The sequence below is a fragment of the Apteryx mantelli genome, chromosome 23 (assembly GCF_036417845.1).
Source record: "Apteryx mantelli isolate bAptMan1 chromosome 23, bAptMan1.hap1, whole genome shotgun sequence".
Lineage (NCBI taxonomy): Eukaryota > Metazoa > Chordata > Aves > Apterygiformes > Apterygidae > Apteryx > Apteryx mantelli.
In genome coordinates, this window is record NC_090000.1 from 9373395 (window position 1) to 9906346 (window position 532952).

Genomic DNA, 532952 nt, shown 5'->3' on the forward strand with positions numbered 1-532952 from the left:
CCGCCTCTCCAGCCTGTCCAGGTCCCTCTGAATGGCAGCACAGCTCTCTGGTGTATCAGGCGCTCCTCCCAGTTTTGTATCATCAGCAAACTTGCTGAGGGTGCGCTCTGTGCCTTCATCTAGGTCATTGATGAAGAAACTGAACAAGGTTGGACCCAGTACTGACCCCTGGGGGACACTGCTAGCTACAGGCCTCCAACTAGACTGCGCCGCTGATCACAACCCTCTGAGCTCTGCCATTCAGCCAGTTCTCAATCCACCTCACTGTCCACTCATCTAACCCATACTTCCTGAGATTGCCTATGAGGATGTTATGGGAGACAGTGTCAAAAGCCTTGCTGAAGTCAAGGCAGACAACACCCACTGCTCTCCCTTCCTCTACCCAGCCAGTCATTTCATCATAGAAGGCTATCAGATTGGTTCAGCATGATTTCCCCTTGGTGAAGCCATGCTGACTACTCCTGATCACCTTCTTTTCCTCCACATGCTTAGAGATGTCATCCAGGATGAGCTGCATCAGCTTTCCAGGGATGGAGATGAGGCTGCCTGGCCTGTAGTTCCCTGGGTCCTCCTTCTTGCCCTTTTTGAAGACTGCAGTGACATTGGCTTTCTTCCAGTCCTCAGGCACCTCTCCTGATTGCCGTGACCTTTCAAAGAGGATGGAGAGTGGCCTAGCAATGACATGCACCAGCTCCCTCAGCACTCGTGGGTGCATCCCATCAGGGCCCATGGACTTGTGGATGTAAAGTTTTGTTAAGGAGATTTCCACTCTACTCTAGTTTGCAGAGAAAGAACATGCAAGGTCCTGCGCCCTGCAAGCAGAACATCTTCTCTGACCTTGCCTTAGCCCTGTTTTTCATACAAAGTTGAAGAACTGCAAAGAAGCCAGTTCAGTCCAGCCAGCAGCACAAGAAGTTGTTCAGAGGCAACACCAGAAGAGGTGCAAAATCAGCTGATGACTACTTTTAAGATGGACCATTTAAGGCTGGCACGAAACTATCTCCTACTGTAACACAGCAAGGGGATTGGTAGAACTAAGAATCGTGGGTAGATCTGGTCGATGATGTAGACTAAAGTATTGAATATGTAAGAACTTGCTATCGCTTAAAAGTTGTAACAAAAAGCTTCTTGGGGTCCCTTCCTGTGCTCCCAGCCAAGAGGCACTTTACTGCTAGCAATAAAACTTTAAAAGCTTAGAAATGTGATTCCTGCTGCTCATTACTGGTGCCCGCGAATGAACAAAAGAGAACAGCTAATTTTAACAGGGGAAGGGACCCCAAACACCCCTAGTGCCCCCAGTGTCTCCTTCCCTGTCCCAAGTGTCCCCCTGTGTCCCCACATATCCCCATGTCCTCACCCTGGTCCTAATGTGTCTCCCATGTCTCCCCTGTGTTCCCCTGTCCTCCCCCCGGTCCCCACATGGACACAATGTGTCCTCCGTGTCCTGACCCAATCCCCATGTGACCACTATGTGTCCTCCACGTTCCCAAACTGGTCCCCATGTGTCTCCTATGTGTCCCCACATCTCGCCCTGGTCTCCAGTGTCCCCACGTGACCCCCAAGTCCTCACATCCTCACCCCAGTCCCCAGAATCCTAGGATGGCTGTGGTGGGATGGGACCTCTGGAGATCACCTCGTCCAACCTCCTGCTCCAGCAGGGTCACCCAGAGCGGGTGGCCCAGGACTGTGTTTCCCAGGCGGCTTTTGAACATCTGCAAGGATGGAGCTGCCACCAGCTCTCTGGGCAACCTGCTCCAGTGCTCGGTCAGCAGCTTGGTGTCCACCAGGACCCCCAGGTCCTTCTCTACAGAGCTGCTCTCCAGCACGTCCCTCCCAGCCTGGGCTGCTGCCTCTGGTTATGCCTCCCTGGGGGCAGGACTCAGCTCTTTGCTTGGTTGAACTTCAGGAGCTTCCTCTCTGCCCCTCTCCAGCCCCTCAAGTTCCCTCTGAACAGCAAGAACCACTCAAGCCTGGCAGACTGTTACTGCCTGATTCCTCCCCAGTTTGTACCACGACCCCCATGTCGTGTCTCAGAGGGGTGCTGAGATGAGCTTGTCCTTTCTGAGCTCTTCATTTGGGGGACAAACCCCCTGTTTGTGGGATTTCTTCCCCAGCAAGGCTACAGGAGGAAGCCGCTCTTTGGAGATGCCTCTGTTGGCTATCCTTGGCCATTCCCAATGGCTGGAGGTATTGAAGCCAGTTATGGGGGGACTGATGGATTTTTGATGACAAGGGAGGAGTTGTAGATGTTTTAGTCGTATGCCGGGCAGAAGGGGGACTGGTGGAGGCATCTGTCCCACCAGGAGGTGCCATCGCAGCATGCCTGGAGAAGGAGAGCAGAGCAGGTTTGGGGATGGTCACCAGGGCCAGCCACAGCCCAGCAATGGCCAGGCAAGACACAGCTTGGCCCAGGGGACCTCCTGCTCCTCAGCCTCTGCTCCTGCACGGCTGTGATGGGGACAAGAGGTGCCAGGGCAGGGTGGAAGTAGCTCAGCTGGGAGAGCGTTAGACTGAAGATCTAAATGGTCCCTGGTTCAAGCCCGGGCTTTGGCACTGGGGTGCCCTAGTGGTCTTTTGCAGAGCTGGGCATCCAGGCCATGCAGGAGCTGCAGCTCTTGCCCTTCTCAATACTCCTGGGTATCATCAACACACAGATGACACAAGATGGACTTGGAGTCATTAGAGAGGAGAGCAGGGCAGCTTATTGCTGCTGCTGTTTCAGCTACTGACTTAGCATTGCGTGGAGAAACCACTGCCCCAGGATCCAAGCCCTGGAGCCCAGTGGGGTGCCATACTGCAGGGGTCTGCAGGTGGCCATGTGGTGGCTGTAGGCCATGACAGTGAGAAGACAAAACTCTGCTGCCATCAAGAAGAGAACCAGGCAGCCCTGGGCAGCACATCCCAAGTGGAGAACAGCCCTGGTGTCCCTCAGGGAACATGGATTTAGGGAAAGTGGTGGAGATGGAGGCAAGTGTGAGGAGGAAGATGTCCATGGGGGCATGGAGGCAGTGGTCACAGGCTGTGGCTGTAAGGATGAGGCCGTTGCCCTGAAGGGCAGCTAGGGAGATGCCCCAGGGAGATGGGGCTTCCTGAGGTGGACAGTCTCTTTCTAAAGACCCCCCGAGGAATGGGTTGTCCTGGATGTCCAGTTCCCAGCCCATCCCCATATCTTGCCTCATTGACTTTATGACCCATTTCCTGCTCCATGTGCATCCATGTCTCACCCAAAGTATATCCCACCTAATGGAGCCTTGCTCCATGCCCTTCCGTGCACACCTTTCTCATTGAAGCCATGCCACCCTTGTTCTCCATCACCCAAAGATTTCCCTAAACCCATGAACTGCAAAGCCCGAACACCCCACACATGCCTCAAGCCTAAGGCTGAAGCTGCTCCCCTGAAGAGCCTAACTGTCCAACCACCTTGGAAGCCTAGCTCCAAGGCATTTGGGTTCTTTGCCACAGAGGCAGGGCAGGGCCTGTGGGGTTTAGTGTTGCAGTGGAAGTGTATGGAGGTGAGAGTAGAGGGCGGAGGGAGGGGAGGGGGAGGTGCAGGTGGAGGTGTCAGGGCGGGGCTGTAGGTTGTGAGGTCACGTGCTGCAGCAAGCTGATTGGTGAGGAGCAGCAGGCTGGCATTGTGAGGTGCTCAAGGGGAGGGCGGGGTCAGCCCAGGAGGGCAGGGAGGGTGGGGGAGGCCAGAGGCAGAGGCAGGTGTGCGGGACAGCGCTTGGGTGCTGATGAGGAGGTCCTCTGCGTCCCCTCAGCTGACCAGCCAGAAGCTGGAGGCGGGCGTGGGAGCACATGAAGGATAAAGAGCTGTCGGCCAAGAGACAGCACATGTGTTGGGGAGGTCAGGGGTCTTCAGGTAATGGGGGTGCCGCTGGCACAGGGACTGCGAGAGCACCTCTGGCAGGCCCCTACCCTAAGCCTAACCACGTACCTGAAGCCCTACCCTTCGGCCTTCCCTCCTTCCCCTCCTCTAGTCGCTAAGGCCAAACCAAACTGCTGCGCTGCAGCCTCAACCCTTACCCCACTAACAATCACCCTTACCCTGTGTCTGAGGCTAATCCCTAGGCCTCATCGCTTGCCTTCAAGAGCTAGACCTGGCTCTAGGCCTCACCCCCACTCACACCGAAACCCAAGGCCACAAATGGAGCCCATCCCAAAACCCTGAGCAGAAACACAGAATCACAGAATGGTTGAGGTTGGAAGGGACCTCTGGACATCATCTAGTTCAACTCCCCTGCTCAAGAAGCATTGCCTAGAATATGTGGCACAGGACCGCATCCAGGCAGGTTTTGAATATCTCCAGAGAAGGAGACTCCACAACCTCTCTGGGCAACCTGTGCCAGTGCTCTGTCACCCTCACAGTGAAGAAGTTTTACCTCATGTTCAGCTGGAACCGCCTGTGTTTCAGTTTGTGCCCGTTGCCTCGCGTCCTGTCGCTGGGCACCACTGAAAAGAGTCTGGTCCCATCCTCTTGACACCCTCCCTTAAGATTCTTGTACACATTGATAAGATCTCCTCTCAGCCTTCTCTTCTCCAGGCTAAACAGGCCCAGCTCTCTCAGTCTTTCCTCATAAGAGAGATGCTCCAGTCCCCTAATCATCTTTGTAGCCCTTCGCTGGACTTGCTCCAGTAGTGCCACATCCCTCTTGTACTGGGGAGCCCAGCACTGGACACACTACTCCAGATGTGGCCTCACCAGGGCTGAGTAGAGGGGGAGAATCACCTCCCTTGACCTGCTGGCAACACTCTTCCTAATGCACCCCAGGATACCATTGGCCTTCTTGGCCACAAGGGCACATTGCTGCCTCATGCTTAACTTGGTGTCCACCAGCACTCCCAGGTGCTTCTCCGCAGAGCTGCTTTCCAGCAGGTCAGCCGCCAACCTGTACTGGTGCATGGGGTTATTCCTCCCTAGGTGCAGGACTCTGCACTTGCCTTTGTTGAACTTCAGGAGGTTCCCCTCTGCCCATCTCTCCAGCCTGTCCAGGTCCCTCTGAATGGCAGCACAGCCCTCTGGTGTATCGGCCACTCCTCCCAGTTTTGTATCATCAGCAAACTTGCTGAGGGTGCACTCTGTGCCTTCATCCAGGTCATTGATGACTAAATTGAACAAGACTGGACCCAGTACTGACCCCTGGGGGACACTGCTAGCTACTGGCCTCAAACTAGGCTGTGCCGCTGATCACAACCCTCTGAGCTCTGCCATTCAGCCAGTTCTCAATCCACCAATTCACTGTCCACTCATCTAGCCCACACTTCCTGAGCTTGCCTATGAGGATGTTATGGGAGACAGTGTCAAAAGCCTTGCTGAAGTCAAGGGAGACAACATCCACTGCTCTCCCCTCATCTACCCAGCCAGTCATTCCAGCATAGAAGGCTATCAGACTGGTTAAGCATGATTTCCCCTTGGTGAAGCCATGCTGACTACTCCTGATCACCTTCTTTTCCTCCACGTGCTTGGAGATGGCCTCCAGGATGAGCTGCTGCATCAGCTTTCCAGGGATGGAGGTGAGGCTGACTGTCGTGCGGTTTCCTGGGTCCTCCTTCTTGCCCTTTTTGAAGACTGCAGTGACATTGCCTTTCTTCCAGTCCTCAGGCACCTCTCCTCTTCTCCATGACCTTTCAAAGATGATGGAGAGTGGCTTAGCAATAACGTCCGCCAGCTCCCTCAGCACTCGTGGGTGCATCCCATCAGGGCCCATGGATTTGTGGGTGTCAAGTTTGCTTAAATGATCTCTAACCTGATCCTCCTCGACCAAGGGAAAGTCTTCCTTTCTCCAGACTTTCTCTCTTGCCTCCAGGGTCTGGGGTTCCTGAGGGCTGGCCTGAGCAGTAAAGACTGAAGCAAAGAAGGCATTCAGTAACTCTGCCTTCTCTGCATCCTTCGTCACCAGGGCACCCACCCCATTCAGCACTGGGCCCACATTTTCCCTAGTCTTCCTCTTGTGACTGATGTATTTGAAGAAGCCCTTCTTGTTGTCCTTGACATCTCTTGCCAGATTTAATTCCAAACAGGCCTTAGCCTTCCTCGTCACACCCCTGCATACTCTGACAACATTCCTATATTCCTCCCAAGTGGCCTGTCCCCCTTTCCACATTCTGTGCACTTCCTTCTTCTGGTTGAGTTTTGCCAGGAGCTCCTTGCTCATCCATGCATGTCTCCTGCCTCCTTTGCTTGACTTCCTTCTCATAGGGACGCACCGCTCTTGAGCCTGGAGGAAGTGATGTTTGAATATTAACCAGCTCTCTTGAACGCCCCGTCCTTCTAGGGTCCTAACCCACGGGATTCCTCCAAGCAGGTCCCTGAAGAGGCCAAAGTTTGCTCTGCTGAAGTCCAGGGGTGCGATCCTACTCAGTGCCCTGCCTCCTCCTCGCAGGATCCTGAACTCCACCATCTCATGGTCACTGCAGCCAAGGCTGCCCCCGACCTTCACATCTTCCACCAGTCCTTCTTTCTTTGTTAGTACGAGGTCCAGCAGCACACCTCTCCTTGTTGCCTCCTCCACCACCTGTGTTACACAAAGCCCAGCACTCAGCCATCACCCTAAAGAGTTCCCTAAGCCCACAAACTGCAAAGCACAAACCTCCCGCTGATGCCTCAAGCCTAAGGCCAAAGCTGCTCCCATGAAGAGCCTAACTGTCCAACCAGTTGGAAGCCTAGCTCCAAGGCATTTGGGTTCTTCGCCACAGAGGCAGGGCAGGGCCTGTGGGGTTTAATCTTGCAGTGGAAGCGCATGGAGGTGAGAGTAGAGGGCGGAGGGAGGGGAGGGGGAGGTGCAGGTGGAGGTGTCAGGGCGGGGCTGTAGGTTGTGAGGTCACTTGTGCTGCAGCAAGCTGATTGGTGAGGAGCAGCAGGCTGGCATTGTGAGGTGCTCAAGGGGAGGGCGGAGTCAGCCCAGGAGGGCAGGGAGGGTGGGGGAGGCCAGAGGCAGAGGCAGGTGTGTGGGACAGTGCTTGGGTGCTGATGAGGAGGTCCTCTGCATCCCCTCAGCTGACCAGCCAGAAGCTGGAGGCAGGCGTGGGAGCACATGAAAGGCACGGAAGTTGTTTTGGGAACAAACCCAAACTGCTGTGCTGCAGCCTCAATCCCTACCCCCTTACCCTCACTCTTACCCTATGCCTGAAACATAATGAAATGCAGCAATTTCACTCTGAACATGAGGAAATGCTTCTTTACTGTGAGAGTAACAGCACTGGAACAGGTTGCCCAGAGAGGATGTGGTTTCTCCTTCCTTGGAGATATTGTAAAGCCATCTGGACAGGGACCTGGGCAAGCTGCTCTAGGTGGACCTGCTTGAGCTGGGGGGTTGGACTAGATGATCTCCAGAGGTCCCTTCCAACCTCAGCCCTTCTGTGATTCGGTGAAGCAGCATGCTGTGGGGCAGTGAGCCCTGAAGGTTAGGGTAAAACCTGGGGTCAGAAGGGTTCGGATCATTTGGTGTGCCCTGATGAACCCAGGGAAGAGCTCATTGGAAATTCCTGCCTTGAAGATGGCATTTATCTTCTCCCTGTTTAGGATGCTCTCAGGGATGTCAGAAGGAAAGCGGAGGGCCAGCTGGGAACTGTAGTCCTGCTCCCACCCTGACATTCCCCTGCCGCCTCTGCGGGGTGCACGGCCGCACCAGAGCACCAGACCTTGGGGCACACACGGCCCCCGTCCCAGCGGGCTGGGGCAGCGCAGCTGGGGCGCACAGGGCCCAGCCCCCCGGCACTCCCAGCCCTACACGCTGCCCCACCATGGCTGCCCCCACCAGGCTCCAGCCACCTCCAGGGCCTAGGACTCCCTCCTCCAGGGCAGGGCAGGCCGGGCCCCACCTGTGTTGCCTGGCAACGGCAACCACACCCTGCTGGCTGCAGGTCACCTGCCTCCTGCTTCCTGCCCCTGCATCGCCTGGCAACCGCACCCCATTGGCTGCAGGTCACCTCGCCTCCTCCTGCTGCCCTGCCCCCACGTTGCCTGGCAACCGCAGCCCTGCCTCTGCCAAGGGCTGCCCTGGGCTCTGCTGCCCTCCTGATACTGCCATAAAAACCAACAAAGAAACAAAAAAAACCCCTTCTCCCTCCGAGTGATTTTACCCCTCCAGTACTGTCCTCCCCTTCGTGCTGGCACTGGCATTTGATCCACTCTGCAGCAACCTGGACTGGTGGGGAACTGAGCTGGGTTAACAGCGGGTAACTGCAGGTTTTCTGAAAAAGCTAACTGGGCAGAGAAGGAACCATTTGTTTGTGCTTTATGCACCCCCCCTCCGGGCCAGGGTGCCCAGCCCTTGGTGGGGCTGGCCCTGCGCCCGCCCGGGGCAGAGTGGTTCCTCACCCTGCCTGGGCCCGGGGTGCCCAGTGCCAGTCTGGCCCCAGCAGGGACGTGGCACACGGCTGGTCCAGGGTGGGGAGCAGCACACGTTTCCCCTGGAGTGAGCACCTGGCATTTGGCTGGCCCTGGCGATGGGCACAGACCCATTGCAGCCTGGTGACAGTCCTGGGCTCTTGGCAGATGTGGTGGGGCTGTTGGCAGCAGTGGGAGATGCCTGGCCCCACAGGGGAAACCTGGGGGATGCCCTGAGCTCCCGGACTGCCCTGGGCACAGCACCATCCTCTTGCTGAGTGGAAATCCATTGCCAAAATCCGTAGGGCGGGGGTCACCCTGTGACGGCTGCATCTGGCAGGAAAGGAGACTTGTTTGAAGAAGGCTGAGGGGTCCTGCAGCTCCTGCTGGGCTCTGGAGAAGCTGCCGGAAACACATGGGTTAGAAATGAATCCTTGGACTTTTCCTCAGCTCCCAGTGGCTTCCCATCTGGGAAACCGGCCACTTCCTCCTGCTCCTTCCCACTGGATCTCCTTGTACCTCCAGAGTGGCAGAGCAGGCTTTGACCTTGGGAACACACTGTGGATGTCCCATGGAAGGATCTCCATGCCCTAATGCCTCTGTTTGAGATCCACACCCCTCCTGGGTCCACATTAAGGCAGTCCCCCCCTCAGCTCTGCAGCTCCTGTCAGGGATGGGGTATGTTTGGGGAGGGGGATGCTGTTTGAATACGCTTGCACTTGTCATCTCCTGGGTGAGGCATGGGCTGAATGGTTGTGAGTTGGCCCACCCAGAGCATGACGTGTCTTTCACTTATTTTCCAGAGACCCTTGCTACCTGGGGAGGTGTGTCTGACTACACTGTAAGGCAGCTGGTGCTGAGCCAGGTGGGTCTGCCCCCCTTGGCCTGGAAAGTTCTTCCAAAGAGCTTCTCCAAGGCTTCTCCAAAGCTTTGCAGTACAGCAGGAGTGGGCAGGACACAGAGCACCATCACCATGCACTGACAGATCATCAGCCTGTCCACCTAACAGTCTCATAATTCTTCTCTTCCTTCCTGTTTTCAGAAACTCCAAATTATTCAGCTTGGGACCTTCGGTGTTGTAACTGGACAAGTTGTTGGTGGGAAGCGTGGCCTTCTGACTGTTTGCACACCTGTGTTCCACCTTTCAAAGAATATTGCAGAGGTTCACGGCCTCCCCAAAGATAAGGCCTATGTTGCTGGTAAGAAGACAGCCTGGCACTTTTGCTTCCCCTTGGGACATCTTTGGGATGTGCACAAGTGCTGTTCAGATGTGACTGTTAGACATTTAGAATTCCTCCACCAGGTCCTGTGAACAGTTCCATTTCTTTTTATTATTATTATCATGAGATCATAATGCACAATACAATTATACTCCCTCTCTCTCTGACTTGCTGTAACAGCTGGCAACATGCCCAGTGTACTGGGGCTGCCTCTTCTGCTCAGATCTAGTTAAAACCCTTGGTCCATGTTTATTGCCACCCCAGTCCTTGTACAGGCAAACACCAGCATTCATACTGCTCCTTGCATTCTCCTTCTACTTAGAAATGAGCCAGATGTAGAGAGCCTTGAAAGAGAGATGGGGACCATAGTGTGCATGAAAACCCATCAGAGGCCAGCTTTGCTGTGACTGCTGGTCAGCGCTGCCAGCCCTGCAGATGTAGTGGACATCGGTGATGCCTGTGGGGCAGGAGGAGCTCAGAGCTGTGTTTGGAGTGGGTCTTTCCTTTCAAAGGATTCCATCTTCTCTCTTAGGGCAACATGAGTCTGGCTCCTTTCAGGGACAGGCCTCTGGCACCCAAAGCAGGCATGTTTGCTGTGCACGTCTGAGGGCACTGGGGGTGGCCTGAAGGATCTGAAGGGGTGTAGTGCAGTGCTTGTGTAATGCACTGAGTGTGGGCACAAGTACCGTGACCTGGCACCCACTTCCCCATCATGGGAACTCTCTGCCTTTCTCCTCTCCTTGTCCTACCGCTGTGTCTCAGGTTCATACCAGATTGCTAGGACCTTCCCATCTCTGTAGGCAAGAAAACCTTGCTGTACACTCGGCACATCAGTTGCAGAGTGCTTTGAACTTCTCCTAGGGAGGGATGACATCAGCTTCCCGCAGGAGCTTTACCAAATGTTAAAGACGGGCCAGTAGCAGTTTCTTGCTTGAAGACCTCAAAGCTGCTGACATTCTCTTTTAGCCTGCTGAACTGCTCTGTTAGTGACTTCATTCTTCTTGTGTTGCTTCCTAGGTCGTAAGGAAACAGAGCCCCTGAAGTATGCTCGTGTAGCCTCAGACATCTCCGTTCCATGGCAAACAATGGAGGCCTGCACGGAAGAGACCATGCGTCTTTACTCTCACTGCCTCGAGAGTGGCAAGAATGTAGCCCTTGTTCTGAAGGACATTGGCATGCTTGTTATTCAAGGAAAAGACGTGCAAGCGAGATTTTACAGAGACTTTCTGCAGAGGCTAAATGGGACTGAACAGCTGGTAGAAGCTCTTCTTGAGGTAAGATTTCCATTTCTCCAGTTCTGCTTCTCGTGCTTTTGAAATCCTAGCAAAGTGCAGGTGAATGCACTTCTGTTGGCCTGCCATGACCTCTCTGGTCATGGGGATGGTCCTGGCCTAGAGTAATGCCAGCTTCCTGGACTGTTCTTCTCTAGCATTCAGAGGACTTGGTGACATAGAAGACCCTGGGACTTTCTCTACTGGGTCAAACCAAAGTCCCCTCCAGCCCAGGATCCTGTTCCCATGTGCTCATGGAAAAATTCAAAGAAGAGATCACACCTATTGTGTGTTTTGCCATGAGACTTCCCTTCTTCCAGAAAACCAGGCTTTAGTGCCTTTATGTCTTAGGATCACAATGGAGTCCATGACTGGAAGCCGAAGAACAGGCAGACCAAGGCCCAGATGGGAGCAGACCCCTTTTGCTGCTGTCACTGTGTTGGTCTAGTTGTGCTGACCAGCTCTTTGCAGTGCCTCTGGAGCCACAGTGGTACAAAGGGGGGCTTTTCCTGATGTGTGCACCCACATGCTGCTAGTGGTGGCCACACTGTGTCACAGAGAGAATCCTTCCAGCCCAGTGCCCTTCCCCAGATCAGGCAGCTGGAAAGGTGAGATCCAAAAGCAGTCTGAGCTCAGCCCCTTGAGCGCTAAACCAGAGATGCAAGCAGGCTGTAGCTGGTTCCCAGCTCTGTCTCTTCCTTCTGTCTTAGTCTGTGGCATTTTTTCAGGCCATTCTCTGGGCCGGGACCATTTTTCCAGCTTTTGTTCCAGTGGGTCCCAGAGCAGGACCCTCAACTACCCCTTGAACACAGACCATAGGGTTGGACCTCACAGCTGTTAGCTGCTGTGTAAAGGGAAAGGAAGGGCTGTGTCACTCTGTTCCTCCATGCTGCAAAGGCAGCCGTCTGAATGTTAGGAGAGACTGTGGGGTTAACCCCACGTCTGAGCCCTTTTTTCTCAGCTCAGGAGGCATCAACTCAAGGCAGCAGGAAAAATGCAGCAGCCAGGAACCCCAGCCAGTGAAATGCCTTCTCCTGTGCTTACCTCCATCAACTGCTGCATTAGGAAGCACCTGGTCTCTGGGCTGAGTCTCTGGCTTCAGAGCCTTGCAAAAAGCCTGACAGGGTTATTCCCCTTTCTCATGTATTCCCCTCCAGCTGCTAGGCTGTATAACTGAGGGGCTGCTGTGAGGAACAGAGTTCTTTGTTTCAGCATTTTGGAGAGGCAGCTTCTTCTCTGAGCAGTGGAAATGTTTGCTGCTCTTGTGAGCACTGAGATAATTTCCTTGGCATCATCTCACATGTGTCTCTCGCCTTTGCAGGTGCCAGAGATGAGGGATTCAGTCCTGTCAGGCAGCAAAGCTGCTCATTTTCAGACCCATTCTGGTCATGTTATTCTTTCCAGAGTGAATATGTTGGCTTCTTAGCCCTGATTCCCACAGGAGATGGGAGATGGTCTCCAGTGGCAGCACAGAGAAGTTGGGTTAAAATGAGCTTTCTCACAGGAACGATAGGGAAGCCCTGGAACAGTCTGATGAGGAAGCTAATGCCCCTCCGAGCACTGGTGGTCTTCCTTATGTCATTCAGCTGGCTCATACAGCCCTCCAGCATCTGGCATAGTGTGCATATCCAAGTGTGGATTTGGGCATGCTGAGCTTTCTTCTGGGCATGTTGTGCAGCCCAGGGCGTTTCGGCTGGGGGGAATCCCTGTCTCTGTGGATGTAAACAGTTGGTTGAAAGCCCAATTCTCCTGCAGAACTGCCTTCTACTGCAGGAGCAGGTGCCCAGCTTGTGAGCACTGATGGAGGCCCAGCTCCCCCTGTGTGTCCGTTGGCTGTATTTGCTTATGGGAGTTAAGGCTTACTATTGACAATATTAGCTTAAGGGCATAAGAGTGCTGACTGGATGGCTCAAGTCAAGCGGCAGAGGCGGCAGTGAGAGACAGTCAATCGTGCCCTGCAGGAAGAACCAGCCATGCTGAACCCCCATCACCAGTCTTTCCGTGAGATTGAGTGCAGTGCAGGTTTCCTGCTCTGCAAGTGGCAATTCCCTTCCCTCATTTATGATGCCACAAGATATCTCAGACTGAGAGGTAAGTGCCAGTGGGAAACCGTAGTGAATCCTGGTTAGGCTGTGACACAGCCTTGGGGATGCTGCAGTGACTCTCCTGGTTCTCCAGCTATGGTTGCAGTATCCCTGCGTGGGGTGCCTGAGGCCAGGCCAGACCCAGGGGTCTGGTGACAGCACAGGTCCTGCAGGTGCTGGCTGCTCTAGTGGTGCATGTTCAGAGCCTCTGAGTGTGCCTGGAAGTGGGGCTAAAAGCTTCATTGCATTGTCTTGCAGGTTCAGCAGAGAACTGAAACGCAGCCGAGGGTTCAGTCAGGCTCATTGCTTCCAGTTAGGAAGAAGGAGCAGAGTGAGTGGTGAGAAGCTGGCTGAAGAAAAGCCAAGTGTTCAGGAAGTCCTCAAGTACCACCTGGCATCAAATGAGGAGGTGACCATCTATGTTTACTTCTCTGGCATAGACGAGGAGGAGAAAAGAGCAGCTTAGAGGCTGGGGACACAACAGACAGACTAAAGTGTGTGCCAGATCCAGGAAAAGCATGGGAGAGTTGAGGGGCAGTGACCCACCAAGATGTCAGAATCCCAGTCGCAGAGCCACTGGGTTTAATGTGACATCCTGAGACTTTCTGTGTCTTGGGACTGACCTGGGTTAGACCTTGATACCATGCATCTCTCTGCAGCCCCAAGCAAATGCCCAGCACTCCTTTGGAGTTGGATCAGAGAGCCCTTCCATCGGAGGGGCTGCTATTTGGCACTCAGAATAGGATTACAATGAGGGCCATAGAAGTTCTGAGCAGCTACACACGAAGGGATCCCTGCAGTGTTTGTCTGCACCTTTTTGATCCTCTCACTGAATGCTGAAGCCCAGAAGCAGGTTCACCCCCAGTCTTGGCCCCACCGGACTCAGTCCCAGGCTGACCAAATGCACATAGGCCCTTGTTTGGACCCAGGGGCCTGTGTCACACCACAATGAGCATGAAAACACCATCAGAAGCACATCCAAAAATGTATGGTCTGGAATAGCCTGCAGAATTTCTCTGCCCTTCTCTCTGTCAATCCCACTTAGTATCGTTCTTTCCCACTCTTTAACTCCTCTGGGGAGAAGAGCTTCCTCCTGAGCCAGCAGGAGAGGTACCAGTGACTGCCAGCCATGCTGGCACACCCAGAGCTTTGTTCTTGTGAATTAAACCAAATCTCCAAACTGCTGTGGATCTTTCCTTGGTGTGGTGTGAACTCTGCCATTTGCAGCTTGTGAACATTGGAGGGGCCCCCAAATGACCACTGAGGAGTTGGGGGTTGAGGGCAGTGCCTGTTCCCTGGGCAGCTCTCTCGCAAGGTCATGCCATAGCTCTTTGTCTGCAGCTGCGGTCAGGGTGCCTCAGGGACCTCCCGCTCTTTGTAGGTCCCAGTCAGAGCAGTGGAGTCAGGCCTTTCATGGCCAGCACATGCCCTAGTGACAAGGGGACTCTGCAGGGAGGTGGGAAGAGCTGGTTTAGGCCTCCTGAGGCAGAGAAGGGGTTAAGGAAGAGCCTCGCTGTCCTGGTGCCAGTCCTGGCTGCAAGATGGGAGGGGACCCTCAACTCTCGTGTGCATGTTTGCTGCATTGAGGGTTGGGCTTCTGGGGGTTACAGAAATAATGTGGATCCCAAAGACTAGAAATGATATCTGCTGGAAAGACAACACAGCTAGGCACAAACCATCCCAGAGGTTCCTGCAGAGCATTGGTGACAACTTCTTGACACAGGTGGTGGAGGAGGCAACAAGGAGAGGTGTGCTGCTGGACCTCGTACTAACAAACAAAGAAGGACTGGTGGAAGATGTGAAGGTCGGGGGCAGCCTTGGCTGCAGTGACCATGAGATGGTGGAGTTCAGGATCCTGCGAGGAGGAGGCAGGGCACTGAGTAGGATCGCACCCCTGGACTTCAGCAGAGCAAACTTTGGCCTCTTCAGGGACCTACTTGGAGGAATCCCATGGGTTAGGGCCCTAGAAGGAAGGAGTGTTCAAGAGAGCTGGTTAATATTCAAACATCACTTCCTCCAGGCTCAAGAGCGGTGCGTCCCTATGAGAAGGAAGTCAAGCAAAGGAGGCAGGAGACATGCATGGATGAGCAAGGAGCTCCTGGCAAAACTCAACCAGAAGAAGGAAGTGCACAGAATGTGGAAAGGGGGACAGGCCACTTGGGAGGAATATAGGAACATTGTCAGAGTATGCAGGGGTGTGACGAGGAAGGCTAAGGCCTGTTTGGAATTAAATCTGGCAAGAGATGTCAAGGACAACAAGAAGGGCTTCTTCAAATACATCAGTCACAAGAGGAAGACTAGGGAAAATGTGGGCCCAGTGCTGAATGGGGTGGGTGCCCTGGTGACGAAGGATGCAGAGAAGGCAGAGTTACTGAATGCCTTCTTTGCTTCAGTCTTTACTGGTCAGGCCAGCCCTCAGGAACCCCAGACCCTGGAGGCAAGAGAGAAAGTCTGGAGAAAGGAAGACTTTCCCTTGGTCGAGGAGGATCGGGTTAGAGATCATTTAAGCAAACTTGATACCCACAAATCCATGGGCCCTGATGGGATGCACCCACGAGCGCTGAGGGAGCTGGCGGACGTTATTGCTAAGCCACTCTCCATCATCTTTGAAAGGTCATGGAGAACAGGAGAGGTGCCTGAGGACTGGAAGAAAGCCAATGTCACTGCAGTCTTCAAAAAGGGCAAGAAGGAGGACCCAGGAAACCGCACGACAGTCAGCCTCACCTCCATCCCTGGAAAGCTGATGCAGCAGCTCCTCCTGGAGGCCATCTCCAAGCACGTGGAGGAAAAGAAGGTGATCAGGAGTAGTCAGCATGGCTTCACCAAGGGGAAATCATGCTTAACCAGTCTGACAGCCTTCTATGCTGGAATGACTGGCTGGGTAGATGAGGGGAGAGCAGTGGATGTTGTCTACCTGAACTTCAGCAAGGCTTTTGACACTGTCTCCCATAACATCCTCATAGGCAAGCTCAGGAAGTGTGGGCTAGATGAGTGGACAGTGAATTGGTGGATTGAGAACTGGCTGAATGGCAGAGCTCAGAGGGTTGTGATCAGCGGCGCAGTGTCTAGTTGGAGGCCTTTAGCTAGCTGTGTCCCCCAAGGGTCAGTACTGGGTCCAGTCTTGTCCAATTTAGTCATCAATGACCTGGATGAAGGCACAGAGTGCACCCTCAGCAAGTTTGCTGATGATACCAAACTGGGAGGAGTGGCTGATACACCAGAGGGCTGTGCTGCCATTCAGAGGAACCTGGACAGGCTGGAGAGCTGGGCGGAGAGGAACCTCCTGAAGTACAACAAAGGCAAGTGCAGAGTCCTGCACCTAGGGAGGAATAACCCCATGCACCAGGACAGGCTGGGGGCTGACCTGCTGGAAAGCACCTCTGTGGAGAAGCACCTGGGAGTGCTGGTGGACAACAAGTTGACCATGAGGCAGCAATGTGCCCTTGTGGCCAAGAAGGCCAATGGTATCCTGGGGTGCATTAGGAAGAGTGTTGCCAGCAGGTCGAGGGAGGTGATCCTCGCCCTCTACTCAGCCCTGGTGAGGCCACATCTGGAGTAGTGTGTCCAATTCTGGGCTCCCCAGTACAAGAGGGGTGTGGCACTACTGGAGCAAGTCCAGCGAAGGGCTACAAAGATGATTAGGGGACTGGAGCATCTCTCTTATGAGGAAAGACTGAGAGAGCTGGGCCTGTTTAGCCTGGAGAAGAGAAGGCTGAGAGGAGATCTTATCAATGTGTACAAGAATCTTAAGGGAGGGTGTCAAGAGGATGGGACCAGACTCTTTTCAGTGGTGCCCAGCGACAGGACGCGAGGCAACGGGCACAAACTGAAACACAGGCGGTTCCAGCTGAACGTGAGGAAAAACTTCTTCACTGTGAGGGTGACAGAGCACTGGCACAGGTTGCCCAGAGAGGTTGTGGAGTCTCCTTCTCTGGAGATATTCAAAACCCGCCTGGACGCGATCCTGCGCAATGTGCTCTAGGTGATGCTGCTTGAGCATGGGGGTTGGACTAGATGATGTCCAGAGGTCCCTTCCAACCTCAACCATTCTGTGATTCTGTGATTCTGTGAAATATGTATAAATATCTACTGCATTTATTTATATGAAAATACAGCATGATATGTAATGTGTCTATTTATGACACTATATGCATAATATATATTCAGATATTTACTTCTATATTCATGTATTCAAATTTATAAAGGGATAAAGATTAAATATGTATATAAATATTCATAAATGGGAGTTGCTGGTTCCTGGGTTTTCTTGAAGCTTTTTAGAAAAGCAAAGGAGTTCGGGAAAGTTGCTCTTTTGACATTGTTAGATGTATTTTTAGGGGAATAACTGAAAGGGACTGGTCCCATATTGGTCGAAAGCCCAATTTAGGAGTTTCCCTCCAAGGCAGAAAGCGAAAAATTCAAGTGAATTTGGAGATTCTCATTCACTAGGGAGAAAATATTAAAAATTCTTCATTCTTTCTGCCTGCTGCATAATATTGAGGTAGAAGAGAGTTTTTGCAGCCTTTTTTTTACCCAATATGAAGAAAAATATGCATACATCTCCCCACCATGTGGGAGGTTGGGGGCTGGCCCGTTCCAGATTCGAACGTCTCCGAGGATGGAGCCCCCAAGTTGCAGTGTTTGACCCCTTCTTGCTGCAAACACCCATTCTCGGGGTCGAATTTGGATTTCCCATGCTCTGCTGTGCCCCAGAACTGGTGGTTGGGCACCTTCAGGGTGACTGAGGTGAGGTGTCCCACCAGGCATGGGGTCAGGGCGGGTGCCGCAAGGTGTCAGGGAACTGCGGGGTGCCATGAGGAGCTGCCTTTGCCCTTCAAGAAGCAACAAGGGCAACAGGGGAGGCCATCAGCCAGAAATGCTGGGTTTTCCTCCTTACCAGGTGGCTTGAGGTGCAAACTGCAAATCGCAAACACAGCTGGAAATTGCAGAATGCAAACACAGGTGCAAGCTGCAAATTGCAAACACAGCTGGAAATTGTAAAATGCAACACATCTGGAAATTGCAGAATGCAAACACAGGTGCAAGCTGCAAATTGCAAATGCAGGTGCAAACTGCAAATTGCAAATGCAGTGGCAAATTGTAAATTGCAAATGCAGGGGCAAGTTGCAAATTGCAAACTCAGGTGCTGGGGGCAGCGATCCCTGAAGATCAATCCATCCATGAGGGGACTGATGGGGCCCTTCACAGCCCCTTGGACACCAGGTCTTTGCAGCACCTCCACATCCTTGGTGGGATGGCATCTGAGGGGACAACCATTACTGGTTGTCCCAGATGTTCCTGCTGCTCCTAGTGCTCCTGGATACAGGTGCAGCCCCATTGGTTTGGAGAGCTGAGCCTGGACCTAGGGCCCCCCAATTTGGCAGGAAATATTGGTCATTGAGGACAAAATGTGTGTCCGGCTCCCTGGACTCTGCAGAGTGGAAGCGCCTTCTGCTTAAGACACAGCGCCATGGTGGGGTGCATCAGGCAGATGGGGGAAAAAGAGGGAGCAGACAAAGTTGCGGGGGGAAACTTGCGGTTGGGTGGGGACACAGACTGTCGTTAGGGACACTTCTTCCGCAACAGTCTCCTGGGACATTTGAATGAGAAAAAGGCCCTGACAAAGGGCCAGGGAGCGTTTGCTCCATCTCCCATTTCACCCTAGTTCCTGCAAGTGTCGCTGGAGCCCATCAAGAGCCAGGCCCGGACCGTGGGGCTGAGCCGGGAGCTGAGCCAGCAGCGGGGCAGCTCTCCCGGTCTGTCCAGGGAGAAGGTGTGTTCCCATCCCTGTGCTCATGCACCTGGGTGGGTTCCCTTTCCCTTTCCCCATCACTGGCAGCGATCCCAGTGCAGTGGGGTCAATCATGGTCTCCTGACAGGTTGGGCTGTTACCGCAGCTTGTTCTCGGCCTCTTCTCTATCATCATTTCCTCTACAAAGCTTTTGGGGCAGCGCTTGCAGCTCATCAACATCCCACCTATGTCCAAGGACAGATGCTGAAATGTCTCAAGGAGACAAAACTTTTGGAGCTGTCTGAGACACAAGTGAGGTTTCCTCATCTCTCCCCACTTTCCTGAGTAGCCCCTGCATGTTCCTGGGGAAAAGGGGCTCTCCTTGCCCTGCTCCAGACCTTTCTCATTTTCTTTTTGCTGCTGTCTCCCTCAGGCAATGTCTTGCCTGGGTGGTGTAGCTTGCCACGACTAAATGTTTTGGCTAGACCTGACACACCATTTCTTCTACATTGCAGGGAATGATTTCTGTCGTCTCCTGCTCTGCCAAGAGTCACTTCCACCTGGCCTTGGACACGGTCAAAGAGTTTGCTGCTACCTTGAGCAAAGTCCAACAGCCTGCGACTTCCAAACATGGGAAGGTAAATAATCCAGGGATTCGTTGCTGGTTTTTCTTCCGCCTCGCTTTCACTTCTACACCAGTAGATGCCTGATCCCAAACCCCTTAAGTTGGTGGTAAGACCCCCAGTGATGAGCATGATAGAGGCTCTGCCCTTTCCTGTCCAAGAGCCCCGGCCTGGGAGATGGTGACGTGTCCGGGGACATCAGGCTGATGTCTCAGGTCTTCTCCAGTGATGCAGAAAGTCCAGCAGAGGAAACTGGCGAGCACAAGTCACCGCCATTATGTGAATCTCCAGCAGGATCTCCCTGTGTGCCCCCAAGAAGCAGCCGCTGGCCTGCGTGGAGGGACATATCGTGGCAAATGTCCTGCTGCTCTACAGAGGCAGCTGGCAGATGGGAGCTCGGCGCGTGCAGGGGCAGAGAACGGCCAGGTGCCTCCAGCTTCTCTGAGCTGGGGCTTCCCGAGATGGCCAGTCTCTTTCTAAAGACCCCCCGAGGAATGGGTTGTCCTGGATGTCCAGTTCCCAGCCCTTCCCCATATCCCGGCTCATTGACTCTATTTCTGTTTCCATGTGCATCGATGTATCAGCCAAGGTAAATCCCACCTAATTGCACCTTGCTCCATGCCCTTCCCATGCACACCTTTCCCATTGCAGCTGTGCCAGACTTGCTCTCTGGCCAGGGCCTGTGGGGTGTCTTTCCGGTCAGCACCTGGGGAAGTTGCTTGCTTCCAAGTGGGAAGCTTCTTCCCCAGAGGGAAGAGGAAGTTTCCTTCGTCTAAAGCAGGTGCTGAGGTCATGTCCATTGGGCTCCTGGAGGGTCTGCTCTCTGCAATGTGCTCTGAGGCTTGATTCCCCCCGACCCATGCTCATCTTTCAGCCCTCAGCCCTTCAAAAGGTTCACACAGTGGCTGCTCTGCACTTACAGGTCCCCACTGGCCCTTCTCAGCCCACCTCTCAGGTGGGATCACACCACAGCATTCTGTGCACTCTGGTACATCTCCGTGTGATGCCCAGCCTCAGTCATCCTTTCTGGTTTTGGTCTCTGCACACATCTTTCCTGGATGCCCTGGGCTGGCTCATGGCAGCCTTTCTCAAGGCAGAGCTGATGGCTGCCTGCTTCGAGGAGATGGTCCTGGTCTTGGGCTTCACCGTGGCCTTCACTGCCCTCACTTGGGTCCTCCTTTAGCAATATCTGGGGCCAGAGGTTCAGTTACCATAAATGTGCCTCCCCTTTTCTCCTGGTTCCAGCCAAGACCATGAACGTGGAGTCCAAGATGGATGAGATCAGGTGCCTGTGTGGGAGGCCGAATCCCCCAGATGCAAAGTTCAGTGAAGGTAGCCGGACCCTAAAAAGCAGGCTGGGAGCAGAAGGCACTGTGAAAGGAGAAGATACCATGATATGAGTCTGCGTGTGCGTGTGTGCGTGTGTGTGTGCATGTGAATGCCAAGAACAAACTCACCACCAGACATGAGCCAGGGCTCAGACAGGGTGGAAGGGGTGAAGATTAGAACTTGGCGACATGTCAAGGGAGCAGGCCTTGCCCAGTGCTGAACGATCTTGTTTAGGCCCTGTGGAAGGTTGGGGAAAGGATGCGCCAAGCCATTCTTTCTCATCTTCTTCCTTTCAGATGCCAAAAATCCTGAATATCCTTCACATCCGCATGCATCTGACATGTGTCACGTGGCAGAACATTCTCAGGCTCTTCCCGTTTCATGTGGTGTTTCTCCTAGCCCACTTTCACCAACAGCCTCTTATTGACAGTCTTCTCCAGAAACATCTGCCCATGAGCAGGTATGTACAGGTCATTTTTTCCCCTGGAAAGCATGAGTGTTCCCAGATTGTGTGCTTGTGCATCTGCCGCAAACCAGGCATCATAAGCCCCGTTGCAGACAAGGAGAATGCTTGGCCTCTAGTGAGGGCATCAGAGGATACGGGCTCACGTCTATTCCCTTGCAGCATCACAGTGGAGCTGTGGAGGAGACCAGGGAGAAGAATCCATGGGTTTCAGGTCCTGAAGCACTTAGCAGAGAAATTAAGGGCAGCAGGAAACAACAGCCACAGGACTGACTCCTGGGTTTGCTGCTCCTGGCTCTCAAGGCTGTCGCAGAAGTGAGAACTGCAGACAGTAAAAGCCGCCCGGGCAGATGGGGGGACCAGGCTAGTGGGAAAAGCTCATGTTTTAACAGGTAGTTCTTGGTCAAATTTCTCTGTAGATCACCCATGATGTCTTTGAGGTGGTGCAGGTTCCTTGCCTGCTGAGTGTCCTTCCTTTCCCTCAACTAACCCCACTGAGAAAAGTGGCCGGGAGAGACAGTGCACTGGCCAGGTCCCTCGAGATAGGGAAGGCCGTGGCCTGGCTCTGTGGCTGGGGTAACTGGTGCAGCCCAGGGCACGGGGACCTGGGGACCTGGTTGTTTCAGCAAGGCCAAAAATGACACGTTTGGTCACACATGAGAAAGTAGGAGTGGTTGGTTCAAGGCGCTCACAACTGGAGACTTGGCTGCAGCATGGTCATTCCTGCCCTTAAAATCTGTTCCAGCAGCTGGGGAGCCCCATCGGGTGGCTTCCTCATAGTGTTGTGCTCTGCCCCCATCCCTGCTCCTCAGGGATAGGAGAAAAATCAGTGCTGGCTGTTGCCTGCAAGTCGTTCTTCACAAAATGCTGGTTAGAAGAGCTACTAGGGACTGTCTTGGGCATCTAGCATCAAGGAAGTCTAGGGACCCTGAGTTTTCTCCTGCTGTCAGTGAGCTTGGGGCATGACAAAGGATGAAAACACCAGTCTTCTGTTAGCTTTACAGACTTGAAGGCTATGAAGCATCATTTCAGGGGTAGTTTGTCTCTCCCTTGGTGGAGTTTAGGATGAGCGAACAAACACCTCCCAAGGTAGCTGAGCTTTTTTAGCTCTGCAAAAGACATTTTCCCCAAACTTCTGTGACTGGAGATTTTTTTTTTTTTTTTTTTTTTTTGGCCAGGCTTTCCATTGAGGGGAAGAAAGAGTTCAGAGGGGGTTTACTAAGAACCTGCTTCTTGGGATGTCTCCTCCTGTGGGAAGATCCCAGAAGAAAGCGTTGCTGTAGAGACTCGAATGGATCCTCCTTTGTACGGAGCTTCTCGGGAGCTGCGCCTCCCCTGCCTGCTGAGTCCTTCCCTGAGCTGCTGCCAGGGATGTTATTGCCCCTCTGAACTAGTCTGTCCTGATCCTCCTCAGTGGTCAAATCTAGCCTGTCGTGGTCCTTGTCACTGGTCCTGCTGGGGGAGGAACCCCAGATGGGTGTTTGGTCAGTGTCCCCTTTCCAAGGCTACCCCCTGACCCCAGCTAGGACGTGCTTCTGAGCTAAATCGACCTTGGCAGATCTCCTGAACTGCATCTTGATGCTAGTGGATGTGTTGCTTTATTGTAGCTGATGAAGGACCCACTGATGAAAGGAGAGGAAGCTCCTTAAGTCACTCTTAACGTGCCTTAGTGGAGAAATCACACGACCGAATCATCACCGTGGGGCAGATGGCAGTGAAGGCCTGGGCAACATGGTCAAGGGAGCGCCCAAGAAGGTGAGATGAACTTTTCTGCCCTCTAACCATGGCCCCTTACTAGAAAGATCCTGGTGGAGAGCTGCACAGGGCTTAAAGAGCCTGGATAGACTAGCAAAGGCAAAGGTGGGTGTTTCCTAAAGCCATACCCCTTTCTCTGACATCAGGAGGGTTGGAAAGGGGAAATTTGGTGCAAAATGTGGATCTCTGGACTGAGATATTCTCTGGACATGTTTCTAGCAACTTTAACACTTGGCAGCAATGTAAAGAGCAGACATTAGAGGCATGAATAGGGAGAAGCTCGTGCACGTCTTTTGCTTTGCAGCTGCGAAAGCACAGGGAGGCTGTTCTGGAGCTGCTGCTGAGGGGCCAGGAGGACATTAGCAGTTTGGAGATGGTTACTGAGAGCGTGCTGGTGCTGGCTAAGGTAGTGAGGAAGCTGAAGGCAAAGCACTTGGGATCTGCCTTTGAAGACATCGCCAGGTCCACCGAGAAGTGGCTGTGAGGGAACCCACTCTTTCTCTCACTTCCATGAGAGGTGTGGGGTGGGCAGGGCCAAGTAGGTCACTTGGGGGTTCGTGGAAGACATGGAGACATGTTTTGGAGAAGACTGAGGAGAAAGGGATGAGATGTGGCGTGATCTCTCCTGGATCATGGTCTCATGCAGGTGTTTGGGGTCACCTTGGAGCGAGGTGATGGAGGTCTGGGCATGACGGGAAGGAGTCATCTCACTGCACTGCAGGTCTCTGCAGCTGGGCTTGTCTCTTCAGGTTTCTGTCATAGGCAGTGGAGAGAATTGCTGCTCGGAGTGTCTCTGCTGGAGACTCTGCAGGGAAGGAACGTGGACGAGGCGATCTTGTTTCTGAATCTTTCTCCAGAACGTTATTTCCAGAAGAACTGCATTCAAACACACTGATTTATTGGTCACTGGGATTTGGATGGGTAGCTGAGAGCTGCTTCTTGGGATGCTGTCCTCCATGGGCAGCGCTCCATTGTTGAAGAGAGGTTTGTACGAGGCACCCTGGTTACCAACCAGGGTTGCTCAGTTTCAGGAGAAAGAGGTCCTTCGCTCCTTGGCCTTCACCCTCTATGGAGTCCTGGCCTCCTCTGCCTCAGGGCAGAGATTGTTCTTCACCAGGGAAGTGGAGGAAGCATTGGCCAGCGTTCTCCTGCACCTTTGGGACCCCAAAATCTCTGGTGTAAGAGTCCCTGGAGCTTCTTTGCAAAGCTGCAGAAAGCCACACAGCAATAGCAGAGACGTTCTGCTGCTCCCGCCTGCTTGGCAGCTGCCGGGTGTTTCTGCACTTGATTGCTAAAACTATTCCAACAAGGTTTCTCCTTCAAGTACTTGTGCTGAGCATTCTCCCATGATTTGGAGCCAAAAGCAATAGGGTGAGAGCAACATGGATGACACATAATCCAGGACAGAAAGAATAAGGTCTGCTATCCTTGCAGTTTTAGCAGCAACTGCTCACCAACACCTGATAAGACCGAACTCTTCAGAATGATCAAGTTCTTGCCCAGTAACTGAAGCGACCCATAAGGTTGGTACAGACCAAACTTCCCAGCCGGAAGGTAGAAATACGTCAGCTCACCCAAACAGCCTTTGAAGCTGGTCACCAGCTGCAACTCGTGGGGAAAATGGGAAAAATAACAGCCCTTTTGCCCACAGTTTTACCCCACATTGATGCACTCCTAACTGTGAGCTTGTTTCAGATGGCTGCTCCCCTATGCAGCAAGCTGGTTAATATTCCACAGTATCAGTGACCTGATGCCATCCGTCCTGTTAAATGAATTGATAAAGCAGCTGGAGGAACTGGGAATCATGATCAGATCTCTTTCCCCTTATAATTCTCCTGGATGGCCTGTAAAGAAACCTCATGGCAAGTGGCAGCTAATGATAGATTATAGAGTCCTGACTGCTGCCAGTGAACCGTTTACTGCAGCTGTTCCCAGTATAACAGATAAAGGCAGTTGTCTTAATGAATGCCACTTTCCATCGATGGCAACTATAGACGTGAAGGATATATTTTTTTATCCACCTAATACCTGAGGCAGATAGGAAGAGATTTGCTTTCACCTGGCAGGGACTCCAAAATACATTTACTCATTTGCCACAAATTTAAATAAATAATTGCTCTTGCGCTATTGGCTAAGGAGCTGCAACCACTAAAATTACCACAAGAAGTCAATGATGTACGGTACATAGATGATGTCCTAATAGGCGGCCACTCTGCTGAATCTGTAAAATGGGCCACGGACACTATTATCACAGGTTCACAGAATAGCCAAGGTTGGAAGGGACCGCTGGAGATCATCTAATCCAACCCCCCCTGCTCAAGCAGGGTCACTTAGAGCACGTTACACAGGACCCTGTCTGGACGGCTTTTGAATATCTCCAAGGATGGAGACTCCACAGCCTCTCTGGGCAACCTCTTCCAGTTCTCAGTCACCCTCACAGTGAAGAAGATTTTCCTCATGTTCAGCTGGAACCGCCTGTGTTTCAGTTTGTGCCCGTTACCTCTCGTCCTATTGCTGGGCATCACTGAAAAGAGTCTGTCTCCATCCTCTTGACACCCTCCCTTAAGATTCTTGTACACATTGATAAGATCTCCTCTCAGCCTTCTCTTCTCTAGGCTAAACAGGCCCAGCTCTCTCAGTCTTTCCTCATAAGAGAGGTGCTCCAGTCCCCTAATCATCTTTGTAGCCCTTCGCTGGACTTGCTCCAGTAGTGCCACACCCCTCTTGTACTGGGGAGCCCAGAACTGGACGCAGTACTCCAGATGTGGCCTCACCAGGGCTGAGTAGAGGGCGAGGATCACCTCCCTCGACCTGCTGGCAACACTCTTCCTTAATGCACCCCAGGATACCATTGGCCTTCTTGGCCACAAGGGCACATTGCTGCCTCATGGTCAACTTGTTGTCCACCAGCACTCCCAGGTGCTTCTCCGCAGAGCTGCTTTCCAGCAAGTCAACCCCCAACCTGTCCTGGTGCATGAGGTTATTCCTCCCTAGGTGCAGGACTCTGCACTTGCCTTTGTTGAACTTCAGGAGGTTCCTCTCCGCCCGTCTCTCCAGCCTGTCCAGGACCCTCTGAATGGCAGCACAGCTCTCTGGGGTATCAGCCACTCCTCCCAGTTTTGTATCATCAGCAAACTTGCTGAGGGTGCACTCTGTGCCTTCATCCAGGTCATTGATGAATAAACTGAACAAGGTTGGACCCAGTACTGACCCCTGGGGTACACCGGTAGCTACAGGCCTCCAAATAGGCTTTGCACCACTGATCACAAAAAGAGTATCTCCAAAAATTAAAAAAATGGGACTCCAAAAAGGGATGGTGCTTCCCCCAATGCAATGCCTATCCCACTGACAGCAGAACCAGGAGAAAGAGGCTCTGTCCCTGAGACCTCCCAAGAGATAGAAGCAGGTTTCTGACTCTGGCCTTGAATTGGATCTCCCTGACATCCCAGGGGGAGTTCTTGGGCACCCAGAACAGGCTTTCAAAATGGGACATAAAAGTCCTGGCTGAAGACAAGCGAAACACTCTGATGTTTGGCTCTCCCTTTCCCAAAGCAGGTAGTCTATCCTTCCTTCGTGGAGTACTGACACCAAGATGATTTGCCTTGAGGGTCGAACCCTGTTCTGTGCAAACTCTCAGCCCACCTGACTCAGTCCCCAGCTCATTAGATGCACATGGGACAATGTCATGGGCTTAGGTACAAGGGGCTTAGGCTTCAGGCATCAGTGGAGGGTTTGGGCTTTGCAGTTTGTGGTCTTAGGGAAATCTTTTGGGTGATGGCTGAGTGCTGGGCTTTGTGTTTCTGCTGAGGGTTTTGGGAATGGGCTTGATTTGTGGCCTTGGGGTTTTGGTGTGGGTGGGGGTGAGGGCTAGAGCCAGGTCTGGCTTTGAAGGCAAGCCATGAGGGGTAGGCATTAGCTTCAGGCACAGGGTAAGAGTGAAAGAAAGAAATTAAAAAGAAACTAAATCAAAGAAACAGTTTTTTACAGTTTTCAGCTTTTAACACTCTTTGTATTCCTAGCATCCTGCTTGTTCTTTTTTTTGTTTTTATATGCTGGTCTTATTTTGCTGGGGATGTTTTGTGTGTGTGGTCTTTTTAAGGACAATTATTTTCAGAACTGGGGTGGGATGCAGTCACAACATCACAGAGGTCTGGTGCCAGTGTAGTTGCCTTGGTGCCTTCTGCCTAGCCCCCATCTGTAGCTCCGAGGGGCTCCAGTCTCCCGCAGGTCCTGTGTGAGAGCTGCCAGGCCCAGGCAGGGACCTCAGATACACCAGGACCTCTCAAAGTGCCGCTGGATGCTTGTGGTTAGATAGCTGAGCTCTGCCTGAAAAGGTGAGGAACTTAAAAAAAAATTAAAAAAATATTTTAACATGTTTTTATCAGCTGAAATGATTGACTAATTTTAATGAACTGTCAGTGTTTTCCTTTGATGAAATAATGGAAATTTTGAGGAAGGGAATGAATCTCAGGAGAAGAACTATTGATCTGCTGCTGAACTTGCATTACTACTGCTCTGTCTTATGCTGTGGTTTTAATCTCGCTAATCTTTCACATATTTCCCCATACCCTGACTACATTGATCATTTCTAAAGTCATCTTTGCATCAGACTTTTTGGACATATGAACTTTCTCTCGTGTCCCACTTTTCTTCCTCCCCTTACTTTTAATTCACTCAGAAACCTCTCATCTCTCTAGTTGCTGCTTTGAGCTTTGGGGAGTTGAAACTTGCCTCGTTTTTCAGGAGTCTAATTGTCTCATTAGTGAACTCCTTAGCTACGTTTTTCTCTATCCTCTTCTATCTCTCTGTCAAAAACATTTCAACATTCCTTGTGGCAAGTTCCTTGGCGTGTTGATGGGTCCCACTGCGGGCCATTACCAACAAAGACTCCCCAGGGGCTAATTAGAGCAGGAAGCTGAAGGCACTGATTACAGGTAGGCAAAGGAAATGTGCAGGTGGCTCTGATGCCAAGGAAACCTTAATGTGTTTTATCAGGTAGATCTGCCAAGCACTGATACCCAGCCCCTGGCTATGGTGATCCTTTCCCTCTCGCTTAGCTCAGGGCTCTTTCTGGGGGCAGTGTGAGGGTGGGGGTGTGCAATCCCGAGTGCAGGACAACGATACGGCACCTCCTGGGCTCTCTGGGGACAAGGAGGCAACAAGGCCCCAGTGCTGTAAGGATATGGCATCTTCTGGTAGGCCTCAGTGGCAGAGACAGCAGCCATAGCCAAGAGGACAAAGACGTCAGTTCTGTTGTAGTCTTTCAGCCTTCGCAGTGCTCTCAGCCATCTCAACCACAAATGGTCCTACACTGTCCCAAACCTGGGCCTTTTTCCCTGTAGCCTGTAGACACCCAATCTGCTTCCCCACCTTGCTCTCACCCCTGGATCTCCCCACCTTTACTGATGTCTCTCCATTCTTGCAGGTCCTTTACACACAAAGCCATGGGCTCACCACAGACTTCCTTTGGGTCACCTGTCACCACAACACAACCCTTCAAGTGACATGTTTTTTTCCTAACATCCTGTCTGAACCTCTCAAGCTACAGACTGTGACTCTTTCCCCTTCTCGTGCTGCTTCCCACTACCAAGAAACCCTCCATCATCTCGGAAACCACCCTTCAAGCAGTCATAGGCTACTACTATACTGCCCATAGCCTCCCTTTCTGCAGGCTAAAGAGGCCCAGGTCCTTTAGCCTCCCCTGTGGGTGTGGTTATTCCTCCCAAGGCACAGGACTTGCCACTTCTCTTTGGAAATCTTCATGAGGTGCCTGTTGTCCAAATCCCCTAAGTTTCTCAAGGGCCCTCTGGACTGAAGCTCCTTTGTGTCAAAAGAACCTCAAAGCAGTGCCAGTGGGGAAAGGGTAGAGAGGGGTGGGCTGACTGTGTGGCAGGATGGTAAAAGAGATATACTTAGTAAAGGGGAAAAGGAGAAAAAAATGAAACAAAATGTGAGGAATAGAATTTATCGGGGCTGTTTGTAGATACATACCTGAAACCCTACATCTGGACAATGTATACGTGGTCTAATGAATACCAAGAAGAGGGGGATAATCACTTCCCTTGATCTCCTGGCTGGTTGGGTGAGGGGACACCCACCCAAAGCCCAAACAGGCACTAACCAAACTAACCCCAGCTTCCCTGAGGTAGGAGTTCGAGCAGGAAAGCTTGAGGATCTGGGGGATTTCACAGAAGAACTGCCCAATGGCATTGCCTTGGCAGAGTGGTACTGAAAGGTGTTACTAGCGTGCAGCACAGCACTGAGAAAACCACTGCCCCAGGCAGCTGCTGCCATTTTGACACAAGCTCTGCTGCCCGGGAGGGTTCCATAGTGCAGGGGTTTGCAGATGGCAATACAGCAGTCATAAGCCACGACAGCGAGAAGAGAACCCTCTGCTATTATCAGAAAGACAAACAGAAAGACCTGGGCAGCACATCCTGAGTAGGAAATGGCCCTGGTGTTCCACAGGGAATTGGCCATAGATTTGGGGACAGTGGTGGAGATGGAGCCAAGGTCAGCAAGGGAGAGGTTGAGGAGGAGGAGGAAGTACATGGAGGTGTGGAGGTGGTGGTCAAAGGCTATGGCTGTGATGATGAGGCCATTGCCCATGAGTGCAGCCAGGTAGATGCCCAGGAAGAGCAAGAAGTGCAAGAGCTGCAGCTCCCATGCGTCTGCAAACATCAGGAGGAGGAACTCGTTGAGGGAGCTGCTATTGGACATTTGCTTCCTCTGGACTTTGAGGACTGTCCAAGGAGGAAAAGACATTGACAAGTTAGGAGAGACCTCTCAAGGGGGGAAAAAAGTTCCATTTCTCATTAAAAGCACCACATTGCCTCTCTTTATTGAGAGGATCACTGGGCAGGTACCTTGCTTGAGCTCTTGTTTGTGCTGGCAGAGGGTGTTGTGAGGAGCAGGGACCTCTGCCCCTGGGCTCTGGAGGAGTCCGTCCTGCTGTACAGCAGGAGGAACTTGGGAATGGGGGTGAATAGCTCTGACACTCGCTATTTCTGTCAGAAGGATTCACTGTCACTTGGTGCAGAGTGAGGAAAGCTAGTCTGCTGATTAGCCTTGGTACCAGCTGTCCCATGCTCGCACCTCTCTGAGCTGGAGGATGATGTCACCCTAAAAAGAAACCAGCCACTGCTGAGAGCAGAGGAGTCCAGTTATGAAGTGCAGATCTCCAAACTTCTCTCCCTTTCTCAGAGCACCTGAGGGAGGTCTCCACACTCCCCTTCTAGCCAAGGACACACAGGGCTCTTTTCAGCTGCCCCTGTACAGCCTCCCACCACCATCTCTGTACTCTTAACATCTCTGCAGCTTCTTCATGCTTCTCTCGGATATCAGAGAGATGCTATGAGACAGATGTGCCTTTCTGGAGGGCAGCTCAAAGTCTGGCAGGACACCACAGGGAAACAGTCAAATGTCCTACAGAGGGTCTCTCCTTCAGGGAGGGTCAGTTCATTTCCCGACACCATGGACTGGATTTCCTGGAGCCATGCAGGTTTGAAGGGGGCTGGGGCAATCTCACTCCCATGCAGGCTTTCTGTTGCACAACTTGCAGCATTGGTGTCTGAACTGCACCTGAAACCTCCCAACCCTTGAAAGCCCGAGAGAAGAACAGGAGCAGCATGGGCAGGAGGGCAAACAAGGAGCAATATCATGATCCTGCTGCCAAAAGAGGCAAGGAGAGAGAAACGGACAGGCACTCAGGAAAGTCTTCACCTTTACCCAGTTGGGCAGGCCACCTTGCAGACAGCGATATTGCAGGGCAGTCACTCTCAGCCCCTTTGTTGGGCAGCATGAAACGGGCCTGTGGAAAGAGAGATGTCCCTCTCCTCAGCCAGATGTCTGGCTGCAGAGGAGGCAGCTCGTGCCCTGGACTCCATGGCTGTCAGGGCAGAGGCTCTGTTGAGTAGGAGAGGGGACATGGGGGCTTTCTCAGAGGAAGGTGTCTGCATCAGAGGGACTGACCATGACTTGCCCAAATCCATCTGCCCATGACAATTCTTTTAGCAGTTCCATCAGCCCCAGAGCTGGCTGAACAGGTGCTTGTCCCACAGCAGATGGGCTGTGGGGCTGAGCAGAGCTGGCAGCCCTAGTCCTTGGGAAGGCAGTTTTGTGCTCGCCCCAGCATGGCCGTGAACAGCAGGTGAGCTCACCACAGAAGCTCCTGCTTGGTGCCATAGGGACGAGCAAACCAGGATCCAGTGCCCAGGTCCTGGGGAGGTTTGTGCTCCCATCCCCTGGTTTACAGAGGCGGTGCTCGAATCCCTGAGCTACAGGGCCACCCTGCAGCCCGGCAACAGCTCTATGGATGCACTGCCAGCTTGGAGTGCTCCAAAGCTGTCATCTTCCTCCTGAGCTTCCCCCAAGCCCAAGGAGAAAGCCCCTGTCCTTCTCCACTCCAAATGTGGAAAGCCCACAGGAGAAGAGCATTCCCAGAGTGAGACCTCGTGGAGATGGGTGATGAACACGGCTGCTGGAAACACAACCCCCATCCCCACGGGAAACCCCTGCTCCTACTGGGTTCAGGCTCCAGCCATGCATTTCCCACAGAGAAAAACGGGCCGGGGGCTGTTGACGGAGGGGGCTGTCTCAGGGCAGGGGCTGCCAGCAGGGAGGCTCCAGGTCGCGGGGCTGGAGGTGGAGTCTGAGCCCCAGCACCCCGAGGGCCCCCAGGGACACCCCAGCCCTGCCCCATCACCCAGGGGACATTCTGCTGACACCATCTGTATCCCCCAGCAGAGAGCAGTGCATGTAGGGCAAGATCCGAGCAGGAGGACAGGGCAGACCATAAGTGGGGCAGGCGCAGCCCAGCTCTCCTGCAGTGTAGCTGAGGGCTGGACATGGTGACTGAGTGCCAACCAAGCCCCTGTGCAGCTCCCATTGGGACAGCAGCTGATCTGGGACGACCGAGGGGAAGGAGCAGGGTCCAGCCCTTGCTTACTCTGCACTTTGGCGCTGAGGTCTAAATCTCCAGGGCAGAAGAGGCTGGTGAGAGGCACCTGGCACACAACCAGGTCCCTGCAGAGCAGGTGCTCCAGCACAGAAGTGTCTGCCCCAGAGCAAGAGCCCCTCTGCACCCTGGGGTCCCCCTGCCCTGCCACACGCAGCCTGGGACAGAGATGCCTGAGACCCCTCGCAGAGCAGCACTGGGACTTTTCCCTCACGCCTACACTGCCTACATCCAGTCCCCTCCTGCGATCCCTTCCCAGCTCTGCACACATGGTCCAGCCCTCCTGCAAGGTCCCCAGCACCAGTGCTCCAGCCTGGAGAGGAGCTGGGACATCCCCAGCCCCGGGATGTGCTGCTGCCCATGGAGGGTCAGCGCAGGGCCCAGGGTTGGAGGAACTCCTAGTGATGCCTGGGGAAGCGCTATCATGGGAGAGGGTGCTGGTGACAGCTGCCGGCTGCCTCCTCTCCTCGAGGGCAGGATCCTGCTTTTTGCAGGCTGCCAAGCTGTGGCTGTTCCCAGTGGGGAGCCCAGCCACTGGGACCGGGACACACACAACCCCCACTGCTGGGTGGTGGCTTGGCTGCTGGGGGAGAGGAGACATGTCCCTCCAGGGACCCAGAGCTGAAACCCTCTTACGAAGCAGAGGCAGCGCTGGGCAGCACTGGGACTGGGGGAGTTATCCTCTGCCTCCCCAAGACAGGCACCAGACCTGGGCAGATGCATTTGATTTTGTCTCCCAGCCTGACGGTGCAGGCTGTGGGGAAGAGGTGAGCTGTGCTCTGGCTGCTGGGCAGGGAGAGCTGAGGGCAGTCGCATGGCCCCATGCACTGCAAAAGGAAGCATCTCCTCCCATCACTGCCTGCTCCCGTCCCCCTGCACCCTACACACAGATATTCCCCTCCACAAACCCAAACTGGCGCCCCAGGCGAGGCAGCTCCTTCTTCTGCCCTTGCAGCCCAGCAGCGGGAGGGCAGAGGGGTGGGGGTGGATGGGAGCAGGAGGACGGGGGTCCCAGGGCTGCCCAGGACCCTGGTGCCTCACAGCCCCTGCCAGGAAGGAGCCAGCTCAGGCTGGGCCGGGTGTGCTTGAGGGTCCACGAGGGCTGTGGGAGTGAGGAGCAGCCCCTGGAAATGGGAGTCCCTGTGGAGCCAGAGGAGGGGAAATCCCAGTTCTGGGTGCCCAAACAAGCTGCTCTGTACCATGTGCCAGGGCAGCGGGAAGCAGAGCTGCCTCCCAGCTGCTATGGGGAGGTGATCCCTGGGTGATGAACCCCTCTGGGTCTGGCTGGGGTGTTCAGGGCCCTGCTGTCACCTCCAGACTCACGTCTGTGGGGCCACAGCCCAGAGATAACCCTGTCACTGCAGCTCTGTAGTGGCCTCCATGCCTTGGGACCAGGGTGACCCTGGTAGAGCCCCAGGGAAAAGAACTAGCAGGTGTACTCTGGTGGGGGAGGAGACTGGCCCTCCCCACCCAGAGGGGCATTACGGGACCCATTTTGGGTGGAAACTGTGTGTGTGGGTTGCAGGATGGAAATGTCTCTGCCAGCAGGAATATCCTCCAGCTGGCCTATTCACTGTTATCGCACTCCAGGGACCATGGGCACTTGCAGGTGCACAGCCTGTCTCAGAGCCCGTTGTTCCCAAGACGTGCCCCTTCCCCACTGCTGGTTCTTGGTGCTTTGCTCTCCCTGATCAGCCTTGGGGACACTCCCGCCACCTGGGGAGGGAGGCACCAGCTCTGGATCAAACCTCCAAAGGGTTTAGTAAGAACAAATACCAATGCACGCTGTAAAAGTATGGGAACAGAAATAGAGGAAAGGCCCAGCTGTTTCTACTGCCAGTGGGAGAAGGGAGAGTGCTCTCTGGCACTCACGGCTCTCCCAGCTGCACAGGCCTCTCTTCTGTCCCCGGTGCACCCAACTGCACGGCAGTGGTGGGCTCCCCTGGCCCTGGGCTCAAGGACCGTTTGGCACCAGGGCCCTGTCTCTCAGCCTTGGTGTCCTCATGGGGATGTGCCAGAGCTGCCTCTTCAGCATCATCATACCCCGTGTCCATGGGGGGCAGGGATGGGGTGGCTCTCTTGGCTCCGGGGGCCCTGTCACTTCCTCGGGAGTACAGGCTCCACCTTGGAAGCAGCAAGGACACTGCATTGCAGTTTTCGCGATGCGGGTGCCCCTCCTGGGCTGTATATCCCCTTCCAACCCCTCCCCTCACTGCCCCTGAGACATCCAGCCCGTTATCCCACCCCACTTTCCCCACCAGGAAAACACCTTGGACAAGATCCCTCCCCGTCCCGAGAGGTCGGGATCTCAGTACGCAGTGACACTCTGGGCACTGGGGACGGCAGCCCAGGAGCCGGCAGCACTGCATTCCCCCTCACCTCTCTGTGCCTCCCCAGGCCCGTCTCCCTCCTCTGCTTCCCTGGGTGTTTCCCAGTCTTGCTGCCCAGGAAGAAAATCCTCCCTGGGCTCAGAGACTTCCTTGGCATCATCATAGTCATCTGCTGGGTCAACTCTGGGCAGGATGGGGACATCTGAAAGGAGAGGGGAGCTGTTGGCAATGGGAAGAGCCCTCCCGCAGAGTGGAGGAAGGAAGGAGGTGCCCGACCAAGGGGCTGAGATGCTGGTGCTGGCAGGGCTACAGGAGACCCTGCGTTCTGCCCACCTCCCCTTGGGTACAGGAGTGTGCGTGCGGCAGTGGGGATCCCTCTTGCCCAGCCACAAGGCTGGCAGTGTTGGGCTCTGCCCTGGAGCTGGCTGTGAAGGCTCCCCGTGTGCCTGAGGAGATGTCGGGGCTTGGAGGCACGGCTCCTCGGGTCGAATTCAGGACCTGCTGGAGGCAGGGATGGGTCAAGCATGGGAAGTCCCCATGCAGCCCCTCAGGGCACAGGGCTGCAGGTACCCAGATCCAGTGGGCACATCCGACCCTCGCCCGCTCAGTACAGCTCTGGAGTCACACACGAGGGTGATTCCTCCCCACCACGACAGTGATACTCAGTGACACCGCTGTCCATTACACAGCTATGGGGAGGAGAGATCGACCCTTCCTCTGCCTCCCCCTCCATTACCTGGGGCTGACCCAGCACCGTCCTCCTCCTCACTGTCCCCAGGATCGGGCTGCAGCTTGGTCAGGGATCCCTCTGAAGAAGAGCCTGCGGAGAGGAGCAGCGGGTGTTATCGGGGTGAGCTCTGCTGACCCTGCTCATGGCCAGGGCTGCTGGGAAGGGGGACCTACACAGCAGGGACTGCACGGGGAGGAGGGCTTGGGGCTTGCCCTGCTGCCATGGGACAAACCCCATCTCAAAGGGCCTTTCAGAGCTGCCCTAGGACGGCCCCTTCCCTCACCCACCAGGTACAACCCCGGGGGTGCAGCAGGAGAGGCAGGGAGGAGCTGTGCCCCTGGCTGCGATGGGCAGAGCTGGTGGGCAGGAAGCTCCTCTCCTGAGCCCAGCACTGGGCTGCTCTCCCTGCAGACCCTGTGGCTCCAGCGCTGTGGGAACCACTGGCCAGGGGGCTGCCAAGGTGCTGTCCTGGGTCAGGGCTGAGGGAAAGGGCCCTGCAGATGTGCCCCCTCCCAGCAGCGACCCACACTGACCTGAGCGACCAAACTTTGCCTGTTTCTCCCACATCAGGCTGTAGTCAATCTCCTGGTACACGGCCTCAGAGAAGGACTCCAGAGACCTCCTGGAGCCTGGGGACAGAGGCAAGGTCAGCACAGGGACATGGAGACAGGAGACTGGACCCCAATGTGCTCACCCATCCCTTCTGCCTGGGCCAGCCCAGGACACACCCCACGGCCTGGCCCCACTGCTCTGTCCACTCATCTTGGCCACATCCCTGCTGACAACAGCATCCCTGTGCATATGCTCTGGGGCAATGGCATCCTCACGCTCTCCCTTCAGAGACAGCCCCATGCCCCTTTTCACCCTGAGTCACTCCCTCCTCGGATCCTGGAGCAGCTCCCACAGCTCCTCTCCCTGGTGAACTTCCCGCTCTGACAGACGGGTCCTGGCACGGGTGGGAAGGGATGGACGCAGGGAGAAGCCCAGGGACCAGACACCCCCACACAGAGAACCCCTGCCCTGCGTGCCTCCCAGCACTGCTCTTGCTCCACGGCCTCCCCTCCAGCTCTGACCAGAGTGGGGCCAGCAGCATCCCCAAAGGTCTCCCGCTGCTCCCGTCTCCCCCAGCTCCTCACTGCCATTTCTATCCTCCCCCGTCACCATCTCCTCCTGCGTTTGGACTCTCTCCACCCTGCTTGCTGCTGTCCCCAGCCAGACAGTGAAGGGGCAGGGATAGGGCAGGAGGCAGCACCCCCATCGCACCTCTGTCTCTGCCCCTCACGGACACCCCACAGCACCCGCAGGGCTGCCAAGAGGTGTCGCCCACCTGGGACCGATGGGGAAGGACCCACCTCTGCGCTGAGCTCTGGCGCTTCTCACTTGCCCCACCAGCAGGGCCAGGATCAGGCACAGCAGGGCCCCCAGGATGATGCAGATGATGACAGGCACTGAGATTCTCCTGCTGTCCTTCTCATGGCCCCGGGGCAGATCTGCACAGGCAGGGACATGAAGGAGGCAGCTCCTGGCCTGGGGGAGGTGGGGACCCAGGGACACCCCAGTCCTTACCCCCCACACATGGCAGCAGTGGGTGGAGACACAGAGATGGGTCACGGGGCAGCTCCCACACTGCTGGGGAAAATCACAGCCCTCCCCAAAGCTACCTGTTCCCACCCCAGGGCCTCCTCTCCAGGGCTTTGCACCCCAGCACAGAGCCCCTTCCCTCAGGCTGCAGCTCACAGCCTGGCCCGGGGAGATCATCCTCCAGGGAGGAGGAGAGGTTACCTGCTCGGGGAGGTGACATTATCGTCCTGGTTGGAGCTGCAGAGCAGAGAGAAACAGAGATGTCTGTGTGTGTGTGTGTCAGCGGATGTACCCTATAAGTCCCCTCTGAACTGCCCTTCTCTGCGTCCCTGTGACAGCACCCAGGGCCTCTGCTCTGGGCCACAGGGAGGACAGCACCAGCAGCCCAGGGGATGCACCCAGGGAGCTGCAGGAGTCCCACGGGCAGAGGCCTGAGGACACCCTGCCCCACAAACTGCTTCAAACTCCCAGTGCCTCCTTGATCATGCACAGCAGCTGAAACCCCCAGTAATTCAGTGTATACTAGGACGGCACTCAAGGCTCAGCCCCAAAGGGTCCATGGTTAGCAGAGGAGCAGAAGGATGCTCCCAGAGGGGAGGCTTTCCTGAGCCAGAGTGCTGGCAGTGCCCGGGGCAGTGCCTGTTTTCCAAACAACCCACAGCCAGCAGGACCGGTGTCACTCTTCCCATTCCCTCAGCAAACCACAGCCATGAGCAGGATGCTCTGCCCAGACTTTCCAAGCTAAAAGCTGGTGGTCCTGGTGCTCTCTGTTGAAAATAAAGAGCAACAGGCGCCTCTGAGAGGTGTCCAAGATGAGGTGGAGGAGACCCTGCCTGCAGGTGCCTCTGCCCCTCCTTGGGCTATGCGGGGAGCTCAGGACAGCTATTGCTGATGAACGTGGGTCACCCCGAGAGCTGAAATCTTGCTCGTGTCACTACCAAGCTCTTTCTCGGCATTGCACCTTGCTGAACAGGGAGCAAGACTTGGTGTGAGCTTTGTGCCCAGGTGGCTCCAGCATTACCATTGCAGGTGATGTGGGTCTCTTCTTGTTGGTCATCACATGACTGCGGGTTCCAGGGAGAAGAGGGGCACTGCCAAAAGGAACTGTTCCTCTTCCCACATTCAACACGATCCAGCCACGTGGGGCCAGACACGTTGCCGTACTGCTGGACTCTTTCAATGGAGCCTTCATCTCCACAGCCCAGCTCTTTGCACACCAGGGACACGGTGGCGAGTTGGAGCAAACACTTCCCCACGTCCCGTTGTAGAAAACCTACAGGCGCCCAGAGCAGCCATTGCTGTTCTCCAGCCTCAGGGCCACAAACTCTGGAAGGAAAGGCACAAAGTGGGGAAACAAGCTGGTTCTGGGGTGCAGAGAGAGAAACCGCAGGCATCCCTGACAATCCCCCGGGCTGCTCTTTGGCAGCCGAGGGCAGGAGAGTTACTCCAGGAAGCAGGGACCCTTCTGGGCACTCCAGGGCTCAGACAGGCAGAGGGCACTGCCAGCAAGTCACCATTTCAGCAAGGGAGCAGAGAGCAGTCCCTGAGGTGCAGCAGTGCCCTCCCCTCTAGCCCCTGCGCATGGCTGTTCTCTCTCTGTAACCCTGAGTAAAGGCCGGTGGGGACGGTGCACGGGTGTCCCTAGGACGGGGGCAGGAAGGGGGCTTGGGGCAGCCAGGGACAGTCCCGGCCATGCCCTGCTCTCCCCTCATCCCTACCTCCACACGCACCAGGCTCCCACCACCGCTCCCAGCACACACCTGAGCAGACAACTCCTGCGTCCTTTTTGTGGGGGCAGTTGTGCTGTCCCCAGGTCGCGGCAGGGCAGTCCCAGAGAGCAGCTTCATCCCCAGAGCAGTTCACATCGTCCAGCCAGATCTGCCCGGAGCCTTCCCCGTAACGAGCAGAGCCGACCACCTCCACAGCCACCCCGCAGTCCAGCTGGTGGCAAACAACGGTGGCGTCGGACAGGTCCCAGGAGTCGTTGCAGATGGTCCCCCAGGTGCCCTGGTAGTAGATCTCCACTCTCCCGGCACAGCGCCCTGTCCCGTTCACCAGCCGGACCCGCCGGCTCCCTGCAGCCCGGAGAAACCCCCGCTGTCAGGGTCTCGCGGCCCTGGGGAGCACAGCGCAGCAGGGACTGTCAGAGTGACTCACCTGAGCAAACCACCCCCACGTCCTCAGCAGTTCCTGCTGGCGCTGCCTCAGGCAGGGAGATGTTGCAGAGGGTCAGGCGAGCCTCCTTCCCTCCACACTGGACCCTTCTCAGCTCCACGGGGCCCGTCCCTCCCTCAGGCTTTGGCGGGTTGTAGGCTCGCTCTGCCTCTCCGCACTGGAGCTGCCGGCACACCACGCTGGCATCGTTCACGTCCCACTCATCATCCAGGACTCTGCCCCACGCCCCGTGCAGGGCCATCTCCACTCGCCCGTCACACCGGCTCCCTCCGTCCACCAGCCGCAGGGATCCCAAGGGCCCTGCCCAGAGACAGGGGAAATGCCCTGCACCCTCTGTGAAACCAGGCAGCCCTGCACCCTGCCATGTGTCTCCCATTTCTGATGTCCTTGGACACCCTGGAGCTCACCCATCTGTAGCCAGCTCACAGTGAGGAGCTCAGGGATGGGAGTTTTCCAAGGCATTTTTTATTTTCTCCAGCCACTAAACCTTGCTCAGCCATACGCTGTCATTGCTCAGGAAGGTGCAGAGATGGGAAAGCATGGGAGGTCCGGGCAAATCCCAGAGCCACCACATATGTCCTAAATGGCGCGTATGGAGCAGCTCCAGCAGGAGGAAGCAGTGGCCTAGCCAATGGCCTGGGCGATGGACAGGACGAGCACAAGCCTTGCTCCCGTCTCCACCCTGCGGCTGGCACCTGCTGAGATAGCCGGGGAAGAGCCCACATGTCTCTGCCCTTCTGCATCCCTACGGATCGGGGGGACTGGGAGCTTGTGCCTTTGGCAGAAAGCAGAGGGAGGGGGGCCTTTCTGAAAAGACACATTGAGTTTGGGGCAGGAGTTTGAGTTTGCTCCTGGAAGAAATACACGTTCTTGTTGCCTTGGGCTTCCCTGCTTTGTTGGCTTGCTGTGTCACACACAAGGGGCAAGTCTGGCTAATCCTGCGTTTTCCCTGCACTCACCTGAGCAGAAAACACCAGCATCATTGTCCTGTGAGCACTGGGAGGCCCCCAGGACAGTCACAGGGCACTGTCCCAAATGGGATTCGGTGCCCTCGCAGTGGAAGCTCTCTCTCCAGACAGGGCCCGTTCCTCTCCCAAAATGCCCTCCTCCAGGAACAGACTCAGCAAATCCACAGTTGAGCTGATGACAGAGAACGTGGGCGTTGGAGACGTCCCAGCGAGAGTCACAGAGGGTCCCCCAGGTCCCCTGCACCTGCATCTCCACTCGCCCCGAGCACGCCGTGCTGCCATTCACCAGCATGAAGCCTGGAAATATTGCAAAGCAGAGAGAGGGCAATTAGAGAGGATGGCTTTGTGCTTTTGCGCCTCCAGTAGCAAAGAGGGAAATGTCACAGAGGCGCAATCCCCTCTCCTTTGCCTGCATCACTGGAGGATTACAGACAACTCCACGCCTCCTGTACTCACACCATGCTCAGCACGGTCACTTCCCCCCTCCCCTACCCCACAGCGCACAGCTCACAGCAGGCATTTCACACCTCCTCCCTGAATGCTCACGTGTGCAGGTGACACCAGCGTCGTTCGCATGGGTGCAGGTCTGGTTGCTGAGGGACCTCCAGGGGCAGGAGGAGAGGAGCGATTCATTCCCCACACACTGCAGCTCTCTGTCCCAGATGGGACCGACCCCCTCTCCAAAGTGAGCTGCCCCAGGCACGGACAGGGCTCTGCCGCACTGCAGCTCCCTGCAGATAACGTCGGCAGCTTTGAGATCAAAGTGTGAGTCACAGACTGTTCTCCACTGGCCTCCATCTCTGATCTCCACACGTCCTGAGCAGGGGCTGTCCCCTCCAGCCAGCTGCACAAATCCTGGAAAAAACACCAATGGCAGGCAGTTCCCAGAGGCTTCTGGCAGTTACATATCCACATCCCACATCGTTTCCAAGGCAGCCACATCCAAAATGCCCTGTGAACATCCCGGCAGCAGCTGTCAGTGGGTGCTGATGACACAAACCCTTCAGGGCCTCCCTCACCTCCTCTCACACCTGCACAGTGCTCCAGGGCTTGTGTCTATCCTGGAACCACAGCCACAGGCACTGCTCAGAGAAATGATGCTGCCACAGAGGCCCGGCACTGCCTGCCACAGGGTCCCCTGGCACAGCAGCACCTGGTCCGGGAAAATGGGCCCAGGTGCTCACGGCTCCTGCAGCCTGCTCAGCCCCTGCGGAGCTCAGGGCCAGGCTGGGGAAGCACCTCGGAGCAGCCCAAAGTGCGCCCTGTTCCCAGGGCTGTCCTGGGGTGTTGAGGTGTCTGGGAGGGGAGACACGTGCCAGGCACAGAAATGGTGCAGCTGTAACTGGGTCGGTGTCTGGGCCAGCTGCCCCCTCTGACATGTCCCCGGGGAGGGGTGTCCCCAGGCAGGGCCACAGCTTGCTGCCGGGGGTGCACACGGAGCAGGCCAGAGACCGGCCAGAGGAGCAGGAGACCCACGGTAAGCCCTGGGCCAACACCAGCTCTCACTGCAAAAGCAGGTGCAGATGAGGGTCAGTAAGCGCTGGCAAAGCCCTGTGGCACAGGGCAGCGTGGGGAGCCAGGAGTCATCCCTGGTGTCTAGGGCATGGGGACCCTCAGCACTGCCCGATGGGTCCTGGCAGAACAAGAGGAGATTGATGGAGACCAAAAGACCCTGTGGGGCCGGGTAAGGGATTCATCTTCCAGCCCGAGGCACCGCCTGAGGGTGGCTGAGCCCCTTGTCCCCTGCAGGGACATCAGCAGCAACAGTCCCAGCTTGGCAGCAAGAGGAGCCACGTCAGGGCCTGCACTGGTACCCACACATTTCTCCTTCAGGGCACAGCCCAGTTAACGCCCTGATCCCAGCCCTGACCACCAAAGGGGAGGGATTGACTGACTCCTTACCTGAACAAATCACTCCAATGTCCATAACATGATTGCAGAAATGTTTTCCCCAGCCAGTATGACCGCACTCAGACAGGGTAGTCTTGGTGCCTTGACACTCAAGAGCACTCAGCCAAATTGGGCCAGATCCTTGCCCAAAATGTGTGCTCCAAAGAACTTGGACAGCAGATCCACAGCCTAACTGCTTACAAACCACAGCAGCATCTTCCTCGGTAAAGCCATAATCACAGACCGTCCCCCATTGGCCCTGGTGTTTCACCTCCACTCTCCCAGCACAGCGACTGCCTCCAGCCTCCAGCCTCAGCTCCGCAGCACCTTCAAACAGACACAGGACCGGTTAGGAGAGCACAGAGCCCCATTGCTACCACCGTGTGGGATCCCCTGCCTGGGGCCAAGTTCCAGACACTGGGGTGGGAGCCCTCTCCCCTCCACGTTGTCCTGGGACAGTGCTTGGGTCCCTCCTCTCCCCGCAGGCTGCGCTGGGCTTGGCTGGGGGATGCCCAGCTCTGATCCTGCTGGGACATTCACACCCCACAGCCCTCGGCACCTCCTCACACCCCAGCAGCCCACCACATCCTGCCCATGTCCATGCCCACGCGGACACCGTGTCTGGCCCTGCACAGGGCACCCACTCCTCCCCAGAAAAGTGTCCCATGAACAGCCCTGAACCCCCAGACCTCCCCACACACTGCTGCTCCTCCCAGGGCCCCAGGGCCCTGACCACTGCCTGCTCTGGGAACCACCCAAACCCACCCACCTCCTGCAGGGTTTTCCACATCCCCAGGCAGCATTGAGATGATCCCCATGATCCCTCCCAACCCACGTCCCCTCCTCGCACATGGGCATGAGCCCAGCCCCTGCTCTTGGCCAGGACTCCTGGGAAGGACACCTCTCTGCTGGGCTGTGGGTGCAGGTGTCCTGCTCCCCTCCACTCTGCAAAGCACAAAATGCCTTTCCTTGGGCCAGGCACACCCTGAACCCAGGGCAGCGAACACCACAGAAACCCTCCTGGGCACCCCGGGGGTTGGCTGTGCCCTGGGGATCAATGAGCGCTGCAGTCATCAGCTGACTCACTGCCAGCTCCAAGGGCACAGTGCTGGGGGAACAGGGGGTCCCCAAAGGATGCCCAAGGATGGGCTGTCTCTAAACACACGCAGGCAATGACTGCCACAGCAGCACAGCAGCCCTGGAAGCACAAAAACCCTTCTCCTACCCAGAGAGGCAAAAGCAAAGGCACAGGCTGCATGGACCTGAGCACCTTCTGCCCCTTGCCTCTTTGGGCTGGGGGAGGAAACCCCATTTGCAGAGGGACCCCAGTGACCTCACTGGTGCCCGTTGGCCCCAGGGCTGTGGGACAAGGAAGCAGGCACTTACCCCTGCAGAGCTGCACCCAGAGGAGCAGCCACAACACCCGAGGGACGAGGAGTCCCTCGGCCTCCATCCGCAGCCTCCTGCCCTGCTGGCACTGCCCTGCTGCAACCCACTCCTTGCCACAGCTCCTGGGGACTCGCAGGGGACAACAAAGACAGGAGGGCAATATATATCTGCAGGTGCTGGCCCAGCTGCAGGAGGAGCCAATCGAAGCAGCAGGCACCTTTTTAGACATTATCAGGAGCCATCTCCCTTCTGACACAGCCCAGCCCTCCAATGAACTTCTCCAGTGCCGTTCATGACCATATATGAGGGACGGCTCCAATGCGGATGTCACATTGCTGCACTGGGGCATCGTCATGGGACCCACCCCTGTGGGACAGGGCAGACCATGGTGGGGAAATGGCTCTGCTGCCCCTTGTACCCCAGTGTGGGGACAGGGAGCTTTGGGCATCTCGTCCGCTGTGTGTACCCAAGTGTCCGAGGTGTGAGTGTCCCGTTGTCCCTGTACCATGGGGACCATGGAGCTGGGACTGCCCCGGGGGTGGGCAGTGTGACGGGCGAGTGAGGACTTAACAGGACTAAAGTCGTCTACCAACCGATATGCACAAGGATTGACATGTGCAAGGCTGCGGAATGGCAGCATTAACAAGACTGAAGAAGTCTGTCACCTGGAATCTGCACGGACCCCCAGGGAGGGAAGAAACAATACGGAGGTATTGTGGTCTTGCCTCGCTAGCAGGGTCCTCCCAAGCAGACAAACAGACAGTCCTGTGATTGCGAAACTTGCTAAAAGTCAGCAAAAGCAGTATTTGCCCAGAGCCCCGGCCGTATAAAAAGAGACTTGGGAGCTAGGAGAGTTTGAGCAGGGACGGGAACATGACGTGACCATCCTCTCCGGCTGGACCGTGAGTATCCCCACCCCCCCCCCTTTTCCTGGGACGCTGGGTTAAGGTAACTCCTCGAGGTTGAGAGCCCTCTCACTAGGAGAGTGAACAAGCTAGCTTTCAAGCAGGGATAAGCAGTCCTTCCAATTAATAGTGCAGTAATGTACGGTTTCAGGTTATCCTTTCTAAATTAGTAACTGATGGTTTTGTGTTATCCTTTCTAAATTAGTAATCGCATTATTTTAATGGATGTTACTAATCCAAGAACTTGTGTGAGGAAATAAACATCTTTTTTATTATTATTATATTACTGTCTCAGTCGTTGCTATCGAACCTTCATAGCATGAGAGCGTGACAGTGTCATGAAGGGAAGGAAACAGCCCCAACCCTGCTACAGCCCCACTGTGCTGGGAGCAGCAGCAGTGGTGAAAGGCCTCGTTACCATGGCCAGAGCCCCTTCCCGTGAGAATGGGCTTGTCGATCCCTTCCCGCACAGCCCCGCAGTGGGTGCCTTGGCTGGGAGCAGGGAGCTGGGGCATTTCACTCCTCTCACAGCAGACAGGGAAGCCCAGGCGTTCAGAGCCCTCCCTACTCTCAGGGTGTTCACCCAAGGGCCCATTATTCCCTCGCTGGGGCTGATCGGGAGATCAAAGCCTTGCCTGCAGGTGCACAAACCACAGCCCACGTGACGTCAGCAGCCCCCGTGCCACACTCTCCCTGCAGCAGTGCCTGAGCCAGGAAGACGGTGGTTTCTCTCTTGGCTCAGTGCCCCAAGCAGTGTCACAGCAGGTCTCCACTGTGCCAGCTCCAGTCCTGAACCTGCTCCCAGGGATGGGGCTGCAGGGGCTGCTGCTGCTGCCTTTGCAGACACAGGTGCTGCACCCAGGTCCTGGAGGGGGATTTTTCTCCTCAGGCGACCAAACTCCTCCTGGGCTTGTGGACTCAGGGCCAGGCAGGGCGATGGGTGTCCCCTGTGCAGCAGGGTCCCAGTGCTCACAGCTCACAGCACCTTCACAGCCCACAGCCACTGGCACTCGGCACCTCTCCATCTCTCTCTAACTGCCCTCTCATTGCACACCACCATTTAAGCAAAACAGCACACACATTTCAATGCAGATTTCTCCTTAGGAATGCTGCATCTCACACTATCACACCATTCTGCTATTGCACACCTTTATACATTTCAATGCCATTACACTTTCACATACAGTTATGTGTTTTCCTTTTCCACTTAATGAGTGGATTCCTGTTGAAGAATTTGGGAGCATTGTATTAGGCTCTTTGAATAGTATTGTGGCTTGCTTTCTTCATGTTACTGTATTATTTTCCCCTTTAATGGGATGCTGGCCTTAGCCTCTCAGGAGCACTTGGCACTTATTTACCTTCCCGTCCCTTCCTTTCCCAACAGGCACGTGGCTTGGATATTGATTGTGAAGTCACTGGTTCCATAGGGCCTGATGGGCCAGCAGCAGGCACATGGCTGCGACACGTGCTTTTGAGAGCATTCCTGCTAGAGTAACTGATAGGCCAGCAGCAGCCACATGGCTTGGACGCTGGTTGTCAGGTCACTACTCCCTGAAGAGCTCACAGGCCAGCAGCAGACACAGGCCTTGGATGTTGATTCTGATATCACTTCTCCCACATCCCTTGATAGGCCAGCAGCAGACACAGGCCTTGGATCTTCAATCTGAGGTCAGTTATGCCTCAGCACCTGATAGGCAAGCAGCAAGCACATGGCTTGGTTGCTGACTGCGAGCTCACTTCTTCCTGAGTACCCGATAGGCCAGGAGCAGCCACAAGGCTTGCATGCAAGCTGACTGCTAGGTACCTGCTCCCGCAGTACCTGAGAGGCCAGTAGAAGGCACATGGCTTGGATCTTCATTCTGAGGCACTGCTGCATTAGCATGGCGCATCAGGGACACAGAGGGGACAGGACTAGATATGGAAGCAGTCAGGGCCCCCCCAAGGCCTGAAAACACAGCAAGGGCCATTCTCCATCCCTTGAAGTTGCTTTTGTTCCCCCAATGGCTTTGAAAATGCACTTGGTCTGAACATCCATTTTCAGCCCTGCTCATGTTCAGTTCCCACCTCAAGGAATCTCAGGAAGTGCTCCCAAGGGGCTTCCCAAGGACGAAGCTCTCCTCTCCCTTGTGCCTAATCTGCTGCCAAAAAGAGGCCTCTGTGCGCATTTTTCCCAGGCCTTTTTTTGGCGCTGACATTACCTCCGTCTCCTCCAAGAGCCTTTGCATCCATTCTCCAAGCAGAACATACTCAGACAGATCATCGGACATGTTACTGTCCCAGAGGTGATATTCAAGCAAGTGTACACATGAAGAACAGAGACCCAGTATAGCCCTGCAGGAAAATCTAACAAGCTCCCTGCTATTGGACAGGGGTAATTTCTACAGCAAACACAGCCTGGAAATCAGAGATTACTAACGCCACTGCTCACACCAGCTCCAGACTCATTTAGTGGCCTATGAAAGTCTTGCTGGCTCCTTGGCAGGCTTCAGCCTTCTAGTCTGAAAGAAGTACAAAATCCCACTCAATGTCCACAATTGCCAGAGGACAACATCCTCATTTTAAAGGTACCAGTACTAAAGAATGATAATGGAATGGAATAAATTCATGTGCATGCTGCTGCCCGATGAGCTTCTCTGACAGAAGTGTCCTTACAGAAGACATCCAAGCCTTTTGTCTTAGACAGAACTGACCCCACCAATGCTTACACCCACCATATGCCTTCTGCTGACCTGTGCACTTCAGAGACAGAAGCTTCCACAAAATATCTTCTCCAGCCATGAACATGCTGCTGGCCTATCCGCTTCTCACACAGAAGGGACTTCACTGTGACGTTTACAGCCATGTGCCTGTTGCAGGCCTAGATGCTGCTAGGACAGGAGTGGCCTCCAAGGCAATTCCCAGCCATGTGCAAGCTGCTGGCCTCTCAGGTACTCAGAAAGAGCTGACCCCACAGTCACCTTCACACCTATGTGCTTCTTCCTGGCCTATAAGAATCTAAGATGGAAATTACCTCACTAACTTCCCCAGCCAGGAGCCAAATCCTGCTTATCAGCTGCTCAGGCAGAAGGAACTGTAGAACAACCTGCAAGTAATGACTGGTGACATTTTCTAACAGGACAATTGCATGGGAGCAGCAATCATGAAGCTGAAGACAGCAGGGCCTCATGTCTGAGTCAGAGCAAGAAGCCGGCCCTCAAAGAACTCACAAGTCTGCTTCCTTCCCAAATGATGAACAAACCCAGCAAATCCTCTACACGTGAAACAGAAAAAACATTGTCCTATTTTATGCTTTGACCTTCCTGGAGGAAAGCAGCTGGCTCCCTGGAGGAAAGCAGCCCTGTTTCCAGCAGCACTGCCCCTGCTCCGCCATGAGGACACCCACCAGGATTTTAATGCACCCACAGCCCCACCAAACCCACTCGCACCCGTTCTCTCTCCCGCTCTCTTCTCTCCTTCCCTCCCTCTCTTCTTCCCCACCAGCCCCCAGGGACCTGCTGCAGTTCAGGGCACGGCCTCCCTCTTCCCGGGGGTCACTGCAGAGCAGTGCAGTGCCCTGCTCCGGGCGCAGGCCTGGCTCCAGAGGAAGCTGCCCTGCCGGCTGCTGGCGTGGGGTGCTGCCTCTGTCCTGACGCCGCTGCCTGAGGGGGCTGTTTGCGCCCTGCCCCGAGCGACCGTCCATGTGGGGCCGCGGGGCGCTGCTGCTGCGCGTCTCTGCCCTTCTCTCCTGCTCCTCTGCTCTCCTCTCCCCTTCTCTCCCTCTCCCCTCTCCCATCTCTCTTTCACGTGGTTTTCTCCCTCTCTTCTCTCCCCCTCACTCCCTCTCCCTCTTCTCTCTCCCCTCTCCCCCACCCAGGCCCCACCGCTTCCTCCCCTCCCTGAGGGCCCCGCATGCTGGACTCTGATTGGCTGACAGTGCTGTCAGTCCAAGGGAGCCCCACCCTACTCCTCTTGCCAGCCAACAGGAGGGCTGCACTGGGGTGGTGCCATGGCAACCTTTCAGCCAGGAGAGGTGGCCATCAGCCCCCCTCCCCCACCCGGCGGGATGACGCCATCTTAGAGGCGGCTGTGCGGGGCGTCGGGCGTCCCGGGGCCTCGGGGCAGCCCGGCGCTGTGGCCAGGCACGGACATGGCTGCGGCTGCACTGGAGACCAGCCCTCCTAGAGCAGAGCTGAGGCAGGGCCTGAAGGCCCAGGGCTGATCTTCAGTGGTGGCCTGGGCCCAGAGCAGGGGGTGTGGGGGGAGGCCCAGGGAGAGGCTGCTCAGGGCCGTTAAGGCCTGTCTGTGCCCTCAGGGCCCTGACTCGCACGCACAGGGACACACCTGGGAAAAGGGTCTCTCCGCTGGCTGCTCCTGGCCAGGGGCCTTTCCAGTAGCTGACCCCAGACCCCACGGTCCCTGAGGTTGCTGGCACCCTCAGCTCACAGGCCCCCATGACCACTGGCCCCTTCTCCAGTGGTGGCACTTTGACCTCCATTCACACACATGCACACAGAGTAGAGAGCCCCTCAGCCCGGAGAACAGCTGAAAAGGGAGTCAAGAGAAGACAGGACGGGCTGCAGTTACCAGGCACAGACATGGCCAGACAAGCTGACTCACCAGGCACCTGTTCACGAGCAACCAGCACCTTTTATCCCCTTTGCCCTCTGTTTCTCCACATTGCTTCTTCCCTAAGCCAGTTTTTTCCCTCCCTTTCACCATCTTTGGCCCTTCCCCAAAACGTCCCATAATAAGTCTCCCTCAACTGCAAAATGTTCTTCCTGGCGTCCCCTATTGAGTCCCACACTCTGCAGGCAGTAACCCCCTGCAAGGGGGTCTGTAAGGTGGTGCAGGGAGACCATTGACTCATGCAGTGGGTGTCACACCAGGACAAGGGGTTGAGGAGCCGGGTTCAGGTGCTCCGTTGGTTCTGATGAGGTTATGGGGGGTTCCTCTGCCTGTCATTGTTCCTCTGCTCCTCTGTGTTTGTGGAGATTAGCCTTTAGTCCCATAACCTATCACAAACCAGGAAGGAGAGGAAGAGCTGCCTGCTTCAGCAAGACATGCTTGGATCAGCTAGTAACTCGGTGCATTGCACTGCAGATTGAAAAGTCCGGTGAGAAACTGAACTGCAGCTAAATACACTTGGAAAAGCAAACAAGGCTGAAGAGGCTTCTGAAGTCTGGCATGCTCTTAATGAAACTTCACTTTGTAAACTGGACAAGCCGCAGTTCTCCAAGTCACCGTGTCTTTCCTCACATTGTACAAGTGATAGCCCTCATCCTTCTTGTGCAAACAGCAGTGTGAACGAGATGAACAGGAACAAACAAAAGTGCTCTAAGCCTTGGATAGAATGAGTTTCCTTACCCATTTCTTTGTAGCTGGTGGGAGCTCATCCTAGGTGTATGAGGTAAGCCTGACTGGCCCTCTGAACCAATTATTTGGAAGGAAAAGGTGACTTTTTTCAGGAACCCCTAAGCTATGTGAAAGACTTTGCTGCAACAACTCTTCCAAAGAACATCATTTGCCTGCAAGAAAAGTGGGGTGGGGGAGGCTCAGCTTTGAAAGACTTTCCTTTGTCAGTTCTTCCTGAAGGCTACCTCTAGGCTCAGAAGTAAATCCAAGTTTTCCTGCTGACAGTTGCCCCACTACGAAGCCAGGAGAGTTCTGCAATCAAAATGCATAGGTAAGGCAGAATTTCCTTCTTAGTGGAACATACATGGTTCAGAGAGTTACCTTCATGTTTGCTTATTTCCTTCAGAATTTTCTCCTGGCAAAATTGAATGTTTCACTAGACATTGTGTAAGATCAATGAGAAAAGCCATCCCACCCTCTTCTGACTCTAGCCTTGACAAAAGCCTGCAAATATGGACACCTTACAAGGGAGTGTATTTCTCTACATCCAATCTCTGCTAAACTTCTAACTGGAAAAGGAAGTGTAACAGCAGCATAATGAGTTATGTCATGCTCGATCTACCTCTGAAAGTCTTCAGGGAATATGAGCATGTCAGTATCTTAGAACGGGCATCAGTCTATTCAGTGCAAGTCTTCAGCTTGTGTGCAAATCCTGCATCTTTTCCCCACTCTTTTCAGATCTCTCTCCCACTTTGGTCTTTGAGATCTTACCGCTGAGTCCTCAAAATGTTACCAAGTTTGGAAAGGCATCTACATGTAGACCTGTGTCTGTAAGGTACCCACCACACCTGAGTCCTGAATCTTTCTTGTAGTTTATAAGACTTTCTCTGCAAAAACTTGCAGAGTGACTAAAAGAATCCTTCTTAGGAAGCCTGTGTACAATGCCGTGAGAGGGACTAGGGCCTTTCTCCTCCTTTTGAAAAGAAAAAGAGGTATTGTGCTTCCTGGCAACAGGAGGGAAAGGTATTCACTAGGAGGGCTGAGAATTCTCTATATCCTCCTCGCTGTGTACTATGTCCTTGTAATAACTGCGGGGATACAGGATCTCTCCATAATACGGTGCTGTTGGGGTTGCGGAACTTGGAATTTTGGAACCTTTGTTCCCCAGCAGCACATTCGTGTCCCTGTTACTATTTCCTTGTTGGTTGCGGTGCTAGAACCTTTGTTCCTTGCTCAGATATCGGTCTGCTCTTCCTCTGCCTACAAAGCTCTCTCCTGTAACTAGTGTTAACATGTCTGTTGATTTCTGTATTGTACTTGTATTCCTTGGGATTGTGCAGCCAAGCTGGTTTGACCAGAGTGCTTTGCAAGTAGATAGCCAGGGCTGTTTAAGTCTTCCCAGACTGAGAGGGCATGTGAGAGGAAGAGTTGTAAAGGCGCTTCCCATCTAAAGACTGTGACACAGCTCATGTTTGACTTGCCATTGCTGTCTTGGATGTTGGATTATCCTTTGATGAAAGACCTTCATACTAGAGCCTCTTGTGTCGATGGCCTCTGTGGTGCTTCCCCTTGTGACTTTCAGTAGATTTGCGCTCCTCAGCAATTGTCTCAGTGTGAGAAACTCCTTCAGTATTAATCAGTTTTTGTTCCATGCTTTCAAAAGTTGAAATGTTGTTTGTACCCTGGTGGAGTTAGGACACTGAAGAAGAATGGACTGCAGACCAGCTGAAGTAGTTGTAACATTTCTGTATTCCTGTCTGGGGCTTAATTCTCAAGGGGCCCTTTGGGCAGCCCAAGCTGGCATTGTTTCCTAGGAGATTTGCAGTGTAACAATAGTGGGGTGGCCTGTCTGACATATGTAGTCATGGAAGAAACACACAAACTTTACACCCCAGTTAAGAGAAGAATAGAGAGTCTTTGTATGTGAGGAAAGCAGTTAGCTGCAAATGACTTATTACTATCATGCAGAGCAGTTCAAGTACTGTTAAAATCTGCCCTATTTTCTTCCTAATATCTTACTATGATCTTCAGAATTTCTCTGTTTCTTCTACAGAAGTGGATTTTTCAGTGCCCTCAGCAGGAGGGAAAATGAACCTAACTAGAGTGTGTGGTTGCAAATTCTCAAACACTTATTCTTCAATCTCTCTATAAAGAGTGAACATTTGAACTAGCATTTCCTTAGTTTTTAAGAACCTGCATAAGTGTGAATGTGACTCTGTCGTTGTGTGCATTCCATATGAAGATGTCCTACTGCTTATATTTATTCTCTCAACCCTTTTTCCACACTTGCTTTTCATTGCTGTGACGTGCAACTTTGCATTAGTTGTGCAGAAGCAGTATTACAAAGCCGTGGATGACATGAAGGTGATGGAAGATCCTGAGTTTTTCAGTGATGCAGAAGAAGTAAGGATTCGTTTAATTTATTCTTTTTGTATAAGTAATGTATTTCTGTCAGCAAAATAATGTAAATGTGCTTCTAATTTAGCTGAAATAACTTCTTCCAAAGAGCAGCACTATCTGAGAGAACCTTTAGTTTTCCTGGCCTATCAGGTACTCGGGCAACAGTGACCCCACAATCAACATCCAAGCCATGTGCCTGCCACAGCCAATCAGTATACATGGAGAAGTGACTTCACAACCAAATACTCCGCATATGTGCCTGCTGCTGGCCTATCAATACTCACATGGAAATGACCTCACAAGAACATACCCCTGTCATGTGGCTGCTTCTGCCCTATCGGGTAGCCAGGTAGCAATGACATCACAAGCAACATCAAAGCCATGTGCCTGCTGCTGGCCTATTAGCATTCCTGCAGTGATAAACACATTCCCATGCCATGTTCCTTGTTCTGATGTATGGCAGTGACCCCACCCAAGCGCCTGCTACTGGCCTATCAGGTACTCATGCAGGAGTGACCTCACAACCATATATCTGACCCAGCTGCCTGCTATTGGCCTAACTGGTGCTGAGACAGAAGTGCCCTCATAAGCACATACCCAGGCCATGTGCCTGCTTGTGGTGTGTCTGATATTCAGAAAGAAGGGACCTCACAATCAACATCAAAGCAATGTGCCTACTGATGGCCTATCAGGTACTCAGGAAGCACTGACCTTACATGCAATATCCAAGCCATATGCCTGCTCCTGGCCTATCAGGTACTCAGGCAGAAGTGACCTCCCATTCAATATCGAACCCCTGTACCTGATACTGGCCTATGAGGTAGTCGGGCAGCAGTGTCCTCGCAAGCAACATCTAAGCCATGTGCCTGCTGCCTGCCTATAACTGATGCAGATAGCAGTGACCTCAGGCAACATCCAAGCCATGTGCATGTTGCTGGCCTATCAGGTAGTGAGGAAGCTGTGACCTCACAATCACTAGCCAAGCCATGTGCCTGCTGCTGGCTTTTCAGTACTCATGCACAAGTGACCAGAAAACCACTTACCTCCGCCATGTTCCTGCTTCTGGCCTATGATGTACTCAAGTAGCAGGGACCTCAGAAGCAATATGCAAGCCAAGTGCCTACAGTTGGCCTATCAGGTACTAAGGTAGCAGTGACCTCACAACCAGCCAAGGCATTTGCCTGTTGCTGGCCTATCAGTACTCATGCAGAAATGACCTTGCAACCACATATCCCAGCCACGTGCCTGTGACTGCCTACCTGCTCCAAGTTTTTTTTTATGTGGCTGGGGCTCTGGGCAAACACTGCTTTTGCTGACCTCTGTGAGTTGCCCGGTCACAGGACTGCTTCTTCCATGCTAGCGCGGGAAGACTGCAGTACCTCTGTATCACTTCCTCCCTCCCTGAAGTCTGTGCAGTGTCTATCCCACGGCCTTGTACATATCAGTTGGCAAACTTCTTCAGTCCTGTTAACTCTTTACTTGCTCGTCACCCAGATTTTACCCTAAGCTCCAGGGCTCACTTTCCTGCTGGCTGCTTCACAGAATCAGAGAATGTCTGCGGTTGAAAGGGACCTCTGGAGATCATCTAGTCCAACCCCCCTGCTCAAGCAGGGTCACCTAGAGCACATAGCCCAGGACCCTGTCCAGACGGCTTTTCAATATTTCTGAGGAAGGAGAGTCCAAAACCTCTCTGGGCAACCTGTACCAGTGCTCTGCTACCCTCACAGTAAGGATATCTTATTTAAAGCACCCTCTTTATACCCTCCCTTCAGATATTTATACACATTGATAAGATCCCCCTTCAGCCTTCTCTTCTCCAGGCTGATCAGGCCCAGCTCTCTCAGCCTTTCCTCACAGGAGAGATGCTTCAGTCCTTTAATCATCTTAATGGCCCTTTGCTGGACTGGCTCCAGTAGCTCCATATCTCTCTTGTACTGAGGAGCCCAGCACTGGACACACTACTTCAGGTGTGGCCTCACCAGGGCTGAGTAGACGAGGAGGATTACCTCACTCGACCGGCTGGCAATGCTCTTCCTAATGCACCCCAGGATACCATTGGCCTTCTTAGCCACAAGGGTACGTTGCTGGCTCATGGTCAACTTGTTGTCCACCAGCACTCCCAGGTGCTTTGCTGCAGAGCTTCTTTCCAGCAGGTCAACCCCCAACCTGTCCTGGTGCAGGGGGTTATTCCTCCCTAGGTGCAGGACTCTGCACTTGCCTTTGTTGAACTTCATGATGTTCCACTCCGCCCACCTCTCCAGCCTGTCCAGGTCCCTCTGAATGGCAGCACAGCCCTCTGGTGTATCAGCCATTCCTCCCAGTTTTGTATCATCAGCAAACTTGCTGAGGATGCACTCTGTCCCTTCATCCAGGTCATTGATGACTAAGTTGAACAAGACTGGGCCCAGTACTGACCCCTGGGGGACACTGCTGGCTACTGGCCTCCAACTGGACTCTGCACCGCTGATCACAACCCTCTGAGCTCTGCCATTCAGCCAGTTCTCAGTCCACCTCACTGACCACTCATCTAGCCCACACTTCCTGAGCTTGCCTATGAGGATGTTATGGGAGACAGTGTCAAAAGCCTTGCTGAAGTCAAAGCAGACAACATCCACTGCTCTCATCTACCCAGCCAGTCATTCCAGCATAGAAGTCTTTCAGATTGGTTCAGCATGATTTCCCCTTGGTGAAGCCATGCTGACTACTCCTGATCACCTTCTTGTCCTCCACATGCTTGGAGATGGCCTCCAGAATGAGCTGCTGCATCAGCTTTCCAGGGATGGAGGTGAGGCTGCCTGGCCTGTAGTTTCCTGGGTCCTCCTTCTTGCCCTTTTTGAAGACTGCGGTGACATTGGCTTTCTTCCAGTCCTCAGGCACCTCTCCTCTTCTCCATGACCTTTCCAAGAGGATGGAGAGTGGCCTAGCAATGACATGCACCAGCTCCCTCAGTACTCATGGGTGCATCCCACTGGGGCCCATGGACTTGTGGATGTAAAGTTTTGTTAAGGAAATTTCCACTATACCCTAGTTTTGCAGAGAAAGAACATGCAAGGTCCTGCAGGTCCTTCAGGATGGAGAGTGGCTTAGCAATGACATGCACCAGCTTCCTCAGTACTCGTGGGTGCATCCCATCAGGGCCCATGGATTTGTGGGTATCAAGTTTGCTTAAATGATCTCTAACCCGATCCTCCTCGACCAAGGGAAAGTCTTGCTTCCTCCAGACTTTCTCTCTTGCCTCCAGGGTCTGGGATTCCTGAGGGCTGGCCTGAGCAGTAAAGACTGAAGCAAAGAAGGCATTCAGTAACTCTGCCTTCTCTGCATCCTTCGTCACCAGGGCACCCGCCCCATTCAGCAGTGGGCCCACGTTTTCCCTAGTCTTCCTTTTGCTACTGACGTATTTGAAGAAGCCCTTCTTGCTGTCCTTGACATCTCTTGCCAGATGTAATTCCAAACAGGCCTTAGCCTTCCTCGTCACATCCCTGCATACTCTGACAATGTTCCTATATTCCTCCCAAGTGGCCTGTCCCCCTTTCCACTTTCTGTATACTTCCTTCTTCTGGTTGAGTTTTGCCAGGAGCTCCTTGCTCATCCATGCAGGTCTCCTGCCTCCTTTGCTTGACTTCCTACTCATAGGGATGCACTGCTCTTGAGCCTGGAGGAAGTGATGTTTGAATATTAACCAGCTCTCTTGAACGCCCCTTCCTTCTAGGGTCCTAACCCACGGGATTCCTCCAAGCAGGTCCCTGAAGAGGCCAAAGTTTGCTCTGCTGAAGTCCAGGGGTGCGATCCTACTCAGTGCCCTGCCTCCTCCTTGCAGGATCCTGAACTCCACCATCTCATGGTCACTGCAGCCAAGGCTGCCCCCGACCTTCACATCTTCCACCAGTCCTTCTTTCTTTGTTAGTACGAGGTCCAGCAGCACACCTCTCCTTGTTGCCTCCTCCACCACCTGTGTTACACAAAGCCCAGCACTCAGCCATCACCCTAAAGAGTTCCCTAAGCCCACAAACTGCAAAGCACAAACCTCCCGCTCATGCCTCAAGCCGAAGGCCGAAGCTGCTCCCGTGAAGAGCCTAACTGTCCAACCATCTTGGAAGCCTAGCTCCAAGGCGTTTGGGGCCTGCGAAGCAGAGGCAGGGCAGGGCCTGTGGGGTCTGGAAGTGCAAACACATGGAGCTGAGAGCAGAGGGCAGAGGCAGGGGAGGGGGAGGGGGAGGTGGAGGTGTCCGGGCGGGGCTGTAGGTTGTGAGGTCACTTGTGCTGCAGCAAGCTGATTGGTGAGGAGGCCAAACCCAAACTGCTGTGCTGCAGCCTCAATCCCTACCCCCTTACCCTCACTCTTACCCTACGCCTGAAACAAAATGAAATGCAGCAATTTCCCTCTGAACATGAGGAAATGCTTCTTTACTGTGAGAGTAACAGCACTGGATCAGGTTGCCCAGAGAGGATGTGGTTTCTCCTTCCTTGGAGATATTGTAAAGCCATCTGGACAGGGACCTGGGCAAGCTTCTCTAGTTGGACCTGCTTGAGCAGGGGGGTTGGACTAGATGATCTCCAGAGGTCCCTTCCAACCTCAGCCATTCTGTGATTCGGTGAAGCGGCATGCTGTGGGGCAGTGAGCCTGAAGGTTAGGGTAAAACCTGGGGTCAGAGGGGTTTGGATCTATTGGTGTGCCCTGATGAACCCAGGGAAGAGCTCACTGGAAATTCCTGCCTTGAAGATGGCAATTGTCTTTTCCCCATTTAGGATGCTCTCAGGGATGTCAGAAGGAAAGCGGAGGGCCAGCAGGGAACTGTGTCCACCCTGACATTCCCCTGCCGCCTCTGTGGGGTGCACGGCTGCACCAGAGCACCAGACCTTGGGGCGCGCATGGCCCCCGTCACAGTGGGCTGGGGCAGCGCAGCCGGGGCGCACAAGGCCTGATGGGTGAGGAGCAGCAGGCTGGCATTGTGAAGTGCTCAAGGGGAGGGCGGGGTCTGCCCAGGAGGGCAGAGAGGGTGGGGGAGGCCAGAGGCAGAGGCAGGTGTGTGGGACAGCGCTTGGGTGCTGATGAGGAGGTCCTCTGCGTCCCCTCAGCTGACCAGCCAGAAGCTGGAGGCAGGCATGGGAGCAGATGAAGGGCGTGGAGCTCTCAGCCAAGACAGCACATGTGTTGGGGAGGTCAGGGGTCTTCAGGTAATGGGGATGCCGCTGGCACAGGGACTGCGAGAGCACCTCTGGCAGGCCCCTACCCTAAGCCTAACCACGTACCTGAAGCCCTACCCTTCCGCCTTCCCTCCTTCCCCTCCTCTAGTCACTAAGGCCAAACCCAAACTGCTGCGCTGCAGCCTCAATCCCTACCCCCTTACCCTCACTCTTACCCTGTTTCTGAGGCTAATCCCTAGCCCTCATCGCTTGCCTTCAAGAGCTAGACCCGGCTCTAGCCCTCACCCCCACCCCCACCCAAACCCCAAGGCCACAAATGGAGCCCGTTCCCAAAACCCTCAGCAGAAACACAAAGCCCAGCATTCAGCCATCACCCAAAAGAGTTCCCTAAGATCCCTAACCGCAAAGTCCCAACCGTGCACTGATGCGTGAAGCCTAAGGCCGAAGCTGCTCCCCTGAAGAGCCTAACTGGCTGCGCTGACGTGACGCAGTATTTATCTCTGCCCCGACCTTTGGTGCTGCCACCACAGCAGTAACGCCCCAGCATGGCCCCGTGCCCTGGCCCGGCCCCGCACCCCAGCCCCACACAGCGCCATGTCACACTACCCCAGCCCGCCCTGAACCGGCCCCAGCCAACTGCTCCCACCGCCCTGGGCAGGGACGGGCCACTGGAGCCAGCGTGTGGCAGCCACAGCAAGTCCCTCCGGCCCAGGGTGCCCAGCCCTTGGCGGGGCTGGCCCGGTGCCCACCCGGGGCAGAGTGGTTCCTCACCCTGCCTGGGCCCAGGGTGCCCAGCGCCTAGTGACAGTCCCGGGCTCTTGGCAGACGTGGTGGGGCTGTTGGCAGCAGTGGGAGATGCTTGGCCCCACAGGAGAAACCCAGGGGATGCCCTGAGCGCCCAGACTGCCCTGGGCATAGCACCGTGCTCTTGCTGAGTGGAAATCCATTTCCAAAATCCCTAGGTCGGGGGTCATCCTGTGACAGCTGCATGTGGCAGGAAAGGAGAGCTGTCTGAAGAAGGCTGAGGGGCCGTGCAGCTCCTGCTGGGCTCTGGAGAAGCTGCCAGAAACACATGGGATAGAAATGAATCCTTGGACTTTTCCTCAGCTCCCAGTGGCTTCTTGTCTGGGAGACTGGCCATTGCCTCCTGCTCCTTCCCCCTGGATCTCCTTGTACCTCCAGAATGGCAGAGCAGGCTTTGACCTTGGGAACACACTGTGGATGTCCCATGGAAGGATCTCCATGCCCTAATGCCTCTGTTTGAGATCCACACCCCTCCTGGGTCCACATTAAGGCAGTCCCCACCTCAGCTCTGCAGCTCCTGTCAGGGATGGGGTATGTTTGGGGAGGGGGATGCTGTTTGAATACGCTTGCACTTGTCATCTCCTGGGTGAGGCATGGGCTGAATGGTTGTGAGTTGGCTCACCCAGAGCATGACATGTCTTTCACTTATTTTCCAGAGACCCTTGTTATCTGGGGAGGTGTGTCTGACTATGCTGTAAGGCAGCTGGTGCTGAGCCAGGTGGGTCTGCCCCGCTGGGCCTGGAAAGTTCTTCCAAAGAGCTTCTCCAAGGCTTCTCCAAAGCTTTGCAGTACAGCAGGAGTGGGCAGGGCACAGAGCACCATCATCATGTGCTGACAGATCATCAGCCAGTCCACCTAACAGTCTCATAATTCTTCTCTTCCTTCCTGTTTTCAGGGAGTCAGAAGTATTCAGCTTTGGACCTTCGGTGTTGTAACAGAACAAGTTGGTGGTGGGAAGCGTGGCCTTCTGATTGTTTGCACACCTGTGTTCCACCTTTCAAAGAATATTGCAGAGGTTCACAGCCTCCCCAACGATAAGGCCTATGCTGCTGGTAAGAAGACAGCCTGGCACTTTTGCTTCCCTTTGGGACATCTTTGGGATGTGCACAAGTGCTGTTCAGATGTGACTGTTAGACATTTAGAATTCCTCCACCAGGTCCTGTGAACAGCTTCATTTTTTTTTTCTGTTATTATTATCATGAGATCATAATGCACAATACAATTATACTCCCTCTCTCTCTGACTTGCTGTAACAGCTGGCAACATGCCCAGTGTACTGGGGCTGCCTCTTCCGCTCAGGTCTAGTTAAAACCCTTGGTCCATGTTTATTGCCACACCAGACCTTGTACAGGCAAACACCAGCATTCATACTGCCTCTTGCATTCTACTTAGAAGTGAGCCAGATGTAGAGAGCCTTGAGAGAGAGATGGAGACCATAGTGAGGATGAAAACCCATCAGAGGCCAGCTTTGCTGTGACTGCTGGTCAGCGCTGCCAGCTCTGCAGATGCAGTGGACATCGGTGATGCCTGTGGGGCAGGAGGAGCTCAGAGCTGTGTTTGGAGTGGGTCTTTCCTTTCAAAGGATTCCATCTTCTCTCTTATGGCAACATGAGTCTGGCTCCTTTCAGGGACAGGCCTCTGGCACCCAAAGCAGGCATGTCTGCTGTGCATGTCTGAGGGCGCTGGGGGTGGCCTGAAGGATCTGAAGGGGTGTAGTGCAGTGCTTGTGTAATGCACTGAGTGTGGGCACAAGTACCATGACCTGGCACCCACTTCCCCATCATGGGAACTCTCTGCCTTTCTCCTCTCCTTGTCCTACCATTGCGTCTCAGGTTCATTCCAGATTGCTAGGACCTTCCCATCTCTGTAGGCAAGAAAACCTTGCTGTGCACTTGGCACATCAGTTGCAGAGTGCTTTGAACTTCTCCTAGGGAGGGATGACATCAGCTTCCCGCAGGAGCTTTACCAAATGTTAAAGAAGACAGGCCAGTAGCAGTTTCTTGCTTGAAGACCTCAAAGCTGCTGACATTCTCTTTTAGCCTGCTGAACCGCTCTGTTAGTGACTTCATTCTTCTTGTGTTGCTTCCTAGGTCGTAAGGAAACAGAGCCCCTGAAGTATGCTCACGTAGCCTCAGACATCTCCGTTCCTTGGCAAACAGTGGAGGCTTGCACGGAAGAGACCATGCGTCTTTACTCTCGCTGCCTCGAGAGTGGCAAGAATGTTGCCCTTGTTCTGAAGGACATTGGCATGCTTGTTATTCAAGGAAAAGACGTGCAAGCGAGATTTTACAGAGACTTTCTGCAGAGGCTAAATGGGACTGAACAGCTGGTAGAAGCTCTTCTTGGGGTAAGATTTCCATTTCTCCAGTTCTGCTTCTCGTGCTTTTGAAATCCTAGCAAAGTGCAGGTGAATGCACTTCTGTTGGCCTGCCATGACCTCTCTGGTCATGGGGATGGTCCTGGCCTAGAGTAATGCCAGCTTCCTGGACTGTTCTTCTCTAGCATTCAGAGGACTTGGTGACATAGAAGACCCTGGGACTTTCTCTACTGGGTCAAACCAAAGTCCCCTCCAGCCCAGGATCCTGTTCCCATGTGCTCATGGAAAAATTCAAAGAAGAGATCCCACCTATTGTGTGTTTTGCAATGAGGTGTGCACCCACATGCTGCTAGTGGTGGCCACACTGTGTCACAGAGAGAATCCTTCCAGCCCAATGCCCTTCCCCTTGTCTCTAGCGCAGGCCTGTCCTTCAGCCTGGGCTTTCAGGGGCAGCTGGAAAGGTGAGATGTGAAAGCAGTCTGAGCTCAGCCCCTCAAGGGCTAAGCCAGAGATGCAAGCAGGCTGTAGCTGGTTCCCAGCTCTGTCTCTTCCTTCTGTCTTAGTCTGTGGCATTTTTTCAGTCCTTTCTCTGGGCCGGGACCATTTTTCCAGCTTTTGTTCCAGTGGGTCCCAGAGCAGGACCCTCAACTACCCCTTGAACACACACCAGAGGGTTGGACCTCACAGTTGTTAGCACTGTGCAAAAGGAAAGGAAGGGCTGTGTCTCTCTTTTCCTCCATGCTGCAGAGGCAGCTGTCTGAATGTTAGGAGAGACTGTGGGGTTAACCCCATGTCTGAGCCCTTTGTTCTCAGCTCAGGAGGCATCAACTCAAGGCAGCAGGAAAAATGCAGCAGCCAGGAACCCCAGCCAGCGAAATGCCTTCTCCTGTGCTTGCCTTCATCAACTGCTGCATTAGGAAGCACCTGGTCTCTGGGCTGAGTCTCTGGCTTCAGAGCCTTGCAAAAAGCCTGACAGGGTTATTCCCCTTTCTCATGTATTCCCCTCCAGCTGCTAGGCTGTATAACTGAGGGGCTGCTGTGAGGAACAGAGTTCTTTGTTTCAGCATTTTGGAGAGGCAGCTTCTTCTCTGAGCAGTGGAAATGTTTGCTGCTCTTGTGAGCACTGAGATAATTTTCTTGGCATCATCTCACATGTGTCTCTCACCTTTGCAGGTGCCAGAGATGAGGGATTCAGTCCTGTCAGGCAGCAAAGCTGCTCATTTTCAGACCCATTCTGGTCATGTCATTCTTTGCAGAGTGAGTATGTTGGCTTCTTAGCCCTGATTCCCACAGGAGATGGGAGATGGTCTCCAGTGGCAGCACAGAGAAGTTGGGTTAAAATGAGCTTTCTCACAGGAACGATAGGGAAGCCCTGGAGCAGTCTGATGAGGAAGCTAATGCCCCTCCGAGCACTGGAGGTCTTCCTTATGTCATTCAGCTGGCTCATACAGCCCTCCAGCATCTGGCCTAGTCTGCATATCCAAGTGTGGATTTGGGCATGCTGAGCTTTCTTCTGGGCATGTTGTGCAGCCCAGGGCGTTTCGGCTGGGGGGAATCCCTGTCTCTGTGGATGTAAACAGTTGGTTGAAAGCCCAATTCTCCTGCAGAACTGCCTTCTACTGCAGGAGCAGGTGCCCAGCTTGTGAGCACTGATGGAGGCCCAGCTCCCCCTGTGTGTCCGTTGGCTGTATTTGCTTATGGGAGTTAAGGCTTACTATTGACAATATTAGCTTAAGGGCATAAGAGTGCTGACTGGATGGCTCAAGTCAAGCGGCAGAGGCGGCAGTGAGAGACAGTCAATCGTGCCCTGCAGGAAGAACCAGCCATGCTGAACCCCCATCACCAGTCTTTCCGTGAGATTGAGTGCAGTGCAGGTTTCCTGCTCTGCAAGTGGCAATTCCCTTCCCTCATTTATGATGCCACAAGATATCTCAGACTGAGAGGTAAGTGCCAGTGGGAAACTGTAGTGAATCCTGGTGAGGCTGTGACACAGCCTTGGGGATGCTGCAGTGACTCTCCTGGTTCTCCAGCTACGGTTGCAGTATCCCTGCGTGGGGTGCCTGAGGCCAGGCCAGACCCAGGGGTCTGGTGACAGCACAGGTCCTGCAGGTGCTGGCTGCTCTAGTGGTGCATGTTCAGAGCCTCTGAGTGTGCCTGGAAGTGGGGCTAAAAGCTTCATTGCATTGTCTTGCAGGTTCAGCAGAGAACTGAAACGCAGCCAAGGGTTCAGTCAGGCTCATCGCTTCCAGTTGGGAAGAAGAAGCAGAGTGAGTGGTGAGAAGCTGGCTGAAGAAAAGCCAAGTGTTCAGGAAGTCCTCAGGTACCACCTGGCATCAGATGAGGAGGTGACCGTCTATGTTTACTTCTCTGGCATAGACGAGGAGGAGAAAAGAGCAGCTTAGAGGCTGGGGACACAGCAGACAGACTAAGTGTGTGCCAGATCCAGGAAAAGCATGGGAGAGTTGAGGGGCAGTGACCCACTGAAATGTCAGAATCCCAGTCGCAGAGCCACTGGGTTTAATGTGACATCCTGAGACTTCTGTGACTTGGGACTGACCTGGGTTAGACCTTGATACCATGCATCTCTCTGCAGCCCCAAGCAAATGGCCAGCACTCCTTTGGAGTTGGACCAGAGAGCCCTTCCATCCGAGCGGCTGCTATTTGGCACTCAGAATAGGATTACAATGTGGGCCATAGAAGTTCTGAGCAGCTACACACGAAGGGATCCCTGAAGTGTTTGTCTGCACCTTTTTGATCCTCTCACTGAATGCTGAAGCCCAGAAGCAGGTTCACCCCCAGTCTTGGCCCCACCGGACTCAGTCCCAGGCTGAACAAATGCACGTAGGACCTTGTTTGGTGGACCCAGGGGCCTGTGTCACACCACAATGAGCGTGAAAACACCATCAGAAGCACATCCAAAAATGTATGGTCTGGAATAGCCTGCAGAATTTCTCTGCCCTTCTCTCTGTCAATCCCACTGTTATAGGCAAACACGACCAATTGGTTTGCATAAAATCTACTTTAATGGAATAATTGAGCAAGTTACAAGTAAGCAAAACAGCGCTGGGCGGCCGGGGGAATCTCCTGCTCCACCAACGGCGCGCGCAATCCCCCCCTCACAGTCTCCTTATATGCAATTCCAGCTCCAGGTATATGTGGCACTTCCTGTAACTTCTGCGGTTGCGCCGGCTGTTGCTAGGGGCTCTTCTTCAGCCCTCTGCATTGTGAGTGGTGACCCTCAGGTCACGCATATATTTTACAACTTTCGAAGTCGTGCTATATTTCACAGTTGTGTGACATCGCCATCACCATATTAGGCTATCTAAACTAACATTGCCGCTTCGCTAGCTCAACTCCCTTATCTCAGGCAGGGTACATGCCCCCACCACAGGATGTAGGATGTTCCCACAGATGTTCCCAAGGCTGTTTCTTACTTTGATGTAACCAATTAGCACACATCACAGTCCAGGATGTTTCAAGGCTGTTTCTCAATTTGATGTAACAAATTAGCACATATCACACCACTTAGTATCGTTCTTTCCCACTCTTTAACTCCTCTGGGGAGAAGAGCTGCCTCCTGAGCCAGCAGGAGAGGTACCAGTGACTGCCAGCCATGCTGGCACACCCAGAGCTTTGTTCTTGTGATTTAAACTAAAACTCCAAACTGCTGTGGATCTTTCCTTGGTGTGGTGTGAACTCTGCCATTTGCAGCTTGTGAACATTGGAGGGGTCCCCAAATGACCACTGAGGAGCTGGGGGTTGAGGGCAGTGCCTGTTCCCAGGGCAGCTCTCTCCCAAGGTCATGCCATAGCTCTTTGTCTGCAGCTGCGGTCAGGGTGCCTCAGGGACCTCCCGCTCTTTGTAGGTCCCAGTCAGAGCAGTGGAGTCAGCCCTTTCATGGCCAGCACATGTCCTAGTGACAAGGGGACTCTGCAGGGAGGTGGGAAGAGCTGGTTTAGGCCTCCTGAGGCAGAGAAGGGGTTAAGGCAGAGCCTCGCTGTCCTGGTACCAGTCCTGGCTGCAAGATGGGAGGGGACCCTCAACTCTCGTGTGCATGTTTGCTGCATTGAGGGTTGGGCTTCTGGGGGTTTGACAGGAATAAGGTGGATCCCAAAGACTAGAAATGATATCTGCTGGAAAGACAACACAGCTAGGCACAAACCATCCCAGAGGTTCCTGCAGAGCATTGGTGACAACTTCTTGACACAGGTGGTGGAGGAGGCAACAAGGAGAGGTGTGCTGCTGGACCTCGTACTAACAAAGAAAGAAGGACTGGTGGAAGATGTGAAGGTCGGGGGCAGCCTTGGCTGCAGTGACCATGAGATGGTGGAGTTCAGGATCCTGCGAGGAGGAGGCCGGACACTAAGTAGGATAACAACCCTGGACTTCAGGAGAGCAAACTTTGGCCTCTTCAGGGACCTGCTTGGAGGAATCCCATGGGTTAGGGCCCTAGAAGGAAGGGGCATTCAAGAGAGCTGGTTAATATTCACGCATCACTTCCTCCAGGCTCAAGAGCGGTGCGTCCCTATGAGAAGGAAGTCAAGCAAAGGAGGCAGGAGACCTGCATGGATGAGCAAGGAGCTCCTGGCAAAACTCAACTAGAAGAAGGAAGTATACAGAAAGTGGAAAGGGGGAGAGGCCACTTGGGAGGTGTAGCGAATGATTGCACGGACTCAAGAGGTGGTGCATCTTGAGACGTTTATTGTTTGCTTCTGAGCATATTTATATTAAGAAGTTTGCTGCTTCAGCGGATTTACAGATATATACTATTCACGTCACAGATACGCTTCGCTAAGCTGATCGTGCTGATCACGCTCCTGTTCATGCACAAGCTAGCCAATCATCACGCTGATCATGCAGTGATCATACCCTGTACCTTGTTACTTTCTTCTCCTTTCGCATACGCTTTGCTGCTTGTAACTTCCCACCAGTTTAACCCTGTCATGACCCTCCACAGGGAGGAATACAGGAACATTGTCAGAGTATGCAGGGATGCAACGAGAATGGCTAAGGCCTGTTTGGAATTAAATCTGGCAAGAGATGTCACGGACAACAAGAACGGCTTCTTCAAATACATCAGTAGCAAAAGGAAGACTATGGGAAAACGTGGGCCCACTGCTGAATGGGGCAGGTGCCCTGGTGACGAAGGATGCAGAGAAGGCAGAGTTACTGAATGCCTTCTTTTACTGCTCAGGCCAGCCCTCAGGAACCCCAGACCCTGGAGGCAAGAGAGAAAGTCTGGAGAAAGGAAGACTTTCCCTTGGTGGAGGAGGATCAGGTTAGAGATCATTTAGGCAAACTTGATACCCACAAATCCATGGGCCCTGATGGGATGCACCCACGAGTGCTGAGGGAGCTGGCAGACGTTATTGCTAAGCCACTCTCCATCATCTTTGAAAGGTCATGGAGAAGAGGAGAGGTGCCTGAGGACTGGAAGAAAGCCAATGTCACCGCAGTCTTCAAAAAGGGCAAGAAGGAGGACCCAGGAAGCTACAGGCCAGTCAGCCTCACCTCCATCCCTGGAAAGCTGATGCAGCAGCTCATCCTGGCTGACATCTCTAAGCATGTGGAGGACAAGAAGGTGATCAGGAGTAGTCAGCATGGCTTCACCAAGGGGAAATAATACTCAACGAGCCTGATAGCCTTCTATGCTGGAATGACTGGCTGGGTAGATGAGGGGAGTGCAGTGGATGTTGTCTCCCTTGACTTCAGCAAGGCTTTTGACACTGTCTCCCATAACATCCTCATAGGCAAGCTCAGGAAGTGTGGGTTAGATGAGTGGCCAGTGAATTGGTGGATTGAGAACTGGCTGAATGGCAGAGCTCAGAGGGTTGTGCTCAGCGGTGCAGTCTAGTTGGAGGCCAGTAGCTAGCAGTGTCCCCCAGGGGTCAGTACTGGGTCCAGTCTTGTTCAGTGTATTCATCAGTGACCTGGATGAAGGCACAGAGTGCACCCTCAGCAAGTTTGCTGATGATACCAAACTGGGAGGAGGGGCTGATACACCAGAGGGCTGTGCTGCCATTCAGAGGGACCTGGACAGGCTGGAGAGCTGGGCGGAGGGGAACCTCCTGAAGTTCAAGAAAGGCAAGTGCAGAGTCCTGCACCTAGGGAAGAATAATCCCATGCAGCAGTACAGGTTTGGGGCTGACCTGCTGGAAAGCAGCTCTGCGGAGAAGCACCTGGGAGTGCTGGTGGACACCAAATTAAGCATGAGGCAGCAATGTGCCCTTGTGGCCAAGAAGGCCAATGGTATCCTGTGGTGCATTAGGAAGAGTGTTGCCAGCAGGTGGACGGAGGTGATCCTCGCCCTCTACTCAGCCCTGGTGAGGCCCCATCTGGAGTACTGTGTCCAGTTCTGGGCTCCCCAGTACAGGAGGGATGTGGCACTACTGGAGCAAGTCCAGCGAAGGGCTACAAAGATGCTTAGGGGACTGGAGCATCTCTCTTATGAGGAAAGACTGAGAGAGCTGGGCCTGTTTAGCCTGGAGAAGAGAAGGCTGAGAGGAGATCTTATCAATGTGTACAAGAATCTTAAGGGAGGGTGTCAAGAGGATGGGACCAGACTCTTTTCAGTGGTGCCCAGCGACAGGACGCAAGGCAACGGGCACAAACTGAAACACAGGCGGTTCCAGCTGAACGTGAGGAAAAACTTCTTCACTGTGAGGGTGACAGAGCACTGGCACAGGTTGCCCAGAGAGGTTGTGGAGTCTCCTTCTCTGGAGATATTCAAAAGCTGCCTGGACGCGATCCTGTGCAATGTGCTCTAGGTGACCCTGCTTGAGCAGGGGGGTTGGACTAGATGATCTCCAGAGGTCCCTTCCAACCTCAACCATTCCGTGATTCTGTGATTCTGTGAAATGGAGGCTCACAACCAGAAGGGATGTGGCCATGATAGTCTTTGGCTACCTTGGCTGTGGAGATCATGAAATAGTGGAGTTCAAGACCCTGAAGGGAGCGAGGAAGGAGAGTAGCAGAGTCCAGGGCCTGGAGTTCAGGCGAGCAGACCTCAGCCTTGTCAGGGAGCTGGTAGTGGGGGATTCCACGGAGGCAGGTCTGAGCGGCAAAGGAGCTTGAGAAAACTGGCAGGTGTGTAAGAATAGCATGCCCCACCCCAGGCACAAGAACGGTCCACCTTGCTAGGCAGGCAAACAAGCAGAAATATCATGAGACTGGCTTGGCTGACCCGAGAACTCATGGTGGAACTCCAGCGCAAAGAAGGGAGTATGCAGGAGGTGGAAGCAGGGACAGAAAGAGATCCTGGGTGTGTGGGGATGGTGTCAGGTATAGAAGAAATTCTTAATACTTTTGGGTTAGGTCAGAACAGGAGCTTTATATCCTATAGCTAGCTATAGGGGAGAGCAGACAGCAACAGTGGTCACAATAAACCTCACCACCATGGTCTCTGCATATCAAACAGGAGCAAGGCTTTTTAAGTTCTTTCTTACTTCTTCAAGAAGTTTCTTAACCAATCAAAGATCACAATCAAAAACCTTTCCCTTTATGGAATGCTATACATCCATTGGGCCTCAAGACCGGCTGGATCCAGTTTTAACTGGTAACTCTGACCCATGAAGGGAAGTGCCAGAACAGTTAAGAAACATCCATCGTAGGTCTCAGTCAAGAGTTCCTTTTAAATCCCTAAGCAGTACAGCAAACCTTGAAACGCATTATGTGGTCTGTATATACACACAAGCAACCCATGGGAAAGCCAAAGCTCAGCTGGAGACTTGCAAGAAGAGCTTCCTCCGCTCAATGAGTACTGGAAAATACGGGTGCCTTGCTGAATGGGGTGGTTGAATTAATGAGAGCAAAGCAGGTCAGGCTGAGCTCCTCTGTGCTTTCTTTGTGTCAGTCTTCACTAAATGGTCTCTGGGCCTCTGTGCTTAGGGAGGGGGTTCAAGGAGGAGAAGAGCGAGCAGGAGTGGATGAGGATGGAGTGAGGGATCTTTGATCTGACTGGGCAGGCTCTCGGCTGCCCTGGCTGACCTCACAACAGCTGCCCTCCTGCCTGCCTGCTGCTGGCTTATCACAGTGCTGAGGCAGGAGTGACCTCACAGTCAAGGTCCCAGCCATGTCCTCGTCTCCTCCTCTCCCTCTTCTCTCCCCCAAATCTGTTGCCTGTGCTGGGGGAATGTTCTGATGCCCTTGCTGAGATCACAATGCCTGCCCACCTGCCTGATTGCTGATGGCCTATGAAGTTGCTGTGATAAAGATGACCTCACAGTTTGTCTGGGCCTGAAAGGCACTAAGAGGTCTTAATGTTCCTGACCAGCCCCACGTGGGACCTCCACTAAACCACTAGCCCTGGGCCCCGGAGCCCCATTTCAGCTCAGCCTGGGGGCTTCAGTCCCTGCCTGAGCTGTGTCATAGAGTGACAATCTCCAGCTCAGCCAGAGCCATGACTGACCCATGCATGACTGGACAGCAGTGATCTCGATCCTGGCCCATGGACTGACTTTCTGGCCTGCCCTTGGTCCTGCCTTGTTACCATGGACCTGCCTGCTGATCACAGGGCTGTGTCTGACCCAGGTTACTCTTACTGGACCTGAACCTGACCTCAAGCCTGATCTTGTGATTGGCTTCCCAGCCTGAACTTGAATCTGTGTTCCTTCTATGCTACAGTACTTCTAATAAAATCCTACAAAAGCTCTGCTGGCCATAATACTGGTGAACCACATCACGGACGGGGTCTGCACAGTGCGCCATGCACTGACTCAAGCTCTGCCCCAGAGTTTATCAGCTTGGGGTTCCCAGCATCAGAAGAGACTTTTTTTTTCTTTTTTTTTAAATAATTTGCTATAACCTTTTTCTGCGATGCTAATAAGATAGTATCTTTCTTAAGAGAGAGAGTTTGTTCCTTTCTTTGGGGACCAAAAAGAACCAGATTCTGTTGGTGCAAAGCAGAAGTGCTGGCTGCAGAGGCACTGGGTAAGAGGGAGGTAGATCCCATGAGGATGAGGTGGATGATTCAAGGCAGTGGCTGGGGGGGGGGGGGTGTCACAAAAGGTCCCCCAAAGGTCAGCACAGTGGTAGTATTCTGACTCAGTGCTAATCTAGACAGTGTCCAACTTTGATGAAATATCAGCGTGTCAGTGTGCTCTTCTCTGGGTATCAGAAGGGAGAGAAACAGCACAGAGGGGCCTTGCTGGAGCCTCTTATGACCATCCCTCTGCATCAGCTCCGTGCTGCTGACAGAGCACAAGACAGGGTAGAAACACAGTGATTCCCTGGGGTCTAGCAGGGGAGTTAAAAACTGACAGTAAAACTGTGAATTCACAACAGCCCCAGATCACCAACTGGCAGTCACTTTTGCTCTCCAAATTTACCTTCCTTTGCATTTCCTGAACATTGCACACAGACTTTGCTTTTGTGTCCTCTATGCTCTCTGTAGCAGCTTGCAGCACAAATATCTCGATCCTCCCCACTTTCCTTACCCAAACCTACTCACCCATCAGGCTGCCCTGTGCAGCGCAGCTGCAGCACCTTGCAGCCCTCTGTCCGTGCACAGAGGGCAAAGCCCTGCTCCTGCCACCCCACAAGCTGCTTTGGTCCTCTTGCCAGCTCTCGCTGCTGCTGAACCCTGCTCTCCCATTGGGATCTCAGCTGCGACTGTGACCAAGGACATCCCGCTCTGTCTCACGTCTCAGCTTCTCCAGTCTCAGCCGCACAGTTGCTGGAGTGGGGACTCATCCAGCCTCTCTCACTGCCCCATGGCACCGCACCCTGCCTTCTCCCCATTCAGTGATGAGATGTGCAGACACAACCACCCAGCACGGACACACACTCTTCCCTCTTCTGTCCTTCCCATCAGGGAAGAGCATGGCACCACCATTTCAGCTCAGGTTCAACAGGACGCTCATGCATCCTCCATGCTGCTCTCCAGCTTCTCTGGCCACCTTGCATGGTCCAGGAAGGACGTCCCAGAGCAACGTGCATGTCCCAGCCAGCAGCAGATCTGCTGTCCTAGAGCCAGCTCCCCAGGGATGTAGCTCCAGAGAAGTTTGGCTTTTGTTGTGACCAAGTACAAGTGAGAGGAGTGGGGAGAAAGGGAGTGTCCATCCAAGCAAGGGGATTGTCTTGCCAGCTTTGAGAATGAGCTTGAAAATGCTTGTCCATAGGGGCAGGGACTGCAGGACTGCCACTGCGCCAAAAGACTCCTTCCAGGCTGGTTTTGAGCCAGGAACAGGATCATCCTTGATGAGGATGAAGTTTGAGGCCATGTGCACAGAGCAGAATAGAGTAGCAATCCCTCTCCTTAACTTCTTGGCCACCTCTTCACCATGCTGTTGTTGTCAGTTTGTATTTTTCAACTCTGGATAAAACAAATCCAGCTACAGTGTGGACTTCTGTTTTTGTTTTTGAACACCAGGGCCAACCAGCAGGGTGAAATCTGAATGATGTGTCCTATGTTGTTGTAGGCAAGAGCTGAATCAAACAGTCCCGCCGACTCCCTTCTGGTGCAGGGAGGGGAATTTTCCTTTTTCCCTCTGGGTTTTCCAGGCCAGTTCCAGGGAGGGGAAAAGAGCATTCCTTCGAGCAGGGGAGGTGCAGGGAGGTTCCCAGCACATCAAGGGGCTGGTGAAGACATGGCCATGAGATGCTTTGGGAAAGTGTTTAGGATTCATTTGTGGCTGTTCATGCTTCCCTTCCTTCTCTTCTCTGGAGGATGACACGGGGCATAATGGACAGCCTTCTCTAAAGCCTGATTTGTTATATTTTGGCAGTAGTAAAGTGTGTGCCTTGTGCTTGGTGCTGATCCTTACCCTGTTGATCCCCCGCCTGTTCCCTCCCAGTGTAAGACCCCTTGGCAAGACCCATCTCTGCGTGTGCGCGCGCACACACACACACACACACACACACACACACACACACAGAGACACAGACACAGACACAGACAGACACACACACACACACACACACAGAGTTCTATGAGCAAAACCCAGGGTTCGAGGCAACATGGTGCCACCAGTCACACTGCTAAGTGGACACCCTCCTTGGGTGGGCTTAAACCATGAACCTTTCAGTTAACAGACAAACGTGCTCCCCCACTGCACCACAGAGACCCCAGCCTAGGGCTGTCCTGGAGCAGCTCTGGCTGGTATCAGGACAGTCCCCAGTGTTGCAGGAATGGGAACGTCCCTGAACCCAGGCACATGCCCAGCACCAGGGAAGGGGACACTGCCATCGCCCACTGCCAGGTTCTGGAGGGCAGAGCGGTGCAGGGGGAGGCACGGTGCCCAGCTGAGGGGCTGTGGGCAGTTCCCTTCCCAGCATCAGCTCTGCCTGCTCCTGTGGCCCCTCCACTGCACACACAAGGGGCAATCGGAGCTGTGGGCACCTCACCCTGGGGAGGGCCTTTCCCTCACCTCGTTTGCTGCTGCTGCTGGTGTCGGGGACAGCTATGATGCACACAGGAGTGCTGCAAGGGGTGGCAGAGGTGACTCAGGGAAGGGGTTTGCTCCTCTCCATCAACCCTCCACTGGGAGGGCCAGAGCATGGGAGCAGCGCCTGCAGCAAGAGTCTCCTCCTGCCCCCATAGACAGCATAGATGTTGAAGGGGCAGTAGTCTGTGGTGCAACCGTGGTCCAGGAGCAGTCCCCAGCTGAGAAGCCATGCCAACTTCCCCCATCCCAGCCTATGGGCCAGCCAGAGGGTTCAAATGCTGTTTTCTGCGGAGGCTCTCAGGGCACCAGGGGTCAGCAGGGCTGTGCTTGGCAAAGGGCACATCATGGGACAACAGTATGTCCCAGCCCTCAGCAGGCTGTAAGGGGATGCAGGTCAGTGGAAGAGCTCCTGCTTTGCATGCAGGAGGTCGTGGGTGCAATTGCCCTCATTTCCAGGGGTGCTTTTGTCCTAAATCTCCATTGTCCCCACAGGGGTGAAGGCCGGGAACTGGATGCATTGCTCCTCTACAGAAATGGTGGACTTGCCCTGTGACGGGATGCCCTGTGGGAAGTGGAGCTCCCCATGTAGGAAGTGACCAACTGGCACACCATCTGAAATGACACACAACCCTGTGAGACAGGAGGACGTGGCATGTATAAAGGCAACAGGACTGGATGCTGGCTGGGAGGCTATTTTAGCTGTAGCAGTAGGATTGCCCTGGGCAGACAGGCAGGTGGTGTGAGGGAATCACAGAATCACAGAATCACGGAATGGTGGAGGTTGGAAGGGACCTCTGGAGATCATCTAGTCCAACCCCCCTGCTCAAGCAGAGTCACCTAGAGCACATTGCACAGAATCGCGTCCAGGCAGCTTTTGAATATCTCCAGAGAAGGAGACTCCACAACCTCTCTGGGCAACCTGTGCCAGTGCTCTGTCACCCTCACAGTGAAAAAGTTTTTCCTCATGTTCAGACGGAACTGTCTGTGTTTCAGTTTGTGCCCTTTGCCTCACGTCCTGTTGCTGGGCACCACTGAAAAGAGTCTGGCTCCATCCTCCTGACACCCTCCCTTCAGATATTTATACACATTGATAAGATCTCCTCTCAGCCTTCTCTTCTCTAGGATAAACAGGCCCAGCTCTCTCAGTCTTTCCTCATAAGAGAGATGCTCCAGTCCCCTAATCATCTTTGTAGCCCTTCGCTGGACTTGCTCCAGTAGTGCCACATCCCTCTTGTACTGGGGAGCCCAGAACTGGACACAGTACGCCAGGTGTGGCCTCACCAGGGCTGAGCAGAGGGGAAGGATCACCTCCCTCGACCGGCTGGCAATGCTCTGCCTTAATGCACCCCAGGATACCATTGGCCTTCTTGGCCACAAGGGCACATTGCTGCCTCATGCTTAACTTGGTGTCCACCAGCACTCCCAGGTGCTTCTCCGCAGAGCTGCTTTCCAGCAGGTCAGCCCCCAGCCTGTGCTGGTGTATGGGGTTATTCTTCCCTAGGTGCAGGACTCTGCACTTGCCTTTCTTGAACTTCAGGAGGTTCCCCTCCGCCCAGCTCTCCAGCCTGTCCAGGTCCCTCTGAATGGCAGCACAGCTCTCTGGTGTATCAGGCGCTCCTCCCAGTTTGGTATCATCAGCAAACTTGCTGAGGGTGCTCTCTGTCCCTTCATCCAGGTCTTTGATGACTAAGTTGAACAAGACTGGGCCCAGTACTGACCCCTGGGGGACACTGCTGGCTACTGGCCTCCAACTGGACTCTGCACCGCTGATCACAACCCTCTGAGCTCTGCCATTCAGCCAGTTCTCAGTCCACCTCACTGGCCACTCATCTAGCCCACACTTCCTGAGCTTGCCTATGAGGATGTTATGGGAGACAGTGTCAAAAGCCTTGCTGAAGTCAAGGGAGACAACATCCACTGCTCTCCCCTCATCTACCCAGCCAGTCATTCCAGCATAGAAGGCTATCAGGCTCGTTGAGTATTATTTCCCCTTGGTGAAGCCATGCTGACTACTCCTGATCACCTTCTTTTCCACATGCTTGGACATGGCCTCCAGGATGAGCTGCTGCATCAGCTTTCCAGGGATGGAGGTGAGGCTGACTGGCCTGTAGTTTCCTGGGTCCTCCTTCTTGCCCTTTTTGAAGGCTGCAGTGACACTGGCTTTCTTCCAGTCCTCAGGAACCTCTCCTCTTCTCCATGACCTTTCAAAGATGATGGAGAGTGGCTTAGCAATAAAGTCCGCCAGCTCCCTCAGCACTCATGGGTGCATCCCATCAGGGCCCATGGATTTGTGGGTATCAAGTTTGCTTAAATGATCTCTAACCCACTCCTCCTCGACCAAGGGAAAGTCTTCCTTTCTCCAGACATTCTCTCTTGCCTCCAGGGTCTGGGGTTCCTGAGGGCTGGCCTGACCAGTAAAGACTGAAGCAAAGAGGGCATTCAGTAACTCTGCCTTCTCTGCATCCGTCATCACCAGGGCACCCATCCCATTCAGCAAAGGGCCCACATTTTCCCTAGTCTTCCTCTTGCTGCTGATGTATTTGAAGAAGCCCTTCTTGTTGTCCTTGACATCTCTTGCCAGATTTAATTCCAAACAGGCCTTAGCCTTCATTGTCACATCCCTGCATACTCTGACAACGTTCCTGTATTCCTCCCAAGTGGCCTGTCCCCCTTTCCACTTTCTGTATACTTCCTTCTTCTGGTTGAGTTTTGCCAGGAGCTCCTTGCTCATCCATGCAGGTCCCCTATCTCCTTTGCTTGACTTCCTACTCATAGGGACGCACCGCTCTTGAGCCTGCAGGAGGTGATGTTTGAATATTAACCAGCTCTCTTGAACACCCCTTCCTTCTAGGGCCCTAACCCATGGGATTCCTCCAAGCAGGTCCCTGAAGAGGCCAAAGTTTACTCTGCTGAAGTCTAGGGTTGCGATCCTACTTGGTGCCCTGCTGCCTCCTCGCAGGATCCTGAACTCCACCATCTCATGGTCACTGCAGCCAAGGCTGCCCCCGACCTTCACATCTTCCACCAGTCCTTCTTTGTTTGTTAGTACGAGGTCCAGCAGCACACCTCTCCTCGTTGCCTCCTCCACCACCTGTGTCAAGAAGTTGTCACCAATGCTCTGCAGGAACCTCTGGGATGGTTTATGCCTAGCTGTGTTGTCTTTCCAGCAGATATCGGGGTGGTTGAAGTCCCCCATGAGAACCAGGGCCTGGGATGGTGAGGCTACTTCCAGCTGTCTGTAGAAGGCCTCATCGACTTCCTCTTCCTGATCAGGTGGCCTGTAGTAAACACCCACAACAGGGTCACCCATGCTAGCCTGCCCTTTAATCCTTACCCATAAGCTCTCGACTCGCTCTTCATCTACCCCTAGGCACAGCTCAATACATTCCAGTTGCTCTCTCACATAAAGAGCAACTCCACCACCTCGCTTTCTTGGCCTGTCTTTCCTAAAAAGCACGTAGCCATCCAGGACAGCACTCCAGTTATGCCAGCTATCCCACCATGTCTCTGTAATGGCAATGAGATCATGGCCCTGCGACCACACACACATCTCTAGTTCTTCCTGTTTGTTCCCCATGCTGCGTGCATTGGTGTACAGGCATTTCAGAGAGGTGATGGAGCATGCAGGTTTCCCAGGAGGGGTAAAAGAGGGTCCTCCATAGCCACATCCCATGCGCATTTCCCTGGCTGCATTCACCTGCTGGAGGCATCCTGACTTGAGCAGTCTTTTGCCAGCTACCCTGGCACTATAACTCTCCCCTTCCCCCGTCCTTCCTAGTTTAAAGCCCTCCTTACCAGGTTGGCCAACCTGTTGGCAAAGACTCGCGTGCCCCGCCTCGTGAGGTGGATCCCATCCCTCACCATCAGTTGTTGATCTTCAAACAGGGTCCCATGGTCGTAGAAACCAAAATCCTGTTGCCAACACCAGCGGCGCAGCCAGTCGTTAACTTGGAGAGTCCGTCTCCTCCTCCTCTCATCCATCCCCCTCACTGGCAGGATTGAGGAGAAGATGACCTGGGCTCCCAGACCCTTGACCACCATCCCCAGAGCTCTGAAGTCCTGCTTGATGGTCTCCAGTTTGCCCTTGGTGTCATTGGCACCCACATGGAAGAGCAGCAGTGGGTAATAGTCTGAAGCATGGACAAGCCTTGGCAGTCTTTCCATGACATCTCTCACACGAGCCCCTGGCAGGCCATAAACCTCTCTAGACATGAGGTCAGGTCGGCAGATAGATGCCTCCATCCCCTGCAGGCTCATCAGGTGCACCTGACCATGGGAGATGAGAGCTCAGCAGGAGGGCAGAGGGGAGGCAGTTGGAGGTGACCACTGGGATGTTGCTGGTGAATCACTCCTGTCCCAGCAGCACCCAACCAGCAGCAGGTGAACAGGCACTGGAGTCACTGCAGGTGGCAGGAGCTGATTCAGCAGCTGGGGAGGTGGGAGTGGGAGTGGGAGAAGGAGAGGCAGGAGAAAGCACAGTGGCTGGTGTGGTGGTTGTGAGGTCACTTCCATTACACTTAGCTGATTGGCCTGCAGTGGGCAGGCAGGCATTATGAGGTCATCAGTGGCATCCCAGAGGCTGTCCATCAGCAAGGAGAGCTTGGGAGGAGGTGAGAGGGAGGGAGAGGTGAAGGTGGCATTGGTGGGTTTGATTATGAGGTGTCTCCTTTCACAGCAGTTTATTGGCCAGCAGCAGGTGGGCAGATATGTGAGGTCATCAAGGGCATGACAAAGCCCATGAGGTAGGTGTGAGAGGCTGGAGGGAGAGGCAGGTGACCATGATAGCTCTGGCATAGTGATTGTGAGATCACTTCTATGCTGTAACCAGATTGACCAGCAGTAGGAAGGCAGGTGGGCACTGTGAGGTCATTGAGGGGAGGAGAAAGCCCCCAGGAGAGAGGTGAGCTCCTGAAGAGGAGAGAGGCAGAGGCAGGTGAATGTGGCATGGCTGGGAGCTTGTTTGTGAGGTCACTTCTACTGCAGCAATCTGACTGGGCAGCAGGCAGGCAGGCAGGCAGTGTGAGGTGAGGAAGCAGATTCAGAAAGCCTTCCCCATGGAGATGAGAGCTCAGGGGGAAGGCAGAGGCAGGTTAGAGGGACATGCCTGGGTTGTTGATTGTGAGGTCAATTCCTTGCACCAGCTGCACTGGCTATTAGCATGTAGGTCATCAGGGAGGTGGTGTGAGGTCATCAAGAGCATCAGAAAACTCCTGCCAGCAGAAAGGAGAGCTCAGGGGTAGGGGAGAGGGGCAGGCAGGTAAAGGGGGACCAGCCTGGGATGGTGATGTCACTTCTTTTGCCCTGTAGGAAGATCTTTGGAATTGGAGTTATGACTGTGATACAAGGATGACGTTTGGATTTGTCCAATATAGTCCTCTATCAGGAGAAATCGACAGATCCTGCATGCTCTGCAGTGGCTGCATAGGACCGTGGCCAGCTGGCTAATAAGGATTCACTGGAACAGCCCCATTCAGGGACTCTCATCCAATCCAGCTGAAGATGCTGTTGCAAGGACACCTGTGGCAGTGAATACCATCAAGAGCTAGACAGCAGCCAACTACCCTGTTCAAGAGGTTTGGATTCCCCACATGAGCATTACCTAAGTAACAGATCTCAAGGAATTCGATTTTTTTAAACAAACTCTGTGTCCAAGAATGTCTGTGAAGCAAATGCATCATTCTGATCCATCACCTTCTGGTAATGGGCTCAGGCACTTGTGCGGTGCCCCTCTGCTCCTGCTGTGGGTGCTGTGTGGAGCTTCAGAGCAGACGCACTGTCTCCTGCATCCAAGGCCAGAGATTTGGCTGCGGGTCTGCCCTTGGGTCTGGCAGATGTCTCCTGGGGATCCCAAAGACATCATTGTGGTGATGGAGCAGGGCCATGTCTTCAGTTTTGTCACTCTTTGCCCATGTCCACGTGCATGAGTGTGGGAGCAGAGCCTGGCAAGGGAACAGTCCCACTGCTCCTAGGGACATGTTTTCCTGCAGGCTCTGGGGATGGTCTGGTGGGCCTGGGCTGGATGGTGCCAGCACAGAGACGCCTGCCTCGAAGCCCTGGCAGCTGCAACCCCGGGTACTGGGTACATCCCACCTCCAACCTGCCTGGGTGGCTATGGTCCTGACCAGCCTGTGATGGTAGTCACGCTGGCCGCAGGACTGCTTCCAGGCCTGGGGGTGGTGGAGAAGAGTAAAGTGCCTGTCCTGTGCCTCTTCCCTGCCAGCTCTGCCCTCCAGCACGTGTTGTGTTTCTTCCTTCCCCTAGCACCAGGTGAGGGCGTGTTTCATCCTCGGGCAGATGTGCCAGGGAGGGACAGGACCTCTGGCTGTCCGGGCATCCTCCCCTCTGCAGGAGCTGTGTGGCAGGGAAGGGGCCTCTCCCCAGCATGCTGAGCACTCAGGGGCCCTTGTGCCAGACCTTGGGGACAGCATGTCCTTTGGTGGGGGCTGAACCCAGCCCCACATGTGTCTGTGGGGCAGGGCAGGGCAGGGGCTGGCACAGCCCCAGGGCTGGCTGAACAGGTGCTTGTCCCACAGCAGATGGGCCGTGGGGCTCTGAGCAGAGCTGGCAGCCCTAGTCCTTGGGAAGGCAGTTTTGTGCTGGCCCCAGCATGGCCATGAGCTGCAGGTGAGCTCACCGCAGAAGCTCCTGCTTGGTGCCATAGGGATGCGGAAACCAGGATCCAGTGCCCAGGTCCTGGGGAGGTTTGTGCTCCCAAACCCTGGTTTACAGAAGAGGTGCTTGAACCCCTGAGCTACAGGGCCACCCTGCAGCCTGGCAAGAGCTCTATGGATGCACTGCCACCTCAGAGTGCTCCAAAGCTGTCATCTTCCTCCTGAGCTTCCCCCAAGCCCAAGGAGAAAGCCCCTGTCCTTCTCCACTCCAAATGTGGAAAGCCCACAGGAGAAGAGCATTCCCAGAGTGAGACCTCGTGGAGATGGGTGATGAACACGGCTGCTGGAAACACAACCCCCATCCCCACGGGAAATCCCTGCTCCTACTGGGCTCAGGCTCCAGCCCTGCATTTCCCACAGAGAGAAATAGGCAGGAGGCTGTTGATGGAGGGGGCTGTCTCAGGGCAGGGGCTGCCAGCAGGGAGGCTCCAGGTCCTGGGGCTGGAGGTGGAGTCTGAGCCCCAGCACCCCGAGGGCCCCCAGGGACACCCCAGCCCTGCCCCACCACCCTGGGGACATTCTGCTGACACCATCCGTGTTCCCCAGCAGAGAGCAGTGCATGTAGGGCCAGAACCGGGCAGGAGGGCAGGGCAGACCATAAGTGGGGCAAGTGCAGTGTAGCTCTCCTGTAGTGTAGCCGAGGGCTGGACATGGTGACTGAGTGCCCACCAAGCCCCTGTCCAGCTCCAATTGGGACAGCAGCTGATCTGGGACCACCAAGAGGAAGGAGCAGGGTCCGGCCCTTGCTTACTCTGCACTTTGGCGCTGAGGTCTAAATCTCCAGGGCAGAAGAGGCTGGTGAGAGGCACCTGACACACAACCAGGTCCCTGCAGAGCAGGTGCTCCAGCACAGAAGTGTCTGCCCCAGAGCAAGAGCCCCTCTGCACCCTGGGGTCCCCCTGCTCTGCCACACGCAGCCTGGGACAGAGATGCCTGAGACCCCTCGCTGAGCAGCACTGGGACTTTTCCCTCACGCCTACACTGGGGATCCAGTCCCCTCCTGCGATCCCTTCCCAGCTCTGCACACATGGTCCAGCCCTCCTGCAAGGTCCCCAGCACCAGTGCTCCAGCCTGGAGAGGAGCTGGGATGTCCCCAGCCCCGGGAGGGTCAGTGCAGGGCCCAGGGCTGGAGGAGCTCCCAGCGATGCCTGGGGAAGCGCTCCCATGGGAGAGGGTGCTGGTGACAGCTGCCGGCTGCCTCCTCTCCTCAAGGGCAGGATCCTGCTTTTTGCAGGCAGCCAAGCTGTGGCTGTTCCCAGCGGGGAGCCCAGCCACTGGGACCGGGACACACACAACCCCCACTGCTGGGTGGTGGCTTGGCTGCTGGGGGAGAGGAGACATGTCCCTCCAGGGACCCAGAGCTGAAACCCTCTTACGAAGCAGAGGCAGCGCTGGGCAGCACCGGGACTGGGGGAGTTATCCTCTGCCTCCCCAAGACAGGCACCGGACCCTGGGCAGACGCATTTGATTTTGTCTCCCAGCCTGACGGTGCAGGCTGCGGGGAAGAGGTGAGCTGTGCTCTGGCTGCTGCGCAGGGAGAGCTGAGGGCAGTCGCATGGCCCCATGCACTGCAAAAGGAAACATCTCCTCCCATCACTGCCTGCTCCCGTCCCCCTTTGCACTACACACAGATATTCCCCTCCACAAACCCAAACTGGCGCCCCAGGCGAGGCAGCTCCTTCTTCTGCCCTTGCAGCCCAGCAGCGGGAGGGCAGAGGGGTCGGGGGTGGATGGGAGCAGGAGGACGGGGGTCCCGGGGCTGCCCAGGGCCCTGGTGCCTCACAGCCCCTGCCAGGAAGGAGCCAGCTCAGGCTGGGCCAGGTGTGCTTGAGGGTCCACGAGGGCTGCGGGAGTGAGGAGCAGCCCCTGGAAACGGGAGTCCCTGCGGAGCCAGAGGAGGAGAAATCCCAGCTCTGGGTGCCCAAGCGAGCTGCTCTGTACCATGTGCGAGGGCAGCGGGAAGCAGAGCTGCCTCCCAGCTGCTATGGGGAGGTGATCCCCGGGTGATGAACCCCTCTGGGTCTGGCTGGGGTGTTCAGGGCCCTGCTGTCACCTCCGGACATACGTCTGTGGGGCCACAGCCCAGAGATAACCCTGTCACTGCAGCTCTGTGGTGGCTTCCATGCCTTGGGACCAGGGTGACCCTGGTAGAGCCCCAGGGAAAAGAGCAAGCGGGGGCACTCTGGTGGGGGAGGAGACTGGCCCTCCCCACCCAGAGGGCCATTACGGGACCCATTTTGGGTGGAAACTGTGTGTGTGGGTTGCAGGATGGAAATGTCTCTGCCAGCAGGAATATCCTCCAGCTGGCCTATTCACTGTTATCGCACTCCAGGGACCATGGGCACTTGCAGGTGCACAGCCTGTCTCAGAGCCCGCTGTTCCCAAGACGTGCCCCTTCCCCACTGCTGGTTCTTGGTGCTTTGCTCTCCCTGATCAGCCTTGGGGACACTCCCGCCACCTGGGGAGGGAGGCACCAGCTCTGGATCAAACCTCCAAAGGGTTTAGTAAGAACAAATACCAATGCACGCTGTAAAAGTATGGGAACAGAAATAGAGGAAAGGCCCAGCTGTTTCTACTGCCAGTGGGAGAAGGGAGAGTGCTCTCTGGCACTCACGGCTCTCCCAGCTGCACAGGCCTCTCTTCTGTCCCCGGTGCACCCAACTGCACGGCAGTGGTGGGCTCCCCTGGCCCTGGGCTCAAGGACCGTTTGGCACCAGGGCCCTGTCTCTCAGCCTTGGTGTCCTCATGGGGATGTGCCAGAGCTGCCTCTTCAGCATCATCATACCCCGTGTCCATGGAGGGCAGGGATGGGGTGGCTCTCTTGTCTCTGGGGGCCCTGTCACTTCCTTGCGAGTGCAGGCTCCACCCTGGAAGCAGCAAGGACACTGCATTGCAGTTTTCCCCATGCGGGTGCCCCTCCTGGGCTGTATATCCCCTTCCTCCCCCTCCCCTCACTGCCCCTGAGACATCCAGCCCGTTATCCCACCCCACTTTTCCCACCAGGAAAACACCTTGGACAGGATCCCTCCCCGTCCCGAGAGGTTGGGATCTCAGTAGGCAGTGACACTCTGGGCACTGGGGACGGCACCCCAGGAGCCGGCAGCACTGCATTCCCCCTCACCTCTCTGTGCCTCCCCGGGCTCGTCTCCCTCCTCTGCTTCCCTGGGTGTTTCCCAGTCTTGCTGCCCAGGAACAAAATCCTCCCTGGGCTCAGAGACTTCCTTGGCATCATCATAGTCATCTGCTGGGTCACCTCTGGGCAGGATGGGGACATCTGAAAGGAGAGGGGAGCTGTTGGAAATGAGAAGAGCCCTCCCACAGAGCGGAGGAAGGAAGGACATGCTTGACCAAGGGGCTGAGATGCTGGTGCTGGCAGGACTACAGGAGACCCTGCGTTCTGCCCACCTCCCCTTGGGAACAGGAGTGTGCGTGTGGTAGTGGGGATCCCTCTCGCCCAGCCACAGGCTGGCAGTGTCGGGCTCTGCCCTGGAGCTGGCTGTGAAGGCTCCCCGTGTGCCTGAGGAGATGTCGGGGCTTGGAGGCACGGCTCCTCGGGGCGAATTCGGGACCTGCTGCAGGCAGGGATGGGTCGAGCATGGGAAGTCCCCATGCGACCCCTCAGGGCACAGGGCTGCAGGTACCCAGATCCAATGGCCACATCCGACCCTCGCCCGCTCAGGACACATCTGGAGTCACACACGAGGGCGATTCCTCCGCACCACGACAGTGATACTCGGTGACACCACTGTCGGTCACACAGCTATGGGGGGGAGAGATCGACCCTTCCTCTGCCTCCCCCTCCATTACCTGGGGCTGACCCAGCACCGTCCTCCTCCTCGCTGTTCCCGGGGTCGGGCTGCAGCTTGGTCAGGGACCCCTCTGAAGAGGAGCCTGCGGAGAGGAGCAGCGGGTGTTATCGGGGTGAGCTCTGCTGACCCTGCTCATGGCCAGGGCTGCTGGGAAGGGGGACCTACACAGCAGGGACTGCACGGGGAGGAGGGCTTGGGGCTTGCCCTGCTGCCATGGGACAAACCCCATCTCAAAGGGCCTTTCAGAGCTGCCCTAGGACGGCCCCTTCCCTCACCCACCAGGTACAACCCCAGGGGTGCAGCAGGACAAGCAGGGAGGAGCTGTGCCCCCGGCTGCGATGGGCAGAGCTGGTGGGGAGGAAACTCCTCTCCTGAGCCCAGCACTGGGCTGCTCTCCCCGCAGACCCCGTGGGCCCAGCGCTGCGGGGACCACTGGCCTGGGAGCTGCCGAGATGCTGTCCTGGGTCAGGGCTGAGGGAAAGGGCCCTGCAGATGTGCTCCCTCCCAGCAGCAACCCACACTGACCTGAGCGACCAAACTTCGCCTGTTTCTCCCACATCAGGCTGTAGTCAATCTCCTGGTACACAGCCTCAGAGAAGGACTCCAGAGCCCTCCTGGAGCCTGGGGACAGAGGCAAGGTCAGCACAGGGACATGGAGACAGGAGACTGGACCCCAATGTGCTCACCCATCCCTTCTGCCTGGGCCAGCCCAGGACACACCCCACGGCCTGGCCCCACTGCTCTGTCCACTCATCTTGGCCACATCCCTGCTGACAACAGCATCCCTGTGCATATGGTCTGGGGCAATGGCATCCTCACGCTCTCCCTTCAGAGACAGCCCCATGCCCCTTTTCACCCTGAGTCACTCCCTCCTCGGACCCTGGAGCAGCTCCCGCAGCTCCTCTCCCTGGTGAACTTCCGTTCTCTGCCAGACGGGTCCTGGCATGGGTGGGAAGGGATGGACGCAGGGAGAAGCCCAGGGACCAGACACCTGCACACAGAGACCCCCTGCCCTGTGTGCCTCTCAGCACCGCTCTTGCCCCACGGCCTCCCCTCCAGCTCTGACCAGAGTGGGGCCAGCAGCATCCTCAAAGGTCTCCCGCTGCTCCCGTCTCCCCCAGCTCCTCGCTGCTGTTTCTATCCTCCCCCGTCACCATCTCCTACTGCGTTTGGACTCTCTCCACCCTGCTTGCTGCTGTCCCCAGCCAGACAGCGAAGGGGCAGGGATAGGGCAGGAGGCAGCACCCCCATCGCACCTCTGTCTCTGCCCCTCACGGACACCCCACAGCACCCGCAGGGCTGCCAAGAGGTGTCGCCCACCTGGGACCGATGGGGAAGGACCCACCTCTGCGCTGAGCTCTGGCACTTCTCACTTGCCCCACCAGCAGGGCCAGGATCAGGCACAGCAGGGCCCCCAGGATGATGCAGATGATGACAGGCACTGAGATTCTCCTGCTGTCCTTCTCATGGCCCCGGGGCAAATCTGCACAGGCAGGGACATGAAGGAGGCAGCTCCTGGCCTGGGGGAGGTAGGGACTCAGGGACACCCCAGTCCTTACCCCCCACACATGGCAGCAGGGGGTGGGGGCACAGAGGTGGGTCACAGGGCAGCTCCCACACTGCTGGCGGAATCACAGCCTTCCCCAAAGCTACCCGTTCCCACCCCAGGGTCTCCTCTCCAGGGCTTCGCACCCCAGCACAGAGCCCCTTCCCTCAGGCTGCAGCTCACAGCCTGGCCTGGGGAGATCAACCCCCAGGGAGGAGGAGAGGTTACCTGCTCGGGGGGGTGACATTGTCATCCTGGGTGGAGCTGCAGAGCAGAGAGAAACAGAGATGTCAGAGCCCCTTCCCTCAGGCTGCAGCTCGCAGCCTGGCCTGGGGAGATCATCCTCCAGGGAGGAGGAGAGGTTACCTGCTCGGGGAGGTGGCGTTGTCCTGGGTGGAGCTGCAGAGCAGAGAGAAACAGAGATGTCTGTGGGTGTGTGTGTGTGTCAGTGGATGTACCTTACAAGTCCCCTCTGAACTGCCCTTCTCTGCGTCCCTGTGACAGCACCCAGGGCCTCTGCTCTGGGCCACAGGGAGGACAGCACCAGCAGCCCAGGGGATGCACCCAGGGAGCTGCAGGAATCCCACGGGCAGAGGCCTGAGGACACCCTGCCCCACAAACTGCTTCAACCTCCCAGTGCCTCCTTGATCATGCACAGCAGCCGAAACCCCCAGTAATTCAGTGTATACCAGCACGGCACTCAAGGCTCAGCCCCAAAGGGTCCATGGTTAGCAGAGGAGCAGAAGGATGCTCCCAGAGGGGAGGCTTTCCTGAGCCAGAGTGCTGGCAGTGCCCGGGGCAGTGCCTGTTTTCCAAACAACCCACAGCCAGCAGGACCGGTGTCACTCTTCCCATTCCCTCAGCAAACCACAGCCATGAGTAGGATGCTCTGCCCAGACTTTCCAAGCTAAAAGCTGGTGGTCCTGGTGCTCTCTATTGAAAATAAAGAGCAACAGGCACCTCCGAGAGGTGTCCAAGATGAGGGGGAGGAGACCCTGCCTGCAGGTGCCTCTGCCCCTCCTTGGGCTATGCGGGGTGCTCAGGACAGCTATTGCTGATGAACGTGGGTCACCCCGAGAGCTGAAATCTTGCTCGTGTCACTACCAAGCTCTTTCTCTGCATTGCACCTTGCTGAACAGGGAGCAAGACTTGATGTGAGCTTTGTGCCCAGGTGGCTCCAGCATTACCATTGCAGGTGATGTGGGTCTCTTCTTGTTGGTCATCACATGACTGTGGGTTCCAGGGAGAAGAGGGGCACTGCCAAAAGGAACTGTTCCTCTTCCCACATTCCACATGATCCAGCCACGTGGGGCCAGACACCTTGCCGTACTGCTGGACTCTTTCAATGGAGCCTTCATCTCCACAGCCCAGCTCTTTGCACACCAGGGACACGGTGGCGAGAGTCATTGAGTTGGAACAAACACTTCCCCACGTCCCGTTGTAGAAAACCTGCAGGCGCCCAGAGCAGCCATTGCTGTTCTCCAGCCTCAGGGCCACAAACTCTGGAAGGAAAGGCACAAAGTGGGGGAACAAGCTGGTTCTGGGGTGCGGAGAGAGAAACCGCAGGCATCCCTGGCAATCCCCCGGGCTGCTCTTTGGCAGCCGAGGGCAGGAGAGTTACTCCAGGAAGCAGGGACCCTTCTGGGCACTCCAGGGCTCAGACAGGCAGAGGGCACTGCCAGCAAGTCACCGTTTCAGCAAGGGAGCAGAGAGCAGTCCCTGAGGTGCAGCAGTGCCCTCCCCTCTAGCCCCTGCGCATGGCTGTTCTCTCTCTGTAACCCTGAGTAAAGGCCGGTGGGGACGGTGCACGGGTGTCCCTAGGACGGGGGCAGGAAGGGGGCTTGGGGCAGCCAGGGACAGTCCCGGCCATGCCCTGCTCTCCCCTCATCCCTACCTCCACACGCACCAGGCTCCCACCACCGCTCCCAGCACACACCTGAGCAGACAACTCCTGCGTCCTTTTTGTGGGGGCAGTTGTGCTGTCCCCAGGTCGCGGCAGGGCAGTCCCAGAGAGCAGCTTCATCCCCAGAGCAGTTCACATCGTCCAGCCAGATCTGCCCGGAGCCTTCCCCGTAACGAGCAGAGCCGACCACCTCCACAGCCACCCCGCAGTCCAGCTGGTGGCAAACAACGGTGGCGTCGGACAGGTCCCAGGAGTCATTGCAGATGGTCCCCCAGGTGCCCTGGTAGTAGATCTCCACTCTCCCGGCACAGCGCCCTGTCCCATTCACCAGCCGGACCTGCCGGCTCCCTGCAGCCCGGAGAAACCCTGACTGTCAGGGTCTCGCGGCCCTGGGGAGCACAGCGCAGCAGGGACTGTCAGAGTGACTCACCTGAGCAAACCACCCCCACGTCCTCAGCAGTTCCTGCTGGCGCTGCCTCAGGCAGGGAGATGTTGCAGAGGGTCAGGCGAGCCTCCTTCCCTCCACACTGGACCCTTCTCAGCTCCACGGGGCCCGTCCCTCCCTCAGGCTTTGGCGGGTTGTAGGCTCGCTCTGCCTCTCCGCACTGGAGCTGCCGGCACACCACGCTGGCATCGTTCACGTCCCACTCGTCATCCAGGACTCTGCCCCACGCCCCGTGCAGGGCCATCTCCACTCGCCCGTCACACCGGCTCCCTCCGTCCACCAGCCGCAGGGATCCCAAGGGCCCTGCCCAGAGACAGGGGAAATGCCCTGCACCCTCTGCGAAACCAGGCAGCCCTGCACCCTGCCATGTGTCTCCCATTTCTGATGTCCTTGGACACCCTGGAGCTCACCCATCTGTAGCCAGCTCACAGTGAGAAGCTCAGGGATGGGAGTTTTCCAAGGCATTTTTTATTTTCTCCAGCCACTAAACCTTGCTCAGCCATACGCTGTCATTGCTCAGGAAGGTGCAGAGATGGGAAAGCATGGGAGGTCCGGGCAAATCCCAGAACCACCACATATGTCCTAAATGGCACATATGGAGCAGCTCCAGCAGGAGGAAGCAGTGGCCTAGCCAATGGCCTGGGCGATGGACAGGACGAGCACAAGCCTTGCTCCCGTCTCCACCCTGCGGTTGGCACCTGCTGAGATAGCCAGGGAAGAGCCCACATGTCTCTGCCCTTCTGCATCCCCATGGATCGGGGGACTGGGAGCTTGTGTCTTTGGCAGGAAGCAGAGGGAGGGGGGCCTTTCTGAAAAGACACATTGAGTTTGGGGTATATGCTGCAAGAAGCCAGGGCAAATCCCAGCCCTGCTCTGCTGCTCAGCCCCAGGCATTGCTCCTGCTGGGTGAACCCAGGGCAGTCCCTGCAGGCGGTGGCATCAGGGTCTCTCTGCAGGGCTCTCTGCGGCTCTGGGATGGGTCTGTGTGCTGCAGGAGGGAGCAGAGGGTCCTTTGCAGCCACAGTGAGTGGAGGTGTGCCCCGCAGCCCCGTCCCGTGCCTGTTCCGCAGGAGGAGCGTGGAGGAGGCCAGGCCTGGCAGTGGCCCTCGGTGCCTGAACTACCTGCCCTGGGGAGGCCAGAGATGCCTCCTCCCTGCTTGGTCCTCACCTCTCACAGCGCAAAGTGGTCTGCCTGAGCAGGCAAAGCCCTTTGAATCCCTCCGTGGAAAGCCAGGGTTCCTCCAGGAAGAAATACAGGTTCTTGTTGCCTTGGGCTTCCCTGCTTTGTTGGCTTGCTGTGTCACACACAAGGGGCAAGTTGGGCTAATCCTGCCTTTTCCCTACACTCACCTGAGCAGAAAACACCAGCATCATTGTCCTGTGAGCATTGGGAGGCCCCCAGGGCAGTCACAGGGCACTGTCCCAAATGGGATTCGGTCCCCTCGCAGTGGAAGCGCTCTCTCCAGACAGGGCCCGTTCCTCTCCCAAAATGCCCTCCTCCAGGAACAGACTCAGCAAATCCACAGTTGAGCTGATGACAGAGAACGTGGGCATTGGAGACGTCCCAGCGAGAGTCACAGAGGGTCCCCCAGGTCCCCTGCACCTGCATCTCCACTCGCCCTGAGCACGCTGTGCTGCCATTCACCAGCCTGAAGTCTGCAAATATTGCAAAGCAGAGAGAGGGCAATTAGAGAGGATGGCTTTGTGCTCTTGCACCTTCAGTAGCCAAAGAGGGAAATGCCACAGAGACGCAATCCCATCTCCTTTGCCTGCATCACTGGAAGATTACAGAAAACTCCACGCCTTCTTGTACTCACACCATGCTCAGCACGGTCACTTCCCCGCTCCCCTACCCCACAGTGCACAGCTCACAGCAGGCATTTCACACCTCCTCCCTGAATGCTCACGTGTGCAGGTGACACCAGCGTCGTTCGCATGGGTGCAGGTCTGGTTGCTGAGGGACCTCCAGGGGCAGGAGGAGAGGAGCGATTCATTCCCCACACACTGCAGCTCTCTGTCCCAGATGGGACCGTCCCCCTCTCCAAAGTGAGCTGCCCCGGGCACGGACAGGGCTCTGCCGCACTGCAGCTCCCTGCAGATAACGTCAGCGGCATTGAGATCAAAGTGTGAGTCACAGACTGTTCTCCACTGGCCTCCATCTCTGATCTCCACACGTCCTGAGCAGGGGCTGTCCCCTCCAGCCAGCTGCACAAATCCTGGAAAAAACACCAATGGCAGGGAGTTCCCAGAGGCTTCTGGCAGTTACATGCCCACATCCCACATCGTTTCCAAGGCAGACACATCCAAAATGCCCCGTGAACATCCCGGCAGCAGCTGTCAGTGGGTGCTGATGACACAAACCCTTCAGGGCCTCCCTCACCTCCTCTCACACCTGCACAGTGCTCCAGGGCTTGTGTCTAACCTGGAACCACAGCCACAGGCACTGCTCAGAGAAATGATGCTGCCCCAGAGACCCAGCACTGCCTGCCACAGGGTCCCCTGGCACAGCAGCACCTGGTCCGGGAAAATGGGCCCAGGTGCTCACGGCTCCTGCAGCCTGCTCAGCCCCTGTGGAGCTCAGGGCCAGGCTGGGGAAGCACCTCGGAGCAGCCCAAAATGCGCCCTGTTCCCAGGGCTGTCCTGGGGTGTTGAGGTGTCTGGGAGGGGAGACACGTGCCAGGCACAGAAATGGTGCAGCTGTAACTGGGTCGGTGTCTGGGCCAGCTGCCCCCTCTGATGTGTGCCCGGGGAGGGGTGTCCCCAGGCAGGGCCACAGCACGCTGCCGGGGGTGCACACAGAGCAGGCCAGTGACCGGGCAGAGGAGCAGGAGACCCACAGGAAGCCCTGGGCCAACACCAGCTCTCACTGCAAAAGCAGGTGCAGATGAGGGTCAGTAAGCGCTGGCAAAGCCCTGTGGCACAGGCCAGCGTGGGGAGCCAGGAGTCGTCCCTGGTGTCTAGGGCATGGGCACCCTCAGCACTGCCTGATGGGTTCTGGCAGAACAGGAGGAGATTGATGGAGACCAAAAGACCCCATAGGGCTGGGTGAGGGATTCATCTTCCAGCCCGAGGCACCGCCTGAGGGTGGCTGAGCCCCCTGTCCCCTGCAGGGACATCAGCAGCAACAGTCCCAGCTTGGCAGCAAGAGGAGCCACGTCAGGGCCTGCACTGGTACCCACACATTTCTCCTTCAGGGCACAGCCCAGTTAACGCCCTGATCCCAGCCCTGACCCCAAACGAGACAGATTGGCTGACTCCTTACCTGAACAAATCACTCCAGCATCCCAACCATGACCGCAGTAATGTTTTCCCCAACCAGCATGACTGCACTCAGACAGGGCAGTCTCGGTGCCTTGACACTCAAGAGAGCTCAGCCAAATTGGGCCAGATCCTCGCCCAAAATCTGCGTTCCAAAACATTTGGAGAGCAGATCCACAGTCCAGCTGCTTACAAACCACAGCAGCATCTTCCACGGTAAAGCCATAACCACACACCGTCCCCCACTGACCCTGGTGTTTCACCTCCACTCTCCCAGCACAGCGCCTGCCTCCAGCCTCCAGCCTCAGCTCCGCAGCACCTTCAAACACAGACATGGAACTGATTAGGAGAGCGCAGAGCCCCATTGCTACCACTGTGTGGGATCCTTTGCCTGGGGCCAAGTCCCAGGCACTGGGGTGTGAGCCCTCTCCCCTGCGGGCCGTCCTGGGGTAGTGTCGGGGTGGGAGCCCTCTCCCCCCCGGGCTGTGCTGGGCTCGGCTGGGGGATGCCCAGCTCTGACCCTGTTGGGACATTAACACTCCACAGCCCTCAGCACCTCCTCCCACCCCAGCAGCCCACTCCACCCTGCCCATGCCCACGTGGACACCGTGCCTAGCTGTGCACAGGGCACCCACTCCTCCCCAGAAAAGTGCCCCAGGAGCAGCCCTGAACCCCCAGACCTCCCCACACACTGCTGCTCCTCCCAGGGCCCCAGCCCCATGCCCACCGCCTGCTCTGGGAACCACCCAAACCCACCCACCTCCTGCAGGGTTTTCCACATCCCCAGGGAGCACTGAGATGATCCCCATGATCCCTCCCAACCCACGTCCCCTCCTCGCACATGGGCATGAGCCCAGCCCCTGCTCTTGGCCAGGACTCCTGGGAAGGACACCTCTCTGCTGGGCTGTGGGTGCAGGTGTCCTGGTCCCCTCCTCTCTGCAAAGGGCAAACTGCCTTTCCTTGGGCCAGGCACACCCCGACCCCAGGGCAGCAAACACCACAGAAACCCTCCTGGGCACCCTGGGGGTTGGCTGTGCCCCGGGGATCGATGAGCGCTGCAGTCACCAGCTGACCCACTGCCAGCTCCAAGGGCACAGCGCTGGGGGAACAGGGGGTCCCCAAAGGATGCCCAAGGATGAGCTGTCTCTAAACACACTCAGGCAATGACTGCCACAGCAGCACAGCAGCCCTGGAAGCACAAAAACCCTTCTCCTACCCAGAGAAGCAAAAGCAAAGGCACAGGCTGGATGGACTTGAGCACCTTCTGCCCCTTGCCTCTTTGGGCTGGGGGAGGGAACCCCATTTGCAGAGGGATCCCAGTGACCTCACTGGTGCCTGTTGGCCCCAGGGCTGTGGGACAAGGAAGCAGGCACTTACCCCTGCAGAGCTGCACCCAGAGGAGCAGCCACAACACCCGAGGGACGAGGAGTCCCTTGGCCTCCATCCGCAGCCTCCTGCCCTGCTGGAACCCACTCCTTGCCACAGCTCCTGGGGACTTGCAGGGGACAACAAAGGCAGGAGGGCAATATATATCTGCAGGTGCTGGCCCAGCTGCAGGAGGAGCCAATCGAAGCAGCAGGCACCTTTTTAGACATTATCAGGAGCCATCTCCCTTCTGACACAGCCCAGCCCTCCAATGAACTTCTCCAGTGCCGTTCATGACCATATATGAGGGACGGCTCCGATGCGGATGTCACACTGCTGCACTGGGGCATCGTCATGGGACCCACCCCTGTGGGACAGGGCAGATAGTGGCAGGGAAATGGCTCTGCCACCCCTTGTACCCCACTGTGGGGACCAGGAGCTTTGAGTATTATTACTGTATTCTTGTCCGCTGTGTGTACCCAAGTGGCCAAGGTGTGAGTGTCCCATTGTCCCTGTACCATGGGGACCATGGAGCTGGGACTGCCCCTGGGGTGGGCAGTGTCATGAAGGGAAGGAAACAGCCCCAACCCTGCTACAGCCCCACTGTGCTGGGAGCAGCAGCAGTGGTGAAAGGCCTTGTTACCATGGCCAGAGCCCCTTTCCATGAGAACGGGCTTGTTGATCCCTTCCCACACAGCCCCGCAGTGGGTGCCTTGGCTGGGAGCAGGGAGCTGGGGCATTTCACTCCTCTCACAGCAGACAGGGAAGCCCAGGCGTTCAGAGCCCTCCCTACTCTCAGGGTGTTCACCCAAGGGCCCGTTATTCCCTCTCTGGGGCTGATCGGGAGATCAAAGCCTTGCCTGCAGGTGCACAAACCACAGCCCACGTGACGTCAGCAGCCCCCGTGCCACACTCTCCCTGCAGCAGTGCCTGAGCCAGGAAGACGGTGGTTTCTCTCTTGGCTCGGTGCCCCAGGCAGTGTCACAGCAGGTCTCCACTGTGCCAGCTCCAGCCCTGAACCTGCTCCCAGGGATGGGGCTGCAGGGGCTGCTCCTGCTGCCTTTGCAGACACAAGTGCTGCACCCAGGTCCTGGAGGGGGATTTTTCTCCTCAGGTGACCAAACTCCTCCTGGGCTTGTGGACTCAGGGCCAGGCAGGGGCATGGCTGTCCCCTGTGTAGCAGGGTCCCAGTGCTCACAGCTCACAGCACCTTCGCAGCCCACGGCCACTGGCACTCGCCACCTCTCCATCTCTCTCTAGCTGCCCTCTCATTGCACACCACCATTTATGCAAAACAGCACACACATTTCAATGCAGATTTCTCCTTAGGAATGCTGCATCTCACACCATCACACCATTCTGCTATTGCACACCTTTATGCATTTCAGTGCCATTACACTTTCACATACAGTTATGTGTTTTCCTTTTCCACTTAATGAGTGGATTTCTGTTGAAGAATTTGGGGACATTGTATTAGGCTCTTTGAATAGTATTGTGGCTTGCTTTCTTCACGTTACTGTATTATTTTCCCCTTTAATGGGATGCTGGCCTTAGCCTCTCAGGAGCACTTGGCACTTAACTTATTTACCTTCCCGTCCCTTCCTTTCCCAACAGGCACGTGGCTTGGATATTGATTGTGAAATCACTGGTTCCATAGGGCCTGATGGGCCAGCAGCAGGCACATGGCTGCGACACGTGCTTTTGAGGGCATTCCTGCTAGAGTAACTGATAGGCCAGCAGCAGGCACATGGCTTGAACGCTGGTTGTCAGGTCATTACTCCCTGAAGAGCTCACAGGCCAGCAGCAGACACAGGCCTTGGATGTTGATTCTGATATCACTTCTCCCACATCCCTTGATAGGCCAGCAGAAGGCACAGGCCTTGGATCTTCAATGTGAGGTCAGTTACGCCTCAGTACCTGATAGGCAAGCAGCAAGCACATGGCTTGGCTGTTGACTGTGAGATCACTTCTTCCTGAGTACCCGATAGGCCAGGAGCAGCCACAAGGCTTGCATGCAAGCTGACTGCTAGGTCCCTGCTCCCGCAGTACCTGAGAGGCCAGTAGAAGGCACATGGCTTGGATCTTCATTCTGAGGGCACTGCTGCATTAGCATGGCGCATCAGGGACACAGAGGGGACAGGACTAGATATGGAAGCAGTCAGGAGCCTCCCCAAGGGCCTGAAAACACAACAAGGGCCATTCTCTATCCCTTGAAGTTGCTTTTGTTCCCCCAACGGCTTTGAAAATGCACTTGCTCAGAACATCCATTTTCAGCCCTGCTCATGTTCAGTTCCCACCTCAAGGAATCTCAGGAAGTGCTCCCAAGGGGCTTCCCAAGGACGAAGCTCTCCTCTCCCTTGTGCCTAATCTGCTGCCAAAAAGAGGCCTCTGTGCGCATTTTTCCCAGGCCTTTTTTTGGCGCTGACATTACCTCCGTCTCCTCCAAGAGCCTTTGCATCCATTCTCCAAGCAGAACATACTCAGACAGATCATCGGACATGTTACTGTCCCAGAGGTGATATTCAAGCAAGTGTACACATGAAGAACAGAGACCCAGTACAGACCCTGCAGGAAAATCTAACAAGCTCCCTGCTATTGGAAAGGCAGAATTTCTACAGCGCACACAGCCTGGAAATCAGAGATTACTAACGCCACTGCTCACACCAGCTCCAGACTCATTTAGTGGCCTATGAAAGTCTTGCTGGCTCCCTGGCAGGCTTCAACCTTCTAGTCTGAAAGAAGGACAGAGTCACACTCAATGTCCACAATTGCCAGAGGACAACATCCACATTTTAAAGGTACCAGTACTAAATGATAACGGAATGGAATAAATTCATGTGCATGCTGCTGCCTGATGAGCTTCTCTGACAGAAGTGTCCTCACAGAAAACATCCAAGCCTTTTGTCTCAGACAGAACTGACCTCACCAATGCTTACACCCACCATATGCCTTCTGCTGACCTGTGCACTTCAGAGACAGAAGCTTCAGCAAAAGAACTTCTCCAGCCATGAACATGCTGCTGGCCTATCCGCTCCTCACACAGAAAGGACTTCACTGTGACGTTTACAGCCATGTGCCTGTTGCAGGCCTAGATGCTGCTAGGACAGGAGTGACCTCCAAGGCAATTCCCAGCCATGTGCAAGCTGGTGGCCTGTCAGGTACTCAGAAAGAGCTGACCCCACAGTCACCTTCACACCTATGTGCTTCTTCCTGGCCTATAAGAATCTGAGATGGAAATTACCTCACTGTAACTTCCCCAGCCAGGAGCCAAATCCTGCTTATCAGCTGCTCAGGCAGAAGGAACTGTAGACCAACCTGCAAGTAATGACTGGCGACATTTTCTAACAGGACAATTGCATGGGAGCAGCAATCATGAAGCTGAAGACAGCAGGGCCTCATGTCTGAGTCAGAGCAAGAAGCCGGTCCTCAAAGAACTCACAAGTCTGGTTCCTTCCCAAATGATGAACAAACCCAGCAAATCCTCTACACACCAAGCAGAAAAAACATTGTCCTATTTTATGCTTTGACCTTCCTGGAGGAAAGGAGCTGGCTCCCTGGAGGAAAGCAGCCCTGTTGCCAGCAGCACTGCCCCCACTCCGGCATGAGGACACCCCCCGGGATTTTAACGCACCCGCAGCCCCACCAAACCCACTCACACCCTTTCTCTCTCCTGCTCTCTTCTCTCCTTCCCTCCCTCTCTTCTTCCCCACCAGCCCCCCAGGGACCTGCCGCGGTTCAGGGCATGGCCTCCCTCTCCCCGGGGGTCGCTGCAAGAGTAGCGCAGTGCCCTGCTCGGGGCGCAGGCCTGGCTGTGGAGGAAGCTGCCCTGCCGGCTGCTGGCGCAGGGAGCTGCCTCTGTCCTGACGCCGCTGCCTGAGGGGGCTGTTTACACCCTGCCCTGAGCGACCGTCCATGTGGGGCCGCGGGGCGCTGCTGCGCGGCTCTGCCCTTCTCTCCCACTCCTCTGCTCTCCTCTCCCCTTCCCTCCCTCTCCCCTCTCCCGTCTCTCTTTCACGTGGTTTTCTGCCTCTCTTCTCTCCCCCTCGCTCCCTCTCCCTCTTCCCTCTCCTCTCTCCCCCACCCAGGCCCCACTGCTTCCTCCCCTCCCTGAGGGCCCTGCATGCTGGACTCTGATTGGCTGACAGTGCTGTCAGTCCAAGGGAGCCCCGCCCTGCTCCTCTTGCTAGCCAACAGGAGGGCTGCACTGGGGTGGTGCCATGGCAACCTTTCAGCCAGGAGAGGTGGCCATCAGCCCCCCTCCCCCGCCCGGCAGGATGGCGCCATCTTAGAGGCGGCTTCGTGGAGCGTCGGGCGTCCCGGGGCCTCGGGGCAGCCCGGCGCTGTGGCCAGGCACGGACATGACTGCGGCTGCGCGGGAGACCAGCCCTCCTAGAGCAGAGCTGAGGCAGGGCCTGAAGGCCCAGGGCTGATCTTCAGTGGTGGCCTGGGCCCGGAGCAGGGGGTGTGGGGGGAGGCCCCAGGAGAGGCTGCTCAGGGCCGTTAAGGCCTGTCTGTGCCCTCAGGGCCCTGACTCGCACGCACAGGGACACACCCGGCAAAAGGGTCTCTCCGCTGGCTGCTCCTGGCCAGGGAGCTACTTTCCAGTAGCTGACCCCAGACCCCACGGTCCCTGAGGTTGCTGGCACCCTCAGCTCACAGGCCCCATGACCGCTGGCCCCTTCTCCAGTGGTGGCACTTTGACCTCCATTCACACACATGCACACAGAGTAGAGAGCCCCTCAGCCTGGAGAACAGCTGGAAAGGTGAGAAACTGGTGAGAAACTGAATTGCAGCTAAATACACTTGGAAAAGCAAACAAGGCTGAAGAGGCTTCTGAAGTCTGGCATGCTCTTAATGAAACTTCACTTTGTAAACCAGACAAGCCGCAGTTCTCCAAGTCACCGTGGCTTTCCTCACATTGTACAAGTGATAGCCCTCATCCTTCTTGTGCAAACAGCGATGTGAACGAGGTGAACAGGAACAAACAAAAGTGCTCTAAGCCCTGGACAGAATGAGTCTCCTCACCCATTTCTTTGTAGCTGGTGAGAGCTCATCCTAGGTGTATGTAGCAAGGTATGTGAGCCTTTGCTACCAGCTTCCTTTAAATGTTATGAGAAGGAAAGTTTGGTGTGGCAAGCTGGGGTCTTATGTTGACTGTTGGTTTCTTCTGGATAAATGCAGTGCTTCTAAAGGGAGTCCTTCTAGATCCTTCCAAATGCAGCCATAAAAGGGGGAGAGAGCAAGGGGAAAAAAAGTCTTCTGTGGAGAATTTAATTCTGGGACATATGAGGTAAGCTTGATGGGCCCTCTGAACCAATTATTTGGAAGGAAAAGGTGACTTTTTTCAGGAACCCCTAAGTTATGTGAAAGACTTTGCTGCAATAACTTTTCCAAAGAACATCATTTGCCTGCAAGAAGAGTGGGGTGGGGGAGGTTCAGCTTTGAAAGACTTTCCTTTGTGAGTTCTTCCTGAAGGCTACCTCTAGGCTCAGAAGTAAATCCAAGTTTTCCTGCTGACAGTTGGCCCACGATGAAGCTAGGAGAGTTCTGCAATCAAAATGCATAGGTAAGGCAGAATTTCCTTCTTAGCAGAACATACGTGGTTCAGAGAGTTACCTTCATGTTTGCTTATTTCCTTCAGAATTTTCTCCTGGCAAAATTGAATGTTTCACTAGACATTGTGTAAGATCAATGAGAAAAGCCATCCCACCCTCTTCTGACTCTAGCCTTGACAAAAGCCTGCAAATATGGACACCTTACAAGGGAGTGTATTTCTCTACATCCAATCTCTGCTAAACTTCTAACTGGAAAAGGAAGTGTAACAGCAGCATAATGAGTTATGTCATGCTCGATCTACCTCTGAAAGTCTTCAGGGAATATGAGCATGTCAGTATCTTAGAACGGGCATCAGTCTATTCAGTGCAAGTCTTCAGCTTGTATGCAAATCTTGCATCTTTTCCCCACTCTTTTCAGATCTCTCTCCCACTTTGGTCTTTGAGATCTTACTGCTGAGTCCTCAAAATGTTACCAAGTTTGGAAAGGCACCTACGCGTAGACCTGTGTCTGTAAGGTACCCACCACACCTGAGTCCTGAATCTTTCTTGTAGTTTACAGGCTTTTCTCTGCAAAAACTTGCAGAGTGACTAAAAGAATCCTTCTTAGCAAGCCTGTGTACAATGCCGTGAGAGGGACTAGGGCCTTTCTCCTCTTTTTGAAAAGAAAAAGAGGTATTGTGCTTCCTGGCAACACGGGGGAAAGGTATTCAGTGGGAGGGCTGAGAATTCTCTATATCCTCCTCACGGTGTGCTATGTCCTTGTAATAACTGCGGGGATACAGGATCCCTCCATAATACGGTGCTGTTGGGGTTGGGGAACTTGGAATTTTGGAACCTTTGTTCCCCAGCAGCACATTCGCGTCTCTGTTACTATTTCCTTGTCGGCTGTGGTGCTAGAACCTTTGTTCCTTGCTCGGATAGCGGCCTGCTCTTCCTCTGCCTACAAAGCTCTCTCCTGTAACTAGTGTTAACAGGTCTGCTGAGTTCTGAATTGTACTTGTATTCTTTGGGATTGTGCAGCCAAGCTGGTTTGACCAGAGTGCTTTGCAAGTAGATAGCCATGGCTGTTTAAGTCTTCCCAGACTGAGAGGGCATGTGAGAGGAAGAGTTGTAAAGGTGCTTCCCATCTAAAGACTGTGACCCAGCTCATGTTTGACTTGCTATTGCTGTCTTGGATGTTGGATTATCCTTTGATGAAAGACCTTCATACTAGAGCCTCTTGTGTCGATGGCCTCTGTGGTGCTTCCCCTTGTGACTTCCAGTAGATTTGCACTCCTCAGGAATTGTCTCAGTGTGAGAAACTCCTTCAGTATTAATCAGTTTTTGTTCCATGCTTTCAAAAGTTGAAATGTTGTTCGTACCCTGGTGGAGTTAGGACACTGAAGAAGAATGGACTGCAGACCAGCTGAAGTAGTTGTAACATTTCTGCATTCCTGTTATAGGTAAACGTGACAAATTGACAACCACTGGGGCCGGGTTGCATAAATTCCAATTTAATAATTGAGCAAGTCACAAGTAAGCAAAACAGCGCTGGGCGGCCGGGGGGGAGTCTCCTGCTCCACCAACGGCGCGCACAACCCCCCCTCACAGTCTCCTTATATGCGATTCCAGTTCCGGGTATACGGGGCACCTCCTGTAAGTTCTGCGGTTGCACCGGCTGTTGCTAGGGGGTCTTCTTCAGCCCTCTGGTGGTCGTGGGGATGAAGGCTGGAGTCTTCCTCTGCATTGTGTGCCATGTTAGGCTATCTAAACTAACATTGCCGCTTCGCTAGCTCAACTCAATTTTCTCAGGCGGAGTACATGCCCCCCACCACAGGCTGTAGGATGTTCCCACAGATGTTCCCAAGGCTGTTTCTCGCTGATGTAACAAATTAGTACATACCACAACACAAGATGTTCCCAAGGCTGTTTCTCACTTTGATGCAACAAATTAGCACATATCACAATCCCCCCTTTTTGTTTTGGTCCCTTCTAATTTGTTCATCAAATCGAGCAACAGCCTCCTGTGCCAGGGAGAGCATAGGGTTATGCTTACTTTCATCTTCATTTAGTTGTTTATATTGACTTTTTATCAACAGTAGGTGGGCAGCTTCGAGTCTGCTTTTTGCTAAGTTAATAATTTTATTTACTATACACGGCCCAAAGGTCAACACAAGTACTAGTAAAGCTAATGGACCCGCTATTGCAGACAATAAGGTTGTTAGCCAGGGAGAACGACTGAACCATGATTCATACCACCCTTGCTGGGCTTCTCTTTCCTTTTTACGTTTTTCAAGGCCTTCTCTCAATTTCACCATAGTATCCCTGACAACTCCTGTATGATCCGCGTAAAAGCAACATTCTTCTCCTAGGGCTGCACACAATCCTCCCTGTTGTAAAAATAAGAGGTCCATCCCTCTTCTGTTCTGTAACACCACTTCTGATAGTGATGTTAACGACTTTTCTAAGGAGGTGATGGATTTTTCTACCATTTAAAGGGTTGGTGTACGTTATGTTCCCCTTTGATTCGTCTTCCTAATAAGCCCAGCACAATCATCTTCCAGAGGAGTAGTGGACCCATGGCTTGGTTAACGGATACTTTACAAACCCTTAATGCCTTGGAGGGGCGATCCATGATGCCAGGTGTCTCTGGGACTTTAAAGAGTCTGGGTCTTATAACTTTAGGTATTCCTGCTTAGGAGGTGGCTTGTCGGCCTCGATCCCCACAGTTTCTATACGTCTCTGTCTCCTCTGCCTACTCTTTTGCTCAGAGCAGCAGGGTGTACCTGTCTTCTCGACAGCAGCCGTATTCTTCAGGGGAACCTCCTTTATGTGCCTTTCTGATTTGAAAGGCTTCCCAGTTTTTCGAGAGAGACACCCAACATACGGCACAGTCCACCTACAATTGGTGTTTTTAATTTTAGCCTTATGTGATCGGGGTGGTTGGCATGGGTACAACCTTTCTCAGGTTGTACTCCTTTAACAAAGGCTTCCCACCATTCTACCGATCTTTTCTTATGATCTTTTAATGTCCAATAAGTCAATTTTGTCGTAACAAAGGCGGTAGATGCCGCTAGGGAGATACCCGTACTAACAATGAGTCCACTACTTCCCTTTACAAACCCTACATGCATAACACACAAAGGGATAACAAACACAATGTGGGGTTATAACAAATACTATGTTAGGTTTTACAAAATGTGGTCTCACTTATCGAGGATTCCAGGTTTCTTCTTAAAGGTTACTTTTAAATTGTCCGGATTTCCAAAGGCTTCCCACGATGATTCTGAAATCGGTCCTTTAATTCTGCTAGCGTGTGTCCATCCTTGCTCTGCGGTACGAATAGCAGTGTCTGTGGTAAGTGAGACAAGAAAAGGTCCCTCCCAGTGGGGAGTCAAGGACGAGTCTTTCCAGGTTTTTAATTAAAACCTTGTCTCCAGGGTTAACTCGGTGAATGGCTACATCTAGTGGAGGTCTCTGTTTGGCAGAGCTGAGGTGGGGCCCCAGCTCCAAGCACCAGACTAAAGCAGAGGAAGACAGCGAGCCGCCTCGGCGCGCAGAGCAGCACAGGCGGTGCTGGGCTGGGGGAGGCACCGTCACCCCACTACCTGCCTGCTGGGGGGGGCCTGGGGCTGCTGCCGCCGCCGGCCAGGGCAGCAGCGTCTCCAGCGGGGAGAAGGGGGAAGCCTGCACCCCACTTCTCGCAGTGCCTGCTGGGACCCCAAGCAGGGTGCTCAGCCCAGGAGCAGCCGGGGTCTCATCCTGCCTTCCCGGGGCAGTGTAGGGGCTGATGCGGGAAGGGGGCTCCTTGCCAGGGCGGGGGCTGTCTCATCGCTCTGTGCCTGGAGCCGCACATGGGGCAGACAGGCTCTTCAGCCAACACACGGAGTATGGGGTGGGGGTATTATGGGGAGACATACAAGGCTCCAGTAACCTTTGATTTATTAGCCTCTGGATTACTGGTCGGAGTCCTTGCCTCCCTTCCTGTGACATTGGATATTGCTTGTCTCTAACAGGGATTTCTGGATTTCGTATACTCACTTCAAAGGGAGCAATATCTAGTCTTCCTACTGATTCTGGGGTATACCAAACTTCAGGGTTGATTTTGGCCTCATCTTCAATAGTAAGGGTGCATAATTTTATAACTAATTCTTGATTCTCTACTTCTAAATTGACTCCTAATTCAACCATCATATCTCGGCCCAGTAAATTATATTCAGCTTCGGGAACTAATAAAAAGGATCCAACACTTAGTTGAGATTCTGATTCTATTTCCACATTTTTAATTACTGGGACCTTAAAGGGTTCTCCCTTAGCTCCTATCACTTGTAATTTCTCTGGGGATGGTTTACACCCCCAGGGTACCGTTTGGACAGTAGATCTTTCTGCCCCAGAATCCACAAGGAATTCTACTTCTTGTCGCTGGGGACCCAATTTCAGTTTTATCAAGGGCTTGGTTCCTTTATGAGTCCCCAGCAGATGGAGCCCCTGGCCCCCCCTACTCTTCTTGGAACATTTGCTCATCCTGCATTCGTTTCCTGCAATTTCTCTTCAGATGCCCTTTCTTCTGGCAATAAAAACACTCAACCTGCCTCAAGTCCCTTGTCGCAACTTCCCTGGGTTGTCCTTCTTGGTGAGGTGGCTTCCTTTTAGGTCTGTTATATGACCTAGAGGGTTGTGCCTGGATTCCTCTCTGTCCTTCTCGGACTGCTGCCACCAGAATCTTTGCCTGCCGCCGATGGGTTTCCTCCTCCCTTCGCACATACACTTTCTGAGCTTCCCTCAGCAATTCGTCCAGTCCTCTATCTTGCCAATCATCTAACTTCTCTAACTTCCTTCTGATATCTGGAAAGGCCTTTGCTACAAACTGTTTTCAATAGAGCCTGTCCCACAGGGGTACTGGGGTCTACCCCGGAATAAAGTTGCAGATTTTTCCTAAGTCTCTCGAGCCATTCTGTTGGTGTTTCTTCCTTCTTCTGTTGTTCCATGAAGGCCTTATTAATATTTTGCCCCCTGGGAACAGATTCCCTGATTCCCTGAACCATTATGGTCCTTAGATCAGACATATGCGTCCGATGCTCGGCATTCTGAGCCGGAGTTGAGGGAATATAGGGGGGGAGGAAAAACGGGAAGTTCCTCCAGCATTTTATTTTTCTTCCTCGGACCTTTCTCTTTCAGGGTAAATATCATGGTCCGAGTATCTGGTCTTATCCATAAACTAGCATACTCACTTTCTTCTAAACTAAAGGGCTCTTTTGATTTCACATGTATATTTAGAGCCTGACATATCCAATTTTCAAAAGGCCCGTATACTGGCCAATAAAGGTGGTCTCTTCTAATCTGCTTCCCACCCCATACTTGCATACAGTAATATACCTTTTTTTTTTTTTTTTTTTGGCTTTTGCCTTTTCTGGAGGGCCAATCGTTCCAATACTTAATCATTAATCCTAAAGGGCTATCGGGCGGTATATCCGGTAACCGTACCGTAAAGCCCTCTATGGGATCAGAAGACTTGCTCTTTTTCTGTCCCATCTTCCGGAGCACCCACCTCAGTCACTCTCTTTCTTTCCGCAGGGGACCACACTCACACCACCCAAGTCTCTACTGCTAGGACAGTTGTCCCTTCGCAGAGGGCGGCCCAGTCGGCTGTCGGGTGCCCCTTTTCGGTCCCCCTCTACACAAGGATCCCCTCTCCTGGAGGATCCGCACCAAGGACCCCCTCTCCTGGAGGGTCCGCACTCACTCCGTCCCCTGTTACACAAGGACCCCCTCTCCTGGAGGGTCCGCGCTAAGGACCCCCTCTCCTGGAGGGTCCGCGCCCTGGGGACGTCTCACGTGCTCCGGGTATCCCACCCCAACCGAACGGAACCGCATACATATACTCACTCAGTCCTGAGTCTTCGTTCGGATCTTCGTGCACAAAGTTTACGGGGTACTGCAGTTCTTTTGCTTACTTGTCCTGATTTAGGGTTCGGAAATACAGGTTCTGGTAGGGGAACTACCCACTCAGGGGCCATCCGAAGATGGGATGGGGCGCCTCCCCTGAGTCAGAGTCCCGAAACCAGGGAAGCCTGTATCCGAGTCACGGCACCAAAATTGTTATAGGTAAACGTGACAAATTGACAACCACTGGGGCCGGGTTGCATAAATTCCAATTTAATAATTGAGCAAGTCACAAGTAAGCAAAACAGCGCTGGGCGGCCGGGGGGGAGTCTCCTGCTCCACCAACGGCGTGCACAACCCCCCCTCACAGTCTCCTTATATGCGATTCCAGTTCCGGGTATACGGGGCACCTCCTGTAACTTCTGCGGTTGCGCCGGCTGTTGCTAGGGGGTCTTCTTCAGCCCTCTGGTGGTCGTGGGGATGAAGGCTGGAGTCTTCCTCTGCATTGTGTGCCATGTTAGGCTATCTAAACTAACATTGCCGCTTCGCTAGCTCAACTCAATTTTCTCAGGCGGAGTACATGCCCCCCACCACAGGCTGTAGGATGTTCCCACAGATGTTCCCAAGGCTGTTTCTCACTGATGTAACAAATTAGTACATACCACAACACAAGATGTTCCCAAGGCTGTTTCTCACTTTGATGCAACAAATTAGCACATATCACAATCCCCCCTTTTTGTTTTGGTCCCTTCTAATTTGTTCATCAAATCGAGCAACAGCCTCCTGTGCCAGGGAGAGCATAGGGTTATGCTTACTTTCATCTTCATTTAGTTGTTTATATTGACTTTTTATCAACAGTAGGTGGGCAGCTTCGAGTCTGCTTTTTGCTAAGTTAATAATTTTATTTACTATACACGGCCCAAAGGTCAACACAAGTACTAGTAAAGCTAATGGACCCGCTATTGCAGACAATAAGGTTGTTAGCCAGGGAGAACGACTGAACCATGATTCATACCACCCTTGCTGGGCTTCTCTTTCCTTTTTACGTTTTTCAAGGCCTTCTCTCAATTTCACCATAGTATCCCTGACAACTCCTGTATGATCCGCGTAAAAGCAACATTCTTCTCCTAGGGCTGCACACAATCCTCCCTGTTGTAAAAATAAGAGGTCCATCCCTCTTCTGTTCTGTAACACCACTTCTGATAGTGATGTTAACGACTTTTCTAAGGAGGTGATGGATTTTTCTACCATTTAAAGGGTTGGTGTACGTTATGTTCCCCTTTGATTCGTCTTCCTAATAAGCCCAGCACAATCATCTTCCAGAGGAGTAGTGGACCCATGGCTTGGTTAACGGATACTTTACAAACCCTTAATGCCTTGGAGGGGCGATCCATGATGCCAGGTGTCTCTGGGACTTTAAAGAGTCTGGGTCTTATAACTTTAGGTATTCCTGCTTAGGAGGTGGCTTGTCGGCCTCGATCCCCACAGTTTCTATACGTCTCTGTCTCCTCTGCCTACTCTTTTGCTCAGAGCAGCAGGGTGTACCTGTCTTCTCGACAGCAGCCGTATTCTTCAGGGGAACCTCCTTTATGTGCCTTTCTGATTTGAAAGGCTTCCCAGTTTTTCGAGAGAGACACCCAACATACGGCACAGTCCACCTACAATTGGTGTTTTTAATTTTAGCCTTATGTGATCGGGGTGGTTGGCATGGGTACAACCTTTCTCAGGTTGTACTCCTTTAACAAAGGCTTCCCACCATTCTACCGATCTTTTCTTATGATCTTTTAATGTCCAATAAGTCAATTTTGTCGTAACAAAGGCGGTAGATGCCGCTAGGGAGATACCCGTACTAACAATGAGTCCACTACTTCCCTTTACAAACCCTACATGCATAACACACAAAGGGATAACAAACACAATGTGGGGTTATAACAAATACTATGTTAGGTTTTACAAAATGTGGTCTCACTTATCGAGGATTCCAGGTTTCTTCTTAAAGGTTACTTTTAAATTGTCCGGATTTCCAAAGGCTTCCCACGATGATTCTGAAATCGGTCCTTTAATTCTGCTAGCGTGTGTCCATCCTTGCTCTGCGGTACGAATAGCAGTGTCTGTGGTAAGTGAGACAAGAAAAGGTCCCTCCCAGTGGGGAGTCAAGGACGAGTCTTTCCAGGTTTTTAATTAAAACCTTGTCTCCAGGGTTAACTCGGTGAATGGCTACATCTAGTGGAGGTCTCTGTTTGGCAGAGCTGAGGTGGGGCCCCAGCTCCAAGCACCAGACTAAAGCAGAGGAAGACAGCGAGCCGCCTCGGCGCGCAGAGCAGCACAGGCGGTGCTGGGCTGGGGGAGGCACCGTCACCCCACTACCTGCCTGCTGGGGGGGGCCTGGGGCTGCTGCCGCCGCCGGCCAGGGCAGCAGCGTCTCCAGCGGGGAGAAGGGGGAAGCCTGCACCCCACTTCTCGCAGTGCCTGCTGGGACCCCAAGCAGGGTGCTCAGCCCAGGAGCAGCCGGGGTCTCATCCTGCCTTCCCGGGGCAGTGTAGGGGCTGATGCGGGAAGGGGGCTCCTTGCCAGGGCGGGGGCTGTCTCATCGCTCTGTGCCTGGAGCCGCACATGGGGCAGACAGGCTCTTCAGCCAACACACGGAGTATGGGGTGGGGGTATTATGGGGAGACATACAAGGCTCCAGTAACCTTTGATTTATTAGCCTCTGGATTACTGGTCGGAGTCCTTGCCTCCCTTCCTGTGACATTGGATATTGCTTGTCTCTAACAGGGATTTCTGGATTTCGTATACTCACTTCAAAGGGAGCAATATCTAGTCTTCCTACTGATTCTGGGGTATACCAAACTTCAGGGTTGATTTTGGCCTCATCTTCAATAGTAAGGGTGCATAATTTTATAACTAATTCTTGATTCTCTACTTCTAAATTGACTCCTAATTCAACCATCATATCTCGGCCCAGTAAATTATATTCAGCTTCGGGAACTAATAAAAAGGATCCAACACTTAGTTGAGATTCTGATTCTATTTCCACATTTTTAATTACTGGGACCTTAAAGGGTTCTCCCTTAGCTCCTATCACTTGTAATTTCTCTGGGGATGGTTTACACCCCCAGGGTACCGTTTGGACAGTAGATCTTTCTGCCCCAGAATCCACAAGGAATTCTACTTCTTGTCGCTGGGGACCCAATTTCAGTTTTATCAAGGGCTTGGTTCCTTTATGAGTCCCCAGCAGATGGAGCCCCTGGCCCCCCCTACTCTTCTTGGAACATTTGCTCATCCTGCATTCGTTTCCTGCAATTTCTCTTCAGATGCCCTTTCTTCTGGCAATAAAAACACTCAACCTGCCTCAAGTCCCTTGTCGCAACTTCCCTGGGTTGTCCTTCTTGGTGAGGTGGCTTCCTTTTAGGTCTGTTATATGACCTAGAGGGTTGTGCCTGGATTCCTCTCTGTCCTTCTCGGACTGCTGCCACCAGAATCTTTGCCTGCCGCCGATGGGTTTCCTCCTCCCTTCGCACATACACTTTCTGAGCTTCCCTCAGCAATTCGTCCAGTCCTCTATCTTGCCAATCATCTAACTTCTCTAACTTCCTTCTGATATCTGGAAAGGCCTTTGCTACAAACTGTTTTCAATAGAGCCTGTCCCACAGGGGTACTGGGGTCTACCCCGGAATAAAGTTGCAGATTTTTCCTAAGTCTCTCGAGCCATTCTGTTGGTGTTTCTTCCTTCTTCTGTTGTTCCATGAAGGCCTTATTAATATTTTGCCCCCTGGGAACAGATTCCCTGATTCCCTGAACCATTATGGTCCTTAGATCAGACATATGCGTCCGATGCTCGGCATTCTGAGCCGGAGTTGAGGGAATATAGGGGGGGAGGAAAAACGGGAAGTTCCTCCAGCATTTTATTTTTCTTCCTCGGACCTTTCTCTTTCAGGGTAAATATCATGGTCCGAGTATCTGGTCTTATCCATAAACTAGCATACTCACTTTCTTCTAAACTAAAGGGCTCTTTTGATTTCACATGTATATTTAGAGCCTGACATATCCAATTTTCAAAAGGCCCGTATACTGGCCAATAAAGGTGGTCTCTTCTAATCTGCTTCCCACCCCATACTTGCATACAGTAATATACCTTTTTTTTTTTTTTTTTTTGGCTTTTGCCTTTTCTGGAGGGCCAATCGTTCCAATACTTAATCATTAATCCTAAAGGGCTATCGGGCGGTATATCCGGTAACCGTACCGTAAAGCCCTCTATGGGATCAGAAGACTTGCTCTTTTTCTGTCCCATCTTCCGGAGCACCCACCTCAGTCACTCTCTTTCTTTCCGCAGGGGACCACACTCACACCACCCAAGTCTCTACTGCTAGGACAGTTGTCCCTTCGCAGAGGGCGGCCCAGTCGGCTGTCGGGTGCCCCTTTTCGGTCCCCCTCTACACAAGGATCCCCTCTCCTGGAGGATCCGCACCAAGGACCCCCTCTCCTGGAGGGTCCGCACTCACTCCGTCCCCTGTTACACAAGGACCCCCTCTCCTGGAGGGTCCGCGCTAAGGACCCCCTCTCCTGGAGGGTCCGCGCCCTGGGGACGTCTCACGTGCTCCGGGTATCCCACCCCAACCGAACGGAACCGCATACATATACTCACTCAGTCCTGAGTCTTCGTTCGGATCTTCGTGCACAAAGTTTACGGGGTACTGCAGTTCTTTTGCTTACTTGTCCTGATTTAGGGTTCGGAATACAGGTTCTGGTAGGGGAACTACCCACTCAGGGGCCATCCGAAGATGGGATGGGGCGCCTCCCCTGAGTCAGAGTCCCGAAACCAGGGAAGCCTGTATCCGAGTCACGGCACCAAAATTGTTATAGGTAAACGTGACAAATTGACAACCACTGGGGCCGGGTTGCATAAATTCCAATTTAATAATTGAGCAAGTCACAAGTAAGCAAAACAGCGCTGGGCGGCCGGGGGGGAGTCTCCTGCTCCACCAATGGCGCGCACAACCCCCCCTCACAGTCTCCTTATATGCGATTCCAGTTCCGGGTATACGGGGCACCTCCTGTAAGTTCTGCGGTTGCACCGGCTGTTGCTAGGGGGTCTTCTTCAGCCCTCTGGTGGTCGTGGGGATGAAGGCTGGAGTCTTCCTCTGCATTGTGTGCCATGTTAGGCTATCTAAACTAACATTGCCGCTTCGCTAGCTCAACTCAATTTTCTCAGGCGGAGTACATGCCCCCCACCACAGGCTGTAGGATGTTCCCACAGATGTTCCCAAGGCTGTTTCTCGCTGATGTAACAAATTAGTACATACCACAACACAAGATGTTCCCAAGGCTGTTTCTCACTTTGATGCAACAAATTAGCACATATCACAAAGGGACCTCACAATCAACATCAAAACAATGTGCCTACTGATGGCCTATCAGGTACTCAGGAAGCAGTGACCTTACATGCAATATCCAAACCATATGCCTGCTCCTGGCCTATCAGGTACTCAGGCAGAAGTGACCTCCCATTCAATATCGAACCCCTGTATCTGATACTGGCCTATGAGGTAGTTGGGCAGCAGTGTCCTCGCAAGCAACATCTAAGCCATGTGCCTGCTGCCTGCCTATAACTGATGCAGATAGCAGTGACCTCAGGCAACATCCAAGCCATGTGCATTTTGCTGGCCTATCAGGTAGTGAGGAAGTTGTGGCCTCACAATCACTAGCCAAGCCATGTGCCTGCTGCTGGCTTTTCAGTACTCATGCACAAGTGACCAGAAAAGCACTTACCTCCGCCCTGTTCCTGCTTCTGGCCTATGATGTACTCAAGTAGCAGGGACCTCAGAATCAATATGCAGGCCAAGTGCCTACAGTTGGCCTATCAGGTACTAAGGTAGCAGTGACCTCACAGCCATCCAAGCCATTTGCCTGTTGCTGGCCTATCAGTACTCATGCAGAAATGACCTCGCAACCACATATCCCAGCCACGTGCCTGTGACTGCCTACCTGCTCCAAGTTTCTTTTTATATGGCTGGGGCTCTGGGCAAACACTGCTTTTGCTGACCCCTGCGAGTTGCACAATTACAGGACTGCTTCTTCTGTGCTAGCGCGGGAAGACTGCAGTACCTCCGTATTACTTCCTCCCTCCCTGAAGTCCGTGCAGTGTCTATCCCATGGCCATGCACATATCAGCTGGCAAACTTCTTCAGTCCTGTTAACGCTTTACTTGCTCGTCACCCAGATTTTACCCTAAGCTCCAGGGCTCTCTTCCTCACTGGCTGCTTCACAGAATAACAGAATGTCTGCGGTTGGAAGGGACCTCTGGAGATCATCTAGTCCACCTCCCCTGCTCAAGCAGGGTCACCTAGAGCACATAGCCCAGGACCCTGTCCAGATGGCTTTTGAATATCTCTGAGGAAGGAGACTCCAAAACCTCTCTGGGCAACCTGTACCAGTGCTCTGCTACCCTCACAGTAAGGATATCTTATTTAAAGCACCCTCTTTATAGCCTCCCTTCAGATACTTATACACATTGATAAGATCCCCCTTCAGCCTTCTCTCCTCCAGGCTGATCAGGCCCAGCTCTCTCAGCCTTTCCTCATAGGAGAGATGCTTCAGTCCTTTAATCATCTTAATGGCCCTTTGCTGGACTGGCTCCAGTAGCTCCATATCTCTCTTGTATTGAGGAGCCCAGCACTGGACACACTACTCCAGGTGTGGCCTCACCAGGCTTGAGGAGAGGAGGAGGATTACCTCCCTTGACCTGCCAGCAATGCTCTTCCTAACGCACCCCAGGATACCATTGGCCTTCTTGGCCACAAGGGCACACTGCTGCCTCATGGTCACCTTGTTGTCCACCAGCCCTCTGGAAGAGGTCCTTCCAGACCTCTGAAAGGTCTTTCTCTGCAGAGCTGCTTTCCAGCAGGTCAACCCCCAGCCTGTCCTGGTGCATGGGGTTATTCCTCCCTAGGTGCAGGACTCTGCACTTGCCTTTGTTGAACTTCAGGAGGTTCCGCTCTGCCCAGCTCTCCAGCCTGTCCAGGTCCCTCTGAATGGCAGCACAACTCTCTGGTATATTGGCCACTCCTCCCAGTTTTGTATCATCAGCAAACTTGCTGAGGGTGCTCTCTGTTCCTTCATCCAGGTCATTGATGACTAAGTTGAACAAGACTGGACCCAGTACTGACCCCTGGGGGACACTGCTAGCTACAGGCCTCCAACTAGACGCTGCGCCGCTGATCACAACCCTCTGAGCTCCGACTTTCAGCCATTTCTCAATCCACCTCACTCTCCACTCATCTAGCTCACACTTCCTGAGCTTCCCTATGAGGATGTTACGGGAGACAGTGTCGAAAGCCTTGCTGAAGTCTAGGTAGACAACATTCACTGCTCTCCCCTCATCTACCCAGCCAGTCATCCCATCAGAGAAGGCTTTCAGATTGGTTAGGCATGATTTCCCCTTGGTGAAGCCATGCTGACTACTCCTGATCACCTTCTTTTCCTCCACATGCTTGGACATGGCCTCCAGGATGAGCTGCTGCATCAGCTTTCCAGGGATGGAGGTGAGGCTGACTGGCCTGTAGCTTCCTGGGTCCTCCTTCTTGCCCTTTTTGAAGACTGCGGTGACATTGGCTTTCTTCCAGTCCTCAGACACCTCTCCTGTTCTCCATGACCTTTCAAAGATGACGGAGAGTGGCTTAGCAATAACGTCCGCCAGCTCCCTCAGCACTCGTGGGTGCATCCCATCAGGGCCCATGGACTTGTGGATGTAAAGTTTTGTTAAGGAGATTTCCACTCTACTCTAGTTTTGCAGAGAAAGAACAGGCAAGGTCACGTGGCTTGCAAGCAGAACATCTTCTCTGACCTTGCCTTAGCCCTGTTTTTCCAACAAAGTTGAAGAACTGCAAAGAAGCCAGTTCAATCCAGCCAGCAGCACAAGAAGTTGTTCAGAGGCAACACCAGAGGAGGTGCAAAATCAGCTGATGACTACTTTTAAGACGGACCATTTAAGGCTGGCACGAAACTATCTCCTACTGTAACACAGCAAGGGGATTGGTAGAACTAAGAATCGTGGGTAGATCTGGTCGATGATGTAGACTAAAGCATTGAATATGTAAGAACTTGCTATCGCTTAAAAGTTGTAACAAAAAGCTTCTTGGGGGTCCCTTCTTGTGCTCCCAGCCAAGAGGCACTTTACTGCTAGCAATAAAACTGTTAAAACTTAGACATGTGTTTCTTGCTGCTCATTACTGGTGCCGGCAAATGAACAAAAGAGAACAGCTAATTTTAACAGGGGAAGGGACCCCAAACACCCCTAGTGCCCCCAGTGTCTCCTTCCCTGTCCCAAGTGTCCCCCTGTGTCCCCACATATCCCCATGTCCTCACCCTGGTCCTAATGTGTCTCCCATGTCTCCCCTGTGTTCCCCTGTCCTCCCCCCAGTCCCCACATGGACACAATGTGTCCTCCATGTCCTGACCCAATCCCCATGTGACCACTATGTGTCCTCCACATTCCCAGCCTGGCCCCCATCTGTCTCCTATGTGTCTCCACATCTCACCCTGGTCCCCAGTGTCCCCACGTGATCCCTGAGTCCCCATGTCCTCACCCCAGTCCCCAGAATCCCAGGATGGTTGAGGTGGGACGGGACCTCTGGAGATCACCTCGTCCAACCTCCTGCTCCAGCAGGGTCACCCAGAGCAAGTGGCCCAGGACTATGTTTCCCAGGTGGCTTTTGAACACGTGCAAGGATGGAGCCACTACCACCTCTCTGGGCAACCTGCTCCAGTGCTTGGCCACCAGTATTACTGGCTGACCTTGTTGCTTCTTGAAGGGGTCTGCAGCTCCTTATGGCACCCTGCAGTTCCCTGACACCTCGCAGCGCCCACCCTGACCCCATGCCTGGTGGGACACCTCACCTCAGTCACCCCGAAGGTGCCCAACCACCAGTTCTGGGGCACAGCAGAGCATGAGAAATCCAAATTCAACCCCGAGAATGGGTGTTTGCACCAAGAAGGGGTCAAACACTGCAACTTGGGGGTTCTGTTCTTGGAGACATTCGAATCTCGAACGGGCCAGCCCCCAACCTCCCACATGGTGGGGAGATGTATGCATATTTTTCTTCATATTGGGTAAAAAAAAGGCTGCAAAAACTCTCTTCTACCTCAATATTATGCAGCAGGCAGGAAGAATGAAGAATTTTTAATGTTTTTCTCCCTAGTGAATGAGAATCTCCAAATTCATTTGAACTTTTTGCTTTCTGCCTTGGAGGGAAACTCCCAAATTGGGCTTTCGACCAATATGGGACCAGCCCCTTTCGGTTATTCCCCTAAAAATACATCTAGCAATGCCAAAAGAGCAACTTTCCCAAATTTCCTTTGCTTATCTAAAGAGCTTCGAGCAAACCCAGGAACCAGCAACTCCCATTTATGAATATTTATATACATATTTAATCTCTATCCCTTTATAAATTTGAATGTATGAATACATAAGTAAATATCTGAATATATATTATGCATATAGTGTCATAAATAGACACATTACATATCATGCTGTATTTTCATTTAAATAAATGCAGTAGATATTTATACCTATTTCTCCATTCCTCTCTCTCTATTTCTATGTGTGCATATACTCTATCTATTGTATATAGATGTATATGTTTTGATGCTTGAGGACTTCCTGAGGCAAAAAAGCAGAGCAGACAAGCAGAGTGTATCTGAGAGCACATGGGAAAAACAGTCCAGGGGAAAAAAAAAAAGTGACCAATCACAGAGCGGTGTGGAAAGACAGGAGTTGTGGTGTTAGACAAGATGGCAGTCCCCGGGAATAAAATGGGGGCAGGAACAAAATAGCGGCACCAATAGGAGGAGGACTTCCTGTCTGGATGTACTTGCGGGGACACTGGAAGGAGGGAGCAGGGGCACCAGCCAGTCACAGAGCAGCTTGTGATCATCTGCGTGTGCGTGTGTGTGTGTGTGGGGATGTTACACAAAATGGCACCACATTAAGTGGGGGGCACCACGTAACCAGAAAAAGGGGTGGGACTTGCTGGGAAGGTGGGACACGTGGCTGCCTGCAGGGGGCGGGGCTTCCAATGGAAGTTGGGGTGGGGCTAATGTCACCTCTTACCCTTGGAGCAGGGAGGGAACGGCCTTTATTCCCCCCCCTCCCTGTGCAAACCCCTCCCCTGTGAACAGGGGACCCAGGTGTCTGGGGGGACCCAGACGTCCCAGTGTCGCTCCCCAGCTGAACCCTCTACCTGTCGGGTATGAGTGACCCAGACATCCGGGCATCCACTCCAGGCCATTCCCTCTCACCGTGGACAGAGGACCCAGGCGTCCAGGGGACTCAGGCATCCTGGTGTTGCTCCACAGCTGAGCCCCCTCCCCCTCGTGTAGGAGGGACCCGAGCGTCCAAGGGTCTTGGGTGTCTGGGGAACCTGATTCTCCAAGGGACCCAGGCATCCGGGTGCAGCCTCAATAGCTGTCCCCCCTCGCCCCATGCACAGGGGACCCGGCTGTCCGGGCACCCACTGCAAGAGCTGATCCACTGCCCTCGTGTATGAGGGACCCAGATGTCCAACTCTCCCCTTGAATCGCAACTCCCCTCCCCCACACACAGAGGGCCCGTGTGTCTGGGCAGGGGAGGGGGCGGCTCTTTATTGCATGCATGTGATGTCACATGTGCTACAAGCATTATACATGTCCGCAGCATCGCAAGCCCATCACACATGTCCTAAGCATGTCCCAAATACCCCCCCTGACCCCAAATCCCCTCCAGTGTCCGCCCATGTCCCAAACTGTTCCCCAGTCTCCCTCCATGTCACCACCACTGGTCCCAAGCTTCCCCTACATCCTCATCCTGGTCCCTGGTGTCCCTACATGTCCCCAGTGTGCCCCCACCCATGCCCAGAGTTCCCATATGTCCCCGGCACCCCCATGCCCCCTGAGCCCCCCTTTGTCCCCCATTGCTCACCAGTGTCCCCCCGTGTCCTCCAGATCCTCACCCTGGTCCTAATGTGTCTCCCATGTCCTCACCCTGGTGGAAGCCGCTCTTTGGAGATGCCTCTGTTGGCTATCCTTGGCCATTCCCAATGGCTGGAGGTATTGAAGCCAGTTATGGGGGGACTGATGGATTTTTGATGACAAGGGAGGAGTTGTAGATGTTTTAGTCGTATGCCGGGCAGAAGGGGGACTGGTGGAGGCATCTGTCCCACCAGGAGGTGCCATCGCAGCATGCCTGGAGAAGGAGAGCAGAGCAGGTTTGGGGATGGTCACCAGGGCCAGCCACAGCCCAGCAATGGCCAGGCAAGACACAGCTTGGCCCAAGGGACCTCCTGCTCCTCAGCCTCTGCTCCTGCACGGCTGTGATGGGGACAAGAGGTGGCAGGGCAGGGCTGAAGTAGCTCAGCTGGGAGAGCGTTAGACTGAAGATCTAAATGGTCCCTGGTTCAAGCCCGGGCTTTGGCACTGGGGTGCCCTGGTGGTCTTTTGCAGAGCTGGGCATCCAGGCCACACGGGAGCTGCAGTTCTTGCCCTTCTCAGTGCTCCTGGGCATTGATGACACAAGATGGACTTTAGAGAGGAGAGGAGGGCAGCTTATTGCTGCTGATGTTTCAGCTACTGACTCAGCATCGCGTGGAGAAACCACTGCCCCAGGATCCAAGCCCTGGAGCCCAGCGGGGTGCCATACTGCAGGTGGCCATGTGGTGGCTGTAGGCCATGACAGTGAGAAGAGAAAACTGTGCTGCCATCAAAAAGAGAACCAGGCAGCCCTGGGCAGCACATCCTGAGTGGGGAACAGCCCTGGTGTCCCTCAGGGAACATGGATTTAGGGACAGTGGTGGAGATGGAGGCAAGGCTGAGGAGGAAGATGCCCATGGGGGCATGGAGGCAGTGGTCACAGGCTGTGGCTGTAAGGATGAGGCTGTTGCCCTGGAGGGCAGCTAGGGAGATGCCCCAGGGAGATGGGCCTTCCCGAGATGGACAGTCTCTTTCTAAAGACCCCCCGAGGAATGGGTTGTCCTGGATGTCCAGTTCCCAGCCCATCGCCATATCCTGCCTCATTGACTTTATGACCCATTTCCTGCTCCATGTGCATCCATGTCTCACCTAATGGAGCCTTGCTCCATGCCCTTCCGTGCACACCTTTCTCATTGAAGCCATGCCACCCTTGCTCTCTCCATCACTCAAAAGATTTCCCTAAGACTACAAACCGCCAAGCGCAAACACCCCACTGATGCGTGAAGCCTAAGGCCGAAGCTGCTCCCCTGAAGACCCTAACTGTCGAACCATCTTGGAAGCCTAGCTCCAAGGCGTTTGGGTCCTTCACTGCAGAGGCAGGGCAGGGCCTGTCGGGTTTAGTCTTGCAGTGGAAGCGCATGGAGGTGAGAGTAGAGGGCGGAGGCAGGGGAGGGGGAGGTGCAGGTGGAGGTGTCAGGGCGGGGCTGTAGGTTGTGAGGTCACTTGTGCTGCAGCAAGCTGATTGGTGAGGAGCAGCAGGCTGGCATTGTGAGGTGCTCAAGGGGAGGGCGGAGTCAGCCCAGGAGGGCAGGGAGGGTGAGGGAGGCCAGAGGCAGAGGCAGGTGTGTGGGACAGTGCTTGGGTGCTGATGAGGAGGTCCTCTGCATCCCCTCAGCTGACCAGCCAGAAGCTGGAGGCAGGCATGGGAGCACATGAAAGGCACGGAAGTTGTTTTGGGAACAAACCCAAACTGCTGTGCTGCAGCCTCAATCCCGACCCCCTTACCCTCACTCTTACCCTATGCCTGAAACATAATGAAATGCAGCAATTTTCCTCTGAACATGAGGAAATACTTCTTGACTGTGAGAGTAACAGCACTGGAACAGGTTGCCCAGAGAGGATGTGGTTTCTCCTTCCTTGGAGATATTGTAAAGCCATCTGGACAGGGACCTGGGCAAGCTGTTCTAGGTGGACCTGCTTGAGCTGGGGGGTTGGACTAGATGATCTCCAGAGGTCCCTTCCAACCTCAGCCATTCTGTGATTCGGTGAAGCAGCATGCTGTGGGGCAGTGAGCCCTGAAGGTTAGGGTAAAACCTGGGGTCAGAGGGGTTTGGATCGATTGGTGTGCCCTGATGAACCCAGGGAAGAGCTCACTGGAAATTCCTGCCTTGAAGATGGCATTTATCTTCTCCCTGTTTAGGATGCTCTCAGGGATGTCAGAAGGAAAGCGGAGGGCCAGCTGGGAACTGTAGTCCTGCTCCCACCCTGACATTCCCCTGCCGCCTCCGCAGGGTGCATGGCCGCACTGCAGCACCAGACCTTGGGGCGCGCATGGCCCCCCTCCCAGCGGGCTGGGGCAGCGCAGCCAGGGTGCACGGGTCCCGGCTCCCTGGCGCTTCCAGCCCCACACGCTGTCCCACCATGGCCACCCCTGCCAGGCTCCAGCCACCTCCAGGGCCTGGGACTCCCTCCCCCAGGGCAGGGCAGGCCGGGCCCCACCCGTGTTGCCTGGCCATGGCAACCACACCCTGCTGGCTGCAGGTCACCTGCCTCCTGCTTCCTGCCCCTGCGTCGCCTGGCAACCGCACCCCATTGGCTGCAGGTCACCTGGCCTCCTCCTGCTGCCCCGCCCCCACGTTGCCTGGCAACCGCAGCCCTGCTGCTGCCAAGGGCTGCCCTGGGCTCTGCTGCCCTCCTGATACTGCCATAAAAACCAACAAAGAAACAAAAAAACCCCTTCTCCCTCTGAGTGATTTTACCCCTCCAGTACTGTCCTCCCCTTCGTGCTGGCACTGGCATTTGATCCACTCTGCAGCAACCTGGACTGGTGGGGAACTGAGCTGGGTTAACAGCGGGTAACTACAGGTTTTGTGAAAAAGCTAACTGGGCAGGGAAGGAACCATTTGTTTGTGCTTTATGCTTTTTCTGATTAGATTTCCTTCTTCAAGATCAAGGCCCATGATCATGCACGTTGATCAAGTTACAGTGCTGCTTGGCTTTTTACAGCAACGCGGTTTGGGGTCCTATTGCAGGAGGACTGTGCGGCAGCGCTGACGTGACGCAGTATTTATCTCCACCCTGACCTTTGGCGCTGCCACCACAGCAGCTACGTCCCGGCCCGGCCCCACACGGCACCATGTCACACTGCCCCAGCACGGCCCAACCTGGCCCCAGCCAACTGCTCCCACTGCCCTGGGCAGGGATGGGCCGCTGGAGCCAGCGTGTGGCAGCCACAGCGAGTCCCTCCGGCCCAGGGTGCCCAGCCCTTGGAGGGGCTGGCCCTGCGCCTGCCCAGGGCAGAGCGGTTCCTCACCCTGCCTGGGCCCGGGGTGCCCAGCGCCGGCCTGGCCCCAGCAGGGACCTGGCACACGGCTGGTCCAGGGTGGGGACCAGCACACGTTTCCCCTGGGGTGAGCACCTGGCACACGGCTGGCCCTGGCGATGGGCACAGACCCATTGCAGCCTAGTGACAGTCCCGGGCTCTTGGCAGACATGTGGTGGGGCTGTTGGCAGCAGTGGGAGATGCCTGGCCCCGCAGGGGAAACCCAGGGGATGCCCTGAGCGCCCAGACTGCCCTGGGCATGGCACCGTCCTCTCGCTGAGTGGAAATCCATTGCCAAAATCCCTAGGGAGGGGGTCACCCTGTGACAGCTGCATGTGGCAGGAAAGGAGAGCTGTCTGAAGAAGGCTGAGGGGTCCTGCAGCTCCTGCTGGGCTCTGGAGAAGCTGCCAAAAACACATGGGTTAGAAATGAATCCTTGGACTTTTCCGCACCTCCCAGTGGCTTCCTGTCTCCTGACTCCTGCTCCTTCCCACTGCATCTCCTTGTACCTCCAGAGTGGCAGAGCAGGCTTTGAGCTCAAGGAACACATTGTGGATGTCCCGTGGCAGGATCTCCTGTCGCCGCGCTCTAGCTCGGTCTCATGGTGCCACCGGGGGGTGCACTGCAGCTTCCCGCTGCAGGGCCACAAAGCACAGACCTCAATGTGAGAGATGCTAAAATGGCATTTATTGTGAGCTGCGCTCAAGCTTATATACAGTTGCATTTCGCCCCCACCCCTAGTCTGCGCGTCACACCGCGTGATCTTCCGCTACACCTACTCTACCGCTTCTCATGCAAATATCTTTGTCTACGCAGTTTCCCAAGATCCCTCACAATCTCCATGCCGTAATGCCTCTGTTTCAGATCCAGACCCTCCTGGGTCCACATTAAGGCAGTCCCCACCTCAGCTCTGCAGCTCCTGTCAGGGATGGGGTATGTTTGGGGAGGGGGATGCTGTTTGAATACGCTTGCACTTGTCATCTCCTGCGTTAGGCATGGGCTGAATGGTTGTGAGTTGGCCCACCCAGAGCATGACATGTCTTTCACTTACTTTCCAGAGACCCTTGTTATCTGGGGAGGTGTGTCTGACTATGCTGTAAGGCAGCTGGTGCTGAGGCCTGAAAAGTTCTTCCAAAGAGCTTCTCCAAGGCTTCTCCAAAGCTTTGCAGTAGAGCAGGAGTGGGCAGGGCACAGAGCACCATCACCATGCACTGACAGATCATCAGCCAGTCCACCTAACAGTCTCATAATTCTTCTCTTCCTTCCTGTTTTCAGGGACTCCGAATTATTCAGCTTGGGACCTTCGGTGTTGTAACTGAACAAGTTGGTGGTGGGAAGCGTGGCCTTCTGACTGTTCACAAACCTGTGTTCCACCTTTCAAAGAATATTGCAGAGGTTCACGGCCTCCCCAATGATAAGGCCTATGTTGCTGGTAAGAAGACAGCCTGGCACTTTTGCTTCCCCTTGGGACATCTTTGGGATGTGCACAAGTGCTGTTCAGGTGTGACTGTTAGACATTTAGAATTCCTCCACCAGGTCCTGAGAACAGCTCCATTTCTTTTTTCTGTTATTATTATCATGAGATCATAATGCACAATACAATTATAATCCCTCTCTCTCTGACCTAACAGCTGGCGACAAGCCCAGTGTACTGGGGCTGCCTCTTCCGCTCAGATCTAGTTAAAACCCTTGGTCCATGTTTATTGCCACACCAGACCTTGTACAGGCAAACACCAGCATTCATACTGCCTCTTGCATTCTCCTTCTACTTAGAAGTGAGCCAGATGTAGAGAGCCTTGAGAGAGAGATGGGGACCACAGCATGCATGAAAACCCATCAGAGGCCAGCTTTGCTGTGACTGCTGGTCAGCACTGCCAGCCCTGCAGATGTAGTGGACATTGGTGATGCCTGTGGAAAAGCAGGAGGAGCTCAGAGCTGTGTTTGGAGTGGGTCTTTCCTTTCAAAGGATTCCATCTTCTCTCTTAGGGCAACATGAATCTGGCTCCTTTCAGGGACAGGCCTCTGGCACCCAAAGCAGGCATGTTTGCTGTGCATGTCTGAAGGCGCTGGGGATGGCCTGAAGGATCTGAAGGGGTGTAGTGCAGTGCTTGTGTAATGCACTGAGTGTGGGCACAAGTACCGTGACCTGGCACCCACTTCCCCATCATGGGAACTCTCTGCCTTCTCCTCTCCTTGTCCTACCACTGTGTCTGAGGTTCATACCAGATTGCTAGGACCTTCCCATCTCTGTAGGCAAGAAAACCTTGCTGTACACTCGGCACATCAGTTGCAGAGTGCTTTGAACTTCTCCTAGGGAGGGATGACATCAGCTTCCCGCAGGAGCTTTACCAAATGTTAAAGAAGACAGGCCAGTAGCAGTTTCTTGCTTGAAGACCTCAAAGCTGCTGACATTCTCTTTTAGCCTGCTGAACCGCTCTGTTAGTGACTTCATTCTTCTTGTGTTGCTTCCTAGGTCGTAAGGAATTGTAAGGAGCCCCTGAAGTATGCTCACGTAGCCTCAGACATCTCCGTTCCTTGGCAAACAGTGGAGGCTTGCACGGAAGAGACCATGCGTCTTTACTCTCGCTGCCTCGAGAGTGGCAAGAATGTAGCCCTTGTTCTGAAGGACATTGGCATGCTTGTTATTCAAGGAAAAGACGTGCAAGCGAGATTTTACAGAGACTTTCTGCAGAGGCTAAATGGGACTGAACAGCTGGTAGAAGCTCTTCTTGGGGTAAGATTTCCATTTCTCCAGTTCTGCTTCTCGTGCTTTTGAAATCCTAGCAAAGTGCAAGTGAATGCACTTCTGTTGGCCTGCCATGACCTCTCTGGTCATGGGGATGGTCCTGGCCTAGAGTAATGCCAGCTTCCTGGACTGTTCTTCTCTAGCGTTCAGAGGACTTGGTGACATAGAAGACCCTGGGACTTTCTCTACTGGGTCCAACCAAAGTCCCCTCCAGCCCAGGATCCTGTTCCCATGTGCTCATGGAAAAATTCAAAGAAGAGATCCCACCTATTGTGTGTTTTGCAATGAGGTGTGCACCCACATGCTGCTAGTGGTGGCCACACTGTGTCACAGAGAGAATCCTTCCAGCCCAGTGCCCTTCCCCAGGTCTCTAGTGCAGCCGCATCCTTCAGCCTGGGCTTTCAGGGGCAGCTGGAAAGGTGAGATATGAAAGCAGTCTGAGCTCAGCCCCTCGAGGGCTAAGCCAGAGATGCACGCAGGCTGTAGCTGGAGGCTACACCCAGAGCTTTGTTCTTGTGAATTAAACTAAACCTCCAAACTGCTGTGGATCTTTCCTTGGTGTGGTGTGAACTCTGCCATTTGCAGCTTGTGAACATTGGAGGGGCCCCCAAATGACCACTGAGGAGTTAGGGGTTGAGAGCATTGCCTGTTCCCAGGGCAGCTCTCTCGCAAGGTCATGCCATAGCTCTTTGTCTGCAGCTGCGGTCAGGGTGCCTCAGGGACCTCCCGCTCTTTGTAGGTCCCAGCCAGAGCAGTGGAGTCAGCCCTTTCATGGCCAGCACATGTCCTAGTGACAAGGGGACTCTGCAGGGAGGTGGGAAGAGCTGGTTTAGGCCTCCTGAGGCCGAGAAGGGGTTAAGGCAGAGCCTCGCTGTCCTGGTGCCAGTCCTGGCTGCAAGATGGGAGGGGACCCTCAACTCTCGTGTGCATGTTTGCTGCATTGAGGATTGGGCTTTTGGGGGTTTGACAGGAATAAGGTGGATCCCAAAGACTAGAAATGGAAGCTCACAACCAGAAGGGATGTGGCCATGATAGTCTGTGGCCACCTTGGCTGTAGAGACCATGAAATAGTGGAGTTCAAGACCCTGAGGGGAGTGAGGAAGGAGAGTAGCAGAGTCCAGGGCCTGGAGTTCAGGCGAGCAGACCTCAGCCTTGTCAGGGAGCTGGTAGTGGGGGATCCCCTGGAGGCAGGTCTGAGGGGCAAAGGAGCTGAGAAAACTGGCAGGTGTGTAAGAATAGCATCCCCTGCCCCAGGTGTTACCAAAAGGCCCAGACAAGAAAGAGTCTCAAATGGGGGGGAAAGGGGGAACTGTTACCAGCTTGGGGAAGGAGTCTCAACAGGAGCCTCAGACAAACATACCCAAGGACACCAGTGCAGCTGGGATTGATACATCCTGAGAAAGTACAGATAAACCAGCAGAAGCCAGTGGGAACCAAGGTTAGGACCAAGACAGCTTTTCTCCAACAAGGAAGCAGGCCAAGTTGGGACCGTGTATGGAAAAGTAGAGCAAAGTTCGTGGCCCGACGCTGAGTGACACCTCTTCTGACGCCACCAGAGACCACCAGAGACCACCAGAGACTCAGACCGCATGCGTAATGATTATGTAAATGTAGTAATTAGTTCTAGGAAATAGAATGAATATGTATAATCATTCCTGGAAATTTAATGCATATGCATAGGATAGAGCAATATAAACTTTAGATGATGCGACACACGGTGTGCACATCGGGTGGAGCTATCCCCCCGTGTTCCCGGCGCCGTAATAAAGAGAATGCCTGCTTCTTAATGCTACATTGGTGTTAAGGATTTTTTCTCCCGATTTCGGTGACAGTTTTGGCGACCCAGGTGGGACTCTGCTTCTGATCCTCAACGGATCCATGAGATCGCAGGACCTCCAGCCGGCACCGAGGGATTCTCGGGGAGAACCTCTGATCCCTGGACCGAAGAGCTCTGAACAAGACCCCTGGGAAAGGTAAAGGCATTCTTTTCTTTAAAAGGTTGGGTTGCCTGCCTGTCAGACGTGGCAAAAGTCCCGCAGGGTTGGGCTGTAGAGGTACCTCAAGGGGAAGGTAAGGTTATAGTTCTGCTAGACGAAAGTCTGTGGAACACCCGGATTGGTATTTGTGCACAATTGTGGGTTAGAGTCCCACCAGGTCAGGTTAGAGTCCTGAATTGCTCGATTTGTGTGGCAATTTGACATTTGGAACGTTATTGGACTTTGTTTTGTGGATTTTGTGATTATGGGTAACCAAACGTCGAAAGAGGGGGGGATTTTGAAGAATTCACCCCTGGGATGTATTTTAAAGCATTGGAAAGAGGCGGCAGGTCCGCTGGGAGGTACACTTACCAAGAGAACAATTAATTGAATACTGTAATCATTGTAATCATGTATACTTTAGAAGATCAGGAAAAATGACCTACAAATGGAACTGTGAACTACAATACCATATTACAATTAATGTTGTTTTGCTGAAGCAAGGGGAATTGGGATGAAATAATGTATGTAGATTTGTTTTTCCCATTAAGAAACCACCCCGAATGGCAGAAAGATTGTGGAATGATTCCAAAGGATCCAATGATACTAGCACTAGAGAAGGAGAGAAAGGGTCAAAAGTTGAAAAGGTGTTGTTCTGCTTGTAGTATCGGAAAGAGGTGTTTAAAGTGTAAACGGGAGGAGGAAGAGAAAGATGTTGTTGGGGAGGCTGAAGAGGCAGAAGGATTTAGCCCGACTGCAGGGAGAACAAGAGGACGACAAGGGGAAGTGGGGGAGGTTTTACAGGCTCCCCTTCGGCAGGCGGTTGGAAGTACCAGACCTGTAACAGTTAAAGTGCCTTTCTCTAGAATGGATTTAAGGTCCTGGAAGGAAATAGCAGGGAACTATAGAGAGGATCCGGAGAAAGTGGCAGAAGTGTTTGAAACTATAATTAGGACTCAGGATCCAGATTGGAATGATTTGCAGGTAATATTAAACACCCTGCTGGACAGTAGTGAAAAGAAGATGGTATTAAATGTTGCTCGGAAACAGGCGGAAGGAGCACATGCTGGTGGGGATTTGCAGGGAACGCTAGATCAGAATTTTCCTGCTACAGACCTGGGGTGGGATCCTAACCTGCCAGGACCCGGGGACTTCTAACAAGATATCGGAAATGGATATTGTATGGTGTAAAACACGGTATGCCAAAAGCAGTTAATTGGTCTAAAATAGATGAGGTCAAACAAGAACCAACTGAATCCCCATCTGCTTTTATGGAACGATTAAAGGCTACTGCCAGAACATATACCAACCTGGATCCTGAAAAAAAAAAACAGAGGAAGCCCAGCAGCTAGCTTCAATTTTTATGGGACAATTGGCCCCAGACATAAAAAGGAAACTTCAAAAATTAGAAGGGGCAGATTCGAGAGATCTGGGAAAAATGTTAGAAGTGGCCTGGATAGCTTTTAATAATAGGGAAAAGGAGAGAGAAACGCGACATTTTTGAAGGGAATACCTAAGAGAAGGGAGAGTGGTTGCTACTTTAACCAGGGCTCCTGAAAGGGCCTCTAAAGAAAGGGATGGCACAAGGTGGGGGGGGTTACCAAGGCATGAGAAGAAGTAGGGGAAGGGGAAAGTTACCTCCTTTTGTGCACCCTCGACTTGCGGAAGATCAGGGTGCAACCTGCAGAGAAAGGGGGAACTGGCAGAGGGAATGTCCTCAGGCTGGGAAGTTAGACCCAGCCCTGCAAGCCATCAAACTCATGACATTAAATGATGAATCCTGAAGGGGACCGGGGCAATCATCCCCAGCCAAACCCCTGGTTACACTGAGGCTGGGAAATGATGAAGTAGAATTTTTAGGTGACACAGGAGCCACTTACTCTGTACTTAATACTTGTAAAGGAAACTTTAGCCATGAAACTGTAAGCGTTGTTGGTGCTACAGGGAAACAAGAAAATTGGCTCTTTTTGCAGCCTTTAAAATTTAAATTGGGGAAAAATGGGTGACTCATCAATTTTTATATATGCCTGAATGTCCGATGCCCTTGACGGGTAGGGATTTATTGGATAAGTTAAACACACAGATAATCTTTAAAAATGGAGAGGTGCAACTACTAATACCTGAAGCAAAAGCTGTGGAAGCGAGAATTTTTATGTTACGGAGCACGCAGAAACTGGAGGAGGAGATTCCTGCGGAAGTAGACGATGCAGTAATACCAGTTGTATGGGCTAGCGGAATTCCAGGTCGGTCTAAATTGGCGAAACCAGTGAAGGTTGTTCTAAAATCTGGAGCTAAACCGGTAAGACAAAAACAGTACCCTGTTAAGTGGGAGGCTAGAAAAGGGTTGGAAGAATTAATAACTAAATTTTTGAGTTATGGCAGAATATAAACCCATAAAAAAACAGAATGGCAAGGAATATAGGTTGGTTCAGGATTTAAGATCTGTGAATCAGATTGTTCAAGATATTCACCCAGTGGTGGCTAGCCCATATACTTTGCTAACATCCCTAAAGGAGAGCCATAAATGGTTTACTGTGCTTGATCTCAAGGATGCCTTTTTCTGCATACCTCTAGACAAAGACAGTCAGGCGATATTCGCCTTTCAGTGGGAAAGCCCCACCACCGGACGTAAAACACAACTTACTTGGATGGTGTTACCTCAGGGGTTCAAAAATAGTCCAACAATATTTGGCAATCAAGTGGCCAAGGAACTGGAATCATGGAAAAAGGAAAATCTGGAAGGAACAATACTGCAGTGTGTGGATGACATTTTGTTGGCTGCGGAGACTAGGGGAGAGTGCCTACAGATGACCATAAGCCTGCTGAATTTCCTAGGACAAAGAGGATATCGTGTGACAAAAAGTAAGGCTCAAGTAGGGAAAGAGACTGTGATTTATCTAGGTCTTGAGATTTCACAGGGACAACGAAGACTGGGAACCGACAGAAAAGAAGCGATCTGCCGAACTCCAGAACCAAGAACTGCACGAGAGCTGAGGGTGTTCTTAGGTATGGCCGGATGGTGCCGACTGTGGATTCCCAACTACGGGCTATTAGCAAAACCCCTTTATGAAATTCTGAAAGGGTCAAACGAGAATTACATACTATGGACCCCCAAATGCCAAGTGGCTTTCAGGGATCTAAAGAAGGCCCTGATGTCAGCACCTGCACTGAGACTGCCTGATTTGTCTAAACCCTTTGTGCTATTTGTACATGAATGACCACATCTCACCTTGGGTGTGCTGACTCAGAAATTGGGAACATGGAGAAGAGCTGTAGGATATTTCTCTAAACAACTGGAGAATGTGAGTAAAGGATGGCTAGGGTGTTTGCGTGCTGTAGCTGCAACTGTTCTTTTAATACAGATGGTAGCAGCTTTGTGCGAGATGGGAAACGGATGGCCGGATATGCAGTGGTCACCACGACACAGGTAATAGAGGCTGGGGCCCTACCCATTAACATGTCAGCCCAGAAGGCGGAATTGATAGCATTGAAGCAAGCCCTGAAAATAGCTGAAGGGAAAAAGGTAAATATATGGACTGACTCAAAATATGCATTTGGGGTAGTCCATGCACATGGGGCCATCTGGAAGGAAAGAGGATTGCTGACGGCTCAAGGATCACCTATTAAATATAAGGAAGAAATTATCCAACTTCTACAGAATATTCAGAAACCTAAGGAAGTGGCAATAATGCATTGCAAGGCACATCAGTTTGGACAAACCACAGTAAATGTGGGTAATCAATTAGCTGATAAAACTGCCAAAGAGGCGGCTGGACAAGGCATCCTTGCATTGGTACCAGTAAAACAGGTGAAGCTCCCAATTCTGAAACCTAATTACAGTGAGGCAGATCAACAATTAGCATCACTGTTAAAAGCAACCCCAGATGGAGAGGGCTGGTTAATAACTCCTACGAAACAAGTCATCGTTCCACAGCAGATAATGACTGAGACTGTAAAAAAAAGACACGAAGAAACACACTGGGGTAGTAAAGCTATGTTTTCTAGTCTTCAAAATTCAATTATATGTGTGGGAATGACTGGAATAGTGAAATCTGTAACGGCAAAGTGCCCTGTTTGTTTAAAAATTAATCCTATGAACAGGAAAAGACCGCCTCCGGGGACCACTAAGCAAGGAAATTCCCTGGGAGATTATTGGCAAATAGATTTCTCTGAATTACCACGACAAGATGGTTATAGATACCTTCTGGTATTAGTTGACACCTTCTCGGGATGGCTGGAAGCTTTTCCCTGTCGCACCAATAAAGCTAGGGAAGTGACTAAAATATTGCTCAAAGAAATAATACCACAATTCAGGGTACTGATAGGAATGTTCTCTGATCGGGCCCCACATTTCGTGGCAGATATAGTCCAACAGCTAAGCAAGATTCTGGGTATCAAGTGGGATTTGCATACCCTGTGGAGACCACAATCGAGTGGGAGGGTAGAAAGAATGAATGAAACTTTAAAGCAGCAAATCAGTAAGATATGTCAGGAAACTTCTTTAAGATGGCCGCAGGCCCTTCCGCTGGCTCTTTTAAGAATTAGAATACAGCCAAGATCAAAAAGTAAGATTAGTCCTTATGAGGTATTATATGGAAAACCATACTAAGTGCTGTTGATTCCAGGAGAGATGCATGTAAAGGCAAAAGCAGATTTAAAGTTATGTCTGATTTCTTTAGGGAAAGTCCTTGTGGCTCTCCTATGGCATATTGTTTTGACAGGACCACTTGCGTTGGACACTCCTGCCCATCAGTATCAACCCGGAGATTTCATATATGTAAAAACATGGAGCTCTGAATCTTTACAAGAGAGGTGGAAAGGACCTTTCCAGGTACTCTTAACTACTTACACTGCACTCAAGATAGAAGGGATCGAACCTTGGGTTCATTACACTCGAGTTAAGCCAGCATCATTGCTGAAAGAACCTCAGTGGAAGGTCATTCCATCAGATAAAAATCCTCTTCAAATAAGAATCCAGAAAATATTTTGAAACCCGAGACTTGAGAGTGTTGCTGAATTATTTGTAGTTTTGGCATGCTTTTAGAATTAGAATGTTAAGAGTTAACTGATTAGTCAAACATGGGAACTAATCAACACATTATTAGTATTTTAATTGGGGTAGCCATGACGTTAACAGACTGTTTAGTCAATCAGCGACAAAATTGTATGGCCCTAGATTATCTGTTAGCCAGCCAGGGAGGAACATGTGCTCTCATAGGACAAGAATGCTGTACATACATAAATGATGGATTTGAGATCCAGCAGAAAGGGATAAACTCAACTGAAAGCGTGATGGAAGAGTGGGAAAAACAAAAGGAGTCCTCCTCCTCATGGTGGAATTGGTTAACTTCATGGCTACCAAACTTAACTTGGTTAAAAGAAGTGTTTGTAATAATCATAGCTGTAGTTGCGATATGCATATTATGCTGTATTATGATCCAATGTTCACCTTTAGTTACATTGTGTTGTACCCAACTATGTATCCCTAAAAATCAAAAGTATTATCAAAATTATAAAAATTTATGTGAGACTCCCAAAGAAATCATACTTTGGAAGTCTCAAAGAGGGGAACTGTTACCAAAAGGTCCAGACAAGAAAGAGTCTCAAAGCGGGGGGGAATGGGGGAACTGTTACCAGCTCGGACAAGGAGGAGTCTCAACAGGAGCCTCAGACAAACATACCCAAGGACACCGGTGCAGCTGGGACTGATACATCCTGAGAAAGTACAGATAAACCAGCAGAAGCCAGTTGGAGCCAAGGTTAAGAACAAGAGAGCTTTTCTCCAACAAGGAAGCAGGCCAAGTTGAGACCATGTATGGAAAAGTAGAGCAAAGTTCATGGCAAGACGCTGAGTGACACCTCTTCTGACACCACCAGAGACCACCAGAGACCACCAGAGACCCCCACAGAAGACCCCCAGAGACTCAGACTGCATGCATAATGATTATGTAAATGTAGTAATTAGTTCTAGGAAATAGAATGAATATGTATAATCATTCCTGGAAATTTAATGCATATGCATAGGATAGAGCAATATAAACTTTAGGTGATGCGACACACGGTGTGCACGTTGGGTGGAGCCATCCCCCGTGTACCCGGTGCTGTAATAAAGAGAATGCCTGCTTCTTAATGCTGCATTGGTGTTAAGGAGTTTTTCTCCCGATTTCGGTGACAGTATCACTTCCTCCCTCCCTGAAGTTTGTGCAGTGTCTATCCCACGGCCCTGCACATATCAGCTGGCAAACTTCTTCAGTCCTGTTAACGCTTTACTCGCTCATCACCCAGATTTTACCCTAAGCTCCAGGGCTCACTACTCCGCCGGCTGCTTCAAAGAATCACAGAATGGTTGAGGTTGGAAGGGACCTCTGGAGATCATCTAGTCCAACCCCCCTGCTCAAGCAGGGTCACCTAGAGCATATAGCCCAGGACCCTGTCCAGACGGCTTTTGAATATCTCTGAGGAAGGAGACTCCAAAACCTCTCTGGGCAACCTGTACCAGTGCTCTGCTACCCTCACAGTAAGGATATCTTATTTAAAGCACCCTCTTTATAGCCTCCCTTCAGATACTTATACACATTGATAAGATCCCCCTTCAGCCTTCTCTCCTCCAGGCTGATCAGGCCCAGCTCTCTCAGCCTTTCCTCATAGGAGAGATGCTTCAGTCCTTTAATCATCTTAATGGCCCTTTGCTGGACTGGCTCCAGTAGCTCCATATCTCTCTTGTATTGAGGAGCCCAGCACTGGACACACTACTCCAGGTGTGGCCTCACCAGGCTTGAGGAGAGGAGGAGGATTACCTCCCTTGACCTGCCAGCAATGCTCTTCCTAACGCACCCCAGGATACCATTGGCCTTCTTGGCCACAAGGGCACACTGCTGCCTCATGGTCACCTTGTTGTCCACCAGCCCTCTGGAAGAGGTCCTTCCAGACCTCTGAAAGGTCTTTCTCTGCAGAGCTGCTTTCCAGCAGGTCAACCCCCAGCCTGTCCTGGTGCATGGGGTTATTCCTCCCTAGGTGCAGGACTCTGCACTTGCCTTTGTTGAACTTCAGGTGGTTCCGCTCTGCCCAGCTCTCCAGCCTGTCCAGGTCCCTCTGAATGGCAGCACAACTCTCTGGTATATTGGCCACTCCTCCCAGTTTTGTATCATCAGCAAACTTGCTGAGGGTGCTCTCTGTTCCTTCATCCAGGTCATTGATGACTAAGTTGAACAAGACTGGACCCAGTACTGACCCCTGGGGGACATTGCTAGCTACAGGCCTCCAACTAGACGCTGCGCCGCTGATCACAACCCTCTGAGCTCCGACTTTCAGCCATTTCTCAATCCACCTCACTCTCCACTCATCTAGCTCACACTTCCTGAGCTTCCCTATGAGGATGTTACGGGAGACAGTGTCGAAAGCCTGGCTGAAGTCTAGGTAGACAACATTCACTGCTCTCCCCTCATCTACCCAGCCAGTCATCCCATCAGAGAAGGCTTTCAGATTGGTTAGGCATGATTTCCCCTTGGTGAAGCCATGCTGACTACTCCTGATCACCTTCTTTTCCTCCACATGCTTGGACATGGCCTCCAGGATGAGCTGCTGCATCAGCTTTCCAGGGATGGAGGTGAGGCTGACTGGCCTGTAGCTTCCTGGGTCCTCCTTCTTGCCCTTTTTGAAGACTGCGGTGACATTGGCTTTCTTCCAGTCCTCAGACACCTCTCCTGTTCTCCATGACCTTTCAAAGATGACGGAGAGTGGCTTAGCAATAACGTCCGCCAGCTCCCTCAGCACTCGTGGGTGCATCCCATCAGGGCCCATGGACTTGTGGATGTAAAGTTTTGTTAAGGAGATTTCCACTCTACTCTAGTTTTGCAGAGAAAGAACAGGCAAGGTCACGTGGCTTGCAAGCAGAACATCTTCTCTGACCTTGCCTTAGCCCTGTTTTTCCAACAAAGTTGAAGAACTGCAAAGAAGCCAGTTCAATCCAGCCAGCAGCACAAGAAGTTGTTCAGAGGCAACACCAGAGGAGGTGCAAAATCAGCTGATGACTACTTTTAAGACGGACCATTTAAGGCTGGCACGAAACTATCTCCTACTGTAACACAGCAAGGGGATTGGTAGAACTAAGAATCGTGGGTAGATCTGGTCGATGATGTAGACTAAAGCATTGAATATGTAAGAACTTGCTATCGCTTAAAAGTTGTAACAAAAAGCTTCTTGGGGGTCCCTTCTTGTGCTCCCAGCCAAGAGGCACTTTACTGCTAGCAATAAAACTGTTAAAACTTAGACATGTGTTTCTTGCTGCTCATTACTGGTGCCGGCAAATGAACAAAAGAGAACAGCTAATTTTAACAGGGGAAGGGACCCCAAACACCCCTAGTGCCCCCAGTGTCTCCTTCCCTGTCCCAAGTGTCCCCCTGTGTCCCCACATATCCCCATGTCCTCACCCTGGTCCTAATGTGTCTCCCATGTCTCCCCTGTGTTCCCCTGTCCTCCCCCCAGTCCCCACATGGACACAATGTGTCCTCCATGTCCTGACCCAATCCCCATGTGACCACTATGTGTCCTCCACATTCCCAGCCTGGCCCCCATCTGTCTCCTATGTGTCTCCACATCTCACCCTGGTCCCCAGTGTCCCCACGTGATCCCTGAGTCCCCATGTCCTCACCCCAGTCCCCAGAATCCCAGGATGGTTGAGGTGGGACGGGACCTCTGGAGATCACCTCGTCCAACCTCCTGCTCCAGCAGGGTCACCCAGAGCAAGTGGCCCAGGACTATGTTTCCCAGGCGGCTTTTGAACACGTGCAAGGATGGAGCCACTACCACCTCTCTGGGCAACCTGCTCCAGTGCTTGGCCACCAGTATTACTGGCTGACCTTGTTGCTTCTTGAAGGGGTCTGCAGCTCCTTATGGCACCCTGCAGTTCCCTGACACCTCGCAGCGCCCACCCTGACCCCATGCCTGGTGGGACACCTCACCTCAGTCACCCCGAAGGTGCCCAACCACCAGTTCTGGGGCACAGCAGAGCATGAGAAATCCAAATTCAACCCCGAGAATGGGTGTTTGCACCAAGAAGGGGTCAAACACTGCAACTTGGGGGGTTCTGTTCTTGGAGACATTCGAATCTCGAACGGGCCAGCCCCCAACCTCCCACATGGTGGGGAGATGTATGCATATTTTTCTTCATATTGGGTAAAAAAAAGGCTGCAAAAACTCTCTTCTACCTCAATATTATGCAGCAGGCAGGAAGAATGAAGAATTTTTAATGTTTTTCTCCCTAGTGAATGAGAATCTCCAAATTCATTTGAACTTTTTGCTTTCTGCCTTGGAGGGAAACTCCCAAATTGGGCTTTCGACCAATATGGGACCAGCCCCTTTCGGTTATTCCCCTAAAAATACATCTAGCAATGCCAAAAGAGCAACTTTCCCAAATTTCCTTTGCTTATCTAAAGAGCTTCGAGCAAACCCAGGAACCAGCAACTCCCATTTATGAATATTTATATACATATTTAATCTCTATCCCTTTATAAATTTGAATGTATGAATACATAAGTAAATATCTGAATATATATTATGCATATAGTGTCATAAATAGACACATTACATATCATGCTGTATTTTCATTTAAATAAATGCAGTAGATATTTATACCTATTTCTCCATTCCTCTCTCTCTATTTCTATGTGTGCATATACTCTATCTATTGTATATAGATGTATATGTTTTGATGCTTGAGGACTTCCTGAGGCAAAAAAGCAGAGCAGACAAGCAGAGTGTATCTGAGAGCACATGGGAAAAACAGTCCAGGGGAAAAAAAAAAAGTGACCAATCACAGAGCGGTGTGGAAAGACAGGAGTTGTGGTGTTAGACAAGATGGCAGTCCCCGGGAATAAAATGGGGGCAGGAACAAAATAGCGGCACCAATAGGAGGAGGACTTCCTGTCTGGATGTACTTGCGGGGACACTGGAAGGAGGGAGCAGGGGCACCAGCCAGTCACAGAGCAGCTTGTGATCATCTGCGTGTGCATGTGTGTGTGTGTGGGGATGTTACACAAAATGGCACCACATTAAGTGGGGGGCACCACGTAACCAGAAAAAGGGGTGGGACTTGCTGGGAAGGTGGGACACGTGGCTGCCTGCAGGGGGCGGGGCTTCCAATGGAAGTTGGGGTGGGGCTAATGTCACCTCTTACCCTTGGAGCAGGGAGGGAACGGCCTTTATTCCCCCCCCTCCCTGTGCAAACCCCTCCCCTGTGAACAGGGGACCCAGGTGTCTGGGGGGACCCAGACGTCCCAGTGTCGCTCCCCAGCTGAACCCTCTACCTGTCGGGTATGAGTGACCCAGACATCCGGGCATCCACTCCAGGCCATTCCCTCTCACCGTGGACAGAGGACCCAGGCGTCCAGGGGACTCAGGCATCCTGGTGTTGCTCCACAGCTGAGCCCCCTCCCCCTCGTGTAGGAGGGACCCGAGCGTCCAAGGGTCTTGGGTGTCTGGGGAACCTGATTCTCCAAGGGACCCAGGCATCCGGGTGCAGCCTCAATAGCTGTCCCCCCTCGCCCCATGCACAGGGGACCCGGCTGTCCGGGCACCCACTGCAAGAGCTGATCCACTGCCCTCGTGTATGAGGGACCCAGATGTCCAACTCTCCCCTTGAATCGCAACTCCCCTCCCCCACACACAGAGGGCCCGTGTGTCTGGGCAGGGGAGGGGGCGGCTCTTTATTGCATGCATGTGATGTCACATGTGCTACAAGCATTATACATGTCCGCAGCATCGCAAGCCCATCACACATGTCCTAAGCATGTCCCAAATACCCCCCCGACCCCAAATCCCCTCCAGTGTCCGCCCATGTCCTAAACTGTTCCCCAGTCTCCCTCCATGTCACCACCACTGGTCCCAAGCTTCCCCTACATCCTCATCCTGGTCCCTGGTGTCCCTACATGTCCCCAGTGTGCCCCCACCCATGCCCAGAGTTCCCATATGTCCCCGGCACCCCCATGCCCCCTGAGCCCCCCTTTGTCCCCCATTGCTCACCAGTGTCCCCCCGTGTCCTCCAGATCCTCACCCTGGTCCTAATGTGTCTCCCATGTCCTCACCCTGGTGGAAGCCGCTCTTTGGAGATGCCTCTGTTGGCTATCCTTGGCCATTCCCAATGGCTGGAGGTATTGAAGCCAGTTATGGGGGGACTGATGGATTTTTGATGACAAGGGAGGAGTTGTAGATGTTTTAGTCGTATGCCGGGCAGAAGGGGGACTGGTGGAGGCATCTGTCCCACCAGGAGGTGCCATCGCAGCATGCCTGGAGAAGGAGAGCAGAGCAGGTTTGGGGATGGTCACCAGGGCCAGCCACAGCCCAGCAATGGCCAGGCAAGACACAGCTTGGCCCAAGGGACCTCCTGCTCCTCAGCCTCTGCTCCTGCACGGCTGTGATGGGGACAAGAGGTGGCAGGGCAGGGCTGAAGTAGCTCAGCTGGGAGAGCGTTAGACTGAAGATCTAAATGGTCCCTGGTTCAAGCCCGGGCTTTGGCACTGGGGTGCCCTGGTGGTCTTTTGCAGAGCTGGGCATCCAGGCCACACGGGAGCTGCAGTTCTTGCCCTTCTCAGTGCTCCTGGGCATTGATGACACAAGATGGACTTTAGAGAGGAGAGGAGGGCAGCTTATTGCTGCTGATGTTTCAGCTACTGACTCAGCATCGCGTGGAGAAACCACTGCCCCAGGATCCAAGCCCTGGAGCCCAGCGGGGTGCCATACTGCAGGTGGCCATGTGGTGGCTGTAGGCCATGACAGTGAGAAGAGAAAACTGTGCTGCCATCAAAAAGAGAACCAGGCAGCCCTGGGCAGCACATCCTGAGTGGGGAACAGCCCTGGTGTCCCTCAGGGAACATGGATTTAGGGACAGTGGTGGAGATGGAGGCAAGGCTGAGGAGGAAGATGCCCATGGGGGCATGGAGGCAGTGGTCACAGGCTGTGGCTGTAAGGATGAGGCTGTTGCCCTGGAGGGCAGCTAGGGAGATGCCCCAGGGAGATGGGCCTTCCCGAGATGGACAGTCTCTTTCTAAAGACCCCCCGAGGAATGGGTTGTCCTGGATGTCCAGTTCCCAGCCCATCGCCATATCCTGCCTCATTGACTTTATGACCCATTTCCTGCTCCATGTGCATCCATGTCTCACCTAATGGAGCCTTGCTCCATGCCCTTCCGTGCACACCTTTCTCATTGAAGCCATGCCACCCTTGCTCTCTCCATCACTCAAAAGATTTCCCTAAGACTACAAACCGCCAAGCGCAAACACCCCACTGATGCGTGAAGCCTAAGGCCGAAGCTGCTCCCCTGAAGACCCTAACTGTCGAACCATCTTGGAAGCCTAGCTCCAAGGCGTTTGGGTCCTTCACTGCAGAGGCAGGGCAGGGCCTGTCGGGTTTAGTCTTGCAGTGGAAGCGCATGGAGGTGAGAGTAGAGGGCGGAGGCAGGGGAGGGGGAGGTGCAGGTGGAGGTGTCAGGGCGGGGCTGTAGGTTGTGAGGTCACTTGTGCTGCAGCAAGCTGATTGGTGAGGAGCAGCAGGCTGGCATTGTGAGGTGCTCAAGGGGAGGGCGGAGTCAGCCCAGGAGGGCAGGGAGGGTGAGGGAGGCCAGAGGCAGAGGCAGGTGTGTGGGACAGTGCTTGGGTGCTGATGAGGAGGTCCTCTGCATCCCCTCAGCTGACCAGCCAGAAGCTGGAGGCAGGCATGGGAGCACATGAAAGGCACGGAAGTTGTTTTGGGAACAAACCCAAACTGCTGTGCTGCAGCCTCAATCCCGACCCCCTTACCCTCACTCTTACCCTATGCCTGAAACATAATGAAATGCAGCAATTTTCCTCTGAACATGAGGAAATACTTCTTGACTGTGAGAGTAACAGCACTGGAACAGGTTGCCCAGAGAGGATGTGGTTTCTCCTTCCTTGGAGATATTGTAAAGCCATCTGGACAGGGACCTGGGCAAGCTGTTCTAGGTGGACCTGCTTGAGCTGGGGGGTTGGACTAGATGATCTCCAGAGGTCCCTTCCAACCTCAGCCATTCTGTGATTCGGTGAAGCAGCATGCTGTGGGGCAGTGAGCCCTGAAGGTTAGGGTAAAACCTGGGGTCAGAGGGGTTTGGATCGATTGGTGTGCCCTGATGAACCCAGGGAAGAGCTCACTGGAAATTCCTGCCTTGAAGATGGCATTTATCTTCTCCCTGTTTAGGATGCTCTCAGGGATGTCAGAAGGAAAGCGGAGGGCCAGCTGGGAACTGTAGTCCTGCTCCCACCCTGACATTCCCCTGCCGCCTCCGCAGGGTGCATGGCCGCACTGCAGCACCAGACCTTGGGGCGCGCATGGCCCCCCTCCCAGCGGGCTGGGGCAGCGCAGCCAGGGTGCACGGGTCCCGGCTCCCTGGCGCTTCCAGCCCCACACGCTGTCCCACCATGGCCACCCCTGCCAGGCTCCAGCCACCTCCAGGGCCTGGGACTCCCTCCCCCAGGGCAGGGCAGGCCGGGCCCCACCCGTGTTGCCTGGCCATGGCAACCACACCCTGCTGGCTGCAGGTCACCTGCCTCCTGCTTCCTGCCCCTGCGTCGCCTGGCAACCGCACCCCATTGGCTGCAGGTCACCTGGCCTCCTCCTGCTGCCCCGCCCCCACGTTGCCTGGCAACCGCAGCCCTGCTGCTGCCAAGGGCTGCCCTGGGCTCTGCTGCCCTCCTGATACTGCCATAAAAACCAACAAAGAAACAAAAAAAACCCTTCTCCCTCTGAGTGATTTTACCCCTCCAGTACTGTCCTCCCCTTCGTGCTGGCACTGGCATTTGATCCACTCTGCAGCAACCTGGACTGGTGGGGAACTGAGCTGGGTTAACAGCGGGTAACTACAGGTTTTGTGAAAAAGCTAACTGGGCAGGGAAGGAACCATTTGTTTGTGCTTTATGCTTTTTCTGATTAGATTTCCTTCTTCAAGATCAAGGCCCATGATCATGCACGTTGATCAAGTTACAGTGCTGCTTGGCTTTTTACAGCAACGCGGTTTGGGGTCCTATTGCAGGAGGACTGTGCGGCAGCGCTGACGTGACGCAGTATTTATCTCCACCCTGACCTTTGGCGCTGCCACCACAGCAGCTACGTCCCGGCCCGGCCCCACACGGCACCATGTCACACTGCCCCAGCACGGCCCAACCTGGCCCCAGCCAACTGCTCCCACTGCCCTGGGCAGGGATGGGCCGCTGGAGCCAGCGTGTGGCAGCCACAGCGAGTCCCTTCGGGCTGGGGTGCCCAGCCCTTGGAGGGGCTGGCCCTGTGCCCACCCGGGGCAGAGCGGTTCCTCACCCTGCCCGGGCCCAGGGTGCCCAGCGCTGGCCTGGCCCCGGCAGGGACGTGGCACATGGCTGGTCCAGGGTGGGTACTGGCACACGGTTCCCCTGGGATGAGCACCTGGCACTTGGCTGGCCCTGGCGATGGGCACAGACCCATTGCAGCCCAGTGACAGTCCCGGGCTCTTGGCAGACATGTGGTGGGGCTGTTGGCAGCAGTGGGAGATGCCTGGCCCCGCAGGGGAAACCCAGGGGATGCCCTGAGCGCCCAGACTGCCCTGGGCATGGCACCGTCCTCTCGCTGAGTGGAAATCCATTGCCAAAATCCCTAGGGAGGGGGTCACCCTGTGACAGCTGCATGTGGCAGGAAAGGAGAGCTGTCTGAAGAAGGCTGAGGGGCCCTGCAGCTCCTGCTGGGCTCTGGAGAGGCTGCCAGAAACACATGGCTTAGAAATGAATCCTTGGACTTTTCCTCAGCTCCCAGTGGCTTCCTGTCTGGGAGACTGGCCACTGCCTCCTGCTCCTTCTCCCTGGATCACCTTGTAGCTCCAGAATGGTGGAGCAGGCTTTGAGCTCACGCACACATTGTGGAAGTTCTGTGGCAGGATCTCCATGCCCTAATGCCTCTGTTTGAGATCCACACCCCTCCTGGGTCCACATTAAGGCAGTCCCCACCTCAGCTCTGCAGCTCCTGTCAGGGATGGGGTATGTTTGGGGAGGGGGATGCTGTTTGAATACGCTTGCACTTGTCATCTCCTGGGTGAGGCATGGGCTGAATGGTTGTGAGTTGGCCCACCCAGAGCATGACATGTCTTTCACTTACTTTCCAGAGACCCTTGCTACCTGGGGAGGTGTGTCTGACTACACTGTAAGGCAGCTGGTGCTGAGCCAGGTGGGTCTGCCCCCCAGGCCTGGAAAGTTCTTCCAAAAAGCTTCTCCAAGGCTTCTCCAAAGCTTTGTGGTACAGCAGGAGTGGGCAGGACACAGAGCACCATCATCATGCACTGACAGATCATCAGCCTGTCCACCTAAGAGTCTCATAATTCTTCTCTTCCTTCCTGTTTTCAGGGAGTCAGAAGTATTCAGCTTGGGACCTTCGGTGTTGTAACAGAACAAGTTGGTGGTGGGAAGCGTGGCCTTCTGACTGTTCACAAACCTGTGTTCCACCTTTCAAAGAATATTGCAGAGGTTCACGGCCTCCCCAATGATAAGGCCTATGTTGCTGGTAAGAAGACAGCCTGGCACTTTTGCTTCCCCTTGGGACATCTTTGGGATGTGCACAAGTGCTGTTCAGATGTGACTGTCAGAAATTTAGAATTCCTCCACCAGGTCCTGAGAACAGCTCCATTTCTTTTTATTATTATTATCATGAGATCATAATGCACAATACAATTATAATCCCTCTCTCTCTGACCTAACAGCTGGCGACAAGCCCAGTGTACTGGGGCTGCCTCTTCCGCTCAGATCTAGTTAAAACCCTTGGTCCATGTTTATTGCCACACCAGACCTTGTACAGGCAAACACCAGCATTCATACTGCCTCTTGCATTCTCCTTCTACTTAGAAGTGAGCCAGATGTAGAGAGCCTTGAGAGAGAGATGGGGACCACAGCATGCATGAAAACCCATCAGAGGCCAGCTTTGCTGTGACTGCTGGTCAGCACTGCCAGCCCTGCAGATGTAGTGGACATTGGTGATGCCTGTGGAAAAGCAGGAGGAGCTCAGAGCTGTGTTTGGAGTGGGTCTTTCCTTTCAAAGGATTCCATCTTCTCTCTTAGGGCAACATGAATCTGGCTCCTTTCAGGGACAGGCCTCTGGCACCCAAAGCAGGCATGTTTGCTGTGCATGTCTGAAGGCGCTGGGGATGGCCTGAAGGATCTGAAGGGGTGTAGTGCAGTGCTTGTGTAATGCACTGAGTGTGGGCACAAGTACCGTGACCTGGCACCCACTTCCCCATCATGGGAACTCTCTGCCTTCTCCTCTCCTTGTCCTACCACTGTGTCTGAGGTTCATACCAGATTGCTAGGACCTTCCCATCTCTGTAGGCAAGAAAACCTTGCTGTACACTCGGCACATCAGTTGCAGAGTGCTTTGAACTTCTCCTAGGGAGGGATGACATCAGCTTCCCGCAGGAGCTTTACCAAATGTTAAAGAAGACAGGCCAGTAGCAGTTTCTTGCTTGAAGACCTCAAAGCTGCTGACATTCTCTTTTAGCCTGCTGAACCGCTCTGTTAGTGACTTCATTCTTCTTGTGTTGCTTCCTAGGTCGTAAGGAATTGTAAGGAGCCCCTGAAGTATGCTCACGTAGCCTCAGACATCTCCGTTCCTTGGCAAACAGTGGAGGCTTGCACGGAAGAGACCATGCGTCTTTACTCTCGCTGCCTCGAGAGTGGCAAGAATGTTGCCCTTGTTCTGAAGGACATTGGCATGCTTGTTATTCAAGGAAAAGACGTGCAAGCGAGATTTTACAGAGACTTTCTGCAGAGGCTAAATGGGACTGAACAGCTGGTAGAAGTTCTTCTTGGGGTAAGTTTCCATTTCTCCAGTTCTGCTTCTTGTGCTTTTGAAATCCTAGCAAAGTACAAGTGAATGCACTTCTGTTGGCCTGCCATGACCTCTCTGGTCATGGGGATGGTCCTGGCCTAGAGTAATGCCAGCTTCCTGGACTGTTCTTCTCTAGCATTCAGAGGACTTGGTGACATAGAAGACCCTGGGACTTTCTCTACTGGGTCCAACCAAAGTCCCCTCCAGCCCAGGATCCTGTTCCCATGTGCTCATGGAAAAATTCAAAGAAGAGATCACACCTATTGTGTGTTTTGCCATGAGGTGTGCACCCACATGCTGCTAGTGGTGGCCACACTGTGTCACAGAGAGAATCTTTCCAGCCCAATGCCCTCCCCAGGTCTCAAGTGCAGGCCTGTCCTTCAGCCTGGGCTTTCAGGGGCAGCTGGAAAGGTGAGATGTGAAAGCAGTCTGAGCTCAGCCCCTCGAGGGCTAAGCCAGAGATGCAAGCAGGCTGTAGCTGGTTCCCAGCTCTGTCTCTTCCTTCTGTCAAAGTCCATGGCATTTTTTCAGTCCTTTCTCTGGGCCGGGACCATTTTTCCAGCTTTTGTTCCAGTGGGTCCCAGAGCAGGACCCTCAGCTACCCCTTGAACACACACCAGAGGATTGGACCTCACAGTTGTTAGCGCTGTGCAAAAGGAAAGGAAGGGTTGTGTCTCTCTGTTCCTCCATGCTGCAGAGGCAGCCATCTGAATGTTAGGAGAGACTGTGGGGTTAACCCCATGTCTGAGCCCTTTGTTCTCAGCTCAGGAGGCATCAACTCAAGGCAGCAGGAAAAATGCAGCAGCCAGGAACCCCAGCCAGTGAAATGCCTTCTCCTGTGCTTGCCTCCATCAACTGCTGCATTAGGAAGCACCTGGTCTCTGGGCTGAGTCTCTGGCTTCAGAGCCTTGCAAAAAGCCTGACAGGGTTATTCCCCTTTCTCATGTATTCCCCTCCAGCTGCTAGGCTGTATAACTGAGGGGCTGCTGTGAGGAACAGAGTTCTTTGTTTCAGCATTTCGGAGAGGCAGCTTCTTCTCTGAGCAGTGGAAATGTTTGCTGCTCTTGTGAGCAGTGAGATAATTTTCTTGGCATCATCTCACATGTGTCTCTTGCCTTTGCAGGTGCCAGAGATGAGGGATTCAGTCCTCTCAGGCAGCAAAGCTGCTCATTTTCAGACCCATTCTGGTCATGTTATTCTTTCCAGAGTGAGTATGTTGGCTTCTTAGCCCTGATTCCCACAGGAGATGGGAGATGGTCTCCAGTGGCAGCACAGAGAAGTTGGGTTAAAATGAGCTTTCTCACAGGAACGATAGGGAAGTCCTGGAACAGTCTGATGAGGAAGCTAATGCCCCTCCGAGCACTGGAGGTCTTCCTTATATCATTCAGCTGGCTCATACAGTCCTCCAGCATCTGGCCTAGTCTGCATATCCAAGTGTGGATTTGGGCATGCTGAGCTTTCTTCTGGGCATGTTGTGCAGCCCAGGGCGTTTCGGCTGGGGGGAATCCCTGTCTCTGTGGATGTAAACAGTTGGTTGAAAGCCCAATTCTCCTGCAGAACTGCCTTCTACTGCAGGAGCAGGTGCCCAGCTTGTGAGCACTGATGGAGACCCAGCTCCCCCTGTGTGTCCGTTGGCTGTATTTGCTTATGGGAGTTAAGGCTTACTATTGACAATATTAGCTTAAGAGCATAAGAGTGCTGACTGGATGGCTCAAGTCAAGCGGCAGAGGCGGCAGTGACAGACAGTCAATCGTGCCCTGCAGGAAGAACCAGCCATGCTGAACCCCCATCACCAGTCTTTCCGTGAGATCGAGTGCAGTGCAGGTTTCCTGCTCTGCAAGTGGCAATTCCCTTCCCTCATTTATGATGCCACAAGATATCTCAGACTGAGAGGTAAGTGCCAGTGGGAAACCGTAGTGAATCCTGGTTAGGCTGTGACACAGCCTTGGGGATGCTGCAGTGACTCTCCTGGTTCTCCAGCTATGGTTGCAGTATCCCTGCGTGGGGTGCCTGAGGCCAGGCCAGACCCAGGGGTCTGGTGACAGCACAGGTCCTGCAGGTGCTGGCTGCTCTAGTGGTGCATGTTCAGAGCCTCTGAGTGTGCCTGGAAGTGGGGCTAAAAGCTTCATTGCATTGTCTTGCAGGTTCAGCAGAGAACGGAAACACAGCCAAGGGTTCAGTCAGGCTCATTGCTTCCAGTTGGGAAGGAGAAGGAGAGTGAGTGGTGAGAAGCTGGCTGAAGAAAAGCCAAGTGTTCAGGAAGTCCTCAGGTACCACCTGGCATCAGATGAGGAGGTGACCGTCTATGTTTACTTCTCTGGCATAGACGAGGAGGAGAAAAGAGCAGCTGAGAGGCTGGGGACACAACAGACAGACTAAAGTGTGTGCCAGATCCAGGAAAAGCATGGGAGAGTTGAGGGGCAGTGACCCACTGAAATGTCAGAATCCCAGTCGCAGAGCCACTGGGTTTAATGTGACATCCTGAGACTTCTGTGACTTGGGACTGACCTGGATTAGGCTTTAATACCATGCATCTCTCTGCAACCCCAAGCAAATGCCCAGCCTTCCATCTGAGGGGCTGCTATTTGGCACTGAGAATAGGATTACAATGTGGGCCATAGAAGTTCTGAGCAGCTACACACGAAGGGATCCCTGCAGTGTTTGTCTGCACCTTTTTGATCCTCTCACTGAATGCTGAAGCCCAGAAGCAGGTTCACCCCCAGTCTCGGCCCCACCGGACTCAGTCCCAGGCTGACCAAATGCACATAGGCCCTTGTTTGGACCCAGGGGCCTGTGTCACACCACAGTGAGCATGAAAACACCATCAGAAGCACATCCAACAATGTATGGTCTGGAATAGCCTGCAGAATTTCTCTGCCCTTCTCTCTGTCAATCCCACTTAGTATCGTTCTTTCCCACTCCTTAACTCCTCTGGGGAGAAGAGTTGCCTCCTGAGCCGGCAGGAGAGGTACCAGTGACTGCCAGCCATGCTGGCACACCCAGAGCTTTGTTCTTGTGAATTAAACCAAATCTCCAAACTGCTGTGGATCTTTCCTTGGTGTGGTGTGAACTCTGCCATTTGCAGCTTGTGAACATTGGAGGGGCCCCCAAATGACCACTGAGGAGTTAGGGGTTGAGGGCAGTGCCTGTTCCCAGGGCAGCTCTCTCCCAAGGTCATGCCATAGCTCTTTGTCTGCAGCTGCGGTCAGGGTGCCTCAGGGACCTCCCGCTCTTTGTAGGTCCCAGTCAGAGCAGTGGAGTAAGCCCTTTCATGGCCAGCACATGTCCTAGTGACAAGGGGACTCTGCAGGGATGTGGGAAGAGCTGGTTTAGGCCTCCTGAGGCCGAGAAGGGGTTAAGGCAGAGCCTCGCTGTCCTGGTGCCAGTCCTGGCTGCAAGATGGGAGGGGACCCTCAACTCTCGTGTGCATGTTTGCTGCATTGAGGATTGGGCTTTTGGGTGTTTAACAGGAATAATGTGACCCAAAGACTAGAAATGATATCTGCTGGAAAGACAACACAGCTAGGCACAAACCATCCCAGAGGTTCCTGCAGAGTATTGGTGACAACTTCTTGACACAGGTGGTGGAGGAGGCAACAAGGAGAGGTGTGCTGCTGGACCTCGTACTAACAAACAAAGAAGGACTGGTTGAAGATGTGAAGGTCGGGGGCAGCCTTGGCTGCAGTGACCATGAGATGGTGGAGTTCAGGATCCTGCGAGGAGGAGGCAGGGCACCGAGTAGGATCGCACCCCTGGAGTTCAGGAGAGCAAACTTTGGCCTCTTCAGGGACCTGCTTGGAGGAATCCCATGGGTTAGGACCCTAGAAGGAAGGGGCGTTCAAGAGAGCTGGTTAATATTCAAGCATCACTTCCTCCAGGCTCAAGAGCAGTGCGTCCCTATGAGAAGGAAGTCAAGCAAAGGAGGCAGGAGACCTGCATGGATGAGCAAGGAGCTCCTGGCAAAAGTCAACCAGAAGAAGGAAGTATACAGAAAGTGGAAAGGGGGACAGGCCACCTGGGAGGAATATAGGAGCATTGTCAGAGTATGCAGGGGTGTGACGAGGAAGGCTAAGGCCCGTTTGGAATTAAATCTGGCGAGAGATGTCAAGGACAACAAGAAGGGCTTCTTCAAATACATCAGTAGCAAAAGGAAGACTAGGGAAAATGTGGGCCCGCTGCTGAATGGGGCGGGTGCCCTGGTGACGAAGGATGCAGAGAAGGCAGAGTTACTGAATGCCTTCTTTTACTGCTCAGGTCAGCCCTCAGGAACCCCAGACCCTGGAGGCAAGAGAGAAAGTCTGGAGAAAGGAGGCCTTCCCTTGGTGGAGGAGGATCAGGTTAGAGATCATGTAAGCAAACCTGATACCCACATATCCATGGACCCTGATGGGATGCACAGGAATTGTGGGCTAGACGAGTGGCCTGTGGGGTGGATTGAGAACTGGCTGAATGGCAGAGCTCAGAGGGTTGTGATCAGCGGTACAGTCTAGTTTGAGGCCAGTAGCTAGCGGTGTCCCCCAGGGGTCAGTACTGGGCCCAGTCTTGTCCAATTTAGTCATCAATGACCTGGATGAAGGCACAGAGTGCACCCTCAGCAAGTTTGCTGATGATACAAACCTGGGAGGAGTGGCTGATACACCAGAGGGCTGTGCTGCCATTCAGAGAGACCTGGACAGGCTGGAGAGGTGGGTGGAGTGGAACATCATGAAGTTCAACAAAGGCAAGTGCAGAGTCCTGCACCTAGGGAGGAATAACCCCATGCACCAGGACAGACTGGGGGCTGACCTGCTGGAAAGCAGCTCTGTGGAGAAGAACCTGGGAGTGCTGGTGGACACCAAATTAAGCATGAGGCAGCAATGTGCCCTTGTGGCCAAGAAGCTCAATGGTGTCCTGGGGTGCATCAGGAAGAGTATTGCCAGCAGGTGGACAGAGGTGATCCTCCCCCTCTACTCAGCCCTGGTGAGGCCACACCTGGAGTACTGTGTCCAGTTCTGGGCTCCCCAGTACAAGAGGGATGTGGCACTACTGGAGCAAGTCCAGTGAAGGGCTACAAAGATGATTAGGGGACTGGAGCATCTCTCTTATGAGGAAAGACTGAGAGAGCTGGGCCTGTTTAGCCTAGAGAAGAGAAGGCTGAGAGGAGATCTTATCAATGTGTACAGAATCTTAAGGGAGGGTGTCAAGAGGATGGAGACAGACTCTTTTCAGTGGTGCCCAGCGACAGGGCGCGAGGCAAAGGGCACAAACTGAAACACAGACAGTTCCATCTGAACATGAGGAAAAACTTCTTCACTGTAAGGGTGACAGAGCACTGGCACAGGTTGCCCAGAGAGGTTGTGGAGTCTCCTTCTCTGGAGATATTCAAAAGCTGCCTGGACGCGATGCTGTGCAATGTGCTCTAGGTGATGCTGCTTGAGCATGAGGGTTGGACCAGATGATGTCCAGAGGTCCCTTCCAACCTCAACCATTCCGTGATTCTGTGATTCTGTGAAATGGAAGCTCACAACCAGAAGGGATGTGGCCGTAATAGTCTGTGGCCGCCTTGGCTGTAGAGATCATGAAATAGTGGAGTTCAAGATCCTGAAGGGAGCGAGGAAGGAGAGTAGCAGAGTCAGGGCCTGGAGTTCAGGCGAGCAGACCTCAGCCTTGTCAGGGAACTGGTAGTGGGGGATTCCATGGAGGCAGGTCTGAGCGGCAAAGGAGCTTGAGAAAACTGGCAGGTGTGTAAGAATAGCACCCCCACCCCAGGCACAAGAACGGTCCACCTTGCTAGGCAGGCAAACAAGCAGAAATATCATGAGACTGGCTTGGCTGACCCGAGAACTCATGGTGGAACTCCAGCACAAAGAAGGGAGTATACAGGAGGTGGAAGCAGGGACAGAAAGAGATCTTGGGTGTGTGGGGATGGTGTCAGGTATAGAAGAAATTCTTAATACTTTCGGTTAGGTCAGAACAGAAGCTTTATTTACTATAGCTAGCTATAGGGGAGAGCAGACAGCAACAGTGGTCACAATAAACCTCACCACCATGGTCTCTGCATATCAAACAGGAACAAGGCTTTTTAAGTTCTTTCTTACTTCTTCAAGAATTTTCTTAACCAATCAAAGATCACAGTCAAAAACCTTTCCTTTTATGGAATACTATACATCCATTGGGCCTCAAGACCGGCTGGATCCAGTTTTAACTGGTGACTCTGACCCATGAAGGGAAGTGCCAGAACAGTTAAGAAACATCCATCGTAGGCCTCAGTCAAGAGTTCCTTTTAAATCCCTAAGCAGTACAGCAAACCTTGAAATGCATTACGTGGTCTGTATATACACACAAGCAACCACACGGGAAAGCCAAAGCTCAGCTGGAGACTTGCAAGAAGAGCTTCCTCTGCTCAATGAGTACTTGAAAATATGGGCACCTTGCTGAATGGGGTGGTTGAATTAATGAGAGCAAAGCAGGTCAGGCTGAGCTCCTCTGTGCTTTCTTTGTGTCAGTCTTCACCAAAAGGCCTCTGGGCCTCTGTGCTTAGGGAGAGGCTTCAAGGAGGAGAAGAGCAAGCAGGAGTGGAGGAGGATGGAGTGAGGGATCTTTGATCTGACTGGGCAAGCTCTCGGCTGCCCCGGCTGACCTCACAACAGCTGCCCTCCTGCCTGCCTGCTGCTGGCTTATCACAGTGCTGAGGCAGGAGTGACCTCACAGTTAAGGTCCCAGCCATGTCCTCGTCTCCTCCTCTCCCTCTTCTCTCCCCCAAATCTGTTGCCTGTGCTGGGGGAATGTTCTGATGCCCTTGCTGAGATCACAATGCCTGCCCACCTGCCTGATTGCTGATGGCCTATGAAGTTGCTGTGATAAAGATGACCTCACAGTTTGTCTGGGCCTGAAAGGCACTAAGAGGCCTTAGTATTCCTGACCAGCCCCACGTGGGGCCTCCACTAAACCACTAGCCCTGGGCCCCGGAGCCCCATTTCAGCTCAGCCTGGGGGCTTCAGTCCCTGCCTGAGCTGTGTCATAGAGTGACAATCTCCAGCTCAGCCAGAGCCATGACTGACCCATGTGTGACTGGACACCAGTGATCTCGATCCTGGCCCATGGACTGACTTTCTGGCCTGCCCTTGGTCCTGCCTTGTTACCATGGTCCTGCCTGCTGATCACAGGGCTGTGTCTGACCCAGGTTACTCTCACCGGACCTGAACCTGACCTCGAGCCTGATCTTGTGATTGGCTTCCCAGCTTGAACTTGAACCTGTGTTCCTTCTATGCTACAGTACTTCTAATAAAATCCTACAGAAGCCCTGCAGGCCATAATACTGGTGAACCACATCACGGACGGGGTCTGCACAGTGCGCCATGCACTGACTCAAGGTCTGCGCCAGAGTTTATCAGCTTGGGGTTCCCAGCATCAGAAGAGACTTCTTTTTTTTAATTCTTTTCTTTTTTTTTAAACAATTTGCTATAACCTCTTTCTGGGATGCTAATAAGATAGTATCTTTCTTAAGAGAGAGAGTTTGTTCCTTCCTTGGAGAATCAAAAAGAACCAGCTTCTGCTGGTGCAAAGCAGAAGTGCTGGCTGCAGAGGCACTGGGTAAGAGGAAGGTCGATCCCATGAGGATGAGGTGGATGATTCAAGGCAGTGGCTGGGGGTGTCACAAAAGGTCCCCCAAAGGTCAGCACAGTGGTAGTATTCTGACTCAGTGCCAATCTAGGCAGTGTCCAACTTTGATGAAATATCAGCGTGTCAGCGTGCTCTTCTCTGGGTATCAGAAGGGAGAGAAACAGCACAGAGGGGCCTTGCTGGAGCCTCTTATGAACATCCCTCTGCATCAGCTCCGTGCTGCTGACAGAGCACAAGACAGGGTAGAAACACAGTGATTCCCTGGGGTCTAGCAGGGGAGTTAAAAACTGACAGTAAAACTGTGAATTCACAACAGCCCCAGATCACCAACTGGCAGTCACTTTTGCTCTCCAAATTCACCTTCCTTGCATTTCCTGAACATTGCACACAGACTTTGCTTTTGTGTCTTCTATGTCCTCTGTAGCAGCTCTCAGCACAAATATCTCGATTCTCCCCACTTTCCTTACCCAAACCTACTCACTCATCGGGCTGCCCTGTGCAGCGCAGCTGCAGCACCTTGCAGCCCTCTGTCCGTGCACAGAGGGCAAAGCCCTGCTCCTGCCACCCCACAAGCTGCTTTGGTCCTCTTGCCAGCTCTCGCTGCTGCTGAACCCTGCTCTCCCATTGGGATCTCAGCTGCAACTGTGACCAAGGACATCCCGCTCTGTCTCACGTCTCAGCTTCTCCAGTCTCAGCCGCACAGTTGCTGGAGTGGGGACTCATCCAGCCTCTCTCACTGCCCCATGGCACCACACCCTGCCTTCTCCCCATTCAGTGATGAGATGTGCAGACACAACCACCCAGCACGGACACACACTCTTCCCTCTTCTGTCCTTCCCATCAGGGAAGAGCATGGCACCACCATTTCAGCTCAGGTTCAACAGGACGCTCATGCATCCTCCATGCTGCTCTCCAGCTTCTCTGGCCACCTTGCATGGTCCAGGAAGGACGTCCCAGAGCAACGTGCATGTCCTAGCCAGCAGCAGATCTGCTGTCCTAGAGCCAGCTCCCCAGGGATGTAGCTCCAGAGAAGTTTGGCTTTTGTTGTGACTGAGCACAAGTGAGAGGAGTGGGGAGAAAGGGAGAAGCCAACCAAGCAAGGGGATTGTCTTGCCAGCTCTGAGAATGAGCTTGAAAATGCTTGTCTGTAGGGGCAGGGACTGCAGGACTGCCACTGCACCAAAAGACTCCTTCCAGGCTGGTTTTGAGCCAGGAACAGGATCATCCTTGATGAGGATGAAGTTTGAAGCCATGTGCACAGAGCAGAATAGAGTAGCAATCCCTCTCCTTAACCTCTTGGCCACCTCTTCACCATGCTGTTGTTGTCAGTGTGTATTTTTCAACCTGGGATAAAACAAATCCAGCTACAGTGCGTTCTTCTGGACTTCTGGTTTTGTTTTTGAACATCAGTGCCAACCAGCAGGGAGAAGTCTGAATGATGTGTCCTGTGTTGTTGTAGGCAAGAGCTGAATCAAACAGTCCCGCCGACTCCCTTCTGGTGCAGGGAGGGGAATTTTCCTTTTCCCCTCTGTGTTTTCCAGGCCAGTTCCAGGGAGGGGAAAAGAGCATTCCTTCGAGCAGGGGAGGTGCAGGGAGGTTCCCAGCACATCAAGGGGCTGGTGAAGGCATGGCCATGAGATGCTTTGGGAAAGTGTTTAGGATTCATTTGTGGCTGTTCATGCTTCCCTTCCTTCTCTTCTCTGGAGGATGACACAGGGCATAATGGACAGCCTTCTCTAAAGCCTGATTTGTTATATTTTGGCAGTAGTAAAGTGTGTGCCTTGTGCTTGGTGCTGATCCTTACCCTGTTGATCACCTTGCCTGTTCCCTCCCAGTGTAAGACCCCTCAGCAAGACCCATCTCTGCACACACACGCACACGCACACATGCACACAGAGAATTTTGTGAGCAAAATCCAGGGTTCCGGGCAACATGGTGCTGCCAGTCATGCTGCTAAAAGGACACTGTCCCTGGGTGGGCTTAAACCAGGAACCTTTGGGTTAACAGAGGAACGTGCTCCCCCACTGCACCACAGAGACCCCAGCCTGGGGCTGTCCTGGAGCAGCTCTGGCCGGTGTCAGGACGGTCTGCAGTGATGCAGGAATGGGAACGTCCCTGAGCCCAGGCACATGCCCAGCACCAGGGAAAGGGACACTGCCCTTCGCCCACTGCCGGGTGCTGGAGGGCAGAGCGGTGCAGGGGGGAGGCCTGGTGCCTGGCTGAGGGGCTGTGGGCAGTTCCCTTCCCAGCATCAGCTCTGCCTGCTCCCGTGGCCCCTCCACTGCACACACAGGGGCCAATCGGAGCTGTGGGCACCTCACCCTGGGGAGGGCCTTTCCCTCACCTCGTTTGCTGCTGCTGCTGGTGTCGGGGACAGATATGATGCACACAGGAGTGCTGCACAGGGTGGCAGAGGTAACTCAGGGAAGGGGTTTGCTCCTCTCCATCCATCCTCCACTGGGAGGGCCAGAGCATGGGAGCAGCGCCTGCAGCAAGAGTCTCCTCCTGCCCCCATAGACAGCAGAGACGTTGAAGGGGCAGTAGTCTGTGGTGCAACCGTGGTCCAGGAGCAGTCCCCAGCTGAGAAGCCATGCCAACTTCCCCCATCCCAGCCTATGGGCCAGCCAGAGGGTTCAAATGCTGTTTTCTGCGGAGGCTCTCAGGGCACCAGGGGTCAGCAGGGCTGTGCTTGGCAAAGGGCACATCATGGGACAACAGTATGTCCCAGCCCTCAGCAGGCTGTAAGGGGATGCAGGTCAGTGGAAGAGCTCCTGCTTTGCATGCAGGAGGTCCTGGGTGCGATTCCCCTCATTTCCAGGGGTGCTTTTGTCCTAAATCTCCATTGTCCCCACAGGGGTGAAGGCCGGGAACTGGATGCATTGCTCCTCTACAGAAATGGTGGACTTGCCCTGTGACGGGATGCCCTGTGGGAAGTGGAGCTCCCCATGTAGGAAGTGACCAACTGGCACACCATCTGAAACGACACACAACCCTGTGGGACAGGAGAGCATGGCATGTATAAAGGCAACAGGACTGGATGCTGGCTGGGAGGCTATTTTAGCTGTAGCAGTAGGATTGCCCTGGGCAGGCAGGCAGGTGGTGTGAGGGCATCAGGCTCATCAGATGCACCTGACCATGGGAGATGAGAGCTCAGCAGGAGGGCAGAGGGGAGGCAGTTGGGGTTGACCACTGGGATGTCTCTGGTGAATCACTCCTGTCCCAGCAGCACCCAACCAGCAGCAGGTGAACAGGCACTGGAGTCACTGCAGGTGGCAGGAGCTGATTCAGCAGCTGAGGAGGTGGGAGTGGGAGTGGGAGCAGGAGAGGCAGGAGAAAGCACAGTGGCTGGTGTGGTGGTTGTGAGGTCACTTCCATTACACTTAGCTGATTGGCCTGCAGTGGGCAGGCAGGCATTATGAGGTCATCAGTGGCCTCCCAGAGGCTGTCCATCAGCAAGGAGAGCTTGGGAGGAGGTGAGAGGGAGGGAGAGGTGAAGGTGACATTGGTGGGTTTGATTATGAGGTGTCTCCTTTCACAGCAGTTTATTGGCCAGCAGCAGGTGGGCAGATATGTGAGGTCATCAAGGGCATGACAAAGCCCATGAGGTAGGTGTGAGAGGCTGGAGGGAGAGGCAGGTGACCATGATAGCTCTGGCATAGTGATTGTGAGATCACTTCTATGCTGCAACCAGATTGACCAGCAGCAGGCAGGCAGGAAGGCAGGTGGGCACTGTGAGGTCATTGAGGGGAGGAGAAAGCCCCCAGGAGAGAGGTGAGCTCCTGAAGAGGAGAGAGGCAGAGGCAGGTGAAGGTGGCATGGCTGGGAGCTTGTTTGTGAGGTCACTTCTACTGCAGCAATCTGACTGGGCAGCAGGCAGGCAGGCAGTGTGAGGTGAGGAAGCAGATCAGAAAGCCTTCCCCATGGAGATGAGAGCTCAGGGGGAAGGCAGAGGCAGGTTGAGGGACATACCTGGGATGTTGATTGTGAGGTCAGTTCCTTCCACCAGCTGCACTGGCTATTAGCATGTAGGTCATCAGGGAGGTGGTGTGAGGTCATCAAGAGCATCAGAAAACTCCTGCCAGCAGAAAGGAGAGCTCAGGGGTAGGGGAGAGGGGCAGGCAGGTAAAGGGGGAGCAGCCTGGGATGGTGGTGTCACTTCCTTTGCCCTGTGGCAAGATCTTTGGAATTGAAGTTATGACTGTGATACAAGGATGATGTTCAGATTTGTCCAATATAGTCCTCTGTCAACAGATTCTGCATGCTCTGCAGTGGTTGCATAGGACCGTGGCCAGCTGGCTAATAAGGATTCACTGGAACAGCCCCATTCAGGGACTCTCATCCAATCCAGCTGAAGATGCTGTTGCAAGGACACCTGTGGCAGTGAATACCATCAAGAGCTAGACAGCAGCCAACTACCCTGTTCAAGAGGTTTGGATTCCCCACATGAGCATTACCTAAGTAACAGATCTCAAGGAATTTGATTTTTTTAAAACAAACTCTGTGTCCAAGAATGTCTGTGAAGCAAATGCATCATTCTGATCCATCACCTTCTGGTAGTGGGCTCGGGCACTTGTGCGGTGCCCCTCTGCTCCTGCTGTGGGCGCTGTGTGGAGCTTCAGAGCAGGTGCACTGTCTCCTACATCCAAGGCCAGAGATTTGGCTGCGGGTCTGCCCTTGGTTCTGGCAGATGTCTCTTGGGGATCCCAAAGACATCATGCTGGTGATGGAACAGGGCCATGTCTTCAGTTTTGTCACTCTTTGCCCATGTCCATGCACATGAGTGTGGGAGCAGAGCCTGGCAAAGGGAACAGTCCCATTGCTCCTAGGGACATGCTTTCCTGCAGGCTCTGGGGATGGTCTGGTGGGCCTGGGCTGGGCTGGATGGTGCCAGCACAAAGACGCTTGCCCTGAAGCCCTTCTGGCTGCAATCCTGGGTACATCCCACCTCCAACCTTCTTGGGCGGCTGTGGTCCTGACCAGCCTGTGATGGGGGTCATGCTGTCGCAGGCCTGCTTCCAGGCTCTGACTCAGCCTGGGGGCGGTGGAGAAGAGTAAAGTGCCTGTCCTGTGCCTCTTCCCTGCCAGCTCTGCCCTCCGGCACGTGTTGTGTTTCTTCCTTCCCCTAGCACCAGGTGAGGGCATGTTTCATCCTTGGGCAGATGTGCCAGGGAGGGACAGGACCCCTGGCTGTTTGGGCATCCTCCCCTCTGCAGGAGCTGTGAGGCAGGGAAGGGGCCTCTCCCCAGCATGCTGAGCACTGAGGGGCCCCTGTGCCAGACCTTGGGGACAGCATGTCCTTTGGTGGGGGCTGAACCCAGCCCCACATGTGTCTGTGGGGCAGGGCAGGGCAGGGGCTGGCACAGCCCCAGGGCTGGCTGAACAGGTGCTTGTCCCACAGCAGATGGGCCGTGGGGCTCTGAGCAGAGCTGGCAGCCCTAGCCCTTGGGAAGGCAGTTTTGTGCTGGCCCCAGCATGGCCATGAGCTGCAGGTGAGTTCACCGCAGAAGCTCCTGCTTGGTGCCATAGGGATGCGGAAACCAAGATCCAGCACCCAGGTCCTGGGGAGGTTTGTGCTCCCAAACCCTGGTTTACAGAAGTGGTGCTCGAACCCCTGAGCTACAGGGCCACCCTGCAGCCTGGCAATAGCTCTATGGATGCACTGCCACCTCGGAGTGCTCCAAAGCTGTTATCTTCCTCCCGAGCTTCCCCCAAGCCCAAGGAGAAAGCCCCTGTCCTTCTCCACTCCAAATGTGGAAAGCCCACAGGAGAAGAGCATTCCCAGAGTGAGACCTCGTGGAGATGGGTAATGAACATGGCTGCTGGAAACACAACCCCCATCCCCATGGGAAACCCCTGCTCCTACTGGGCTCAGGCTCCAGCCCTGCATTTCCCACAGAGAGAAATGGGCAGGGGGCTGGGGATGGAGGGGGCTGTCTCAGGGCAGGGGCTGCCAGCAGGGAGGCTCCAGGTCCCGGGGCTGGAGGTGGAGTCTGAGCCCCAGCACCCCGAGGGCCCCCAGGGTCACCCCAGCCCTGCCCCACCACCCTGGGGACATTCTGGTGACACCATCTGTATCCCCCAGCAGAGAGCAGTGCATGTAGGGCCAGAACTGGGCAGGAGGGCAGGGCAGACCATAAGTGGGGCTGGCGCAGCCCAGCTCTCCTGCAGTGTAGCTGAGGGCTGGACATGGTCACTGAGTGCCAACCAAACCCCTGTCCAACTCCCATTGGGACAGCAGCTGATCTGGGACGACCGAGGGGAAGGAGCAGGGTCCAGCCCTTGCTTACTCTGCACTTTGGCCCTGAGGTCTAAATCTCCAGGGCAGAAGAGGCTGGTGAGAGGCACCTGGCACACAACCAGGTCCCTGCAGAGCAGGTGCTCCAGCACAGAAGTGTCTGCCCCAGAGCAAGAGCCCCTCTGCACCCTGGGGTCCCCCTGCCCTGCCACACGCAGCCTGGGACAGAGATGCCTGAGACCCCTCGCTGAGCAGCACTGGGACTTTTCCCTCACGCCTACACTGCCTACATCCAGTCCCCTCCTGCGATCCCTTCCCAGCTCTGCACACATGGTCCAGCCCTCCTGCAAGGTCCCCAGCACCAGCGCTCCAGCCTGGAGAGGAGCTGGGACATCCCCAGCCCCGGGATGTGCTGCTGCCCATGGAGGGTCAGCGCAGGGCCCAGGGCTGGAGGAGCTCCCAGCGATGCCTGGGGAAGCGCTACCATGGGAGAGGGTGCTGGTGACAGCTGCCGGCTGCCTCCTCTCCTCGAGGGCAGGATCCTGCTTTTTGCAGGCTGCCAAGCTGTGGCTGTTCCCAGTAGGGAGCCCAGCCACTGGGACCAGGACACACACAACCCCCACTGCTGGGTGGTGGCTTGGCTGCTGGGGGAGAGGAGACATGTCCCTCCAGGGACCCAGAGCTGAAACCCTCTTACGAAGCAGAGGCAGCGCTGGGCAGCACCGGGACTGGGGGAGTTATCCTCTGCCTCCCCAAGACAGGCACCAGACCCTGGGCAGACGCATTTGATTTTGTCTCCCAGCCTGATGGTGCAGGCTGCGGGGAAGAGGTGAGCTGTGCTCTGGCTGCTGGGCAGGGAGAGCTGAGGGCAGTCGCATGGCCCCATGCACTGCAAAAGGAAACATCTCCTCCCATCACTGCCTGCTCCCGTCCCCCTGCACCCTACACACAGATATTCCCCTCCACAAACCCAAACTGGCGCCCCAGGCGAGGCAGCTCCTTCTTCTGCCCTTGCAGCCCAGCAGCGGGAGGGCAGAGGGGTGGGGGGTGGATGGGAGCAGGAGGACGGGGGTCCCGGGGCTGCCCAGGGCCCTGGTGCCTCACAGCCCCTGCCAGGAAGGAGCCAGCTCAGGCTGTGCCAGGTGTGCTTGAGGATCCACGAGGGCTGTCGGTGTGAGGAGCAGCCCCTGGAAACAGGAGTCCCTGCGGAGCCAGAGGAGGGGAAATCCCAGCTCTGGGTGCCCAAACAAGCTGCTCTGTACCATGTGCCAGGGCAGCGGGAAGCAGAGCTGCCTCCCAGCTGCTATGGGCAGGTGATCCCTGGGTGATGAACCCCTCTGGGTATGGCTGGGGTGTTCAGGGCCCTGCTGTCACCTCCGGACACACATCTGTGGGGCCACAGCCCAGAGATAACCCTGTCACTGCAGCTCTGTGGTGGCCTCCTTGCCTTGGGACCAGGGTGACCCTGGTAGAGCCCCAGGGAAAAGAGCAAGTGGGGGCACTCTGGTGGGGGAGGAGACTGGCCCTCCCCACCCAGAGGGCCATTACGGGACCCTGTAGAGAGACCCATTTTGTCTGGAAACTCTGTGTGTGGGTTGCAGGATGGAAATGTCTCTGCCAGCAGGAATATCCTCCAGCTGGCCTATTCACTGTTATCGCACTCCAGGGACCATGGGCACTTGCAGGTGCACAGCCTGTCTCAGAGCCCGCTGTTCCCAAGACGTGCCCCTTCCCCACTGCTGGTTCTTGGTGCTTTGCTCTCCCTGATCAGCCTTGGGGACACTCCCGCCACCTGGGGAGGGAGGCACCAGCTCTGGATCAAACCTCCAAAGGGTTTAGTAAGAACAAATACCAATGCACGCTGTAAAAGTATGGGAACAGAAATAGAGGAAAGGCCCAGCTGTTTCTACTGCCAGTGGGAGAAGGGAGAGTGCTCTCTGGCACTCACGGCTCTCCCAGCTGCACAGGCCTCTCTTCTGTCCCCGGTGCACCCAACTGCACGGCAGCGGTGGGCTCCCCTGGCCCTGGGCTCAAGGACCGTTTGGCACCAGGACCCTGTCTCTCAGCCTTGGTGTCCTCATGGGGATGTGCCAGAGCTGCCTCTTCAGCATCATCATACCCCGTGTCCATGGAGGGCGGGGATGGGGTGGCTCTCTTGGCTCCGGGGGCCCTGTCACTTCCTTGCGAGTGCAGGCTCCACCCTGGAAGCAGCAAGGACACTGCATTGCAGTTTTCCCCATGCGGGTGCCCCTCCTGCGCTGTATATCCCCTTCCAACCCCTCCCCTCACTGCCCCTGAGACATCCAGCCCATTATCCCTCCCCACTTTCCCCACCAGGAAAACACCTTGGACAGGATCCCTCCCCGTCCCAAGAGGTCAGGCTCTCAGTACGCAGTGACACTCTGGGCACTGGGGATGGCACCCCAGGAGCCGGCAGCACTGCATTTCCCCCTCACCTCTGTGTGCCTCCCCGGGCCCGTCTCCCTCCTCTGCTTCCCTGGGTGCTTCCCAGTCTTGCTGCCCAGGAACAAAATCCTCCCTGGGCTCAGAGACTTCCTTGGCATCATCATAGTCATCTGCTGGGTCAACTCTGGGCAGGATGGGGACATCTGAAAGGAGAGGAGAGCTGTTGGCAATGAGAAGAGCCCTCCCGCAGAGCGGAGGAAGGAAGGAGGTGCCCGACCAAGGGGCTGAGATGCTGGTGCTGGCAGGACTACAGGAGACCCTGCGTTCTGCCCACCTCCCCTTGGGTACAGGAGTGTGCGTGCGGCAGTGGGGATCCCTCTTGCCCAGCCACAAGGCTGGCAGTGTCGGGCTCTGCCCTGGAGCTGGCTGTGAAGGCTCCCCGTGTGCCTGAGGAGATGTTGGGCCTTGGAGGCACGGCTCCTCGGGGCGAATTCGGGACCTGCTGCAGGCAGGGATGGGTCGAGCATGGGAAGTCCCCATGCAACCCCTCAGGGCACAGGGCTGCAGGTACCCAGATCCAGTGGGCACATCCGACCCTCGCCCGCTCAGGACAGCTCTGGAGTCGCACACGAGGGCGATTCCTCCCCACCGCGACAGTGATACTCAGTGACGCCGCTGTCCATTACACAGCTATGGGGAGGAGAGATCGACCCTTCCTCTGCCTCCCCCTCCATTACCTGGGGCTGACCCAGCACCGTCCTCCTCCTCCCTGTCCCTGGGGTCAGGCTGCAGCTTGGTCAGGGACCCCTCTGAAGAGGAGCCTGCGGAGAGGAGCAGCGGGTGTTATCAGGGCGAGCTCTGCTGGCCCTGCTCATGGCCAGGGCTGCTGGGAAGGGGGACCTACACAGCAGGGACTGCACGGGGAGGAGGGCTTGGGGCTTGCCCTGCTCCCATGGGACAAACCCCATCTCAAAGGGCCTTTCAGAGCTGCCCTAGGACGGCCCCTTCCCTCACCCACCAGGTACAACCCCAGGGGTGCAGCAGGACAAGCAGGGAGGAGCTGTGCCCCCGGCTGCGATGGGCAGAGCTGGTGGGGAGGAAACTCCTCTCCTGAGCCCAGCACTGGGCTGCTCTCCCCGCAGACCCCGTGGGCCCAGCGCTGCGGGGACCACTGGCCCGGGAGCTGCCGAGGTGCTGTCCTGGGTCAGGGCTGAGGGAAAGGACCCTGCAGATGTGCTCCCTCCCAGCAGCAACCCACACTGACCTGAGCGACCAAACTTTGCCTGTTTCTCCCACGTCAGGCTGTAGTCAATCTCCTGGTACACAGCCTCAGAGAAGGACTCCAGAGCCCTCCTGGAGCCTGGGGACAGAGGCAAGGTCAGCACAGGGACATGGAGACAGGAGACTGGACCCCAATGTGCTCACCCATCCCTTCTGCCTGGGCCAGCCCAGGACACACCCCACAGCCTGGCCCCACTGCTCTGTCCACTCATCTTGGCCACATCCCTGCTGACAACAGCATCCCTGTGCATATGCTCTGGGGCAATGGCATCCTCACGCTCTCCCTTCAGAGACAGCCCCATGCCCCTTTTCACCCTGAGTCACTCCCTCCTCGGACCCTGGAGCAGCTCCCGCAGCTCTTCTCCCTGGTGAACTTCTCGCTCTCTGCCAGATGGCTCCTGGCATGGGTGGGAAGGGATGGACGCAGGGAGAAGCCCAGGGACCAGCCAGCCGCACACAGAGACCCCCCCTGCTCTGCGTGCCTCCCAGCACCGCTCTTGCCCCACGACCTCCCTTCCAGCTCTGACCAGAGTGGGGCCAGCAGCATCCCCAAAGGTCTCCTGCTGCTCCCGTCTCCCCCAGCCCCTCACTGCTGTTTCTATCCTCCCCCATCACCATCTCTTCCTGCATTTTGACTCTCTCCACCTTGCTTGCTGCTGTCCCCAGCCAGACAGTGAAGGGGCAAGGATAGGGCAGGAGGCAGCACCCCCATTGCACCTCTGTCTCTGCCCCTCACGGACACCCCACAGCACCCACAGGGCTGCCAAGAGGCGTTGCCCACCTGGGACCGATGGGGAAGGACCCACCTCTGCGCTGAGCTCTGGCGCTTCTCACTTGCCCCACCAGCAGGGCCAGGATCAGGCACAGCAGGGCCCCCAGGATGATGCAGATGATGACAGGCACTGAGATTCTCCTGCTATCCTTCTCATGGCCCCGGGGCAGATCTGCACAGGCAGGGACATGAAGGAGGCAGCTCCTGGCCTGGGGGAGGTGGGGACCCAGGGACACCCCACTCCTTACCCCCCACACATGGCAGCAGGGGGTGGGGACACAGAGGTGGGTCATGGAGCAGCTCCCACACTGCTTGCAGAATCACAGCCCTCCCCAAAGCTACCCGTTCCCACCCCACGCCTCCTCTCCAGGGCTTCGCACCCCAGCACAGAGCCCCTTCCCTCAGGCTGCAGCTCACAGCCTGGCCTGGGGAGATCAACCCCCAGGGAGGAGGGCAGGTTACCTGCTCGGGGAGGTGACATTGTCGTCCTGGGTGGAGCTGCAGAGCAGAGAGAAACAGAGATGTCTGTGGGTGTGTGTGTCAGTGGATGTACCCTACAAGTCCCCTCTGAACTGCCCTTCTCTGCGTCCCTGTGACAGCACCCAGGGCCTCTGCTCTGGGACACAGGGAGGACAGCACCGGCAGCCCAGGGGATGCACCCAGGGAGCTGCAGGAGTCCCACGGGCAGAGGCCTGAGGACACCCTGTCCCACAAACTGCTTCAACCTCCCAGTGCCTCCTTGATCATGCACAGCAGCTGAAACCCCCAGTAATTCAGTGTATACCAGCACAGCACTCAAGGCTCAGCCCCAAAGGGTCCATGGTTAGCAGAGGAGCAGACGGATGCTCCCAGAGGGGAGGCTTTCCTGAGCTCTGGTGCTGGGGGCAGTGCCTGGGGCAGTGCCTGTTTTCCAAATAACCCACAGCCACCAGGACCGGTGTCACTCTTCCCATTCCCTCAGCAAACCACAGCCATGAGCAGGATGCTCTGCCCAGACTTTCCAAGCTAAAAGCTGGTGGTCCTGGTGCTCTCTATTGAAAATAAAGAGCAACAGGTGCCTCTGAGAGGTGTCCAAGATGAGGGGGAGGAGACCCTGCCTGCAGGTGCCTCTGCCCCTCCTTGGGCTATGCGGGGAGCTGAGGACAGCTATTGCTGATGAACGTGGGTCACCCCAAGAGCTGAAATCTTGCTCGTGTCACTACCAAGCTCTTTCTCTGCATTGCACCTTGCTGAACAGGGAGCAAGACTTGGTGTGAGCTTTGTGCCCAGGTGGCTCCAGCATTACCATTGCAGGTGATGTGGGTCTCTTCTTGTTGGTCATTACATGACTGCGGGTTCCAGGGAGAAGAGGGGCACTGCCAAAAGGAACTGTTCCTCTTCCCACATTCAACACGATCCAGCCACGTGGGGCCAGACACGTTGCCGTACTGCTGGACTCTTTCAATGGAGCCTTCATCTCCACAGCCCAGTTCTTTGCACACCAGGGACACGGTGTCGAGAGTCATTGAGTTGGAGCAAACACTTCCCCACGTCCCGTTGTAGAAAACCTGCAGGTGCCCAGAGCAGCCATCGCTGTTCTCCAGCCTCAGGGCCACAAACTCTGGAAGGAAAGGCACAAAGTGGGGGAACAAGATGGTTCTGGGGTGCGGAGGGAGAAACCGCAGGCATCTCTGACAATCTCCCGGGCTGTTCCGCAGCAGCCAAGGGCAGGAGAGTTACTCCAGGAAGCAGGGACCCTTCTGGACACCCCAGAACTCAGACAGCCAGAGGGCACTGCCAGCAAGTCACCGTTTCAGCAAGGGAGCAGAGAGCAGTCCCTGAGGTGCAGCAGTGCCCTCCCCTCTAGCCCCTGCGCATGGCTGTTCTCTCTCTGTAACCCTGAGTAAAGTCCGGTGGGGACTGTGAACGGCTCTCCCTAGGACGGGGGCAGGAAGGGGGCTTGGGACAGCCAGGGACAGTCCCGGCCATGCCCTGCTCTCCCCTCATCCCTACCTCCACACGCACCAGGCTCCCACCACCGCTCCCAGCACACACCTGAGCAGACAACTCCTGCGTCCTTTTTGTGGGGGCAGTTGTGCTGTCCCCAGGTCGCGGCAGGGCAGTCCCAGAGAGCAGCTTCATCCCCAGAGCAGTTCACATCGTCCAGCCAGATCTGCCCGGAGCCTTCCCCGTAACGAGCAGAGCCGACCACCTCCACAGCCACCCCGCAGTCCAGCTGGTGGCAAACAACGGTGGCGTCGGACAGGTCCCAGGAGTCGTTGCAGATGGTCCCCCAGGTGCCCTGGTAGTAGATCTCCACTCTCCCGGCACAGCGCCCTGTCCCGTTCACCAGCCGGACCCGCCGGCTCCCTGGAGCCCGGAGAAACCCCGGCTGTCAGGGTCTCGCGGCCCTGGGGAGCACAGCGCAGCAGGGACTGTCAGAGTGACTCACCTGAGCAAACCACCCCCACGTCCTCAGCAGTTCCTGCTGGCGCTGCCTCAGGCAGGGAGATGTTGCAGAGGGTCAGGTGAGCCTCCTTCCCTCCACACTGGACCCTTCTCAGCTCCACGGGGCCCGTCCCTCCCTCAGGCTTTGGCAGATTGTAGGCTCGCTCTGCCTCTCCGCACTGGAGCTGCCGGCACACCACGCTGGCATCTTTCACGTCTCACTCGTCATCCAGGACTCTGCCCCACGCCCTGTGCAGGGCCATCTCCACTCGCCCGTCACACCGGCTCCCTCCGTCCACCAGCCGCAGGGATCCCAAGGGCCCTGCCCAGAGACAGGGGAAATGCCCTGCACCCTCTGCGAAACCAGGCAGCCCTGCACCCTGCCATGTGTCTCCCATTTCTGATGTCCTTGGACTCCCTGGAGCTCACCCATCTGTAGCCAGCTCACAGTGAGAAGCTCAGGGATGGGAGTTTTCCAAGGCATTTTTTATTTTCTCCAGCCACTAAACCTTGCTCAGCCATACGCTGTCATTGCTCAGGAAGGTGCAGAGATGGGAAAGCATGGGAGGTCCGGGCAAATCCCAGAGCCACCACATATGTCCTAAATGGCACATATGGAGCAGCTCCAGCAGGAGGAAGCAGTGGCCTAGCCAATGGCCTGGGCGATGGACAGGACGAGCACAAGCCTTGCTCCCGTCTCCACCCTGCGGTTGGCACCTGCTGAGATAGCCAGGGAAGAGCCCACATGTCTCTGCCCTTCTGCATCCCTGTGGATCAGGGGACTGGGAGCTTGTGTCTTTGGCAGGAAGCAGAGGGAGGGGGGCCTTTCTGAAAAGACACATTGAGTTTGGGGTATATGCTGCAAGAAGCCAGGGCAAATCCCAGCCCTGCTCTGCTGCTCAGCCCCAGGCATTGCTCCTGCTGGGTGAACCCAGGGCAGTCCCTGCAGGTGGTGGCATCAGGGTCTCTCTGCAGGGCTCTCTGCGGCTCTGGGATGGGTCTGTGTGCTGCAGGAGGGAGCAGAGGGTCCTTTGCAGCCACAGTGAGTGGAGGTGTGCCCCGCAGCCCCGTCCCGTGCCTGTTCCGCAGGAGGAGCGTGGAGGAGGCCAGGCCTGGCAGTGGCCCTCGGTGCCTGAACTACCTGCCCTGGGGAGGCCAGAGATGCCTCCTCCCTGCTTGGTCCTCACCTCTCACAGCGCAAAGTGGTCTGCCTGAGCAGGCAAAGCCCTTTGAATCCCTCCGTGGAAAGCCAGGGTTGCTCCAGGAATAAATACAGGTTCTTTTTGCCTTGGGCTTCCCTGCTTTGTTGGCTTGCTGTGTCACACACAAGGGGCAAGTTTGGCTAATCCTGCCTTTTCCCTACACTCACCTGAGCAGAAAACACCAGCATCATTGTCCTGTGAGCATTGGGAGGCCCCCAGGGCAGTCACAGGGCACTGTCCCAAATGGGATTCGGTCCCCTCGCAGTGGAAGCGCTCTCTCCAGACAGGGCCCGTTCCTCTCCCAAAATGCCCTCCTCCAGGAACAGACTCAGCAAATCCACAGTTGAGCTGATGACAGAGAACGTGGGCATTGGAGACGTCCCAGCGAGAGTCACAGAGGGTCCCCCAGGTCCCCTGCACCTGCATCTCCACTCGCCCTGAGCACGCCGTGCTGCCATTCACCAGCCTGAAGTCTGCAAATATTGCAAAGCAGAGAGAGGGCAATTAGAGAGGATGGCTTTGTGCTCTTGCACCTTCAGTAGCCAAAGAGGGAAATGCCACAGAGACGCAATCCCATCTCCTTTGCCTGCATCACTGGAAGATTACAGAAAACTCCACGCCTTCTTGTACTCACACCAGGCTCAGCACGGTCACTTCCCCGCTCCCCTACCCCACAGTGCACAGCTCACAGCAGGCATTTCACACCTCCTCCCTGAATGCTCACGTGTGCAGGTGACACCAGCGTCATTTGCATGGGTGCAGGTCTGGTTGCTGAGGGACCTCCAGGGGCAGGAGGAGAGGAGCGATTCATTCCCCACACACTGCAGCTCTCTGTCCCAGATGGGACCGTCCCCCTCTCCAAAGTGAGCTGCCCCGGGCACGGACAGGGCTCTGCCACACTGCAGCTCCCTGCAGATAACGTCAGCGGCATTGAGATCAAAGTGTGAGTCACAGACTGTTCTCCACTGGCCTCCATCTCTGATCTCCACACGTCCTGAGCAGGGGCTGTCCCCTCCAGCCAGCTGCACAAATCCTGGAAAAAACACCAATGGCAGGGAGTTCCCAGAGGCTTCTGGCAGTTACATGCCCACATCCCACATTGTTTCCAAGGCAGACACATCCAAAATGCCCCGTGAACATCCCGGCAGCAGCCATCAGTGGGTGCTGATGACACAAACCCTTCAGGGCCTCCCTCACCTCCTCTCACACCTGCACAGTGCTCCAGGGCTTGTGTCTATCCCGGAACCACAGCCACAGGCACTGCTCAGAGAAAGGATGCTTCCCCAGAGGCCCGGCACTGCCTGCCACAGGGTCCCCTGGCACAGCAGCACCTGGTCCAGGAAAATGGGCCCAGGTGCTCACGGCTCCTGCAGCCTGCTCAGCCCCTGTGGAGCTCAGGGCCAGGCTGGGGAAGCACCTCGGAGCAGCCCGAAATGCGCCCTGTTCCCAGGGCTGTCCTGGGGTGTTGAGGTGTCTGGGAGGGGAGACACGTGCCAGGCACAGAAATGGTGCAGCTGTAACTGGGTCGGTGTCTGGGCCAGCTGCCCCCTCTGACGTGTGCCCGGGGAGGGGTGTCCCCAGGCAGGGCCACAGCACGCTGCCGGGGGTGCACACAGAGCAGGCCAGTGACCGGGCAGAGGAGCAGGAGACCCACAGGAAGCCCTGGGCCAACACCAGCTCTCACTGCAAAAGCAGGTGCAGATGAGGGTCAGTAAGCGCTGGCAAAGCCCTGTGGCACAGGCCAGCGTGGGGAGCCAGGAGTCGTCCCTGGTGTCTAGGGCATGGGCACCCTCAGCACTGCCTGATGGGTTCTGGCAGAACAGGAGGAGATTGATGGAGACCAAAAGACCCCATAGGGCTGGGTGAGGGATTCATCTTCCAGCCCGAGGCACCGCCTGAGGGTGGCTGAGCCCCCTGTCCCCTGCAGGGACATCAGCAGCAACAGTCCCAGCTTGGCAGCAAGAGGAGCCACGTCAGGGCCTGCACTGGTACCCACACATTTCTCCTTCAGGGCACAGCCCAGTTAACGCCCTGATCCCAGCCCTGACCCCAAACGAGACAGATTGGCTGACTCCTTACCTGAACAAATCACTCCAGCATCCCAACCATGACCGCAGTAATGTTTTCCCCAACCAGCATGACTGCACTCAGACAGGGCAGTCTCGGTGCCTTGACACTCAAGAGAGCTCAGCCAAATTGGGCCAGATCCTCGCCCAAAATCTGCGTTCCAAAACATTTGGAGAGCAGATCCACAGTCCAGCTGCTTACAAACCACAGCAGCATCTTCCACGGTAAAGCCATAAGCACACACCGTCCCCCACTGACCCTGGTGTTTCACCTCCACTCTCCCAGCACAGCGCCTGCCTCCAGCCTCCAGCCTCAGCACCGCAGTACCTTCAAACACAGACATGGAACTGATTAGGAGAGCGCAGAGCCCCATTGCTACCACTGTGTGGGATCCTTTGCCTGGGGCCAAGTTCCAGACACTGGGGTGGGAGCCCTCTCCCCTGCGGGCCGTCCTGGGGTAGTGTCGGGGTGGGAGCCCTCTCCCCCCCGGGCTGTGCTGGGCTCGGCTGGGGGATGCCCAGCTCTGACCCTGTTGGGACATTAACACTCCACAGCCCTCAGCACCTCCTCCCACCCCAGCAGCCCACTCCACCCTGCCCATGCCCACGTGGACACCGTGCCTAGCTGTGCACAGGGCACCCACTCCTCCCCAGAAAAGTGCCCCAGGAGCAGCCCTGAACCCCCAGGACTCCCCACACACTGCTGCTCCTCCCAGGGCCCCAGCCCCATGCCCACCGCCTGCTCTGGGAACCACCCAAACCCACCCACCTCCTGCAGGGTTTTCCACATCCCCAGGGAGCACTGAGATGATCCCCATGATCCCTCCCAACCCACGTCCCCTCCTCGCACATGGGCATGAGCCCAGCCCCTGCTCTTGGCCAGGACTCCTGGGAAGGACACCTCTCTGCTGGGCTGTGGGTGCAGGTGTCCTGGTCCCCTCCTCTCTGCAAAGGGCAAACTGCCTTTCCTTGGGCCAGGCACACCCCGACCCCAGGGCAGCAAACACCACAGAAACCCTCCTGGGCACCCTGGGGGTTGGCTGTGCCCCGGGGATCGATGAGCGCTGCAGTCACCAGCTGACCCACTGCCAGCTCCAAGGGCACAGCGCTGGGGGAACAGGGGGTCCCCAAAGGATGCCCAAGGATGAGCTGTCTCTAAACACACTCAGGCAATGACTGCCACAGCAGCACAGCAGCCCTGGAAGCACAAAAACCCTTCTCCTACCCAGAGAAGCAAAAGCAAAGGCACAGGCTGGATGGACTTGAGCACCTTCTGCCCCTTGCCTCTTTGGGCTGGGGGAGGGAACCCCATTTGCAGAGGGATCCCAGTGACCTCACTGGTGCCTGTTGGCCCCAGGGCTGTGGGACAAGGAAGCAGGCACTTACCCCTGCAGAGCTGCACCCAGAGGAGCAGCCACAACACCCGAGGGACGAGGAGTCCCTTGGCCTCCATCCGCAGCCTCCTGCCCTGCTGGAACCCACTCCTTGCCACAGCTCCTGGGGACTTGCAGGGGACAACAAAGGCAGGAGGGCAATATATATCTGCAGGTGCTGGCCCAGCTGCAGGAGGAGCCAATCGAAGCAGCAGGCACCTTTTTAGACATTATCAGGAGCCATCTCCCTTCTGACACAGCCCAGCCCTCCAATGAACTTCTCCAGTGCCGTTCATGACCATATATGAGGGACGGCTCCGATGCGGATGTCACATCGCTGCACTGGGGCATCGTCATGGGACCCACCCCTGTGGGACAGGGCAGATAGTGGCAGGGAAATGGCTCTGCCACCCCTTGTACCCCACTGTGGGGACCAGGAGCTTTGAGTATTATTACTGTATTCTTGTCCGCTGTGTGTACCCAAGTGGCCAAGGTGTGAGTGTCCCATTGTCCCTGTACCATGGGGACCATGGAGCTGGGACTGCCCCTGGGGTGGGCAGTGTCATGAAGGGAAGGAAACAGCCCCAACCCTGCTACAGCCCCACTGTGCTGGGAGCAGCAGCAGTGGTGAAAGGCCTTGTTACCATGGCCAGAGCCCCTTTCCATGAGAACGGGCTTGTTGATCCCTTCCCACACAGCCCCGCAGTGGGTGCCTTGGCTGGGAGCAGGGAGCTGGGGCATTTCACTCCTCTCACAGCAGACAGGGAAGCCCAGGCGTTCAGAGCCCTCCCTATTCTCAGGGTGTTCACCCAAGGGCCCGTTATTCCCTCTCTGGGGCTGATCGGGAGATCAAAGCCTTGCCTGCAGGTGCACAAACCACAGCCCACGTGACGTCAGCAGCCCCCGTGCCACACTCTCCCTGCAGCAGTGCCTGAGCCAGGAAGACGGTGGTTTCTCTCTGGGCTCGGTGCCCCAGGCAGTGTCACAGCAGGTCTCCACTGTGCCAGCTCCAGCCCTGAACCTGCTCCCAGGGATGGGGCTGCAGGGGCTGCTCCTGCTGCCTTTGCAGACACAAGTGCTGCACCCAGGTCCTGGAGGGGGATTTTTCTCCTCAGGTGACCAAACTCCTCCTGGGCTTGTGGACTCAGGGCCAGGCAGGGGCATGGCTGTCCCCTGTGTAGCAGGGTCCCAGTGCTCACAGCTCACAGCACCTTCGCAGCCCACGGCCACTGGCACTCGCCACCTCTCCATCTCTCTCTAGCTGCCCTCTCATTGCACACCACCATTTATGCAAAACAGCACACACATTTCAATGCAGATTTCTCCTTAGGAATGCTGCATCTCACACCATCACACCATTCTGCTATTGCACACCTTTATGCATTTCAGTGCCATTACACTTTCACATACAGTTATGTGTTTTCCTTTTCCACTTAATGAGTGGATTTCTGTTGAAGAATTTGGGGACATTGTATTAGGCTCTTTGAATAGTATTGTGGCTTGCTTTCTTCACGTTACTGTATTATTTTCCCCTTTAATGGGATGCTGGCCTTAGCCTCTCAGGAGCACTTGGCACTTAACTTATTTACCTTCCCGTCCCTTCCTTTCCCAACAGGCACGTGGCTTGGATATTGATTGTGAAATCACTGGTTCCATAGGGCCTGATGGGCCAGCAGCAGGCACATGGCTGCGACACGTGCTTTTGAGGGCATTCCTGCTAGAGTAACTGATAGGCCAGCAGCAGGCACATGGCTTGAACGCTGGTTGTCAGGTCATTACTCCCTGAAGAGCTCACAGGCCAGCAGCAGACACAGGCCTTGGATGTTGATTCTGATATCACTTCTCCCACATCCCTTGATAGGCCAGCAGAAGGCACAGGCCTTGGATCTTCAATGTGAGGTCAGTTACGCCTCAGTACCTGATAGGCAAGCAGCAAGCACATGGCTTGGCTGTTGACTGTGAGATCACTTCTTCCTGAGTACCCGATAGGCCAGGAGCAGCCACAAGGCTTGCATGCAAGCTGACTGCTAGGTCCCTGCTCCCGCAGTACCTGAGAGGCCAGTAGAAGGCACATGGCTTGGATCTTCATTCTGAGGGCACTGCTGCATTAGCATGGCGCATCAGGGACACAGAGGGGACAGGACTAGATATGGAAGCAGTCAGGAGCCTCCCCAAGGGCCTGAAAACACAACAAGGGCCATTCTCTATCCCTTGAAGTTGCTTTTGTTCCCCCAACGGCTTTGAAAATGCACTTGCTCAGAACATCCATTTTCAGCCCTGCTCATGTTCAGTTCCCACCTCAAGGAATCTCAGGAAGTGCTCCCAAGGGGCTTCCCAAGGACGAAGCTCTCCTCTCCCTTGTGCCTAATCTGCTGCCAAAAAGAGGCCTCTGTGCGCATTTTTCCCAGGCCTTTTTTTGGCGCTGACATTACCTCCGTCTCCTCCAAGAGCCTTTGCATCCATTCTCCAAGCAGAACATACTCAGACAGATCATCGGACATGTTACTGTCCCAGAGGTGATATTCAAGCAAGTGTACACATGAAGAACAGAGACCCAGTACAGACCCTGCAGGAAAATCTAACAAGCTCCCTGCTATTGGAAAGGCAGAATTTCTACAGCGCACACAGCCTGGAAATCAGAGATTACTAACGCCACTGCTCACACCAGCTCCAGACTCATTTAGTGGCCTATGAAAGTCTTGCTGGCTCCCTGGCAGGCTTCAACCTTCTAGTCTGAAAGAAGGACAGAGTCACACTCAATGTCCACAATTGCCAGAGGACAACATCCACATTTTAAAGGTACCAGTACTAAATGATAACGGAATGGAATAAATTCATGTGCATGCTGCTGCCTGATGAGCTTCTCTGACAGAAGTGTCCTCACAGAAAACATCCAAGCCTTTTGTCTCAGACAGAACTGACCTCACCAATGCTTACACCCACCATATGCCTTCTGCTGACCTGTGCACTTCAGAGACAGAAGCTTCAGCAAAAGAACTTCTCCAGCCATGAACATGCTGCTGGCCTATCCGCTCCTCACACAGAAAGGACTTCACTGTGACGTTTACAGCCATGTGCCTGTTGCAGGCCTAGATGCTGCTAGGACAGGAGTGACCTCCAAGGCAATTCCCAGCCATGTGCAAGCTGGTGGCCTGTCAGGTACTCAGAAAGAGCTGACCCCACAGTCACCTTCACACCTATGTGCTTCTTCCTGGCCTATAAGAATCTGAGATGGAAATTACCTCACTGTAACTTCCCCAGCCAGGAGCCAAATCCTGCTTATCAGCTGCTCAGGCAGAAGGAACTGTAGACCAACCTGCAAGTAATGACTGGCGACATTTTCTAACAGGACAATTGCATGGGAGCAGCAATCATGAAGCTGAAGACAGCAGGGCCTCATGTCTGAGTCAGAGCAAGAAGCCGGTCCTCAAAGAACTCACAAGTCTGGTTCCTTCCCAAATGATGAACAAACCCAGCAAATCCTCTACACACCAAGCAGAAAAAACATTGTCCTATTTTATGCTTTGACCTTCCTGGAGGAAAGGAGCTGGCTCCCTGGAGGAAAGCAGCCCTGTTGCCAGCAGCACTGCCCCCACTCCGGCATGAGGACACCCCCCGGGATTTTAACGCACCCGCAGCCCCACCAAACCCACTCACACCCTTTCTCTCTCCTGCTCTCTTCTCTCCTTCCCTCCCTCTCTTCTTCCCCACCAGCCCCCCAGGGACCTGCCGCGGTTCAGGGCATGGCCTCCCTCTCCCCGGGGGTCGCTGCAAGAGTAGCGCAGTGCCCTGCTCGGGGCGCAGGCCTGGCTGTGGAGGAAGCTGCCCTGCCGGCTGCTGGCGCAGGGAGCTGCCTCTGTCCTGACGCCGCTGCCTGAGGGGGCTGTTTACACCCTGCCCTGAGCGACCGTCCATGTGGGGCCGCGGGGCGCTGCTGCGCGGCTCTGCCCTTCTCTCCCACTCCTCTGCTCTCCTCTCCCCTTCCCTCCCTCTCCCCTCTCCCGTCTCTCTTTCACGTGGTTTTCTGCCTCTCTTCTCTCCCCCTCGCTCCCTCTCCCTCTTCCCTCTCCTCTCTCCCCCACCCAGGCCCCACTGCTTCCTCCCCTCCCTGAGGGCCCTGCATGCTGGACTCTGATTGGCTGACAGTGCTGTCAGTCCAAGGGAGCCCCGCCCTGCTCCTCTTGCTAGCCAACAGGAGGGCTGCACTGGGGTGGTGCCATGGCAACCTTTCAGCCAGGAGAGGTGGCCATCAGCCCCCCTCCCCCGCCCGGCAGGATGGCGCCATCTTAGAGGCGGCTTCGTGGAGCGTCGGGCGTCCCGGGGCCTCGGGGCAGCCCGGCGCTGTGGCCAGGCACGGACATGACTGCGGCTGCGCGGGAGACCAGCCCTCCTAGAGCAGAGCTGAGGCAGGGCCTGAAGGCCCAGGGCTGATCTTCAGTGGTGGCCTGGGCCCGGAGCAGGGGGTGTGGGGGGAGGCCCCAGGAGAGGCTGCTCAGGGCCGTTAAGGCCTGTCTGTGCCCTCAGGGCCCTGACTCGCACGCACAGGGACACACCCGGCAAAAGGGTCTCTCCGCTGGCTGCTCCTGGCCAGGGAGCTACTTTCCAGTAGCTGACCCCAGACCCCACGGTCCCTGAGGTTGCTGGCACCCTCAGCTCACAGGCCCCATGACCGCTGGCCCCTTCTCCAGTGGTGGCACTTTGACCTCCATTCACACACATGCACACAGAGTAGAGAGCCCCTCAGCCTGGAGAACAGCTGGAAAGGTGAGAAACTGGTGAGAAACTGAATTGCAGCTAAATACACTTGGAAAAGCAAACAAGGCTGAAGAGGCTTCTGAAGTCTGGCATGCTCTTAATGAAACTTCACTTTGTAAACCAGACAAGCCGCAGTTCTCCAAGTCACCGTGGCTTTCCTCACATTGTACAAGTGATAGCCCTCATCCTTCTTGTGCAAACAGCGATGTGAACGAGGTGAACAGGAACAAACAAAAGTGCTCTAAGCCCTGGACAGAATGAGTCTCCTCACCCATTTCTTTGTAGCTGGTGAGAGCTCATCCTAGGTGTATGTAGCAAGGTATGTGAGCCTTTGCTACCAGCTTCCTTTAAATGTTATGAGAAGGAAAGTTTGGTGTGGCAAGCTGGGGTCTTATGTTGACTGTTGGTTTCTTCTGGATAAATGCAGTGCTTCTAAAGGGAGTCCTTCTAGATCCTTCCAAATGCAGCCATAAAAGGGGGAGAGAGCAAGGGGAAAAAAAGTCTTCTGTGGAGAATTTAATTCTGGGACATATGAGGTAAGCTTGATGGGCCCTCTGAACCAATTATTTGGAAGGAAAAGGTGACTTTTTTCAGGAACCCCTAAGTTATGTGAAAGACTTTGCTGCAATAACTTTTCCAAAGAACATCATTTGCCTGCAAGAAGAGTGGGGTGGGGGAGGTTCAGCTTTGAAAGACTTTCCTTTGTGAGTTCTTCCTGAAGGCTACCTCTAGGCTCAGAAGTAAATCCAAGTTTTCCTGCTGACAGTTGGCCCACGATGAAGCTAGGAGAGTTCTGCAATCAAAATGCATAGGTAAGGCAGAATTTCCTTCTTAGCAGAACATACGTGGTTCAGAGAGTTACCTTCATGTTTGCTTATTTCCTTCAGAATTTTCTCCTGGCAAAATTGAATGTTTCACTAGACATTGTGTAAGATCAATGAGAAAAGCCATCCCACCCTCTTCTGACTCTAGCCTTGACAAAAGCCTGCAAATATGGACACCTTACAAGGGAGTGTATTTCTCTACATCCAATCTCTGCTAAACTTCTAACTGGAAAAGGAAGTGTAACAGCAGCATAATGAGTTATGTCATGCTCGATCTACCTCTGAAAGTCTTCAGGGAATATGAGCATGTCAGTATCTTAGAACGGGCATCAGTCTATTCAGTGCAAGTCTTCAGCTTGTATGCAAATCTTGCATCTTTTCCCCACTCTTTTCAGATCTCTCTCCCACTTTGGTCTTTGAGATCTTACTGCTGAGTCCTCAAAATGTTACCAAGTTTGGAAAGGCACCTACGCGTAGACCTGTGTCTGTAAGGTACCCACCACACCTGAGTCCTGAATCTTTCTTGTAGTTTACAGGCTTTTCTCTGCAAAAACTTGCAGAGTGACTAAAAGAATCCTTCTTAGCAAGCCTGTGTACAATGCCGTGAGAGGGACTAGGGCCTTTCTCCTCTTTTTGAAAAGAAAAAGAGGTATTGTGCTTCCTGGCAACACGGGGGAAAGGTATTCAGTGGGAGGGCTGAGAATTCTCTATATCCTCCTCACGGTGTGCTATGTCCTTGTAATAACTGCGGGGATACAGGATCCCTCCATAATACGGTGCTGTTGGGGTTGGGGAACTTGGAATTTTGGAACCTTTGTTCCCCAGCAGCACATTCGCGTCTCTGTTACTATTTCCTTGTCGGCTGTGGTGCTAGAACCTTTGTTCCTTGCTCGGATAGCGGCCTGCTCTTCCTCTGCCTACAAAGCTCTCTCCTGTAACTAGTGTTAACAGGTCTGCTGAGTTCTGAATTGTACTTGTATTCTTTGGGATTGTGCAGCCAAGCTGGTTTGACCAGAGTGCTTTGCAAGTAGATAGCCATGGCTGTTTAAGTCTTCCCAGACTGAGAGGGCATGTGAGAGGAAGAGTTGTAAAGGTGCTTCCCATCTAAAGACTGTGACCCAGCTCATGTTTGACTTGCTATTGCTGTCTTGGATGTTGGATTATCCTTTGATGAAAGACCTTCATACTAGAGCCTCTTGTGTCGATGGCCTCTGTGGTGCTTCCCCTTGTGACTTCCAGTAGATTTGCACTCCTCAGGAATTGTCTCAGTGTGAGAAACTCCTTCAGTATTAATCAGTTTTTGTTCCATGCTTTCAAAAGTTGAAATGTTGTTCGTACCCTGGTGGAGTTAGGACACTGAAGAAGAATGGACTGCAGACCAGCTGAAGTAGTTGTAACATTTCTGCATTCCTGTTATAGGTAAACGTGACAAATTGACAACCACTGGGGCCGGGTTGCATAAATTCCAATTTAATAATTGAGCAAGTCACAAGTAAGCAAAACAGCGCTGGGCGGCCGGGGGGGAGTCTCCTGCTCCACCAACGGCGCGCACAACCCCCCCTCACAGTCTCCTTATATGCGATTCCAGTTCCGGGTATACGGGGCACCTCCTGTAAGTTCTGCGGTTGCACCGGCTGTTGCTAGGGGGTCTTCTTCAGCCCTCTGGTGGTCGTGGGGATGAAGGCTGGAGTCTTCCTCTGCATTGTGTGCCATGTTAGGCTATCTAAACTAACATTGCCGCTTCGCTAGCTCAACTCAATTTTCTCAGGCGGAGTACATGCCCCCCACCACAGGCTGTAGGATGTTCCCACAGATGTTCCCAAGGCTGTTTCTCGCTGATGTAACAAATTAGTACATACCACAACACAAGATGTTCCCAAGGCTGTTTCTCACTTTGATGCAACAAATTAGCACATATCACAATCCCCCCTTTTTGTTTTGGTCCCTTCTAATTTGTTCATCAAATCGAGCAACAGCCTCCTGTGCCAGGGAGAGCATAGGGTTATGCTTACTTTCATCTTCATTTAGTTGTTTATATTGACTTTTTATCAACAGTAGGTGGGCAGCTTCGAGTCTGCTTTTTGCTAAGTTAATAATTTTATTTACTATACACGGCCCAAAGGTCAACACAAGTACTAGTAAAGCTAATGGACCCGCTATTGCAGACAATAAGGTTGTTAGCCAGGGAGAACGACTGAACCATGATTCATACCACCCTTGCTGGGCTTCTCTTTCCTTTTTACGTTTTTCAAGGCCTTCTCTCAATTTCACCATAGTATCCCTGACAACTCCTGTATGATCCGCGTAAAAGCAACATTCTTCTCCTAGGGCTGCACACAATCCTCCCTGTTGTAAAAATAAGAGGTCCATCCCTCTTCTGTTCTGTAACACCACTTCTGATAGTGATGTTAACGACTTTTCTAAGGAGGTGATGGATTTTTCTACCATTTAAAGGGTTGGTGTACGTTATGTTCCCCTTTGATTCGTCTTCCTAATAAGCCCAGCACAATCATCTTCCAGAGGAGTAGTGGACCCATGGCTTGGTTAACGGATACTTTACAAACCCTTAATGCCTTGGAGGGGCGATCCATGATGCCAGGTGTCTCTGGGACTTTAAAGAGTCTGGGTCTTATAACTTTAGGTATTCCTGCTTAGGAGGTGGCTTGTCGGCCTCGATCCCCACAGTTTCTATACGTCTCTGTCTCCTCTGCCTACTCTTTTGCTCAGAGCAGCAGGGTGTACCTGTCTTCTCGACAGCAGCCGTATTCTTCAGGGGAACCTCCTTTATGTGCCTTTCTGATTTGAAAGGCTTCCCAGTTTTTCGAGAGAGACACCCAACATACGGCACAGTCCACCTACAATTGGTGTTTTTAATTTTAGCCTTATGTGATCGGGGTGGTTGGCATGGGTACAACCTTTCTCAGGTTGTACTCCTTTAACAAAGGCTTCCCACCATTCTACCGATCTTTTCTTATGATCTTTTAATGTCCAATAAGTCAATTTTGTCGTAACAAAGGCGGTAGATGCCGCTAGGGAGATACCCGTACTAACAATGAGTCCACTACTTCCCTTTACAAACCCTACATGCATAACACACAAAGGGATAACAAACACAATGTGGGGTTATAACAAATACTATGTTAGGTTTTACAAAATGTGGTCTCACTTATCGAGGATTCCAGGTTTCTTCTTAAAGGTTACTTTTAAATTGTCCGGATTTCCAAAGGCTTCCCACGATGATTCTGAAATCGGTCCTTTAATTCTGCTAGCGTGTGTCCATCCTTGCTCTGCGGTACGAATAGCAGTGTCTGTGGTAAGTGAGACAAGAAAAGGTCCCTCCCAGTGGGGAGTCAAGGACGAGTCTTTCCAGGTTTTTAATTAAAACCTTGTCTCCAGGGTTAACTCGGTGAATGGCTACATCTAGTGGAGGTCTCTGTTTGGCAGAGCTGAGGTGGGGCCCCAGCTCCAAGCACCAGACTAAAGCAGAGGAAGACAGCGAGCCGCCTCGGCGCGCAGAGCAGCACAGGCGGTGCTGGGCTGGGGGAGGCACCGTCACCCCACTACCTGCCTGCTGGGGGGGGCCTGGGGCTGCTGCCGCCGCCGGCCAGGGCAGCAGCGTCTCCAGCGGGGAGAAGGGGGAAGCCTGCACCCCACTTCTCGCAGTGCCTGCTGGGACCCCAAGCAGGGTGCTCAGCCCAGGAGCAGCCGGGGTCTCATCCTGCCTTCCCGGGGCAGTGTAGGGGCTGATGCGGGAAGGGGGCTCCTTGCCAGGGCGGGGGCTGTCTCATCGCTCTGTGCCTGGAGCCGCACATGGGGCAGACAGGCTCTTCAGCCAACACACGGAGTATGGGGTGGGGGTATTATGGGGAGACATACAAGGCTCCAGTAACCTTTGATTTATTAGCCTCTGGATTACTGGTCGGAGTCCTTGCCTCCCTTCCTGTGACATTGGATATTGCTTGTCTCTAACAGGGATTTCTGGATTTCGTATACTCACTTCAAAGGGAGCAATATCTAGTCTTCCTACTGATTCTGGGGTATACCAAACTTCAGGGTTGATTTTGGCCTCATCTTCAATAGTAAGGGTGCATAATTTTATAACTAATTCTTGATTCTCTACTTCTAAATTGACTCCTAATTCAACCATCATATCTCGGCCCAGTAAATTATATTCAGCTTCGGGAACTAATAAAAAGGATCCAACACTTAGTTGAGATTCTGATTCTATTTCCACATTTTTAATTACTGGGACCTTAAAGGGTTCTCCCTTAGCTCCTATCACTTGTAATTTCTCTGGGGATGGTTTACACCCCCAGGGTACCGTTTGGACAGTAGATCTTTCTGCCCCAGAATCCACAAGGAATTCTACTTCTTGTCGCTGGGGACCCAATTTCAGTTTTATCAAGGGCTTGGTTCCTTTATGAGTCCCCAGCAGATGGAGCCCCTGGCCCCCCCTACTCTTCTTGGAACATTTGCTCATCCTGCATTCGTTTCCTGCAATTTCTCTTCAGATGCCCTTTCTTCTGGCAATAAAAACACTCAACCTGCCTCAAGTCCCTTGTCGCAACTTCCCTGGGTTGTCCTTCTTGGTGAGGTGGCTTCCTTTTAGGTCTGTTATATGACCTAGAGGGTTGTGCCTGGATTCCTCTCTGTCCTTCTCGGACTGCTGCCACCAGAATCTTTGCCTGCCGCCGATGGGTTTCCTCCTCCCTTCGCACATACACTTTCTGAGCTTCCCTCAGCAATTCGTCCAGTCCTCTATCTTGCCAATCATCTAACTTCTCTAACTTCCTTCTGATATCTGGAAAGGCCTTTGCTACAAACTGTTTTCAATAGAGCCTGTCCCACAGGGGTACTGGGGTCTACCCCGGAATAAAGTTGCAGATTTTTCCTAAGTCTCTCGAGCCATTCTGTTGGTGTTTCTTCCTTCTTCTGTTGTTCCATGAAGGCCTTATTAATATTTTGCCCCCTGGGAACAGATTCCCTGATTCCCTGAACCATTATGGTCCTTAGATCAGACATATGCGTCCGATGCTCGGCATTCTGAGCCGGAGTTGAGGGAATATAGGGGGGGAGGAAAAACGGGAAGTTCCTCCAGCATTTTATTTTTCTTCCTCGGACCTTTCTCTTTCAGGGTAAATATCATGGTCCGAGTATCTGGTCTTATCCATAAACTAGCATACTCACTTTCTTCTAAACTAAAGGGCTCTTTTGATTTCACATGTATATTTAGAGCCTGACATATCCAATTTTCAAAAGGCCCGTATACTGGCCAATAAAGGTGGTCTCTTCTAATCTGCTTCCCACCCCATACTTGCATACAGTAATATACCTTTTTTTTTTTTTTTTTTTGGCTTTTGCCTTTTCTGGAGGGCCAATCGTTCCAATACTTAATCATTAATCCTAAAGGGCTATCGGGCGGTATATCCGGTAACCGTACCGTAAAGCCCTCTATGGGATCAGAAGACTTGCTCTTTTTCTGTCCCATCTTCCGGAGCACCCACCTCAGTCACTCTCTTTCTTTCCGCAGGGGACCACACTCACACCACCCAAGTCTCTACTGCTAGGACAGTTGTCCCTTCGCAGAGGGCGGCCCAGTTGGCTGTCGGGTGCCCCTTTTCGGTCCCCCTCTACACAAGGATCCCCTCTCCTGGAGGATCCGCACCAAGGACCCCCTCTCCTGGAGGGTCCGCACTCACTCCGTCCCCTGTTACACAAGGACCCCCTCTCCTGGAGGGTCCGCGCTAAGGACCCCCTCTCCTGGAGGGTCCGCGCCCTGGGGACGTCTCACGTGCTCCGGGTATCCCACCCCAACCGAACGGAACCGCATACATATACTCACTCAGTCCTGAGTCTTCGTTCGGATCTTCGTGCACAAAGTTTACGGGGTACTGCAGTTCTTTTGCTTACTTGTCCTGATTTAGGGTTCGGAATACAGGTTCTGGTAGGGGAACTACCCACTCAGGGGCCATCCGAAGATGGGATGGGGCGCCTCCCCTGAGTCAGAGTCCCGAAACCAGGGAAGCCTGTATCCGAGTCACGGCACCAAAATTGTTATAGGTAAACGTGACAAATTGACAACCACTGGGGCCGGGTTGCATAAATTCCAATTTAATAATTGAGCAAGTCACAAGTAAGCAAAACAGCGCTGGGCGGCCGGGGGGGAGTCTCCTGCTCCACCAACGGCGCGCACAACCCCCCCTCACAGTCTCCTTATATGCGATTCCAGTTCCGGGTATACGGGGCACCTCCTGTAAGTTCTGCGGTTGCACCGGCTGTTGCTAGGGGGTCTTCTTCAGCCCTCTGGTGGTCGTGGGGATGAAGGCTGGAGTCTTCCTCTGCATTGTGTGCCATGTTAGGCTATCTAAACTAACATTGCCGCTTCGCTAGCTCAACTCAATTTTCTCAGGCGGAGTACATGCCCCCCACCAAAGGCTGTAGGATGTTCCCACAGATGTTCCCAAGGCTGTTTCTCGCTGATGTAACAAATTAGTACATACCACAATACAAGATGTTCCCAAGGCTGTTTCTCACTTTGATGCAACAAATTAGCACATATCACAAAGGGACCTCACAATCAACATCAAAACAATGTGCCTACTGATGGCCTATCAGGTACTCAGGAAGCAGTGACCTTACATGCAATATCCAAACCATATGCCTGCTCCTGGCCTATCAGGTACTCAGGCAGAAGTGACCTCCCATTCAATATCGAACCCCTGTATCTGATACTGGCCTATGAGGTAGTTGGGCAGCAGTGTCCTCGCAAGCAACATCTAAGCCATGTGCCTGCTGCCTGCCTATAACTGATGCAGATAGCAGTGACCTCAGGCAACATCCAAGCCATGTGCATTTTGCTGGCCTATCAGGTAGTGAGGAAGATGTGGCCTCACAATCACTAGCCAAGCCATGTGCCTGCTGCTGGCTTTTCAGTACTCATGCACAAGTGACCAGAAAAGCACTTACCTCCGCCCTGTTCCTGCTTCTGGCCTATGATGTACTCAAGTAGCAGGGACCTCAGAATCAATATGCAGGCCAAGTGCCTACAGTTGGCCTATCAGGTACTAAGGTAGCAGTGACCTCACAGCCATCCAAGCCATTTGCCTGTTGCTGGCCTATCAGTACTCATGCAGAAATGACCTCGCAACCACATATCCCAGCCACGTGCCTGTGACTGCCTACCTGCTCCAAGTTTCTTTTTATATGGCTGGGGCTCTGGGCAAACACTGCTTTTGCTGACCCCTGCGAGTTGCACAATTACAGGACTGCTTCTTCTGTGCTAGCGCGGGAAGACTGCAGTACCTCCGTATTACTTCCTCCCTCCCTGAAGTCCGTGCAGTGTCTATCCCATGGCCATGCACATATCAGCTGGCAAACTTCTTCAGTCCTGTTAACGCTTTACTTGCTCGTCACCCAGATTTTACCCTAAGCTCCAGGGCTCTCTTCCTCACTGGCTGCTTCACAGAATAACAGAATGTCTGCGGTTGGAAGGGACCTCTGGAGATCATCTAGTCCAACCCCCCTGCTCAAGCAGGGTCACCTAGAGCACATAGCCCAGGACCCTGTCCAGATGGCTTTTGAATATCTCTGAGGAAGGAGACTCCAAAACCTCTCTGGGCAACCTGTACCAGTGCTCTGCTACCCTCACAGTAAGGATATCTTATTTAAAGCACCCTCTTTATAGCCTCCCTTCAGATACTTATACACATTGATAAGATCCCCCTTCAGCCTTCTCTCCTCCAGGCTGATCAGGCCCAGCTCTCTCAGCCTTTCCTCATAGGAGAGATGCTTCAGTCCTTTAATCATCTTAATGGCCCTTTGCTGGACTGGCTCCAGTAGCTCCATATCTCTCTTGTATTGAGGAGCCCAGCACTGGACACACTACTCCAGGTGTGGCCTCACCAGGCTTGAGGAGAGGAGGAGGATTACCTCCCTTGACCTGCCAGCAATGCTCTTCCTAACGCACCCCAGGATACCATTGGCCTTCTTGGCCACAAGGGCACACTGCTGCCTCATGGTCACCTTGTTGTCCACCAGCCCTCTGGAAGAGGTCCTTCCAGACCTCTGAAAGGTCTTTCTCTGCAGAGCTGCTTTCCAGCAGGTCAACCCCCAGCCTGTCCTGGTGCATGGGGTTATTCCTCCCTAGGTGCAGGACTCTGCACTTGCCTTTGTTGAACTTCAGGTGGTTCCTCTCCGCCCAGCTCTCCAGCCTGCCCAGGTCCCTCTGAATGGCAGCACAGCTCTCTGGTGTATCAGCCGCTCCTCCCAGTTTTGTATCATCAGCAAACTTGCTGAGGGTGCGCTCTGTGCCTTCATCTAGGTCATTGATGAAGAAGTTGAACAAGACTGAACCCAGTATTGACCCCTGAGGTAGACCGGTAGCTACAGGCCTCCAACTAGACACTGCGCCACTGATCACAACCCTCTGAGCTCTGCTTTCAGCCAGTTCTCAATACACCTCACTGGCCCCTCATCTAACCCACACTTCCTGAGCTTCCCTGTGAGGATGTTTTGGGAGACAGTGTCAAAAGCCTTGCTGAAGTGAAGGCAGACAACACCCACTGCTCTCCCTTCCTCTACCCAGCCAGTCATTTCATCATAGAAGGCTTTCAGATTGGTTCAGCATGATTTCCCCTTGGTGAAGCCATGCTGACTACTCCTGATCACTTTCTTTTCCTCCACATGCTTAGAGATGTCATCCGGGATGAGCTGCATCAGCTTTCCAGGGATGGAGGTGAGGCTAACTGGCCTGTAGTTTCCTGGGTCCTCCTTCTTGCCCTTTTTGAAGACTGCAGTGACACTGGCTTTCTTCCAGTCCTCAGGCACCTCTCCTGATTGCCATGACCTTTCCAAGATGACGGAGAGTGGCTTAGCAATAACGTCCGCCAGCTCCCTCAGCACTCGTGGGTGCATCCCATCAGGGCCCATGGACTTGTGGATGTAAAGTTTTGTTAAGGAGATTTCCACTCTACTCTAGTTTGCAGAGAAAGAACATGCAAGGTCCTGCGCCCTGCAAGCAGAACATCTTCTCTGACCTTGCCTTAGTCCTGTTTTTCATACAAAGTTGAAGAACTGCAAAGAAGGCAGTTCAATCCAGCCAGCAGCACAAGAAGTTGTTCAGAGGCAACACCAGAAGAGGTGCAAAATCAGCTTATGACTACTTTTAAGATGGACCATTTAAGGCTGGCACGAAACTATCTCCTACTGTAACACAGCAAGGGGATTGGTAGAACTAAGAATCGTGGGTAGATCTGGTCGATGATGTAGACTAAAGTATTGAATATGTTAGAACTTGCTATCGCTTAAAAGTTGTAACAAAAAGCTTCTTGGGGTCCCTTCTTGTGCTCCCAGCCAAGAGGCACTTTACTGCTAGCAATAAAACTTTAAAAATTTGACATGTGATTCCTGCTGCTCATTACTGGTGCCCGCGAATGAACAAAAGAGAACAGCGAATTTTAACAGGTGAAGGGACCCCAAACACCCCTAGTGCCCCCAGTGTCTCCTTCCCTGTCCCAAGTGTCCCCCTGTGTCCCCACATATCTCCATGTCATCACCCTGGTCCTAATGTGTCTCCCATGTCTCCCCTGTATTCCCCTGTCCTCCCCCCAGTCCCCACATGGACACAATGTGTCCTCCATGTCCTGACCCAATCCCCATGTGACCACTATGTGTCCTCCATGTTCCCAAACTGGTCCCCATCTGTCTCCTATGTGTCCCCACATCTTGCCCTCATCCCCAGTGTCCACATGTGACCCCCAAGTACCCATGTCCTCACCCCGGCCCCCAGAATTCCAGGATGGCTGAGGTGGGATGGGACCTCTGGAGATCACCTCGTCCAACCTCCTGCTCCAGCAGGGTCACCCAGAGCAGGTGGCCCAGGACTATGTTTCCCAGGCGGCTTTTGAACAGCTGCAAGGATGGAGCCGCCACCACCTCTCTGGGCAACCTGCTCCAGTGCTCGGTCACCAGCTTGGTGTCCACCAGGACCCCCAGGTCCTTCTCTACAGAGCTGCTCTCCAGCACGTCCCTCCCAGCCTGGGCTGCTGCCTGTGGTTATCCCTCCCCGGGGGCAGGACTCGGCCCTTTGCTTGGTTGAACTTCAGGAGCTTCCTCTCTGCCCCTCTCCAGCCCCTCAAGTTCCCTCTGAACAGCAAGAACCACTCAAGCCTGGCAGACTGTTACTGCCTGATTCCTCCCCAGTTTGTACCACGACCCCCATGTCATGTCTCAGCGGGGTGCTGAGATGAGCTTGTCCTTTCCGAGCTCTTCATTTTGGGGGACAAACCCCCTGTTTGTGGGATTTCTTCCCCAGCAAGGCTACAGGAGGAAGCCACTCTCTGGAGATGCCTCTGTTAGCTATCCTTGGCCATTCCCAATGGCTGGAGGTATTGAAGCCAGTTATGGGGGACTGATGGATTTTTGATGACAAGGGAGGAGTTGTAGATGTTTTAGTTGTACGCCGGGCAGAATGGGGACTGGTGGAGGCATCTGGCCCACCAAGAGGTGCCATCTGACCAAGCTTGGAGAAGGAGAGCAGAGCAGGTTTGGGGATGGTCACCAGGGCCAGCCACAGCCCAGCAATGGCCAGGCAAGACACAGCTTGGCCCAAGGGACCTCCTGCTCCTCAGCCTCTGCTCCTGCACGGCTGTGATGGGGACAAGAGGTGGCAGGGCAGGGCTGAAGTAGCTCAGCTGGGAGAGCGTTAGACTGAAGATCTAAATGGTCCCTGGTTCAAGCCCGGGCTTTGGCACTGGGGTGCCCTGGTGGTCTTTTGCAGAGCTGGGCATCCAGGCCACACGGGAGCTGCACTTCTTGCCCTTCTCAGTGCTTCTGGGCATTGATGACACAAGATGGACTTTAGAGAGGAGAGGAGGGCAGCTTATTGCTGCTGATGTTTCAGCTACTGACTCAGCATCACATGGAGAAACCACTGCCCCAGGATCCAAGTCCTGGAGCTCAGGGGGGTGCTGTACTGCAGGGGTCTGCAGGTGGCCATGTGGTGGCTGTAGGCCATGACAGTGAGAAGAGAAAACTGTGCGGCCATCAAGAAGAGAACCAGGCAGCTCTGGGCAGCACATCTGCCCACTTATGCCTGAAAGCCTAAGGCCGAAGCTGCTCCCCTGAAGACCCTAACTGTCCAACCATCTTGGAAGCCTAGCTCCAAGGCATTGGGGGCCTGCGAGGCAGAGGCAGGGCAGGGCCTCTGGGGTCTGGGAGTGCAAGCACATGGAGGTGAGAGCAGAGGGCAGAGGCAGGGGAGGGGGAGGTGCAGGTGGAGGTGTCAGGGCGGGGCTGTCAGTTGTGAGGTCACTTGTGCTGCAGCAAGCTGATTGGTGAGGAGCAGCAGGCTGACATTGTGAGGTGCTCAAGGGGAGGGCGGGGTCTGCCCAGGAGGGCAGAGAAGGTGGGGGAGGCCAGAGGCAGAGGCAGGTGTGCGGGACAGTGCTTGGGTGCTGATGAGGAGGTCCTCTGCGTCCCCTCAGCTGACCAGCCAGAAGCTGGAGGCAGGCATGGGAGCAGATGAAGGGCGTGGAGCTCTCAGCCAAGACAGCACATGTGTTGGGGAGGTCAGGGGTCTTCAGGTAATGGGGATGCCGCTGGCCCAGGGACTGCGAGAGCACCTCTGGCAGGCCCCTACCCTAAGCCTAACCATGTACCTGAAGCCCTACCCTTCCGCCTTCCCTCCTTCCCCTCCTCTAGTCGCTAAGGCCAAAGCCAAACTGCTGTGCTGCAGCCTCAAACCTTACCCCACTAACTCTCATTCTGACCCTGTGTCTGAGGCTAATCTCTAGCCTTCATCGCTTACCTTCAATGCTAGACCTGGCTCTAGGCCTCACCCCCACTCACACCGAAACCCAAGGCCACAAATGGAGCCCATCCCAAAACCCTGAGCAGAAACACAGAATCATAGAAGGGTTGAGGTTGGAAGGGACCTCTGGACATCATCTAGTCCAACCCCCCTGCTCAAGCATAGTCAACGAGAGCATGTTGCACAGGATCGCATCCAGGCGGGTTTTGAATATCTCCAGAGAAGGAGACTCCACAACCTCTCTGGGCAACCTGTGCCAGTGCTCTGTCACCCTCACAGTGAAGAAGTTTTTCCTCACGTTCAGATGGAATTGTCTGTGTTTCAGTTTGTGCCCGTTACCTCGCATCCTGTTGCTAGGCACCACTGAAAAGAGTCTGGTCCCATTCTCTTGACACCCTCCCTTAAGATTCTTGTACACATTGATAAGATCTCCTCTCAGCCTTCTCTTCTCCAGGCTAAACAGGCCCAGCTCTCTCAGTCTTTCCTCATAAGAGAGATGCTCCAGTCCCCTAATCATCTTTGTAGCCCTTCACTGGACTTGCTCCAGTAGTGCCACATCCCTCTTGTACTGGGGAGCCCAGAACTGGACACACTACTCCAGATGGGGCCTCACCAGGGCTGAGTAGAGGGGGAGAATCACCTCCCTCCACCTGCTGGCAACACTCTTCCTGATGCACCCCAGGATATCATTGGCCTTCTTGGCCACGAGGGCACATTGCTGCCTCATGCTTAACTTGGTGTCCACCAGCACTCCCAGGTCCTTCTCCGCAGAGCTGCTTTCCAGCAGGTCAGCCGCCAACCTGTACTGGTGCATGGGGTTATTCCTCCCTAGGTGCAGGACTCTGCACTTGCCTTTCTTGAACTTCAGGAGGTTCCCCTCTGCCCATCTCTCCAGCCTGTCCAGGTCCCTCTGAATGGCAGCACAGCTCTCTGGTGTATCAGGCGCTCCTCCCAGTTTGGTATCATCAGCAAACTTGCTGAGGGTGCACTCTGTGTCTTCATTCAGGTCATAGATGAAGAAGTTGAAGAAGACTTGGCCCAGTACTGACCCCTGGGGGACACTGCTAGCTACAGGCCTCCAACTAGACTGTGCCGCTGATCACAACCCTCTGAGCTCTGCCATTCAGCCAGTTCTCAGTCCACCTCACCGGCCACTCATCTAGCCCACACTTCCTGAGCTTCCCTATGAGGATGTTATGGGAGACAGTGTCGAAAGCCTTGCTGAAGTCAAGGGAGACAACATCCACTGCTCTCCCCTCATCTACCCAGCCAGTCATTCCAGCATAGAAGGCTATCAGGCTCGTTGAGTATTATTTCCCCTTGGTGAAGCCATGCTGACTACTCCTGATCACCTTCTTTTCCTCCACATGCTTGGACATGGCCTCCAGAATGAGCTGCTGCATCAGCTTTCCAGGGATGGAGGTGAGGCTGACTGGCCTGTAGCTTCCTGGGTCCTCCTTCTTGCCCTTTTTGAAGACTGCGGTGACATTGGCTTTCTTCCAGTCCTCAGACACCTCTCCTGTTCGCCATGACCTTTCAAAGACGACGGAGAGTGGCTTAGCAATAACGTCCGCCAGCTCCCTCAGCACTCGTGGGTGCATCCCATCAGGGCCCATGGATTTGTGGGTGTCAAGTTTGCTTAAATGATCTCTAACCCGATCCTCCTCCACCAAGGGAAAGTCTTCCTTTCTCCAGACTTTCTCTCTTGCCTCCAGGGTCTGGGGTTCCTGAGGGCTGACCTGAGCAGTAAAAGAAGGCATTCAGTAACTCTGCCTTCTCTGCATCCTTCATCACCAGGGCTCCCGCCCCATTCAGCAGCGGGCCCACATTTTCCCTAGTCTTCCTTTTGCTACTGACGTATTTGAAGAAGCCCTTCTTGCTGTCCTTGACATCTCTCGCCAGATTTAATTCCAAACAGGCCTTAGCCTTCCTCGTCACATCCCTGCATACTCTGACAATGTTCCTATGTTCCTCCCAAGTGGCCTGTCCCCCTTTCCACTTTCTGTATACTTCCTTCTTCTGGTTGACTTTTGCCAGGAGCTCCTTGCTCATCCATGCAGGTCTCCTGCCTCCTTTGCTTGACTTCCTACTCATAGGGACGCACCGCTCTTGAGCCTGGAGGAAGTGATGTTTGAATATTAACCAGCTCTCTTGAACGCCCCTTCCTTCTAGGGTCCTAACCCATGGGATTCCTCCAAGCAGGTTCCTGAAGAGGCCAAAGTTTGCTCTCCTGAAGTCCAGGGGTGCGATCCTACTCGGCGCCCTGCCTCCTCCTCACAGGATCCTGAACTCCACCATCTCATGGTCACTGCAGCCAAGGCTGCCCCCGACCTTCACATCTTCCACCAGTCCTTCTTTCTTTGTTAGTACGAGGTCCAGCAGCACACCTCTCCTTGTTGCCTCCTCCACCACCTGTGTTACACAAAGCCCAGCACTCAGCCATCACCCTAAAGAGTTCCCTAAGCCCACAAACTGCAAAGCACAAACCTCCCGCTCATGCCTCAAGCCGAAGGCCGAAGCTGCTCCCCTGAAGACTCTAACTGTCCAACCATCTTGGAAGCCTAGCTCCAAGGCGTTTGGGGCCTGCGAAGCAGAGGCAGGGCAGGGCCTGTGGGGTTTAATCTTGGAGTGGAAGCACATGGAGGTGAGAGCAGAGGGTGGAGGGAGGGGAGGGGGAGGTGCAGGTGGAGGTGTCAGGGCGGGGCTGTAGGTTGTGAGGTCACTTGTGCTGCAGCAAGCTGATTGGTGAGGAGCAGCAGGCTGACATTGTGAGGTGCTCAAGGGGAGGGCGGGGTCTGCCCAGGAGGGCAGAGAAGGTGGGGGAGGCCAGAGGCAGAGGCAGGTGTGCGGGACAGCGCTTGGGTGCTGATGAGGAGGTCCTCTGCATCCCCTCAGCTGACCAGCCAGAAGCTGGAGGCAGGCATGGGAGCAGATGAAGGGCGTGGAGCTCTCAGCCAAGACAGCACATGTGTTGGGGAGGTCAGGGGTCTTCAGGTAATGGGGATGCCGCTGGCCCAGGGACTGCGAGAGCACCTCTGGCAGGCCCCTACCCTAAGCCTAACCATGTACCTGAAGCCCTACCCTTCCGCCTTCCCTCCTTCCCCTCCTCTAGTGGCTAAGGCCAAAGCCAAACTGCTGCACTGCAGCCTCAATCCCTACCCCCTTACCCTCACTCTTACCCTGTTTCTGAGGCTAATCCCTAGGCCTCATCGCTTGCCTTCAATGCTAGACCCGGCTCTAACCCTCACCCCCACCCCCACCCAAACCCCAAGGCCACAAATGGAGCCCGTTCCCAAAACCCTCAGCAGAAACACAAAGCCCAGCATTCAGCCATCACCCAAAAGAGTTCCCTAAGATCCCTAACTGCAAAGTCCCAACCGTGCACTGATGCGTGAAGCCTAAGGCCGAAGCTGCTCCCCTGAAGAGCCTAACTGGCTGCGCTGACGTGACGGAGTATTTATCTCTGCCCCGACCTTTGGTGCTGCCACCACAGCAGTAACGCCCCAGCACGGCCCCGTGCCCTGGCCCGGCCCCGCACCCCAGCCCCACACAGCGCCATGTCACATTACCCCAGCCCACCCTGAACCGGCCCCAGCCAACTGCTCCCACCGCCCTGGGCAGGGACGGGCCACTGGAGCCAGCGTGTGGCAGCCACAGCAAGTCCCTCCGGCCCAGGGTGCCCAGCCCTTGTCGGGGCTGGCCCGGTGCCCACCCGGGGCAGAGTGGTTCCTCACCCTGCCTGGGCCCAGGGTGCCCAGCGCCTAGTGACAGTCCCGGGCTCTTGGCAGACGTGGTGGGGCTGTTGGCAGCAGTGGGAGATGCCTGGCCCCACAGGAGAAACCCGGGGGATGCCCTGAGCGCCCAGACTGCCCTGGGCATGGCACCGTGCTCTTGCTGAGTGGAAATCCATTTCCAAAATCCCTAGGTCGGGGGTCATCCTGTGACAGCTGCATGTGGCAGGAAAGGAGAGCTGTCTGAAGAAGGCTGAGGGGTCCTGCAGCTCCTGCTGGGCTCTGGAGAAGCTGCCAGAAACGCATGGGATAGAAATGAATCCTTGGACTTTTCCTCAGCTCCCAGTGGCTTCTTGTCTGGGAGACTGGCCATTGCCTCCTGCTCCTTTCCACTGGATCTCCTTGTACCTCCAGAATGGCAGAGCAGGCTTTGAGCTCAGGCACACATTGTGGAAGTTCCGTAGCAGGATCTCCATGCCCTAATGCCTCTGTTTGAGATCCACACCCCTCCTGGGTCCACATTAAGGCAGTCCCCACCTCAGCTCTGCAGCTCCTGTCAGGGATGGGGTATGTTTGGGGAGGGGGATGCTGTTTGAATACGCTTGCACTTGTCATCTCCTGGGTGAGGCATGGGCTGAATGGTTGTGAGTTGGCCCACCCAGAGCATGACGTGTCTTTCACTTACTTTCTAGAGACCCTTGCTACCTGGGGAGGTGTGTCTGACTACACTGTAAGGCAGCTGGTGCTGAGCCAGGTGGGTCTGCCCCGCTAGGCCTGGAAAGTTCTTCCAAAGAGCTTCTCCAAGTAGTATTTAGTATTTTAGTATTCCTCCACCAGGTCCTGTGAACAGCTTCATTTTTTTTTTTCTGTTATTATTATCATGAGATCATAATGCACAATACAATTATACTCCCTCTCTCTCTGACTTGCTGTAACAGCTGGTGACATGCCCAGTGTACTGGGGCTGCCTCTTTTGCTCAGGTCTAGTTAAAACCCTTGGTCCATGTTTATTGCCACACCAGACCTTGTACAGGCAAACACCAGCGTTCATACTGCCTCTTGCATTCTACTTAGAAGTGAGCCAGATGTAGAGAGCCTTGAGAGAGAGATGGAGACCATAGTGAGGATGAAAACCCATCAGAGGCCAGCTTTGCTGTGACTGCTGGTCAGCGCTGCCAGCCCTGCAGATGTCGTGGACAGCGATAATGCCTGTGGGGCAGGAGGAGCTCAGAGCTGTGTTTGGAGTGGGTCTTTCCTTTCAAAGGATTCCATCTTCTCTCTTATGGCAACATGAGTCTGGCTCCTTTCAGGGACAGGCCTCTGGCACCCAAAGCAGGCATGTTTGCTGTGCACGTCTGAGGGCGCTGGGGATGGCCTGAAGAATCTGAAGGGGTGTAGTGCAGTGCTTGTGTAATGCACTGAGTGTGGGCACAAGTACCATGACCTGGCACCCACTTCCCCATCATGGGAACTCTCTGCCTTCTCCTCTCCTTGTCCTACCATTGCGTCTCAGGTTCATTCCAGATTGCTAGGACCTTCCCATCTCTGTAGGCAAGAAAACCTTGCTGTGCACTTGGCACATCAGTTGCAGAGTGCTTTGAACTTCTCCTAGGGAGGGATGACATCAGCTTCCTGCAGGAGCTTTACCAAATGTTAAAGAAGACAGGCCAGTAGCAGTTTCTTGCTTGAAGACCTCAAAGCTGCTGACATTCTCTTTTAGCCTGCTGAACTGCTCTGTTAGTGACTTCATTCTTCTTGTGTTGCTTCCTAGGTTGTAAGGAAATGTAAGGAGCCCCTGAAGTATGCTCATGTAGCCTCAGACATCTCCGTTCCTTGGCAAACAGTGGAGGCTTGCACAGAAGAGACCATGCGTCTTTACTCTCGCTGCCTCGAGAGTGGCAAGAATGTAGCCCTTGTTCTGAAGGACATTGGCATGCTTGTTATTCAAGGAAAAGACGTGCAAGCGAGATTTTACAGAGACTTTCTGCAGAGGCTAAATGGGACTGAACAGCTGGTAGAAGCTCTTCTTGGGGTAAGATTTCCATTTCTCCAGTTCTGCTTCTCGTGCTTTTGAAATCCTAGCAAAGTGCAAGTGAATGCACTTCTGTTGGCCTGCCATGACCTCTCTGGTCATGGGGATGGTCCTGGCCTAGAGTAATGCCAGCTTCCTGGACTGTTCTTCTCTAGCGTTCAGAGGACTTGGTGACATAGAAGACCCTGGGACCTTCTCTACTGGGTCAAACCAAAGTCCCCTCCAGCCCAGGATCCTGTTCCCATGTGCTCATGGAAAAATTCAAAGAAGAGATCACACCTATTGTGTGTTTTGCCATGAGGTGTGCATCCACATGCTGCTAGTGATGGCCACACTGTGTCACAGAGAGAATCCTTCCAGCCCAATGCCCTTCCCCAGGTCTCAAGTGCAGGCCTGTCCTTCAGCCTGGGCTTTCAGGGGCAGCTGGAAAGGTGAGATGTGAAAGCAGTCTGAGCTCAGCCCCTCGAGGGCTAAGCCAGAGATGCAAGCAGGCTGTAGCTGGTTCCCAGCTCTGTCTCTTCCTTCTGTCTTAGTCTGTGGCATTTTTTCAGGCCATTCTCTGGGCCAGGACCATTTTTCCAGCTTTTGTTCCAGTGGGTCCCAGAGCAGGACCCTCAACTACCCCTTGAACGCACACCAGAGATTTGACCCTCACAGTTGTTAGCTGCTGTGTAAAGGGAAAGGAAGGGCTGTGTCAATCTGTTCCTCCATGCTGCAAAGGCAGCCGTCTGAATGTTAGGAGAGACTGTGGGGTTAACCCCATGTCTGAGCCCTTTGTTCTCAGCTCAGGAGGCATCAACTCAAGGCAGCAGGAAAAATGCAGCAGCCAGGAACCCCAGCCAGTGAAATGCCTTCTCCTGTGCTTGCCTCCATCAACTGCTGCATTAGGAAGCACCTGGTCTCTGGGCTGAGTCTCTGGCTTCAGAGCCTTGCAAAAAGCCTGACAGGGTTATTCCCCTTTCTCATGTATTCCCCTCCAGCTGCTAGGCTGTATAACTGAGGGGCTGCTGTGAGGAACAGAGTTCTTTGTTTCAGCATTTCGGAGAGGCAGCTTCTTCTCTGAGCAGTGGAAATGTTTGCTGCTCTTGTGAGCACTGAGATAATTTTCTTGGCATCATCTCACATGTGTCTCTCACCTTTGCAGGTGCCAGAGATGAGGGATTCAGTCCTCTCAGGCAGCAAAGCTGCTCATTTTCAGACCCATTCTGGTCATGTCATTCTTCCAGAGTGAGTCTGTTGGCTTCTTAGCCCTGATTCCCACAGGAGATGGGAGATGGTCTCCAGTGGCAGCACAGAGGATTTGGGTTAAAATGAGCTTTCTCACAGGAACGATAGGGAAGCCCTGGAGCAGTCTGATGAGGAAGCTAATGCCCCTCCGAGCACTGGAGGTCTTCCTTATGTCATTCAGCTGGCTCATACAGCCCTCCAGCATCTGGTATACTCTGCATATCCAAGTGTGGATTTGGGCATGCTGAGCTTTCTTCTGGGCATGTTGTGCAGCCCAGGGCATTTCAGCTGGGGGGAATCCCTGTCTCTGTGGATGTAAACAGTTGGTTGAAAGCCCAATTCTCCTGCAGAACTGCCTTGTGCTGCAGGAGCAGGTGCCCAGCTTGTGAGCACTGATGGAGACCCAGCTCCCCCTGTGTGTCCGTTGGCTGTATTTGCTTACGGGAGTTAAGGCTTACTATTGACAATATTAGCTTAAGGGCATAAGAGTGCTGACTGGATGGCTCAAGTCAAGCGGCAGAGGTGGCAGTGAGAGACAGTCAATTGTGTCCTGCAGGAAGAACCAGCCATGCTGAACCCCCATCACCAGTCTTTCCGTGAGATTGAGTGCAGTGCAGGTTTCCTGCTCTGCAAGTGGCAATTCCTTTCCCTCATTTATGATGCCACAAGATATCTCAGACTGAGAGGTAAGTGCCAGTGGGAAACAGTAGTGAAACCTGGTGAGGCTGTGACATAGCCTTGGGGATGCTGCAGTGACTCTCCTGGTTCTCCAGCTACGGTTGCAGTATCCCTGCGTGGGGTGCCTGAGGCCAGGCCAGACCCAGGGGTCTGGTGACAGCACAGGTCCTGCAGGTGCTGGCTGCTCTAGTGGTGCATGTTCAGAGCCTCTGAGTGTGCCTGGAAGTGGGGCTAAAAGCTTCATTGCATTGTCTTGCAGGTTCAGCAGAGAACTGAAATGCAGCCAAGGGTTCAGTCAGGCTCATTGCTTCCAGTTAGGAAGAAGGAGCAGAGTGAGTGGTGAGAAGCTGGCTGAAGAAAAGCCAAGTGTTCAGGAAGTCCTCAGGTACCACCTGGCATCAGATGAGGAGGTGACCGTCTATGTTTACTTCTCTGGCATAGACGAGGAGGAGAAAAGAGCAGCTGAGAGGCTGGGGACACAACAGACAGACTAAGTGTGTGCCAGACCCAGGAAAAGCATGGGAGAGTTGAGGGGCAGTGACCCACCGAGATGTCAGAATCCCAGTCGCAGAGCCACTGGGTTTAATGTGACATCCTGAGACTTTCTGTGACTTGGGACTGACCTGGGTTAGACCTTGATACCATGCATCTCTCTGCAGCCCCAAGCAAATGCCCAGCACTCCTCTGGAGTTGGATCAGAGAGCCCTTCCATCGGAGGGGCTGCTATTTGGCACTGAGAATAGGATTACAATGTGGGCCATAGAAGTTCTGAGCAGCTACACACAAAGGGATCCCTGCAGTGTTTGTCTGCACCTTTTTGATCCTCTCACTGAATGCTGAAGCCCAGAAGCAGGTTCACCCCCAGTCTTGGCCCCACCGGACTCAGTCCCAGGCTGACCAAATCCACATAGGCCCTTGTTTGGACCCAGGGACCTGTGTCACACCACAGTGAGCATGAAAACACCATCAGAAGCACATCCAACAATGTATGGTCTGGAATAGCCTGCAGAATTTCTCTGCCCTTCTCTCTGTCAATCCCACTTAGTATCGTTCTTTCCCACTCCTTAACTCCTCTGGGGAGAAGAGCTTCCTCCTGAGTCAGCAGGAGAGGTACCAGTGACTGCCAGCCGTGCTGGCACACCCAGAGCTTTGTTCTTGTGAATTAAACCAAATCTCCAAACTGCTGTGGATCTTTCCTTGGCATGGTGTGAACTCTGCCATTTGCAGCATGTGAACATTGGAGGGGCCCCCAAATGACCACTGAGGAGTTAGGGGTTGAGGGCAGTGCCTGTTCCCAGGGCAGCTCTCTCGCAAGGTCATGCCATAACTCTTTGTCTGCAGCTGCGGTCAGGGTGCCTCAGGGACCTCCCGCTCTTTGTAGGTCCCAGTCAGAGCAGTGGAGTCAGCCCTTTCAAGGCCAGCACATGCCCTGGTGACAAGGGGACTCTGCAGGGAGGTGGGAAGAGCTGGTTTAGGCCTCCTGAGGCAGAGAAGGGGTTAAGGCAGAGCCTCGCTGTCCTGGTGCCAGTCCTGGCTGCAAGATGGGAGGGGACCCTCAACTCTCGTGTGCATATTTGCTGCATTGAGGGTTGGGCTTCTGGGGGTTTGACAGGAATAATGTGACCCAAAGACTAGAAATGATATCTGCTGGAAAGACAACACAGCTAGGCACAAACTGTCCCAGAGGTTCCTGCAGAGCATTGGTGACAACTTCTTGACACAGGTGGTGGAGGAGGCAACAAGGAGAGGTGTGCTGCTGGACCTCGTACTAACAAAGAAAGAAGGACTGGTGGAAGATGTGACGGTCGGGGGCAGCCTTGGCTGCAGTGACCATGAGATGGTGGAGTTGAGGATCCTGCGAGGAGGAGGCAGGGCACCGAGTAGGATCGCAACCCTGGAGTTCAGGAGAGCAAACTTTGGCCTCTTCAGGGACCTGCTTGGAGGAATCCCATGGGTTAGGGCCCTAGAAGGACGGGGCGTTCAAGAGAGCTGGTTAATATTCAAGCATCACTTCCTCCAGGCTCAAGAGTGGTGCATCCCTATGAGTCGGAAACCAAGCAAAGGAGGTAGGAGACCTGCATGGATGAGCAAAGAGCTCCTGGCAAAACTCAACTGGAAGAAGGAAGTGTGGAGGGTCATGACAGGTTTAAACTGTTGGAAAGTTGCAAGTAGCAAGCAACAGGAGCCTCAGACAAATGTACCCAAGGACATTGGTGCAGCTGCGAAGGATACATCCTGAGAAAGTATAGATAAACTAGCAGAAGCCAGTGGGAACCAAGGTTAAGGGCAAGACAGCTTTTCTAAACAAGTAGCAAGGTACAAGGCATGATCGCTGCATGCGTTATCGGTGTAATGATTGGCTACCTGTGACATAATCTGCATGATGATTGGCTTAGCAAAGTGGGTCTGTGAAACCACTGAAGCAGCTAACTTTTTAAATATGCTCAGAAACAAACAATAAAGGTCTCAGGACGCAAAGCCTCCTGAGTCCGTGCATTCAATCCGCCACAAGGAAGTATACAGAAAGTGGAAAGGGGGACAGGCCACTTGGGAGGAATATAGGAACATTGTCAGAGTATGCAGGGATGCGACGAGGAAGGCTAAGGCCCGTTTGGAATTAAATCTGGCAAGAGATGTCAAGGACAACAAGAAGGGCTTCTTCAAATACATCAGTAGCAAGAGGAAGACTAGGGAAAATGTGGGCCCAGTGCTGAATGGGGTGGGTGCCCTGGTGACAAAGGATGCAGAGAAGGCAGAGTTACTGAATGCCTTCTTTTACTGCTCTGGTCAGCCCTCAGGAACCCCAGACCCTGGAGGCAAGAGAGAAAGTCTGGAGAAAGGAAGACTTTCCCTTGATCGAGGAGGATCGGGTTAGAGATCATTTAGGCAAAGTTGATACCCACAAATCCATGGGCCCTGATGGGATGTACCCGTGAGTGCTGAGGGAGCTGGCAGATGTTATTGCTAGGCCACTCTACATCATCTTTAAAAGGTTGCGGAGAACAGGAGAGGTGCCTGAGGATGGGAAGAAAGCCAATGTCACTGCAGTCTTCAAAAAAGGCAACAAGGAGGACCCAGGAAACTACAGGCCAGTCAGCCTCACCTCCATCCCTGGAAAGCTGATGCAGCAGCTCCTCCTGGAGGCCATGTCCAAGCATGTGGAGGAAAAGAAGGTGATCAGGAGTAGTCAGCATGGCTTCACCAAGGGGAAATCATGCTGAACCAATCTGAAAGCCTTCTGTGATGAATTGACTGGCTGGGTAGATGAGGGGAGAGCAGTGGGTGCTGTCTGCTTTGACTTCAGGAAGGCTTTTGACACTGTCTCCCATAACATCCTCATAGGGAAGCTCAGGAAGTGTGGGCTAGATGAGTGGCCGGTGAGGTGGATTGAGAACTGGCTGAATGGCAGAGCTCAGAGGGTTGTGATCAGTGGCGCAGAGTCTAGTTGGAGGCCTGTAGCTAGCAGTGTCCCCCAGGGGTCAGTACTGGGTCCAGTCTTGTTCAACTTCTTCAGCAATGACCTGGATGAAGACACAGAGTGCACCCTCAGCAAGTTTGCTGATGATACAAAACTGGGAGGAATGGCTGATACACCGGAGAGCTGTGCTGCCATTCAGAGAGCTGGACAGGCTGGAGAGGTGGGCGGAGAGGAACCTCCTGAAGTTCAAGAAAGGCAAGTGCAGAGTCCTGCACCTAGGGAGGAATAACCCCATGCAGCAGGACAGGTTGGGGGTTGACCTGCTGGAAAGCACCTCTGTGGAGAAGGACCTGGGAGTGCTGGTGGACACCAAGTTAAGCATGAGGCAGCAATGTGCCCTTGTGGCCAAGAAGGCCAATGGTATCCTGGGGTGCATTAGGAAGAGTGTTGCCAGCAGGTGGACGGAGGTGATCCTTCCCCTCTACTCAGCCCTGGTGAGGCCACACCTGGAGTACTGTGTCCAGTTCTGGGCTCCCCAGTACAAGAGGGATGTGGCACTACTGGAGCAAGTCCAGCGAAGGGCTACAAAGATGCTTAGGGGACTGGAGCATCTCTCTTATGAGGAAAGACTGAGAGAGCTGGGCCTGTTTAGCCTAGAGAAGAGAAGGCTGAGAGGAGATCTTATCAATGTGTATAAATATCTGAAGGGAGGGTATAAAGAGGATGGGGCCAGACTCTTTTCAGTGGTGCCCAGCGACAGGACGCGAGGCAACGGGCACAAACTGAAACACAGGCGGTTCCAGCTGAACATGAGGAAAAACTTCTTCACTGTGAGGGTGACAGAGCACTGGCACAGGTTGCCCAGAGAGATTGTGGAGTCTCCTTCTCTGGAGATATTCAAAAGCTGCCTGGATGTGATCCTGTGCAACATGCTCTAGGTGACGCTGCTTGAGCAGGGGGGTTGGACTAGATGATCTCCAGAGGTCCCTTCCAACCTCAACCATTCTGTGATTCTGTGATTCTGTGAAATATGTATAAATATATACTGCATGTATTTATATGAAAATACAGCATGATATGTAATGTGTCTATTTATGACACTATATGCATAATATATATTCAGATATTTACTTCTATATTCATGTATTCAAATTTATAAAGGGATAAAGATTAAATATGTATATAAATAGCCATAAATGGGAGTTGCTGGTTTCCGGGTTTGCTTGAAGCTTTTTAGAAAAGCAAAGGAATTCAGGAAAGTCACTCTTTTGACATTGTTAGATGTATTTTTAGGGGAATAACCCAAAGGGGCTGGTCCCATATTGGTCAAAAGCCCAATTTGGGAGTTTCCCTCCAAGGCAGAAAGCGAGAAGTTCAAGTGAATTTGGAGATTCTCATTTGCTAGGGAGAAAACATTAAAAATTCTTCATTCTTTCTGCCTGCTGCATAATATTGAGGAAGAAGAGAGTTTTTGCAGCCTTTTTTTTACCCAATATGAAGAAAAATACGTGTACATCTCCCCACCATGTGGGAGGTTGGGGGATGGCCTGCTTAAAATTCGAACGTCTCCAAGGATGGAGCCTCCAAGTTGCAGCGTTTGACCCCTTCTTGGTGCAAACACCCATTCTTGGGGTCGAATTTGGATTTCCCATGCTCTGCTGTGCCCCAGAACTGGTGGTTGGGCACCTTCAGTGTGACTGAGGTGAGGTGTCCCACCAGGCATGGGGTCAGGGCGGGTGCCGCAAGGTGTCAGGGAACTGCGCGGTGCCATGAGGAGCTGCCTTTGCCCTTCAAGAAGCAACAAGGGCAACAGGGGAGGCCATCAGCCAGAAATGCTGGGTTTTCCTCCTTACCAGGTGGCTTGAGGTGCAAACTGCAAATCGCAAACACAGCTGGAAATTGCAGAATGCAAACACAGGTGCAAGCTGCAAATTGCAAATGCAGTGGCAAATTGTAAATTGCAAATGCAGGGGCAAGTTACAAATTGCAAATTGCAAACTTAGGTGCTGGGGGCAGCGATCCCTGAAGATCAATCCATCCATGAGGGGACTGATGGGGCCCTTCACAGCCCCTTGGACACCAGGTCTTTGCAGCACTTCCACATCCTTGCTGGGACGGCATCTGAGCGGACAACCAGGACTGGTTGTCCCGGATGTTCCTGCTGCTCCTAGTGCTCCTGGATACAGGTGCAGCCCCATTGGTTTGGAGAGCTGAGCCTGGACCTAGGGCCCCCCAATTTGGCAGGAAATATTGGTCATTGAGGACAAAATGTGTGTCCGGCTCCCTGGACTCTGCAGAGTGGAAGCGCCTTCTTCTTAAGACACAGTGCCATGGTGGGGTGTATCAGGCAGATGGGGGAAAAAGAGGGAGCAGACAAAGTTGCGGGGGGAAACTTGCGGTTGGGTGGGGACACAGACTGTCGTTAGGGACACTTCTTCCGCAACAGTCTCCTGGGACATTTGAATGAGAAAAAGGCCCTGACAAAGGGCCAGGGAGCGTTTGCTCCATCTCCCATTTCACCCTAGTTCCTGCAAGTGTCGCTGGAGCCCATCAAGAGCCAGGCCCGGACCGTGGGGCTGAGCCGGGAGCTGAGCCAGCAGCGGGGCAGCTCTCCCAGTCTGTCCAGGGAGAAGGTGTGTTCCCATCCCTGTGCTCATGCACCTGGGTGGGTTCCCTTTCCCTTTCCCCATCACCAGCAGCGATCCCAGTGCAGTGGGGTCAATCATGGTCTCCTGACAGGTTGGGCTGTTACCGCAGCTTGTTCTCGGCCTCTTCTCTATCAGTATTTCCTCTACAAAGCTTTTGGGGCAGTGCTTGCAGCTCATCAACATCCCACCTATGTCCAAGGACAGATGCTGAAATATCTCAAGGAGACAAAACTTTCGGAGCTGTCTGAGACACAAGTGAGGTTTCCTCATCTCTCCCCGCTTTCCTGAGTATCCCCTGCATGTTCCTGGGGAAAAGGGGTTCTCCTTGCCCTGCTCCAGACCTTTCTCATTTTCTTTTTGCTGCTGTCTCCCTCAGGCAATGTCTTGCCTGGGTGGTGTGGCTTGCCACGACTAAATGTTTTGGCTAGACCTGACTCACTGTTTCTTCTACATTGCAGGGAATGATTTCTGTCGTCTCCTGCTCTGCCAAGAGTCACTTCCACCTGGCCTTGGACACGGTCAAAGAGTTTGCTGCTACCTTGAGCAAAGTCCAACAGCCTGTGACTTCCAAACAAGGGAAGGTAAATAATCCAGGGATTCGTTGCTGGTTTTTCTTCCGCCTCGCTTTCACTTCTACATCAGTAGATGCCTGATCCCAAACCCCTTAAGTTGGTGGTAAGACCCCCAGTGATGAGCATGATAGAGGCTCTGCCCTTTCCTGTCTGAGAGCCCCGGCCTGGGAGATGGGTGATGTGTCCGGGGACATCAGGCTGATGTCTCAGGTCTTCTCCAGTGATGCAGAAAGTCCAGCAGAGGAAACTGGCGAGCACAAGTCACCGCTGTGATGCGAATCTCCAGCAGGATCTCCCTGTGTGCCCCCAAGAAGCAGCCGCTGGCCTGCATGGAGGGACATATCGTGGCAAATGTCCTGCTGCTCTACAGAGGCAGCTGGCAGACGGGAGCTTGGCGTGTGCAGGGGCAGAGAACGGCCAGGTGCCTCCAGCTTCTCTGAGCTGGGGCTTCCTGAGATGGCCAGTCTCTTTCTAAAGACCCCCCGAGGAATGGGTTGTCCTGGATGTCCAGTTCCCAGCCCTTCCCCATATCCCGGCTCATTGACTCTATTTCTGTTTCCATGTGCATCGATGTGTCAGCCAAGGTAAATCCCACCTAATTGCGCCTTGCTCCATGCCCTTCCCATGCACACCTTTCCCATTGCAGCCGTGCCAGACTTGCTCTCTGGCCAGGGCCTGTGGGGTGTCTTTCCGGTCAGCACCTGGGGAAGTTACTTGCTTCCAAGTGGGAAGCTTCTTCCCCAGAGGGAAGAGGAAGTTTCCTTCGTCTAAAGCAGGTGCTGAGGTCATGTCCATTGGGCTCCTGGAGGGTCTGCTCTCTGCAATGTGCTCTGAGGCTTGATTCCCCCTGACCCAGGCTCATCTTTCAGCCCTCAGCCCTTCAAACGGTTCACACAGTGGCTGCTCTGCACATACAGGTCCCCACTGGCCCTTCTAAGCCCATCTCTCAGGTGGGATCCCACCACAGCATGCCCTGCACTCTGGTACATCTTCATGTGATGCCCAGCCTCAGTCATCCTTTCTGGTTTTGGTCTCTGCACACATCTTTCCTGGATGCCCTGGGCTGGCTCATGGCAGCCTTTCTCAAGGCAGAGCTGATGGCTGCCAGCTTCGAGGAGATGGTCCTGGTCTTGGGCTTCACCGTGGCCTTCACTGCCCTCACTTGGGTCCTCCTTTAGCAATATCTGGGGCCGGAGGTTCGGTTACCATAAATGTGTCTCCCCTTTTCTCCTGGTTCCAGCCAAGACCATGAACGTGGAGTCAAAGATGGATGAGATCAGGTGCCTGTGTGGGAGATTGAACCCCCCAGATGCAAAGTTCAGTGAAGGTAACCGAACCCTAAAAAGCAGGGTGGGAGCAGAAGGCACTGTGAAAGGAGAAGATACCATGATATGAGTCTGCATGTCCGTGTGTGTGTGTGTGTGTGTGTGCGCATGTGAATGCCTAGAACAAACTCACCACCAGACATGAGCCAGGGCTCAGACAGGGTGGAAGGGGTGAAGATTAGAACTTGGTGACATATCAAGGGAGCAGGCCTTGCCCAGTGCTGAACGATCTTGTTTAGGCCCTGTAGAAGGTTGGGGAAAGGATGCGCCAAGCCATTCTTTCTCATCTTCTTCCTTTCAGATGCCAAAAATCCTGAATATCCTTCACATCCGCATGCATCTGACGTGTCACGCAGCAGAACATTCTCAGGCTCTTCCCGTTTCATGTGGTGTTTCTCCTAGCCCACTTTCACCAACAGCCTCTTATCAACAGCCTCCTCCAGAAATGTCTGCCCATGAGCAGGTATGTACAGGTTGTTCTTCCCCTGGAAAGCATGAGTGTTCCCAGATTGTGTGCTTGTGCATCTGCCGCAAACCAGGCATCATAAGCCCCGTTGCAGACAAGGCGAATGTTTGGCCTCTAGTGAGGGCATCAGAGGATACGGGCTCACGTCTATTCCCTTGCAGCATCACGGTGGAGCTGTGGAGGAGACCAGGGAGAAGAATCCATGGGTTTCAGGTCCTGAAGCACTTAGCAGAGAAATTAAGGGCAGCAGAAAACAACAGCCACAGGACTGAATCCTGGGTTTGCTGCTCCTGGCTCTCAAGGCTGTCGCAGAAGTGAGAACTGCAGACAGTAAAAGCCGCCCGGGCAGATGGGGGGACCAGGCTGGTGGGAAAAGCTCGTGTTTTAACAGGTAGTTCTTGGTCAAATTTCTCTATAGATCACCCATGCTGTCTTTGAGGTGGTGCAGGTTCTTTGCCTGCTGAGTGTCCTTCCTTTCCCTCAACTAACCCCACTGAGAAAAGTGGCCGGGAGAGACAGTGCACTGGCCAGGTCCCTCGAGATAGGGAAGGCCGTGGCCTGGCTCTGTGGCTGGGGTAACTGGTGCAGCCCAGGGCACGGGGACCTGGGGACCTGGTTGTTTCAGCAAGGCCAAAACTGACACGTTTGGTCACACATGAGAAAGTAGGAGTGGTTGGTTCAAGGCGCTCGCAACTGGAGACTTGGCTGCAGCATGGTCATTCCTGCCCTTAAAATCTGTTCCAGCAGCTGGGGAGCCCCATTGGGTGGCTTCCTCATAGTGTTGTGCTCTGCCCACATCCCTGCTCCTCAGGGATAGGAGAAAATCAGTGCTGGCTGTTGCCTGCAAGTCATTCTTCACAAAATGCTGGTTAGAAGAGCTACTAGGGACTGTCTTGGGCATCTAGCATCGAGGAAGTCTAGGGACCCTGAGTTTTCTCCTGCTGTCAGTGAGCTTGGGGCATGACAAAGGATGAAAACACCAGTTTTCTGTTAGCTTTACAGGCTTGAAGGCTATGAAGCATCATTTCAGGGGTAGCTTGCCTCTCCCTTGGTGGAATTTAGGATGAGCGAACAAACACCTCCCAAGGTAGCTGAGCTTTTTTAGCTCTGCAAAAGACATTTTCCCCAAACTTCTGTGACTGGAGGGTTTTTTTTTTTTTTTTTTTTTTTTGGCCAGGCTTTCCATTGAGGGGAAGAAAGAGTTCAGAGGGGGTTTACTAAGAACCTGCTTCTTAGGATGTCTCCTCCTGTGGGAAGATCCCAGAAGAAAGCGTTGCTGTAGAGACTTGAATGGATCCTCCTTTGTACGGAGCTTCTCGGGAGCTGCACCTCCCCTGCCTGCTGAGTCCTTCCCTGAGCTGCTGCCAGGGGTGTTATTGCCCCTCTGAACTAGTCTGTCCTGATCTTCCTCAGTGGTCAAATCTAGTCTGTCATGGTCCTTGTCACTGGTCCTGCTGGGGGAGGAACCCCGGATGGGTGTTTGGTCAGTGTCCCCTTTCCAAGGCTACCCCCTGACCCCAGCTAGGACATGCTTCTGAGCTAAATCGACCTTGGCAGATCTCCTGAACTGCATCTTGATGCTAGTGGATGTATTGCTTTATTGTAGCTGATGAAGGACCCACTGATGAAAGGAGAGGAAGCTCCTTAAGTCACTCTTAACGTGCCTTAGTGGAGAAATCACACGACCGAATCATCACTGTGGGGCAGATGGCAGTGAGGGCCTGGGCAACATGGTCAAGGGAGCACCCAAGAAGGTGAGGTGAACTTTTCTCCCCTCTAACCATGGCCCCTTACTAGAAAGATCCTGGTGGAGAGCTGCACAGGGCTTAAAGAGCCTGGATAGACTAGCAAAGGCAAAGGTGGGTGTTTCCTAAAGCCATACCCCTTTCTCTGACATCAGGAGGGTTGGAAAGGGGAAATTTGGTGCAAAATGTGGATCTCTGGACTGAGATATTCTCTGGACATGTTTCTAGCAACTTTAACCCCTGGCAGCAATGTAAAGAGCAGACATTAGAAGCATGAATAGGGAGAAGCTCGTGCACGTCTTTTGCTTTGCAGCTGCGAAAGCACAGGGAGGCTGTTCTGGAGCTGCTGCTGAGGGGCCAGGAGGACATTACCAGTTTGGAGATGGTTACTGAGAGCGTGCTGGTGCTGGCTAAGGTAGTGAGGGAGCTGAAGGCAAAGCACTTGGGATCTGCCTTTGAAGACATCACCAGGTCCACCGAGAAGTGGCTGTGAGGGAACCCACTCTTTCTCTCACTTCCATGAGAGGTGTGGGGTGGGCAGGGCCAAGTAGGTCACTTGGGGGTTCGTGGAAGACATGGAGACATGTTTTGGAGAAGACTGAGGAGAAAGGGATGAGATGTGGCGTGATCTCTCCTGGATCATGGTCTCATGCAGGTGTTTGGGGTCACCTTGGAGCGAGGTGATGGAGGTCTGGGCATGACGGGAAGGAGTCATCTCACTGCACTGCAGCTCTCTGCAGCTGGGCTTGTCTCTTCAGGTTTCTGTCATAGGCAGTGGAGAGAATTGCTGCTCGGAGCGTCTCTGCTGGACACTCTGCAGGGAAGGAACGTGGACGAGGCGATCTTGTTTCTGAATCTTTCTCCAGAACGTTATTTCCAGAAGAACTGCATTCAAACACACTGATTTATTGGTCACTGGGATTTGGATGGGTAGCTGAGAGCTGCTTCTTGGGATGCTGTCCTCCATGGGCAGCGCTCCATTGTTGAAGAGAGGTTTGTATGAGGCGCCCTGGTTACCAATCAGGGTTGCTCAGTTTCAGGAGAAAGAGGTCCTTCGCTCCTTGGCCTTCACCCTCCATGGAGTCCTGGCCTCCTCTGCCTCAGGGCAGAGATTGTTCTTCACCAGGGAAGTGGAGGAAGCATTGGCCAGCATTCTCCTGCACCTTTGGGACCCCAAAATCTCTGGTGTAAGAGTCCCTAGAGCTTCTTTGCAAAGCTGCAGAAAGCCACACAGCGATAGCAGAGACGTTCTGCTGCTCCTGCCTGCTTGGCGGCTGCCGGGTGTTTCTGCACTTGATTGCTAAAACTATTCCAACAAGGTTTCTCCTTCAAGTAATTGTGCTGAGCATTCTCCCATGATTTGGAGCCAAAAGCAATAGGGTGAGAGCAACACGGATGACACATAATCCAGGACAGAAAGAATAAGGTCTGCTATCCTTGCAGTTTTACCAGCAACTGCTCACCAACACCTGATAAGACCGAACTCTTCAGAATGATCAAGTTCTTGCCCAGTAACTGAAGCGACCCATAGGGTTGGTACAGACCAAACTTCCCAGCCGGAAGGTACAAATACATCAGCTCACCCAAACAGCCTTTGAAGCTGCTCACCAGCTGCAACTCGTGGGGAAAATGGGAAAAATAACAGCCCTTTTGCCCACAGTTTACCCCACATTGATGCACTCCTAACTGTGAGCTTGTTTCAGATGGCTGCTCCCCTGTGCAGCAAGCTGGTTAATATTCCACAGTACCAGTGACCTGATGCCATCCATCCTGTTAAATGAATTAATAAAGCAGCTGGAGGAACTGGGAATCATGATCAGATCTCTTTCCCCTTATAATTCTCCTGGATGGCCTGTAAAGAAACCTCATGGCAAGTGGCAGCTAATGATAGATTATAGAGCCCTGACTGCTGCCAGCGAACCCTTTACTGCAGCTGTTCCCAGTATAACAGATATAGGTAGTTGTCTTAATGAATGCCACTTTCCATTGATGGCGACTATAGATCTGAAGGATATATTTTTTTATCCACCTAATACCTGAGGCAGATAGGAAGAGATTTGCTTTCACCTGGCAGGGACTCCAAAGTACGTTTACTCATTTGCCACAAATTTAAACAAAGTCCTACATTGCTCATGCGCTATTGGCTAAGGAGCTGCGACCACTAAAATTACCACAAGAAGTCAATGATGTACAGTACATAGACAATGTCCTAATAGGCGGCCACTCTGCTGAATCTGTAAAATGGGCCACGGACACTATTATCACAGGTTCACAGAATAGCCAAGGTTGGAAGGGGCCTCTGGAGATCATCTAGTCCAACCCCCCCTGCTCAAGCAGGGTCATCTAGAGCATATTGCACAGGACCCTGTCTGGATGGCTTTTGAATATCTCCAAGGATGGAGACTCCACAGCCTCTCTGGGCAACCTCTTCCAGTTCTCAGTCACCCTCACAGGAAAGAAGTTTTTCCTCATGTTCAGATGGAACTTCCTGTGTTTCAGTTTGTGTCCGTTGCCTCTCGTCCTATTGCTGGGCACCACTGAAAAGAGTCTGGCCCCATCCTCTTTATACCCTCCCTTCAGATATTTATACACATTGATAAGATTCCACCCTCAGCCTTCTCTTCTCTAGGCTAAACAGGCCCAGCTCTCTCAGTTTTTCCTCATAGGAGAGATGCTCCAGTCCGCTAATCACCTTTGTAGCCCTACACTGGACTCCCTCCAGTAACTCCATGTCTCTCTTGCACTGGGGAGCCTAGAACTGGACACAGTACTCCAGGTGTGGCCTCACCAGGGCTGAGTAGAGGGGAAGGATCACCTCCCTCCACCTGCTGGCAACACTCTTCCTGATGCACCCAGGATACCATTGGCCTTCTTGGCCACAAGGGCACATTGCTGCCTCATGCTTAACTTGGTGTCCACCAGCACTCCCAGGTCCTTCTCCGCAGAGCTGCTTTCCAGCAGGTCAGCCCCCAGCCTGTCCTGGTGCATGGGGTTCTTCCTGCCTAGGTGCAGGACCCTGCACTTGCCTTTGTTGAACTTCAGGAGGTTCCTCTCCGCCCACCTCTCCAACCTGTCCAGGTCCCTCTGAATGGCAGCACAGCTCTCTGGTGTATCAGCCCCTCCTCCCAGTTTTGTATCATCAGCAAACTTGCTGAGGGTGCACTCTGTTCCTTCATCCAGGTCATTGATGAATAAGCTGAACAAGGTTGGACCCAGTACTGACCCCTGGGGTACACCGGTAGGTACAGGCCTCCAAATAGGCTTTGCACCACTGATCACAAAAAGGGTATCTCCAAAAATAAAAAAAATGGAACTCCAAAAAGGGATGGTGCTTCCCCCAATGCAATGCCTATCCCACTGACAGCAGAACCAGGAGAAAGAGGCTCTGTCCCTGAGACCTCCCAAGAGACAGAAGCAGGTTTCTGACTCTGGCCTTGAATTGGATGTCCCTGACATCCCAGGGGGAGTTCTTGGGCACCCAGAATAGGCTTTCAAAATGGGACATAAAAGTCCTGGCTGAAGACAAGCGAAACACTCTGATGTTTGGCTCTCCCTTTCCCAAAGCAGGTAATGTATCCTCCCTTCGTGGAGTACTGACACCAAGATGACTTGCCTTGAGGGTCAAACCCTGTTCTGTGCAAACTCTCAGCCCTCCTGACTCAGTCCCCAGCTCATTAGATGCACATGGGACAATGTCGTGGGCTTAGGCACAAGGGGCTTAGGCTTCAGGCATCAGTGGAGGGTTTGGGCTTTGCAGTTTGTGGTCTTAGGGAAATCTTTTGGGTGATGGCTGAGTGCTGGGCTTTGTGTTTCTGCTGAGGGTTTTGGGAATGGGCTTGATTTGTGGCCTTGGGGTTTTGGTGTGGGTGGGGGTGAGGGCTAGAGCCAGGTCTGGCTTTGAAGGCAAGCCATGAGGGGTAGGGATTAGCTTCAGGCACAGGGTAAGAGTGAAAGAAAGAAATAAAAAAGAAACTAAATCAAAGAAACAGTTTTTTACAGTTTTCAGCTTTTAACACTCTTTGTATTCCTATCGTCCTGCTTGTTCTTTTTTTTTTTGTTTTTGTTTTTATATGCTGGTCTTATTTTGCTGGGGATGTTTTGTGTGTGTGGTCTTTTTAAGGACAATTATTTTCAGAACTGGGGTGGGATGCAGTCACAAGATCACAGAGGTCTGGTGCCAGTGTAGTTGCCTTGGTGCCTTCTGCCTAGCCCCCATCTGTAGCTCTGAGGGGCTCCAGTCTCCCGCCGGTCCTCTGTGAGAGCTGCCAGGCCCAGGCAGGGACCTCAGATACACCAGGACCTCTCAAAGTGCCGCTGGATGCCTGTGGTTAGATAGCTGAGCTCTGCCTGAAAAGGTGAGGAACTTAAAAAAAAAATTAAAAAATATTTTAACATGTTTTTATCAGCTGAAATGATTGACTAATTTTAATGAACTGTCAGTGTTTTCCTTTGATGAAATAATGGAAATTTTGAGGAAGGGAATGAATCTCAGGAGAAGAACTATTGATCTGCTGCTGAACTTGCATTACTACTGCTCTGTCTTATGCTGTGGTTTTAATCTCGCTAATCTTTCACATATTTCCCCATACTCTGACTACATTGATCGTTTCTGAAGTCATCTTTGCATTAGACTTTTTGGACATATGAACTTTCTCTCGTGTCCCACTTTTCTTCCTCCCCTTACTTTTAATTCACTCAGAAACCTCTCATCTCTCTAGTTGCTGCTTTGAGCTTTGGGGAGTTGAAACTTGCCTCGTTTTTCAGGAGTCTAATTGTCTCATTAGTGAACTCCTTAGCTATGTTTTTCTCTATCCTCTTCTATCTCTCTGTCAAAAACATTTCAACATTCCTTGTGGCAAGTTCCTTGGCATGTTAATGGGTCCCACTGCGGGCCATTACCAACAAAGCCTCCCCAGGGGCTAATTAGAGCAGGAAGCTGAAGGCACTGATTACAGGTGGGCAAAGGAAATGTGCAGGTGGCTCTGATGCCAAGGAAACCTTGATGTGTTTTATCAGGTAGATCTGCCAAGCACTGATACCCAGCCCCTGGCTATGGTGATCCTTTCCCTCTCGCTTAGCTCAGGGCTCTTTCTGGGGGCAGTGTGAGGGTGGGGGTGTGCAATCCCGAGTGCAGGACAACGATACGGCACCTCCTGGGCTCTCTGGGGACGAGAAGGCAACAAGGCCCCAGTGCTGTAAGGATATGGCATCTTCTGGTAGGCCTCAGTGGCAGAGACAGCAGCCATAGCCAAGAGGACAAAGACGTCAGTTCTATCAGAGGCTTTCAGCCTTGGCAGTGCCCTTGGCTGTCTCAACCACAAACTGTCCTACACTGTCCCAAACCTGGGCCTTTTTCCGTGTAGCCTGTAGACACCCAACCTGCTTCCCCACCTTGCTCTCACCCCTGGATCTCCCCACCGTTACTGATGTCTCTCCATTCTTGCAGGTCCTTTACACACAAAGCCATGGGCTCACCCCAGACTTCCTTTGGGTCACCTGTCACCACAGCACAACCCTTCAAGTGACATGTCTTTTATCTAACATCCTGTCTGAACCTCTCAAGCTACAGACTGTGACTCTTTCCCCTTCTCGTGCTGCTTCCCACTACCAAGAAACCCTCCATCATCTCAGAAACCACCCTTCAAGCAGTCATAGGCTACTACTATACTGCCCATAGCCTCCCTTTCTGCAGGCTAAAGAGGCCCAGGTCCTTTAGCCTCCCCTGTGGGTGTGGTTATTCCTCCCAAGGCACAGGACTTGCCACTTCTCTTTGGAAATCTTCATGAGGTGCTTGTTGTCCAAATCCCCTAAGTTTCTCAAGGGCCCTCTGGACTGAAGCTCCTTTGTGTCAAAAGAACCTCAAAGCAGTGCCAGTGCGGAAAGGGTAAAGAGGGGTGGGCTGACTGTGTGGCAGGATGGTAAAAGAGATATACTTAGTAAAGGGGAAAAGGAGAAAAAAATGAAACAAAATGTGAGGAATAGAATTTATCGGGGCTGTTTGTAGATACGTACCTGAAACCCTACATCTGGACAATGTATACGTGGTCTAATGAATACCAAGAAGAGGGGGATAATCACTTCCCTTGATCTCCTGGCTGGTTGGGTGAGGGGACACCCACCCAAAGCCCAAACAGGCACTAACCAAACTAACCCCAGCTTCCCTGAGGTAGGAGTTCGAGCAGGAAAGCTTGAGGATCTGGGGGACTTCACAGAAGAACTGCCCAATGGCATTGCCTTGGCAGAGTGGTACTGAAAGGTGTTACTAGCGTGCAGCACAGCATTGAGAAAACCACTGCCCCAGGCAGGTGCTGCCATTTTGACACAAGCTCTGCTGCCCGGGAGGGTTCCATAGTGCAGGGGTTTGCAGATGGCAATACAGCAGTCATAAGCCACGACAGCGAGAAGAGAACCCTCTGCTATTATCAGAAAGACAAACAGAAAGACTTGGGCAGCACATCTTGAGTAGGAAATGGCCCTGGTGTTCCAGAGGGAATTGGCCATAGATTTGGGGACAGTGGTGGAGATGGAGCCAAGGTCAGCAAGGGAGAGGTTGAGGAGGAAGAGGTACATGGAGGTGTGGAGGTAGTAGTCAAAGGCTATGGCTGTGATGATGAGGCCATTGCCCATGAGTGCAGCCAGGTAGATGCCCAGGAAGAGCAAGAAGTGCAAGAGCTGCAGCTCCCATGCGTCTGCAAACATCAGGAGGAGGAACTCGTTGAGGGAGCTGCTATTGGACATTTGCGTCCTCTGGACTTTGAGGACTGTCCAAGGAGGAAAAGACATTGACAAGTTAGGAGAGACCTCTCAAGGGGGGAAAAAGTTCCATTTCTCATTAAAAGCACCACATTGCCTCTCTTTATTGGGAGGATCACTGGGCAGGCACCTTGCTTGAGCTCTTGTTTGTGCTGGCAGAGGGTGTCGTGAGGAGCAGGGACCTCTGCCCCTGGGCTCTGGAGGAGTCCGTCCTGCTGTACAGCAGGAGGGACTTGGGAATGGGGGTGAATAGCTCTGACACTCGCTATTTCTGTCAAAAGGATTCACTGTCACTTGGTGCAGAGTGAGGAAAGCTAGTCTGCCGATTAGCCTTGGTACCAGCTGTCCCATGCTCGCACCTCTCTGAGCTGGAGGATGATGTCACCCTAAAAAGAAACCAGTCACTGCTGAGAGCAGAGGAGTCCAGTTATGAAGTGCAGATCTCCAAACTTCTCTCCCTTTCTCAGAGCACCTGAGGGAGGTCTCCACACTCCCCTTCTAGCCAAGGACACACAGGGCTCTTTTCAGCTGCCCCTGTACAGCCTCCCACCACCATCTCTGTACTCTTAACATCTCTGCAGCTTCTTCATGCTTCTCTCGGATATCAGAGAGATGCTATGAGACAGATGAGCCTTTCTGGAGGGCAGCTCAAAGTCTGGCAGGACACCACAGGGAAACAGTCAAATGTCCTACAGAGGGTCTCTCCTTCAGGGTGGGTCAGTTCATTTCCCAACACCATGGACTGGATTTCCTGGAGCCACGCAGGTTTGAAGGGGGCTGGGGCAATCTCACTCCCATGCAGGCTCTCTGTTGCACAACTTGCAGCATTGGTGTCTGAACTGCACCTGAAACCTCCCAACCCTTGAAAGCCCAAGAGAAGAACAGGAGCAGCATGGGCAGGAGGGAAAACAAGGAGCAATATCACGATCCTGCTGCCAAAAGAGGCAAGCAGAGAGAGACAGACAGGCACTCAGGAAAGTCTTCACCTTTACCCAGTTGGGCAGGCCACCTTGCAGACAGCGATATTGCAGGGCAGTCACTCTCAGCCCCCCTGTCGGGCAGCATGAAATGGACCCGTGGAAAGAGAGATGTCCCTCTCCTCAGCCAGAGGTCTGGCTGCAGAGGAGGCAGCTTGTGCTCTGGACTCCATGGCTGTCAGGGCAGAGGCTCTGTTGAGTAGGAGAGGGGACATGGGGGGCTTTCTCAGAGGAAGGTGTCTGCATCAGAGGGACTGACCATGACTTGCCCAAATCCATCTGCCCATGACAATTCTTTTAGCAGTTCCATCAGCCCCAGAGCTGGCTGAACAGGTGCTTGTCCCACAGCAGATGGGCCGTGGGGCTGAGCAGAGCTGGCAGCCCTAGCCCTTGGGAAGGCAGTTTTGTGCTCGCCCCAGCATGGCTGTGAACAGCAGGTGAGCTCACCACAGAAGCTCCTGCTTGGTGCCATAGGGACGAGCAAACCAGGATCCAGTGCCCAGGTCCTGGGGAGGTTTGTGCTCCCATCCCCTGGTTTACAGAGGCGGTGCTCGAATCCCTGAGCTACAGGGCCACCCTGCAGCCCGGCAACAGCTCTATGGATGCACTGCCAGCTCGGAGTGCTCCAAAGCTGTCATCTTCCTCCTGAGCTTCCCCTGAGCCCAAGGAGAAAGCCCCTGTCCTTCTCCACTCCAAATGTGGAAAGCCCACAGGAGAAGAGCATTCCCAGAGTGAGACCTCGTGGAGATAGGTAATGAACACGGCTGCTGGAAACACAACCCCCATCCCCATGGGAAACCCCTGCTTCCACTGGGCTCAGGCTCCAGCCCTGCATTTCCCACAGAGAGAAATGGGCAGGGGGCTGGGGATGGAGGGGGCTGTCTCAGGGCAGGGGCTGCCTCAGGGCAGGGGCTGCCAGCAGGGAGGCTCCAGGTCCCGGGGCTGGAGGTGGAGTCTGAGCCCCAGCACCCCGAGGGCCCCCAGGGTTGCCCCAGCCCTGCCCCACCACCCTGGGGACGTTCTGGTGACACCATCTGTGTTCCCCAGCAGAGAGCAGTGCATGTAGGGCCAGATCCGGGCAGGAGGGCAGGGCAGACCATAAGTGGGGCTGGCGCAGCCCAGCTCTCCTGCAGTGTAGCTGAGGGCTGGACATGGTCACTGAGTGCCAACCAAGCCCCTGTGCAGCTCCCATTGGGACAGCAGCTGATCTGGGACGGCCGAGGGGAAGGAGCGGGGTCTGGCTCTTGCTTACTCTGCACTTTGGCCCTGAGGTCTAAGTCTCCAGGGCAGAAGAGGCTGGTGAGAGGCACCTGGCACACAACCAGGTCCCTGCAGAGCAGGTGCTCCAGCCCAGAAGTGTCTGCCCCAGAGCAAGAGCCCCTCTGCACCCTGGGGTCCCCCTGCCCTGCCACACGCAGCCTGGGACAGAGATGCCTGAGACCCCTCGCTGAGCAGCACTGGGACTTTTCCCTCACGCCTACACTGCCTACATCCAGTCCCCTCCTGCGATCCCTTCCCAGCTCTGCACACATGGTCCAGCCCTCCTGCAAGGTCCCCAACACCAGTGCTCCAGCCTGGAGAGGAGCTGGGATGTCCCCAGCCCCGGGATGTGCTGCTGCCCATGGAGGGTCAGTGCAGGGCTCAAGGCTGGAGGAGCTCCCAGCAATGCCTGGGGAAGTGCTACCATGGGAGAGGGTGCTGGTGACAGCTGCCGGCTGCCTCCTCTCCTCCAGGGTAGGATCCTGCTTTTTGCAGGCAGCTAAGCTGTGGCTGTTCCCAGTGGGGAGCCCAGCCACTGGGACCAGGACACACACAACCCCCACTGCTGGGTGGTGGCTTGGCTGCTGGGGGAGAGGAGACATGTCCCTCCAGGGACCCAGAGCTGAAACCCTCTTACGAAGCAGAGGCAGCGCTGGGCAGCACCGGGACTGGGGGAGTTATCCTCTGCCTCCCCAAGACAGGCACCAGACCCTGGCAGACGCATTTGATTTTGTCTCCCAGCCTGATGGTGCAGGCTGCGGGGAAGAGGTGAGCTGTGCTCTGGCTGCTGGGCAGGGAGAGCTGAGGGCAGTCGCATGGCCCCATGCACTGCAAAAGGAAACATCTCTTCCCATCACTGCCTGCTCCTGTCCCCCTGCACCCTACACACAGATCTCCCCCTCCACAAACCCAAACTGGCGCCCCAGGCGAGGCAGCTCCTTCTTCTGCCCTTGCAGCCCAGCAGCGGGAGGGCAGAGGGGTGGGGTGGATGGGAGCAGGAGGACGGGGGTCCCAGGGCTGCCCAGGGCCCTGGTGCCTCACAGCCCCTGCCAGGAAGGAGCCAGCTCAGGCTGTGCCAGGTGTGCTTGAGGATCCACGAGGGCTGTGGGTGTGAGGAGCAGCCCCTGGAAACAGGAGTCCCTGCGGAGCCAGAGGAGGGGAAATCCCAGCTCTGGGTGCCCAAACAAGCTGCTCTGTACCATGTGCCAGGGCAGCGGGAAGCAGAGCTGCCTCCCAGCTGCTATGGGCAGGTGATCCCTGGGTGATGAACCCCTCTGGGTATGGCTGGGGTGTTCAGGGCCCTGCTGTCACCTCCGGACTCACGTCTGTGGGGCCACAGCCCAGAGATAACCCTGTCACTGCAGCTCTGTGGTGGCCTCCATGCCTTGGGACCAGGGTGACCCTGGTAGAGCCCCAGGGAAAAGAGCAAGTGGGGGCACTCTGGTGGGGGAGGAGACTGGCCCTCCCTGCCCAGAGGGGCATTACGGGACCCTGTAGAGAGACCCATTTTGGGTGGAAACTCTGTGTGTGGGTTGCAGGATGGAAATGTCTCTGCCAGCAGGAATATCCTCCAGCTGGCCTATTCACTGTTATCGCACTCCAGGGACCATGTGCACTGGCAGGCACACAGCCTGTCTCAGAGCCCGCTGTTCCCAAGACGTGCCCCTTCCCCACTGCTGGTTCTTGGTGCTTTTCTCTCCCTGATCAGCCTTGGGGACACTCCCGCCACCTGGGGAGGGAGGCACCAGCTCTGGATCAAACCTCCAAAGGGTTTAGTAAGAACAAATACCAATGCACGGTGTAAAAGTATGGGAATAAAAATAGAGGAAAGGCCCAGCTGTTTCTGCTGCCAGTGGGAGAAGGGAGAGCGCTCTCTGGCGCTCACGGCTCTCCCAGCTGCACAGGCCTCTCTTCTGTCCTCGGTGCACCCAACTGCACGGCAGCGGTGGGCTCCCCTGGCCCTGGGCTCAAGGACCGTTTGGCACCAGGACCCTGTCTCTCAGCCTTGGTGTCCTCATGGGGATGTGCCAGAGCTGCCTCTTCAGCATCATCATACCCCGTGTCCATGGAGGGCGGGGATGGGGTGGCTCTCTTGGCTCCGGGGGCCCTGTCACTTCCTTGCGAGTGCAGGCTCCACCCTGGAAGCAGCAAGGACACTGCATTGCAGTTTTCCCCATGTGGGTGCCCCTCCTGCGCTGCATATCCCCTTCCAACCCCTCCCCTCACTGCCCCTGAGACATCCAGCCCGTTATCCCTCCCCACTTTCCCCACCAGGAAAACACCTTGGACAGGATCCCTCCCCGTCCCAAGAGGTCAGGCTCTCAGTACGCAGTGACACTCTGGGCACTGGGGACGGCACCCCAGGAGCCGGCAGCACTGCATTTCCCACTCACCTCTGTGTGCCTCCCCGGGCCCGTCTCCCTCCTCTGCTTCCCTGGGTGCTTCCCAGTCTTGCTGCCCAGGAACAAAATCCTCCCTGGGCTCAGAGACTTCCTTGGCATCATCATAGTCATCTGCTGGGTCACCTCTGGGCAGGATGGGGACATCTGAAAGGAGAGGGGAGCTGTTGGCAATGAGAAGAGCCCTCCCGCAGAGCGGAGGAAGGAAGGAGGTGCCCGACCAAGGGGCTGAGATGCTGGTGCTGGCAGGACTACAGGAGACCCTGTGTTCTGCCCACCTCCCCTTGTGTACAGGAGTGTGCGTGCAGCAGTGGGGATCCCTCTCGCCCAGCCACAAGGCTGGCAGTGTCGGGCTCTGCCCTGGAGCTGGCTGTGAAGGCTCCCCGTGTGCCTGAGGAGATGTTGGGGCTTGGAGGCACGGCTCCTCGGGGCGAATTCGGGACCTGCTGGAGGCAGGGATGGGTCGAGCATGGGAAGTCCCCATGCGACCCCTCAGGGCACAGGGCTGCAGGTACCCAGATCCAAGGGGCATATCCAACCCTCGCCCGCTCAGGACAGCTCTGGAGTCACACACAAGGGCGATTCCTCCCCACCGCGACAGTGATACTCAGTGACACTGCTGTCCATTACACAGCGATGGGGAGGAGAGATCGACCCTTCCTCTGCCTCCCCCTCCATTACCTGGGGCTGACCCAGCACCGTCCTTCTCCTCACTGTCCCCAGGGTCGGGGTGCAGCTTGGTCAGGGACCCCTCTGAAGAGGAGCCTGCGGAGAGGAGCAGCGGGTGTTATCGGGGTGAACTCTGCTGACCCTGCTCATGGCCAGGGCTGTTGGGAAGGGGGACCTACACAGCAGGGACTGCACGGGGAGGAGGGCTTGGGGCTTGCCCTGCTCCCATGGGACAAACCCCATCTCAAAGGGCCTTTCAGAGCTGCCCTAGGACGGCCCCTTCCCTCACCCACCAGGTACAACCCCGGGGGTGCAGCAGGACAAGCAGGGAGGAGCTGTGCCCCTGGCTGCGATGGGCAGAGCTGGTGGGGAGGAAGCTCCTCTCCTGAGCCCAGCACTGGGCTGCTCTCCCCGCAGACCCCATGGCCCCAGCGCTGCGGGGACCACTGGCCTGGGAGCTGCCGAGGTGCTGTCCTGGGTCAGGGCTGAGGGAAAGGGCCCTGCAGATGTGCTCCCTCCCAGCAGCGACCCACACTGAGCTGAGCGACCAAACTTCGCCTGTTTCTCCCACGTCAGGCTGTAGTCAATCTCCTGGTACACGGCCTCAGAGAAGGACTCCAGAGCCCTCCTGGAGCCTGGGGACAGAGGCAAGGTCAGCACAGGGACATGGAGACAGGAGACTGGACCCCAATGTGCTCACCCATCCCTTCTGCCTGGGCCAGCCCAGGACACACCCCACGGCCTGGCCCCACTGCTCTGTCCACTCATCTTGGCCACATCCCTGCTGACAACAGCATCCCTGTGCATATGGTCTGGGGCAATGGCATCCTCACGCTCTCCCTTCAGAGACAGCCCCATGCCCCTTTTCACCCTGAGTCACTCCCTCCTCGGACCCTGGAGCAGCTCCCGCAGCTCCTCTCCCTGGTGAACTTCCCGTTCTCTGCCAGATGGCTCCTGGCATGGGTGGGAAGGGATGGATGCAGGGAGAAGCCCAGGGACCAGACACCATCACACAGAGACCCCCTGCCCTGCGTGCCTCCCGGCACCACTCCTGCCCCACGGCCTCCCCTCCAGCTCTGACCAGAGTGGGGCCAGCAGCATCCTCAAAGGTCTCCCGCTGCTCCCGTCTCCCCCAGCCCCTCACTGCTGTTTCTATCCTCCCCCGTCACCATCTCCTACTGCGTTTGGACTCTCTCCACCCTGCTTGCTGCTGTCCCCAGCCAGACAGTGAAGGGGCAAGAACAGGGCAGGAGGCAGCACCCCCATTGCACCTCTGTCTCTGCCCCTCACGGACACCCCATAGAACCCGCAGGGCTGCCAAGAGGCGTCACCCACCTGGGACCGATGGGGAAGGACCCACCTCTGCGCTGAGCTCTGGCACTTCTCACTTGCCCCACCAGCAGGGCCAGGATCAGGCACAGCAGGGCCCCCAGGATGATGCAGATGATGACAGGCACTGAGATTCTCCTGCTATCCTTCTCATGGCCCCGGGGCAGATCTGCACAGGCAGGGACATGAAGGAGGCAGCTCCTGGCCTGGGGGAGGTGGGGACCCAGGGACACCCCACTCCTTACCCCGACACATGGCAGCAGGGGGGTGGAGACACAGAGGTGGGTCACGGGGCAGCTCCCACACTGCTGGCGGAATCACAGCCCTCCCCAAAGCTACCTGTTCCCACCCCAGGGCCTCCTCTCCAGGGCTTCGCACCCCAGCACAGAGCCCCTTCCCTCAGGCTGCAGCTCACAGCCTGGCCTGGGGAGATCAACCCCCAGGGAGGAGGAGAGGTTACCTGCTCGGGGAGGTGACATTGTCGTCCTGGGTGGAGCTGCAGAGCAGAGAGAAACAGAGATGTCTGTGGGTGTGTGTGTCAGCGGACGTACCCTACAAGTCCCCTCTGAACTGCCCCCGTCTGGGTCCCTGTGACAGCACCCAGGGCCTCTGCTCTGGGACACAGGGAGGACAGCACCGGCAGCCCAGGGGATGCACCCAGGGAGCTGCAGGAGTCCCACGGGCAGAGGCCTGAGGACACCCTGCCCCACAATCTGCTTCAACCTCCCAGTGCCTCCTTGATCATGCACAGCAGCCGAAACCCCCAGTAATTCAGTGTATACCAGCACGGCACTCAAGGCTCACCCCCAAAGGGTCCATGGTTAGCAGAGGAGCAGACGGATGCTCCCAGAGGGGAGGCTTTCCTGAGCCAGAGTGCTGGCAAGTGCCCAGGGCAGTGCCTGTTTTCCAAACAACCCACAGCCAGCAGGACCCGTGTCACTCTTCCCATTCCCTCAGCAAACCACAGCCATGAGCAGGATGCTCTGCCCAGGCTTTCCAAGCTAAAAGCTGGTGGTCCTGGTGCTCTCTATTGAAAATAAAGAGCAACAGGCACCTCCGAGAGGTGTCCAAAATGAGGGGGAGGAGACCCTGCCTGCAGGTGCCTCTGCCCCTCCTTGGGCTATGCAGGGAGCTGAGGACAGCTATTGCTGATGAACATGGGTCACCCTGAGAGCTGAAATCTTGCTCGTGTCACTACCAAGCTCTTTCTCGGCATTGCACCTTGCTGAACAGGGAGCAAGACTTGGTGTGAGCTTTGTGCCCAGGTGGCTCCAGCATTACCATTGCAGGTGATGTGGGTCTCTTCTTGTTGGTCATTACATGACTGCGGGTTCCAGGGAGAAGAGGGGCACTGCCAAAAGGAACTGTTCCTCTTCCCACATTCAACACGATCCAGCCACGTGGGGCCAGACACGTTGCCGTACTGCTGGACTCTTTCAATGGAGCCTTCATCTCCACAGCCCAGCTCTTTGCACACCAGGGACACGGTGGCGAGAGTCATTGAGTTGGAGCAAACACTTCCCCACGTCCCGTTGTAGAAAACCTGCAGGCGCCCAGAGCAGCCATTGCTGTTCTCCAGTCTCAGGGCCACAAACTCTGGAAGGAAAGGCACAAAGTGGGGGAACAAGCTGGTTCTGGGGTGCGGAGAGAGAAACCGCAGGCATCCCTGGCAATCCCTCTGGCTGTTCTTTGGCAGCCGAGGGCAGGAGAGTTACTCCAGGAAGCAGAGACCCTTCTGGACACCCCAGAACTCAGACAGGCAGAGGGCACTGCCAGCAAGTCACCGTTTCAGCAAGGGAGCAGAGAGCAGTCGCTGAGGTGCAGCAGTGCCCTCTCCTCTAGCCCCTGCGCATGGCTGTTCTCTCTCTGTAACCCTGAGTAAAGGCCGGTGGGGACTGTGCATGGGTGTCCCTAGGACGGGGGCAGGAAGGGGGCTTGGGACAGCCAGGGACAGTCCCGGCCATGCCCTGCTCTCCCCTCATCCCTACCTCCACACGCACCAGGCTCCCACCACCGCTCCCAGCACACACCTGAGCAGACAACTCCTGCGTCCTTTTTGTGGGGGCAGTTGTGCTGTCCCCAGGTCGCGGCAGGGCAGTCCCAGAGAGCAGCTTCATCCCCAGAGCAGTTCACGTCGTCCAGCCAGATCTGCCCGGAGCCTTCCCCGTAACGAGCAGAGCCGACCACCTCCACAGCCACCCCGCAGTCCAGCTGGTGGCAAACAACGGTGGCGTCGGACAGGTCCCAGGAGTCGTTGCAGATGGTCCCCCAGGTGCCCTGGTAGTAGATCTCCACTCTCCCGGCACAGCGCCCTGTCCCGTTCACCAGCCGGACCCGCCGGCTCCCTGCAGCCCGGAGAAACCCCGGCTGTCAGGGTCTCGCGGCCCTGGGGAGCACAGCTCAGCAGGGACTGTCAGAGTGACTCACCTGAGCAAACCACCCCCACGTCCTCAGCAGTTCCTGCTGGCGCTGCCTCAGGCAGGGAGATGTTGCAGAGGGTCAGGTGAGTCTCCTTCCCTCCACACTGGACCTTTCTCAGCTCCATGGGGCCCGTCCCTCCCTCAGGCTTTGGCGGGTTGTAGGCTCGCTCTGCCTCTCCGCACTGGAGCTGCCGGCACACCACGCTGGCATCGTTCACGTCCCACTCGTCATCCAGGACTCTGCCCCATGCCCCGTGCAGGACCATCTCCACTCGCCCGTCACACCGGCTCCCTCCGTCCACCAGCCGCAGGGATCCCAAGGGCCCTGCCCAGAGACAGGGGAAATGCCCTGCACCCTCTGCGAAACCAGGCAGCCCTGCACCCTGCCATGTGTCTCCCATTTCTGATGTCCTTGGACTCCCTGGAGCTCACCCATCTGTAGCCAGCTCACAGTGAGGAGCTCAGGGATGGGAGTTTTCCAAGGCATTTTTTATTTTCTCCAGCCACTAAACCTTGCTCAGCCATACGCTGTCATTGCTCAGGAAGGTGCAGAGATGAGAAAGCATGGGAGGTCCAGGCAAATCCCAGAGCTACCACATATGTCCTAAATGGCGCATATGGAGCAGCTCCAGCAGGAGGAAGCAGTGGCCTAGCCAATGGCCTGGGCGATGGACAGGACGAGCACAAGCCTTGCTCCCATCTCCACCCTGCGGCTGGCACGTGCTGAGATAGCTGGGGAAGAGCCCACATGTCTCTGCCCTTCTGCATCCCTATGGATCGGGGGGACTGGGAGCTTGTGTCTTTGGCAGGAAGCAGAGGGAGGGGGGCCTTTCTGAAAAGACACATTGAGTTTGGGGTATATGCTGCAAGAAGCCAGGGCAAATCCCAGCCCTGCTCTGCTGCTCAGCCCTAGGGATTGCTCCTGCTGGGCGAACCCAGGGCACTCCCTGCAGGCGGTGGCATTAGGGTCTCTCTGCAGGGCTCTCTGCAGGTCTGGGATGGGTCTGTGTGCTGCAGGAGGGAGCAGAGGGTCCTCTGCAGCCACAGTGAGTGGAGGTGTGCCCCGCAGCCCCGTCCCGTGCCTGTGCCGCAGGAGGAGCGCAGAGGAGGCCAGGCCTGATGGCGGCCCTTGGCGCCTGAACCACCTGCCCCGGGGGGGCAGAGATACTTCCTCCCTGCTCGGTCCTCCTCTCACAATGCAAAGTGGTCTTCCTGAGCAGGCAAAGCCCTTTGAATCCCTCCGTGGAAAGCCAGGGTTGCTCCAGGAAGAAATACACGTTCTTGTTGCCTTGGGCTTCCCTGCTTTGTTGGCTTGCTGTGTCACGCACAAGGGGCAAGTTTGGCTAATCCTGCGTTTTCCCTGCACTCACCTGAGCAGAAAACACCAGCATCATTGTCCTGTGAGCATTGGGAGGCCCCCAGGACAGTCACAGGGCACTGCCCCAAATGGGATTCGGTCCCCTCGCAGTGGAAGCGCTCTTTCCAGACAGGGCCCATTCCTCTCCCAAAATGCCCTCCTCCAGGAACAGACTCAGCAAATCCACAGTTGAGCTGATGACAGAGAACGTGGGCGTCGGAGACGTCCCAGCGAGAGTCACAGAGGGTCCCCCAGGTCCCCTGCACCTGCATCTCCACTCGCCCTGAGCACGCCGTGCTGCCATTCACCAGCCTGAAGCCTGCAAATATTGCAAAGCAGAGAGAGGGCAATTAGAGAGGATGGCTTTGTGCTCTTGCACCTCCAGTAGCCAAAGAGGGAAATGCCACAGAGACGCAATCCCATCTCCTTTGCCTGCATCACTGGAAGATTACAGACAACTCCACGCCTCCTGTACTCACACCATGCTCAGCACGGTCACTTCCCCACTCCCATACCCCACAGCGCACAGCTCACAGCAGGCATTTCACACCTCCTCCCTGAATGCTCACGTGTGCAGGTGACACCAGCGTCGTTCGCATGGGTGCAGGTCTGGTTGCTGAGGGACCTCCAGGGGCAGGAGGAGAGGAGCGATTCATTCCCCACACACTGCAGCTCTCTGTCCCAGATGGGACCGACCCCCTCTCCAAAGTGAGCTGCCCCGGACACGGACAGGGCTCTGCCGCACTGCAGCTCCCTGCAGATAACGTTGGCAGCTTTGAGATCAAAGTGTGAGTCACAGACTGTTCTCCACTGGCCTCCATCTCTGATCTCCACACGTCCTGAGCAGGGGCTGTCCCCTCCAGCCAGCTGCACAAATCCTGGAAAAAAACACCAATGGCAGGCAGTTCCCAGAGGCTTCTGGCAGTTACATACCCACATCCCACATCGTGTCCAAGGCAGCCACATCCAAAATGCCCCGTGAACATCCCGGCAGCAGCTGTCAGTGGGTGCTGATGACACAAACCCTTCAGGGCCTCCCTCACCTCCTCTCACACCTGCACAGTGCTCCAGGGCTTGTGTCTATCCCGGAACCACAGCCACAGGCACTGCTCAGAGAAAGGATGCTTCCCCAGAGGCCCGGCACTGCCTGCCACAGGGTCCCCTGGCACAGCAGCACCTGGTCCAGGAAAATGGGCCCAGGTGCTCACGGCTCCTGCAGCCTGCTCAGCCCCTGTGGAGCTCAGGGCCAGGCTGGGGAAGCACCTCGGAGCAGCCCGAAATGCGCCCTGTTCCCAGGGCTGTCCTGGGGTGTTGAGGTGTCTGGGAGGGGAGACACGTCCCAGGCACAGAAATGGTGCAGCTGTAACTGGGTCGGTGTCTGGGCCAGCTGCCCCCTCTGACGTATGCCCGGGGAGGGGTGTCCCCAGGCAGGGCCACAGCATGCTGCTGGGGGTGCACACGGAGCAGGTCAGGGACCGGGCAGAGGAGCAGGAGACCCACGGGAAGCCCTGGGCCAACACCAGCTCTCACTGCAAAAGCAGGTGCAGAGGAGGGTCAGTAAGCGCTGGCAAAGCCCTGTGGCACAGGGCAGCGTGGGGAGCCAGGGGCAGGCAGGAGTGGCTGGAAAGCAGCCAGCAGGGGGCCCTGGGCACAGGGTGCAAGGTCCTACCCGCTGCCCTGCTCCTCTGCTCCAGGCCCTGCTCTTCTCCCCTCTGAAAAGCCCCTTTGGTTCAGCCGAGGCACTCCTGTCTGTGAGGGGAATGACCCGAGGGGAATGACCCTGGCCATCTCGTGCCATTGCCCAGCTGTGGGGTGCCGAGCAAGTCATCCCTGGTGTCTAGGGCATGGGGACCCTCAGCACTGCCCGATGGGTCCTGGCAGAACAGGCGGAGATTGATGGAGACCAAAAGACCCTGTGGGGCCGGGTGAGGGATTCATCTTCCAGTCCGAGGCACCGCCTGAGGGTGGCTGAGCCCCTTGTCCCCTGCAGGGACATCAGCAGCAACAGTCCCAGCTTGGCAGCAAGAGGAGCCACGTCAGGGCCTGCACTGGTACCCACACATTTCTCCTTCAGGGCACATCCCAGTTAACGCCCTGATCCCAGCCCCGACCCCAAACGGGAGGGATTGACTGAATCCTTACCTGAACAATTCACTCCAGCGTCCTGACCATGACTGCAGAGATTTTTTCCCCAGCCAGCATGACTGCACTCAGACAGGGCAGGCTCGGTGCCTTGACACTCAAGAGCGCTCAGCCAAATCGGGCCAGATCCTCGCCCAAAATGTGCGTACCAAAAAAACTGGAGAGCAGATCCACAGTCCAGCTGCTTACAAACCACAGCAGCATTTTCCAAGGCAAAGCCATAACCACACACCGTCCCCCACTGACCCTGGTGTTTCACCTCCACTCTCCCAGCACAGCGACTGCCTCCAGCCTTCAGCCTCAGCTCGGCAGCACCTTCAAACAGACACAGGACTGGTTAGGAGAGCACAGAGCCCCATTGCTACCACTGTGTGGGGTCCGCTGCCTGGGGCCAAGTCCCAGGCACTGGGGTGTGAGCCCTCTCCCCTCTCCGGGCTGTCCTGGGACAGTGCTTGGGTCCCTCCTCTCCCCGTGGGCTGCGCTGGGCTCGGCTGGGGGATGCCCAGCTCTGATCCTGCTGGGACAGTCACACCCCACAGCCCTTGGCACCTCCTCCCACCCCAGCAGCCCACTTGCCCATGCCCACACAGACACTGTGCCTGGCCCTGCACAGGGGACCCACTCCTCCCCAGAAAAGTGCCCCAGGAGCAGCCCTGAATCCCCAGGCCTCCCCACACACTGCTGCTCCTCCCAGGGCCCCAGGGCCCTGACCACCGCCTGCTCTGGGAACCACCCAAACCCACCCACCTCCTGCAGGGTTTTCCACATCCCCAGGGAGCACTGAGATGATCCCCATGATCCCTCCCAACCCACGTCCCCTCCTCGCACATGGGCATGAGCCCAGCCCCTGCTCTTGGCCAGGACTCCTGGGAAGGACACCTCTCTGCTGGGCTGTGGGTGCAGGTGTCCTGGTCCCCTCCACTCTGCAAAGGACAAACTGCCTTTCCTTGGGCCAGGCACACCCCGACCCCAGGGCAGCGAACACCACAGAAACCCTCCTGGGCACCCTGGGGGTTGGCTGTGCCCCGGGGATCGATGAGCGCTGCAGTCACCAGCTGACCCACTGCCAGCTCCAAGGGCACAGCGCTGGGGGAACAGGGGGTCCCCAAAGGATGCCCAAGGATGGGCTGTCTCTAAACACACTCAGGCAATGACTGCCACAGCAGCACAGCAGCCCTGGAAGCACAAAAACCCTTCTCCTACCCAGAGAAGCAAAAGCAAAGGCACAGGCTGGATGGACTTGAGCACCTTCTGCCCCTTGCCTCTTTGGGCTGGGGGAGGGAACCCCATTTGCAGAGGGACCCCAGTGACCTCACTGGTGCCCGTTGGCCCCAGGGCTGTGGGACAAGGAAGCAGGCACTTACCCCTGCAGAGCTGCACCCAGAGGAGCAGCCACAGCACCCAAGGGACAAGGACTCCCTCGGCCTCCATCCGCAGCCTCCTGCCCTGCTGGCACTGCCCTGCTGCAACCCACTCCTTGCCACAGCTCCTGGGGACTCACAGGGGACAACAAAGGCAGGAGGGCAATATATATCTACAGGTGCTGGCCCAGCTGCACGAGGAGCCAATCGAAGCAGCAGGCACCTTTTTAGACATTATCAGGAGCCATCTCCCTTCTGACACAGCCCAGCCCTCCAATGAACTTCTCCAGTGCCGTTCATGACCATATATGAGGGACGGCTCCGATGCGGATGTCACATCGCTGCACTGGCGCATCGTCATGGGACCCACCCCTGTGGGACAGGGCAGATCGTGGTGGGGAAATGGCTCTGCCGCCCCTTGTACCCCAGTGTGGGGACTGGGAGCTTTGGGCATCTCGTCCGCTGTGTGTACCCAAGTGTCCGAGGTGTGAGTGTCCCGTTGTCCCTGTACCATGGGGACCATGGAGCTGGGACTGCCCCTGGGGTGGGCAGTGTCATGAAGGGAAGGAAACAGCCCCAACCCTGCTACAGCCCCACTGTGCTGGGAGCAGCAGCAGTGGTGAAAGGCCTCGTTATCATGGCCAGAGCCCCTTCCCGTGAGAATGGGCTTGTCGATCCCTTCCCGCACAGCCCCGCAGTGGGTGCCTTGGCTGGGAGCAGGGAGCTGGGGCATTTCACTCCTCTCACAGCAGACAGGGAAGCCCAGGCATTCAGACCCCTCCCTACTCTCAGGGTGTTCACCCAAGGGCCCGTTATTCCCTCGCTGGGGCTGATTGGGAGATCAAAGCGTTGCCTGCAGGTGCAGAAACCACAGTCCACGTGACGTCAGCAGCCCCTGTCCCACACTCTCCCTGCAGCAGTGCCTGAGCCAGGAAGACGGTGGTTTCTCTCTGGGCTCAATGCCCCAGGCAGTGTCACAGCAGGTCTCCACTGTGCCAGCTCCAGCCCTGAACCTGCTCCCAGGGATGGGGCTGCAGGGGCTGCTCCTGCTGCCTTTGCAGACACAAGTGCTGCACCCAGGTCCTGGAGGGGGATTTTTCTCCTCAGGCGACCAAACTCCTCCCGGGCTTGTGGATTCAGGCCCAGGCAGGGGCATGGGTGTCCCCTGTGCAGCAGGGTCCCAGTGCTCACAGCTCACAGCACCTTCGCAGCCCACGGCCACTGGCACTCGCCACCTCTCCATCTCTCTCTAACTGCCCTTTCATTGCACACCACCATTTATGCAAAACAGCACACACATTTCAATGCAGATTTCTCCTTAGGAATGCTGCATCTCACACTATCACACCATTCTGCTATTGCACACCTTTATACATTTCAATGCCATTACACTTTCTCATACAGTTATGTGTTTTCCTTTTCCACTTAATGAGTGGATTTCTGCTGAAGAATTTGGGGACATTGTATTAGGCTCTTTGAATAGTATTGTGGCTTGCTTTCTTCACATTACCGTATTATTTTCCCCTTTAATGGGATGCTGGCCTTAGCCTCTCAGGAGCACTTGGCATTTAACTTATTTACCTTCCCGTCCCTTCCTTTCCCAACAGGCACGTGGCTTGGATATTGATTGTGAAGTCACTGGTTCCATAGGGCCTGATGGGCCAGCAGCAGGCACATGGCTGCGACACGTGCTTTTGAGGGCATTCCTGCTAGAGTAACTGACAGGCCAGCAGCAGGCACATGGCTTGAACGCTGGTTGTCAGGTCACTACTCCCTGAAGAGCTCACAGGCCAGCAGCAGACACAGGCCTTGGATGTTGATTCTGATATCACTTCTCCCACATCCCTTGATAGGCCAGCAGCAGACACAGGCCTTGGATCTTCAATGTGAGGTCAGTTATGCCTCAGCACCTGATAGGCAAGCAGCAAGCACATGGCTTGGTTGTTGACTGTGAGATCACTTCTTCCTGAGTGCCTGATAGGCCAGGAGCAGCCACAAGGCTTGCATGCAAGCTGACTGCTAGGTCCCTGCTCCCGCAGTACCTGAGAGGCCAGTAGAAGGCACATGGCTTGGATCTTCATTCTGAGGGCACTGCTGCATTAGCATGGCGCACTGGGGACACAGAGGGGACAGGACTAGACATGGAAGCAGTCAGGCCCCCCCCAAGGGCCTGAAAACACAACAAGGGCCATTCTCTATCCCTTGAAGTTGCTTTTGTTCCCCCAACGGCTTTGAAAATGCACTTGCTCAGAACATCCATTTTCAGCCCTGCTCATGTTCAGTTCCCACCTCAAGGAATCTCAGGAAGTGCTCCCAAGGGGCTTCCCAAGGACGAAGCTCTCCTCTCCCTTGTGCCTAATCTGCTGCCAAAAAGAGGCCTCTGTGCGCATTTTTCCCAGGCCTTTTTTTGGCGCTGACATTACCTCCGTCTCCTCCAAGAGCCTTTGCACCCATTCTCCAGGCAGAACATACTCAGACAGAGCATTGGACATGTTACTGTCCCAAAGGTGATATTCAAGCAAGTGTACACATGAAGAACAGAGACCCAGTACAGACCCTGCAGGAAAATCTAACAAGCTCCCTGCCATTGGACAGGTGGAATTTCTACAGCACATGCAGCCTGGAAATCAGAGATTACTAACGCCACTGCTCACACCAGCTCCGGACTCATTTAGTGGCCTATGAAAGTCTTGCTGGCTCCCTGGCAGGCTTCAGCCTTCTAGTCTGAAAGAAGTACAAAGTCACACTCAATGTCCACAATTGCCAGAGGACAACATCCACATTTTAAAGGTACCAGTACTAAATGATAACGGAATGGAATAAATTCATGTGCATGCTGCTGCCCGATGAGCTTCTCTGACAGAAGTGTCCTCACAGAAGACATCCAAGCCTTTTGTCTCCGACAGAACTGACCCCACAAATGCTTACATCCACCATATGCCTTCTGTTGACCTGTGCACTTCAGAGACAGAAGTTTCTGCAAAAGAACTTTTCCAGCCATGAACATGCTGCTGGCCTATCCGCTCCTCACACAGAAGGGACCTCACTGTGACGTTTACAGCCATGTGCCTGTTGCAGGCCTAGATGCTGCTAGGACAGGAGTGACCTCCAAGGCAATTCCCAGCCATGTGCAAGCTGCTGGCCTGTCAGGTACTCAGAAAGAGCTGGCCCCACAGTCACCTTCACACCTATGTGCTTCTTCCTGGCCTGTAAGAATCTGAGATGGAAGTTACCTCACTGCAACTTCCCCAGCCAGGAGCCAAATCCTGCTTATCAGCTGCTCAGGCAGAAGTGATCTCAAAAGCATATATCCCAGCCATGTACCCGCTGCTGCCCTACCAAGAGCTAAGGGTAGAAGTGACCTCACATTCACCTTTCCAGCCACAGCTCTGCTGCTATCCAATCAGTTCATCCATCAGAAGTGACCTCACCATCAATATCCAAGCCTTGTTCCTCCTGCTGACCTATCAGGTTCTCAGGCAGAAGTGACCTCAGAATCAGTAGTGGAGTCGTGAGCCTCCTGCTGGCTTATCAGCTACTGACAAAGAGTTGACTTGACATTGGTGATTTTCTGGCATAGCTCTCATACAATAGTCATGACCTCACTGCCCGCACCCCGGCCACACGGCTATTGCCACCTGCAGCTCCCCCTGCCCTCCCCCAAGGCTGAGTCAGCTCCTGAACGGCCTCCCTGATTCACCTCGTGGCCTCATAATGTTCATAGTGCAGCAAAACACCCAGTAGGTACCAGTTACTGCCCCAACAGAAGATTAGCTTCAGCCTATGTAGTACCCGCACCTCCTCTGTGATACCTCGGAATTGGATATCAACCTGCAAGTAATGACTGGCGACATTTTTCTAACCGGACAACTGCATGGGAGCAGCGATCATGAAGCTGAAGACAGCAGGGCCTCATGTCTGAGTCAGAGCAAGAAGCCAGCCCTCAGCTCAGAAGTCTGGTTCCTTCCCAAATGATGAACAAACCCAGCAAATCCTCTACACATCAAGCAGAAAAGGCATTGTCCTATTTTATGCTTTGACCTTCCTGGAGGAAAGCAGGTGGCTCCCTGGAGGAAAGCAGCCCTGTTGCCAGCAGCACTGCCCTTACCCTGGCGTGAGGGCACCCACTGGCATTTGAACGCACCCGCAGCCCCACCAAACCCACTCACACCCTCTCTCTCTCCCCTCCTTTCCTCCCTCTCTTCTTCCCCACCGGCCCCCCAGGGACCTGCCGCGGTTCAGGGCACGGCCTCCCTCTCCCCGGGGGTCACTGCAGAGCAGCGCAGAGCTCTGCTCCGGGCACAGGCCTGGCTGCAGAGGAAGCTGCCCTGCCGGCTGCTGGCGCGGGGAGCTGCCTCTGTCCTGACGCCGCTGCCTGAGGGGGCTGTTTGCGCCCTGCCCCGAGCGACCGTCCTCGTGGGGCCACGGGGCGCTGCTGCTGCGCAGCTCTGCCCTTCTCTCCCACTCCTCTGCTCTCCTCTCCCCTTCTCTCCCTCTCCTCTCTCCTGTCTCTCTTTCACGCGTTTTTCTCCCTCTCTTCTCTCCCCCTCACTCTCTCTACCTCTTCTCTCTCCTCTCTCCCCCACCCAGGCCCCCCTGCTTCCTCCCCTCCCTGCTGGACTCTGATTGGCTGACAGTGCCATCAGTCCAAGGGAGCCCCACCCTGTTCCTCTTGCCAGCCAACAGGAGGGCTGCACTGGGGCGGTGCCATGGCAACCTTTCAGCCAGGAGAGGTGGCCATCAGCCCCCTCCCCCGCCCGGCAGGATGGCGCCATCTTAGAGGCGGCTGCGCAGGGCGTCGGGCGTCCCAGGGCCTCGGGGAGAGGGTGTGGGGGGAGGCCCTGGGAGAGGCTGCTCAGGGTCGTTAAGGCCTGTCTGTGCCCTCAGGGCCCTGACTCGCACGCACAGGGACACACCTGGGAAAAGGGTCTCTCTGCTGGCTGCTCCCAGCCAGGGGCCTTTCCAGTAGCTGACCCCAGACCCCACGGTCCCTGAGGTTGCTGGCACCCTCAGCTCACAGGCCCCATGACCGCTGGACCCTTCTCCAGTGGTGGCACTGTAACCTCCATTCACACACATGCACACAGAGTAGAGAGCCCCTCAGCCCGGGGAAGAGCTGAAAAGGGAGTCAAGAGAAGACAGGACGGGCTGCAGTTACCAGGCACAGACATGGCCAGACAAGCTGACTCACCAGGCACCTGTTCACAAGCAACTGGCACCTTTTATCCCCTTTGCCCTCTGTTTCTCCACATTGCTTCTTCCCTAAGCCAGTTTTTTCCCTCCCGTTCACCATCTTTGGTCCTTCCCCAAAACATCCCGTAATAAGTCTCCCTCAACTGCAAAATGTTCTTCCTGGCGTCCCCTATTGAGTCCCACACTCTGCAGGCAGTAATCCCCTGCAAGAGGGTCTGCAAGGTGGTGCAGGGAGACCATTGACTCATGCAGTGGGTGTCACACCAGGACAAGGGGTTGAGGAGCCGGGTTCAGGTGCTCCGTTGGTTCTGATGAGGTTATGGGGGGGTTCTTCTGCCTGTCATTGTTCCTCTGCTCCTCTGTGTTTGTGGAGATTAGCCTGTAGTCCCATAACCTATCACAAACCAGGAAGGAGAGGAAGAGCTGCCTGCTTCAGCAAGACATGCTTGGACCAGCTAGTAACTCGGTGCATTGCACTGCAGATTGAAAAGTCCGGTCAGAAACTGAACTGCAGCTAAATACACTTCGAAAAGCAAACAAGGCTGAAGAGGCTTCTGAAGTCTGGCATGCTCTTAATGAAACTTCACTTTGTAAACTGGACAAGCTGCAGTTCTCCAAGTCACCGTGTCTTTCCTCACATTGTACAAGTGATAGCCCTCATCCTTCTTGTGCAAACAGCAGTGTGAATGAGATGAACAGGAACAAACAAAAGTGCTCTAAGCCTTGGAGAGAATGAGTCTCCCTACCCATTTCTTTGTAGCTGGTGAGAGCTCATCCTAGGTATATGTAGCAAGGTATGTGAGACTTTGCTACCAGCTTCCTTTAAATGTTATGAGAAGGAAAGTTTGGTGTGGCAAGTTGGAGTCTTATGTTGACTGTTGGTTTCTTTTGGATAAATGCAGTGCTTCTAAAGGGAGTCCGTCTAGATCCTTCCAAACGCAGCCATAAAAGGGGGAGAGAGCAAGGGGAAAAAAGTCTTCTATGGAGAATTTAATTCTGGGACACATGAGGTAAGCTTTTTTTTGTGAACCAATTATTTGGAAGGAAAAGGTCACTTTTTTCAGGAACCCCTAAGCTATGTGAAAGACTTTGCTGCAATAACTTTTCCAAAGACTATAATTTGCCTGCAAGAAGACTGGGGTGGGGGAGGTTCAGCTTTGAAAGATTTTCCTTTGTGAGTTCTTCCTGAAGGCTACCTCTAGGCTCAGAAGTAAATCCAAGTTTTCCTGCTGACAGTTGCCCCACTAAGAAGCCAGGAGAGTTCTGCAATCAAAATGCATAGGTAAGGCAGAATTTCCTTCTAAGCAGAACATACATGGTTCAGAGAGTTACCTTCATGTTTGCTTATTTCCTTCAGAATTTTCTCCTGGCAAAACTGAATGTTTCACTAGACATTGTGTAAGATCAATGAGAAAAACCATCCCACCCTCTTCTGACTCTAGCCCTGACAAAAGCCTGGAAGTATGGACACCTTACAAGGGAGTGTATTTCTCTACATCCAATCTCTGCTAAACTTCTAACTGGAAAAGGAAGTGTAACAGCAGCATAATGAGCTATGTCATGCTCGATCTACCTCTAAAAGTCTTCAGGGAATATGAGCATGTCAGTATCTTAGAACTGGCATCAGTCTATTCAGTGCAAGTCTTCAGCTTGTGTGCAAATCCTGCATCTTTTCCCCACTCTTTTCAGATCTCTCTCCCACTTTGGTCTTTGAGATCTTACTGCTGAGTCCTCAAAATGTTACCAAGTTTGGAAAGGCACCTACACGTAGACCTGTGTCTATAAGGTACCCACCACACCTGAGTCCTGAATCTTTCTTGTAGTTTACAGGCTTTTCTCTGCAAAAACTTGCAGAGTGACTAAAAGAATCCTTCTTAGCAAGCCTGTGTACAATGCCGTGAGAGGGACTAGGGCCTTTCTCCTCCTTTTGAAAAGAAAAAGAGGTATTGTGCTTCCTGGCAACACGAGGGAAAGGTATTCAGTGGGAGGGCTGAGAATTCTCTATATCCTCCTCACTGTGTACTATGTCCTTGTAATAACTGTGGGGATACAGGATCTCTCCATAATACGGTGCTGTTGGGGTTGCGAAACTTGGAATTTTGGAACCTTTGTTCCCCAGCAGCACATTTGCGTCCCTGTTACTATTTCCTTGTCGGCTGTGGTGCTAGAACCTTTGTTCCTTGCTCAGATAGCAATCTACTCTTCCTCTGCCTACAAAGCTCTCTCCTGTAACTAGTGTCACCGAAATCGGGAGAAAAACCTCCTTAACACCAATGTAGCATTAAGAAGCAGGCGTTCTCTTTATTACAGCACCGGGTACACGGGGGATAGCTTCACCCAATGTGCACACCGTGTGTCGCATCATCTAAAGTTTATATTGCTCTATCCTATGCATATGCATTAAATTTCCAGGAATGATTATACATATTCATTCTATTTCCTAGAACTAATTACTACATTTACATAATCATTACGCATGCGGTCTGAGTCTCTGGGGGTCTCTGGTGGTGTCAGAAAAGGTGTCACTCAGAGTCTTGCCATGAACTTTGCTCTACTTTTCCATACATGGTCTCAACTTGGCCTGCTTCCTTGTTGGAGAAAAGCTCTCTTGTTCTTAACCTTGGTTCCCACTGGCTTCTGCTGGTTTATCTGTAGTTTCTCGGGATGTATCAGTCCCAGCTGCACCGATGTCCTTGGGTATGTTTGTCTGAGGCTCCTGTTGAGACTCCTTCTTGTTCAAGCTGGTAACAGTTCCTCCTTTCCCCCCCGCTTTGAGACTCCTTCTTGTCTGGGCCTTTTGGTAACACTAGTGTTAACATGTCTGTTGATTTCTGAATTGTACTTGTATTCCTTGGGATTGTGCAGCCAAGCTGGTTTGACTGGTTTGGTAGATAGCCAGGGCTGTTTAAGTCTTCCCAGACTGAGAGTGCATGTGAGAGGAAGAGTTGTAAAGGCGCTTCCCATCGAAAGACTGTGACACAGCTCATGTTTGACTTGCTATTGCTGTCTTGGATGTTGGATTATCCTTTGATGAAAGACCTTCATACTAGAGCCTCTTGTGTCGATGGCCTCTGTGGTGCTTCCCCTTGTGACTTTCAGCAGATTTGTGCTCCTCAGGAATTGTCTCAGTACGAGAAACTCCTTCAGTATTAATCAGTTTTTGTTCCGTGCTTTCAAAAGTTGAAATGTTCTTCGTACCCTGGTGGAGTTAGGACACTGAAGAAGAAGGGACTGGACTGCAGACCAGCTGAAGTAGTTGTAACATTTCTGCATTCCTGTCTGGGGCTTAATTCTCAAGGGGCCCTTTGGGCAGCCCAAGCTGGCATTGTTTCCTAGGAGATTTGCAGTGTAACAATAGTGGGGTGGCCTGTCTAACGTAGGTAGTCATGGAAGAAACTTTACACCCCAGTTAAGAGAAGAATAGAGAGTCTTTGTATGTGAGGAAAGCAGTTAGCTGCAAATGACATTACTATCATGCAGAGCAGTCCAAGTACTGTTAAAATCTGCCATATTTTCTTCCTAATATCTTACTATGATCTTCAGAATTTCTCTGTTTCTTCTACAGAAGTGGATTTTTCAGTGCCCTCAGCAGGAGGGAAAATGAACCTAACTAGAGTGTGCGGTTGCAAATTCTCAAACACTTATTCTTCAATCTCTCTATAAAGAGTGAACATTTGAACTAGTATTTCCTTAGTTTTTAAGAACCTGCATAAGTGAGAATGCGACTCTGTTGTTGTGTGCATTCCATATGAAGATGTCCTATTGCTTCTATTTATTCTTTCAACCCTTTTTCCACACTTGCTTTTCATTGCTGTGACATGTGCAACTTTGCATTAGTTGTGCAGAAGCAGTATTACAAAGCTGTGGATGACATGAAGGTGATGGAAGATCTTGAGGTTTTCAGTGATGCAGAAGAAGTAAGAATTCGTTTAATTTATTCTTTTTGTAAAAATAATGTATTTCTGTCAGCAAAATAATGTAAATGTGCTTCTAATTTAGCTGAAATAACTTCTTCCAAAGAGCAGCACTATCTGAGAGAACCTTTAGTTTTCCTGGCCTATCAGGTACTCAGGCAGCAGTGACCCCACAATCAACGTCCAAGCCATGTGCCTTGCACAGCCAGGCCAATCACAGGACTGTTTCTTCTTTTTCTGCTTGAAAAGTCTGTGCTAGTGAGGGAAGACCGCAGTACCTCCGTATCACTTCCTCCCTCCCTGAAGTTTGTGCTGTGTCTATCCCACGGCCTTGCACTTATCAGCTGGCGAACTTCTTCAGTCCTGTTAACGCTTTACTTGCTCGTCACCCAGATTTTACCCTAGGGCTCACTTCCTCACTTCCTCCAGGGCTCACTTCCCCAGTGGCCGCTTTACAGAATCACAGAATGTCTGAGGTTGGAAGGGACCTCTGGAGATCATCCAGTCCAACCCCCCTGCTCAAGCAGGGTCACCTAGAGTACATAGCTCAGGACCTTGTCCAGACGGCTTTTGAATATGTCTGAGGAAGGAGACTCCAAAACCTCTCTGGGCAGCCTGTACCAGTGCTCTGCTACCCTCACAGTAAGGATATCTTATTTAAAGCACCCTCTTTATACCCTCCCTTCGGATACTTATACACATTGATAAGATCCCCCCTCAGCCTTCTCTTCTCCAGGCTGATCAGGCCCAGCTCTCTCAGCCTTTCCTCATAGGAGAGATGCTTCAGTCCTTTAATCATCTTAATGGCCCTTTGCTGGACTGGCTCCAGTAGCTCCACATCTCTCTTGTATTGAGGAGCCCAGCACTGGACACACTACTCCAGGTGTGGCCTCACCAGGGCTGAGTAGAGGGGAAGGATCACCTCCCTCGACCGGCTGGCAACACTCTTCCTAATGCACCCCAGGATATCATTGGCCTTCTTGGCCACAAGGGCACATTGCTGCCTCATGCTTAACTTGGTGTCCACCAGCACTCCCAGGTGCTTCTGTGCAGAGGTGCTTTCCAGCAGGTCAGCCCCCAACCTGTCCTGGTGCGTGGGGTTATTCCTCCCTAGGTGCAGGACTCTGCACTTGCCTTTGTTTAACATCTTGAGGTTCCTCTCTGCCCACCTCTCCAGCCTGTCCAGGTCCCTCTGAATGGCAGCACAGCTCTCTGGTGTATCAGGCGCTCCTCCCAGTTTGGTATCATCAGCAAACTTGCTGAGGGTGCACTTTGTTCCTTCATTCAGGTCATTGATGAAGAAGTTGAACAAGGTTGGACCCAGTACAGACCCCTGAGGTAGACCAGTAGCTACAGACCTCCAACTGGACTCTGCGCCACTGATCACAACCCTCTGAGCTCTGCCATTCAGCCAGTTCACAATCCACCTCACTGGCCACTCATCTAACCCATACTTCCTGAGCTTCCCTATGAGGATGTTATGGGAGACAGTGTCAAAAGCCTTGCTGAAGTCAAGGGAGACAACATCCACTGCTCTCCCCTCATCTACCCAGCCAGTCATCCCATCAGAGAAGGCTATCAGATTGGTTCAGCATGATTTCCCCTTGGTGAAGCCATGCTGACTACTCCTGATCACCTTCTTTTCCTCCACATGCTTGGACGTGGCCTCCAGAATGAGCTGCTGCATCAGCTTTCCAGGGATGGAGGTGAGGCTGACTGGCCTGTAGCTTCCTGGGTCCTCCTTCTTGCCCTTTTTGAAGACTGCGGTGACATTGGCTTTCTTCCAGTCCTCAGACACCTCTCCTGTTCGCCATGACCTTTCAAAGACGACGGAGAGTGGCTTAGCAATAACGTCCGCCAGCTCCCTCAGCACTCGTGGGTGCATCCCATCAGGGCCCATGGATTTGTGGGTGTCAAGTTTGCTTAAATGATCTCTAACCCGATCCTCCTCCACCAAGGGAAAGTCTTCCTTTCTCCAGACTTTCTCTCTTGCCTCCAGGGTCTGGGGTTCCTGAGGGCTGACCTGAGCAGTAAAAGAAGGCATTCAGTAACTCTGCCTTCTCTGCATCCTTCATCACCAGGGCTCCCGCCCCATTCAGCAGCGGGCCCACATTTTCCCTAGTCTTCCTTTTGCTACTGACGTATTTGAAGAAGCCCTTCTTGCTGTCCTTGACATCTCTCGCCAGATTTAATTCCAAACAGGCCTTAGCCTTCCTCGTCACATCCCTGCATACTCTGACAATGTTCCTATATTCCTCCCAAGTGGCCTGTCCCCCTTTCCACTTTCTGTATACTTCCTTCTTCTGGTTGACTTTTGCCAGGAGCTCCTTGCTCATCCATGCAGGTCTCCTGCCTCCTTTGCTTGACTTCCTACTCATAGGGACGCACCGCTCTTGAGCCTGGAGGAAGTGATGTTTGAATATTAACCAGCTCTCTTGAACGCCCCGTCCTTCTAGGGTCCTAACCCATGGGATTCCTCCAAGCAGGTCCCTGAAGAGGCCAAAGTTTGCTCTCCTGAAGTCCAGGGGTGCGATCCTACTCGGCGCCCTGCCTCCTCCTCACAGGATCCTGAACTCCACCATCTCATGGTCACTGCAGCCAAGGCTGCCCCCGACCTTCACATCTTCCACCAGTCCTTCTTTCTTTGTTAGTACGAGGTCCAGCAGCACACCTCTCCTTGTTGCCTCCTCCACCACCTGTGTTACACAAAGCCCAGCACTCAGCCATCACCCTAAAGAGTTCCCTAAGCCCACAAACTGCAAAGCACAAACCTCCCGCTCATGCCTCAAGCCGAAGGCCGAAGCTGCTCCCCTGAAGACTCTAACTGTCCAACCATCTTGGAAGCCTAGCTCCAAGGCGTTTGGGGCTTGTGAAGCAGAGGCAGGGCAAAGCCTTTGGGGTTTAATCTTGCAGTGGAAGCGCATGGAGCTGAGAGCAGAGGGCGGAGGCAGGGCAGGGGGAGCTGCAGGTGGAGGTGTCAGGGCGGGGCTGTAGGTTGTGAGGTCACTTGTGCTGCAGCAAGCTGATTGGTGAGGAGCAGCAGGCTGGCATTGTGAGGTGCTCAAGGGGAGGGCGGGGTCAGCCCAGGAGGGCAGGGAGGGTGGGGGAGGCCAGAGGCAGAGGCAGGTGTGCTGGACAGCGCTTGGGTGCTGATGAGGAGGTCTTCTGCATCCCCTCAGCTGACCAGCCAGAAGCTGGAGGCGGGCGTGGGAGCACATGAAGGATAAAGAGCTGTCGGCCAAGAGACAGCACATGTGTTGGGGAGGTCAGGGGTCTTCAGGTAATGGGGATGCCGCTGGTACAGGGGCTGCGAGAGCACCTCTGGCAGGCCCCTACCCTAAGCCTAACCACGTACCAGAAGCCCTACCCTTTGGCCTTCCCTCCTTCCCCTCCTCTAGTCGCTAAGGCCAAACCAAACTGCTTCTCTGCAGCCTCAATCCTTACCCCTCTAACACTCATTCTGACCCTGTGTCTGAGGCTAATCCCTAGCCCTCATCGCTTGCCTTCAATGCTAGACCTGGCTCTAGGCCTCACCCCCCACCCCCACCAAACCCCAAGGCCACAAATGGAGCCCATCCCAAAATCCTCAGCAGAAACACAAAGCCCAGCATTCAGCCATCACCCAAAAGAGTTCCCTAAGATCCCTAACCGCAAAGTCCCAACCGTGCACTGATGTGTGAAGCCTAAGGCCGAAGCTGCTCCCCTGAAGAGCCTAACTGGCTGCACTGACGTGACGCAGTATTTATCTCTGCCCCGACCTTTGGTGCTGCCACCACAGCAGCAACGCCCCGGCCCAGCCCCGTCCCGCACCCCAGCCCCACACAGCGCCATGTCACACTGACCCAGCCCGGCCTGAACCGGCCCCAGCCAACTGCTACCACCGCCCTGGGCAGGGACGGGCCACTGGAGCCAGCGTGTGGCAGCCACAGCAAGTCCCTCCGGCCCAGGGTGCCCAGCCCTTGGCGGGGCTGGCCCTGTGCCCACCCGGGGCAGAGCGGTTCCTCACCCTGCCTGGGCCCAGGGTGCCCAGCGCCTAGTGACAGTCCCGGGCTCTTGGCAGACATGTGGTGGGGCTGTTGGCAGCAGTGGGAGATGCCTGGCCCCGCAGGGGAAACCCGGGGGATGCCCCGAGTGCCCAGACTGCCCTGGGCATGGCACCGTGCTCTTGCTGAGTGGAAATCCATTGCCAAAATCCCTAGGGAGGGGGTCACCCTGTGACAGCTGCATGTGGCAGGAAAGGAGAGCTGTCTGAAGAAGGCTGAGGGGCCGTGCAGCTCCTGCTGGGCTCTGGAGAAGCTGCCAGAAACACATGGCTTAGAAATGAATCCTTGGACTTTTCCTCAGCTCCCAGTGGCTTCCTGTCTGGGAGTCTGGCCACTGCCTCCTGCTCCTTCCCACTGGATCTCCTTGTACCTCCAGAGTGGCAGAGCAGGCTTTGAGCTCAGGCACACATTGTGGATGTCCCGTGGCAGGATCTCCATGCCCTAATGCCTCTGTTTGAGATCCACACCCCTCCTGGGTCCACATCAAGGCAGGCCCCACCTCAGCTCTGCAGCTCCTGTCAGGGATGGGGTATGTTTGGGGAGGGGGATGCTGTTTGAATACGCTTGCACTTGTCATCTCCTGCATTAGGCATGGGCTGAATGGTTGTGAGCTGGCCCACTCAGAGCATGACGTGTCTTTCACTTACTTTCCAGAGACCCTTGCTACCTGGAGAGGTGTGTCTGACTATGCTGTAAGGCAGCTGATGCTGAACCAGGTGGGTCTGCCCCCCAGGCCTGGAAAGTTCTTCCAAAGAGCTTCTCCAAGGCTTCTCCAAAGCTTTGCAGTACAGCAGGAGTGGGCAGGGCACAGAGCACCATCATCATGTGCTGACAGATCATCAGCCTGTCCACCTAACAGTCTCATAATTCTTCTCTTCCTTCCTGTTTTCAGGGACTCCGAATTATTCAGCTTGGGACCTTCGGTGTTGTAACTGGACAAGTTGTTGGTGGGAAGCGTGGCCTTCTGATTGTTCGCAGACCTGTTTTCCACCTTTCAAAGAATATTGCAGAGGTTCACGGCCTCCCCAATGATAAGGCCTATGTTGCTGGTAAGAAGACAGCCTGGCACTTTTGCTTCCCCTTGGGACATCTTTGGGATGTGCACAAGTGCTGTTCAGATGTGACTGTTAGACATTTAGAATTCCTCCACCAGGTCCTGTGAACAGTTCCATTTCTCTTTATTATTATTACCATGAGATCATAATGCACAACACAATTATACTCCCTCTCTCTCTGACTTGCTGTAACAGCTGGCAACATGCCCAGTGTACTGGGGCTGCCTCTTCCACTCAGATCTAGTTAAAATCCTTGGTCCATGTTTATTGCCACACCAGACCTTGTACAGGAAAACACCAGCATTCATACTGCTCCTTGCATTCTCCTTCTACTTAGAAGTGAGCCAGATGTAGAGAGCCTTGAAAGAGAGATGGGGACCATAGTGAGGATGAAAACCCATCAGAGGCCAGCTTTGCTGTGACTGCTGGTAAGCGCTGCCAGCCCTGCAGATGTAGTGGACATCGGTGATGCCTGTGGGGCAGAGGAGCTCAGAGCTGCGTTTGGAGTGGGTCTTTCCTTTCAAAGGATTCCATCTTCTCTCTTAGGGCAACATGAGTCTGGCCCCTTTCAGGGACAGGCCTCTGGCACCCAAAGCAGGCATGTTTGCTGTGCATGTCTGAGGGTGCTGGGGATGGCCTGAAGGATCTGAAGGGGTGTAGTGCAGTGCTTGTGTAATGCACTGAGTGTGGGCACAAGTACCGTGACCTGGTACCCACTTCCCCATCATGGGAACTCTCTGCCTTTCTCCTCTCCTTGTCCTACCGCTGTGTCTCAGGTTCATTCCAGATTGCTAGGACCTTCCCATCTCTGTACGCAAGAAAACCTTGCTGTGCACTCGGCACATCAGTTGCAGAGTGCTTTGAACTTCTCATAGGGAGGGATGATATCAGCTTCCCACAGGAGCTTTACCAAATGTTAAAGAAGACAGGCCAGTAGCAGTTTCTTGCTTGAAGACCTCAAAGCTGCTGACATTCTCTTTTAGCCTGCTGAACTGCTCTGTTAGTGACTTCATTCTTCTTGTGTTGCTTCCTAGGTCGTAAGGAAAAAGAGCCCCTGAAGTATGCTCACGTAGCCTCTGATATCTCCGTTCCTTGGCAAACAGTGGAGGCCTGCACAGAAGAGACCATGCGTCTTAACTCTCGCTGCCTCGAGAGTGGCAAGAATGTTGCCCTTGTTCTGAAGGACATTGGCATGCTTGTTATTAAAGGAAAAGACGTGCAAGCGAGATTTTACAGAGACTTTCTGCAGAGGCTAAATGGGACTGAACAGCTGGTAGAAGCTCTTCTTGAGGTAAGTTTCCATTTCTCCAGTTCTGCTTCTCGTGCTTTTGAAATCCTAGCAAAGTACAAGTGAATGCACTTCTGTTGGCCTGCCATGACCTCTCTGGTCATGGGGATGGTCCTGGCCTAGAGTAATGCCAGCTTCCTGGACTGTTCTTCTCTAGCGTTCAGAGGACTTGGTGACATAGAAGACCCCGGGACTTTCTCTACTGGGTCAAACCAAGGTCCCCTCCAACCCAGGATCCTGTTCCCACGTGCTCATGGAAAAATTCAAAGAAGAGATCACACCTATTGTGTGTTTTGCCATGAGGTGTGCACCCACGTGCTGCTAGTGGTGGCCACACTGAGTCACAGAGAGAATCCTTCCAGCCCAATGCCCTCCCCAGGTCTCAAGTGCAGGCCTGTCCTTCAGCCTGGGCTTTCAGGGGCAGCTGGAAAGGTGAGATGTGAAAGCAGTCTGAGCTCAGCCCCTCAAGGGCTAAGCCAGAGATGCAAGCAGGCTGTAGCTGGTTCCCAGCTCTGTCTCTTCCTTCTGTCTTAGTCTGTGGCATTTTTTCAGGCCATTCTCTGGGCCAGGACCATTTTTCCAGCTTTTGTTCCAGTGGGTCCCAGAGCAGGACCCTCAGCTACCCCTTGAACACACACCAGAGATTTGGCCCTCACAGTTGTTAGCTGCTGTGTAAAGGGAAAGGAAGGGCTGTGTCACTCTGTTCCTCCATGCTGCAAAGGCAGCTGTCTGAATGTTAGGAGAGACTGTGGGGTTAACCCCATGTCTGAGCCCTTTGTTCTCAGCTCAGGAGGCATCAACTCAAGGCAGCAGGAAAAATGCAGCAGCCAGGAACCCCAGCCAGTGAAATGCCTTCTCCTGTGCTTGCCTCCATCAACTGCTGCATTAGGAAGCACCTGGTCTCCGGGCTGAGTCTCTGGATTCTGAGCCTTGCAAAAAGCCTGACAGGGTTATTCCCCTTTCTCATGTATTCCCCTCCAGCTGCTAGGCTGTATAACTGAGGGGCTGCTGTGAGGAACAGAGTTCTTTGTTTCAGCATTTCGGAGAGGCAGCTTCTTCTCTGAGCAGTGGAAATGTTTGCTGCTCTTGTGAGCACTGAGATAATTTTCTTGGCATCATCTCACATGTGTCTCTCGCCTTTGCAGGTTCCAGAGATGAGGGATTCAGTCCTCTCAGGCAGCAAAGCTGCTCATTTTCAGACCCATTCTGGTCATGTCATTCTTCCAGAGTGAGTATGTTGGCTTCTTAGCCCTGATTCCCACAGGAGATGGGAGACGGTCTCCAGTGGCAGCACAGAGGATTTGGGTTAAAATGAACTTTCTCAAAGGAACGATAGGGAAGTCCTGGAACAGTCTGATGAGAAAGCTAATGCCCCTCCGAGCACTGGAGGTCTTCCTTATGTCATTCAGCTGGCTCATACAGTCCTCCAGCATCTGGCCTAGTCTGCATATCCAAGTGTGGATTTGGGCATGCTGAGCTTTCTTCTGGGCATGTTGTGCAGCCCAGGGCATTTCAGCTGGGGGGAATCCCTGTCTCTGTGGATGTAAACAGTTGGTTGAAAGCCCAATTCTCCTGCAGAACTGCCTTGTGCTGCAGGAGCAGGTGCCCAGCTTGTGAGCACTGATGGAGGCCCAGCTCCCCCTGTGTGTCCGTTGGCTGTATTTGCTTATGGGAGTTAAGGCTTACTATTGACGATATTAGCTTAAGGGCATAAGAGTGCTGACTGGATGGCTCAAGTCAAGCGGCAGAGGCGGCAGTGAGAGACAGTCAATTGTGCCCTGCAGGAAGAACCAACCAGCCATGCTGAACCCCCATCACCAGTCTTTCCGTGAGATTGAGTGCAGTGCAGGTTTCCTGCTCTGCAAGTGGCAATTCCTTTCCCTCATTTATGATGCCACAAGATATCTCAGACTGAGAGGTAAGTGCCAGTGGGAAACAGTAGTGAATCCTGGTGAGGCTGTGACATAGCCTTGGGGATGCTGCAGTGACTCTCCTGGTTCTCCAGCTACAGTTGCAGTATCCCTGCGTGGGGTGCCTGAGGCCAGGCCAGACCCAGGGGTCTGGTGACAGCACAGGTCCTGCAGGTGCTGGCTGCTCTAGTGGTGCATGTTCAGAGCCTCTGAGTGTGCCTGGAAGTGGGGCTAAAAACTTCATTGCATTGTCTTGCAGGTTCAGCAGAGAACTGAAATGCAGCCAAGGGTTCAGTCAGGCTCATTGCTTCCAGTTAGGAAGAAGGAGCAGAGTGAGTGGTGAGAAACTGGCTGAAGAAAAGCCAAGTGTTCAGGAAGTCCTCAAGTACCACCTGGCATCAGATGAGGAGGTGACCGTCTATGTTTACTTCTCTGGCATAGACGAGGAGGAGAAAAGAGCAGCTGAGAGGCTGGGGACACAACAGACAGACTAAGTGTGTGCCAGATCCAGGAAAAGCATGGGAGAGTTGAGGGGCAGTGACCCACTGAGATGTCAGAATCCCAGTCGCAGAGCCACTGGGTTTAATGTGACATCCTGAGACTTCTGTGACTTGGGACTGACCTGGGTTAGACCTTGATACCATGCATCTCTCTGCAGCCCCAAGCAAATGCCCAGCACTCCTTTGGAGTTGGACCAGAGAGCCCTTCCATCGGAGGGGCTGCTATTTGGCACTGAGAATAGGATTACAATGTGGGCCATAGAAGTTCTGAGCAGCTACACACGAAGGGATCCCTGCAGTGTTTGTCTGCACCTTTTTGATCCTCTCACTGAATGCTGAAGCCCAGAAGCAGGTTCACCCCCAGTCTCGGCCCCACCGGACTCAGTCCCAGGCTGACCAAATGCACATAGGCCCTTGTTTGGACCCAGGGGCCTGTGTCACACCACAGTGAGCATGAAAACACCATCAGAAGCACATCCAAAAATGTATGGTCTGGAATAGCCCACAGAATTTCTCTGCCCTTCTCTCTGTCAATCCCACTTAGTATTGTTCTTTCCCACTCCTTAACTCCTCTGGGGAGAAGAGCTGCCTCCTGAGCCAGCAGGAGAGGTACCAGTGACTGCCAGCCATGCTGGCACACCCAGAGCTTTGTTCTTGTGATTTAAACTAAAACTCCAAACTGCTGTGGATCTTTCCTTGGTGTGGTGTGAACTCTGCCATTTGCAGCTTGTGAACATTGGAGGGGCCCCCAAATGACCACTGAGGAGTTGGGGGTTGAGGGCAGTGCCTGTTCCCAGGGCAGCTCTCTCCCAAGGTCATGCCATAGCTCTTTGTCTGCAGCTGCGGTCAGGGTGCCTCAGGGACCTCCCGCTCTTTGTAGGTCCCAGTCAGAGCAGTGGAGTCAGCCCTTTCAAGGCCAGCACATGCCCTGGTAACAAGGGGACTCTGCAGGGAGGTGGGAAGAGCTGGTTTAGGCCTCCTGAGGCAAAGAAGGGGTTAAGGCAGAGCCTCGCTGTCCTGGTGCCAGTCCTGGCTGCAAGATGGGAGGGGACCCTCAACTCTCGTGTGCATGTTTGCTGCATTGAGGGTTGGGCTTCTGGGGGTTTGACAGGAATAAGGTGGATCCCAAATACTAGAAATGATATCTGCTGGAAAGACAACACAGCTAGGCACAAACCATCCCAGAGGTTCCTGCAGAGCATTGGTGACAACTTCTTGACACAGGTGGTGGAGGAGGCAACAAGAAGAGGTGTGCTGCTGGACCTCGTACTATCAAACAAAGAAGGACTGGTGGAAGATGTGAAGGTCGGGGGCAGCCTTGGCTGCAGCGACCATGAGATGGTGGAGTTCAGGATCCTGTGAGGAGGAGGCAGGGCGCCGAGTAGGATCGCACCCCTGGACTTCAGGAGAGCAAACTTTGGCCTCTTCAGGGACCTGCTTGGAGGAATCCCATGGGTTAGGACCCTAGAAGGACGGGGCGTTCGAGAGAGCTGGTTAATATTCAAACATCACTTCCTCCAGGCTCAAGAGCGGTGCGTCCCTATGAGTAGGAAGTCAAGCAAAGGAGGCAGGAGACCTGCATGGATGAGCAAGGAGCTCCTGGCAAAAGTCAACCAGAAGAAGGAAGTATACAGAAAGTGGAAAGGGGGACAGGCCACTTGGGAGGAATATAGGAACATTGTCAGAGTATGCAGGGATGTGACGAGGAAGGCTAAGGCCCGTTTGGAATTAAATCTGGCGAGAGATGTCAAGGACAGCAAGAAGGGCTTCTTCAAATACGTCAGTAGCAAAAGGAAGACTAGGGAAAATGTGGGCCCGCTGCTGAATGGGGCGGGAGCCCTGGTGACGAAGGATGCAGAGAAGGCAGAGTTACTGAATGCCTTCTTTTACTGCTCAGGTCAGCCCTCAGGAACCCCAGACCCTGGAGGCAAGAGAGAAAGTCTGGAGAAAGGAAGACTTTCCCTTGGTGGAGGAGGATCGGGTTAGAGATCATTTAAGCAAACTTGACACCCACAAATCCATGGGCCCTGATGGGATGCACCCACGAGTGCTGAGGGAGCTGGCGGACGTTATTGCTAAGCCACTCTCCGTCGTCTTTGAAAGGTCATGGCGAACAGGAGAGGTGTCTGAGGACTGGAAGAAAGCCAATGTCACCGCAGTCTTCAAAAAGGGCAAGAAGGAGGACCCAGGAAGCTACAGGCCAGTCAGCCTCACCTCCATCCCTGGAAAGCTGATGCAGCAGCTCATTCTGGAGGCCATGTCCAAGCATGTGGAGGAAAAGAAGGTGATCAGGAGTAGTCAGCATGGCTTCACCAAGGGGAAATAATACTCAACGAGCCTGATAGCCTTCTATGCTGGAATGACTGGCTGGGTAGATGAGGGGAGAGCAGTGGATGTTGTCTCCCTTGACTTCAGCAAGGCTTTCGACACTGTCTCCCATAACATCCTCATAGGGAAGCTCAGGAAGTGTGGGCTAGATGAGTGGCCGGTGAGGTGGACTGAGAACTGGCTGAATGGCAGAGCTCAGAGGGTTGTGATCAGCGGCACAGTCTAGTTGGAGGCCTGTAGCTAGCAGTGTCCCCCAGGGGTCAGTACTGGGCCAAGTCTTCTTCAACTTCTTCATCTATGACCTGAATGAAGACACAGAGTGCACCCTCAGCAAGTTTGCTGATGATACCAAACTGGGAGGAGCGCCTGATACACCAGAGAGCTGTGCTGCCATTCAGAGGGACCTGGACAGGCTGGAGAGATGGGCAGAGGGGAACCTCCTGAAGTTCAAGAAAGGCAAGTGCAGAGTCCTGCACCTAGGGAGGAATAACCCCATGCACCAGTACAGGTTGGCGGCTGACCTGCTGGAAAGCAGCTCTGCGGAGAAGGACCTGGGAGTGCTGGTGGACACCAAGTTAAGCATGAGGCAGCAATGTGCCCTCGTGGCCAAGAAGGCCAATGATATCCTGGGGTGCATCAGGAAGAGTGTTGCCAGCAGGTGGAGGGAGGTGATTCTCCCCCTCTACTCAGCCCTGGTGAGGCCCCATCTGGAGTAGTGTGTCCAGTTCTGGGCTCCCCAGTACAAGAGGGATGTGGCACTACTGGAGCAAGTCCAGTGAAGGGCTACAAAGATGATTAGGGGACTGGAGCATCTCTCTTATGAGGAAAGACTGAGAGAGCTGGGCCTGTTTAGCCTAGAGGAGAGAAGGCTGAGGGGGGGAATCTTATCAATGTGTATAAATACCTGAAGGGAGGGTATAAAGAGGATGGGACCAGACTCTTTTCAGTGGTGCCCAGCGACAGGACGCGAGGCAACGGGCACAAACTGAAACACAGGCGGTTCCAGCTGAACGTGAGGAAAAACTTCTTCACTGTGAGGGTGACAGAGCACTGGCACAGGTTGCCCAGAGAGGTTGTGGAGTCTCCTTCTCTGGAGATATTCAAAAGCTGCCTGGATGCGGTCCTGTGCCACATATTCTAGGCAATGCTTCCTGAGCAGGGGAGTTGAACTAGATGATGTCCAGAGGCCCCTTCCAACCTCAACCATTCTGTGATTCTGTGTTTCTGCTCAGGGTTTTGGGATGGGCTCCATTTGTGGCCTTGGGTTTCGGTGTGAGTGGGGGTGAGGCCTAGAGCCAGGTCTAGCTCTTGAAGGCAAGCGATGAAGGCTAGGGATTAGCCTCAGACACAGGGTAAGAGTGAGGGTGAGGGGGTAGGGATTGAGGCTGCAGCGCAGCAGTTTGGTTTGGCCTTAGCGACTAGAGGAGGGGAAGGAGGGAAGGCCGAAGGGTAGGGCTTCTGGTACGTGGTTAGGCTTAGGGTAGGGGCCTGCCAGAGGTGCTCTCGCAGCCCCTGTACCAGCGGCATCCCCATTACCTGAAGACCCCTGACCTCCCCAACACATGTGCTGTCTCTTGGCCGACAGCTCTTTATCCTTCATGTGCTCCCACGCCTGCCTCCAGCTTCTGGCTGGTCAGCTGAGGGGATGCAGAAGACCTCCTCATCAGCACCCAAGCGCTGTCCAGCACACCTGCCTCTGCCTCTGGCCTCCCCCACCCTCCCTGCCCTCCTGGGCTGACCCCGCCCTCCCCTTGAGCACCTCACAATGCCAGCCTGCTGCTCCTCACCAATCAGCTTGCTGCAGCACAAGTGACCTCACAACCTACAGCCCCGCCCTGACACCTCCACCTGCAGCTCCCCCTGCCCCGCCTCCGCCCTCTGCTCTCAGCTCCATGCGCTTCCACTGCAAGATTAAACCCCAAAGGCTTTGCCCTGCCTCTGCTTCGCAAGCCCCAAACGCCTTGGAGCTAGGCTTCCAAGATGGTTGGACAGTTAGAGTCTTCAGGGGAGCAGCTTCGGCCTTCGGCTTGAGGCGTGAGCGGGAGGTTTGTGCTTTGCAGTTTGTGGGCTTAGGGAACTCTTTAGGGTGATGGCTGAGTGCTGGGCTTTGTGTAACACAGGTGGTGGAGGAGGCAACAAGGAGAGGTGTGCTGCTGGACCTCGTACTAACAAAGAAAGAAGGACTGGTGGAAGATGTGAAGGTCGGGGGCAGCCTTGGCTGCAGCGACCATGAGATGGTGGAGTTCAGGATCCTGTGAGGAGGAGGCAGGGCGCCGAGTAGGATCGCACCCCTGGACTTCAGGAGAGCAAACTTTGGCCTCTTCAGGGACCTGCTTGGAGGAATCCCATGGGTTAGGACCCTAGAAGGACGGGGCGTTCGAGAGAGCTGGTTAATATTCAAACATCACTTCCTCCAGGCTCAAGAGCGGTGCGTCCCTATGAGTAGGAAGTCAAGCAAAGGAGGCAGGAGACCTGCATGGATGAGCAAGGAGCTCCTGGCAAAAGTCAACCAGAAGAAGGAAGTATACAGAAAGTGGAAAGGGGGACAGGCCACATGGGAGGAATATAGGAACATTGTCAGAGTATGCAGGGATGTGACGAGGAAGGCTAAGGCCCGTTTGGAATTAAATCTGGCGAGAGATGTCAAGGACAGCAAGAAGGGCTTCTTCAAATACGTCAGTAGCAAAAGGAAGACTAGGGAAAATGTGGGCCCGCTGCTGAATGGGGCGGGAGCCCTGGTGATGAAGGATGCAGAGAAGGCAGAGTTACTGAATGCCTTCTTTTACTGCTCAGGTCAGCCCTCAGGAACCCCAGACCCTGGAGGCAAGAGAGAAAGTCTGGAGAAAGGAAGACTTTCCCTTGGTGGAGGAGGATCGGGTTAGAGATCATTTAGGCAAACTTGATACCCACAAATCCATGGGCCCTGATGGGATGCACCCACGAGTGCTGAGGGAGCTGGCGGACGTTATTGCTAAGCCACTCTCCGTCGTCTTTGAAAGGTCATGGCGAACAGGAGAGGTGTCTGAGGACTGGAAGAAAGCCAATGTCACCGCAGTCTTCAAAAAGGGCAAGAAGGAGGACCCAGGAAGCTACAGGCCAGTCAGCCTCACCTCCATCCCTGGAAAGCTGATGCAGCAGCTCATTCTGGAGGCCATGTCCAAGCATGTGGAGGAAAAGAAGGTGATCAGGAGTAGTCAGCATGGCTTCACCAAGGGGAAATAATACTCAACGAGCCTGATAGCCTTCTATGCTGGAATGACTGGCTGGGTAGATGAGGGGAGAGCAGTGGATGTTGTCTCCCTTGACTTCAGCAAGGCTTTCGACACTGTCTCCCATAACATCCTCATAGGGAAGCTCAGGAAGTGTGGGCTAGATGAGTGGCCGGTGAGGTGGACTGAGAACTGGCTGAATGGCAGAGCTCAGAGGGTTGTGATCAGCGGCACAGTCTAGTTGGAGGCCTGTAGCTAGCAGTGTCCCCCAGGGGTCAGTACTGGGCCAAGTCTTCTTCAACTTCTTCATCTATGACCTGAATGAAGACACAGAGTGCACCCTCAGCAAGTTTGCTGATGATACCAAACTGGGAGGAGTGCCTGATACACCAGAGAGCTGTGCTGCCATTCAGAGGGACCTGGACAGGCTGGAGAGATGGGCAGAGGGGAACCTCCTGAAGTTCAAGAAAGGCAAGTGCAGAGTCCTGCACCTAGGGAGGAATAACCCCATGCACCAGTACAGGTTGGCGGCTGACCTGCTGGAAAGCAGCTCTGCGGAGAAGGACCTGGGAGTGCTGGTGGACACCAAGTTAAGCATGAGGCAGCAATGTGCCCTCGTGGCCAAGAAGGCCAATGATATCCTGGGGTGCATCAGGAAGAGTGTTGCCAGCAGGTGGAGGGAGGTGATTCTCCCCCTCTACTCAGCCCTGGTGAGGCCCCATCTGGAGTAGTGTGTCCAGTTCTGGGCTCCCCAGTACAAGAGGGATGTGGCACTACTGGAGCAAGTCCAGTGAAGGGCTACAAAGATGATTAGGGGACTGGAGCATCTCTCTTATGAGGAAAGACTGAGAGAGCTGGGCCTGTTTAGCCTAGAGGAGAGAAGGCTGAGGGGGGGGATCTTATCAATGTGTATAAATATCTGAAGGGAGGGTATAAAGAGGATGGGACCAGACTCTTTTCAGTGGTGCCCAGCGACAGGACGCGAGGCAACGGGCACAAACTGAAACACAGGCGGTTCCAGCTGAACGTGAGGAAAAACTTCTTCACTGTGAGGGTGACAGAGCACTGGCACAGGTTGCCCAGAGAGGTTGTGGAGTCTCCTTCTCTGGAGATATTCAAAAGCTGCCTGGATGCGGTCCTGTGCCACATATTCTAGGCAATGCTTCCTGAGCAGGGGAGTTGAACTAGATGATGTCCAGAGGCCCCTTCCAACCTCAACCATTCTGTGATTCTGTGTTTCTGCTCAGGGTTTTGGGATGGGCTCCATTTGTGGCCTTGGGTTTCGGTGTGAGTGGGGGTGAGGCCTAGAGCCAGGTCTAGCTCTTGAAGGCAAGCGATGAAGGCTAGGGATTAGCCTCAGACACAGGGTAAGAGTGAGGGTGAGGGGGTAGGGATTGAGGCTGCAGCGCAGCAGTTTGGTTTGGCCTTAGCGACTAGAGGAGGGGAAGGAGGGAAGGCCGAAGGGTAGGGCTTCTGGTACGTGGTTAGGCTTAGGGTAGGGGCCTGCCAGAGGTGCTCTCGCAGCCCCTGTACCAGCGGCATCCCCATTACCTGAAGACCCCTGACCTCCCCAACACATGTGCTGTCTCTTGGCCGACAGCTCTTTATCCTTCATGTGCTCCCACGCCTGCCTCCAGCTTCTGGCTGGTCAGCTGAGGGGATGCAGAAGACCTCCTCATCAGCACCCAAGCGCTGTCCAGCACACCTGCCTCTGCCTCTGGCCTCCCCCACCCTCCCTGCCCTCCTGGGCTGACCCCGCCCTCCCCTTGAGCACCTCACAATGCCAGCCTGCTGCTCCTCACCAATCAGCTTGCTGCAGCACAAGTGACCTCACAACCTACAGCCCCGCCCTGACACCTCCACCTGCAGCTCCCCCTGCCCCGCCTCCGCCCTCTGCTCTCAGCTCCATGCGCTTCCACTGCAAGATTAAACCCCAAAGGCTTTGCCCTGCCTCTGCTTCGCAAGCCCCAAACGCCTTGGAGCTAGGCTTCCAAGATGGTTGGACAGTTAGAGTCTTCAGGGGAGCAGCTTCGGCCTTCGGCTTGAGGCGTGAGCGGGAGGTTTGTGCTTTGCAGTTTGTGGGCTTAGGGAACTCTTTAGGGTGATGGCTGAGTGCTGGGCTTTGTGTAACACAGGTGGTGGAGGAGGCAACAAGGAGAGGTGTGCTGCTGGACCTCGTACTAACAAAGAAAGAAGGACTGGTGGAAGATGTGAAGGTCGGGGGCAGCCTTGGCTGCAGCGACCATGAGATGGTGGAGTTCAGGATCCTGTGAGGAGGAGGCAGGGCGCCGAGTAGGATCGCACCCCTGGACTTCAGGAGAGCAAACTTTGGCCTCTTCAGGGACCTGCTTGGAGGAATCCCATGGGTTAGGACCCTAGAAGGACGGGGCGTTCGAGAGAGCTGGTTAATATTCAAACATCACTTCCTCCAGGCTCAAGAGCGGTGCGTCCCTATGAGTAGGAAGTCAAGCAAAGGAGGCAGGAGACCTGCATGGATGAGCAAGGAGCTCCTGGCAAAAGTCAACCAGAAGAAGGAAGTATACAGAAAGTGGAAAGGGGGACAGGCCACATGGGAGGAATATAGGAACATTGTCAGAGTATGCAGGGATGTGACGAGGAAGGCTAAGGCCCGTTTGGAATTAAATCTGGCGAGAGATGTCAAGGACAGCAAGAAGGGCTTCTTCAAATACGTCAGTAGCAAAAGGAAGACTAGGGAAAATGTGGGCCCGCTGCTGAATGGGGCGGGAGCCCTGGTGATGAAGGATGCAGAGAAGGCAGAGTTACTGAATGCCTTCTTTTACTGCTCAGGTCAGCCCTCAGGAACCCCAGACCCTGGAGGCAAGAGAGAAAGTCTGGAGAAAGGAAGACTTTCCCTTGGTGGAGGAGGATCGGGTTAGAGATCATTTAGGCAAACTTGATACCCACAAATCCATGGGCCCTGATGGGATGCACCCACGAGTGCTGAGGGAGCTGGCGGACATTATTGCTAAGCCACTCTCCGTCGTCTTTGAAAGGTCATGGCGAACAGGAGAGGTGTCTGAGGACTGGAAGAAAGCCAATGTCACCGCAGTCTTCAAAAAGGGCAAGAAGGAGGACCCAGGAAGCTACAGGCCAGTCAGCCTCACCTCCATCCCTGGAAAGCTGATGCAGCAGCTCATTCTGGAGGCCATGTCCAAGCATGTGGAGGAAAAGAAGGTGATCAGGAGTAGTCAGCATGGCTTCACCAAGGGGAAATAATACTCAACGAGCCTGATAGCCTTCTATGCTGGAATGACTGGCTGGGTAGATGAGGGGAGAGCAGTGGATGTTGTCTCCCTTGACTTCAGCAAGGCTTTCGACACTGTCTCCCATAACATCCTCATAGGGAAGCTCAGGAAGTGTGGGCTAGATGAGTGGCCGGTGAGGTGGACTGAGAACTGGCTGAATGGCAGAGCTCAGAGGGTTGTGATCAGCGGCACAGTCTAGTTGGAGGCCTGTAGCTAGCAGTGTCCCCCAGGGGTCAGTACTGGGCCAAGTCTTCTTCAACTTCTTCATCTATGACCTGAATGAAGACACAGAGTGCACCCTCAGCAAGTTTGCTGATGATACCAAACTGGGAGGAGCGCCTGATACACCAGAGAGCTGTGCTGCCATTCAGAGGGACCTGGACAGGCTGGAGAGATGGGCAGAGGGGAACCTCCTGAAGTTCAAGAAAGGCAAGTGCAGAGTCCTGCACCTAGGGAGGAATAACCCCATGCACCAGTACAGGTTGGCGGCTGACCTGCTGGAAAGCAGCTCTGCGGAGAAGGACCTGGGAGTGCTGGTGGACACCAAGTTAAGCATGAGGCAGCAATGTGCCCTCGTGGCCAAGAAGGCCAATGATATCCTGGGGTGCATCAGGAAGAGTGTTGCCAGCAGGTGGAGGGAGGTGATTCTCCCCCTCTACTCAGCCCTGGTGAGGCCCCATCTGGAGTAGTGTGTCCAGTTCTGGGCTCCCCAGTACAAGAGGGATGTGGCACTACTGGAGCAAGTCCAGTGAAGGGCTACAAAGATGATTAGGGGACTGGAGCATCTCTCTTATGAGGAAAGACTGAGAGAGCTGGGCCTGTTTAGCCTAGAGGAGAGAAGGCTGAGGGGGGGAATCTTATCAATGTGTATAAATACCTGAAGGGAGGGTATAAAGAGGATGGGACCAGACTCTTTTCAGTGGTGCCCAGCGACAGGACGCGAGGCAACGGGCACAAACTGAAACACAGGCGGTTCCAGCTGAACGTGAGGAAAAACTTCTTCACTGTGAGGGTGACAGAGCACTGGCACAGGTTGCCCAGAGAGGTTGTGGAGTCTCCTTCTCTGGAGATATTCAAAAGCTGCCTGGATGCGGTCCTGTGCCACATATTCTAGGCAATGCTTCCTGAGCAGGGGAGTTGAACTAGATGATGTCCAGAGGCCCCTTCCAACCTCAACCATTCTGTGATTCTGTGTTTCTGCTCAGGGTTTTGGGATGGGCTCCATTTGTGGCCTTGGGTTTCGGTGTGAGTGGGGGTGAGGCCTAGAGCCAGGTCTAGCTCTTGAAGGCAAGCGATGAAGGCTAGGGATTAGCCTCAGACACAGGGTAAGAGTGAGGGTGAGGGGGTAGGGATTGAGGCTGCAGCGCAGCAGTTTGGTTTGGCCTTAGCGACTAGAGGAGGGGAAGGAGGGAAGGCCGAAGGGTAGGGCTTCTGGTACGTGGTTAGGCTTAGGGTAGGGGCCTGCCAGAGGTGCTCTCGCAGCCCCTGTACCAGCGGCATCCCCATTACCTGAAGACCCCTGACCTCCCCAACACATGTGCTGTCTCTTGGCCGACAGCTCTTTATCCTTCATGTGCTCCCACGCCTGCCTCCAGCTTCTGGCTGGTCAGCTGAGGGGATGCAGAAGACCTCCTCATCAGCACCCAAGCGCTGTCCAGCACACCTGCCTCTGCCTCTGGCCTCCCCCACCCTCCCTGCCCTCCTGGGCTGACCCCGCCCTCCCCTTGAGCACCTCACAATGCCAGCCTGCTGCTCCTCACCAATCAGCTTGCTGCAGCACAAGTGACCTCACAACCTACAGCCCCGCCCTGACACCTCCACCTGCAGCTCCCCCTGCCCCGCCTCCGCCCTCTGCTCTCAGCTCCATGCGCTTCCACTGCAAGATTAAACCCCAAAGGCTTTGCCCTGCCTCTGCTTCGCAAGCCCCAAACGCCTTGGAGCTAGGCTTCCAAGATGGTTGGACAGTTAGAGTCTTCAGGGGAGCAGCTTCGGCCTTCGGCTTGAGGCGTGAGCGGGAGGTTTGTGCTTTGCAGTTTGTGGGCTTAGGGAACTCTTTAGGGTGATGGCTGAGTGCTGGGCTTTGTGTAACACAGGTGGTGGAGGAGGCAACAAGGAGAGGTGTGCTGCTGGACCTCGTACTAACAAAGAAAGAAGGACTGGTGGAAGATGTGAAGGTCGGGGGCAGCCTTGGCTGCAGCGACCATGAGATGGTGGAGTTCAGGATCCTGTGAGGAGGAGGCAGGGCGCCGAGTAGGATCGCACCCCTGGACTTCAGGAGAGCAAACTTTGGCCTCTTCAGGGACCTGCTTGGAGGAATCCCATGGGTTAGGACCCTAGAAGGACGGGGCGTTCGAGAGAGCTGGTTAATATTCAAACATCACTTCCTCCAGGCTCAAGAGCGGTGCGTCCCTATGAGTAGGAAGTCAAGCAAAGGAGGCAGGAGACCTGCATGGATGAGCAAGGAGCTCCTGGCAAAAGTCAACCAGAAGAAGGAAGTATACAGAAAGTGGAAAGGGGGACAGGCCACATGGGAGGAATATAGGAACATTGTCAGAGTATGCAGGGATGTGACGAGGAAGGCTAAGGCCCGTTTGGAATTAAATCTGGCGAGAGATGTCAAGGACAGCAAGAAGGGCTTCTTCAAATACGTCAGTAGCAAAAGGAAGACTAGGGAAAATGTGGGCCCGCTGCTGAATGGGGCGGGAGCCCTGGTGATGAAGGATGCAGAGAAGGCAGAGTTACTGAATGCCTTCTTTTACTGCTCAGGTCAGCCCTCAGGAACCCCAGACCCTGGAGGCAAGAGAGAAAGTCTGGAGAAAGGAAGACTTTCCCTTGGTGGAGGAGGATCGGGTTAGAGATCATTTAGGCAAACTTGATACCCACAAATCCATGGGCCCTGATGGGATGCACCCACGAGTGCTGAGGGAGCTGGCGGACGTTATTGCTAAGCCACTCTCCGTCGTCTTTGAAAGGTCATGGCGAACAGGAGAGGTGTCTGAGGACTGGAAGAAAGCCAATGTCACCGCAGTCTTCAAAAAGGGCAAGAAGGAGGACCCAGGAAGCTACAGGCCAGTCAGCCTCACCTCCATCCCTGGAAAGCTGATGCAGCAGCTCATTCTGGAGGCCATGTCCAAGCATGTGGAGGAAAAGAAGGTGATCAGGAGTAGTCAGCATGGCTTCACCAAGGGGAAATAATACTCAACGAGCCTGATAGCCTTCTATGCTGGAATGACTGGCTGGGTAGATGAGGGGAGAGCAGTGGATGTTGTCTCCCTTGACTTCAGCAAGGCTTTCGACACTGTCTCCCATAACATCCTCATAGGGAAGCTCAGGAAGTGTGGGCTAGATGAGTGGCCGGTGAGGTGGACTGAGAACTGGCTGAATGGCAGAGCTCAGAGGGTTGTGATCAGCGGCACAGTCTAGTTGGAGGCCTGTAGCTAGCAGTGTCCCCCAGGGGTCAGTACTGGGCCAAGTCTTCTTCAACTTCTTCATCTATGACCTGAATGAAGACACAGAGTGCACCCTCAGCAAGTTTGCTGATGATACCAAACTGGGAGGAGCGCCTGATACACCAGAGAGCTGTGCTGCCATTCAGAGGGACCTGGACAGGCTGGAGAGATGGGCAGAGGGGAACCTCCTGAAGTTCAAGAAAGGCAAGTGCAGAGTCCTGCACCTAGGGAGGAATAACCCCATGCACCAGTACAGGTTGGCGGCTGACCTGCTGGAAAGCAGCTCTGCGGAGAAGGACCTGGGAGTGCTGGTGGACACCAAGTTAAGCATGAGGCAGCAATGTGCCCTCGTGGCCAAGAAGGCCAATGATATCCTGGGGTGCATCAGGAAGAGTGTTGCCAGCAGGTGGAGGGAGGTGATTCTCCCCCTCTACTCAGCCCTGGTGAGGCCCCATCTGGAGTAGTGTGTCCAGTTCTGGGCTCCCCAGTACAAGAGGGATGTGGCACTACTGGAGCAAGTCCAGTGAAGGGCTACAAAGATGATTAGGGGACTGGAGCATCTCTCTTATGAGGAAAGACTGAGAGAGCTGGGCCTGTTTAGCCTAGAGGAGAGAAGGCTGAGGGGGGGAATCTTATCAATGTGTATAAATACCTGAAGGGAGGGTATAAAGAGGATGGGACCAGACTCTTTTCAGTGGTGCCCAGCGACAGGACGCGAGGCAACGGGCACAAACTGAAACACAGGCGGTTCCAGCTGAACGTGAGGAAAAACTTCTTCACTGTGAGGGTGACAGAGCACTGGCACAGGTTGCCCAGAGAGGTTGTGCAGTCTCCTTCTCTGGAGATATTCAAAAGCTGCCTGGATGCGGTCCTGTGCCACATATTCTAGGCAATGCTTCCTGAGCAGGGGAGTTGAACTAGATGATGTCCAGAGGCCCCTTCCAACCTCAACCATTCTGTGATTCTGTGTTTCTGCTCAGGGTTTTGGGATGGGCTCCATTTGTGGCCTTGGGTTTCGGTGTGAGTGGGGGTGAGGCCTAGAGCCAGGTCTAGCTCTTGAAGGCAAGCGATGAAGGCTAGGGATTAGCCTCAGACACAGGGTAAGAGTGAGGGTGAGGGGGTAGGGATTGAGGCTGCAGCGCAGCAGTTTGGTTTGGCCTTAGCGACTAGAGGAGGGGAAGGAGGGAAGGCCGAAGGGTAGGGCTTCTGGTACGTGGTTAGGCTTAGGGTAGGGGCCTGCCAGAGGTGCTCTCGCAGCCCCTGTACCAGCGGCATCCCCATTACCTGAAGACCCCTGACCTCCCCAACACATGTGCTGTCTCTTGGCCGACAGCTCTTTATCCTTCATGTGCTCCCACGCCTGCCTCCAGCTTCTGGCTGGTCAGCTGAGGGGATGCAGAAGACCTCCTCATCAGCACCCAAGCGCTGTCCAGCACACCTGCCTCTGCCTCTGGCCTCCCCCACCCTCCCTGCCCTCCTGGGCTGACCCCGCCCTCCCCTTGAGCACCTCACAATGCCAGCCTGCTGCTCCTCACCAATCAGCTTGCTGCAGCACAAGTGACCTCACAACCTACAGCCCCGCCCTGACACCTCCACCTGCAGCTCCCCCTGCCCCGCCTCCGCCCTCTGCTCTCAGCTCCATGCGCTTCCACTGCAAGATTAAACCCCAAAGGCTTTGCCCTGCCTCTGCTTCGCAAGCCCCAAACGCCTTGGAGCTAGGCTTCCAAGATGGTTGGACAGTTAGAGTCTTCAGGGGAGCAGCTTCGGCCTTCGGCTTGAGGCGTGAGCGGGAGGTTTGTGCTTTGCAGTTTGTGGGCTTAGGGAACTCTTTAGGGTGATGGCTGAGTGCTGGGCTTTGTGTAACACAGGTGGTGGAGGAGGCAACAAGGAGAGGTGTGCTGCTGGACCTCGTACTAACAAAGAAAGAAGGACTGGTGGAAGATGTGAAGGTCGGGGGCAGCCTTGGCTGCAGCGACCATGAGATGGTGGAGTTCAGGATCCTGTGAGGAGGAGGCAGGGCGCCGAGTAGGATCGCACCCCTGGACTTCAGGAGAGCCAACTTTGGCCTCTTCAGGGACCTGCTTGGAGGAATCCCATGGGTTAGGACCCTAGAAGGACGGGGCGTTCGAGAGAGCTGGTTAATATTCAAACATCACTTCCTCCAGGCTCAAGAGCGGTGCGTCCCTATGAGTAGGAAGTCAAGCAAAGGAGGCAGGAGACCTGCATGGATGAGCAAGGAGCTCCTGGCAAAAGTCAACCAGAAGAAGGAAGTATGCAGAAAGTGGAAAGGGGGACAGGCCACATGGGAGGAATATAGGAACATTGTCAGAGTATGCAGGGATGTGACGAGGAAGGCTAAGGCCCGTTTGGAATTAAATCTGGCGAGAGATGTCAAGGACAGCAAGAAGGGCTTCTTCAAATACGTCAGTAGCAAAAGGAAGACTAGGGAAAATGTGGGCCCGCTGCTGAATGGGGCGGGAGCCCTGGTGACGAAGGATGCAGAGAAGGCAGAGTTACTGAATGCCTTCTTTTACTGCTCAGGTCAGCCCTCAGGAACCCCAGACCCTGGAGGCAAGAGAGAAAGTCTGGAGAAAGGAAGACTTTCCCTTGGTGGAGGAGGATCGGGTTAGAGATCATTTAAGCAAACTTGACACCCACAAATCCATGGGCCCTGATGGGATGCACCCACGAGTGCTGAGGGAGCTGGCGGACGTTATTGCTAAGCCACTCTCCGTCGTCTTTGAAAGGTCATGGCGAACAGGAGAGGTGTCTGAGGACTGGAAGAAAGCCAATGTCACCGCAGTCTTCAAAAAGGGCAACAAGGAGGACCCAGGAAGCTACAGGCCAGTCAGCCTCACCTCCATCCCTGGAAAGCTGATGCAGCAGCTCATTCTGGAGGCCATGTCCAAGCATGTGGAGGAAAAGAAGGTGATCAGGAGTAGTCAGCATGGCTTCACCAAGGGGAAATAATACTCAACGAGCCTGATAGCCTTCTATGCTGGAATGACTGGCTGGGTAGATGAGGGGAGAGCAGTGGATGTTGTCTCCCTTGACTTCAGCAAGGCTTTCGACACTGTCTCCCATAACATCCTCATAGGGAAGCTCAGGAAGTGTGGGCTAGATGAGTGGCCGGTGAGGTGGACTGAGAACTGGCTGAATGGCAGAGCTCAGAGGGTTGTGATCAGCGGCACAGTCTAGTTGGAGGCCTGTAGCTAGCAGTGTCCCCCAGGGGTCAGTACTGGGCCAAGTCTTCTTCAACTTCTTCATCTATGACCTGAATGAAGACACAGAGTGCACCCTCAGCAAGTTTGCTGATGATACCAAACTGGGAGGAGCGCCTGATACACCAGAGAGCTGTGCTGCCATTCAGAGGGACCTGGACAGGCTGGAGAGATGGGCAGAGGGGAACCTCCTGAAGTTCAAGAAAGGCAAGTGCAGAGTCCTGCACCTAGGGAGGAATAACCCCATGCACCAGTACAGGTTGGCGGCTGACCTGCTGGAAAGCAGCTCTGCGGAGAAGGACCTGGGAGTGCTGGTGGACACCAAGTTAAGCATGAGGCAGCAATGTGCCCTCGTGGCCAAGAAGGCCAATGATATCCTGGGGTGCATCAGGAAGAGTGTTGCCAGCAGGTGGAGGGAGGTGATTCTCCCCCTCTACTCAGCCCTGGTGAGGCCCCATCTGGAGTAGTGTGTCCAGTTCTGGGCTCCCCAGTACAAGAGGGATGTGGCACTACTGGAGCAAGTCCAGTGAAGGGCTACAAAGATGATTAGGGGACTGGAGCATCTCTCTTATGAGGAAAGACTGAGAGAGCTGGGCCTGTTTAGCCTAGAGGAGAGAAGGCTGAGGGGGGGAATCTTATCAATGTGTATAAATACCTGAAGGGAGGGTATAAAGAGGATGGGACCAGACTCTTTTCAGTGGTGCCCAGCGACAGGACGCGAGGCAACGGGCACAAACTGAAACACAGGCGGTTCCAGCTGAACGTGAGGAAAAACTTCTTCACTGTGAGGGTGACAGAGCACTGGCACAGGTTGCCCAGAGAGGTTGTGCAGTCTCCTTCTCTGGAGATATTCAAAAGCTGCCTGGATGCGGTCCTGTGCCACATATTCTAGGCAATGCTTCCTGAGCAGGGGAGTTGAACTAGATGATGTCCAGAGGCCCCTTCCAACCTCAACCATTCTGTGATTCTGTGTTTCTGCTCAGGGTTTTGGGATGGGCTCCATTTGTGGCCTTGGGTTTCGGTGTGAGTGGGGGTGAGGCCTAGAGCCAGGTCTAGCTCTTGAAGGCAAGCGATGAAGGCTAGGGATTAGCCTCAGACACAGGGTAAGAGTGAGGGTGAGGGGGTAGGGATTGAGGCTGCAGCGCAGCAGTTTGGTTTGGCCTTAGCGACTAGAGGAGGGGAAGGAGGGAAGGCGGAAGGGTAGGGCTTCTGGTACGTGGTTAGGCTTAGGGTAGGGGCCTGCCAGAGGTGCTCTCGCAGCCCCTGTACCAGCGGCATCCCCATTACCTGAAGACCCCTGACCTCCCCAACACATGTGCTGTCTCTTGGCCGACAGCTCTTTATCCTTCATGTGCTCCCACGCCTGCCTCCAGCTTCTGGCTGGTCAGCTGAGGGGATGCAGAAGACCTCCTCATCAGCACCCAAGCGCTGTCCAGCACACCTGCCTCTGCCTCTGGCCTCCCCCACCCTCCCTGCCCTCCTGGGCTGACCCCGCCCTCCCCTTGAGCACCTCACAATGCCAGCCTGCTGCTCCTCACCAATCAGCTTGCTGCAGCACAAGTGACCTCACAACCTACAGCCCCGCCCTGACACCTCCACCTGCAGCTCCCCCTGCCCCGCCTCCGCCCTCTGCTCTCAGCTCCATGCGCTTCCACTGCAAGATTAAACCCCAAAGGCTTTGCCCTGCCTCTGCTTCGCAAGCCCCAAACGCCTTGGAGCTAGGCTTCCAAGATGGTTGGACAGTTAGAGTCTTCAGGGGAGCAGCTTCGGCCTTCGGCTTGAGGCGTGAGCGGGAGGTTTGTGCTTTGCAGTTTGTGGGCTTAGGGAACTCTTTAGGGTGATGGCTGAGTGCTGGGCTTTGTGTAACACAGGTGGTGGAGGAGGCAACAAGGAGAGGTGTGCTGCTGGACCTCGTACTAACAAAGAAAGAAGGACTGGTGGAAGATGTGAAGGTCGGGGGCAGCCTTGGCTGCAGCGACCATGAGATGGTGGAGTTCAGGATCCTGTGAGGAGGAGGCAGGGCGCCGAGTAGGATCGCACCCCTGGACTTCAGGAGAGCAAACTTTGGCCTCTTCAGGGACCTGCTTGGAGGAATCCCATGGGTTAGGACCCTAGAAGGACGGGGCGTTCGAGAGAGCTGGTTAATATTCAAACATCACTTCCTCCAGGCTCAAGAGCGGTGCGTCCCTATGAGTAGGAAGTCAAGCAAAGGAGGCAGGAGACCTGCATGGATGAGCAAGGAGCTCCTGGCAAAAGTCAACCAGAAGAAGGAAGTATACAGAAAGTGGAAAGGGGGACAGGCCACATGGGAGGAATATAGGAACATTGTCAGAGTATGCAGGGATGTGACGAGGAAGGCTAAGGCCTGTTTGGAATTAAATCTGGCGAGAGATGTCAAGGACAGCAAGGAGGGCTTCTTCAAATACGTCAGTAGCAAAAGGAAGACTAGGGAAAATGTGGGCCCGCTGCTGAATGGGGCGGGAGCCCTGGTGATGAAGGATGCAGAGAAGGCAGAGTTACTGAATGCCTTCTTTTACTGCTCAGGTCAGCCCTCAGGAACCCCAGACCCTGGAGGCAAGAGAGAAAGTCTGGAGAAAGGAAGACTTTCCCTTGGTGGAGGAGGATCGGGTTAGAGATCATTTAAGCAAACTTGACACCCACAAATCCATGGGCCCTGATGGGATGCACCCACGAGTGCTGAGGGAGCTGGCGGACGTTATTGCTAAGCCACTCTCCGTCGTCTTTGAAAGGTCATGGCGAACAGGAGAGGTGTCTGAGGACTGGAAGAAAGCCAATGTCACCGCAGTCTTCAAAAAGGGCAAGAAGGAGGACCCAGGAAGCTACAGGCCAGTCAGCCTCACCTCCATCCCTGGAAAGCTGATGCAGCAGCTCATTCTGGAGGCCATGTCCAAGCATGTGGAGGAAAAGAAGGTGATCAGGAGTAGTCAGCATGGCTTCACCAAGGGGAAATAATACTCAACGAGCCTGATAGCCTTCTATGCTGGAATGACTGGCTGGGTAGATGAGGGGAGAGCAGTGGATGTTGTCTCCCTTGACTTCAGCAAGGCTTTCGACACTGTCTCCCATAACATCCTCATAGGGAAGCTCAGGAAGTGTGGGCTAGATGAGTGGCCGGTGAGGTGGACTGAGAACTGGCTGAATGGCAGAGCTCAGAGGGTTGTGATCAGCGGCACAGTCTAGTTGGAGGCCTGTAGCTAGCAGTGTCCCCCAGGGGTCAGTACTGGGCCAAGTCTTCTTCAACTTCTTCATCTATGACCTGAATGAAGACACAGAGTGCACCCTCAGCAAGTTTGCTGATGATACCAAACTGGGAGGAGCGCCTGATACACCAGAGAGCTGTGCTGCCATTCAGAGGGACCTGGACAGGCTGGAGAGATGGGCAGAGGGGAACCTCCTGAAGTTCAAGAAAGGCAAGTGCAGAGTCCTGCACCTAGGGAGGAATAACCCCATGCACCAGTACAGGTTGGCGGCTGACCTGCTGGAAAGCAGCTCTGCGGAGAAGGACCTGGGAGTGCTGGTGGACACCAAGTTAAGCATGAGGCAGCAATGTGCCCTCGTGGCCAAGAAGGCCAATGATATCCTGGGGTGCATCAGGAAGAGTGTTGCCAGCAGGTGGAGGGAGGTGATTCTCCCCCTCTACTCAGCCCTGGTGAGGCCCCATCTGGAGTAGTGTGTCCAGTTCTGGGCTCCCCAGTACAAGAGGGATGTGGCACTACTGGAGCAAGTCCAGTGAAGGGCTACAAAGATGATTAGGGGACTGGAGCATCTCTCTTATGAGGAAAGACTGAGAGAGCTGGGCCTGTTTAGCCTAGAGGAGAGAAGGCTGAGGGGGGGAATCTTATCAATGTGTATAAATACCTGAAGGGAGGGTATAAAGAGGATGGGACCAGACTCTTTTCAGTGGTGCCCAGCGACAGGACGCGAGGCAACGGGCACAAACTGAAACACAGGCGGTTCCAGCTGAACGTGAGGAAAAACTTCTTCACTGTGAGGGTGACAGAGCACTGGCACAGGTTGCCCAGAGAGGTTGTGCAGTCTCCTTCTCTGGAGATATTCAAAAGCTGCCTGGATGCGGTCCTGTGCCACATATTCTAGGCAATGCTTCCTGAGCAGGGGAGTTGAACTAGATGATGTCCAGAGGCCCCTTCCAACCTCAACCATTCTGTGATTCTGTGTTTCTGCTCAGGGTTTTGGGATGGGCTCCATTTGTGGCCTTGGGTTTCGGTGTGAGTGGGGGTGAGGCCTAGAGCCAGGTCTAGCTCTTGAAGGCAAGCGATGAAGGCTAGGGATTAGCCTCAGACACAGGGTAAGAGTGAGGGTGAGGGGGTAGGGATTGAGGCTGCAGCGCAGCAGTTTGGTTTGGCCTTAGCGACTAGAGGAGGGGAAGGAGGGAAGGCGGAAGGGTAGGGCTTCTGGTACGTGGTTAGGCTTAGGGTAGGGGCCTGCCAGAGGTGCTCTCGCAGCCCCTGTACCAGCGGCATCCCCATTACCTGAAGACCCCTGACCTCCCCAACACATGTGCTGTCTCTTGGCCGACAGCTCTTTATCCTTCATGTGCTCCCACGCCTGCCTCCAGCTTCTGGCTGGTCAGCTGAGGGGATGCAGAAGACCTCCTCATCAGCACCCAAGCGCTGTCCAGCACACCTGCCTCTGCCTCTGGCCTCCCCCACCCTCCCTGCCCTCCTGGGCTGACCCCGCCCTCCCCTTGAGCACCTCACAATGCCAGCCTGCTGCTCCTCACCAATCAGCTTGCTGCAGCACAAGTGACCTCACAACCTACAGCCCCGCCCTGACACCTCCACCTGCAGCTCCCCCTGCCCCGCCTCCGCCCTCTGCTCTCAGCTCCATGCGCTTCCACTGCAAGATTAAACCCCAAAGGCTTTGCCCTGCCTCTGCTTCGCAAGCCCCAAACGCCTTGGAGCTAGGCTTCCAAGATGGTTGGACAGTTAGAGTCTTCAGGGGAGCAGCTTCGGCCTTCGGCTTGAGGCGTGAGCGGGAGGTTTGTGCTTTGCAGTTTGTGGGCTTAGGGAACTCTTTAGGGTGATGGCTGAGTGCTGGGCTTTGTGTAACACAGGTGGTGGAGGAGGCAACAAGGAGAGGTGTGCTGCTGGACCTCGTACTAACAAAGAAAGAAGGACTGGTGGAAGATGTGAAGGTCGGGGGCAGCCTTGGCTGCAGCGACCATGAGATGGTGGAGTTCAGGATCCTGTGAGGAGGAGGCAGGGCGCCGAGTAGGATCGCACCCCTGGACTTCAGGAGAGCAAACTTTGGCCTCTTCAGGGACCTGCTTGGAGGAATCCCTTGGGTTAGGACCCTAGAAGGACGGGGCGTTCGAGAGAGCTGGTTAATATTCAAACATCACTTCCTCCAGGCTCAAGAGCGGTGCGTCCCTATGAGTAGGAAGTCAAGCAAAGGAGGCAGGAGACCTGCATGGATGAGCAAGGAGCTCCTGGCAAAAGTCAACCAGAAGAAGGAAGTATACAGAAAGTGGAAAGGGGGACAGGCCACATGGGAGGAATATAGGAACATTGTCAGAGTATGCAGGGATGTGACGAGGAAGGCTAAGGCCCGTTTGGAATTAAATCTGGCGAGAGATGTCAAGGACAGCAAGAAGGGCTTCTTCAAATACGTCAGTAGCAAAAGGAAGACTAGGGAAAATGTGGGCCCGCTGCTGAATGGGGCGGGAGCCCTGGTGATGAAGGATGCAGAGAAGGCAGAGTTACTGAATGCCTTCTTTTACTGCTCAGGTCAGCCCTCAGGAACCCCAGACCCTGGAGGCAAGAGAGAAAGTCTGGAGAAAGGAAGACTTTCCCTTGGTGGAGGAGGATCGGGTTAGAGATCATTTAAGCAAACTTGACACCCACAAATCCATGGGCCCTGATGGGATGCACCCACGAGTGCTGAGGGAGCTGGCGGACGTTATTGCTAAGCCACTCTCCGTCGTCTTTGAAAGGTCATGGCGAACAGGAGAGGTGTCTGAGGACTGGAAGAAAGCCAATGTCACCGCAGTCTTCAAAAAGGGCAAGAAGGAGGACCCAGGAAGCTACAGGCCAGTCAGCCTCACCTCCATCCCTGGAAAGCTGATGCAGCAGCTCATTCTGGAGGCCATGTCCAAGCATGTGGAGGAAAAGAAGGTGATCAGGAGTAGTCAGCATGGCTTCACCAAGGGGAAATAATACTCAACGAGCCTGATAGCCTTCTATGCTGGAATGACTGGCTGGGTAGATGAGGGGAGAGCAGTGGATGTTGTCTCCCTTGACTTCAGCAAGGCTTTCGACACTGTCTCCCATAACATCCTCATAGGGAAGCTCAGGAAGTGTGGGCTAGATGAGTGGCCGGTGAGGTGGACTGAGAACTGGCTGAATGGCAGAGCTCAGAGGGTTGTGATCAGCGGCACAGTCTAGTTGGAGGCCTGTAGCTAGCAGTGTCCCCCAGGGGTCAGTACTGGGCCAAGTCTTCTTCAACTTCTTCATCTATGACCTGAATGAAGACACAGAGTGCACCCTCAGCAAGTTTGCTGATGATACCAAACTGGGAGGAGCGCCTGATACACCAGAGAGCTGTGCTGCCATTCAGAGGGACCTGGACAGGCTGGAGAGATGGGCAGAGGGGAACCTCCTGAAGTTCAAGAAAGGCAAGTGCAGAGTCCTGCACCTAGGGAGGAATAACCCCATGCACCAGTACAGGTTGGCGGCTGACCTGCTGGAAAGCAGCTCTGCGGAGAAGGACCTGGGAGTGCTGGTGGACACCAAGTTAAGCATGAGGCAGCAATGTGCCCTCGTGGCCAAGAAGGCCAATGATATCCTGGGGTGCATCAGGAAGAGTGTTGCCAGCAGGTGGAGGGAGGTGATTCTCCCCCTCTACTCAGCCCTGGTGAGGCCCCATCTGGAGTAGTGTGTCCAGTTCTGGGCTCCCCAGTACAAGAGGGATGTGGCACTACTGGAGCAAGTCCAGTGAAGGGCTACAAAGATGATTAGGGGACTGGAGCATCTCTCTTATGAGGAAAGACTGAGAGAGCTGGGCCTGTTTAGCCTAGAGGAGAGAAGGCTGAGGGGGGGAATCTTATCAATGTGTATAAATACCTGAAGGGAGGGTATAAAGAGGATGGGACCAGACTCTTTTCAGTGGTGCCCAGCGACAGGACGCGAGGCAACGGGCACAAACTGAAACACAGGCGGTTCCAGCTGAACGTGAGGAAAAACTTCTTCACTGTGAGGGTGACAGAGCACTGGCACAGGTTGCCCAGAGAGGTTGTGGAGTCTCCTTCTCTGGAGATATTCAAAAGCTGCCTGGATGCAGTCCTGTGCCACATATTCTAGGCAATGCTTCCTGAGCAGGGGAGTTGAACTAGATGATGTCCAGAGGCCCCTTCCAACCTCAACCATTCTGTGATTCTGTGTTTCTGCTCAGGGTTTTGGGATGGGCTCCATTTGTGGCCTTGGGTTTCGGTGTGAGTGGGGGTGAGGCCTAGAGCCAGGTCTAGCTCTTGAAGGCAAGCGATGAAGGCTAGGGATTAGCCTCAGACACAGGGTAAGAGTGAGGGTGAGGGGGTAGGGATTGAGGCTGCAGCGCAGCAGTTTGGTTTGGCCTTAGCGACTAGAGGAGGGGAAGGAGGGAAGGCCGAAGGGTAGGGCTTCTGGTACGTGGTTAGGCTTAGGGTAGGGGCCTGCCAGAGGTGCTCTCGCAGCCCCTGTACCAGCGGCATCCCCATTACCTGAAGACCCCTGACCTCCCCAACACATGTGCTGTCTCTTGGCCGACAGCTCTTTATCCTTCATGTGCTCCCACGCCTGCCTCCAGCTTCTGGCTGGTCAGCTGAGGGGATGCAGAAGACCTCCTCATCAGCACCCAAGCGCTGTCCAGCACACCTGCCTCTGCCTCTGGCCTCCCCCACCCTCCCTGCCCTCCTGGGCTGACCCCGCCCTCCCCTTGAGCACCTCACAATGCCAGCCTGCTGCTCCTCACCAATCAGCTTGCTGCAGCACAAGTGACCTCACAACCTACAGCCCCGCCCTGACACCTCCACCTGCAGCTCCCCCTGCCCCGCCTCCGCCCTCTGCTCTCAGCTCCATGCGCTTCCACTGCAAGATTAAACCCCAAAGGCTTTGCCCTGCCTCTGCTTCGCAAGCCCCAAACGCCTTGGAGCTAGGCTTCCAAGATGGTTGGACAGTTAGAGTCTTCAGGGGAGCAGCTTCGGCCTTCGGCTTGAGGCGTGAGCGGGAGGTTTGTGCTTTGCAGTTTGTGGGCTTAGGGAACTCTTTAGGGTGATGGCTGAGTGCTGGGCTTTGTGTAACACAGGTGGTGGAGGAGGCAACAAGGAGAGGTGTGCTGCTGGACCTCGTACTAACAAAGAAAGAAGGACTGGTGGAAGATGTGAAGGTCGGGGGCAGCCTTGGCTGCAGCGACCATGAGATGGTGGAGTTCAGGATCCTGTGAGGAGGAGGCAGGGCGCCGAGTAGGATCGCACCCCTGGACTTCAGGAGAGCAAACTTTGGCCTCTTCAGGGACCTGCTTGGAGGAATCCCTTGGGTTAGGACCCTAGAAGGACGGGGCGTTCGAGAGAGCTGGTTAATATTCAAACATCACTTCCTCCAGGCTCAAGAGCGGTGCGTCCCTATGAGTAGGAAGTCAAGCAAAGGAGGCAGGAGACCTGCATGGATGAGCAAGGAGCTCCTGGCAAAAGTCAACCAGAAGAAGGAAGTATACAGAAAGTGGAAAGGGGGACAGGCCACATGGGAGGAATATAGGAACATTGTCAGAGTATGCAGGGATGTGACGAGGAAGGCTAAGGCCCGTTTGGAATTAAATCTGGCGAGAGATGTCAAGGACAGCAAGAAGGGCTTCTTCAAATACGTCAGTAGCAAAAGGAAGACTAGGGAAAATGTGGGCCCGCTGCTGAATGGGGCGGGAGCCCTGGTGATGAAGGATGCAGAGAAGGCAGAGTTACTGAATGCCTTCTTTTACTGCTCAGGTCAGCCCTCAGGAACCCCAGACCCTGGAGGCAAGAGAGAAAGTCTGGAGAAAGGAAGACTTTCCCTTGGTGGAGGAGGATCGGGTTAGAGATCATTTAAGCAAACTTGACACCCACAAATCCATGGGCCCTGATGGGATGCACCCACGAGTGCTGAGGGAGCTGGCGGACGTTATTGCTAAGCCACTCTCCGTCGTCTTTGAAAGGTCATGGCGAACAGGAGAGGTGTCTGAGGACTGGAAGAAAGCCAATGTCACCGCAGTCTTCAAAAAGGGCAAGAAGGAGGACCCAGGAAGCTACAGGCCAGTCAGCCTCACCTCCATCCCTGGAAAGCTGATGCAGCAGCTCATTCTGGAGGCCATGTCCAAGCATGTGGAGGAAAAGAAGGTGATCAGGAGTAGTCAGCATGGCTTCACCAAGGGGAAATAATACTCAACGAGCCTGATAGCCTTCTATGCTGGAATGACTGGCTGGGTAGATGAGGGGAGAGCAGTGGATGTTGTCTCCCTTGACTTCAGCAAGGCTTTCGACACTGTCTCCCATAACATCCTCATAGGGAAGCTCAGGAAGTGTGGGCTAGATGAGTGGCCGGTGAGGTGGACTGAGAACTGGCTGAATGGCAGAGCTCAGAGGGTTGTGATCAGCGGCACAGTCTAGTTGGAGGCCTGTAGCTAGCAGTGTCCCCCAGGGGTCAGTACTGGGCCAAGTCTTCTTCAACTTCTTCATCTATGACCTGAATGAAGACACAGAGTGCACCCTCAGCAAGTTTGCTGATGATACCAAACTGGGAGGAGCGCCTGATACACCAGAGAGCTGTGCTGCCATTCAGAGGGACCTGGACAGGCTGGAGAGATGGGCAGAGGGGAACCTCCTGAAGTTCAAGAAAGGCAAGTGCAGAGTCCTGCACCTAGGGAGGAATAACCCCATGCACCAGTACAGGTTGGCGGCTGACCTGCTGGAAAGCAGCTCTGCGGAGAAGGACCTGGGAGTGCTGGTGGACACCAAGTTAAGCATGAGGCAGCAATGTGCCCTCGTGGCCAAGAAGGCCAATGATATCCTGGGGTGCATCAGGAAGAGTGTTGCCAGCAGGTGGAGGGAGGTGATTCTCCCCCTCTACTCAGCCCTGGTGAGGCCCCATCTGGAGTAGTGTGTCCAGTTCTGGGCTCCCCAGTACAAGAGGGATGTGGCACTACTGGAGCAAGTCCAGTGAAGGGCTACAAAGATGATTAGGGGACTGGAGCATCTCTCTTATGAGGAAAGACTGAGAGAGCTGGGCCTGTTTAGCCTAGAGGAGAGAAGGCTGAGGGGGGGAATCTTATCAATGTGTATAAATATCTGAAGGGAGGGTATAAAGAGGATGGGACCAGACTCTTTTCAGTGGTGCCCAGCGACAGGACGCGAGGCAACGGGCACAAACTGAAACACAGGCGGTTCCAGCTGAACGTGAGGAAAAACTTCTTCACTGTGAGGGTGACAGAGCACTGGCACAGGTTGCCCAGAGAGGTTGTGCAGTCTCCTTCTCTGGAGATATTCAAAAGCTGCCTGGATGCGGTCCTGTGCCACATATTCTAGGCAATGCTTCCTGAGCAGGGGAGTTGAACTAGATGATGTCCAGAGGCCCCTTCCAACCTCAACCATTCTGTGATTCTGTGTTTCTGCTCAGGGTTTTGGGATGGGCTCCATTTGTGGCCTTGGGTTTCGGTGTGAGTGGGGGTGAGGCCTAGAGCCAGGTCTAGCTCTTGAAGGCAAGCGATGAAGGCTAGGGATTAGCCTCAGACACAGGGTAAGAGTGAGGGTGAGGGGGTAGGGATTGAGGCTGCAGCGCAGCAGTTTGGTTTGGCCTTAGCGACTAGAGGAGGGGAAGGAGGGAAGGCCGAAGGGTAGGGCTTCTGGTACGTGGTTAGGCTTAGGGTAGGGGCCTGCCAGAGGTGCTCTCGCAGCCCCTGTACCAGCGGCATCCCCATTACCTGAAGACCCCTGACCTCCCCAACACATGTGCTGTCTCTTGGCCGACAGCTCTTTATCCTTCACGTGCTCCCACGCCTGCCTCCAGCTTCTGGCTGGTCAGCTGAGGGGATGCAGAAGACCTCCTCATCAGCACCCAAGCGCTGTCCAGCACACCTGCCTCTGCCTCTGGCCTCCCCCACCCTCCCTGCCCTCCTGGGCTGACCCCGCCCTCCCCTTGAGCACCTCACAATGCCAGCCTGCTGCTCCTCACCAATCAGCTTGCTGCAGCACAAGTGACCTCACAACCTACAGCCCCGCCCTGACACCTCCACCTGCAGCTCCCCCTGCCCCGCCTCCGCCCTCTGCTCTCAGCTCCATGCGCTTCCACTGCAAGATTAAACCCCAAAGGCTTTGCCCTGCCTCTGCTTCGCAAGCCCCAAACGCCTTGGAGCTAGGCTTCCAAGATGGTTGGACAGTTAGAGTCTTCAGGGGAGCAGCTTCGGCCTTCGGCTTGAGGCGTGAGCGGGAGGTTTGTGCTTTGCAGTTTGTGGGCTTAGGGAACTCTTTAGGGTGATGGCTGAGTGCTGGGCTTTGTGTAACACAGGTGGTGGAGGAGGCAACAAGGAGAGGTGTGCTGCTGGACCTCGTACTAACAAAGAAAGAAGGACTGGTGGAAGATGTGAAGGTCGGGGGCAGCCTTGGCTGCAGCGACCATGAGATGGTGGAGTTCAGGATCCTGTGAGGAGGAGGCAGGGCGCCGAGTAGGATCGCACCCCTGGACTTCAGGAGAGCAAACTTTGGCCTCTTCAGGGACCTGCTTGGAGGAATCCCTTGGGTTAGGACCCTAGAAGGATGGGGCGTTCGAGAGAGCTGGTTAATATTCAAACATCACTTCCTCCAGGCTCAAGAGCGGTGCGTCCCTATGAGTAGGAAGTCAAGCAAAGGAGGCAGGAGACCTGCATGGATGAGCAAGGAGCTCCTGGCAAAAGTCAACCAGAAGAAGGAAGTATACAGAAAGTGGAAAGGGGGACAGGCCACATGGGAGGAATATAGGAACATTGTCAGAGTATGCAGGGATGTGACGAGGAAGGCTAAGGCCTGTTTGGAATTAAATCTGGCGAGAGATGTCAAGGACAGCAAGAAGGGCTTCTTCAAATACGTCAGTAGCAAAAGGAAGACTAGGGAAAATGTGGGCCCGCTGCTGAATGGGGCGGGAGCCCTGGTGATGAAGGATGCAGAGAAGGCAGAGTTACTGAATGCCTTCTTTTACTGCTCAGGTCAGCCCTCAGGAACCCCAGACCCTGGAGGCAAGAGAGAAAGTCTGGAGAAAGGAAGACTTTCCCTTGGTGGAGGAGGATCGGGTTAGAGATCATTTAAGCAAACTTGACACCCACAAATCCATGGGCCCTGATGGGATGCACCCACGAGTGCTGAGGGAGCTGGCGGACGTTATTGCTAAGCCACTCTCCGTCGTCTTTGAAAGGTCATGGCGAACAGGAGAGGTGTCTGAGGACTGGAAGAAAGCCAATGTCACCGCAGTCTTCAAAAAGGGCAAGAAGGAGGACCCAGGAAGCTACAGGCCAGTCAGCCTCACCTCCATCCCTGGAAAGCTGATGCAGCAGCTCATTCTGGAGGCCATGTCCAAGCATGTGGAGGAAAAGAAGGTGATCAGGAGTAGTCAGCATGGCTTCACCAAGGGGAAATAATACTCAACGAGCCTGATAGCCTTCTATGCTGGAATGACTGGCTGGGTAGATGAGGGGAGAGCAGTGGATGTTGTCTCCCTTGACTTCAGCAAGGCTTTCGACACTGTCTCCCATAACATCCTCATAGGGAAGCTCAGGAAGTGTGGGCTAGATGAGTGGCCGGTGAGGTGGACTGAGAACTGGCTGAATGGCAGAGCTCAGAGGGTTGTGATCAGCGGCACAGTCTAGTTGGAGGCCTGTAGCTAGCAGTGTCCCCCAGGGGTCAGTACTGGGCCAAGTCTTCTTCAACTTCTTCATCTATGACCTGAATGAAGACACAGAGTGCACCCTCAGCAAGTTTGCTGATGATACCAAACTGGGAGGAGCGCCTGATACACCAGAGAGCTGTGCTGCCATTCAGAGGGACCTGGACAGGCTGGAGAGATGGGCAGAGGGGAACCTCCTGAAGTTCAAGAAAGGCAAGTGCAGAGTCCTGCACCTAGGGAGGAATAACCCCATGCACCAGTACAGGTTGGCGGCTGACCTGCTGGAAAGCAGCTCTGCGGAGAAGGACCTGGGAGTGCTGGTGGACACCAAGTTAAACATGAGGCAGCAATGTGCCCTCGTGGCCAAGAAGGCCAATGATATCCTGGGGTGCATCAGGAAGAGTGTTGCCAGCAGGTGGAGGGAGGTGATTCTCCCCCTCTACTCAGCCCTGGTGAGGCCCCATCTGGAGTAGTGTGTCCAGTTCTGGGCTCCCCAGTACAAGAGGGATGTGGCACTACTGGAGCAAGTCCAGTGAAGGGCTACAAAGATGATTAGGGGACTGGAGCATCTCTCTTATGAGGAAAGACTGAGAGAGCTGGGCCTGTTTAGCCTAGAGGAGAGAAGGCTGAGGGGGGGAATCTTATCAATGTGTATAAATATCTGAAGGGAGGGTATAAAGAGGATGGGACCAGACTCTTTTCAGTGGTGCCCAGCGACAGGACGCGAGGCAACGGGCACAAACTGAAACACAGGCGGTTCCAGCTGAACGTGAGGAAAAACTTCTTCACTGTGAGGGTGACAGAGCACTGGCACAGGTTGCCCAGAGAGGTTGTGGAGTCTCCTTCTCTGGAGATATTCAAAAGCTGCCTGGATGCGGTCCTGTGCCACATATTCTAGGCAATGCTTCCTGAGCAGGGGAGTTGAACTAGATGATGTCCAGAGGCCCCTTCCAACCTCAACCATTCTGTGATTCTGTGTTTCTGCTCAGGGTTTTGGGATGGGCTCCATTTGTGGCCTTGGGTTTCGGTGTGAGTGGGGGTGAGGCCTAGAGCCAGGTCTAGCTCTTGAAGGCAAGCGATGAAGGCTAGGGATTAGCCTCAGACACAGGGTAAGAGTGAGGGTGAGGGGGTAGGGATTGAGGCTGCAGCGCAGCAGTTTGGTTTGGCCTTAGCGACTAGAGGAGGGGAAGGAGGGAAGGCCGAAGGGTAGGGCTTCTGGTACGTGGTTAGGCTTAGGGTAGGGGCCTGCCAGAGGTGCTCTCGCAGCCCCTGTACCAGCGGCATCCCCATTACCTGAAGACCCCTGACCTCCCCAACACATGTGCTGTCTCTTGGCCGACAGCTCTTTATCCTTCACGTGCTCCCACGCCTGCCTCCAGCTTCTGGCTGGTCAGCTGAGGGGATGCAGAAGACCTCCTCATCAGCACCCAAGCGCTGTCCAGCACACCTGCCTCTGCCTCTGGCCTCCCCCACCCTCCCTGCCCTCCTGGGCTGACCCCGCCCTCCCCTTGAGCACCTCACAATGCCAGCCTGCTGCTCCTCACCAATCAGCTTGCTGCAGCACAAGTGACCTCACAACCTACAGCCCCGCCCTGACACCTCCACCTGCAGCTCCCCCTGCCCCGCCTCCGCCCTCTGCTCTCAGCTCCATGCGCTTCCACTGCAAGATTAAACCCCAAAGGCTTTGCCCTGCCTCTGCTTCGCAAGCCCCAAACGCCTTGGAGCTAGGCTTCCAAGATGGTTGGACAGTTAGAGTCTTCAGGGGAGCAGCTTCGGCCTTCGGCTTGAGGCGTGAGCGGGAGGTTTGTGCTTTGCAGTTTGTGGGCTTAGGGAACTCTTTAGGGTGATGGCTGAGTGCTGGGCTTTGTGTAACACAGGTGGTGGAGGAGGCAACAAGGAGAGGTGTGCTGCTGGACCTCGTACTAACAAAGAAAGAAGGACTGGTGGAAGATGTGAAGGTCGGGGGCAGCCTTGGCTGCAGCGACCATGAGATGGTGGAGTTCAGGATCCTGTGAGGAGGAGGCAGGGCGCCGAGTAGGATCGCACCCCTGGACTTCAGGAGAGCCAACTTTGGCCTCTTCAGGGACCTGCTTGGAGGAATCCCATGGGTTAGGACCCTAGAAGGACGGGGCGTTCGAGAGAGCTGGTTAATATTCAAACATCACTTCCTCCAGGCTCAAGAGCGGTGCGTCCCTATGAGTAGGAAGTCAAGCAAAGGAGGCAGGAGACCTGCATGGATGAGCAAGGAGCTCCTGGCAAAAGTCAACCAGAAGAAGGAAGTATACAGAAAGTGGAAAGGGGGACAGGCCACATGGGAGGAATATAGGAACATTGTCAGAGTATGCAGGGATGTGACGAGGAAGGCTAAGGCCTGTTTGGAATTAAATCTGGCGAGAGATGTCAAGGACAGCAAGGAGGGCTTCTTCAAATACGTCAGTAGCAAAAGGAAGACTAGGGAAAATGTGGGCCCGCTGCTGAATGGGGCGGGAGCCCTGGTGATGAAGGATGCAGAGAAGGCAGAGTTACTGAATGCCTTCTTTTACTGCTCAGGTCAGCCCTCAGGAACCCCAGACCCTGGAGGCAAGAGAGAAAGTCTGGAGAAAGGAAGACTTTCCCTTGGTGGAGGAGGATCGGGTTAGAGATCATTTAAGCAAACTTGACACCCACAAATCCATGGGCCCTGATGGGATGCACCCACGAGTGCTGAGGGAGCTGGCGGACGTTATTGCTAAGCCACTCTCCATCGTCTTTGAAAGGTCATGGCGAACAGGAGAGGTGTCTGAGGACTGGAAGAAAGCCAATGTCACCGCAGTCTTCAAAAAGGGCAAGAAGGAGGACCCAGGAAGCTACAGGCCAGTCAGCCTCACCTCCATCCCTGGAAAGCTGATGCAGCAGCTCATTCTGGAGGCCATGTCCAAGCATGTGGAGGAAAAGAAGGTGATCAGGAGTAGTCAGCATGGCTTCACCAAGGGGAAATAATACTCAACGAGCCTGATAGCCTTCTATGCTGGAATGACTGGCTGGGTAGATGAGGGGAGAGCAGTGGATGTTGTCTCCCTTGACTTCAGCAAGGCTTTCGACACTGTCTCCCATAACATCCTCATAGGGAAGCTCAGGAAGTGTGGGCTAGATGAGTGGCCGGTGAGGTGGACTGAGAACTGGCTGAATGGCAGAGCTCAGAGGGTTGTGATCAGCGGCACAGTCTAGTTGGAGGCCTGTAGCTAGCAGTGTCCCCCAGGGGTCAGTACTGGGCCAAGTCTTCTTCAACTTCTTCATCTATGACCTGAATGAAGACACAGAGTGCACCCTCAGCAAGTTTGCTGATGATACCAAACTGGGAGGAGCGCCTGATACACCAGAGAGCTGTGCTGCCATTCAGAGGGACCTGGACAGGCTGGAGAGATGGGCAGAGGGGAACCTCCTGAAGTTCAAGAAAGGCAAGTGCAGAGTCCTGCACCTAGGGAGGAATAACCCCATGCACCAGTACAGGTTGGTGGCTGACCTGCTGGAAAGCAGCTCTGCGGAGAAGGACCTGGGAGTGCTGGTGGACACCAAGTTAAGCATGAGGCAGCAATGTGCCCTCGTGGCCAAGAAGGCCAATGATATCCTGGGGTGCATCAGGAAGAGTGTTGCCAGCAGGTGGAGGGAGGTGATTCTCCCCCTCTACTCAGCCCTGGTGAGGCCCCATCTGGAGTAGTGTGTCCAGTTCTGGGCTCCCCAGTACAAGAGGGATGTGGCACTACTGGAGCAAGTCCAGTGAAGGGCTACAAAGATGATTAGGGGACTGGAGCATCTCTCTTATGAGGAAAGACTGAGAGAGCTGGGCCTGTTTAGCCTAGAGGAGAGAAGGCTGAGGGGGGGAATCTTATCAATGTGTATAAATATCTGAAGGGAGGGTATAAAGAGGATGGGACCAGACTCTTTTCAGTGGTGCCCAGCGACAGGACGCGAGGCAACGGGCACAAACTGAAACACAGGCGGTTCCAGCTGAACGTGAGGAAAAACTTCTTCACTGTGAGGGTGACAGAGCACTGGCACAGGTTGCCCAGAGAGGTTGTGCAGTCTCCTTCTCTGGAGATATTCAAAAGCTGCCTGGATGCGGTCCTGTGCCACATATTCTAGGCAATGCTTCCTGAGCAGGGGAGTTGAACTAGATGATGTCCAGAGGCCCCTTCCAACCTCAACCATTCTGTGATTCTGTGTTTCTGCTCAGGGTTTTGGGATGGGCTCCATTTGTGGCCTTGGGTTTCGGTGTGAGTGGGGGTGAGGCCTAGAGCCAGGTCTAGCTCTTGAAGGCAAGCGATGAAGGCTAGGGATTAGCCTCAGACACAGGGTAAGAGTGAGGGTGAGGGGGTAGGGATTGAGGCTGCAGCGCAGCAGTTTGGTTTGGCCTTAGCGACTAGAGGAGGGGAAGGAGGGAAGGCCGAAGGGTAGGGCTTCTGGTACGTGGTTAGGCTTAGGGTAGGGGCCTGCCAGAGGTGCTCTCGCAGCCCCTGTACCAGCGGCATCCCCATTACCTGAAGACCCCTGACCTCCCCAACACATGTGCTGTCTCTTGGCCGACAGCTCTTTATCCTTCACGTGCTCCCACGCCTGCCTCCAGCTTCTGGCTGGTCAGCTGAGGGGATGCAGAAGACCTCCTCATCAGCACCCAAGCGCTGTCCAGCACACCTGCCTCTGCCTCTGGCCTCCCCCACCCTCCCTGCCCTCCTGGGCTGACCCCGCCCTCCCCTTGAGCACCTCACAATGCCAGCCTGCTGCTCCTCACCAATCAGCTTGCTGCAGCACAAGTGACCTCACAACCTACAGCCCCGCCCTGACACCTCCACCTGCAGCTCCCCCTGCCCCGCCTCCGCCCTCTGCTCTCAGCTCCATGCGCTTCCACTGCAAGATTAAACCCCAAAGGCTTTGCCCTGCCTCTGCTTCGCAAGCCCCAAACGCCTTGGAGCTAGGCTTCCAAGATGGTTGGACAGTTAGAGTCTTCAGGGGAGCAGCTTCGGCCTTCGGCTTGAGGCGTGAGCGGGAGGTTTGTGCTTTGCAGTTTGTGGGCTTAGGGAACTCTTTAGGGTGATGGCTGAGTGCTGGGCTTTGTGTAACACAGGTGGTGGAGGAGGCAACAAGGAGAGGTGTGCTGCTGGACCTCGTACTAACAAAGAAAGAAGGACTGGTGGAAGATGTGAAGGTCGGGGGCAGCCTTGGCTGCAGCGACCATGAGATGGTGGAGTTCAGGATCCTGTGAGGAGGAGGCAGGGCGCCGAGTAGGATCGCACCCCTGGACTTCAGGAGAGCAAACTTTGGCCTCTTCAGGGACCTGCTTGGAGGAATCCCATGGGTTAGGACCCTAGAAGGACGGGGCGTTCGAGAGAGCTGGTTAATATTCAAACATCACTTCCTCCAGGCTCAAGAGCGGTGCGTCCCTATGAGTAGGAAGTCAAGCAAAGGAGGCAGGAGACCTGCATGGATGAGCAAGGAGCTCCTGGCAAAAGTCAACCAGAAGAAGGAAGTATACAGAAAGTGGAAAGGGGGACAGGCCACATGGGAGGAATATAGGAACATTGTCAGAGTATGCAGGGATGTGACGAGGAAGGCTAAGGCCTGTTTGGAATTAAATCTGGCGAGAGATGTCAAGGACAGCAAGAAGGGCTTCTTCAAATACGTCAGTAGCAAAAGGAAGACTAGGGAAAATGTGGGCCCGCTGCTGAATGGGGCGGGAGCCCTGGTGATGAAGGATGCAGAGAAGGCAGAGTTACTGAATGCCTTCTTTTACTGCTCAGGTCAGCCCTCAGGAACCCCAGACCCTGGAGGCAAGAGAGAAAGTCTGGAGAAAGGAAGACTTTCCCTTGGTGGAGGAGGATCGGGTTAGAGATCATTTAAGCAAACTTGACACCCACAAATCCATGGGCCCTGATGGGATGCACCCACGAGTGCTGAGGGAGCTGGCGGACGTTATTGCTAAGCCACTCTCCGTCGTCTTTGAAAGGTCATGGCGAACAGGAGAGGTGTCTGAGGACTGGAAGAAAGCCAATGTCACCGCAGTCTTCAAAAAGGGCAACAAGGAGGACCCAGGAAGCTACAGGCCAGTCAGCCTCACCTCCATCCCTGGAAAGCTGATGCAGCAGCTCATTCTGGAGGCCATGTCCAAGCATGTGGAGGAAAAGAAGGTGATCAGGAGTAGTCAGCATGGCTTCACCAAGGGGAAATAATACTCAACGAGCCTGATAGCCTTCTATGCTGGAATGACTGGCTGGGTAGATGAGGGGAGAGCAGTGGATGTTGTCTCCCTTGACTTCAGCAAGGCTTTCGACACTGTCTCCCATAACATCCTCATAGGGAAGCTCAGGAAGTGTGGGCTAGATGAGTGGCCGGTGAGGTGGACTGAGAACTGGCTGAATGGCAGAGCTCAGAGGGTTGTGATCAGCGGCACAGTCTAGTTGGAGGCCTGTAGCTAGCAGTGTCCCCCAGGGGTCAGTACTGGGCCAAGTCTTCTTCAACTTCTTCATCTATGACCTGAATGAAGACACAGAGTGCACCCTCAGCAAGTTTGCTGATGATACCAAACTGGGAGGAGCGCCTGATACACCAGAGAGCTGTGCTGCCATTCAGAGGGACCTGGACAGGCTGGAGAGATGGGCAGAGGGGAACCTCCTGAAGTTCAAGAAAGGCAAGTGCAGAGTCCTGCACCTAGGGAGGAATAACCCCATGCACCAGTACAGGTTGGCGGCTGACCTGCTGGAAAGCAGCTCTGCGGAGAAGGACCTGGGAGTGCTGGTGGACACCAAGTTAAGCATGAGGCAGCAATGTGCCCTCGTGGCCAAGAAGGCCAATGATATCCTGGGGTGCATCAGGAAGAGTGTTGCCAGCAGGTGGAGGGAGGTGATTCTCCCCCTCTACTCAGCCCTGGTGAGGCCCCATCTGGAGTAGTGTGTCCAGTTCTGGGCTCCCCAGTACGAGAGGGATGTGGCACTACTGGAGCAAGTCCAGTGAAGGGCTACAAAGATGATTAGGGGACTGGAGCATCTCTCTTATGAGGAAAGACTGAGAGAGCTGGGCCTGTTTAGCCTAGAGGAGAGAAGGCTGAGGGGGGGAATCTTATCAATGTGTATAAATATCTGAAGGGAGGGTATAAAGAGGATGGGACCAGACTCTTTTCAGTGGTGCCCAGCGACAGGACGCGAGGCAACGGGCACAAACTGAAACACAGGCGGTTCCAGCTGAACGTGAGGAAAAACTTCTTCACTGTGAGGGTGACAGAGCACTGGCACAGGTTGCCCAGAGAGGTTGTGCAGTCTCCTTCTCTGGAGATATTCAAAAGCTGCCTGGATGCGGTCCTGTGCCACATATTCTAGGCAATGCTTCCTGAGCAGGGGAGTTGAACTAGATGATGTCCAGAGGCCCCTTCCAACCTCAACCATTCTGTGATTCTGTGTTTCTGCTCAGGGTTTTGGGATGGGCTCCATTTGTGGCCTTGGGTTTCGGTGTGAGTGGGGGTGAGGCCTAGAGCCAGGTCTAGCTCTTGAAGGCAAGCGATGAAGGCTAGGGATTAGCCTCAGACACAGGGTAAGAGTGAGGGTGAGGGGGTAGGGATTGAGGCTGCAGCGCAGCAGTTTGGTTTGGCCTTAGCGACTAGAGGGGGGGAAGGAGGGAAGGCCGAAGGGTAGGGCTTCTGGTACGTGGTTAGGCTTAGGGTAGGGGCCTGCCAGAGGTGCTCTCGCAGCCCCTGTACCAGCGGCATCCCCATTACCTGAAGACCCCTGACCTCCCCAACACATGTGCTGTCTCTTGGCCGACAGCTCTTTATCCTTCACGTGCTCCCACGCCTGCCTCCAGCTTCTGGCTGGTCAGCTGAGGGGATGCAGAAGACCTCCTCATCAGCACCCAAGCGCTGTCCAGCACACCTGCCTCTGCCTCTGGCCTCCCCCACCCTCCCTGCCCTCCTGGGCTGACCCCGCCCTCCCCTTGAGCACCTCACAATGCCAGCCTGCTGCTCCTCACCAATCAGCTTGCTGCAGCACAAGTGACCTCACAACCTACAGCCCCGCCCTGACACCTCCACCTGCAGCTCCCCCTGCCCCGCCTCCGCCCTCTGCTCTCAGCTCCATGCGCTTCCACTGCAAGATTAAACCCCAAAGGCTTTGCCCTGCCTCTGCTTCGCAAGCCCCAAACGCCTTGGAGCTAGGCTTCCAAGATGGTTGGACAGTTAGAGTCTTCAGGGGAGCAGCTTCGGCCTTCGGCTTGAGGCGTGAGCGGGAGGTTTGTGCTTTGCAGTTTGTGGGCTTAGGGAACTCTTTAGGGTGATGGCTGAGTGCTGGGCTTTGTGTAACACAGGTGGTGGAGGAGGCAACAAGGAGAGGTGTGCTGCTGGACCTCGTACTAACAAAGAAAGAAGGACTGGTGGAAGATGTGAAGGTCGGGGGCAGCCTTGGCTGCAGCGACCATGAGATGGTGGAGTTCAGGATCCTGTGAGGAGGAGGCAGGGCGCCGAGTAGGATCGCACCCCTGGACTTCAGGAGAGCAAACTTTGGCCTCTTCAGGGACCTGCTTGGAGGAATCCCATGGGTTAGGACCCTAGAAGGACGGGGCGTTCGAGAGAGCTGGTTAATATTCAAACATCACTTCCTCCAGGCTCAAGAGCGGTGCGTCCCTATGAGTAGGAAGTCAAGCAAAGGAGGCAGGAGACCTGCATGGATGAGCAAGGAGCTCCTGGCAAAAGTCAACCAGAAGAAGGAAGTATACAGAAAGTGGAAAGGGGGACAGGCCACATGGGAGGAATATAGGAACATTGTCAGAGTATGCAGGGATGTGACGAGGAAGGCTAAGGCCTGTTTGGAATTAAATCTGGCGAGAGATGTCAAGGACAGCAAGGAGGGCTTCTTCAAATACGTCAGTAGCAAAAGGAAGACTAGGGAAAATGTGGGCCCGCTGCTGAATGGGGCGGGAGCCCTGGTGATGAAGGATGCAGAGAAGGCAGAGTTACTGAATGCCTTCTTTTACTGCTCAGGTCAGCCCTCAGGAACCCCAGACCCTGGAGGCAAGAGAGAAAGTCTGGAGAAAGGAAGACTTTCCCTTGGTGGAGGAGGATCGGGTTAGAGATCATTTAAGCAAACTTGACACCCACAAATCCATGGGCCCTGATGGGATGCACCCACGAGTGCTGAGGGAGCTGGCGGACGTTATTGCTAAGCCACTCTCCGTCGTCTTTGAAAGGTCATGGCGAACAGGAGAGGTGTCTGAGGACTGGAAGAAAGCCAATGTCACCGCAGTCTTCAAAAAGGGCAAGAAGGAGGACCCAGGAAGCTACAGGCCAGTCAGCCTCACCTCCATCCCTGGAAAGCTGATGCAGCAGCTCATTCTGGAGGCCATGTCCAAGCATGTGGAGGAAAAGAAGGTGATCAGGAGTAGTCAGCATGGCTTCACCAAGGGGAAATAATACTCAACGAGCCTGATAGCCTTCTATGCTGGAATGACTGGCTGGGTAGATGAGGGGAGAGCAGTGGATGTTGTCTCCCTTGACTTCAGCAAGGCTTTCGACACTGTCTCCCATAACATCCTCATAGGGAAGCTCAGGAAGTGTGGGCTAGATGAGTGGCCGGTGAGGTGGACTGAGAACTGGCTGAATGGCAGAGCTCAGAGGGTTGTGATCAGCGGCACAGTCTAGTTGGAGGCCTGTAGCTAGCAGTGTCCCCCAGGGGTCAGTACTGGGCCAAGTCTTCTTCAACTTCTTCATCTATGACCTGAATGAAGACACAGAGTGCACCCTCAGCAAGTTTGCTGATGATACCAAACTGGGAGGAGCGCCTGATACACCAGAGAGCTGTGCTGCCATTCAGAGGGACCTGGACAGGCTGGAGAGATGGGCAGAGGGGAACCTCCTGAAGTTCAAGAAAGGCAAGTGCAGAGTCCTGCACCTAGGGAGGAATAACCCCATGCACCAGTACAGGTTGGCGGCTGACCTGCTGGAAAGCAGCTCTGCGGAGAAGGACCTGGGAGTGCTGGTGGACACCAAGTTAAGCATGAGGCAGCAATGTGCCCTCGTGGCCAAGAAGGCCAATGATATCCTGGGGTGCATCAGGAAGAGTGTTGCCAGCAGGTGGAGGGAGGTGATTCTCCCCCTCTACTCAGCCCTGGTGAGGCCCCATCTGGAGTAGTGTGTCCAGTTCTGGGCTCCCCAGTACAAGAGGGATGTGGCACTACTGGAGCAAGTCCAGTGAAGGGCTACAAAGATGATTAGGGGACTGGAGCATCTCTCTTATGAGGAAAGACTGAGAGAGCTGGGCCTGTTTAGCCTAGAGGAGAGAAGGCTGAGGGGGGGAATCTTATCAATGTGTATAAATACCTGAAGGGAGGGTATAAAGAGGATGGGACCAGACTCTTTTCAGTGGTGCCCAGCGACAGGACGCGAGGCAACGGGCACAAACTGAAACACAGGCGGTTCCAGCTGAACGTGAGGAAAAACTTCTTCACTGTGAGGGTGACAGAGCACTGGCACAGGTTGCCCAGAGAGGTTGTGCAGTCTCCTTCTCTGGAGATATTCAAAAGCTGCCTGGATGCGGTCCTGTGCCACATATTCTAGGCAATGCTTCCTGAGCAGGGGAGTTGAACTAGATGATGTCCAGAGGTCCCTTCCAACCTCAACCATTCTGTGATTCTGTGTTTCTGCTCAGGGTTTTGGGATGGGCTCCATTTGTGGCCTTGGGTTTCGGTGTGAGTGGGGGTGAGGCCTAGAGCCAGGTCTAGCTCTTGAAGGCAAGCGATGAAGGCTAGGGATTAGCCTCAGACACAGGGTAAGAGTGAGGGTGAGGGGGTAGGGATTGAGGCTGCAGCGCAGCAGTTTGGTTTGGCCTTAGCGACTAGAGGAGGGGAAGGAGGGAAGGCGGAAGGGTAGGGCTTCTGGTACGTGGTTAGGCTTAGGGTAGGGGCCTGCCAGAGGTGCTCTCGCAGCCCCTGTACCAGCGGCATCCCCATTACCTGAAGACCCCTGACCTCCCCAACACATGTGCTGTCTCTTGGCCGACAGCTCTTTATCCTTCATGTGCTCCCACGCCTGCCTCCAGCTTCTGGCTGGTCAGCTGAGGGGATGCAGAAGACCTCCTCATCAGCACCCAAGCGCTGTCCAGCACACCTGCCTCTGCCTCTGGCCTCCCCCACCCTCCCTGCCCTCCTGGGCTGACCCCGCCCTCCCCTTGAGCACCTCACAATGCCAGCCTGCTGCTCCTCACCAATCAGCTTGCTGCAGCACAAGTGACCTCACAACCTACAGCCCCGCCCTGACACCTCCACCTGCAGCTCCCCCTGCCCCGCCTCCGCCCTCTGCTCTCAGCTCCATGCGCTTCCACTGCAAGATTAAACCCCAAAGGCTTTGCCCTGCCTCTGCTTCGCAAGCCCCAAACGCCTTGGAGCTAGGCTTCCAAGATGGTTGGACAGTTAGAGTCTTCAGGGGAGCAGCTTCGGCCTTCGGCTTGAGGCGTGAGCGGGAGGTTTGTGCTTTGCAGTTTGTGGGCTTAGGGAACTCTTTAGGGTGATGGCTGAGTGCTGGGCTTTGTGTAACACAGGTGGTGGAGGAGGCAACAAGGAGAGGTGTGCTGCTGGACCTCGTACTAACAAAGAAAGAAGGACTGGTGGAAGATGTGAAGGTCGGGGGCAGCCTTGGCTGCAGCGACCATGAGATGGTGGAGTTCAGGATCCTGTGAGGAGGAGGCAGGGCGCCGAGTAGGATCGCACCCCTGGACTTCAGGAGAGCAAACTTTGGCCTCTTCAGGGACCTGCTTGGAGGAATCCCATGGGTTAGGACCCTAGAAGGACGGGGCGTTCGAGAGAGCTGGTTAATATTCAAACATCACTTCCTCCAGGCTCAAGAGCGGTGCGTCCCTATGAGTAGGAAGTCAAGCAAAGGAGGCAGGAGACCTGCATGGATGAGCAAGGAGCTCCTGGCAAAAGTCAACCAGAAGAAGGAAGTATACAGAAAGTGGAAAGGGGGACAGGCCACATGGGAGGAATATAGGAACATTGTCAGAGTATGCAGGGATGTGACGAGGAAGGCTAAGGCCCGTTTGGAATTAAATCTGGCGAGAGATGTCAAGGACAGCAAGAAGGGCTTCTTCAAATACGTCAGTAGCAAAAGGAAGACTAGGGAAAATGTGGGCCCGCTGCTGAATGGGGCGGGAGCCCTGGTGATGAAGGATGCAGAGAAGGCAGAGTTACTGAATGCCTTCTTTTACTGCTCAGGTCAGCCCTCAGGAACCCCAGACCCTGGAGGCAAGAGAGAAAGTCTGGAGAAAGGAAGACTTTCCCTTGGTGGAGGAGGATCGGGTTAGAGATCATTTAAGCAAACTTGACACCCACAAATCCATGGGCCCTGATGGGATGCACCCACGAGTGCTGAGGGAGCTGGCGGACGTTATTGCTAAGCCACTCTCCGTCGTCTTTGAAAGGTCATGGCGAACAGGAGAGGTGTCTGAGGACTGGAAGAAAGCCAATGTCACCGCAGTCTTCAAAAAGGGCAAGAAGGAGGACCCAGGAAGCTACAGGCCAGTCAGCCTCACCTCCATCCCTGGAAAGCTGATGCAGCAGCTCATTCTGGAGGCCATGTCCAAGCATGTGGAGGAAAAGAAGGTGATCAGGAGTAGTCAGCATGGCTTCACCAAGGGGAAATAATACTCAACGAGCCTGATAGCCTTCTATGCTGGAATGACTGGCTGGGTAGATGAGGGGAGAGCAGTGGATGTTGTCTCCCTTGACTTCAGCAAGGCTTTCGACACTGTCTCCCATAACATCCTCATAGGGAAGCTCAGGAAGTGTGGGCTAGATGAGTGGCCGGTGAGGTGGACTGAGAACTGGCTGAATGGCAGAGCTCAGAGGGTTGTGATCAGCGGCACAGTCTAGTTGGAGGCCTGTAGCTAGCAGTGTCCCCCAGGGGTCAGTACTGGGCCAAGTCTTCTTCAACTTCTTCATCTATGACCTGAATGAAGACACAGAGTGCACCCTCAGCAAGTTTGCTGATGATACCAAACTGGGAGGAGCGCCTGATACACCAGAGAGCTGTGCTGCCATTCAGAGGGACCTGGACAGGCTGGAGAGATGGGCAGAGGGGAACCTCCTGAAGTTCAAGAAAGGCAAGTGCAGAGTCCTGCACCTAGGGAGGAATAACCCCATGCACCAGTACAGGTTGGCGGCTGACCTGCTGGAAAGCAGCTCTGCGGAGAAGGACCTGGGAGTGCTGGTGGACACCAAGTTAAGCATGAGGCAGCAATGTGCCCTCGTGGCCAAGAAGGCCAATGATATCCTGGGGTGCATCAGGAAGAGTGTTGCCAGCAGGTGGAGGGAGGTGATTCTCCCCCTCTACTCAGCCCTGGTGAGGCCCCATCTGGAGTAGTGTGTCCAGTTCTGGGCTCCCCAGTACAAGAGGGATGTGGCACTACTGGAGCAAGTCCAGTGAAGGGCTACAAAGATGATTAGGGGACTGGAGCATCTCTCTTATGAGGAAAGACTGAGAGAGCTGGGCCTGTTTAGCCTAGAGGAGAGAAGGCTGAGGGGGGGAATCTTATCAATGTGTATAAATATCTGAAGGGAGGGTATAAAGAGGATGGGACCAGACTCTTTTCAGTGGTGCCCAGCGACAGGACGCGAGGCAACGGGCACAAACTGAAACACAGGCGGTTCCAGCTGAACGTGAGGAAAAACTTCTTCACTGTGAGGGTGACAGAGCACTGGCACAGGTTGCCCAGAGAGGTTGTGCAGTCTCCTTCTCTGGAGATATTCAAAAGCTGCCTGGATGCGGTCCTGTGCCACATATTCTAGGCAATGCTTCCTGAGCAGGGGAGTTGAACTAGATGATGTCCAGAGGCCCCTTCCAACCTCAACCATTCTGTGATTCTGTGTTTCTGCTCAGGGTTTTGGGATGGGCTCCATTTGTGGCCTTGGGTTTCGGTGTGAGTGGGGGTGAGGCCTAGAGCCAGGTCTAGCTCTTGAAGGCAAGCGATGAAGGCTAGGGATTAGCCTCAGACACAGGGTAAGAGTGAGGGTGAGGGGGTAGGGATTGAGGCTGCAGCGCAGCAGTTTGGTTTGGCCTTAGCGACTAGAGGGGGGGAAGGAGGGAAGGCCGAAGGGTAGGGCTTCTGGTACGTGGTTAGGCTTAGGGTAGGGGCCTGCCAGAGGTGCTCTCGCAGCCCCTGTACCAGCGGCATCCCCATTACCTGAAGACCCCTGACCTCCCCAACACATGTGCTGTCTCTTGGCCGACAGCTCTTTATCCTTCACGTGCTCCCACGCCTGCCTCCAGCTTCTGGCTGGTCAGCTGAGGGGATGCAGAAGACCTCCTCATCAGCACCCAAGCGCTGTCCAGCACACCTGCCTCTGCCTCTGGCCTCCCCCACCCTCCCTGCCCTCCTGGGCTGACCCCGCCCTCCCCTTGAGCACCTCACAATGCCAGCCTGCTGCTCCTCACCAATCAGCTTGCTGCAGCACAAGTGACCTCACAACCTACAGCCCCGCCCTGACACCTCCACCTGCAGCTCCCCCTGCCCCGCCTCCGCCCTCTGCTCTCAGCTCCATGCGCTTCCACTGCAAGATTAAACCCCAAAGGCTTTGCCCTGCCTCTGCTTCGCAAGCCCCAAACGCCTTGGAGCTAGGCTTCCAAGATGGTTGGACAGTTAGAGTCTTCAGGGGAGCAGCTTCGGCCTTCGGCTTGAGGCGTGAGCGGGAGGTTTGTGCTTTGCAGTTTGTGGGCTTAGGGAACTCTTTAGGGTGATGGCTGAGTGCTGGGCTTTGTGTAACACAGGTGGTGGAGGAGGCAACAAGGAGAGGTGTGCTGCTGGACCTCGTACTAACAAAGAAAGAAGGACTGGTGGAAGATGTGAAGGTCGGGGGCAGCCTTGGCTGCAGCGACCATGAGATGGTGGAGTTCAGGATCCTGTGAGGAGGAGGCAGGGCGCCGAGTAGGATCGCACCCCTGGACTTCAGGAGAGCAAACTTTGGCCTCTTCAGGGACCTGCTTGGAGGAATCCCATGGGTTAGGACCCTAGAAGGACGGGGCGTTCGAGAGAGCTGGTTAATATTCAAACATCACTTCCTCCAGGCTCAAGAGCGGTGCGTCCCTATGAGTAGGAAGTCAAGCAAAGGAGGCAGGAGACCTGCATGGATGAGCAAGGGGCTCCTGGCAAAAGTCAACCAGAAGAAGGAAGTATACAGAAAGTGGAAAGGGGGACAGGCCACATGGGAGGAATATAGGAACATTGTCAGAGTATGCAGGGATGTGACGAGGAAGGCTAAGGCCTGTTTGGAATTAAATCTGGCGAGAGATGTCAAGGACAGCAAGGAGGGCTTCTTCAAATACGTCAGTAGCAAAAGGAAGACTAGGGAAAATGTGGGCCCGCTGCTGAATGGGGCGGGAGCCCTGGTGATGAAGGATGCAGAGAAGGCAGAGTTACTGAATGCCTTCTTTTACTGCTCAGGTCAGCCCTCAGGAACCCCAGACCCTGGAGGCAAGAGAGAAAGTCTGGAGAAAGGAAGACTTTCCCTTGGTGGAGGAGGATCGGGTTAGAGATCATTTAAGCAAACTTGACACCCACAAATCCATGGGCCCTGATGGGATGCACCCACGAGTGCTGAGGGAGCTGGCGGACGTTATTGCTAAGCCACTCTCCGTCGTCTTTGAAAGGTCATGGCGAACAGGAGAGGTGTCTGAGGACTGGAAGAAAGCCAATGTCACCGCAGTCTTCAAAAAGGGCAAGAAGGAGGACCCAGGAAGCTACAGGCCAGTCAGCCTCACCTCCATCCCTGGAAAGCTGATGCAGCAGCTCATTCTGGAGGCCATGTCCAAGCATGTGGAGGAAAAGAAGGTGATCAGGAGTAGTCAGCATGGCTTCACCAAGGGGAAATAATACTCAACGAGCCTGATAGCCTTCTATGCTGGAATGACTGGCTGGGTAGATGAGGGGAGAGCAGTGGATGTTGTCTCCCTTGACTTCAGCAAGGCTTTCGACACTGTCTCCCATAACATCCTCATAGGGAAGCTCAGGAAGTGTGGGCTAGATGAGTGGCCGGTGAGGTGGACTGAGAACTGGCTGAATGGCAGAGCTCAGAGGGTTGTGATCAGCGGCACAGTCTAGTTGGAGGCCTGTAGCTAGCAGTGTCCCCCAGGGGTCAGTACTGGGCCAAGTCTTCTTCAACTTCTTCATCTATGACCTGAATGAAGACACAGAGTGCACCCTCAGCAAGTTTGCTGATGATACCAAACTGGGAGGAGCGCCTGATACACCAGAGAGCTGTGCTGCCATTCAGAGGGACCTGGACAGGCTGGAGAGATGGGCAGAGGGGAACCTCCTGAAGTTCAAGAAAGGCAAGTGCAGAGTCCTGCACCTAGGGAGGAATAACCCCATGCACCAGTACAGGTTGGCGGCTGACCTGCTGGAAAGCAGCTCTGCGGAGAAGGACCTGGGAGTGCTGGTGGACACCAAGTTAAGCATGAGGCAGCAATGTGCCCTCGTGGCCAAGAAGGCCAATGATATCCTGGGGTGCATCAGGAAGAGTGTTGCCAGCAGGTGGAGGGAGGTGATTCTCCCCCTCTACTCAGCCCTGGTGAGGCCCCATCTGGAGTAGTGTGTCCAGTTCTGGGCTCCCCAGTACGAGAGGGATGTGGCACTACTGGAGCAAGTCCAGTGAAGGGCTACAAAGATGATTAGGGGACTGGAGCATCTCTCTTATGAGGAAAGACTGAGAGAGCTGGGCCTGTTTAGCCTAGAGGAGAGAAGGCTGAGGGGGGGAATCTTATCAATGTGTATAAATATCTGAAGGGAGGGTATAAAGAGGATGGGACCAGACTCTTTTCAGTGGTGCCCAGCGACAGGACGCGAGGCAACGGGCACAAACTGAAACACAGGCGGTTCCAGCTGAACGTGAGGAAAAACTTCTTCACTGTGAGGGTGACAGAGCACTGGCACAGGTTGCCCAGAGAGGTTGTGCAGTCTCCTTCTCTGGAGATATTCAAAAGCTGCCTGGATGCGGTCCTGTGCCACATATTCTAGGCAATGCTTCCTGAGCAGGGGAGTTGAACTAGATGATGTCCAGAGGCCCCTTCCAACCTCAACCATTCTGTGATTCTGTGTTTCTGCTCAGGGTTTTGGGATGGGCTCCATTTGTGGCCTTGGGTTTCGGTGTGAGTGGGGGTGAGGCCTAGAGCCAGGTCTAGCTCTTGAAGGCAAGCGATGAAGGCTAGGGATTAGCCTCAGACACAGGGTAAGAGTGAGGGTGAGGGGGTAGGGATTGAGGCTGCAGCGCAGCAGTTTGGTTTGGCCTTAGCGACTAGAGGGGGGGAAGGAGGGAAGGCCGAAGGGTAGGGCTTCTGGTACGTGGTTAGGCTTAGGGTAGGGGCCTGCCAGAGGTGCTCTCGCAGCCCCTGTACCAGCGGCATCCCCATTACCTGAAGACCCCTGACCTCCCCAACACATGTGCTGTCTCTTGGCCGACAGCTCTTTATCCTTCACGTGCTCCCACGCCTGCCTCCAGCTTCTGGCTGGTCAGCTGAGGGGATGCAGAAGACCTCCTCATCAGCACCCAAGCGCTGTCCAGCACACCTGCCTCTGCCTCTGGCCTCCCCCACCCTCCCTGCCCTCCTGGGCTGACCCCGCCCTCCCCTTGAGCACCTCACAATGCCAGCCTGCTGCTCCTCACCAATCAGCTTGCTGCAGCACAAGTGACCTCACAACCTACAGCCCCGCCCTGACACCTCCACCTGCAGCTCCCCCTGCCCCGCCTCCGCCCTCTGCTCTCAGCTCCATGCGCTTCCACTGCAAGATTAAACCCCAAAGGCTTTGCCCTGCCTCTGCTTCGCAAGCCCCAAACGCCTTGGAGCTAGGCTTCCAAGATGGTTGGACAGTTAGAGTCTTCAGGGGAGCAGCTTCGGCCTTCGGCTTGAGGCGTGAGCGGGAGGTTTGTGCTTTGCAGTTTGTGGGCTTAGGGAACTCTTTAGGGTGATGGCTGAGTGCTGGGCTTTGTGTAACACAGGTGGTGGAGGAGGCAACAAGGAGAGGTGTGCTGCTGGACCTCGTACTAACAAAGAAAGAAGGACTGGTGGAAGATGTGAAGGTCGGGGGCAGCCTTGGCTGCAGCGACCATGAGATGGTGGAGTTCAGGATCCTGTGAGGAGGAGGCAGGGCGCCGAGTAGGATCGCACCCCTGGACTTCAGGAGAGCAAACTTTGGCCTCTTCAGGGACCTGCTTGGAGGAATCCCATGGGTTAGGACCCTAGAAGGACGGGGCGTTCGAGAGAGCTGGTTAATATTCAAACATCACTTCCTCCAGGCTCAAGAGCGGTGCGTCCCTATGAGTAGGAAGTCAAGCAAAGGAGGCAGGAGACCTGCATGGATGAGCAAGGAGCTCCTGGCAAAAGTCAACCAGAAGAAGGAAGTATACAGAAAGTGGAAAGGGGGACAGGCCACATGGGAGGAATATAGGAACATTGTCAGAGTATGCAGGGATGTGACGAGGAAGGCTAAGGCCTGTTTGGAATTAAATCTGGCGAGAGATGTCAAGGACAGCAAGGAGGGCTTCTTCAAATACGTCAGTAGCAAAAGGAAGACTAGGGAAAATGTGGGCCCGCTGCTGAATGGGGCGGGAGCCCTGGTGATGAAGGATGCAGAGAAGGCAGAGTTACTGAATGCCTTCTTTTACTGCTCAGGTCAGCCCTCAGGAACCCCAGACCCTGGAGGCAAGAGAGAAAGTCTGGAGAAAGGAAGACTTTCCCTTGGTGGAGGAGGATCGGGTTAGAGATCATTTAAGCAAACTTGACACCCACAAATCCATGGGCCCTGATGGGATGCACCCACGAGTGCTGAGGGAGCTGGCGGACGTTATTGCTAAGCCACTCTCCGTCGTCTTTGAAAGGTCATGGCGAACAGGAGAGGTGTCTGAGGACTGGAAGAAAGCCAATGTCACCGCAGTCTTCAAAAAGGGCAAGAAGGAGGACCCAGGAAGCTACAGGCCAGTCAGCCTCACCTCCATCCCTGGAAAGCTGATGCAGCAGCTCATTCTGGAGGCCATGTCCAAGCATGTGGAGGAAAAGAAGGTGATCAGGAGTAGTCAGCATGGCTTCACCAAGGGGAAATAATACTCAACGAGCCTGATAGCCTTCTATGCTGGAATGACTGGCTGGGTAGATGAGGGGAGAGCAGTGGATGTTGTCTCCCTTGACTTCAGCAAGGCTTTCGACACTGTCTCCCATAACATCCTCATAGGGAAGCTCAGGAAGTGTGGGCTAGATGAGTGGCCGGTGAGGTGGACTGAGAACTGGCTGAATGGCAGAGCTCAGAGGGTTGTGATCAGCGGCACAGTCTAGTTGGAGGCCTGTAGCTAGCAGTGTCCCCCAGGGGTCAGTACTGGGCCAAGTCTTCTTCAACTTCTTCATCTATGACCTGAATGAAGACACAGAGTGCACCCTCAGCAAGTTTGCTGATGATACCAAACTGGGAGGAGCGCCTGATACACCAGAGAGCTGTGCTGCCATTCAGAGGGACCTGGACAGGCTGGAGAGATGGGCAGAGGGGAACCTCCTGAAGTTCAAGAAAGGCAAGTGCAGAGTCCTGCACCTAGGGAGGAATAACCCCATGCACCAGTACAGGTTGGCGGCTGACCTGCTGGAAAGCAGCTCTGCGGAGAAGGACCTGGGAGTGCTGGTGGACACCAAGTTAAGCATGAGGCAGCAATGTGCCCTCGTGGCCAAGAAGGCCAATGATATCCTGGGGTGCATCAGGAAGAGTGTTGCCAGCAGGTGGAGGGAGGTGATTCTCCCCCTCTACTCAGCCCTGGTGAGGCCCCATCTGGAGTAGTGTGTCCAGTTCTGGGCTCCCCAGTACAAGAGGGATGTGGCACTACTGGAGCAAGTCCAGTGAAGGGCTACAAAGATGATTAGGGGACTGGAGCATCTCTCTTATGAGGAAAGACTGAGAGAGCTGGGCCTGTTTAGCCTAGAGGAGAGAAGGCTGAGGGGGGGAATCTTATCAATGTGTATAAATACCTGAAGGGAGGGTATAAAGAGGATGGGACCAGACTCTTTTCAGTGGTGCCCAGCGACAGGACGTGAGGCAACGGGCACAAACTGAAACACAGGCGGTTCCAGCTGAACGTGAGGAAAAACTTCTTCACTGTGAGGGTGACAGAGCACTGGCACAGGTTGCCCAGAGAGGTTGTGCAGTCTCCTTCTCTGGAGATATTCAAAAGCTGCCTGGATGCGGTCCTGTGCCACATATTCTAGGCAATGCTTCCTGAGCAGGGGAGTTGAACTAGATGATGTCCAGAGGTCCCTTCCAACCTCAACCATTCTGTGATTCTGTGTTTCTGCTCAGGGTTTTGGGATGGGCTCCATTTGTGGCCTTGGGTTTCGGTGTGAGTGGGGGTGAGGCCTAGAGCCAGGTCTAGCTCTTGAAGGCAAGCGATGAAGGCTAGGGATTAGCCTCAGACACAGGGTAAGAGTGAGGGTGAGGGGGTAGGGATTGAGGCTGCAGCGCAGCAGTTTGGTTTGGCCTTAGCGACTAGAGGAGGGGAAGGAGGGAAGGCGGAAGGGTAGGGCTTCTGGTACGTGGTTAGGCTTAGGGTAGGGGCCTGCCAGAGGTGCTCTCGCAGCCCCTGTACCAGCGGCATCCCCATTACCTGAAGACCCCTGACCTCCCCAACACATGTGCTGTCTCTTGGCCGACAGCTCTTTATCCTTCATGTGCTCCCACGCCTGCCTCCAGCTTCTGGCTGGTCAGCTGAGGGGATGCAGAAGACCTCCTCATCAGCACCCAAGCGCTGTCCAGCACACCTGCCTCTGCCTCTGGCCTCCCCCACCCTCCCTGCCCTCCTGGGCTGACCCCGCCCTCCCCTTGAGCACCTCACAATGCCAGCCTGCTGCTCCTCACCAATCAGCTTGCTGCAGCACAAGTGACCTCACAACCTACAGCCCCGCCCTGACACCTCCACCTGCAGCTCCCCCTGCCCCGCCTCCGCCCTCTGCTCTCAGCTCCATGCGCTTCCACTGCAAGATTAAACCCCAAAGGCTTTGCCCTGCCTCTGCTTCGCAAGCCCCAAACGCCTTGGAGCTAGGCTTCCAAGATGGTTGGACAGTTAGAGTCTTCAGGGGAGCAGCTTCGGCCTTCGGCTTGAGGCGTGAGCGGGAGGTTTGTGCTTTGCAGTTTGTGGGCTTAGGGAACTCTTTAGGGTGATGGCTGAGTGCTGGGCTTTGTGTAACACAGGTGGTGGAGGAGGCAACAAGGAGAGGTGTGCTGCTGGACCTCGTACTAACAAAGAAAGAAGGACTGGTGGAAGATGTGAAGGTCGGGGGCAGCCTTGGCTGCAGCGACCATGAGATGGTGGAGTTCAGGATCCTGTGAGGAGGAGGCAGGGCGCCGAGTAGGATCGCACCCCTGGACTTCAGGAGAGCAAACTTTGGCCTCTTCAGGGACCTGCTTGGAGGAATCCCATGGGTTAGGACCCTAGAAGGACGGGGCGTTCGAGAGAGCTGGTTAATATTCAAACATCACTTCCTCCAGGCTCAAGAGCGGTGCGTCCCTATGAGTAGGAAGTCAAGCAAAGGAGGCAGGAGACCTGCATGGATGAGCAAGGAGCTCCTGGCAAAAGTCAACCAGAAGAAGGAAGTATACAGAAAGTGGAAAGGGGGACAGGCCACATGGGAGGAATATAGGAACATTGTCAGAGTATGCAGGGATGTGACGAGGAAGGCTAAGGCCCGTTTGGAATTAAATCTGGCGAGAGATGTCAAGGACAGCAAGAAGGGCTTCTTCAAATACGTCAGTAGCAAAAGGAAGACTAGGGAAAATGTGGGCCCGCTGCTGAATGGGGCGGGAGCCCTGGTGATGAAGGATGCAGAGAAGGCAGAGTTACTGAATGCCTTCTTTTACTGCTCAGGTCAGCCCTCAGGAACCCCAGACCCTGGAGGCAAGAGAGAAAGTCTGGAGAAAGGAAGACTTTCCCTTGGTGGAGGAGGATCGGGTTAGAGATCATTTAAGCAAACTTGACACCCACAAATCCATGGGCCCTGATGGGATGCACCCACGAGTGCTGAGGGAGCTGGCGGACGTTATTGCTAAGCCACTCTCCGTCGTCTTTGAAAGGTCATGGCGAACAGGAGAGGTGTCTGAGGACTGGAAGAAAGCCAATGTCACCGCAGTCTTCAAAAAGGGCAAGAAGGAGGACCCAGGAAGCTACAGGCCAGTCAGCCTCACCTCCATCCCTGGAAAGCTGATGCAGCAGCTCATTCTGGAGGCCATGTCCAAGCATGTGGAGGAAAAGAAGGTGATCAGGAGTAGTCAGCATGGCTTCACCAAGGGGAAATAATACTCAACGAGCCTGATAGCCTTCTATGCTGGAATGACTGGCTGGGTAGATGAGGGGAGAGCAGTGGATGTTGTCTCCCTTGACTTCAGCAAGGCTTTCGACACTGTCTCCCATAACATCCTCATAGGGAAGCTCAGGAAGTGTGGGCTAGATGAGTGGCCGGTGAGGTGGACTGAGAACTGGCTGAATGGCAGAGCTCAGAGGGTTGTGATCAGCGGCACAGTCTAGTTGGAGGCCTGTAGCTAGCAGTGTCCCCCAGGGGTCAGTACTGGGCCAAGTCTTCTTCAACTTCTTCATCTATGACCTGAATGAAGACACAGAGTGCACCCTCAGCAAGTTTGCTGATGATACCAAACTGGGAGGAGCGCCTGATACACCAGAGAGCTGTGCTGCCATTCAGAGGGACCTGGACAGGCTGGAGAGATGGGCAGAGGGGAACCTCCTGAAGTTCAAGAAAGGCAAGTGCAGAGTCCTGCACCTAGGGAGGAATAACCCCATGCACCAGTACAGGTTGGCAGCTGACCTGCTGGAAAGCAGCTCTGCGGAGAAGGACCTGGGAGTGCTGGTGGACACCAAGTTAAGCATGAGGCAGCAATGTGCCCTCGTGGCCAAGAAGGCCAATGATATCCTGGGGTGCATCAGGAAGAGTGTTGCCAGCAGGTGGAGGGAGGTGATTCTCCCCCTCTACTCAGCCCTGGTGAGGCCCCATCTGGAGTAGTGTGTCCAGTTCTGGGCTCCCCAGTACAAGAGGGATGTGGCACTACTGGAGCAAGTCCAGTGAAGGGCTACAAAGATGATTAGGGGACTGGAGCATCTCTCTTATGAGGAAAGACTGAGAGAGCTGGGCCTGTTTAGCCTAGAGGAGAGAAGGCTGAGGGGGGGAATCTTATCAATGTGTATAAATATCTGAAGGGAGGGTATAAAGAGGATGGGACCAGACTCTTTTCAGTGGTGCCCAGCGACAGGACGCGAGGCAACGGGCACAAACTGAAACACAGGCGGTTCCAGCTGAACGTGAGGAAAAACTTCTTCACTGTGAGGGTGACAGAGCACTGGCACAGGTTGCCCAGAGAGGTTGTGGAGTCTCCTTCTCTGGAGATATTCAAAAGCTGCCTGGATGCGGTCCTGTGCCACATATTCTAGGCAATGCTTCCTGAGCAGGGGAGTTGAACTAGATGATGTCCAGAGGCCCCTTCCAACCTCAACCATTCTGTGATTCTGTGTTTCTGCTCAGGGTTTTGGGATGGGCTCCATTTGTGGCCTTGGGTTTCGGTGTGAGTGGGGGTGAGGCCTAGAGCCAGGTCTAGCTCTTGAAGGCAAGCGATGAAGGCTAGGGATTAGCCTCAGACACAGGGTAAGAGTGAGGGTGAGGGGGTAGGGATTGAGGCTGCAGCGCAGCAGTTTGGTTTGGCCTTAGCGACTAGAGGAGGGGAAGGAGGGAAGGCCGAAGGGTAGGGCTTCTGGTACGTGGTTAGGCTTAGGGTAGGGGCCTGCCAGAGGTGCTCTCGCAGCCCCTGTACCAGCGGCATCCCCATTACCTGAAGACCCCTGACCTCCCCAACACATGTGCTGTCTCTTGGCCGACAGCTCTTTATCCTTCATGTGCTCCCACGCCTGCCTCCAGCTTCTGGCTGGTCAGCTGAGGGGATGCAGAAGACCTCCTCATCAGCACCCAAGCGCTGTCCAGCACACCTGCCTCTGCCTCTGGCCTCCCCCACCCTCCCTGCCCTCCTGGGCTGACCCCGCCCTCCCCTTGAGCACCTCACAATGCCAGCCTGCTGCTCCTCACCAATCAGCTTGCTGCAGCACAAGTGACCTCACAACCTACAGCCCCGCCCTGACACCTCCACCTGCAGCTCCCCCTGCCCCGCCTCCGCCCTCTGCTCTCAGCTCCATGCGCTTCCACTGCAAGATTAAACCCCAAAGGCTTTGCCCTGCCTCTGCTTCGCAAGCCCCAAACGCCTTGGAGCTAGGCTTCCAAGATGGTTGGACAGTTAGAGTCTTCAGGGGAGCAGCTTCGGCCTTCGGCTTGAGGCGTGAGCGGGAGGTTTGTGCTTTGCAGTTTGTGGGCTTAGGGAACTCTTTAGGGTGATGGCTGAGTGCTGGGCTTTGTGTAACACAGGTGGTGGAGGAGGCAACAAGGAGAGGTGTGCTGCTGGACCTCGTACTAACAAAGAAAGAAGGACTGGTGGAAGATGTGAAGGTCGGGGGCAGCCTTGGCTGCAGCGACCATGAGATGGTGGAGTTCAGGATCCTGTGAGGAGGAGGCAGGGCGCCGAGTAGGATCGCACCCCTGGACTTCAGGAGAGCAAACTTTGGCCTCTTCAGGGACCTGCTTGGAGGAATCCCATGGGTTAGGACCCTAGAAGGACGGGGCGTTCGAGAGAGCTGGTTAATATTCAAACATCACTTCCTCCAGGCTCAAGAGCGGTGCGTCCCTATGAGTAGGAAGTCAAGCAAAGGAGGCAGGAGACCTGCATGGATGAGCAAGGAGCTCCTGGCAAAAGTCAACCAGAAGAAGGAAGTATACAGAAAGTGGAAAGGGGGACAGGCCACATGGGAGGAATATAGGAACATTGTCAGAGTATGCAGGGATGTGACGAGGAAGGCTAAGGCCCGTTTGGAATTAAATCTGGCGAGAGATGTCAAGGACAGCAAGAAGGGCTTCTTCAAATACGTCAGTAGCAAAAGGAAGACTAGGGAAAATGTGGGCCCGCTGCTGAATGGGGCGGGAGCCCTGGTGATGAAGGATGCAGAGAAGGCAGAGTTACTGAATGCCTTCTTTTACTGCTCAGGTCAGCCCTCAGGAACCCCAGACCCTGGAGGCAAGAGAGAAAGTCTGGAGAAAGGAAGACTTTCCCTTGGTGGAGGAGGATCGGGTTAGAGATCATTTAAGCAAACTTGACACCCACAAATCCATGGGCCCTGATGGGATGCACCCACGAGTGCTGAGGGAGCTGGCGGACGTTATTGCTAAGCCACTCTCCGTCGTCTTTGAAAGGTCATGGCGAACAGGAGAGGTGTCTGAGGACTGGAAGAAAGCCAATGTCACCGCAGTCTTCAAAAAGGGCAAGAAGGAGGACCCAGGAAGCTACAGGCCAGTCAGCCTCACCTCCATCCCTGGAAAGCTGATGCAGCAGCTCATTCTGGAGGCCATGTCCAAGCATGTGGAGGAAAAGAAGGTGATCAGGAGTAGTCAGCATGGCTTCACCAAGGGGAAATAATACTCAACGAGCCTGATAGCCTTCTATGCTGGAATGACTGGCTGGGTAGATGAGGGGAGAGCAGTGGATGTTGTCTCCCTTGACTTCAGCAAGGCTTTCGACACTGTCTCCCATAACATCCTCATAGGGAAGCTCAGGAAGTGTGGGCTAGATGAGTGGCCGGTGAGGTGGACTGAGAACTGGCTGAATGGCAGAGCTCAGAGGGTTGTGATCAGCGGCACAGTCTAGTTGGAGGCCTGTAGCTAGCAGTGTCCCCCAGGGGTCAGTACTGGGCCAAGTCTTCTTCAACTTCTTCATCTATGACCTGAATGAAGACACAGAGTGCACCCTCAGCAAGTTTGCTGATGATACCAAACTGGGAGGAGCGCCTGATACACCAGAGAGCTGTGCTGCCATTCAGAGGGACCTGGACAGGCTGGAGAGATGGGCAGAGGGGAACCTCCTGAAGTTCAAGAAAGGCAAGTGCAGAGTCCTGCACCTAGGGAGGAATAACCCCATGCACCAGTACAGGTTGGCGGCTGACCTGCTGGAAAGCAGCTCTGCGGAGAAGGACCTGGGAGTGCTGGTGGACACCAAGTTAAGCATGAGGCAGCAATGTGCCCTCGTGGCCAAGAAGGCCAATGATATCCTGGGGTGCATCAGGAAGAGTGTTGCCAGCAGGTGGAGGGAGGTGATTCTCCCCCTCTACTCAGCCCTGGTGAGGCCCCATCTGGAGTAGTGTGTCCAGTTCTGGGCTCCCCAGTACAAGAGGGATGTGGCACTACTGGAGCAAGTCCAGTGAAGGGCTACAAAGATGATTAGGGGACTGGAGCATCTCTCTTATGAGGAAAGACTGAGAGAGCTGGGCCTGTTTAGCCTAGAGGAGAGAAGGCTGAGGGGGGGAATCTTATCAATGTGTATAAATATCTGAAGGGAGGGTATAAAGAGGATGGGACCAGACTCTTTTCAGTGGTGCCCAGCGACAGGACGCGAGGCAACGGGCACAAACTGAAACACAGGCGGTTCCAGCTGAACGTGAGGAAAAACTTCTTCACTGTGAGGGTGACAGAGCACTGGCACAGGTTGCCCAGAGAGGTTGTGCAGTCTCCTTCTCTGGAGATATTCAAAAGCTGCCTGGATGCGGTCCTGTGCCACATATTCTAGGCAATGCTTCCTGAGCAGGGGAGTTGAACTAGATGATGTCCAGAGGCCCCTTCCAACCTCAACCATTCTGTGATTCTGTGTTTCTGCTCAGGGTTTTGGGATGGGCTCCATTTGTGGCCTTGGGTTTCGGTGTGAGTGGGGGTGAGGCCTAGAGCCAGGTCTAGCTCTTGAAGGCAAGCGATGAAGGCTAGGGATTAGCCTCAGACACAGGGTAAGAGTGAGGGTGAGGGGGTAGGGATTGAGGCTGCAGCGCAGCAGTTTGGTTTGGCCTTAGCGACTAGAGGAGGGGAAGGAGGGAAGGCCGAAGGGTAGGGCTTCTGGTACGTGGTTAGGCTTAGGGTAGGGGCCTGCCAGAGGTGCTCTCGCAGCCCCTGTACCAGCGGCATCCCCATTACCTGAAGACCCCTGACCTCCCCAACACATGTGCTGTCTCTTGGCCGACAGCTCTTTATCCTTCATGTGCTCCCACGCCTGCCTCCAGCTTCTGGCTGGTCAGCTGAGGGGATGCAGAAGACCTCCTCATCAGCACCCAAGCGCTGTCCAGCACACCTGCCTCTGCCTCTGGCCTCCCCCACCCTCCCTGCCCTCCTGGGCTGACCCCGCCCTCCCCTTGAGCACCTCACAATGCCAGCCTGCTGCTCCTCACCAATCAGCTTGCTGCAGCACAAGTGACCTCACAACCTACAGCCCCGCCCTGACACCTCCACCTGCAGCTCCCCCTGCCCCGCCTCCGCCCTCTGCTCTCAGCTCCATGCGCTTCCACTGCAAGATTAAACCCCAAAGGCTTTGCCCTGCCTCTGCTTCGCAAGCCCCAAACGCCTTGGAGCTAGGCTTCCAAGATGGTTGGACAGTTAGAGTCTTCAGGGGAGCAGCTTCGGCCTTCGGCTTGAGGCGTGAGCGGGAGGTTTGTGCTTTGCAGTTTGTGGGCTTAGGGAACTCTTTAGGGTGATGGCTGAGTGCTGGGCTTTGTGTAACACAGGTGGTGGAGGAGGCAACAAGGAGAGGTGTGCTGCTGGACCTCGTACTAACAAAGAAAGAAGGACTGGTGGAAGATGTGAAGGTCGGGGGCAGCCTTGGCTGCAGCGACCATGAGATGGTGGAGTTCAGGATCCTGTGAGGAGGAGGCAGGGCGCCGAGTAGGATCGCACCCCTGGACTTCAGGAGAGCAAACTTTGGCCTCTTCAGGGACCTGCTTGGAGGAATCCCTTGGGTTAGGACCCTAGAAGGATGGGGCGTTCGAGAGAGCTGGTTAATATTCAAACATCACTTCCTCCAGGCTCAAGAGCGGTGCGTCCCTATGAGTAGGAAGTCAAGCAAAGGAGGCAGGAGACCTGCATGGATGAGCAAGGAGCTCCTGGCAAAAGTCAACCAGAAGAAGGAAGTATACAGAAAGTGGAAAGGGGGACAGGCCACATGGGAGGAATATAGGAACATTGTCAGAGTATGCAGGGATGTGACGAGGAAGGCTAAGGCCCGTTTGGAATTAAATCTGGCGAGAGATGTCAAGGACAGCAAGAAGGGCTTCTTCAAATACGTCAGTAGCAAAAGGAAGACTAGGGAAAATGTGGGCCCGCTGCTGAATGGGGCGGGAGCCCTGGTGATGAAGGATGCAGAGAAGGCAGAGTTACTGAATGCCTTCTTTTACTGCTCAGGTCAGCCCTCAGGAACCCCAGACCCTGGAGGCAAGAGAGAAAGTCTGGAGAAAGGAAGACTTTCCCTTGGTGGAGGAGGATCGGGTTAGAGATCATTTAAGCAAACTTGACACCCACAAATCCATGGGCCCTGATGGGATGCACCCACGAGTGCTGAGGGAGCTGGCGGACGTTATTGCTAAGCCACTCTCCGTCGTCTTTGAAAGGTCATGGCGAACAGGAGAGGTGTCTGAGGACTGGAAGAAAGCCAATGTCACCGCAGTCTTCAAAAAGGGCAAGAAGGAGGACCCAGGAAGCTACAGGCCAGTCAGCCTCACCTCCATCCCTGGAAAGCTGATGCAGCAGCTCATTCTGGAGGCCATGTCCAAGCATGTGGAGGAAAAGAAGGTGATCAGGAGTAGTCAGCATGGCTTCACCAAGGGGAAATAATACTCAACGAGCCTGATAGCCTTCTATGCTGGAATGACTGGCTGGGTAGATGAGGGGAGAGCAGTGGATGTTGTCTCCCTTGACTTCAGCAAGGCTTTCGACACTGTCTCCCATAACATCCTCATAGGGAAGCTCAGGAAGTGTGGGCTAGATGAGTGGCCGGTGAGGTGGACTGAGAACTGGCTGAATGGCAGAGCTCAGAGGGTTGTGATCAGCGGCACAGTCTAGTTGGAGGCCTGTAGCTAGCAGTGTCCCCCAGGGGTCAGTACTGGGCCAAGTCTTCTTCAACTTCTTCATCTATGACCTGAATGAAGACACAGAGTGCACCCTCAGCAAGTTTGCTGATGATACCAAACTGGGAGGAGCGCCTGATACACCAGAGAGCTGTGCTGCCATTCAGAGGGACCTGGACAGGCTGGAGAGATGGGCAGAGGGGAACCTCCTGAAGTTCAAGAAAGGCAAGTGCAGAGTCCTGCACCTAGGGAGGAATAACCCCATGCACCAGTACAGGTTGGCGGCTGACCTGCTGGAAAGCAGCTCTGCGGAGAAGGACCTGGGAGTGCTGGTGGACACCAAGTTAAGCATGAGGCAGCAATGTGCCCTCGTGGCCAAGAAGGCCAATGATATCCTGGGGTGCATCAGGAAGAGTGTTGCCAGCAGGTGGAGGGAGGTGATTCTCCCCCTCTACTCAGCCCTGGTGAGGCCCCATCTGGAGTAGTGTGTCCAGTTCTGGGCTCCCCAGTACGAGAGGGATGTGGCACTACTGGAGCAAGTCCAGTGAAGGGCTACAAAGATGATTAGGGGACTGGAGCATCTCTCTTATGAGGAAAGACTGAGAGAGCTGGGCCTGTTTAGCCTAGAGGAGAGAAGGCTGAGGGGGGGAATCTTATCAATGTGTATAAATATCTGAAGGGAGGGTATAAAGAGGATGGGACCAGACTCTTTTCAGTGGTGCCCAGCGACAGGACGCGAGGCAACGGGCACAAACTGAAACACAGGCGGTTCCAGCTGAACGTGAGGAAAAACTTCTTCACTGTGAGGGTGACAGAGCACTGGCACAGGTTGCCCAGAGAGGTTGTGCAGTCTCCTTCTCTGGAGATATTCAAAAGCTGCCTGGATGCGGTCCTGTGCCACATATTCTAGGCAATGCTTCCTGAGCAGGGGAGTTGAACTAGATGATGTCCAGAGGCCCCTTCCAACCTCAACCATTCTGTGATTCTGTGTTTCTGCTCAGGGTTTTGGGATGGGCTCCATTTGTGGCCTTGGGTTTCGGTGTGAGTGGGGGTGAGGCCTAGAGCCAGGTCTAGCTCTTGAAGGCAAGCGATGAAGGCTAGGGATTAGCCTCAGACACAGGGTAAGAGTGAGGGTGAGGGGATAGGGATTGAGGCTGCAGCGCAGCAGTTTGGTTTGGCCTTAGCGACTAGAGGGGGGGAAGGAGGGAAGGCGGAAGGGTAGGGCTTCTGGTACGTGGTTAGGCTTAGGGTAGGGGCCTGCCAGAGGTGCTCTCGCAGCCCCTGTACCAGCGGCATCCCCATTACCTGAAGACCCCTGACCTCCCCAACACATGTGCTGTCTCTTGGCCGACAGCTCTTTATCCTTCATGTGCTCCCACGCCTGCCTCCAGCTTCTGGCTGGTCAGCTGAGGGGATGCAGAAGACCTCCTCATCAGCACCCAAGCGCTGTCCAGCACACCTGCCTCTGCCTCTGGCCTCCCCCACCCTCCCTGCCCTCCTGGGCTGACCCCGCCCTCCCCTTGAGCACCTCACAATGCCAGCCTGCTGCTCCTCACCAATCAGCTTGCTGCAGCACAAGTGACCTCACAACCTACAGCCCCGCCCTGACACCTCCACCTGCAGCTCCCCCTGCCCCGCCTCCGCCCTCTGCTCTCAGCTCCATGCGCTTCCACTGCAAGATTAAACCCCAAAGGCTTTGCCCTGCCTCTGCTTCGCAAGCCCCAAACGCCTTGGAGCTAGGCTTCCAAGATGGTTGGACAGTTAGAGTCTTCAGGGGAGCAGCTTCGGCCTTCGGCTTGAGGCGTGAGCGGGAGGTTTGTGCTTTGCAGTTTGTGGGCTTAGGGAACTCTTTAGGGTGATGGCTGAGTGCTGGGCTTTGTGTAACACAGGTGGTGGAGGAGGCAACAAGGAGAGGTGTGCTGCTGGACCTCGTACTAACAAAGAAAGAAGGACTGGTGGAAGATGTGAAGGTCGGGGGCAGCCTTGGCTGCAGCGACCATGAGATGGTGGAGTTCAGGATCCTGTGAGGAGGAGGCAGGGCGCCGAGTAGGATCGCACCCCTGGACTTCAGGAGAGCCAACTTTGGCCTCTTCAGGGACCTGCTTGGAGGAATCCCATGGGTTAGGACCCTAGAAGGACGGGGCGTTCGAGAGAGCTGGTTAATATTCAAACATCACTTCCTCCAGGCTCAAGAGCGGTGCGTCCCTATGAGTAGGAAGTCAAGCAAAGGAGGCAGGAGACCTGCATGGATGAGCAAGGAGCTCCTGGCAAAAGTCAACCAGAAGAAGGAAGTATACAGAAAGTGGAAAGGGGGACAGGCCACATGGGAGGAATATAGGAACATTGTCAGAGTATGCAGGGATGTGACGAGGAAGGCTAAGGCCTGTTTGGAATTAAATCTGGCGAGAGATGTCAAGGACAGCAAGGAGGGCTTCTTCAAATACGTCAGTAGCAAAAGGAAGACTAGGGAAAATGTGGGCCCGCTGCTGAATGGGGCGGGAGCCCTGGTGATGAAGGATGCAGAGAAGGCAGAGTTACTGAATGCCTTCTTTTACTGCTCAGGTCAGCCCTCAGGAACCCCAGACCCTGGAGGCAAGAGAGAAAGTCTGGAGAAAGGAAGACTTTCCCTTGGTGGAGGAGGATCGGGTTAGAGATCATTTAAGCAAACTTGACACCCACAAATCCATGGGCCCTGATGGGATGCACCCACGAGTGCTGAGGGAGCTGGCGGACGTTATTGCTAAGCCACTCTCCGTCGTCTTTGAAAGGTCATGGCGAACAGGAGAGGTGTCTGAGGACTGGAAGAAAGCCAATGTCACCGCAGTCTTCAAAAAGGGCAACAAGGAGGACCCAGGAAGCTACAGGCCAGTCAGCCTCACCTCCATCCCTGGAAAGCTGATGCAGCAGCTCATTCTGGAGGCCATGTCCAAGCATGTGGAGGAAAAGAAGGTGATCAGGAGTAGTCAGCATGGCTTCACCAAGGGGAAATAATACTCAACGAGCCTGATAGCCTTCTATGCTGGAATGACTGGCTGGGTAGATGAGGGGAGAGCAGTGGATGTTGTCTCCCTTGACTTCAGCAAGGCTTTCGACACTGTCTCCCATAACATCCTCATAGGGAAGCTCAGGAAGTGTGGGCTAGATGAGTGGCCGGTGAGGTGGACTGAGAACTGGCTGAATGGCAGAGCTCAGAGGGTTGTGATCAGCGGCACAGTCTAGTTGGAGGCCTGTAGCTAGCAGTGTCCCCCAGGGGTCAGTACTGGGCCAAGTCTTCTTCAACTTCTTCATCTATGACCTGAATGAAGACACAGAGTGCACCCTCAGCAAGTTTGCTGATGATACCAAACTGGGAGGAGCGCCTGATACACCAGAGAGCTGTGCTGCCATTCAGAGGGACCTGGACAGGCTGGAGAGATGGGCAGAGGGGAACCTCCTGAAGTTCAAGAAAGGCAAGTGCAGAGTCCTGCACCTAGGGAGGAATAACCCCATGCACCAGTACAGGTTGGCGGCTGACCTGCTGGAAAGCAGCTCTGCGGAGAAGGACCTGGGAGTGCTGGTGGACACCAAGTTAAGCATGAGGCAGCAATGTGCCCTCGTGGCCAAGAAGGCCAATGATATCCTGGGGTGCATCAGGAAGAGTGTTGCCAGCAGGTGGAGGGAGGTGATTCTCCCCCTCTACTCAGCCCTGGTGAGGCCCCATCTGGAGTAGTGTGTCCAGTTCTGGGCTCCCCAGTACGAGAGGGATGTGGCACTACTGGAGCAAGTCCAGTGAAGGGCTACAAAGATGATTAGGGGACTGGAGCATCTCTCTTATGAGGAAAGACTGAGAGAGCTGGGCCTGTTTAGCCTAGAGGAGAGAAGGCTGAGGGGGGGAATCTTATCAATGTGTATAAATATCTGAAGGGAGGGTATAAAGAGGATGGGACCAGACTCTTTTCAGTGGTGCCCAGCGACAGGACGCGAGGCAACGGGCACAAACTGAAACACAGGCGGTTCCAGCTGAACGTGAGGAAAAACTTCTTCACTGTGAGGGTGACAGAGCACTGGCACAGGTTGCCCAGAGAGGTTGTGCAGTCTCCTTCTCTGGAGATATTCAAAAGCTGCCTGGATGCGGTCCTGTGCCACATATTCTAGGCAATGCTTCCTGAGCAGGGGAGTTGAACTAGATGATGTCCAGAGGCCCCTTCCAACCTCAACCATTCTGTGATTCTGTGTTTCTGCTCAGGGTTTTGGGATGGGCTCCATTTGTGGCCTTGGGTTTCGGTGTGAGTGGGGGTGAGGCCTAGAGCCAGGTCTAGCTCTTGAAGGCAAGCGATGAAGGCTAGGGATTAGCCTCAGACACAGGGTAAGAGTGAGGGTGAGGGGATAGGGATTGAGGCTGCAGCGCAGCAGTTTGGTTTGGCCTTAGCGACTAGAGGGGGGGAAGGAGGGAAGGCGGAAGGGTAGGGCTTCTGGTACGTGGTTAGGCTTAGGGTAGGGGCCTGCCAGAGGTGCTCTCGCAGCCCCTGTACCAGCGGCATCCCCATTACCTGAAGACCCCTGACCTCCCCAACACATGTGCTGTCTCTTGGCCGACAGCTCTTTATCCTTCATGTGCTCCCACGCCTGCCTCCAGCTTCTGGCTGGTCAGCTGAGGGGATGCAGAAGACCTCCTCATCAGCACCCAAGCGCTGTCCAGCACACCTGCCTCTGCCTCTGGCCTCCCCCACCCTCCCTGCCCTCCTGGGCTGACCCCGCCCTCCCCTTGAGCACCTCACAATGCCAGCCTGCTGCTCCTCACCAATCAGCTTGCTGCAGCACAAGTGACCTCACAACCTACAGCCCCGCCCTGACACCTCCACCTGCAGCTCCCCCTGCCCCGCCTCCGCCCTCTGCTCTCAGCTCCATGCGCTTCCACTGCAAGATTAAACCCCAAAGGCTTTGCCCTGCCTCTGCTTCGCAAGCCCCAAACGCCTTGGAGCTAGGCTTCCAAGATGGTTGGACAGTTAGAGTCTTCAGGGGAGCAGCTTCGGCCTTCGGCTTGAGGCGTGAGCGGGAGGTTTGTGCTTTGCAGTTTGTGGGCTTAGGGAACTCTTTAGGGTGATGGCTGAGTGCTGGGCTTTGTGTAACACAGGTGGTGGAGGAGGCAACAAGGAGAGGTGTGCTGCTGGACCTCGTACTAACAAAGAAAGAAGGACTGGTGGAAGATGTGAAGGTCGGGGGCAGCCTTGGCTGCAGCGACCATGAGATGGTGGAGTTCAGGATCCTGTGAGGAGGAGGCAGGGCGCCGAGTAGGATCGCACCCCTGGACTTCAGGAGAGCCAACTTTGGCCTCTTCAGGGACCTGCTTGGAGGAATCCCATGGGTTAGGACCCTAGAAGGACGGGGCGTTCGAGAGAGCTGGTTAATATTCAAACATCACTTCCTCCAGGCTCAAGAGCGGTGCGTCCCTATGAGTAGGAAGTCAAGCAAAGGAGGCAGGAGACCTGCATGGATGAGCAAGGAGCTCCTGGCAAAAGTCAACCAGAAGAAGGAAGTATACAGAAAGTGGAAAGGGGGACAGGCCACATGGGAGGAATATAGGAACATTGTCAGAGTATGCAGGGATGTGACGAGGAAGGCTAAGGCCTGTTTGGAATTAAATCTGGCGAGAGATGTCAAGGACAGCAAGGAGGGCTTCTTCAAATACGTCAGTAGCAAAAGGAAGACTAGGGAAAATGTGGGCCCGCTGCTGAATGGGGCGGGAGCCCTGGTGATGAAGGATGCAGAGAAGGCAGAGTTACTGAATGCCTTCTTTTACTGCTCAGGTCAGCCCTCAGGAACCCCAGACCCTGGAGGCAAGAGAGAAAGTCTGGAGAAAGGAAGACTTTCCCTTGGTGGAGGAGGATCGGGTTAGAGATCATTTAAGCAAACTTGACACCCACAAATCCATGGGCCCTGATGGGATGCACCCACGAGTGCTGAGGGAGCTGGCGGACGTTATTGCTAAGCCACTCTCCGTCGTCTTTGAAAGGTCATGGCGAACAGGAGAGGTGTCTGAGGACTGGAAGAAAGCCAATGTCACCGCAGTCTTCAAAAAGGGCAACAAGGAGGACCCAGGAAGCTACAGGCCAGTCAGCCTCACCTCCATCCCTGGAAAGCTGATGCAGCAGCTCATTCTGGAGGCCATGTCCAAGCATGTGGAGGAAAAGAAGGTGATCAGGAGTAGTCAGCATGGCTTCACCAAGGGGAAATAATACTCAACGAGCCTGATAGCCTTCTATGCTGGAATGACTGGCTGGGTAGATGAGGGGAGAGCAGTGGATGTTGTCTCCCTTGACTTCAGCAAGGCTTTCGACACTGTCTCCCATAACATCCTCATAGGGAAGCTCAGGAAGTGTGGGCTAGATGAGTGGCCGGTGAGGTGGACTGAGAACTGGCTGAATGGCAGAGCTCAGAGGGTTGTGATCAGCGGCACAGTCTAGTTGGAGGCCTGTAGCTAGCAGTGTCCCCCAGGGGTCAGTACTGGGCCAAGTCTTCTTCAACTTCTTCATCTATGACCTGAATGAAGACACAGAGTGCACCCTCAGCAAGTTTGCTGATGATACCAAACTGGGAGGAGCGCCTGATACACCAGAGAGCTGTGCTGCCATTCAGAGGGACCTGGACAGGCTGGAGAGATGGGCAGAGGGGAACCTCCTGAAGTTCAAGAAAGGCAAGTGCAGAGTCCTGCACCTAGGGAGGAATAACCCCATGCACCAGTACAGGTTGGCGGCTGACCTGCTGGAAAGCAGCTCTGCGGAGAAGGACCTGGGAGTGCTGGTGGACACCAAGTTAAGCATGAGGCAGCAATGTGCCCTCGTGGCCAAGAAGGCCAATGATATCCTGGGGTGCATCAGGAAGAGTGTTGCCAGCAGGTGGAGGGAGGTGATTCTCCCCCTCTACTCAGCCCTGGTGAGGCCCCATCTGGAGTAGTGTGTCCAGTTCTGGGCTCCCCAGTACGAGAGGGATGTGGCACTACTGGAGCAAGTCCAGTGAAGGGCTACAAAGATGATTAGGGGACTGGAGCATCTCTCTTATGAGGAAAGACTGAGAGAGCTGGGCCTGTTTAGCCTAGAGGAGAGAAGGCTGAGGGGGGGAATCTTATCAATGTGTATAAATATCTGAAGGGAGGGTATAAAGAGGATGGGACCAGACTCTTTTCAGTGGTGCCCAGCGACAGGACGCGAGGCAACGGGCACAAACTGAAACACAGGCGGTTCCAGCTGAACGTGAGGAAAAACTTCTTCACTGTGAGGGTGACAGAGCACTGGCACAGGTTGCCCAGAGAGGTTGTGCAGTCTCCTTCTCTGGAGATATTCAAAAGCTGCCTGGATGCGGTCCTGTGCCACATATTCTAGGCAATGCTTCCTGAGCAGGGGAGTTGAACTAGATGATGTCCAGAGGCCCCTTCCAACCTCAACCATTCTGTGATTCTGTGTTTCTGCTCAGGGTTTTGGGATGGGCTCCATTTGTGGCCTTGGGTTTCGGTGTGAGTGGGGGTGAGGCCTAGAGCCAGGTCTAGCTCTTGAAGGCAAGCGATGAAGGCTAGGGATTAGCCTCAGACACAGGGTAAGAGTGAGGGTGAGGGGGTAGGGATTGAGGCTGCAGCGCAGCAGTTTGGTTTGGCCTTAGCGACTAGAGGGGGGGAAGGAGGGAAGGCGGAAGGGTAGGGCTTCTGGTACGTGGTTAGGCTTAGGGTAGGGGCCTGCCAGAGGTGCTCTTGCAGCCCCTGTACCAGCGGCATCCCCATTACCTGAAGACCCCTGACCTCCCCAACACATGTGCTGTCTCTTGGCCGACAGCTCTTTATCCTTCATGTGCTCCCACGCCTGCCTCCAGCTTCTGGCTGGTCAGCTGAGGGGATGCAGAAGACCTCCTCATCAGCACCCAAGCGCTGTCCAGCACACCTGCCTCTGCCTCTGGCCTCCCCCACCCTCCCTGCCCTCCTGGGCTGACCCCGCCCTCCCCTTGAGCACCTCACAATGCCAGCCTGCTGCTCCTCACCAATCAGCTTGCTGCAGCACAAGTGACCTCACAACCTACAGCCCCGCCCTGACACCTCCACCTGCAGCTCCCCCTGCCCCGCCTCCGCCCTCTGCTCTCAGCTCCATGCGCTTCCACTGCAAGATTAAACCCCAAAGGCTTTGCCCTGCCTCTGCTTCGCAAGCCCCAAACGCCTTGGAGCTAGGCTTCCAAGATGGTTGGACAGTTAGAGTCTTCAGGGGAGCAGCTTCGGCCTTCGGCTTGAGGCGTGAGCGGGAGGTTTGTGCTTTGCAGTTTGTGGGCTTAGGGAACTCTTTAGGGTGATGGCTGAGTGCTGGGCTTTGTGTAACACAGGTGGTGGAGGAGGCAACAAGGAGAGGTGTGCTGCTGGACCTCGTACTAACAAAGAAAGAAGGACTGGTGGAAGATGTGAAGGTCGGGGGCAGCCTTGGCTGCAGCGACCATGAGATGGTGGAGTTCAGGATCCTGTGAGGAGGAGGCAGGGCGCCGAGTAGGATCGCACCCCTGGACTTCAGGAGAGCCAACTTTGGCCTCTTCAGGGACCTGCTTGGAGGAATCCCATGGGTTAGGACCCTAGAAGGACGGGGCGTTCGAGAGAGCTGGTTAATATTCAAACATCACTTCCTCCAGGCTCAAGAGCGGTGCGTCCCTATGAGTAGGAAGTCAAGCAAAGGAGGCAGGAGACCTGCATGGATGAGCAAGGAGCTCCTGGCAAAAGTCAACCAGAAGAAGGAAGTATACAGAAAGTGGAAAGGGGGACAGGCCACATGGGAGGAATATAGGAACATTGTCAGAGTATGCAGGGATGTGACGAGGAAGGCTAAGGCCTGTTTGGAATTAAATCTGGCGAGAGATGTCAAGGACAGCAAGGAGGGCTTCTTCAAATACGTCAGTAGCAAAAGGAAGACTAGGGAAAATGTGGGCCCGCTGCTGAATGGGGCGGGAGCCCTGGTGATGAAGGATGCAGAGAAGGCAGAGTTACTGAATGCCTTCTTTTACTGCTCAGGTCAGCCCTCAGGAACCCCAGACCCTGGAGGCAAGAGAGAAAGTCTGGAGAAAGGAAGACTTTCCCTTGGTGGAGGAGGATCGGGTTAGAGATCATTTAAGCAAACTTGACACCCACAAATCCATGGGCCCTGATGGGATGCACCCACGAGTGCTGAGGGAGCTGGCGGACGTTATTGCTAAGCCACTCTCCGTCGTCTTTGAAAGGTCATGGCGAACAGGAGAGGTGTCTGAGGACTGGAAGAAAGCCAATGTCACCGCAGTCTTCAAAAAGGGCAAGAAGGAGGACCCAGGAAGCTACAGGCCAGTCAGCCTCACCTCCATCCCTGGAAAGCTGATGCAGCAGCTCATTCTGGAGGCCATGTCCAAGCATGTGGAGGAAAAGAAGGTGATCAGGAGTAGTCAGCATGGCTTCACCAAGGGGAAATAATACTCAACGAGCCTGATAGCCTTCTATGCTGGAATGACTGGCTGGGTAGATGAGGGGAGAGCAGTGGATGTTGTCTCCCTTGACTTCAGCAAGGCTTTCGACACTGTCTCCCATAACATCCTCATAGGGAAGCTCAGGAAGTGTGGGCTAGATGAGTGGCCGGTGAGGTGGACTGAGAACTGGCTGAATGGCAGAGCTCAGAGGGTTGTGATCAGCGGCACAGTCTAGTTGGAGGCCTGTAGCTAGCAGTGTCCCCCAGGGGTCAGTACTGGGCCAAGTCTTCTTCAACTTCTTCATCTATGACCTGAATGAAGACACAGAGTGCACCCTCAGCAAGTTTGCTGATGATACCAAACTGGGAGGAGCGCCTGATACACCAGAGAGCTGTGCTGCCATTCAGAGGGACCTGGACAGGCTGGAGAGATGGGCAGAGGGGAACCTCCTGAAGTTCAAGAAAGGCAAGTGCAGAGTCCTGCACCTAGGGAGGAATAACCCCATGCACCAGTACAGGTTGGCGGCTGACCTGCTGGAAAGCAGCTCTGCGGAGAAGGACCTGGGAGTGCTGGTGGACACCAAGTTAAGCATGAGGCAGCAATGTGCCCTCGTGGCCAAGAAGGCCAATGATATCCTGGGGTGCATCAGGAAGAGTGTTGCCAGCAGGTGGAGGGAGGTGATTCTCCCCCTCTACTCAGCCCTGGTGAGGCCCCATCTGGAGTAGTGTGTCCAGTTCTGGGCTCCCCAGTACGAGAGGGATGTGGCACTACTGGAGCAAGTCCAGTGAAGGGCTACAAAGATGATTAGGGGACTGGAGCATCTCTCTTATGAGGAAAGACTGAGAGAGCTGGGCCTGTTTAGCCTAGAGGAGAGAAGGCTGAGGGGGGGAATCTTATCAATGTGTATAAATATCTGAAGGGAGGGTATAAAGAGGATGGGACCAGACTCTTTTCAGTGGTGCCCAGCGACAGGACGCGAGGCAACGGGCACAAACTGAAACACAGGCGGTTCCAGCTGAACGTGAGGAAAAACTTCTTCACTGTGAGGGTGACAGAGCACTGGCACAGGTTGCCCAGAGAGGTTGTGCAGTCTCCTTCTCTGGAGATATTCAAAAGCTGCCTGGATGCGGTCCTGTGCCACATATTCTAGGCAATGCTTCCTGAGCAGGGGAGTTGAACTAGATGATGTCCAGAGGTCCCTTCCAACCTCAACCATTCTGTGATTCTGTGTTTCTGCTCAGGGTTTTGGGATGGGCTCCATTTGTGGCCTTGGGTTTCGGTGTGAGTGGGGGTGAGGCCTAGAGCCAGGTCTAGCTCTTGAAGGCAAGCGATGAAGGCTAGGGATTAGCCTCAGACACAGGGTAAGAGTGAGGGTGAGGGGGTAGGGATTGAGGCTGCAGCGCAGCAGTTTGGTTTGGCCTTAGCGACTAGAGGGGGGGAAGGAGGGAAGGCCGAAGGGTAGGGCTTCTGGTACGTGGTTAGGCTTAGGGTAGGGGCCTGCCAGAGGTGCTCTCGCAGCCCCTGTACCAGCGGCATCCCCATTACCTGAAGACCCCTGACCTCCCCAACACATGTGCTGTCTCTTGGCCGACAGCTCTTTATCCTTCATGTGCTCCCACGCCTGCCTCCAGCTTCTGGCTGGTCAGCTGAGGGGATGCAGAAGACCTCCTCATCAGCACCCAAGCGCTGTCCAGCACACCTGCCTCTGCCTCTGGCCTCCCCCACCCTCCCTGCCCTCCTGGGCTGACCCCGCCCTCCCCTTGAGCACCTCACAATGCCAGCCTGCTGCTCCTCACCAATCAGCTTGCTGCAGCACAAGTGACCTCACAACCTACAGCCCCGCCCTGACACCTCCACCTGCAGCTCCCCCTGCCCCGCCTCCGCCCTCTGCTCTCAGCTCCATGCGCTTCCACTGCAAGATTAAACCCCAAAGGCTTTGCCCTGCCTCTGCTTCGCAAGCCCCAAACGCCTTGGAGCTAGGCTTCCAAGATGGTTGGACAGTTAGAGTCTTCAGGGGAGCAGCTTCGGCCTTCGGCTTGAGGCGTGAGCGGGAGGTTTGTGCTTTGCAGTTTGTGGGCTTAGGGAACTCTTTAGGGTGATGGCTGAGTGCTGGGCTTTGTGTAACACAGGTGGTGGAGGAGGCAACAAGGAGAGGTGTGCTGCTGGACCTCGTACTAACAAAGAAAGAAGGACTGGTGGAAGATGTGAAGGTCGGGGGCAGCCTTGGCTGCAGCGACCATGAGATGGTGGAGTTCAGGATCCTGTGAGGAGGAGGCAGGGCGCCGAGTAGGATCGCACCCCTGGACTTCAGGAGAGCAAACTTTGGCCTCTTCAGGGACCTGCTTGGAGGAATCCCATGGGTTAGGACCCTAGAAGGACGGGGCGTTCGAGAGAGCTGGTTAATATTCAAACATCACTTCCTCCAGGCTCAAGAGCGGTGCGTCCCTATGAGTAGGAAGTCAAGCAAAGGAGGCAGGAGACCTGCATGGATGAGCAAGGAGCTCCTGGCAAAAGTCAACCAGAAGAAGGAAGTATACAGAAAGTGGAAAGGGGGACAGGCCACATGGGAGGAATATAGGAACATTGTCAGAGTATGCAGGGATGTGACGAGGAAGGCTAAGGCCTGTTTGGAATTAAATCTGGCGAGAGATGTCAAGGACAGCAAGGAGGGCTTCTTCAAATACGTCAGTAGCAAAAGGAAGACTAGGGAAAATGTGGGCCCGCTGCTGAATGGGGCGGGAGCCCTGGTGATGAAGGATGCAGAGAAGGCAGAGTTACTGAATGCCTTCTTTTACTGCTCAGGTCAGCCCTCAGGAACCCCAGACCCTGGAGGCAAGAGAGAAAGTCTGGAGAAAGGAAGACTTTCCCTTGGTGGAGGAGGATCGGGTTAGAGATCATTTAAGCAAACTTGACACCCACAAATCCATGGGCCCTGATGGGATGCACCCACGAGTGCTGAGGGAGCTGGCGGACGTTATTGCTAAGCCACTCTCCGTCGTCTTTGAAAGGTCATGGCGAACAGGAGAGGTGTCTGAGGACTGGAAGAAAGCCAATGTCACCGCAGTCTTCAAAAAGGGCAAGAAGGAGGACCCAGGAAGCTACAGGCCAGTCAGCCTCACCTCCATCCCTGGAAAGCTGATGCAGCAGCTCATTCTGGAGGCCATGTCCAAGCATGTGGAGGAAAAGAAGGTGATCAGGAGTAGTCAGCATGGCTTCACCAAGGGGAAATAATACTCAACGAGCCTGATAGCCTTCTATGCTGGAATGACTGGCTGGGTAGATGAGGGGAGAGCAGTGGATGTTGTCTCCCTTGACTTCAGCAAGGCTTTCGACACTGTCTCCCATAACATCCTCATAGGGAAGCTCAGGAAGTGTGGGCTAGATGAGTGGCCGGTGAGGTGGACTGAGAACTGGCTGAATGGCAGAGCTCAGAGGGTTGTGATCAGCGGCACAGTCTAGTTGGAGGCCTGTAGCTAGCAGTGTCCCCCAGGGGTCAGTACTGGGCCAAGTCTTCTTCAACTTCTTCATCTATGACCTGAATGAAGACACAGAGTGCACCCTCAGCAAGTTTGCTGATGATACCAAACTGGGAGGAGCGCCTGATACACCAGAGAGCTGTGCTGCCATTCAGAGGGACCTGGACAGGCTGGAGAGATGGGCAGAGGGGAACCTCCTGAAGTTCAAGAAAGGCAAGTGCAGAGTCCTGCACCTAGGGAGGAATAACCCCATGCACCAGTACAGGTTGGCGGCTGACCTGCTGGAAAGCAGCTCTGCGGAGAAGGACCTGGGAGTGCTGGTGGACACCAAGTTAAGCATGAGGCAGCAATGTGCCCTCGTGGCCAAGAAGGCCAATGATATCCTGGGGTGCATCAGGAAGAGTGTTGCCAGCAGGTGGAGGGAGGTGATTCTCCCCCTCTACTCAGCCCTGGTGAGGCCCCATCTGGAGTAGTGTGTCCAGTTCTGGGCTCCCCAGTACGAGAGGGATGTGGCACTACTGGAGCAAGTCCAGTGAAGGGCTACAAAGATGATTAGGGGACTGGAGCATCTCTCTTATGAGGAAAGACTGAGAGAGCTGGGCCTGTTTAGCCTAGAGGAGAGAAGGCTGAGGGGGGGAATCTTATCAATGTGTATAAATATCTGAAGGGAGGGTATAAAGAGGATGGGACCAGACTCTTTTCAGTGGTGCCCAGCGACAGGACGCGAGGCAACGGGCACAAACTGAAACACAGGCGGTTCCAGCTGAACGTGAGGAAAAACTTCTTCACTGTGAGGGTGACAGAGCACTGGCACAGGTTGCCCAGAGAGGTTGTGCAGTCTCCTTCTCTGGAGATATTCAAAAGCTGCCTGGATGCGGTCCTGTGCCACATATTCTAGGCAATGCTTCCTGAGCAGGGGAGTTGAACTAGATGATGTCCAGAGGCCCCTTCCAACCTCAACCATTCTGTGATTCTGTGTTTCTGCTCAGGGTTTTGGGATGGGCTCCATTTGTGGCCTTGGGTTTCGGTGTGAGTGGGGGTGAGGCCTAGAGCCAGGTCTAGCTCTTGAAGGCAAGCGATGAAGGCTAGGGATTAGCCTCAGACACAGGGTAAGAGTGAGGGTGAGGGGGTAGGGATTGAGGCTGCAGCGCAGCAGTTTGGTTTGGCCTTAGCGACTAGAGGGGGGGAAGGAGGGAAGGCCGAAGGGTAGGGCTTCTGGTACGTGGTTAGGCTTAGGGTAGGGGCCTGCCAGAGGTGCTCTCGCAGCCCCTGTACCAGTGGCATCCCCATTACCTGAAGACCCCTGACCTCCCCAACACACGTGCTGTCTCTTGGCCGACAGCTCTTTATCCTTCACGTGCTCCCACGCCTGCCTCCAGCTTCTGGCTGGTCAGCTGAGGGGATGCAGAAGACCTCCTCATCAGCACCCAAGCGCTGTCCAGCACACCTGCCTCTGCCTCTGGCCTCCCCCACCCTCCCTGCCCTCCTGGGCTGACCCCGCCCTCCCCTTGAGCACCTCACAATGCCAGCCTGCTGCTCCTCACCAATCAGCTTGCTGCAGCACAAGTGACCTCACAACCTACAGCCCCGCCCTGACACCTCCACCTGCAGCTCCCCCTGCCCCGCCTCCGCCCTCTGCTCTCAGCTCCATGCGCTTCCACTGCAAGATTAAACCCCAAAGGCTTTGCCCTGCCTCTGCTTCGCAAGCCCCAAACGCCTTGGAGCTAGGCTTCCAAGATGGTTGGACAGTTAGAGTCTTCAGGGGAGCAGCTTCGGCCTTCGGCTTGAGGCGTGAGCGGGAGGTTTGTGCTTTGCAGTTTGTGGGCTTAGGGAACTCTTTAGGGTGATGGCTGAGTGCTGGGCTTTGTGTAACACAGGTGGTGGAGGAGGCAACAAGGAGAGGTGTGCTGCTGGACCTCGTACTAACAAAGAAAGAAGGACTGGTGGAAGATGTGAAGGTCGGGGGCAGCCTTGGCTGCAGCGACCTTGAGATGGTGGAGTTCAGGATCCTGTGAGGAGGAGGCAGGGCGCCGAGTAGGATCGCACCCCTGGACTTCAGGAGAGCAAACTTTGGCCTCTTCAGGGACCTGCTTGGAGGAATCCCATGGGTTAGGACCCTAGAAGGACGGGGCGTTCGAGAGAGCTGGTTAATATTCAAACATCACTTCCTCCAGGCTCAAGAGCGGTGCGTCCCTATGAGTAGGAAGTCAAGCAAAGGAGGCAGGAGACCTGCATGGATGAGCAAGGAGCTCCTGGCAAAAGTCAACCAGAAGAAGGAAGTATACAGAAAGTGGAAAGGGGGACAGGCCACATGGGAGGAATATAGGAACATTGTCAGAATATGCAGGGATGTGACGAGGAAGGCTAAGGCCTGTTTGGAATTAAATCTGGCGAGAGATGTCAAGGACAGCAAGGAGGGCTTCTTCAAATACGTCAGTAGCAAAAGGAAGACTAGGGAAAATGTGGGCCCGCTGCTGAATGGGGCGGGAGCCCTGGTGATGAAGGATGCAGAGAAGGCAGAGTTACTGAATGCCTTCTTTTACTGCTCAGGTCAGCCCTCAGGAACCCCAGACCCTGGAGGCAAGAGAGAAAGTCTGGAGAAAGGAAGACTTTCCCTTGGTGGAGGAGGATCGGGTTAGAGATCATTTAAGCAAACTTGACACCCACAAATCCATGGGCCCTGATGGGATGCACCCACGAGTGCTGAGGGAGCTGGCGGACGTTATTGCTAAGCCACTCTCCGTCGTCTTTGAAAGGTCATGGCGAACAGGAGAGGTGTCTGAGGACTGGAAGAAAGCCAATGTCACCGCAGTCTTCAAAAAGGGCAAGAAGGAGGACCCAGGAAGCTACAGGCCAGTCAGCCTCACCTCCATCCCTGGAAAGCTGATGCAGCAGCTCATTCTGGAGGCCATGTCCAAGCATGTGGAGGAAAAGAAGGTGATCAGGAGTAGTCAGCATGGCTTCACCAAGGGGAAATAATACTCAACGAGCCTGATAGCCTTCTATGCTGGAATGACTGGCTGGGTAGATGAGGGGAGAGCAGTGGATGTTGTCTCCCTTGACTTCAGCAAGGCTTTCGACACTGTCTCCCATAACATCCTCATAGGGAAGCTCAGGAAGTGTGGGCTAGATGAGTGGCCGGTGAGGTGGACTGAGAACTGGCTGAATGGCAGAGCTCAGAGGGTTGTGATCAGCGGCACAGTCTAGTTGGAGGCCTGTAGCTAGCAGTGTCCCCCAGGGGTCAGTACTGGGCCAAGTCTTCTTCAACTTCTTCATCTATGACCTGAATGAAGACACAGAGTGCACCCTCAGCAAGTTTGCTGATGATACCAAACTGGGAGGAGCGCCTGATACACCAGAGAGCTGTGCTGCCATTCAGAGGGACCTGGACAGGCTGGAGAGATGGGCAGAGGGGAACCTCCTGAAGTTCAAGAAAGGCAAGTGCAGAGTCCTGCACCTAGGGAGGAATAACCCCATGCACCAGTACAGGTTGGCGGCTGACCTGCTGGAAAGCAGCTCTGCGGAGAAGGACCTGGGAGTGCTGGTGGACACCAAGTTAAGCATGAGGCAGCAATGTGCCCTCGTGGCCAAGAAGGCCAATGATATCCTGGGGTGCATCAGGAAGAGTGTTGCCAGCAGGTGGAGGGAGGTGATTCTCCCCCTCTACTCAGCCCTGGTGAGGCCCCATCTGGAGTAGTGTGTCCAGTTCTGGGCTCCCCAGTACGAGAGGGATGTGGCACTACTGGAGCAAGTCCAGTGAAGGGCTACAAAGATGATTAGGGGACTGGAGCATCTCTCTTATGAGGAAAGACTGAGAGAGCTGGGCCTGTTTAGCCTAGAGGAGAGAAGGCTGAGGGGGGGAATCTTATCAATGTGTATAAATATCTGAAGGGAGGGTATAAAGAGGATGGGACCAGACTCTTTTCAGTGGTGCCCAGCGACAGGACGCGAGGCAACGGGCACAAACTGAAACACAGGCGGTTCCAGCTGAACGTGAGGAAAAACTTCTTCACTGTGAGGGTGACAGAGCACTGGCACAGGTTGCCCAGAGAGGTTGTGCAGTCTCCTTCTCTGGAGATATTCAAAAGCTGCCTGGATGCGGTCCTGTGCCACATATTCTAGGCAATGCTTCCTGAGCAGGGGAGTTGAACTAGATGATGTCCAGAGGCCCCTTCCAACCTCAACCATTCTGTGATTCTGTGTTTCTGCTCAGGGTTTTGGGATGGGCTCCATTTGTGGCCTTGGGTTTCGGTGTGAGTGGGGGTGAGGCCTAGAGCCAGGTCTAGCTCTTGAAGGCAAGCGATGAAGGCTAGGGATTAGCCTCAGACACAGGGTAAGAGTGAGGGTGAGGGGGTAGGGATTGAGGCTGCAGCGCAGCAGTTTGGTTTGGCCTTAGCGACTAGAGGAGGGGAAGGAGGGAAGGCCGAAGGGTAGGGCTTCTGGTACGTGGTTAGGCTTAGGGTAGGGGCCTGCCAGAGGTGCTCTCGCAGCCCCTGTACCAGCGGCATCCCCATTACCTGAAGACCCCTGACCTCCCCAACACATGTGCTGTCTTTTGGCCGACAGCTCTTTATCCTTCACGTGCTCCCACGCCTGCCTCCAGCTTCTGGCTGGTCAGCTGAGGGGATGCAGAAGACCTCCTCATCAGCACCCAAGCGCTGTCCAGCACACCTGCCTCTGCCTCTGGCCTCCCCCACCCTCCCTGCCCTCCTGGGCTGACCCCGCCCTCCCCTTGAGCACCTCACAATGCCAGCCTGCTGCTCCTCACCAATCAGCTTGCTGCAGCACAAGTGACCTCACAACCTACAGCCCCGCCCTGACACCTCCACCTGCAGCTCCCCCTGCCCCGCCTCCGCCCTCTGCTCTCAGCTCCATGCGCTTCCACTGCAAGATTAAACCCCAAAGGCTTTGCCCTGCCTCTGCTTCGCAAGCCCCAAACGCCTTGGAGCTAGGCTTCCAAGATGGTTGGACAGTTAGAGTCTTCAGGGGAGCAGCTTCGGCCTTCGGCTTGAGGCGTGAGCGGGAGGTTTGTGCTTTGCAGTTTGTGGGCTTAGGGAACTCTTTAGGGTGATGGCTGAGTGCTGGGCTTTGTGTAACACAGGTGGTGGAGGAGGCAACAAGGAGAGGTGTGCTGCTGGACCTCGTACTAACAAAGAAAGAAGGACTGGTGGAAGATGTGAAGGTCGGGGGCAGCCTTGGCTGCAGCGACCATGAGATGGTGGAGTTCAGGATCCTGTGAGGAGGAGGCAGGGCGCCGAGTAGGATCGCACCCCTGGACTTCAGGAGAGCAAACTTTGGCCTCTTCAGGGACCTGCTTGGAGGAATCCCATGGGTTAGGACCCTAGAAGGACGGGGCGTTCGAGAGAGCTGGTTAATATTCAAACATCACTTCCTCCAGGCTCAAGAGCGGTGCGTCCCTATGAGTAGGAAGTCAAGCAAAGGAGGCAGGAGACCTGCATGGATGAGCAAGGAGCTCCTGGCAAAAGTCAACCAGAAGAAGGAAGTATACAGAAAGTGGAAAGGGGGACAGGCCACATGGGAGGAATATAGGAACATTGTCAGAGTATGCAGGGATGTGACGAGGAAGGCTAAGGCCTGTTTGGAATTAAATCTGGCGAGAGATGTCAAGGACAGCAAGAAGGGCTTCTTCAAATACGTCAGTAGCAAAAGGAAGACTAGGGAAAATGTGGGCCCGCTGCTGAATGGGGCGGGAGCCCTGGTGATGAAGGATGCAGAGAAGGCAGAGTTACTGAATGCCTTCTTTTACTGCTCAGGTCAGCCCTCAGGAACCCCAGACCCTGGAGGCAAGAGAGAAAGTCTGGAGAAAGGAAGACTTTCCCTTGGTGGAGGAGGATCGGGTTAGAGATCATTTAAGCAAACTTGACACCCACAAATCCATGGGCCCTGATGGGATGCACCCACGAGTGCTGAGGGAGCTGGCGGACGTTATTGCTAAGCCACTCTCCGTCGTCTTTGAAAGGTCATGGCGAACAGGAGAGGTGTCTGAGGACTGGAAGAAAGCCAATGTCACCGCAGTCTTCAAAAAGGGCAAGAAGGAGGACCCAGGAAGCTACAGGCCAGTCAGCCTCACCTCCATCCCTGGAAAGCTGATGCAGCAGCTCATTCTGGAGGCCATGTCCAAGCATGTGGAGGAAAAGAAGGTGATCAGGAGTAGTCAGCATGGCTTCACCAAGGGGAAATAATACTCAACGAGCCTGATAGCCTTCTATGCTGGAATGACTGGCTGGGTAGATGAGGGGAGAGCAGTGGATGTTGTCTCCCTTGACTTCAGCAAGGCTTTCGACACTGTCTCCCATAACATCCTCATAGGGAAGCTCAGGAAGTGTGGGCTAGATGAGTGGCCGGTGAGGTGGACTGAGAACTGGCTGAATGGCAGAGCTCAGAGGGTTGTGATCAGCGGCACAGTCTAGTTGGAGGCCTGTAGCTAGCAGTGTCCCCCAGGGGTCAGTACTGGGCCAAGTCTTCTTCAACTTCTTCATCTATGACCTGAATGAAGACACAGAGTGCACCCTCAGCAAGTTTGCTGATGATACCAAACTGGGAGGAGCGCCTGATACACCAGAGAGCTGTGCTGCCATTCAGAGGGACCTGGACAGGCTGGAGAGATGGGCAGAGGGGAACCTCCTGAAGTTCAAGAAAGGCAAGTGCAGAGTCCTGCACCTAGGGAGGAATAACCCCATGCACCAGTACAGGTTGGCGGCTGACCTGCTGGAAAGCAGCTCTGTGGAGAAGGACCTGGGAGTGCTGGTGGACACCAAGTTAAGCATGAGGCAGCAATGTGCCCTCGTGGCCAAGAAGGCCAATGATATCCTGGGGTGCATCAGGAAGAGTGTTGCCAGCAGGTGGAGGGAGGTGATTCTCCCCCTCTACTCAGCCCTGGTGAGGCCCCATCTGGAGTAGTGTGTCCAGTTCTGGGCTCCCCAGTACGAGAGGGATGTGGCACTACTGGAGCAAGTCCAGTGAAGGGCTACAAAGATGATTAGGGGACTGGAGCATCTCTCTTATGAGGAAAGACTGAGAGAGCTGGGCCTGTTTAGCCTAGAGGAGAGAAGGCTGAGGGGGGGAATCTTATCAATGTGTATAAATATCTGAAGGGAGGGTATAAAGAGGATGGGACCAGACTCTTTTCAGTGGTGCCCAGCGACAGGACGCGAGGCAACGGGCACAAACTGAAACACAGGCGGTTCCAGCTGAACGTGAGGAAAAACTTCTTCACTGTGAGGGTGACAGAGCACTGGCACAGGTTGCCCAGAGAGGTTGTGCAGTCTCCTTCTCTGGAGATATTCAAAAGCTGCCTGGATGCGGTCCTGTGCCACATATTCTAGGCAATGCTTCCTGAGCAGGGGAGTTGAACTAGATGATGTCCAGAGGCCCCTTCCAACCTCAACCATTCTGTGATTCTGTGTTTCTGCTCAGGGTTTTGGGATGGGCTCCATTTGTGGCCTTGGGTTTCGGTGTGAGTGGGGGTGAGGCCTAGAGCCAGGTCTAGCTCTTGAAGGCAAGCGATGAAGGCTAGGGATTAGCCTCAGACACAGGGTAAGAGTGAGGGTGAGGGGGTAGGGATTGAGGCTGCAGCGCAGCAGTTTGGTTTGGCCTTAGCGACTAGAGGAGGGGAAGGAGGGAAGGCCGAAGGGTAGGGCTTCTGGTACGTGGTTAGGCTTAGGGTAGGGGCCTGCCAGAGGTGCTCTCGCAGCCCCTGTACCAGCGGCATCCCCATTACCTGAAGACCCCTGACCTCCCCAACACATGTGCTGTCTTTTGGCCGACAGCTCTTTATCCTTCACGTGCTCCCACGCCTGCCTCCAGCTTCTGGCTGGTCAGCTGAGGGGATGCAGAAGACCTCCTCATCAGCACCCAAGCGCTGTCCAGCACACCTGCCTCTGCCTCTGGCCTCCCCCACCCTCCCTGCCCTCCTGGGCTGACCCCGCCCTCCCCTTGAGCACCTCACAATGCCAGCCTGCTGCTCCTCACCAATCAGCTTGCTGCAGCACAAGTGACCTCACAACCTACAGCCCCGCCCTGACACCTCCACCTGCAGCTCCCCCTGCCCCGCCTCCGCCCTCTGCTCTCAGCTCCATGCGCTTCCACTGCAAGATTAAACCCCAAAGGCTTTGCCCTGCCTCTGCTTCGCAAGCCCCAAACGCCTTGGAGCTAGGCTTCCAAGATGGTTGGACAGTTAGAGTCTTCAGGGGAGCAGCTTCGGCCTTCGGCTTGAGGCGTGAGCGGGAGGTTTGTGCTTTGCAGTTTGTGGGCTTAGGGAACTCTTTAGGGTGATGGCTGAGTGCTGGGCTTTGTGTAACACAGGTGGTGGAGGAGGCAACAAGGAGAGGTGTGCTGCTGGACCTCGTACTAACAAAGAAAGAAGGACTGGTGGAAGATGTGAAGGTCGGGGGCAGCCTTGGCTGCAGCGACCATGAGATGGTGGAGTTCAGGATCCTGTGAGGAGGAGGCAGGGCGCCGAGTAGGATCGCACCCCTGGACTTCAGGAGAGCAAACTTTGGCCTCTTCAGGGACCTGCTTGGAGGAATCCCATGGGTTAGGACCCTAGAAGGACGGGGCGTTCGAGAGAGCTGGTTAATATTCAAACATCACTTCCTCCAGGCTCAAGAGCGGTGCGTCCCTATGAGTAGGAAGTCAAGCAAAGGAGGCAGGAGACCTGCATGGATGAGCAAGGAGCTCCTGGCAAAAGTCAACCAGAAGAAGGAAGTATACAGAAAGTGGAAAGGGGGACAGGCCACATGGGAGGAATATAGGAACATTGTCAGAGTATGCAGGGATGTGACGAGGAAGGCTAAGGCCTGTTTGGAATTAAATCTGGCGAGAGATGTCAAGGACAGCAAGAAGGGCTTCTTCAAATACGTCAGTAGCAAAAGGAAGACTAGGGAAAATGTGGGCCCGCTGCTGAATGGGGCGGGAGCCCTGGTGATGAAGGATGCAGAGAAGGCAGAGTTACTGAATGCCTTCTTTTACTGCTCAGGTCAGCCCTCAGGAACCCCAGACCCTGGAGGCAAGAGAGAAAGTCTGGAGAAAGGAAGACTTTCCCTTGGTGGAGGAGGATCGGGTTAGAGATCATTTAAGCAAACTTGACACCCACAAATCCATGGGCCCTGATGGGATGCACCCACGAGTGCTGAGGGAGCTGGCGGACGTTATTGCTAAGCCACTCTCCGTCGTCTTTGAAAGGTCATGGCGAACAGGAGAGGTGTCTGAGGACTGGAAGAAAGCCAATGTCACCGCAGTCTTCAAAAAGGGCAAGAAGGAGGACCCAGGAAGCTACAGGCCAGTCAGCCTCACCTCCATCCCTGGAAAGCTGATGCAGCAGCTCATTCTGGAGGCCATGTCCAAGCATGTGGAGGAAAAGAAGGTGATCAGGAGTAGTCAGCATGGCTTCACCAAGGGGAAATAATACTCAACGAGCCTGATAGCCTTCTATGCTGGAATGACTGGCTGGGTAGATGAGGGGAGAGCAGTGGATGTTGTCTCCCTTGACTTCAGCAAGGCTTTCGACACTGTCTCCCATAACATCCTCATAGGGAAGCTCAGGAAGTGTGGGCTAGATGAGTGGCCGGTGAGGTGGACTGAGAACTGGCTGAATGGCAGAGCTCAGAGGGTTGTGATCAGCGGCACAGTCTAGTTGGAGGCCTGTAGCTAGCAGTGTCCCCCAGGGGTCAGTACTGGGCCAAGTCTTCTTCAACTTCTTCATCTATGACCTGAATGAAGACACAGAGTGCACCCTCAGCAAGTTTGCTGATGATACCAAACTGGGAGGAGCGCCTGATACACCAGAGAGCTGTGCTGCCATTCAGAGGGACCTGGACAGGCTGGAGAGATGGGCAGAGGGGAACCTCCTGAAGTTCAAGAAAGGCAAGTGCAGAGTCCTGCACCTAGGGAGGAATAACCCCATGCACCAGTACAGGTTGGCGGCTGACCTGCTGGAAAGCAGCTCTGTGGAGAAGGACCTGGGAGTGCTGGTGGACACCAAGTTAAGCATGAGGCAGCAATGTGCCCTCGTGGCCAAGAAGGCCAATGATATCCTGGGGTGCATCAGGAAGAGTGTTGCCAGCAGGTGGAGGGAGGTGATTCTCCCCCTCTACTCAGCCCTGGTGAGGCCCCATCTGGAGTAGTGTGTCCAGTTCTGGGCTCCCCAGTACGAGAGGGATGTGGCACTACTGGAGCAAGTCCAGTGAAGGGCTACAAAGATGATTAGGGGACTGGAGCATCTCTCTTATGAGGAAAGACTGAGAGAGCTGGGCCTGTTTAGCCTAGAGGAGAGAAGGCTGAGGGGGGGAATCTTATCAATGTGTATAAATATCTGAAGGGAGGGTATAAAGAGGATGGGACCAGACTCTTTTCAGTGGTGCCCAGCGACAGGACGCGAGGCAACGGGCACAAACTGAAACACAGGCGGTTCCAGCTGAACGTGAGGAAAAACTTCTTCACTGTGAGGGTGACAGAGCACTGGCACAGGTTGCCCAGAGAGGTTGTGCAGTCTCCTTCTCTGGAGATATTCAAAAGCTGCCTGGATGCGGTCCTGTGCCACATATTCTAGGCAATGCTTCCTGAGCAGGGGAGTTGAACTAGATGATGTCCAGAGGCCCCTTCCAACCTCAACCATTCTGTGATTCTGTGTTTCTGCTCAGGGTTTTGGGATGGGCTCCATTTGTGGCCTTGGGTTTCGGTGTGAGTGGGGGTGAGGCCTAGAGCCAGGTCTAGCTCTTGAAGGCAAGCGATGAAGGCTAGGGATTAGCCTCAGACACAGGGTAAGAGTGAGGGTGAGGGGGTAGGGATTGAGGCTGCAGCGCAGCAGTTTGGTTTGGCCTTAGCGACTAGAGGAGGGGAAGGAGGGAAGGCCGAAGGGTAGGGCTTCTGGTACGTGGTTAGGCTTAGGGTAGGGGCCTGCCAGAGGTGCTCTCGCAGCCCCTGTACCAGCGGCATCCCCATTACCTGAAGACCCCTGACCTCCCCAACACATGTGCTGTCTTTTGGCCGACAGCTCTTTATCCTTCACGTGCTCCCACGCCTGCCTCCAGCTTCTGGCTGGTCAGCTGAGGGGATGCAGAAGACCTCCTCATCAGCACCCAAGCGCTGTCCAGCACACCTGCCTCTGCCTCTGGCCTCCCCCACCCTCCCTGCCCTCCTGGGCTGACCCCGCCCTCCCCTTGAGCACCTCACAATGCCAGCCTGCTGCTCCTCACCAATCAGCTTGCTGCAGCACAAGTGACCTCACAACCTACAGCCCCGCCCTGACACCTCCACCTGCAGCTCCCCCTGCCCCGCCTCCGCCCTCTGCTCTCAGCTCCATGCGCTTCCACTGCAAGATTAAACCCCAAAGGCTTTGCCCTGCCTCTGCTTCGCAAGCCCCAAACGCCTTGGAGCTAGGCTTCCAAGATGGTTGGACAGTTAGAGTCTTCAGGGGAGCAGCTTCGGCCTTCGGCTTGAGGCGTGAGCGGGAGGTTTGTGCTTTGCAGTTTGTGGGCTTAGGGAACTCTTTAGGGTGATGGCTGAGTGCTGGGCTTTGTGTAACACAGGTGGTGGAGGAGGCAACAAGGAGAGGTGTGCTGCTGGACCTCGTACTAACAAAGAAAGAAGGACTGGTGGAAGATGTGAAGGTCGGGGGCAGCCTTGGCTGCAGCGACCATGAGATGGTGGAGTTCAGGATCCTGTGAGGAGGAGGCAGGGCGCCGAGTAGGATCGCACCCCTGGACTTCAGGAGAGCAAACTTTGGCCTCTTCAGGGACCTGCTTGGAGGAATCCCATGGGTTAGGACCCTAGAAGGACGGGGCGTTCGAGAGAGCTGGTTAATATTCAAACATCACTTCCTCCAGGCTCAAGAGCGGTGCGTCCCTATGAGTAGGAAGTCAAGCAAAGGAGGCAGGAGACCTGCATGGATGAGCAAGGAGCTCCTGGCAAAAGTCAACCAGAAGAAGGAAGTATACAGAAAGTGGAAAGGGGGACAGGCCACTTGGGAGGAATATAGGAACATTGTCAGAGTATGCAGGGATGTGACGAGGAAGGCTAAGGCCCGTTTGGAATTAAATCTGGCGAGAGATGTCAAGGACAGCAAGAAGGGCTTCTTCAAATACGTCAGTAGCAAAAGGAAGACTAGGGAAAATGTGGGCCCGCTGCTGAATGGGGCGGGAGCCCTGGTGATGAAGGATGCAGAGAAGGCAGAGTTACTGAATGCCTTCTTTTACTGCTCAGGTCAGCCCTCAGGAACCCCAGACCCTGGAGGCAAGAGAGAAAGTCTGGAGAAAGGAAGACTTTCCCTTGGTGGAGGAGGATCGGGTTAGAGATCATTTAAGCAAACTTGACACCCACAAATCCATGGGCCCTGATGGGATGCACCCACGAGTGCTGAGGGAGCTGGCGGACGTTATTGCTAAGCCACTCTCCGTCGTCTTTGAAAGGTCATGGCGAACAGGAGAGGTGTCTGAGGACTGGAAGAAAGCCAATGTCACCGCAGTCTTCAAAAAGGGCAAGAAGGAGGACCCAGGAAGCTACAGGCCAGTCAGCCTCACCTCCATCCCTGGAAAGCTGATGCAGCAGCTCATTCTGGAGGCCATGTCCAAGCATGTGGAGGAAAAGAAGGTGATCAGGAGTAGTCAGCATGGCTTCACCAAGGGGAAATAATACTCAACGAGCCTGATAGCCTTCTATGCTGGAATGACTGGCTGGGTAGATGAGGGGAGAGCAGTGGATGTTGTCTCCCTTGACTTCAGCAAGGCTTTCGACACTGTCTCCCATAACATCCTCATAGGGAAGCTCAGGAAGTGTGGGCTAGATGAGTGGCCGGTGAGGTGGACTGAGAACTGGCTGAATGGCAGAGCTCAGAGGGTTGTGATCAGCGGCACAGTCTAGTTGGAGGCCTGTAGCTAGCAGTGTCCCCCAGGGGTCAGTACTGGGCCAAGTCTTCTTCAACTTCTTCATCTATGACCTGAATGAAGACACAGAGTGCACCCTCAGCAAGTTTGCTGATGATACCAAACTGGGAGGAGCGCCTGATACACCAGAGAGCTGTGCTGCCATTCAGAGGGACCTGGACAGGCTGGAGAGATGGGCAGAGGGGAACCTCCTGAAGTTCAAGAAAGGCAAGTGCAGAGTCCTGCACCTAGGGAGGAATAACCCCATGCACCAGTACAGGTTGGCGGCTGACCTGCTGGAAAGCAGCTCTGCGGAGAAGGACCTGGGAGTGCTGGTGGACACCAAGTTAAGCATGAGGCAGCAATGTGCCCTCGTGGCCAAGAAGGCCAATGATATCCTGGGGTGCATCAGGAAGAGTGTTGCCAGCAGGTGGAGGGAGGTGATTCTCCCCCTCTACTCAGCCCTGGTGAGGCCCCATCTGGAGTAGTGTGTCCAGTTCTGGGCTCCCCAGTACGAGAGGGATGTGGCACTACTGGAGCAAGTCCAGTGAAGGGCTACAAAGATGATTAGGGGACTGGAGCATCTCTCTTATGAGGAAAGACTGAGAGAGCTGGGCCTGTTTAGCCTAGAGGAGAGAAGGCTGAGGGGGGGAATCTTATCAATGTGTATAAATATCTGAAGGGAGGGTATAAAGAGGATGGGACCAGACTCTTTTCAGTGGTGCCCAGCGACAGGACGCGAGGCAACGGGCACAAACTGAAACACAGGCGGTTCCAGCTGAACGTGAGGAAAAACTTCTTCACTGTGAGGGTGACAGAGCACTGGCACAGGTTGCCCAGAGAGGTTGTGGAGTCTCCTTCTCTGGAGATATTCAAAAGCTGCCTGGATGCGGTCCTGTGCCACATATTCTAGGCAATGCTTCCTGAGCAGGGGAGTTGAACTAGATGATGTCCAGAGGCCCCTTCCAACCTCAACCATTCTGTGATTCTGTGTTTCTGCTCAGGGTTTTGGGATGGGCTCCATTTGTGGCCTTGGGTTTCGGTGTGAGTGGGGGTGAGGCCTAGAGCCAGGTCTAGCTCTTGAAGGCAAGCGATGAAGGCTAGGGATTAGCCTCAGACACAGGGTAAGAGTGAGGGTGAGGGGGTAGGGATTGAGGCTGCAGCGCAGCAGTTTGGTTTGGCCTTAGCGACTAGAGGAGGGGAAGGAGGGAAGGCCGAAGGGTAGGGCTTCTGGTACGTGGTTAGGCTTAGGGTAGGGGCCTGCCAGAGGTGCTCTCGCAGCCCCTGTACCAGCGGCATCCCCATTACCTGAAGACCCCTGACCTCCCCAACACATGTGCTGTCTTTTGGCCGACAGCTCTTTATCCTTCACGTGCTCCCACGCCTGCCTCCAGCTTCTGGCTGGTCAGCTGAGGGGATGCAGAAGACCTCCTCATCAGCACCCAAGCGCTGTCCAGCACACCTGCCTCTGCCTCTGGCCTCCCCCACCCTCCCTGCCCTCCTGGGCTGACCCCGCCCTCCCCTTGAGCACCTCACAATGCCAGCCTGCTGCTCCTCACCAATCAGCTTGCTGCAGCACAAGTGACCTCACAACCTACAGCCCCGCCCTGACACCTCCACCTGCAGCTCCCCCTGCCCCGCCTCCGCCCTCTGCTCTCAGCTCCATGCGCTTCCACTGCAAGATTAAACCCCAAAGGCTTTGCCCTGCCTCTGCTTCGCAAGCCCCAAACGCCTTGGAGCTAGGCTTCCAAGATGGTTGGACAGTTAGAGTCTTCAGGGGAGCAGCTTCGGCCTTCGGCTTGAGGCGTGAGCGGGAGGTTTGTGCTTTGCAGTTTGTGGGCTTAGGGAACTCTTTAGGGTGATGGCTGAGTGCTGGGCTTTGTGTAACACAGGTGGTGGAGGAGGCAACAAGGAGAGGTGTGCTGCTGGACCTCGTACTAACAAAGAAAGAAGGACTGGTGGAAGATGTGAAGGTCGGGGGCAGCCTTGGCTGCAGCGACCATGAGATGGTGGAGTTCAGGATCCTGTGAGGAGGAGGCAGGGCGCCGAGTAGGATCGCACCCCTGGACTTCAGGAGAGCAAACTTTGGCCTCTTCAGGGACCTGCTTGGAGGAATCCCATGGGTTAGGACCCTAGAAGGACGGGGCGTTCGAGAGAGCTGGTTAATATTCAAACATCACTTCCTCCAGGCTCAAGAGCGGTGCGTCCCTATGAGTAGGAAGTCAAGCAAAGGAGGCAGGAGACCTGCATGGATGAGCAAGGAGCTCCTGGCAAAAGTCAACCAGAAGAAGGAAGTATACAGAAAGTGGAAAGGGGGACAGGCCACTTGGGAGGAATATAGGAACATTGTCAGAGTATGCAGGGATGTGACGAGGAAGGCTAAGGCCCGTTTGGAATTAAATCTGGCGAGAGATGTCAAGGACAGCAAGAAGGGCTTCTTCAAATACGTCAGTAGCAAAAGGAAGACTAGGGAAAATGTGGGCCCGCTGCTGAATGGGGCGGGAGCCCTGGTGATGAAGGATGCAGAGAAGGCAGAGTTACTGAATGCCTTCTTTTACTGCTCAGGTCAGCCCTCAGGAACCCCAGACCCTGGAGGCAAGAGAGAAAGTCTGGAGAAAGGAAGACTTTCCCTTGGTGGAGGAGGATCGGGTTAGAGATCATTTAAGCAAACTTGACACCCACAAATCCATGGGCCCTGATGGGATGCACCCACGAGTGCTGAGGGAGCTGGCGGACGTTATTGCTAAGCCACTCTCCGTCGTCTTTGAAAGGTCATGGCGAACAGGAGAGGTGTCTGAGGACTGGAAGAAAGCCAATGTCACCGCAGTCTTCAAAAAGGGCAAGAAGGAGGACCCAGGAAGCTACAGGCCAGTCAGCCTCACCTCCATCCCTGGAAAGCTGATGCAGCAGCTCATTCTGGAGGCCATGTCCAAGCATGTGGAGGAAAAGAAGGTGATCAGGAGTAGTCAGCATGGCTTCACCAAGGGGAAATAATACTCAACGAGCCTGATAGCCTTCTATGCTGGAATGACTGGCTGGGTAGATGAGGGGAGAGCAGTGGATGTTGTCTCCCTTGACTTCAGCAAGGCTTTCGACACTGTCTCCCATAACATCCTCATAGGGAAGCTCAGGAAGTGTGGGCTAGATGAGTGGCCGGTGAGGTGGACTGAGAACTGGCTGAATGGCAGAGCTCAGAGGGTTGTGATCAGCGGCACAGTCTAGTTGGAGGCCTGTAGCTAGCAGTGTCCCCCAGGGGTCAGTACTGGGCCAAGTCTTCTTCAACTTCTTCATCTATGACCTGAATGAAGACACAGAGTGCACCCTCAGCAAGTTTGCTGATGATACCAAACTGGGAGGAGCGCCTGATACACCAGAGAGCTGTGCTGCCATTCAGAGGGACCTGGACAGGCTGGAGAGATGGGCAGAGGGGAACCTCCTGAAGTTCAAGAAAGGCAAGTGCAGAGTCCTGCACCTAGGGAGGAATAACCCCATGCACCAGTACAGGTTGGCGGCTGACCTGCTGGAAAGCAGCTCTGCGGAGAAGGACCTGGGAGTGCTGGTGGACACCAAGTTAAGCATGAGGCAGCAATGTGCCCTCGTGGCCAAGAAGGCCAATGATATCCTGGGGTGCATCAGGAAGAGTGTTGCCAGCAGGTGGAGGGAGGTGATTCTCCCCCTCTACTCAGCCCTGGTGAGGCCCCATCTGGAGTAGTGTGTCCAGTTCTGGGCTCCCCAGTACGAGAGGGATGTGGCACTACTGGAGCAAGTCCAGTGAAGGGCTACAAAGATGATTAGGGGACTGGAGCATCTCTCTTATGAGGAAAGACTGAGAGAGCTGGGCCTGTTTAGCCTAGAGGAGAGAAGGCTGAGGGGGGGAATCTTATCAATGTGTATAAATATCTGAAGGGAGGGTATAAAGAGGATGGGACCAGACTCTTTTCAGTGGTGCCCAGCGACAGGACGCGAGGCAACGGGCACAAACTGAAACACAGGCGGTTCCAGCTGAACGTGAGGAAAAACTTCTTCACTGTGAGGGTGACAGAGCACTGGCACAGGTTGCCCAGAGAGGTTGTGGAGTCTCCTTCTCTGGAGATATTCAAAAGCTGCCTGGATGCGGTCCTGTGCCACATATTCTAGGCAATGCTTCCTGAGCAGGGGAGTTGAACTAGATGATGTCCAGAGGCCCCTTCCAACCTCAACCATTCTGTGATTCTGTGTTTCTGCTCAGGGTTTTGGGATGGGCTCCATTTGTGGCCTTGGGTTTCGGTGTGAGTGGGGGTGAGGCCTAGAGCCAGGTCTAGCTCTTGAAGGCAAGCGATGAAGGCTAGGGATTAGCCTCAGACACAGGGTAAGAGTGAGGGTGAGGGGGTAGGGATTGAGGCTGCAGCGCAGCAGTTTGGTTTGGCCTTAGCGACTAGAGGAGGGGAAGGAGGGAAGGCCGAAGGGTAGGGCTTCTGGTACGTGGTTAGGCTTAGGGTAGGGGCCTGCCAGAGGTGCTCTCGCAGCCCCTGTACCAGCGGCATCCCCATTACCTGAAGACCCCTGACCTCCCCAACACATGTGCTGTCTCTTGGCCGACAGCTCTTTATCCTTCACGTGCTCCCACGCCTGCCTCCAGCTTCTGGCTGGTCAGCTGAGGGGATGCAGAAGACCTCCTCATCAGCACCCAAGCGCTGTCCAGCACACCTGCCTCTGCCTCTGGCCTCCCCCACCCTCCCTGCCCTCCTGGGCTGACCCCGCCCTCCCCTTGAGCACCTCACAATGCCAGCCTGCTGCTCCTCACCAATCAGCTTGCTGCAGCACAAGTGACCTCACAACCTACAGCCCCGCCCTGACACCTCCACCTGCAGCTCCCCCTGCCCCGCCTCCACCCTCTGCTCTCAGCTCCATGCGCTTCCACTGCAAGATTAAACCCCAAAGGCTTTGCCCTGCCTCTGCTTCGCAAGCCCCAAACGCCTTGGAGCTAGGCTTCCAAGATGGTTGGACAGTTAGAGTCTTCAGGGGAGCAGCTTCGGCCTTCGGCTTGAGGCGTGAGCGGGAGGTTTGTGCTTTGCAGTTTGTGGGCTTAGGGAACTCTTTAGGGTGATGGCTGAGTGCTGGGCTTTGTGTAACACAGGTGGTGGAGGAGGCAACAAGGAGAGGTGTGCTGCTGGACCTCGTACTAACAAAGAAAGAAGGACTGGTGGAAGATGTGAAGGTCGGGGGCAGCCTTGGCTGCAGCGACCATGAGATGGTGGAGTTCAGGATCCTGTGAGGAGGAGGCAGGGCGCCGAGTAGGATCGCACCCCTGGACTTCAGGAGAGCAAACTTTGGCCTCTTCAGGGACCTGCTTGGAGGAATCCCATGGGTTAGGACCCTAGAAGGACGGGGCGTTCGAGAGAGCTGGTTAATATTCAAACATCACTTCCTCCAGGCTCAAGAGCGGTGCGTCCCTATGAGTAGGAAGTCAAGCAAAGGAGGCAGGAGACCTGCATGGATGAGCAAGGAGCTCCTGGCAAAAGTCAACCAGAAGAAGGAAGTATACAGAAAGTGGAAAGGGGGACAGGCCACTTGGGAGGAATATAGGAACATTGTCAGAGTATGCAGGGATGTGACGAGGAAGGCTAAGGCCTGTTTGGAATTAAATCTGGCGAGAGATGTCAAGGACAGCAAGAAGGGCTTCTTCAAATACGTCAGTAGCAAAAGGAAGACTAGGGAAAATGTGGGCCCGCTGCTGAATGGGGCGGGAGCCCTGGTGATGAAGGATGCAGAGAAGGCAGAGTTACTGAATGCCTTCTTTTACTGCTCAGGTCAGCCCTCAGGAACCCCAGACCCTGGAGGCAAGAGAGAAAGTCTGGAGAAAGGAAGACTTTCCCTTGGTGGAGGAGGATCGGGTTAGAGATCATTTAAGCAAACTTGACACCCACAAATCCATGGGCCCTGATGGGATGCACCCACGAGTGCTGAGGGAGCTGGCGGACGTTATTGCTAAGCCACTCTCCGTCGTCTTTGAAAGGTCATGGCGAACAGGAGAGGTGTCTGAGGACTGGAAGAAAGCCAATGTCACCGCAGTCTTCAAAAAGGGCAAGAAGGAGGACCCAGGAAGCTACAGGCCAGTCAGCCTCACCTCCATCCCTGGAAAGCTGATGCAGCAGCTCATTCTGGAGGCCATGTCCAAGCATGTGGAGGAAAAGAAGGTGATCAGGAGTAGTCAGCATGGCTTCACCAAGGGGAAATAATACTCAACGAGCCTGATAGCCTTCTATGCTGGAATGACTGGCTGGGTAGATGAGGGGAGAGCAGTGGATGTTGTCTCCCTTGACTTCAGCAAGGCTTTCGACACTGTCTCCCATAACATCCTCATAGGGAAGCTCAGGAAGTGTGGGCTAGATGAGTGGCCGGTGAGGTGGACTGAGAACTGGCTGAATGGCAGAGCTCAGAGGGTTGTGATCAGCGGCACAGTCTAGTTGGAGGCCTGTAGCTAGCAGTGTCCCCCAGGGGTCAGTACTGGGCCAAGTCTTCTTCAACTTCTTCATCTATGACCTGAATGAAGACACAGAGTGCACCCTCAGCAAGTTTGCTGATGATACCAAACTGGGAGGAGCGCCTGATACACCAGAGAGCTGTGCTGCCATTCAGAGGGACCTGGACAGGCTGGAGAGATGGGCAGAGGGGAACCTCCTGAAGTTCAAGAAAGGCAAGTGCAGAGTCCTGCACCTAGGGAGGAATAACCCCATGCACCAGTACAGGTTGGCGGCTGACCTGCTGGAAAGCAGCTCTGCGGAGAAGGACCTGGGAGTGCTGGTGGACACCAAGTTAAGCATGAGGCAGCAATGTGCCCTCGTGGCCAAGAAGGCCAATGATATCCTGGGGTGCATCAGGAAGAGTGTTGCCAGCAGGTGGAGGGAGGTGATTCTCCCCCTCTACTCAGCCCTGGTGAGGCCCCATCTGGAGTAGTGTGTCCAGTTCTGGGCTCCCCAGTACAAGAGGGATGTGGCACTACTGGAGCAAGTCCAGTGAAGGGCTACAAAGATGATTAGGGGACTGGAGCATCTCTCTTATGAGGAAAGACTGAGAGAGCTGGGCCTGTTTAGCCTAGAGGAGAGAAGGCTGAGGGGGGGAATCTTATCAATGTGTATAAATATCTGAAGGGAGGGTATAAAGAGGATGGGACCAGACTCTTTTCAGTGGTGCCCAGCGACAGGACGCGAGGCAACGGGCACAAACTGAAACACAGGCGGTTCCAGCTGAACGTGAGGAAAAACTTCTTCACTGTGAGGGTGACAGAGCACTGGCACAGGTTGCCCAGAGAGGTTGTGGAGTCTCCTTCTCTGGAGATATTCAAAAGCTGCCTGGATGCGGTCCTGTGCCACATATTCTAGGCAATGCTTCCTGAGCAGGGGAGTTGAACTAGATGATGTCCAGAGGCCCCTTCCAACCTCAACCATTCTGTGATTCTGTGTTTCTGCTCAGGGTTTTGGGATGGGCTCCATTTGTGGCCTTGGGTTTCGGTGTGAGTGGGGGTGAGGCCTAGAGCCAGGTCTAGCTCTTGAAGGCAAGCGATGAAGGCTAGGGATTAGCCTCAGACACAGGGTAAGAGTGAGGGTGAGGGGGTAGGGATTGAGGCTGCAGCGCAGCAGTTTGGTTTGGCCTTAGCGACTAGAGGAGGGGAAGGAGGGAAGGCCGAAGGGTAGGGCTTCTGGTACGTGGTTAGGCTTAGGGTAGGGGCCTGCCAGAGGTGCTCTCGCAGCCCCTGTACCAGCGGCATCCCCATTACCTGAAGACCCCTGACCTCCCCAACACACGTGCTGTCTCTTGGCCGACAGCTCTTTATCCTTCACGTGCTCCCACGCCTGCCTCCAGCTTCTGGCTGGTCAGCTGAGGGGATGCAGAAGACCTCCTCATCAGCACCCAAGCGCTGTCCAGCACACCTGCCTCTGCCTCTGGCCTCCCCCACCCTCCCTGCCCTCCTGGGCTGACCCCGCCCTCCCCTTGAGCACCTCACAATGCCAGCCTGCTGCTCCTCACCAATCAGCTTGCTGCAGCACAAGTGACCTCACAACCTACAGCCCCGCCCTGACACCTCCACCTGCAGCTCCCCCTGCCCCGCCTCCGCCCTCTGCTCTCAGCTCCATGCGCTTCCACTGCAAGATTAAACCCCAAAGGCTTTGCCCTGCCTCTGCTTCGCAAGCCCCAAACGCCTTGGAGCTAGGCTTCCAAGATGGTTGGACAGTTAGAGTCTTCAGGGGAGCAGCTTCGGCCTTCGGCTTGAGGCGTGAGCGGGAGGTTTGTGCTTTGCAGTTTGTGGGCTTAGGGAACTCTTTAGGGTGATGGCTGAGTGCTGGGCTTTGTGTAACACAGGTGGTGGAGGAGGCAACAAGGAGAGGTGTGCTGCTGGACCTCGTACTAACAAAGAAAGAAGGACTGGTGGAAGATGTGAAGGTCGGGGGCAGCCTTGGCTGCAGCGACCATGAGATGGTGGAGTTCAGGATCCTGTGAGGAGGAGGCAGGGCGCCGAGTAGGATCGCACCCCTGGACTTCAGGAGAGCAAACTTTGGCCTCTTCAGGGACCTGCTTGGAGGAATCCCATGGGTTAGGACCCTAGAAGGACGGGGCGTTCGAGAGAGCTGGTTAATATTCAAACATCACTTCCTCCAGGCTCAAGAGCGGTGCGTCCCTATGAGTAGGAAGTCAAGCAAAGGAGGCAGGAGACCTGCATGGATGAGCAAGGAGCTCCTGGCAAAAGTCAACCAGAAGAAGGAAGTATACAGAAAGTGGAAAGGGGGACAGGCCACATGGGAGGAATATAGGAACATTGTCAGAGTATGCAGGGATGTGACGAGGAAGGCTAAGGCCCGTTTGGAATTAAATCTGGCGAGAGATGTCAAGGACAGCAAGGAGGGCTTCTTCAAATATGTCAGTAGCAAAAGGAAGACTAGGGAAAATGTGGGCCCGCTGCTGAATGGGGCGGGAGCCCTGGTGATGAAGGATGCAGAGAAGGCAGAGTTACTGAATGCCTTCTTTTACTGCTCAGGTCAGCCCTCAGGAACCCCAGACCCTGGAGGCAAGAGAGAAAGTCTGGAGAAAGGAAGACTTTCCCTTGGTGGAGGAGGATCGGGTTAGAGATCATTTAAGCAAACTTGACACCCACAAATCCATGGGCCCTGATGGGATGCACCCACGAGTGCTGAGGGAGCTGGCGGACGTTATTGCTAAGCCACTCTCCGTCGTCTTTGAAAGGTCATGGCGAACAGGAGAGGTGTCTGAGGACTGGAAGAAAGCCAATGTCACCGCAGTCTTCAAAAAGGGCAAGAAGGAGGACCCAGGAAGCTACAGGCCAGTCAGCCTCACCTCCATCCCTGGAAAGCTGATGCAGCAGCTCATTCTGGAGGCCATGTCCAAGCATGTGGAGGAAAAGAAGGTGATCAGGAGTAGTCAGCATGGCTTCACCAAGGGGAAATAATACTCAACGAGCCTGATAGCCTTCTATGCTGGAATGACTGGCTGGGTAGATGAGGGGAGAGCAGTGGATGTTGTCTCCCTTGACTTCAGCAAGGCTTTCGACACTGTCTCCCATAACATCCTCATAGGGAAGCTCAGGAAGTGTGGGCTAGATGAGTGGCCGGTGAGGTGGACTGAGAACTGGCTGAATGGCAGAGCTCAGAGGGTTGTGATCAGCGGCACAGTCTAGTTGGAGGCCTGTAGCTAGCAGTGTCCCCCAGGGGTCAGTACTGGGCCAAGTCTTCTTCAACTTCTTCATCTATGACCTGAATGAAGACACAGAGTGCACCCTCAGCAAGTTTGCTGATGATACCAAACTGGGAGGAGCGCCTGATACACCAGAGAGCTGTGCTGCCATTCAGAGGGACCTGGACAGGCTGGAGAGATGGGCAGAGGGGAACCTCCTGAAGTTCAAGAAAGGCAAGTGCAGAGTCCTGCACCTAGGGAGGAATAACCCCATGCACCAGTACAGGTTGGCGGCTGACCTGCTGGAAAGCAGCTCTGCGGAGAAGGACCTGGGAGTGCTGGTGGACACCAAGTTAAGCATGAGGCAGCAATGTGCCCTCGTGGCCAAGAAGGCCAATGATATCCTGGGGTGCATCAGGAAGAGTGTTGCCAGCAGGTGGAGGGAGGTGATTCTCCCCCTCTACTCAGCCCTGGTGAGGCCCCATCTGGAGTAGTGTGTCCAGTTCTGGGCTCCCCAGTACGAGAGGGATGTGGCACTACTGGAGCAAGTCCAGTGAAGGGCTACAAAGATGATTAGGGGACTGGAGCATCTCTCTTATGAGGAAAGACTGAGAGAGCTGGGCCTGTTTAGCCTAGAGGAGAGAAGGCTGAGGGGGGGAATCTTATCAATGTGTATAAATATCTGAAGGGAGGGTATAAAGAGGATGGGACCAGACTCTTTTCAGTGGTGCCCAGCGACAGGACGCGAGGCAACGGGCACAAACTGAAACACAGGCGGTTCCAGCTGAACGTGAGGAAAAACTTCTTCACTGTGAGGGTGACAGAGCACTGGCACAGGTTGCCCAGAGAGGTTGTGGAGTCTCCTTCTCTGGAGATATTCAAAAGCTGCCTGGATGCGGTCCTGTGCCACATATTCTAGGCAATGCTTCCTGAGCAGGGGAGTTGAACTAGATGATGTCCAGAGGTCCCTTCCAACCTCAACCATTCTGTGATTCTGTGTTTCTGCTCAGGGTTTTGGGATGGGCTCCATTTGTGGCCTTGGGTTTCGGTGTGAGTGGGGGTGAGGCCTAGAGCCAGGTCTAGCTCTTGAAGGCAAGCGATGAAGGCTAGGGATTAGCCTCAGACACAGGGTAAGAGTGAGGGTGAGGGGGTAGGGATTGAGGCTGCAGCGCAGCAGTTTGGTTTGGCCTTAGCGACTAGAGGAGGGGAAGGAGGGAAGGCGGAAGGGTAGGGCTTCTGGTATGTGGTTAGGCTTAGGGTAGGGGCCTGCCAGAGGTGCTCTCGCAGCCCCTGTACCAGCGGCATCCCCATTACCTGAAGACCCCTGACCTCCCCAACACACGTGCTGTCTCTTGGCCGACAGCTCTTTATCCTTCACGTGCTCCCACGCCTGCCTCCAGCTTCTGGCTGGTCAGCTGAGGGGATGCAGAAGACCTCCTCATCAGCACCCAAGCGCTGTCCAGCACACCTGCCTCTGCCTCTGGCCTCCCCCACCCTCCCTGCCCTCCTGGGCTGACCCCGCCCTCCCCTTGAGCACCTCACAATGCCAGCCTGCTGCTCCTCACCAATCAGCTTGCTGCAGCACAAGTGACCTCACAACCTACAGCCCCGCCCTGACACCTCCACCTGCAGCTCCCCCTGCCCCGCCTCCGCCCTCTGCTCTCAGCTCCATGCGCTTCCACTGCAAGATTAAACCCCAAAGGCTTTGCCCTGCCTCTGCTTCGCAAGCCCCAAACGCCTTGGAGCTAGGCTTCCAAGATGGTTGGACAGTTAGAGTCTTCAGGGGAGCAGCTTCGGCCTTCGGCTTGAGGCGTGAGCGGGAGGTTTGTGCTTTGCAGTTTGTGGGCTTAGGGAACTCTTTAGGGTGATGGCTGAGTGCTGGGCTTTGTGTAACACAGGTGGTGGAGGAGGCAACAAGGAGAGGTGTGCTGCTGGACCTCGTACTAACAAAGAAAGAAGGACTGGTGGAAGATGTGAAGGTCGGGGGCAGCCTTGGCTGCAGCGACCATGAGATGGTGGAGTTCAGGATCCTGTGAGGAGGAGGCAGGGCGCCGAGTAGGATCGCACCCCTGGACTTCAGGAGAGCAAACTTTGGCCTCTTCAGGGACCTGCTTGGAGGAATCCCATGGGTTAGGACCCTAGAAGGACGGGGCGTTCGAGAGAGCTGGTTAATATTCAAACATCACTTCCTCCAGGCTCAAGAGCGGTGCGTCCCTATGAGTAGGAAGTCAAGCAAAGGAGGCAGGAGACCTGCATGGATGAGCAAGGAGCTCCTGGCAAAAGTCAACCAGAAGAAGGAAGTATACAGAAAGTGGAAAGGGGGACAGGCCACATGGGAGGAATATAGGAACATTGTCAGAGTATGCAGGGATGTGACGAGGAAGGCTAAGGCCCGTTTGGAATTAAATCTGGCGAGAGATGTCAAGGACAGCAAGGAGGGCTTCTTCAAATACGTCAGTAGCAAAAGGAAGACTAGGGAAAATGTGGGCCCGCTGCTGAATGGGGCGGGAGCCCTGGTGATGAAGGATGCAGAGAAGGCAGAGTTACTGAATGCCTTCTTTTACTGCTCAGGTCAGCCCTCAGGAACCCCAGACCCTGGAGGCAAGAGAGAAAGTCTGGAGAAAGGAAGACTTTCCCTTGGTGGAGGAGGATCGGGTTAGAGATCATTTAAGCAAACTTGACACCCACAAATCCATGGGCCCTGATGGGATGCACCCACGAGTGCTGAGGGAGCTGGCGGACGTTATTGCTAAGCCACTCTCCGTCGTCTTTGAAAGGTCATGGCGAACAGGAGAGGTGTCTGAGGACTGGAAGAAAGCCAATGTCACCGCAGTCTTCAAAAAGGGCAAGAAGGAGGACCCAGGAAGCTACAGGCCAGTCAGCCTCACCTCCATCCCTGGAAAGCTGATGCAGCAGCTCATTCTGGAGGCCATGTCCAAGCATGTGGAGGAAAAGAAGGTGATCAGGAGTAGTCAGCATGGCTTCACCAAGGGGAAATAATACTCAACGAGCCTGATAGCCTTCTATGCTGGAATGACTGGCTGGGTAGATGAGGGGAGAGCAGTGGATGTTGTCTCCCTTGACTTCAGCAAGGCTTTCGACACTGTCTCCCATAACATCCTCATAGGGAAGCTCAGGAAGTGTGGGCTAGATGAGTGGCCGGTGAGGTGGACTGAGAACTGGCTGAATGGCAGAGCTCAGAGGGTTGTGATCAGCGGCACAGTCTAGTTGGAGGCCTGTAGCTAGCAGTGTCCCCCAGGGGTCAGTACTGGGCCAAGTCTTCTTCAACTTCTTCATCTATGACCTGAATGAAGACACAGAGTGCACCCTCAGCAAGTTTGCTGATGATACCAAACTGGGAGGAGCGCCTGATACACCAGAGAGCTGTGCTGCCATTCAGAGGGACCTGGACAGGCTGGAGAGATGGGCAGAGGGGAACCTCCTGAAGTTCAAGAAAGGCAAGTGCAGAGTCCTGCACCTAGGGAGGAATAACCCCATGCACCAGTACAGGTTGGCGGCTGACCTGCTGGAAAGCAGCTCTGCGGAGAAGGACCTGGGAGTGCTGGTGGACACCAAGTTAAGCATGAGGCAGCAATGTGCCCTCGTGGCCAAGAAGGCCAATGATATCCTGGGGTGCATCAGGAAGAGTGTTGCCAGCAGGTGGAGGGAGGTGATTCTCCCCCTCTACTCAGCCCTGGTGAGGCCCCATCTGGAGTAGTGTGTCCAGTTCTGGGCTCCCCAGTACAAGAGGGATGTGGCACTACTGGAGCAAGTCCAGTGAAGGGCTACAAAGATGATTAGGGGACTGGAGCATCTCTCTTATGAGGAAAGACTGAGAGAGCTGGGCCTGTTTAGCCTAGAGGAGAGAAGGCTGAGGGGGGGAATCTTATCAATGTGTATAAATATCTGAAGGGAGGGTATAAAGAGGATGGGACCAGACTCTTTTCAGTGGTGCCCAGCGACAGGACGCGAGGCAACGGGCACAAACTGAAACACAGGCGGTTCCAGCTGAACGTGAGGAAAAACTTCTTCACTGTGAGGGTGACAGAGCACTGGCACAGGTTGCCCAGAGAGGTTGTGGAGTCTCCTTCTCTGGAGATATTCAAAAGCTGCCTGGATGCGGTCCTGTGCCACATATTCTAGGCAATGCTTCCTGAGCAGGGGAGTTGAACTAGATGATGTCCAGAGGCCCCTTCCAACCTCAACCATTCTGTGATTCTGTGTTTCTGCTCAGGGTTTTGGGATGGGCTCCATTTGTGGCCTTGGGTTTCGGTGTGAGTGGGGGTGAGGCCTAGAGCCAGGTCTAGCTCTTGAAGGCAAGCGATGAAGGCTAGGGATTAGCCTCAGACACAGGGTAAGAGTGAGGGTGAGGGGGTAGGGATTGAGGCTGCAGCGCAGCAGTTTGGTTTGGCCTTAGCGACTAGAGGAGGGGAAGGAGGGAAGGCGGAAGGGTAGGGCTTCTGGTACGTGGTTAGGCTTAGGGTAGGGGCCTGCCAGAGGTGCTCTCGCAGCCCCTGTACCAGCGGCATCCCCATTACCTGAAGACCCCTGACCTCCCCAACACACGTGCTGTCTCTTGGCCGACAGCTCTTTATCCTTCACGTGCTCCCACGCCTGCCTCCAGCTTCTGGCTGGTCAGCTGAGGGGATGCAGAAGACCTCCTCATCAGCACCCAAGCGCTGTCCAGCACACCTGCCTCTGCCTCTGGCCTCCCCCACCCTCCCTGCCCTCCTGGGCTGACCCCGCCCTCCCCTTGAGCACCTCACAATGCCAGCCTGCTGCTCCTCACCAATCAGCTTGCTGCAGCACAAGTGACCTCACAACCTACAGCCCCGCCCTGACACCTCCACCTGCAGCTCCCCCTGCCCCGCCTCCGCCCTCTGCTCTCAGCTCCATGCGCTTCCACTGCAAGATTAAACCCCAAAGGCTTTGCCCTGCCTCTGCTTCGCAAGCCCCAAACGCCTTGGAGCTAGGCTTCCAAGATGGTTGGACAGTTAGAGTCTTCAGGGGAGCAGCTTCGGCCTTCGGCTTGAGGCGTGAGCGGGAGGTTTGTGCTTTGCAGTTTGTGGGCTTAGGGAACTCTTTAGGGTGATGGCTGAGTGCTGGGCTTTGTGTAACACAGGTGGTGGAGGAGGCAACAAGGAGAGGTGTGCTGCTGGACCTCGTACTAACAAAGAAAGAAGGACTGGTGGAAGATGTGAAGGTCGGGGGCAGCCTTGGCTGCAGCGACCATGAGATGGTGGAGTTCAGGATCCTGTGAGGAGGAGGCAGGGCGCCGAGTAGGATCGCACCCCTGGACTTCAGGAGAGCAAACTTTGGCCTCTTCAGGGACCTGCTTGGAGGAATCCCATGGGTTAGGACCCTAGAAGGACGGGGCGTTCGAGAGAGCTGGTTAATATTCAAACATCACTTCCTCCAGGCTCAAGAGCGGTGCGTCCCTATGAGTAGGAAGTCAAGCAAAGGAGGCAGGAGACCTGCATGGATGAGCAAGGAGCTCCTGGCAAAAGTCAACCAGAAGAAGGAAGTATACAGAAAGTGGAAAGGGGGACAGGCCACATGGGAGGAATATAGGAACATTGTCAGAGTATGCAGGGATGTGACGAGGAAGGCTAAGGCCCGTTTGGAATTAAATCTGGCGAGAGATGTCAAGGACAGCAAGGAGGGCTTCTTCAAATACGTCAGTAGCAAAAGGAAGACTAGGGAAAATGTGGGCCCGCTGCTGAATGGGGCGGGAGCCCTGGTGATGAAGGATGCAGAGAAGGCAGAGTTACTGAATGCCTTCTTTTACTGCTCAGGTCAGCCCTCAGGAACCCCAGACCCTGGAGGCAAGAGAGAAAGTCTGGAGAAAGGAAGACTTTCCCTTGGTGGAGGAGGATCGGGTTAGAGATCATTTAAGCAAACTTGACACCCACAAATCCATGGGCCCTGATGGGATGCACCCACGAGTGCTGAGGGAGCTGGCGGACGTTATTGCTAAGCCACTCTCCGTCGTCTTTGAAAGGTCATGGCGAACAGGAGAGGTGTCTGAGGACTGGAAGAAAGCCAATGTCACCGCAGTCTTCAAAAAGGGCAAGAAGGAGGACCCAGGAAGCTACAGGCCAGTCAGCCTCACCTCCATCCCTGGAAAGCTGATGCAGCAGCTCATTCTGGAGGCCATGTCCAAGCATGTGGAGGAAAAGAAGGTGATCAGGAGTAGTCAGCATGGCTTCACCAAGGGGAAATAATACTCAACGAGCCTGATAGCCTTCTATGCTGGAATGACTGGCTGGGTAGATGAGGGGAGAGCAGTGGATGTTGTCTCCCTTGACTTCAGCAAGGCTTTCGACACTGTCTCCCATAACATCCTCATAGGGAAGCTCAGGAAGTGTGGGCTAGATGAGTGGCCGGTGAGGTGGACTGAGAACTGGCTGAATGGCAGAGCTCAGAGGGTTGTGATCAGCGGCACAGTCTAGTTGGAGGCCTGTAGCTAGCAGTGTCCCCCAGGGGTCAGTACTGGGCCAAGTCTTCTTCAACTTCTTCATCTATGACCTGAATGAAGACACAGAGTGCACCCTCAGCAAGTTTGCTGATGATACCAAACTGGGAGGAGCGCCTGATACACCAGAGAGCTGTGCTGCCATTCAGAGGGACCTGGACAGGCTGGAGAGATGGGCAGAGGGGAACCTCCTGAAGTTCAAGAAAGGCAAGTGCAGAGTCCTGCACCTAGGGAGGAATAACCCCATGCACCAGTACAGGTTGGCGGCTGACCTGCTGGAAAGCAGCTCTGCGGAGAAGGACCTGGGAGTGCTGGTGGACACCAAGTTAAGCATGAGGCAGCAATGTGCCCTCGTGGCCAAGAAGGCCAATGATATCCTGGGGTGCATCAGGAAGAGTGTTGCCAGCAGGTGGAGGGAGGTGATTCTCCCCCTCTACTCAGCCCTGGTGAGGCCCCATCTGGAGTAGTGTGTCCAGTTCTGGGCTCCCCAGTACAAGAGGGATGTGGCACTACTGGAGCAAGTCCAGTGAAGGGCTACAAAGATGATTAGGGGACTGGAGCATCTCTCTTATGAGGAAAGACTGAGAGAGCTGGGCCTGTTTAGCCTAGAGGAGAGAAGGCTGAGGGGGGGAATCTTATCAATGTGTATAAATATCTGAAGGGAGGGTATAAAGAGGATGGGACCAGACTCTTTTCAGTGGTGCCCAGCGACAGGACGCGAGGCAACGGGCACAAACTGAAACACAGGCGGTTCCAGCTGAACGTGAGGAAAAACTTCTTCACTGTGAGGGTGACAGAGCACTGGCACAGGTTGCCCAGAGAGGTTGTGGAGTCTCCTTCTCTGGAGATATTCAAAAGCTGCCTGGATGCGGTCCTGTGCCACATATTCTAGGCAATGCTTCCTGAGCAGGGGAGTTGAACTAGATGATGTCCAGAGGCCCCTTCCAACCTCAACCATTCTGTGATTCTGTGTTTCTGCTCAGGGTTTTGGGATGGGCTCCATTTGTGGCCTTGGGTTTCGGTGTGAGTGGGGGTGAGGCCTAGAGCCAGGTCTAGCTCTTGAAGGCAAGCGATGAAGGCTAGGGATTAGCCTCAGACACAGGGTAAGAGTGAGGGTGAGGGGGTAGGGATTGAGGCTGCAGCGCAGCAGTTTGGTTTGGCCTTAGCGACTAGAGGAGGGGAAGGAGGGAAGGCGGAAGGGTAGGGCTTCTGGTACGTGGTTAGGCTTAGGGTAGGGGCCTGCCAGAGGTGCTCTCGCAGCCCCTGTACCAGCGGCATCCCCATTACCTGAAGACCCCTGACCTCCCCAACACACGTGCTGTCTCTTGGCCGACAGCTCTTTATCCTTCACGTGCTCCCACGCCTGCCTCCAGCTTCTGGCTGGTCAGCTGAGGGGATGCAGAAGACCTCCTCATCAGCACCCAAGCGCTGTCCAGCACACCTGCCTCTGCCTCTGGCCTCCCCCACCCTCCCTGCCCTCCTGGGCTGACCCCGCCCTCCCCTTGAGCACCTCACAATGCCAGCCTGCTGCTCCTCACCAATCAGCTTGCTGCAGCACAAGTGACCTCACAACCTACAGCCCCGCCCTGACACCTCCACCTGCAGCTCCCCCTGCCCCGCCTCCGCCCTCTGCTCTCAGCTCCATGCGCTTCCACTGCAAGATTAAACCCCAAAGGCTTTGCCCTGCCTCTGCTTCGCAAGCCCCAAACGCCTTGGAGCTAGGCTTCCAAGATGGTTGGACAGTTAGAGTCTTCAGGGGAGCAGCTTCGGCCTTCGGCTTGAGGCGTGAGCGGGAGGTTTGTGCTTTGCAGTTTGTGGGCTTAGGGAACTCTTTAGGGTGATGGCTGAGTGCTGGGCTTTGTGTAACACAGGTGGTGGAGGAGGCAACAAGGAGAGGTGTGCTGCTGGACCTCGTACTAACAAAGAAAGAAGGACTGGTGGAAGATGTGAAGGTCGGGGGCAGCCTTGGCTGCAGCGACCATGAGATGGTGGAGTTCAGGATCCTGTGAGGAGGAGGCAGGGCGCCGAGTAGGATCGCACCCCTGGACTTCAGGAGAGCAAACTTTGGCCTCTTCAGGGACCTGCTTGGAGGAATCCCATGGGTTAGGACCCTAGAAGGACGGGGCGTTCGAGAGAGCTGGTTAATATTCAAACATCACTTCCTCCAGGCTCAAGAGCGGTGCGTCCCTATGAGTAGGAAGTCAAGCAAAGGAGGCAGGAGACCTGCATGGATGAGCAAGGAGCTCCTGGCAAAAGTCAACCAGAAGAAGGAAGTATACAGAAAGTGGAAAGGGGGACAGGCCACATGGGAGGAATATAGGAACATTGTCAGAGTATGCAGGGATGTGACGAGGAAGGCTAAGGCCCGTTTGGAATTAAATCTGGCGAGAGATGTCAAGGACAGCAAGGAGGGCTTCTTCAAATACGTCAGTAGCAAAAGGAAGACTAGGGAAAATGTGGGCCCGCTGCTGAATGGGGCGGGAGCCCTGGTGATGAAGGATGCAGAGAAGGCAGAGTTACTGAATGCCTTCTTTTACTGCTCAGGTCAGCCCTCAGGAACCCCAGACCCTGGAGGCAAGAGAGAAAGTCTGGAGAAAGGAAGACTTTCCCTTGGTGGAGGAGGATCGGGTTAGAGATCATTTAAGCAAACTTGACACCCACAAATCCATGGGCCCTGATGGGATGCACCCACGAGTGCTGAGGGAGCTGGCGGACGTTATTGCTAAGCCACTCTCCGTCGTCTTTGAAAGGTCATGGCGAACAGGAGAGGTGTCTGAGGACTGGAAGAAAGCCAATGTCACCGCAGTCTTCAAAAAGGGCAAGAAGGAGGACCCAGGAAGCTACAGGCCAGTCAGCCTCACCTCCATCCCTGGAAAGCTGATGCAGCAGCTCATTCTGGAGGCCATGTCCAAGCATGTGGAGGAAAAGAAGGTGATCAGGAGTAGTCAGCATGGCTTCACCAAGGGGAAATAATACTCAACGAGCCTGATAGCCTTCTATGCTGGAATGACTGGCTGGGTAGATGAGGGGAGAGCAGTGGATGTTGTCTCCCTTGACTTCAGCAAGGCTTTCGACACTGTCTCCCATAACATCCTCATAGGGAAGCTCAGGAAGTGTGGGCTAGATGAGTGGCCGGTGAGGTGGACTGAGAACTGGCTGAATGGCAGAGCTCAGAGGGTTGTGATCAGCGGCACAGTCTAGTTGGAGGCCTGTAGCTAGCAGTGTCCCCCAGGGGTCAGTACTGGGCCAAGTCTTCTTCAACTTCTTCATCTATGACCTGAATGAAGACACAGAGTGCACCCTCAGCAAGTTTGCTGATGATACCAAACTGGGAGGAGCGCCTGATACACCAGAGAGCTGTGCTGCCATTCAGAGGGACCTGGACAGGCTGGAGAGATGGGCAGAGGGGAACCTCCTGAAGTTCAAGAAAGGCAAGTGCAGAGTCCTGCACCTAGGGAGGAATAACCCCATGCACCAGTACAGGTTGGCGGCTGACCTGCTGGAAAGCAGCTCTGCGGAGAAGGACCTGGGAGTGCTGGTGGACACCAAGTTAAGCATGAGGCAGCAATGTGCCCTCGTGGCCAAGAAGGCCAATGATATCCTGGGGTGCATCAGGAAGAGTGTTGCCAGCAGGTGGAGGGAGGTGATTCTCCCCCTCTACTCAGCCCTGGTGAGGCCCCATCTGGAGTACTGTGTCCAGTTCTGGGCTCCCCAGTACAAGAGGGATGTGGCACTACTGGAGCAAGTCCAGTGAAGGGCTACAAAGATGATTAGGGGACTGGAGCATCTCTCTTATGAGGAAAGACTGAGAGAGCTGGGCCTGTTTAGCCTAGAGGAGAGAAGGCTGAGGGGGGGAATCTTATCAATGTGTATAAATATCTGAAGGGAGGGTATAAAGAGGATGGGACCAGACTCTTTTCAGTGGTGCCCAGCGACAGGACGCGAGGCAACGGGCACAAACTGAAACACAGGCGGTTCCAGCTGAACGTGAGGAAAAACTTCTTCACTGTGAGGGTGACAGAGCACTGGCACAGGTTGCCCAGAGAGGTTGTGGAGTCTCCTTCTCTGGAGATATTCAAAAGCTGCCTGGATGCGGTCCTGTGCCACATATTCTAGGCAATGCTTCCTGAGCAGGGGAGTTGAACTAGATGATGTCCAGAGGCCCCTTCCAACCTCAACCATTCTGTGATTCTGTGTTTCTGCTCAGGGTTTTGGGATGGGCTCCATTTGTGGCCTTGGGTTTCGGTGTGAGTGGGGGTGAGGCCTAGAGCCAGGTCTAGCTCTTGAAGGCAAGCGATGAAGGCTAGGGATTAGCCTCAGACACAGGGTAAGAGTGAGGGTGAGGGGGTAGGGATTGAGGCTGCAGCGCAGCAGTTTGGTTTGGCCTTAGCGACTAGAGGAGGGGAAGGAGGGAAGGCCGAAGGGTAGGGCTTCTGGTACGTGGTTAGGCTTAGGGTAGGGGCCTGCCAGAGGTGCTCTCGCAGCCCCTGTACCAGCGGCATCCCCATTACCTGAAGACCCCTGACCTCCCCAACACATGTGCTGTCTCTTGGCCGACAGCTCTTTATCCTTCACGTGCTCCCACGCCTGCCTCCAGCTTCTGGCTGGTCAGCTGAGGGGATGCAGAAGACCTCCTCATCAGCACCCAAGCGCTGTCCAGCACACCTGCCTCTGCCTCTGGCCTCCCCCACCCTCCCTGCCCTCCTGGGCTGACCCCGCCCTCCCCTTGAGCACCTCACAATGCCAGCCTGCTGCTCCTCACCAATCAGCTTGCTGCAGCACAAGTGACCTCAAAACCTACAGCCCCGCCCTGACACCTCCACCTGCAGCTCCCCCTGCCCCGCCTCCGCCCTCTGCTCTCAGCTCCATGCGCTTCCACTGCAAGATTAAACCCCAAAGGCTTTGCCCTGCCTCTGCTTCGCAAGCCCCAAACGCCTTGGAGCTAGGCTTCCAAGATGGTTGGACAGTTAGAGTCTTCAGGGGAGCAGCTTCGGCCTTCGGCTTGAGGCGTGAGCGGGAGGTTTGTGCTTTGCAGTTTGTGGGCTTAGGGAACTCTTTAGGGTGATGGCTGAGTGCTGGGCTTTGTGTAACACAGGTGGTGGAGGAGGCAACAAGGAGAGGTGTGCTGCTGGACCTCGTACTAACAAAGAAAGAAGGACTGGTGGAAGATGTGAAGGTCGGGGGCAGCCTTGGCTGCAGCGACCATGAGATGGTGGAGTTCAGGATCCTGTGAGGAGGAGGCAGGGCGCCGAGTAGGATCGCACCCCTGGACTTCAGGAGAGCAAACTTTGGCCTCTTCAGGGACCTGCTTGGAGGAATCCCATGGGTTAGGACCCTAGAAGGACGGGGCGTTCGAGAGAGCTGGTTAATATTCAAACATCACTTCCTCCAGGCTCAAGAGCGGTGCGTCCCTATGAGTAGGAAGTCAAGCAAAGGAGGCAGGAGACCTGCATGGATGAGCAAGGAGCTCCTGGCAAAAGTCAACCAGAAGAAGGAAGTATACAGAAAGTGGAAAGGGGGACAGGCCACATGGGAGGAATATAGGAACATTGTCAGAGTATGCAGGGATGTGACGAGGAAGGCTAAGGCCCGTTTGGAATTAAATCTGGCGAGAGATGTCAAGGACAGCAAGGAGGGCTTCTTCAAATACGTCAGTAGCAAAAGGAAGACTAGGGAAAATGTGGGCCCGCTGCTGAATGGGGCGGGAGCCCTGGTGATGAAGGATGCAGAGAAGGCAGAGTTACTGAATGCCTTCTTTTACTGCTCAGGTCAGCCCTCAGGAACCCCAGACCCTGGAGGCAAGAGAGAAAGTCTGGAGAAAGGAAGACTTTCCCTTGGTGGAGGAGGATCGGGTTAGAGATCATTTAAGCAAACTTGACACCCACAAATCCATGGGCCCTGATGGGATGCACCCACGAGTGCTGAGGGAGCTGGCGGACGTTATTGCTAAGCCACTCTCCGTCGTCTTTGAAAGGTCATGGCGAACAGGAGAGGTGTCTGAGGACTGGAAGAAAGCCAATGTCACCGCAGTCTTCAAAAAGGGCAAGAAGGAGGACCCAGGAAGCTACAGGCCAGTCAGCCTCACCTCCATCCCTGGAAAGCTGATGCAGCAGCTCATTCTGGAGGCCATGTCCAAGCATGTGGAGGAAAAGAAGGTGATCAGGAGTAGTCAGCATGGCTTCACCAAGGGGAAATAATACTCAACGAGCCTGATAGCCTTCTATGCTGGAATGACTGGCTGGGTAGATGAGGGGAGAGCAGTGGATGTTGTCTCCCTTGACTTCAGCAAGGCTTTCGACACTGTCTCCCATAACATCCTCATAGGGAAGCTCAGGAAGTGTGGGCTAGATGAGTGGCCGGTGAGGTGGACTGAGAACTGGCTGAATGGCAGAGCTCAGAGGGTTGTGATCAGCGGCACAGTCTAGTTGGAGGCCTGTAGCTAGCAGTGTCCCCCAGGGGTCAGTACTGGGCCAAGTCTTCTTCAACTTCTTCATCTATGACCTGAATGAAGACACAGAGTGCACCCTCAGCAAGTTTGCTGATGATACCAAACTGGGAGGAGCGCCTGATACACCAGAGAGCTGTGCTGCCATTCAGAGGGACCTGGACAGGCTGGAGAGATGGGCAGAGGGGAACCTCCTGAAGTTCAAGAAAGGCAAGTGCAGAGTCCTGCACCTAGGGAGGAATAACCCCATGCACCAGTACAGGTTGGCGGCTGACCTGCTGGAAAGCAGCTCTGCGGAGAAGGACCTGGGAGTGCTGGTGGACACCAAGTTAAGCATGAGGCAGCAATGTGCCCTCGTGGCCAAGAAGGCCAATGATATCCTGGGGTGCATCAGGAAGAGTGTTGCCAGCAGGTGGAGGGAGGTGATTCTCCCCCTCTACTCAGCCCTGGTGAGGCCCCATCTGGAGTACTGTGTCCAGTTCTGGGCTCCCCAGTACAAGAGGGATGTGGCACTACTGGAGCAAGTCCAGTGAAGGGCTACAAAGATGATTAGGGGACTGGAGCATCTCTCTTATGAGGAAAGACTGAGAGAGCTGGGCCTGTTTAGCCTAGAGGAGAGAAGGCTGAGGGGGGGAATCTTATCAATGTGTATAAATATCTGAAGGGAGGGTATAAAGAGGATGGGACCAGACTCTTTTCAGTGGTGCCCAGCGACAGGACGCGAGGCAACGGGCACAAACTGAAACACAGGCGGTTCCAGCTGAACGTGAGGAAAAACTTCTTCACTGTGAGGGTGACAGAGCACTGGCACAGGTTGCCCAGAGAGGTTGTGGAGTCTCCTTCTCTGGAGATATTCAAAAGCTGCCTGGATGCGGTCCTGTGCCACATATTCTAGGCAATGCTTCCTGAGCAGGGGAGTTGAACTAGATGATGTCCAGAGGCCCCTTCCAACCTCAACCATTCTGTGATTCTGTGTTTCTGCTCAGGGTTTTGGGATGGGCTCCATTTGTGGCCTTGGGTTTCGGTGTGAGTGGGGGTGAGGCCTAGAGCCAGGTCTAGCTCTTGAAGGCAAGCGATGAAGGCTAGGGATTAGCCTCAGACACAGGGTAAGAGTGAGGGTGAGGGGGTAGGGATTGAGGCTGCAGCGCAGCAGTTTGGTTTGGCCTTAGCGACTAGAGGAGGGGAAGGAGGGAAGGCCGAAGGGTAGGGCTTCTGGTACGTGGTTAGGCTTAGGGTAGGGGCCTGCCAGAGGTGCTCTCGCAGCCCCTGTACCAGCGGCATCCCCATTACCTGAAGACCCCTGACCTCCCCAACACATGTGCTGTCTCTTGGCCGACAGCTCTTTATCCTTCACGTGCTCCCACGCCTGCCTCCAGCTTCTGGCTGGTCAGCTGAGGGGATGCAGAAGACCTCCTCATCAGCACCCAAGCGCTGTCCAGCACACCTGCCTCTGCCTCTGGCCTCCCCCACCCTCCCTGCCCTCCTGGGCTGACCCCGCCCTCCCCTTGAGCACCTCACAATGCCAGCCTGCTGCTCCTCACCAATCAGCTTGCTGCAGCACAAGTGACCTCACAACCTACAGCCCCGCCCTGACACCTCCACCTGCAGCTCCCCCTGCCCCGCCTCCGCCCTCTGCTCTCAGCTCCATGCGCTTCCACTGCAAGATTAAACCCCAAAGGCTTTGCCCTGCCTCTGCTTCGCAAGCCCCAAACGCCTTGGAGCTAGGCTTCCAAGATGGTTGGACAGTTAGAGTCTTCAGGGGAGCAGCTTCGGCCTTCGGCTTGAGGCGTGAGCGGGAGGTTTGTGCTTTGCAGTTTGTGGGCTTAGGGAACTCTTTAGGGTGATGGCTGAGTGCTGGGCTTTGTGTAACACAGGTGGTGGAGGAGGCAACAAGGAGAGGTGTGCTGCTGGACCTCGTACTAACAAAGAAAGAAGGACTGGTGGAAGATGTGAAGGTCGGGGGCAGCCTTGGCTGCAGCGACCATGAGATGGTGGAGTTCAGGATCCTGTGAGGAGGAGGCAGGGCGCCGAGTAGGATCGCACCCCTGGACTTCAGGAGAGCAAACTTTGGCCTCTTCAGGGACCTGCTTGGAGGAATCCCATGGGTTAGGACCCTAGAAGGACGGGGCGTTCGAGAGAGCTGGTTAATATTCAAACATCACTTCCTCCAGGCTCAAGAGCGGTGCGTCCCTATGAGTAGGAAGTCAAGCAAAGGAGGCAGGAGACCTGCATGGATGAGCAAGGAGCTCCTGGCAAAAGTCAACCAGAAGAAGGAAGTATACAGAAAGTGGAAAGGGGGACAGGCCACTTGGGAGGAATATAGGAACATTGTCAGAGTATGCAGGGATGTGACGAGGAAGGCTAAGGCCCGTTTGGAATTAAATCTGGCGAGAGATGTCAAGGACAGCAAGGAGGGCTTCTTCAAATACGTCAGTAGCAAAAGGAAGACTAGGGAAAATGTGGGCCCGCTGCTGAATGGGGCGGGAGCCCTGGTGATGAAGGATGCAGAGAAGGCAGAGTTACTGAATGCCTTCTTTTACTGCTCAGGTCAGCCCTCAGGAACCCCAGACCCTGGAGGCAAGAGAGAAAGTCTGGAGAAAGGAAGACTTTCCCTTGGTGGAGGAGGATCGGGTTAGAGATCATTTAAGCAAACTTGACACCCACAAATCCATGGGCCCTGATGGGATGCACCCACGAGTGCTGAGGGAGCTGGCGGACGTTATTGCTAAGCCACTCTCCGTCGTCTTTGAAAGGTCATGGCGAACAGGAGAGGTGTCTGAGGACTGGAAGAAAGCCAATGTCACCGCAGTCTTCAAAAAGGGCAAGAAGGAGGACCCAGGAAGCTACAGGCCAGTCAGCCTCACCTCCATCCCTGGAAAGCTGATGCAGCAGCTCATTCTGGAGGCCATGTCCAAGCATGTGGAGGAAAAGAAGGTGATCAGGAGTAGTCAGCATGGCTTCACCAAGGGGAAATAATACTCAACGAGCCTGATAGCCTTCTATGCTGGAATGACTGGCTGGGTAGATGAGGGGAGAGCAGTGGATGTTGTCTCCCTTGACTTCAGCAAGGCTTTCGACACTGTCTCCCATAACATCCTCATAGGGAAGCTCAGGAAGTGTGGGCTAGATGAGTGGCCGGTGAGGTGGACTGAGAACTGGCTGAATGGCAGAGCTCAGAGGGTTGTGATCAGCGGCACAGTCTAGTTGGAGGCCTGTAGCTAGCAGTGTCCCCCAGGGGTCAGTACTGGGCCAAGTCTTCTTCAACTTCTTCATCTATGACCTGAATGAAGACACAGAGTGCACCCTCAGCAAGTTTGCTGATGATACCAAACTGGGAGGAGCGCCTGATACACCAGAGAGCTGTGCTGCCATTCAGAGGGACCTGGACAGGCTGGAGAGATGGGCAGAGGGGAACCTCCTGAAGTTCAAGAAAGGCAAGTGCAGAGTCCTGCACCTAGGGAGGAATAACCCCATGCACCAGTACAGGTTGGCGGCTGACCTGCTGGAAAGCAGCTCTGCGGAGAAGGACCTGGGAGTGCTGGTGGACACCAAGTTAAGCATGAGGCAGCAATGTGCCCTCGTGGCCAAGAAGGCCAATGATATCCTGGGGTGCATCAGGAAGAGTGTTGCCAGCAGGTGGAGGGAGGTGATTCTCCCCCTCTACTCAGCCCTGGTGAGGCCCCATCTGGAGTAGTGTGTCCAGTTCTGGGCTCCCCAGTACAAGAGGGATGTGGCACTACTGGAGCAAGTCCAGTGAAGGGCTACAAAGATGATTAGGGGACTGGAGCATCTCTCTTATGAGGAAAGACTGAGAGAGCTGGGCCTGTTTAGCCTAGAGGAGAGAAGGCTGAGGGGGGGAATCTTATCAATGTGTATAAATATCTGAAGGGAGGGTATAAAGAGGATGGGACCAGACTCTTTTCAGTGGTGCCCAGCGACAGGACGCGAGGCAACGGGCACAAACTGAAACACAGGCGGTTCCAGCTGAACGTGAGGAAAAACTTCTTCACTGTGAGGGTGACAGAGCACTGGCACAGGTTGCCCAGAGAGGTTGTGGAGTCTCCTTCTCTGGAGATATTCAAAAGCTGCCTGGATGCGGTCCTGTGCCACATATTCTAGGCAATGCTTCCTGAGCAGGGGAGTTGAACTAGATGATGTCCAGAGGCCCCTTCCAACCTCAACCATTCTGTGATTCTGTGTTTCTGCTCAGGGTTTTGGGATGGGCTCCATTTGTGGCCTTGGGTTTCGGTGTGAGTGGGGGTGAGGCCTAGAGCCAGGTCTAGCTCTTGAAGGCAAGCGATGAAGGCTAGGGATTAGCCTCAGACACAGGGTAAGAGTGAGGGTGAGGGGGTAGGGATTGAGGCTGCAGCGCAGCAGTTTGGTTTGGCCTTAGCGACTAGAGGAGGGGAAGGAGGGAAGGCCGAAGGGTAGGGCTTCTGGTACGTGGTTAGGCTTAGGGTAGGGGCCTGCCAGAGGTGCTCTCGCAGCCCCTGTACCAGCGGCATCCCCATTACCTGAAGACCCCTGACCTCCCCAACACATGTGCTGTCTCTTGGCCGACAGCTCTTTATCCTTCACGTGCTCCCACGCCTGCCTCCAGCTTCTGGCTGGTCAGCTGAGGGGATGCAGAAGACCTCCTCATCAGCACCCAAGCGCTGTCCAGCACACCTGCCTCTGCCTCTGGCCTCCCCCACCCTCCCTGCCCTCCTGGGCTGACCCCGCCCTCCCCTTGAGCACCTCACAATGCCAGCCTGCTGCTCCTCACCAATCAGCTTGCTGCAGCACAAGTGACCTCACAACCTACAGCCCCGCCCTGACACCTCCACCTGCAGCTCCCCCTGCCCCGCCTCCGCCCTCTGCTCTCAGCTCCATGCGCTTCCACTGCAAGATTAAACCCCAAAGGCTTTGCCCTGCCTCTGCTTCGCAAGCCCCAAACGCCTTGGAGCTAGGCTTCCAAGATGGTTGGACAGTTAGAGTCTTCAGGGGAGCAGCTTCGGCCTTCGGCTTGAGGCGTGAGCGGGAGGTTTGTGCTTTGCAGTTTGTGGGCTTAGGGAACTCTTTAGGGTGATGGCTGAGTGCTGGGCTTTGTGTAACACAGGTGGTGGAGGAGGCAACAAGGAGAGGTGTGCTGCTGGACCTCGTACTAACAAAGAAAGAAGGACTGGTGGAAGATGTGAAGGTCGGGGGCAGCCTTGGCTGCAGCGACCATGAGATGGTGGAGTTCAGGATCCTGTGAGGAGGAGGCAGGGCGCCGAGTAGGATCGCACCCCTGGACTTCAGGAGAGCAAACTTTGGCCTCTTCAGGGACCTGCTTGGAGGAATCCCATGGGTTAGGACCCTAGAAGGACGGGGCGTTCGAGAGAGCTGGTTAATATTCAAACATCACTTCCTCCAGGCTCAAGAGCGGTGCGTCCCTATGAGTAGGAAGTCAAGCAAAGGAGGCAGGAGACCTGCATGGATGAGCAAGGAGCTCCTGGCAAAAGTCAACCAGAAGAAGGAAGTATACAGAAAGTGGAAAGGGGGACAGGCCACATGGGAGGAATATAGGAACATTGTCAGAGTATGCAGGGATGTGACGAGGAAGGCTAAGGCCCGTTTGGAATTAAATCTGGCGAGAGATGTCAAGGACAGCAAGGAGGGCTTCTTCAAATACGTCAGTAGCAAAAGGAAGACTAGGGAAAATGTGGGCCCGCTGCTGAATGGGGCGGGAGCCCTGGTGATGAAGGATGCAGAGAAGGCAGAGTTACTGAATGCCTTCTTTTACTGCTCAGGTCAGCCCTCAGGAACCCCAGACCCTGGAGGCAAGAGAGAAAGTCTGGAGAAAGGAAGACTTTCCCTTGGTGGAGGAGGATCGGGTTAGAGATCATTTAAGCAAACTTGACACCCACAAATCCATGGGCCCTGATGGGATGCACCCACGAGTGCTGAGGGAGCTGGCGGACGTTATTGCTAAGCCACTCTCCGTCGTCTTTGAAAGGTCATGGCGAACAGGAGAGGTGTCTGAGGACTGGAAGAAAGCCAATGTCACCGCAGTCTTCAAAAAGGGCAAGAAGGAGGACCCAGGAAGCTACAGGCCAGTCAGCCTCACCTCCATCCCTGGAAAGCTGATGCAGCAGCTCATTCTGGAGGCCATGTCCAAGCATGTGGAGGAAAAGAAGGTGATCAGGAGTAGTCAGCATGGCTTCACCAAGGGGAAATAATACTCAACGAGCCTGATAGCCTTCTATGCTGGAATGACTGGCTGGGTAGATGAGGGGAGAGCAGTGGATGTTGTCTCCCTTGACTTCAGCAAGGCTTTCGACACTGTCTCCCATAACATCCTCATAGGGAAGCTCAGGAAGTGTGGGCTAGATGAGTGGCCGGTGAGGTGGACTGAGAACTGGCTGAATGGCAGAGCTCAGAGGGTTGTGATCAGCGGCACAGTCTAGTTGGAGGCCTGTAGCTAGCAGTGTCCCCCAGGGGTCAGTACTGGGCCAAGTCTTCTTCAACTTCTTCATCTATGACCTGAATGAAGACACAGAGTGCACCCTCAGCAAGTTTGCTGATGATACCAAACTGGGAGGAGCGCCTGATACACCAGAGAGCTGTGCTGCCATTCAGAGGGACCTGGACAGGCTGGAGAGATGGGCAGAGGGGAACCTCCTGAAGTTCAAGAAAGGCAAGTGCAGAGTCCTGCACCTAGGGAGGAATAACCCCATGCACCAGTACAGGTTGGCGGCTGACCTGCTGGAAAGCAGCTCTGCGGAGAAGGACCTGGGAGTGCTGGTGGACACCAAGTTAAGCATGAGGCAGCAATGTGCCCTCGTGGCCAAGAAGGCCAATGATATCCTGGGGTGCATCAGGAAGAGTGTTGCCAGCAGGTGGAGGGAGGTGATTCTCCCCCTCTACTCAGCCCTGGTGAGGCCCCATCTGGAGTACTGTGTCCAGTTCTGGGCTCCCCAGTACAAGAGGGATGTGGCACTACTGGAGCAAGTCCAGTGAAGGGCTACAAAGATGATTAGGGGACTGGAGCATCTCTCTTATGAGGAAAGACTGAGAGAGCTGGGCCTGTTTAGCCTAGAGGAGAGAAGGCTGAGGGGGGGAATCTTATCAATGTGTATAAATATCTGAAGGGAGGGTATAAAGAGGATGGGACCAGACTCTTTTCAGTGGTGCCCAGCGACAGGACGCGAGGCAACGGGCACAAACTGAAACACAGGCGGTTCCAGCTGAACGTGAGGAAAAACTTCTTCACTGTGAGGGTGACAGAGCACTGGCACAGGTTGCCCAGAGAGGTTGTGGAGTCTCCTTCTCTGGAGATATTCAAAAGCTGCCTGGATGCGGTCCTGTGCCACATATTCTAGGCAATGCTTCCTGAGCAGGGGAGTTGAACTAGATGATGTCCAGAGGCCCCTTCCAACCTCAACCATTCTGTGATTCTGTGTTTCTGCTCAGGGTTTTGGGATGGGCTCCATTTGTGGCCTTGGGTTTCGGTGTGAGTGGGGGTGAGGCCTAGAGCCAGGTCTAGCTCTTGAAGGCAAGCGATGAAGGCTAGGGATTAGCCTCAGACACAGGGTAAGAGTGAGGGTGAGGGGGTAGGGATTGAGGCTGCAGCGCAGCAGTTTGGTTTGGCCTTAGCGACTAGAGGAGGGGAAGGAGGGAAGGCCGAAGGGTAGGGCTTCTGGTACGTGGTTAGGCTTAGGGTAGGGGCCTGCCAGAGGTGCTCTCGCAGCCCCTGTACCAGCGGCATCCCCATTACCTGAAGACCCCTGACCTCCCCAACACATGTGCTGTCTCTTGGCCGACAGCTCTTTATCCTTCACGTGCTCCCACGCCTGCCTCCAGCTTCTGGCTGGTCAGCTGAGGGGATGCAGAAGACCTCCTCATCAGCACCCAAGCGCTGTCCAGCACACCTGCCTCTGCCTCTGGCCTCCCCCACCCTCCCTGCCCTCCTGGGCTGACCCCGCCCTCCCCTTGAGCACCTCACAATGCCAGCCTGCTGCTCCTCACCAATCAGCTTGCTGCAGCACAAGTGACCTCACAACCTACAGCCCCGCCCTGACACCTCCACCTGCAGCTCCCCCTGCCCCGCCTCCGCCCTCTGCTCTCAGCTCCATGCGCTTCCACTGCAAGATTAAACCCCAAAGGCTTTGCCCTGCCTCTGCTTCGCAAGCCCCAAACGCCTTGGAGCTAGGCTTCCAAGATGGTTGGACAGTTAGAGTCTTCAGGGGAGCAGCTTCGGCCTTCGGCTTGAGGCGTGAGCGGGAGGTTTGTGCTTTGCAGTTTGTGGGCTTAGGGAACTCTTTAGGGTGATGGCTGAGTGCTGGGCTTTGTGTAACACAGGTGGTGGAGGAGGCAACAAGGAGAGGTGTGCTGCTGGACCTCGTACTAACAAAGAAAGAAGGACTGGTGGAAGATGTGAAGGTCGGGGGCAGCCTTGGCTGCAGCGACCATGAGATGGTGGAGTTCAGGATCCTGTGAGGAGGAGGCAGGGCGCCGAGTAGGATCGCACCCCTGGACTTCAGGAGAGCAAACTTTGGCCTCTTCAGGGACCTGCTTGGAGGAATCCCATGGGTTAGGACCCTAGAAGGACGGGGCGTTCGAGAGAGCTGGTTAATATTCAAACATCACTTCCTCCAGGCTCAAGAGCGGTGCGTCCCTATGAGTAGGAAGTCAAGCAAAGGAGGCAGGAGACCTGCATGGATGAGCAAGGAGCTCCTGGCAAAAGTCAACCAGAAGAAGGAAGTATACAGAAAGTGGAAAGGGGGACAGGCCACATGGGAGGAATATAGGAACATTGTCAGAGTATGCAGGGATGTGACGAGGAAGGCTAAGGCCCGTTTGGAATTAAATCTGGCGAGAGATGTCAAGGACAGCAAGGAGGGCTTCTTCAAATACGTCAGTAGCAAAAGGAAGACTAGGGAAAATGTGGGCCCGCTGCTGAATGGGGCGGGAGCCCTGGTGATGAAGGATGCAGAGAAGGCAGAGTTACTGAATGCCTTCTTTTACTGCTCAGGTCAGCCCTCAGGAACCCCAGACCCTGGAGGCAAGAGAGAAAGTCTGGAGAAAGGAAGACTTTCCCTTGGTGGAGGAGGATCGGGTTAGAGATCATTTAAGCAAACTTGACACCCACAAATCCATGGGCCCTGATGGGATGCACCCACGAGTGCTGAGGGAGCTGGCGGACGTTATTGCTAAGCCACTCTCCGTCGTCTTTGAAAGGTCATGGCGAACAGGAGAGGTGTCTGAGGACTGGAAGAAAGCCAATGTCACCGCAGTCTTCAAAAAGGGCAAGAAGGAGGACCCAGGAAGCTACAGGCCAGTCAGCCTCACCTCCATCCCTGGAAAGCTGATGCAGCAGCTCATTCTGGAGGCCATGTCCAAGCATGTGGAGGAAAAGAAGGTGATCAGGAGTAGTCAGCATGGCTTCACCAAGGGGAAATAATACTCAACGAGCCTGATAGCCTTCTATGCTGGAATGACTGGCTGGGTAGATGAGGGGAGAGCAGTGGATGTTGTCTCCCTTGACTTCAGCAAGGCTTTCGACACTGTCTCCCATAACATCCTCATAGGGAAGCTCAGGAAGTGTGGGCTAGATGAGTGGCCGGTGAGGTGGACTGAGAACTGGCTGAATGGCAGAGCTCAGAGGGTTGTGATCAGCGGCACAGTCTAGTTGGAGGCCTGTAGCTAGCAGTGTCCCCCAGGGGTCAGTACTGGGCCAAGTCTTCTTCAACTTCTTCATCTATGACCTGAATGAAGACACAGAGTGCACCCTCAGCAAGTTTGCTGATGATACCAAACTGGGAGGAGCGCCTGATACACCAGAGAGCTGTGCTGCCATTCAGAGGGACCTGGACAGGCTGGAGAGATGGGCAGAGGGGAACCTCCTGAAGTTCAAGAAAGGCAAGTGCAGAGTCCTGCACCTAGGGAGGAATAACCCCATGCACCAGTACAGGTTGGCGGCTGACCTGCTGGAAAGCAGCTCTGCGGAGAAGGACCTGGGAGTGCTGGTGGACACCAAGTTAAGCATGAGGCAGCAATGTGCCCTCGTGGCCAAGAAGGCCAATGATATCCTGGGGTGCATCAGGAAGAGTGTTGCCAGCAGGTGGAGGGAGGTGATTCTCCCCCTCTACTCAGCCCTGGTGAGGCCCCATCTGGAGTACTGTGTCCAGTTCTGGGCTCCCCAGTACAAGAGGGATGTGGCACTACTGGAGCAAGTCCAGTGAAGGGCTACAAAGATGATTAGGGGACTGGAGCATCTCTCTTATGAGGAAAGACTGAGAGAGCTGGGCCTGTTTAGCCTAGAGGAGAGAAGGCTGAGGGGGGGAATCTTATCAATGTGTATAAATATCTGAAGGGAGGGTATAAAGAGGATGGGACCAGACTCTTTTCAGTGGTGCCCAGCGACAGGACGCGAGGCAACGGGCACAAACTGAAACACAGGCGGTTCCAGCTGAACGTGAGGAAAAACTTCTTCACTGTGAGGGTGACAGAGCACTGGCACAGGTTGCCCAGAGAGGTTGTGGAGTCTCCTTCTCTGGAGATATTCAAAAGCTGCCTGGATGCGGTCCTGTGCCACATATTCTAGGCAATGCTTCCTGAGCAGGGGAGTTGAACTAGATGATGTCCAGAGGCCCCTTCCAACCTCAACCATTCTGTGATTCTGTGTTTCTGCTCAGGGTTTTGGGATGGGCTCCATTTGTGGCCTTGGGTTTCGGTGTGAGTGGGGGTGAGGCCTAGAGCCAGGTCTAGCTCTTGAAGGCAAGCGATGAAGGCTAGGGATTAGCCTCAGACACAGGGTAAGAGTGAGGGTGAGGGGGTAGGGATTGAGGCTGCAGCGCAGCAGTTTGGTTTGGCCTTAGCGACTAGAGGAGGGGAAGGAGGGAAGGCCGAAGGGTAGGGCTTCTGGTACGTGGTTAGGCTTAGGGTAGGGGCCTGCCAGAGGTGCTCTCGCAGCCCCTGTACCAGCGGCATCCCCATTACCTGAAGACCCCTGACCTCCCCAACACATGTGCTGTCTCTTGGCCGACAGCTCTTTATCCTTCACATGCTCCCACGCCTGCCTCCAGCTTCTGGCTGGTCAGCTGAGGGGATGCAGAAGACCTCCTCATCAGCACCCAAGCGCTGTCCAGCACACCTGCCTCTGCCTCTGGCCTCCCCCACCCTCCCTGCCCTCCTGGGCTGACCCCGCCCTCCCCTTGAGCACCTCACAATGCCAGCCTGCTGCTCCTCACCAATCAGCTTGCTGCAGCACAAGTGACCTCACAACCTACAGCCCCGCCCTGACACCTCCACCTGCAGCTCCCCCTGCCCCGCCTCCGCCCTCTGCTCTCAGCTCCATGCGCTTCCACTGCAAGATTAAACCCCAAAGGCTTTGCCCTGCCTCTGCTTCGCAAGCCCCAAACGCCTTGGAGCTAGGCTTCCAAGATGGTTGGACAGTTAGAGTCTTCAGGGGAGCAGCTTCGGCCTTCGGCTTGAGGCGTGAGCGGGAGGTTTGTGCTTTGCAGTTTGTGGGCTTAGGGAACTCTTTAGGGTGATGGCTGAGTGCTGGGCTTTGTGTAACACAGGTGGTGGAGGAGGCAACAAGGAGAGGTGTGCTGCTGGACCTCGTACTAACAAAGAAAGAAGGACTGGTGGAAGATGTGAAGGTCGGGGGCAGCCTTGGCTGCAGCGACCATGAGATGGTGGAGTTCAGGATCCTGTGAGGAGGAGGCAGGGCGCCGAGTAGGATCGCACCCCTGGACTTCAGGAGAGCAAACTTTGGCCTCTTCAGGGACCTGCTTGGAGGAATCCCATGGGTTAGGACCCTAGAAGGACGGGGCGTTCGAGAGAGCTGGTTAATATTCAAACATCACTTCCTCCAGGCTCAAGAGCGGTGCGTCCCTATGAGTAGGAAGTCAAGCAAAGGAGGCAGGAGACCTGCATGGATGAGCAAGGAGCTCCTGGCAAAAGTCAACCAGAAGAAGGAAGTATACAGAAAGTGGAAAGGGGGACAGGCCACATGGGAGGAATATAGGAACATTGTCAGAGTATGCAGGGATGTGACGAGGAAGGCTAAGGCCCGTTTGGAATTAAATCTGGCGAGAGATGTCAAGGACAGCAAGGAGGGCTTCTTCAAATACGTCAGTAGCAAAAGGAAGACTAGGGAAAATGTGGGCCCGCTGCTGAATGGGGCGGGAGCCCTGGTGATGAAGGATGCAGAGAAGGCAGAGTTACTGAATGCCTTCTTTTACTGCTCAGGTCAGCCCTCAGGAACCCCAGACCCTGGAGGCAAGAGAGAAAGTCTGGAGAAAGGAAGACTTTCCCTTGGTGGAGGAGGATCGGGTTAGAGATCATTTAAGCAAACTTGACACCCACAAATCCATGGGCCCTGATGGGATGCACCCACGAGTGCTGAGGGAGCTGGCGGACGTTATTGCTAAGCCACTCTCCGTCGTCTTTGAAAGGTCATGGCGAACAGGAGAGGTGTCTGAGGACTGGAAGAAAGCCAATGTCACCGCAGTCTTCAAAAAGGGCAAGAAGGAGGACCCAGGAAGCTACAGGCCAGTCAGCCTCACCTCCATCCCTGGAAAGCTGATGCAGCAGCTCATTCTGGAGGCCATGTCCAAGCATGTGGAGGAAAAGAAGGTGATCAGGAGTAGTCAGCATGGCTTCACCAAGGGGAAATAATACTCAACGAGCCTGATAGCCTTCTATGCTGGAATGACTGGCTGGGTAGATGAGGGGAGAGCAGTGGATGTTGTCTCCCTTGACTTCAGCAAGGCTTTCGACACTGTCTCCCATAACATCCTCATAGGGAAGCTCAGGAAGTGTGGGCTAGATGAGTGGCCGGTGAGGTGGACTGAGAACTGGCTGAATGGCAGAGCTCAGAGGGTTGTGATCAGCGGCACAGTCTAGTTGGAGGCCTGTAGCTAGCAGTGTCCCCCAGGGGTCAGTACTGGGCCAAGTCTTCTTCAACTTCTTCATCTATGACCTGAATGAAGACACAGAGTGCACCCTCAGCAAGTTTGCTGATGATACCAAACTGGGAGGAGCGCCTGATACACCAGAGAGCTGTGCTGCCATTCAGAGGGACCTGGACAGGCTGGAGAGATGGGCAGAGGGGAACCTCCTGAAGTTCAAGAAAGGCAAGTGCAGAGTCCTGCACCTAGGGAGGAATAACCCCATGCACCAGTACAGGTTGGCGGCTGACCTGCTGGAAAGCAGCTCTGCGGAGAAGGACCTGGGAGTGCTGGTGGACACCAAGTTAAGCATGAGGCAGCAATGTGCCCTCGTGGCCAAGAAGGCCAATGATATCCTGGGGTGCATCAGGAAGAGTGTTGCCAGCAGGTGGAGGGAGGTGATTCTCCCCCTCTACTCAGCCCTGGTGAGGCCCCATCTGGAGTACTGTGTCCAGTTCTGGGCTCCCCAGTACAAGAGGGATGTGGCACTACTGGAGCAAGTCCAGTGAAGGGCTACAAAGATGATTAGGGGACTGGAGCATCTCTCTTATGAGGAAAGACTGAGAGAGCTGGGCCTGTTTAGCCTAGAGGAGAGAAGGCTGAGGGGGGGAATCTTATCAATGTGTATAAATATCTGAAGGGAGGGTATAAAGAGGATGGGACCAGACTCTTTTCAGTGGTGCCCAGCGACAGGACGCGAGGCAACGGGCACAAACTGAAACACAGGCGGTTCCAGCTGAACGTGAGGAAAAACTTCTTCACTGTGAGGGTGACAGAGCACTGGCACAGGTTGCCCAGAGAGGTTGTGGAGTCTCCTTCTCTGGAGATATTCAAAAGCTGCCTGGATGCGGTCCTGTGCCACATATTCTAGGCAATGCTTCCTGAGCAGGGGAGTTGAACTAGATGATGTCCAGAGGCCCCTTCCAACCTCAACCATTCTGTGATTCTGTGTTTCTGCTCAGGGTTTTGGGATGGGCTCCATTTGTGGCCTTGGGTTTCGGTGTGAGTGGGGGTGAGGCCTAGAGCCAGGTCTAGCTCTTGAAGGCAAGCGATGAAGGCTAGGGATTAGCCTCAGACACAGGGTAAGAGTGAGGGTGAGGGGGTAGGGATTGAGGCTGCAGCGCAGCAGTTTGGTTTGGCCTTAGCGACTAGAGGAGGGGAAGGAGGGAAGGCCGAAGGGTAGGGCTTCTGGTACGTGGTTAGGCTTAGGGTAGGGGCCTGCCAGAGGTGCTCTCGCAGCCCCTGTACCAGCGGCATCCCCATTACCTGAAGACCCCTGACCTCCCCAACACATGTGCTGTCTCTTGGCCGACAGCTCTTTATCCTTCACGTGCTCCCACGCCTGCCTCCAGCTTCTGGCTGGTCAGCTGAGGGGATGCAGAAGACCTCCTCATCAGCACCCAAGCGCTGTCCAGCACACCTGCCTCTGCCTCTGGCCTCCCCCACCCTCCCTGCCCTCCTGGGCTGACCCCGCCCTCCCCTTGAGCACCTCACAATGCCAGCCTGCTGCTCCTCACCAATCAGCTTGCTGCAGCACAAGTGACCTCACAACCTACAGCCCCGCCCTGACACCTCCACCTGCAGCTCCCCCTGCCCCGCCTCCGCCCTCTGCTCTCAGCTCCATGCGCTTCCACTGCAAGATTAAACCCCAAAGGCTTTGCCCTGCCTCTGCTTCGCAAGCCCCAAACGCCTTGGAGCTAGGCTTCCAAGATGGTTGGACAGTTAGAGTCTTCAGGGGAGCAGCTTCGGCCTTCGGCTTGAGGCGTGAGCGGGAGGTTTGTGCTTTGCAGTTTGTGGGCTTAGGGAACTCTTTAGGGTGATGGCTGAGTGCTGGGCTTTGTGTAACACAGGTGGTGGAGGAGGCAACAAGGAGAGGTGTGCTGCTGGACCTCGTACTAACAAAGAAAGAAGGACTGGTGGAAGATGTGAAGGTCGGGGGCAGCCTTGGCTGCAGCGACCATGAGATGGTGGAGTTCAGGATCCTGTGAGGAGGAGGCAGGGCGCCGAGTAGGATCGCACCCCTGGACTTCAGGAGAGCAAACTTTGGCCTCTTCAGGGACCTGCTTGGAGGAATCCCATGGGTTAGGACCCTAGAAGGACGGGGCGTTCGAGAGAGCTGGTTAATATTCAAACATCACTTCCTCCAGGCTCAAGAGCGGTGCGTCCCTATGAGTAGGAAGTCAAGCAAAGGAGGCAGGAGACCTGCATGGATGAGCAAGGAGCTCCTGGCAAAAGTCAACCAGAAGAAGGAAGTATACAGAAAGTGGAAAGGGGGACAGGCCACATGGGAGGAATATAGGAACATTGTCAGAGTATGCAGGGATGTGACGAGGAAGGCTAAGGCCCGTTTGGAATTAAATCTGGCGAGAGATGTCAAGGACAGCAAGGAGGGCTTCTTCAAATACGTCAGTAGCAAAAGGAAGACTAGGGAAAATGTGGGCCCGCTGCTGAATGGGGCGGGAGCCCTGGTGATGAAGGATGCAGAGAAGGCAGAGTTACTGAATGCCTTCTTTTACTGCTCAGGTCAGCCCTCAGGAACCCCAGACCCTGGAGGCAAGAGAGAAAGTCTGGAGAAAGGAAGACTTTCCCTTGGTGGAGGAGGATCGGGTTAGAGATCATTTAAGCAAACTTGACACCCACAAATCCATGGGCCCTGATGGGATGCACCCACGAGTGCTGAGGGAGCTGGCGGACGTTATTGCTAAGCCACTCTCCGTCGTCTTTGAAAGGTCATGGCGAACAGGAGAGGTGTCTGAGGACTGGAAGAAAGCCAATGTCACCGCAGTCTTCAAAAAGGGCAAGAAGGAGGACCCAGGAAGCTACAGGCCAGTCAGCCTCACCTCCATCCCTGGAAAGCTGATGCAGCAGCTCATTCTGGAGGCCATGTCCAAGCATGTGGAGGAAAAGAAGGTGATCAGGAGTAGTCAGCATGGCTTCACCAAGGGGAAATAATACTCAACGAGCCTGATAGCCTTCTATGCTGGAATGACTGGCTGGGTAGATGAGGGGAGAGCAGTGGATGTTGTCTCCCTTGACTTCAGCAAGGCTTTCGACACTGTCTCCCATAACATCCTCATAGGGAAGCTCAGGAAGTGTGGGCTAGATGAGTGGCCGGTGAGGTGGACTGAGAACTGGCTGAATGGCAGAGCTCAGAGGGTTGTGATCAGCGGCACAGTCTAGTTGGAGGCCTGTAGCTAGCAGTGTCCCCCAGGGGTCAGTACTGGGCCAAGTCTTCTTCAACTTCTTCATCTATGACCTGAATGAAGACACAGAGTGCACCCTCAGCAAGTTTGCTGATGATACCAAACTGGGAGGAGCGCCTGATACACCAGAGAGCTGTGCTGCCATTCAGAGGGACCTGGACAGGCTGGAGAGATGGGCAGAGGGGAACCTCCTGAAGTTCAAGAAAGGCAAGTGCAGAGTCCTGCACCTAGGGAGGAATAACCCCATGCACCAGTACAGGTTGGCGGCTGACCTGCTGGAAAGCAGCTCTGCGGAGAAGGACCTGGGAGTGCTGGTGGACACCAAGTTAAGCATGAGGCAGCAATGTGCCCTCGTGGCCAAGAAGGCCAATGATATCCTGGGGTGCATCAGGAAGAGTGTTGCCAGCAGGTGGAGGGAGGTGATTCTCCCCCTCTACTCAGCCCTGGTGAGGCCCCATCTGGAGTAGTGTGTCCAGTTCTGGGCTCCCCAGTACAAGAGGGATGTGGCACTACTGGAGCAAGTCCAGTGAAGGGCTACAAAGATGATTAGGGGACTGGAGCATCTCTCTTATGAGGAAAGACTGAGAGAGCTGGGCCTGTTTAGCCTAGAGGAGAGAAGGCTGAGGGGGGGAATCTTATCAATGTGTATAAATATCTGAAGGGAGGGTATAAAGAGGATGGGACCAGACTCTTTTCAGTGGTGCCCAGCGACAGGACGCGAGGCAACGGGCACAAACTGAAACACAGGCGGTTCCAGCTGAACGTGAGGAAAAACTTCTTCACTGTGAGGGTGACAGAGCACTGGCACAGGTTGCCCAGAGAGGTTGTGGAGTCTCCTTCTCTGGAGATATTCAAAAGCTGCCTGGATGCGGTCCTGTGCCACATATTCTAGGCAATGCTTCCTGAGCAGGGGAGTTGAACTAGATGATGTCCAGAGGCCCCTTCCAACCTCAACCATTCTGTGATTCTGTGTTTCTGCTCAGGGTTTTGGGATGGGCTCCATTTGTGGCCTTGGGTTTCGGTGTGAGTGGGGGTGAGGCCTAGAGCCAGGTCTAGCTCTTGAAGGCAAGCGATGAAGGCTAGGGATTAGCCTCAGACACAGGGTAAGAGTGAGGGTGAGGGGGTAGGGATTGAGGCTGCAGCGCAGCAGTTTGGTTTGGCCTTAGCGACTAGAGGAGGGGAAGGAGGGAAGGCCAAAGGGTAGGGCTTCTGGTACGTGGTTAGGCTTAGGGTAGGGGCCTGCCAGAGGTGCTCTCGCAGCCCCTGTACCAGCGGCATCCCCATTACCTGAAGACCCCTGACCTCCCCAACACATGTGCTGTCTCTTGGCCGACAGCTCTTTATCCTTCACGTGCTCCCACGCCTGCCTCCAGCTTCTGGCTGGTCAGCTGAGGGGATGCAGAAGACCTCCTCATCAGCACCCAAGCGCTGTCCAGCACACCTGCCTCTGCCTCTGGCCTCCCCCACCCTCCCTGCCCTCCTGGGCTGACCCCGCCCTCCCCTTGAGCACCTCACAATGCCAGCCTGCTGCTCCTCACCAATCAGCTTGCTGCAGCACAAGTGACCTCACAACCTACAGCCCCGCCCTGACACCTCCACCTGCAGCTCCCCCTGCCCCGCCTCCGCCCTCTGCTCTCAGCTCCATGCGCTTCCACTGCAAGATTAAACCCCAAAGGCTTTGCCCTGCCTCTGCTTCGCAAGCCCCAAACGCCTTGGAGCTAGGCTTCCAAGATGGTTGGACAGTTAGAGTCTTCAGGGGAGCAGCTTCGGCCTTCGGCTTGAGGCGTGAGCGGGAGGTTTGTGCTTTGCAGTTTGTGGGCTTAGGGAACTCTTTAGGGTGATGGCTGAGTGCTGGGCTTTGTGTAACACAGGTGGTGGAGGAGGCAACAAGGAGAGGTGTGCTGCTGGACCTCGTACTAACAAAGAAAGAAGGACTGGTGGAAGATGTGAAGGTCGGGGGCAGCCTTGGCTGCAGCGACCATGAGATGGTGGAGTTCAGGATCCTGTGAGGAGGAGGCAGGGCGCCGAGTAGGATCGCACCCCTGGACTTCAGGAGAGCAAACTTTGGCCTCTTCAGGGACCTGCTTGGAGGAATCCCATGGGTTAGGACCCTAGAAGGACGGGGCGTTCGAGAGAGCTGGTTAATATTCAAACATCACTTCCTCCAGGCTCAAGAGCGGTGCGTCCCTATGAGTAGGAAGTCAAGCAAAGGAGGCAGGAGACCTGCATGGATGAGCAAGGAGCTCCTGGCAAAAGTCAACCAGAAGAAGGAAGTATACAGAAAGTGGAAAGGGGGACAGGCCACATGGGAGGAATATAGGAACATTGTCAGAGTATGCAGGGATGTGACGAGGAAGGCTAAGGCCCGTTTGGAATTAAATCTGGCGAGAGATGTCAAGGACAGCAAGAAGGGCTTCTTCAAATACGTCAGTAGCAAAAGGAAGACTAGGGAAAATGTGGGCCCGCTGCTGAATGGGGCGGGAGCCCTGGTGATGAAGGATGCAGAGAAGGCAGAGTTACTGAATGCCTTCTTTTACTGCTCAGGTCAGCCCTCAGGAACCCCAGACCCTGGAGGCAAGAGAGAAAGTCTGGAGAAAGGAAGACTTTCCCTTGGTGGAGGAGGATCGGGTTAGAGATCATTTAAGCAAACTTGACACCCACAAATCCATGGGCCCTGATGGGATGCACCCACGAGTGCTGAGGGAGCTGGCGGACGTTATTGCTAAGCCACTCTCCGTCGTCTTTGAAAGGTCATGGCGAACAGGAGAGGTGTCTGAGGACTGGAAGAAAGCCAATGTCACCGCAGTCTTCAAAAAGGGCAAGAAGGAGGACCCAGGAAGCTACAGGCCAGTCAGCCTCACCTCCATCCCTGGAAAGCTGATGCAGCAGCTCATTCTGGAGGCCATGTCCAAGCATGTGGAGGAAAAGAAGGTGATCAGGAGTAGTCAGCATGGCTTCACCAAGGGGAAATAATACTCAACGAGCCTGATAGCCTTCTATGCTGGAATGACTGGCTGGGTAGATGAGGGGAGAGCAGTGGATGTTGTCTCCCTTGACTTCAGCAAGGCTTTCGACACTGTCTCCCATAACATCCTCATAGGGAAGCTCAGGAAGTGTGGGCTAGATGAGTGGCCGGTGAGGTGGACTGAGAACTGGCTGAATGGCAGAGCTCAGAGGGTTGTGATCAGCGGCACAGTCTAGTTGGAGGCCTGTAGCTAGCAGTGTCCCCCAGGGGTCAGTACTGGGCCAAGTCTTCTTCAACTTCTTCATCTATGACCTGAATGAAGACACAGAGTGCACCCTCAGCAAGTTTGCTGATGATACCAAACTGGGAGGAGCGCCTGATACACCAGAGAGCTGTGCTGCCATTCAGAGGGACCTGGACAGGCTGGAGAGATGGGCAGAGGGGAACCTCCTGAAGTTCAAGAAAGGCAAGTGCAGAGTCCTGCACCTAGGGAGGAATAACCCCATGCACCAGTACAGGTTGGCGGCTGACCTGCTGGAAAGCAGCTCTGCGGAGAAGGACCTGGGAGTGCTGGTGGACACCAAGTTAAGCATGAGGCAGCAATGTGCCCTCGTGGCCAAGAAGGCCAATGATATCCTGGGGTGCATCAGGAAGAGTGTTGCCAGCAGGTGGAGGGAGGTGATTCTCCCCCTCTACTCAGCCCTGGTGAGGCCCCATCTGGAGTAGTGTGTCCAGTTCTGGGCTCCCCAGTACAAGAGGGATGTGGCACTACTGGAGCAAGTCCAGTGAAGGGCTACAAAGATGATTAGGGGACTGGAGCATCTCTCTTATGAGGAAAGACTGAGAGAGCTGGGCCTGTTTAGCCTAGAGGAGAGAAGGCTGAGGGGGGGAATCTTATCAATGTGTATAAATATCTGAAGGGAGGGTATAAAGAGGATGGGACCAGACTCTTTTCAGTGGTGCCCAGCGACAGGACGCGAGGCAACGGGCACAAACTGAAACACAGGCGGTTCCAGCTGAACGTGAGGAAAAACTTCTTCACTGTGAGGGTGACAGAGCACTGGCACAGGTTGCCCAGAGAGGTTGTGCAGTCTCCTTCTCTGGAGATATTCAAAAGCTGCCTGGATGCGGTCCTGTGCCACATATTCTAGGCAATGCTTCCTGAGCAGGGGAGTTGAACTAGATGATGTCCAGAGGCCCCTTCCAACCTCAACCATTCTGTGATTCTGTGTTTCTGCTCAGGGTTTTGGGATGGGCTCCATTTGTGGCCTTGGGTTTCGGTGTGAGTGGGGGTGAGGCCTAGAGCCAGGTCTAGCTCTTGAAGGCAAGCGATGAAGGCTAGGGATTAGCCTCAGACACAGGGTAAGAGTGAGGGTGAGGGGGTAGGGATTGAGGCTGCAGCGCAGCAGTTTGGTTTGGCCTTAGCGACTAGAGGAGGGGAAGGAGGGAAGGCCGAAGGGTAGGGCTTCTGGTACGTGGTTAGGCTTAGGGTAGGGGCCTGCCAGAGGTGCTCTCGCAGCCCCTGTACCAGCGGCATCCCCATTACCTGAAGACCCCTGACCTCCCCAACACATGTGCTGTCTCTTGGCCGACAGCTCTTTATCCTTCACGTGCTCCCACGCCTGCCTCCAGCTTCTGGCTGGTCAGCTGAGGGGATGCAGAAGACCTCCTCATCAGCACCCAAGCGCTGTCCAGCACACCTGCCTCTGCCTCTGGCCTCCCCCACCCTCCCTGCCCTCCTGGGCTGACCCCGCCCTCCCCTTGAGCACCTCACAATGCCAGCCTGCTGCTCCTCACCAATCAGCTTGCTGCAGCACAAGTGACCTCACAACCTACAGCCCCGCCCTGACACCTCCACCTGCAGCTCCCCCTGCCCCGCCTCCGCCCTCTGCTCTCAGCTCCATGCGCTTCCACTGCAAGATTAAACCCCAAAGGCTTTGCCCTGCCTCTGCTTCGCAAGCCCCAAACGCCTTGGAGCTAGGCTTCCAAGATGGTTGGACAGTTAGAGTCTTCAGGGGAGCAGCTTCGGCCTTCGGCTTGAGGCGTGAGCGGGAGGTTTGTGCTTTGCAGTTTGTGGGCTTAGGGAACTCTTTAGGGTGATGGCTGAGTGCTGGGCTTTGTGTAACACAGGTGGTGGAGGAGGCAACAAGGAGAGGTGTGCTGCTGGACCTCGTACTAACAAAGAAAGAAGGACTGGTGGAAGATGTGAAGGTCGGGGGCAGCCTTGGCTGCAGCGACCATGAGATGGTGGAGTTCAGGATCCTGTGAGGAGGAGGCAGGGCGCCGAGTAGGATCGCACCCCTGGACTTCAGGAGAGCAAACTTTGGCCTCTTCAGGGACCTGCTTGGAGGAATCCCATGGGTTAGGACCCTAGAAGGACGGGGCGTTCGAGAGAGCTGGTTAATATTCAAACATCACTTCCTCCAGGCTCAAGAGCGGTGCGTCCCTATGAGTAGGAAGTCAAGCAAAGGAGGCAGGAGACCTGCATGGATGAGCAAGGAGCTCCTGGCAAAAGTCAACCAGAAGAAGGAAGTATACAGAAAGTGGAAAGGGGGACAGGCCACATGGGAGGAATATAGGAACATTGTCAGAGTATGCAGGGATGTGACGAGGAAGGCTAAGGCCCGTTTGGAATTAAATCTGGCGAGAGATGTCAAGGACAGCAAGGAGGGCTTCTTCAAATACGTCAGTAGCAAAAGGAAGACTAGGGAAAATGTGGGCCCGCTGCTGAATGGGGCGGGAGCCCTGGTGATGAAGGATGCAGAGAAGGCAGAGTTACTGAATGCCTTCTTTTACTGCTCAGGTCAGCCCTCAGGAACCCCAGACCCTGGAGGCAAGAGAGAAAGTCTGGAGAAAGGAAGACTTTCCCTTGGTGGAGGAGGATCGGGTTAGAGATCATTTAAGCAAACTTGACACCCACAAATCCATGGGCCCTGATGGGATGCACCCACGAGTGCTGAGGGAGCTGGCGGACGTTATTGCTAAGCCACTCTCCGTCGTCTTTGAAAGGTCATGGCGAACAGGAGAGGTGTCTGAGGACTGGAAGAAAGCCAATGTCACCGCAGTCTTCAAAAAGGGCAAGAAGGAGGACCCAGGAAGCTACAGGCCAGTCAGCCTCACCTCCATCCCTGGAAAGCTGATGCAGCAGCTCATTCTGGAGGCCATGTCCAAGCATGTGGAGGAAAAGAAGGTGATCAGGAGTAGTCAGCATGGCTTCACCAAGGGGAAATAATACTCAACGAGCCTGATAGCCTTCTATGCTGGAATGACTGGCTGGGTAGATGAGGGGAGAGCAGTGGATGTTGTCTCCCTTGACTTCAGCAAGGCTTTCGACACTGTCTCCCATAACATCCTCATAGGGAAGCTCAGGAAGTGTGGGCTAGATGAGTGGCCGGTGAGGTGGACTGAGAACTGGCTGAATGGCAGAGCTCAGAGGGTTGTGATCAGCGGCACAGTCTAGTTGGAGGCCTGTAGCTAGCAGTGTCCCCCAGGGGTCAGTACTGGGCCAAGTCTTCTTCAACTTCTTCATCTATGACCTGAATGAAGACACAGAGTGCACCCTCAGCAAGTTTGCTGATGATACCAAACTGGGAGGAGCGCCTGATACACCAGAGAGCTGTGCTGCCATTCAGAGGGACCTGGACAGGCTGGAGAGATGGGCAGAGGGGAACCTCCTGAAGTTCAAGAAAGGCAAGTGCAGAGTCCTGCACCTAGGGAGGAATAACCCCATGCACCAGTACAGGTTGGCGGCTGACCTGCTGGAAAGCAGCTCTGCGGAGAAGGACCTGGGAGTGCTGGTGGACACCAAGTTAAGCATGAGGCAGCAATGTGCCCTCGTGGCCAAGAAGGCCAATGATATCCTGGGGTGCATCAGGAAGAGTGTTGCCAGCAGGTGGAGGGAGGTGATTCTCCCCCTCTACTCAGCCCTGGTGAGGCCCCATCTGGAGTAGTGTGTCCAGTTCTGGGCTCCCCAGTACAAGAGGGATGTGGCACTACTGGAGCAAGTCCAGTGAAGGGCTACAAAGATGATTAGGGGACTGGAGCATCTCTCTTATGAGGAAAGACTGAGAGAGCTGGGCCTGTTTAGCCTAGAGGAGAGAAGGCTGAGGGGGGGAATCTTATCAATGTGTATAAATATCTGAAGGGAGGGTATAAAGAGGATGGGACCAGACTCTTTTCAGTGGTGCCCAGCGACAGGACGCGAGGCAACGGGCACAAACTGAAACACAGGCGGTTCCAGCTGAACGTGAGGAAAAACTTCTTCACTGTGAGGGTGACAGAGCACTGGCACAGGTTGCCCAGAGAGGTTGTGCAGTCTCCTTCTCTGGAGATATTCAAAAGCTGCCTGGATGCGGTCCTGTGCCACATATTCTAGGCAATGCTTCCTGAGCAGGGGAGTTGAACTAGATGATGTCCAGAGGCCCCTTCCAACCTCAACCATTCTGTGATTCTGTGTTTCTGCTCAGGGTTTTGGGATGGGCTCCATTTGTGGCCTTGGGTTTCGGTGTGAGTGGGGGTGAGGCCTAGAGCCAGGTCTAGCTCTTGAAGGCAAGCGATGAAGGCTAGGGATTAGCCTCAGACACAGGGTAAGAGTGAGGGTGAGGGGGTAGGGATTGAGGCTGCAGCGCAGCAGTTTGGTTTGGCCTTAGCGACTAGAGGAGGGGAAGGAGGGAAGGCCGAAGGGTAGGGCTTCTGGTACGTGGTTAGGCTTAGGGTAGGGGCCTGCCAGAGGTGCTCTCGCAGCCCCTGTACCAGCGGCATCCCCATTACCTGAAGACCCCTGACCTCCCCAACACATGTGCTGTCTCTTGGCCGACAGCTCTTTATCCTTCACGTGCTCCCACGCCTGCCTCCAGCTTCTGGCTGGTCAGCTGAGGGGATGCAGAAGACCTCCTCATCAGCACCCAAGCGCTGTCCAGCACACCTGCCTCTGCCTCTGGCCTCCCCCACCCTCCCTGCCCTCCTGGGCTGACCCCGCCCTCCCCTTGAGCACCTCACAATGCCAGCCTGCTGCTCCTCACCAATCAGCTTGCTGCAGCACAAGTGACCTCACAACCTACAGCCCCGCCCTGACACCTCCACCTGCAGCTCCCCCTGCCCCGCCTCCGCCCTCTGCTCTCAGCTCCATGCGCTTCCACTGCAAGATTAAACCCCAAAGGCTTTGCCCTGCCTCTGCTTCGCAAGCCCCAAACGCCTTGGAGCTAGGCTTCCAAGATGGTTGGACAGTTAGAGTCTTCAGGGGAGCAGCTTCGGCCTTCGGCTTGAGGCGTGAGCGGGAGGTTTGTGCTTTGCAGTTTGTGGGCTTAGGGAACTCTTTAGGGTGATGGCTGAGTGCTGGGCTTTGTGTAACACAGGTGGTGGAGGAGGCAACAAGGAGAGGTGTGCTGCTGGACCTCGTACTAACAAAGAAAGAAGGACTGGTGGAAGATGTGAAGGTCGGGGGCAGCCTTGGCTGCAGCGACCATGAGATGGTGGAGTTCAGGATCCTGTGAGGAGGAGGCAGGGCGCCGAGTAGGATCGCACCCCTGGACTTCAGGAGAGCAAACTTTGGCCTCTTCAGGGACCTGCTTGGAGGAATCCCATGGGTTAGGACCCTAGAAGGACGGGGCGTTCGAGAGAGCTGGTTAATATTCAAACATCACTTCCTCCAGGCTCAAGAGCGGTGCGTCCCTATGAGTAGGAAGTCAAGCAAAGGAGGCAGGAGACCTGCATGGATGAGCAAGGAGCTCCTGGCAAAAGTCAACCAGAAGAAGGAAGTATACAGAAAGTGGAAAGGGGGACAGGCCACATGGGAGGAATATAGGAACATTGTCAGAGTATGCAGGGATGTGACGAGGAAGGCTAAGGCCCGTTTGGAATTAAATCTGGCGAGAGATGTCAAGGACAGCAAGGAGGGCTTCTTCAAATACGTCAGTAGCAAAAGGAAGACTAGGGAAAATGTGGGCCCGCTGCTGAATGGGGCGGGAGCCCTGGTGATGAAGGATGCAGAGAAGGCAGAGTTACTGAATGCCTTCTTTTACTGCTCAGGTCAGCCCTCAGGAACCCCAGACCCTGGAGGCAAGAGAGAAAGTCTGGAGAAAGGAAGACTTTCCCTTGGTGGAGGAGGATCGGGTTAGAGATCATTTAAGCAAACTTGACACCCACAAATCCATGGGCCCTGATGGGATGCACCCACGAGTGCTGAGGGAGCTGGCGGACGTTATTGCTAAGCCACTCTCCGTCGTCTTTGAAAGGTCATGGCGAACAGGAGAGGTGTCTGAGGACTGGAAGAAAGCCAATGTCACCGCAGTCTTCAAAAAGGGCAAGAAGGAGGACCCAGGAAGCTACAGGCCAGTCAGCCTCACCTCCATCCCTGGAAAGCTGATGCAGCAGCTCATTCTGGAGGCCATGTCCAAGCATGTGGAGGAAAAGAAGGTGATCAGGAGTAGTCAGCATGGCTTCACCAAGGGGAAATAATACTCAACGAGCCTGATAGCCTTCTATGCTGGAATGACTGGCTGGGTAGATGAGGGGAGAGCAGTGGATGTTGTCTCCCTTGACTTCAGCAAGGCTTTCGACACTGTCTCCCATAACATCCTCATAGGGAAGCTCAGGAAGTGTGGGCTAGATGAGTGGCCGGTGAGGTGGACTGAGAACTGGCTGAATGGCAGAGCTCAGAGGGTTGTGATCAGCGGCACAGTCTAGTTGGAGGCCTGTAGCTAGCAGTGTCCCCCAGGGGTCAGTACTGGGCCAAGTCTTCTTCAACTTCTTCATCTATGACCTGAATGAAGACACAGAGTGCACCCTCAGCAAGTTTGCTGATGATACCAAACTGGGAGGAGCGCCTGATACACCAGAGAGCTGTGCTGCCATTCAGAGGGACCTGGACAGGCTGGAGAGATGGGCAGAGGGGAACCTCCTGAAGTTCAAGAAAGGCAAGTGCAGAGTCCTGCACCTAGGGAGGAATAACCCCATGCACCAGTACAGGTTGGCGGCTGACCTGCTGGAAAGCAGCTCTGCGGAGAAGGACCTGGGAGTGCTGGTGGACACCAAGTTAAGCATGAGGCAGCAATGTGCCCTCGTGGCCAAGAAGGCCAATGATATCCTGGGGTGCATCAGGAAGAGTGTTGCCAGCAGGTGGAGGGAGGTGATTCTCCCCCTCTACTCAGCCCTGGTGAGGCCCCATCTGGAGTAGTGTGTCCAGTTCTGGGCTCCCCAGTACAAGAGGGATGTGGCACTACTGGAGCAAGTCCAGTGAAGGGCTACAAAGATGATTAGGGGACTGGAGCATCTCTCTTATGAGGAAAGACTGAGAGAGCTGGGCCTGTTTAGCCTAGAGGAGAGAAGGCTGAGGGGGGGAATCTTATCAATGTGTATAAATATCTGAAGGGAGGGTATAAAGAGGATGGGACCAGACTCTTTTCAGTGGTGCCCAGCGACAGGACGCGAGGCAACGGGCACAAACTGAAACACAGGCGGTTCCAGCTGAACGTGAGGAAAAACTTCTTCACTGTGAGGGTGACAGAGCACTGGCACAGGTTGCCCAGAGAGGTTGTGCAGTCTCCTTCTCTGGAGATATTCAAAAGCTGCCTGGATGCGGTCCTGTGCCACATATTCTAGGCAATGCTTCCTGAGCAGGGGAGTTGAACTAGATGATGTCCAGAGGCCCCTTCCAACCTCAACCATTCTGTGATTCTGTGTTTCTGCTCAGGGTTTTGGGATGGGCTCCATTTGTGGCCTTGGGTTTCGGTGTGAGTGGGGGTGAGGCCTAGAGCCAGGTCTAGCTCTTGAAGGCAAGCGATGAAGGCTAGGGATTAGCCTCAGACACAGGGTAAGAGTGAGGGTGAGGGGGTAGGGATTGAGGCTGCAGCGCAGCAGTTTGGTTTGGCCTTAGCGACTAGAGGAGGGGAAGGAGGGAAGGCCGAAGGGTAGGGCTTCTGGTACGTGGTTAGGCTTAGGGTAGGGGCCTGCCAGAGGTGCTCTCGCAGCCCCTGTACCAGCGGCATCCCCATTACCTGAAGACCCCTGACCTCCCCAACACATGTGCTGTCTCTTGGCCGACAGCTCTTTATCCTTCACGTGCTCCCACGCCTGCCTCCAGCTTCTGGCTGGTCAGCTGAGGGGATGCAGAAGACCTCCTCATCAGCACCCAAGCGCTGTCCAGCACACCTGCCTCTGCCTCTGGCCTCCCCCACCCTCCCTGCCCTCCTGGGCTGACCCCGCCCTCCCCTTGAGCACCTCACAATGCCAGCCTGCTGCTCCTCACCAATCAGCTTGCTGCAGCACAAGTGACCTCACAACCTACAGCCCCGCCCTGACACCTCCACCTGCAGCTCCCCCTGCCCCGCCTCCGCCCTCTGCTCTCAGCTCCATGCGCTTCCACTGCAAGATTAAACCCCAAAGGCTTTGCCCTGCCTCTGCTTCGCAAGCCCCAAACGCCTTGGAGCTAGGCTTCCAAGATGGTTGGACAGTTAGAGTCTTCAGGGGAGCAGCTTCGGCCTTCGGCTTGAGGCGTGAGCGGGAGGTTTGTGCTTTGCAGTTTGTGGGCTTAGGGAACTCTTTAGGGTGATGGCTGAGTGCTGGGCTTTGTGTAACACAGGTGGTGGAGGAGGCAACAAGGAGAGGTGTGCTGCTGGACCTCGTACTAACAAAGAAAGAAGGACTGGTGGAAGATGTGAAGGTCGGGGGCAGCCTTGGCTGCAGCGACCATGAGATGGTGGAGTTCAGGATCCTGTGAGGAGGAGGCAGGGCGCCGAGTAGGATCGCACCCCTGGACTTCAGGAGAGCAAACTTTGGCCTCTTCAGGGACCTGCTTGGAGGAATCCCATGGGTTAGGACCCTAGAAGGACGGGGCGTTCGAGAGAGCTGGTTAATATTCAAACATCACTTCCTCCAGGCTCAAGAGCGGTGCGTCCCTATGAGTAGGAAGTCAAGCAAAGGAGGCAGGAGACCTGCATGGATGAGCAAGGAGCTCCTGGCAAAAGTCAACCAGAAGAAGGAAGTATACAGAAAGTGGAAAGGGGGACAGGCCACATGGGAGGAATATAGGAACATTGTCAGAGTATGCAGGGATGTGACGAGGAAGGCTAAGGCCCGTTTGGAATTAAATCTGGCGAGAGATGTCAAGGACAGCAAGAAGGGCTTCTTCAAATACGTCAGTAGCAAAAGGAAGACTAGGGAAAATGTGGGCCCGCTGCTGAATGGGGCGGGAGCCCTGGTGATGAAGGATGCAGAGAAGGCAGAGTTACTGAATGCCTTCTTTTACTGCTCAGGTCAGCCCTCAGGAACCCCAGACCCTGGAGGCAAGAGAGAAAGTCTGGAGAAAGGAAGACTTTCCCTTGGTGGAGGAGGATCGGGTTAGAGATCATTTAAGCAAACTTGACACCCACAAATCCATGGGCCCTGATGGGATGCACCCACGAGTGCTGAGGGAGCTGGCGGACGTTATTGCTAAGCCACTCTCCGTCGTCTTTGAAAGGTCATGGCGAACAGGAGAGGTGTCTGAGGACTGGAAGAAAGCCAATGTCACCGCAGTCTTCAAAAAGGGCAAGAAGGAGGACCCAGGAAGCTACAGGCCAGTCAGCCTCACCTCCATCCCTGGAAAGCTGATGCAGCAGCTCATTCTGGAGGCCATGTCCAAGCATGTGGAGGAAAAGAAGGTGATCAGGAGTAGTCAGCATGGCTTCACCAAGGGGAAATAATACTCAACGAGCCTGATAGCCTTCTATGCTGGAATGACTGGCTGGGTAGATGAGGGGAGAGCAGTGGATGTTGTCTCCCTTGACTTCAGCAAGGCTTTCGACACTGTCTCCCATAACATCCTCATAGGGAAGCTCAGGAAGTGTGGGCTAGATGAGTGGCCGGTGAGGTGGACTGAGAACTGGCTGAATGGCAGAGCTCAGAGGGTTGTGATCAGCGGCACAGTCTAGTTGGAGGCCTGTAGCTAGCAGTGTCCCCCAGGGGTCAGTACTGGGCCAAGTCTTCTTCAACTTCTTCATCTATGACCTGAATGAAGACACAGAGTGCACCCTCAGCAAGTTTGCTGATGATACCAAACTGGGAGGAGCGCCTGATACACCAGAGAGCTGTGCTGCCATTCAGAGGGACCTGGACAGGCTGGAGAGATGGGCAGAGGGGAACCTCCTGAAGTTCAAGAAAGGCAAGTGCAGAGTCCTGCACCTAGGGAGGAATAACCCCATGCACCAGTACAGGTTGGCGGCTGACCTGCTGGAAAGCAGCTCTGCGGAGAAGGACCTGGGAGTGCTGGTGGACACCAAGTTAAGCATGAGGCAGCAATGTGCCCTCGTGGCCAAGAAGGCCAATGATATCCTGGGGTGCATCAGGAAGAGTGTTGCCAGCAGGTGGAGGGAGGTGATTCTCCCCCTCTACTCAGCCCTGGTGAGGCCCCATCTGGAGTAGTGTGTCCAGTTCTGGGCTCCCCAGTACAAGAGGGATGTGGCACTACTGGAGCAAGTCCAGTGAAGGGCTACAAAGATGATTAGGGGACTGGAGCATCTCTCTTATGAGGAAAGACTGAGAGAGCTGGGCCTGTTTAGCCTAGAGGAGAGAAGGCTGAGGGGGGGAATCTTATCAATGTGTATAAATATCTGAAGGGAGGGTATAAAGAGGATGGGACCAGACTCTTTTCAGTGGTGCCCAGCGACAGGACGCGAGGCAACGGGCACAAACTGAAACACAGGCGGTTCCAGCTGAACGTGAGGAAAAACTTCTTCACTGTGAGGGTGACAGAGCACTGGCACAGGTTGCCCAGAGAGGTTGTGGAGTCTCCTTCTCTGGAGATATTCAAAAGCTGCCTGGATGCGGTCCTGTGCCACATATTCTAGGCAATGCTTCCTGAGCAGGGGAGTTGAACTAGATGATGTCCAGAGGCCCCTTCCAACCTCAACCATTCTGTGATTCTGTGTTTCTGCTCAGGGTTTTGGGATGGGCTCCATTTGTGGCCTTGGGTTTCGGTGTGAGTGGGGGTGAGGCCTAGAGCCAGGTCTAGCTCTTGAAGGCAAGCGATGAAGGCTAGGGATTAGCCTCAGACACAGGGTAAGAGTGAGGGTGAGGGGGTAGGGATTGAGGCTGCAGCGCAGCAGTTTGGTTTGGCCTTAGCGACTAGAGGAGGGGAAGGAGGGAAGGCCGAAGGGTAGGGCTTCTGGTACGTGGTTAGGCTTAGGGTAGGGGCCTGCCAGAGGTGCTCTCGCAGCCCCTGTACCAGCGGCATCCCCATTACCTGAAGACCCCTGACCTCCCCAACACATGTGCTGTCTCTTGGCCGACAGCTCTTTATCCTTCACGTGCTCCCACGCCTGCCTCCAGCTTCTGGCTGGTCAGCTGAGGGGATGCAGAAGACCTCCTCATCAGCACCCAAGCGCTGTCCAGCACACCTGCCTCTGCCTCTGGCCTCCCCCACCCTCCCTGCCCTCCTGGGCTGACCCCGCCCTCCCCTTGAGCACCTCACAATGCCAGCCTGCTGCTCCTCACCAATCAGCTTGCTGCAGCACAAGTGACCTCACAACCTACAGCCCCGCCCTGACACCTCCACCTGCAGCTCCCCCTGCCCTGCCTCCGCCCTCTGCTCTCAGCTCCATGCGCTTCCACTGCAAGATTAAACCCCAAAGGCTTTGCCCTGCCTCTGCTTCGCAAGCCCCAAACGCCTTGGAGCTAGGCTTCCAAGATGGTTGGACAGTTAGAGTCTTCAGGGGAGCAGCTTCGGCCTTCGGCTTGAGGCGTGAGCGGGAGGTTTGTGCTTTGCAGTTTGTGGGCTTAGGGAACTCTTTAGGGTGATGGCTGAGTGCTGGGCTTTGTGTAACACAGGTGGTGGAGGAGGCAACAAGGAGAGGTGTGCTGCTGGACCTCGTACTAACAAAGAAAGAAGGACTGGTGGAAGATGTGAAGGTCGGGGGCAGCCTTGGCTGCAGCGACCATGAGATGGTGGAGTTCAGGATCCTGTGAGGAGGAGGCAGGGCGCCGAGTAGGATCGCACCCCTGGACTTCAGGAGAGCAAACTTTGGCCTCTTCAGGGACCTGCTTGGAGGAATCCCATGGGTTAGGACCCTAGAAGGACGGGGCGTTCGAGAGAGCTGGTTAATATTCAAACATCACTTCCTCCAGGCTCAAGAGCGGTGCGTCCCTATGAGTAGGAAGTCAAGCAAAGGAGGCAGGAGACCTGCATGGATGAGCAAGGAGCTCCTGGCAAAAGTCAACCAGAAGAAGGAAGTATACAGAAAGTGGAAAGGGGGACAGGCCACATGGGAGGAATATAGGAACATTGTCAGAGTATGCAGGGATGTGACGAGGAAGGCTAAGGCCCGTTTGGAATTAAATCTGGCGAGAGATGTCAAGGACAGCAAGAAGGGCTTCTTCAAATACGTCAGTAGCAAAAGGAAGACTAGGGAAAATGTGGGCCCGCTGCTGAATGGGGCGGGAGCCCTGGTGATGAAGGATGCAGAGAAGGCAGAGTTACTGAATGCCTTCTTTTACTGCTCAGGTCAGCCCTCAGGAACCCCAGACCCTGGAGGCAAGAGAGAAAGTCTGGAGAAAGGAAGACTTTCCCTTGGTGGAGGAGGATCGGGTTAGAGATCATTTAAGCAAACTTGACACCCACAAATCCATGGGCCCTGATGGGATGCACCCACGAGTGCTGAGGGAGCTGGCGGACGTTATTGCTAAGCCACTCTCCGTCGTCTTTGAAAGGTCATGGCGAACAGGAGAGGTGTCTGAGGACTGGAAGAAAGCCAATGTCACCGCAGTCTTCAAAAAGGGCAAGAAGGAGGACCCAGGAAGCTACAGGCCAGTCAGCCTCACCTCCATCCCTGGAAAGCTGATGCAGCAGCTCATTCTGGAGGCCATGTCCAAGCATGTGGAGGAAAAGAAGGTGATCAGGAGTAGTCAGCATGGCTTCACCAAGGGGAAATAATACTCAACGAGCCTGATAGCCTTCTATGCTGGAATGACTGGCTGGGTAGATGAGGGGAGAGCAGTGGATGTTGTCTCCCTTGACTTCAGCAAGGCTTTCGACACTGTCTCCCATAACATCCTCATAGGGAAGCTCAGGAAGTGTGGGCTAGATGAGTGGCCGGTGAGGTGGACTGAGAACTGGCTGAATGGCAGAGCTCAGAGGGTTGTGATCAGCGGCACAGTCTAGTTGGAGGCCTGTAGCTAGCAGTGTCCCCCAGGGGTCAGTACTGGGCCAAGTCTTCTTCAACTTCTTCATCTATGACCTGAATGAAGACACAGAGTGCACCCTCAGCAAGTTTGCTGATGATACCAAACTGGGAGGAGCGCCTGATACACCAGAGAGCTGTGCTGCCATTCAGAGGGACCTGGACAGGCTGGAGAGATGGGCAGAGGGGAACCTCCTGAAGTTCAAGAAAGGCAAGTGCAGAGTCCTGCACCTAGGGAGGAATAACCCCATGCACCAGTACAGGTTGGCGGCTGACCTGCTGGAAAGCAGCTCTGCGGAGAAGGACCTGGGAGTGCTGGTGGACACCAAGTTAAGCATGAGGCAGCAATGTGCCCTTGTGGCCAAGAAGGCCAATGATATCCTGGGGTGCATCAGGAAGAGTGTTGCCAGCAGGTGGAGGGAGGTGATTCTCCCCCTCTACTCAGCCCTGGTGAGGCCCCATCTGGAGTACTGTGTCCAGTTCTGGGCTCCCCAGTACAAGAGGGATGTGGCACTACTGGAGCAAGTCCAGTGAAGGGCTACAAAGATGATTAGGGGACTGGAGCATCTCTCTTATGAGGAAAGACTGAGAGAGCTGGGCCTGTTTAGTCTAGAGGAGAGAAGGCTGAGGGGGGGGATCTTATCAACGTGTATAAATATCTGAAGGGAGGGTATAAAGAGGATGGGACCAGACTCTTTTCAGTGGTGCCCAGCGACAGGACGCGAGGCAACGGGCACAAACTGAAACACAGGCGGTTCCAGCTGAACGTGAGGAAAAACTTCTTCACTGTGAGGGTGACAGAGCACTGGCACAGGTTGCCCAGAGAGGTTGTGCAGTCTCCTTCTCTGGAGATATTCAAAAGCTGCCTGGATGCGGTCCTGTGCCACATATTCTAGGCAATGCTTCCTGAGCAGGGGAGTTGAACTAGATGATGTCCAGAGGCCCCTTCCAACCTCAACCATTCTGTGATTCTGTGTTTCTGCTCAGGGTTTTGGGATGGGCTCCATTTGTGGCCTTGGGTTTCGGTGTGAGTGGGGGTGAGGCCTAGAGCCAGGTCTAGCTCTTGAAGGCAAGCGATGAAGGCTAGGGATTAGCCTCAGACACAGGGTAAGAGTGAGGGTGAGGGGGTAGGGATTGAGGCTGCAGCGCAGCAGTTTGGTTTGGCCTTAGCGACTAGAGGAGGGGAAGGAGGGAAGGCCGAAGGGTAGGGCTTCTGGTACGTGGTTAGGCTTAGGGTAGGGGCCTGCCAGAGGTGCTCTCGCAGCCCCTGTACCAGCGGCATCCCCATTACCTGAAGACCCCTGACCTCCCCAACACATGTGCTGTCTCTTGGCCGACAGCTCTTTATCCTTCACGTGCTCCCACGCCTGCCTCCAGCTTCTGGCTGGTCAGCTGAGGGGATGCAGAAGACCTCCTCATCAGCACCCAAGCGCTGTCCAGCACACCTGCCTCTGCCTCTGGCCTCCCCCACCCTCCCTGCCCTCCTGGGCTGACCCCGCCCTCCCCTTGAGCACCTCACAATGCCAGCCTGCTGCTCCTCACCAATCAGCTTGCTGCAGCACAAGTGACCTCACAACCTACAGCCCCGCCCTGACACCTCCACCTGCAGCTCCCCCTGCCCCGCCTCCGCCCTCTGCTCTCAGCTCCATGCGCTTCCACTGCAAGATTAAACCCCAAAGGCTTTGCCCTGCCTCTGCTTCGCAAGCCCCAAACGCCTTGGAGCTAGGCTTCCAAGATGGTTGGACAGTTAGAGTCTTCAGGGGAGCAGCTTCGGCCTTCGGCTTGAGGCGTGAGCGGGAGGTTTGTGCTTTGCAGTTTGTGGGCTTAGGGAACTCTTTAGGGTGATGGCTGAGTGCTGGGCTTTGTGTAACACAGGTGGTGGAGGAGGCAACAAGGAGAGGTGTGCTGCTGGACCTCGTACTAACAAAGAAAGAAGGACTGGTGGAAGATGTGAAGGTCGGGGGCAGCCTTGGCTGCAGCGACCATGAGATGGTGGAGTTCAGGATCCTGTGAGGAGGAGGCAGGGCGCCGAGTAGGATCGCACCCCTGGACTTCAGGAGAGCAAACTTTGGCCTCTTCAGGGACCTGCTTGGAGGAATCCCATGGGTTAGGACCCTAGAAGGACGGGGCGTTCGAGAGAGCTGGTTAATATTCAAACATCACTTCCTCCAGGCTCAAGAGCGGTGCGTCCCTATGAGTAGGAAGTCAAGCAAAGGAGGCAGGAGACCTGCATGGATGAGCAAGGAGCTCCTGGCAAAAGTCAACCAGAAGAAGGAAGTATACAGAAAGTGGAAAGGGGGACAGGCCACATGGGAGGAATATAGGAACATTGTCAGAGTATGCAGGGATGTGACGAGGAAGGCTAAGGCCTGTTTGGAATTAAATCTGGCGAGAGATGTCAAGGACAGCAAGGAGGGCTTCTTCAAATACGTCAGTAGCAAAAGGAAGACTAGGGAAAATGTGGGCCCGCTGCTGAATGGGGCGGGAGCCCTGGTGATGAAGGATGCAGAGAAGGCAGAGTTACTGAATGCCTTCTTTTACTGCTCAGGTCAGCCCTCAGGAACCCCAGACCCTGGAGGCAAGAGAGAAAGTCTGGAGAAAGGAAGACTTTCCCTTGGTGGAGGAGGATCGGGTTAGAGATCATTTAAGCAAACTTGACACCCACAAATCCATGGGCCCTGATGGGATGCACCCACGAGTGCTGAGGGAGCTGGCGGACGTTATTGCTAAGCCACTCTCCGTCGTCTTTGAAAGGTCATGGCGAACAGGAGAGGTGTCTGAGGACTGGAAGAAAGCCAATGTCACCGCAGTCTTCAAAAAGGGCAAGAAGGAGGACCCAGGAAGCTACAGGCCAGTCAGCCTCACCTCCATCCCTGGAAAGCTGATGCAGCAGCTCATTCTGGAGGCCATGTCCAAGCATGTGGAGGAAAAGAAGGTGATCAGGAGTAGTCAGCATGGCTTCACCAAGGGGAAATAATACTCAACGAGCCTGATAGCCTTCTATGCTGGAATGACTGGCTGGGTAGATGAGGGGAGAGCAGTGGATGTTGTCTCCCTTGACTTCAGCAAGGCTTTCGACACTGTCTCCCATAACATCCTCATAGGGAAGCTCAGGAAGTGTGGGCTAGATGAGTGGCCGGTGAGGTGGACTGAGAACTGGCTGAATGGCAGAGCTCAGAGGGTTGTGATCAGCGGCACAGTCTAGTTGGAGGCCTGTAGCTAGCAGTGTCCCCCAGGGGTCAGTACTGGGCCAAGTCTTCTTCAACTTCTTCATCTATGACCTGAATGAAGACACAGAGTGCACCCTCAGCAAGTTTGCTGATGATACCAAACTGGGAGGAGCGCCTGATACACCAGAGAGCTGTGCTGCCATTCAGAGGGACCTGGACAGGCTGGAGAGATGGGCAGAGGGGAACCTCCTGAAGTTCAAGAAAGGCAAGTGCAGAGTCCTGCACCTAGGGAGGAATAACCCCATGCACCAGTACAGGTTGGCGGCTGACCTGCTGGAAAGCAGCTCTGCGGAGAAGGACCTGGGAGTGCTGGTGGACACCAAGTTAAGCATGAGGCAGCAATGTGCCCTCGTGGCCAAGAAGGCCAATGATATCCTGGGGTGCATCAGGAAGAGTGTTGCCAGCAGGTGGAGGGAGGTGATTCTCCCCCTCTACTCAGCCCTGGTGAGGCCCCATCTGGAGTAGTGTGTCCAGTTCTGGGCTCCCCAGTACAAGAGGGATGTGGCACTACTGGAGCAAGTCCAGTGAAGGGCTACAAAGATGATTAGGGGACTGGAGCATCTCTCTTATGAGGAAAGACTGAGAGAGCTGGGCCTGTTTAGCCTAGAGGAGAGAAGGCTGAGGGGGGGAATCTTATCAATGTGTATAAATACCTGAAGGGAGGGTATAAAGAGGATGGGACCAGACTCTTTTCAGTGGTGCCCAGCGACAGGACGCGAGGCAACGGGCACAAACTGAAACACAGGCGGTTCCAGCTGAACGTGAGGAAAAACTTCTTCACTGTGAGGGTGACAGAGCACTGGCACAGGTTGCCCAGAGAGGTTGTGCAGTCTCCTTCTCTGGAGATATTCAAAAGCTGCCTGGATGCGGTCCTGTGCCACATATTCTAGGCAATGCTTCCTGAGCAGGGGAGTTGAACTAGATGATGTCCAGAGGCCCCTTCCAACCTCAACCATTCTGTGATTCTGTGTTTCTGCTCAGGGTTTTGGGATGGGCTCCATTTGTGGCCTTGGGTTTCGGTGTGAGTGGGGGTGAGGCCTAGAGCCAGGTCTAGCTCTTGAAGGCAAGCGATGAAGGCTAGGGATTAGCCTCAGACACAGGGTAAGAGTGAGGGTGAGGGGGTAGGGATTGAGGCTGCAGCGCAGCAGTTTGGTTTGGCCTTAGCGACTAGAGGAGGGGAAGGAGGGAAGGCCGAAGGGTAGGGCTTCTGGTACGTGGTTAGGCTTAGGGTAGGGGCCTGCCAGAGGTGCTCTCGCAGCCCCTGTACCAGCGGCATCCCCATTACCTGAAGACCCCTGACCTCCCCAACACATGTGCTGTCTCTTGGCCGACAGCTCTTTATCCTTCACGTGCTCCCACGCCTGCCTCCAGCTTCTGGCTGGTCAGCTGAGGGGATGCAGAAGACCTCCTCATCAGCACCCAAGCGCTGTCCAGCACACCTGCCTCTGCCTCTGGCCTCCCCCACCCTCCCTGCCCTCCTGGGCTGACCCCGCCCTCCCCTTGAGCACCTCACAATGCCAGCCTGCTGCTCCTCACCAATCAGCTTGCTGCAGCACAAGTGACCTCACAACCTACAGCCCCGCCCTGACACCTCCACCTGCAGCTCCCCCTGCCCTGCCTCCGCCCTCTGCTCTCAGCTCCATGCGCTTCCACTGCAAGATTAAACCCCAAAGGCTTTGCCCTGCCTCTGCTTCGCAAGCCCCAAACGCCTTGGAGCTAGGCTTCCAAGATGGTTGGACAGTTAGAGTCTTCAGGGGAGCAGCTTCGGCCTTCGGCTTGAGGCGTGAGCGGGAGGTTTGTGCTTTGCAGTTTGTGGGCTTAGGGAACTCTTTAGGGTGATGGCTGAGTGCTGGGCTTTGTGTAACACAGGTGGTGGAGGAGGCAACAAGGAGAGGTGTGCTGCTGGACCTCGTACTAACAAAGAAAGAAGGACTGGTGGAAGATGTGAAGGTCGGGGGCAGCCTTGGCTGCAGCGACCATGAGATGGTGGAGTTCAGGATCCTGTGAGGAGGAGGCAGGGCGCCGAGTAGGATCGCACCCCTGGACTTCAGGAGAGCAAACTTTGGCCTCTTCAGGGACCTGCTTGGAGGAATCCCATGGGTTAGGACCCTGGAAGGACGGGGCGTTCGAGAGAGCTGGTTAATATTCAAACATCACTTCCTCCAGGCTCAAGAGCGGTGCGTCCCTATGAGTAGGAAGTCAAGCAAAGGAGGCAGGAGACCTGCATGGATGAGCAAGGAGCTCCTGGCAAAAGTCAACCAGAAGAAGGAAGTATACAGAAAGTGGAAAGGGGGACAGGCCACATGGGAGGAATATAGGAACATTGTCAGAGTATGCAGGGATGTGACGAGGAAGGCTAAGGCCCGTTTGGAATTAAATCTGGCGAGAGATGTCAAGGACAGCAAGAAGGGCTTCTTCAAATACGTCAGTAGCAAAAGGAAGACTAGGGAAAATGTGGGCCCGCTGCTGAATGGGGCGGGAGCCCTGGTGATGAAGGATGCAGAGAAGGCAGAGTTACTGAATGCCTTCTTTTACTGCTCAGGTCAGCCCTCAGGAACCCCAGACCCTGGAGGCAAGAGAGAAAGTCTGGAGAAAGGAAGACTTTCCCTTGGTGGAGGAGGATCGGGTTAGAGATCATTTAAGCAAACTTGACACCCACAAATCCATGGGCCCTGATGGGATGCACCCACGAGTGCTGAGGGAGCTGGCGGACGTTATTGCTAAGCCACTCTCCGTCGTCTTTGAAAGGTCATGGCGAACAGGAGAGGTGTCTGAGGACTGGAAGAAAGCCAATGTCACCGCAGTCTTCAAAAAGGGCAAGAAGGAGGACCCAGGAAGCTACAGGCCAGTCAGCCTCACCTCCATCCCTGGAAAGCTGATGCAGCAGCTCATTCTGGAGGCCATGTCCAAGCATGTGGAGGAAAAGAAGGTGATCAGGAGTAGTCAGCATGGCTTCACCAAGGGGAAATAATACTCAACGAGCCTGATAGCCTTCTATGCTGGAATGACTGGCTGGGTAGATGAGGGGAGAGCAGTGGATGTTGTCTCCCTTGACTTCAGCAAGGCTTTCGACACTGTCTCCCATAACATCCTCATAGGGAAGCTCAGGAAGTGTGGGCTAGATGAGTGGCCGGTGAGGTGGACTGAGAACTGGCTGAATGGCAGAGCTCAGAGGGTTGTGATCAGCGGCACAGTCTAGTTGGAGGCCTGTAGCTAGCAGTGTCCCCCAGGGGTCAGTACTGGGCCAAGTCTTCTTCAACTTCTTCATCTATGACCTGAATGAAGACACAGAGTGCACCCTCAGCAAGTTTGCTGATGATACCAAACTGGGAGGAGCGCCTGATACACCAGAGAGCTGTGCTGCCATTCAGAGGGACCTGGACAGGCTGGAGAGATGGGCAGAGGGGAACCTCCTGAAGTTCAAGAAAGGCAAGTGCAGAGTCCTGCACCTAGGGAGGAATAACCCCATGCACCAGTACAGGTTGGCGGCTGACCTGCTGGAAAGCAGCTCTGCGGAGAAGGACCTGGGAGTGCTGGTGGACACCAAGTTAAGCATGAGGCAGCAATGTGCCCTCGTGGCCAAGAAGGCCAATGATATCCTGGGGTGCATCAGGAAGAGTGTTGCCAGCAGGTGGAGGGAGGTGATTCTCCCCCTCTACTCAGCCCTGGTGAGGCCCCATCTGGAGTACTGTGTCCAGTTCTGGGCTCCCCAGTACAAGAGGGATGTGGCACTACTGGAGCAAGTCCAGTGAAGGGCTACAAAGATGATTAGGGGACTGGAGCATCTCTCTTATGAGGAAAGACTGAGAGAGCTGGGCCTGTTTAGCCTAGAGGAGAGAAGGCTGAGGGGGGGAATCTTATCAATGTGTATAAATACCTGAAGGGAGGGTATAAAGAGGATGGGACCAGACTCTTTTCAGTGGTGCCCAGCGACAGGACGCGAGGCAACGGGCACAAACTGAAACACAGGCGGTTCCAGCTGAACGTGAGGAAAAACTTCTTCACTGTGAGGGTGACAGAGCACTGGCACAGGTTGCCCAGAGAGGTTGTGCAGTCTCCTTCTCTGGAGATATTCAAAAGCTGCCTGGATGCGGTCCTGTGCCACATATTCTAGGCAATGCTTCCTGAGCAGGGGAGTTGAACTAGATGATGTCCAGAGGCCCCTTCCAACCTCAACCATTCTGTGATTCTGTGTTTCTGCTCAGGGTTTTGGGATGGGCTCCATTTGTGGCCTTGGGTTTCGGTGTGAGTGGGGGTGAGGCCTAGAGCCAGGTCTAGCTCTTGAAGGCAAGCGATGAAGGCTAGGGATTAGCCTCAGACACAGGGTAAGAGTGAGGGTGAGGGGGTAGGGATTGAGGCTGCAGCGCAGCAGTTTGGTTTGGCCTTAGCGACTAGAGGAGGGGAAGGAGGGAAGGCCGAAGGGTAGGGCTTCTGGTACGTGGTTAGGCTTAGGGTAGGGGCCTGCCAGAGGTGCTCTCGCAGCCCCTGTACCAGCGGCATCCCCGTTACCTGAAGACCCCTGACCTCCCCAACACATGTGCTGTCTCTTGGCTGACAGCTCTTTATCCTTCACGTGCTCCCACGCCTGCCTCCAGCTTCTGGCTGGTCAGCTGAGGGGATGCAGAAGACCTCCTCATCAGCACCCAAGCGCTGTCCAGCACACCTGCCTCTGCCTCTGGCCTCCCCCACCCTCCCTGCCCTCCTGGGCTGACCCCGCCCTCCCCTTGAGCACCTCACAATGCCAGCCTGCTGCTCCTCACCAATCAGCTTGCTGCAGCACAAGTGACCTCACAACCTACAGCCCCGCCCTGACACCTCCACCTGCAGCTCCCCCTGCCCTGCCTCCGCCCTCTGCTCTCAGCTCCATGCGCTTCCACTGCAAGATTAAACCCCAAAGGCTTTGCCCTGCCTCTGCTTCGCAAGCCCCAAACGCCTTGGAGCTAGGCTTCCAAGATGGTTGGACAGTTAGAGTCTTCAGGGGAGCAGCTTCGGCCTTCGGCTTGAGGCGTGAGCGGGAGGTTTGTGCTTTGCAGTTTGTGGGCTTAGGGAACTCTTTAGGGTGATGGCTGAGTGCTGGGCTTTGTGTAACACAGGTGGTGGAGGAGGCAACAAGGAGAGGTGTGCTGCTGGACCTCGTACTAACAAAGAAAGAAGGACTGGTGGAAGATGTGAAGGTCGGGGGCAGCCTTGGCTGCAGCGACCATGAGATGGTGGAGTTCAGGATCCTGTGAGGAGGAGGCAGGGCGCCGAGTAGGATCGCACCCCTGGACTTCAGGAGAGCAAACTTTGGCCTCTTCAGGGACCTGCTTGGAGGAATCCCATGGGTTAGGACCCTGGAAGGACGGGGCGTTCGAGAGAGCTGGTTAATATTCAAACATCACTTCCTCCAGGCTCAAGAGCGGTGCGTCCCTATGAGTAGGAAGTCAAGCAAAGGAGGCAGGAGACCTGCATGGATGAGCAAGGAGCTCCTGGCAAAAGTCAACCAGAAGAAGGAAGTATACAGAAAGTGGAAAGGGGGACAGGCCACATGGGAGGAATATAGGAACATTGTCAGAGTATGCAGGGATGTGACGAGGAAGGCTAAGGCCCGTTTGGAATTAAATCTGGCGAGAGATGTCAAGGACAGCAAGAAGGGCTTCTTCAAATACGTCAGTAGCAAAAGGAAGACTAGGGAAAATGTGGGCCCGCTGCTGAATGGGGCGGGAGCCCTGGTGATGAAGGATGCAGAGAAGGCAGAGTTACTGAATGCCTTCTTTTACTGCTCAGGTCAGCCCTCAGGAACCCCAGACCCTGGAGGCAAGAGAGAAAGTCTGGAGAAAGGAAGACTTTCCCTTGGTGGAGGAGGATCGGGTTAGAGATCATTTAAGCAAACTTGACACCCACAAATCCATGGGCCCTGATGGGATGCACCCACGAGTGCTGAGGGAGCTGGCGGACGTTATTGCTAAGCCACTCTCCGTCGTCTTTGAAAGGTCATGGCGAACAGGAGAGGTGTCTGAGGACTGGAAGAAAGCCAATGTCACCGCAGTCTTCAAAAAGGGCAAGAAGGAGGACCCAGGAAGCTACAGGCCAGTCAGCCTCACCTCCATCCCTGGAAAGCTGATGCAGCAGCTCATTCTGGAGGCCATGTCCAAGCATGTGGAGGAAAAGAAGGTGATCAGGAGTAGTCAGCATGGCTTCACCAAGGGGAAATAATACTCAACGAGCCTGATAGCCTTCTATGCTGGAATGACTGGCTGGGTAGATGAGGGGAGAGCAGTGGATGTTGTCTCCCTTGACTTCAGCAAGGCTTTCGACACTGTCTCCCATAACATCCTCATAGGGAAGCTCAGGAAGTGTGGGCTAGATGAGTGGCCGGTGAGGTGGACTGAGAACTGGCTGAATGGCAGAGCTCAGAGGGTTGTGATCAGCGGCACAGTCTAGTTGGAGGCCTGTAGCTAGCAGTGTCCCCCAGGGGTCAGTACTGGGCCAAGTCTTCTTCAACTTCTTCATCTATGACCTGAATGAAGACACAGAGTGCACCCTCAGCAAGTTTGCTGATGATACCAAACTGGGAGGAGCGCCTGATACACCAGAGAGCTGTGCTGCCATTCAGAGGGACCTGGACAGGCTGGAGAGATGGGCAGAGGGGAACCTCCTGAAGTTCAAGAAAGGCAAGTGCAGAGTCCTGCACCTAGGGAGGAATAACCCCATGCACCAGTACAGGTTGGCGGCTGACCTGCTGGAAAGCAGCTCTGCGGAGAAGGACCTGGGAGTGCTGGTGGACACCAAGTTAAGCATGAGGCAGCAATGTGCCCTCGTGGCCAAGAAGGCCAATGATATCCTGGGGTGCATCAGGAAGAGTGTTGCCAGCAGGTGGAGGGAGGTGATTCTCCCCCTCTACTCAGCCCTGGTGAGGCCCCATCTGGAGTAGTGTGCCCAGTTCTGGGCTCCCCAGTACAAGAGGGATGTGGCACTACTGGAGCAAGTCCAGTGAAGGGCTACAAAGATGATTAGGGGACTGGAGCATCTCTCTTATGAGGAAAGACTGAGAGAGCTGGGCCTGTTTAGCCTAGAGGAGAGAAGGCTGAGGGGGGGAATCTTATCAATGTGTATAAATATCTGAAGGGAGGGTATAAAGAGGATGGGACCAGACTCTTTTCAGTGGTGCCCAGCGACAGGACGCGAGGCAACGGGCACAAACTGAAACACAGGCGGTTCCAGCTGAACGTGAGGAAAAACTTCTTCACTGTGAGGGTGACAGAGCACTGGCACAGGTTGCCCAGAGAGGTTGTGCAGTCTCCTTCTCTGGAGATATTCAAAAGCTGCCTGGATGCGGTCCTGTGCCACATATTCTAGGCAATGCTTCCTGAGCAGGGGAGTTGAACTAGATGATGTCCAGAGGCCCCTTCCAACCTCAACCATTCTGTGATTCTGTGTTTCTGCTCAGGGTTTTGGGATGGGCTCCATTTGTGGCCTTGGGTTTCGGTGTGAGTGGGGGTGAGGCCTAGAGCCAGGTCTAGCTCTTGAAGGCAAGCGATGAAGGCTAGGGATTAGCCTCAGACACAGGGTAAGAGTGAGGGTGAGGGGGTAGGGATTGAGGCTGCAGCGCAGCAGTTTGGTTTGGCCTTAGCGACTAGAGGAGGGGAAGGAGGGAAGGCCGAAGGGTAGGGCTTCTGGTACGTGGTTAGGCTTAGGGTAGGGGCCTGCCAGAGGTGCTCTCGCAGCCCCTGTACCAGCGGCATCCCCATTACCTGAAGACCCCTGACCTCCCCAACACATGTGCTGTCTCTTGGCCGACAGCTCTTTATCCTTCACGTGCTCCCACGCCTGCCTCCAGCTTCTGGCTGGTCAGCTGAGGGGATGCAGAAGACCTCCTCATCAGCACCCAAGCGCTGTCCAGCACACCTGCCTCTGCCTCTGGCCTCCCCCACCCTCCCTGCCCTCCTGGGCTGACCCCGCCCTCCCCTTGAGCACCTCACAATGCCAGCCTGCTGCTCCTCACCAATCAGCTTGCTGCAGCACAAGTGACCTCACAACCTACAGCCCCGCCCTGACACCTCCACCTGCAGCTCCCCCTGCCCCGCCTCCGCCCTCTGCTCTCAGCTCCATGCGCTTCCACTGCAAGATTAAACCCCAAAGGCTTTGCCCTGCCTCTGCTTCGCAAGCCCCAAACGCCTTGGAGCTAGGCTTCCAAGATGGTTGGACAGTTAGAGTCTTCAGGGGAGCAGCTTCGGCCTTCGGCTTGAGGCGTGAGCGGGAGGTTTGTGCTTTGCAGTTTGTGGGCTTAGGGAACTCTTTAGGGTGATGGCTGAGTGCTGGGCTTTGTGTAACACAGGTGGTGGAGGAGGCAACAAGGAGAGGTGTGCTGCTGGACCTCGTACTAACAAAGAAAGAAGGACTGGTGGAAGATGTGAAGGTCGGGGGCAGCCTTGGCTGCAGCGACCATGAGATGGTGGAGTTCAGGATCCTGTGAGGAGGAGGCAGGGCGCCGAGTAGGATCGCACCCCTGGACTTCAGGAGAGCAAACTTTGGCCTCTTCAGGGACCTGCTTGGAGGAATCCCATGGGTTAGGACCCTAGAAGGACGGGGCGTTCGAGAGAGCTGGTTAATATTCAAACATCACTTCCTCCAGGCTCAAGAGCGGTGCGTCCCTATGAGTAGGAAGTCAAGCAAAGGAGGCAGGAGACCTGCATGGATGAGCAAGGAGCTCCTGGCAAAAGTCAACCAGAAGAAGGAAGTATACAGAAAGTGGAAAGGGGGACAGGCCACTTGGGAGGAACATAGGAACATTGTCAGAGTATGCAGGGATGTGACGAGGAAGGCTAAGGCCCGTTTGGAATTAAATCTGGCGAGAGATGTCAAGGACAGCAAGAAGGGCTTCTTCAAATACGTCAGTAGCAAAAGGAAGACTAGGGAAAATGTGGGCCCGCTGCTGAATGGGGCGGGAGCCCTGGTGATGAAGGATGCAGAGAAGGCAGAGTTACTGAATGCCTTCTTTTACTGCTCAGGTCAGCCCTCAGGAACCCCAGACCCTGGAGGCAAGAGAGAAAGTCTGGAGAAAGGAAGACTTTCCCTTGGTGGAGGAGGATCGGGTTAGAGATCATTTAAGCAAACTTGACACCCACAAATCCATGGGCCCTGATGGGATGCACCCACGAGTGCTGAGGGAGCTGGCGGACGTTATTGCTAAGCCACTCTCCGTCGTCTTTGAAAGGTCATGGCGAACAGGAGAGGTGTCTGAGGACTGGAAGAAAGCCAATGTCACCGCAGTCTTCAAAAAGGGCAAGAAGGAGGACCCAGGAAGCTACAGGCCAGTCAGCCTCACCTCCATCCCTGGAAAGCTGATGCAGCAGCTCATTCTGGAGGCCATGTCCAAGCATGTGGAGGAAAAGAAGGTGATCAGGAGTAGTCAGCATGGCTTCACCAAGGGGAAATAATACTCAACGAGCCTGATAGCCTTCTATGCTGGAATGACTGGCTGGGTAGATGAGGGGAGAGCAGTGGATGTTGTCTCCCTTGACTTCAGCAAGGCTTTCGACACTGTCTCCCATAACATCCTCATAGGGAAGCTCAGGAAGTGTGGGCTAGATGAGTGGCCGGTGAGGTGGACTGAGAACTGGCTGAATGGCAGAGCTCAGAGGGTTGTGATCAGCGGCACAGTCTAGTTGGAGGCCTGTAGCTAGCAGTGTCCCCCAGGGGTCAGTACTGGGCCAAGTCTTCTTCAACTTCTTCATCTATGACCTGAATGAAGACACAGAGTGCACCCTCAGCAGGTTTGCTGATGATACCAAACTGGGAGGAGCGCCTGATACACCAGAGAGCTGTGCTGCCATTCAGAGGGACCTGGACAGGCTGGAGAGATGGGCAGAGGGGAACCTCCTGAAGTTCAAGAAAGGCAAGTGCAGAGTCCTGCACCTAGGGAGGAATAACCCCATGCACCAGTACAGGTTGGCGGCTGACCTGCTGGAAAGCAGCTCTGCGGAGAAGGACCTGGGAGTGCTGGTGGACACCAAGTTAAGCATGAGGCAGCAATGTGCCCTCGTGGCCAAGAAGGCCAATGATATCCTGGGGTGCATCAGGAAGAGTGTTGCCAGCAGGTGGAGGGAGGTGATTCTCCCCCTCTACTCAGCCCTGGTGAGGCCCCATCTGGAGTAGTGTGTCCAGTTCTGGGCTCCCCAGTACAAGAGGGATGTGGCACTACTGGAGCAAGTCCGGTGAAGGGCTACAAAGATGATTAGGGGACTGGAGCATCTCTCTTATGAGGAAAGACTGAGAGAGCTGGGCCTGTTTAGCCTAGAGGAGAGAAGGCTGAGGGGGGGAATCTTATCAATGTGTATAAATATCTGAAGGGAGGGTATAAAGAGGATGGGACCAGACTCTTTTCAGTGGTGCCCAGCGACAGGACGCGAGGCAACGGGCACAAACTGAAACACAGGCGGTTCCAGCTGAACGTGAGGAAAAACTTCTTCACTGTGAGGGTGACAGAGCACTGGCACAGGTTGCCCAGAGAGGTTGTGCAGTCTCCTTCTCTGGAGATATTCAAAAGCTGCCTGGATGCGGTCCTGTGCCACATATTCTAGGCAATGCTTCCTGAGCAGGGGAGTTGAACTAGATGATGTCCAGAGGCCCCTTCCAACCTCAACCATTCTGTGATTCTGTGTTTCTGCTCAGGGTTTTGGGATGGGCTCCATTTGTGGCCTTGGGTTTCGGTGTGAGTGGGGGTGAGGCCTAGAGCCAGGTCTAGCTCTTGAAGGCAAGCGATGAAGGCTAGGGATTAGCCTCAGACACAGGGTAAGAGTGAGGGTGAGGGGGTAGGGATTGAGGCTGCAGCGCAGCAGTTTGGTTTGGCCTTAGCGACTAGAGGAGGGGAAGGAGGGAAGGCCGAAGGGTAGGGCTTCTGGTACGTGGTTAGGCTTAGGGTAGGGGCCTGCCAGAGGTGCTCTCGCAGCCCCTGTACCAGCGGCATCCCCATTACCTGAAGACCCCTGACCTCCCCAACACATGTGCTGTCTCTTGGCCGACAGCTCTTTATCCTTCACGTGCTCCCACGCCTGCCTCCAGCTTCTGGCTGGTCAGCTGAGGGGATGCAGAAGACCTCCTCATCAGCACCCAAGCGCTGTCCAGCACACCTGCCTCTGCCTCTGGCCTCCGCCACCCTCCCTGCCCTCCTGGGCTGACCCCGCCCTCCCCTTGAGCACCTCACAATGCCAGCCTGCTGCTCCTCACCAATCAGCTTGCTGCAGCACAAGTGACCTCACAACCTACAGCCCCGCCCTGACACCTCCACCTGCAGCTCCCCCTGCCCCGCCTCCGCCCTCTGCTCTCAGCTCCATGCGCTTCCACTGCAAGATTAAACCCCAAAGGCTTTGCCCTGCCTCTGCTTCGCAAGCCCCAAACGCCTTGGAGCTAGGCTTCCAAGATGGTTGGACAGTTAGAGTCTTCAGGGGAGCAGCTTCGGCCTTCGGCTTGAGGCGTGAGCGGGAGGTTTGTGCTTTGCAGTTTGTGGGCTTAGGGAACTCTTTAGGGTGATGGCTGAGTGCTGGGCTTTGTGTAACACAGGTGGTGGAGGAGGCAACAAGGAGAGGTGTGCTGCTGGACCTCGTACTAACAAAGAAAGAAGGACTGGTGGAAGATGTGAAGGTCGGGGGCAGCCTTGGCTGCAGCGACCATGAGATGGTGGAGTTCAGGATCCTGTGAGGAGGAGGCAGGGCGCCGAGTAGGATCGCACCCCTGGACTTCAGGAGAGCAAACTTTGGCCTCTTCAGGGACCTGCTTGGAGGAATCCCATGGGTTAGGACCCTAGAAGGACGGGGCGTTCGAGAGAGCTGGTTAATATTCAAACATCACTTCCTCCAGGCTCAAGAGCGGTGCGTCCCTATGAGTAGGAAGTCAAGCAAAGGAGGCAGGAGACCTGCATGGATGAGCAAGGAGCTCCTGGCAAAAGTCAACCAGAAGAAGGAAGTATACAGAAAGTGGAAAGGGGGACAGGCCACTTGGGAGGAATATAGGAACATTGTCAGAGTATGCAGGGATGTGACGAGGAAGGCTAAGGCCCGTTTGGAATTAAATCTGGCGAGAGATGTCAAGGACAGCAAGAAGGGCTTCTTCAAATACGTCAGTAGCAAAAGGAAGACTAGGGAAAATGTGGGCCCGCTGCTGAATGGGGCGGGAGCCCTGGTGATGAAGGATGCAGAGAAGGCAGAGTTACTGAATGCCTTCTTTTACTGCTCAGGTCAGCCCTCAGGAACCCCAGACCCTGGAGGCAAGAGAGAAAGTCTGGAGAAAGGAAGACTTTCCCTTGGTGGAGGAGGATCGGGTTAGAGATCATTTAAGCAAACTTGACACCCACAAATCCATGGGCCCTGATGGGATGCACCCACGAGTGCTGAGGGAGCTGGCGGACGTTATTGCTAAGCCACTCTCCGTCGTCTTTGAAAGGTCATGGCGAACAGGAGAGGTGTCTGAGGACTGGAAGAAAGCCAATGTCACCGCAGTCTTCAAAAAGGGCAAGAAGGAGGACCCAGGAAGCTACAGGCCAGTCAGCCTCACCTCCATCCCTGGAAAGCTGATGCAGCAGCTCATTCTGGAGGCCATGTCCAAGCATGTGGAGGAAAAGAAGGTGATCAGGAGTAGTCAGCATGGCTTCACCAAGGGGAAATAATACTCAACGAGCCTGATAGCCTTCTATGCTGGAATGACTGGCTGGGTAGATGAGGGGAGAGCAGTGGATGTTGTCTCCCTTGACTTCAGCAAGGCTTTCGACACTGTCTCCCATAACATCCTCATAGGGAAGCTCAGGAAGTGTGGGCTAGATGAGTGGCCGGTGAGGTGGACTGAGAACTGGCTGAATGGCAGAGCTCAGAGGGTTGTGATCAGCGGCACAGTCTAGTTGGAGGCCTGTAGCTAGCAGTGTCCCCCAGGGGTCAGTACTGGGCCAAGTCTTCTTCAACTTCTTCATCTATGACCTGAATGAAGACACAGAGTGCACCCTCAGCAGGTTTGCTGATGATACCAAACTGGGAGGAGCGCCTGATACACCAGAGAGCTGTGCTGCCATTCAGAGGGACCTGGACAGGCTGGAGAGATGGGCAGAGGGGAACCTCCTGAAGTTCAAGAAAGGCAAGTGCAGAGTCCTGCACCTAGGGAGGAATAACCCCATGCACCAGTACAGGTTGGCGGCTGACCTGCTGGAAAGCAGCTCTGCGGAGAAGGACCTGGGAGTGCTGGTGGACACCAAGTTAAGCATGAGGCAGCAATGTGCCCTCGTGGCCAAGAAGGCCAATGATATCCTGGGGTGCATCAGGAAGAGTGTTGCCAGCAGGTGGAGGGAGGTGATTCTCCCCCTCTACTCAGCCCTGGTGAGGCCCCATCTGGAGTAGTGTGTCCAGTTCTGGGCTCCCCAGTACAAGAGGGATGTGGCACTACTGGAGCAAGTCCGGTGAAGGGCTACAAAGATGATTAGGGGACTGGAGCATCTCTCTTATGAGGAAAGACTGAGAGAGCTGGGCCTGTTTAGCCTAGAGGAGAGAAGGCTGAGGGGGGGAATCTTATCAATGTGTATAAATACCTGAAGGGAGGGTATAAAGAGGATGGGACCAGACTCTTTTCAGTGGTGCCCAGCGACAGGACGCGAGGCAACGGGCACAAACTGAAACACAGGCGGTTCCAGCTGAACGTGAGGAAAAACTTCTTCACTGTGAGGGTGACAGAGCACTGGCACAGGTTGCCCAGAGAGGTTGTGGAGTCTCCTTCTCTGGAGATATTCAAAAGCTGCCTGGATGCGGTCCTGTGCCACATATTCTAGGCAATGCTTCCTGAGCAGGGGAGTTGAACTAGATGATGTCCAGAGGCCCCTTCCAACCTCAACCATTCTGTGATTCTGTGTTTCTGCTCAGGGTTTTGGGATGGGCTCCATTTGTGGCCTTGGGTTTCGGTGTGAGTGGGGGTGAGGCCTAGAGCCAGGTCTAGCTCTTGAAGGCAAGCGATGAAGGCTAGGGATTAGCCTCAGACACAGGGTAAGAGTGAGGGTGAGGGGGTAGGGATTGAGGCTGCAGCGCAGCAGTTTGGTTTGGCCTTAGCGACTAGAGGAGGGGAAGGAGGGAAGGCGGAAGGGTAGGGCTTCTGGTACGTGGTTAGGCTTAGGGTAGGGGCCTGCCAGAGGTGCTCTCGCAGCCCCTGTACCAGCGGCATCCCCATTACCTGAAGACCCCTGACCTCCCCAACACATGTGCTGTCTCTTGGCCGACAGCTCTTTATCCTTCACGTGCTCCCACGCCTGCCTCCAGCTTCTGGCTGGTCAGCTGAGGGGATGCAGAAGACCTCCTCATCAGCACCCAAGCGCTGTCCAGCACACCTGCCTCTGCCTCTGGCCTCCGCCACCCTCCCTGCCCTCCTGGGCTGACCCCGCCCTCCCCTTGAGCACCTCACAATGCCAGCCTGCTGCTCCTCACCAATCAGCTTGCTGCAGCACAAGTGACCTCACAACCTACAGCCCCGCCCTGACACCTCCACCTGCAGCTCCCCCTGCCCCGCCTCCGCCCTCTGCTCTCAGCTCCATGCGCTTCCACTGCAAGATTAAACCCCAAAGGCTTTGCCCTGCCTCTGCTTCGCAAGCCCCAAACGCCTTGGAGCTAGGCTTCCAAGATGGTTGGACAGTTAGAGTCTTCAGGGGAGCAGCTTCGGCCTTCGGCTTGAGGCGTGAGCGGGAGGTTTGTGCTTTGCAGTTTGTGGGCTTAGGGAACTCTTTAGGGTGATGGCTGAGTGCTGGGCTTTGTGTAACACAGGTGGTGGAGGAGGCAACAAGGAGAGGTGTGCTGCTGGACCTCGTACTAACAAAGAAAGAAGGACTGGTGGAAGATGTGAAGGTCGGGGGCAGCCTTGGCTGCAGCGACCATGAGATGGTGGAGTTCAGGATCCTGTGAGGAGGAGGCAGGGCGCCGAGTAGGATCGCACCCCTGGACTTCAGGAGAGCAAACTTTGGCCTCTTCAGGGACCTGCTTGGAGGAATCCCATGGGTTAGGACCCTAGAAGGACGGGGCGTTCGAGAGAGCTGGTTAATATTCAAACATCACTTCCTCCAGGCTCAAGAGCGGTGCGTCCCTATGAGTAGGAAGTCAAGCAAAGGAGGCAGGAGACCTGCATGGATGAGCAAGGAGCTCCTGGCAAAAGTCAACCAGAAGAAGGAAGTATACAGAAAGTGGAAAGGGGGACAGGCCACTTGGGAGGAACATAGGAACATTGTCAGAGTATGCAGGGATGTGACGAGGAAGGCTAAGGCCCGTTTGGAATTAAATCTGGCGAGAGATGTCAAGGACAGCAAGAAGGGCTTCTTCAAATACGTCAGTAGCAAAAGGAAGACTAGGGAAAATGTGGGCCCGCTGCTGAATGGGGCGGGAGCCCTGGTGATGAAGGATGCAGAGAAGGCAGAGTTACTGAATGCCTTCTTTTACTGCTCAGGTCAGCCCTCAGGAACCCCAGACCCTGGAGGCAAGAGAGAAAGTCTGGAGAAAGGAAGACTTTCCCTTGGTGGAGGAGGATCGGGTTAGAGATCATTTAAGCAAACTTGACACCCACAAATCCATGGGCCCTGATGGGATGCACCCACGAGTGCTGAGGGAGCTGGCGGACGTTATTGCTAAGCCACTCTCCGTCGTCTTTGAAAGGTCATGGCGAACAGGAGAGGTGTCTGAGGACTGGAAGAAAGCCAATGTCACCGCAGTCTTCAAAAAGGGCAAGAAGGAGGACCCAGGAAGCTACAGGCCAGTCAGCCTCACCTCCATCCCTGGAAAGCTGATGCAGCAGCTCATTCTGGAGGCCATGTCCAAGCATGTGGAGGAAAAGAAGGTGATCAGGAGTAGTCAGCATGGCTTCACCAAGGGGAAATAATACTCAACGAGCCTGATAGCCTTCTATGCTGGAATGACTGGCTGGGTAGATGAGGGGAGAGCAGTGGATGTTGTCTCCCTTGACTTCAGTGTTACCGTTCTCGTTCTTACCGAGGAGGCACGGGGCCTTCTCCCCAGGCCCCGGACCATCACCACACAGACACCAATATGAGGAGTGGCAAAATGGCGTTTAATGAAGCGTGTCCTACTCTATTATAATGCTGTAAAGCCCCGCCTTCTTCTCCGGCAGCAGTGCTCCGCCCGTTACAACCTTCCCATGTTCCGCCCCGCAGTGCCTCCCTGCTCATCCTTTTTCCCCCACATCTCCCCCTCTCCCATCAACGTTGTTTCGTTATATCGAGCAGGACGCAACAAAACACGCGGAAGTGCGGCGTGTCTCGACGGGACCGCCATCGGGTGGTTCCTTGCATTAGTAGCTTCGTGAGCGGAGCTGTGTGCTGCCTCCCCTTCTTCCGCTTCTTAACGCAGGCGGTGTCCTTGTCTTCGTCGGTTCAGGGAAAACCTTAAAGGCATAGGCGGGATTGCTCATTTCCAACAGACTATACTCCCCCCCCTCCAAAGCCCAGCCATTCCTCCAGAATTTCTCCTTCTTGTTGTCGAGCAATCCAGACGCGGCCCGCTACTTTCAGCAAGGCTGTCTTAACACAGCTCAGTACTATACACAGGCATAAGGCTATAACTATGAGGATTAACAAAATGCGCAAGCCTTCAGCAAGCAGTCCTGTTAGCCACGGTGGTAGATTGCCAACCAGGTTAGTTAGCCATTCGTCTAAAAACCCATGGTTCTGACGGATTTTGCTGGCATGTTCCTTCAACCACTGCAATTGTTTGTGAATTGATTCACCATGATTAGACAAATTCATGCAACACATACCTTCAAAATCCTCACAACCATGGCCTTGGGCTAGTAGCAAATAATCAATTGCAGCTCTATTCTGCAGAATAGCATGTCGCAAACTACCTTGATCCTCTAATAGGCTCGCTATTATCTCAGTGGTGATGTTAGCCTGCTTCTCAGCCCAGCAAGCTAACCGGCCGATCTGGTTCAGAGCGTTGCCTGCCGCTGCTCCAGGCACGAAGAAGGCCAAAAACACTCTTTCAGTGGGACTGCGGAGGGAAACTTGATCATTACACTCAGGTGAGAGCCCTATGGCTGCTCGTTTACTGCGGACGGCGGTCTCATTCTCCGTGATATGTTTCCACCAATTTTGATCGGGTGCTAGTAATGTCAGCTTACCAAGATAACATGGACCACCCGTTACCCTTTTTGGAATTCCCTGCCAGGCCCGGTCACCACATATCAAAAAGACGTCTGGTGGCAAGGCCTTTGGGGTACCATTGTTCCAAATTAAGTGCCCCTTTGTGGCCTCAGCCCCAAAGGCTCCCAGCCCCTGGCGGCTGGTGCCATTGGTGCCACAGAAGGAACCACGGTTTTGATAATCATAATAGACTGCTGTTGGAGTGACGTTCGTCCACCCTGTCCAGTTAAATAACCGGTAAGGGTGCATGCGTCCCCCAAAATATATACATGTTTGAGTCCAATTGCCTGATGTGTTTCCAATTCTCATAGACCCCAACAGGTTTAACTCCTGTGGGTCCCATGGCAGCGTTCTGTTTAGGTCTGCAATGAGGGTGGCACTGCAGCTAGCAGTCGACAGACTGCCACTGCAGCTTCCCGTGCTGTACTCCTGGAAGCTGTTGACATTATAGCTGGGGACCCCTATTAAACAGGTTCTAAAAGGTTGGGTAGCGGAAGCTAGAGACGAACAGAAAGCGTGTTGCCCTGTCCTGTTCGCCCAGGTAACTCACATATTTTGCCTGGGCTCAATCTGGTAGAGAGCCATTACCACTGGGAACAGTATCCCCAGAATCAGGATCTTCGCCGTCTTGTTCAGTAGATGAGTCATAGCGAGTCAAGACAGGCTTCACGCTCTTGCTGAGTACCTTCACTGGACCACGATCTGCAGAGACACATATATAACCTCGACCATTAAAAGCAATAGGGGTGGGCCCAATGCACCTTCCGAAGACGGGGGCAGTCCGCTGGTAGCACAGCCTATAGTTCAGGTGTCAGAGCTGTTTCGATGAGCTTCTATTTTGCGTAAAAGCGGCTTTACCCAGCGTGTGGGGACCCACCTCGCGGCCTCCGGGCCCCCTTCCGTGCTCGCGACCGCAGCATAACCTCTGCCCTGCGTTAGTAGTCTCCACCCGGTCTCCCATTCCCCCGTCGCGGGATTCTTGACCTGCACCTCGGGACCCTCCGTTGGGCTCGTCCCTCCCCAATGCTTTGCTACCGGTTCATGACTATTCTCCCCTCGGAGGTGATGGTTTAGGGCGTACAGTGCTTTTTGTAAAATTTCTGTTTGTTTCTCTTTGGGGATGGCTGAGTGCTCGGGGATGCCCTCCCCCTCTCCCAACACGTCAATTTTCTGTTTAAGAGTTCTGTTGGCTCTCTCGACTATGGCCTGCCCCGTGCTATTGTACGGTATGCCGTGGATTATTTTGATTCCCCATCGCTGCGCCCACCCTTCGGTGCTCGCCGATGTGAATGCGGATCCATTATCGGTTTTGATGGTCTGAGGTAGCCCCAGCACAGCTATAGCGTACGCCCAGTGCTTTTGGGCCGCTCGGCTCGTGGTTTTCCTGTGCTGCGTGGCTACGATCATGCCGCTGTATGTGTCCACCGTGACTGCCAGCCAGGGATCTGGTCGGAGCCTCTGACATAAGGTAAAGTCGGTCTGCCAGACTTGGTTCGCCATCAGGCCTCGGACGTTCGTCCCTCCCTCCTGCAAAGGCCGCCTGCAGCAGTACGGGCATGTGGCGACCACGCCTCTGGCTTCAGAGATGGGGATGTGGCAAGTCTTGGCCAGGGCTTTGGCTCCGACGTGCAACCACTCATGGAGGTCCCTGGCCTCCCGCAGGGTCATCACTCTGCCGGCCGCCTTATCGGCTTCCGCGTTGCCTTCTTGATAGTAGCCCGGTATTTTGCTGTGGCTCCGGACATGCGTAATACAAACCGTGCCAGTCCGCGCCTGCAAGGCGTCTTCTAGCATTGTGGCGATCGGCGTGCCCGCCCAACCCTGCGTGGCCATTTGCCTCACCAGGTTGTACGTGAAGATGGAATCTGTGGTGATATTCAGGTGGTCATCAGGGAACATTCTCAAGGCCATCTCTACGGCCTTGGCTTCAAGGTACTGAACACTGACGTCTGCCGCTCGAAAGGTGGCCTCCTTCCATTCTCCATTCTCCTGCCAGGCGACGGCCGCTGTCTGGGTCTTTGAGGAGGCATCCGTGAAAACAGTGTTTCCCGGTTTCGGAGTAGGAAGTACTCGAGCAGGCCCGCCAACCTCTATGATGTCCAGGTGCCTCAACGGCTGGAGGTGTGGGAGGTGCTGGATTTCTCCTGGAAATCCTTCCATGGCCATTGCCATCGCCGCGGCGAAGGTCTCTGTCTGTGCATCGGTGCCCTTCTTGAAAGGCAGGGCAATCGCGTCCGGTTCACGTGCGAATGCAGAGATACATGTCTTCCGCCCTTTAGTGATCATTCGTGCTAAGAGGCTGGAATGCGGCACAAACGCTCCAGCCGGCCGCGTGGGCGTGACCCACCAGATCACTCGCATCCGCTCTGGTTGTCCTTGTCCGAGCACAGCCATGCCACCTTGCCGGTTCAGCACTGGGTAGAGCGTGATCTTATCAGCAGGGTCCCAGCGCTGCACCGATGGGTGGCTCAGCATCTCAGAGATGTTCTTCAGAGTCTCTTTGGCCTCTGCGGTCAGTCGCTTCTCCTCCCATGGGTTCCTGCCCTTCAGCATTTCGTACAGCGGTTGCATCTGGCTCGGTGTTATGGGCACCATATTCTGGAGCCACTGGAGGCTCCCCACTAGCGCCTGAGCGTCATGTAGGGTGCGGACGTCTGGGTTCAAAGTTATAGGCAGCGGCTTTATCTGTGAGTGTCCAATCTCCGCCCCTAGGAACTTAATGCCTGGTCCCTTCTGGACCTTTGCTTCGTTTATCGCCAGCGAGGCTGCAGCCAAGCACCGCCTCAGGTCGGCTGCCATTTCCTGCAGCCCTTCTGCGCTGGGTGCTGCCATCAAGATATCATCCACGTAGTGGATCATGACCCCCGCCGCATGTTGTGTTCGTACCGGGGCTATTGCGTCGGCTACAACGCGTTGGCAAATTGCAGGTGAGTTCTTCATGCCCTGTGGGAGCACCGTCCATTGGTAGCGCCGCGCCGGCTCCTGCTTATTCACCGATGGGACTGTGAATGCGAATCTCTCCCTATCCCGTGAGTGCAGCGGGATAGAAAAGAAGCAATCTTTGATGTCTACTGCCATAGTCGGCCAATTCTCAGGAAGTGCCGTCAGCACCGGCAGTCCCGGTTGTAACTGTCCAAAGTCACACATCTGTTGATTGATCCGTCTCAGGTCATGTAATAGCCGGTAGCTGTCCTTAGTCTTTTTTAGGATCACGAAAATCGGAGAGTTCCAAGGGCTATTGCTGGGCTCTAGGTGCCCTTGCTCCAGTTCGCGAGCCACTATCTTCTGCGCCGCTTCCAATTTTTCTGAAGTCAGGGGCCACTGGTCAGTCCATATCGGGTTGTCACTTTTCCATTTTAAGGGTATAGTCCTGATCTCACTAGCGGCGGTCCCAGTGGCCCCCATCAAAAATTTCTGATCTTGATGTTGAGTTGGCTGAGCGCATCCCGGCCCAGTACCGGGTCAGCAATTTCGGTGACATAAGGTGTGATTGTCGCTTGTGTTGGCGCGCCATGCTGTTTTGCGTCAGGATCATGCAGGGTGAGTTTCAATGCGAACCGCGAGCGGTACGCCTTCGCGTTGCCTCCCACCCCGGTGAGACTTCCTCCCTGGTCCGTCGGCCAGTTTTTCGGCCACATGCGGAGAGGGATGCACGTGACATCAGCCCCAGTATCCACCAACATCTTTAGCTGTGTGTTCTGGGGATAGGCCCAGGGGTTCTCCAGGGTGACCATGGCCCCAGGCCGGTGGTTGCAGTCTAGTACCAGGGCCACTGTTCCGGGTTCTCGCCGGTCGAGCTCCCCCTCTCCTCTTGGGTATACATGGTGGCCGGGGCTTTTCTTTGGGGGCGGGGAGGGGTCCCCGACTGGCCTCCCCACCTCCCGTTTCCCGGCGCCATGCGGCGACACTCCCGTGCCCGGTGCCCCGGCCTGCCGCAGGCCCAGCATGTTATCTGCGGGGCATGGGTGGTGCTCGGACCCTGACGCGCCTTCGGACAGGCCGCCTTGATGTGGCCAAGCTGGCCGCATCCGAAGCATGTCTTTGATCGTACGACCGCGGCCTGTGCCGCCATGGCTGTGGCGACAACGGTTCGGATCTCTCTCACGGGCAACCGGTTCTGTTCTTCCAGCACGTACTTCATTAACTGGGTAGGCCCCAGGTCCCTCGGGGCTCGGCGAATGATCTCTTTTATGTCGTCATTGGCCTGATTCTTCAGGCACTCGAGCATCAGTGACGCCTTCACCGCTTCAGGGACTTCAGCGCTCTCAATGGCGGCATAGAGTCGATCGCAGAAGGCAGAGAACGATTCTGTCAGCTTCTGCTTTACTGCCACCCATGGGTCCGTCTTTGTCACCACGCGCGCTAAGTCTTCATATGCCGCGCGTGCTGCCGTTGTGATGGCTCGTATTTCACCGGCCGTCAGTAAGGCGGCCTGCTGTTGCGAAGTGGTCATGGCATTATCACTCCCCTTCAGGCGGTTCAGGGTCGACCCGTAAAGTGGATGATTCGGATCGCGAGTTCCCAGTGTCAATTCCTGATGCAATCGGCCAACCCACATGTCCTTGTATAGGAGAACTTGGGAGGGAGCCAGTACTGCGCGTGCTAGCATTCGGCAGTCGGAGGGGGTCAGGGATGCTGAGAACACCGTGTCTAGTGCCGCTTGTGTGTCCCGGTGTCTCAGGCCCTGCTCCGCAATACACTTCGATAGATGGTTCACTGCCTTCGGGTCGATGGGCGTCCATTCTATGAGCCCTCCGGGCGCCAGGCGTACCGGCAGCGCCGACGGCGTTTCAGGGGGTGCCGTGAGTTTAAGACCCCGTAATGTCACCGCCCCCGCTGATAGTTGCCAATCTGGCAGGTATAACTCGGCTCGGGGCTTTTCGCCACTGGAACCGTCCTGGGATCGTGTGTCGGCCAGTCGCTGCAGCATCCGCTGTTGTTTTTGTACTTCTCTCTCCAGCCTCCGCATGAGCCGCAGCGCCTGCTCTAGTCCTGTCTCCACATCCTCCTCCACCTCCTCCGCTCTCACGCCTCCCTCGCGCTCCCCCCCCCGATAGACTTCTTGAAACCGCCTTGTAAGGCTGTCCATCTCATCCTCGCTCACCCGTTCCCTCCCACTGGCTCGTCTCGTACTATCGAAGGTGACTCTCCTCCGCCCTCTTTCTCTGTCCCCGGCGCCATCTTTGGCTGCTGACTCGCCCTGATTCCAGCTCTTATCAGGTACCATGAGTGCCCCGGGGAGCCACTCATTCGGTGTTCGTATTCTCCCTCGCTCATTCTCTCGCTCATTCCCTCGCTCATTCTCTCGCTCATTCTCTCGCTCATTCTCTCGCTCATTCCCTCGCTCATTCTCCCCCCTTTCTCCTTCCCCCTCGGGCTCACTGGGCGCGACGGGGCAAGGTTGTCCTGCTCTGTCTGCCTGTCGCAACTCGTCCCAGGGGTAGTGTGGTGGAGGGGCACGCGAAGCCTCTTCTCCCAGCCCGGCTGGCATCACCAAACCTCCGTCCCGTTGTTCCTCCCCTTGCTCTTCGACCCGCTCCTCTCCCCCCTCTGGCGCCGTCTCCTCCACCGCTCCCTCTATCTCCGTCGACCCCACACATATCCCACTCCCTCTAAGTGCCTCTCTAGCCGCCTTCCACGTCTCCCGTTCCTCCCTCGCTCTCCGCAGGAGCATTCTTATCAGCCCCCACACCTTTAACTCCCTCGCGGATCCCCCGTTCATCGGGAACTCCGCCAGCGCTGCTGTGCATTGCAGCCACAGTTCCTCCCGCAGAATCTCCATAGGAGAAGTAATCACTCCCTCCTTCACGAGCCTCTCTACACACGCTCGTATCGCGCTCGCCTTCAGCGGCGCCCGCCATTCCTTGGCGCAGGCCATTACTACCTTACATATGGCCTCCATAGTTCCGGATCCGGATCCCTTCCTCACGCTCCCGGTGCCTACGCCGGCCGAGCCGCCTCCTCGGTATCACGTCGGGGTCACCACTTGTTACCGTTCTCGTTCTTACCGAGGAGGCACGGGGCCTTCTCCCCAGGCCCCGGACCATCACCACACAGACACCAATATGAGGAGTGGCAAAATGGCGTTTAATGAAGCGTGTCCTACTCTATTATAATGCTGTAAAGCCCCGCCTTCTTCTCCGGCAGCAGTGCTCCGCCCGTTACAACCTTCCCATGTTCCGCCCCGCAGTGCCTCCCTGCTCATCCTTTTTCCCCCACACTTCAGCAAGGCTTTCGACACTGTCTCCCATAACATCCTCATAGGGAAGCTCAGGAAGTGTGGGCTAGATGAGTGGCCGGTGAGGTGGACTGAGAACTGGCTGAATGGCAGAGCTCAGAGGGTTGTGATCAGCGGCACAGTCTAGTTGGAGGCCTGTAGCTAGCAGTGTCCCCCAGGGGTCAGTACTGGGCCAAGTCTTCTTCAACTTCTTCATCTATGACCTGAATGAAGACACAGAGTGCACCCTCAGCAAGTTTGCTGATGATACCAAACTGGGAGGAGCGCCTGATACACCAGAGAGCTGTGCTGCCATTCAGAGGGACCTGGACAGGCTGGAGAGATGGGCAGAGGGGAACCTCCTGAAGTTCAAGAAAGGCAAGTGCAGAGTCCTGCACCTAGGGAGGAATAACCCCATGCACCAGTACAGGTTGGCGGCTGACCTGCTGGAAAGCAGCTCTGCGGAGAAGGACCTGGGAGTGCTGGTGGACACCAAGTTAAGCATGAGGCAGCAATGTGCCCTCGTGGCCAAGAAGGCCAATGATATCCTGGGGTGCATCAGGAAGAGTGTTGCCAGCAGGTGGAGGGAGGTGATTCTCCCCCTCTACTCAGCCCTGGTGAGGCCCCATCTGGAGTAGTGTGTCCAGTTCTGGGCTCCCCAGTACAAGAGGGATGTGGCACTACTGGAGCAAGTCCAGTGAAGGGCTACAAAGATGATTAGGGGACTGGAGCATCTCTCTTATGAGGAAAGACTGAGAGAGCTGGGCCTGTTTAGCCTAGAGGAGAGAAGGCTGAGGGGGGGAATCTTATCAATGTGTATAAATATCTGAAGGGAGGGTATAAAGAGGATGGGACCAGACTCTTTTCAGTGGTGCCCAGCGACAGGACGCGAGGCAACGGGCACAAACTGAAACACAGGCGGTTCCAGCTGAACGTGAGGAAAAACTTCTTCACTGTGAGGGTGACAGAGCACTGGCACAGGTTGCCCAGAGAGGTTGTGGAGTCTCCTTCTCTGGAGATATTCAAAAGCTGCCTGGATGCGGTCCTGTGCCACATATTCTAGGCAATGCTTCCTGAGCAGGGGAGTTGAACTAGATGATGTCCAGAGGTCCCTTCCAACCTCAACCATTCTGTGATTCTGTGTTTCTGCTCAGGGTTTTGGGATGGGCTCCATTTGTGGCCTTGGGTTTCGGTGTGAGTGGGGGTGAGGCCTAGAGCCAGGTCTAGCTCTTGAAGGCAAGCGATGAAGGCTAGGGATTAGCCTCAGACACAGGGTAAGAGTGAGGCTGCAGCGCAGCAGTTTGGTTTGGCCTTAGCGACTAGAGGAGGGGAAGGAGGGAAGGCCGAAGGGTAGGGCTTCTGGTACGTGGTTAGGCTTAGGGTAGGGGCCTGCCAGAGGTGCTCTCGCAGCCCCTGTACCAGCGGCATCCCCATTACCTGAAGACCCCTGACCTCCCCAACACATGTGCTGTCTCTTGGCCGACAGCTCTTTATCCTTCACGTGCTCCCACGCCTGCCTCCAGCTTCTGGCTGGTCAGCTGAGGGGATGCAGAAGACCTCCTCATCAGCACCCAAGCGCTGTCCAGCACACCTGCCTCTGCCTCTGGCCTCCGCCACCCTCCCTGCCCTCCTGGGCTGACCCCGCCCTCCCCTTGAGCACCTCACAATGCCAGCCTGCTGCTCCTCACCAATCAGCTTGCTGCAGCACAAGTGACCTCACAACCTACAGCCCCGCCCTGACACCTCCACCTGCAGCTCCCCCTGCCCCGCCTCCGCCCTCTGCTCTCAGCTCCATGCGCTTCCACTGCAAGATTAAACCCCAAAGGCTTTGCCCTGCCTCTGCTTCGCAAGCCCCAAACGCCTTGGAGCTAGGCTTCCAAGATGGTTGGACAGTTAGAGTCTTCAGGGGAGCAGCTTCGGCCTTCGGCTTGAGGCGTGAGCGGGAGGTTTGTGCTTTGCAGTTTGTGGGCTTAGGGAACTCTTTAGGGTGATGGCTGAGTGCTGGGCTTTGTGTAACACAGGTGGTGGAGAGGCAACAAGGAGAGGTGTGCTGCTGGACCTCGTACTAACAAAGAAAGAAGGACTGGTGGAAGATGTGAAGGTCGGGGGCAGCCTTGGCTGCAGCGACCATGAGATGGTGGAGTTCAGGATCCTGTGAGGAGGAGGCAGGGCGCCGAGTAGGATCGCACCCCTGGACTTCAGGAGAGCAAACTTTGGCCTCTTCAGGGACCTGCTTGGAGGAATCCCATGGGTTAGGACCCTAGAAGGACGGGGCGTTCGAGAGAGCTGGTTAATATTCAAACATCACTTCCTCCAGGCTCAAGAGCGGTGCGTCCCTATGAGTAGGAAGTCAAGCAAAGGAGGCAGGAGACCTGCATGGATGAGCAAGGAGCTCCTGGCAAAAGTCAACCAGAAGAAGGAAGTATACAGAAAGTGGAAAGGGGGACAGGCCACTTGGGAGGAACATAGGAACATTGTCAGAGTATGCAGGGATGTGACGAGGAAGGCTAAGGCCCGTTTGGAATTAAATCTGGCGAGAGATGTCAAGGACAGCAAGAAGGGCTTCTTCAAATACGTCAGTAGCAAAAGGAAGACTAGGGAAAATGTGGGCCCGCTGCTGAATGGGGCGGGAGCCCTGGTGATGAAGGATGCAGAGAAGGCAGAGTTACTGAATGCCTTCTTTTACTGCTCAGGTCAGCCCTCAGGAACCCCAGACCCTGGAGGCAAGAGAGAAAGTCTGGAGAAAGGAAGACTTTCCCTTGGTGGAGGAGGATCGGGTTAGAGATCATTTAAGCAAACTTGACACCCACAAATCCATGGGCCCTGATGGGATGCACCCACGAGTGCTGAGGGAGCTGGCGGACGTTATTGCTAAGCCACTCTCCGTCGTCTTTGAAAGGTCATGGCGAACAGGAGAGGTGTCTGAGGACTGGAAGAAAGCCAATGTCACCGCAGTCTTCAAAAAGGGCAAGAAGGAGGACCCAGGAAGCTACAGGCCAGTCAGCCTCACCTCCATCCCTGGAAAGCTGATGCAGCAGCTCATTCTGGAGGCCATGTCCAAGCATGTGGAGGAAAAGAAGGTGATCAGGAGTAGTCAGCATGGCTTCACCAAGGGGAAATAATACTCAACGAGCCTGATAGCCTTCTATGCTGGAATGACTGGCTGGGTAGATGAGGGGAGAGCAGTGGATGTTGTCTCCCTTGACTTCAGTGTTACCGTTCTCGTTCTTACCGAGGAGGCACGGGGCCTTCTCCCCAGGCCCCGGACCATCACCACACAGACACCAATATGAGGAGTGGCAAAATGGCGTTTAATGAAGCGTGTCCTACTCTATTATAATGCTGTAAAGCCCCGCCTTCTTCTCCGGCAGCAGTGCTCCGCCCGTTACAACCTTCCCATGTTCCGCCCCGCAGTGCCTCCCTGCTCATCCTTTTTCCCCCACATCTCCCCCTCTCCCATCAACGTTGTTTCGTTATATCGAGCAGGACGCAACAAAACACGCGGAAGTGCGGCGTGTCTCGACGGGACCGCCATCGGGTGGTTCCTTGCATTAGTAGCTTCGTGAGCGGAGCTGTGTGCTGCCTCCCCTTCTTCCGCTTCTTAACGCAGGCGGTGTCCTTGTCTTCGTCGGTTCAGGGAAAACCTTAAAGGCATAGGCGGGATTGCTCATTTCCAACAGACTATACTCCCCCCCCTCCAAAGCCCAGCCATTCCTCCAGAATTTCTCCTTCTTGTTGTCGAGCAATCCAGACGCGGCCCGCTACTTTCAGCAAGGCTGTCTTAACACAGCTCAGTACTATACACAGGCATAAGGCTATAACTATGAGGATTAACAAAATGCGCAAGCCTTCAGCAAGCAGTCCTGTTAGCCACGGTGGTAGATTGCCAACCAGGTTAGTTAGCCATTCGTCTAAAAACCCATGGTTCTGACGGATTTTGCTGGCATGTTCCTTCAACCACTGCAATTGTTTGTGAATTGATTCACCATGATTAGACAAATTCATGCAACACATACCTTCAAAATCCTCACAACCATGGCCTTGGGCTAGTAGCAAATAATCAATTGCAGCTCTATTCTGCAGAATAGCATGTCGCAAACTACCTTGATCCTCTAATAGGCTCGCTATTATCTCAGTGGTGATGTTAGCCTGCTTCTCAGCCCAGCAAGCTAACCGGCCGATCTGGTTCAGAGCGTTGCCTGCCGCTGCTCCAGGCACGAAGAAGGCCAAAAACACTCTTTCAGTGGGACTGCGGAGGGAAACTTGATCATTACACTCAGGTGAGAGCCCTATGGCTGCTCGTTTACTGCGGACGGCGGTCTCATTCTCCGTGATATGTTTCCACCAATTTTGATCGGGTGCTAGTAATGTCAGCTTACCAAGATAACATGGACCACCCGTTACCCTTTTTGGAATTCCCTGCCAGGCCCGGTCACCACATATCAAAAAGACGTCTGGTGGCAAGGCCTTTGGGGTACCATTGTTCCAAATTAAGTGCCCCTTTGTGGCCTCAGCCCCAAAGGCTCCCAGCCCCTGGCGGCTGGTGCCATTGGTGCCACAGAAGGAACCACGGTTTTGATAATCATAATAGACTGCTGTTGGAGTGACGTTCGTCCACCCTGTCCAGTTAAATAACCGGTAAGGGTGCATGCGTCCCCCAAAATATATACATGTTTGAGTCCAATTGCCTGATGTGTTTCCAATTCTCATAGACCCCAACAGGTTTAACTCCTGTGGGTCCCATGGCAGCGTTCTGTTTAGGTCTGCAATGAGGGTGGCACTGCAGCTAGCAGTCGACAGACTGCCACTGCAGCTTCCCGTGCTGTACTCCTGGAAGCTGTTGACATTATAGCTGGGGACCCCTATTAAACAGGTTCTAAAAGGTTGGGTAGCGGAAGCTAGAGACGAACAGAAAGCGTGTTGCCCTGTCCTGTTCGCCCAGGTAACTCACATATTTTGCCTGGGCTCAATCTGGTAGAGAGCCATTACCACTGGGAACAGTATCCCCAGAATCAGGATCTTCGCCGTCTTGTTCAGTAGATGAGTCATAGCGAGTCAAGACAGGCTTCACGCTCTTGCTGAGTACCTTCACTGGACCACGATCTGCAGAGACACATATATAACCTCGACCATTAAAAGCAATAGGGGTGGGCCCAATGCACCTTCCGAAGACGGGGGCAGTCCGCTGGTAGCACAGCCTATAGTTCAGGTGTCAGAGCTGTTTCGATGAGCTTCTATTTTGCGTAAAAGCGGCTTTACCCAGCGTGTGGGGACCCACCTCGCGGCCTCCGGGCCCCCTTCCGTGCTCGCGACCGCAGCATAACCTCTGCCCTGCGTTAGTAGTCTCCACCCGGTCTCCCATTCCCCCGTCGCGGGATTCTTGACCTGCACCTCGGGACCCTCCGTTGGGCTCGTCCCTCCCCAATGCTTTGCTACCGGTTCATGACTATTCTCCCCTCGGAGGTGATGGTTTAGGGCGTACAGTGCTTTTTGTAAAATTTCTGTTTGTTTCTCTTTGGGGATGGCTGAGTGCTCGGGGATGCCCTCCCCCTCTCCCAACACGTCAATTTTCTGTTTAAGAGTTCTGTTGGCTCTCTCGACTATGGCCTGCCCCGTGCTATTGTACGGTATGCCGTGGATTATTTTGATTCCCCATCGCTGCGCCCACCCTTCGGTGCTCGCCGATGTGAATGCGGATCCATTATCGGTTTTGATGGTCTGAGGTAGCCCCAGCACAGCTATAGCGTACGCCCAGTGCTTTTGGGCCGCTCGGCTCGTGGTTTTCCTGTGCTGCGTGGCTACGATCATGCCGCTGTATGTGTCCACCGTGACTGCCAGCCAGGGATCTGGTCGGAGCCTCTGACATAAGGTAAAGTCGGTCTGCCAGACTTGGTTCGCCATCAGGCCTCGGACGTTCGTCCCTCCCTCCTGCAAAGGCCGCCTGCAGCAGTACGGGCATGTGGCGACCACGCCTCTGGCTTCAGAGATGGGGATGTGGCAAGTCTTGGCCAGGGCTTTGGCTCCGACGTGCAACCACTCATGGAGGTCCCTGGCCTCCCGCAGGGTCATCACTCTGCCGGCCGCCTTATCGGCTTCCGCGTTGCCTTCTTGATAGTAGCCCGGTATTTTGCTGTGGCTCCGGACATGCGTAATACAAACCGTGCCAGTCCGCGCCTGCAAGGCGTCTTCTAGCATTGTGGCGATCGGCGTGCCCGCCCAACCCTGCGTGGCCATTTGCCTCACCAGGTTGTACGTGAAGATGGAATCTGTGGTGATATTCAGGTGGTCATCAGGGAACATTCTCAAGGCCATCTCTACGGCCTTGGCTTCAAGGTACTGAACACTGACGTCTGCCGCTCGAAAGGTGGCCTCCTTCCATTCTCCATTCTCCTGCCAGGCGACGGCCGCTGTCTGGGTCTTTGAGGAGGCATCCGTGAAAACAGTGTTTCCCGGTTTCGGAGTAGGAAGTACTCGAGCAGGCCCGCCAACCTCTATGATGTCCAGGTGCCTCAACGGCTGGAGGTGTGGGAGGTGCTGGATTTCTCCTGGAAATCCTTCCATGGCCATTGCCATCGCCGCGGCGAAGGTCTCTGTCTGTGCATCGGTGCCCTTCTTGAAAGGCAGGGCAATCGCGTCCGGTTCACGTGCGAATGCAGAGATACATGTCTTCCGCCCTTTAGTGATCATTCGTGCTAAGAGGCTGGAATGCGGCACAAACGCTCCAGCCGGCCGCGTGGGCGTGACCCACCAGATCACTCGCATCCGCTCTGGTTGTCCTTGTCCGAGCACAGCCATGCCACCTTGCCGGTTCAGCACTGGGTAGAGCGTGATCTTATCAGCAGGGTCCCAGCGCTGCACCGATGGGTGGCTCAGCATCTCAGAGATGTTCTTCAGAGTCTCTTTGGCCTCTGCGGTCAGTCGCTTCTCCTCCCATGGGTTCCTGCCCTTCAGCATTTCGTACAGCGGTTGCATCTGGCTCGGTGTTATGGGCACCATATTCTGGAGCCACTGGAGGCTCCCCACTAGCGCCTGAGCGTCATGTAGGGTGCGGACGTCTGGGTTCAAAGTTATAGGCAGCGGCTTTATCTGCGAGTGTCCAATCTCCGCCCCTAGGAACTTAATGCCTGGTCCCTTCTGGACCTTTGCTTCGTTTATCGCCAGCGAGGCTGCAGCCAAGCACCGCCTCAGGTCGGCTGCCATTTCCTGCAGCCCTTCTGCGCTGGGTGCTGCCATCAAGATATCATCCACGTAGTGGATCATGACCCCCGCCGCATGTTGTGTTCGTACCGGGGCTATTGCGTCGGCTACAACGCGTTGGCAAATTGCAGGTGAGTTCTTCATGCCCTGTGGGAGCACCGTCCATTGGTAGCGCCGCGCCGGCTCCTGCTTATTCACCGATGGGACTGTGAATGCGAATCTCTCCCTATCCCGTGAGTGCAGCGGGATAGAAAAGAAGCAATCTTTGATGTCTACTGCCATAGTCGGCCAATTCTCAGGAAGTGCCGTCAGCACCGGCAGTCCCGGTTGTAACTGTCCAAAGTCACACATCTGTTGATTGATCCGTCTCAGGTCATGTAATAGCCGGTAGCTGTCCTTAGTCTTTTTTAGGATCACGAAAATCGGAGAGTTCCAAGGGCTATTGCTGGGCTCTAGGTGCCCTTGCTCCAGTTCGCGAGCCACTATCTTCTGCGCCGCTTCCAATTTTTCTGAAGTCAGGGGCCACTGGTCAGTCCATATCGGGTTGTCACTTTTCCATTTTAAGGGTATAGTCCTGATCTCACTAGCGGCGGTCCCAGTGGCCCCCATCAAAAATTTCTGATCTTGATGTTGAGTTGGCTGAGCGCATCCCGGCCCAGTACCGGGTCAGCAATTTCGGTGACATAAGGTGTGATTGTCGCTTGTGTTGGCGCGCCATGCTGTTTTGCGTCAGGATCATGCAGGGTGAGTTTCAATGCGAACCGCGAGCGGTACGCCTTCGCGTTGCCTCCCACCCCGGTGAGACTTCCTCCCTGGTCCGTCGGCCAGTTTTTCGGCCACATGCGGAGAGGGATGCACGTGACATCAGCCCCAGTATCCACCAACATCTTTAGCTGTGTGTTCTGGGGATAGGCCCAGGGGTTCTCCAGGGTGACCATGGCCCCAGGCCGGTGGTTGCAGTCTAGTACCAGGGCCACTGTTCCGGGTTCTCGCCGGTCGAGCTCCCCCTCTCCTCTTGGGTATACATGGTGGCCGGGGCTTTTCTTTGGGGGCGGGGAGGGGTCCCCGACTGGCCTCCCCACCTCCCGTTTCCCGGCGCCATGCGGCGACACTCCCGTGCCCGGTGCCCCGGCCTGCCGCAGGCCCAGCATGTTATCTGCGGGGCATGGGTGGTGCTCGGACCCTGACGCGCCTTCGGACAGGCCGCCTTGATGTGGCCAAGCTGGCCGCATCCGAAGCATGTCTTTGATCGTACGACCGCGGCCTGTGCCGCCATGGCTGTGGCGACAACGGTTCGGATCTCTCTCACGGGCAACCGGTTCTGTTCTTCCAGCACGTACTTCATTAACTGGGTAGGCCCCAGGTCCCTCGGGGCTCGGCGAATGATCTCTTTTATGTCGTCATTGGCCTGATTCTTCAGGCACTCGAGCATCAGTGACGCCTTCACCGCTTCAGGGACTTCAGCGCTCTCAATGGCGGCATAGAGTCGATCGCAGAAGGCAGAGAACGATTCTGTCAGCTTCTGCTTTACTGCCACCCATGGGTCCGTCTTTGTCACCACGCGCGCTAAGTCTTCATATGCCGCGCGTGCTGCCGTTGTGATGGCTCGTATTTCACCGGCCGTCAGTAAGGCGGCCTGCTGTTGCGAAGTGGTCATGGCATTATCACTCCCCTTCAGGCGGTTCAGGGTCGACCCGTAAAGTGGATGATTCGGATCGCGAGTTCCCAGTGTCAATTCCTGATGCAATCGGCCAACCCACATGTCCTTGTATAGGAGAACTTGGGAGGGAGCCAGTACTGCGCGTGCTAGCATTCGGCAGTCGGAGGGGGTCAGGGATGCTGAGAACACCGTGTCTAGTGCCGCTTGTGTGTCCCGGTGTCTCAGGCCCTGCTCCGCAATACACTTCGATAGATGGTTCACTGCCTTCGGGTCGATGGGCGTCCATTCTATGAGCCCTCCGGGCGCCAGGCGTACCGGCAGCGCCGACGGCGTTTCAGGGGGTGCCGTGAGTTTAAGACCCCGTAATGTCACCGCCCCCGCTGATAGTTGCCAATCTGGCAGGTATAACTCGGCTCGGGGCTTTTCGCCACTGGAACCGTCCTGGGATCGTGTGTCGGCCAGTCGCTGCAGCATCCGCTGTTGTTTTTGTACTTCTCTCTCCAGCCTCCGCATGAGCCGCAGCGCCTGCTCTAGTCCTGTCTCCACATCCTCCTCCACCTCCTCCGCTCTCACGCCTCCCTCGCGCTCCCCCCCCCGATAGACTTCTTGAAACCGCCTTGTAAGGCTGTCCATCTCATCCTCGCTCACCCGTTCCCTCCCACTGGCTCGTCTCGTACTATCGAAGGTGACTCTCCTCCGCCCTCTTTCTCTGTCCCCGGCGCCATCTTTGGCTGCTGACTCGCCCTGATTCCAGCTCTTATCAGGTACCATGAGTGCCCCGGGGAGCCACTCATTCGGTGTTCGTATTCTCCCTCGCTCATTCTCTCGCTCATTCCCTCGCTCATTCTCTCGCTCATTCTCTCGCTCATTCTCTCGCTCATTCCCTCGCTCATTCTCCCCCCTTTCTCCTTCCCCCTCGGGCTCACTGGGCGCGACGGGGCAAGGTTGTCCTGCTCTGTCTGCCTGTCGCAACTCGTCCCAGGGGTAGTGTGGTGGAGGGGCACGCGAAGCCTCTTCTCCCAGCCCGGCTGGCATCACCAAACCTCCGTCCCGTTGTTCCTCCCCTTGCTCTTCGACCCGCTCCTCTCCCCCCTCTGGCGCCGTCTCCTCCACCGCTCCCTCTATCTCCGTCGACCCCACACATATCCCACTCCCTCTAAGTGCCTCTCTAGCCGCCTTCCACGTCTCCCGTTCCTCCCTCGCTCTCCGCAGGAGCATTCTTATCAGCCCCCACACCTTTAACTCCCTCGCGGATCCCCCGTTCATCGGGAACTCCGCCAGCGCTGCTGTGCATTGCAGCCACAGTTCCTCCCGCAGAATCTCCATAGGAGAAGTAATCACTCCCTCCTTCACGAGCCTCTCTACACACGCTCGTATCGCGCTCGCCTTCAGCGGCGCCCGCCATTCCTTGGCGCAGGCCATTACTACCTTACATATGGCCTCCATAGTTCCGGATCCGGATCCCTTCCTCACGCTCCCGGTGCCTACGCCGGCCGAGCCGCCTCCTCGGTATCACGTCGGGGTCACCACTTGTTACCGTTCTCGTTCTTACCGAGGAGGCACGGGGCCTTCTCCCCAGGCCCCGGACCATCACCACACAGACACCAATATGAGGAGTGGCAAAATGGCGTTTAATGAAGCGTGTCCTACTCTATTATAATGCTGTAAAGCCCCGCCTTCTTCTCCGGCAGCAGTGCTCCGCCCGTTACAACCTTCCCATGTTCCGCCCCGCAGTGCCTCCCTGCTCATCCTTTTTCCCCCACACTTCAGCAAGGCTTTCGACACTGTCTCCCATAACATCCTCATAGGGAAGCTCAGGAAGTGTGGGCTAGATGAGTGGCCGGTGAGGTGGACTGAGAACTGGCTGAATGGCAGAGCTCAGAGGGTTGTGATCAGCGGCACAGTCTAGTTGGAGGCCTGTAGCTAGCAGTGTCCCCCAGGGGTCAGTACTGGGCCAAGTCTTCTTCAACTTCTTCATCTATGACCTGAATGAAGACACAGAGTGCACCCTCAGCAAGTTTGCTGATGATACCAAACTGGGAGGAGCGCCTGATACACCAGAGAGCTGTGCTGCCATTCAGAGGGACCTGGACAGGCTGGAGAGATGGGCAGAGGGGAACCTCCTGAAGTTCAAGAAAGGCAAGTGCAGAGTCCTGCACCTAGGGAGGAATAACCCCATGCACCAGTACAGGTTGGCGGCTGACCTGCTGGAAAGCAGCTCTGCGGAGAAGGACCTGGGAGTGCTGGTGGACACCAAGTTAAGCATGAGGCAGCAATGTGCCCTCGTGGCCAAGAAGGCCAATGATATCCTGGGGTGCATCAGGAAGAGTGTTGCCAGCAGGTGGAGGGAGGTGATTCTCCCCCTCTACTCAGCCCTGGTGAGGCCCCATCTGGAGTAGTGTGTCCAGTTCTGGGCTCCCCAGTACGAGAGGGATGTGGCACTACTGGAGCAAGTCCAGTGAAGGGCTACAAAGATGATTAGGGGACTGGAGCATCTCTCTTATGAGGAAAGACTGAGAGAGCTGGGCCTGTTTAGCCTAGAGGAGAGAAGGCTGAGGGGGGGAATCTTATCAATGTGTATAAATATCTGAAGGGAGGGTATAAAGAGGATGGGACCAGACTCTTTTCAGTGGTGCCCAGCGACAGGACGCGAGGCAACGGGCACAAACTGAAACACAGGCGGTTCCAGCTGAACGTGAGGAAAAACTTCTTCACTGTGAGGGTGACAGAGCACTGGCACAGGTTGCCCAGAGAGGTTGTGGAGTCTCCTTCTCTGGAGATATTCAAAAGCTGCCTGGATGCGGTCCTGTGCCACATATTCTAGGCAATGCTTCCTGAGCAGGGGAGTTGAACTAGATGATGTCCAGAGGTCCCTTCCAACCTCAACCATTCTGTGATTCTGTGTTTCTGCTCAGGGTTTTGGGATGGGCTCCATTTGTGGCCTTGGGTTTCGGTGTGAGTGGGGGTGAGGCCTAGAGCCAGGTCTAGCTCTTGAAGGCAAGCGATGAAGGCTAGGGATTAGCCTCAGACACAGGGTAAGAGTGAGGCTGCAGCGCAGCAGTTTGGTTTGGCCTTAGCGACTAGAGGAGGGGAAGGAGGGAAGGCCGAAGGGTAGGGCTTCTGGTACGTGGTTAGGCTTAGGGTAGGGGCCTGCCAGAGGTGCTCTCGCAGCCCCTGTACCAGCGGCATCCCCATTACCTGAAGACCCCTGACCTCCCCAACACATGTGCTGTCTCTTGGCCGACAGCTCTTTATCCTTCATGTGCTCCCACGCCTGCCTCCAGCTTCTGGCTGGTCAGCTGAGGGGATGCAGAAGACCTCCTCATCAGCACCCAAGCGCTGTCCAGCACACCTGCCTCTGCCTCTGGCCTCCCCCACCCTCCCTGCCCTCCTGGGCTGACCCCGCCCTCCCCTTGAGCACCTCACAATGCCAGCCTGCTGCTCCTCACCAATCAGCTTGCTGCAGCACAAGTGACCTCACAACCTACAGCCCCGCCCTGACACCTCCACCTGCAGCTCCCCCTGCCCCGCCTCCGCCCTCTGCTCTCAGCTCCATGCGCTTCCACTGCAAGATTAAACCCCAAAGGCTTTGCCCTGCCTCTGCTTCGCAAGCCCCAAACGCCTTGGAGCTAGGCTTCCAAGATGGTTGGACAGTTAGAGTCTTCAGGGGAGCAGCTTCGGCCTTCGGCTTGAGGCGTGAGCGGGAGGTTTGTGCTTTGCAGTTTGTGGGCTTAGGGAACTCTTTAGGGTGATGGCTGAGTGCTGGGCTTTGTGTAACACAGGTGGTGGAGAGGCAACAAGGAGAGGTGTGCTGCTGGACCTCGTACTAACAAAGAAAGAAGGACTGGTGGAAGATGTGAAGGTCGGGGGCAGCCTTGGCTGCAGCGACCATGAGATGGTGGAGTTCAGGATCCTGTGAGGAGGAGGCAGGGCGCCGAGTAGGATCGCACCCCTGGACTTCAGGAGAGCAAACTTTGGCCTCTTCAGGGACCTGCTTGGAGGAATCCCATGGGTTAGGACCCTAGAAGGACGGGGCGTTCGAGAGAGCTGGTTAATATTCAAACATCACTTCCTCCAGGCTCAAGAGCGGTGCGTCCCTATGAGTAGGAAGTCAAGCAAAGGAGGCAGGAGACCTGCATGGATGAGCAAGGAGCTCCTGGCAAAAGTCAACCAGAAGAAGGAAGTATACAGAAAGTGGAAAGGGGGACAGGCCACATGGGAGGAATATAGGAACATTGTCAGAGTATGCAGGGATGTGACGAGGAAGGCTAAGGCCTGTTTGGAATTAAATCTGGCGAGAGATGTCAAGGACAGCAAGAAGGGCTTCTTCAAATACGTCAGTAGCAAAAGGAAGACTAGGGAAAATGTGGGCCCGCTGCTGAATGGGGCGGGAGCCCTGGTGATGAAGGATGCAGAGAAGGCAGAGTTACTGAATGCCTTCTTTTACTGCTCAGGTCAGCCCTCAGGAACCCCAGACCCTGGAGGCAAGAGAGAAAGTCTGGAGAAAGGAAGACTTTCCCTTGGTGGAGGAGGATCGGGTTAGAGATCATTTAAGCAAACTTGACACCCACAAATCCATGGGCCCTGATGGGATGCACCCACGAGTGCTGAGGGAGCTGGCGGACGTTATTGCTAAGCCACTCTCCGTCGTCTTTGAAAGGTCATGGCGAACAGGAGAGGTGTCTGAGGACTGGAAGAAAGCCAATGTCACCGCAGTCTTCAAAAAGGGCAAGAAGGAGGACCCAGGAAGCTACAGGCCAGTCAGCCTCACCTCCATCCCTGGAAAGCTGATGCAGCAGCTCATTCTGGAGGCCATGTCCAAGCATGTGGAGGAAAAGAAGGTGATCAGGAGTAGTCAGCATGGCTTCACCAAGGGGAAATAATACTCAACGAGCCTGATAGCCTTCTATGCTGGAATGACTGGCTGGGTAGATGAGGGGAGAGCAGTGGATGTTGTCTCCCTTGACTTCAGCAAGGCTTTCGACACTGTCTCCCATAACATCCTCATAGGGAAGCTCAGGAAGTGTGGGCTAGATGAGTGGCCGGTGAGGTGGACTGAGAACTGGCTGAATGGCAGAGCTCAGAGGGTTGTGATCAGCGGCACAGTCTAGTTGGAGGCCTGTAGCTAGCAGTGTCCCCCAGGGGTCAGTACTGGGCCAAGTCTTCTTCAACTTCTTCATCTATGACCTGAATGAAGACACAGAGTGCACCCTCAGCAAGTTTGCTGATGATACCAAACTGGGAGGAGCGCCTGATACACCAGAGAGCTGTGCTGCCATTCAGAGGGACCTGGACAGGCTGGAGAGATGGGCAGAGGGGAACCTCCTGAAGTTCAAGAAAGGCAAGTGCAGAGTCCTGCACCTAGGGAGGAATAACCCCATGCACCAGTACAGGTTGGCGGCTGACCTGCTGGAAAGCAGCTCTGCGGAGAAGGACCTGGGAGTGCTGGTGGACACCAAGTTAAGCATGAGGCAGCAATGTGCCCTCGTGGCCAAGAAGGCCAATGATATCCTGGGGTGCATCAGGAAGAGTGTTGCCAGCAGGTGGAGGGAGGTGATTCTCCCCCTCTACTCAGCCCTGGTGAGGCCCCATCTGGAGTAGTGTGTCCAGTTCTGGGCTCCCCAGTACAAGAGGGATGTGGCACTACTGGAGCAAGTCCAGTGAAGGGCTACAAAGATGCTTAGGGGACTGGAGCATCTCTCTTATGAGGAAAGACTGAGAGAGCTGGGCCTGTTTAGCCTAGAGGAGAGAAGGCTGAGGGGGGGAATCTTATCAATGTGTATAAATATCTGAAGGGAGGGTATAAAGAGGATGGGACCAGACTCTTTTCAGTGGTGCCCAGCGACAGGACGCGAGGCAACGGGCACAAACTGAAACACAGGCGGTTCCAGCTGAACGTGAGGAAAAACTTCTTCACTGTGAGGGTGACAGAGCACTGGCACAGGTTGCCCAGAGAGGTTGTGGAGTCTCCTTCTCTGGAGATATTCAAAAGCTGCCTGGATGCGGTCCTGTGCCACATATTCTAGGCAATGCTTCCTGAGCAGGGGAGTTGAACTAGATGATGTCCAGAGGTCCCTTCCAACCTCAACCATTCTGTGATTCTGTGTTTCTGCTCAGGGTTTTGGGATGGGCTCCATTTGTGGCCTTGGGTTTCGGTGTGAGTGGGGGTGAGGCCTAGAGCCAGGTCTAGCTCTTGAAGGCAAGCGATGAAGGCTAGGGATTAGCCTCAGACACAGGGTAAGAGTGAGGGTGAGGGGGTAGGGATTGAGGCTGCAGCGCAGCAGTTTGGTTTGGCCTTAGCGACTAGAGGAGGGGAAGGAGGGAAGGCCAAAGGGTAGGGCTTCTGGTACGTGGTTAGGCTTAGGGTAGGGGCCTGCCAGAGGTGCTCTCGCAGCCCCTGTACCAGCGGCATCCCCATTACCTGAAGACCCCTGACCTCCCCAACACATGTGCTGTCTCTTGGCCGACAGCTCTTTATCCTTCACGTGCTCCCACGCCTGCCTCCAGCTTCTGGCTGGTCAGCTGAGGGGATGCAGAAGACCTCCTCATCAGCACCCAAGCGCTGTCCAGCACACCTGCCTCTGCCTCTGGCCTCCGCCACCCTCCCTGCCCTCCTGGGCTGACCCCGCCCTCCCCTTGAGCACCTCACAATGCCAGCCTGCTGCTCCTCACCAATCAGCTTGCTGCAGCACAAGTGACCTCACAACCTACAGCCCCGCCCTGACACCTCCACCTGCAGCTCCCCCTGCCCCGCCTCCGCCCTCTGCTCTCAGCTCCATGCGCTTCCACTGTAAGATTAAACCCCAAAGGCTTTGCCCTGCCTCTGCTTCGCAAGCCCCAAACGCCTTGGAGCTAGGCTTCCAAGATGGTTGGACAGTTAGAGTCTTCAGGGGAGCAGCTTCGGCCTTCGGCTTGAGGCGTGAGCGGGAGGTTTGTGCTTTGCAGTTTGTGGGCTTAGGGAACTCTTTAGGGTGATGGCTGAGTGCTGGGCTTTGTGTAACACAGGTGGTGGAGAGGCAACAAGGAGAGGTGTGCTGCTGGACCTCGTACTAACAAAGAAAGAAGGACTGGTGGAAGATGTGAAGGTCGGGGGCAGCCTTGGCTGCAGCGACCATGAGATGGTGGAGTTCAGGATCCTGTGAGGAGGAGGCAGGGCGCCGAGTAGGATCGCACCCCTGGACTTCAGGAGAGCAAACTTTGGCCTCTTCAGGGACCTGCTTGGAGGAATCCCATGGGTTAGGACCCTAGAAGGACGGGGCGTTCGAGAGAGCTGGTTAATATTCAAACATCACTTCCTCCAGGCTCAAGAGCGGTGCGTCCCTATGAGTAGGAAGTCAAGCAAAGGAGGCAGGAGACCTGCATGGATGAGCAAGGAGCTCCTGGCAAAAGTCAACCAGAAGAAGGAAGTATACAGAAAGTGGAAAGGGGGACAGGCCACATGGGAGGAATATAGGAACATTGTCAGAGTATGCAGGGATGTGACGAGGAAGGCTAAGGCCTGTTTGGAATTAAATCTGGCGAGAGATGTCAAGGACAGCAAGAAGGGCTTCTTCAAATACGTCAGTAGCAAAAGGAAGACTAGGGAAAATGTGGGCCCGCTGCTGAATGGGGCGGGAGCCCTGGTGATGAAGGATGCAGAGAAGGCAGAGTTACTGAATGCCTTCTTTTACTGCTCAGGTCAGCCCTCAGGAACCCCAGACCCTGGAGGCAAGAGAGAAAGTCTGGAGAAAGGAAGACTTTCCCTTGGTGGAGGAGGATCGGGTTAGAGATCATTTAAGCAAACTTGACACCCACAAATCCATGGGCCCTGATGGGATGCACCCACGAGTGCTGAGGGAGCTGGCGGACGTTATTGCTAAGCCACTCTCCGTCATCTTTGAAAGGTCATGGCGAACAGGAGAGGTGTCTGAGGACTGGAAGAAAGCCAATGTCACCGCAGTCTTCAAAAAGGGCAAGAAGGAGGACCCAGGAAGCTACAGGCCAGTCAGCCTCACCTCCATCCCTGGAAAGCTGATGCAGCAGCTCATTCTGGAGGCCATGTCCAAGCATGTGGAGGAAAAGAAGGTGATCAGGAGTAGTCAGCATGGCTTCACCAAGGGGAAATAATACTCAACGAGCCTGATAGCCTTCTATGCTGGAATGACTGGCTGGGTAGATGAGGGGAGAGCAGTGGATGTTGTCTCCCTTGACTTCAGCAAGGCTTTCGACACTGTCTCCCATAACATCCTCATAGGGAAGCTCAGGAAGTGTGGGCTAGATGAGTGGCCGGTGAGGTGGACTGAGAACTGGCTGAATGGCAGAGCTCAGAGGGTTGTGATCAGCGGCACAGTCTAGTTGGAGGCCTGTAGCTAGCAGTGTCCCCCAGGGGTCAGTACTGGGCCAAGTCTTCTTCAACTTCTTCATCTATGACCTGAATGAAGACACAGAGTGCACCCTCAGCAAGTTTGCTGATGATACCAAACTGGGAGGAGCGCCTGATACACCAGAGAGCTGTGCTGCCATTCAGAGGGACCTGGACAGGCTGGAGAGATGGGCAGAGGGGAACCTCCTGAAGTTCAAGAAAGGCAAGTGCAGAGTCCTGCACCTAGGGAGGAATAACCCCATGCACCAGTACAGGTTGGCGGCTGACCTGCTGGAAAGCAGCTCTGCGGAGAAGGACCTGGGAGTGCTGGTGGACACCAAGTTAAGCATGAGGCAGCAATGTGCCCTCGTGGCCAAGAAGGCCAATGATATCCTGGGGTGCATCAGGAAGAGTGTTGCCAGCAGGTGGAGGGAGGTGATTCTCCCCCTCTACTCAGCCCTGGTGAGGCCCCATCTGGAGTAGTGTGTCCAGTTCTGGGCTCCCCAGTACAAGAGGGATGTGGCACTACTGGAGCAAGTCCAGTGAAGGGCTACAAAGATGCTTAGGGGACTGGAGCATCTCTCTTATGAGGAAAGACTGAGAGAGCTGGGCCTGTTTAGCCTAGAGGAGAGAAGGCTGAGGGGGGGAATCTTATCAATGTGTATAAATATCTGAAGGGAGGGTATAAAGAGGATGGGACCAGACTCTTTTCAGTGGTGCCCAGCGACAGGACGCGAGGCAACGGGCACAAACTGAAACACAGGCGGTTCCAGCTGAACGTGAGGAAAAACTTCTTCACTGTGAGGGTGACAGAGCACTGGCACAGGTTGCCCAGAGAGGTTGTGGAGTCTCCTTCTCTGGAGATATTCAAAAGCTGCCTGGATGCGGTCCTGTGCCACATATTCTAGGCAATGCTTCCTGAGCAGGGGAGTTGAACTAGATGATGTCCAGAGGTCCCTTCCAACCTCAACCATTCTGTGATTCTGTGTTTCTGCTCAGGGTTTTGGGATGGGCTCCATTTGTGGCCTTGGGTTTCGGTGTGAGTGGGGGTGAGGCCTAGAGCCAGGTCTAGCTCTTGAAGGCAAGCGATGAAGGCTAGGGATTAGCCTCAGACACAGGGTAAGAGTGAGGCTGCAGCGCAGCAGTTTGGTTTGGCCTTAGCGACTAGAGGAGGGGAAGGAGGGAAGGCCGAAGGGTAGGGCTTCTGGTACGTGGTTAGGCTTAGGGTAGGGGCCTGCCAGAGGTGCTCTCGCAGCCCCTGTACCAGCGGCATCCCCATTACCTGAAGACCCCTGACCTCCCCAACACATGTGCTGTCTCTTGGCCGACAGCTCTTTATCCTTCATGTGCTCCCACGCCTGCCTCCAGCTTCTGGCTGGTCAGCTGAGGGGATGCAGAAGACCTCCTCATCAGCACCCAAGCGCTGTCCAGCACACCTGCCTCTGCCTCTGGCCTCCGCCACCCTCCCTGCCCTCCTGGGCTGACCCCGCCCTCCCCTTGAGCACCTCACAATGCCAGCCTGCTGCTCCTCACCAATCAGCTTGCTGCAGCACAAGTGACCTCACAACCTACAGCCCCGCCCTGACACCTCCACCTGCAGCTCCCCCTGCCCCGCCTCCGCCCTCTGCTCTCAGCTCCATGCGCTTCCACTGCAAGATTAAACCCCAAAGGCTTTGCCCTGCCTCTGCTTCGCAAGCCCCAAACGCCTTGGAGCTAGGCTTCCAAGATGGTTGGACAGTTAGAGTCTTCAGGGGAGCAGCTTCGGCCTTCGGCTTGAGGCGTGAGCGGGAGGTTTGTGCTTTGCAGTTTGTGGGCTTAGGGAACTCTTTAGGGTGATGGCTGAGTGCTGGGCTTTGTGTAACACAGGTGGTGGAGAGGCAACAAGGAGAGGTGTGCTGCTGGACCTCGTACTAACAAAGAAAGAAGGACTGGTGGAAGATGTGAAGGTCGGGGGCAGCCTTGGCTGCAGCGACCATGAGATGGTGGAGTTCAGGATCCTGTGAGGAGGAGGCAGGGCGCCGAGTAGGATCGCACCCCTGGACTTCAGGAGAGCAAACTTTGGCCTCTTCAGGGACCTGCTTGGAGGAATCCCATGGGTTAGGACCCTAGAAGGACGGGGCGTTCGAGAGAGCTGGTTAATATTCAAACATCACTTCCTCCAGGCTCAAGAGCGGTGCGTCCCTATGAGTAGGAAGTCAAGCAAAGGAGGCAGGAGACCTGCATGGATGAGCAAGGAGCTCCTGGCAAAAGTCAACCAGAAGAAGGAAGTATACAGAAAGTGGAAAGGGGGACAGGCCACTTGGGAGGAACATAGGAACATTGTCAGAGTATGCAGGGATGTGACGAGGAAGGCTAAGGCCCATTTGGAATTAAATCTGGCGAGAGATGTCAAGGACAGCAAGAAGGGCTTCTTCAAATACGTCAGTAGCAAAAGGAAGACTAGGGAAAATGTGGGCCCGCTGCTGAATGGGGCGGGAGCCCTGGTGATGAAGGATGCAGAGAAGGCAGAGTTACTGAATGCCTTCTTTTACTGCTCAGGTCAGCCCTCAGGAACCCCAGACCCTGGAGGCAAGAGAGAAAGTCTGGAGAAAGGAAGACTTTCCCTTGGTGGAGGAGGATCGGGTTAGAGATCATTTAAGCAAACTTGACACCCACAAATCCATGGGCCCTGATGGGATGCACCCACGAGTGCTGAGGGAGCTGGCGGACGTTATTGCTAAGCCACTCTCCGTTGTCTTTGAAAGGTCATGGCGAACAGGAGAGGTGTCTGAGGACTGGAAGAAAGCCAATGTCACCGCAGTCTTCAAAAAGGGCAAGAAGGAGGACCCAGGAAGCTACAGGCCAGTCAGCCTCACCTCCATCCCTGGAAAGCTGATGCAGCAGCTCATTCTGGAGGCCATGTCCAAGCATGTGGAGGAAAAGAAGGTGATCAGGAGTAGTCAGCATGGCTTCACCAAGGGGAAATAATACTCAACGAGCCTGATAGCCTTCTATGCTGGAATGACTGGCTGGGTAGATGAGGGGAGAGCAGTGGATGTTGTCTCCCTTGACTTCAGCAAGGCTTTCGACACTGTCTCCCATAACATCCTCATAGGGAAGCTCAGGAAGTGTGGGCTAGATGAGTGGCCGGTGAGGTGGACTGAGAACTGGCTGAATGGCAGAGCTCAGAGGGTTGTGATCAGCGGCACAGTCTAGTTGGAGGCCTGTAGCTAGCAGTGTCCCCCAGGGGTCAGTACTGGGCCAAGTCTTCTTCAACTTCTTCATCTATGACCTGAATGAAGACACAGAGTGCACCCTCAGCAAGTTTGCTGATGATACCAAACTGGGAGGAGCGCCTGATACACCAGAGAGCTGTGCTGCCATTCAGAGGGACCTGGACAGGCTGGAGAGATGGGCAGAGGGGAACCTCCTGAAGTTCAAGAAAGGCAAGTGCAGAGTCCTGCACCTAGGGAGGAATAACCCCATGCACCAGTACAGGTTGGCGGCTGACCTGCTGGAAAGCAGCTCTGCGGAGAAGGACCTGGGAGTGCTGGTGGACACCAAGTTAAGCATGAGGCAGCAATGTGCCCTCGTGGCCAAGAAGGCCAATGATATCCTGGGGTGCATCAGGAAGAGTGTTGCCAGCAGGTGGAGGGAGGTGATTCTCCCCCTCTACTCAGCCCTGGTGAGGCCCCATCTGGAGTAGTGTGTCCAGTTCTGGGCTCCCCAGTACAAGAGGGATGTGGCACTACTGGAGCAAGTCCAGTGAAGGGCTACAAAGATGCTTAGGGGACTGGAGCATCTCTCTTATGAGGAAAGACTGAGAGAGCTGGGCCTGTTTAGCCTAGAGGAGAGAAGGCTGAGGGGGGGAATCTTATCAATGTGTATAAATATCTGAAGGGAGGGTATAAAGAGGATGGGACCAGACTCTTTTCAGTGGTGCCCAGCGACAGGACGCGAGGCAACGGGCACAAACTGAAACACAGGCGGTTCCAGCTGAACGTGAGGAAAAACTTCTTCACTGTGAGGGTGACAGAGCACTGGCACAGGTTGCCCAGAGAGGTTGTGCAGTCTCCTTCTCTGGAGATATTCAAAAGCTGCCTGGATGCGGTCCTGTGCCACATATTCTAGGCAATGCTTCCTGAGCAGGGGAGTTGAACTAGATGATGTCCAGAGGTCCCTTCCAACCTCAACCATTCTGTGATTCTGTGTTTCTGCTCAGGGTTTTGGGATGGGCTCCATTTGTGGCCTTGGGTTTCGGTGTGAGTGGGGGTGAGGCCTAGAGCCAGGTCTAGCTCTTGAAGGCAAGCGATGAAGGCTAGGGATTAGCCTCAGACACAGGGTAAGAGTGAGGGTGAGGGGGTAGGGATTGAGGCTGCAGCGCAGCAGTTTGGTTTGGCCTTAGCGACTAGAGGAGGGGAAGGAGGGAAGGCCAAAGGGTAGGGCTTCTGGTACGTGGTTAGGCTTAGGGTAGGGGCCTGCCAGAGGTGCTCTCGCAGCCCCTGTACCAGCGGCATCCCCATTACCTGAAGACCCCTGACCTCCCCAACACATGTGCTGTCTCTTGGCCGACAGCTCTTTATCCTTCATGTGCTCCCACGCCTGCCTCCAGCTTCTGGCTGGTCAGCTGAGGGGATGCAGAAGACCTCCTCATCAGCACCCAAGCGCTGTCCAGCACACCTGCCTCTGCCTCTGGCCTCCCCCACCCTCCCTGCCCTCCTGGGCTGACCCCGCCCTCCCCTTGAGCACCTCACAATGCCAGCCTGCTGCTCCTCACCAATCAGCTTGCTGCAGCACAAGTGACCTCACAACCTACAGCCCCGCCCTGACACCTCCACCTGCAGCTCCCCCTGCCCCGCCTCCGCCCTCTGCTCTCAGCTCCATGCGCTTCCACTGCAAGATTAAACCCCAAAGGCTTTGCCCTGCCTCTGCTTCGCAAGCCCCAAACGCCTTGGAGCTAGGCTTCCAAGATGGTTGGACAGTTAGAGTCTTCAGGGGAGCAGCTTCGGCCTTCGGTTTGAGGCGTGAGCGGGAGGTTTGTGCTTTGCAGTTTGTGGGCTTAGGGAACTCTTTAGGGTGATGGCTGAGTGCTGGGCTTTGTGTAACACAGGTGGTGGAGAGGCAACAAGGAGAGGTGTGCTGCTGGACCTCGTACTAACAAAGAAAGAAGGACTGGTGGAAGATGTGAAGGTCGGGGGCAGCCTTGGCTGCAGCGACCATGAGATGGTGGAGTTCAGGATCCTGTGAGGAGGAGGCAGGGCGCCGAGTAGGATCGCACCCCTGGACTTCAGGAGAGCAAACTTTGGCCTCTTCAGGGACCTGCTTGGAGGAATCCCATGGGTTAGGACCCTAGAAGGACGGGGCGTTCGAGAGAGCTGGTTAATATTCAAACATCACTTCCTCCAGGCTCAAGAGCGGTGCGTCCCTATGAGTAGGAAGTCAAGCAAAGGAGGCAGGAGACCTGCATGGATGAGCAAGGAGCTCCTGGCAAAAGTCAACCAGAAGAAGGAAGTATACAGAAAGTGGAAAGGGGGACAGGCCACATGGGAGGAATATAGGAACATTGTCAGAGTATGCAGGGATGTGACGAGGAAGGCTAAGGCCCGTTTGGAATTAAATCTGGCGAGAGATGTCAAGGACAGCAAGAAGGGCTTCTTCAAATACGTCAGTAGCAAAAGGAAGACTAGGGAAAATGTGGGCCCGCTGCTGAATGGGGCGGGAGCCCTGGTGATGAAGGATGCAGAGAAGGCAGAGTTACTGAATGCCTTCTTTTACTGCTCAGGTCAGCCCTCAGGAACCCCAGACCCTGGAGGCAAGAGAGAAAGTCTGGAGAAAGGAAGACTTTCCCTTGGTGGAGGAGGATCGGGTTAGAGATCATTTAAGCAAACTTGACACCCACAAATCCATGGGCCCTGATGGGATGCACCCACGAGTGCTGAGGGAGCTGGCGGACGTTATTGCTAAGCCACTCTCCGTCGTCTTTGAAAGGTCATGGCGAACAGGAGAGGTGTCTGAGGACTGGAAGAAAGCCAATGTCACCGCAGTCTTCAAAAAGGGCAAGAAGGAGGACCCAGGAAGCTACAGGCCAGTCAGCCTCACCTCCATCCCTGGAAAGCTGATGCAGCAGCTCATTCTGGAGGCCATGTCCAAGCATGTGGAGGAAAAGAAGGTGATCAGGAGTAGTCAGCATGGCTTCACCAAGGGGAAATAATACTCAACGAGCCTGATAGCCTTCTATGCTGGAATGACTGGCTGGGTAGATGAGGGGAGAGCAGTGGATGTTGTCTCCCTTGACTTCAGCAAGGCTTTCGACACTGTCTCCCATAACATCCTCATAGGGAAGCTCAGGAAGTGTGGGCTAGATGAGTGGCCGGTGAGGTGGACTGAGAACTGGCTGAATGGCAGAGCTCAGAGGGTTGTGATCAGCGGCACAGTCTAGTTGGAGGCCTGTAGCTAGCAGTGTCCCCCAGGGGTCAGTACTGGGCCAAGTCTTCTTCAACTTCTTCATCTATGACCTGAATGAAGACACAGAGTGCACCCTCAGCAAGTTTGCTGATGATACCAAACTGGGAGGAGCGCCTGATACACCAGAGAGCTGTGCTGCCATTCAGAGGGACCTGGACAGGCTGGAGAGATGGGCAGAGGGGAACCTCCTGAAGTTCAAGAAAGGCAAGTGCAGAGTCCTGCACCTAGGGAGGAATAACCCCATGCACCAGTACAGGTTGGCGGCTGACCTGCTGGAAAGCAGCTCTGCGGAGAAGGACCTGGGAGTGCTGGTGGACACCAAGTTAAGCATGAGGCAGCAATGTGCCCTCGTGGCCAAGAAGGCCAATGATATCCTGGGGTGCATCAGGAAGAGTGTTGCCAGCAGGTGGAGGGAGGTGATTCTCCCCCTCTACTCAGCCCTGGTGAGGCCCCATCTGGAGTAGTGTGTCCAGTTCTGGGCTCCCCAGTACAAGAGGGATGTGGCACTACTGGAGCAAGTCCAGTGAAGGGCTACAAAGATGATTAGGGGACTGGAGCATCTCTCTTATGAGGAAAGACTGAGAGAGCTGGGCCTGTTTAGCCTAGAGGAGAGAAGGCTGAGGGGGGGAATCTTATCAATGTGTATAAATATCTGAAGGGAGGGTATAAAGAGGATGGGACCAGACTCTTTTCAGTGGTGCCCAGCGACAGGACGCGAGGCAACGGGCACAAACTGAAACACAGGCGGTTCCAGCTGAACGTGAGGAAAAACTTCTTCACTGTGAGGGTGACAGAGCACTGGCACAGGTTGCCCAGAGAGGTTGTGGAGTCTCCTTCTCTGGAGATATTCAAAAGCTGCCTGGACGCGATGCTGTGCAATGTGCTCTAGGTGATGCTGCTTGAGCATGAGGGTTGGACCAGATGATCTCCAGAGGTCCCTTCCAACCTCAACCATTCCGTGATTCTGTGAAATGGAAGCTCACAACCAGAAGGGATGTGGCCATAATAGTCTGTGGCCGCCTTGGCTGTAGAGATCATGAAATAGTGGAGTTCAAGACCCTGAAGGGAGCGAGGAAGGAGAGTAGCAGAGTCAGGGCCTGGAGTTCAGGCGAGCAGACCTCAGCCTTGTCAGGGAGCTGGTAGTGGGGGATCCCCTGGAGGCAGGTCTGAGCGGCAAAGGAGCTTGAGAAAACTGGCAGGTGTGTAAGAATAGCACCCCCCACCCCAGGCACAAGAACGGTCCACCTTGCTAGGCAGGCAAACAAGCAGAAATATCATGAGACTGGCTTGTCTGACCCGAGAACTCATGGTGGAACTCCAGCGCAAAGAAGGGAGTATACAGGAGGTGGAAGCAGGGACAGAAAGAGATCCTGGGTGTGTGGGGATGGTGTCAGGTATAGAAGAAATTCTTAATACTTTTGGGTTAGGTCAGAACAGAAGCTTTATATACTATAGCTAGCTATAGGGGAGAGCAAACGGCAACAGTGGTCACAATAAACCTCACCACCATGGTCTCTGCATATCAAACAGGAACAAGGCTTTTTAAGTTCTTTCTTACTTTTTCCAGAATTTTCTTAACCAATCAAAGATCACAGTCAAAAACCTTTCCTTTTATGGAATACTATACATCTGTTGGGCCTCAAGACCGGCTGGATCCAGTTTTAACTGGTGACTCTGACCCATGAAGGGAAGTGCCAGAACAGTTAAGAAACATCCATCGTAGGCCTCAGTCAAGAGTTCCTTTTAAATCCCTAAGCAGTACAGCAAACCTTGAAACGCATTATGTGGTCTGTATATACACACAAGCAACCCATGGGAAAGCCAAAGCTCAGCTGGAGACTTGCAAGAAGAGCTTCCTCCGCTCAATGAGTACTGGAAAATACGGGTGCCTTGCTGAACAGGGTGGTTGAATTAATGAGAGCAAAGCAGGTCAGGCTGAGCTCCTCTGTGCTTTCTTTGTGTCAGTCTTCACTAAAAGGTCTCTGGGCCTCTGTGCTTAGGGAGAGGGTTCAAGGAGGAGAAGAGCAAGCAGGAGTGGAGGAGGATGGAGTGAGGGATCTTTGATCTGACTGGGCAAGCTCTCGGCTGCCCCGGCTGACCTCACAACAGCTGCCCTCCTGCCTGCCTGCTGCTGGCTTATCACAGTGCTGAGGCAGGAGTGACCTCACAGTCAAGATCCCAGCCATGTCCTCGTCTCGTCCTCTCCCTCTTCTCTCCCCCAAATCTGTCGCCTGTGCTGGGGGAATGTTCTGATGCCCTTGCTGAGATCACAATGCCTGCCCACCTGCCTGATTGCTGATGGCCTATGAAGTTGCTGTGATAAAGATGACCTCACAGTTTGTCTGGGCCTGAAAGGAACTAAGAGGCCTTAGTATTCCTGACCAGCCCCATGTGGGGCCTCCACTAAACCACTAGCCCTGGGCCCCAGAGCCCCATTTCAGCTCAGCCTGGGGGCTTCAGTCCCTGCCTGAGCTGTGTCATAGTGACAATCTCCAGCTCAGCCAGAGCCATGACTGACCCATGTGTGACTGGACAGCAGTGATCTTGATCCTGGCCCATGGACTGACTTTCTGGCCTGCCCTTGGTCCTGCCTTGTTACCATGGACCTGCCTGCTGATCACAGGGCTGTGTCTGACCCAGGTTACTCTCACCGGACCTGAACCTGACCTCGAGCCTGATCTTGTGATTGGCTTCCCAGCTTGAACTTGAACCTGTGTTCCTTCTATGCTACAGTACTTCTAATAAAATCCTACAAAAGCTCTGCAGGCCATAATACTGGTGAACCACATCACGGACGGGGTCTGCACAGTGCGCCATGCACTGACTCAAGGTCTGCGCCAGAGTTTATCAGCTTGGGGTTCCCAGCATCAGAAGAGACTTTTTTTTTCTTTTTTTTTTAAAATAATTTGCTATAACCTCTTTCTGGGATGCTAATAAGATAGTATCTTTCTTAAGAGAGAGAGTTTGTTCCTTTCTTTGGGGACCAAAAAGAACCAGCTTCTGCTGGTGCAAAGCAGAAGTGCTGGCTGCAGAGGCACTGGGTAAGAGGGAGGTAGATCCCATGAGGATGAGGTGGATGATTCAAGGCAGTGGCTGGGGGGGGGGGGCGTGTCACAAAAGATCCCCCAAAGGTCAGCACAGTGGTAGTATTCTGACTCAGTGCCAATCTAGGCAGTGTCCAACTTTGATGAAATATCAGCGTGTCAGTGTGCTCTTCTCTGGGTATCAGAAGGGAGAGAAACAGCACAGAGGGGCCTTGCTGGAGCCTCTTATGAACATCCCTCTGCATCAGCTCCATGCTGCTGACAGAGCACAAGACAGGGTAGAAACACAGTGATTCCCTGGGGTCTAGCAGGGGAGTTAAAAACTGACAGTAAAACTGTGAATTCACAACAGCCCCAGATCACCAACTGGCAGTCACTTTTGCTCTCCAAATTTACCTTCCTTTGCATTTCCTGAACATTGCACACAGACTTTGCTTTTGTGTCCTCTATGCCCTCTGTAGCAGCTCTCAGCACAAATATCTCGATTCTCCCCACTTTCCTTACCCAAACCTACTCACCCATCAGGCTGCCCTGTGCAGCGCAGCTGCAGCACCTTGCAGCCCTCTGTCCGTGCACAGAGGGCAAAGCCCTGCTCCTGCCACCCCACAAGCTGCTTTGGTCCTCTTGCCAGCTCTCGCTGCTGCTGAACCCTGCTCTCCCATTGGGATCTCAGCTGCAACTGTGACCAAGGACATCCCGCTCTGTCTCAGGTCTCAGCTTCTCCAGTCTCAGCCGCACAGTTGCTGGAGTGGGGACTCATCCAGCCTCTCTCACTGCCCCATGGCACCGCACCCTGCCTTCTCCCCATTCAGTGATGAGATGTGCAGACACGACCACCCACAATGGAGAGGCACTCTTCCCTCTTTTGTCCTTCCCATCAGGGAAGAGCATGGCACCACCATTTCAGCTCAGGTTCAACAGGACGCTCATGCATCCTCCATGCTGCTCTCCAGCTTCTCTGGCCACCTTGCATGGCCCAGGAAGGACGTCCCACAGCAACATGCATGTCCTAGCCAGCAGCAGATCTGCTGTCCTAGAGCCAGCTCCCCAGGGATGTAGCTCCACAGAAGTTTGGCTTTTGTTGTGACCAAGCACAAGTGAGAGGAGTGGGGAGAAAGGGAGTATCCATCCAAGCGAGGTGATTGTCTTGCCAGCTTTGAGAATGAGCTTGAAAATGCTTGACTGTAGGGGCAAGGACTGCAGGACTGCCACTGCACCAAAAGACTCCTTCCAGGCTGGTTTTGAGCCAGGAACAGGATCATCCTTGATGAGGATGAAGTTTGAGGCCATGTGCACAGAGCAGAATAGAGTAGCAATCCCTCTCTTTAACCTCTTGGCCACCTCTTCACCATGCTGTTGTTGTCAGTGTGTATTTTTCAACCCGGGATAAAACAAATCCAGCTACAGTGTGTTCTTCTGGACTTCTGGTTTTGTTTTTGAACATCAGAGCTGACCAGCAGGGTGAAGTCTGAACGATGTGTCCTGTGTTGTTGTAGGCAAGAGCTGAATCAAACAGTCCCGCCGACTCCCTTCTGGTGCAGGGAGGGGAATTTTCCTTTTCCCCTCTGTGTTTCCCAGGTCAGTTCCTGGGAGGGGAAAAGAGCATTCCTTCGAGCAGGGGAGGTGCAGGGAGGTTCCCAGCACATCAAGGGGCTGGTGAAGGCACGGCCATGAGATGCTTTGGGAAAGTGGAATTCATTTGTGGCTGTTCATGCTTCCCTTCCTTCTCTTCTCTGGAGGATGACACAGGGCATAATGGACAGCCTTCTCTAAAGCCTGATTTGTTATATTTTGGCAGTAGTAAAGTGTGTGCCTTGTGCTTGGTGCTGATCCTTACCCTGTTGATCACCTTGCCTGTTCCCTCTCAGTGTAACACCTCTTGGCAAGACCCATCTGTGCATGCGCGCGCACACACACACACACACACACACACACACACAAACACACACAGATTTTTATGAGCAAAACCCAGGGTTCGAGGCAACATGGTGCCACCAGTCACGCTGCTAAGTGGACACCATCCTTGGCTGGTCTTAAAGCACAAACCTTTCGGTTAACAGCCAAACGTTCTCCCCCACTGCACCACAGAGACCCCAGCCTAGGGCTGTCCTGGAGCAGCTCTGGCCGGTGTCAGTCCCCTGTGATGCAGGAATGGGAATGTCCCTGAACCCAGGCACATGCCCAGCACCAGGGAAGGGGACACTGCCCTTCACCCACTGCCGGGTGCTGGAGGGCAGAGTGGTGCAGGGGGGAGGTGCGGTGCCCGGCTGAGGGGCTGTGGGCAGTTCCCTTCCCAGCATCAGCTCTGCCTGCTCCCGTGGCCCCTCCACTGCACACACAGGGGCCAATCGGAGCTGTGGGCACCTCACCCTGGGGAGGGCCTTTCCCTCACCTCGTTTGCTGCTGCTGCTGGTGTTGGGGACAGATATGATGCACACAGGAGTGCTGCATGGGGTGGCAGAGGTGACTCAGGGAAGGGGTTTGCTCCTCTCCATCAACCCTCCACTGGGAGGGCCAGAGCATGGGAGCAGCGCCTGCAGCAAGAGTCTCCTCCTGCCCCCATAGACAGCAGAGACGTTGAAGGGGCAGTAGTCTGTGGTGCAACCATGGTCCAGGAGCAGTCCCCAGCTGAGAAGCCATGCCAACTTCCCCCGTCCCAGCCTATGGGCCAGCCAGAGGGTTCAAATGCTGTTTTCTGCGGAGGCTCTCAGGGCACCAGGGGTCAGCAGGGCTGTGCTTGGCAAAGGGCACATCATGGGACAACAGTATGTCCCAGCCCTCAGCAGGCTGTAAGGGGATGCAGGTCAGTGGAAGAGCTCCTGCTTTGCATGCAGGAGGTCGTGGGTGCGATTGCCCTCATTTCCAGGGGTGCTTTTGTCCTAAATCTCCATTGTCCCCACAGGGGTGAAGGCCGGGAACTGGATGCATTGCTCCTCTACAGAAATGGTGGACTTGCCCTGTGACGGGATGCCCTGTGGGAAGTGGAGCTCCCCATGTAGGAAGTGACCAACTGGCACACCATCTGAAATGACACACAACCCTGTGGGACAGGAGGACGTGGCATGTATAAAGGCAACAGGACTGGATGCTGGCTGGGAGGCTATTTTAGCTGTAGCAGTAGGATTGCCCTGGGCAGGCAGGCAGGTGGTGTGAGGGCATCAGGCTCATCAGATGCACCTGACCATGGGAGATGAGAGCTCAGCAGGAGGGCAGAGGGGAGGCAGTTGGGGTTGACCACTGGGATGTCTCTGGTGAATCACTCCTGTCCCAGCAGCACCCAACCAGCAGCAGGTGAACAGGCACTGGAGTCACTGCAGGTGGCAGGAGCTGATTCAGCAGCTGGGGAGGTGGGAGTGGGAGTGGGAGCAGGAGAGGCAGGAGAAAGCACAATGGCTGGTGTGGTGGTTGTGAGGTCACTTCCATTACACTTAGCTGATTGGCCTGCAGTGGGCAGGCAGGCATTATGAGGTCATCAGTGGCATCCCAGAGGCTGTCCATCAGCAAGGAGAGCTTGGGAGGAGGTGAGAGGGAGGGAGAGGTGAAGGTGGCATTGGTGGGTTTGATTATGAGGTGTCTCCTTTCACAGCAGTTTATTGGCCAGCAGCAGGTGGGCAGATATGTGAGGTCATCAAGGGCATGACAAAGCCCATGAGGTAGATGTGAGAGGCTGGAGGGAGAGGCAGGTGACCATGATAGCTGTGGCATAGTGATTGTGAGATCACTTCTATGCTGTAACCAGATTGACCAGCAGTAGGAAGGCAGGTGGGCACTGTGAGGTCATTGAGGGGAGGAGAAAGCCCCCAGGAGAGAGGTGAGCTCCTGAAGAGGAGAGAGGCAGAGGCAGGTGAATGTGGCATGGCTGGGAGCTTGTTTGTGAGGTCACTTCTACTGCAGCAATCTGACTGGGCAGCAGGCAGGCAGGCAGTGTGAGGTGAGGAAGCAGATCAGAAAGCCTTCCCCATGGAGATGAGAGCTCAGGGGGAAGGCAGAGGCAGGTTAGAGGGACATGCCTGGGTTGTTGATTGTGAGGTCAATTCCTTGCACCAGCTGCACTGGCTATTAGCATGTAGGTCATCAGGGAGGTGGTGTGAGGTCATCAAGAGCATCAGAAAACTCCTGCCAGCAGAAAGGAGAGCTCAGGGGTAGGGGAGAGGGGCAGGCAGGTAAAGGGGGACCGGCCTGGGATGGTGATGTCACTTCCTTTGCCCTGTAGGAAGATCTTTGGAATTGGAGTTATGACTGTGATACAAGGATGATGTTCGGATTTCTCCAATATAGTCCTCTGTCAGGAGAAATCGACAGATCCTGCATGCTCTGCAGTGGCTGCATAGGACCGTGGCCAGCTGGCTAATAAGGATTCACTGGAACAGCCCCATTCAGGGACTCTCATCCAATCCAGCTGAAGATGCTGTTGCAAGGACACCTGTGGCAGTGAATACCATCAAGAGCTAGACAGCAGCCAACTACCCTGTTCAAGAGGTTTGGATTCCCCACATGAGCATTACCTAAGTAACAGATCTCAAGGAATTCGATTTTTTTTTTTAAAACAAACTCTGTGTCCAAGAATGTCTGTGAAGCAAATGCATCATTCTGATCCATCACCTTCTGGTAGTGGGCTCGGGCACTTGTGTGGTGCCCCTCTGCTCCTGCTGTGGGTGCTGTGTGGAGCTTCAGAGCAGACGCACTGTCTCCTGCATCCAAGGCCAGAGATTTGGCTGCGGGTCTGCCCTTGGTTCTGGCAGATGTCTCCTGGGGATCCCAAAGACATCATTGTGGTGATGGAGCAGGGCCATGTCTTCAGTTTTGTCACTCTTTGCCCATGTCCACGTGCATGAGTGTGGGAGCAGAGCCTGGAAAGGGAACAGTCCCACTGCTCCTAGGGACATGTTTTCCTGCAGGCTCTGGGGATGGTCTGGTGGGCCTGGGCTGGATGGTGCCAGCACAGAGACGCCTGCCTCGAAGCCCTGGCAGCTGCAACCCCGGGTACTGGGTACATCCCACCTCCAGCCTGCCTGGGTGGCTATGGTCCTGACCAGCCTGTGATGGTAGTCACGCTGGCCGCAGGACTGCTTCTAGGCCTGGGTGTGGTGGAGAAGAGTAAAGTGCCTGTCCTGTGCCTCTTCCCTGCCAGCTCTGCCCTCCGGCACGTGTTGTGTTTCTTCCTTCCCCTAGCACCAGGTGAGGGCGTGTTTCATCCTTGGGCAGATGTGCCAGGGAGGGACAGGACCCCTGGCTGTCCGGGCATCCTCCCCTCTGCAGGAGCTGTGTGGCAGGGAAGGGGCCTCTCCCCAGCATGCTGAGCACTGAGGGGCCCCTGTGCCAGACCTTGGGGACAGCATGTCCTTTGGTGGGGGCTGAACCCAGCCCCACATGTGTCTGTGGGGCAGGGCAGGGATGGGACGGTCCCAGGGCTGGCTGAACAGGTGCTTGTCCCACAGCAGATGGGCCATGGGGCTGAGCAGAGCTGGCAGCCCTAGTCCTTGGGAAGGCAGTTTTGTGCTGGCCCCAGCACGGCCGTGAGCTGCAGGTGAGCTCACCGCAGAAGCTCCTGCTTGGTGCCATAGGGACGAGCAAACCAGGATCCAGTGCCCAGGTCCTGGGGAGGTTTGTGCTCCCATCCCCTGGTTTACAGAGGCAGTGCTCGAATCCCTGAGCTACAGGGCCACCCTGCAGCCTGGCAACAGCTCTATGGATGCACTGCCACCTCAGAGTGCTCCAAAGCTGTCATCTTCCTCCCGAGCTTCCCCCAAGCCCAAGGAGAAAGCCCCTATCCTTCTCCACTCCAAATGTGGAAAGTCCACAGGAGAAGAGCATTCCCAGAGTGAGACCTCATGGAGATGGGTAATGAACACGGCTGCTGGAAACACAACCCCCATCCCCACGGGAAACCCCTGCTCCTACTGGGCTCAGGCTCCAGCCCTGCATTTCCCACAGAGAGAAATGGGCGAGGGGCTGGGGATGGAGGGGGCTGTCTCAGGGCAGGGGCTGCCAGCAGGGAGGCTCCAGGTCCCGGGGCTGGAGGTGGAGTCTGAGCCCCAGCACCCCAAGGGCCCCCAGGGACACCCCAGCCCTGCCCCACCACCCTGGGGACATTCTGCTGACACCATCTGTGTTCCCCAGCAGAGAGCAGTGCATGTAGGGTCAGATCCGGGCAGGAGGGCAGGGCAGACCATAAGTGGGGCTGGCGCAGCCCAGCTCTCCTGCAGTGTAGCTGAGGGCTGGACATGGTGACTGAGTGCCAACCAAGCCCCTGTCCAGCTCCCATTGGATCAGCAGCTGATCTGGGACGACCGAGGGGAAGGAGCAGGGTCCAGCCCTTGCTTACTCTGCACTTTGGCCCTGAGGTCTAAATCTCCAGGGCAGAAGAGGCTGGTGAGAGGCACCTGGCACACAACCAGGTCCCTGCAGAGCAGGTGCTCCAGCACAGAAGTGTCTGCCCCAGAGCAAGAGCCCCTCTGCACCCTGGGGTCCCCCTGCTCTGCCACACACAGCCTGGGACAGAGATGCCTGAGACCCCTCGCTGAGCAGCACTGGGACTTTTCCCTCACGCCTACACTGGCGATCCAGTCCCCTCCTGGGATCCCTTCCCAGCTCTGCACACATGGTCCAGCCCTCCTGCAAGGTCCCCAGCACCAGTGCTCCAGCCTGGAGAGGAGCCGGGATGTCCCCAGCCCCAGGATGTGCTGCTGCCCATGGAGGGTCAGCGCAGGGCCCAGGGCTGGAGGAGCTCCCAGCGATGCCTGGGGAAGCGCTCCCATGGGAGAGGGTGCTGGTGACAGCTGCCGGCTGCCTCCTCTCCTCGAGGGCAGGATCCTGCTTTTTGCAGGCTGCCAAGCTGTGGCTGTTCCCAGTGGGGAGCCTGGCTTTCCCCTGCCCTGGCTGGGGGAACGGAGGGGACACACACGACCCCCACTGCTGGGTGGTGGCTTGGCTGCTGGGGGAGAGGAGACATGTCCCTCCAGGGACCCAGAGCTGAAACCCTCTTACGAAGCAGAGGCAGCGCTGGGCAGCACCGGGACTGGGGGAGTTATCCTCTGCCTCCCCAAGACAGGCACCAGACCCTGGGCAGACGCATTTGATTTTGTCTCCCAGCCTGATGGTGCAGGCTGTGGGGAAGAGGTGAGCTGTGCTCTGGCTGCTGGGCAGGGAGAGCTGAGGGCAGTCGCATGGCCCCATGCACTGCAAAAGGAAACATCTCCTCCCATCACTGCCTGCTCCCGTCCCCCTTTGCACTACACACAGATAGCCCCCTCCACAAACCCAAACTGGTGCCCCAGGCGAGGCAGCTCCTTCTTCTGCCCTTGCAGGCCAGCAGCGGGAGGGCAGAGGGGTGGGGTGGATGGGAGCAGGAGGACGGGGGTCCCAGGGCTGCCCAGGGCCCTGGTGCCTCACAGCCCCTGCCAGGAAGGAGCCAGCTCAGGCTGTGCCAGGTGTGCTTGAGGGTCCACGAGGGCTGTGGGAGCGAGGAGCAGCCCCTGGAAACGGGAGTCCCTGCGGAGCCAGAGGAGGGGAAATCCCAGTTCTGGGTGCCCAAACAAGCTGCTCTGCACCATGTGCCAGGGCAGCGGGAAGCAGAGCTGCCTCCCAGCTGCTATGGGGAGGTGATCCCTGGGTGATGAACCCCTCTGCGTCTGGCTGGGGTGTTCAGGGCCCTGCTGTCACCTCCGGACACACGTCTGTGGGGCCACAGCCCAGAGATAACCCTGTCACTTCAGCTCTGTGTTGGCCTCCATGCCTTGCGTGGCCCTGGTAGAGCCCTGGGGAAAAGAGCCAGCGGGGGCACTCTGGTGGGGGAGGAGACTGGCCCTCCCCACCCAGAGGGGCATTACGGGACCCATTTTGTCTGGAAACTCTGTGTGTGGGTTGCAGGATGGAAATGTCTCTGCCAGCAGGAATATCCTCCAGCTGGGCTATTCACTGTTATCGCACTCCAGGGACCATGGGCACTTGCAGGTGCACAGCCTGTCTCAGAGCCCGCTGTTCCCAAGACGTGCCCCTTCCCCACTGCTGGTTCTTGGTGCTTTGCTCTCCCTGATCAGCCTTGGGGACACTCCCGCCACCTGGGGAGGGAGGCACCAGCTCTGGATCAAACCTCCAAAGGGTTTAGTAAGAACAAATACCAATGCACGCTGTAAAAATATGGGAATAAAAATAGAGGAAAGGCCCAGCTGTTTCTGCTGCCAGTGGGAGAAGGGAGAGCACTCTCTGGCACTCACGGCTCTCCCAGCTGCACAGGCCTCTCTTCTGTCCCCGGTGCACCCAACTGCATGGCAGCGGTGGGCTCCCCTGGCCCTGGGCTCAAGGACCGTTTGGCACCAGGGCCCTGTCTCTCAGGCTTGGTGTCCTCATGGGGATGTGCCAGAGCTGCCTCTTCAGCATCATCATACCCCGTGTCCATGGAGGGCAGGGATGGGGTGGCTCTCCTGGCTCCGGGGGCTCTGTCACTTCCTCGGGAGTGCAGGCTCCACCCTGGAAGCAGCAAGGACACTGCATTGCAGTTTTCCCCATGCGGGTGCCCCTCCTGGGCTCTATATCCACTTCCTCCCCCTCCCCTCACTGCCCCGAGACATCCAGCCCATTATCCCACCCCACTTTCCCCACCAGGAAAACACCTTGGACAGGATCCCTCCCCGTCCCGAGAGGTCGGGATCTCAGTACGCAGTGACACTCTGGGCACTGGGGACGGCAACCCAGGAGCCGGCAGCACTGCATTTCCCCCTCACCTCTCTGTGCCTCCCCGGGCTCGTCTCCCTCCTCTGCTTCCCTGGGTGTTTCCCAGTCTTGCTGCCCAGGAACAAAATCCTCCCTGGGCTCAGAGACTTCCTTGGCATCATCATAGTCATCTGCTGGGTCACCTCTGGGCAGGATGGGGACATCTGAAAGGAGAGGGGAGCTGTTGGCAATGAGAAGAGCCCTCCCGCAGAGCAGAGGAAGGAAGGAGGTGCCCGACCAAGGGGCTGAGATGCTGGTGCTGGCAGGGCTACAGGAGACCCTGCGTTCTGCCCACCTCCCCTTGGGTACAGGAGTGTGCGTGCAGCAGTGGGGATCCCTCTTGCCCAGCCACAAGGCTGGCAGTGTCGGGCTCTGCCCTGGAGCTGGCTGTGAAGGCTCCCCGTGTGCCTGAGGAGATGTCGGGGCCTGGAGGCATGGCTCCTCGGGGCGAATTCGGGACCTGCTGGAGGCAGGGATGGGTCGAGCATGGGAAGTCCCCATGCGATCCCTCAGGGCACAGGGCTGCAGGTACCCAGATCCAGTGGGCACATCCAACCCTCGCCCGCTCAGTACAGCTCTGGAGTCACACACGAGGGCAATTCCTCCCCACCACGACAGTGATACTCAGTGACACCGCTGGCGGTCACACAGCTACGGGGAGGAGAGATCGACCCTTCCTCTGCCTCCCCCTCCATTACCTGGGGCTGACCCAGCACCGTCCTCCTCCTCGCTGTCCCCAGGGTCGGGCTGCAGCTTGGTCAGGGACCCCTCTGAAGAGGAGCCTGCGGAGAGGAGCAGCGGGTGTTATCGGGGTGAGCTCTGCTGGCCCTGTTCATGGCCAGGGCTGCTGGGAAGGGGGACCTACACAGCAGGGACTGCATGGGGAGGAGGGCTTGGGGCTTGCCCTGCTCCCGTGGGACAAACCCCATCTCAAAGGGCCTTTCAGAGCTGCCCTAGGACGGCCCCTTCCCTCACCCACCAGGTACAACCCCGGGGGTGCAGCAGGAGAGGCAGGGAGGAGCTGTGCCCCTGGCTGCGATGGGCAGAGCTGGTGGGGAGGAAGCTCCTCTCCTGAGCCCAGCACTGGGCTGCTCTCCCCGCAGACCCCGTGGGCCCAGCGCTGCGGGGACCACTGGCCTGGGAGCTGCCGAGGTGCTGTCCTGGGTCAGGGCTGAGGGAAAGGGCCCTGCAGATGTGCTCCCTCCCAGCAGCGAACCACACTGACCTGAGCAACCAAACTTTGCCTGTTTCTCCCATGTCAGGCTGTAGTCAATCTCCTGGTACACAGCCTCAGAGAAGGACTCCAGAGACCTCGTGGAGCCTGGGGACAGAGGCAAGGTGGGCACAGGGACAGGAGACTGGACCCCAATGTGCTCACCCATCCCTTCTGCCTGGGCCAGCCCAGGACACACCCCACGGCCTGGCCCCACTGCTCTGTCCACTCATCTTGGCCACATCCCTGCTGACAACAGCATCCCTGTGCATATGGTCTGGGGCAATGGCATCCTCACGCTCTCCCTTCAGAGACAGCCCCATGCCCCTTTTCACCCTGAGTCACTCCCTCCTCGGACCCTGGAGCAGCTCCCGCAGCTCCTCTCCCTGGTGAACTTCTCGCTCTCTGCCAGATGGCTCCTGGCATGGGTGGGAAGGGATGGACGCAGGGAGAAGCCCAGGGACCAGACACCCACACACAGAGACCCCCTGCCCTGCGTGCCTCCCGGCACCGCTCCTGCCCCACGACCTCCCCTCCAGCTCTGACCAGAGTGGGGCCAGCAGCACCCTCAAAGGTCTCCCGCTGCTCCCGTCTCCCCCAGCCCCTCACTGCTGTTTCTATCCTCCCCCGTCACCATCTCCTACTGCGTTTGGACTCTCTCCACCCTGCTTGCTGCTGTCCCCAGCCAGACAGTGAAGGGGCAAGAACAGAGCAGGAGGCAGCACCCCCACCCCAGCTCTGTCTCTGCCCCTCATGGACACCCCACAGCACCCGCAGGGCTGCCAAGAGGCGTTGCCCACCTGGGACTGATGGGGAAGGACCCACCTCTGCGCTGAGCTCTGGCGCTTCTCACTTGCCCCACCAGCAGGGCCAGGATCAGGCACAGCAGGGCCCCCAGGATGATGCAGATGATGACAGGCACTGAGATTCTGCGATCCTTCTCATGGCCCCGGGGCAGATCTGCACAGGCAGGGACATGAAGGAGGCAGCTCCTGGCCTGGGGGAGGTAGGGACCCAGGGACACCCCAGTCCTTACCCCCCACACATGGCAGCAGGGGGCAGGGACACAGAGGTGGGTCACGGGGCAGCTCCCACACTGCTGGGGGAATCACAGCCTTCCCCAAAGCTACCCGTTCCCACCCCATGCCTCCTCTCCAGGGCTTCGCACCCCAGCACAGAGCCCCTTCCCTCAGGCTGCAGCTCACAGCCTGGCCTGGGGAGATCAACCCCAAGGGAGGAGGACAGGTTACCTGCTCGGGGGGGGTGACATTGTCGTCCTGGGTGGAGCTGCAGAGCAGAGAGAAACAGAGATGTCTGTGGGTGTGTGTGTCAGTGGACGTACCCTACAAGTCCCCTCTGAAGTGCCCCCGTCTGGGTCCCTGTGACAGCACCCAGGGCCTCTGCTCTGGGCCATGGGGAGGACAGCACTGGCAGCCCAGGGGGTGCACCCAGGGAGCTGCAGGAGTCCCATGGGCAGAGGACTGAGGACACCCTGCCCCACAAACTGCTTCAACCTCCCAGTGCCTCCTTGATCATGCACAGCAGCCGAAACCCCCAGTAATTCAGTGTATACCAGCACGGCACTCAAGGCTCAGCCCCAAAGGGTCCATGGTTAGCAGAGGAGCAGACAGATGCTCCCAGAGGGGAGGCTTTCCTGAGCTCTGGTGGTGGCAGTGCCTGGGGCATGGGGACTTTCCAGTCTAAATGCTGGTGGTCCTGGTGCTGTCCATTGAAAATAAAAAGCAGCAGGCACCTCCGAGAGGTGTCCAAGATGAGGGGGAGGAGACCTTGCCTGCAGGTGCCTCTGCCCCTCCTTGGGTTATGCGGGGAACTCAGGACAGCTATTGCTGAATGAATGTGGGTCACCCTGAGAGCTGAAATCTTGCTCGTGTCACTACCAAGCTCTTTCTCTGCATTGCACCTTGCTGAACAGGGAGCAAGACTTGGTGTGAGCTTTGTGCCCAGGTGGCTCCAGCATTACCATTGCAGGTGATGTGGGTCTCTTCTTGTTGGTCATCACATGACTGTGGGTTCCAGGGAGAAGAGGGGCACTGCCAAAAGGAACTGGTCCTCTTCCCACATTCCACATGATCCAGCCACGTGGGGCCAGACACCTTGCCATACTGCTGGACTCTTTCAATGGAGCCTTCATCTCCACAGCCCAGCTCTTTGCACACCAGGGACACGGTGGCGAGAGTCATTGAGTTGGAGCAAACACTTCCCCACGTCCCGTTGTAGAAAACCTGCAGGCGCCCAGAGCAGCCATTGCTGTTCTCCAGCCTCAGGGCCACAAACTCTGGAAGGAAAGGCACAAAGTGGGGGAACAAGCTGGTTCTGGGGTGCGGAGAGAGAAACCGCAGGCATCCCTGGCAATCCCTCTGGCTGTTCTTTGGCAGCCGAGGGCAGGAGAGTTACTCCAAGAAGCAGGGACCCTTCTGGGCACTCCAGGGCTCAGACAGGCAGAGGGCACTGCCAGCAAGTCACCATTTCAGCAAGGGAGCAGAGAGCAGTCCCTGAGGTGCAGCAGTGCCCTCCCCTCTAGCCCCTGCGCATGGCTGTTCTCTCTCTGTAACCCTGAGTAAAGGCCGGTGGGGACTGTGCATGGGTGCCCCTAGGACGGGGGCAGGAAGGGGGCTCGGGACAGCCAGGGACAGTCCCGGCCATGCCCTGCTCTCCCCTCATCCCTACCTCCCCACGCACCAGGCTCCCACCACCGCTCCCAGCACACACCTGAGCAGACAACTCCTGCGTCCTTTTTGTGGGGGCAGTTGTGCTGTCCCCAGGTCGCGGCAGGGCAGTCCCAGAGAGCAGCTTCATCCCCAGAGCAGTTCACATCGTCCAGCCAGATCTGCCCGGAGCCTTCCCCGTAACGAGCAGAGCCGACCACCTCCACAGCCACCCCGCAGTCCAGCTGGTGGCAAACAACGGTGGCGTCGGACAGGTCCCAGGAGTCATTGCAGATGGTCCCCCAGGTGCCCTGGTAGTAGATCTCCACTCTCCCGGCACAGCGCCCTGTCCCGTTCACCAGCCGGACCCGCCGGCTCCCTGCAGCCCGGAGAAACCCCAGCTGTCAGGGTCTCGCGGCCCTGGGGAGCACAGCTCAGCAGGGACTGTCAGAGTGACTCACCTGAGCAAACCACCCCCACGTCCTCAGCAGTTCCTGCTGGCGCTGCCTCAGGCAGGGAGATGTTGCAGAGGGTCAGGTGAGCCTCCTTCCCTCCACACTGGACCCTTCTCAGCTCCACGGGGCCCGTCCCTCCCTCAGGCTTTGGCGGGTTGTAGGCTCGCTCTGCCTCTCCGCACTGGAGCTGCCGGCATACCACGCTGGCATCATTCACGTCCCACTCGTCATCCAGGACTCTGCCCCACGCCCCGTGCAGGGCCATTTCCACTCGCCCGTCACACCGGCTCCCTCCGTCCACCAGCCGCAGGGATCCCAAGGGCCCTGCCCAGAGACAGGGGAAATGCCCTGCACCCTCTGTGAAACCAGGCAGCCCTGCACCCTGCCATGTGTCTCCCATTTCTGATGTCCTTGGACACCCTGGAGCTCACCCAACTGTAGCCAGCTCACAGTGAGGAGCTCAGGGATGGGAGTTTTCCAAGGCATTTTTTATTTTCTCCAGCCACTAAACCTTGCTCAGCCATACGCTGTCATTGCTCAGGAAGGTGCAGAGATGGGAAAGCATGGGAGGTCTGGGCAAATCCCAGAGCCACCACATATGTCCTAAATGGCACATGTGGAGCAGCTCCAGCAGGAGGAAGCAGTGGCCTAGCCAATGGCCTGGGCGGTGGACAGGACGAGCACAAGCCTTGCTCCCGTCTCCACCCTGCGGCTGGCACCTGCTGAGATAGCTGGGGAAAAGCCCGCATGTCTCTGCCCTTCTGCATCCCCATGGATCGGGGGGACTGGGAGCTTGTGTCTTTGGCAGGAAGCAGAGGGAGGGGGGCCTTTCTGAAAAGACACATTGAGTTTGGGGTATATGCTGCAAGAAGCCAGGGCAAATCCCAGCCCTGCTCTGCTGCTCAGCCCCAGGCATTGCTCCTGCTGGGCGAACCCAGGGCAGTCCCTGCAGGTGGTGGCATCAGGGTCTCTCTGCAGGGCTCTCTGCAGGTCTGGGATGGGTCTGTGTGCTGCAGGAGGGAGCAGAGGGTCCTTTGCAGCCACCGTGAGTGGAGGTGTGCCCCGCAGCCCTGTCCCATGCCTGTGCCACAGGAGGAGCGTGGAGGAGGCCGGTCCTGATGGTGGCCCTCAGCGCCTGAACAACCTGCCTTGGGGAGGCAGAGACGCCTCCTCCCGGCTCAGTCCTCGCCTCTCACAAGACAAAGTGGTCTGCCTGAGCAGGCAAAGCCCTTTGAATCCCTCCGTGGAAAGCCAGGGTTGCTCCAGGAAGAAATACACGTTCTTGTTGCCTTGGGCTTCCCTGCTTTGTTGGCTTGCTGTGTCACACACAAGGGGCAAGTTGGGCTAATCCTGTGTTTTCCCTGCACTCACCTGAGCAGAAAACACCAGCATCATTGTCATGTGAGCATGGGGAGGCCCCCAGGGCAGTCACAGGGCACTGTCCCAAATGGGATTCGGTCCCCTCGCAGTGGAAGCTCTCTCTCCAGACAGGGCCTGTTCCTCTCCCAAAATGCCCTCCCCCAGGAACAGACTCAGCAAATCCACATTTGAGCTGATGACAGAGAACGTGGGCGTCGGAGACGTCCCAGTGAGAGTCACAGAGGGTCCCCCAGGTCCCCTGCACCTGCATCTCCACTCGCCCTGAGCACGCCATGCTGCCATTCACCAGCCTGAAGCCTGCAAATATTGCAAAGCAGAGAGAGGGCAATTAGAGAGGATGGCTTTGTGCTCTTGCGCCTCCAGTAGCCAAAGACGGAAATGCCACAGAGACGCAATCCCATCTCCTTTGCCTGCATCACTGGAAGATTACAGACAACTCCACACCTCCTGTACTCACACCATGCTCAGCATGGTCACTTCCCCCCTCCCCTACCCCACAGCGCACAGCTCACAGCAGGCATTTCACACCTCCTCCCTGAATGCTCACGTGTGCAGGTGACACTAGTGTCGTTCGCATGGGTGCAGGTCTGGTTGCTGAGGGACCTCCAGGGGCAGGAGGAGAGGAGGGATTCATTCCCCACACACTGCAGCTCTCTGTCCCAGATGGGACCGACCCCCTCTCCAAAGTGAGCTGCCCCGGGCACGGACAGGGCTCTGCCGCACTGCAGCTCCCTGCAGATAACCTTGGCAAATTTGAGATCAAAGTGTGAGTCACAGACTGTTCTCCACTGGCCTCCATCTCTGATCTCCACACGTCCTGAGCAGGGGCTGTCCCCTCCAACCAGCTGCACAAATCCTGGAAAAAACACCAATGGCAGGGAGTTCCCAGAGGCTTCTGGCAGTTACATACCCACATCCCATATTGTTTCCAAGGCAGCCACATCCGAAATGCCCCGTGAACATCCCGGCAGCAGCCGTCAGTGGGTGCTGATGATACAAACCCTTCAGGGCCTCCCTCACCTTCTCCCGTCTGAAAAGCCCTTTTTATTCAGCCGAAGCACTCCTGTCTGTGAGGGGAATGACCCTGGCCATCTTGTGCCATTGCCCAGCTGTGGGGAGCCGAGCAAGTCGTCCCTGGTGTCTAGGGCATGGGGACCCTCAGCACTGCCCGATGGGTCCTGGCAGAACAGGCAGAGATTGATGGAGACCAAAAGACCCCATAGGGCTGGGTGAGGGATTCATCTTCCAACCTGAGGCACCGCCTGAGGGTGGCTGAGCCCCCTGTCCCCCGCAGGGACATCAGCAGCAACAGTCCCAGCCTGGCAGCAAGAGGAGCCACGTCAGGGCCTGCACTGGTACCCACACATTTCTCCTTCAGGGCACATCCCAGTTAACGCCCTGATCCCAGCCCCGACCACCAAAGGGGAGGGATTGACTGACTCCTTACCTGAACAATTCACTCCAGCATCCCATCCATGATAACAGTGATGTTTTCCCCAACCAGCATGACTGCACTCAGACAGGGCAGTCTCGGTGCCTCGACACTCAAGAGTGCTCAGCCAAATCGGGCCAGATCCTTGCCCAAAATGTGTGTCCCAAATTATTTTGAGAGCAGATCCACAGCCTAACTGCTTACAAACCACAGCAGCATCTTCCTCGGTAAAGCCATAATCACACACCGTCCCCCATCGGCCCTGGTGTTTCACCTCCACTCTCCCAGCACAGCGACTGCCTCCAGACTCCAGCCTCAGCTCCGCAGCACCTTCAAACAGACACGGGACCGGTTAGGAGAGCACTGCGACCCATTGCTACCACTGCGTGAGGTCCACTCGCTTGGGACCAAGTCCCAGGCACTGGGGTGTGAGCCCTCTCCCCTCCGCGCTGTCTCAAGGCAGTGTTGGTGTCCCTCCTCTCCCCGCAGGCTGCGCTGGGCTCGGCTGGGGGATGCCCAGCTCTGACCCTGCTGGGACAGTCACACCCCACAGCCCTCGGCACCTCCTCCCACCCCAGCAGCCCACGCAGACACCGTGCCTGGCCCTGCACAGGGCACCCACTCCTCCACAGAAAAGTGCCCCAGGAGCAGCCCTGAACCCCCAGGCCTCTCCACACACTGCTGCTCCTCCCAGGGCCCCAGCCCCATGCCCACCGCCTGCTCTGGGAACCACCCAAACCCACCCACACCCTGCAGGGTTTTCCACATTCCCAGGGAGCACTGAGATGATCCCCATGATCCCTCCCAACCCACGTCCCCTCCTCGCACATGGGCATGAGCCCAGCCTCTGCCCTCAGCCAGGACTCCTGGGAAGGACACCTCTCTGCTGGGCTGTGGATGCAGGTGTCCTGGTCCCCTCCTCTCTGCAAAGCACAAACTGCCTTTCCTTGGGCCAAGCACACCCCAACCCCAGGGCAGTGAACACCACAAAAACTCTCCTGGGCACCCCGGTGGTTGGCTGTGCCCCGGGGATTGATGAGCGCTGCAGTCACCAGCTGACCCACTGCCAGCTCCAAGGGCACAGTACTGGGGGAACAGGGGGTCCCCAAAGGATGCCCAGGGATGGGCTGTCTCTAAACACACTCAGGCAATGACTGCCACAGCAGCACAGCAGCCCTGGAAGCACAAAAACCCTTCTCCTACCCAGAGAGGCAAAAGCAAAGGCACAGGCTGCATGGACTTGAGCACCTTCTGCCCCTTGCCTCTTTGGGCTGTGCGAGGAAACCCCATTTGCAGAGGGATCCCAGTGACTTCACTGGTGCCCGTTGGCCCCAGGGCTGTGGGACAAGAAAGCAGGCACTTACCCCTGCAGAGCTGCACCCAGAGGAGCAGCCACAGCACCCGAGGGACGAGGACTCCCTCGGCCTCCATCCGCAGCCTCCTGCCCTGCTGGCACGGCCCTGCTGCAACCCACTCCTTGCCACAGCTCCTGGGCACTCGCAGGGGACAACAAAGGCAGGAGGGCAATATATATCTGCAGGTGCTGGCCCAGCTGCACGAGGAGCCAATCGAAGCAGCATTAGACATTTTTAGACATTATCAGGAGCCATCTCCCATCTGACACAGCCCAGCCCTCCAATGAACTTCTCCAGTGCCGTTCATGACCATATATGAGGGACGGCTCCGATGCGGATGTCACATCGCTGCACTGGGGCATCGTCATGGGACCCACCCCTGTGGGACAGGGCAGATCGTGGTGGGGAAATGGCTCTGCTGCCCCTTGTACCCCAGTGTGGGGACTGGGAGCTTTGGGCATCTTGTCCGCTCTGTGTACCCAAGTGTCAAAGGTGCGAGTGTCCGGTTGTCCCTGTACCATGGGGACCATGGAGCTGGGACTGCCCCTGGGGTGGGCAGTGTCATGAAGGGAAGGAAACAGCCCCAGCCCTGCTACAGCCCCACTGTGCTGGGAGCAGCAGCAGTGGTGAAAGGCCTCGTTACCATGGCCAGAGCCCCTTCCCGTGAGAATGGGCTTGTCGATCCCTTCCCGCACAGCCCCACAGTGGGTGCCTTGGCTGGGAGCAGGGATCTGGGGCATTTCACTCCTCTCACAGCAGACAGGGAAGCCCAGGCGTTCAGAGCCCTCCCTACTCTCAGGGTGTTCACCCAAGGGCCCGTTATTCCCTCGCTGGGGCTGCTCGGGAGATCAAAGCATTGCCTGCAGGTGCACAAACCACAGCCCACGTGACGTCAGCAGCCCCCGTGCCACACTCTCCCTGCAGCAGTGCCTGAGCCAGGAAGATGGTGGTTTCTCTCTCGGCTCAGTGCCCCATGCAGTGTCACAGCAGATCTCCACTGTGCCAGCTCCAGCCCTGGACCTGCTTCCAGGGATAGGGCTGCAGGGGCTGCTGCTGCTGCCTTTGCAGACACAGGTGCTGCACCCAGGTCCTGGAGGGGGATTTTTCTCCTCAGGTGACTAAACTCCTCCTGGGCTTGTGGATTCAGGGCCAGGCAGGGGGATGGGTGTCCCCTGTGCAGCAGGGTCCCAGTGCTCACAGCTCACAGCACCTTCGCAGCCCACGGCCACTGGCACTCGGCACCTCTCCATCTCTCTCTAACTGCCCTCTCATTGCACACCACCATTTAAGCAAAACAGCACACACATTTCAATGCAGATTTCTCCTTAGGAATGCTGCATCTCACACCATCACAGCATTCTGCTATTGCACACCTCTATAAATTTCAATGTCATTACACTTTCACATACAGTTATGTGTTTTCCTTTTCCACTTAATGAGTGGATTTCTGTTGAAGAATTTGGGGACATTGTCTTAGGCTCTTTCAATAGTACTGTGGCTTGTTTTCTTCATGTTACTGTATTATTTTCCCCTTTAATGGGATGCTGGCCTTAGCCTCTCAGGAGCACTTGGCACTTAACTTATTTACCTTCCTGTCCCTTCCTTTCCCAACAGGCACATGGCTTGGATATTGATTGTGAAGTCACTGGTTCCATAGGGCCTGATGGGCCAGCAGCAGGCACATGGCTGCGACACGTGCTTTTGAGGGCATTCCTGCTAGAGTAACTGATAGGCCAGCAGCAGGCACATGGCTTGAACGCTGGTTGTCAGGTCATTACTCCTTGAAGAGCTCACAGGCCAGCAGCAGACACAGGCCTTGGATGTTGATTCTGATATCACTTCTCCCACATCCCTTGATAGGCCAGCAGCAGACACAGGCCTTGGATCTTCAATCTGAGGTCAGTTATGCCTCAGTACCTGATAGGCAAGCAGCAAGCACATGGCTTGGTTGTTGACTGTGAGATCACTTCTTCCTGAGTACCCGATAGGCCAGGAGCAGCCACAAGGCTTGCATGCAAGCTGACTGCTAGGTCCCTGCTCCCGCAGTACCTGAGAGGCCAGTAGAAGGCACATGGCTTGGATCTTCATTCTGAGGGCACTGCTGCATTAGCATGGCGCACTGGGGACACAGAGGGGACAGGACTAGACATGGAAGCAGTCAGGGGCCCCTCCCCCAAGGGCCTGAAAACACAGCAAGGGCCATTCTCCATCCCTTGAAGTTGCTTTTAGTCCCCCAACGGCTTTGAAAATGCACTTGCTCTGAACATCCGTTTTCAGCCCTGCTCATGTTCAGTTCCTACCTCAAGGAATCTCAGGAAGTGCTCCCAAGGGGCTTCCCAAGGACGAAGCTCTCCTCTCCCTTGTGCCTAACCTGCTGCCAAAAAGAGGCCTCTGTGCGCATTTTTCCCAGGCCTTTCTTTGGTGCTGACATTACCTCTGTCTCCTCCAAGAGCTTTTGCATACTCAGACAGAGCATTGGACATGTTACTGTCCCAGAGGTGATATTCAAGCAAGTGTACACATGAAGAACAGAGACCCAGTATAGCCCTGCAGGAAAATCTAACAAGCTCCCTGCTACTGGACAGGCAGAATTTCTACAACACACACAGCCTGGAAATCAGAGATTACTAACGCCACTGCTCACACCAGCTCCGGACTCATTTAGTGGCCTATGAAAGTCTTGCTGGCTCCCTGGCAGGCTTCAGCCTTCTAGTCTGAAGGAAGTACAAAATCCCACTCAATGTCCACAATTGCCAGAGGACAACATCCTCATTTTAAAGGTACCAGTACTAAAGAATGATAATGGAGTGGAATAAATTCATGTGCATGCTGCTGCCCAATGAGCTTCTCTGACAGAAGTGTCCTCACAAAGACATCCAAGCCTTTTGTCTCCGACAGAACTGACCCCACCAATGCTTACACCCACCATATGCCTTCCGCTGACCTGTGCACTTCAGAGACAGAAGTTTCTGCAAAAGAACTTCTCCAGCCATGAACATGCTGCTGGCCTATCCGCTCCTCACACAGAAGGGACCTCACTGTGACGTTTACAGCCATGTGCCTGTTGCAGGCCTAGATGCTGCCAGGACAGGAGTGACCTCCAAGGCAATTCCCAGCCATGTGCAAGCTGCCGGCCTCTCAGGTACTCAGAAAGAGTCACCTTCACACCTATGTGCTTCTTCCTGGCCTATAAGAATCTGAGATGGAAGTTACCTCACTGGAACTTCCCCAGCCAGGAGCCAAATCCTGCTTATCAGCTGCTCAGGCAGAAGGAACTGTAGACCAACCTGCAAGTAATGACTGGCGACATTTTCTAACAGGACTACTGCATGGGAGCAGCGATCATGAAGCTGAAGACAGCAGGGCCTCATGTCTGAGTCAGAGCAAGAAGCCGGTCCTCAAAGAACTCACAAGTCTGGTTCCTTCCCAAATGATGAGCAAACCCAGCAAATCCTCTACACATCAAGCAGAAAAAACATTGTCCTATTTTATGCTTTGACCTTCCTGGAGGAAAGCAGCTGGTTCCCTGAAGGAAAGCAGCCCTGTTGCCAGCAGCACTGCACCCGCTCCGCCATGAGGACACCCACCAGGATTTTAACACACCCGCAGCCCCACCAAACCCACTCGCACCCTTTCTCTCTCCTGCTCTCTTCTCTCCTTCCCTCCCTCTCTTCTTCCCCACCAGTCCCCCAGGGACCTGCCGCGGTTCAGGGTATGGCCTCCCTCTTCTCGGGAGTCCCTGCAGAGCAGCGCAGCGCCCTGCTCCGGGCGCAGGCCTGGCTGCGGAGTAAGCTGCCCTGCCAGCTGCTGGCGCGGGGTGCTGCCTCTGTCCTGACACCGTTGCCTGAGGGGGCTGTTTGCGCCCTGCCCCGAGCGACCGTCCTCGTGGGGCCGCGGGGCGTTGCTGCTGCGCAGCTCTGCCCTTCTCTCCCGCTCCTCTGCTCTCCTCTGCCCTTCTCTCCCTCTCCCCTCTCCCATCTCTCTTTCACGCGGCTTTCTCCCTCTCTTCTCTCCCCCTCGCTCCCTCTCCCTCTTCTCTCTCCTCTCTCCCCCACCCAGGCCCCACTGCTTCCTCCCCTCCCTGCTGGACTCTGATTGGCTGACAGTGCCATCAGTCCAAGGGAGCCCCGCCCTGCTCCTCTTGCTAGCCAACAGGAGGGCCGCACTGGGGCAGTGCCATGGCAACCTTTCAGCCAGGAGAGGTGGCCATCAGCCCCCCTCCCCCGCCCGGCAGGACAGCACCATCTTAGAGGTGACTGCGCAGGGCGTCGGGCGTCCTGGGGCCTCGGGGAGAGGGTGTGGGGGGAGGCCTGTGGAGAGGCTGCTCAGGGTCGTTAAGGCCTGTCTGTGCCCTCAGGGCCCTGACTCGCACGCACAGGGACACACCCGGTAAAAGGGTCTCTCTGCTGGCTGCTCCTGGCCAGGGGCCTTTCCAGTAGCTGACCCCAGACCCCACGGTCTCTGAGGTTGCTGGCACCCTCAGCTCACAGGCCCCATGACCGCTGGCCCCTTCTCCAGTGGTGGCACTTTGACCTCCATTCACACACATGCACACAGAGTAGAGAGCCCCTCAGCCTGGAGAACAGCTGGAAAGGGAGTCAAGGGAAGACAGGACGGGCTGCAGTTACCAGGCACAGACATGGCCAGACAAGCTGACTGACCAGGCACCTGTTCACGAGCAACCGGCACCTTTTATCCCCTTTGCCCTCTGTTTCTCCACATTGCTTCTTCCCTAAGCCAGTTTGATCCCTCCCTTTCACCATCTTTGGTCCTTCCCCAAAACGTCCCGTAATAAGTCTCCCTCAATTGCAAAATATTCTCCCCGGCGTCCCCTATTGAGTCCCACACCTCTGCAGGCAGTAATCCCCTGCAAGGGGGTCTGCAAGGTGGTGCAGGGAGACCATTGACTCATGTGGTGGGTGTCACACCAGGACAAGGGGTTGAGGAGCCGGGTTCAGGTGCTCCGTTGGTTCTGATGAGGTTATGGGGGGTTCTGCTGCCTGTCATTGTTCCTCTGCTCCTCTGTGTTTGTGGAGATTAGCCTTTAGTCCCATAACCTATCACAAACCAGGAAGGAGAGGAAGAGCTGCCTGCTTCAGCAAGACATGCTTGGATCAGCTAGTAACTCGGTGCATTGCACTGCAGATTGAAAAGTCCGGTCAGAAACTGAACTGCAGCTAAATACACCTGGAAAAGCAAACAAGGCTGAAGAGGCTTCTGAAGTCTGGCATGCTCTTCATGAAACTTCACTTTGTAAACTGGACAAGCCGCAGTTCTCCAAGTCACCATGGCTTTCCTCACATTGTACAAGTGATAGCCCTCATCCTTCTTGTGCAAACAGCGGTGTGAACGAGATGAACAGGAACAAACAAAAGTGCTCTAAGCCTTGGAGAGAATGAGTCTCCTTACCCATTTCTTTGTAGCTGGTGGGAGCTCATCCTAGGTGTATGTAGCAAGGTATGTGAGCCTTTGCTACCACCTTCCTTTAAATGTTATGAGAAGGAAAGTTTGGTGTGGCAAGCTGGAGTCTTATCTTGACTGTTGGTTTCTTTTGGATAAATGGAGTGCTTCTAAAGGGAGTCCTTCTAGATCCTTCCAAACGCAGCCATAAAAGGGGGAGAGAGCAAGGGGAAAAAAGTCTTCTATGGAGAATTTAATTCTGGGACACATGAGGTAAGCTTGACTGGCCCTCTGAACCAAGTATTTGGAAGGAAAAGGTGACTTTTTTCAGGAACCCCTAAGTTATGTGAAAGACTTTGCTGCAATAACTTTTCCAAAGACCATCATTTGCCTGCAAGAAAAAATTGCCTGCAAGAAGAGTGGGGTGGGGGAGGTTCAGCTTTGAAAGACTTTTCTTTGTGAGTTCTTCCTGAAGGCTACCTCTAGGCTCAGAAGTAAATCCAAGTTTTCCTGCTGACACTTGCCCCACTACGAAGCCAGGAGAGTTCTGCAATCAAAATGCATAGGTAAGGCAGAATTTCCTTCTTAGCAGAACATACGTGGTTCAGAGAGTTACCTTCATGTTTGCTTATTTCCTTCAGAATTTTCTCCTGGCAAAATTGAATGTTTCACTAGACATTGTATAAGATCAATGAGAAAAACCATCCCACCCTCTTCTGACTCTAGCCTTGACAAAAGCCTGCAAATATGGACACCTTACAAGGGAGTGCATTTCTCTGCATCCAATCTCTGCTAAACTTCTAACTGGAAAAGGAAGTGTAACAGCAGCATAATGAGCTATGTCATGCTCGATCTACCTCTGAAAGTCTTCAGGGAATATGAGCATGTCAGTATCTTAGAACGGGCATCAGTCTATTCAGTGCAGGTCTTCAGCTTGTATGCAAATCCTGCATCTTTTCCCCACTCTTTTCAGATCTCTCTCCCACTTTGAGATCTTACTGCTGAGTCCTCAAAATGTTACCAAGTTTGGAAAGGCACCTACGCATAGACCTGTGTCTGTAAGGTACCCACCATACCTGAGTCCTGAATCTTTCTTGTAGTTTATAGGCTTTTCTCTGCAAAAACTTGCAGAGTGACTAAAAGAATCCTTCTTAGCAAGCCTGTGTACCATGCCGTGAGAGAGACTGGGGCTTTTCTCCTCCTTTTGAAAAGAAAAAGAGGTATTGTGCTTCCTGGCAACAGGAGGGAAAGGTATTCAGTGGGAGGGCTGAGAATTCTCTATATCCTCCTCACTGTGTGCTATGTCCTTGTAATAACTATGGGGATACAGGATCTCTCCATAATACGGTGCTGTTGGGGTTGCGGAACTTGGAATTTTGGAACCTTTGTTCCCCAGCAGCACATTTGTGTCCCTGTTACTATATCCTTGTTGGTTGTGGTGCTGGAACCTTTGTTCCTTGCTTGGATAGCAGCCTGCTCTTCCTCTGCCTACAAAGCTCTCTCCTGTAACTAGTGTCACCGAAATCGAGAGAAAAACTCCTTACCACCAATGTAGCATTAAGAAGCAGGCATTCTCTTTATTACGGCGCCAGCTATACGGGAGATAGCTCCACCCAACGTGCACACTGTGTGTCGCATCATCTAAAGTTTATATTGCTCTGTCCTATGCATATGCATTAAATTTCCAGGAATGATTATACATATTCATTCTATTTCCTAGAACTAATTACTACATTTACATAATCATTACGCATGCGGTCTGAGTCTCTGGGGGTCTCTGGTGGTGTCAGAAAAGGTGTCACTCAGAGTCTTGCCATGAACTTTGCTCTACTTTTCCATACATGGTCTCACTTGGCCTGCTTCCTTGTTGGAGAAAAGCTGTCTTGTTCTTAACCTTGGTTCCCACTGGCTTCTGCTGGTTTATCTGTAGTTTCTCGGGATGTATCAGTCCCAGCTGCACCGATGTCCTTGGGTATGTTTGTCTGAGGCTCCTGTTGAGACTCCTTCCCCAAGCTGGTAACAGTTCCCCCTTTCCCCCCCAATTTGAGACTCTTTCTTGTCTGGGCCTTTTGGTAACACTAGTGTTAACATGTCTGTTGATTTCTGAATTGTACTTGTATTCCTTGGGATTGTGCAGCCAAGCTGGTTTGACCAGAGTGCTTTGCAAGTAGATAGCCAGGGCTGTTTAAGTCTTCCCAGACTGAGAGTGCATGTGAGAGGAAGAGTTGTAAAGGCGCTTCCCATCTAAAGACTGTGACACAGCTCATGTTTGACTTGCCATTGCTGTCTTGGATGTTGGATTATCCTTTGATGAAAGACCTTCATACTAGAGCCTCTTGTGTCGATGGCCTCTGTGGTGCTTCCCCTTGTGACTTTCAGCAGATTTGTGCTCCTCAGCAATTGTCTCAGTACGAGAAACTCCTTCAGTATTAATCAGTTTTTGTTCCATGCTTTCAAAAGTTGAAATGTGCTTCGTACCCTGGTGGAGTTAGCACACTGAAGAAGAATGGACTGCAGACCAGCTGAAGTAGTTGTAACATTTCTGCATTCCTGTCTGGGGCTTAATTCTCAAGGGGCCCTTTGGGCAGCCCAAGCTGGCATTGTTTCCTAGGAGATTTGCAATGTAACAATAGTGGGGTGGCCTGTCTAACGTAGGTAGTGATGGAAGAAACTTTACACCCCAGTTAAGAGAAGAATAGAGAGTCTTTGTATGTGAGGAAAGCAGTTAGCTGCCAATGACTTATTACTATCATGCAGAGCAGTTCAAGTACTGTTAAAATCTGCCATATTTTCTTCCTAATATCTTACTATGATCTTCAGAATTTCTCTGTTTCTTCTACAGAAGTGGATTTTTCAGTGCCCTCAGCAGGAGGGAAAATGAACCTAACTAGAGTGTGTGGTTGCAAATTCTCAAACACTTATTCTTCAATCTCTCTATAAAGAGTGAACATTTCAACTAGTATTTCCTTAGTTTTTAAGAACCTGCAGAAGTGTGAATGTGACTCTGTCGTTGTGTGCATTCCATATGAAGATGTCCTACTGCTTCTATTTATTCTTTCAAGCCTTTTTCCACACTTGCTTTTCATTGCTGTGACATGTGCAACTTTGCATTAGTTGTGCAGAAGCAGTATTACAAAGCCGTGGATGACATGAAGGTGATGGAAGATCTTGAGGTTTTCAGTGATGCAGAAGAGGTAAGGATTCGTTTAATTTATTCTTTTTGTATAAGTAATGTATTTCTGTCAGCAAAATAATGTAAATGTGCTTCTAATTTAGCTGAAATAACTTCTTCCAGAGAGCACCACTATCTGAGAGAACCTTTAGTTTTCCTGGCCTATCAGTACTCATGCAGAAGTGACCTCACAACCACATATCCCAGGCACGACTGTGCCTGCGACTATCCCAGTGCCTGCGACTGCCTACCTGCTCCAAGTTTCTTTTTATATGGCTGGGGCTCTGGGCAAACACTGCTTTTGCTGACCTCTGTGAGTTGCCCAGTCACAGGACTGTTTCTGCTTTTTCTGCTTGAAAAGTCTGTGCTAGCGAGGGAAGACTGCAGTACCTCCGTATCACTTCCTCCCTCCCTGAAGTTTGTGCAGTGTCTATCCCACGGCCTTGCACATATCAGCTGGCAAACTTCCTCAGTCCTGTTAACTCTTTACTCGCTCATCGCCCAGATTTTACCCTAAGCTCCAGGGCTCACTTCCCCACTGGCTGCTTCACAGAATCACAGAATGTCTGAGGTTGAAAGGGACCTCTGGAGATCATCTAGTCCAACTCCCCTGCTCAAGCAGGGTCACCTAGAGCACATAGCCCAGGACCCTGTCCAGACGGCTTTTGAATATCTCTGAGGAAGGAGACTCCAAAACCTCTCTGGGCAACCTGTACCAGTGCTCTGCTACCCTCACAGTAAGGATATCTTATTTAAAGCACCCTCTTTATACCCTCCCTTCAGATACTTATACATATTGATAAGATCCCCCTTCAGTCTTCTCTTCTCCAGGCTGATCAGGGCCAGCTCGCTCAGCCTTTCCTCACAGGAGAGATGCTTCAGTCCTTTAATCTTCTTAATGGCCTTTTTGCTGGACTGGCTCCAGTAGCTCCATATCTCTCTTGTACTGAGGAGCCCAGCACTGGACACACTACTCCAGGTGCGTCCTCACCAGGGCTGAGTAGAGGGGGAGAATCACCTCCGTCCACCTGCTGGCAACACTCTTCCTAATGCACCCCAGGACACCATTGGCCTTCTTGGCCACAAAGGCGCATTGCTGCCTCATGCTTAACTTGGTGTCCACCAGCCCTCTGGAAGGTCCTTCTTGGCAGAGCTGCTTTCCAGCAGGTCAACCCCCAACCTGTCCTGGTGCCTGGGGTTATTCCTCCCTAGGTGCAGGACTCTGTCGGAGTGGGAGACGGACCCGGAGTAACGATGAGTCTCAATGTGAGTATGATCGTTCCCCCTTTATTCAAGCTTTTACAGAGTATATATAGACAGGCAATAAGCATGTGCTAGCGATAGCTATATGATTGGTTTACAGCCTTCGTTCACGCGCCTAAAGCGGATATCTAATTGGTGCAGGATTGCTGTCCATGCGGAGAAGTCTGTCGACTTGTTTACCTCTTCGTAGCTTCCTTCTTTTGTGCTGTTCAAGGACAGCTCGCCTAGCTGTGGGATCCTCCCTCCATCGTGAAGACAGGATTGCTCACTTCTAAGAGATCATGCCCCTTTTCACTTAACCATTCTTCCACAATTCCCCCTTCTTGTTTTTGAGCAATCCAGGCTTGGTTCACTACTTTCAGCAGAGCTTTCTTAATACAGCTTAATACTACACATAAACACAAACCTATAACTACAAGGATTATTAATATGCGTAAGCCTTCAATAAGCAACCCTATTAGCCACTGTGGTAGATTTCCAAACAGGTTAGTTAGCCATTCGTCTAATAGCCCATGGTTCTGACGGATTTTACTTGCGTGCTCCTTCAACCACTGTAATTGTTTGTGAATGGATTCACCATGATCAGACAAATTCATGCAACACATACCTTCAAAATCCTCACAACCATGGCCTTGCGCTAATAGCAAAAAATCAATTGCAGCCCTATTTTGCAGAATAGCATGTCGCAGGCTATTTTGGTCCTCTAATAGGCTCTCTATTACTTCAGTGGTGACGTTAGCTTGCTTCTCTGCCCAACAAGCTAATCGTCCTATTTGGTTTAAGGCATTGCCTGCTGCTGCCCCAGGCACGAAGAGAGACAAAAACACTCTTTCAGTAGGACTGAGTAGGGTAACCTTATCATCACAATTTGGTGAGAGCCCTATGGCCGCCCGTTTACTACGGGTGGCGGTCCTGTTCCCCGTTATATTTTTCCACCAGTTTTTATCTGGTGCCAACAGCGTCAATTTGCCAAGATAACATGGACCTCCCATTACGTTTTTTGGAATTCCCTGCCAGGCCCTGTCACCACATATCAAAAAGACGTCTGGCGGCAAGGCTTTTGGGGTACCATTGTTCCAGATCCCCTTCTCGCCTGAGTCTATCCCCAGAAATTTAGGGACAGTGGAGTTGGTGTCATTGATGCCACAAAATGAATGGAGTGAGTCATTTCCCCTAAAGTTGTAATAATCTGCTGTGGGAGTGACGTTCGTCCACCCCGGCTGCTGGATTTCAAAAAGAGTTTGGCGTACAGGGTATCTATACCCTCCGCAAAGTAGATACAGGTTTGAGTCCAATTTTTTGATGTATTGCCAATCTTCATTGACCCCAATAAGTTTAGCTCTTGGGGGTCCCAAGGTAGCGTAACGTTCAATGCATTAATAAGCGCGGCACTACAATCACTAGCAGGCAAACTGCTGTTGCACGTCCCCCTGCTATACCCAGAAAATTCGCTTTCATTATAGCCGGGGATTCCTACCAGGCAGGTTCTAAAGGGTTGTGTAGCAGAAGCTAGCGACAGACAAAAGGCTTGTTGCCCTGTTTTGTTCACCCAGGTAACCCACATATTTTGTCTGGGCTCAATCTTGTGGAGAGTCATTATCACTGGGAACAGTAGTCCCAGAATCAGGATCTCCATCTTCCTGTCCGCTAGATGGGTCGCGGTGAGTCAAGACAGGCTTCACGTTCTTGCTGGGTACCCACACTGGGCCACGATCTGTGGAGACACACATATAACCTCGACCATTAAAAACAACAGGGGCGGGCCCAATCCATATTCCAGAGACTGGGTCCCTATACATTACTTTAAACTGCGGTAACGTTGTTGTATTATTAAACTTAAGATTTTGGTGGTGAATTATCACCGGGGGTTCCTCACAATCGCCCGTGAGACAGAGATAATTCAGGGTGAAGAGCGCACGGTGCAGCCTCTGCTGTGCGTCCGACTCCTCACTCTTTTGCTTCCTTAGGTAGTCCTTTAATACTTGGTGGGTGCATTCCACTAGCCCTTGCCCGGTAGGTGAATGTGGAATTCCTGTAACATGATCAACCCCCCATCGTGACAGAAATGCCCTAAATTTTTGGCTGACATAGGCAGGTCCATTATCCGTTTTTATGCGTTCAGGCACGCCCAACACGGCAAAGCAGGCCAAAAGGTGTTTACACACATGATGTGCCTTTTCTCCGGGTAATGCAGTTGCCCATATCATGTAGTTTTTCCGTAATGCGTTGCAATACCGCATGTTGTTCAGGTGTCGGGGTAATCTTGTTTGCAGGATTTGTGCCTCGCAATAGAGCCGTCAGGGGTGCGATATCAGTATTGGAGATACCAACACAATGCCGCACCCATTGAATATCCCCAAGTAAGGTTTGAACATCATGCAGGGTACATAATTGAGTCGCGAGCTCTGTTTTCTGGGGTCAAATTTTTGACTCTGCGATGATCCAGCCAAGATATTTCCATGGAGCCATACGTTGGATCTTTTCTGGTGCAATGATAAGTCCCTTTGTAGATAGAATGTCGCTTAATTGTGTTAATGACTCGTCCGTAAAAGACTTTTCCTGACAACAGAGAATGTCATCCATATAATGATAGATTATGGTGTCCGGCCACTGGTGTCGAAGTGGCTGCAATGCCCATGCAACATAAAGTTGACACAATGTCGGTGAGTTTTTCATTCCCTGTGGCAAAACAACCCACTCATAACGCTCCACGGGTGCAGCCTTGTTTATTTTTGGCACAGAAAAGGCAAAGCGTTGCGTATCTTGAGGGTGTAAAGGAATGGTAAAAAAGCAGTCCTTCAAATCGACTATCAGTATGTGCCACCCATCTGGTAGCATACTAGGTGATGGCATCCCAGGTTGCAACGTTCCCATAGATTGCATTTGTTCATTGACTTTGCGGAGGTCATGCAAGAGTCGCCACCTTCCATTCTTCTTTGGGATGACAAAAATGGGTGTATTCCATGGACTAACAGAATGCTTGATGTGTCCGGAGGCAAACTGTTCGGCGACCAGTTGCTTGGTGATTTGCAGTCGCTCTTCAGTCATGGGCCACTGGTCAACCCACACGGGTTCATCGGTATTCCAAGTCAGCGGCAGTTTGGGCGACTGCTCCCCGGTGCCCAGGACTAAAAAGGCTTTGTAGTTAATACTGCTCCAATTTGACTTAAAACATCTCGGCCAATTAAGGCCTCCAATGTCCCAGGTAAAGGTAACACATACACCTTAAGACTGGCTTGCTGACCCTCTGGAAATTGCAAATGTATTGGTCGTTTGCTAATATGAGGGGTAGACTGTCCTCCAATGCCCGCAATGGACGACGTTGGCAGTTCTACCGGCCAGCCAACAGGCCATATGGTTCGGCTGATGATTGTCACATCAGCTCCGGTGTCCAGCATTGCTTCAACTCGCTTTGATACACCATGTTGTGAAATGACAACACTCATTGTGGGACGTCGGTCCAATTTTGTAGTAAAGCAGACGGCAGGTCCAGTAGACCCAAAGCCACGGTCGCCTCGATCGAGGTGGGATTGCGGCGAACGGCCCAACGGATTGCTAAAAGTGACTATTTGCACGATCTTGCTACCTTTAGGAATGAAAACAGGCGGGCAAACAGTGTAGACCATGATGTAGACGCGACCCGTGTAATCAGCATCGATTACTCCAGGTAACACAATAAGTCCTCGGATACCGGCGGAAGACCGGCCTAACAATAATCCTCCAATGGAACTGTTCTGATGGAAGAGAGGCCCTATCACATTGCTGGGGATTTTCTGGACAGTGGAGTCAATGAGAGTGACATCTACTGTGGTCTCCACGTCGACTCCCAAGCTCCCTCGGGTGGTGGGCTGGTATCGCTGTAGAAAACCTGTGTCTCGCTTCGGGGATTCACTTGTGTCTGCGCGCGGCCTCCTTCCGCGCTCGGTTTCCAGTTTCCCGCACAGGCCTTTGTGGCATGCGTATTCTTTTGGCAGCGGTCACACCAGACAGCGGAGCGGCAGGCGGATTTTACATGTCCGGAATCCCCGCAACGGTAACGCCTTCCTCAGAACTGCCGGCCGGGAGGGCGTCTCGAAGGCTCTTTGTTCGCCCGTGGTTGACCTCTTTGAACTATGGCGGCCAACGGTTGTATCGCTTCCTTAACTGTGGCCTGGACCGTGCCCTGGACCGCCCCCTGGACCGCGGCAGCAACCGTGGATCCCTGCCTTTGAGCCTCAGCTCGCTCCACTCTCAACAGCATTTCTTCCACTCCAGCCCCCTTGGGTAAGCTGGCCAACAATTGTTTGGTCAGTTTGTTGGCATTGTCAAAAGCCAGCACCTTGAACATTTGGTTTTTGCTCTCCTTAGACAAATCAGGGTGTTGCATGACTGCTTCCCATAGTCGGTCTATGAAGTTGCTATATTTCTCTGTGGCCCCTTGAAGCAGATTGCCAAAAGACGGGCTGCTTCCTCCTGGCAACCCGAGGAATGCATCCAGTGCTAGGCGCGCGGACAATTGCAGCATATTTGGCGGAAAACCAGATTGAGTCATATAGCTCGCATACTGTCCCTCGCCCGTCAGCATGTCAGGGGTCACTCCCCTCAATGGGTTGCCCTCCCCCTGCCGGTGCATTGCCTCCTCGTTGCACCGCTGTTGCCAAGAGGCAACCCACAAAAGGTATTGCGTAGGAGTGAGCAAGAGTCTCATCAGATTTTTACAGTCATATGGACACATGAGGTCAGCCGAAAAGATCCAACTAACTATTTGTCGAGTGGCCTCCGACTTGACCCCATATGGGGAGACGGTTGTATGGGCCTGCTGCAAGATCTTCCAATCATGTGGCTCCCATTTTCCCTGCCCGTATTGGTGTAATATTGGAAATGCCAGCGGGGTGAGACCTCCCGTCCATCCGGTGGCTTTCCACTGACCGTCTACAATAGCGTCCTTGATAATACTACTCCAGCGGGACTCCCTTGGAGGTCCAGCGAGGGGATTCATTAAACAGGGAGGGGCCTCCCTCTCCTTTTCCTTTGCCTGCAGTTCCACCTTTTTCAGGCGATCCGATAGTTCCCGCAGCGCTCTTGCAGTTTCTCCTGGTGACGGCGGTGCTTTATTTCTGGTGTCAGGCGTGTTATCCCCCGAAGACTCGCTGGACGAAGGCAGTGGAGGAGACTCTGATGACGTCTGTCGCGAGCAGGTGGTCTCGTTGAAGGAGGGTAAAGGCGGCCGCTGAGGTGGCGTAGACAGCGGCAACGGTGGATGCAGGGGATTCGTGTTAGGCGGCTGCAGGGGGGGGGAGCACTAGGAGGAGGTCGGCATTCCTTTCCGCCCAAGTCTATGAGGTCAGCAAGGGGCGTGGCGCCCGCCCCTTTCTGAGCCGCCTCCGGGTGTACTTCCGCTTTTGTCTCAGAGCGCGGACCAGCCGGCTCTGAGGCAACTTCCTCTTTCTGGGATGCAGCGGGTGACGGCGCTGACGATGCCCCCCCCCAGAGTCCTCCCGCACCCTTTGCAGTATCTCCCCGACAGATCGGCACACTGGCCCCGTGGGCCCTTCACCGGGTGCGGTCCGAAAAACCGCGAGACAAAGCCCGGTCTACTTGAAGGGGGCTTGGTACTGGAAGCTCCAGGGCTCAACATTTTAGCAGCCGCGGACGCTACTTCCCTCTCCGCCTTCATTGCCATTAAAGTCTCTAGTACGGTGTTCCAAAGTGCGCAAACAGCTTTTATTTCCTTTTCCTCCTTCTCGCCTCCCTCAGTTGTCTTCTGCCACATTGTTCCCCCAAAGTCTTGCCACTCAGACACCGAAAACAACAGGTGGGTGTCAGAAAAGTGACCCCAACGCCGTCCCAACTTGATCAGATTGTGTACCTGCTTCACCGGGGCATCTATCCCTCTCTTAGAGAGGATTCTGACGAGCAACGTGGCCTCAGCCTCAGTTTCCATAGCTGCGCTTGAGAGGTGGGGCGCGACCCCACACCAGTGTCTAGCCTGCTGCAGTTCGGGCTAGCACTTCTCTCAGCCGAGGTTTCCCACTCCCCTCCTCTAGCTGCTTACCGCAGTCTCGGAGATCTTCCCCTCCTCTAGCTGCTTACCGCAGTCTTGGAGATCTTAGTTGAGCGCAACCATCCTCTGCTACCAGAAGTCGGAGTGGGAGACGGACCCGGAGTAACGATGAGTCTCAATGTGAGTATGATCGTTCCCCCTTTATTCAAGCTTTTACAGAGTATATATAGACAGGCAATAAGCATGTGCTAGCGATAGCTATATGGTTTACAGCCTTCGTTCACGCGCCTAAAGCGGATATCTAATTGGTGCAGGATTGCTGTCCACGCGGAGAAGTCTGTCGACTTGTTTACCTCTTCGTAGCTTCCTTCTTTTGTGCTGTTCAAGGACAGCTCGCCTAGCTGTGGGATCCTCCCTCCATCGTGAAGACAGGATTGCTCACTTCTAAGAGATCATGCCCCTTTTCACTTAACCATTCTTCCACAGGACTCTGCACTTGCCTTTGTTGAACTTCAGGAGGTTCCTCTCCGCCAAGCTCTCCAGCCTGTCCCAGTCCCTCTGAATGGCAGCACAGCCCTCTGGTGTATCGGCCACTCCTCCCAGTTTTGTATCATCAGCAAACTTGCTGAGGGTGCACTCTGTGCCTTCATCCAGGTCATTGATGAAGAAGTTGAACAAGACTGGACCCAGTACTGACCCCTGGGGGACACCGCTAGCTACAGGCCTCCAACTAGACTACGCCGCTGATCACAACCCTCTGAGCTCTGCCATCCAGCCAGTTCTCAATCCACCTCACTGTCCTCTCATCTGGCCCACACTTCCTGAGCTTGCCTATGAGGATGTTATGGGAGACATTGTCAAAAGCCTTGTGTATGAGGGACCCAGATGTCCAACTCCCCCCTTGAATCGCAAACCCCCCCCCACACACAGAGGGCCCAGGTGTCTGGGCAGGGGAGGGGTTGGCTCTTTATTGCATGCATGCGATGTCACATGTGTTACAAGCATTATACATGTCCACAGCATCGCAAGCCCATCACACACGTCCTAAGCATGTCCCAAATACCCCCCCCGAACCCAATCCCCTCCAGTGTCCGCCCATGTCCCAGACTGTTCCCCAGTCTCCCTCCATATCACCACCACTGGTCCCAAGCTTCCCCCACATTCTCATGCTGGTCCCTGGTGTCCCTACATGTCCCCCTGCCCATCCCCAGAGTTCCCATATGTACCCTGCACCCCCATGCCCCCTGAGCCCCCCTTTGTCCCCCGTTGCTCACCAATGTCCCCCTGTGTCCACCAGATCCTCAGCCTGGTCCCCATGTGTCCCCACAACCTCATCCTGTCTCCACAGACCTCACATGTCCCCACCCTGGTCCCCAGCGTCCCTCTGTGTCCCCCACATCCTCACCCTGGTCCTAATGTGTCTCCCATGTCCTCACCCTGGTCCCCTGTCCCCCATGTGTCCCCTATGTGTCCCCAGGGTCTCCACGTGTCTCCCCCATCCTTCCCCCAGTCCCCACATGGACACAATGTGTCCTCCATGTCCCCAACCTGGTCCTTATGTGTCCGTTACATATCCCCATGTCCTCATCCCAGTCCTCATGTGTCACCTATCTGTCCCCACATCTCACCTTGGTCCCCAGTGTCCCCATGTGACACCTGAGTCCCCATGTCCTCACCCCGGTCCCCAGAATTCCAGGATGGCTGAGGTGGGATGGGACCTCTGGAGATCACCTCATCCAACCTCCTGCTCCAGCAGGGTCACCCAGAGCAGGTGGCCCAGGACTGTGTTTCCCAGGTGGCTTTTGAACATCTGCAAGGATGGAGCCGCCACCACCTCTCTGGGCAACCTGCTCCAGTGCTCGGTCACCAGCTTGGTGTCCACCAGGACCCCCAGGTCCTTCTCTACAGAGCTGTTCTCCAGCAGGTCCCTCCCAGCCTGGCCTGCTGCCTGTGGTTATCCCTCCCTGGGGGCAGAACTCGGCCCTTTGCTTGGTTGAACTGCAGGAGCTTCCTCTCTGCCCCTCTCCAGCCTCTCAAGTTCCCTCTGAACAGCAAGAACCACTCAAGCCTGGCAGACTGTTACTGCCTGATTCCTCCCCAGTTTGTACCACGACCCCCATGTCGTGTCTCAGAGGGGTGCTGAGATGAGCTTGTCCTTTCCGAGCTCTTCATTTGGGGGATAAACCCCCTGTTTGTGGGATTTCTTCCCCAGCAAGGCTACAGGAGGAAGCCGCTCTTTGGAGATGCCTCTGTTGGCTGTCCTTGGCCATTCCCAATGGCTGGAGGTATTGAAGCCAGTTATGGAGGGACTGATGGATTTTTGTGGACAAGGGAGGAGTTGTAGATGTTTTAGTCGTACGCCGGGCAGAAGGGGGACTGGTGGAGGCATCTGGCCCACCAGGAGGTGCCATCGCAGCATGCCTGGAGAAGGAGAGCAGAGCAGGTTTGGGGATGGTCACCAGGGCCAGCCACAGCCCAGCAATGGCCAGGCAAGACACAGCTTGGCCCAAGGGACCTCCTGCTCCTCAGCCTCTGCTCCTCCATGGCTGTGATGGGGACAAGCAACCACACCCTTCTGGCTGCAGGTCACCTGCCTCCTGCTTCCTGCCCCTGTGTCGCCTGGCAACCGCACCCCATTGGCTGCAGGTCACCTGGCCTCCTCCTGCTGCCCTGCCCCCACGTTGCCTGGCAACTGCGGCCCTGCTGCTGCCAAGGGCTGCCCTGGGCTCTACTGCCCTTCTGATACTGCCATAAAACCCAACCAACAAACAAAAAAAAAACCCCTTCTCCCTCCGAGTGATTTTACCCCTCCAGTACTGTCCTCCCCTTCGTGCTGGCACTGGCATTTGATGCACTCTGCAGCAACCTGGACTGGTGGGTAACTGCAGGTTTTGTGAAAAAGCTAAGTGGGCAGGGAAGGAACCATTTGTTTGTGCTTTATGCTTTTTCTGATTAGATTTCCTTCTTCAAGATCAAGGCCCATGATCATGCACGTTGATCAAGTTACAGTGCTGCTTGGCATTTTACAGCAACGCGGTTTGGGGTCCTATTGCAGGAGGACTGTGCAGCAGCGCTGATGTGATGCAGTATTTATCTCTTCCTCGACCTTTGGTGCTGCCACCACAGCAGCAACGTCCCGGCCCGGCCCCACACAGCGCCATGTCAGACTACCCCAGCCTGCGCCAACCTGGCCCCAGCCGCCTGCTCCCACTGCCCTGGGCAGGGACGGGCTGCTGGAGCCAGTGTGTGGCAGCCACAGCGAGTCCCTCCGGCCCAGGGTGCCCAGCCCTTGTGGGGGCTGGCCCTGTGCCCACCCAGGGCAGAGTGGTTCCTCACCCTGCCCGGGCCCGGGGTGCCCAGTGCCAGCCTGGCCCCAGCAGGGACCTGGCACATGGCTGGTCCAGGGTGGGTACTGGCACACGTTTCCCCTGGTGTGAGCACCTGGCACATGGCTGGCCCTGGCGATGGGCACAGACCCATTGCAGCCCAGTGACAGTCCCGGGCTCTTGGCAGACATGTGGTGGGGCTGTTGGCAGCAGTGGGAGATGCCTGGTCCCGCAGGGGAAACCCAGGGGATGCCCTGAGCCCCCAGAGTGCCCTGGGCATGGCACCGTGCTCTTGCTGAGTGGAAATCCATTGCCCAAATCCCTAGGGAGGGGGTCACCCTGTGACAGCTGCATGTGGCAGGAAAGGAGAGCTGTCTGAAGAAGGCTGAGGGGTCCTGCAGCTCCTGCTGGGCTCTGGAGAGGCTGCCAGAAACACATGGCTTAGAAATGAATCCTTGGACTTTTCCTCAGCTCCCAGTGGCTTCTTGTCTGGGAGACTGGCCACTGCCTCCTGCTCCTTCCCACTGGATCTCCTTGTACCTCCAGAGTGGCAGAGCAGGCTCTGAGCTCGGGGACACATTGTGGAAGTTCCGTGGCAGGATCTCCATGCCCTAATGCCTCTGTTTGAGATCCACACCCCTCCTGGGTCCACATTAAGGCAGTCCCCACCTCAGCTCTGCAGCTCCTGTCAGGGATGGGGTATGTTTGGGGAGGGGGATGCTGTTTGAATACGCTTGCACTTGTCATCTCCTGGGTGAGGCATGGGCTGAATGGTTGTGAGTTGGCCCACCCAGAGCATGACGTGTCTTTCACTTACTTTCCAGAGACCCTTGCTACCTGGGGAGGTGTGTCTGACTACACTGTAAGGCAGCTGGTGCTGAGCCAGGTGGGTCTGTCCCCCTGGGCCTGGAAAGTTCTTCCAAAGAGCTTCTCCAAGGCTTCTCCAAAGCTTTGCAGTACAGCAGGAGTGGGCAGGGCACAGAGCACCATCATCATGTGCTGACAGATCATCAGCCTGTCCACCTAACAGTCACATAATTCTTCTCTTCCTTCCTGTTTTCAGGGACTCCGAATTATTCAGCTTGGGACCTTCAGTGTTGTAACTGAACAAGTTGGTGGTGGGAAGTGTGGCCTTCTGACTGTTCGCACACCTGTGTTCTATCTTTCAAGAATATTGCAGAGGTTCACGGCCTCCCCAATGATAAGGCCTATGTTGCTGGTAAGAAGACAGCCTGGCACTTTTGCTTCCCCTTGGGACATCTTTGGGATGTGCACAAGTGCTGTTCAGATGTGACTGTTAGAAATTTAGAATTCCTCCACCAGGTCCTGTGAACACCTCCATTTCTTTTTTCTGTTATTATTATCATGAGATCATAATGCACAATACAATTATACTCCCTCTCTCTCTGACCTAACAGCTGGCAACATGCCCAGTGTACTGGGGCTGCCTCTTCCACTCAGATCTAGTTAAAACCCTTGGTCCATGTTTATTGCCACACCAGACCTTGTACAGGCAAACACCAGCATTCATACTGCTCCTTGCATTCTCCTTCTACTTAGAAGTGAGCCAGATGTAGAGAGCCTTGAGAGAGAGATGGGGACCATAGTGAGGATGAAAACCCATCAGAGGCCAGCTTTGCTGTGACTGCTGGTCAGCGCTGCCAGCCCTGCAGATGTAGTGGACATTGGTGATGCCTGTGGAAAAGCAGGAGGAGCTCAGAGCTGTGTTTGGAGTGGGTCTTTCCTTTCAAAGGATTCCATCTTCTCTCTTAGGGCAACATGAGTCTGGCTCCTTTCAGGGACAGGCCTCTGGCACCCAAAGCAGGTATGTTTGCTGTGCATGTGTGAGGGTGCTGGGGATGGCCTGAAGGATCTGAAGGGGTGTAGTGCAGTGCTTGTGTAATGCACTGAGTGTGGGCACAAGCACCGTGACCTGGCACCCACTTCCCCATCATGGGAACTCTCTGCCTTTCTCCTCTCCTTGTCCTACCGCTGTGTCTCAGGTTCATACCAGATTGCTAGGACCTTCCCATCTCTGTAGGCAAGAAAACCTTGCTGTGCACTCGGCACATCAGTTGCAGAGTGCTTTGAACTTCTCCTAGGGAGGGATGACATCAGCTTCCCGCAGGAGCTTTACCAAATGTTAAAGAAGACAGGCCAGGAGCAGTTTCTTGCTTGAAGACCTCAAAGCTGCTGACATTCTCTTTTAGCCTGCTGAACTGCTCTGTTAGTGACTTCATTCTTCTTGTGTTGCTTCCTAGGTCGTAAGGAATTGTAGGGAGCCCCTGAAGTATGCTCACGTAGCCTCAGACATCTCTGTTCCTTGGCAAACAGTGGAGGCTTGCACGGAAGAGACCATGCGTCTTTACTCTCGCTGCCTCGAGAGTGGCAAGAATGTTGCCCTTGTTCTGAAGGACATTGGCATGCTTGTTATTCAAGGAAAAGACGTGCAAGCGAGATTTTACAGAGACTTTCTGCAGAGGCTAAATGGGACTGAACAGCTGGTAGAAGCTCTTCTTGGGGTAAGTTTCCATTTCTCCAGTTCTGCTTCTCGTGCTTTTGAAATCCTAGCAAAGTGCAAGTGAATGCACTTCTGTTGGCCTGCCATGACCTCTCTGGTCATGGGGATGGTCCTGGCCTAGAGTAATGCCAGCTTCCTGGACTGTTCTTCTCTAGCGTTCAGAGGACTTGGTGACGTAGAAGACCCTGGGACTTTCTCTACTGGGTCAAACCAAAGTCCCCTCCAGCCCAGGATCCTGTTCCCATGTGCTCATGGAAAAATTCAAAGAAGAGATCCCACCTATTGTGTGTTTTGCCATGAGGTGTGCACCCACATGCTGCTAGTGATGGCCACACTGTGTCACAGAGAGAATCCTTCCAGTCCAATGCCCTTCCCCAGGTCTCTAGTGCAGGCCTGTCCTTCAGCCTGGGCTTTCAGGGGCAGCTGTAAAGGTGAGATGTGAAAGCAGTCTGCGCTCAGCCCCTCGAGGGCTAAGCCAGAGATGCAAGCAGGCTGTAGCTGGTTCCCAGCTCTGTCTCTTCCTTCTGTCAAAGTCCATGGCATTTTTTCAGTCCTTTCTCTGGGCCGGGACCATTTTTCCAGCTTTTGTTCCAGTGAGTCCCAGAGCAGGACCCTCAGCCACCCCTTGAACACACACCAGAGGGTTGGACCTCACAGTTGTTAGCTGCTGTGTAAAGGGAAAGGAAGGGCTGTGTCACTCTGTTCCTCCATGCTGCAAAGGCAGCCGTCTGAATGTTAGGAGAGACTGTGGGGTTAACCCCATGTCTGAGCCCTTTGTTCTCAGCTCAGGAGGCATCAACTCAAGGCAGCAGGAAAAATGCAGCAGCCAGGAACCCCAGCCAGTGAAATGCCTTCTCCTGTGCTTACCTCCATCAACTGCTGCATTAGGAAGCACCCGGTCTCTGGGCTGAGTCTCTGGCTTCAGAGCCTTGCAAAAAGCCTGACAGGGTTATTCCCCTTTCTCATGTATTCCCCTCCAGCTGCTAGGCTGTGTAACTGAGGGGCTTCTGTGAGGAACAGAGTTCTTTGTTTGAGCATTTCGGAGAGGCAGCTTCTTCTCTGAGCAGTGGAAATGTTTGCTATTCTTGTGAGCACTGAGATAGTTTTCTTGGCATCATCTCACATGTGTCTCTTGCCTTTGCAGGTGCCAGAGATGAGGGATTCAGTCCTGTCAGGCAGCAAAGCTGCTCATTTTCAGACCCATTGTGGTCATGTCATTCTTTGCAGAGTGAGTATGTTGGCTTCTTAGCCCTGATTCCCACAGGAGATGGGAGATGGTCTCCAGTGGCAGCACAGAGAAGTTGGGTTAAAACGAGCTTTCTCACAGGAATGATAGGGAAGTCCTGGAACAGTCTGATGAGGAAGCTAATGCCCCTCCGAGCACTGGAGGTCTTCCTTATGTCATTCAGCTGGCTCATACAGCCCTCCAGCATCTGGCCTAGTCTGCATATCCAAGTGTGGATTTGGGCATGCTGAGCTTTCTTCTGGGCATGTTGTGCAGCCCAGGGCGTTTCAGCTGGGGGGAATCCCTGTCTCTGTGGATGTAAACAGTCGGATGAAAGCCCAATTCTCCTGCAGAACTGCCTTCTGCTGCAGGAGCAGGTGCCCAGCTTGTGAGCTCTGATGGAGACCCAGCTCCCCCTGTGTGTCCGTTGGCTGTATTTGCTTATGGGAGTTAAGGCTTACTATTGACAATATTAGCTTAAGGGCATAAGAGTGCTGACTGGATGGCTCAAGTCAAGCGGCAGAGGCGGCAGTGACAGACAGTCAATCGTGCCCTGCAGGAAGAACCAGCCATGCTGAACCCCCATCACCAGTCTTTCCCTGAGATCGAGTACAGTGCAGGTTTCCTGCTCTGCAAGTGGCAATTCCCTTCCCTCATTTATGATGCCACAAGATATCTCAGACTGAGAGGTAAGTGCCAGTGGGAAACCGTAGTGAATCCTGGTTAGGCTGTGACACAGCCTTGGGGATGCTGCAGTGACTCTCCTGGTTCTCCAGCTATGGTTGCAGTATCCCTGCGTGGGGTGCCTGAGGCCAGGCCAGACCCAGGGGTCTGGTGACAGCACAGGTCCTGCAGGTGCTGGCTGCTCTAGTGGTGCATGTTCAGAGCCTCTGAGTGTGCCTGGAAGTGGGGCTAAAAGCTTCATTGCATTGTCTTGCAGGTTCAGCAGAGAACGGAAACACAGCCAAGGGTTCAGTCAGGCTCATTGCTTCCAGTTGGGAAGGAGAAGGAGAGTGAGTGGTGAGAAGCTGGCTGAAGAAAAGCCAAGTGTTCAGGAAGTCCTCAGGTACCACCTGGCATCAGATGAGGAGGTGACCGTCTATGTTTGTTTACTTCTCTGGCATAGACGAGGAGGAGAAAAGAGCAGCTGAGAGGCTGGGGACACAACAGACAGACTAAAGTGTGTGCCAGATCCAGGAAAAGCATGGGAGAGTTGAGGGGCAGTGACCCACCGAGATGTCAGAATCCCAGTCGCAGAGCCACTGGGTTTAATGTGACATCCTGAGACTTCTGTGACTTGGGACTGACCTGGATTAGGCTTTAATACCATGCATCTCTCTGCAACCCCAAGCAAATGCCCAGCCTTCCATCTGAGGGGCTGCTATTTGGCACTGAGAATAGGATTACAATGTGGGCCATAGAAGTTCTGAGCAGCTACACACGAAGGGATCCCTGCAGTGTTTGTCTGCACCTTTTTGATCCTCTCACTGAATGCTGAAGCCCAGAAGCAGGTTCACCCCCAGTCTCGGCCCCACCGGACTCAGTCCCAGGCTGACCAAATGCACATAGGACCTTGTTTGGACCCAGGGGCCTGTGTCACACCACAGTGAGCATGAAAACACCATCAGAAGCACATCCAACAATGTATGGTCTGGAATAGCCTGCAGAATTTCTCTGCCCTTCTCTCTGTCAATCCCACTTAGTATCGTTCTTTCCCACTCCTTAACTCCTCTGGGGAGAAGAGTTGCCTCCTGAGCCGGCAGGAGAGGTACCAGTGACTGCCAGCCATGCTGGCACACCCAGAGCTTTGTTCTTGTGAATTAAACCAAATCTCCAAACTGCTGTGGATCTTTCCTTGGTGTGGTGTGAACTCTGCCATTTGCAGCATGTGAACATTGGAGGGGCCCCCAAATGACCACTGAGGAGTTAGGGGTTGAGGGCAGTGCCTGTTCCCAGGGCAGCTCTCTCCCAAGGTCATGCCATAGCTCTTTGTCTGCAGCTGCGGTCAGGGTGCCTCAGGGACCCCCTGCTCTTTGTAGGTCCTAGTCAGAGCAGTGGAGTCAGCCCTTTCATGGCCAGCACATGTCCTAGTGACAAGGGGACTCTGCAGGGAGGTGGGAAGAGCTGGTTTAGGCCTCCTGAGGCAGAGAAGGGGTTAAGGCAGAGCCTCGCTGTCCTGGTGCTAGTCCTGGCTGCAAGATGGGAGGGGACCTGTGACTCTCGTGTGCATGTTTGCTGCATTGAGGGTTGGGCTTTTGGGGGTTTAACAGGAATAATGTGGATCCCAAAGACTAGAAATGGTATCTGCTGGAAAGACAACACAGCTAGGCACAAACCATCCCAGAGGTTCCTGCAGAGCATTGGTGACAACTTGTTGACACAGGTGGTGGAGGAGGCAACAAGAAGAGGTGTGCTGCTGGACCTCGTACTAACAAACAAAGAAGGACTGGTGGAAGATGTGAAGGTCGGGGGCAGCCTTGGCTGCAGTGACCATGAGATGGTGGAGTTCAGGATCCTGCGAGGAGGAGGCAGGGCACCGAGTAGGATCGCAACCCTGGACTTCAGGAGAGCAAACTTTGGCCTCTTCAGGGACCTACTTGGAGGAATCCCATGGGTTAGGGCCCTAGAAGGAAGGGGCGTTCAAGAGAGCTGGTTAATATTCAAGCATCACTTCCTCCAGGCTCAAGAGTGGTGCATCCCTATGGGAAGGAAGTCAAGCAAAGGAGGCAGGAGACCTGCATGGATGAGCAAGGAGCTCCTGGCAAAACTCAACCAGAAGAAGGAAGTGCACAGAATGTGGAAAGGGGGACAGGCCACTTGGGAGGAATATAGGAGCATTGTCAGAGTATGCAGGGATGCGACGAGGAAGGCTAAGGCCCGTTTGGAATTAAATCTGGCAAGAGATGTCAAGGACAGCAAGAAGGGCTTCTTCAAATACGTCAGTAGCAAAAGGAAGACTAGGGAAAATGTGGGCCCGCTGCTGAATGGGGCGGGAGCCCTGGTGATGAAGGATGCAGAGAAGGCAGAGTTACTGAATGCCTTCTTTTACTGCTCAGGCCAGCCCTCAGGAACCCCAGACCCTGGAGGCAAGAGAGAAAGTCTGGAGAAAGGAAGACTTTCCCTTGGCGGAGGAGGATCGGGTTAGAGATCATTTAGGCAAACTTGATACCCACAAATCCATGGGCCCTGATGGGATGCACCCACGAGTGCTGAGGGAGCTGGCGGACATTATTGCTAAGCCACTCTCCATCATCTTTGAAAGGTCATGGAGAACAGGAGAGGTGCCTGAGGACTGGAAGAAAGCCAATGTCACTGCAGTCTTCAAAAAGGGCAAGAAGGAGGACCCAGGAAACTACAGGCCAGTCAGCCTCACCTCCATCCCTGGAAAGCTGATGCAGCTCCTCCTGGAGGCCATGTGCAAGCATGTGGAGGAGAAGAAGGTGATCAGGAGTAGTCAGCATGGCTTCACCAAGGGGAAATCATGCTAAACCAATCTGATAGCCTTCTCTGATGGGATGACTGGCTGGGTAGATGAGGGGAGAGCAGTGGATGTCGTCTCCCTTGACTTCAGCAAGGCTTTCGACACTGTCTCCCATAACATCCTCATAGGCAAGCTCAGGAAGTGTGTGCCAGATGAGAGGACAGTGAGGTGGATTGAGAACTGGCTGGATGGCAGAGCTCAGAGGGTTGTGATCAGCGGCGTAGTCTAGTTGGAGGCCTGTAGCTAGCGGTGTCCCCCAGGGGTCAGTACTGGGTCCAGTCTTGCAAGACAGAGGTGAGGCAATGGGCACAAACTGAAACACAGGTGGTTCCATCTGAACATGAGGAAAAACTTCTTCACTGTGAGGGTGACAGAGCACTGGCACAGGTTGCCCAGAGAGGTTGTGGAGTCTCCTTCTCTGGAGATATTCAAAAGCTGCCTGTACGTGATCCTGTGCAATGTGCTCAAGGTGACGCTGCTTGAGCATGGAGGTTGGACTAGATGATGTCCAGAGGTCCCTTCCAACCTCAACCATTCCGTGATTCTGTGATTCTGTGAAATGGAAGCTCACAACCAGAAGGGATGTGGCCATGATTGTCTGTGGCTGCCTTGGCTGTAGAGATCATGAAATAGTGGAGTTCAAGATCCTGAAGGGAGCGAGGAAGGAGAGTAGCAGAGTCAGGGCCTGGAGTTCAGGCGAGCAGACTTCAGCCTTGTCAGGGAACTGGTAGTGGGGGATTCCATGGAGGCAGGTCTGAGCGGCAAAGGAGCTTGAGAAAACTGGCAGGTGTGTAAGAATAGCATCCCCTGCCCCAGGCACAAGAACGGTCCACCTTGCTACGCAGGCAAACAAGCAGAAATATCATGAGACTGGCTTGTCTGACCCGAGAACTCATGGTGGAACTCCAGCGCAAAGAAGGGAGTATACAGGAAGTGGAAGCAGGGACAGAAAGAGATCTTGGGTGTGCGGGGATGGTGTCAGGTATAGAAGAAAATCTTAATACTTTTGGGTTAGGTCAGAACAGAAGCTTTATTTACTATAGCTAGCTATAGGGGAGAGCAAACGGCAACAGTGGTCACAATAAACCTCACCACCATGGTCTCTGCATATCAAACAGGAACAAGGCTTTTTAAGTTCTTTCTTACTTTTTCCAGAATTTTCTTATCAAAGATCACAGTCAAAAACCTTTCCTTTTATGGAATACTATACATCCATTGGGCCTCAAGACTGGCTGGATCCAGTTTTAACTGGTAACTCTGACCCATGAAGGGAAGTGCCAGAACAGTTAAGAAACATCCATCATAGGCCTCAGTCAAGAGTTCCTTTTAAATCCCTAAGCAGTACAGCAAACCTTGAAATGCATTACATGGTCTGTATATACACACAAGCAACTCATGGGAAAGCCAAAGCTCAGCTGGAGACTTGCAAGAAGAGCTTCCTCCACTCAATGAGTACTGGAAAATACGGGTGCCTTGCTGAATGGGGTGGTTGAATTAATGAGAGCAAAGCAGGTCAGGCTGAGCTCCTCTGTGCTTTCTTTGTGTCAGTCTTCACTAAAAGGTCTCTGGGCCTCTGTGCTTAGGGAGAGGGTTCAAGGAGGAGAAGAGCAAGCAGGAGTGGAGGAGGATGGAGTGAGGGATCTTTGATCTGACTGGGCAAGCTCTCGGCTGCCCCGGCTGACCTCACAACAGCTGCCCTCCTGCCTGCCTGCTGCTGGCTTATCACAGTGCTGAGGCAGGAGTGACCTCACAGTCAAGATCCCAGCCATGTCCTCGTCTCGTCCTCTCCCTCTTCTCTCCCCCAAATCTGTCGCCTGTGCTGGGGGAATGTTCTGATGCCCTTGCTGAGATCACAATGCCTGCCCACCTGCCTGATTGCTGATGGCCTATGAAGTTGCTGTGATAAAGATGACCTCACAGTTTGTCTGGGCCTGAAAGGAACTAAGAGGCCTTAGTATTCCTGACCAGCCCCATGTGGGGCCTCCACTAAACCACTAGCCCTGGGCCCCGGAGCCCCATTTCAGCTCAGCCTGGGGGCTTCAGTCCCTGCCTGAGCTGTGTCATAGAGTGACAATCTCCAGCTCAGCCAGAGCCATGACTGACCCATGTGTGACTGGACAGCAGTGATCTCGATCCTGGCCCATGGACTGACTTTCTGGCCTGCCCTTGGTCCTGCCTTGTTACCATGGTCCTGACTGCTGATCACAGGGCTGTGTCTGACCCAGGTTACTCTCACCGGACCTGAACCTGACCTCGAGCCTGATCTTGTGATTGGCTTCCCAGCTTGAACTTGAACCTGTGTTCCTTCTATGCTACAGTACTTCTAATAAAATCCTACAAAAGCCCTGCAGGCCATAATACTGGTGAACCACATCACGGACGGGGTCTGCACAGTGCGCCATGCACTGACTCAAGGTCTGCGCCAGAGTTTATCAGCTTGGGGTTCCCAGCATCAGAAGAGACTTCTTTTTTTTTTCTTTTTTTTTAAATAATTTGCTATAACCTCTTTCTGGGATGCTAATAAGATAGTATCTTTCTTAAGAGAGAGAGTTTGTTCCTTTCTTTGTGACCAAAAAGAACCAGCTTCTGCTGGTGCAAAGCAGAAGTGCTGGCTGCAGAGGCACTGGGTAAGAGGAAGGTCGATCCCATGAGGATGAGGTGGATGATTCAAGGCAGTGGCTGGGGGGGGGGGTGTCACAAAAGGTCCCCCAAAGGTCAGCACAGTGGTAGTATCCTGACTCGGTGCCAGTCTAGGCAGTGTCCAACTTTGATGAAATATCAGCGTGTCAGTGTGCTCTTCTCTGGGTATCAGAAGGGAGAGAAACAGCACAGAGGGGCCTTGCTGGAGCCTCTTATGAACATCCCTCTGCATCAGCTCCATGCTGCTGACAGAGCACTAAGACAGGGTAGAAATGCAGTGATTCCCTGGGGTCTAGCAGGGAGGTTAAAAACTGACAGTAAAACTGAATTCACAACAGCCCCAGATCACCAACTGGCAGTCACTTTTGCTCTCCAAATTTACCTTCCTTTGCATTTCCTGAACATTGCACACAGACTTTGCTTTTGTGTCCTCTATGCCCTCTGTAGCAGCTCGCAGCACAAATATCTCGATCCTCCCCACTTTCCTTACCCAAACCTACTCACCCATCAGGCTGCCCTGTGCAGCGCAGCTGCAGCACCTTGCAGCCCTCTGTCCGTGCACAGAGGGCAAAGCCCTGCTCCTGCCACCCCACAAGCTGCTTTGGTCCTCTTGCCAGCTCTCGCTGCTGCTAAACCCTGCTCTCCCATTGGGATCTCAGCTGCAACTGTGACCAAGGACATCCTGCTCTGTCTTGAGTCTCAGCCTCTCTCCAGCTAACAAGTCAGACCAAGGACCGAGCACAGACTGGACTGAGGGTGCTGTGCTCTCCCCTGAGGTTGTGCCGGGGATTGATGAAGGGCTGACCCTGCCATGGGGGACTCTGGCAGAGCTGTCTGCATGTCACACAGATGTCTGAATTGCTTCCACATTCCCAGACAGTTGCTGGAGTGGGGACTCATCCAGCCTCTCTCACTGCCCCATGGCACTGCACCCTGCCTTCTCCCCATTCAGTAATGAGATGTGCAGATACGACCACCCAGCATGGACAGGCACTCTTCCCTCTTTTGTCCTTCCTGTCAGGGAAGAGCATGGCACCACCATTTCAGCTCAGGTTCAACAGGACGCTCATGCATCCTCCATGCTGCTCTCCAGCTTCTCTGGCCACCTTGCATGGTCCAGGAAGGACGTCCCACAGCAACATGCATGTCCCAGCCAGCAGCAGATCTGCTGTCCTAGAGCCAGCTCCCCAGGGATGTAGCTCCAGAGAAGTTTGGCTTTTGTTGTGACCAAGCACAAGTGAGAGGAGTGGGGAGAAAGGGAGTATCCATCCAAGCAAGGGGATTGTCTTGCCAGCTTTGAGAATGAGCTTGAAAATGCTTGTCCATAGGGGCAAGGACTGCAGGACTGCCACTGCGCCAAAAGACTCCTTCCAGGCTGGTTTTGAGCCAGGAACAGGATCATCCTTGATGAGGATGAAGTTTGAGGCCATGTGCACAGAGCAGAATAGAGTAGCAATCCCTCTCCTTAACCTCTTGGCCACCTCTTCACCATGCTGTTGTTGTCAGTTTGTATTATTCAACTCTGGATAAAACAAATCCAGCTACAGTGTGTTCTTCTGGACTTCTGGTTTTGTTTTTGAACATCAGAGCTGACCAGAAGGGAGAAATCTGAACGATGTGTCCTGTGTTGTTGTAGGCAAGAGCTGAATCAAACAGTCCCGCCGACTCCCTTCTGGCGCAGGGAGGGGAATTTTCCTTTTTCCCCTCTGGGTTTCCCAGGCCAGTTCCTGGGAGGGGAAAAGAGCATTTTTTTCGAGCAGGGGAGGTGCAGGGAGGTTCCCAGCACATCAAGGGGCTGGTGAAGGCATGGCAATGAGATGCTTTGGGAAAGTGTTTGGAATTCATTTGTGGCTGTTCATGCTTCCCTTCCTTCTCTTCTCTGGAGAATGACACAGGTCATAATGGACAGCCTTCTCTAAAGCCTGATTTGTTATATTTTGGCAGTAGTAAAGTGTGTGCCTTGTGCTTGGTGCTGATCCTTACCCTGTTGATCACCTTGCCTGTTCCCTCCCAGTGTAACACACCTCAGCAAGACCCATCTCTGCACACACACACACACGCACACGCACACATGCACACAGAGAATTTTGTGAGCAAAATCCAGGGTTCCGGGCAACATGGTGCTGCCAGTCATGCTGCTAAAAGGACACTGTCCCTGGGTGGGCTTAAACCACGAACCTTTTGGTTAACAGCGGAACGTGCTCCCCCACTGCACCACAGAGACCCCAGCCTGGGGCTGTCCTGGAGCAGCTCTGGCCGGTGTCAGGACGGTCCGCAGTGATGCAGGAATGGGAACGTCCCTGAGCCCAGGCACATGCCCAGCACCAGGGAAGGGGACACTGCCCTTCGCCCACTGCCGGGTGCTGGAGGGCAGAGCGGTGCAGGGGGGAGGCCTGGTGCCTGGCTGAGGGGCTGTGGGCAGTTCCCTTCCCAGCATCAGCTCTGCCTGCTCCTGTGGCCCCTCCACTGCACACACAGGGGCCAATCGGAGCTGTGGGCACCTCACCCTGGGGAGGGCCTTTCCCTCACCTCGTTTGCTGCTGCTGCTGCTGGTGTTGGGGACAGATATGATGCACACAGGAGTGCTGCACAGAGTGGCAGAGGTGACTCAGGGAAGGGGTTTGCTCCTCTCCATCAACCCTCCACTGGGAGGGCCAGAGCGTGGGAGCAGCGCCTGCAGCAAGAGTCTCCTCCTGCCCCATAGACAGCAGAGATGTTGAAGGGGCAGTAGTCTGTGGTGCAACCGTGGTCCAGGACCAGTCCCCAGCTGAGAAGCCATGCCAGCTTCCCCCATCCCAGCCTATGGGCCAGCCAGAGGGTTCAAATGCTGTTTTCTGCGGAGGCTCTCAGGGCACCAGGGGTCAGCAGGGCTGTGCTTGGCAAAGGGCACATCATGGGACAACAGTATGTCCCAGCCCTCAGCAGGCTGTAAGGGGATGCAGGTCAGTGGAAGAGCTCCTGCTTTGCATGCAGGAGGTCGTGGGTGCGATTGCCCTCATTTCCAGGGGTGCTTTTGTCCTAAATCTCCATTGTCCCCACAGGGGTGAAGGCCGGGAACTGGATGCATTGCTCCTCTACAGAAATGGTGGACTTGCCCTGTGACGGGATGCCCTGTGGGAAGTGGAGCTCCCCATGTAGGAAGTGACCAACTGGCACACCATCTGAAATGACACACAACCCTGTGGGACAGGAGGGCGTGGCATGTATAAAGGCAACAGGACTGGATGCTGGCTGGGAGACTATTTTAGCTGTAGCAGCAGGATTACCCTGGGCAGGCAGGGAGGCAGGTGGTGTGAGGGCATCAGGCTCATCAGATGCACCTGACCATGGGAGATGAGAGCTCAGCAGGAGGGCAGAGGGGAGGCAGTTGGAGGTGACCACTGGGATGTTGCTGGTGAATCACTCCTGTCCCAGCAGCACCCAACCAGCAGCAGGTGAACAGGCACTGGAGTCACTGCAGGTGGCAGGAGCTGATTCAGCAGCTGGGGAGGTGGGAGTGGGAGTGGGAGAAGGAGAAAGCACAATGGCTGGTGTGGTGGTTGTGAGGTCACTTCCATTACACTTAGCTGATTGGCCTGCAGTGGGCAGGCAGGCATTATGAGGTCATCAGTGGCATCCCAGAGGCTGTCCATCAGCAAGGAGAGCTTGGGAGGAGGTGAGAGGGAGGGAGAGGTGAAGGTGGCATTGGTGGGTTTGATTATGAGGTGTCTCCTTTCACAGCAGTTTGTTGGCCAGCAGCAGGTGGGCAGATATGTGAGGTCATCAAGGGCATGACAAAGCCCATGAGGTAGATGTGAGAGGCTGGAGAGGCAGGTGACCATGATAGCTCTGGCATAGTGATTGTGAGATCACTTCTATGCTGTAACCAGATTGACCAGCAGTAGGAAGGCAGGTGGGCACTGTGAGGTCATTGAGGGGAGGAGAAAGCCCCCAGGAGAGAGGTGAGCTTCTGAAGAGGAGAGAGGCAGAGGCAGGTGAAGGTGGCATGGCTGGGAGCTTGTTTGTGAGGTCACTTCTACTGCAGCAATCTGACTGGGCAGCAGGCAGGCAGGCAGTGTGAGGTGAGGAAGCAGATCAGAAAGCCTTCCCCATGGAGATGAGAGCTCAGGGGGAAGGCAGAGGCAGGTTGAGTGACATGCCTGGGATGTTGATTGTGAGGTCAGTTCCTTGCACCAGCTGCACTGGCTATTAGCATGTAGGTCATCAGGGAGGTGGTGTGAGGTCATCAAGAGCATCAGAAAACTCCTGCCAGCAGAAAGGAGAGCTCAGGGGTAGGGGAGAGGGGCAGGCAAGTAAAGGGGGACCAGCCTGGGATGGTGATGTCACTTCCTTTGCCCTGTAGGAAGATCTTTGGAATTGGAGTTATGACTGTGATACAAGGATGATGTTCGGATTTCTCCAATATAGTCCTCTGTCAGGAGAAATCGACAGATTCTGCATGCCCTGCAGTGGTTGCATAGGACCGTGGCCAGCTGGCTAATAAGGATTCACTGGAACAGCCCCATTCAGGGACTCTCATCCAATCCAGCTGAAGATGCTGTTGCAAGGACACCTGTGGCAGTGAATACCATCAAGAGCTAGACAGCAGCCAACTACCCTGTTCAAGAGGTTTGGATTCCCCACATGAGCATTACCTAAGTAACAGATCTCAAGGAATTCGAATTTTTTAAAACAAATGCTGTGTCCAAGAATGTCTGTGAAGCAAATGCATCATTCTGATCCATCACCTTCTGGTAATGGGCTCGGGCACTTGTGCGGTGCCCCTCTGCTCCTGCTGTGGGCACTGTGTGGAGCTTCAGAGTAGGTGCACTGTCTCCTACATCCAAGGCCAGAGATTTGGCTGCGGGTCTGCCCTTGGTTCTGGCAGATGTCTCTTGGGGATCCCAAAGACATCATGCTGGTAATGGAACAGGGTCATGTCTTCAGTTTTGTCACTCTTTGCCCATGTCCATGCACATGAGTGTGGGAGCAGAGCCTGGCAAAGGGAACAGTCCCATTGCTCCTAGGGACATGCTTTCCTGCAGGCTCTGGGGATGGTCTGGTGGCCTGGGCTGGGCTGGATGGTGCCAGCACAGACACGCTTGCCCCAAAGCCCTTCCGGCTGCAACCCTGGGTCCTGGGAACATCCCACCTCCAACCTTCTTGGGCGGCTGTGGTCCTGACCAGCCTGTGATGGGGGTCATGCTGGCTGCAGGCCTGCTTCCAGGCTCTGACTCAGCCTGGGGGCAGTGGAGAAGAGTAAAGTGCCTGTCCTGTGCCTCTTCCCTGCCAGCTCTGCCCTCCGGCACGTGTTGTGTTTCTTCCTTCCCCTAGCACCAGGTGAGGGCATGTTTCATCCTTGGGCAGATGTGCCAGGGAGGGACAGGACCCCTGGCTGTTTGGGCATCCTCCCCTCTGCAGGAGCTGTGTGGCAGGGAAGGGGCCTCTCCCCAGCATGCTGAGCACTGAGGGGCCCCTGTGCCAGACCTTGGGGACAGCATGTCCTTTGGTGGGGGCTGAACCCAGCCCCACATGTGTCTGTGCGGCAGGGCAGGGCAGGGGCTGGCACAGCCCCAGGGCTGGCTGAACAGGTGCTTGTCCCACAGCAGATGGGCCGTGGGGCTGAGCAGAGCTGGCAGTCCCAGGCCTTGGGAAGGCAGTTTTGTGCTGGCCCCAGCATGGCCACGAGCTGCAGGTGAGCTCACCGCAGAAGCTCCTGCTTGGTGCCATAGGGATGAGGAAACCAAGATCCAGCACCCAGGTCCTGGGGAGGTTTGTGCTCCCATCCCCTGCTCCCACTGGGCTCAGGCTCCAGCCATGCATTTCCTGCGGAGAAAAATGGGCAGGAGGCTGGGGATGGAGGGGGCTGTCTCAGGGCAGGGGCTGCCAGCAGGGAGGCTCCAGGTCGCGGGCCTGGAGGTGGAGTCTGAGCCCCAGCACCCCAAGGGCCCCCAGGGACACCCCAGCCCTGCCCCACCACCCTGGGGATGTTCTGGTGACACCATCTGTATTCCCCAGCAGAGAGCAGTGCATGTAGGGCCAGATCTGGGCAGGAGGGCAGGGCAGACCATAAGTGGGGCAGGCGCAGCCCAGCTCTCCTGCATGGTAGCTGAGGGCTGGACATGGTGACTGAGTGCCCACCAAGCCCCTGTGCAGCTCCCATTGGGACAGCAGCTGATCTGGGACCACTGAGGGGAAGGAGCAGGGTCCAGCTCTTGCTTACTCTGCACTTTGGCCCTGAGGTCTAAATCTCCAGGGCAGAAGAGGCTGGTGAGAGGCACCTGGCACACAACCAGGTCCCTGCAGAGCAGGTGCTCCAGCATGTGTGCTGCCCATGGAGGGTCAGCACAGGGCCCAAGGCTGGAGGAGCTCGCAGAGGGGCCTGGAGAAGTGCTACCATGGGAGAAGGTGCTGGTGACAGCTGCCGGCTGCCTCCTCTCCTCAAGGGCAGGATCCTGCTTTTTGCAGGCAGCCAAGCTGTGGCTGTTCCCAGTGGGGAGCCCAGCCACTGGGACCGGGACACACACAACCCCCACTGCTGGGTGGTGGCTTGGCTGCTGGCAGAGAGGAGACATGTCCCTCCAGGGACCCAGAGCTGAAACCCTCCTACGAAGCAGAGGCAGCGCTGGGCAGCACCAGGAATGGGGGAGTTATCCTCTGCCTCCCCAAGACAGGCACCAGACCCTGGGCAGATGCATTTGATTTTCTCTCCCAGCCTGATGGTGCAGGCTGTGGGGAAGAGGTGAGCTGTGCTCTGGCTGCTGGGCAGGGAGAGCTGAGGGCAGTCGCATGGCCCCATGCACTGCAAAAGGAAACATCTCCTCCCATAACTGCCTGCTCCTGTCCCCCGCGCCCTACACACAGATCTCCCCCTCCACAAACCCAAACTGGTGCCCCAGGCGAGGCAGCTCCTTCTTTTGCCCTTGCAGCCCAGCAGCGGGAGGGCAGAGGGGTGGGGGTGGATGGGAGCAGGAGGACGGGGGTCCCAGGGCTGCCCAGGGCCCTGGTGCCTCACAGCCCCTGCCAGGAAGGAGCCAGCTCAGGCTGTGCCAGGTGTGCTTGAGGGTCCATGAGGGCTGCGGGAGCGAGGAGCAGCCCCTGGACACAGGAGTCCCTGCGGAACCAGAGGAGGGGAAATCCCAGCTCTGGGTGCCCAAACAAGCTGCTCTGTACCATGTGCCAGGGCAGCGGGAAGCAGAGCTGCCTCCCAGCTGCTATGGGGAGGTGATCCCCGGGTGATGAACCCCTCTGCGTCTGGCTGGGGTGTTCAGGGCACTGCTGTCACCTCCAGACTCACATCTGTGGGGCCACAGCCCAGGGGTAACCCTGTCACTGCAGCTCTGTGGTGGCCTTCATGCCTTGGGACCAGGGAGGCCCTGGTAGAGCCCCAGGGAAAAGAGCAAGCGGGGGCACTCTGGTGGGGGAGGAGACTGGCCCTCCCCGCCCAGAGGGCCATTACGGGACCCTGTAGAGAGACCCATTTTGTCTGGAAACTCTGTGTGTCGGTTGCAAGATGGAAATGTCTCTGCCAGCAGGAATATCCTCCTGCTGGGCTATTCACTGTTATCGCACTCCAGGGACCATGGGCACTTGCAGGTGCACAGCCTGTCTCAGAGCCCGCTGTTCCCAAGATGTGCCCCTTCCCCACTGCTGGTTCTTGGTGCTTTGCTCTCCCTGATCAGCCTTGGGGACACTCCCGCCACCTGGGGAGGGAGGCACCAGCTCTGGATCAAACCTCCAAAGGGTTTAGTAAGAACAAATACCAATGCACGCTGTAAAAGTATGGGAATAAAAATAGAGGAAAGGCCCAGCTGTTTCTGCTGCCAGTGGGAGAAGGGAGAGCGCTCTCTGGCACTCACTGCTCTCCCAGCTGCGCAGACCTCTCTTCTGTCCCCGGTGCTCCCAACTGCATGGCAGCGGTGGGCTCCCCTGGCCCTGGGCTCAAGGACCGTTTGGCACCAGGGCCCTGTCTCTCAGCCTTGGTGTCCTCATGGGGATGTGCCAGAAACACCTCTTCAGCATCATCATACCCCGTGTCCATGGAGGGCAGGGATGGGGCGGCTCTCTTGTCTCCGGGGGCCCTGTCACTTCCTCGGGAGTGCAGGCTCCACCCTGGAAGCAGCAAGGACACTGCATTGCAGTTTTCCCCATGCGGGTGCCCCTCCTGGGCTCTATATCCACTTCCTCCCCCTCCCCTCACTGCTCCGAGACATCCAGCCCATTATCCCACCCCACTTTCCCCACCAGGAAAATACCTTGGACAGGATCCCTCCCCGTCCCGAGAGGTCGGGATCTCAGTACGCAGTGACACTCTGGGCACTGGGGACGGCAGCCCAGGAGCCGGCAGCACTGCATTTCCCCCTCACCTCTCTGTGCCTCCCCGGGCTCGTCTCCCTCCTCTGCTTCCCTGGGTGTTTCCCAGTCTTGCTGCCCAGGAACAAAATCCTCCCTGGGCTCAGAGACTTCCTTGGCATCATCATAGTCATCTGCTGGGTCACCTCTGGGCAGGATGGGGACATCTGAAAGGAGAGGGGAGCTGTTGGCAATGAGAAGAGCCCTCCCGCAGAGCAGAGGAAGGAAGGAGGTGCCCGACCAAGGGGCTGAGATGCTGGTGCTGGCAGGGCTACAGGAGACCCTGCGTTCTGCCCACCTCCCCTTGGGTACAGGAGTGTGCGTGCAGCAGTGGGGATCCCTCTTGCCCAGCCACAAGGCTGGCAGTGTCGGGCTCTGCCCTGGAGCTGGCTGTGAAGGCTCCCCGTGTGCCTGAGGAGATGTCGGGGCCTGGAGGCATGGCTCCTCGGGGCGAATTCGGGACCTGCTGGAGGCAGGGATGGGTCGAGCATGGGAAGTCCCCATGCGATCCCTCAGGGCACAGGGCTGCAGGTACCCAGATCCAGTGGGCACATCCAACCCTCGCCCGCTCAGTACAGCTCTGGAGTCACACACGAGGGCAATTCCTCCCCACCACGACAGTGATACTCAGTGACACCGCTGGCGGTCACACAGCTACGGGGAGGAGAGATCGACCCTTCCTCTGCCTCCCCCTCCATTACCTGGGGCTGACCCAGCACCATCCTCCTCCTCGCTGTCCCCAGGGTCGGGCTGCAGCTTGGTCAGGGACCCCTCTGAAGAGGAGCCTGCGGAGAGGAGCAGCGGGTGTTATCGGGGTGAGCTCTGCTGGCCCTGTTCATGGCCAGGGCTGCTGGGAAGGGGGACCTACACAGCAGGGACTGCATGGGGAGGAGGGCTTGGGGCTTGCCCTGCTCCCGTGGGACAAACCCCATCTCAAAGGGCCTTTCAGAGCTGCCCTAGGACGGCCCCTTCCCTCACCCACCAGGTACAACCCCGGGGGTGCAGCAGGAGAGGCAGGGAGGAGCTGTGCCCCTGGCTGCGATGGGCAGAGCTGGTGGGGAGGAAGCTCCTCTCCTGAGCCCAGCACTGGGCTGCTCTCCCCGCAGACCCCGTGGCCCCAGCGCTGCGGGGACCACTGGCCTGGGAGCTGCCGAGGTGCTGTCCTGGGTCAGGGCTGAGGGAAAGGGCCCTGCAGATGTGCTCCCTCCCAGCAGCGAACCACACTGACCTGAGCAACCAAACTTTGCCTGTTTCTCCCATGTCAGGCTGTAGTCAATCTCCTGGTACACAGCCTCAGAGAAGGACTCCAGAGACCTCGTGGAGCCTGGGGACAGAGGCAAGGTGGGCACAGGGACATGGGGACAGGAGACTGGACCCCAATGTGCTCACCCATCCCTTCTGCCTGGGCCAGCCCAGGACACACCCCACAGCCTGGCCCCACTGCTCTGTCCACTCATCTTGGCCACATCCCTGCTGACAACAGCATCCCTGTGCATATGGTCTGGGGCAATGGCATCCTCACGCTCTCCCTTCAGGGACAGCCCCATGCCCCTTTTCACCCTGAGTCACTCCCTCCTCGGACCCTGGAGCAGCTCCCGCAGCTCCTCTCCCTGGTGAACTTTTCGCTCTCTGCCAGACGGCTCCTGGCATGGGTGCGAAGGGATGGATGCAGGGAGAAGCCCAGGGACCAGACACCCGCACACAGAGAACCCCTGCCCTGCGTGCCTCCCAGCACCGCTCCTGCCCCACGGCCTCCCCTCCAGCTCTGACCAGAGTGGGGCCAGCAGCATCCCCAAAGGTCTCTCGCTGTTCCCATCTCCCCCAGCCCCTCACTGCCGTTTCTATCCTCCCCCGTCACCATCTCCTCCTGTGTCTCGACTCTCTCCACCCTGCTTGCTGCTGTCCCCAGCCAGACAGTGAAGGGGCAGGGATAGGGCAGGAGGCAGCACCCCCATCGCACCTCTGTCTCTGCCCCTCATGGACACCCCACAGCACCCGCAGGGCTGCCAAGAGGCGTCGCCCACCTGGGACCGATGGGGAAGGACCCACCTCTGCGCTGAGCTCTGGCACTTCTCACTTGCCCCACCAGCAGGGCCAGGATCAGGCACAGCAGGGCCCCCAGGATGATGCAGATGATGACAGGCACTGAGATTCTCCTGCTATCCTTCTCATGGCCCCGGGGCAGATCTGCACAGGCAGGGACATGAAGGAGGCAGCTCCTAGCCTGGGGGAGGTAGGGACTCAGGGACACCCCAGTCCTTACCCCCCACACATGGCAGCAGGGGGTGGGGGCACAGAGGTGGGTCATGGGGCAGCTCCCACACTGCTGGGGGAATCACAGCCCTCCCCAAAGCTACCCGTTCCCACCCCAGGGCCTCCTCTCCAGGGCTTCGCACCCCAGCACAGAGCCCCTTCCCTCAGGCTGCAGCTCACAGCCTGGCCTGGGGAGATCAACCCCCAGGGAGGAGGAGAGGTTACCTGCTCGGGGGTGTGACATTATCGTCCTGGGTGGAGCTGCAGGGCAGAAAGAAACAGAGATGTCAGAGCCCCTTCTCTCAGGCTGCAGCTCACAGCCTGGCCTGGGGAGATCATCCTCCAGGGAGGAGGAGAGGTTACCTGCTCGGGGAGGTGGCACTGTCGTCCTGGGTGGAGCTGCAGAGCAGAGAGAAACAGAGATGTCTGTGGGTGTGTGTGTCAGCGGATGTACCCTACAAGTCCCCTCTGAACTGCCCTTCTCTGGGTCCCTGTGACAGCACCCAGGGCCTCTGCTCTGGGCCATGGGGAGGACAGCACCGGCAGCCCAGGGGATGCACCCAGGGAGCTGCAGGAGTCCCACGGGCAGAGGCCTGAGGACACCCTGCCCCACAAACTGCTTCAACCTCCCAGTGCCTCCTTGATCATGCACAGCAGCTGAAACCCCCAGTAATTCAGTGTATACCAGCATGGCACTCAAGGCTCACCCCCAAAGAGACCATGGTTAGCAGAGGAGCAGACGGATGCTCCCAGAGGGGAGGCTTTCCTGAGCTCTGGTGCTGGGGGCAGTGCCCAGGGCAGTGCCTATTTTCCAAATAACCCACAGCCACCAGGACCGGTGTCACTCTTCCCATTCCCTCAGCAAACCACAGCCATGAGCAGGATGCTCTGCCCAGACTTTCCAAGCTAAAAGCTGGTGGTTCTGGTGCTCTCTATCGAAAATAAAGAGCAACAGACACCTCCAGGAGGTGTCCAAGATGAGGGGGAGGAGACCCTGCCTGCAGGTGCCTCTGCCCCTCCTTGGGCTATGCGGGGAACTCAGGACAGCTATTGCTGAATGAATGTGGGTCACCCTGAGAGCTGAAATCTTGCTCGTGTCACTACCAAGCTCTTTCTCTGCATTGCACCTTGCTGAACAGGGAGCAAGACTTGGTGTGAGCTTTGTGCCCAGGTGGCTCCAGCATTACCATTGCAGGTGATGTGGGTCTCTTCTTGTTGGTCATCACATGACTGTGGGTTCCAGGGAGAAGAGGGGCACTGCCAAAAGGAACTGGTCCTCTTCCCACATTCCACATGATCCAGCCACGTGGGGCCAGACACCTTGCCATACTGCTGGACTCTTTCAATGGAGCCTTCATCTCCACAGCCCAGCTCTTTGCACACCAGGGACACGGTGGCGAGAGTCATTGAGTTGGAGCAAACACTTCCCCACGTCCCGTTGTAGAAAACCTGCAGGCGCCCAGAGCAGCCATTGCTGTTCTCCAGCCTCAGGGCCACAAACTCTGGAAGGAAAGGCACAAAGTGGGGGAACAAGCTGGTTCTGGGGTGCGGAGAGAGAAACCGCAGGCATCCCTGGCAATCCCTCTGGCTGTTCTTTGGCAGCCGAGGGCAGGAGAGTTACTCCAAGAAGCAGGGACCCTTCTGGGCACTCCAGGGCTCAGACAGGCAGAGGGCACTGCCAGCAAGTCACCATTTCAGCAAGGGAGCAGAGAGCAGTCCCTGAGGTGCAGCAGTGCCCTCCCCTCTAGCCCCTGCGCATGGCTGTTCTCTCTCTGTAACCCTGAGTAAAGGCCGGTGGGGACTGTGCATGGGTGCCCCTAGGACGGGGGCAGGAAGGGGGCTCGGGACAGCCAGGGACAGTCCCGGCCATGCCCTGCTCTCCCCTCATCCCTACCTCCCCACGCACCAGGCTCCCACCACCGCTCCCAGCACACACCTGAGCAGACAACTCCTGCGTCCTTTTTGTGGGGGCAGTTGTGCTGTCCCCAGGTCGCGGCAGGGCAGTCCCAGAGAGCAGCTTCATCCCCAGAGCAGTTCACATCGTCCAGCCAGATCTGCCCGGAGCCTTCCCCGTAACGAGCAGAGCCGACCACCTCCACAGCCACCCCGCAGTCCAGCTGGTGGCAAACAACGGTGGCGTCGGACAGGTCCCAGGAGTCATTGCAGATGGTCCCCCAGGTGCCCTGGTAGTAGATCTCCACTCTCCCGGCACAGCGCCCTGTCCCGTTCACCAGCCGGACCCGCCGGCTCCCTGCAGCCCGGAGAAACCCCAGCTGTCAGGGTCTCGCGGCCCTGGGGAGCACAGCTCAGCAGGGACTGTCAGAGTGACTCACCTGAGCAAACCACCCCCACGTCCTCAGCAGTTCCTGCTGGCGCTGCCTCAGGCAGGGAGATGTTGCAGAGGGTCAGGTGAGCCTCCTTCCCTCCACACTGGACCCTTCTCAGCTCCACGGGGCCCGTCCCTCCCTCAGGCTTTGGCAGGTTGTAGGCTCGCTCTGCCTCTCCGCACTGGAGCTGCCGGCACACCACGCTGGCATCATTCACGTCCCACTCGTCATCCAGGACTCTGCCCCACGCCCTGTGCAGCGCCATCTCCACTCGCCCGTCACACCGGCTCCCTCCGTCCACCAGCCGCAGGGATCCCAAGGGCCCTGCCCAGAGACAGGGGAAATGCCCTGCACCCTCTGTGAAACCAGGCAGCCCTGCACCCTGCCATGTGTCTCCCATTTCTGATGTCCTTGGACACCCTGGAGCTCACCCAACTGTAGCCAGCTCACAGTGAGGAGCTCAGGGATGGGAGTTTTCCAAGGCATTTTTTATTTTCTCCAGCCACTAAACCTTGCTCAGCCATACGCTGTCATTGCTCAGGAAGGTGCAGAGATGGGAAAGCATGGGAGGTCTGGGCAAATCCCAGAGCCACCACATATGTCCTAAATGGCACATGTGGAGCAGCTCCAGCAGGAGGAAGCAGTGGCCTAGCCAATGGCCTGGGCAATGGACAGGACGAGCACAAGCCTTGCTCCCGTCTCCACCCTGCGGCTGGCACCTGCTAAGATAGCTGGGGAAGAGCCCACATATCTCTGCCCTTCTGCATCCCCATGGATTGGGGACTTGGAGCTTGTGTCTTTGGCAGGAAGCAGAGGAAGGGGGGCCTTTCTGAAAGACACATTGAGTTTGGGGTATATGCTGCAAGAAGCCAGGGCAAATCCCAGCCCTGCTCTGCTGCTCAGCCCCAGGCATTGCTCCTGCTGGGCGAACCCAGGGCACTCCCTGCAGGTGGTGGCATCAGGGTCTCTCTGCAGGGCTCTCTGCAGGTCTGGGATGGGTCTGTGTGCTGCAGGAGGGAGCAGAGGGTCCTTTGCAGCCACCGTGAGTGGAGGTGTACCCCGCAGCCCTGTCCCGTGCCTGTGCCACAAGAGGAACGCAGAGGAGGCCAGGCCTGGTGGTGGCACTCGGCGCCTGAACCACCTGTCCTGGGGAGGCAGAGATGCCTCCTCCCGGCTCAGTCCTTGCCTCTCACAAGGCAAAGTGGTCTTCCTGAGCAGGCAAAGCCCTTTGAATCCCTCCGTGGAAAGCCAGGGTTGCTCCAGGAAGAAATACAGGTTCTTGTTGCCTTGGGCTTCCCTGCTTTGTTGGCTTGCTGTGTCACACACAAGGGGCAAGTTGGGCTAATCCTGTGTTTTCCCTGCACTCACCTGAGCAGAAAACACCAGCATCATTGTCATGTGAGCATTGGGAGGCCCCCAGGGCAGTCACAGGGCACTGTCCCAAATGGGATTCGGTCCCCTCGCAGTGGAAGCTCTCTCTCCAGACAGGGCCCGTTCCTCTCCCAAAATGCCCTTCTCCAGGAACAGACTCAGCAAATCCACAGTTGAGCTGATGACAGAGAATGTGGGCGTCGGAGACGTCCCAGCGAGAGTCACAGAGCGTCCCCCAGGTCCCCTGCACCTGCATCTCCACTCGCCCCGAGCATACTGTGCTGTCATTCACCAGCCTGAAGCCTGCAAATACTGCAAAGCAGAGAGAGGGCAATTAGAGAGGATGGCTTTGTGCTCTTGCACCTCCAGTAGCCAAAGAGGGAAATGCCACAGAGACGCAATCCCATCTCCTTTGCCTGCATCACTGGAAGATTACAGACAACTCCACGCCTCCTGTACTCACACCATGCTCAGCATGGTCACTTCCCCCCTCCCCTACCCCACAGCGCACAGCTCACAGCACCTCCTCCCTGAATGCTCACGTGTGCAGGTGACACCAGCGTCGTTCGCATGGGTGCAGGTCTGGTTGCTGAGGGACCTCCAGGGGCAGGAGGAGAGGAGGGATTCATTCCCCACACACTGCAGCTCTCTGTCCCAGATGGGACCGACCCCCTCTCCAAAGTGAGCTGCCCCGGGCACGGACAGGGCTCTGCCGCACTGCAGCTCCCTGCAGATAACGTCGGCTGCTTTGAGATCAAAGTGTGAGTCACAGACTGTTCTCCACTGGCCTCCATCTCTGATCTCCACACGTCCTGAGCAGGGGCTGTCCCCTCCAACCAGCTGCACAAATCCTGGAAAAAACACCAATGGCAGGGAGCTCCCAGAGGCTTCTGGCAGTTACATACCCACTTCCCACATCGTTTCCAAGGCAGCCACATCCAAAATGCCCCGTGAACATCCCGGCAGCAGCCGTCAGTGGGTGCTGATGACACAAACCCTTCAGGGCCTCCCTCACCTCCTCTCACACCTGCAGAGTGCTCCAGGGCTTGTGTCTATCCCGGAACCACAGCCACAGGCACTGCTCAGAGAAATGATGCTGCCCCAGAGGCCAGCACTGCCTGCCACAGGGTCCCCTGGCACAGCAGCACCTGGTCAAATGGGCCCAGGTGCTCACGGCTCCTGCAGCCTGCTCAGCCCCTGCGGAGCTCAGGGCCAGGCTGGGGAAGCACCTTGGAGCAGCCCGAAATGCGCCCTGTTTCCAGGGCTGTCCTGGGGTGTTGAGGTGTCTGGGAGGGGAGACACGTGCCAGGCACAGAAATGGTGCAGCTGTAACTGGGTCAGTGTCTGGGCCAGCTGCCCCCTCTGACATGTGCCCGGAGAGGGCTGTCCCCAGGCAGGGCCACAGCACGCTGCCGGGGGTGCACATGGAGCAGGCCAACGACCGGGCAGAGGAGCAGGAGACCCACGGGAAGCCCTGGGCCACCACCAGCTCTCACTGCAAAAGCAGGTGCAGATGAGGGTCAGTAAGCGCTGGCAAAGCCCTGTGGCACAGGCCAGCGTGGGGAGCCAGGAGTTGTCCCTGGTGTCTAGGGCATGGGCACCCTCAGCACTGCCTGATGGGTCCTGGCAGAACAGGAGGAGATTGATGGAGAGCAAAAGACCCCGTAGGGCCGGGTGAGGGATTCATCTTCCAGCCCGAGGCACTGCCTGAGGGTGGCTGAGCCCCCTGTCCCCTGCAAGGACATCAGTAGCAACAGTCCCAGCTTGGCAGCAAGAGGAGCCACGTCAGCGCCTACATAGGTACACACACATTTCTCCTTCAGGGCACATCCCAGTTAACGCCCTGATCCCAGCCCCGACCCCAAGCGGGAGGGACTGACTGACTCCTTACCTGAACAAATCACTCCAGCATCCCAACCATGACCGCAGTAATGTTTTCCCCAGCCAGCATGACTGCACTCAGACAGGGCAGTCTCGGTGCCTCGACACTCAAGAGTGCTCAGCCAAATCGGGCCAGATCCTGGCCCAAAATGTACGTTCCAAAAATCTTGGAGAGCAGATCCACAGTCTAGCTGCTTACAAACCACAGCAGCATCTTCCACGGTCCAGCCATAACCACACACTGTCCCCCACTGCCCCCGGTGTTTCACCTCCACTCTCCCAGCACAGCGCCTGCCTCCAGCCTCCAGCCTCAGCTCTGCAGTACCTTCAAACACAGACATGGAACTGATTAGGAGAGCGCAGAGCCCCATTGCTACCACTGTGTGGGATCCTCTGCCTGGGGCCAAGTTCCAGGCACTGGGGTGTGAGCCCTCTCCCCTGCGGGCCGTCCTGGGGTAGTGTTGGGGTGGGAGCCCTCTCCCCGTGGGCTGTGCTGGGCTCGGCTGGGGGATGCCCAGCTCTGACCCTGCTGGGACATTCACACTTCACAGCCCTCAGCACCTCCTCCCACCCCAGCAGCCCAATCCACCCTGCCCATGCCCACGTGGACACCGTGCCTAGCTGCGCACAGGGCACCCACTCCTCCACAGAAAAGTGCCCCAGGAGCAGCCCTGAACCCCCAGGCCTCTCCACACACTGCTGCTCCTCCCAGGGCCCCAGCCCCATGCCCACCGCCTGCTCTGGGAACCACCCAAACCCACCCACACCCTGCAGGGTTTCCATGTCAGGGAGCACTGAGATGATCCCCATGATCCCTCCCAACCCACGTTCCCTCCTTGCACATGGGCATGAGCCCAGCCCCTGCTCTTGGCCAGGACTCCTGGGAAGGACACCTCTCTGCTGGGCTGTGGGTGCAGGTGTCCTGGTCCCCTTCACTCTGCAAAGCACAAACTGCCTTTCCTCGGGCCAGGCACACCCTGAACCCAGGGCAGCGAACACCAGAGAAACCCTCCTGGGCACCCCGGGGGTTGGCTGTGCCCCGGGGATCGATGAGCGCTGCAGTCACCAGCTGACCCACTGCCAGCTCCAAGGGCACAGCGCTGGGGGAACAGGGGGTCCCCAGAGGATGCCCAAGGATGAGCTGTCTCTAAACACACTCAGGCAATGACTACCACAGCAGCACAGCAGCCCTGGAAGCACAAAAACCCTTCTCCTACCCAGAGAGGCAAAAGCAAAGGCACAGGCTGCATGGACTTGAGCACCTTCTGCCCCTTGCCTCTTTGGGCTGGGGGAGGAAACCCCATTTGCAGAGGGAGCCCAGTGACCTAACTGGTGCCCGTTGGCCCCAGGGCTGTGGGACAAGGAAGCAGGCACTTACCCCTGCAGAGCTGCACCCAGAGGAGCAGCCACAGCACCCGAGGGACGAGGACTCCCTTGGCCTCCATCCGCAGCCTCCTGCCCTGCTGGCACTGCCCTGCTGCAACCCACTCCTTGCCACAGCTCCTGGGCACTCGCAGGGGACAACAAAGACAGGAGGGCAATATATATCTGCAGGTGCTGGCCCAGCTGCACGAGGAGCCAATCGAAGCAGCATTAGACATTTTTAGACATTATCAGGAGCCATCTCCCTTCTGACACAGCCCAGCCCTCCAATGAACTTCTCCAGTGCCGTTCATGACCATATATGAGGGATGGCTCCGATGCGGATGTCACATCGCTGCACTGGGGCATCATCATGGGACCCACCCCTGTGGGACAGGGCAGATCGTGGTGGGGAAATGGCTCTGCCACCCCTTGTACCCCAGTGTGGGGACTGGGAGCTTTGGGCATCTCGTCCGCTGTGTGTACCCAAGTGGCCAAGGTGCGAGTGTCCTGTTGTCCCTGTACCATGGGGACCATGGAGCTGGGACTGCCCCTGGGGTGGGCAGTGTCATGAAGGGAAGGAAACAGCCCCAACCCTGCTACAGCCCCACTGTGCTGGGAGCAGCAGCAGTGGTGAAAGGCCTCGTTACCATGGCCAGAGCCCCTTCCCGTGAGAATGAGCTTGTCGATCCCTTCCCGCACAGCCCCGCAGTGGGTGCCTTGGCTGGGAGCAGGGAGCTGGGGCATTTCACTCCTCTCACAGCAGACAGGGAAGCCCAGGCGTTCAGAGCCCTCCCTACTCTCAGGGTGTTCACCCAAGGGCCCGTTATTCCCTCGCTGGGGCTGCTCGGGAGATCAAAGCATTGCCTGCAGGTGCACAAACCACAGCCCACGTGACGTCAGCAGCCCCCGTGCCACACTCTCCCTGCAGCAGTGCCTGAGCCAGGAAGATGGTGGTTTCTCTCTCGGCTCAGTGCCCCATGCAGTGTCACAGCAGGTCTCCACTGTGCCGGCTCCAGCCCTGGACCTGCTTCCAGGGATGGGGCTGCAGGGGCTGCTGCTGCTGCCTTTGCAGACACAGGTGCTGCACCCAGGTCCTGGAGGGGGATTTTTCTCCTCAGGTGACCAAACTCCTCCTGGGCTTGTGGATTCAGGGCCAGGCAGGGGCATGGCTGTCCCCTGTGCAGCAGGGTCCCAGTGCTCACAGCTCACAGCACCTTCACAGCCCACAGCCACTGGCACTTGGCACCTCTCCATCTCTCTCTAACTGCCGTCTCATAGCACACCATCATTTATGCAAAACAGCACACACATTTCAACGCAGATTTCTCCTTAGTTATGCTGCATCTCACACCATCACACCATTCTGCTATTGCACACTTTTATACATTACACTTTCACATACAGTTATGTGTTTTCCTTTTCCACTTAATGAGTGGATTTCTGTTGAAGAATTTGGGAGCATTGTATTAGGCTCTTTGAATAGTATTGTGGCTTGCTTTCTTCATGTTACTGTATTATTTTCCCCTTTAATGGGATGCTGGCCTTAGCCTCTCAGGAGCACTTTGCACTTATTTACCTTCCCCTCCCTTCCTTTCCCAACAGGCACATGGCTTGGATATTGATTGTCAAGTCACTGGTTCCATAGGGCCTGATGGGCCAGCAGCAGGCACATGGCTGCGACACGTGCTTTTGAGGGCATTCCTGCTAGAGTAACTGATAGGCCAGCAGCAGCCACATGGCTTGAACGCTGGTTGTCAGGTCACTACTCCCTGAAGAGCTCACAGGCCAGCAGCAGACACAGGCCTTGGATGTTGATTCTGATATCACTTCTCCCACATCCCTTGATAGGCCAGCAGCAGACACAGGCCTTGGATCTTCAATGTGAGGTCAGTTATGCCTCAGTACCTGATAGGCAAGCAGCAAGCACATGGCTTGGTTGTTGACTGTGAGATCACTTCTTCCTGAGTACCCGATAGGCCAGGAGCAGCCACAAGGCTTGCATGCAAGCTGACTGCTAGGTCCCTGCTCCCGCAGTACCTGAGAGGCCAGTAGAAGGCACATGGCTTGGATCTTCATTCTGAGGGCACTGCTGCATTAGCATGGCGCATCAGGGACACAGAAGGGACAGGACTAGACATGGAAGCAGTCAGGCCCCCCCCAAGGGCCTGAAAACACAGCAAGGGCCATTCTCCATCCCTTGAAGTTGCTTTTGTTCCCCCAACGGCTTTGAAAATGCACTTGCTCTGAACATCCATTTTCAGCCCTGCTCATGTTCAGTTCCCACCTCAAGGAATCTCAGGAAGTGCTCCCAAGGGGCTTCCCAAGGACAAAGCTCTCCTCTCCCTTGTGCCTAACCTGCTGCCAAAAAGAGGCCTCTGTGCGCATTTTTCCCAAGCCTTTTTTTTGGCGCTGACATTACCTCCGTCTCCTCCAAGAGTCTTTGCATCCATTCTCCAAGCAGAACATACTCAGACAGAGCATTGGACATGTTACTGTCTCAGAGGTGATATTCAAGCAAGTGTACACATGAAGAACAGAGACCCAGTACAGACCCTGCAGGAAAATCTAACAAGCTCCCTGCTATTGGACAGGCGGAATTTCTACAGCACACGCAGCCTGGAAATCAGAGATTACTAACGCCACTGCTCACACCAGCTCTGGACTCATTTAGTGGCCTATGAAAGTCTTGCTGGCTCCCTGGCAGGCTTCAACCTTCTAGCCTCAAAGAAGTACAGAGTCACACTCAATGTCCACAATTGCCAGAGGACAACATCCTCATTTTAAAGGTACCAGTACTAAAGAATGATAATGGAATGGAATAAATTCATGTGCATGCTGCTGCCCGATGAGCCTCTCTGACAAAAGTGTCCTCACAGAAGACATCCAAGCCTTTTGTCTCAGACAGAACTGACCTCACCAATGCTTACACCCACCATATGCCTTCTGCTGACCTGTGCACTTCAGAGACAGAAGTTTCTGCAAAATAACTTCTCCAGCCATGAACATGCTGCTGGCCTATCCGCTTCTCACACATGCGGTTTTCTCCCTCTCTTCTCTCCCCTTCGCTCACTCTCCCTCTTCTCTCTCCCCTCTCCCCCACCCAGACCCCACCGCTTCCTCCCCTCCCTGAGGGCCCTGCATGCTGGACTCTGATTGGCTGACAGTGCTGTCAGTCCAAGGGAGCCCCGCCCTGCTCCTCTTGCCAGCCAACAGGAGGGCTGCACTGGGGCGGTGCCATGGCAACCTTTCAGCCAGGAGAGGTGGCCATCAGCCCCCCTCCCCCGCCCGGCAGGATGGCGCCATCTTAGAGGCGGCTGTGCGGGGAGTCGGGCGTCCCGGGGCCTCGGGGCAGCCCGGCGCTGTGGCCAGGCACGGACATGGCTGCGGCTGCGCTGGAGACCAGCCCTCCTAGAGCAGAGCTGAGGCAGGGCCTGAAGGCCCAGGGCTGATCTTCAGTGGTGGCCTGGGCCCAGAGCAGGGGGTGTGGGGGGAGGCCCAGGGAGAGGCTGCTCAGGGTCGTTAAGGCCTGTCTGTGCCCTCAGGGCCCTGACTCGCACGCACAGGGACACACCCGGTAAAAGGGTCTCTCTGCTGGCTGCTCCTGGCCAGGGGCCTTTCCAGTAGCTGACCCCAGACCCCACGGTCTCTGAGGTTGCTGGCACCCTCAGCTCACAGGCCCCATGACCGCTGGCCCCTTCTCCAGTGGTGGCACTTTGACCTCCATTCACACACATGCACACAGAGTAGAGAGCCCCTCAGCCTGGAGAACAGCTGGAAAGGGAGTCAAGGGAAGACAGGACGGGCTGCAGTTACCAGGCACAGACATGGCCAGACAAGCTGACTGACCAGGCACCTGTTCACGAGCAACCGGCACCTTTTATCCCCTTTGCCCTCTGTTTCTCCACATTGCTTCTTCCCTAAGCCAGTTTGATCCCTCCCTTTCACCATCTTTGGTCCTTCCCCAAAACGTCCCGTAATAAGTCTCCCTCAATTGCAAAATATTCTCCCCGGCGTCCCCTATTGAGTCCCACACCTCTGCAGGCAGTAATCCCCTGCAAGGGGGTCTGCAAGGTGGTGCAGGGAGACCATTGACTCATGTGGTGGGTGTCACACCAGGACAAGGGGTTGAGGAGCCGGGTTCAGGTGCTCCGTTGGTTCTGATGAGGTTATGGGGGGTTCTGCTGCCTGTCATTGTTCCTCTGCTCCTCTGTGTTTGTGGAGATTAGCCTTTAGTCCCATAACCTATCACAAACCAGGAAGGAGAGGAAGAGCTGCCTGCTTCAGCAAGACATGCTTGGATCAGCTAGTAACTCGGTGCATTGCACTGCAGATTGAAAAGTCCGGTCAGAAACTGAACTGCAGCTAAATACACCTGGAAAAGCAAACAAGGCTGAAGAGGCTTCTGAAGTCTGGCATGCTCTTCATGAAACTTCACTTTGTAAACTGGACAAGCCGCAGTTCTCCAAGTCGCCATGGCTTTCCTCACATTGTACAAGTGATAGCCCTCATCCTTCTTGTGCAAACAGCGGTGTGAACGAGATGAACAGGAACAAACAAAAGTGCTCTAAGCCTTGGAGAGAATGAGTCTCCTTACCCATTTCTTTGTAGCTGGTGGGAGCTCATCCTAGGTGTATGTAGCAAGGTATGTGAGCCTTTGCTACCACCTTCCTTTAAATGTTATGAGAAGGAAAGTTTGGTGTGGCAAGCTGGAGTCTTATCTTGACTGTTGGTTTCTTTTGGATAAATGGAGTGCTTCTAAAGGGAGTCCTTCTAGATCCTTCCAAACGCAGCCATAAAAGGGGGAGAGAGCAAGGGGAAAAAAGTCTTCTATGGAGAATTTAATTCTGGGACACATGAGGTAAGCTTGACTGGCCCTCTGAACCAAGTATTTGGAAGGAAAAGGTGACTTTTTTCAGGAACCCCTAAGTTATGTGAAAGACTTTGCTGCAATAACTTTTCCAAAGACCATCATTTGCCTGCAAGAAAAAATTGCCTGCAAGAAGAGTGGGGTGGGGGAGGTTCAGCTTTGAAAGACTTTTCTTTGTGAGTTCTTCCTGAAGGCTACCTCTAGGCTCAGAAGTAAATCCAAGTTTTCCTGCTGACACTTGCCCCACGATGAAGCCAGGAGAGTTCTACAATCAAAATGCATAGGTAAGGCAGAATTTCCTTCTTAGCAGAACATACGTGGTTCAGAGAGTTACCTTCATGTTTGCTTATTTCCTTCAGAATTTTCTCCTGGCAAAATTGAATGTTTCACTAGACATTGTACAAGATCAATGAGAAAAACCATCCCACCCTCTTCTGACTCTAGCCTTGACAAAAGCCTGCAAATATGGACACCTTACAAGGGAGTGTATTTCTCTACATCCAATCTCTGCTAAACTTCCAACTGGAAAAGGAAGTGTAACAGCAGCATAATGAGTTATGTCATGCTCGATCTACCTCTGAAAGTCTTCAGGGAATATGAGCATGTCAGTATCTTAGAACTGGCATCAGCCTATTCAGTGCAAGTCTTCAGCTTGTGTGCAAATCCTGCATCTTTTCCCCACTCTTTTCAGATCTCTCTCCCACTTTGGTCTTTGAGATCTTACTCCTGAGTCCTCAAAATGTTACCAAGTTTGGAAAGGCACCTACGCGTAGACCTGTGTCTGTAAGGTACCCACCACACCTGAGTCCTGAATCTTTCTTGTAGTTTATAGGCTTTTCTCTGCAAAAACTTGCAGAGTGACTAAAAGAATCCTTCTTAGGAAGCCTGTGTACAATGCCGTGAGAGTGACTAGGGCCTTTCTCCTCTTTTCGAAAAGAAAAAGAGGTATTGTGCTTCCTGGCAACAGGAGGGAAAGGTATTCAGTAGGAGGGCTGAGAATTCTCTATATCCTCCTCGCTGTGTGCTATGTCCTTGTAATAACTGCGGGGATACAGGATCTCTCCATAATACGGTGCTGTTGGGGTTGCGGAACTTGGAATTTTGGAACCTTTGTTCCCCAGCAGCACATTTGTGTCCCTGTTACTATTTCCTTGTCGGCTGTGGTGCTAGAACCTTTGTTCCTTGCTCAGATAGCAATCTACTCTTCCTCTGCCTACAAAGCTCTCTCCTGTAACTAGTGTCACCGAAATCGGGAGAAAAACTCCTTAACACCAATGTAGCATTAAGAAGCAGGCATTCTCTTTATTACGGCGCCAGCTATACGGGGGATAGCTCCACCCAACGTGCACACCGTGTGTCGCATCATCTAAAGTTTATATTGTTCTATCCTATGCATATGCATTAAATTTCCAGGAATGATTATACATATTCATTCTATTTCCTAGAACTAGTTACTACATTTACATAATCATTACGCATGCAGTCTGAGTCTCTGGGGGTCTTCTGTGGGGGTCTCTGGTGGTCTCTGGTGGTGTCAGAAGAGGTGTCACTCTGCGTCTTGCCATGAACTTTGCTCTACTTTTCCATACATGGTCTCAACTTGGCCTGCTTCCTTGTTGGAGAAAAGCTGTCTTGTTCTTAACCTTGGCTCCAACTGGCTTCTGCTGGTTTAGCTGTACTTTCTCAGGATGTATCATTCCCAGCTGCACTGGTGTCCTTGGGTATGTTTGTCTGAGGCTCCTGTTGAGACTCCTTCCCCAAGCTGGTAACAGTTCCCCCTTTCCCCCCCATTTGAGACTCTTTCTTGTCTGGGCCTTTTGGTAACACTAGTGTTAACATGTCTGTTGATTTCTGAATTGTACTTGTATTCCTTGGGATTGTGCAGCCAAGCTGGTTTGACCAGAGTGCTTTGCAAGTAGATAGCCATGGCTGTTTAAGTCTTCCCAGACTGAGAAGGCATGTGAGAGGAAGAGTTGTAAAGGCGCTTCCCATCGAAAGACTGTGACACAGCTCATGTTTGACTTGCCATTGCTGTCTTGGATGTTGGATTATCCTTTGATGAAAGACCTTCATACTAGAGCCTCTTGTGTCGATGGCCTCTGTGGTGCTTCCCCTTGTGACTTCCAGCAGATTTGCGCTCCTCAGCAACTGTCTCAGTACGAGAAACTCCTTCAGTATTAATCAGTTTTTGTTCCATGCTTTCAAAAGTTGAAATGTTGTTTGTACCCTGGTGGAGTTAGGACACTGAAGAAGAATGGACTGCAGACCAGCTGAAGTAGTTGTAACATTTCTGCATTCCTGTCTGGGGCTTAATTCTCAAGGGGCCCTTTGGGCAGCCCAAGCTGGCATTGTTTCCTAGGAGATTTGCAATGTAACAATAGTGGGGTGGCCTGTCTAACGTAGGTAGTCATGGAAGAAACTTTACACCCCAGTTAAGAGAAGAATAGAGAGTCTTTGTATGTGAGGAAAGCAGTTAGCTGCCAATGACTTATTACTATCATGCAGAGCAGTTCAAGTACTGTTAAAATCTGCCATATTTTCTTCCTAATATCTTACTATGATCTTCAGAATTTCTCTGTTTCTTCTACAGAAGTGGATTTTTCAGTGCCCTCAGCAGGAGGGAAAATGAACCTAACTAGAGTGTGTGGTTGCAAATTCTCAAACACTTATTCTTCAATCTCTCTATAAAGAGTGAACATTTCAACTAGCATTTCCTTAGTTTTTAAGAACCTGCATAAGTGTGAATGTGACTCTGTCGTTGTGTGCATTCCATATGAAGATGTCCTACTGCTTCTATTTATTCTTTCAACCCTTTTTCCACACTTGCTTTTCATTGCTGTGACATGTGCAACTTTGCATTAGTTGTGCAGAAGCAGTATTACAAAGCTGTGGATGACATGAAGGTGATGGAAGATCTTGAGGTTTTCAGTGATGCAGAAGAAGTAAGGATTCATTTCATTTATTCTTTTTGTATAAGTAATGTATTTCTGTCAGCAAAATAATGTAAATGTGCTTCTAATTTAGCTGAAATAGCTTCTTCCAGAGAGCAGCACTATCTGAGGGAACCTTTAGTTTTCCTGGCCTATCAGGTACTCAGGCAACAGTGACCCCACAATCAACATCCAAGCCATGTGCCTGCCACAGCCAATCAGTATACATGGAGAAGTGACTTCACAACCACATACTCCGCATATGTGCCTGCTGCTGGGGTATCAACACTCACACGGAAATGACCTCACAGCAACATACCCCTGTCATGTGGCTGCTGCTGGCCTATCGGGTAACCAGGTAGCAATGACATCACAAGCAACATCAAAGCCATGTGCCTGCTGCTGGCCTATTAGCACTCCTGCAGTGATAAACACATTCCCATGCCATGTTCCTTGTTCTGATGTATGGCAGTGACCCCACCCAAGCGCCTGCTACTGGCCTATCAGGTACTCATGCAGGAGTGACCTCACAACCATATATCTGACCCAACTGCCTGCTATTGGCCTAACAGGTGCTGAGACAGAAGTGCCCTCATAAGCACATACCCAGGCCATGTGCCTGCTTGTGGTGTGTCTGATATTCAGAAAGAAGGGACTTCACAATCAACATCAAAGCAATGTGCCTACTTATGGCCTATCAGGTACCCAGGAAGCAGTGACCTTACATGCAATATCCAAGCCATATGCCTGCTCCTGGCCTATCAGGTACTCAGGCAGAAGTGACCTCCCATTCAGTATCGAACCCCTGTACCTGATACTGGCCTAGGAGGTAGTCGGGCGGCAGTGTCCTCGCAAGCAACATCTAAGCCGTGTGCCTGCTGCCTGCCTATAACTGATGCAGATAGCAGTGACCTCAGGCAACATCCAAGCCATGTGCATTTTGCTGGCCTATCAGGTAGTGAGGAAGCTGTGACCTCACAATCACTAGCCAAGCCATGTGCCTGCTGCTGGCTTTTCAGTACTCATGCACAAGTGACCAGAAAAGCACTTACCTCCGCCATGTTCCTGCTTCTGGCCTATGATGTACTCAAGTAGCAGGGACCTCAGAATCAATATGCAAGCCAAGTGCCTACAGTTGGCCTATCAGTACTCATGCAGAAGTGACCTCACGACCACATATCCTAGGCACGACTGTGCCTGCGACTATCCCAGTGCCTGCGACTGCCTACCTGCTCCAAGTTTCTTTTTATATGGCTGGGGCTCTGGGCAAACACTGCTTTTGCTGACCTCTGTGAGTTGCCCATTCACAGGACTGTTTCTGCTTTTTCTGCTTGAAAAGTCCATGCTAGCGAGGGAAGACTGCAGTACCTCCGTATCACTTCCTCCCTCCCTGAAGTCTATGCAGTTTCTATCCCAGAAACCTTGCACATATCAGTTGGCAAACTTCCTCAGTCCTGTTAACTCTTTACTCGCTTGTCACCCAGATTTTACCCTAAGCTCCAGGGCTCACTTCCCCACTGGCTGCTTCACAGAATCACAGAATGTCTGAGGTTGGAAGGGACCTGTGGAGATCATCTAGTCCAACCCCCTGCTCAAGCAGGGTCACCTAGAGCACATAGCCCAGGACCCTGTCCAGACGGCTTTTGAATATCTTTGAGGAAGGAGACTCCAAAACCTCTCTGGGCAACCTGTACCAGTGCTCTGCTACCCTCACAGTAAGGATATCTTATTTAAAGCACCCTCTTTGTAAGCTCCCTTCAGATACTTATACACATTGATAAGATCCCCCCTCAGCCTTCTCTTCTCCAGGCTGATCAGGCCCAGCTCTCTCAGCCTTTCCTCACAGGAGAGATGCTTCAGTCCTTTAATCATCTTAATGGCCCTTTGCTGGACTTGCTCCAGTAGCTCCATATCTCTCTTGTATTGAGGAGCCCAGCACTGGACACACTACTCCAGATGTGACCTCAGCAGGGCTGAGTAGAGGGGGAGGATCACCTCCCTCGACCTGCTGGCAACACTCTTCCTGATGCACCCCAGGATACCATTGGCCTTCTTGGCCACAAGGGCACATTGCTGCCTCATGGTCAACTTGTTGTCCACCAGCGCTCCCATGTCCTTCTCCACAGAGGTGATTTCCAGCAGGTCAATCCCCAGCCTGTCCTGGTGCATGGGGTTATTCCTCCCTAGGTGCTGGACTCTGCACTTGCCTTTGTTTAACATCTTGAGGTTCCTCTCCGCCCATCTCTCCAGCCTGTCCAGGTCCCTCTGAATGGCAGCACAACTCTCTGGTGTACTGGCCCCTCCTCCTTTTATATCATCAGCAAACTTGCTGTGGGTGCTCTCTGTCCCTTCATTCATGTCATAGATGACTAAATTCAACAAGACTGGACCCAGTACTGAACCCTGGGGGACACTACTAGCTACAGTCCTCCAACTAGACTGTGCTGCTGATCACAACCCTCTGAGCTCTGCCATTCAGCCAGTTCTCAATCCACCAATTCACTGTCCTCTCATCTAGCCCACACTTCCTGAGCTTCCCTATGAGGATGTTATGGGAGACAGTGTCAAAAGCCTTGCTGAAGTCAAGGTGGACAACATCCACTGCTCTCCCCTCATCTACCCAGCCAGTCATCCCATCAGAGAAGGCTATCACATTGGTTTAGCATGATTTCCCCTTGGTGAAGCCATGCTGACTACTCCTGATCACCTTCTTGTCCTCCACATGCGTGGAGATGGCTTCCAGGATGATCTGCTCCATCACCTTTCCAAGGATGGAGGTGAGGCTGACTGGCCTGTAGTTCCCTGGGTCCTCCTTCTTGCCCTTTTTGAAGACTGGGGTGACATTGGTTTTCTTCCAGTCCTCGGGCACCTCTCCTGTTCTCCATGACCTTTCAAAGATAATGCAGAGTGGCTTAGCAATAATGTCCGCCAGCTCCCTCAGCACTCGTGGGTGCATCCCATCAGGGCCCATGGATTTGTGGGTATCAGGTTTGCCTAAATGATCTGTAACCCGATCCTCCTCCACCAAGGGAAAGTCTTCCTTTCCCCAGACATTCTCTCTTGCCTCCAGGGTCTGGGATTCCTGAGCGTTGGCCTGACCAGTAAAGACTGAAGCAAAGAAGGCATTCAGTAACTCTGCCTTCCTGCATCCTTCGTCACCAGGGCACCCACCCCATTCAGCAATGGGCCCACATTTTCCCTAGTCTTCCTCTTGCTACTGATGTATTTGAAGAAGCCCTTCTCATTGTCCTTGACATCTCTTGCCAGATTTAATTCCAAAAGGGCCTTAGCCTTTCTCGTTGCATCCCTGCATACTCTGACAATGTTCCTATATTCCTCCCAAGTGGCCTGTCCTCCTTTCCACTTTCTGTATACTTCCTTGTGGCGGATTGAATGCACGGACTCAGGAGGCTTTGCGTCCTGAGACCTTTATTGTTTGCTTCTGAGCATATTTAAAAAGTTAGCTGCTTCAGTGGTTTCACAGACACACTTTGCTAAGCCTATCATCATGCAGATTATGTCACAGGTAGCCAATCATTACACCGATCACGCACGCAGCGATCATGCCTTGTACCTTGCTACTTGTTTAGAAAAGCTGTCTTGCCCTTAACCTTGGTTCCCACTGGCTTCTGCTAGTTTATCTGTACTTTCTCAGGATGTATCCTTCGCAGCTGCACCAATGTCCTCGGGTACGTTTGTCTGAGGCTCCTGTTGCTTGCTACTTGCAACTTTCCACCAGTTTAACCCTGTCATGACCCTCCACACTTCCTTCTTCCAGTTGAGTTTTGCCAGGAGCTCCTTGCTCATCCATGCAGGTCTCCTACCTCCTTGGCTTGGCTTCCGACTCATAGGGATGCACCAGTCTTGAGCTTGGAGGAAGTGATGCTTGAATATTAACCAGCTCTCTTGAACACCCCTTCCTTCTAGGGCCCTAACCCATGGGATTCCTCCAAGCAGGTCCCTGAAGAGGCCAAAGTTTGCTCTCCTGAAGTCCAGGGTTGCGATCCTACTCGGTGCCCTGCCTCCTCCTCGCAGGATCCTGAACTCCACCATCTCATGGTCACTGCAGCCAAGGCTGCCCCCGACCTTCACATCTTCCACCAGTCCTTCTTTGTTTGTTAGTACGAGGTCCAGCAGCACACCTCTCCTTGTTGGCTCCTCCACCACCTGTGTCAAGAAGTTGTCACCAATGCTCTGCAGGAACCTCTGGGATGGTTTGTGCCTAGCTGTGTTGTCTTTCCAGCAGATATCATTTCTAGTCTTTGGGTCACATTATTCCTGTTAAACCCCCAAAGCCCAACCCTCAATGCAGCAAACATGCACACGAGAGTTGAGGGTCCCCTTCCCATCTTGCAGCCAGGACTGGCACCAGCACAGGGAGGCTCTGCCTTAACCCCTTCTCTGCCTCAGGAGGCCTAAACCAGCTCTTCCCACCTCCCTGCAGAGTCCCCTTGTCACCAGGGCATGTGCTGGCCATGAAAGGGCTGACTCCACTGCTCTGACTGGGACCTGCAAAGAGTGGGAGGTCCCTGAGGCACCATGGACTTGTGGATGTAAAGTTTTGTTAAGGAAATTTCCACTATACTCTAGTTTTGCAGAGAAAGAATATGCAAGGTCATGCACCCTGCAAGCAGAATATCTTATCTGACCTTGCCTTAGCCCTGTTTTTCCAACAAAGTTGAAGAACTGCAAAGAAGCCAGTTCAATCCAGCCAGCAGCACAAGAAGTTGTTCAGAGGCAACACCAGAATAGGTGCAAAATCAGCTGATGACTACTTTTAAGATGGACCATTTAAGGCTGGCACGAAACTATCTCCTACTGTAACACAGCAAGGGGATTGGTAGAACTAAGAATCGTGGGTAGATCTGGTCAGTAATGTAAACTAAAGTATTGAATATGTAAGAACTTGCTATCGCTTAAAAGTTGTAACAAAAAGCTTCTTGGGGTCCCTTCTTGTGCTCCCAGCCAAGAGGCACTTTACTGCTAGCAATAAAACTGTTAAAACTTAGACATGTGTTTCTTGCTGCTCATTACTGGTGCCGGCAAATGAACAAAAGAGAACAGCGAATTTTAACAGGGGAAGGGACCCCAAACACCCCTAGTGCCCCCAGTGTCTCCTTCCCTGTCCCAAGTGTCCCCCTGTGTCCCCACATATCCCCATGTCCTCACCCTGGTCCTAATGTGTCTCCCATGTCTCCCCTGTGTTCCCCTGTCCTCCCCCCAGTCCCCACATGGACACAATGTGTCCTCCATGTCCTGACCCACTCCCCATGTGACCACTATGTGTCCTCCACATTCCCAGCCTGGCCCTCATGTGTCTCCTATGTGTCCCCACATCTCGCCCTGGTCCCCAGTGTCCCCATGTGACACCTGAGTCCCCATGTCCTCACCCCGGTCCCCAGAATCCCAGGATGGCTGAGGTGGGATGGGACCTCTGGAGATCACCTCGTCCAACCTCCTGCTCCAGCAGGGTCACCCAGAGCAGGTGGCCCAGGACTGCGTTTCCCAGGCGGCTTTTGAACATGTGCAAGGATGGAGCCGCCACCACCTCTCTGGGCAACCTGCTCCAGTGCTCGGTCACCAGCTTGGTGTCCACCAGGACCCCCAGGTCTTTCTCTACAGAGCTGCTCTCCAGCACGTCCCTCCCAGCCTGGCCTGCTGCCTGTGGTTATCCCTCCCCAGGGGCAGGACTCGGCCCTTTGCTTGGTTGAACTTCAGGAGCTTCCTCTCTGCCCCTCTCCAGCCCCTCAAGTTCCCTCTGAACAGTAAGAACCACTCAAGCCTGGCAGACTGTTACTGCCTGATTCCTCCCCAGTTTGTACCACGACCCCCATGTCGTGTCTCAGAGGGGTGCTGAGATGAGCTTGTCCTTTCCGAGCTCTTCATTTTGGGGGACAAACCCCCTGCTTGTGGGATTTCTTCCCCAGCAAGGCTACAGGAGGAAGCCGCTCTCTGGAGATGCCTCTGTTGGCTATCCTTGGCCATTCCCAATGGCTGGAGGTATTGAAGCCAGTTATGGGGGACTGATGGATTTTTGATGACAAGGGAGGAGTTGTAGATGTTTTAGTCATACGCCGGGCAGAACAGGGACTGGTGGAGGCATCTGTCCCACCAGGAGGTGCCATCGCAGCATGCCTGGAGAAGGAGAGCAGAGCAGGTTTGGGGATGGTCACCAGGGCCAGCCACAGCCCAGCAATGGCCAGGCAAGACACAGCTTGGCCCAAGGGACCTCCTGCTCCTCAGCCTCTGCTCCTGCACGGCTGTGATGGGGACAAGAGGTGGCAGGGCAGGGCTGAAGTAGCTCAGCTGGGAGAGCGTTAGACTGAAGATCTAAAGGTCCCTGGTTCAAGCCCGGGCTTTGGCAGCGGGGTGCCCTGGTGGTCTTTTGCAGAGCCTGACATCCAGGCCACGCGGAAGCTGCAGCTCTTGCCCTTCTCAATACTCCTGGGTATCATCAACACACAGATGACACAAGATGGACTTGGAGTCATTAGAGAGGAGAGCAGGGCAGCTTATTGCTGCTGCTGTTTCAGCTACTGACTCAGCATTGCGTGGAGAAACCACTGCCCCAGGATCCAAGCCCTGGAGCCCAGGGGGGTGCCATACTGCAGGGGTCTGCAGGTGGCCATGTGGTGGCTGTAGGCCATGACAGTGAGAAGAGAAAACTGTGCTGCCATCAAGAAGAGAACCAGGCAGCCCTGGGCAGCACATCCCAAGTGGAGAACAGCCCTGGTGTCCCTCAGGGAACATGGATTTAGGGAAAGTGGTGGAGATGGAGGCAAGTGTGAGGAGGAAGATGTCCATGGGGGCATGGAGGCACTGGCCACAGGCTGTGGCTGTAAGGATGAGGCCGTTGCCCTGAAGGGCAGCTAGGGAGATGCCCCAGGGAGATGGGGCTTACTGAGGTGGACAGTCTCTTTCTAAAGACCCCCCGAGGAATGGGTTGTCCTGGATGTCCAGTTCCCAGCCCATCCCCATATCCTGCCTCATTGACTTTATGACCCATTTCCTGCTCCATGTGCATCCATGTCTCACCCAAAGTATATCCCACCTAATGGAGCCTTGCTCCATGCCCTTCCGTGCACACCTTTCTCATTGAAGCCGTGCCACCCTTGTTCTCCATCACCCAAAGATTTCCCTAAACCCATGAACTGCAAAGCCCGAACACCCCACACATGCCTCAAGCCTAAGGCTGAAGCTGCTCCCCTGAAGAGCCTAACTGTCCAACCACCTTGGAAGCCTAGCTCCAAGGCATTTGGGTTCTTTGCCACAGAGGCAGGGCAGGGCCTGTGGGGTTTAGTGTTGCAGTGGAAGTGCATGGAGGTGAGAGTAGAGGGAGGGGAGGGGGAAGTGCAGGTGGAGGTGTCAGGGCGGGGCTGTAGGTTGTGAGGTCACGTGCTGCAGCAAGCTGATTGGTGAGGAGCAGCAGGCTGGCATTGTGAGGTGCTCAAGGGGAGGGCGGAGTCAGCCCAGGAGGGCAGGGAGGGTGGGGGAGGCCCGAGGCAGAGGCAGGTGTGTGGGACAGCGCTTGGGTGCTGATGAGGAGGTCCTCTGCGTCCCCTCAGCTGACCAGCCAGAAGCTGGAGGCGGGCGTGGGAGCACATGAAGGATAAAGAGCTGTCGGCCAAGAGACAGCACATGTGTTGGGGAGGTCAGGGGTCTTCAGGTAATGGGGATGCTGCTGGCACAGGGGCTGCGAGAGCACCTCTGGCAGGCCCCTACCCTAAGCCTAACCATGTACCAGAAGCCCTACCCTTTGGCCTTCCCTCCTTCCCCTCCTCTAGTCGCTAAGGCCAAACCCAAACTGCTGCGCTGCAGCCTCAACCCTTACCCCACTAACAATCACCCTTACCCTGTGTCTGAGGCTAATCCCTAGGCCTCATCGCTTGCCTTCAAGAGCTAGACCTGGCTCTAGACCTCACCCCTACTCACACCGAAACCCAAGGCCACAAATGGAGCCCATCCCAAAACCCTGAGCAGAAACACAGAATCACAGAATGGTTGAGGTTGGAAGGGACCTCTGGACATCATCTAGTTCAACTCCCCTGCTCAAGAAGCATTGCCTAGAATATGTGGCACAGGACCGCATCCAGGCAGCTTTTGAATATCTCCAGAGAAGGAGACTCCACAACCTCTCTGGGCAACCTGTGCCAGTGCTCTGTCACCCTCACAGTGAAGAAGTTTTTCCTCACGTTCAGCTGGAACCGCCTGTGTTTCAGTTTGTGCCCGTTGCCTCACGTCCTGTCGCTGGGCACCACTGAAAAGAGTCTGGTCCCATCCTCTTTATACCCTCCCTTCAGATATTTATACACATTGATAAGATTCCCCCCCTCAGCCTTCTCTCCTCTAGGCTAAACAGGCCCAGCTCTCTCAGTCTTTCCTCATAAGAGAGATGCTCCAGTCCCCTAATCATCTTTGTAGCCCTTCACTGGACTTGCTCCAGTAGTGCCACATCCCTCTTGTACTGGGGAGCCCAGAACTGGACACACTACTCCAGATGGGGCCTCACCAGGGCTGAGTAGAGGGGGAGAATCACCTCCATCCACCTGCTGGCAACACTCTTCCTGATGCACCCCAGGATACCATTGGCCTTCTTGGCCACAAGGGCACATCGCTGCCTCATGCTCAACTTGTTGTCCACCAGCGCTCCCAGGTCCTTCTCCGCAGAGCTGCTTTCCAGCAGGTCAGCCGCCAACCTGTACTGGTGCATGGGGTTATTCCTCCCTAGGTGCAGGACTCTGCACTTGCCTTTCTTGAACTTCAGGAGGTTCCTCTCCGCCCACCTCTCCAGCCTGCCCAGGTCCCTCTGAATGGCAGCACAGCCCTCTGGTGTATCAGCCGCTCCTCCCAGTTTTGTGTCATCAGCAAACTTGCTGAAGGTGCACTCTGTGCCTTCATCCATGTCATTGATGACTAAATTGGACAAGACTGGACCCAGTACTGACCCCTGGGGGACACCGCTAGCTACTGGCCTCCAACAAGACACTGCGCTGCTGATCACCACCCTCTGAGCTCTGCCATTCAGCCAGTTCTCAATCCACCAATTCACTGTCCACTCATCTAGCCCACACTTCCTGAGATTGTCTATGAGGATGTTATGGGAGACAGTGTCAAAAGCCTTGCTGAAGTCAAGGGAGACAACATCCACTGCTCTCCCCTCATCTACCCAGCCAGTCATCCCATCAGAGAAGGCTATCAGACTGGTTAAGCATGATTTCCCCTTGGTGAAGCCATGCTGACTACTCCTGATCACCTTCTTTTCCTCCACGTGCTTGGAGATGGCCTCCAGGATGAGCTGCTCCATCACCTTTCCAGGGATGGAGGTGAGGCTGACTGTCGTGCGGTTTCCTGGGTCCTCCTTCTTGCCCTTTTTGAAGACTGCAGTGACATTGGCTTTCTTCCAGTCCTCAGGCACCTCTCCTGTTCTCCATGACCTTTCAAAGATGATGGAGAGTGGCTTAGCAATAACGTCCGCCAGCTCCCTCAGCACTCGTGGGTGCATCCCATCAGGGCCCATGGATTTGTGGGTGTCAAGTTTGCTTAAATGATCTCTAACCCACTCCTCCTCCACCAAGGGAAAGTCTTCCTCTCTCCAGACTTTCTCTCTTGCCTCCAGGGTCTGGGGTTCCTGAGGGCTGGCCTGAGCAGTAAAGACTGAAGCAAAGAAGGCATTCAGTAACTCTGCCTTCTCTGCATCCTTCGTCACCAGGGCACCCACCCCATTCAGCAGCGGGCCCACATTTTCCCTAGTCTTCCTCTTGCTGCTGATGTATTTGAAGAAGCCCTTCTTGTTGTCCTTGACATCTCTCGCCAGATTTAATTCCAAACGGGCCTTAGCCTTCCTTGTCGCATCCCTGCATACTCTGACAATGCTCCTATATTCCTCCCAAGTGGCCTGTCCCCCTTTCCACATTCTGTGCACTTCCTTCTTCTGGTTGAGTTTTGCCAGGAGCTCCTTGCTCATCCATGCATGTCTCCTGCCTCCTTTGCTTGACTTCCTTCTCATAGGGACGCACCGCTCTTGAGCCTGGAGGAAGTGATGCTTGAATATTAACCAGCTCTCTTGAACGCCCCGTCCTTCTAGGGCCCTAACCCATGGGATTCCTCCAAGCAGGTCCCTGAAGAGGCCAAAGTTTGCTCTCCTGAAGTCCAGGGTTGTGATCCCACTCAGTGCCCTGCCTTCATCGCAGGATCCTGAACTCCACCATCTCATGGTCACTGCAGCCAAGGCTGCCCCCGACCTTCACATCTTCCACCGGTCCTTCTTTGTTTGTTAGTATAAGGTCCAGCAGCACTCCTCTCCTTGTTGGCTCCTTCACCACCTGTGTTACACAAAGCCCAGCACTCAGCCATCACCCTAAAGAGTTCCCTAAGACCACAAACTGCAAAGCACAAACCTCCTGCTCATGCCTGAAGCCTAAGGCCAAAGCTGCTCCCATGAAGAGCCTAACTGTCCAACCAGTTGGAAGCCTAGCTCCAAGGCATTTGGGTTCTTCGCCACAGAGGCAGGGCAGGGCCTGTGGGGTTTAGTGTTGCAGTGGAAGCGCATGGAGGTGAGAGTAGAGGGCGGAGGCAGGGGAGGGGGAGGTGCAGGTGGAGGTGTCAGGGCGGGGCTGTAGGTTGTGAGGTCATTTGTGCTGCAGCAAGCTGATTGGTGAGGAGCAGCAGGCTGGCATTGTGAGGTGCTCAAGGGGAGGGCGGAGTCAGCCCAGGAGGGCAGGGAGGGTGAGGGAGGCCAGAGGCAGAGGCAGGTGTGTGGGACAGTGCTTGGGTGCTGATGAGGAGGTCCTCTGCGTCCCCTCAGCTGACCAGCCAGAAGCTGGAGGCAGGCGTGGGAGCACATGAAAGGCACGGAAGTTGTTTTGGGAACAAACCCAAACTGCTGTGCTGCAGCCTCAATCCCTACCCCCTTACCCTCACTCTTACCCTATGCCTGAAACATAATGAAATGCAGCAATTTTCCTCTGAACATGAGGAAATGCTTCTTTACTGTGAGAGTAACAGCACTGGAACAGGTTGCCCAGAGAGCATGTGGATTCTCCTTCCTTGGAGATATTCAAAAGCCATCTGGACAGGGACCTGGGCAAGCTTCTCTAGGTGGACCTGCTTGAGCTGGGGGGTTGGACTAGATGATCTCCAGAGGTCCCTTCCAACCTCAGCCCTTCTGTGATTCGGTGAAGCAGCATGCTGTGGGGCAGTGAGCCCTGAAGGTTAGGGTAAAATCTGGGGTCAGAGGGGTTTGGATCGATTGGTGTGCCCTGATGAACCCAGGGAAGAGCTCACTGGAAATTCCTGCCTTGAAGATGGCAATTGTCTTTTCCCCATTTAGGATGCTCTCAGGGATGTCAGAAGGAAAGCGGAGGGCCAGCTGGGAACTGTGTCCTGCTCCCACCCTGACATTCCCCCACCACCTCTGCGGGGTGCACGGCCGCACTGGAGCACCAGACCTTGGGGCACACACGGCCCCTGTCCCAGCGGGCTGGGGCAGCGCAGCCGGGGCGCACAGGGCCCAGCCCCCCGGCACTCCCAGCCCCACACGCTGCCCCACCATGGCTGCCCCCACCAGGCTCCAGGGCCTAGGACTCCCTCCTCCAGGGCAGGGCAGGCCGGGCCCCGCCTGTGTTGCCTGGCAACGGCAACCACACCCTGCTGGCTGCAGGTCACCTGCCTCCTGCTTCCTGCCCCTGCATCGCCTGGCAACCGCACCCCATTGGCTGCAGGTCACCTCGCCTCCTCCTGCTGCCCTGCCCCCACGTTGCCTGGCAACCGCAGCCCTGCCTCTGCCAAGGGCTGCCCTGGGCTCTGCTGCCCTCCTGATACTGCCATAAAAACCAACACAGAAACAAAAAACCCCCTTCTCCCTCTGAGTGATTTTACCCCTCCAGTACTGTCCTCCCCTTCGTGCTGGCACTGGCATTTGATCCACTCTGCAGCAACCTGGACTGGTGGGGAACTGAGCTGGGTTAACAGCGGGTAACGGCAGGTTTTCTGAAAAAGCTAACTGGGCAGAGAAGGAACCATTTGTTTGTGCTTTATGCACCCCCCCTCCGGGCCAGGGTGCCCAGCCCTTGGTGGGGCTGGCCCTGCGCCCGCCCGGGGCAGAGTGGTTCCTCACCCTGCCTGGGCCCGGGGTGCCCAGTGCCAGTCTGGCCCCAGCAGGGACGTGGCACACGGCTGGTCCAGGGTGGGGAGCAGCACACGTTTCCCCTGGAGTGAGCACCTGGCACTTGGCTGGCCCTGGCGATGGGCACAGACCCATTGCAGCCTGGTGACAGTCCCGGGCTCTTGGCAGATGTGGTGGGGCTGTTGGCAGCAGTGGGAGATGCCTGGCCCCGCAGGGGAAACCTGGGGGATGCCCTGAGCTCCCGGACTGCCCTGGGCACAGCACCATCCTCTTGCTGAGTGGAAATCCATTGCCAAAATCTGTAGGGCGGGGGTCACCCTGTGACGGCTGCATCTGGCAGGAAAGGAGACTTGTTTGAAGAAGGCTGAGGGGTCCTGCAGCTCCTGCTGGGCTCTGGAGAAGCTGCCGGAAACACATGGCTTAGAAATGAATCCTTGGACTTTTCCTCAGCTCCCAGTGGCTTCCCATCTGGGAAACCGGCCACTGCCTCCTGCTCCTTCCCACTGGATCTCCTTGTACCTCCAGAGTGGCAGAGCAGGCTTTGAGCTCAGGCACACATTGTGGATGTCCCGTGGCAGGATCTCCATGCCCTAATGCCTCTGTTTGAGATCCACACCCCTCCTGGGTCCACATTAAGGCAGTCCCCACCTCAGCTCTGCAGCTCCTGTCAGGGATGGGGTATGTTTGGGGAGGGGGATGCTGTTTGAATACGCTTGCACTTGTCATCTCCTGGGTGAGGCATGGGCTGAATGGTTGTGAGTTGGCCCACCCAGAGCATGACATGTCTTTCACTTACTTTCCAGAGACTCTTGCTACCTGGGGAGGTGTGTCTGACTACACTGTAAGGCAGCTGGTGCTGAGCCAGGTGGGTCTGCCCCGCTGGGCCTGGAAAGTTTTTCCAAAAAGCTTCTCCAAGGCTTCTCCAAAGCTTTGCATTAGAGCAGGAGTGGGCAGGACACAGAGCACCATCACCATGCACTGACAGATCATCAGCCTGTCCACCTAACAGTCTCATAATTCTTCTCTTCCTTCCTGTTTTCAGGGACTCCGAATTATTCAGCTTGGGATCTTTGGTGTTGTAACTGAACAAGTTGGTGGTGGGAAGAGTGGCCTTCTGACTGTTTGCATACCTGTGTTCTACCTTTCAAAGAATATTGCAGAGGTTCACGGCCTCCCCAATGATAAGGCCTATGTTGCTGGTAAGAAGACAGCCTGGCACTTTTGCTTCCCCTTGGGACATCTTTGGGATGTGCACAAGTGCTGTTCAGATGTGACTGTTAGACATTTAGAATTCCTCCACCAGGTCCTGTGAACAGCTCCATTTCTTTTTATTATTATTATCATGAGATCATAATGCACAATACAATTATACTCCCTCTCTCTCTGACTTGCTGTAACAGCTGGCTACATGCCCAGTGTACTGGGGCTGCCTCTTCTGCTCAGATCTAGTTAAAACCCTTGGTCCATGTTTATTGCCACCCCAGTCCTTGTACAGGCAAACACCAGCATTCATACTGCTCCTTGCATTCTCCTTCTACTTAGAAATGAGCCAGATGTAGAGAGCCTTGAAAGAGAGATGGGGACCATAGTGTGCATAAAAACCTATCAGAGGCCAGCTTTGCTGTGACTGCTGGTCAGCGCTGCCAGCCCTGCAGATGTAGTGGACATCGGTGATGCCTGTGGGGCAGGAGGAGCTCAGAGCTGTGTTTGGAGTGGGTCTTTCCTTTCAAAGGATTCCATCTTCTCTCTTAGGGCAACATGAGTCTGGCCCCTTTCAGGGACAGGCCTCTGGCACCCAAAGAAGGCATGTTTGCTGTGCACGTCTGAGGGCACTGGGGGTGGCCTGAAGGATCTGAAGGGGTGTAGTGCAGTGCTTGTGTAATGCACTGAGTGTGGGCACAAGTACCGTGACCTGGCACCCACTTCCCCATCATGGGAACTCTCTGCCTTTCTCCTCTCCTTGTCCTACCGCTGTGTTTCAGGTTCATACCAGATTGCTAGGACCTTCCCATCTCTGTAGGCAAGAAAACCTTGCTGTACACTCGGCACATCAGTTGCAGAGTGCTTTGAACTTCTCCTAGGGAGGGATGACATCAGCTTCCCGCAGGAGCTTTACCAAATGTTAAAGAAGACAGGCCAGTAGCAGTTTCTTGCTTGAAGACCTCAAAGCTGCTGACATTCTCTTTTAGCCTGCTGAACTGCTCTGTTAGTGACTTCATTCTTCTTGTGTTGCTTCCTAGGTCGTAAGGAAACAGAGCCCCTGAAGTATGCTCGTGTAGCCTCAGACATCTCCGTTCCATGGCAAACAATGGAGGCCTGCACGGAAGAGACCATGTGTCTTTACTCTTGCTGCCTCAAGAGTGGCAAGAATGTTGCCCTTGTTCTGAAGGACATTGGCATGCTTGTTATTCAAGGAAAAGACGTGCAAGCGAGATTTTACAGAGACTTTCTGCAGAGGCTAAATGGGACTGAACAGCTGGTAGAAGCTCTTCTTGGGGTAAGTTTCCATTTCTCCAGTTCTGCTTCTTGTGCTTTTGAAATCCTAGCAAAGTGCAAGTGAATGCACTTCTGTTGGCCTGCCATGACCTCTCTGGTCATGGGGATGGTCCTGGCCTAGAGTAATGCCAGCTTCCTGGACTGTTCTTCTCTAGCGTTCAGAGGACTTGGTGACATAGAAGACCCTGGGACTTTCTCTACTGGGTCAAACCAAAGTCCCCTCCAGCCCAGGATCCTGTTCCCATGTGCTCGTGGAAAAATTCAAAGAAGAGATCACACCTATTGTGTGTTTTGCCATGAGACTTCCCTTCTTCCAGAAAACCAGGCTTTAGTGCCTTTATGTCTTAGGATCACAATGGAGTCCATGACTGGAAGCTGAAGAACAGGCAGACCAAGGTCCAGATGGGAGCAGACCCCTTTTGCTGCTGTCAGTGTGTTGGTCTAGTTGTGCTGACCAGCTCTTTGCAGTGCCTCTGGAGCCACAGTGGTACAAAGGGGGGCTTTTCCTGATGTGTGCACCCACATGCTGCTAGTGGTGGCCACACTGTGTCACAGAGAGAATCCTTCCAGCCCAATGCCCTCCCCAGGTCAGGCAGCTGGAAAGGTGAGATCCAAAAGCAGTCTGAGCTCAGCCCCTTGAGCGCTAAACCAGAGATGCAAGCAGGCTGTAGCTGGTTCCTAGCTCTGTCTCTTCCTTCTGTCTTAGTCTGTGGCATTTTTTCAGGCCATTCTCTGGGCCGGGACCATTTTTCCAGCTTTTGTTCCAGTGGGTCCCAGAGCATGACCCTCAACTACCCCTTGAACACACACCAGAGGGTTGGACCTCACAGCTGTTAGCTGCTGTGTAAAGGGAAAGGAAGGGCTGTGTCACTCTGTTCCTCCATGCTGCAAAGGCAGCCGTCTGAATGTTAGGAGAGACTGTGGGGTTAACCCCACGTCTGAGCCCTTTTTTCTCAGCTTAGGAGGCATCAACTCAAGGCAGCAGGAAAAATGCAGCAGCCAGGAACCCCAGCCAGTGAAATGCCTTCTCCTGTGCTTACCTCCATCAACTGCTGCATTAGGAAGCACCTGGTCTCTGGGCTGAGTCTCTGGATTCTGAGCCTTGCAAAAAGCCTGACAGGGTTATTCCCCTTTCTCATGTATTCCCCTCCAGCTGCTAGGCTGTATAACTGAGGGGCTGCTGTGAGGAACAGAGTTCTTTGTTTCAGCATTTCGGAGAGGCAGCTTCTTCTCTGAGCAGTGGAAATGTTTGCTGCTCTTGTGAGCACTGAGATAATTTTCTTGGCATCATCTCACATGTGTCTCTCACCTTTGCAGGTGCCAGAGATGAGGGATTCAGTCCTCTCAGGCAGCAAAGCTGCTCATTTTCAGACCCATTCTGGTCATGTCATTCTTCCAGAGTGAATATGTTGGCTTCTTAGCCCTGATTCCCACAGGAGATGGGAGATGGTCTCCAGTGGCAGCACAGAGGATTTGGGTTAAAAGGAGCTTTCTCACAGGAACGATAGGGAAGTCCTGGAACAGTCTGATGAGGAAGCTAATGCCCCTCCAAGCACTGGAGGTCTTCCTTATGTCATTCAGCTGGCTCATACAGCCCTCCAGCATCTGGCATAGTGTGCATATCCAAGTGTGGATTTGGGCATGCTGAGCTTTCTTCTGGGCATGTTGTGCAGCCCAGGGCGTTTCGGCTGGGGGGAATCCCTGTCTCTGTGGATGTAAACAGTTGGTTGAAAGCCCAATTCTCCTGCAGAACTGCCTTCTGCTGCAGGAGCAGGCGCCCAGCTTGTGAGCACTGATGGAGACCCAGCTCCCCCTGTGTGTCCGTTGGCTGTATTTGCTTATGGGAGTTAAGGCTTACTATTGACAATATTAGCTTAAGGGCATAAGAGTGCTGACTGGATGGCTCAAGTCAAGCGGCCGAGGCGGCAGTGAGAGACGGTCAATCGTGCCCTGCAGGAAGAACCAGCCATGCTGAACCCCCATCACCAGTCTTTCCGTGAGATCGAGTGCAGTGCAGGTTTCCTGCTCTGCAAGTGGCAATTCCCTTCCCTCATTTATGATGCCACAAGATATCTCAGACTGAGAGGTAAGTGCCAGTGGGAAACCATAGTGAAACCTGGTGAGGCTGTGACATAGCCTTGAGGATGCTGCAGTGACTCTCCTGGTTCTCCAGCTACGGTTGCAGTATCCCTGCGTGGGGTGCCTGAAGCCAGGCCAGACCCAGGGGTCTGGTGACAGCACAGGTCCTGCAGGTGCTGGCTGCTCTAGTGGTGCATGTTCAGAGCCTCTGAGTGTGCTTGGAAGTGGGGCTAAAAACTTCATTGCATTGTCTTGCAGGTTCAGCAGAGAACGGAAACACAGCCGAGGGTTCAGTCAGGCTCATTGCTTCCAGTTAGGAAGAAGGAGCAGAGTGAGTGGTGAGAAGCTGGCTGAAGAAAAGCCAAGTGTTCAGGAAGTCCTCAAGTACCACCTGGCATCAGATGAGGAGGTGACCATCTATGTTTACTTCTCCCGCATAGACGAGGAGGAGAAAAGAGCAGCTTAGAGGCTGGGGACACAACAGACAGACTAAAGTGTGTGCCAGATCCAGGAAAAGCATGGGAGAGTTGAGGGGCAGTGACCCACCGAGATGTCAGAATCCCAGTCGCAGAGCCACTGGGTTTAATGTGACATCCTGAGACTTTCTGTGTCTTGGGACTGACCTGGGTTAGACCTTGATACCATGCATCTCTCTGCAGCCCCAAGCAAATGGCCAGCACTCCTTTGGAGTTGGACCAGAGAGCCCTTCCATCCGAGCGGCTGCTATTTGGCACTGAGAATAGGATTACAATGTGGGCCATAGAAGTTCTGAGCAGCTACACACGAAGGGATCCCTGCAGTGTTTGTCTGCGCCTTTTTGATCCTCTTACTGAATGCTGAAGCCCAGAAGCAGGTTCACCCCCAGTCTTGGCCCCACTGGACTCAGTCCCAGGCTGACCAAATGCACATAGGCCCTTGTTTGGACCCAGGGGCCTGTGTCACACCACAGTGAGCATGAAAACACCATCAGAAGCACATCCAAAAATGTATGGTCTGGAATAGCCTGCAGAATTTCTCTGCCCTTCTCTCTGTCAATCCCACTTAGTATCGTTCTTTCCCACTCCTTAACTCCTCTGGGGAGAAGAGTTGCCTCCTGAGCCGGCAGGAGAGGTACCAGTGACTGCCAGCCATGCTGGCACACCCAGAGCTTTGTTCTTGTGAATTAAACCAAATCTCCAAACTGCTGTGGATCTTTCCTTGGTGTGGTGTGAACTCTGCCATTTGCAGCTTGTGAACATTGGAGGGGCCCCCAAATGACCACTGAGGAGTTGGGGGTTGAGGGCAGTGCCTGTTCCCAGGGCAGCTCTCTCGCAAGGTCATGCCATAGCTCTTTGTCTGCAGCTGCGGTCAGGGTGCCTCAGGGACCCCCTGCTCTTTGTAGGTCCCAGTCAGAGCAGTGGAGTCAGCCCTTTCATGGCCAGCACATGCCCTGGTGACAAGGGGACTCTGCAGGGAGGTGGGAAGAGCTGGTTTAGGCCTCCTGAGGCAGAGAAGGGGTTAAGGAAGAGCCTCCCTGTCCTGGTGCCAGTCCTGGCTGCAAGATGGGAGGGGACCCTCAACTCTCGTGTGCATGTTTGCTGCATTGAGGGTTGGGCTTCTGGGGGTTACAGAAATAATGTGGATCCCAAAGACTAGAAATGATATCTGCTGGAAAGACAACACAGCTAGGCACAAACCATCCCAGAGGTTCCTGCAGAGCATTGGTGACAACTTCTTGACACAGGTGGTGGAGGAGGCAACAAGGAGAGGTGTGCTGCTGGACCTCGTACTAAGAAAGAAAGAAGGACTGGTGGAAGATGTGAAGGTCGGGGGCAGCCTTGGCTGCAGTGACCATGAGATGGTGGAGTTCAGGATCCTGCGAGGAGGAGGCAGGGCACTGAGTAGGATCGCACCCCTGGACTTCAGGAGAGCAAACTTTGGCCTCTTCAGGGACCTGCTTGGAGGAATCCCGTGGGTTAGGGCCCTAGAAGGAAGGAGTGTTCAAGAGAGCTGGTTAATATTCAAACATCACTTCCTCCAGGCTCAAGAGCGGTGCGTCCCTATGAGAAGGAAGTCAAGCAAAGGAGGCAGGAGACCTGCATGGATGAGCAAGGAGCTCCTGGCAAAAGTCAACCAGAAGAAGGAAGTGCACAGAATGTGGAAAGGGGGACAGGCCACTTGGGAGGAATATAGGAGCATTGTCAGAGTATGCAGGGATGTGACAAGGAAGGCTAAGGCCCGTTTGGAATTAAATCTGGCGAGAGATGTCAAGGACAACAAGAAGGGCTTCTTCAAATACATCAGCAGCAAGAGGAAGACTAGGGAAAATGTGGGCCCGCTGCTGAATGGGGTGGGTGCCCTGGTGACAAAGGATGCAGAGAAGGCAGAGTTACTGAATGCCTTCTTTGCTTCAGTCTTTACTGCTCAGGCCAGCCCTCAGGAACCCCAGACCCTGGAGGCAAGAGAGAAAGTCTGGAGAAAGGAAGACTTTCCCTTGGTGGAGGAGGATCGGGTTAGAGATCATTTAAGCAAACTTGACACCCACAAATCCATGGGCCCTGATGGGATGCACCCACGAGTGCTGAGGGAGCTGGCGGACGTTATTGCTAAGCCACTCTCCATCATCTTTGAAAGGTCATGGAGAACAGGAGAGGTGCCTGAGGACTGGAAGAAAGCCAGTGTCACCGCAGTCTTCAAAAAGGGCAAGAAGGAGGACCCAGGGAACTACAGGCCAGTCAGCCTCACCTCCATCCCTGGAAAGGTGATGGAGCAGCTCATCCTGGAAGCCATCTCCACGCATGTGGAGGAAAAGAAGGTGATCAGGAGTAGTCAGCATGGCTTCACCAAGGGGAAATCATGCTTAACCAGTCTGACAGCCTTCTATGATGAAATGACTGGCTGGGTAGATGAGGGGAGAGCAGTGGATGTTGTCTACCTGAACTTCAGCAAGGCTTTTGACGCTGTCTCCCATAACATCCTCATAGACAATCTCAGGAAGTGTGGGCTAGATGAGTGGACAGTGAATTGGTGGATTGAGAACTGGCTGAATGGCAGAGCTCAGAGGGTTGTGATCAGCGGCGCAGTGTCTAGTTGGAGGCCTTTAGCTAGCTGTGTCCCCCAAGGGTCAGTACTGGGTCCAGTCTTGTCCAATTTAGTCATCAATGACCTGGATGAAGGCACAGAGTGCACCCTCAGCAAGTTTGCTGATGACACAAACCTGGGAGGAGTGGCTGATACACCAGAGGGCTGTGCTGCCATTCAGAGGGACCTGGGCAGGCTGGAGAGGTGGGCAGAGAGGAACCTCCTGAAGTTCAACAAAGGCAAGTGCAGGGTCCTGCACCTAGGGAGGAATAACCCCATGCACCAGGACAGGCTGGGGGCTGACCTGCTGGAAAGCACCTCTGTGGAGAAGCACCTGGGAGTGCTGGTGGACAATGTGTTGAGCATGAGGCAGCAATGTGCCCTTGTGGCCAAGAAGGCCAATGGTATCCTGGGGTGCATTAGGAAGAGTGTTTCCAGCAGGTCGAGGGAGGTGATCCTCGCCCTCTACTCAGCCCTGGTGAGGCCCCATCTGGAGTAGTGTGTCCAATTCTGGGCTCCCCAGTACAAGAGGGGTGTGGCACTACTGGAGCAAGTCCAGTGAAGGGCTACAAAGATGATTAGGGGACTGGAGCATCTCTCTTACGAGGAAAGACTGAGAGAGCTGGGCCTGTGTAGCCTAGAGGAGAGAAGGCTGAGGGGGGGAATCTTATCAATGTGTATAAATATCTGAAGGGAGGGTATAAAGAGGATGGGACCAGACTCTTTTCAGTGGTGCCCAGCGACAGGACGCGAGGCAACGGGCACAAACTGAAACACAGGCGGTTCCATCTGAATAGGAGGAAAAACTTCTTCACTGTGAGGGTGACAGAGCACTGGCACAGGTTGCCCAGAGAGGTTGTGGAGTCTCCTTCTCTGGAGATATTCAAAACCCGCCTGGACGCGATCCTGCGCGATGTGCTCTAGGTGATGCTGCTTGAGCATGGGGGTTGGACTAGATGATGTCCAGAGGTCCCTTCCAACCTCAACCATTCTGTGATTCTGTGATTCTGTGAAATATGTATAAATATCTACTGCATTTATTTATATGAAAATACAGCATGATATGTAATATGTCTATTTATGACACTATATGCATAATATATATTCAGATATTTACTTCTATATTCATGTATTCAAATTTATAAAGGGATAAAGATTAAATATGTATATAAATATTCATAAATGGGAGTTGCTGGTTCCTGGATTTTCTTGAAGCTTTTTAGAAAAGCAAAGGAATTCAGGAAAGTCACTCTTTTGACATTGTTAGATATATTTTTAGTGGAATAACCGAAAGGGGCTGGTCCCATATTGGTCGAAAGCCCAATTTAGGAGTTTCCCTCCAAGGCAGAAAGCGAAAAGTTCAAGTGAATTTGGAGATTCTCATTCACTAGGGAGAAAATATTAAAAATTCTTCATTCTTCCAGCCTGCTGCATAATATTGAGGTAGAAGAGAGTTTTTGCAGCCTTTTTTTTACCAAATATGAAGAAAAATATGCATACATCTCCCCACCATGTGGGAGGTTGGGGGCTGGCCCGTTCCAGATTCGAACGTCTCCGAGGATGGAGCCCCCAAGTTGCAGTGTTTGACCCCTTCTTGGTGCAAACACCCATTCTCGGGGTCGAATTTGGATTTCCCATGCTCTGCTGTGCCCCAGAACTGGTGGTTGGGCACCTTCAGGGTGACTGAGGTGAGGTGTCCCACCAGGCATGGGGTCAGGGCGGGTGCTGCAAGGTGTCAGGGAACTGTGGGGTGCCATTAGGAGCTGCCTTGTTGCCCTTGAAGAAGCAACAAGAGCAACAGGGGAGGCCATCAGCCAGAAATGCTGGGTTTTCCTCCTTACCAGGTGGCTTGAAGTGCAAACTGCAAATCGCAAACACATCTGGAAGTTGCAGAATGCAAACACAGGTGCAAGCTGCAAATTGCAAACACAGCTGGAAATTGTAAAATGCAACACATCTGGAAATTGCAGAATGCAAACACAGGTGCAAGCTGCAAATTGCAAATGCAGGTGCAAACTGCAAATTGCAAATGCAGTGGCAAATTGTAAATTGCAAATGCAGGGGCAAGTTGCAAATTGCAAACTCAGGTGCTGGGGGCAGCGATCCCTGAAGATCAATCCATCCATGAGGGGACTGATGGGGCCCTTCACAGCCCCTTGGACACCAGGTCTTTGCAGCACCTCCACATCCTTGGTGGGATGGCATCTGAGGGGACAACCAGGACTGGTTGTCCCAGATGTTCCTGCTGCTCCTAGTGCTCCTGGATACAGGTGCAGCCCCTTTGGTTTGGAGAGCTGAGCCTGGACCTAGGGCCCCCCAATTTGGCAGGAAATATTGGTCATTGAGGACAAAATGTGTGTCCGGCTCCCTGGACTCTGCAGAGTGGAAGCGCCTTCTGCTTAAGACACAGCGCCATGGTGGGGTGCATCAGGCAGATGGGGGAAAAAGAGGGAGCAGACAAAGTAGCGGGGGGAAACTTGCGGTTGGGTGGGGACACAGACTGTTGTTAGGGACACTTCTTCCCCAACAGTCTCCTGGGACATTTGAATGAGAAAAAGGCCCTGACAAAGGGCCAGGGAGCGTTTGCTCCATCTCCCATTTCACCCTAGTTCCTGCAAGTGTCGCTGGAGCCGATCAAGAGCCAGGCCCGGACCGTGGGGCTGAGCCGGGAGCTGAGCCAGCAGCGGGGCAGCTCTCCCAGTCTGTCCAGGGAGAAGGTGGGTTCCCATCCCTGTGCTCATGCACCTGGGTGGGTTCCCTTTCCCTTTCCCCATCACTGGCAGCGATCCCAGTGCAGTGGGGTCAATCATGGTCTCCTGACAGGTTGGGCTGTTACCGCAGCTTGTTCTCGGCCTCTTCTCTATCAGCATTTCCTCTACAAAGCTTTTGGGGCAGCGCTTGCAGCTCATCAACATCCCACCTATGTCCAAGGACAGATGCTGAAATATCTCAAGGAGACAAAACTTTTGGAGCTGTCTGAGACACAAGTGAGGTTTCCTCATCTCTCCCCGCTTTCCTGAGTAGCCCCTGCATGTTCCTGGGGAAAAGGGGCTCTCCTTGCCCTGCTCCAGACCTTTCTCATTTTCTTTTTGCTGCTGTCTCCCTCAGGCAATGTCTTGCCTGGGTGGTGTAGCTTGCCACGACTAAATGTTTTGGCTAGACCTGACACACCGTTTCTTCTACATTGCAGGGAATGATTTCTGTCGTCTCCTGCTCTGCCAAGAGTCCCTTCCACCTGGCCTTGGACACGGTCAAAGAGTTTGCTGCTACCTTGAGCAAAGTCCAACAGTCTGCAACTTCCAAACATGGGAAGGTAAATAATCCAGGGATTCGTTGCTGGTTTTTCTTCCGCCTCGCTTTCACTTCTACACCAGTAGATGCCTGATCCCAAACCCCTTAAGTTGGTGGTAAGACCCCCAGTGATGAGCATGATAGAGGCTCTGCCCTTTCCTGTCCGAGAGCCCCGGCCTGGGAGATGGTGACGTGTCCGGGGACATCAGGCTGATGTCTCAGGTCTTCTCCAGTGATGCAGAAAGTCCAGCAGAGGAAACTGGCGAGCACAAGTCACCGCCATGATGCGAATCTCCAGCAGGATCTCCCTGTGTGCCCCCAAGAAGCAGCTGCTGGCCTGCATGGAGGGACATATTGTGGCAAATGTCCTGCTGCTCTACAGAGGCAGCTGGCAGATGGGAGCTCAGCGCGTGCAGGGGCAGAGAATGGCCAGGTGCCTCCAGCTTCTCTGAGCTGGGGCTTCCCAAGATGGCCAGTCTCTTTCTAAAGACCCCCCGAGGAATGGGTTGTCCTGGATGTCCAGTTCCCAGCCCTTCCCCATATCCCGGCTCATTGACTCTATTTCTGTTTCCATGTGCATCGATGTGTCAGCCAAGGTAAATCCCACCTAATTGCGCCTTGCTCCATGCCCTTCCCATGCACACCTTTCCCATTGCAGCTGTGCCAGACTTGCTCTCTGGCCAGGGCCTGTGGGGTGTCTTTCCGGTTGGCACCTGGGGAAGTTACTTGCTTCCAAGTGGGAAGCTTCTTCTCCAGAGGGAAGAGGAAGTTTCCTTCGTCTAAAGCAGGTGCTGAGGTCATGTCCATTGGGCTCCTGGAGGGTCTACTCTCTGCAATGTGCTCTGAGGCTTGATTCCCCCCGACCCAGGCTCATCTTTCAGCCCTCCAAACGGTTCACACAGTGGCTGCTCTGCACATACAGGTCCCCACTGGCCCTTCTAAGCCCACCTCTCAGGTGGGATCCCACCACAGCATGCCCTGCACTCTGGTACATCTCCATGTGATGCCCAGCTTCAGTCATCCTTTCTGGTTTTGGTCTCTGCACACATCTTCTCTGGATGCCCTGGGCTGGCTCATGGCAGCCTTTCTCAAGGCAGAGCTGATGGCTGCCTGCTTCGAGGAGATGGTCCTGGTCTTGGGCTTCACCGTGGCCTTCACTGCCCTCACTTGGGTCCTCCTTTAGCAATATCTGGGGCCGGAGGTTCAGTTACCATAAATGTGCCTCCCCTTTTCTCCTGGTTCCAGCCAAGACCATGAACGTGGAGTCCAAGATGGATGAGATCAGGTGCCTGTGTGGGAGGCCGAACCCCCCAGATGCAAAGTTCAGTGAAGGTAACTGGACCCTAAAAAGCAGGCTGGGAGCAGAAGGCACTGTGAAAGGAGAAGATACCATGATATGAGTCTGTGTGTGCGTGTGTGTGTGTGTGTGTGTGTGTGCATGTGAATGCCAAGAACAAACTCACCACCAGACATGAGCCAGGGCTCAGACAGGGTGGAAGGGGTGAAGATTAGAACTTGGCGACATGTCAAGGGAGCAGGCCTTGCCCAGTGCTGAACGATCTTGTTTAGGCCCTGTAGAAGGTTGGGGAAAGGATGCGCCAAGCCATTCTTTCTCATCTTCCTTTCAGATGCCAAAAATCCTGAATATCCTTCACATCCGCATGCATCTGACATGTGTCACGTGGCAGAACATTCTCAGGCTCTTCCCGTTTCATGTGGTGTTTCTCCTAGCCCACTTTCACCAACAGCCTCTTATCAACAGCCTCCTCCAGAAATGTCTGCCCATGAGCAGGTATGTACAGGTTGTTCTTCCCCTGGAAAGCATGAGTGTTCCCAGATTGTGTGCTTGTGCATCTGCCGCAAACCAGGCATCATTAGCCCCGTTGGAGACAAGGAGAATGTTTGGCCTCTAGTGAGAGCATCAGAGGATACGGGCTCACGTCTATTCCCTTGCAGCATCACGGTGGAGCTGTGGAGGAGACCAGGGAGAAGAATCCATGGGTTTCAGGTCCTGAAGCACTTAGCAGAGAAATTAAGGGCAGCAGAAAACAACAGCCACAGGACTGAATCCTGGGTTTGCTGCTCCTGGCTCTCAAGGCTGTCGCAGAAGTGAGAACTGCAGACAGTAAAAGCCGCCCGGGCAGATGGGGGGACCAGGCTGGTGGGAAAAGCTCGTGTTTTAACAGGTAGTTCTTGGTCAAATTTCTCTATAGATCACCCATGCTGTCTTTGAGGTGGTGCAGGTTCTTTGCCTGCTGAGTGTCCTTCCTTTCCCTCAACTAACCCCACTGAGAAAAGGGGCCAGGAGAGACAGTGCACTGGCCAGGTCCCTCGAGATAGGGAAGGCCGTGGCCTGGCTCTGTGGCTGGGGTAACTGGTGCAGCCCAGGGCACGGGGACCTGGGGACCTGGTTGTTTCAGCAAGGCCAAAAATGACACGTTTGGTCACACATGAGAAAGTAGGAGTGGTTGGTTCAAGGCGCTCACAACTGGAGACTTGGCTGCAGCATGGTCATTCCTGCCCTTAAAATCTGTTCCAGCAGCTGGGGAGCCCCATTGGGTGGCTTCCTCATAGTGTTGTGCTCTGCCCCCATCCCTGCTCCTCAGGGATAGGAGAAAAATCAGTGCTGGCTGTTGCCTGCAAGTCGTTCTTCACAAAATGCTGGTTAGAAGAGCTACTAGGGACTGTCTTGGGCATCTAGCATTGAGGAAGTCTAGGGACCCTGAGTTTTCTCCTGCTGTCAGTGAGCTTGGGGCATGACAAAGGATGAAAACACCAGTTTTCTGTTAGCTTTACAGACTTGAAGGCTATGAAGCATCATTTCAAGGGTAGCTTGCCTCTCCCTTGGTGGAGTTTAGGATGAGCAAACAAACACCTCCCAAGGTAGCTGAGCTTTTTTAGCTCTGCAAAAGACATTTTCCCCAAACTTCTGTGACTGGAGATTTTTTTTTTTTTTTTTGGCCAGGCTTTCCATTGAGGGGAAGAAAGAGTTCAGAGGGGGTTTACTAAGAACCTGCTTCTTGGGATGTCTCCTCCTGTGGGAAGATCCCAGAAGAAAGCGTTGCTGTAGAGACTCGAATGGATCCTCCTTTGTACGGAGCTTCTCGGGAGCTGCGCCTCCCCTGCCTGCTGAGTCCTTCCCTGAGCTGCTGCCAGGGATGTTATTGCCCCTCTGAACTAGTCTGTCCTGATCCTCCTCAGTGGTCAAATCTAGCCTGTCGTGGTCCTTGTCACTGGTCCTGCTGGGGGAGGAACCCCAGATGGGTGTTTGGTCAGTGTCCCCTTTCCAAGGCTACCCCCTGACCCCAGCTAGGACGTGCTTCTGAGCTAAATCGACCTTGGCAGATCTCCTGAACTGCATCTTGATGCTAGTGGATGTGTTGCTTTATTGTAGCTGATGAAGGACCCACTGATGAAAGGAGAGGAAGCTCCTCAAGTCACTCTTAACGTGCCTTAGTGGAGAAATCACACGACCGAATCATCACCATGGGGCAGATGGCAGTGAAGGCCTGGGCAACATGGTCAAGGGAGCGCCCAAGAAGGTGAGATGAACTTTTCTGCCCTCTAACCATGGCCCCTTACTAGAAAGATCCTGGTGGAGAGCTGCACAGGGCTTAAAGAGCCTGAATAGACTAGCAAAGGCAAAGGTGGGTGTTTCCTAAAGCCATACCCCTTTCTCTGACATCAGGAGGGTTGGAAAGGGGAAATTTGGTGCAAAATGTGGATCTCTGGACTGAGATATTCTCTGGACATGTTTCTAGCAACTTTAACCCTTGGCAGCAATGTAAAGAGCAGACATTAGAGGCATGAATAGGGAGAAGCTCGTGCACGTCTTTTGCTTTGCAGCTGCGAAAGCACAGGGAGGCTGTTCTGGAGCTGCTGCTGCTGAGGGGCCAGGAGGACATTAGCAGTTTGGAGATGGTTACTGAGAGCGTGCTGGTGCTGGCTAAGGTAGTGAGGAAGCTGAAGGCAAAGCACTTGGGATCTGCCTTTGAAGACATCGCCAGGTCCACCGAGAAGTGGCTGTGAGGGAACCCACTCTTTCTCTCACTTCCATGAGAGGTGTGGGGTGGGCAGGGCCAAGTAGGTCACTTGGGGGTTCGTGGAAGACATGGAGACATGTTTTGGAGAAGACTGAGGAGAAAGGGATGAGATGTGGCGTGATCTCTCCTGGATCATGGTCTCATGCAGGTGTTTGGGGTCACCTTGGAGCGAGGTGATGGAGGTCTGGGCATGACGGGAAGGAGTCATCTCACTGCACTGCAGGTCTCTGCAGCTGGGCTTGTCTCTTCAGGTTTCTGTCATAGGCAGTGGAGAGAATTGCTGCTCGGAGTGTCTCTGCTGGAGACTCTGCAGGGAAGGAACGTGGACAAGGCGATCTTGTTTCTGAATCTTTCTCCAGAACGTTATTTCCAGAAGAACTGCATTCAAACACACTGATTTATTGGTCACTCGGATTTGGATGGGTAGCTGAGAGCTGCTTCTTGGGATGCTGTCCTCAATGGGCAGCGCTCCATTGTTGAAGAGAGGTTTGTACGAGGCGCCCTGGTTACCAACCAGGGTTGCTCAGTTTCAGGAGAAAGAGGTCCTTCGCTCCTTGGCCTTCACCCTCTATGGAGTCCTGGCCTCCTCTGCCTCAGGGCAGAGATTGTTCTTCACCAGGGAAGTGGAGGAAGCATTGGCCAGCGTTCTCCTGCACCTTTGGGACCCCAAAATCTCTGGTGTAAGAGTCCCTGGAGCTTCTTTGCAAAGCTGCAGAAAGCCACACAGCAATAGCAGAGACGTTCTGCTGCTCCCGCCTGCTTGGCAGCTGCCGGGTGTTTCTGCACTTGATTGCTAAAACTATTCCAACAAGGTTTCTCCTTCAAGTAATTGTGCTGAGCATTCTCCCATGATTTGGAGCCAAAAGCAATAGGGTGAGAGCAACATGGATGACACATAATCCAGGACAGAAAGAATAAGGTCTGCTATCCTTGCAGTTTTAGCAGCAACTGCTCACCAACACCTGATAAGACCGAACTCTTCAGAATGATCAAGTTCTTGCCCAGTAACTGAAGCGACCCATAGGGTTGGTACAGACCAAACTTCCCAGCCGGAAGGTAGAAATACGTCAGCTCACCCAAACAGCCTTTGAAGCTGGTCACCAGCTGCAACTCGTGGGGAAAATGGGAAAAATAACAGCCCTTTTGCCCACAGTTTACCCCACATTGATGCACTCCTAACTGTGAGCTTGTTTCAGATGGCTGCTCCCCTGTGCAGCAAGCTGGTTAATATTCCACAGTATCAGTGACCTGATGCCATCCGTCCTGTTAAATGAATTGATAAAGCAGCTGGAGGAACTGGGAATCATGATCAGATCTCTTTCCCCTTATAATTCTCCTGGATGGCCTGTAAAGAAACCTCATGGCAAGTGGCAGCTAATGATAGATTATAGAGTCCTGACTGCTGCCAGTGAACCGTTTACTGCAGCTGTTCCCAGTATAACAGATAAAGGCAGTTGTCTTAATGAATGCCACTTTCCATCGATGGCAACTATAGACGTGAAGGATATATTTTTTTATCCACCTAATACCTGAGGCAGATAGGAAGAGATTTGCTTTCACCTGGCAGGGACTCCAAAATACATTTACTCATTTGCCACAAATTTAAATAAATAATTGCTCTTGCGCTATTGGCTAAGGAGCTGCAACCACTAAAATTACCACAAGAAGTCAATGATGTACAGTACACAGATGATGTCCTAATAGGCGGCCACTCTGCTGAATCTGTAAAATGGGCCACAGACACTATTATCACAGGTTCACAGAATAGCCAAGGTTGGAAGGGACCGCTGGAGATCATCTAATCCAACCCCCCCTGCTCAAGCAGGGTCACTTAGAGAACGTTACACAGGACCCTGTCTGGACGGCTTTTGAATATCTCCAAGGATGGAGACTCCACAGCCTCTCTGGGCAACCTCTTCCAGTTCTCAGTCACCCTCACAGTGAAGAAGATTTTCCTCATGTTCAGCTGGAATTGTCTGTGTTTCAGTTTGTGCCCATTGCCTCTCGTCCTATTGCTGGGCATCACTGAAAAGAGTCTGTCTCCATCCTCTTGACACCCTCCCTTAAGATTCTTGTACACATTGATAAGATCTCCTCTCAGCCTTCTCTTCTCTAGGCTAAACAGGCCCAGCTCTCTCAGTCTTTCCTCATAAGAGAGATGCTCCAGTCCCCTAATCATCTTTGTAGCCCTTCGCTGGACTTGCTCCAGTAGTGCCACATCCCTCTTGTACTGGGGAGCCCAGAACTGGACACACTACTCCAGATGGGGCCTCACCAGGGCTGAGTAGAGGGGAAGGATCACCTCCCTCGACCTGCTGGCAACACTCTTCCTAATGCACCCCAGGATACCATTGGCCTTCTTGGCCACAAGGGCACATTGCTGCCTCATGGTCAACTTGTTGTCCACCAGCACTCCCAGGTCCTTCTCCGCAGAGCTGCTTTCCAGCAGGTCAACCCCCAACCTGTCCTGGTGCATGGGGTTATTCCTCCCTAGGTGCAGGACCCTGCACTTGCCTTTGTTGAACTTCAGGAGGTTCCTCTCCGCCCGCCTCTCCAGCCTGCCAGGTCCCTCTGAATGGCAGCACAGCTCTCTGGTGTATCAGGCGCTCCTCCCAGGTTTGTATCATCAGCAAACTTGCTGAGGGTGCACTCTGTGCCTTCATCCAGGTCATTGATGAATAAACTGAACAAGGTTGGACCCAGTACTGACCCCTGGGGTACACCGGTAGCTACAGGCCTCCAAATAGGCTTTGCACCACTGATCACAAAAAGGGTATCTCCAAAAATAAAAAAAATGGGACTCCAAAAAGGGATGGTGCTTCCCCCAATGCAATGCCTATCCCACTGACAGCAGAACCAGGAGAAAGAGGCTCTGTCCCTGAGACCTCCCAAGAGATAGAAGCAGGTTTCTGACTCTGGCCTTGAACTGGATGTCCCTGACATCCCAGGGGGAGTTCTTGGGCACCCAGAATAGGCTTTCAAAATGGGACATAAAAGTCCTGGCTGAAGACAAGCGAAACACTCTGATGTTTGGCTCTCCCTTTCCCAAAGCAGGTAATGTATCCTTCCTTCGTGGAGTACTGACACCAAGATGACTTGCCTTGAGGGTCGAACCCTGTTCTGTGCAAACTCTCAGCCCACCTGACTCAGTCCCCAGCTCATTAGATGCACATGGGACAATGTCGTGGGCTTAGGCACAAGGGGCTTAGGCTTCAGGCATCAGTGGAGGGTTTGGGCTTTGCAGTTTGTGGTCTTAGGGAAATCTTTTGGGTGATGGCTGAGTGCTGGGCTTTGTGTTTCTGCTGAGGGTTTTGGGAATGGGCTCCATTTGTGGCCTTGGGCTTTGGGTGTGGGTGGGGGTGAGGGCTAGAGCCAGGTCTAGCTTTGAAGGCAAGCCATGAGGGGTAGGCATTAGCTTCAGGCACAGGGTAAGAGTGAAAGAAAGAAATTAAAAAGAAACTAAATCAAAGAAACAGTTTTTTACAGTTTTCAGCTTTTAACACTCTTTGTATTCCTATCGTCCTGCTTGTTCTTTTTTGTTTTTGTTTTTGTTTTTATATGCTGGTCTTATTTTGCTGGGGATGTTTTGTGTGTGTGGTCTTTTTAAGGACAATTATTTTCAGAACTGGGGTGGGATGCAGTCACAAGATCACAGAGGTCTGGTGCCAGTGTAGTTGCCTTGGTGCCTTCTGCCTAGCCCCCATCTGTAGCTCCGAGGGGCTCCAGTCTCCCGCAGGTCCTCTGTGAGAGCTGCCAGGCCCAGGCAGGGACCTCAGATACACCAGGACCTCTCAAAGTGCCGCTGGATGCTTGTGGTTAGATAGCTGAGCTCTGCCTGAAAAGGTGAGGAACTTAAAAAAAAAATTAAAAAATATTTTAACATGTTTTTATCAGCTGAAATGATTGACTAATTTTAATGAACTGTCAGTGTTTTCCTTTGATGAAATAATGGAAATTTTGAGGAAGGGAATGAATCTCAGGAGAAGAACTATTGATCTGCTGCTGAACTTGCATTACTACTGCTCTGTCTTATGCTGTGGTTTTAATCTCGCTAATCTTTCACATATTTCCCCATACCCTGACTACATTGATCGTTTCTAAAGTCATCTTTGCATCAGACTTTTTGGACACATGAACTTTCTCGTGTCCCACTTTTCTTCCTCCCCTTACTTTTAATTCACTCAGAAACCTCTCATCTCTCTAGTTGCTGCTTTGAGCTTTGGGGAGTCGAAACTTGCCTCGTTTTTCAGGAGTCTAATTGTCTCATTAGTAAACTCCTTAGCTACGTTTTCCTCTATCCTCTTCTACCTCTCTGTCAAAAACATTTCAACATTCCTTGTGGCAAGTTCCTTGGCGTGTTGATGGGTCCCACTGCGGGCCATTACCAACAAAGCCTCCCCAGGGGCTAACTAGAGCAGGAAGCTGAAGGCACTGATTACAGGTAGGCAAAGGAAATGTGCAGGTGGCTCTGATGCCAAGGAAACCTTGATGTGTTTTATCAGGTAGATCTGCCAAGCACTGATACCCAGCCCCTGGCTATGGTGATCCTTTCCCTCTCGCTTAGCTCAGGGCTCTTTCTGGGGGCAGCATGAGGGTGGGGGTGTGCAATCCCAAGTGCAGGACAACGATACAGCACCTCCTGGGCTCTCTGGGGATGAGGAGGCAACAAGGCCCCAGTGCTGTAAGGATATGGCATCTTCTGGTAGGCCTCAGTGGCAGAGACAGCAGCCATAGCCAAGAGGACAAAGACGTCAGTTCTATCAGAGGCTTTCAGCCTTGGCAGTGCCCTTGGCTGTCTCAACCACAAACTGTCCTACGCTGTCCCAAACCTGGGCCTTTTTCCCTGTAGCCTGTAGACACCCAATCTGCTTCCCCACCTTGCTCTCACCCCTGGATCTTCCCACCTTTACTGATGTCTCTCCATTCTTGCAGGTCTTTACACACAAAGCCATGGGTTCACCACAGACTTCCTTTGGGTCACCTGTCACCACAACACAACCCTTCAAGTGACATGCCTTTTATCTAACATCCTGTCTGAACCTCTCAAGCTACAGACTGTGACTCTTTCCCCTTCTCGTGCTGCTTCCCACTACCAAGAAACCCTCCATCATCTCGGAAACCACCCTTCAAGCAGTTGTAGGCTACTACTATACTGCCCATAGCCTCCCTTTCTGCAGGCTAAAGAGGCCCAGGTCCTTTAGCCTCCCCTGTGGGTGTGGTTATTCCTCCCAAGGCACAGGACTTGCCACTTCTCTTTGGAAATCTTCATGAGGTGCCTGTTGTCCAAATCCCCTAAGTTTCTCAAGGGCCCTCTGGACTGAAGCTCCTTTGTGTCAAAAGAACCTCAAAGCAGTGCCAGTGCGGAAAGGGTAAAGAGGGGTGGGCTGACTGTGTGGCAGGATGGTTAAAGAGATATACTTAGTAAAGGGGAAAAGGAGAAAAAATGAAAAAAAATGTGAGGAATAGAATTTATCGGGGCTGTTTGTAGATACGTACCTGAAAGCCTACATCTGGACAATGTATACGTGGTCTAATGAATACCAAGAAGAGGGGGATAATCACTTCCCTTGATCTCCTGGCTGGTTGGGTGAGGGGACACCCACCCAAAGCCCAAACAGGCACTAACCAAACTAACCCCAGCTTCCCTGAGGTAGGAGTTCGAGCAGGAAAGCTTGAGGATCTGGGGGACTTCACAGAAGAACTGCCCAATGGCATTGCCTTGGCAGAGTGGTACTGAAAGGTGTTACTAGCGTGCAGCACAGCATTGAGAAAACCACTGCCCCAGGCAGCTGCTGCCATTTTGACACAAGCTCTGCTGCCCGGGAGGGTTCCATAGTGCAGGGGTTTGCAGATGGCAATACAGCAGTCATAAGCCACGACAGCGAGAAGAGAACCCTCTGCTGTTATCAGGAAGACAAACAGAAAGACTTGGGCAGCACATCTTGAGTAGGAAATGGCCCTGGTGTTCCAGAGGGAATTGGCCATAGATTTGGGGACAGTGGTGGAGATGGAGCCAAGGTCAGCAAGGGAGAGGTTGAGGAGGAAGAAGTACACGGGGGTGTGGAGGTAGTGGTCAAAGGCTATGGCTGTGATGATGAGGCCATTGCCCAGGAGCGCGGCCAGGTAGATGCCCAGGAAGAGCAAGAAGTGCAAGAGCCACAGCTCCCATGTGTCTGCAAACACCAGGAGGAGGAACTCGTTGAGGGAGCTGCTATTGGACATTTGCTTCCTCTGGACTTTGAGGACCGTCCAAGGAGGAAAAGACATTGACAAGTTAGGAGAGACCTCTCAAGGGGGGAAAAAAGTTCCATTTCTCATTAAAAGCACCACATTGCCTCTCTTTATTGGGAGGATCACTGGGCAGGTACCTTGCTTGAGCTCTTGTTTGTGCTGGCAGAGGGTGTCGTGAGGAGCAGGGACCTCTGCCCCTGGGCTCTGGAGGAGTCCGTCCTGCTGTACAGCAGGAGGGACTTGGGAATGGGGGTGAATAGCTCTGACACTCGCTATTTCTGTCAAAAGGATTCACTGTCAC

The 532952-nt window shown here is 54.7% G+C and overlaps 2 protein-coding genes, 1 non-coding gene and 2 pseudogenes across 3 annotated transcripts; 2 read left to right on the forward strand and 3 right to left on the reverse strand.

Moving 5' to 3' along the window:
* Nucleotides 1–28342: 28342 nt before the first annotated feature.
* LOC136993987 (scavenger receptor cysteine-rich type 1 protein M130-like) lies at nucleotides 28343–89107 on the reverse strand (annotated as a pseudogene).
* Nucleotides 89108–113883: 24776 nt separating this feature from the next.
* On the forward strand, nucleotides 113884–139733 carry LOC136993988 (uncharacterized). Its single transcript, XM_067310030.1, is given in 15 exon segments — nucleotides 113884–113889; nucleotides 117063–117219; nucleotides 118334–118521; nucleotides 118867–118952; nucleotides 119591–119758; nucleotides 120366–120506; nucleotides 122296–122506; nucleotides 122509–122894; nucleotides 122896–123936; nucleotides 131532–131656; nucleotides 135643–135704; nucleotides 135881–136037; nucleotides 137149–137336; nucleotides 137713–137765; nucleotides 139499–139733. Coding segments are annotated over 15 exon segments (3204 nt in total).
* A 13402-nt stretch (nucleotides 139734–153135) lies between these two features.
* LOC136993989 (antigen WC1.1-like) lies at nucleotides 153136–444432 on the reverse strand (annotated as a pseudogene).
* Nucleotides 444433–481836: 37404 nt separating this feature from the next.
* On the reverse strand, nucleotides 481837–490536 carry LOC136993990 (antigen WC1.1-like). Its single transcript, XM_067310031.1, has 11 exons — nucleotides 490176–490536; nucleotides 488827–489135; nucleotides 488282–488596; nucleotides 486920–487237; nucleotides 486523–486837; nucleotides 485774–486088; nucleotides 484383–484520; nucleotides 483562–483657; nucleotides 483035–483118; nucleotides 482348–482500; nucleotides 481837–482093 (listed from the first exon to the last, which is right to left on the reverse strand). Exons 1-11 carry the CDS (start codon nucleotides 490534–490536, stop codon nucleotides 481837–481839), a joined length of 2661 nt encoding a protein of 886 aa, XP_067166132.1.
* Nucleotides 490537–505618: 15082 nt separating this feature from the next.
* TRNAF-GAA (transfer RNA phenylalanine (anticodon GAA)) lies at nucleotides 505619–505691 on the forward strand. The gene has a single exon. It is a non-coding gene; the product is annotated as a tRNA-Phe (tRNA).
* The last annotated feature ends 27261 nt before the right edge of the window (nucleotides 505692–532952 follow it).

Coding starts and splice junctions, on each gene's coding strand:
- LOC136993990 (XM_067310031.1), bottom strand. CDS start 490,536: ATGGGGCTCTGCGCTCTCCTAATCAGTTCCATGTCTGTGTTTGAAGGT. Junction 489,136..490,175: donor TGCTGGAGTGATTTGTTCAG/GTAAGGAGTCAG, acceptor TGTTTTTTCCAG/GATTTGTGCAGCTGGTTGGA. Junction 487,238..488,281: donor TGCTGGTGTTTTCTGCTCAG/GTGAGTGCAGGG, acceptor GTCTCTGGGCAG/GGCCCTTGGGATCCCTGCGG.